This window comes from Crinia signifera, chromosome 2, assembly GCF_055691185.1.
Source record: "Crinia signifera chromosome 2, ASM5569118v1, whole genome shotgun sequence".
Taxonomy (NCBI): domain Eukaryota; kingdom Metazoa; phylum Chordata; class Amphibia; order Anura; family Myobatrachidae; genus Crinia; species Crinia signifera.
Window position 1 is genome coordinate 181408569 of NC_139218.1, and position 576716 is coordinate 181985284.

The 576716-nt window shown below is 44.6% G+C and overlaps 2 protein-coding genes and 1 pseudogene across 2 annotated transcripts; 2 read left to right on the top strand and 1 right to left on the bottom strand.

The window, feature by feature from the left end:
- The first annotated feature begins 19082 nt into the window (after positions 1–19082).
- Positions 19083–427746, top strand: LOC146058464 (uncharacterized). The gene is made up of 6 exons (XM_083170752.1): positions 19083–19101; positions 20469–20480; positions 22108–22809; positions 28277–29209; positions 188719–190248; positions 426137–427746. Exons 1-6 carry the CDS (start codon positions 19083–19085, stop codon positions 427744–427746), a joined length of 4806 nt encoding a protein of 1601 aa, XP_083026878.1.
- Positions 122773–124187, bottom strand: LOC146060266 (creatine kinase B-type-like; annotated as a pseudogene).
- LOC146059288 (uromodulin-like) lies at positions 419777–422242 on the top strand. Its single transcript, XM_083171399.1, has 2 exons — positions 419777–419906; positions 421503–422242. Exons 1-2 carry the CDS (start codon positions 419777–419779, stop codon positions 422240–422242), a joined length of 870 nt encoding a protein of 289 aa, XP_083027525.1.
- Positions 427747–576716: the final 148970 nt, after the last annotated feature.

The following is a 576716-nucleotide window of genomic DNA, read 5'->3' on the forward strand; positions in this document are numbered from 1 at the left end:
TACGCCGCGCAAAGGTCCTCCTACTATTATGTCTAGATCTGGGACCACCCATTACCATAATTCTAGATTTGCCTATGCTCAGGAGATGATGTCTTCTCAGGATCAGCATACATTGCAAAAATAGAAGAGAAATGCAGCACCACTTCATAAAGCTGCAGGTACTGCTACCAAAGGAATAGCTCATGACTGTGGATCACCTTATTATAATAAAAAGATAGATCCAAGTTGATATATAAGAAGCATAATTCTGGACAGCCTGCTGTAGCTGGCTGCAAAAAATATGTAATAGTTGTGATATATAAAAGCAATATTGATTTATTTGGTCAAAGCAGATTTTCTGATTACTGTTGGTCATAAACTCACCATCGGGTATCCCCCTGGCCCACCCCGACGGTTGATACACCTAAATACAAACTTAACTCTAAACCTTATATAACTTAACTTAAAATAAAGACACGACACAAAGTGCTGGCGTTTCAAAAAGAATGTCAAATTTATTTTGACAATTAACTAAGACTATGAATGGTGGCGGCACTAAAGAACGGTCACTATAGGAAAGGTGGGGTTAAAGATCACTAAGCATACATACAACGCTGGGTGACCACTCTCCCTGGTCAGCCACCAGGCCTGGTGGTGACGGCCATTCCCCGGACAGAAGCATGGCCCATGACAATCGATGTCGAGGGAGAGTGCACCCCACTACCTACACACATACAGAGTTCTTAAAAAATGACCGTTCTTTACCGCCGCCGAAGAGAAATAGGGAAGGGTGGGTGGGGCTTCTTGAACAGAGGGTGGTCACTCTAAACTCGTGATCATTCCTACCCTGTCTAAACCCTCCCCCTGCTCTGATAGGCCTTGTGCCCATCCTCATTACAATAGCATGTGATTAACAGCAGAGTGTACCCTGGGAGAACCCTCAGTGGTTTATGTCACCTCAGGCTTATTCAGCCTTCTGTGTTTCTTAAACTCACCATCGGGTATCCCCCTGGCCCACCCCGACGGTTGATACACCTAAATACAAACTTAACTCTAAACCTTATATAACTTAACTTAAAATAAAGACACGACACAAAGTGCTGGCGTTTCAAAAAGAATGTCAAATTTATTTTGACAATTAACTAAGACTATGAATGGTGGCGGCACTAAAGAACGGTCACTATAGGAAAGGTGGGGTTAAAGATCACTAAGCATACATACAACGCTGGGTGACCACTCTCCCTGGTCAGCCACCAGGCCTGGTGGTGACGGCCATTCCCCGGACAGAAGCATGGCCCATGACAATCGATGTCGAGGGAGAGTGCACCCCACTACCTACACACATACAGAGTTCTTAAAGAATGACCGTTCTTTACCGCCACAGCCAGGCCCTAGGCCGCAGCCACCGCCACCACTAATAACGCTCAGCACCTTGAAGATAACCATGAAAATGTTGCCTAGAAAACTGAGCCACGCCCTGCGTGCTCAGATGAATGTCATCGCTCCTGTACAGCTCTGGACACTGGAAGTCGATGGCGTCATGACACCCCCGCCGTTAACTAGCCGGTATCTTTCAACCGCAGAGTTCACCTTCTTACGTGAACGCTCCAGGCGGGGGCACAATCTAGCGTTCCTCCAAACTCTCCTTGAGATCATGGAGGACCACACTAACACACAAGATGGCAAAAATTGGGCAATGATGTGGAGGTCCCGGATAATCATGGAGCGCAGCTCCAGAGCGGATCCCCGCCCAAGGTCATTCCCGCCTAAGTGGAATATAACGACCTTCGGGACCCCAAACTGCTTCACGGCCAGCATCAGCTGAGCCTGCAGCGCACACCACCTCATGCCCCGTACTCCTAGCCACCTAACCTCCTCAGCTTGTGGGAACATGCATACATCAGAGGCGAGATCCGCCTGCGAGGCCCAGTACACAAAGGAATGGCCCAACATCCACACGGACTTAATGTCCTGTCGACCTGAAATATGCACACAAGAGGTTAGTTAGTAGGGGACTCAATTGCAACCAGCACTCACACACCAACCAGGTTTGAGAGAGAGAGGGAAGAGAAAACCGTGGCCGACCAGCTCTTGAGGCACAAAACACACCGCCCGGAGTAAACTAACAGGTACGCCATGTCAGATTGTAAATGAAGCCAAATTGTGCCCCCGGGCGTATGCGAAAACACACCTCAAGGCCCCCACTGGAAGTTGGCGAGCGCTTATGCGTCCAGTCGACCATGGTGAGCAGTGATAGATAAAGTCGGCCGAATGTACCTACGGAATGCTGCCGAGCGCCATCGACCCAGAGACTGAATCTCTAAATAGGAGCGGCCCTCCGCAGCCGCCGAGGTAGCAGCCCCAATCCGAAAGGAATGCGACCCAAATTCCTTTGGATCGAGACCCGTGGCCTCCAGCGCCCGTCCCAATCCGTGGCAAAACTGATACTTGGTGAGCGGTGACCCATCATCATGCATCAACCATGCACCAGGTAGGTCTGGCTGCACCTGTGCGAAGGCCGTAACCAACGCCACGGGGCACACCCCTTCCACCGCACATGGGAGCAAAGACAGCCACCAGCCCCTACCAGCCTGGTCCGTCTTGGAACAGCACCGAATCCACATGGACCACCAGATCATCCACGGTCAGTGGTGAGGGCATTCGCTTTGACAGCGCCACCAGCTCCCCGATCCTGAAGGCACCATGATAAGCCATTGCATACGCCATTCGGAACAACAGGACCTCATAGTCAGGCCAGCAAATGTCCCTCAGGGCACCCAGCAAGGCTGGGAGCATTGTCAAATCAATTGGTCGCCTGCAGTCTGGGAGCGCCGGCGAGGTGCGCAGCCATCCACGCAACGCCCTGGACACCAGAAAGGACCGGGACAGGTCCGCCCTACCATGCAGAGATGAAAAGATAGACACCCCTGCCAGCATCCTGCGTACTGAGGCAACAGAACACCCCAAGGAGTACAAACTCCAGACAAAGGACCCCATGGCCGCACCAGGTGTCTTACCTGCAGAAGGGGCAGACAGCCTAAACTGTTCCCCCTCGTGCCATCCTTCCTGATAGCTCCACAGTGTCCTGGGCACGATAGCCCTCATAGCTAGCCCCTCCATTCCGGGCTGATCACCTGAAGTGCCGTGGACATGCCAGGGGTCCCGATAGCCGAGGTTCCAGGAACAACTGCCAGAGGAGGAGCCGGCCTGCCCTGCGAGGCCGAAGTGGCAACCGGCCTGAGCTCCCGGGCCACTGCACTAGTTGGGGACACAATTACGGGTGCCACCTGTGAAGAGGCTGTAACCCTAGGCAGCTCAGCAGGGGCTGGCAAAATGGCAGGGTTGGGAGCTGGCAGAGCCCCAGTAGGGGAAAGCCCAGACATGCAGTCCATAAAGGAAGTCAGAAGGGCCATAAACTGCTGTACTCCCTTAAGGGAAGTAGGTGGCAGGGGCCCTGCACCGCGTCAGCCAACAGAGGGGAAGTATTTTTGGGAACCACCCTAGACCCCCCTTTAGCGCTGCGGGACCAGCCTGGTCCTCTGCAGCCATTGTCGCCTGGCCGGTCCTGCAGGAGGCATGTCCCCGGGGATGGACAGGAGTGACTGGGGTCCCACAATAGGGGGGTGGCCGTCCCCAGTAGCCTGTACTAGCAGCCCTACATCCCCGTCTCCCGCCACCCCGCTGGCCAGTCTTGGAATGCCAGAGGGGCGTGCAGTGCCTGTGGCAGGAGCAATGGCGGGGACTGGGCAGTGGTATCATCCAGTGGCCCTGCCGCGCCCCCGGGAAGTTGCGCCATGGGCACTAGCTCTGTCCGACCCCCCAGGCTACTAGGAGGTCCAGGCGCCATTGCCACGGCCTACCCCTTAGTGATGGGAAATCTAGTTAATTTTTGTGACTATTATGATTATTATCATTATGATCTAGTTCACCCAAAAGATTAGTTCAGAAGATTACCGTATATATACTCGAGTATAAGCCAACTTTTTTAGAACATTTTTTATGCTGAAAATGCCCGTCTCGGCTTATACTCAAGTGAGGGTCCCACTCGAGTCAATAAGCTTTCCCAGTTCTTGTTGAAGACTTAGGTGCCTAGGCTTATATTCGGGTCGACCTACACTCGAGCATATATACAGCAGTTTGTCTGGCTCATTATTCCATCACCAACTCAGAGACTGAGAGGGGCGATTAGAACTAGATGAACCAGACTACATTATTACACGCAGAGCAGGGATTTCTAATACTAGCTCATTGGAGGAGTAATGGTCTTGTTAGAATGATCAGATAGGTTTAATAAATCAGATTATTTTTCATTTTAGAAAAGCAGTAAATTATACAGCACCCTTTACCCCTTTCACACTGCACTTGAAAACCGGTATATTGCCGTTGTTTCACATTTCAAACACGTTTAAGGCAAACGGAAAGTGCCAGAGTTGATTTACCAGTTAAAGATAACCGATATTTCAAAATGTTTAAAAGCAGAGTCCTACACGTTTTATGGGACATTTTTTTATGCAGTGAGAATGGCTCGAAAAGGTATTTAGCAAAAACAACAGACTACAGACCTGCCCCCTGCATTCTGCCTTGAAACGTGTTGAGGGGATCAAAACGGGTTGACTGATGTGAATGGTATTCAAATGGCATTCAAAACGGCAATCTACTGCAATGTCAAGGCTCAGATCCGTCTTGAATACCGCCTTAAAATACAGCTCTGTTAAAATGTTTAGGAAGGGCGAAAGCGGCTCTATAGGGACCTATTCATTGTTTAGCTCTGCAATATTTATCCCATTTTGGCTATTATTTTAACTTCCATAATATGCAAGTAAAATACCCAAATTCAGAGTAATATACTGTCACTATTTTTGCTTTTAAAATACAGTATTTAACATGTCCCTTTGCCCCAATGCAACTGACTTTAGAGAGAGATAAAGTAAAGAGTTTGCAAAATATCCAGTCAGTTTCTGTCATTTATCTTGCACAGTCTAAAATGTGACCTAAGCTGATCGGCTGCTAGGGGAAACTGCTCCACTTTATGTATTATGAAGGTTCATACATATCCCTCTTTGTCCTGTGGAGTAAACAGAGCTACAGTATATAACATACTCTACATGATTGGGAGTGTAGCTCGAGACCTAATATGAAGGCAGCATGGCAGTGCATACTATAGTGCTGTTCCATACACACAATACATGTGCCACACATGGCAGCCCAGAGGCACTGTACAGTCTCATTATGGCTGTATGAGTCAGAGATTAGTTTAGGGATCTGTAGGAAGTGAACTAATTGAACTACTGAACTATTTGCATGACTCATGAGTCATCAGGACAATGTAGATCCGCAGAGTCCAGACCATGTGTGAGCTCAGCACTGCCATCTTTGGCAGCTAACATGTACTGCCTCCTGAGTATTGCATGAGAGCTGATAACATGGCTGCTGCAGAAGCTCCTACACAGATCCCAGCAGAAGATTTAGCACAGCAGTATGCTCAGGACTCAGTAACAGCAGCAGCAGCAGTAAGTGTTTGGGCATCTGGATTTAATAGTATAGTGATAGTATCACATAAAGGTGAGCAGCATGAGCACACATGCTCACTCACAGACACCCCACACATAGACTTTGTCTAGGCAGTGCATACTTTCATTTCATTAGATCTGTATTTGCTGGGCTTTGCTGTACATTTAACTATAGATTCAGTAATTAAAGATGCAGTAAATTAGCCTTATGTAGCTGCTGGGCTCTGTATCAGTGTGTTACACTGGGCTCTGTCTGTCTGTGTGTTACACTGGGCTCTGTCTGTCTGTGTGTTACACTGGGCTCTGTCTGTCTGTGTGTTACACTGGGATCTGCCTGTCTGTGTGTTACACTGGGCTTGCACCCAGCTAGAAAGAGAAGGACAGAAAAGGAAGAATCTAACAGGGGAGAGAGAAGGTGAAGATTTTAGAAAGATTTAGCAAAAGATAGAGAGACAGTATAAGATACTTTTTTTTTAGAGAGTGCTGCAAATGCAGCTCTTGCCTTACCAGCTTCTTGAACAGAGGGTGGTCACTCTAAACTCGTGATCATTCCTACCCTGTCTAAACCCTCCCCCTGCTCTGATAGGCCTTGTGCCCATCCTCATTACAATAGCATGTGATCAACAGCAGAGTGTACCCTGGGAGAACCCTCAGTGGTTTATGTCACCTCAGGCTTATTCAGCCTTCTGTGTTTCTTTATGCAAGCACAAATAACAGGTAAGGAAATATGGAGACATAGCAGACGCTATGATTAGAGCGGGACGACTATGGATCAGGTGTTGGAGACTTTAACAGCTAGTAAGCAGATAAAATCAATGCTACTGTAATACAGTTCACAAAGAGCAAGGTACACAAGACACTTGAGCAAATTGAAGTATGCGTATTACCCCTTTCACTCCAGAAGCAAATTACTGGGTTAAAGATTTTTAACCCAGGAATTTGCTGAAATACCCGAGTCTTTCTTTGGTGTAAAAGGGTGAACACGGGTCTAAAAATCCAACACTCTGACCCTGCTCTTGACCAGGGTCGGAGTGCCAGGATTTTAGACCCATGTTGACCCTTTCATACCAAAGAACACAGATTTTTAAACAAATTCCAGGGTTGAAAAGCTTTTAACTGGTAATTTGCTTCTGGTGTGAATTTTGCTGTTGCTGTTTAGGTCAATTTTATGGGTACTTGTTTCCTAGCAGGGCGCCCAGTACGCTAAATGCTTACTGGGCTATTCTCCGTAGTGAAATCGCATCGCATGACGCTTTATAGTAGCATGCGATACGTGCGATGTCCATATAAAGTGCGCAGGAGTGCTTATACAATGAAATATCGAATTCGATCTTAGTGCACCAAATGCGATGCGATGTGATATTTTATTGTACAAGCACCCATGTGATGGGTGTTTACAATTGTAAGCACCTATGCCATGGTTTTGCGTCACCCCCAGTATCAACGCCACCCCGAAGCGTGGCGAGTGCCGGTGGAACGCGTCCTCCGACCTTTTCATATCCCCACTATCCAAGACGGCGTGGAGTTGATTTTATATAGTGTATCGAGCGCAGCGAGCCACCGAGCCTGAGGCGTGGCGAGCACCGGCGGAACGCATCCTCCAACCTTTTCATGTCCCCACTATCCCTGTCGGCGTGGAGTTGATGTTATAGAGTGTGGTGAGCGCAGCGAGCCACCATGCCCGAAGCGTGGCGAGGGGATGCGGAATACATGTAAAGTAATCCACGTCCACTCACCACGCTTCGGGCTTGGTGGCTCGCTGTGCTCGCCACACTATATAAAATCAACTCTGCGCCAACGTGGATAGTGGTGGTATGAAAAGGTCGGAGGACGCGTTCCACCTCCGCTCGCCACACTACGGGGTGGCGTTGATACTGGTGGGGTTTTAGGAACAGATTCTACTCTCCATCTATTGGAGTCATGGAATTTACTGAAAGGGGGAGTGAAATCTCACGCATCGCACGGTAAAAACGTACCATGCGATGCGATTTCACTACGTTTGCGTACGTAAGAAATCTGGATGCACTGCTAGGAAACAAGTACCATTTTATGCTTAACTTGTACTGTATTGGGTGACATAGAATGCCACCACTTAACAGTAAAATGTTGAGTTTGTTGATAAATCCTACTTGCACATATATACTGTAGTACACTTCTGCCTTGAGAAAGCTAGAGTAGCGAAATGCACATTGGCATTTCCCTGTATGTGTAGTTGTAGGGTTTTAGGAAATACTATCCTGTTATCAATATGTTGACTGTGTTAAATCCTGCTATATGTGTATGATCCTAAAATAACCAGTATTTTGTGCATGCAGTGCAGGTCTCATATACAGAGTATCTGTGCATTATTCTGAACTATTTGAGGGAATGGTCTGCAAACATAACCATTTGCTTTCAGTGATATATGTTCAGGTGTTTATGTCCGTTTAACACGCTGGACTTAAAAATTCTGCTGTGTCTGTAACATTTGCAAAAATGCACTAAAATATGCATGCAGTACATGCCTTACACACGGGATACGGTCATATTGTCTACAGCATTTAGGTCTACAAGCATTAGGTCTACACCACTAGGTTGACCTGCATTAAGGTCGACCTGCATTTAGGTAGACATGCATTTAGGTCAACATGACTGAAGGTCGACCTGACTTAGGTCGACCGGGTCATTAGGTCGACAGGGTCATTAGGTCGACTTTTATAAGGTCAACAGGGTCATTAGGTCGACATGGGGAAGGTCGACATGGGGTCATTTGACTGTTTTATGAGTCGACATGTGCCGACAGGCGGTATTTCATGCCCTACCATCCACTAGGGCGTGGTGGGAGAATAAATAATGCCCGAAGCATGGCGAGCGCAACGAGCCATGCGATGCGACGTGGTGCTATGTCGACGCTTGAATTTTTTTTTTGCAAAAAAAAAAACATGTTGACTTTTTCACTGTCGACCTAATGACCCTGTCGACTTATACCTGTCAACCTAATGACCCTGTCGACCTAACACCTGTCCACCTAATGACCCTGTCGACCTAATGACCCTGTCGACCTAACCCATGTCGACCTTCAGACAGGTCGACCTAAATGCAAGTCGACCTAATGGTGTAGACCAATGCTTATAGACCTAAATGCAGACTGACGAATTATCCCATTCCTTACACACATAGTACTTGTACACCATTGTGAACCATCTGCTTTGAAAATTCTCAAAAAATAATTTTGTGTGTCTAAGTACCAATCGATTACACAGTGTACTTGCCTAGCAGGGAGCATCTGTGCAGCATGCTAAATTCTTTCAGCTGAAAGTCTACACTGTTCACTAATAATATAATCATATGTGTGCATAATAATAAATGTCCAGGTGTACATACATGCTTTAATATACCGCACTGAATCAAGCTGAATTAATCACTATATGTGCAGTTTTTTTTTGCCACAGGGGATTTTATGAGAGCACACTGTCTAACGCTAAACTGATTTTAAATATCTGTAGTTTGGCATAAGTATAAATAAAATACTCAACTGCTCAATCAGATAGCAAAGGGGATTTAATGCTAAATGTCGTATGGACACATATAATTAAAAAGCCGGTACAAAAGTACTAGAAGTGGCTCCAAAGAGCAGTGCTTAATTAAAAACTGTATAATTTTTGCCTTGATCTTTATGAGATACTCACCATCTGATTAAAGACTAATTAAAGGCAATAACAGCTTTTTATAGACATACGGCAAACTGTAAGAATCAAAAGCATCTATCTATGAAAAGGTTTACAACTTTGGAAACAGGATACATACAGTGCAATATATATAAATACATATATTATATATGGTAACATTTTGTAGATTTATTATGTTTTTAACTTTTTTTTACTTACTGTAGATACATCCTGGAGAAATTCACAGAATAGCAACACCCAACCCATGCGAAGATAATTTCCGTGACACCTTACGAATATAAAATGAAGGCCTGTCTTATAATTTGACATCGAATTGATTTATTTTGCATTCTCTAAACTAATGCCTTGGGCTAAATGTATTACAATGCAATTTGTATTATTTCTCCTATGATGGGAGTGGCCACAATAGTGATGTGCAAATTGTTTAAGAGCCACTGTTTCATCTTCCTTAAACTTCATTCCTAGATCAGGTCTGAGGAGAAGACAGGTGGCAGTGACAACTGAAGAAAGGTAAGGTAAGCAAGATATCTGAAAATGTGCCACTTTATACAATGAAACTAAGTTTATCTATGAAATATATTTGTAACCTGTGTTGTAAACAGAAATTGTGGAACTGTTAAATCCACTGGTCAGATTTGTCAAAGAAAAGGTATAAAACAACAGTGGTTAACTTGTAACATAACTGTTCAATAAGTTAGTGCTCAAGCTTATAATTCAGTTAACATTGTATTCAACATTTTTGTTTTATTCCATGCTTCTTTTAACATATTTAAAAATGTGTTTTTTTAAAAAGTTACCTTCCACCAGTAAGTATGAATGTGTATACAAGTGTGTGGAGCTGTAGGAATGAGGTAATAACACATTTTTAAATCATAATTAAACACAATAAATTTTAATTTTCCTTGTATTTTGTCCTTGTCCTTGTTAATTGTCCTTGCAAATAAATGACAAGAACTGGACAATGTTAGTCATCAGAAAGCTGCAGCAACACCAATCATCCAATTAAGGAATTAACATTACTTGCAAATTACACAAATAAGGCAAATCTCTTGGTTTTAGTCTATAAAAAAATAAGGTTCTTGTGACAAACGAGTCCAGCTTTTTGGAGTGATTGTCTCTTCCATATACAGAAGCTTCTGTGCACTTGGGCTCCAATACTTTTGAAGGCTGTTAGGATGCTTCCAAATGTGGCTTCCGAGCCTTCTATTCACCTCTGGGAAGCTCATGGATACATTTCTTGCTGGCCTTTTCTTTACACCATGTAAAGCAAAGGGCTAAAGCAACATGGCGCCAGACATGGACAAGCTTCTTCCTCAGCATCCCAAACAGTTGCAGCAACTTCTGAGGATTCAGACCTGGTACATGTGCGCAAATACCCTGATGCCTCAGTTCCATTCAGTATGGGAATGTGGCTGGGGTAATTAATACCACAGTGAGGCCCTAACTATAACCAGCAGTCTCCGAAATTACTACACAGCTGCAACAACTATCCCAGAGTGTTACGGTTACTGAGTAGAGAGTAGGAGCTGTATGTCATAATCTTTTTGTGGTGCAATGTGACATCCCTAAACTAAAAAATAAATAAATCAGTAGTTGTGGAATGAGCTTAAAGGTTTAGTGACTAGGTCTCACAGGTACAAAACTAGGCTGGTGGGGCTGCCACAATCAATCAAGGGTACTGCTTTGGCACAGTGTGTACATAACACTTTGTCTACATTGCTAGGCATAGAAGATATATGTCTGGATCTTGTAATAAAGACTATTCACAGAGTATTCACAGATTTGGTCTTACTCCTAGCCCAAATTACATGCTTTTAGGTCTGCATCCAGAAAAAACAGGGTTGTTCCCTGGGAAACAGAAAATCACACATCCTTCAGGATTTTTCAGTAGCACTCACTACGAAAAGTTAAACTTTTTAACCTATATGTTCCTCGGCTCGCCACACTTCAGGCTCGGTGGCTCGCTGCGCTCATAGCACTTTAAATAATCAACTCCACGCTGACGTGGATAGTGGGGGTATGAACAGGTTGGGAGGACGCGTAAAGCATCCCCTCGAGGTGCTCGCTGTGCTCACAACGCTTCGGGCTGGCGTGGATAGTGGTGGTTTGAAAAGGAGGCAATTGCCAGTATGTAACATGGAGCACTGGCAAATGCAGCCTTTATTGTGCATGAGACGCACTTGCACCCGGACCCCCTTTGTGCACGAGATGCACGTGCTACGAACCCTTAACCCTGTGTCCCTAAAGCGGACATGGGCAGGGTTGCCATACCCTGCCGTAAGAATTACTGAGATGCACAAGTGTCTGAGATGCTTGTGCGTCTCAGGCAGATGGAGCGCCTCTCCGCCGGCACCCACATGATCGCCTCTCCACCAGCATCCACCAGCGCAGGGGATCTGGTGCTTACTGGCACTGTGTGAGAGGCGCTCACTAGGCTTGCCAGGGATGACGGGAACAGAGCTGCAGCTCATGGGGACAGTCAGGGGCGGGCTGGGCAGGGTGCCACATGCTCCCCAGGCCGGTATGACTACAGTATGTTCTGGCTGGGCAGGCTGTGTGTATCTTGCAAACACTGCCGCAGCCATCACCGCTGCAGCTGCCTCCATGTCCAGCGGCTTCCTGGCCACACGATGGCCTCTCCAAAAATGGCCGCCGCCTTATAGGAGACAGACACTTAAGGTACTGCTATACCTCTAGTGTCTGTCAGAAGAGAACAGCATGGCTAGCGCTACCGGGAAGTGCAGATTCGGGTAGCACTGGTGCACTATTTAAATGGAACTCCTTGGCGACGAGCATGTACCCTGGCTCTCCCCTGGCAAAAAAAAAATCACTCCCCATGGTAACAAGAATGAAACCCCTGGCAAGAAGCATGTAACCCCTGGCAACGAGCGATATTCCTCTGACAATGAGCATGTAGGTAAGCAGCAGTTATATGGTATAGGCATTATTATGTTTAATGAGCATTACGGTATTGGCATTATGTGTAATGGGCATTACGACGTGTGGCATTGTGTTTATTGGGCATTACGTTGTTGGTATTATGTGTGATGGCTTTATGGGGTTGGCATTATGTGTAATCGGCATTACGGTGTGTGGCATTATATTTAATGGGCATTATGGTGTTGGCATTATATTTAATGGGCATTATGGTGTGTGGCATTATATTTAAATGGCATTATGGTGTGTGGCATTACATTTAATGGGCATTACGGTGTGTGGCATTATGTTTAATGAGCATTACGGTATTGGCATTATGTGTAATGGGCATTACGACGTGTGGCATTGTGTTTATTGGGCATTACATTGTTGGTATTATGTGTGATGGCATTATGGTGTTGGCATTATGTGTAATCGGCATTACGGTGTGTAACATTATATTTAAATGGCATTACGGTGTGTGGCATTACATTTAATGGGCATTATGGTGTGTGGCATTATGTTTAATGGGCATTATGGTGTTGGCATTATGTGTAATGGGCATTACGGTTTTGGCATTATGTGTAATTCGCATTACCGTGTGTGGCATTATATTTAATTGGCATTACGGTGTGTGGCATTACGGTTAATGGGCAATACGTTGTTTGGCATTAAGTTTAATGGGCATTACGGTGTTGGCATTATGTGTAAGGGCCATTACGATGTGGCATTATGTTTGATGGGCTTTACAGTGTGTGGCATTGTTTAATGGGCATTATGGTGTTGGCATTATGTGTAAGGGCCATTACGGTGTGGCATTAAGTTTGATGGGCATTACAGTGTGTGGCATTATGTTTAATGGGCATTACGGTGTGTGGCATTATATTTAAATGGCATTACGGTGTGTGGCATTACATTTAATTGGCATTACGGTGTGTGTGGCATTATGTTTAATGAGCATTACGGTATTGGCATTATGTGTAATGGGCATTACGATGTGTGGCATTGTGTTTATTGGACATTACGTTGTTGGTATTATGTGTGATGGCATTATGGTGTTGGCATTATGTGTAATCGGCATTACGGTGTGTGGCATTATATTTAAATGGCATTACGGTGTGTGGCATTACATTTAATGGGCATTATGGTGTGTGGCATTATGTTTAATGGGCATTACGGTGTTGGCATTATGTGTAATTGGCATTACGGTTTTGGCATTATGTGGAATTCGCATTACGGTGTGTGGCATTATATTTAATTGGCATTACGGTGTGTGGCATTATGGTTAATGGGCAATACGGTGTTTGGCATTATGTTTAATGGGCATTACGGTGTTGGCATTATGTGTAAGGGCCATTACGATGTGGCATTATGTTTGATGGGCATTACAGTGTGTGGCATTATGTTTAATGGGCATTACGGTGTTGGCATTATGTGAAAGGGCCATTACGGTGTGGCATTATGTTTGATGGGCATTACAGTGTGTGGCATTATGTTTGATGGGCATTACGGTGTGTGGCATTATATTTAAATGGCATTATGGTGTGTGGCATTACATTTAATGGGCATTACGGTGTTGGCATTATGTTTAATGGGCATTACGGTGTTAGCATTATGTGTAATGGGCATTACAGTGTTGGCATTATGTGTACTTCGCATTACGGTGTGTCGCATTATATTTAATTGGCATTACGGTGTGTGGCATTACATTTAATGGGCTTTACAGTGTGGCATTATGTTTAATGGGCATTACGGTGTTGGCATTATGTGTAATTGGCATTACAGTGTGTGTGGCATTATAGTTAATGGGCATTACGGTGTGTAGCATTATGTTTAATGGGCATTACGGTGTTGGCATTATGTGTAGGGGCCATTACGGTGTGGCATTATGTTTGATGGGCATTACAGTGTGTGGCATTATGTGTAATGGGCATTATGGTGTTGGCATTATGTGTAATGGGCATTACGGTGTTAGCATTATGTGTAATTGGCATTACGGTTTTGGCATTATGTGGAATTCGCATTACGGTGTGTGGCATTATATTTAATTGGCATTACGGTGTGTGGCATTATGGTTAATGGGCAATACGGTGTTTGGCATTATGTTTAATGGGCATTACGGTGTTGGCATTATGTGTAAGGGCCATTACGATGTGGCATTATGTTTGATGGGCATTACAGTGTGTGGCATTATGTTTAATGGGCATTACGGTGTTGGCATTATGTGAAAGGGCCATTACGGTGTGGCATTATGTTTAAAGGGCATTACAGTGTGTGGCATTATGTTTGATGGGCATTACAGTGTGTGGCATTATATTTAAATGGCATTATGGTGTGTGGCATTACATTTAATGGGCATTACGGTGTTGGCATTATGTTTAATGGGCATAACGGTGTTAGCATTATGTGTAATGGGCATTACAGTGTTGCCATTATGTGTACTTCGCATTACGGTGTGTCGCATTATATTTAATTGGCATTACGGTGTGTGGCATTACATTTAATGGGCTTTACAGTGTGGCATTATGTTTAATGGGCATTACGGTGTTGGCATTATGTGTAATTGGCATTACAGTGTGTGTGGCATTATAGTTAATGGGCATTACGGTGTGTAGCATTATGTTTAATGGGCATTACGGTGTTGGCATTATGTGTAGGGGCCATTACGGTGTGGCATTATGTTTGATGGGCATTACAGTGTGTGGCATTATGTTTAATGTGCATTAAGGTGTGTGGCTTTATGTGTAATGGGCATTATGGTGTTGGCATTATGTGTAATGGGCATTACGGTGTTAGCATTATGTGTAATGGGCATTACAGTGTTGGCATTATGTGTACTTCGCATTACGGTGTGTGGCATTATATTTAATTGGCATGACGGTGTGTGGCATTACATTTAATGGGCTTTACAGTGTGGCATTATGTTTAATGGGCATTACGGTGTTGGCATTATGTGTAATTGGCATTACAGTGTGTGTGGCATTATAGTTAATGGGCATTACGGTGTGTAGCATTATGTTTAATTGGCATTACGGTGTTGGCATTATGTGTAGGAGCCATTACGGTGTGGCATTATGTTTGATGGGCATTACAGTGTGTGGCATTATGTTTAATGTGCATTAAGGTGTGTGGCTTTATGTGTAATGGGCATTAAGGTGTGTGGCTTTATGTGTAATGGGCATTATGGTGTTGGCATTATGTGTAATGGGCATTACGGTGTTGGCATTATGTGTAACTGGCATAAAGGTGTTTGGCATATTTAATTGGCATTACAGTGATGGCTTTATGTGTAATGGGCATTATGGTGTTGGCTTTATGTGTAATAGGCAATACGGTGTGTAACATTATGTGTAATGGGCATTACAGTGTCAATTTTTGCAACGCACCTTTGGCGCGCACTGTCCCTATTTCTGGTGTATGTGTGTGGGGGGAAGGATTGAAGATAGAGGGCAGAGGGTAGGGTGGTGACATGATGGCGATGGTGATGGGCCACTTGCTTGTGTTGCCCCCAGGCTGAAAGTTGCCATCCAGTCCCTGGGGACAGTACAGTGACTATGCTGCCTGACAGGGACACTACGCTGACTACACAGGGCTGCCACGGGGACACTACACTAACTACACTAGGCAGCCGTTGGGCTACGCTGACAACGTAACTTAGCCTACGCTGAAAATATAGAGTAGTCTGCTGACGTGAAACTAAATAAGTACCAAAAAAACTCCCCTGGTACCCTCTACAGCAGTGGTGTCAAACTTATGGCCCTCCAGCTGGTGTGGAACTACACAAGTCAGCATGCCCTGCCGCAGTTTTAGCAATCCACAATCTACATTTAGGGCCTGATTCAGGTTGGTTTGCAAAGCACATTTGGTTTGCTCATTTACAAAACCATGTGCAATACAGTTGGGGCATGTAACATGTGCAAAGAGAGTTACATTTGGGTGGGGTGTGTACTTCAAACTGATATCTATATTGAATTGTAAAAATAAAACAAAATAACTCCCCCAAATCAAACTCTCTCTATACATTACATTTGCCGCACCTGCAGTGCACATGGTTTTGTCCATTAGCAAACCAAATGTGCTTTGTAAAACAACTTGAATCACACACTAGTTCCATACACAACATAAGTAATCAAGTATGACCAACAACTGATTTGAGTTCAGTTGAAGAAAATATGCAGTAATATTTTCATTGTAGATATGAATTGAAACATTTACACTTTGCTAATTAATTATAATTTTAATGTAAACGCATCTATGATTTTTATTTAAATGTAAATGAGGTGTATCTATTTGCAGGGTGAACCAACATCATCATGAACACAGTTAAATTCCTCTTTGGAGCTCTGTTCCTGGCTATATGCATCAATAACTGTTTTTCACAAAGTAAGTATGGTATATGTGCCCATATTTAAAGTGTATATTTAAGTGTAAATATTTAAAACTTCTATTAAAATAAAAAATGGACTAATATTATTCAGATATAATAATGTAGAGAGTGCACTGAATTAAGCACATAATATTTATTATAAAACAATTAATTAAAACAAACAATTTTTTTTTTTTTTGCATTTGTATTTCTATTAAAATACTAAGATTTATTTTCCTGAATGCATGTTTATCTGGAAAAATACCTTCTAGCCTAAAAAATTCTCTTTTCGAAACAACTACTGTGCCTTATACAATTATTACTTTTACACAATACGTGTACTGTACAGTAGCAAACACAGGATTTCTAGAGGGGGTTTCCAAATGCTGTCCACAATCTACCACTGTGCAAACCACTGGAGCAAGTGTGTTAGTTTGGGGGATGTGGTAGAAGAACCTAGTAATGAATTTTTATGCACTGGATACAGTATTTATATATAACACTATAATGGTCTATAGCAGGGGTACTCAAACTGTGGGTCCTGACCCCAATGTGGGTCCTGAGACCCCCATCTCAGCAAGCACTCCATGTTGCTGACCATCAGGCTGATGACTTTTCTAATCTCAGTCAGTGATTCAAGGAGTCTGAAAAATCTGTTGAATTGTCTATTATTTTAGACTCCTCCTATCATATTGTGCCTCCACAATGCTGCCATGCCTGTGCTGCCTGCTGACTACACATGTGATGTGATGACCACCTGCAGTAACTTGCTGGGGTCCTGTCATTATTTTTATTGTCTGATGGGGTCCCAGGGCAAAATAGTTTGAGGACCCCGGGTCTATAGTATTGGCTGTATCAAGTATTTAAATAGCTTGGGAAAGCGACGCATTAACCTGAGTAAGCTGAATTAAGGAAGAAGCTGAGATAAGCCCTTTATCTACCATTTATCATGGCTTAATATACAGTATTACTGATTACAGAAGGTTTATGTATAAAAATGGCTGCTTTGCAATGCACATATATTTGACCTCCTAGTCCTCCTAGTGTTCACTCCTTTTGGATCTTAAACCAATACAATGAAAAACTATACCATACGATTCTAAGATAGTGGGGCAGATGTATTATAGCGGCGCTTATCGCGGGGAGACCGACAAGATGTATTAACATCTTGTCCCCCGAAGCGGGGGAGCGCTAACTCCCCCCTCCGGCGATGTCCCCTCCTGGAGATAGCGCATCAGTTTACACTGATGCGCTGTCTCCTGTCCCCTGGCGGGCTGCACTGGGCATGCGCAGGATCTCGCTACTCACGCAAGATCCCCAGAGCAGCCCAGACCTAACAGCAGGGACAGCGCTGTTCCTGCTGTTTAGATAGGGCTTTGCCAGCCTGCTGCTGGCGAAGCCAAAAGCAGCAGCGGGCGGAACGGTTCATACATTCGGTCTGCTACGTTCATACATTCGGTCTGCTATCATTTAGATAGCAGCGCCAATATGGACAGGGGTGCATAGCGCCCCTGTCCATCAGAGGCGTAGCTAGGGCGGAGCCGGCGGAGCACACGCTCCGGGCGCAGGTATGTCACCTGGCGCCGGAGCCGTGCACTCTGCCGCCGGCTCCCCCGCCCTGCTCGCCCACTGTGCCCGTCATCAGTACCCCTGTACCGCTATAAAAACCCGGCGAGGGGGCGTGGCCTGGCCGGCGGGAGGTGTGGAGCGACGGGTGGGGTGTGCAGCCTGTTTCTCCTTCTGCCCTGCCTCTCGGCAGCGCAATCTTGGAGGGCTCCGTCGGCGCAGATTCCTGCAGCCTCCAGCCTGCGCTGCGGCCTCTTCTTCTCCGGTGCCCCTGTGAGTGGCTCCGCATCTTTGACTTTTTCTCTCCCTCCCTCGGGCAGGGGACACACAGTGCTGAGCTGGAGCAAGATCACCTCTATCCTTAGTGGGGTGAATGTAATGATGCAGCCTGTGTCCTCACACTGGGAACCCCTGCTCTTCCTGTCTGGCTGTCTCCTGCATCATCTGGGGAACTGCTTTATTACACTGCACACTGGAAGACATTGCTTGTGCACAAGGTAATCTTTACTGCTGGTCAGACACCCTCCATTATGTGCTAGAAACCCTATATGCAGCCAGGTTGTCCAATCCTTTGGAATAATATTATTCTTGGAGTCCCGAGGTCCCCCATCTCCTGAACACAAGTGGCGCAGTAATCTAATACTGGGTGTTCTTCTTGCTGTCAGCCTCCTGTATGCACTTTTCGCGGCCATCCTACAGCTGAAGGTTGGCTTTCTTGGTGTCTTTGGTATTCCTGATTAGTGTGCTCTGTATGGGCATATGGAGTCCTTAGTTCAGCAAAAACCTGGGCGAGCGCTCTCACTGCGCATGCGCTGGTTTGGGATGCGGGTGCCAGGGATGTGGCGCCATGATGTCACGTCATGGCACCGCATCCCTGGCACCGGCATCCCTAGCCGGCGCATGCACAGTGAAAGCTCCTAGCAATGAGCATCTAGGGAAGTGGCACTTATGTGACAAATGTGTAATGGACATTACAGTTTGTTATATAGTATGTAATGGGCATCATGTGTGGTCTATGTGTAATTGGCATTATGGCATGTGGCTTTATGTGTAATGGGTATTACAAAGTTCGCCAAGATGTGCAATGGGCATTACGGTTTGAGGTATAATGTTAAGCCACGCCCCATTTTCGCCGCACAAGAGACTACTACAAATCTGGGGGGAGGGGGGGCGGCGCGAGACATGCCCTTGCTCCGGGCACTGTGGCACCTAGCTACACCACTGCTGTCCATTACCACACACTGGCGCCGTCATACATGGGGGAGAAGCGGTATAGTGCACATAATGTGCGCTGATACCCCTTCTCCCCCATAATGAGTCTTCATACATCTGCCCCACTGTTGGCTCCATGATTTTGAAGGTGAACTGCTTTGTGATATTATCAGTGAAGTACAGTATACTGCATTTTCAGTAATTGTAATAAAAGGTTGCCATTCACTCAAATTAATAATCAGGTTAATTACATTTTGGTAGGTTTAGTAAAATAAACCATTAAATTAGCATCTCCAACTGGGTTGTTCATTTTCATTTTGTGGTCTGCTTTCAATCCAAAGGAGTCTACAAATTGTGCCATTGTAGTTTATGCCTATTGTAGTGTTTGGATAAAACCACTGGATCTGCCCATGTTTAAGAATACTTTCCTACTTTTGAAAACTAGTTTCAGTTAGATTATAGTTGTTAGTATAATTTTGCACAGCGCCTCATTGAGGAGACGTGTCATGCTCCACCCAAAGGGCGTGTCTATTTCCATATATGGAGAGATTTTGAAAAGAGATTGTGAACGTGGCACCTACAATTGTTGGTGTGTGCTGCTAGTACTCTTTTAAAATTACTTATATCCAAATGTAGATGAGCCCCAAAGCAGTTAGTAAGAGATACTAGCCTTGATAAAGTGCTGGGAAATGAAGCTGATGATTCAATGTAAATGTATCTATCTCTCATTCCTTTTTTTCCCCAAAAATTTAACAGTGTAATGTGGGCTAGGTGAAATGAGGGAGATTGCTAGACTAATAAGGGAGAGAGAGGGAGATTTCTGCTACTTCAGGGAGTCTCCTGCAGAATGCAAGAGGGTAGGAAACTATGGTTTAAGACAGTGGTAGCCAACCCTAGCCCTCGAGAGCTACCAACAGTTTACATTTTCCAGACAACCTAGCTGCTGCACAGCTGCACTCATAAATCACTGACACATTTTAAAAGATACACAGATGGTGCTAATTAGCTCACTTGTGATTCTGTGAGGAGACCTGCAAAACATGCACTGTTGGTAGCTCACGAGGACTAGGGTTGGCTACCCCAGGTTTAAGACATCAGATAGATGAAATGTATATACAAGGATGATTGTAATACTCCATGGGTTAAGGGAAATTAGCTACAATGTGTTTTATCATTTACTGTTTTTTTTATTTATATATTACATCTGTTGATAAAATGTACTAATCAAATTTTTTTTGCTGTATTTTTCAGCCTTTACTTCAAGTGAGTATACACTGTTGCCTATGATCTTCTTGCATGTAAAGTATAACAGTAAAACATACCTCCCACCTGTCACACATTTTTTAGACCTTCCCAGGGGCCAGCATTGTCCTGCCGTGAAGGGCGGCAGTTGGGAGTCCTCCCCTGTCATCCGTGAATAGACGCTGTGCATGTGTACAGCATCTTATGCACATGTTACATTTTCCCCACCTGCAGTGCACATGGTTTTGTCCATTTGAGAAAGATTTTGCATTTGTGATCAATGCTCAATCAGGCCCTTAGTCTACATAACAAAAGATAAGATAAAAACAATATTTCAATATCCAAAAGTTGACAAATCAAGTTTGTTAACATGGTCCTGTTCATTTCCCCACTATACAAGTGGGCATAGAGTTGATTTTATATAGCGCAGCGAGCCACGACCCCGAAGCGTGGCGAGCGCAGCAAGCTCTGCGAGGGGCCGCGGATTACTTAAAATTTATTCCGCGTACCCTCGCTGCGCTCGCCACGCTATATAAAATCAACTCTATGCCCACTTGGATAGTGGGAAAATGAACAGGACCTTGTTAACATTGAATCCTATGCACAATCGCATCGAATCGCATCGCATCGAATCAATGCGATTTTGCCGAAAATTGCGTCGCATCGCATCTGATTGTATGCCTTCAGGTAGGGCATACAATCACAAAATCGGGCACCCAGATATTACACAAGTACCAAAGTTGTGTATTAAAAGTGTATTTTCAATAAAAGAATAAAAGATAAAAGATTTTTGCATCAAGATTCTTGTATCTTCAGGAAAAAATCTTTTATCTATTGAAAAGAGACTTTTAATAAACAACTTTAATGGACTTCAATTGTGTACTTTGTTAAAGACCTCTAAGAGAGTTATATTAAGGATATTTGTATAGTGCCACAATTCTGTATTGTATTGTATACATGCACACATGGTTGTCATGTTTTGACTAGGGGGACCCTGTGTAAAAAGTGTCCCGCAACTGTGGCATGATGCCGCCGGCTGTTGAAGCCCGGTGCTGATTCCAAAATGCGGGGGATCCCTGTTTGTCCTCCGTATTTTTGGAACCAGGACTGGTCCAAGAGCCTGGTGTTGGTTTCTTAAATACAGGGGAACCCCACAATTCCCCCCCCCCCGTATTTGGCGAACCAGGACCGGCTCAATGAGCTCGGGGCTGGTTATGTTAAGGAGTGGGGACCCCGTAGTGTTTTTTTTAAAGGTTTACACAAATCCACACACTCACATGTCTAAAAAAAATCACACATTTTCGTGACTAAAAATCGCAAGAAATTGCATGTGGTTTCTGATCCTATTACATGTGCGAATATCCGGAAAAATATCTGTGTCAAATGTGCTGATGCAAGTATTTTTTTTTTTTAGCTGTCTAAAAAATTGCAACCTATTTTATCTCGCCAAATATCTCATATGAATTTCTTTGTACATTTTTTTTACAAATTTGATAAATTAAAACAGAAATGATCAAAAATGTTGTTCCTTTGTTTTAGAAAATAGATCACAATTTGATTGTGTAACTACGCAAACTAAAAAGTCATAATTGTATGTTATGTTCTATACATGAGTGTCTCTCACCGCCTTTGATTTTTTATTTCACAGATGCAAAAACATGCAGTGACTGCAACTCAACTATTGCTGCTGCGTGCAGCCAACAATCCGGCTATGTAGTTTGCTCCTGCAATGCTGACTATGCTGGAAATGGTTTTAGCTGCACAAAAAGAGTATTTTGTAGCAGCTATCAATGCTGCCCACAAGGATATTCCTGGAATTCAGCACAAAATCTATGTGTAGATATAAATGAATGCAGCAGTTCTACAACAAATGTGTGCACAAGCAAATGTGTGAATTTGCCTGGCTCTTATTTGTGTCAAGACCCCCTTAACCAGCCATGTCCTACAGATAACTGTCCCCCCGGTTCCAACTGTATAAAAGGTCCAACTAATACACTACAATGTGTTGATCCTTGTTCTAATTACCAAGTGATTAATGGAACAGACAATCTCTACAATATCAGCTCTACTGGAAGGTTCACCACTGATAGATATTACTTTGGTTGGTACAGATATGCAAATGGACTAAGGATAAGGGAAGGCTGTGTGGAAAAATTAAAATGTGGTTCCCTTCAGCCATACAGTATAAGCAGCCACCCAAGTATCGGCCAAGGTGTGGTATCAGTTCCTCTGAAAAGTAACACATTAACAGGCTGCTTTAGTGGGTCTAATATTACTGTGAAAGCCTGTCCTGGAGGATATTACGTGTACAAGTTTGCGGGGCTTCTACTGGCCGAGGATTACTGCACAGGTGAGTTGAACATCTTAATTTAACTCAGTTTTTTCCAGTTTAGTATATGTCATAAATGTATATGTATGTTATTATTCACTCAACATATTTATAAAGGAGTTCTTTAAGTATAAAATACAACACTTGGGACCAAAACTAAAAAAATTATGACATTTTATACCAGATGATCCAGTCATTGGGTGTGTGTGTTAGGGTGGGGGTGGGGCAGTTAGGATGATTTCCCTCTGTTGTAAAACACGCCTTGTTCATCCATTGGTTGGCCACAATCTTCTCTTCAGGCTCAAGCTCTCAATTGGCTCTACCTCTCTTTTCCTTCAGAAAGCCACAATTGTTATTGTGGTGTGCACATATAGCCTTAAAAGTTTCAGTAGTTTTTTTCTTTTTTAAATCATGTACTGTAAAAGTTGGTCCTCAATTAAAAAACAAAAACATTTTTAAAGTGCAAAAATCACTATATATACTTAGCTTAAATAATATCTTGTGGCTAATTCAGAGTACACAGGGTCACCTGTGTACCTCAATAGCTACAACACTGGATGTAGCTGTGGTGTGAAAATATACTAATGCCAGGCAGAATACCCCAAAATATTTAGTGTAATCAATGAATGAGGCCAATGAATTTGCATCAGAAGACACATACCCAAGACTTGTCATGTCTACAAAACTGGACTAACATGCCCCATATTCTAAAACACTAACCATCGCCATCCCTGCTTGCCCCCACACATATGCAAAATGTCAGTAATGCTGTGGCTTCAGGAGCCCTACGAAGACCACCGCTAATTAGAAAGGCTCCGAGTGCTCATACTATATGTGTATATAAGATTTGTGGCACCTATAAAACATAAAAAAAAAATCTAATAATACATTTTGTTGGTTATGTTTATAGCTCATTTAGGTTAACGTGGTTAAGAAGTGGAGATGAACTATCCACTGTGGTAGAGTTTAAGGATGCTATCCCTAGCAGGTGCTGGGTCACTACTTCACAGCAGGGCTGGAAAACATAACTGATAACTGACAAATTGTATTGGTAAATTATTTATTTTTTACAGGTGCCACAAATCTTGTACACACATTTAATAGGGGCTCTCAAATCATTCTAAATTACATTATATTTTATTTTCGTGCAGCTGATACCTGTCAGCGCTATGATACAGTAAATCGCACATATTAGTTACATCAATAACCATCAGATATGCACGTAAACCATTGGGTTTCTGTAAATCTCTGAATAGGGCCCTTTATTAGATATGTATTATAAAAAAGCTTTTGATAATTTACTTTGACAGATAATAAGTGGTATGAGAAAAAGGTGGACAAAATACTTTATTAAGTCAATAAATCATATAAGCCTTATATACAGTATCATCAAGTTATCCTGTGTACTATCCTATATTAAAAACAAACAAACAAAAAAACCTTATGCTGCTCAACATCTCTATGGAGCGCCAGTGGACATTAGATGGCACCTGACCGAACTTTGTTTGGGCACTCACACGAGTTATATAATATAAGCTTTATTTATCTATGTATTCCAATTATTTTTATGTAGCATCCAAATAATTAAGGAACAACAATTAAAAAATAATTATTAATTTTTAAATTATCCAACAGAAAAAAAACATACAAAAGCGCCTGCAAAGCTGTATATTTTTTTCTTTCTCAGAAAAAATATATACAGTAGATATAAAAATATATGTTATAAAATATTTCTTTATAGCTGGAAAGTGGATGGGTGTCATCATTTAACCAGGCGCCAGAGAATGGGTTAAAAATATGTACAAATTTATTGTGCAAATAACATATACTGTACTTGTAAAAAGATATACTTCTGGAAAGGAGGAATGAGTCCTTACCCCTAAGGGTATTTGGAGCCAGCAAGGGATGGTGAGTGGAAGGGATGCAGTCTGGAAGTGCACCCTGCAGTGGCTCAAATACCTTAGCACTTGGTAGGTTCACCCAGATCAAGTCCAGTCAGTCACTGCAGCCGACGCGTTTTGAGCATCAGGTGCTCTTCTTCCACACCTTGTGTGGGCTCATTTCTTGTTTATTAGGGAGGTAAACCAATGACTGCTGGAGGAGAGATTGACCCGCTGTATTAAAAATCATAGCAGACAGCATACGCGGGGACCCAGCCATTCTGAAAGATTGAGTCCCTGGTCCTCAATTTTGAGTAAAATATGGGGGTAATTCAATGATATCTAGATTTTTCTGCCCCCCAAAGAAATCCGGACATATACAGTATATTCAATGCGGTTGTTTTCCGCCAGTTTTTCCACCAACGTAGGTTCAAATTTATGTAAAGTTAAATCTGCATTGGAGATAAATACTCGAAAATGACTGCACTGTCAACTAAAACACATGTATCGTAATTCACCGATCAAACTGTTCATTGTGTTTGAGGTTCTTGCTTTTTGTAAACTTGTTGGACATGGAAAATTGGACTTGTAAGTCCAATTATGAATTAACACTTAACTTAGAGCATGTATTCCTAATTCAGTTCCAGGAATGCTAATCTACCAGGACTGCAGTGCGCATGCACTGCAATGCTACTGTAGCCCCTGGAGTCTACAGTATGATTGATGCTGCAAATGTTTAAGAATGGGTGCATTCCTCAAAATGGAATCTTCTTTGGAGTTTTGCCGAAGCCAGTGCCTGTGTATTTTTACGCAGATTCAATGGCTTTGGCAGGTAAACTTATTAGTTGACAATCATGATTTCTCAGATGTTCTCAGACTGATGTGCTGTACGATGTGTGCGATGGTAATCCAAGGCTGAAAACAGGTCAGAAAAGTCATTGGTAGTCATATTTTTACAAAAAATATCTCATGCATATGTTCAGGTCCTGGTTGGCATTACTGCCTCACAGCGATGAGGCTATGAGTTTAATTTGTTTCAAAGGTACTATGGGGGGGATGCACTAACATCTACCACCCCACATCATGGGCATTTGCTGGGTTGTGCAATGTTAATAATCGCATATGCACTAACATATGTGATTATTAATACAAAGGACAGCTCTTCCATTAAGAGCTGTACTTTCCAAAGCGGCTCCAGCGCCAAACTTCCGGGTCTAAACATGCACAGAGTGACGGATGCCTCAAACAGCACTGCTGTTTGAAGGTTCCATCAGGGATCACTGATGCTCAGAGGCTTCTCTAGAGTATCAACAGATTTTTAAGATGATTCCCTCTGCACCAAAGCACTGGCGTGTGCGGGATTTGGTGCATTCAAAAATGTGCTAAAAACACAGTAAATGGGGGTTTTACTGCATTTTCGCATTAGTGCATCCCACCTTATGTGTGTAGAGTTTCTAGGTGACATTTAATGAGATGAAAAAATGTGACTTTTGCGATATTTTTGCCAAAAACGTACGAAATCACATTTTTTCCCCGAATTCGCAGAGTTAATGAGATACCGAAAACGAAAAAAAAAAATGAAGATTTTGCCGCGAAATAGCACTTTCTGAAATTGTGATTTTTTAGTCATTTTTTAGTGTTTTAATTTAACATTCTTTTTACAGGTGGACTACAAGTCCCAGCGGGCCCATTAATGCCCCGCATGCTGGGACTTGTGGCTCTCCAAGTCCCAGCATGTCGGGGAGGTCTGCTGGCACTTGTAGCTCTCCTGGATAAAGCAATGTTACGTATGTGAGTTTTAACCCTATCAGGATGGCGTCCACTTGCCACGGACGCCGGTGACAGCCCCAGGTTTTAGCCCTGGACAGGTGAAGCCTGGGGGGTACCTCTTTATTGGGGGGGTCCCCACTCCTTCAGGTACCCCATCTAAAGCTGACCAGCCACAGTGCTTATGTTTCGGCCGGGGGACCTTAAGTAAAAAGTGTTTCCTGACTGTGGCATGACACCGCGGATTGTTGGAGCCTGGTGCTGGTTTTAAAATACAGGGGGACCCCTATGCTTTTTGTCCTCCGTATTTTTGGAACCAGGTCTGACTCAAAGAGCCTGGGCTGGTTATGCTCAGGAGGAGGGACCTCACGCGTTTTTTTTTACAAACACAAAATCGCACATTACCTCAAATTTGCACATTTTCATACCTAAAATTCTCCCATATCACACTTTTCTTTCTGGAATACACACCTCATTAAATATGCGACTTAACAGCAAAAAATGCTATAATGGGCGATTTTGAAAGTGCTAAAATGATCACAACATATTAAATGTCACCCTCTATGTTCTCCCAAGTTTGTGTTGTGTCCACTGGTTGCTACAGTATCCTACTATACACTAAAGGGCATAATTCAGAACTGATTGCATGGCACAGTTGGTTTGCTAATGAACCAGGTGCACTGCAGGTGGGGCAGATGTAACATCTGCAGAAAGATTTAGATATGGGTGAGTTATTTTGTTTCTGTGCAGGGAAAATATTGGTTGCTTTATTTCTACAGTGATATTATGATTTCTGTTTGAACATATCTCACCCAAATCTATCTCTCTCTGCATCTGCTTACATCTGACCCACCTGCAGTGCACATGGTTTTGTCCATTAGCAAACTAAGGGGGTGATTCATGTTGGCTCAGTAAGCAGCAAAAGTCACTGCTTACTGAGTGCCGGAACAGCACCTCGCCATATGTCCCACCCCCACTGGCGATTCCCCTCAGTACCATGCGTCCACTAGCAGGAGAAGTCGCTGACCATCGAATGATTTCTCCTGCCTTTGGAAATAAAAGTCAGTTAAAACTGACTTTTATTTCCTTCTGTGTTCGCTGAAGACGGGGTGGGTGCTGATGTCATGTGACATCAGCTGCCCACCCCGACAGACATCAGCCCACCTGCGTTCCCATGAGAATGACCAGAGTTTTCATGGTGATGTTCATAAAATGCTGGGTGTTCCCATGGGCAAGCCCCGTTTCTGCCCCCTGTCCGTCCCCTAACCTCCCTTCCTGCAACAAACTGCCCAGCGAGTGTGTAACTCACCAAAGTCGTTCATTGCCAAGGTCTACACATGCACACATATGCGCTGGCACATGCGCAGACCCTCCAACATTGGAATGGGGCTGAAATGTGAGATTGTGTCTGAATTAGGCACTGAATGCATAAATTAAGTTAGCTTCTGATAAAAGAAAATTAACCCTACTGTGTACAGTATATATGTCCACATGGTAGGATATATAGATTAATAATAATAAAAATAATATCCAATGAAATAAATGTAAACCATGTGGTATCAACGTTTTTCTGTGCATGCTCAAATCCTCAAGAAAATAGCATAAGCTATATTTTCAGTATGATTCATGTGGTGGATAGGTAAGTATATGCAGTAGATACTAAGTGTGCATCATGGGAGTTCTTGAATCCAGGGGTCTGTGGGCACTGCACACCATGAAGGTAACAGGTAAATGTTTGTCTTGGTTCTCATATTTAGTATTCAGAAGCAATCAAATTTATATCATAGGATATCCTGCATTGATATTAATGCATTATTTATTTATTTTTTCTATTCTTGCAGAAATATCACCTCCATTAACCACACCACCTCCTACTACTACCCCCACAACCACCACCACTACCACCACAACCACCACAACCACTACACCAACCACCACTACCACTACTCCAACCACCACCACTCCAACTACTACAACCACCACTCCAACCACAACCACTCCAACCACCACCACTCCAACTACTACAACCACCACTCCAACCACAACCACTCCAACCACTACCACTCCAACCACTACCACTCCAACCACTACCACTCCAACAACAACCACTCCAACCACTACCACTCCAACCACTACCACTCCAACCACTACCACTCCAACAACAACCACTCCAACCACTACCACTCCAACCACTACCACTCCAACCACAACCACTCCAACAACAACCACTCCAACAACAACCACTCCAACCACTACCACTCCAACCACAACCACTCCAACCACTACCACTCCAACCACAACCACTCCAACCACAACCACTCCAACCACTACCACTCCAACAACAACCACTCCAACCACTACCACTCCAACCACTACCACTCCAACCACAACCACTCCAACCACTACCACTCCAACCACAACCACTCCAACCACTACCACTTCAACCACTACCACTCCAACCACTACCACTCCAACAACAACCACTCCAACCACTACCACTCCAACCACTACCACTCCAACCACTACAACAACAACCACTCCAACCACTACCACTCCAACCACTACCACTCCAACAACAACCACTCCAACCACTACCACTCCAACCACTACCACTCCAACCACTACCACTCCAACTACCACAACCACCACTCCAACCACAACCACTCCCACCACAACTACAACCACTCCAACTACAACCACTCCAGCCACCACTACCACCACTCCAACCACTACCGCTCCAACCACCACCAAAGCCCCAACCACCACTGCTCCTAGTACCACTTTATTAACAACATCTACAAAAAAATCAATTACCCCCTATTACAGCACAGCACCACCATCTACTATACCAAGAACAATACATCCTCATGAGAACATAACTGTCACAACAGTTCACAGCACAAGTATATTAAGTGTCAAAGTTTCATCAAAATTAATAAATAACAAAGAACACAAAAGCCTAGAAATAAAAGAAACCACCGTAGTTAATGTTGAGATGAAGACCATCAGCTTTACAGAAATCTACACTAAAACCACAAACTCCATATCCCCTACTTCAATTCAAATTCATGTTGGTGGTGAAGAACCTGAAACCTTTAGTGACCACACAGATACTTTGATTACCACTACTGAAAACAGAAAACCAAACAGAAAACAATTTAATCCTGAGGCATACTGCAGTAAACCAGCAAAGATCAATACCATCACAGAGACATCTGTCAATGCTGAAGAGAGCTGTTCCAGGCAATCATCATCTTCCACCACAACAACCACTACTACCACCGAGGAAGTCATTGTGCTAGGTCCTGATGGACTGTCCAAGTCTTGTGCTTACTAACAATGCTGTTACAGTATATCTCAAGTGCCAACATTATTTTTATTATTTTATTCAAAGAATTATAGCAGACTGCAATATTGTTGCTTGCTAATTGGTATGAAACTTTATTTTATGAGTGTACTGTTGTCATAAGTTAGAAATTAGAAGTTAATAATATTGTAAGATGTACATTTAAGGGGGCTTCAGTAATATTTACATAACACCAGGTTAATGTTGACTATATAATTACCAGTTTAAATCAGGCATAGTCTGCATCTTACAGTGCATAGAACAAAAGATGAAGTATTTTGAACATACCTATCTGAAAATGTCAAGCTTTTTTTGTAATATAATACTGTACATACAATAACACATCTGGTCAGGGCTGGTGCATCCTTCCTGCTTCCACCATCAGCACACTGGGCTCGATTCAGACCTGATCGCAGCTGTGTGAATTTGATACACTGCGCATGTGTATGGGCCGCAATGCGATTGTGTGATTCCTGATAACGAAGAAATCTTGCTACTTTTTTCCTTTGCTAGCCATTCACAAGGTGATTCACAGGAAGACAGAAAAAATGCTAGGCCTGTCTAGGATAATGCAGGTGTTCCCAATGATTTTAGGGGAGGGTGTGTGATATACCTGTAATTATTGCAGCTGCCGAGTAAGTCCCTGGCTACTCCTACAGTAGCTTTTGATGACTGGTGCCCAGTGGACAAATAATTGGTGAGCATCTAAAGAATGGTGTTGCACTTTTTCGCTCAGCTGCAAAGCATTTGCTAGCTGTAAACATCTATTCGCACAGCGTACACAATAATTTAAAAGGTGGGATTTCACTATAGCGGGGTGATATCTAACAGCGATCTGGTCTGAATCAGGCCCACTAATACCTACTTTCCAAAACTTCAGGTGAAAGTGTGGATGTGGTGTCTTACAAGTTCAACACCTGCCGATTGCATTAAGTTCAACATAGATGCCTGTACAATGAGGCCTACACACGACGTAGCGATAAACGGCTCTGACTTAATTTGGCAAGATCACTTAGAAATTAAACATCACACACATCTCTGTGTGTGTAGGGCCCATAGCGGTGCGCATCGCCGGGAGATGTATAACCAGCCTACTGGATAAATCGCTTATAAAGAGACTGCATACTGTATATCCCGTGTTTTGTGTAGTGGGCGATAGCGATCAGTGATCTGCATTAACTTGGTAAGCATAAATCTCCCATACATAATTTACTTGCTTAACTTAAATCTTCCATACTTAATCGCTATGCTTAATCGCTAATGCACATCGCTAGTACTTTCTGGGAAGCTCACTGGGAAACTCTCATGCCGAATCTACCATACTAAGGGCCAGATTCTTTAAGCTTCAAAAGTGAGTGAGTGATAAAGTGGAGAGTGATAAACAGCCAGCCAATCAACTCCTGCCTGACATTTTTCAAACACAGTCTGTGACATGGCAGGTAGGAGCTGATTGGCTGGCTGTTTATCACTCCATTTTATCACTTTTGAAGCTTAGAGAATCTAGCCCTAAATCTCTGGCATTAATATCTACTTGTGTAGACCCCATAAGAGTCATCCTTAATTTTGTGACATTCAGACTCAGGAATGCCCTCCTCCTAGATTTTGGAGCAGCCTAATGGTAGAGCCAGCCCTGATTGCAGTAAAATATTAAATATGAGCTATACACTGAGATTGCCTCATAGTTTAGTGTACTATTTCTCTCAAGCACTGCAAATGTCGTATCAGTAGATACACTGGTGCAAATCTACCATGTATACGAGTATTGGAAACATGCATCATGTTTCATGCCTATTGGCACACTTTGGATTCTTGAATACACATATTACTGTATGATTTATACTTTGTAATACAGAAACTTCTAATATCTATTGATTATAAAACAGAACCTATTTTTATTACTTTACGGTATGTTTGAAATATAAAAGCATTTTGCAGTATTCAAAAAAAAAAATAAGATTATCCAAATTTAAATTTATAATTTACATGTAATCATTACCTGCGGCTTATGATTAATGTACTCTAACTATAGTATTTTCCTATTTTGGTGTTTGATGATATGAATACAGTAGATTTCTTTTTAATATATATATATATATATATATATATATATATATATATATATTTTATTTAAGAGGTTTGAAGATTATTTTAGAACAGGCGAAAACCTGCTTGGAGAGATGACATTTTATGCCAATTTGTCATTTTTAATGAAGCATCTGTCTCATTTCAAATTGTAGCATGAATATTAACTTCTGTTGGAATGATTTGCTTGCATAATATTAATAATCTTAAAGGGTATAAATAAAGGGTCACTTCTTGCACACCCATGTTTGATTGACTATCCATTGGCAGAGTTGTAAACCTAAGTATTGCAGCATTCATCACTGCAACTGAACTTTGCGCTTCTAGCAGCCACTGACATCACCAAATCCAAATTATTTCTCAACCTGCTGTATTTTGCATAAAGTTGAAGTCTGAAACACATCATCTCACTCTTGTTTCCTTCACAGATTTTTCACCTTCTCTATCAGAATGCATACTTTATCTGCAGCAAACCAACTTTCCTCCTTGCCCTTTTTCTCTCAAGCAACCATAAATATTCTAGCAGTAATCAGCTATTGCTTCATCTGGAGCCCTTTCATATTGGGCATAAAATGTACCCAGGGCGCCACTAGTATTTTTGGGTCAGTCCCGGGCATCCCCCCCCCGCTCCGCTCCCACAACCCCCCCACGCACCCGCGCACCCCCCGCACCCGTGCCCCCCCTTTCCCTGGAACTCACCTCAGCTGACCTCTTGGTGAACACACAACACAGGCACAGTGCAGCCTGCAGAGCGCCGAGCCCCTCTGTGTCCTAGGCTCGGCGCTCTGCAGGCTGCACTGTGCATGCCTGGCTGGGTGGCTGCCGGGTGGGGGAGGCGGTGTGCGGGGGTGGGGGTGTCACTGTGGGCAGCTGCTCGGGCCCCTCCAGAGGCCGGGACCCGGGACAGCTGTACTCACAGCAGCCCCCTGTCGGCGGCCCTGAATGTACCTGCATGCCATATCGGGAACCACTTGTCCACCTCATCCTACACTCCTCGTACCATATATTGTGAAGCACATCACTGTATATCATGGTTTCTAAAACCTACAGTACTCTCTTTGTGTTGCCACCTTTAACACACCATTCCTTCATTGTTTCTCATTGTCTCAATCATTCCTTTTCCTCTGAAATCCCCAACATTGGAATTTTTTTTTGAAAAATGGAAGTACTATTTTACATGGGATGTTGCTATGGGAAACCAATCAGATTCTATCTATTATCTTCTAAAAGGTGCTAAATAAATAAGAAATTGATTCTGATTGGTTGCCCATATCCCATGTGGAATATAACTCTCATCTTAGTATATTTCCCCCATTATCTTTGATGATTTCAACATCTAAACACTATCACTACCCAAAACTGTTTACTATTTCAAGCATAAAATTGATAAGTTCTTATATAAATCCTATATTAAGTTATATCTTCTACTGAGTAGAATCGGGCTCAATTTAGTTCTCGAAGCATTCCGTGGCCTGGGACAGATTCATCAGCTGTGCAATGTCTGTGGGGTCTATTTACTAAAGTTTACTAAGCCTTGGAGAGTGACATACTGTATAGAAAGTATAGGGAGTTAAATTACCAACCAACCAGCTACTATCATTTTTCAAATACAGCCTGTTACATGGTGGTTAGGATCTCAAACGTTGGTACTTTATATCTCTCCATGGCTTATTAAATATCACTTTTACACCATCAAAACCTAAACCAGCTCCATCACACTCATGAATCCCCCATAATACAACCATGAGACAGACCCTCTTCATGCACCAACCTGTCAGTGCTCTGCAATAACCTATACATTTTTGAGAGATTTCTGGGATCAAAACTGCTACTCAGTTAGATACATATATACATATATACTGTACTGGCAGACACTAATTTAGTTTAGAGCTATCACTCAGACACATGAAAGGGAGGAGTAATTTCGGTGTGATAATCGGGCCTGATTCGAACCTGATTGCTAGGCTGCGTATGTTCGCAGGCTAGCAAACAGGTAAATGCCACCCGCTGCCTGGCCATATCCTGCTAGCATGCAAGGTGATGTCTACACGAACACATCCACTTGCAAACATCTGAACGGAGGAGAAATTCCATACTTACTTTTCAAATTTCCCACGCACCAAATGAAGCCGTTCGCTCCAGGGGTTTGTGCACGCTCATACTCGTGAACATCAAGGAAAGAGGCCATATTCGTGCAGAATTGGCCCCATTGTTTCTTCTAGCACACTGAATGATATCAGTAAACAGATTTAAAAACTACTGTGGTAGAATTCGGAGATCTCGTTTACACACATTTTTGCAAATATATGGGATAAGCCCCCAGGGCTACTCTGATTATTGTGGTCCCTATTGCTATAGGTAGGTGCAGGGTTTGGCACCCCAACAATCAATACAAGCTACAAAGCCCAGGGCAGAAAAAAACTAGTGTCAATAAGTGTCAGCTAGTGTTTAAGAAGCCAAAGCTATGTATACAAAAGTGATGCAAAAGTGATGAATGGAATAAAAATATTAAAGGAATATTGTTAGTGAGATAATATTAGTAAGTGAGAAGTATTAATTAGAATGGTGTCTCTCGCCACATATTTTGAAAGATGCAGCAGCAAACTCCTATATAGAGAAAAGCATTAAGTCATACTATGCAACAAACTTTACAGGAGACACATCTATAACAACGTAGCACAGATTTTTGAGGGAGGTTTCATGTGTGCTCCTGGGGGGCTGCTTGTTTGGCAAACCTGTAAAGTCTAACCTTAAAGGCTTGATATGCTAATGGAAGAAAAAATGGAGAGCCTAACTTGGCGCCTCCCCTGTATGGACAACTGATGGTTGTAAAATAATGATATAATAATGGAGTGATACTTCCTTTTATGGAGATCAGATGTTCAATTCTTCCAGCTTCTGATGGTAATTCCTCAAGATGTTAACGTCCAAGATATGTGAATAAAAAATTCGAAAAAACAACAATGTGTATAAGCATCCCATCGTCTTATCTGTCACACCTCAGCATGTCAAACCTTAACACTTAACTTATTACTAATTAAACCTGAAATAACGACTCAGAGACTTGGATTGGCAGAAAATTGTTAACTGATTTATTTATCGGGAATTTTATGCTAATTTGATTATTTAAATTAATTGATTGATTAATTAATGGTGGCCAAAAAAGAACGGCTATTAACTAGAACTCCACCCCAACTACCCACGTGACTTGCCTAACTCACAAACTAGCGGTATCCAACTCAACCTCACTGCATTGACTGCCCACCCAGCCGGGTGGGGTCACTGACCCCGACACGGGTGTTACAGCAACAGGCCTAAGCCAATGAGAGGTGAGAGCACCGAGACAAGCCAAATACTCAAGATCAATAACTAATGTAAACTTAATTTTACTAAAACCTGCCGTTCTTTCCCGCCTATCAGCTAACGCGATGAAACAACCACTCCACCCCCACCAAAAATCCCAAAATTGGGGAGGGCGGGAGGGAAATTCAGCAGGAAGAAGAGGAATCCTCCTCCCCTTCCTGCCCCTATACCTATCCCACAGTTAACCCATGTCCAACCCACCCAGGCTATTGGGTCCCCGAGTCACATGCTTATCAGTGTGACACAGACTGGGGACGCTTAATCCACTACATGCCTATTGCAGGCACTACGTTATTCTATCTGCCACATAAAATATTTTCCTCTTTTCAGTATGGTGCACAACGGAAAGAGTGCGCACCTAACTTACACAATATGAGTTGGTAAAACACATATAAAAGTATGTTTGTTAATGTTGATAATGGGTAGCGTACCCCAGGGGCTGGCTGGCAAAGTTTAGCCTGGGGGGCATGCACAAAGGACAGGCCCATGAGTGGCCGTCCATCCTCCACCTCGCATCTACATATATACATGCACCGCCTCTCACATACGTACAGCACCCCTATCATACATACATATACCGGCACTCTCATACATACAACATCACTTTGATACATACAATCTCCGGCACTCTCATACATACATACATACGTACGTACATACTCTGGCACTCTCATACATACATACTCTGGCACTCTCATACATACACCATCACTTTGATACATACTCTGGCACTCTTATACATACATACTCCGGCACTCTCATACATACATACATACTCCGGCACTCTCATACATACATACATACATACTCCGGCACTCTCATACATACATACATACTCTGGCACTCTCATACATACATACATACTCCGGCACTCTCATTCATACATACGTACGTACTCCGGCACTCACATACATACTTACTCCGGCATTCTCATACATACTTACATACATACATAACATACATACTCCAGCACTCTCATACATACATACTCTGGCACTCTCATACATACATACATGCATACATACATACATACATACATACTCCGGCACTCTCATACATACATGCATACATACATACATACATACTCCGGCACTCTCATACATACATACATACATACATACATACTCTGACACTCTCATACATACATACATACATACTCTGGCACTCTCATACATACTGTACATACTCTGGCACTCTCATACATACTGTACATACATACTGTACATACATACACTGCTGCTCTCATACATACATACATACATACATACATACACTGCTGCTCTCATACATACATACATACATACATACATACATATACTGCCTCTCATATCAATCTAATCATATATACATAAACACACCTTATTCAAATCCATACATATATATAACACCACCATCCCCCCTCCCCAACAATACAACAAAACGGCTCCATAAACAATTACAAAACACCAACTACTCCCAATACAACATTAGTGCGGCTCCATATGTATATACAAACACCCCCTTCCCTGCCCTCCGCAGTCTCACTCACTCACTGACACCACCTTCCCATTCAGCCACTACTCCAGTGTGCAAGAAAGGGCTGAGTTACCGCTGGGCTGGCTGTCTGCTACCATCCGATATTCATGGTGCAATTTTACGTCCATGCACTGTAATACTGTATAAGTGACCCGGGCCGTGCACGCTCTGTAGCAGCCTCCTGCACTAGGCATGTCCTCAGTGCAGGAGGCCGGCGGCCATGTTTCTGGAGACCAGAAACCAGACTGGTCAGCCGTGGCTGCAGCAGCAGCCTCAGAGCAAGCAAGGCGGCCCGCACACAAATCAATTGAGCGGCCCGGGGGGCACATGGCACCCTGCCCCCCGGCCCAACCCGCCCCTGGCGTACCCGTACTCACGGTGTAAACGCTTTTCTCACTCGCATAAAGGTATCTTTAGATTTTCATGTATAAAAAATATTTATTTTGACAAAAGACAAGATAAAAATTATTGTGGGCACAGGCGAAGAAGCAGGGTCCTGAGGCTGTTGGAATGGCCCACAAATGAACTTGATCCGGACAAGAACAGATGCTGAACAACAAACAAACTCACCCCAAGAATGTATAAAAACAGCAGTCAGCTCTTCAGACCAACATGTTTCGGGACCACCTGTCCCTTTATCAAGGTGAGAGTGACTGCTGAACAAGATCTGATAAATACCCTTTTCCGGGTGTACTTCCAGTTCCGGGGGGGGGGGGGCGGGACTTCCGGTGCACGTATTACATAAAAAGTCACAAATTATTTTACAGTAAACATAATTTATAGTGCAAATACTGTTCATTAAATATTTGTGTATAGTGGGTTCCTATCCCTGTGTCCAAAAGTCTGGTCAAACTGTGCAGCGGCGCTAGATCACATCACCTGACCGGAAGTCAGGTGTGCTCCGGCGTCCTCATGGTCTCATCCTCGCGTCTGGAAGTGCATCTCCGCAATGCCGAAAGTCTGAGTGTCCTCTGCCGCCGCTTGCTTGCCGAGGCCTGGCTGGAAGTCAGGTGTACCATGGCGTACTTGTGGTCTCCCCGTCACAGCCGGAAATCCATCTCGGTAATACCGGAAGTCGCTGCCCCGTGCTTACTGAGGTTTAGCCGGAACCGTTGTGTTTGGATTACCGGAAGTTCAATCTTCACAGTTGCCGATTACTTAGCTTTCTTATGGTAAAGATGTGTTTATCCAGTTCTCTATAAAAAATGTGCAATAGTTCAGAGAATTGACTTATTTCTGCCATAACTTTAAAAAACACTTCCATCTTTAGTGTAATAGAGTGGAGAAGAATAGAATGGAGAAGATACATCGATGATGTGATCATAATATGGGAAGGAGATGAAAACACACTACAGGAATTCACCCGCACATTAAATAATGTTAACGGTATAACGTTAACTGAAATAAATTGGATAGTGGAATCTCTCTCAAAAGGGAAAGCACCAGGTACAGGCGGACTGATTAACAACTTCTATGTGACAGTTAAGGATCTAGTGTCACCAAAATTACTTGAACTATATAGTTCAGTCTCGGACCAAGGTGTATTCCCACTGAAATGTTAGAATCACAGACAGATAGTGACAATCCCTAAACCAGGGAAAAATCCAGCACTCTGTAACAACTATAGGCATAGTGCACTAATAAAATGGAGATGTGAATATATACGCTAAGTTAATAGCCTTACGCCTAGCCCCTTTACTTTCCTCACTGATCCATAGAGATCAAGTAGGGTTTATATCTGGCACACAGGCGTCAGATAACACCAGAATAGTATTTGATGTGTTGGACAGCGATAAGACCCCAGGAACTGACCTTATTCTGCTTTCTCTGGACGCAGAGAAAGCGTTCGATAGATTAAATTGGCTTTATATGCGGACAGTCCTGGAAAATCCAGTTTGGATTAACAGAGCGTATCTTAACATCCATTATGGCCCTATACGGTACTCCCTCTACCAGGGTCTTTAGTAATGGGTTTCTATCAGAGGTGTTTCCTATTACCAATAGAACCCCGCCAGGGGTGCCCCCTTTCCCCACTTATATTTGTTTTAGCCACTGAGCCATTAGCTAATAAAATAAGAGCAGATCATACTCTCCCCGGTTTACAGATTGGACAAAGTATTAATAAATGATGTCTTTTTGTGGACGATATACTACTTTTTGTAACAGATCCCCTTGTTTCCTTACCAAAGATACACAATATCCTAGATGAATATAGTAAGGTATCATTTTATAAGTTAAATACAACCAAAACAGACGCATTACCTATTAATTTGACAGATAATCTGGTATCTACCTTAAAGGCAATATACCCATACTATTGGAGGGCTACTTCTATTCCATATCTAGGCGTTTATATCCCCTATAAATCTAAGATGGTGTTTGAAGAAAATTGCCCAAAAATGATTGACCAATGACCAAAGATGAATCTTACATCCCTTACTAACTCATGGTTAGCATACAACATCTCTTGGTTAAGAAGGCTGTCCGCATTTAAAATGATGGTACTTCCAAAACTCTGAAATGTATTTTTACAGTACAATACCGTACTCCATCCCTTGTCAATGGATAGCTAAATGTCAAACTCTAACAAGGAAATATGTATGGAAAAACCACCCACCCAGGTTAGCAAAAAAAACCCATATGGTATTATCAAAATGCAGGGGAGGTTCAGCCCTACCAGATCTAGACCAATACAGGGAGGCATGTGCGTTAGCTTAGATGCAGGATTGAGGATTGGTTTAAAGAGTCCCCTTTAATGGGGTGGGTGGCAATTGAACAAGATAGCTGTGTGGGATTTTCCCCAAGGGACCTTTTGTGGGTTCCACAGACAATGAGACAAAGTAAGACACAGCTTCTGGAACTTCCGGTGCGGCATGTGAGGAGTAAGCAGCGTCTCCTCACAGCACCGCCGTCTCTCCAGCTTTGGATTTAAACCAGTCGTCCAGACCCAGAAACCGCTCTTGCTCCCCCTGGAGACCTGAGGCAGCGATGGACCAGTTTTTAGAGCCACAGACCACCGCTAAGCAGCCCCCGGCCCCCCAGCCACAACGCACGGAAAAGAGACGCGTTGAACAGAACATGGCGTCTTCAGCAGACAACGCCCAAGGGACCCCTGTGCCTAAGAAACCTAATGGATTCTTCAATAAAACATCCAGATACCCCAGACAATGTGGGCATAATAGGGGCAACGCCACTTAACCAAGGGGAGCTAATAGCTGTTATTCAGGCATCCATGGCCCTGCTTTTACAACAAGAGGTAAGAGACATTACTGAGCAGATTAGCCTCTTAACAGAAAGGCTGACTGAAGGTGAGGCACAAATCAGCTCTAACATGGATGATATACAGGCAGTGCACAAATTTGTCAAAGCACTTTCTAAAGGAAACAGGCAATTAACAGAAAGGTTTAGAAAACATAGAAAATAGGATGAGAAGAAACAATCTCAGGATTACGGGCATCCCAGAAACTGTTAAAGGCCCGCAATTAGAGCACTTTTTCCGAAACACCATACCGAAGTCCTTACAACTAGAATCTATCTCTAATTAAGTTGTGGTGGAAAGGATACACAGGATGGGGGCTATTACTACCCAAACACCCACTAGACCGAGGGTTATCATCTTGAAAATATTGAACTATTTGCACAGACAAGCAGTCTGGACAGCATCTAGGAAAATAAACCCAGTCAAATGGGAAGGCCATGTTATGAGGATTTTCCAAGACTTTTCTAGTGAAGTAGCTAAGGCTATAAGAGCGTTCACACCAATATGTGCAGCTATGATACAGTCAGAATGTCGATTTTACATGCTTTTTCCAGCAAGACTCAGGATAATCACTGACAGGTCCACAAGACTTTCTTGATGCAAAAGCTGCGAAAACCTTTTTTGATTAAAAAGCGACCAGATGACATACCTGACCACCCGAGTAAAAAACCGGGATGAAAAGGAGTCAAAGTTGGGATCGGGATGATTGATTTTGTCACCTTAAGTGCTAAATATACTTAAGGGTTCTCCTTAGTATTCTGTGTCATGACCACCATGTCTGCCACCCATGCCTCCCACACTGAGGCGCCATGATGCTGTGAACTCTGCCTGGGCCTTGCTGGACACGCTGCCTGGAGTGTACTGCACACACTTCCTGGTTCTGAAACCTGTCGCCTTCGATGGCGGTGGCCATCTTGTTGGTTTCTCCAACCAGGCTGCACTACCAATTACCTTCAGCCGATTACAGTGCAGCTCTCTTTTTAAATAATGACCAGCTGGGCCAAACAGTCAGTCAGTACAATGATGTCCTTTCCCTAGGCATCTGACTCCCACTCCTGCTGAAAGCGCTGCTGCCTGTCAGCTATCTCCAGACTAAATCCACTCCTGCTCGCCTGCTGTGAAGACCATCCACCTGCAGAACCCTGCTGCCGCCTCTACGGTCCGGACAAGGTTAGCCCCCCAAAGGGGATCACCCTTTCCTCACCTGATGGTTACTTCCACTGCAACTCCCCTTGGTCACAGCTACTCAGGCCTGCTGCAATACTTCCCGGATTCATCCTATCAACCATCCAACCATCCAATCTTCCAATCATCTAACCATCCAACCGTCCAATCACCCAATCGTCCAATTTTCCAATCATCCAATCGTTCAATCGTTGCGGCCTGCCTGAATCACCAGGAAGCTGCCCAGGAGCAGGTCTTTCATGCCCTCCAGGACCTGTCTAAAAGACTGGACAATATACAGACCACTTTGAATCAAGGGTCAACTCCTACTCCAGCGTCATCGCCCAGACCCATAGTTTCAAGGACAGGAGTCACAGCTCATCTCCAGTTATCTACTCCAACCAAATTCGACGGCAATCCCAAAAACTGAAGGGGTTTCATAAATCAATGTGAAATTTATTTGAACTCCAATCCTTGTATTTCCCTACAGACTGGACCAAGGTTGCCTATGTGATATCGCTACTTACCGGCCCAGCCCTCAATTGGGCATCTCCCTTATGGGAAAAAGCAGATCCACTGCTGTCAGACTATGCTCGATTTATCAGTACTTTTAAAATTTCTTCGATGAGCCAGGTTGAATTAGTTCTGCTGCCACTGAGATACTACGCCTACGTCAAGGTTCCAGGACAGTGGGTCAATACCTTATCCAGTTTAAAATTCTTGCAGCTGAGCTAGCATGGAACGAGGAGGCTCCTCGCAGCCTTGCTGAATGGCCTCGCCGACAAAATTAAAGATGAACTAGAGACCTGCCTTCCAAGTTGGAGGATCTAATCTCCTTATGCACTAAGATCGACTTAAGACTCAGAGAGAGACATCAAGAGAAAAGTCAAGCATCTCCTAGTCGGCATCTACCTATACCCAAAACTCTGCCACTACTGACGGAAGAACCTATGCAGCTTAAACGTTTCAAGTTGTCCTCAGCCGAACGAAGATGTCGGCATGATGAACATCTCTGTCTCTATTGCGCTGATCCTTAGCATTCTTTTCATACCCCCACTATCCACGTCGGTGTGGAGTTGAGAATAGAAAGTGTGGCGAGCACAGCGAGCCACTGAGCCCGAAGCATGGCGAGCGTAGCGAGCCCCGCGAGGGGAGGCGGACACCTGTGAAGCCCGTGAGGGGACGCGGATACCTGTGAAGGTATCCGCGTCCCCTCGCGGGGCTCGGTGGCTTGCTGCGCTCGCCACACTTTCTATTCTCAACTCCACGCCGACGTGGATAGTGGGGGTATGAAAAGGTCGTAGGACGCGTACGCCCGCCCCTCGCGGGCTCGCTGCGCTCGCCACGCTTTGGGTTCGCGTTGATAGTGGGGGTGGTACAGCCTCAAAAATGCCAGTTGGGGGCCATTGAACATGTTTAATACTAATTCCAATGCATTTGGATGCTTTTCAGTGCAAAATCGTATGCGATCGCATGCAATGCGATGCAATTTTTTCGCATACGATGGCCATCGTGGGAGCCGTGATACTCCACAAGTACCTTCAAGTATCACTACAAGTCAAACAACAGCTCCGACATTTACCAGCACTCCTGGACTCAGGAGCAGCGGAAAGTTTCATCACGGCTGATGTCATCAAACGTTGGCAATTATCTACTGTTCCCCTTCAGCGTCCAGTACAGTATATCTAACAGCTGTGGATGGGAGTCGTATATTAGGTGAGACTGTTACTTTGCAAACCCAACCTTTAACCCTACAAATCGGTCTGTTGCATGTAGAAAAAATACAGTTTCTTGTCATACCCAAGTCAACATACCCAATTGTTTTGGGCCTCCCCTGGTTACGTGCCCATAACCCTAGTATCAATTGGGCCTCGTCCCAGGTCTTGGCGTGGGGTGCATCCTGCACAAAGTCCTGCCTTAAAACGGTGACACCATCCCGTCAAGTCACCCTCCAAATCCCAGAAGGTTACCTACCTCATTTAGGGCCTTATTTTGGTTCATTCTTTCTGACAAAATCCTTCTTAGATGGGCAAAACCATGTGCACTGCAGGTGGGGCAGGTGTTACTTGTTCAGAGAGAATTAGATTTAGGTGGGGTTTTACTGCAAAGTGAGATCTATATTGCAGTGTAAAAATAAAGCAGTCAGTATTTTCCCTGCACAGAAACAAAATTACTCACCCAAATCTAATTCTCTCTGCACATGTTACATCTGCCCCCCTGCAGTGCACATGGTTTTTTCCATCTAAGAAGGATTTTGTCAGAAAGAATGAACCAAAATAAGGCCCATAGAGACTTCGCTGACGTATTCTGCAAGAAAGCTACTGACCAATTACCTCCTCATCGTCCATGGGACAGTCCTATCGAATTGCTACCAGGCAAAAATTCTCCACAAGGCCGTACGTACCCATTGTCCATGCCAGAAACACAAGCAATGTCAGTGTTCATAAAAGAAAACCTCGCCAAAGGGTTCATCCGTCCTTCATCCTCTCCTGCTGGGGCTGGGTTTTTCTTCGTTAAGAAAAAGGATGGAGGGTTGCGGCCTTGTATCGATTACCGTGGCCTGAATTAAATCACCATTAAGAATCGTTACCCACTGCAACTTATTACAGAATTGTTCGATCATATTAAGGGAGCCACCATCTTTACTAAGCTAGATCTACGCGGAGCCTACAATCTTATCTGCATCCGGGAAGGAGATGAATGGTAAACTACTTCAATACTAGAGATGGACATTATGAGTATCTCGTTATGCCTTTTAAGTTGAGTAATGCTCCCGCAGTTTTCCAGTCCTATATGAATGAGCTATTTAGAGACCTTCTGTATAAACATGTTGTGGTTTATCTCGACGATCTTCTTATATTTTCCAACAGTCGTCAGGAGCATCAAGAACTCGTCAGAGAGGTACTGTCACGCCTTAGAAAAAATCTTCTCTTATGTAAGTTGGAGAAATGCATTTTCGAGGTGTCTTCTATACCCTTCCTGGGATATATCGTGCCAGACTCTGGTCTAGAAATGGATCCAGCCAAAGTAGAGGCAATTCAGTCATGGCCTCAGCCTCATACTCTCCGAGGGGTCCAAAGGTTCCTCAGATTTGCGAACTACTACAGAAAATTTATCATAGGATTTTCTACAATTGTTGCCCACATCACTGCGCTCACTCGTAAAGGTGCCATACCCTCTAAATGGAATCCTGAAGCTTCCAAGGCTTTTATCACTCTCAAGAGAAAATTCATCACATCACCAGTGCTGGCCCAACCAGACGTCACTTTGCCTTTTACATTGGACTTTTTTCAAAAAGATTCTCATCGGCTGAACAAAATTATGTCATAGGGGATCAGAAATTATTGGCCATCAAGATGGCACTAGAAGAATGGCGTTATTTATTGGAATGGGCAGTTCATATTATTAATGTTGTTACCGATCATAAAAATTTGCTTTATCTAAAAAATGCACAATGTCTTAATCCTCGGCAGGCCAATAGGTCCATTGAGGCCACTCTCGATCCCACAGGGACCGTGGACTCATTTGTTGATGGACTTCATTACAGATCTACCATCCTCAGATGGTTATAGTACCATATGGGTGGTTATCGATCGATTCTCGATAATGGTGCATTTCATACCTCTGAAGGGGTTACCTTCAGCTCCCAAGCTTGCTGATTTGTTTATTAAAGAGATCTTCAGAGTCCATGGACTACCCAAAGAGATTGTGTCCGATCGACAGTTTGTGGCCAAATTCTGGAGAGCATTGTGAAAAGTCCTCAAGATTCAACTCAACTTTAGTACAGCCTATCATTCACAATCTAATGGCCAAACGGAAAGAGTCAATCAGGATGTAGAAACATTTTTAGGTTTACATGTGTCCTCTTCTCAATATGATTGGGTTGAGGTATTGCCATGGGCCGAGTTTGGCCATAACAATCAGTATCACTCGCCTGCTTCTTCTACTCCTTTCTTTATTAACTATGGCTTCCATCCCAAGGTTCCTGATTTCCAGCGGCTTCCTTCGACATCTGTGCCAGCGGTAACCTTGACTCTCCAGCAACTGCGTCACCATTTGAGAAAGGTCAGGAATTCCTTGGTCAGCGCCTCAAAAAATTTGCAGATAGAAGAAGAAGAGCAGTTCCAAATTTAAAAGTAGGTGATATGGTATGGCTGTCCACACTGAATCTTCGCCTTCGTGTCCCCTCAATGAAGTTTGCACCGCGGTTCATCGGTCCTTAAATTACCTCATTATTTAAGGGTTCCCAACTCTTTTCATGTCTCCTTACTCAAACCATTGATTCTAACCAAAGATCATTCAAGTCTCCCCAAATCTCCTAAAGTCTTTACTCACAGGAGCGTGGAATATGAAGTGGCTCGCATCCTGGACTCTCGTATAAGGTACAAGAGACTCAAGTACCTGATCAACTGGAAAGGATATGGCCCAGAAGAGAGATCTTGGACCAATGCCACAGAGGTACAAGCACCCAAACTAATCAAAGATTTTCACAGGAAATGTCCAGCTAAGCCTAAGGAGTGTCCTGGGGCCACTCGTAAAGGAGGGGGTGCTGTCACGACCACCATGTCTGCCACCCATGCCTCCCACACTGAGGTGCCATGATGCTGTAAACTCTGCCTGGGCCTTGCTGGACACGCTGCCTGGAGTGTACTGCTCACACTTCCTGGTTCTGAAACCTGTCACCTTCCCTGGCGGCGGCCATCTTGTTGGATTCTCCAACCAGGCTGCACTACCAATTACCTTTAGCCAATTACAGTGCAGCTCTCCTTTTAAATAATGACCAGCTGGGCCAAACAGTCAGTCAGTACAATGATGTCCTTTCCCTAGGCATCTGACTCCCACTCCTGCTGAAAGTGCTGCTGCCTGTCAGCTATCTCCAGACTGAATCCACTCCTGCTCACCTGCTGTGAAGACCATTCACCTGCAGAACCCTGCTGCCGCCTCTACGGTCCGGACAAGGTTAGCCCCCCAAAGGGGATCACCCTTTCCTCACCTGACGGTTACTTCCACTGCAACTCCCCCTGGTCACAGCTACTCAGGCCTGCTGCAATACTTCCCGGATTCATCCTATCAACCATCCAATCTTCCAATCATCCAATCATCGAACCATCCAATCATCCAACCATCCAATCGTCCAACCATCCAACTGTCCAAGCGTACAATCACCCAATCATCCAATCGTCCAATCGTTCAACCATTCAATCATCCAATCTTTCATTCAATCTTCAATTCAATCATCTCTTCAAGTAAATCCTTCAAATCAACTATTCAAGTTTACGTTTATTCTTCAAATCTACACTTCAAGTCATCTTCAGTTTTCAACCTCGTTATCCATCCACTACGAACTTTACAATAAGTTCTATATATCATTGACTCTGGTTATTTCATATCTTCAGTATTACCTTTGTGCCACAGTTCATCTTCTGTATCGCAGTATCTTTATTAAAGCTGGTTTTCTTGTATCCAATTGCATCCCTCCCTTCTGTTGTCTATGCAAAAACCTTACATCAAGGCACCTAGCCTCCATTACACTCCAGCTGGTGCTACTGCTAGCGTAACATTCTGCTTGATATGGGTCACTATGCAAGATGTTACTTGTTTTTTGGGAGTTTAGTTTGGTTATCATATCTAAGACTATTGCTAGAGGGTCGTTAAATTCTTTGAATGTTAACTCAGAAGCTGGAGGGCGACACTGCTTTGAAAGTTTTTCTCGGTATTCTTTCAAAATAGTTTATGCTTAAAAGGTATAACTGGTAGATTATATCTAAGAGTTGCTACGGAAGTCTATGTTATGGTTTCAACACTGTTTATCGCTGCAAATGTATATAAGTTCTGTCCCCCCCTATATGTTAGATTGTCTTGTGGATGTCTTTGGCTAAGTGCACTGTTTGTCTTCCTAACGTGTTTACCCTTCCCACTCCCCAATAGGATGCTTGAGTGCTCCCTAGGGTGCACGGACAGGCGCTACCACGGGTGCTGAGCCAAGAGCAGCCACTTAATATAGGGGTAGTCAGCCCTAAAATGTCAGAATACAAAAGAAAAAAGGAAGTGGCGCTGGTATTGATGAAATAATCACAAGATATTTAATATTGTTTAAAACAACATTGCATGTGGCAGTTATGTACAAAATTACCATAAAAAATATACAATGAGAAAATACATATGACAATAAAATTGATATAAAACAATATAACTGGACCAGAGGCTGAATACGTGTGGACCCAATGAATACAGTTCGGAAGGGAATTTTGGTTAATTGAAAGGTTCAGATAACCCTATGGGCTGATAGTTACCACTGGTGGCCGTTGTCATCAAGTTCCAGAACTTGTAATGGTCCTCAAATTGGTGCGACTGTGAGACCTCGGAGGGTCCAGGCCCCTGAGATGTAGTGGGGTGGGCAGCTGATGGATAGCAGTAAGGTGTCTCTCACGTCGCTAGAGGCTCCAATGGGAAGAGATGACCATAAGCAGGTGTCCTCAGGGTTGGTGGCTTTTAAGACCGGCTGGTCAATGATCTCAATGGTGTGAGACCAACCTTGATTGCTGCTTGAGATTCTGGTTTGCGTTGTGCCAGAGATGATGCCCCGCTGGTGCGGGATGTTCAAGAGTAAAGTGGCTCTTGGAGTGGAATTGAGCGGCCCAGGGTATAGGGAGTCAGAGTGGAGGGTCAAAATGGGGGTCAGCTTGTCCTGGTCCAGGTAAAACCTAACCAATCGGTGGTGGAGAGGGTGGCTGTGACGTAATATTGTTATGTAGTTACTATGGTGACCGGCTGCTTGTCCAATCACCAGTTGGAACGGTCCGTCACATGACGCCGTATTGCTGAACCCGAAAGTTCGGGCGTCCGGCATGACTTCCGACTTAACAATTTATATTATTTACCAAAGCAGTACTCTCTTCATCTTGAGACACTATGCAGTATTCTCATACTACAGTACTCTATTATTTAACTATTATTTATTTATATATACGTGTCCCTTTATTAATATGAAGCTCACCATGCCCCGATTATACAGATACAGGTTAGCAATTGACTCGCTATCTGGAGACAAACCAGAGCGAGTCTTGGTGCGCATAAGTCACACCATGTGACCAGACTCCCTCTTAGTCTAAACGAGGCGTGCAACTAACGCCGGACGCCCGAACTTCCGGGTTCAGCGATACGGCGTCATGTGACCGGACCGTTCCAACTGGTGATTGGACAAGCAGCCGGTCACCATAGTAACTACATAACAATATTACGTCACAGCCACCCTCTCCACCACCGATTGGTTATTTGTTACTTCTCCTGTCAAACGAACGGTTGTTTAAAATTCAATGAAAGAATGCTCGTTTTTATAACCTTTTATGCCAATATATCTCCTTATGTTAATTATTTACATTTGCCTTCTGTTGATATTTGTTTCTTATGGTTTTTCATAGATGTAAGTGTTACACAGGTGTTAATCGTTAATTACCTTCATAGGGGTATATAAACCCCATGATGAGCAATACTCAGTCTACCTTTGAAAAAGCTGCACCCCTACAAGCAGCGAAATGCGTCAGGTTTTACCTGGACCAGGACAAGCTGACCCCCATTTTGACCCTCCACTCGGACTCCCTATACCCTGGGCCGCTCAATTCCACTCCAAGAGCCACTTTACTCTTGAACATCCCACACCAGCGGGGCATCATCTCTGGCACAACGCAAACCAGAATCTCAAGCAGGAATCAAGGTTGGTCTCACACCATTGAGATCATTGACCAGCCGGTCTTAAAAGCCACCAACCCTGAGGACACCTGCTTATGGTCATCTCTTCCCATTGGAGCCTCTAGCGACGAGAGCGACACCTTACAGCTATCCATCAGCTGCCCACCCCACTACATCTCAGGGGTCCAGGCCCTCCGAGGTCTCACAGTCGCACCAATTTGAGGACCATTACAAGTTCTGGAACTTGATGATAACGGCCACCAGTGGTAACTATCGGCCCATAGGGTTATCTGAACCTTTCAATTAACCAAAATTCCCTTCCGAACTGTACTCATTGGGTCCACACGTATTCAGCCTCTGGTCCAGTTATATTGTTTTATATAAATTTTATTGTCATATGTATTTTCTCATTGTATATTTTTTTTATGGTAATTTTGTACATAACTGCCACATGCAATGTTGTTTTAAACAATATTAAATATCTTGTGATTATTTCATCAATACCAGCGCCACTTCCTTTTTTCTTTTCCACTCCCCAATAGGAATGCTATCGATAAATTGAATATAGGTATTTTATGCCAGTGAATATAGGATCGCCGAACATTAGGGGCATACACACGCCAGCAAAGAGGCGTAAGCTGCTGACATACTTGAATAAACAAGGTATAGACATAATCTGTCTCCAAGAATCCCACTTAATGCCTGATGAAGTTAAGAAACTTCAAATGCTGAATTGGGTTGTGCTTGGGTCAGCTCATTACAATTCAAAGTCTAGAGGAGTGATAACTATGGCTAGACGCTCACTTAGAATACAGGTGTCAGTGGATATAAATGGTAGATATCTATTAATTAAGATGGAATTAGATGGTAATATATTCCACATTTGTAACATTTATGCCCCAACCCAATATAAGAAACAATTTTTTATAGAATTATTGGCTATTCTCCATACAATAGATCCTTCTACTTTAATTATATGTGGGGACTTCAACCTTATATCGTCGCAAATCTAAGATAGATCCCCTCCCCCTAGAAATCCTACAGCCCTCCCTAAACTTGGAATACCCTATTTTATAAAGTCACTTAATTTAATTGATGTGTGGCGCTCACTTTACCCGACCGAAAAGGAATTTACTTGTGTTTCCTTGTCCCATAGTACATGGTCAAGGATAGACTTTATATTTATAGCAGAACCCCTTTTTCCTAAGGCTAAGATGGCCAAAATACACCCCCCCCCCTGTATTGCCGGACCATTGCCTGACTACAATAACTTTGGAAATGCCCAATTCAACCCCCAACAAGCAGACTTGGAGGTTCCCCTCACACCTGGCTCAGACCAAGGGTTTGAAGGAAACATTGTTGACCGCATGGCATAGGTTTTTGGAGGAGAATGGGGGAAGAGGTGGTTCGGGTCCGAGTCTAGCAAATCTGTGGCAAGCAGCTAAAGCTGTTTTAATAGGTAAAGTTATCACCTATGTTTCCAAGGTCAGGAAAAAACAAAAATCCAAATACCTAGAGCTCCAAAGCGACCTTACTGAGGCATTTTCGGCATTTAAACTTTTTCCCAACATAAATACTAGATCAACGTACCAATTAACTAAAACTCAATTTGAGGAATACCTAAGGATCCAGGGAGACAGGTATCTCTTCAATGTACATTCTAAATTCTAAAGGTTTGGTAATAAGGTGGGCTCTATGCTTACTAACTTATTACGTGGCTCTAGGCAAAGGACAGTGGTTCACCCTCTGATGAAAGAAGATGGTTCCGTCTCTACTTCAGATGAGCAAACAGCAGAGGTCTTAAAAACATTTAACAAAAAACTGTATTCACCCCCGCAGATCTCCCGGAATGAACCGATTACTACCCCTCCTATTGAATCCCCCACTTTATTTCAATTGGGTACTACATTTTGGGACTCCCTGCTCTTCCCTAAAATTTCAGAGAAGTTGTTAGTAAGCCCGATTAGTATAGAGGAAGTGTCTTGAAATTACTTGAAATTAGCTAAGGCCCCAGGCCCAGACGGCTACTCCGACAAATTTTATAAGTTAATGGAACCTGAAATTGTACAAACTTTGACGGACTCCTTTAACCACATTGGGAGCCGGGGTGAACTTCCTCTGTACGTCTCGGACGCGATAATTAAAGTCCTGCCCAAGGCAGGTAGAGATCTAAAATTGCCGGGATCCTACCGCCCAATCTCCCTGCTAAATGCAGATTATAAAATCTACACAAAAAATTTAGCAGAGAGATTGAAGCCAATCATGGTTCGGTTCGGTTTTGGGGCCCATTTTGTTTAACATTTTTATTAACGATATTGGAATAGGGTTACTCAGCAATGTATCCATCTTTGCAGATGATACAAAACTTAGCAAAGTCATCAAATCATCAGAAGATGTCACCATGCTTCAAAATGATCTTGCAATTCTAGATGAGTGGGCAAAAAAATGGAAGATGAGGTTCAATGTAGATAAATGTAAGGTTATGCACCTTGGGAGACACAACCAGTGTGCAAGTTACAACCTTAGCGGAGAGGAACTGGGTAATTCCATACTTGAAAAGGATCTAGGAGTCCAAATAGACAGCAAACTGGGATGTAGTGCCTATTGGAATGTAGCTACAAAAAAGGCCAACAAAATTCGGGCATGTATTAAGTGGGGAATGGAAACTAGGGACTCAAGGGTAATTATGCCACTGTATAAAGCATTGGTGAGACCTCACCTCGAGTACGGAGTGCAGTTCTGGGCCCCACACTATAAAAAGGACATCATAGAATTAGAAAAAGTCCAAAGGCGAGCAACAAAGCTTATTAGGGGAATGGAGAATTTAAGCTACGGGGACAGATTAAGCAATTTGGGATTATTTACATTAGAAAAGAGACTTTTAAGGGGGAACATGCTCAACATGTACAAGTATATCAAGAGCCAATATAAGGAACTGTCACACACCCTCTTTTCTACTAGAAAGGAATCTAGGACACGAGGGCATGAGTATAGATTAGAAGAAAAAATATTTCATTCAGCTAGTAGAAAGAATTTCTTTACGGTCAGAACAGTCAAACTCTGGAACTCTCTTCCCAGAGAGGTGGTAACGGCTGGCTCATTAAATGCGTTCAAGGCAAAGTTGTACAAACATTTACTGGAGAAAAACATCCATGGGTACAAATAAGAAATATAGGGGCAGATGTATTAAGCCTGGAGAAGAGATAAACTGGAGATAAAGTGGAGATAACTTGGAAGAGATAACGCACCAGCCAATCAGCTGTGTTTGAAATATGACAGTTGGGATCTGATTGGCTGGTGTGTTATCTTCTTCCACTTTATCTCCAGTTTATCTCTTCACGAGGCTTAATACATCTGCCCCAATTATCTGTCTGTAAAATATCAGAACCTACCAAATCAGCAATGGATATCTATACCAGGTTAAACTAGATGGTCGCAAGTCTTTTTTCAGCCTTACCTACTATGTAACTATGTAAATCATACCGTCTATTATACATAAAGACCAGACCGGATTTATATCTGGCCGTCATTCGACCACGAATGTTCGCAGGGTTCTGGCGGCTATTCAACAGTCTAATAATAGGACAGATAATACAGATAGCCCCCAAATGGTTCTCACGGTCGACGCTGAAAAAGTGTTCAATTTGGTCCTGTGGCCTCATTTATTTAGAACATTATAACTATTCGGATTCCCCTTGGAATTTATATCAACCATTAAAACAATATATACGGCTCCCAAGTCTGCTATAACTTGTAATGGTTTACTGTCCCAATACTGTACTTCCAATTGGGTAGGGGAACTCGCCAGGGATGTCTACTGTCTCCCCTACTATTTGCGATAGCAATAGAACCCCTGGCAATAGCAATTAGACTATCCCCTCTCATACACGGTATCATAATTCACTCAGAAGAGTTGAAGGTGGCGCTTTTCACCGACGATACTCTTATTTTTATATACAAACCAAATCAGTCTATACCAGCGTTATTACACCTTATTGGTTCATTCGGGGAGATCTCGGGGTACAAGGTAAATTTATCTAAGTCGGAAATAATGATGCTGGGTGGGGTGAGCCCAATACGACAAGTGAATGTACCTTTTGCCTTCACAGAGTCCCATTTTAAATATCTGGGAATCCAGATAAGCTCTGATTTATCTAAAATATACAAATGCAGCTATACACATATTAAAAATTCTATAGAAACAAAGCTGACAGCGTGGAGAGATCTTCCTGTCTCACTACTGGGAAGGTTGGCAATAATAAAATCGATCATCTTCCCAAAGATTTTTTATGCTATGCAAATGATTCCTATAACGTTGACACAGTTGGATATAGCTCGCCTTGAGTCCATGTTCTCTAGATTTATATGGCAGGGAAAACGTCCAAGAATAGCAAAGGTAAAACTGAAGACCTCTGGGGAAGAGGGTGGTTTTGGACTCCCAGACCTCAAGGTGTATTCTATGGCAATTTTTTTCCGATATGTCTCGGACTGGATATTAAATAAAGCCACTTACACCGTACCCTGATCTGGAACGAGCTGTCTTTCACCCATTTTCCCCTGGAGCCTTGATCCAGTCAAAGAGATCAGATATCCCACTGAGAATTAAGTCATATATATTATTTGGCAACACCTATGCCATGTGGTTAATGATGAATAAAAAATGCTCGAGAAATCCTTACTCATCTCAGTTTAAGCCACTGTGGGGTAATCCATCCTTTTTACCCTCTTTGACTAACCCAATATGTAATGAATGGAGGGAAAAAGGCTTGGATTTATCCTGTCGAGTATTTGATCCAGGGGGGTGTATGTATACATTCTCCTGTCTCTCACAAATATATAACCTCCCACAGACACACTTTTTTGTTTACTTACACGTACGACATTTTCTTACCTCTATGAAAACCCCATCTTTATTGATGAAGGGACCAATACCCATATCTCAGGTTACATCTATAGATTTGCTTCTTTACTACCTATTATACAAGAACTATAAGATAAAATACATATACACTCTTTTTATAGAAGGAAAATCCCTAGGCAACTCACAATGGCAGTTATTATTAAAAAAAATGGTCAAAAGATATCCCACATATTACCCAACTACAAGATATCACTGGGATCCAGTCGCAATCACTGAAGGTTTTAAAATCAGTCTATTTCAGGTATTTATGCGTACTGTACACAGGGCTTATATAACTCCACATCAACGTAGTTTTATGGTTCAAGATGAAACGGGGTCTTGTCTTAAATGTGGAACTACCACTGCTGAATTCTCCCACTGCATGTGGTCATGTTTTAAAATTCGGAGGTTTTGGTGGAAAGTGTAATTTTCTATTTGAGATGTTTCAAGTCAAATTCTCCTTTGATCCACTGGCCTTGATGGGCCTGTCCTTTAAAAACTGGCCAACAGATAAACTTGACAAAAATAAAATCACTGCTCATAGTGGCGTTGGCAGTTGCGAAGAAATGCATACTAATATTTTGGACTAAGAAATCAGCACCTCAACTGGAGACTCTTAAACGAAAGCTCACACAAATCCTATACCTTGATAGGAAGTACGCCAATCTGGAGCTTCCTAATGGATCAATCAAATTTATGAAAAAATGGTCACCATATATGGACACTCTGGACAGCGCATCAAAAGCCCATATCCTATCAATGTTTGAAACTGCTTGCTGACCTGGACTGTTGGTAGCAGTAAAGATCCTAATTTCTACTAATACTTATAGTACTTTTAGTGAAGTCGGTATATGCAAAATGGTTTAAAGGGAAATACCAAGATGTACAGATTACGACAAGAATGTTTTAAATATGTAGATACTGAGCCTCAGAGGCTTAGAATGTTACTCTTGACTGGATGTGGTATTGTGCCTAGCTACTAAATTAAGGTATATGTATACACTGGTAAATATAATCTGACAGGATGAGCCTCGATAATAAAATATTTAATTTATTAATACAAAAGACAGATATAAAAAGCTTCCTATTTCCCTGCCCCCTAACATAACTTTCTTTTATTTACACTAATATTGTACCCCTCCAACCCTCCCACAATTTTCCTGAGTGTATCCTGCGTCTTGTATTTGTGCTGTCTTTGTCTTTATCTTGTTATAGTAGTGCTTTATTTATGGATAAGTGAAGCGATTAAGGCATATCGACCTACAACAAGGTGATAAATCTGGATACACCTGGAAAAAAAAAAAGGGATGAGATGAGGTATAAAAATGTGGATCATCAACGCCGCTACAGCCGCGAGGAAGGGACGCGACGGGGACCATGGCTCCCGCTAGCTCTGCCGCACACAGCGCTGATCCCTGTGCCCCGGGGAAGTGCCCGGCGAGGTGCGGCCTGCGGGAATACCGGAGCCGGGCGCTGTAGTACAGACCTCTAGCCGGATCTGAAGCTCTGTGGAGCGGAACCCAGACGGAATCACCCGCGCCGCCACCCGGATCACCCCCATACCGCACTCAGAGGTGAGCCTGCTTGCCCCTCGACCCCACAGCCGCGTCCCCATCCTCACCAGCCTCACGATCCCCCAGAGATCCGGCGGGGAACAGGGGAAGGCCCTGACTTCCCCATAACAGCGGCGGCCATCTTCCCTTCGCTGCTGCTTCAGTGGTACCTGTGGCTCCCTTGGAAGCCCCCTGCTCACCACAACTTTAACCCCCTCTGCCCTCACTATACCACAGGCCTGACAGCATGGCACAAGAGCAGGCTCATGCCCATTTGCTGCAAGTAGATACCTGAGCAAAATCCACAGCCACTGTGTAGCATTCCATCACTCAGACCCCATTTGCACTGGGTACAGATAGCTGTAATACACTCATTGTAGGAGCTGTGGCACCTGAGATTGGAACACATAATACAAAGTTTTTTTTTGGGAAACCTTTCCTCCTCAGAGACCTCCTATACTCCACCGAAGGAAATAATACTGAGGCTAAGCAAACTCAAAACAAATAAGTCACCAGGGCCAGATGGGATTCATCCGAGGGTATTAATGGAATTAAGGGATGAACTAGCTACCCCCCTACATTATATCTTTAGCAAGTCACTATCGTCAGGTATAGTACCAAAAGATTGGAGAATAGCAGAGGTAGTGCCAATATTCAAAAAAGGAAAAAAGGAAGATCCCGCTAATTACAGACCCGTTAGTTTAACATCAATTGTGGGTAAACTATTTGAAGGATTTTTAAGGGATGGTATCCAGGAATATTTTGATCATCACCGTCTACTCAGTACTAACCAACATGGGTTCGTGAAAAATCGTTCATGCCAAACTAATCTACTAGGGTTCTATGAAGAGGTTAGCAAAAACCTCGATAATGGAAATGCTGTAGATGTGATTTTCCTAGATTTCGCTAAAGCATTTGATACTGTCCCACACAAGAGATTGATTAATAAAATGGAGGACCTGGGATTGGGTGAAAATATTTGCAGATGGGTAGGGAATTGGCTATGTAATAGAGAACAAAGAGTGGTTGTGAATGGTGCCGTATCAGATATGATACCGGTACTAAGTGGAGTGCCCCAGGGTTCGGTTTTGGGGCCCATTTTGTTTAACATTTTTATTAACGATATTGGGATAGGGTTACTCAGCAATGTATCCATCTTTGCGGACGATACAAAACTTAGCAAAGTCATCAAATCACCAGAAGATGTCACCATGCTTCAAAATGATCTTGCAATTCTAGATGAGTGGGCAAAAAAATGGAAGATGAGGTTCAATGTAGATAAATGTAAGGTTATGCACCTTGGGAGACACAACCAGTGTGCAAGTTACAACCTTAGCGGAGAGGAACTGGGTAATTCCATACTTGAAAAGGATCTAGGAGTCCAAATAGACAGCAATCTAGGATGTAGTGCCCATTGTAATGTAGCTACAAAAAAGGCCAACAAAATTCTGGCATGTATTAAGAGGGGAATGAAAACAAGGGACTCAAGGGTAATTATGCCACTATATAAAGCATTGGTGAGACCTCACCTAGAGTACGGAGTACAGTTCTGTGCCCCACACTATAAAAAGGACATCATAGAATTAGAAAAAGTCCAAAGGCGAGCAACAAAGCTTATTAGGGGAATGGAGAATTTAAGCTACGGGGAGAGATTAAGCAATTTGGGACTATTTACATTAGAAAAGAGACGTTTAAGGGAGGACATGCTCAACATGTACAAGTATATCAAGGGCCAATATAAGGAACTGTCACACACCCTATTTTCTACTAGAAAGGAATCTAGGACGCGAGGGCATGAGTATAGATTAGAAGAAAAAAGATTTCATTCAGCTAGTAGAAAGAATTTCTTTACGGTCAGAACAGTCAAACTCTGGAACTCTCTTCCCAGAGAGGTGGTAACGGCTGGCTCATTAAATGCGTTCAAGGCAAAGTTGGACAAACATTTACTGGAGAAAAACATCCATGGTTACAAATAAGAAATATAATTTGTCTGTAAAATACCAGAACCTACCAAATCAGCAATGGATATCTATACCAGGTTGAACTAGATGGACGCAAGTCTTTTTTCAGCCTTACCTACTATGTAACTATGTAACTATGTAACTGCCAGCTTTACACTATTCTATATGAGGAGCTGGACCCACTTGGTGGCAGCCTGCAGCTAGCACATATATAGGAGCCATTGATTTTGATACCCTGTTCCTGGAATCGCTGTCTCCCTACGCTTCCTTATTAACAGGATATGTGACCAACCACTCCTTTCCATGTGACCCTTTGCCCCTCCTCCATCCACTAATTCAGACCCGCCACTGGTAATGGAGTGAATCCGTCGAGCCATGCGGAGGGCTCTTTGTGTCGCACTCTCCACCTGGTCATGATACAACTAACCTAAAGATGTGACATGAGGGATACGCTCTGAATCTCAACCTCACCCTCGATACACTGACAGATGACTAAGAAACGCAGTTCCGGAAAAAGAAGAAGAACCAAGTAACCTCTCAAACCACAGCATTCCATACTTTGTTTGGGTCCCCCCAACCCGCCAACATAGTATCTTCCCCACCAACAATGAATATGACGTCCAAAGCCGTAGCATCTACCACAGCAGGCGACGCCTCTAGCAGCCACTCTCCTAGCGCCCTTGGGGTACCCATGGACATGGCAGCATTCATGGCACAACTGAGCTCACTCCCATCGCGACAAGACATCCAACAAGACCTGTTACATATGGAGAAAAGAATACACGAATCCATCCAATCCAGCATCACCACTATGCAATCCGACCTCACTCAAGTAGCTGACAGAGTGGTTGAGCTGGAGGAACACAGGGTAGACACTGACTCTAAAATCGCAGACCTCCACGATCTTGTCTCCCGCTACGCTTGCTCCACAATAGACCTGAGAAGGAGATTAGATGATATTGACAACAGGGGCAGAAGAAACAATTTGAGAATCAAGGGTCTCCCTGAAGATGTGCTGCCCAATGAGATCACAGCGGCCCTAACCAAAATCTTTAACAACCTCCTGGGGACAAACCCAGAAAATCACATAGAATTTGACAGGGCGCACCGGGCCCTACGCCCTAGAGGCGCTCCCACGGAGAGACCCAGAGACATCATTTGTCGCCTACATTATTTTCAGGTCAAAGAAGAAATCCTACGGAAATCCAGACAAACCCCGGCTATTGACTTTAATGGACACCAAATACAGATCTTCCAAGATCTATCATGGATAACCCTACAACAGAGGCGCCTCCTCTACCCTCTTACAGAGGAACTCCGAAAGAAGAACATTCGCTTCCGCTGGGGATTCCACATCAGTATCCAGGTGACACGAGAGGGAGTTAGACATGTCCTTCAGGAATATGAGGATGTCCCTTCCTTCTGCTCGGCACTGGGTCTACCCGTGGTGTCGCTGCAGAACTGGTTGGACCCCTTGCAACTACCCACAACATCCCTCCCACAGAGAGAAACCTGGAGAAAAGTCGGGAACCGTAAAAAAAAGCGCCAACCTACTCCTACTGAGAATTCCTCGGAAGTCCCGTGATGAGAGAAGTTGCTACACTTTGTTATATCCTTTTTTTTTACAAAAGTTCTATACATGGACACTGATACTAAGTCCGAACTGTCTTTACTATGTGTGTTTTCTGTTTTGCCTTTTTTTTGATAGGTGACATAGAGATCAGAGTTAACTATAACTATTACTAAGATGATAGACGAAATCCTTCACCCCCCTCAGCATTGCATTTCCCACGTCATTTAGATATATTTTCATCTAACAATGTTATACTCTAATAGTTGGTGGTGGGGCGACCGCTGCAGCCCTCCGAACCCCCATTTCTCTGCTGTATATTTTTAGACCATGAGATACCTGATTTCTCTCATGGCTTTTAATGCAGAGGTTGCTCTTGTGTGTTTTTTCATATGTTTATACTCATGTTCTATATTTCAAGTTTTGTCTACCCCTTTCTTCCCTAATGTGTCTTCCAACCCCCCCTTCTCCACTTATTACGCTCAACAGGTACTAAAAATCCCAGACGACATGAAGAACGGAATACATAACAGGAGGGTGATACGAGCTGTTCTGACCCCTTTTTCCACGCTAACATGACTTCTATAAAGGTAATTTCACACAACGTGAAAGGCTTAAATATTCCAGAAAAGAGATCAGGCCTTCTATACCAGCTACACAGAGACAAAGCTGACATAGTCTTCCTACAAGAGACACATTTTAAGAGGGGTGCTTTCCCAGGCCTCCGTTCACGTTACTTTTCTAGCTGTTATTATAATGACTACTCTGAAGTAGGGATGGACATCGATGGTCGATGTTTCGGAAACATCGATGTTTTTCTTTCGATGTTAGTGGTTTTGCCATTTAATGGTGACCTTCCGATGTTTGTCACCATCGACTGCTAATCATTCGATGGTGTACCGATGGTGGCTTATTTTTTGTAATTTCCAAAAGCTATGCCTCCCCTGGCTGCTGTGTCTGTGTCAGGGAAACTTCCTAGGTTCGTTGGAGGCTGTCTGACTTTCTCTCTGCTTCCCTCCCTCTCCCTCTCTATGGTTGCTGTAGCTGCTAGGCAACAGGGCCCACTGCTAGGTCTGATTTGCTCTCCCTGACTCAGAGAGCCAATCAGAGCACAAACCTCACCATGCAGCACCAGTCACTCAATCAGCAGCAAATTTCACAGACACACTGAGCTCTGGAGGATTCAGAGAGGAGGAGACAGTGACATCACTGATTGTTATATCAGCTCAGACAAGCTATAATAATAATAATAATAATAAGTACACAATACAACTAGCTACAAACAGTTGTGAATGTCAGTCACATACAACACTCATTAATAAACTGCATTAGTATTACCAGGCAGCAACCACTATATCATCATCAGTGAAGTGTTGGTCAGAGATTGTCTGTTTCTGTGAATATAGTGAGGAACAATATACACAGTCCTGGGGTACCAGTGGAATGAACCAAGATAAAGGTGCCCATACACTGCTGCGACGCCTCGCAGCAGTGTACGGACACAGGACAGCCTGCAAGCTGCCGGGACCTTCCCGGCGGCAGGAACGCATTTGATCCGTTGTGATGGATTGCATGCGTCCCTGCTTCCCATCAGGAGGAACGGGTGGTCGGACCGTGGACAGCCTGCCGGTCCGAGCACCTGGTCGGGTCCGATGCGCACGGGACCTAACGGCATGTCAGGGAGAGGCGATTTGGTCCGATTTAAGGGGTCGATTGGTCGCAATTGGCCAAAATTGGACCAAATCGCCTCAGTGTAGGGGCACCTTAACTGTTTTTATATATAGTGAACTATTTTTTATATTACGTGACCTGGTCGCTAGCGATTGGTCGCTCAGTGACCGAATTGCTGGTTATCAGTATTTTACTGGTGACCAGCGATTCTAGCAAGGTCCTGCAACCAGCGACCATCGCTGGGCTGTGGTGGGAGCGCACACACGGTGATGGTCGCTAGGTATCACCGGCAATATGGTCACTGAGCGACAATGGAAGCTAGAATCGCCTAGTGTGTAGCATTATTAGTGGTGCCCCCACAGATCCTGGCACCCTAGGCAGCTGCCTAATGGTAGAGCCGGCCCTGCTCTTTGCAATATTTATCTCACCATAAAAATGATGTGATGACCACTATACCGTCATCTCCCTTTTTTTTGTGTGTGTAGTTACACTTGCCTTAATAAATAGACATTTTCCTATCTGGAATAATAGTGAAACCTTAAGCTAGTTAATGTACAATTTATCTAATTTTATTACATTTTGATTACTTGCTGTTAAACTGTTAATAATGTGTACAAAATTATTATACTACTTCATCATTGGGCATTGTGTGAATATTATATATGTATATTATACACACAATGTCCAGTGATAAAGTAATATGTTGCTCAGAGCCTGGGCCCTGCCACGAAACTCAATTACTACCTTACAAATGGCGATACAGGCTTTTGCGCATGCACTAGTCATATAACTAGTTTTCACCATCGAATACTTTTGATGCGATGGTTAGTTACCATCGCATCGAAAGTTTCAATGGTGGAAGCACTGCCATCATTTGATGGTTGGCTTCCGATGTCCATCCCTACTCTGAAGCAAAGGCCAGGGGAGTTGCCATTCTTTTCGCTAACCATTTAAAAGTAAGCGAGGTATCTGAGCTGGCCATTTAAAATGGTAGAGGGCTGTTAGTCAAGGCCACAATAGCCCACCAAAAATTCTCCTTTGTAAATCTATATTTTCCCAACCAGGTCTAGAGTAGATTCCTTAGAGATTCTTTAGAATCTATAGAACAACATATAGAGGGAGTGCTGGTGGTAGGAGGAGATTTTAATTGGGTGCTGGAGCCTCACCTAGATTCTTCTGTCGGGGCTTCAAGATATGTCCCGAAGGAAACTAAACGCTTTAGGTCCATTCTACAGGACTTTCAACTGGTTGACACCTGGAGACTTCTGCACCCTGCAGAAAAAGACTTTACTTTCTACTCTAACCCCCACAAATCATACTCCCGCATAGACTATCTTTGTGTGAGCCATGCCCATCTGGAGCTCCTACTCAACGTGACCATTGGGCAGATAGAGACGTCAGATCATGCCCCCATTTCTCTTACCTTGTCCCTCAGACACCCGCCCCCAAGACACTGGAATTGGCGACTTAATGAACAGCTCCTCAGGGATCCCGACTGTAGAACTCAGATTGCAAATGCAATTGACGATTACATCGCCCTAAAAAAGACAGATGACATCTCACCAGTCACACTCTGGGAGGCACATAAGTGTGTTATTAGAGGTAAATGCATCCAACTAGGCTCAAGTTTGAAGAAACGTAAAGCTGAGTGCATATCTGCCTTACTGTCACAAATAAAACAGTTGGAACTGACGCACAAATCCACACTCGCCTCGGACACATTTATAGAACTCCAAAAAGCAAGGCAAGCTCTTAATAGCCTACTTAGCGACGGCACACGCAGGGCTTTTCGTAAATGTCGACACACATACCACAGATGGGGCAACAAGCCAGGCAAACTTCTGGCACGCGCCCTAAGAGCCCAACGATCCCAGATTTATATTACCAAGATAAAAGATACCCATGATAAGATCTGTGCCACCGACACTGAAATGGCCAAAGCCTTCCAGGCATATTATTCGGACCTATACAATCTCACCTCGAACAGCTCACCCCCCACGCGTCTAGCCCACAAACAAGAGATCCTGAGATACTTAGAAGAAATTGACTTCCCAACCTTTTCTAACGACGCCATACAGGCCTTAGAAGCTCCTTTTACAGAGGAAGAGCTCCTACATGTACTTAAGACTACACCTAACGGTAAAAGCCCAGGCCCGGACGGCTTCCCTGTTACGTACTACAAAACTTACAGTGACAAACTAGTTCCGCTACTTCTACATGCATGTAACGCCATTTCATCAGAAAGTCCCCTCTCCACCCAATCCCTTGGTGCCCACATAACCGTAATACCCAAAGAAGGAAAAGACCCAACACTCCCATCTAGCTACAGACCAATCTTCTTGTTAAATGTAGATCTGAAACTGTTCGCAAAACTCATGGCTAACCGCCTTGGGCCTCTGTTACCCGGGGTCATACACTCGGACCAGATGGGGTTTGTCCCACATAGAGAAGCGAGGGACAACACCACTAAAGTTATAGATATAATCACCCACGCTCAAGCAACAAACACTCCCCTAATGCTTCTCTCCACTGATGCGGAGAAGGCTTTTGACCGGGTTGACTGGGACTTTATGGAAGCCATACTAAGACATCTGGGTCTAGGTCACACCTTTTTACAAAAGGTTCTCTCACTATACAGAGCTCCATCAGCACAAGTCAGGGTCAATGGAATCTTTTCAGAACCTGTAAAAATATCTAATGGCACGCGCCAGGGATGCCCGCTTTCGCCATTAATCTTCGTATTATGTATGGAGGCACTGGCGCGGGCGATTAGAAATAACAAAGACATTACGGGTCTACAGGTTGGCAACACAGACTACCGTCTTGCCCTTTTCGCTGACGACCTATTAGCGGCCATCACCAATCCAGTTGTCTCCCTACCCAATCTCATGACAGAGTTTACGCGCTTTGGCCGCCTGTCTAACTTCAAAAATAACTATTCAAAATGCATGGCGCTGAACGTCACTCTCCCCCTGACACTGTCTCATTACTATCAAAATCGTTCCCATTTGTCTGGCAAACCTCCCACATAAAATATTTGGGTGTCCTGATACCGTCGCAACTCGGCACAATGGTCGCTATTAACCATACCCCTCTTCTCCGCAAACTGAAACAGGAAATGGCGCATTGGCTTACGCAGAGATTTTCCTGGCTTGGTCGCATCAATATAATAAAAATGAACATCCTCCCGAGATTACTATATCTCTTCCAAACTATCCCCCTGAAACTCCCTCCTCAGTTCCTAGTAGACGCTCACAAGGCTATAAGTCATTTTGTATGGAATGGGCGTAAGCCCAGATTTAGACATAACCACCTATTTCGACGTAAATCCAACGGAGGACAACAATTGCCTATGATCTCAACTTATTTCCAGGCCACGGTACTACACCGAGTCCTGGACTGGACACGCCCTGACCCTTACAAACAACAATGGGTAGAACTGGAAGCATCCTCAACAAATCTCAGCTTACACTCAATACCCTGGTCTCCGAAAATTAGGCCCGTATCGCACCCTACTGTAGGGCCAACTCTAGCCCTATGGAAAACTCTTCGCCACAGACCAGGGATATCCTCGAGGCTTACACCCTTTAGACCTATATTCGACAACCAACTATTTGAACCTGGGCTTAAGGGGGAATTAGCCGCGAGATGGAAAAAAGCTAACATAACTAGAGTAAGTCACTTGATTACGGGTGGTAAGGTCAAGCCTTTCCCAGAAATTCAAAAGAATGCAAATATATACGCAAACGATTATTGGTTTTACCTACAAATAAGACACTTCATTTCCTCTCAAAGGGAGTGGATTGATCTACGCAATGATCTTACTCCCTATGAGTCCATGTGCAACCAGGTAGTACCGCCCTCCCACACTTTATCAGGCATATACAAAATCCTGATACATGGATACTTCCCCGAGAAACCCTCCTTTTGTGACGCATGGGACAAGGACCTAGAGCAGAAAGGCATTAAAATTAACTGGGAAAAATAATAGGAAACGATGGCTCATTGTTCCACAAGCCTTAAAGTAGTAGAAACGCAATACAAACTACTGACACGCTGGTATAGGTGCCCGCCTTTGCTAAACAAATTCTACCCTTCGGTCTCACCCCTATGCTGGAGATGTGGTAAGGATAAAGGTACTCTATTGCACATCTGGTGGGATTGCCCATTGATCATACCTTTCTGGAATAAGGTCATGAACCTGTCAGCAATTATCATAGGAGGCTCAGTCCCACAAGGTCCAGATTTCTGGCTGCTCTCTTCCTCCAATATACCTCTGGCAAAATACAAAAAGTCTCTTTTGAAACACCTCAATAATGCTGCACGCGCTGTTATCCCAGTACACTGGCGCTCCGTTGACCCGCTAACAGTCTGGGAGTGGTTCCAGGGCATAGACTTCTATATGTCCATGGAAGACATTTTCTTTGCAGCACTGGAGAGGCACTCAGAATATACTTCCACCTGGTTTAACTGGATAGAATTTAAGACCTCCGATAACTACTCAGCCTTTGCACCCCGTCCACATACTTTAACCTAATAACACACCACATTACCCTGAAACACCCACCCAAAGACTTTTACTTGGTACCTAATTGCTATTTCTCCCCAGCATACTATCTCTCCCCCCCCCCCCCTCTTTTCACTACCCTTGTCTTAATGTTTTAGCTCTTATTAGTCAGATACCTCATTTACTACTTATTGTAAACTTTAGATTTAGGTATAAGCTATAGAAAAGAGGTAACTGCTTTGTATGTAATTACTTCCACATACGTTATATTGTTTGTTTCCAGCCTAGAAGAAGTCTTGATCTAAGCAGGTGTTTCTTTGTAAGCTTTCTGCTACTATGACATAATGGAAACATGTTTAGATATAATTGTGATCCATGTGGACATTGTTTTGTTTTGTTTAATAAACTATAAATAAAGAATTTATAAAAAAAAAAATGTGGACTTAATTATCCAAATGTAAACTTAATTATATTTGATTGTCGATATGCGATGATATGTAATCTTGAATACATATGTACTCTTGTCCTGTTTGTTCAATGTCTATATGGAAAACACTTTTTTTTTTAATAAAAAGATTGTTTAAAAAAAAAAAGACACAGCTTTTACTCAGTATTATTGATACTCTTAAAACTTGGGACTAAACCAGAAAAATCCCTTCATTTACTCTCCCTTCATTAAATATGCCTTTAAGAATATTAAGAACTCTCTTTCCCAACTTGGGCCTTTCTAAATGGACCAGCCTAGGCCTGATAACCCTAGGAGATATCTCAGAGGCAGTGGTGTAGCCACTGTCTGGCAGACCCCACAGCTGCTTGTGGGAGCTAGCACCAGTGGGGTCTGTGGCAAGTGCCACCGATGCCCATCAGGCGGCAGAAGCAGGGAGGGTGGCTCCAGCGGTGCACAAGAGCTGCCTGCCCACCACGATCTGCCCATTGTGTCTGGGAGGGAGATGCCCTGCTTCTTTAGTGGACTCCGCGAGCTGCCCAGAGCATTGCCACCTCCATAGGGGACAGGTAGGGGAACCCGCTCTTTGGGGAGCAGGGAAAAGGACCATCTGCTTACCCTGATTATCCAGCTGCAATTAAGTCCCCAGCACACAGAGCGGGGCCAGTGAATTTGGTACGTCTGAGGTTGCTGCTGCAGTGAAAGCACTGGTGCTGGATGCTAGAAATGACAGCAGCTCCTTCAGGTACTGACTGGGCAGCTACCGGCAGCTGACTCCAGCATATGCCGCTGAGTCGTCTCCCCTGCATAGAGGTCACATAAAATTAATGCGCCGAGCTGCCGCCCATAGAAAAGGTGATTAATGATCACTCACTTCTTTCACCTGCTCCAAAGGGACAAAAATGGGGTGGGAGGGGTTTGAGGAGATCACGGTACGCTTGGTAAGCTGGATTTAAGTGTAATCGCTGTAAACATACCACTCTGGGAGGCCTATAAAAATCTGATTTGATTATTGAGACCGCCTATCCCAGCAGCTTCATAAAGACTCAGCACCAAAAAGCATTGCTACAGTAGCTTCATTTTGTTGTCCACTTATATGTCATTGTGCTGAATGCGTCAAGCTATGCTTCCCCACATCCTCCTGTCAGTTTGTGCCCCTATATGGTGTTCTCTGTTCATCCACCCATCCATATGGCTGTCTCCCCATCTATGCCCCCATATGGTGCATTGTCTGTACCCCATCCACCCATGCCCTCCCCCATCCGCCTATTCCCTTCCTGTTTGTCATCTATCTTTTATTTTATTGAAGCATATGTATCAAGACAGACAGGTTAAATATTTAGTAGGACATTATACATAGCACACACACACACACATATATATATATATATATATATATATATATATATATATATATATATATATATATATATATATATATATATATATATATATATACAGGTTGAGTATCCCATATCCAAAATGCTCGGGACCAGGAGAATTTTGGATAACGGATTATTCCGTATTTCGGAATATTTTAATATTTCAATTATGTATTTTGAAGTATATTGCATGTATGCTGTATAAACACATAAAATACACACAAATATATTTTATTACCACATAAAATACACACAAATATATTTTATTTGTTCAAAAAACAAGGTTTCAAAACATGAAACAAAATTTGTGTACTATCTCAAATATTGAATTTGAATGCCAAGCAATCATTTTCTTGCACATATATAGTGCCAGTTACATATCATGTCACCAGTAGTGCTGTTACAAATGTCCCCAGTGAGTTTTTAGCAAAAAAAATATTTTTTTATTCACTTTCTGGAATGTATGGTTTTCGGAATGATTCGGATAACGGATACTCGGATACGGGATACTCAACCTGTATATATACATATACATACATAAGTGCATACATTCATGTCAACCTAACACATACTGTTAATAGCTCAGAGATTTTAGCTGTCACTAAGAAGAAATAAAGGTAGAACAGTTGGACAATATGTAATAAAGATACACTGCTTCTATCATTCTAATTTTCTATTTTCCAAACCAACAAAAAAGGAGGCGGGAGCTGTAGTCACAGCCCACGTCCAGATAATAAACTATGAGTTATTAAGTGTGAACTAAATATATAACAAATGTGATATGAATGGGTGTGAATGTATTATTGACCGATTCTAATGATTTAAATATACACCCATCACTTACCGCTGTAGCACTATATACAGGTTTAAGCTTCACATGGAAAGTTTTAATTATTAAAGGAGTTTGTGAAAATATGTCTAGCAAGAATAGAGATCTGGGAGATAGCATTAAACACAAGGATATTGGTTCCACACAGAAAATAATCCGTATTGTGTCCAATGAAATCTCATAAATCAATAAGGATGGTCGAAATAACAAAAGTGTGTCTGTTAGGAGAGAGACAAGCAGGCTAAAATAAGAAACCTATTCATGTAACGGCCCCTACATGGCATGGGAGTAAATGTGTAATATACATAGCAGGGGCTGGAATTAATTGCCACAGACATAGGAATGACATTTCTTTAACTGGCGTAGTTGGGTGATAGCCATAAGCAGCTAAGCCAGGGCTACTGGTATTGGTCAATAATTTCCAGGGTGACCCAAATGGGTGCATAACCGGAAGTGCTTCCAAACCACCATTTGTGGTCTGTGTCATGGAAGAAGCAGAAACCACAGTATAGGAAGCCATGCAAGGATCGCCAACATTGTGAGGATCAGCAATGATAGAAATGTTAACATTAGGGATATATTTAGGCTCAGTGCCAAGTGAATCATCCATCTCAGGGTCACTCTGTGCCATAGTAGGTGAGTGATCAGCCAAGGGAGCCTGTTCCCTGTCAAACATAAGTGCCATCTGATTAAACTTTCTCTCAAAGTAAGGTAATAGAATCTTCGAGAGCTCTACTGCCAGCTGGGCAGCGAAAGCAGTACCATCCATGACCATTCCTGACATGTCTTTTGGAATGCCTGACAATGCAAAGTGCACAATAGAAACTTGATACTAGGAATGGAATGACTTAATATTCCCAACTGCAGGTAAAAATACAAGTTGTAACTGCAATGTCCAACAAAGTAGAGTCAAGAAGTAAACCCTTAATAACAGAAAAATGTAGTATAGAAGTATAATATGAGATAAGATAGTCCACACTGTGCTGGCGATAGGCTGCCAAAGTCCATTGAGTATCAAAATACTATGGGTGACATTCTATGGGATGAGATTTTTAGACTTTTGCGAATTTTTTCGCGAAAACGGGCGAAATCGCATTTTTTTCCATTTGCGCATATTTAATGAGCTCAGAAAATGTGAAAAAAATGCGATTTTTGGCAACAAGTTGGACACACTGGAAATGCGATGGCTGCTTTTCGCAGCACATCGCATCCAGATGTTTTTACATGGAAAAGTATACAAATCGCATATTTAATGGTATGCGATTTGTATAAAGTGTGACTATAATTCGCCCAAAAATCAGACCAGGTTCTGATGGGCGAATTAGCCAGAACCCTGCACAGATCGCAATGTTCTGTGCAGGGTTCTGGTGTAAAAATAATAAAAAAAAACGGTAAAAAAAAACAAAAAACGAGCGCGGGGTCCCCCGCCCGAGCATAACCAGCCCCGGGCTCATTAAGCCAGTGCTGGTGACATAAAATCAGGGTCCCCGACAAATAGGGGTCCCCTTGATTTAATGAAACCAGCACCAGGCTCAAGGTCCGGCGCTGGTTCCCAAAATACGGGGGACAAAATGACTAGGGGTCCCCCGTATTTTAAGAACCAGCACCGGACCCAACCAGCCAGCAGGGTAATGCCACAGCCGGGGGACACTTATTATATAAGGTCCCGCAGCCAAAGCATTATCCCCACGGCTGGTCAGCATGGGCAGGGGTCCTGGGGAAGTGGGGACCACCCCAATGAAGGGGTCCCCCCCTCCAGGACTTACCAGCCCATGCTGAAAGTCCGGGGCTGTCCCCGATGCTCCTGGGCGGTGGGCATCGGGCTGATGGATAGTGTAAAAAAAAGAAGATAAACTATTGTCTTATGCTGAAGAACTATGAGTCCCAGCAAGCCTACCCTGCATGCTGGGACTTGGAGAACCACAAGTCCCAGCATGCGGGGCATTAAAGGGCCCGCTGGTACTTGTAGTTCCATAGTACAAGAAATAGTTAAATAAAACACACTGACACCCTGAAAAATAAAAGTTTAATACATACACAGCCCACACACACTGATACTTACCTACCTTGAGCCCGTAGGTCGGTCCCTGGATCCTGGGTCCGGGCTCCGGGGCTCCAGGGCAGAAGAGTCCGGTTCCGGGGCCTTGGTCCTGGTTCCGGGGCTGGTCCTGGGGCTCCGGGGCTCCAGGGCAGAAGAGTCCGGTTCCGTGGCCTTGGTCCTGGTTCCGGGGCTTGTCCTGGGGTTCCGGGGCTGGTCCGGGGTCCAGGATCCGATGAAGTCCACAGGGGTACCTGAGGAAGGAAATCCTACTCACCTGGTCCCCGGCGACGACATCGGCATCCTCTCCGGCAGACGCGCTGCTCCCGGCTGCTGTGGTACCCGCTCTCGGACTGAAGAGGCGCAGAGATGTTCATCTTCCGCGCCTCTTCTCAAAATGATTCCATTGGCCGGCTAGCGGCCAATCAGGAGCCGAGAAAAATAGAAACATCCGGAGGAAAGGCGCGGAAGATGAAAATCTCTTCGCCTCTTCAGTCCGAGAGCGGGTACCACAGCAGCCGGGAGCAGCGCGTCTGCCGGAGAGGATGCCGATGTCGTCGCCGGGGACCAGGTGAGTAGTATTTCCTTCCTCAGGTACCCCTGTGGACTTCATCGGATCCTGGACCCCGGACCAGCCCCGGAACCCCAGGACAAGCCCCGGAACCAGGACCAAGGCCCCGGAACCGGACTCTTCTGCCCTGGAGCCCCGGAGCCCGGACCCAGGATCCAGGGACCGACCTACGGGCTCAAGGTAGGTAAGTATCAGTGTGTGTGGGCTGTGTATGTATTAAACTTTTATTTTTCAGGGTGTCAGTGTGTTTTATTTAACTATTTCTTGTACTATGGAACTACAAGTACCAGCGGGCCCTTTAATGCCCCGCATGCTGGGACTTGTGGTTCTCCAAGTCCCAGCATGCAGGGTAGTCTTGCTGGGACTCATAGTTCTTCAGCATAAGACAATAGTTTATCTTCTTTTTTTTACACTATCCATCAGCCCGATGCCCACCGCCCAGGGGCATCGGGGACAGCCCCGGACTTTCAGCATGGGCTGGTAAGTCCTGGAGGGGGGGGACCCCTTCATTGGGGGGGTCCCCACTTCCCCAGGACCCCTGCCCATGCTGACCAGCCACGGGGATAATGCTTTGGCCGAGGGACCTTATATAATAAGTGTCCCCCGGCTGTGGCATTACCCTGCTGGCTGGTTGGGTCCGGTGCTGGTTCTTAAAATACGGGGGACCCCTAGTCATTTTTTCCCCCGTATTTTGGGAACCAGCGCCGGACCTTGAGCCTGGTGCTGGTTTCATTAAATCAAGGGGACCCCTTTTTGTCGGGGACCCTGATTTTATGTCACCAGCACCGGCTCAATGAGCCCGGGGCTGGTTATGCTCGGGCGGGGAACCCCGCGCTCGTTTTTTTTTTTTTAGTTTGCGCTTTCCTGCAAACGTGCGATTTTCAGACATGAAAATCGCACATTTGCAGGACTAAAGACATCGCACCACCTCGCACCTATTCGCACTATTTGGCCCGTTTTTCGCACATCATTAAATATGCGAAAAACGGCCCAATCTTGCGATTTGAAAAAGGGCGAAGTGGTGCGATAAAAAAAACGTGAATTTATCTCATCCCATAGAATGTCACCCTATGTGTCTCTATGTGGACCAAAGATCGTCGGAAGGTGGGGCTAACCAGTTTTTTTAGGAGGTAACTGGTGGTATGTCAATGGTACAAGTACACGGCTTTCACACAGGTCAAAAGTAACAATATTAATATGGAAACCGGTCTGAACAAGGTTCCTGTCCAAAATCAAAATAAAGACATAATAAAATACACAAATTTATCCCATAATAAAATGGAGCCTTAGGATAAGATAAATAGTTCTTATAGTTATAACAGTAAACATAGGTGGTGAAGTCTGTCTATGACCCCAAAAGTATTTAGCAGTCAGCAGATTACGGTGGAAATCTCAGCAATCTTCGGCAAGCATTAACTTGTAAACGGTACTTTCCATGCAATTTTCAGAAGAGACCAATAGGTGTCAGCCTTGCATCACTATTCACAGATAACACTTACGTGGTATAAATAATTCTATAGATAATTGGTATAAACTGCAGAAGGAAAGGCAATTATTGAAGTCTTTAGTAACATATGCTCTAGGGTGTTGGAATGACCGATACAGGTATAGCAGTCCACAATAAACTGGTTTAGAGTCCAAATAGGACAGTCTTCAGAAAGAATAGGGGATGGGATTTTATGTCCCCTCGTACTGAAGGCAATAGGCAGGAAGAATTGTAGCCTGTCAGCGATGTGGCCACCTCAGCTAAGTCCCTCAGGGTACTGCACTGTACTTAACTAAGAGCTAAGCAGGGGTTAAAGTGAGGGGGAACTGGGTGGAACTGAGTTCCACCACCTCTAATGGTAGGGGGAACTGAGTTTCACCTCTATCACAGCCTTGAACAGTAATTCCAACAGAAAAGCCTGTCCCAGTGGCGGTTTCCTCTGGCACGGCGTATGTGATGTCATGCCGTCATCACTGCAGAAGTGAAAAAGGGCCAATAACTTGCTCTGTGCTTGCTGAAGACAGGGTGAGAGGGGGCTGGAGGGACTCAGAGGTGGGGGGCTGCTGGAGGGACACAGGACAAGGAGCTGCTGAGGGACATGGACAGTGAGCTGCTTGAGTGACAAATGTGTATAAGCAGCACAACCGTGGACATTATGTGTATAAGGGGCACTACTGTGTGATTTAATATGAATCAAGGGAACTACATGAAATGTGTATATGATTTTGCTACTGTGTGTTGTATTTTTAAATGGAGTTACTTTTGTGTGACCACACCCCTTCCTTGTGAGACCATTATCCCTTTATTGAAGGTACAGCAAAATTCCCAGGCACTGGTCTAGGCTCTGCCTAATGAGAGGGGAGGGGGGGGGGTGTCTGACGGTGTTATGGAAAAGGAGTTCCACCACCTCTCCATTACCACTTTAAGCCCTGGAGCTAAGCAATAAATGTCCCTATTACCCGCCACCGATTTGATGTTCCTCACAGAAGGTGTCAGGCAGGACAGACCTGTGTAGGTGTCCTATCTATCCATCTAATCCCTAAGGTTAGGCACTATTAGATAAGGGGGAAGTAGTAGTAGTAGTACGTTTATTTATAAGGCACCGCAAAGTGTCCGCAGCGCCGTACATAGCAAACAAAAAACAAATGACAAGGTAACGTACAGGGTGTGTTGAAAAATACAGTATAAATAGGGGTATAGCTGGTAGAAATAAAATCAGCATCAGTTCAGAAGTAGGTGTCAAAATTGTCGAGGAGACTGAAGATGAAGTAGAGGAAGGGAAGAACAGGACAGGAGGACAGGTGAGGTAAAGAGGTAGGGTGAGTACGTGAGGCAGGAGGACCCTACTCATAAGAGTTAACATACTAAAAATAGGTGGGTGGATGAACGAAAAACAACAGGATAAGTAGGAACGGAGGGGAACGGAGGCAGGATAGGAGGATCAAAAGAGGTTAGGAGGAGGGATAGGCTAGTCGAAAAAAGTGGGTTTTGAGGGAGCGCTTGAAGGAGGTAAGGGAATCAGAAAGCCTGATGGGTGGCCGGAGGTTGTTCCAGTGCAGGGGGGCAGCGCGAGAGAAGTCTTGGACACGGGAGTGGGAGGAGGTGATTAGGTGAGAGGTCAGTCGGCGGTCAGCGATGGAGCGAAGAGGACGGGAGGGAGTGTGGATAGAGATCAGTGAAGAGAGGTAAGGAGCGGTGGAGGAGGAGAGAGCCTTGTAGGTGGTGGTGAGGAGTTTAAAGAGAACTCGGAAAGGAATGGGGAGCCAGTGAAGAGATAGACAGAGGGGGGAGGCGGAGGTAGAGCGGCGGGAGAGGAAGATGAGCCTAGCAGCAGCGTTAAGAATGGTTTGGAGAGGTGCGAGGCGGGTGAGAGGTAGCCCAGAGAGAAGGATGTTGCAGTAGTCAAGGCGGGAGATGACAAGAGAGTGAATGAGAATTTTGGTCGCGTCAGTGGAGAGGAATTGTCTGATGCGTGAGATGTTGCGTAGGTGAAAGCGGCAAGACTGTGAGAGAGCACGAATGTGGGGGGTGAAAGAGAGGGAGGAGTCAATGAGGACACCGAGGCAGCGCGTTTGGTCGGTGGAGGTGATCTCAGTTTCACCAATGCTGATGGAAATAGTGGGAGAAGAGGGGATGTTCGGGGGATGGAAGATTAGAAGTTCAGTTTTAGCCATGTTTAGTTTCAGGAAGCGTTGGGTCATCCAGGCTGAGATGGCCGTGAGGCATTCGGAGACCTTGGACAGGAGTGATGGGGATAGGTCGGGGGAGGAGAGATAGATTAGGGTATCATCAGCATAAAGGTGGTAATGAAAACCATAGGAGCTGATGAGGGTGCCCAGAGAGGTGGTGTAGAGGGAGAAGAGGAGAGGGCCAAGGACTGACCCTTGGGGAACACCAACTAACTGCGGGGTAGTAGGAAAGAAGGAGCTTGGAGTGGAGACGGAGAAGAAGCGATCGGAGAGGTATGAGGTGAACCAGGAGAAGACCGTGCCAGTGATGCCAAAGGAGCGGAGGGTGTTGAGCAGGAGAGGGTGGTCAACAGTGTCAAAGGCTGCCGACAGATCAAGCTGGATGAGGATAGAGAAGAGGCCTTTGGATTTAGCCGATAGTAAATCGTTAGTGACTTTGGTCAGGGCAGTTTCAGTGGAATGTAAAGGGCGGAACCCGGATTGGAGGGGGTCTAGAATGGAGTTAGCAGTAAGGTGGCTTAGGAGACGATTATAGGTCAGATGTTCTAGGAGCTTGGAGGCAAAAGGGAGGAGGGAGATGGGCCTGTAGTTGGATGGAGAGTTGGGGTCCAGATTTGTTTTTTTGAGAATTGGGGAGACAAGAGCGTGTTTGAAGGAGGAAGGGAAGATCCCAGAGGATAGGGAAAGATTAAAGAGGTGAGCCAGGTGAGAGCAGACTGACGGTCTGAGACGACAGATAATATTGGAGGGGATAGGATCGAGCGGGCAGGTGGAGGGAGAAGCGGATTGAAGGATAGAGTGGACTTCAGCAACAGTGGTGGGGTAAAATGAGGACAGGGGTTGGAAGGAGGGGAGTGGAGATGTAGGGGGAAAGGATGTTACCACTTGCTTGGCTGCCAAATTATTGTTGGGCTCCAATTCCACACAGCCCGAGTCCTGCTCAGTGTTCCGGCAACTGCTGACTCTCTTTATCAGCACTATGCTGCCTCTTCACACCCGCGATATCCAGATCCTGCACACCAGATTTCACCTGTGCCTCGCGTGGTGTCTCTCCCGCAGCTCTCGACACTTTTCTTGCGCAGTCCACCGCCGGGCAATTAGGCAGTCCAACCTCCTCGCACCAAGGCATTCAAGGAGCTCCGCCACCAGGATCGAGAGGCCTTCACGGTCCAGGATCATCAGCCAATGCTCCCAGCTCTGACACCCCAAACACAGGTGAGACTGTCAGTAGACCAAGCGGGCCCCACAGTCAGGTCACGCAGCAACCCCCCGGGGAATTTACAGGGGATACGAGGAACTCCCGCAAGGCAAAGTTGCAGGGGTCATCTCCCCCCGGACAGTCCTCCCGTTTTGTAGAACCAGGGGTGATTCAAGGGTTGCCCGCATCCCTTCGTGTGCTTGTGGCCAGTTAATATATAGCAGCCTCGTGTCAGAAGTGTTATGTTAATGTTAAATGGGTCCAGAGCAATTTCTTCAGCGCCCACGCCAATTTCCGCGCCAATAGTATGGCGGTCATGCAGGCCGCCAACATATGCGGCCAGACTTCGGTGGAGAAAAATGCTCCGCAGCAGAGAGAGATATCTATCGACTGCTCAGAACTTGGGCTTCGTGGTGATCTAAATATAACTGGTAAATTGTACCGATGAGGAAAGATGGTTGTAGATTCTCTGATCCCTGCCACGGAAGAAAAGTTAAAATGCGGCCATGCTAGATGCCCCGCCCACCGGAAGTCCCCCTGTTTGTCATCTGTCTGCCTATGCACCCCCTACCCCTGATATGTACCATAATAAGGTAGTGTCTCTCAGTGGCCTCACTAGGCAGGTGTGGGGGGTGGGGGCCGCACCGGTTTTCACCAGTCTCTGGGGTGACACCAAAGTGCAGAGCTCAGATATATCATATGAAGGCGAGAAAAAAGAAATCTATGATAAAGCGCTAGGTTTCTATTATGACACATTTATTACATATAAATTAAAAACCATTCATTAATAAAAAATCACACAATATGAGAATTCTCAAAAAAACATGATAAACATGTATAATAGGAATTTAAAACTGAGAATTGATTCCAGCTAGTATTCGGATGTATTGGATTAAATTACTATTATACATGTTTATCATTTTTTTTGGGAATTCTCATATGAATTATATATTGTGTGATATTTTATTCATGAATGGTTTTTAATTTATTTGTAATAAATTTGTCATAATAGAAACCTAGCGCTGTATCACAGATTTATTTTTTCTCGTTCCTGTACTTTTTGGGAGCTTCACACCCTCCCGAAACAGCAGCTTTAGCAACACCGGTGGTTCCCCTTCCTTTGCGATATCATATGAAGACGGCTGTGGTGCCTGGGCTCCCTGGCTCTGATTGAAAGCCATGCCAGCAGCAGGCTGCGAGTGGTGCACACACAGCCTGTGGAGGGGGGGGGGGGTTGGCGGGGTGACTCACGGCCGCGGCACCTGTGCTCCCTGGCTCTGACTGACAGCCAGCAGCAGAGTGCAAGCAGCGCACACACAGCATGGGGGGGTGACTGGCATTGCATACCCAAATGTCATACCGGTATGCACACTGCGCAGGGAGGCTTGGCAGCTGGTGGTGTAAGAGCGGGTGCCTCCTCCTCCTGCTGTGGGGAGTGGCCACCCCAGGGGACTGAGGAGGGACCCGGCTGCTGCCCGGCTTGTGCGCAGGCAGCCTGAGTGGTGTACTGTCAATCACTGCCAATGGCTCCCTCCCCCTCCTGATCTGGGGATTGGCCACAAGTGGATGGAGGAGGTACCTGGCTTGGGTGTACAGGCTGAGCGAGCCTGTCCCTCAATTAGGGGTGGGGGCGGGTTTGGGGATTCATTTTAGCGGGTATTGAATCCGCGGCCAGTGCCATTTTATGTTGCGCACTGCACAGTGAGTCTCTGACTTCAACTTCAAGCAAGTTGACTTCTGCTCCATCCAGCCTCCTCCACCACCTCCTGTTCGAGAGAGCTGAATGAGTTAGGACTGGAGGAGTCCTAACCAGCCTGCCTTCTGCTTCTTTGTGGAGAGTGACAAGTCGGACACTGGCACTGACTGCTGCCTAAACCTGGACTGGTCTCTGGTGCATCTATTTTGTTGGTGACTGAGTGACTGAGTCTGAGGGCGAGATGTATCAAATGGAAAATGCGGTAAAACCCCGGTTTTACCGCATTTTCCTATGTATAAAAAATGATACCGCAGTGAAGGGTATCGCCACCTTTGGGTGGCGATACCCTATAGAAGCCTATGGGCTTATTTTCGCCGCCGACGCAAACCCGCCACCTCGCCGACCCCCCTCTGGCTTACCTTCCTGAAGGGTCCTCCTGGACCCTGGAAGGTAAACCTCTCCTCCCCCTAACGACGCAGCCGGACATCCTTCCGGCTGCAGGGGGAAGAAGGAGGCGCCGGGGACAGCTTGCTTAGCTGTCCCCGGCTTGACGGATGCAGGAGCCGGCTGGGAGGTGACGGAGACCCCCCGCACACTACATTCCAGGTATCGCGGGGGGCCTCCGTCACCACACCACAATGCCAGCCGCATATGTTAGAACATATGCAGTGGCATCGCGGCGGGGGCGGCGCGAAGGGCGGCGATGTATTTTAATACATCCCGCCCTGAGTCTGTCTTTGTCTGTACTGCAGCAGATAAGCAAGTTAGTACTGTTCAGTGAGTCACATGATAGGGCAAGGCAGGGTGTGGGGCCTGGGGGGAGCAACAGTATGTATAATAATCATGTATGCTGGGATATTCTGGCACTGTGGGCCGGGAGGCATATATTGCACTGTGGGGTATATGTCTGGCACTGTGGGGGCATATCTGTGACTGGCACTATGGGAGCATATGTGTAATGGGCATCATGGTGTGGGGTGTAATGTGTAATGGGCAGCATTACCATGTGGGGAGTATTGTGCAATTACCATCATGGTGTGCGGTGTATGGACATCATGGTGTGCGGCGTATTGTGTAATTGGCATCACGGTGTGTGGCGTAATGGGCAACATGGTGTGCAGTGTAATGGGCATCAAGGAGTGCGGTGTAATGGGCATCACGGTGTGCGGCATATTGTGTCATTGGCATCACGGTGTGTGGCGTAATGGGCATCATGGTGTGCAGTGTAATGGGCATCATGGTGTGCAGTGTAATGGTCATCACGATGTGCAACGTATTGTGTAATTGGCATCATTGTGTGTGGCGTAGTGGGCATCATGGTGTGCAGTGTAATGGGCATTACGATGTGCAGAATATTGTGTAATTGACATCATGGTGAGTGGTGTAATGGGCATCATGGTGTAATGGGCATCATGGTGTAATGGGCATCATGGTGTGCGGCGGAATGTGTAATTGGCATTACGGATAGTGTTTAATGATTTAAGTAGCCTGTAAAAATGCAGGGAATAACTAAGCTGGACTGATCAATTAATTAATCTATACAGCACTGCTATAATACTGAACTCTAAATTGCTGAATTCATGAATGTATACACAGCATTATTATTATAATTATTATTATATTATTACCAGTTATTTATGTAGCACACACATATTACACAGCACTTTACAGAGAGAATATTTGAACAATCACATCAGTCCCTGCCCCAGTGGAGCTTACAATCTACCATATATTCTTTAACACATGCAGGGGGCACAGGAAACATGCAGAGCGGCCAGGTGCGCATACGGCACGTGATGTCTTGATGGCAGCAGTCAGAGTAGGAGACTGCAGTGCACAGTACAATACCTGGTACCGCGGTGCACAGTGTGGAAGGCCTGGAGGACGGTCACGTGTCACCTCCTGCTTGGGTGATTTCTAACCAGGTACATATTATATATATATAAAAGAAGTGTGTGCTTGCTCTGCCGCTGCATGCTGGAGGGAATGATAATGATTAATATATATAAAGGAAAAATATAGGAAAGAACAGTAATACTGAAAATGCACCTGTAGGAGGAAAAATAGTTATAAAAATGTTTGCACTCTTCTATGACAGTATTGTGAGTCCGAGGGTGTTGGAACCTGTACTAACCCTACCTCTATTGTGGGCTCGCCACGTGGCTGAGTTTGGAGAACAGCGAGAAGCTCAGGCCGCTATTTTCCTCCACTCCATCTGATGGTGTTTGGCGCTAGAGGTAGGTATACAGTATATAACACGAAATAAAATGCACTTTGGCATTGATGCACTTTATTCATTAAATGTTTGAGAAAAATTGGTGGTGTGCTGGTTATATTTGCAGACTTTTCAGTTTTCAGTTGTCATATTCTGAGATATATATATATATATATATATTATATATATATATATATATATATATATATATATATATACAGTATATATATAATGTATATGTATGTATATATCACATATGGTGAAAGAATGGGTGAACATCCAAAGCAGGGTTTTATTTTCAACCCAATGTATTCAAAACGGAGTCACTCACCAGTCCTGTGATGTTTATCAAGCGAGTTTAATCAGGTAGCATGGCAGAGTTTTACAGGAGATCAACGTTTCGGTCCGCCTCTGGGACCTTTGTCAAGCCTTTGATTTTTTAGGTGGTGGTGGTGGTGAGGGCGGGGGGTGCCAAAGTCCAACTTGCTTCTGGGCAATTGGTATGAACTTATGCCTCTGCTAAGAGCTGCATACCTAGAGCAACCACATACCTCCCAACTGTCCCACTTATCGCAGGAACGCCCCGGTATTTGGGGATGTTCCCGCGTCCCTCCCATGGCTGGCAGTGTCCCGCGGAGGGGACAGTTGTGAGTCCCCCCCCCCCTGTAGTCTGTGAATAGATTCTGTGCGCATGCGCACAGCGTCTATTCTTTCAGGCAGAGGGGCTGGCCAGCAGTTACAGAGCTGCTGGGCATGCCCCCACCGTGTAAAAAAACAGGGCGTGGCCTTGCAGCAGCGTCGGGAGTATAAACCACGCCCCTTTTCGGTAGGTCACACCCCCTAAAATTCCCTGTCCCGTGATAGCCTGCTGAAATGTTGGGAGGTATGCAACCCCACAATGCTCCATGTGGCCTGTCAGGACCAGAACCTATTGTGATAACCACAGGTGTATAATGGTGTACTTTCTTGCCGGTGTTGCCGCTTGGATGGTGCTGCTTCTCCTTCTTCTTAGGGAAGAATTGAAGGCGGGAAACCAGGTATTGCTCAAAAGGGTTAACTTTATTTGCGCAGTATTTGACAACCTGCGCCTTAAATCAAACAGCAAATAATGCACAATAAAAGTTGAATAATTTTTCTACGTGCCAGACTGGCTACGACTGCAAGGAATCGCTAAACTCTACGGTTCTGTCAACTTCAATCAATTGGAAAATACACTTCACCTCCTGTTTCTTATACTACAAGTCTGTCTAAACTTCGCATTTGCATGAATTAGAATGACACGTCATGGGATTATTGCATAGATCAAGATAAACAATTAAGTATTACCATTGCATAAACCACAGTAAACAGAAGAATATTATTATTACATAAATAACCCAGTAATTATTATTGCATAGATAAAGATGAACAGAGCAGTATTATTGTGCAATAATAAATGTTCCTATAGTGCACTTTTGGTACCTGAGTGATATCACTGTAGTTCAGGAACTCAATCTGTCCTTTCTTTTGCATATCCAAATGGAATATTGAGTAGTTGTAATCCACAGATACAGTAAAAATGGTCCTGTATGCAGGGCCGGTGCAAGGCATCTAGGTGCCCTAGGCAAACCTGCAGGACACCGCGCCCCCCCCCCCCCCTTCCGGCACGGCTCCTTCCGCACGCTGTCTCTCCTTGCCTGGCTCCAGGCTCCAACTGCATGGCGCGTAGACGCTACCCCCACCAGGCTCTATAATTAATAAAGTAATGAAACTAGCGAGGGTGCAGGGGACTGCTTGCCCGTGTACCAGCTAGCCGCTGCGCTGACAGACAGTTCTGAATCCCCAGTTATCAGGCCTGCCTGCTACAGCGGGAAACTTTGTCACCCCTGTCAGTCAGTCAACTGCCTGTCAGCGTTACCTAATCCCCTGCCCGCCTCCCCACCCTGGACGGTCTGGACTGGACACCGACACACACGAGCGGGCGGCAGAGCAATGTACTGACTCCGGCGGGTGGAGGAGCGCCCGCCAGCCCAGCTACTTAGTGAAACACACTCACTATGTAGCTGGGCGGTCGGGCGGCGGCGGCTCCTCCACCCGCCAAAGTCAGTACATTGCTCTGCCGCCCGCATCATCATGTGTGTCGATGTCCGGTCCAGACCATCCAGGGTGGGGAGGCGGGCAGGGGATCAACGCTGACAGGCAGTTGACTGACTGACAGGGGCTACGAAGTTTCCCGCTGTAGCAGGCAGGCCTGATAACTGGGGATTCGGAACTGTCTGTCAGCGCAGCAGCTGGCTAGTATGCGGGCGGGCTCTGGCGGGGTTACTCACAAATAGCTGCTTGCTTGTTTCCTCTGCAGGCATGGCAGCTTCTCTGGGCATAGCTTCCTGCTGGCTGCTGCTTCTCCCCGGCTGCAGCTCACTACCGCCCCCTAGTGGCCGGCGCCCTAGGCAAATGCCTAACCTTGCCTAGTGGTGGCGCCGGCCCTGCCTGTATGACAACCTTAGTCGCAGCTACTCCTTAGGGTGCACTCTGGCTCCTTCAGTAATTGACAGGGTTCAAGGGCCTCAGGCTGCTTGACAATAATTCAACTGGCACTCTGCACTGTCCTGCCTCTGTATGATTGTAGCGGGCGAGGAAGACAGCTGGCACACACTCACATAGCAAAGCTTAGGAGCTGTTGGAGTACTGTGAGGCTGGGATAGGGTGTTAGCATTTCTGCTCCTCTTGTATTTCTCCACAGCACCATACACTACAGTAATCCCCCTGTGTAGTCTCCAGTGTTCCAGTCTCAGTCCCTGATCTGTGTGACAGCCCAGCACAGTGTCAGTAGAATAGGGGGCTGCTTGTAGAGGGGGAAAGTGTAATGAGTCCCCCTGGTTTTAACATGTGTGGTGTATAGGGGGATGTGGAACTCACCGGCAGGCCTCCGCACGCTGGTACTCTGTGCTGGCAGCTTGCTGTCGGCGTCAGGTTGCGCCGTGTGTCCGGGCTCCGTGTGATACGCTGGGGCTGCTTGGGTATTTACTCGGTGCCGGGCCACGCCTCCCCTCTTTCCTTGGCGGCGCCGTCAGCTCCCTGTCCGGTCTCTGTTACTCACGGGCCCGCTGAGCTGCTGCGCTCACCACCGCTGCTCACCGCCCAGCTCTCTTCCGCCTCTGCTGTTCGTCTCCATTCAGCCACACCCCCACTACTCTATCTCCAGCTCTTCTTCCCACGGTGCCGTCAGGACCGCTGCCCGTCTCCTCTGCGTCTTCAGGTGCCGCACATTTTCTCCCTTCCTCCGGGCTCACTCTCTCTTTGCGCCTTACCCAGCGCACATCGCCTCCTCCTTTTTTTTCTCTCTCCCAACTTTATTAAACACGGACAAATGCCCAAAGTCTAAGTGGATGGGGCAGTCCATTTTCTGTCCAACTGGGGTTTTAGTGACCTATGCCCCCTTTTGTCACAGAGTCCAGTCTTTTTAAATTAGACTGTTTTAACATATATGTGCATATCACACTCCTCCTCAGTGGCGTAACTATGGAGGGTGCAGGGGATGCAGCTGCTATGGGGCCTGGCCGTTTGGGGGGCCTGTGAGCCCAGCAGGCAATCCCCCACACCCTTTGTTTACTGAACCCTTTTATCGTAGGTAGCGATGTTGCCTGCTTGCCGCACTTCCTGTGTGCACTGTAGAGGTGCGGCGGCAACGGGCTACTATCGCCGGCATCCGGACAGGGAGTGTGCTGTCACTGTGCGCTGTGCGGGTAGCCAGCACTGTCAGCGCTGCGCTGTGGCTGCATATTGTAAAGGGACTCGCAAGATGATGATGTCATCATCCTGTGAGTCATGGGGTAGCTCCGCAGCGGCACGGCACAAGTGCATCGCACCCCACCGCACAATCTGAGCAGGTTAGTCACATAGTCCCCGGACACTCAGCACTACTACATGCCAGTGTGAGTCCTGGAGGGGGGGGGGGGACTGCAGCCAAGCACCTGCTGTTTCTACCTCCTTGATCACATCATGCACAATCTGTCCCTACTCTGCCCCTACTTCCGTGTCCATTTTGTCCCATCTCCATGCCCCTGCCTCTGTGCACCCTCTTCCTACATGCCCTCCTCTGGCTCTATGCCCCCCTGTCTCCATTGCCATGTCCCCTCTTTTTCCATGCCCACTCTTTCTCCATGCCCCTTCAGTCTCTATACCCCCCTCTGTCTACATGGCTCCCTGTCTCCATCGCCATGGCCCCTCTTCCTCCATGCCCCCATGTCTCAATCGCCATACCCCCTCTGCCTGTTTCTCCAGGCCCCTCTGCATCTATACCCACCCTGCCCTTGCCTCCGTGCCTCCTCTGCTCTTGCCTCAGTGCCCCCTTTGCTTTTGCCTTTGTGCCCCCTCTGTCCTTTCCTCTGTGCCCCCTCTTTCTGTCTCTGTACCCCCCTCTGTCTTCATGCCCCTTTTACCTCTATCTCCATGTCACCTCTGTCTCCATACCCCTTCTGCCTGTATCTGCATTCCAGCTGTCCCTCTCTGTCTCTGCATTCCAGCTGTCCCTCTCTGTCTCTGCGTTCCAGCTGTCCCTCTCTGTGTCTGCGTTCCAGCTGTCCCTCTCTGTGTCTGCGTTCCAGCTGTCCCTCTCTGTGTCTGCGTTCCAGCTGTCCCTCTCTGTGTCTGCGTTCCAGCTGTCCCTCTCTGTGTCTACTTTCCAGCTGTCCCTCTCTGTGTCTACTTTCCAGCTGTCCCTCTCTGTCTCTACGTTCCAGCTGTCCCTCTCTGTCTCTACGTTCCAGCTGTCCCTCTCTGTCTCTATGTTCCAGCTGTCCCTCTCTGTCTCTACGTTCCAGCTGACCCTCTCTGTCTCTACGTTCCAGCTGTCCCTCTCTGTCTATACGTTCCAGCTGTCCCTCTCTGTCTCTACATTCCAGCAGTCCCTCTCTGTCTCTACGTTCCAGCTGTCTCTACGTTCCAGCTGTCCCTCTCTGTCTCTACGTTCCAGCTGTCCCTCTCTGTCTCTACGTTCCAGCTGTCCCTCTCTGTCTCTACGTTCCAGCTGTCCCTCTCTGTCTCTACGTTCCAGCTGTCCCTCTCTGTCTCTACATTCCATCTGTCCCTCTCTGTCTCTACGTTCCAGCTGTCCCTCTCTGTCTCTACGTTCCTGCTGCCTCTCTGTGTCTCTAGGTCCCTGCTGTCTTTCTCTACATCCCCACTGCCTTTCTCTCTGTCTCTACTTCCGCTGCCACTCTCTGTCTAATCACACTACACTATCCACACTTCATGTGCGACACAAGCTTTACCAGTGAGGTGCAGTCAGCTAAGGCAGAACCTCTCCTGTCAGACTTTAGCGTTTTGTCTCTAAAAATGATAAGAAAAATACAAAGGAGATATGATAAATATATTTTATTAAAATAATTTTTTAGAGTCAAAACTCTGGAGCAATAAAGATTGACAGATGAGACACTGCCTTACCTGCCTAACTTTCCTGCACATTTCTGATCACAACTCACCAGATTACCAGCAGTATATACGCATACCTCCCAACAGTCACGATTTCAGCGGAACAGTCCCGATTATCAGGGCCTGTCCCGCTGTCCCTCCCGCGGTCGGCAGTGTCCCGCGGTGAGGGGGGCTGTTGGGAGTCCCCCCCTGTCGGCTGCTAAGCAGCGGCGTCTATTCCCACAGCCAGGGGGCTGGGGGCATGGCTAGAGGCTCACAGAGCCTCTGGGTCATGCCCCCATAGCGGCAAAATGGGGGCGTGGCCTCGTGAAGAGCCACAAGTGTAGGCCACGCCCCCGAAATTAGGCCACACCCCCAGGTATGATATACTGCTGCACCTGTGTATAATGTTCACATGAATGTTGAAGTTCATCTATACAGTATGTGTGTGTAAATCTGACTCTAACTCACTAAACGTCACTGCTAAATACCCACTCTATTGTAAGCCTGATTCAAAAATGTTGCTATGGGGCCCACAAAGTTCTAGTTACGCCTCTGCTCCTCCTAATGCTGCTGCTGCTGTGTGTGTGTGTTTGCTACAGTATGTATGTGTATGTACATTACTACAGTATGAATATGTACAGGATGTGCTGCAGTGTGTGTGTAAGTGTACTACAGTCTGTGTATGTATGTGCTGCTGATACATGCTGAACAGTTGCATCTGGCATCAACAGTGCTTCCAACTCAGAATTAACCCGACAAACCTTTTAATATTAAGAACTCCTCCCACAGTACCAAATGAATGCTCAATGCTCCCCCTTCATAAAACTGTATTTTGCTATTTCATGCTCAACCTTTACCTAATTAACTAAAAGCCCATATACACTAGGTGATTTTCAGCTGAATATAGCTAAAAACAGCCCTCTGTTCCACGGAAGGTTTCTGTCCTCCCTAAGCTCACCTTAGGTCACTTGTGTTGCGGTTTGACAGGTGTACCACTACAGTCAGCTAAAAGTCACCATGGGTGTATACCCTACTGACGGCCGAATAACAATGATGCTCTCTCCCGCATGATCTCTAGTGAGGTGGGCCATCAGCTGGTTTTACTAGGACATCTAGCGATTTTGGCTAAGATCAAGTGTAGTATCTGTTCTTATCAGTGGGTATGGACTGGCCTCTGGCAGAGAAGAGAGAAACTGAATAACACATGTAGAAGAAAGAAAAGAAGACATGTTTTTAGGGGCACGCTTGGTAGATGTTATAGGGTATGTGTTATCTGGGTGACTGTTTTTAATGATTAGATTATTTAAATTTAAAACTTAACTTTTAATTAGTTTCTAACTAAGAAGAATTGTGATCAAAGGACAGTATATGCTATCAAGACGTGATAAGCACATTTTGATCAGATATAGGTCTTTGACAAAGTGGAGACTCCTGTGCGGGTACTAACCAAAAATGTACCAGAGAATAGAGAAAGGCTAGACTGAGTAGCTGCTCTAATGGGCGGAGGGTGTGGGACACCTCTTTTTTGCCTGGGAGTGGTGAAAAGTCTGGCTGAGTACCTTCACCTCTGCCTTTGGTAGGAGGTGTTGTTTCCGTAAATCCACTGGTAAGAGGGGGGGAGAAACACTGGGCCTAGTAGTTTGTCTCTCTTGACGGGGTTCGTAGCCCCCGAAGGATGAGACAGCGAAAGGCTCCGTCTAGTATCCATTCCCAAGGAGTGGGGAAAGGCTGGGACTGAGTAGAGGGCTCCTTTTCGAGAGGTTCGTAGCCTCTGATGGGGAGACCGCGAAAGGCCCAGCTTAGTACCTTAACCTTGGGATCGGAGAAACACTGAGACTGAGTAGAGTGCTCTTCCGAGGGGGTCGCAGCCCCTAAGGGAGTCGGTCGAAAAGCCCAGTGGAGTACCCATTCCCATGCCAGGGGCTGGAAAGTGCCCTACGATGGGAGCAGAGAAACACTTGGTCGGACCCTGATCGGTCGGCTGCTTGGAGTCCGAGGCTGCACTGTGCCCCCGGGGAAACTCGGGGGTGCCGAACATGCACGGGTGATCCCAAAATCACCATGCACTAGTAAGCACTAGCACTGCGCACGTCCCTCTAGGTTAGCGCTTCACGTCCTTACCTCGTCCTTTTGGATGGGGTAGGACAATTTTTCACACCCCCACCCCGGCCTTCTGGCTGGGGTCCTCTTTATTATTTATTCCTCTTCTTCTCACGTTCGTGCACTTTTCACGTTTTCTGTTTTCTGTAGTTTGTCACGTTTTTTTGGGTAGTGTGGTCGACCCTTACGGGCCTTCCATTTCCCCAATGTGCCAAAGCTCTCGCCTTTTGGGGAGAGCTGCGGTCCCCCCGAGGATGACCCCGAGCCGCAAGGCGGAGGGAAGTCCACTGAGGGTCTCTCCAAACCTTCGGGTGCGGAGGACCCACCGTCCTAACCCTTCCGGGGGTTGAGGAATGAGGGTCTCTCTAAGCTTCGGCCAAGAGGACCCACCGTTCCATATTTTCCCCTCTTCGGCCTTATGGTTGAGAGGGGTTAGGGGAAAAACGGGGCCCGTCTCCTTCGGGAGATGGCCCAATTCGATCGCACGGCCCCCTTTGCACGTGTTTAGGCACAGCACTGGTGGTAGGGAGCACACCTCGGGCTCCTGCGTTTCTTCAAACTCATCTATTGATAATGGCTTATTTTTCAACCATCATTGCTAGGTGTGTACAGCCGTTGGTCTGAAAGATGAGACACTTTCAGCTCCGCTCACTCCGTCGTGTTCCCACGCAGCCCGGCCACATGCTCCACTACAATGCTGCACGGCTGCCCGGGCGACTGCAGTGCTCCCGCACCTGGCCACACAGCCTGGCCAAATGCCCTGCCTGAAATGCCAGCATTGCACAGCACTAACACTGTAGACACACCCCAATAGGGCAGTCCATCCAGGACTCCGCCCCTGAACTGACCATTTTTACCTCCCAGCAATGGCCCCGCCCCCTGATTCACTGAGCTGGTTGCCCTCTCCCGGAGAGGGCAGCTAAAAAGTCGGCAACTATGTGAAAAAAAAATAATATTTTCATATTATTGTATTAATCTAATTTGCAGCAAACCCTGAGTGTCACACCAGGGGTGACATTCTATGGGTTGTGATAAATAGAATTTTGCGATTTTTTTCGCAAAAACTGCCGAAATCGTATTTTTTTACATTTTCGCATATTAAATGAGTTAAGAAAATGTGAAAAAAGTGCGATTTTTGCCAACAAGTTGGACACACTGGAAATGCGATGGCTGCTTTTCGCAGCACATCGCATCCAGATGTTTTCACATGGAAAAGTATACAAATCGCATATTTAATGGTATGCGATTTGTATAAAGTGTGTCTATAATTCGTCCAAAAATCAGACCAGGTTCTGATGGGCGAATTAGCCAGAACCCTGCACAGATCGCAATGTTCTGTGCAGGGTTCTGGTGTAAAAAAAAAACAAAAAACTGTTAAAATAAAAAAAAACGAGCGCGGGGTCCCCCGCCAGAGCATAACCAGCCCCGGGCTCATTGAGCCGGTGCTGGTGACATAAAATCAGGGTCCCCGACAAATAGGGGTCCCCTTGATTTAATGAAACCAGCACCAGGCTCAAGGTCCGGCGCTGGTTCCCAAAATACGGGGGACAAAATGACTAGGGGTCCCCCGTATTTTAAGAACCAGCACCGGACCCAACCAGCCAGCAGGGTAATGCCACAGCCGGGGGACACTTATTATATAAGGTCCAGCGGCCAAAGCATTATCCCCGTGGCTGGTCAGCATGGGCAGGGGTCCTGGGGAAGTGGGGACCCCCCCAATGAAGGGGTCCCCCCCCTCCAGGACTTACCAGCCAATGCTGAAAGTCCGGGGCTGTCCCCGATGCCCCTGGGCGGTGGGCATCGGGCTGATGGATAGTGTAAAAAAAGAAGATAAACTATTGTTTTCTACTGGGGAACTATGAGTCCCAGCAAGCCTACCCCGCATGCTGGGACTTGGAGAACCACAAGTCACAGCATGCGGGGCATTAAAGGGCCCGCTGGCACTTGTAGTTCTACAGTACAAAAAATAGTTAAAGAAAACACACTGACACCCTGAAAAATAAAAGTTTAATACACACATAACACACACACACTGATACTTACCTACCTTGAGCTCGTAGGTCGGTCCCTGGATCCTGGGTCCGGGCTCCGGGGCTCCAGGGCTGAAGAGTCCGGTTCCGGGGCCTTGGTCCTGGTTCGGGGGCTGGTCCTGGGGTTCCGGGGCTCCAGGGCTGAAGAGTCCGGTTCCGGGGCCTTGGTTCTGGTTCCGGGGCTGGTCCGGGGTCCAGGATCCGAAGAAGTTCACAGGGGTACCTGAGGAAGGAAATCCTACTCACCTGGTCCCCGGCGACGACATGGGCATCCTCTCCGGCAGACGCGCTGCTCCCGGCTGGTACCCGCTCTCGGACTAAAGAGGCGCAGAGATGTTTCATCTTCCGCGCCTCTTCTCAGAATGATTCCTTTGGCCGCCTAGCGGCCAATCAGGAGCCGAGAAAGTCGGCTCCTGATTGTCCGCTAGGCGGCCAATAGAATCATCCGGAGGAAAGGCGCGGAAGATGAAAATCTCTGCGCCTCTCCAGTCTGAGAGCGGGTACCACAGCAACCGGGAGCAGCGCGTCTGCCGGAGAGGATGCCGATGTCGTCGCCGGGGACCAGGTTAGTAGGATTTCCTTCCTCAGGTACCCCTGTGGACTTCTTCGGATCCTGGACCCCGGACCAGCCCCGGAACCAGGACCAAGGCCCCGGAACCGGACTCTTCAGCCCTGGAGCCCCGGAACCCCAGGACCAGCCCCGGAACCAGGACCAAGGCCCCGGAACCAGGACCAAGGCCCCGGAACCGGACTCTTCAGCCCTGGAGCCCCGGAACCCCAGGACCAGCCCCGGAACCCCAGGACCAGCCCCGGAACCAGGACCAAGGCCCCGGAACCGGACTCTTCAGCCCTGGAGCCCCGGAGCCCGGACCCAGGATCCAGGGACCGACCGACGGGCTCAAGGTAGGTAAGTATCAGTGTGTGTGTGTTATGTGTGTATTAAACTTTTATTTTTCAGGGTGTCAGTGTGTTTTCTTTAACTATTTTTTGTACTGTAGAACTACAAGTGCCAGCGGGCCCTTTAATGCCCCGCATGCTGGGACTTGTGGTTCTCCAAGTCCCAGCATGCGGGGTAGGCTTGCTGGGACTCATAGTTCGCCAGTAGAAAACAATAGTTTTTCTTCTTTTTTTTACACTATCCATCAGCCCGATGCCCACCGCCCAGGGGCATCGGGGACAGCCCCGGACTTTGGGCTGGTAAGTCCTGGAGGGGGGGGACCCCTTTATTGGGGGGGTCCCCACTTCCCCAGGACCCCTGCCCATGCTGACCAGCCAGGGGGTTAATGCTTTGGCCGCGGGACCTTATATAACAAGTGTCCCCCGGCTGTGGCATTACCCTGCTGGCTGGTTGGGTCCGGTGCTGGTTCTTAAAATACGGGGGACCCCTAGTCATTTTGTCCACCGTATTTTGGGAACCAGCGCCGGACCTTGAGCCTGGTGCTGGTTTCATGAAATCAAGGGGACCCCTATTTGTCGGGGACCCTGATTTTATGTCACCAGCACCGGCTCAATGAGCCCGGGGCTGGTTATGCTCGGGCGGGGGACCCCAAGCTCGTTTTTTTTTTTTAATTTGCGCTTTCCTGCAAACGTGCGATTTTCAGACATGAAAATCGCACATTTTCAGGACTAAAGACATCTTACCACTTCGCCGCAAATCGCACCACTTCGCACTTTTCAGCCTCCAAAATGCATCACATTAAATATGCGAATTATTACTGAAAAGTGCGATTTGAAAAAGTGCGATTTGCGGCGATGTGGTGCGCTAAAAAAACATGCGCATTTATCTCAAAGCATAGAATGTCAACCCATACATATATATATATATATATATATATATATACATATAGAGTGTAAATATGTTTTTCTTAACAAATTAAAGCATTTCTAGTTAGGCAGTATATTGCTATTTATACTTTTAGGGGAAAAGGGAAAGGGATGGTGACCGGTGCACAAGTGGTTGAAGGTGTTCGATTAGAAAGAAATGTATGGATCCACAATAGCAGGTAGAATTAAAGGGAGAAGTAAGCTCCCTAATTTAGAATAATTTTTCTAGTGGAGGTGCACCCTGGAGAGTAAAATAGGTTACTGAAGGGGAAGGAGAAAAGACTCTCTCTTTGTAGGGGCACTCTTTGATGATTTAAAGTTTAAATGTTAATGTAGAAATATCACATAGATGGAGGATGGGTGAACCACACAAATCACTCACCGCTACGTTGCCCAAACGGCATCGGACTATAAATACTAGACAACAGTGTTGACAGGGGAGCAGAGTTGGAGCTCCCTAAGGCGGGGCTCCCTTTTGGTCCTGTCTATGTAGAGATAGAGTTGATTAAAATATTACTTTTAATAAGCACTTAGTAAAAATTGCTAGACAAACATGTAAACAAACATGGACATATATACATATAGACAAACATGTATGCAACAGTATGTATGTCTCCGCGTGTGTGGCCAATTATGCCCTGAGGACTATAGGAACTGGGAAGGAAAGTGTAGTGAGTGTGCGATCCCCTTGCAAGGCTGCTTACACTCAACTACGTCCCAGCAGCTAATGGGTTCCTCAGTATAGATGTGACTAGGCCTGTTTAGGAGGATCTGGTATGCAGAGGTTTTGATACATTCAACAATGTTGCTAAAATCCTGCAACAAAGATTTCTGACAACAAGATTGTTTCTGATACAGTTGCTCATGAGTAGAAAAGGAATGTAACCCTCGTATATGCACACATCAGAAAATCCCCCCTTGCATTAATGGTCCTATCACTGCCACGGAGAGCATATACAACCACAGTTCAAAAATAATCTGGTACCAGTATTAAATGCAGTCAATAATTTTGGCTAGAGAATTATGTACACACCAAAAACAATTTTTTACATAGTAATAATCATAAATTTCTCCGCTGCCGCGGAGGGCATGAAATTCACTAAAATTCTATATCCAATATACAGTACAGTAGAACAGTCAGTATATATAACAAAAATCTATGCACACTCCTTTTGGGGGATATCAATATCAGGTATCTACTCCCGTCTGTCTAAATGACTGTATACTGGTTAACCGCTTATTCACCCACGGGGACCCAGGGTCTAATAATGGAGTAGAATAATGTGCCAATCTCTTAGGTGTCACCTGTTGATATTTCGGGAAAGGGGAAGCCAAGATAAGGAGTAGTATAGGAAAAAGTCTGAGGATCCTTCGGGGTTGTGGTGAGGTACTCCCAAACCGACTTTATATACCCGAGCAAGAAAGGTTGTGGGGCCTGGTTTCAACGTTAAGGTCTCCCTCTCCGTCAGGCAGGTCCCTCTTCCAATGGTCCAGCTACCACCTTGGTGGGCTTTTAAGGGTATTGTGGGAGAGTACCTCCCCCTGGGGTTCTCAGGGAAAGTATAGCTGGCTCAGCGGGCCCTTGGGTGACAGGCGGCTGCTGCCCAGCTTTGTATACCTCTCTGTCAGGGTGGAATTAATACATAGTTTTCTGAAGAGGTCTCCCTTCTCCAGAAAGTGCTTTCAACACCACTGACTGGCTGCCACCCGTACTGTCCGGGAGGGCCCTTGGGGTATGGCGGGTGAGCGGGCCTGTGTGCACATGAAGGGGATTCCTAGATATGGAGCCAAACAAGAGGGGGTACTGCTGTCCAGTAATATCCCTATGTCCTTCTGTGTAGAGATACTCAGACACAGAATGGTTTTTAGGAATGTGTACTGGGTGAGTGGCCCCCGAAGTAGGGAGAAACCCCGGAGGGGCTAAGAGGTGGATGTCGGGTCGTATGCTGCTGTCCCCCACATGTGACCAGGTACAGAGGTGGAGGGTGAGCGATACTGAAGGATCCCGATGGAAAAGGTAAGTTAGTAAAAAGAATATGGGAAGGGTGGTGGTCCCTGTGTCGACAGGGGCTGCAGAAAATGACAGGGTGTGACACCAGGAATTGGGTAACTACTCTCACTAATGCTGTGACTCTGAATCCCAGTGGTAAATCTAAAGTGGGGGGTACACTGGAGGTGACTATATGGCCTGGTAGTGGGCATATAATGGCTGTGCTATTAGGTCGGCATCTGCTGCGCGTGACACCATTAACATGCCGGCAATAGAATGGTACCTTTAGGCGCGCTGCTGCGCCTGTGATCTCCTCCGCTGTCTATTGTGTCCCCGTCACTGTTTACCTCTATGTGGGCGTTTGTGCGGTCGGAACACCGCTGCTGCCCGCCGTGGGCGCCAGTGATCAGGTCCCGTCTACTCGGTGTGCGGGTAACTGCGTCTTACCCGGGAGGGTTGAGACGCTTCTGGCTGTTACTGCTGCTGTGTGGAGGCGCGCTGTAAGAGCGTCACTCCACAAATCAAATCACCTACGATCGTTTCACCTGGGGTCAGGCTTCTTCAGGGTCAGTATGTGACTGTGTGGGGCTTGGGTCTGCCTTTTAACTTGTCTGCATGCTGCCTATTAGTGTTAATTGATTTAAATTAGGCACTGCTGTTTGGATATTAAGGCGTTCATTATCAGAGATCTAGACTTAAACCCTCTTAGGTTTACGAGGGTTTATGCATGACAACTATGTGAGATTTGGATATCGGGAAAATTGGGAGAAATAGATGTGTACCATAAATATATGTGTACATAAATAAATGCACAGAAAAGTTAATCCATGTATACAATAATTATATTATATTAAATGTACGTACAATAATGCGAGAAAAGAGGGGGATTTAAACAAGCCATAAAATTCAGAAAAAACGAGAAAAAAACGAGAAAAAAACATGTATATATGAGAAAGAATATATATATTTAAGGAGAGGATAATTGCTGATGGAGGGGAAGGAGAGAGCACATGCAGCGAGGGTTAAAGTGTTGTGCCCTCTGATATCGTGCGCTCGCAAAGCAGATTTACATGAAGGTGTTTATGACACCATGAATCAGAAAAGTTTCTGTTTATTAGGTGTACCTGCATGACCTGATAGTGCCCTGAAACGGTTATATCACGGGTATCACCCTAAAAGGTGAGGGCACTAATTTTAGGTGGAATGGCGCAAGTTGGGGTGAGATGGGAATCATGGGAAAGGAGGGGCTGATGTGCGAGGGGACCCGACCTAACTTGACCAGGAGACCCGACCTATATGGGGGTCCATGGAGGGGGGGGGGAAGTTATATATACTGACTGTTCTACTGTACTGTATATTGGATATAGAATTTTAGTGAATTTCATGCCCTCCGCGGCAGCGGAGAAATTTATGATTATTACTATGTAAAAAATTGTTTTTGGTGTGTACATAATTCTCTAGCCAAAATTATTGACTGCATTTAATACTGGTACCAGATTATTTTTGAACTGTGGTTGTATATGCTCTCCGTGGCAGTGATAGGACCATTAATGCAAGGGGGGATTTTCTGATGTGTGCATATACGAGGGTTACATTCCTTTTCTACTCATGAGCAACTGTATCAGAAACAATCTTGTTGTCAGAAATCTTTGTTGCAGGATTTTAGCAACATTGTTGAATGTATCAAAACCTCTGCATACCAGATCCTCCTAAACAGGCCTAGTCACATCTATACTGAGGAACCCATTAGCTGCTGGGACGTAGTTGAGTGTAAGCAGCCTTGCAAGGGGATCGCACACTCACTACACTTTCCTTCCCAGTTCCTATAGTCCTCAGGGCATAATTGGCCACACACGCGGAGACATACATACTGTTGCATACATGTTTGTCTATATGTATATATGTCCATGTTTGTTTACATGTTTGTCTAGCAATTTTTACTAAGTGCTTATTAAAAGTTATATTTTAATCAACTCTATCTCTACATAGACAGGACCAAGAGGGAGCCCCGCCTTAGGGAGCTCCAACTCTGCTCCCCTGTCAACACTGTTGTCTAGTATTTATAGTCCGATGCCGTTTGGGCAACGTAGCGGTGAGTGATTTGTGTGGTTCACCCATCCTCCATCTATGTGATATTTCTACATTAACATTTAAACTTTAAATCATCAAAGAGTGCCCCTACAAAGAGAGAGTCTTTTCTCCTTCCCCTTCAGTATATTGCTATTGTCTACTCAGTGTCACGATCCGGGTATTGAAGCAAGCTCTCTTACCGGCTAAGTGTCTGCACCGGCTTGGCTTGCGGTTCAAGTCCAGATACAGCCGGCATCCTGGGTGCTGTGTGCCATCCTCTCAGTCATCCTCCAGTCCTCTCAGTGCTGCTGAGTCTGCTGCTGCGCGGCGCACCTGTTTCTCCAGGCCCCTCTGCCTCTATACCCACCCTGCCCTTGCCTCCGTGCCCCCTCTGCTCTTGCCTCAGTGCCCCCTTTGCTTTTGCCTTTGTGCCCCCTCTGTCCTTTCCTCTGTGCCCCCCTCTTTCTGTCTCTGTACCCCCCTCTGTCTTCATGCCCCTTTTACCTCTATCTCCATGTCACCTCTGTCTCCATACCCCTTCTGCCTGTATCTGCATTCCAGCTGTCCCTCTCTGTCTCTGTATTCCAGCTGTCCCTCTCTGTCTCTGCGTTCCAGCTGTCCCTCTCTGTGTCTGCGTTCCAGCTGTCCCTCTCTGTGTCTGCGTTCCAGCTGTCCCTCTCTGTGTCTACTTTCCAGCTGTCCCTCTCTGTCTCTACGTTCCAGCTGTCCCTCTCTGTCTCTACGTTCCAGCTGTCCCTCTCTGTCTCTACGTTCCAGCTGTCCCTCTCTGTCTCTACGTTCCAGCTGTCCCTCTCTGTCTCTACGTTCCAGCTGTCCCTCTCTGTCTCTACGTTCCAGCTGTCCCTCTCTGTCTCTACGTTCCAGCTGTCCCTCTCTGTCTCTACGTTCCAGCTGTCCCTCTCTGTCTCTACGTTCCAGCTGTCCCTCTCTGTCTCTACGTTCCAGCTGTCCCTCTCTGTCTCTACGTTCCAGCTGTCCCTCTCTGTCTCTACGTTCCAGCTGTCCCTCTCTGTCTCTACGTTCCTGCTGCCTCTCTGTGTCTCTAGGCCCCTGCTGTTTTTCTCTACATCCCCACTGCCTTTCTCTCTGTCTCTACTTCCGCTTCCACTCTCTGTCTAATCACACTACACTATCCACACCTCATGTGCGACACAAGCTTTACCAGTGAGGTGCAGTCAGCTAAGGCAGAACCTCTCCTGTCAGACTTCAGCGTTTTGTCTCTAAAAATGATCATAGGCGTGCGCACGGGGGGTGCCGGGGGTGCACAGGCACCTCCTAATGCCCGCCGGCACCCCCCACGCGATTGCACGCAAAATGCATCAGCACCGTTAGCCGGCGACGGTCAGGTCAGCCCTTGCCTGTCACCGCCGCCGACCTCCAGCCCGCAGTGCAAACATAACACTGCGGCCGGGTTAATAGGAAGCGCTGGCTGGGCTGTGTGTGGGCTGCTTCATTCAAGTTAGCCCCCGGCCCGTCTCTATAGAGAACACAAGCTAGCGTGACGTGGTGACGTCACAGCGCACACCTGTCCTCCTGGCAGTGCTCCTGTTCTCCTGGCCGCGCTTCTGTCCTCCTGCCCAAGCTCTGCTCTCCTCCTCCTGCAGCTTTAGAGAGCCAGCCCAGCAGCATGCACCCTGGCAGAGGCAGTGAATGATATCCACGATGAGTAGGAGCCTGCAGTGTTCCTCCTAGGAGGAAGCAAACTAGATAAGGTATTTATTCATAGGAAAATTAGTAATTAACCCCTTGAGTGGTGGGTTTTGCTGGGGCAGGACAAACCTACTAGGGCAGGTTTGTCCTGCCCCAGCAAAACCCACCACAGATATTTGGAACCCGAGCACCCCCCCCCCCCCCTCATCTCCGCTCCACTCCTCCACACCTCTCCTTTGGGGTTAGTACACCGGCGCTAGCTCCCCTGCCGCCGCTTCCCCATGCCGCCTGTCAGTTATCACACAGGTGGCAGGCTCGGGGATGTTTCGCGGTGGCTTGAGAGGACTCAGGTGCCTGAACTCTAGTGAGTCCCCCTGAGCCGCGCCGACCATGTCCGAGCCTGCCGCCTACGTCACAGTGAATGGCAACTGGCGGCAGGGGAGCTCCGGGTATGATCGCCGGAGGGGGTGGGGGGGAGGCGACAGGAGGGGGGGCCCTAAAGGTAGTGGAGGCACCACTGGCGCGCACCTAATGTAAAGTGGTATACCAGTGGGGCTAGAGGCACCACTGGCGTGCACCTAATGTAAAGTGGTATGCCCCACTGACATGCACATAGAGTTTACTGCTGTGGTAAGTAGGAGCTGCTGCAGCAGTCACTGAGAGAGGGCCAAGGGTAAAAAAATATATAACGGAATCTTCTGCGCTATATAAGACACTGTAAAAAAAAAAAAAAAAACTTGAATTGTGATGATTAAAGTTACATGCACATTTCTAGGTATAACATTCCCTTGGAGGCACTAAATGTGCGGTGCCCATACACTGAGCGATATCCTCTGTGCGTTTTGAACTAGAATGCATCTAGTTCAAAACGCATGTGATACACTACAACAGCATGCGTTTTGTACTAGGTGCGAAGCGATCTAGTACAAAAAGTATGTGCTGCACATTCTTATTGTGGTTTGCGATGCACGGGAGCAAAAGCAGCATCACACCATGTATGGGCATCATTAATCACTACACTGCTGTGCAAATAAGTATCATTAATGATCTTAGAAATTGTCAGTTTTCATTTTAAATTCCTGGTTAATGGGAAAGTGTATTTTTCCCCTGCTACTGCTAGAGGCCATTACATTTATTACTGTCTGTACAACCCATTTCCCATATGCTTCAGCACAACAAGGAGGGGACTCTGGGTGTGGGTTAGGATTACTGTTACACACTTAGAAATTATGTGTATTTCTTTTCTATTCCAAGCATGGTTCAAACTGTGTGAAGTTTGTATATTCTCGCCGTGCTTGTATGTATGTATGTATGTGTGTATATATATAATATTGCAATAAATTAGGCCACTCACGCCAACACTGTATTTAATATAATTTAGTTTGCATTGATGCCCAGTAGGCGGTGATAGACACGCCCAGTAGGCGGTGATAGAAATGCCCAGTAGGCGGTGATAGACACACCCAGTAGGTGGTGATAGACACGCCCAGTAGGCGGTGATAGAAATGCCCCTCCAATTGTGCACCCACTAATAAAATGGGCTGCGCACGCCTATGAAAATGATAAGAAAAATACAAAGGAGATATGATAAATATATTTTATTAAAATAATTTTTAGAGTCAAAACTCTGGAGCAATAAAGATTGACAGATGAGACACTGCCTTACCTGGCTAACTTTCCTGCACATTTCTGATCACAACTCACCAGATTACCAGCAGTATATACGCATACCTTCTAACAGTCACGATTTCAGCGGGACAGTCCCGATTATCAGGGCCTGTCCCGCTGTCCCTCCTGCGGTCGGCAGTGTCGCGCGGTGAGGGGGGCTGTTGGGAGTCCCACCCTGTCGGCTGCTAAGCAGCGGCGTCTATTCCCGCAGCCAGGGGGCTGGGGGCATGGCTAGAGGCTCACAGAGCCTCTGGGTCATGCCCCCATAGCGGCAAAATGGGGGCGTTTCCTCGCGGGAGAGCCGCGAGTGTAGGTCACGTCCCCTAACTTAGGTCACGCCCCCAGGTATGATATACTGCTGCACCTGTGTATAATGTTCACATGAATGTTGAAGTTCATCTATACAGTATGTGTGTGTAAATCTGACTCTAACTCACTAAACGTCACTGCTAAATACCCACTCTATTGTAAGCCTGATTTGGTGGGCCCTTCAAAAATGTTGCTATGGGGCCCACAAAGTTCTAGTTACGCCTCTGCTCCTCCTAATGCTGCTGCTGCTGTGTGTGTGTTTGCTACAGTATGTATGTGTATGTACATTACTACAGTATGAATATGTACAGTATGTGCTTCAGTGTGTGTGTAAGTGTACTACAGTCTGTGTATGTATGTGCTGCTGATACATGCTGAACAGTTGCATCTGGCATCAACAGTGCTTCCAACTCAGAATTAACCCGACCAACCTTCTAATATTAAGAACTCCTCCCACAGTACCAAATGAATGCTCAATGCTCCCCCTTCATAAAACTGTAATTTGCTATTTCATGCTCAACCTTTACCTAATTAACTAAAAGCCCATATACACTAGGTGATTTTCAGCTGAATATAGCTAAAAACGGCCCTCTGTTCCACGGAAGGTTTCTGTCCTCCCTAAGCTCACCTTAGGTCACTTGTGTTGCGGTTTGACAGGTGTACCACTACAGTCAGCTAAAAGTCACCATGGGTGTATACCCTACTGACGGCCGAATAACAATGATGCTCTCTCCCGCATGATCTCTAGTGAGGTGGGCCATCAGCTGGTTTTACTAGGACATCTAGCGATTTTGGCTAAGATCAAGTGTAGTATCTGTTCTTATCAGTGGGTATGGACTGGCCTCTGGCAGAGAATAGAGAAACTGAATAACACATGTAGAAGAAAAAAAAAAAGACATGTTTTTGGGGGCACGCTTGGTAGATGTTATAGGGTATGTGTTATCTGGGTGACTGTTTTTAATGATTAGATTATTTAAATTTAAAACTTAACTTTTAATTAGTTTCTAACTAAGAAGAATTGTGATCAAAGGACAGTATATGCTATCAAGACGTGATAAGCACATTTTGATCAGATATAGGTCTTTGACAAAGTGGAGACTCCTGTGCGGGTACTAACCAAAAATGTACCAGAGAATAAAGAAAGGCTAGACTGAGTAGCTGCTCTAATGGGCGGAGGGTGTGGGACCCCTCTTTTTTGCCTGGGAGTGGTGAAAGGCCCAGCTTAGTACCTTAACCTTGGGATCGGAGAAACACTGAGACTGAGTAGATTGCTCTTCCGAGGGGGTCGCAGCCCCTAAGGGAGTCGGTCGAAAAGCCCAGTGGAGTACCCATTCCCATGCCAGGGGCTGGAAAGTGCCCTACGATGGGAGCAGAGAAACACTTGGTCGGACGCTGATCGGTCGGCTGCTTGGAGTCTGAGGCTGCACTGTGCCCCCGGGGAAACTCGGGGGTGCCGAACATGCATGGGTGATCCCAAAATCACCATGCACTAGTAAGCACTAGCACTGCGCACGTCCCTCTAGGTTAGCGCTTCACGTCCTTACCTCGTCCTTTTGGATGGGGTAGGACAATTTTTCACACCCCCACCCCGGCCTTCTGGCTGGGGTCCTCTTTATTATTTATTTCTCTTCTTCTCACGTTCGTGCACTTTTCACGTTTTCTGTTTTCTGTAGTTTGTCACGTTTTTTTGGGTAGTGTGGTCAACCCTTACGGGCCTTCCATTTCCCCAACGTGCCAAAGCTCTCACCTTTTGGGGAGAGCTGCGGTCCCCCCGAGGACGACCCCGAGCCGCAAGGCGGAGGGAAGTCCACTGAGGGTCTCTCCAAACCTTCGGGTGCGGAGGACCCACCGTCCTAACCCTTCCGGTGGTTGAGGAATGAGGGTCTCTCTAAGCTTCGGCGAAGAGGACCCACCGTTCCATATTTTCCCCTCTTCGGCCTTATGGTTGAGAGGGGTTAGGGGAAAAACGGGCCCCCTTTGCACGTGTTTAGGCACAGCACTGGTGGTAGGGAGCACACCTCGGGCTCCTGAGTTTCTTCAAACTCATCTAGTGATAATGGCTTATTTTTCAACCATCATTGCTAGGTGTGTACAGCCGTTGGTCTGAAAGATGAGACACTTTCAGCTCGGCTCACTCTGTCGTGTTCCCACGCAGCCCGGCCACATGCTTCACTACAATGCTGCACGGCTGCCCGGGCGACTGCAGTGCTCCCGCACCTGGCCACACAGCCTGGCCAAATGCCCTGCCTGGAATACCAGCATTGCACAGCACTAACACTGTAGACACACCCCAATAGGGCAGTCCATCCAGGACTCCGCCTCTGAACTGACCATTTTTACCTCCCAGCAATGGCCCCGCCCCCTGATTCACTGAGCTGGTTGCCCTCTCCCGGAGAGGGCAGCTAAAAAGTCGGCAACTATGTGAAAAACAAATAATATTTTCATATTATTGTATTAATCTAATTTGCAGCAAACCCTGAGTGTCACACCAGGGGTGACATTCTATGGGTTGTGATAAATAGACTTTTGCAATTTTTTTTCGCAAAAACGTCCGAAATCACATTTTTTTACATTTTCGCATATTTAATGAGCTCAGAAAATGTGAAAAAAGTGCGATTTTTGCCAACAAGTTGGACACACTGGAAATGCGATGGCTGCTTTTCGCAGCACATCGCATCCAGATGTTTTCACATGGAAAAGTATACAAATCGCATATTTAATGGTATGCGATTTGTATAATGTGTGTCTATAATTCGCCCAAAAATCAGACCAGGTTCTGATGGGCGAATTAGACAGAACCCTGCACAGATCGCAATGTTCTGTGCAGGGTTCTGGTGTAAAAAAAAAAAACAGTTAAAATAAAAAAAACGAGCGCGGGGTCCCCCGCCAGAGCATAGCCAGCCCCGGGCTCATTGAGCCGGTGCTGGTGACATAAAATCAGGGTCCCCGACAAATAGGGGTCCCCTTGATTTAATGAAACCAGCACCAGGCTCAAGGTCCGGCGCTGGTTCCCAAAATACGGTGGACAAAATGACTAGGGGTCCCCCGTATTTTAAGAACCAGCACCGGACCCAACCAGCCAGCAGGGTAATGCCACAGCCGGGGGACACTTATTATATAAGGTCCCGCGGCCAAAGCATTATCCCCGTGGCTGGTCAGCATGGGCAGGGGTCCTGGGGAAGTGGGGACCCCCCCAATGAAGGGATCCCCCCCCTCCAGGACTTACCAGCCAATGCTGAAAGTCCGGGGCTGTCCCCGATGCCCCTGGGCGGTGGGCATCTGGCTGATGGATAGTGTAAAAAAAAGAAGATAAACTATTGTTTTCTACTGGCGAACTATGAGTCCCAGCAAGCCTACCCCGCATGCTGGGACTTGGAGAACCACAAGTCCCAGCATGCGGGGCATTAAAGGGCCCGCTGGCACTTGTTGTTCTACAGTACAAAAAATAGTTAAATAAAACACACTGACACCCTGAAAAATAAAAGTTTAATACACACATAACACACACACACTGATACTTACCTACCTTGAGCCCATAGGTCGGTCCCTGGATCCTGGGTCCGGGCTCCGGGGCTGAAGAGTCCGGTTCCGGGGCCTTGGTCCTGGTTCCGGGGCTGGTCCTGGGGTTCCGGGGCTCCAGGGCTGAAGAGTCCGGTTCCGGGGCCTTGGTCCTGGTTCCGGGGCTGGTCCGGGGTCCAGGATCCGAAGAAGTCCACAGGGGTACTGTACCTGAGGAAGGAAATCCTACTCACCTGGTCCCCGGCGACGACATCGGCATCCTCTCCGGCAGACGTGCTGCTCCCGGCTGGTACCCGCTCTCGGACTGAAGAGGCGCAGAGATTTTTCATCTTCCGCGCCTCTTCTCAGAATGATTCCTTTGGCTGCCTAGCGGCCAATCAGGAGCCGAGAAAGTCGGCTCCTGATTGGCCGCTAGGCGGCCAATAGAATCATCCGGAGGAAAAGCGCGGAAGATGAAAATCTCTGCGCCTCTCCAGTCCGAGAGCGGGTACCACAGCAGCTGGGAGCAGCGCGTCTGCCGGAGAGGATGCCGATGTCGTCGCCGGGGACCAGGTGAGTAGGATTTGCTTCCTCAGGTACCCCTGTGGACTTCTTCGGATCCTGGACCCCGGACCAGCCCCGGAACCAGGACCAAGGCCCCGGAACCGGACTCTTCAGCCCTGGAGCCCCGGAACCCCAGGACCAGCCCCGGAACCAGGACCAAGGCCCCGGAACCGGACTCTTCAGCCCTGGAGCCCCGGAGCCCGGACCCAGGATCCAGGGACCGACCTACGGGCTCAAGGTAGGTAAGTATCAGTGTGTGTGTGTTATGTGTGTATTAAACTTTTATTTTTCAGGGTGTCAGTGTGTTTTATTTAACTATTTTTTGAACTGTAGAACTACAAGTGCCAGCGGGCCCTTTAATGCCCCGCATGCTGGGACTTGTGGTTATCCAAGTCCCAGCATGCGGGGTAGGCTTGCTGGGACTCATAGTTCGCCAGTAGAAAACAATAGTTTATCTTCTTTTTTTTACACTATCTATCAGCCCGATGCCCACCGCCCAGGGGCATCGGGGACAGCCCCGGACTTTCAGCATGGGCTGGTAAGTCCTGAAGGGGGGGAACCCTTCATTGGGGGGGTCCCCACTTCCCCAGGACCACTGCCCATGCTGACCAGCCACGGGGATAATGCTTTGGCCGCGGGACCTTATATAATAAGTGTCCCCCGGCTGTGGCATTACCCTGCTGGCTGGTTGGGTCCGGTGCTGGTTCTTAAAATACGGGGGACCCCTAGTCATTTTGTCCCCCGTATTTTGGGAACCAGCGCCGGACCTTGAGCCTGGTGCTGGTTTCATTAAATCAAGGGGACCCCTATTTGTCGGGGACCCTGATTTTATGTCACCAGCACCGGCTCAATGAGCCCGGGGCTGGTTATGCTCTGGCGGGGGACCCCGCGCTCGTTTTTTATTTTTTTTATTTGCGCTTTCCTGCAAACGTGCGATTTTCAGACATGAAAATCGCACATTTTCAGGACTAAAGACATTGCACCACCTCGCACCTATTCGCACTATTTGGCCCGTTTTTCACATCTCATTAAATATGCGAAAAACGGGCCAATCTTGCGAATTTAAAAAGGGCGAAGTGGTGCGATAAAAAAAACGCGCATTTAGCACATCCCATAGAATGTCACCCCAGGGGTCTGAGTCGTGGAGACTAAGACCTCTGGTGGGGGTCTGGATCGGTATTGAAACCGGGCAGGCTGTAGGAGACCCTTGTGCATATACCTTGCATGACAGTGCATCCAGAGGCAGTAAACGGTCAATGGAAAAATACTACCAGGTTTATTGAGCAGAAGGTTGTAATGATGACAGGCAGTAAACTACTGTATGCAGGATTATATATAATGAAATACAGTCACTGTAGATAAGCAATACTTTACAGCCTTGATGAAATGATGAGTCGATAGTGGAACATCGGATGCAGGATGGAGTATGGAGTGAGGTATCCGGAAAATTGGACTGGAGGCAAAAACTGTAGAATCCGAAATATTGGATTTTAGGATCGATGGTGGAACATCGGACAGGATCGATGACAAAACATCGGACAGAAGCGATGGTGGAGCATCGGATAGGATCAGAATCCTGGATCTAGGCTTGGATCTGCTTGAGTTGAGTCTGGACAGTGGATACTGGATCACAGGTGGTGGTAACCTGGATACTCACAGGAGATGGTAAACCTGGATAACACACTGCAGCAGATGAGAGACATGCACCAGCAGGTAACACTTGCATAGACAAATGACAACTGAAGCACTAGCATTGGAGTGAGCGCTCCCAGCATACTTAGAACCACTGCTTGGCCAGGATTGGCCGGGCATGTATGACAGGGAGATCACTCCAAGCAGGATTGGACAAGAAAGACATGTGACTGGGAAAAACATGGCAGCCCCCATGTCAGGCTATGGCGGGAAAGACTGTTTGTAGCTGACATGCTTGTGGATGGGAGCAATATCAGCAGACAGGGAGATTGCCGAGCACTGGACACTGTCTCTGCGGGTGAGGGAAGCGGTGCGCCGCGCAGCAGCAGACTCAGCAGCACTGAGAGGACTGGAGGATGACTGAGAGGATGGCACACAGCACCCAGGATGCCGGCTGTATCTGGACTTGAACCGCAAGCCAAGCTGGTGCAGACACTTAGCCGGTAAGAGAGCTTGCTTCAATACCCGGATCGTGACACTGAGTAGACAATAGCAATATACTGCCTAACTAGAAATGCTTTAATTTGTTAAGAAAAACATATTTACACTCTATATGTATATATATATATATATATGGGGTGACATTCTATGCTTAGAGATAAATGCACATGTTTTTTTAGCGCACCACATCGCCGCAAATCGCACTTTTTCAAATCACGCTTTTCAGTAATAATTCGCATATTTAATGTGATGCGTTTTGGAGGCTGAAAAGTGCGAAGTCGTGCGATTTGCGGCGAAGTGGTGCGATGTCTTTAGTCCTGAAAATGTGCGATTTTCATGTCTGAAAATCGCACGTTTGCAGTAAAGCGCAAAGTAAAACAAAAAAAAACGAGCGCGGGGTCCCCCGCCAGAGCATAACCAGCCCCGGGCTCATTGAGCTGGTGCTGGTGACATAAAATTAGGGTCCCCGACAAATAGGGGTCCCCTTGATTTCATGAAACCAGCACCAGGCTCAAGGTATGGCGCTGGTTCCCAAAATACGGGGGACAAAATGACTAGGGGTCCCCCGTATTTTAAGAACCAGCACCGGACCCAACCAGCCAGCAGGGTAATGCCACAGCCGGCGGACACTTATTATATAAGGTCCCGCGGCCAAAGCATTAACCCCCTGGCTGGTCAGCATGGGCAGGGGTCCTGGAGAAGTGGGGACCCCCCCAATGAAGGGGTCCCCCCCCTCCAGGACTAACCAGCCCATGCTGATAGTCCGGGGCTGTCCCCGATGCCCCTGGGCGGTGGGCATCGGGCTGATGGATTGTGTAAAAAAAAGAAGAAAAACTATTGTTTTCTACTGGCGAACTATGAGTCCCAGCAAGCCTACCCCGCATGCTGGGACTTGGAGAATCACAAGTCCCAGCATGCGGGGCATTAAAGGGCCCGCTGGCACTTGTAGTTCTACAGTACAAAAAATAGTTAAAGAAAACACACTGACACCCTGAAAAATAAAAGTTTAATACACACATAACACACACACACTGATACTTACCTACCTTGAGCCCGTCGGCTCCTGATTGGCCAGAAATCATTCTGACTAGAGACGCCAAGGAAGAAACATCTCTGCGCCTGTGAAAGTCCTGTAAGCCGGGTACCAGATGGGAGCAGCGCTTCTGCCGGAGAGGATGCCGAGGTCATCGCCGGGGACCAGGTGAGTAGGATTTCCTTACTTAGGTACCCCTGGGGACTACCTCGGATCCTGGACCCCGGGTTCTTCAGCCCAGGAGCCCCGGAACCCCGGACCAGCCCCGGAAACAGGACCAAGGCCCCGGAACCGGACTCTTCTGCCCTGGAGCCCCGGAGCCCAGACCCAGGATCCAGGGACCGTCCGACGGGCTCAAGGTAGGTAAGTATCAGTGTGTGTGTGTTATGTGTGTATTAAACTTTTATTTTTCAGGGTGTCAGTTTGTTTTCTTTAACTATTTTTTGTACTGTAGAACTACAAGTGCCAGCGGGCCCTTTAATGCCCCGCATGCTGGGACTTGTGGTTCTCCAAGTCCCAGCATGCGGGGTAGGCTTGCTGGGACTCATAGTTCGCCAGTAGAAAACAATAGTTTTTCTTCTTTTTTTTTACAGAATCCATCAGCCCGATGCCCACCGCCCAGGGGCATCGGGGACAGCCCCGGACTATCAGCATGGGCTGGTAAGTCCTGGAGGGGGGGGAACCCTTCATTGGGGGGGTCCCCATTTCCCCAGGACCCCTGCCCATGCTGACCAGCCAGGGGGTTAATGCTTTGGCCGCGGGACCTTATATAATAAGTGTCCCCCGGCTGTGGCATTACCCTGCTGGCTGGTTGGGTCCGGTGCTGGTTCTTAAAATACGGGGGACCCCTAGTCATTTTGTCCCCCGTATTTTGGAAACCAGCGCCGGACCTTGAGCCTGGTGCTGGTTTCATGAAATCAAGGCGACCCCTATTTGTCGGGGACCCTGATTTTATGTCACCAGCACCGGCTCAATGAGCCCGGGGCTGGTTATGCTCTGGCGGGGGACCCCGCGCTCGTTTTTTTTTTATTTTAACCGTTTTTTTTTTTTTAACACCAGAACCCTGCACAGAACATTGCGATCTGTGCAGGGTTCTGGCTAATTCGCCAAACAGAACCTGGTCTGAAATAAGTGCGATAATTAGACACCGAAAAAGTGCGATTTGCAAATGCGCATTGCATTAAATAAGCGAGATGTATACTGTTCTGTACGAAAACATCTGGATGCGATAAAAATGCGAATTAATCTCGCACTTTTGGTCAGCATGCATTAACGCACATAATATGTGATTTCTGTCCCTTAGCGCATCCTATTAAATATGCGATTTGAAGGAAAAATGCTATATCGCCATTTTTTTTACTAATTAACGCAAAAAAACACAAATCGCAACCCATAGAATGTCACCCATAGTATGTTAATTTAATGGAATGCTGTATAGCAAGAACCTGCAAAACAAGTTGGTAGTACTCACGCTTCAGTCTGTGGATGATGACTCCCCACCTATGCCTGAGGAAAGGCATTTGTGCAATATACACGTGAGGGTAAATTTCTTGTGTAAAAGACCATTTATCTCACATTCCTAAGAACTGTATCCAAGTACCTGCCCACAATAGTCTTACACACAGGGCAGCCAAGAGGAGGGGTCTGCGGGGACTCCAGTCCCGGGCCCAGACGGAAATGGGGGCCCAGGACTGGAGTCGAGCAAGTATAATTTGTCAAAAACAAAGTTCACAGCAATGTAGAGGTGGAGTAGTGTGGTCAGTGCTGCAGACACCAGAGGCAAGCCGGGGTTCAAGAATTTCTGATAGCAGTCCTGCTTACACATGTTATCTAAGATAATGAGAATACAGAGATGACTATGGCAGTTTTAATTATGGATGAGTACGTTTGGTTTTTGGAAAACCGAACACCACCGAACACCCCCAATCTGATGGTGCTTCCGAGCCGGTCTGGGTTTTCCTGCACAGGTTCAGACCGTGCCCTTCTGGAGCTCGCGAGATCCCGCTGTCGGATCTCGCGAGATCCGGACACTATGGCCCTTATTCTGATCGGTGCGGTGTTTTCCGCTTGCGGTCGTACCGCCGATGTTTGTCGTCTGCGCATGTGCAGAGGTCACTCTGCGCATGTGCAAGCAGTTTCGCCGTACGTTTTTTTTAGACGCCGCACAGGGGGCGGAGAGGGGCGTGAAGGGCTACTTAGCCTCATTACCCTATGCATACGCCCCGCGTTTCATGGGCGTTCCCATGCAAACGCTGGGCGTATGCATGGTAATGAAGCCGTGACGCATGTGTAGGGGGCGGGCATCTGACATCGCCGGATGTCAGCTGCCCGCCCCCATACATGATTTCATACGGACAAGTGTCCGTGTGGTCTAGGGTGGCGGGAGCTGGTGGAGCGTGCGGCCCTGCATTCGATGGTCGGCGACCATCGAATGCAGGGGCTGCTCCCAAGATGGAGGAGGCGTATCCCCGTCCACTTTCATGCGGACCGCCACATATCCGCGTACGGACGGAGGTGGCGATCCGCATGGAAGGCGGGGATTCGCCTGCACGGTCCTGGCCGCATATTCTGATCTGGCCGCACAGATCAGAATAAGGGCCTATATAAGGACGGCCGGGCGGGCACCATCTTCACTCCAATATAGGAGATTAAAGAGAGCGTGTTCTGGCTGAGACTGTCACCCTCTCTCTCAGTGCCTGTCTTGCCACCCGCATGTGCTCACCACCCCCCCCCCCCCCCCCCCCCTGCTCCCTGTGCTTCAAGCTGCAGGGCTCCTGAGTCAGTGTCACTAAGTAGTTTTCACTGCTTAGTGACTTATAGCAGTACTGGTATTAGCTAGCTAGTGTATATTTAGTTAGCATCCTCCTGAGTCCTCTCCTCTAGTAGTATCTTTCTGAGTCCCTTAGTAAAGAAATGTTACCTTTCTTTCTGTTCTGAAGTCCATCCAGTCAGTGGCACTGACAGAGTCTTTGCCTGTGACTAATTAATTATATTATCCTTGAAGTCTGTGTCTGTGCCTGCCTGTGCCTAATCTATTTACCTGACAAGGTGGTAGGTACAGTCAGTCTAGTACAGTTCTGTTGTCGAGTGACAGTCCAATGGCACTGACAGAGTCTGTGCCTACCTGGAGTCTGTGTCTGTGACTCATTTACCTGTCCTGAGTCTGACCTGCAGCATAATATTATGGTACTTGTGTAATATTAGGGTGCCCGATTTTTTGATTGTATGCCTTAACTTAAGGCATACAATCAGATGCGATGCGTCGCGATTTTTCGTGAAAATCGCATCGCATCGCATGCAACCAAATTGCATGCGATGCGATCAACGCGATTCTCCATTGGATTCAATGTTAAATGGTCCTTGTTCATACCCCCACTACCCAAGTTGGCATGGAGTTGATTCTATATAGCGTGGCGAGCGCAGCGAGCCACCGAGCCCAAAGCGTGGCGAGCGCAGCGAGCCCTGCGAGGGGACGCAGATTACCTAACATGTATTCCGCGTCCCCTCGCCACGCTTCCGGCTCGGTGGCTCGCTGCGCTCGCCACGCTATATAAAATCAACTCCATGCCCACTTGGATAGTGGGGGTATGAACAGGGACCATTTAATATTGAATCCACAGGAAAATTGCGTCGGTCGCATCGCATGCGATTTGGTTGCATGCGATGCGATTTTTCTGACCCAATCAAAAATCGGGTGCCCAGATATTACACAAGTACCAATATTATTTTTATAATAATTTGGGGTTACATATATAATTACTATATGATATATTGATAATTGTCTCTGACGTGTGTAAGGGTCAGGGTACAGTCTTATCTTAACCTGTGTGCAAGCCGCAAAATATATATATATATATATATATATATATATATATATATATATGGAAAGAATAGGGGTGCGCTGAATGTACCACTGAAAGACTTAACATATAATAAGTCAATAAAATAGATAAAAACAAATAAGCATTAATTAATTAATATAGATTGGTTCATCGCCCCTGATGAAGTCCTAAGGGACGAAACGCGTCAGGCCGCGGATCTATATGTGACATAAGAAAACCTTTAAACAGTGAAATGAAATTGCATTGCTGGACAAACCATTAATAAATGCTTATTTGTTTTTATCTATTTTATTGACTTATTATATGTTAAGTCTTTCAGTGGTACATACAGCGCACCCCTATTCTTTCCTTATATCTCTACCCCACTTGTACCTCAATTAACAGCAAGGTACTATAGAGGTGCTGCTCATCTAAGCACAATATTGGGGCCACAACCTTTTTATATATATATATATATATATATATATATATATATATATATATATATATATATATATATATATATATATACATATACATATATATACACTTAACATCGGCACTCACCTTTCCTAGTTTTGGGGTGCCCTATGGCTTGTGACCACATTGTTTAAACAGACATTGGATGGGCTCTGCACACACTAAATTAACTGATAATAAATAGTGGAGATTTGGTTCATGAATTGATCAATGCATTTAAGCCTGCAGCCCCCGTCAAGGGACCCCACTGTTCTGCAGGTCCTACCACTATCGCTGAAAATGGCTGCAATACACATAGCTATCACATCAATGTTTGATACCAGGCATGCTATCAGGTCTGAAGCTCACAGCAGACTTTGCTTTTATAGGTGAGCAGCTACCAACACACCTGTCACTAATCATCTAGGGAAATGGCTAACACAAGCTATGGAATCTTAGTTAAAAACAGGGTGCATGAGAGAATGTGACCACAATAAGACTAATTAAAAAAATTAATCTAATAAACAATATATACACTTAACATCGGCACTCACCTTTCCTAGTTTTGGGGTGCCCTATGGCTTGTGACCACATTGTTTAAACAGACATTGGATGGGCTCTGCACACACTAAATTAACTGATAATAAATAGTGGAGATTTGGTTCATGAATTGATCAATGCATTTAAGCCTGCAGCCCCCGTCAAGGGACCCCACTGTTCTGCAGGTCCTACCACTATCGCTGAAAATGGCTGCAATACACATAGCTATCACATCAATGTTTGATACCAGGCATGCTATCAGGTCTGAAGCTCACAGCAGACTTTGCTTTTATAGGTGAGCAGCTACCAACACACCTGTCACTAATCATCTAGGGAAATGGCTAACACAAGCTATGGAATCTTAGTTAAAAACAGGGTGCATGAGAGAATGTGACCACAATAAGACTAATTAAAAAAATTAATCTAATAAACAATATATACACTTAACATCGGCACTCACCTTTCCTAGTTTTGGGGTGCCCTATGGCTTGTGACCACATTGTTTAAACAGACATTGGATGGGCTCTGCACACACTAAATTAACTGATAATAAATAGTGGAGATTTGGTTCATGAATTGATCAATGCATTTAAGCCTGCAGCCCCCGTCAAGGGACCCCACTGTTCTGCAGGTCCTACCACTATCGCTGAAAATGGCTGCAATACACATAGCTATCACATCAATGTTTGATACCAGGCATGCTATCAGGTCTGAAGCTCACAGCAGACTTTGCTTTTATAGGTGAGCAGCTACCAACACACCTGTCACTAATCATCTAGGGAAATGGCTAACACAAGCTATGGAATCTTAGTTAAAAACAGGGTGCATGAGAGAATGTGACCACAATAAGACTAATTAAAAAAATTAATCTAATAAACAATATATACACTTAACATCGGCACTCACCTTTCCTAGTTTTGGGGTGCCCTATGGCTTGTGACCACATTGTTTAAACAGACATTGGATGGGCTCTGCACACACTAAATTAACTGATAATAAATAGTGGAGATTTGGTTCATGAATTGATCAATGCATTTAAGCCTGCAGCCCCCGTCAAGGGACCCCACTGTTCTGCAGGTCCTACCACTATCGCTGAAAATGGCTGCAATACACATAGCTATCACATCAATGTTTGATACCAGGCATGCTATCAGGTCTGAAGCTCACAGCAGACTTTGCTTTTATAGGTGAGCAGCTACCAACACACCTGTCACTAATCATCTAGGGAAATGGCTAACACAAGCTATGGAATCTTAGTTAAAAACAGGGTGCATGAGAGAATGTGACCACAATAAGACTAATTAAAAAAATTAATCTAATAAACAATATATACACTTAACATCGGCACTCACCTTTCCTAGTTTTGGGGTGCCCTATGGCTTGTGACCACATTGTTTAAACAGACATTGGATGGGCTCTGCACACACTAAATTAACTGATAATAAATAGTGGAGATTTGGTTCATGAATTGATCAATGCATTTAAGCCTGCAGCCCCCGTCAAGGGACCCCACTGTTCTGCAGGTCCTACCACTATCGCTGAAAATGGCTGCAATACACATAGCTATCACATCAATGTTTGATACCAGGCATGCTATCAGGTCTGAAGCTCACAGCAGACTTTGCTTTTATAGGTGAGCAGCTACCAACACACCTGTCACTAATCATCTAGGGAAATGGCTAACACAAGCTATGGAATCTTAGTTAAAAACAGGGTGCATGAGAGAATGTGACCACAATAAGACTAATTAAAAAAATTAATCTAATAAACAATATATACACTTAACATCGGCACTCACCTTTCCTAGTTTTGGGGTGCCCTATGGCTTGTGACCACATTGTTTAAACAGACATTGGATGGGCTCTGCACACACTAAATTAACTGATAATAAATAGTGGAGATTTGGTTAATGAATTGATCAATGCATTTAAGCCTGCAGCCCCCGTCAAGGGACCCCACTGTTCTGCAGGTCCTACCACTATCGCTGAAAATGGCTGCAATACACATAGATGATTAGTGACAGGTGTGTTGGTAGCTGCTCACCTATAAAAGCAAAGTCTGCTGTGAGCTTCAGACCTGATAGCATGCCTGGTATCAAACATTGATGTGATAGCTATGTGTATTGCAGCCATTTTCAGCGATAGTGGTAGGACCTGCAGAACAGTGGGGTCCCTTGACGGGGGCTGCAGGCTTAAATGCATTGATCAATTCATGAACCAAATCTCCACTATTTATTATCAGTTAATTTAGTGTGTGCAGAGCCCATCCAATGTCTGTTTAAACAATGTGGTCACAAGCCATAGGGCACCCCAAAACTAGGAAAGGTGAGTGCCGATGTTAAGTGTATATATTGTTTATTAGATTAATTTTTTTAATTAGTCTTATTGTGGTCACATTCTCTCATGCACCCTGTTTTTAACTAAGATTCCATAGCTTGTGTTAGCCATTTCCCTAGATGATTAGTGACAGGTGTGTTGGTAGCTGCTCACCTATAAAAGCAAAGTCTGCTGTGAGCTTCAGACCTGATAGCATGCCTGGTATCAAACATTGATGTGATAGCTATGTGTATTGCAGCCATTTTCAGCGATAGTGGTAGGACCTGCAGAACAGTGGGGTCCCTTGACGGGGGCTGCAGGCTTAAATGCATTGATCAATTCATGAACCAAATCTCCACTATTTATTATCAGTTAATTTAGTGTGTGCAGAGCCCATCCAATGTCTATATATATATATATATATATATAATGTTGGATACGAGCCGGCACTCTTCTGAACATAAGCAAATTGCCCCGGGTGCCCTCCGCAAGATAATGGATAGAGGTGAATAATTGGCGTCACTCCGAGGACTTTCAATGATTTTTTCATAATGAGCAGAAAAAAATGTCTACACAATCATGTCAACCGAGTCAACGTTTCAATGTCTCTAGGACATTTTTCTCAAGACCAGACATGAAGGAAGCATACAGAGAAAGAGAACCGAGGGCTGATTAAGCTAGAGGTGCCATAAACTGCTGAAGGAATCCGAGATGCCTGCACTTTAAGTTGTGTTTGTTAAGGGGGCTATGATGCTGCAGCAAATAGCCAAATAGGGAGCAGGGGAGGAGTTCCTGCAGTTAGGAATAGCCAGAGGGTCAGGTGATCTGCCTCTCTGGCCTGAATTTCCTGGCTGCAAGGTGTGTTCAGAACCCCCTCCTGTACAACTACTTTGATTCTGCTTAAATTCCTTACATCCCTCATAATCCTCACATCTCCTCTTTCTTTATATATCTCTCTCCTCTCTCTCCCCTATCTCGCTCTTTTCCGGGGTTCTGACAGCCTTCTCTGTCACTGCAGCGTGCTCCTCAGCAGTACAGCCTAGTTATGCCGCGCCCACGTAGATCGCGCAACCCGCCCGCCCGTTACCTGGATCAAGGCTCCCCCTCTGATCCTGCCCCAGCTGGCGGCGAGCCGGCCAGGCGGGGAGGCAGAGCGGCGGCGAGACCGGGTGCGCGGCGGGACGCAAGGGGGGCCGCGGCATTAGGCCGCGATCGCGCAGGGTGGTTAGTGCGCCCGCCGGGGGTAGCGGAGGCTCCCCTGGGGGCAGCGCGGGTCCCAGGAGAGGCACCAGGTCGGGGGGGGAGTGCAGCAGGGCACGCGATAGGCGCTCCCACAGTGCGGCAAGATGGCCGCCGGGCTACAGCAGCGCGCAGCGTTCCCCAGCATGCCCAGAGTGCGCGCACTCCTCCAGCATCCAGGAGACCGGCGGGGAGGGGGGCGCAGGGAGCTCCGGCCAATACGAGGGTAGCGCTTGATGGAGCCACAGCTCCACTGCCATCAACCCCACGGTGCCTGCCGGCGGGGCCCCCCATGACTCTCCTGCAGAGAGCTAGGAGAAGGTGGCTCAGCAGGGCCCGCCTGTTGCCACAGGGCCATAGGCCATCACAGGGTGTGGAGTCTAACATCGCTGCTCCAGCCCCTCCCCCTGCGCAGACGTCTTCACCGGCTGTTGACATGGCTGTGGTGCGACAGCTAGTGGCTATGCTGACACTGCAGGCGGGTCAGCAGCCTGCAACACACGCCGGGACAGGACCTGGGTCCCTTCCCCCCGCTATCCCTTCTGCTGGTATTATGGCTGACGGAGGGCCTGCTGCTCACGTGATGGCTGCCCTTGGCTTTTCACCCGCGGCAACGGGTTCCACTCCATCCGCGGTCCCAGGCCCAGCAGTGACACCGCAACGGCTGGCGGGTGTCGAGGCGGCAGGGCCGACAGAGGTGGCCGGTCCTTCGGGGTCCACAGGAGCGTCCGCAGCAGGAGCTGTTCCAGGTGGGTCCTCCAGCACACACAAAAAGCGCAGGCGTAGACGTTCCCATACCTCCTCGTCATCGGGGTCCGAATCAGTGACGTCCGGTGAGGAGGGGGGTCATAGGCCCAGACGCAGGCACCGCTGTTCTGGGAGACGCCGCAGGTGATCCCAGTCCTCTAGCGGTGACTCAGGCTCCCCGCTGTTCCCCAGGGGACAGGTTGTACATTGCGAAAACACCGCGGTACTGAGAGGCCTGCGGCGTAGCGTCAGGGACCGCATCAGGGAGGGCAGGTACGTGAGCTTTTTCACCATGACTGCCCAAGATGAGAAAGATTATCGCGCAGCGAAGCGCAGAGGGGGCATAGGGGAGGCTGCTTATTGCACGTACCAGAGGTGGCAAGTGGGACTATTCATGTTCGCGGCATGTTATTTGGAAACCAGGCCCCAGGAACATATGAATGTGATAAGGTACATTCACATGATGCATGCCATGTACATGGATGATGGCGAGAGCGTATGGCGGGCCTATGATGAGCAATTCCGGCGAAAGCAGTCGGGTTGCGAGATCATGGCTCTCAGGGCCAAGGATGTTGAGGTCTGGATGGGTAAGAAGCTGTCGGCTTCGACCACCACGACTGCAGCATCCGCGGCTCCGGCAGCGCCGGCGGTCCCACGCAGGGGCCCTTCGTCCTTTCGCGGGGGCGCAGGTGGAGGGCAGGCAGCTGGGAGATGCTTTGCTTTTAATGGGGCGGGATGCGCAGCGGGTGCTCGCTGCAGATTTAAACATCAATGCTCCAAGTGCTGGGGAGGGCACTCGGTCAAGGACTGCCCGCGCTCCAAGCAAGCAGGCGGGGCTGCCAGGAATAATGCCGGAGCAGCCCCGGCTCCAGCCCCTCCACAGTAAGGCTCCTTCTCCGGTGAGGGGTGACCGCCTGGCCGTTTGGCTGGAGCGGTACCCCCTCAGGAAGGAGGCAAAGTTTCTGGCCACAGGTTTCTCGCAAGGATTCCGTCTCCCCATCCGAGGAGAGGTGGCGTCTGGGTGTCCTAGAAACATGAAATCTGCCATCGACATGCCCCACGTAGTCCTAGAGAAGGTGGCAAAGGAAGTAAGCCTAGGTAGGATGGTGGGCCCATTTCCTGAACCCCCGGTTCAGAATTTGGTCCTGTCCCCGGTGGGGGTGGTGCCCAAGAAAGAGCAGGGCAAGTTCCGTCTGATACAACACCTATCACACCCCCCGGGGTTATCAGTGAATGACGCAATTCCGGCGGAGTTGTGTCATGTACGATACCAATCCTTTGAAGAGGCTTTGACGATAGTGCGCGGCTTTGGGAAGCGGGCGCTGCTGGCCAAGGTGGACGTGGAGTCAGCATTTAGATTACTCCCCCTGCACCCCGACTCCTTTCGGTTCATGGGGTTCAAGCTGCCTTCCGGGTTTTACGTGGATCATTGCTTGCCCATGGGCTGTTCAGTGTCCTGCGCCTACTTCGAATGCTTTAGCAGCTTCCTGCATTGGTGTGTCACGGAGAGCTCGGGCGAGGCAGGGGTCGCCCATTACCTGGATGACTTCCTGTGCGTTGGCCCGGCTGATTCCCCACGTTGCGGGGCTCTCCTGAACGCAATGCAACAGCTGTTTGGCAACTTCGGAGTCCCCATCGCGGCAGACAAGACAGAGGGGCCGACTACGTGCCTGTCTTTCCTGGGTATTGAGCTTGACACGCAGGCCGGGTGCTGCAGGTTGCCCTCCGATAAGCTTGTACGGCTGCGGGGGGCGATCTCCCAGTCCCTGGCCTCTGGCAAGCTCAGGGTGCGCCAGCTCCAGTCCCTCCTGAGACTGTTCCACTTTGCGTGCCGGGTTATCCCCATGGGCCGGGTCTTCTGCCGAAAACTAGAACTCGCCATGTCCGGCCCCAATAGGCCCCAGTTCTTTGTACGCCTGAACGCAGAGCTCAAAAGAGACCTTAGAGTGTGGGAGGTTTTCCTGCGTGATTTCAACGGGGTACTGTTGTGGCCTAGCCCTGCAAGTAACAGTAGGGATTTGCAGCTATACACCGATGCTGCGGGGGGTATTGGTTTCGGCGCGTTCCTGCATGGATCCTGGTGCGCTGCGACATGGCCGGACGAATGGGCGGAAGAAGGGCTCACAAGGAACATGCTACTGCTGGAACTGTTCCCAATAGTGGTGGCCTTAGAACTTTGGGGCGACCGCTTGCGCGATGCCTGCATCACTTTTTGGTGTGATAACCTGGGGGTGGTGCAGGCCATCAATAAGCAGAGCTCGTCTTAGCTGCCGGTAGTACGTTTGTTGGCCCGCCTTGTTTTGAAATGTTTGCAGATTAACTTGCATTTTGTTGCCAGGCACGTGCCAGGGGTAGACAACTCGATTGCCGATGCCCTGTCCAGACGTGACTGGGCTAGGTTTTGGTCCCTGGAGCCAGGGGCCGAATTGAATGGTGAGCTCTGTCCTCCTTATGTTTGGCAGGTCATCAGGCAGGCATGGAGGAACTAGCCATGCGGGCTATTGCCCCAAGGACGCTGCGTTGTTACCAAGCTGGCTGGCTGGAATGGGAACAATTCAGACTGTCCGCATCCCAAGCAGGTAAGGCCTCGAGTGATGCCATGAAGGCTTTTGTGTGGAGTTTGTACTCCAGGGGGCAGACTGTGTCGGCCGTGAGACGGCTGTTGGCCGGTGTGTCGTTCTTCTCATCGTTGTATGGGAGATCGGACCCCGGCCGGTCTTTCGTGGTGTCTAGAGCCTTGAGGGGCTGGCGCCGCGCTTGCCCTGTGGCTCCGGATAGCAGGCGGCCCATAGACGTGTCCCTGCTGCCTCCTTTATTGGGGGCAGTGAGGGATATCTGTCATTCCGATTATGAGGTCCAGCTGTTTCACCTAGCATATGCTATGGCTTTCCACGGAGCTTTCAGGGTTGGCGAGCTGGTAGCCCCGTCAAGGCAGCGGCCTTCACCTCTGTCGATAGAGGACATGGTAATTCAGGTCGACTTGGTTTGGTGCCGGGTCCGGCGTTCCAAGATGGACCAGGCTGGGAGAGGTCAATGGCTGTCATTGCAGCCGTGCCCGGTGGAAGGGATATGCCCAGTGGCGATGGCAAGCGCCTACGCCCTGTTGCGGCCCGACTGCCCGGGGGCATGGCTAATGCACTTGGATGGTTCCTCATTGACCAAATACCAGTTCTGCCACGTTTTGGGGCGTGCCCTGGTCTCGCTTGGCCTTGATCCGAGGGAGTTTGGAACACACTCTTTTCGGATTGGGGCGGCCACATCTGCCGCTGCTGGGGGTCAATCCGACGCAGAGATACAGTCTCTGGGTCGATGGCGTTCGGCAGCATTCCGCAGATACATTCGGCCTGGTCTATCTGTCCAACTGCCTGACTGTAGCCGACTGGACGCATAAGTACTCGTCTCACTTTAGCGGAAGTCTTGAGGTGGTCCACTTTCCCCCGGGGGCACGATTCGGCTGAATTACAATTTGACATGGCATCCTGGATAGTTTACTCCGGGGGTTTTCTGTGCAGTGTGCCTCAAGGTCTGGTCGGCTACGGTTCCTTTCTCTTCTCTCCCTCTCCAGTGTGTTTGATTTGTTGAGAGCGGCGAGATGTGATGGCATGCGTCCTAACCTGTTTACATCTTGCAGGTCGCAGGGACGTCAAGACGGTGTGGGTGATGGGACACTCGTTTGTCCACTGGGCGTCAAAAGCGTGTGAAAGTTTGAATGGGGGTATGCGTGCAAAAGCTCGAATGGTGCGATGGTTGGGAGTGCGTGGCATGCTTTGGGGAGCGTTGCAGGGCTTATTGCTATGGTCAGTGCGGGACTTTGGAGTCCCTGAGGTGCTAATTTTGCACCTGGGCGGAAACGATCTAGGTCGATGCACTGCCTTAGAGTTGCGGTCAATTATTATCAGGGACCTGCATATTATAGCCCAGACGCTCCCCTGCTGCCGCCTGGTCTGGTCCTCAATGATTCCCAGGCGGGTCTGGAGGACAGCCAGGTCAGGGCCCCGCTTGGATGGCGCACGGAGAAAGGTCAATGCTGCGGTGCAGCGATACCTGTTGGCGAATAGCGGTGGTGTCATCAGGCATGACTCCATCGTCTATAAGCGGGGTTCCCTGTATAGGCCGGACGGTGTCCATTTAAGTCCCGAAGGAATGGCGATATTCCTGGACGACCTGTTTAGAGGTTTTTAGTTGAAGTTATGGTTGTTAGGTAGAAGTGCTGAGCGTTAGGGTGGCGGTGCTGCAGCCTAATGCTTGGCTTGTGGCGGTAAAGAACGGTCCTTGTTCAAATGCTGATATGAGGATAGTGGGGTGCGCTCTCCCCTCAATGATACGCCACGAGCCCATGCCCCTTGGACAGGGAATGGGCTGCACCATCCGCACGGGTGGGTTGCGTGGGAGAGTTGAACACCAACGCTGTGTGAATGGTGTGATGTCATCTTACCCTTCTTTTCTCTATGACCGTTCTTTAGGGCTGCCACCCTCTTTTATAAGATCAATATATATAAATAGTTGTCAATAATAAATTTGACATTCATATTGAAACGCCAGCACTTGTGTCTGTCTCTTTATTTTAGTATAAGATAGATAAGTTTAGATAAGTTATTAAAGTGTCGGGGCATAAGGATTACCGATGGCAAGTTTAAGAGAACCGAGGGCTGATTAAGCTAGAGGTGCCATAAACTGCTGAAGGAATCCGAGATGCCTGCACTTTAAGTTGTGTTTGTTAAGGGGGCTATGATGCTGCAGCAAATAGCCAATTAGGGAGCAGGGGAGGAGTTCCTGCAGTTAGGAATAGCCAGAGGGTCAGGTGATCTGCCTCTCTGGTCCGAATTTCCCCACCCTCCCTCCCTATTTTTCTATCTTTCTTGGCGGCGGTAAAGAACGGTCCTTGTTCAAATGCTGATATGAGGATAGTGGGGTGCGCTCTCCCCTCAATGATACGCCACGAGCCCATGCCCCTTGGACAGGGGATGGGCTGCACCATCCGCACGGGTGGGTTGCGTGGGAGAGTTGAACACCAACGCTGTGTGAATGGTGTGATGTCATCTTACCCTTCTTTTCTCTATGACCGTTCTTTAGGGCCGCCACCCTCTTTTATAAGATCAATATATATAAATAGTTGTCAATAATAAATTTGACATTCATATTGAAACGCCAGCACTTGTGTCTGTCTCTTTATTTTAGTATAAGATAGATAAGTTTAGATAAGTTATTAAAGTGTCGGGGCATAAGGATTACCGATGGCAAGTTTATGATACAGAAACAGCTGCTTAAATAAGCGCTTACCTGGCACGGTCCGCCCGGCGGCCGGGTGCACGCCGTCACACCCCCGCAGCGAGGAGTCCCGGAGTGCTGACGTCAGCTTCCTGCTCCCGTTGCCTGGGAGACGCATGAAGCCGACGTCCCCAGCCGCCGGACGTCATCCCGCTGGCTGACAGATAATCTGGAGAATGAAAAGAATGCATGACACTTTAAACAGCTGTGCCACACAAATATGTCAAACAACAAGACAGCAGATATATAAGCATAAGCGGTGCCGTTGTAACAACAAGAGCCGTTGCGAGCACAGACAAACGACTGATATCGGGAAGCACAATAATTAATAAAGCACACTCCAGTTAAATCGTTCATTGAGTCCCAGTGGTTTGCAAGTCTGTAACCTATAAAATCAATCGGGCCTCCATCTTAAGTAATGCCCCATCTCTATCACCCCCTCTGCGAAAGGGGGGAACATGGTCTATAAGGATGAATTTAAGGTCACTGATAGAATGGCCCGCTTCCAAGAAATGACGGGCCACTGGCTGATCCGATGTTTTTGACTTAATGGCATTGGATATAGCAGAACGATGCAAGGCCATCCTGTCACGGACTGTGCGGATGGTCTTGCCAACGTAATGTAGATGGCATGGACAATATAGTAAATAGATGACATGTGTCGTCAGGCAAGTGAGAACATGGCTGATAGGGATGCTGATTTTAGTAATGGGATGAAGGAATGATTTACACACCACCAGGTTTTTACAAGTTGTGCAGTTCAGGCACCTATAACATCCAGGAGGTTTGGACAAGAAATTTTGTGGCTGGGGTGGTGCATCAAACCCAGTTATGTCAGTGTGAACCACCTGATCCTTGATATTACGCCCCCGGGTGTAACAAGCCATCGGTCTTCTGTTTTGTAATCCCGGGAGGGATGCGTCAGTCTTAACAATGGGCCATAGAGCTGTAGTCGCTCTTTGTACTATGGGACTTGACGTGGAAAATTCTTGTTTCCATGGTAACAAATTATCTTGGTGGCGCACTTTGGGTTTTAATAAGTCTGTCCGTGGCATGGCCAAAACCTCTTTTTGGAGGGTTTGTAATTGTTTGAGGTTATACCCTCTAGTCACAAATTTCTCCACCACTGAATTGGTGCTTTCTAAAGCTGCTTGGCTAGTGCTGGATATCCTGGCGACTCGCATTAATTGGGATTTTGGGAGCCCCTGTTTTAGGGGTTTGGGATGGTGGCTCGATCCCAACAGTAAGGTGTTGCGGTCTGTCGGTTTTGTATAGACCTTAGTTGCCAAACACCCATTCGATAAGGACACCTGTACATGCAAGTACTCGATGGATTCTCGCTGTATATTATATGTGTACTTGATAGGACTGGTGCTTGTGTTAATTGCCTGGATATGTTCCTCGAGTATAGCAGTTGGCCCTGTCCATAAACAGAATAGATCGTCGATGAATCGACAGTATAATAGGATATACTTGGCTATGTGGTCCACACTTAAAATATTCTCTTCTTCCTCCGCAAACATGAAAATGTTTGCCAGGCTTGGGGCTACCGGGCTCCCCATTGCACACCCCACTTTTTGCTGGTAAATGGCTCCATTGAACAAGAAGTAGTTGCGTTCAAGGGTTAATGTCAACAGCTGCACAAATAAATGGTGATCGATCTCACTGATGTTTTGTGATCTTAAGAATTTGGCCACAGCTGCCACTCCAGCTGCCTGGGGAATGGCCGTGTACAAGCTACATACATCAAGCGTAACTAGAACCGTTTCAGGTGGTATATGGGTGACCTGTTGTAGCCGAAGGAGGAAATCGTTGGTATCTATCACGTAGGTGGGTTGTTGTTGAACGTAAGGTTGGAGAGGGGTATCGAGAAATTTTGAGACAGGTTGGAAGAGAGAATTGTTGGCCGAGATGATTGGTCGGCCCGGAGGCTTGATGGGGTTTTTATGGAGTTTTGGTACCGTGTAAATAACCGGCGTAACCGGAAACTGCTGCATGAGGGCATTAGCCAAATTTTTATGCATGAGTTGCCTTTGGGTGGCCTGCACCAATAAGGTGTCCAATTCATGCTTGTAACTGCTGGTGGGATCGGTGGGTAGTTTGTCGTATACCGAAGTATCACTGAGCTGTTGATATATTTCAGCTTTATAATCGCTTAAGTCTTGGACGACTATAGCTCCCCCTTTATCCGCCGCCCGTATTACTATATGTCGGTATCCAGCCAAATCACTAAGGGCCCTGCGCTCCTCCCGTGATAAGTTGTAATGCTTGGTTGTGGTGGCTGAGATATATTTTGACACTGATGCGTCCACCAATCTGGAGAAGGTGGGGATGGAGGTGTTAGAAGAAACTGGATCAAATCTGGAACTGCTTCTGGATTAAATGAATTTTTGAACTGGGTCAGTGGCCATTGATGACTCAGAATGTTGAAAATGTTCTTTCAAACGGAGATGGCGGTCAAATCTGTGGCGATCTATCTGCCATTGCAGCTCCTTGTGGGTGTTGGTTGGAATGAATGATAAGCCTTTTTTAAGAACAGCCTCTTCAGTCGGTTTTAAGGTATATGAGGAAAGATTGTATTTTAACTCCTTCAGAAGGGCCTTTAGCTCTCTTTGCCCTTTGGTTTTGGCCGCTCCTACGGGTGGCTTTGTTTTTAGGCTTGCTGGACCTGGTTGTTCTAAAGGGACTTCTGTTCTACGAGAGGCTTCATCAGAATCTTGCATCCTGAAGTCACTGTCTGAATTGGAAGTCGCTGTTTCTCTTGCCCGGTTCTCCCTTCTGCGACGATACCCATAGGGGCCTGGTTTATTATAGTTTTGTGGCCCTGGTTCACCGCCCATGAGTCATCTATAAACTTTGTTTTCATCGTAGTCTCTGGAGACCGTGGTGAATTTATTGGCTTTATATATATATATATATATTTTTTTTTTCAAGGCAAGACCATTGTTTAATGTTCTATTTCGGTAACATTGCAGCCATCGAGAAGAATAAAATAAACCAAACATGAACAGATGGAAGACATTCTACATTGTTACTAAGCAGGAGTTGGGTCCCAAGGTCTCAGTGAGGCTATTGATCCAATAAATAAGAAAGCATGGCCATTAAAAGTGCATTTATTTCTGTGCTGGGATGAGGTCATTGATGGACTGGCCTTTCTCCAGGGGCTTCTCCATCTCGACAAGGAGTTTCACACCATCCACCACCATCTGAACTAGTTCCACCTCAGAGAAGCCCAAACGATCAGCATTTGATACGTTGAAGATTCCACCAACAGCTGCTGTATCGACACCACCTGTTCCTCTCTTCTGGAGCCTGAGCCTCTTCAAGATTTCCCCAAACTTTTCATTCTTGCTCTAATTTGGCAACTTAGGGGGAAATCTACTAAAGGAAATTTGTAAAAAATAGGTGTATTTGTATTTAGAAATACACTTATTTTTGACATTTACTATCCCGAAAATACGGCAATTCGTATTTATATTGATAGCACATCAATACGAATACGAATTGCCGTATTTTCGGAATAGTAAATGTCAAAAATAAGTGTATTTCTAAATACAAATACACCTATTTTTTTACAAATTTGGTTTAGTAAATTTCCCCCTTAATATGTACTCCAGCACAGAGGCCAGTGCTAAGGTTGGAGGGACAGGTTAGGATATACCCAAGATTCTGGCTCCACATGAATTTGTAACCTTTGTTCTTGAAGGAAGACTCAATCTTTGTCAGTCCATCGCAGAACCTCTTGAAGACCTCATTCATGTTACCACCCTTTTACATAGAGACCACATGAAGATGATCCTCCTCATTGATCCAGACAAGGAAGGTCTTGTTGTCATTGTGCCAGATTCCCCTGGCTTCAGGCCAGTCACAGGCCATTCCAGAGGCCAAGAGGAGAGGAGAGACTGGCTTGTCAAAGAGGAAGTGACCGTCAATCAGCTGCTGCTGCTCTTCATCAGTCATGTTGTTGAGAGCATAGTACTTTTCTTTCAGGTCACCGTCAAGACCAGCGAGAGCTTCAATCGAGAGGTTTTTAACAGCTCTCCTTTTGCCTCGGCTTCAGTGAGGTGGAAGGCAAAATCCCTTGATGCTCCTGCCGGTTCAAACACGGGAGCTGAGGATGTAATTTGGGTCCAGATCATCGACACCCTTCAAGTTTTCAGAGTTCTGGTCTGTTTTGTGCTGGTCTGTTGGCTTGTAGCCACCATGTCTGTCCTCAATGAGGTCAAATAGTTCCTTGAACTCGTCATATGATTCTTCATCCCCAGCAACACATCCTACTGTCATAATATAAGGGTGACCTGGGTTGTCAACCCCAGTTTGAATGACATCATCCACAGTAAATCCACTCGGCGTCAGCTCCTTTGTTAGCATTATGGAGGCTCAAGTCCGGGAACTCCTCATCCATAGAGACATTCAGCTTCATCGCGTTGTGGGTGTTGCCGAAAGACATGATTGCACTTTAAAGGTAAATATTTAGTTACTGGAGGCAAATTATTAAAGACCCTGAATACACTTTAGGACAAAGCAGCACCAGACCTGAAGGGATGTGTCAGCAAAATATTTTTGAATAAAGGGATTACTAGTTGTTCTATTTAATCCCTTTAATTTTTTCTGTCTCTGACGTGTGTGTGTGTGTGTGTGTGTAAGGGACAGGGTACAGTCTTCTCTTGACCTGTGTGCAGGCTGCTAAATATTTTTTTAAATAAAGGGGTTACTGGTTGTTATATTTAAACCCTATAATTTTTCTGTCTTTGACGTGTGTGTGTAAGGGACAGGGGACAGTCTTCTCTTCACCTGTGTGCAGGCCGCAAAATATGTTTTGAAGAAAGGGGTTACTAGTTGTTATATTTAAACCCTATAATTTTTTCTGTCTTTGACGTGTGTGTGTGTAAGGGACAGGGTACAGTCTTATCTTCGGAAAAAGAAAGGGGTGGTGGAGCACTAATAAAAATTGTATTTGACCAATTGGGTATTGCAATTTATTATAATATATCATATGAAAATATATAAAAAACACACAATAAAATCACAAATTAAAATAAATTCAATATGACAGTAATCACCCCTACATGGGACCTGTATGAAGAGTCAGTTTGGGATAAGTCTCACTTGTTCCTGATGACGCTCTCCTGTTTAGATGAATATATGAATATACTGGAAAATGGGTGTCCATGAACCTGAATTGGAGCCGATGTTGGTGATCTCCCCTCTTGAGGAAAGGTAGTACACGTCTCACGGAATGGAGGGCCTCGCAAAGAATTATCAGGTGGTGGTGTCCCTTTGTTGTTAATGTCCAGTAACAATTGAAGACAGGAGTGCTGGTTTAAGTTGAGATGATATAAATTGTATTCCACAGGGTCCGGTAGAGGGTGAGCGCTAACGCGTTTCGTCATCCGCAGATGACTTTATCAAAGGCATACAGGTCCCATGTAGGGGTGATTACTGTCATATTGAATTTATTTTAATTTGTGATTTTATTGTGTGTTTTTTATATATTTTCATATGATATATTATAATAAATTGTAATACCCAATTGGTCAAATACAATTTTTATTAGCGCTCCACCACCCCTTTCTTTTTCCAGACATAACGATTCAGGGGCCTTACCACCCCCAGGTGTGAGCAGCTTGACAATTCCACTCATCTCCTCAAAGCGCCCTATATAGACTCAGCCACATAGGTGGTTGAGTTTATAACTTTTTTTCCTACAGTCTTATCTTTACCTGTGTGTAGGCCACAAAATATTTTTTTTTAATAAAGGGGTTACTAGTTAATTATTAGTTTAATTGAATAATTCCTCCAATTTACTGCCAAATTCCCTTTTAATATGGTATGTCATGTTATATGTTTTTAATAAATAACTTTGTAATTTTTTCACCCAATTTGCACTTATATTATCATTTTTTTTTTATCTATAATTTTATTGCTTAGTGCAGTGTACCCCTCTGTTTTCTTTTTACCTAGATGGGGGCTGACTACCCCCTATCCACACTGCAGCTTAACAAGGCACCTCATAGTAACTGCACCCCCTACACCAGTTGGTAACGTGTTACTTACTACTTCTCATCCAGCAGACCAAAGTCTACAAAGGTGCAAAGACCTGCTGGTCAGGAGATTGTCATCTGAAGCAGACCGTGACATGGCAACAGCTCCTCCTTCATTTTCTCCCACACCTGTGGCTGCGAGGATACAGCTAAAATTTCCCACACAACCTGCTGGCATTGATGCAGGGCAGGTTTGAGGGAATTTGGACATCTGGTCCAGACTAAAGGACCTGCCAACAATTGCTGACATTTAAAAAATGGAGGAGGATTACTTTGGTGACAGCATCCCAGTAGACATCTCAGACAGTCCATACCTGTACTGGCAGGAAAAAAAGGCAGTTTGGAGGCCCCTGCACAAACTGGCTCTATTTTACCTGAGTTGTTCCCCTCCTCCAGTGGGTACTCCGAAAAAGTTTTTAGTGCAGTGGGGAACCTGGTCAGTGAGCGGCGTAGGATGTTGCTTCCACAAAATGTGGAGAAGATGATCTTTATGAAAATTACATACATATTCATAGTAGGTAAGGCTGAATAAACACTTGCGTCTATCTAGTTCAACGTAGGTTTTAATAACCTATCTCTTGTTGAATAGTATGTTGTGAAATTTTTAAAGACAGATTATGATTACTATTTGTTCCCCTCCTCCAGTGGGTACTCCGAAAGAGTTTTTAGTGCAGCGGGGAACCTGGTCAGTGAGCGGGGTAGGAGGTTGCTTCCTCAAAATGTGGAGAAGATGATCTTTATGAAAATTACATACATACATATACAAAGTAGGTAAGGCTGAATAAAGTTGTTTTTGCTCTGATGAAGCCGGATATCCAGCGAAATGCGCATCGGCCTGACTAGCCGATGATATAGACTGTGTTTGACATGTGGCGTTAGATGCTAAAATATTAAAGAGGACTGTATTATTAGCTGGAAATATCACAAACGCAATAAATTGTCTGAACTTGTACTGCTAAAATAACTATAAGGATAGTGAGGGGATACCCATGACACTATCGATGTATTGGAGAATCTATTAATACTAGCCTGAGGGACATGACCACATATGTAGTGGAGACTGTTCAAGGAACTATTAGGAATTACCTACATTACCCATGGTTGTCACACATGAATTGACATACATATTGGAAGGGACGATCTGCCATGCATATATGCGACACCAAACACATGTGTTGTTAATTGGGGTGAGTGTCATGTTAGATATGTACAATACAAAACATTGATTGAACATCTGATAACTTCACTTTTAGGGATATAGCTATAATACAGCAACCCCAGCACAGCAGTGAATATTGGCAACCCGGACAGGAATAATCCGCGGTATACATACGAAATATTTAACATTTTTTCTATAAATTGGTGTATGTGTCAGGCTAGAGTAGTGAATGATCACTTGGAAATATGCGGCAGATGTGTTACATCTGATATAAATAGATACTACTTTTTAAGGAATAATACCATTCACTGTGTCATATTTAAAGGAACCCTTTGCGGCAGATCTGTGGACCAGCGCTCCAGTAGACACAGACCTGCTTAGGAGTATTAGACAATAGGATCGTTTGAATACATCCCTTAAAGCCACTCATAGGCTATGTAGATTACAACAGGTTGTGTGTAATCATTTGATACAATTTCAAGAGAACATTTACAATTGTTGCAGATTGTATAAATTGTTACGAGATCACTCACTATACTTCAAACGGATACAAGTCTACTGATGTACCAACCACGGCCACTCTGTGTGAATCACACCTATTAATATCATCATACGCCTCAATAGCAATATATAGCTAATTAAATATTCACAGTCTTTTATATCACGGCTCTACAGTTATCAAACCATTTTAAACACATTTTTTTGTACTCTTTATTGATGTACCTTTCATTATTCTGTATTTTAATTTTTTGATTGTGACACCTCCCACATGATTTGTGGGTGGGTATCACATTTTTAATATTTTCCTATGGGATATAATAAAAGTTAAATTTTATTGTAAATACTACATTCAATGGAACCTTCAAACAACACACTGAGCAATGCTAGTAACCAATCTAGAACACTACATGATAATAGAATTCAGAGATATTGGTTACATATACCTGCGCAGGTGTATGCTATGCCCCCAAGCCGCGTGAAGGCTTCTCTGTATATTGGGGGTCCCTAGCGCTATATCTAGGTGCAGGGTGCGGCACCCCAAAAAACCATCATAAGCTGGGAAGCCCAGCGCGGCATGCCAGTGATATACTAAGTGTTAATAATTAGTGATAGGAAGCCGAAGCTATATAAAAAGAGAGAGAGATAAATGAATGTAATTAAAATAGGATAGAGATAGTGTTAGTGAGGGAAAGTGTTAATAGAATGTAAGGGCATGCCGCACTAAAGCCACCCAGCCCATCCAGTCCAGGAGCACCGCACCCCACACCACCGTTACCCTAAATTGGGTCTACGATTAACCAGCAAGGAGCCACATGATAATGGCTCCTTACTTGATATATCCAAACTAAGAGCTACCTACCTTGGAGCAACACCGGTCTACTCCATGTGGCATATCAGGACCCACATCTCCTCCTAATATGGGCTCCCTTCTGCCTCTAATAACATACATACAGATAGTGGTAGATGCTCAATTAGTTCAGTAGCATTTCCCAGGTGCATGAGGGAGGGGTTAAATACTGGGTAAGTAAAACAATACATTTTTTTCCCTCAACACACTGAGCAATGCTAGTAACCAATCTAGAACACTACATGATAATAGAATTCAGAGATATTGGTTACATATACCTGCGCAGGTATATGTAACCAATATCTCTGAATTCTATTATCATGTAGTGTTCTAGATTGGTTACTAGCATTCCTCAGTGTGTTGAGGGAAAAAATGTCTTGTTTTACGAACCTTCAAACAACCATTATAGAGTGCACCCATAGAGTCTCTTTTTTTTTTTCTTTTTTTTGATTGTTGAATAAAGACTTGCGTCCATCTAGTTCAACCTAGGTTTTAATAGCTTATCCTTTGTTGAATATGTTAAGTATGTTGTGAAATTTTTAAAGACAGATTATGATTACTATTTGTACCCATGGATGTTTTTGACCAATAAATGTTTATCCACCCATAATTTGAACTTATTTATTGTCTCTGCTGACACCACTTCCCCAGGAAGATTGTTCCAAAGTTTGACTGCTCTGACCGTAAAGAAGTTTTTTCTTGTAAGGGAACAAAATATTTTTTCTTCTAATCTAAATTTGTGCCCTCGTGTCCTAGATTCCTTTCTAGCAGTAAAAAGGGTGCTTGACAGTTCCTTATATTGGCACCTGATATATTTGTACATGTTAAGCATGTCCCCCCTTAAAATGAATGATCAATTCTTGAACGAAGACCAGCAATTGCCTCCAGAGACTACAGAGGGACCTGTGATTGTTGAGTCCAGCAGGGATGAATTGATAATCTGTGAGGAAGTACACACAGACATCTTGCCTCTATAGAGCCAGTTTGTGCAGGGAGAGGTGACTTGCTTCTTTTTTTGTGGGGGCCCCAAACAAGCCAATCATTTTGGCCACAGTCGTGTTACAGACCCTGTGCGCTGAAATGATTGATTTGTTAAAGTGTATATGTCCTATTTCCGCAACATAAGGGTGGGTGGGTGCATACAACTGTTTGCGCTCCACTTATTGCTTCGGCAATGTATTGAGAGATGAGTGGTAATAATCGTGGAGCTGAGCAACCAGTTTATCATATGGATCTATTTTTGTTATTTATTATTATTATTATTATTATTATTATTATATATGATGCGCTATTTTGATCATTACTTCTTTTATTGTGGGTGGGCCCAGGGACAATTCCAGCCTGCACCTCTTTTTTGCCATTATTGCTTTTTGGGGCCTAGTTTTTATTTTAGGGGGCATATTTGCTGTTAAACTGATAAGAACAGTTACTCACGTTCTTTTGGAACCTCGTAGCAAATCTCAGTGCTGCACAAATCACCCACTGCTCCTTGGCTACACATATTGTACGATCAAACAAGATAGGGGGCTTATTGGGTGTTAAACTGATAAAAACAGACACTCGCGTTCTTTTGGAACCTCATAGCAGATCTCAGTGCTGCACGAATCACCCACTGCTCCTTGGCTACACATATTGTACGATCAAGCCAGATAGGGGGTTTATTGGGTGTTAAATTGATGCCATCCTGTCTACCGCTGCAGAGCCACTCCTAGATGAGCCACATGTTTGTGCCGCACACTTGTGTGGCTTAGCGTAGTTGTCCAGCTACCTCGGTGCCCTAAAAACAATATTGTGAGGTGTGAGGTGTTCAGAATAGACTGGAAATGAGTGGAAATTAATGATATTGAGGTTAATAATAGTGTAGAAGCAAAAAAAAATTCTGCGATTTTAGTGTTTTTTTTGGCAAAAAAATACAGATCCAAAACACGAATCACAAAACAGAAAACACGAAAATGGTGGTGTTTTGGAACAGATCCAGATCCAAAACACTGCCCGAGATACATACCCAAATAGGAAAAGTGCTCGGTGCACACTCCTAGTTTTAATAGCATCAGTCATGAAGCTCAACAAAAATGTATACTGTATATGCAGGTTCTTAATTACATCAAGGGCCCGATGTAATGTGGTGCAAATTCAGCAGTTAAACTAGTATGATTTCTTAAATGGGCAATAATTTACAAAGCAAAACCATGCCTTGTAAACAATTCCCCTTTACAAAGGGTTCGGCAGCGTTCGGCCAACATCCAACATGGGGCCAAATGTAATAGGTTTCACCACTAGTTGTCAGATAACCTCCTGGATTTGTTTGTGCCTGTCTAATGTTTTGTACACATGGGGCCAAATGTAATAGGGTGAGAGTTTTAGAAAGTGAGAGATTTTGGGAGAGTTTTCCCATGTTTTTTAAAGCAGCAATCAATTACATGGCAAAACCAGGTTGATTTTGCTATGTAGTTGATTGCTGCTTTAAAAAGAATGGGAAAACTCTCCCAAAATCTCTCACTTTCTGAAACTCTCACCCTATTACATTTGGCCCCATGTGTACAAAACATTAGACAGGCACAAACAAATCCGGGAGGTTATCTGACAACTAGTGGTGCCAGCAAAGCAGCTCTTAAGGCCATGTAATTCCTTGGGGTGATCATTTAGGTTGTGATAAGATAGTGTAAAGGATAATCACCCAATTATTGTGCTGCTTGCTTAAAGTGTCAAAAGGCAGCAGCGAACGGTAGAGGCTTCACAAGCGTCTCTAACACCAGATTAAGCTTACATTTTACACACCCCCCCTCAGTGGCGTAACTATAAATTTTGCTCCCCCAAGCCAAAATAGTTTGGGGCGCCCCCCCCCCCCGGGGCGCCCCCCCCCCCCATAATGCCCCTTACGCATTGCGCCACGCACCGTAATGCCACTTACACTACAGTATATGCCACATGCTGTAATGCCACTTACACATTACACCACAATGCCCAGTACACATTATCCAAACACCATAATGCTCCTCACACTGACCACGTCAGGCAGGAGCCGGAGTGTGCGAATGTGAAATAGCCCAAAGGGTGTCAGGGGAGGAAGAGCGTGACAGGTAGATGAAAAGAAAGTGTCAGTGAGAGGCAGATGGTAATGTTAGGTGAATAGGAAGAGGCAGTGGGTGCTTAATGTGTGTTCCCCCTCCACAGACAAGTCCCATACTGACCACTGTCTGTGGTCAGTGCTCCCCATACTGCTGCTCCTTCTCCAACTTTAAACACCCCACAGAATAGGTCCCACATCCGCATCATGTCCCCAGGCTCACCTGCAGCAATGGATCAGGACTTAGCATCTGCAGCAGGACACTATCCGGAGGAAGCTGACACGGGCAGTGGGGAAGGCGCGCAGCTGCGCTATACGCTGAGCGCGCTGTCAGTCTGCCGATGGAGCGCACAGTCCAGGGGCTGCTGCCGGGAGCTGGCTGTTGCTAGGAGACGGATGCCGAGCACTCCGCTCCTAACACAGCGCACAGTACGGAGCGGTCCGGATAGCGTCGCGGGCCGCATCCCTGGTGCAGTGTGACAGACTCAGAGATGAATGTCTGTCACACTCACTCCGGCGCCCAGGCAGCCCCCGCTCCCCCAAGCAGCAGCGGGGGCTGCCTTACACTAGTTACGCCAGTGCCCCCCCTCACTAAATTAGGTTTGAGATCATTGGTTGACCTAATGATGGTCGACAGTCATTAGATCGACACTGTTGGATCGACATACAGCAAGGTCAACAGGTGTCAAGATCGAAATGGCAGGAGGTTGACAGATGCCTAGCTCAACATGGGACAAGGTCGACAGGTGTCTAGGTTGACAAATGTGTTAAGTTGACATGGGTTAGGTCGACATTCAAAAGTCGACATGGGGTTTTTCACAGTTTTTTTACCCAAATGTCAACACAGTCAACATGGACACTGTTTTAAGGGTACCGCGTACCCTCACATGACTCGCTGCACTCGCCATGCTTCGGGCATGGTGCTTTGCTACGCTCGGCACACTATTTTATTCTCCAACCACGCCCTAGTGGATAGTAGGGCATGAAATACCCCCTGTCGGCACACGTCGGGTCAAAAACTGTGAAAATCCCCATGTCGACCTTTTGACTGTCGACCTAACCCATGTCGACCTACCACATGTGTCAACCTAGACACCTATCAACCTTGTGTCATGTCGACCTAGACACATGTCGACCTTGAGCCATGTCGACCTAGACACCTGTCGACCTTGCAGTACATCGACCTAACATGTCGACCTAATGACTGTTGGCCATCATTAGGTCGACCAACTGACCGTATCCCCTCAATTAATAGAATACAATTTATATATGAAGCAATAACATGGGGAGTTGCAGAGGTGCCCTGGATTGGTGGTCCCTGACCAATTCATGATCATAACCAATATATTAGGCGAATTGTGGACAAACAGAAGTGAATCCTGTCCATGGCCACATAACTGACACTAAGGATGGGATATAAACACAATTTACTTAATTTAAGTTTTTTATAAATGAGAGAATGCCCAGTGTTTTATGGGCGCCCCTTTGAAAATACTGGCAATTCCCCTTAGGATGCAAGTGGGTCGATGACTTCCAGGAGTTGGTGACTAATGTCTCTTCGGTGGACAGTCAGTTTCAGAAATGGAAAGAAATCATTCGATGGTCGGCAACCATGGAAGTATTTCTCTTGCCTTCGGCAGCATGCGAGGGGATGTGTTCTTACACATCCCTTAGCATGGTACCAAGGGGCTTTCGTCGGCGGGCATCGTTAAGCCGCTTGCTAAAAAAGTGAATGACCGCTGCTTAGTGAGCGGCTCTGAATCAGGCTCTATGTGTTCTGTGCGTGAACCACTGTGCGGGAAAGGGCATGTTATGGTATTCATAACACGAATCTATGACTGCTAAAACTTCTGAGCAAAGAGTCCAGGGTTATGGGTGGGCAGGTGTCAATTTAAAAAAAACTATGGATCTGATTCAGATCTTCTCGCAAGGCAGCGTATATTCACTGCCTAGCGAGCAGGTAAACACCGAATGTATGCCCTCCCGCCACGCGGATGCATGAAGGACAAATCGTTTGATGGTCTCTCACCATCAAATTATTTTTCCAGCCCTATAAGTCTATACTTACTTTTTAAGATGGACGCTATCCACCGAATCGGGGGCAGACGCTCACATCATGTCGGGTCAGCTGTCCGCTCCAGGGATGCATGGGCACACTGCGTTCGGTAGGGTACACCCAGCGTTTCCATGGGCGCACCCACCATTTTTGTGGGCATTCCTATAAAATGCTGGGAAGTCCCCTGTGTCCACCCCTGCCCACCATTGTGTGAACGCCCTGGCGAGTGTGAAACTCACCACAGGCATTCTCTCCGGGGGCTTACACATGCGCATATTCGCACATGTGCAAAACTCCTCCATAGGTCTTGGGAGGGAATTCAGCCCTGAACAAATGCCCTGAGTGTGGAGTAGGAACTGACTTATGTAAAAATGACATGTTGAAAGCAAGGGTGTAGACATTCTGTAAATGAATGCTTCATATTTTATTACATTCAGAAGATGAACTAGGGAAACAGTAATGTTCGCAGAAATTGGCACGCTACCGGTTCATACATTGGGTGAAGTGTACAAAGCACAAATGCAATAAAAAAAAGAGTTTTCAGAGTTTTTACTACATTTCTGCCACTGGGACTATGATGTGGGGGTGGTGTTACCCTATAGAAGCCTATAATTTTCTTTCCATAGCACTGAATAAGGGATCCAATCGTATCCCTCCCAGAATGCTCCATGCCTGGGTCAAACAACCTGTAGTCCAGGAACCAGACCGCAACAGGTAGCTCTTATCAGGAGATTTGCCATTTGCAGAATTATTTACATATGTTAGTACATATGCAATTCTTATCGGCACGATGGGTGGCAGTGTGTACACTAAGTGGTTGGTACATCCTGCCCCCTGTGTTTTGGTGAAATAGTGGTAGCAGCAGAAGTAGAAGCTGTGCTTGCCAAAACACTTTCAGTTGCAGTGGATACAACCGGTAATTGTGCAAAACTTTTTGCCAGATGTAGTAAGTAATGCAGGTGTTATGCTGGCAGGTCACAGAGAGTTTTATCGGGAGTATACTCTTCACCACCAGTGCCATTGTCTTGTGGTGTCCCACAGGGTTCTATACTATCTCCCATGCTTTTTGCAGCAGACATGCTTCCACTGGGTGACATAATCAGATGTCATGGCCTGGTCTACCACTGCTATGCAGATGATACACAACTGTACCTGTCCTTTGCTCCAGGCACTGATAACACAATAACAACTTTAAATGGCTGCCTAGCTGAGCTCCAGCAGTGGATAAATGCCAGTTGGCTGAGACTGAACCCAGATAAAACAGAAGTCCTGATGATAAATCACAGGACAAGACGGCAGCATAGCCAACTGACAGGTCTTACGCTGGGGGGCACAGCACTAAAAAACTCTGATCATGTGCGGATCATAGTGTTGTCCTTCATAGTGGCCTGACACTTAGACATCAGGTGTCAGCCACAATCAAATCCTCATTCTATCTTTTTAAGGAATATAGCCAGAATCAAGCACTTAATTTCCTCAGAAGACCTTCCTAAAGTCATTCATGCATTTATATCATCACGCCTAGACTACTGCAATGCTCTCTACCTGGGTCTCCCATTAAAAGAATTGCACCGCTTGCAGCTGGTACAAAATGCAGCCGCCAGACTATTAACTAACCAGCCCTGCTACTGCCTCATAACTCCCATTCTCTACTCCCTTCACTGGCTACCTGTAAAATGATGAATCGTTTTCAAGATTGGCTTACTCACTTCCTAGGCCCTACATGACCAGGGCCCAAGGTACCTGCAGTAGCTTCTGATTCCTTACTGTCCTACTCGATTAATACAATCTGTTGAAGAAGGACTACTAAAAGTACCCAGAATTCCCTGAATTCATCTGGGGGTCGAGCTTTCAACTTTGTTGCTCCAACTCTATGGAACTCTCTTCCTCGCATCAGTGTGAGAAGCTTCCACTGTACAATCCTTTAAAAATAGACTAAAGACATACCTATTTACTCAAGCATTTTACTGATATATACTATTAAGCTTCTTTTGTATTTTGAGCTGTAAAGACAATGGTAAACCTCACTTTCTGAAACTCTCACCTATTACATTTGGCCCTTGGTGCGATTTGGGCTATCAATTTTGTCTATACTGTATAGTCAAAATCACTAGCAAGTTTGTGCAAATTGCCCTGTGTGTTCCCGCATCTGTTCTTGATTCAATCCTGATGCTCTGCTCTGCGACATCGGAATTCGAAGTAGAAATAGACTTTGAAGCACAGTTACAGTTTGTCGTTACAAATGCCATGCTGCTCAATGCTGCATGGCCCCTGCTCCCACATCAACCCTACCTCACTGCCAGCCAATGCCGGCACCCCGCTTGCCACCAATATCAAATTAGTATCAGTGGCCACCACATCCGCATCATGTGTACACACTGTGACAACACAGCCGGCACCTCGTGTCGCACAGTGTTAGATGACTACGGTTACTTTCATAGCCCTGGTCCTGCTCATGAACTCCACTTAATTATAATATGTTCAGTGGCGTAAGTTTGTCCCAGTTGCCCGGAGGCAAGATAAATATTGGTGCCCCACCCCCCCCCCGTAACAAACACACATCATCTTATATAGATATATGTATGCATGTATGTATGTTATAGATATTATGTTTAGAATAATGAGAGTGTGACATCTATGGTCCTGTTGGGAGGAGAAGTCAGCCACAGAAGTGATATCAATGGCTTTCAATTAACTGATTCAAACTCACAGGAGAGGAGAGGTGCCCCTTTGGGAGCAGGAGCCCGGCGGCAGATGACTCCATTGCCTCCCAGAGTTCTGCCACTGAATATGTTATTAGTTATATTCTGTATAATATTATATTGTATAGCTATATTTTACCTGTTATATTTGGAATATGTACTTTATTTGGTTATACTGTGCTTAATGTAATTAAACACAGAAAAATAAAATCTATATAAACTCTTATTTTCATTTAGAACCAAACAAACCACACACATACACAATTTTAACATTTATGTTTTTATTGGATTTTTTTCAATATCTACAAAAAAAAGACAGCAACAACAGTCATAGCAAATAATATAGGGGGAGGGGGGGGGGGGGTTACAGAAGTAAAAAAAAGGGGGAAGGGGGATTTTCCAGGGGTTTACAATATAGTTTTCAATTACACATCTTTGATTAGTTCATTTATACATTTCTACTACTGTATGGAGATATTTCTATCTATATTCCACTTTAATGGTTCTAAGTAAAATTTTATAGGGTGAATGCCCCTCAGTTCTTTTCCCCTTAGTCGGGATCTCCTATTTTATTTAATTTATATATCTCTGTTTCCAACCGTCTCATTTTGTACAAATTTATCCCATATTTCCCACTTATTCTGTACTGCCCTAGAGGGTATAATACCATACGTGGATTCAGTTTCCATTGTAAACTGGAATTGAACCTTAGAAATCACTTTTTGAATAGGTGGGAGATTAGTTTGTTTCCAGCATTGCACCAGCGCTGCTCGTGCTGCTATTGGTGGCTCCCCATCAATTCTGTTGGGCACATATGCAGGAGAGCTATTTGTGGGGAGGGTGCCATTTCTTGTCCTATCACCTTACTCATAAGTATGAATACCTCTCTCCAGTATTGCTGTATTCTTGGGCAAAGCCAGAATATATGGTAGATATTCCCAACCTCTCCGCATTGTCTCCAACAATACTTTGAAGTTGCGGGCCAATACATATGTAATTTTTCTGGGGTGAGATATAATCTGTTCAGTAATTTGACCTGCATTTCTGCATGATTCAGACATTTAGACATTTTAAAGACATTTTAAATGACGTATATTTTTTCCCATTGTTTGTCTGTTAACTGAATATTCATATCTCTTTCCCATTTTTTTTTGAGCTGGTGACTTATTGGCTTGGGTTTCTTCCGTCAGTAGTTTATACCAATATGAGATACATCCTCTTGTTCCTTGTTTATTCATCTGGGTCAAGAGTGCAGATGGCGGGTAATCTAGTAGCTCTGATGGACCTTTGGCTTTTCTTACCCAATTTTGTATCTGCATATATTGGAAAAACTCTGACTTGAGCAAATCAAACCGAGTTTGTAGGATTTGAAATGGTATCAACCTACCTCCCTCAAATATATCCCCTAGGTCTCTTAGCCCCACAGCTATCCATTTTGAGATGTTCAGGTTTGGAATCAAGATTTTAAATGTTTTTAATGATATATTTAATGTTGGGAGATTTAATGCTGGGATCTTTGAAATGGTTTTGTCCCATATTCTCAACCGTGGGCAAGTTACATAAGTTACTTGGTCTCATTAGCTTTGGGATCCATATAAGGTCCTTTAAAGGGAACCCCGTACATGTATCTTGTTCCATCCTCGCCCAGACAGTTTTAACAAACTCTCCACACCATTCCTGCATTTGGGTTAAGGCACATGCTTCTCTATATCTGTCCAAATCTGGGAGTGCCACCCCCCCCCCCCCCCCCTTTGTTTTGGAAGTGACATACGTGATTTTGCTAATCTAGGTGGGTGGCCCTTCCAGATATAATTCATCATTACTGCCTGGCATTTTGCCATGTACTGGCGCGGGACAGCATAGGGAATTGTCCGAAACACATACACAATTTTAAACTCTTAAAATCTAAGGGGGATATTTACTAAGATGGGCATTCTATTTCACATGAGATGTTACTATGGGCAACCAATCAGATACTATCTATTATCTTCTAGAAGGTTCTAAATAAGTACTGTAAGTAGATTCTGATTGGTTGCCATAGCAATATTATATTTGAAATAGGACTCCCACCTTATTAAATTTCCACCTAAGAATCTTCCTTAAAGAGTGGTTCAACTTCTCTGTCTGACCATTGGTCTGTCTGTAATATCCTGATGAGATCAGGGGTGCCAAGAGGGGGGGGGGGGGACAGGTACACTTTACCTGGGCCCGGGCCTATCAGGGGGCTCTGGTCTGGACACACAGGTTTTTTTTATTTGGTGGGTCTCAGCTGTTCAGAGGCGGCATTGGGAGTGCGGATGTGGGCCGGCGTGGGGGCAGCAGTATCACAGAGGTCCTTTTGAACATCGTTCCACTCTCCGACTCCAGGGCCTGCTGAGAGCCAGCCATGTGACTTGGGAGTTTACCGTGGCTTGGCGACAGGAGGATACTTAGGGTAGATAGTCCCTAGGTGCCAGGAGGAACTGGGTCAGAGAGAGGCCACCTCCCACGGGAGTACAGGCCACCCCACTGCCCACATTCTCATCCCAGCCGCCACCAGCAGCAGCAGGTGCCAGTGCCATGTCTCCAGCCCAGTAGTCCCAGACCTGGTTTTCCACCTATGTCCAGGTCACTGTGTTCCAAGATGGAAGGTGGGTGGCTGGGTGCTCTGTGTCTGCTGCCTCCCTGCATGCTGCTGGGACTGAGATCCAACTCTGGAAATCAGCATGTAACCCCTGGCAGAGCATGTACTGTGACTCCATGACAACGAGCATGTTAACCCCTGGCAAAGCATGTAACCCATGGCAGAGCATGTAAATCCATGGCAACGAGCATGATAACCCCTGGCAGAGCAAGTAACTCCTGGCAGAGAAGGTTAATCCCATGCCAAAGAGCATGTTAACCCCTGGCAGAGAATGTTAACCCCTGGCAGAGAATGTTAACCCCTTGCAGAGCAGGTTAATCCCATGGCAACAAGAATGCTAACCCCCTAATATGCAATGAGCATTACGGTGTGTGGAATAACATGTAATGGGCATTATGGCATGTGGTAAAATATGTAATAGTTTTTACGGTGTATGGCATAATGTGTACTGCCCACTACGGTGTGTGGCATAACGTGTAATGAGCATTATGGCATTGGAAGCAGTGGTGTAACAACGGGTCTGCAGGGAGATTCGTCCGTGGGGGCCCAAGGAAGTTGTTGTACCGGGGCCCAGGATTTCTCTTGACGGCCCTGGATGAGATACAGTATGCAGGTTTATTTAAAAGGTGCTTTTACACTGTATGATTTCCGCTTCTGCTTTTGACAATATAGTCAAAATCTGAAGAAAAGTTAGAAAAATTGCACAGTGTATATACAACATGCGATACCGATGAGTGCACCATGTAACCGGCATAGAAAGACAAGACTGCAGGCAAGGCAAATTTTGACATGTATACATTCTAGTGTTCTAGTATAGTCCAAATCAACCCTAGTCAAAATCTCAAGTAAATATAGTCCAAATCTCAAGTAAATATAGTTAATTTTGGATAGTTCTGAGGCCCTTATTTAGATATGATCGCAGTACAAATTTGTTCTCAAAATGGGCAAAACCATGTGCACTGCAGGTGGGGCAGATGTAACATGTATAGAGATAGAGATTTTTTTTCTGTGCAGGGTAAATACTGGCTGCATTGTTTTTACACTGCATTTTAGATTTCAGTTTCAAAACTCCCCTCCTGAATTTAACTCTCTCTGCATATGTTACATCTGCCCCACCTGCAGTGCACATGGTTTTGCACAAATTTGTACTGCGATCAGATCTGAATAAGGGCCTTAGTCAGCGTACACTCTCCATGTTTGTCAAAAAATGTATCTGGAAAGAACTTTACTCAGTTGACAACCCCTTTTGCCTGTTGACCTAACCCATTTCGACCTAATGACCCTGTCGACCTAATGACCCTGTCGACCAAACACATGTTGACCTAGACTCATGTTGACCTTCCTGCATGTTGACCTAAACTCATGTCGTCCTAATGGTGTCGACCTAATGACTGTCAATCAACATGCTGGTGACCCAATGACCATATCCCGCGGTAGCTGCCTGCAAAAAAATATGTAATAGTTCTGATATACAAAAGCAATATTGATTTATTTGGTCAAAGCAGATTTTCTGATTACTGTTGGTCAATATGCAAGCACAAATAACAGGTAGGGAAATATGGAGACATAGCAGAAACACATTAACTCCATTATAAGCCCTAGGCACTATGAGTAGAGTGGGAAGACTATGGATCAGGTGTTGGAGACTGTAACAGCTAGTAAGCAGATAAAGTCAATGCTAACACAGTTCACAAAGAGCAAGGTACACAAGACACTTGAGCAAATTGAAGTACACATAATACCTATTTCACACCAGAAGCAAATTACCGGCGTAAAATTTTTCAACCCGGGAGGTCGCTGAAAATTCAAAGTTTTTCTTTGGTGTGAAAGGGTCAACACGGGTCTAAAATCCTGGCACTCTGATCCTGCTCTTGACCAGGGTTGGAGTGCTGGGATTTAAGACCCATGTTGACACTTTCACACCACAGAAAAACCCAGGTTTTTCATCACATTCCCAGGTTGAAAACCTTTAACCTGGTCATTTTCTTCTGGTGTGAATTGGGGTCAAGCTGCACCCGCCAAAATGACCCGTCACTCAAAAATACCGGGTAATTGCCGGGGTGGCCAGTGTGAAATGGGTATATGTTGAATGCAGGAGAGGACTAGCAGTACAAAAAATGCCAGAGCAAAAATCAACTACTGTATAGCTACATCTAGAAGTCAAAGCCAAAAGTCACTGGAGAGTTAGTGTTTTGCCATCAGCAGTGAATGTCTGCTGTTTCTCCAAAATCAAAAGTGGAGATGTATTGATGTTTTTTCCGCAAGAAAGCAAAAAATTAATAGCTCTGCCCATTCATAGTGTCATTTAACCCCCGTCCATGATTGGCCAGTTGCTTTAATGTTACCCACAGCAGTGATGCCAAAGATGATTTATATGATTGATGCTTTTCTATGCTTAGTTTTCAGGTATTGATGTAAAGTTGTGATGGTAAACCATTCAATGACCTTCCCTAACTAGTGTTGGAAACACTATCCCAATTATTTTATTTCAGTACAGGTTTCGACTATTATGTTATTAACACCCAGTTTTTTTGTTTTTGCAAGAAGAAAAGAAGACTCTTTTTTTGGAACGCTCTTGTGACAGTTTGTTTTCAGGGTTCGTAACCTAATCGTGATATCATGCTCCTGTGGTAAAACTTATAATGTAACTTGTATTTATATCAACAAAACAAAAATTAAATAATTGAGCAAAAAGACACACAAGCAGACAAAAGACAAGAGACAGGCAACCATCCAGTTGGACAACTGTAATGGCTCCAATCTTATCCAAATGTAAAAGTTAATTAAATTATTAGGTTCAATTGAAGCTGGAATTGCTTTAAAACCTCAGATTCTGATTGAGATTAACTTGTTTATTGTTTTGTTGAAATTACCTAAAGTACAGTATAATAGGTCGTTAATTTTTAACATGAATTTCAGTCAAGGTTCTCAAATATGCTAAATAGACACAGTAGATGTCATTAATTTGGCTGCTCACCTTAAAAGTCATAATTGAAGCCAATTTTCTTTTCTGTAATCTGATATTATTAGCAGTATGCAGACATCATATAACTAAGTTTATTTTGTGTATCAAACAGAGGGATACACAGGGCGTTATTCAATGAGGCTGATTCGCCAGGTTTTTATGGCGATTTTGTGCTGTAAGGCGAATTTCTGACTAAAACGGTGAATCACCCTATTCAATGACCAGATGGCGAATACATTTCAAGGTTTTTTTCGCCATGATTCACCGAGTAGCAATCGCTATCTTTTTATGGTGAAGTGGAATGTGAACTTTTAAAATAAAGTGTTTTGTTTTTTACAATTGGTGTCAAAAAATCTGGAATTTTATTCTGAGGAGGGGCATGCTATTTTTATTCATGTGCTGTAAGCACATGAATATATATTTATTTAAAAAAAAATATATATATATATTTTTTTTTTTACACAGACCAGCCAGCAGGGGGCCGGAGCCGAGATGCTCATTAGATATTCATATATTCACTTCACCCGATCATTACATATGCATGATCGGGTGTAGTGAATATACCCGGTCCCCTGCTGGCACCCCCGGGGGGCAGCCTGTGCTGCCTGGCACCCGGGGAGCCCACCTCCCCCCCCACAAACGTTCTGGGGCAGGCAGGGAGACTTCCATCTCCCTGCCTGCTGCCATCCTCAGACTCCCTGCGGCATCGCCGCAGGAGCTCAAATACGCCGGTCAGGGGCAGCGAGCCCCTGACTCGTTGAATACCGGAGCCGGCGAGGCTCCAGAACGCAGCGAGCAGTGGCGAATGTGCAGCAAATCCTAAACAGGATTCGCTGCACGTCGCCAGTATTCACATTGAATACTGCCCACAGTGTTTTTATGGTGTTCAGGAAACATAGCAGTTTACCCAATACCGTGCTTTGTTTTTTACATGCTATTTCTCATATTCATGATACCGATATGCGTATTTAGGAGTCATTGGTGTGCAGTATAAAGGTAGATATAGATCTGTGTGAAGGGGAAAGGCACTGATAATACCTAATTACTGTATATGTAAATACTTTATAACTCTTAAATATAACAGCAAACACTGAAATAATTGCAGGCCAACAAAGACTTGTAGAATATGTATGACAATGCTTTACTTGTAAAATAGCTTTATTACAGGGATTTGCAAATGCAGACTAACACAAGAAACATAAAATTGATTAGCTAATACTTAAACAATAATTCTAAATCAAATCAAAATGGAAACCTATAAAAGACAGTGATCAGCCATTAAACCTCCTTCATAGTTACCTCCAGCCCCCTGCTTGCCTGTTCTTCCTCAACTGCCTTCCTCTTCCTTTTCTAACTCTGATATTTAAACTTTACTCACATTAATTACTTCATTACTCATAAGCATTGAGTCTCATTGGCAAGCTTTGCTTTCAATCATGATGTCATAATTAACCCAACACCCAACTTCCTTGTTACTAGGGAAAGATTCAGTGGCCTCGGGGTCTACGCATGCGTGGCTTCCTTATCAGGTGGTTTCTCATAGACAAGGTGGCTGTCCTTGCTCCACTATACTGTCAACACTGCATTCTTAAACTTATAAAACTAAAACAATTCTCTATAAGAAATCACTTTTACAGCACTGTTCTGAATCTTCAGCCATTTTATAATGTTTTTTATGCAAGTCATAGTTGACAAAATGGTTGCTGCTTCTAACAAACACCTGCTGCTTAGTGCAAAAGGTAGGCCTCATACGCCGTGGCTAGTACCTTGTGCTACAAGGTAACGCCATCTGCAGCAATAATAACAGTATTTAAGAAAACAGAGTGTAATAAAAGCATAGAATTATTCATACATTAATTTCTGTTTTAACAGTTCATCTTCTGAACTTCATCATGTCTCCGAAGAAAGTTCATATCTCTCGCAAATTGCATCATTTTTCTCTCTCTTAATACATCGGAAAACCTTCTTGAGGCACTTCACTAGTATACAGAAAAATCAGCGGTACTTGTTTCCTAGCACGGCCACAATCGCGGCCATCGGGTGTAATTTTTAGTGGCCTGCGACGCGACCGACGCGATGCCCCCGATTTTTCTATTGAAATGCATTGAAAACAGTGAAAATCGCGTCGGTCGGGTCGTATGCGGCCAAAAATGCTTTAATGGTCCACACGCGATGGCCGCGATTTCCCCATAGGGAACAATGTTAAATGCCTCAATTTACCCGCGATGACCGCGATTTCCCTTAGGAAACAATGTTAAATGGGTCAATTTACCCAAATCATCATAGGGAACAATGGTAAATGGGCCAGAAACCCCAAAAAACACCCCTGAACATTGACATGTCCCCCCAAAAGTATTTCACGCCACCCCGCGATCAACGTGAACCCGAAGCGTGGCGAGCGCAGCGAGCCCGCGAGGGGCGGCGGTACGCGTCCTCCGACCTTTTCATACCCCCACTATCCACGTCGGCGTGGAGTTGAGAATAGAATAGTGTGGCGAGCGCAGCGAGCCACCGAGCCCGAAGCGTGGCGAGCGGACGCGGATACCTTCACAGGTAAACGCGTCCCTTCGCGGGCTTCACAGGTATCCGTGTCCGCTCGCCACGCTTCGGGCTCGGTGGCTCGCTGCGCTTGCCACACTATTCTATTCTCAACTCCACGCCGACGTGGATAGTGGGGGTATGAAAAGGTCGGAGGACGCGTACCGCCGCCCCTCGCGGGCTCGCTGCGCTCGCCACGCTTCGGGTTCGCGTTGATCGCGGGGTGGCGTAAACTACTTTTGGGGGGACATTTAAATGTTCAGGGGTGTTTTTGGGCCATTTACCATTGTTCCTATGATAATTTGGTTAAATTGAGCCATTTCACATTGTTTCCTATGGTAAATCGTGGTCATCGCGGGTAAATTGAGGCATTTAACATTGTTCTCTATGGGGAAATCGCGGGCATCGCGTCTGGCCCATCGCACCCGATTTTTTAGAGCATGCGATGGCCGCGATGCCCACGATTTTACACCCGATGACCACGATCATGATCGTTGTGGCCGTGCTAGGAAACAAGTACCAAATCAGCAATATTACCTTGGCAAAAAACATTAAACTTCTCAAACATATATAACGTTGACTTATGCGAACCAGTTATTGTGATTCAACCAAGTACACCAACTGTAGGGAATCAAATCACTCACCTCTGTATAATAAACTAATTTTTAACACAAATATTTTTATCCAACTTTCCTTTTAACGTCACCATCAGTTTAGTATTGGTGATGCTTGTACCATATTTTAATTATGTTTACAAACTCCAAATCAAATATGATAGTATTGGGACAATGTAAATAAATGTATTTCTTTTATATACCATATGTTACTTTCAAATCTTCATGTTGTATTACCACTGTATTAATTAGTAAAGTTCCTCTAAAAATGTACAATAGATCTTGTTTGTAACCATTTAGAAACCTTAAGTTTGTAGATAATCCTTATGGTAATGTCCATGGCTTATGAGACAGTATGGGGGAAATTTACCAATATGGATTCGTAAAAAATAGGTATATTCGTAGGCAGAAATACACCTATTTTTTACACATTTGTATTTTCGGGATTTACAATCCCGAAAATACAACAATTCGTATTCCTAAAGATGGGACATTCGTATTTGTATTTACAAATCCGAATGTCTACCCCATCGATAGAATACGACAGGAATCACCATTCAAAAGAATGGTGGTTCCTGATGTACTAAGCAGCCGTATTGATAATACGGCTGCTAATTGGTGTAAAACAGGCACGACAGGAAAATACACCTTGATGTTCCTGTCGTATTTGGCTTTAGCCTGCACGGATCAGTCAGATCCGTGCAGGCTTTAGTGTAAAAAAAAAGGAAAACTAAATAAATAAATAAAAAAAACAGTGTGGGGTCCCCCCCACAGCTGTAACCAGCACCAGGCTGAAAGAGCCGGGGCCGGTAATTAAAAATCAGGGAACCCGACAAATAGGGGTTCCCCGATTTTTAACAACCAGCCCCAGGCTCCAGGTCCGGGGCTGGTTCCCAAAATACGGGGGACAAAATGAGTAGGGGTCTCCCGTATAGTTCCACAGTTTTAAACAATAGTTTTTTTAATCTATTTTTTTTACACCACTATCAGCCCGGTGACCACAGCCCAGGGTCACCGGGGACAGCACCAGGCTTCAGCCTGGTCAGGTAAGTCCTGGAGGGGGGTACCCCTTTATTGGGGGGGTCCCCACTCCCCCAGGGCCCCTGGCCAGGCTGACCGGTCAGGGGGTTAATGTTTTGGCCGCGGGACCTTATATAATAAGTGTCCCCCGGCTGTGACATTACCCTGCTGGCTGGTTGGCCTGGGGCTGGTTCTTAAAATACGGGGGGCCCCTACTCATTTTGTCCCCCGTATTTTGGGAACCAGCCCCGGACCTGGAGCCTGGGGCTGGTTGTTAAAAAACCCTATTTGTCGGGTTCCCTGATTTTTAATTCCCGGCCCGACTCTTTCAGCCTGGTGCTGGTTACAGCTGTGGGGGGGACCCCACACTGTTTATTTATTTATTTATTTTTCTATTTTTTTTACACCTTGCAGCCTGCACGGATCTGACTGATCCGTGCAGACTGCCTCTTCCAATTCGTATTAGCGGCCGTATATATGGCCAGCTAATACGAATGGTTACAACATCGGAGGGTTACAAAGCAGTCGTATCTGACTGCTTTGTACATTCCCCTCCGGAACACGACTTTGCATACGACTGAAACAGTCGTATGCAGTCGTAGGGGAAATACTAATACGAAAAACTAGGTTTTTCATATTAGTAAATTTCCCCCTATGTTTGAGAAACAATCATAAGAAACAATTCAATGGGTACCCTTTTTATTTAGATTTTCTTAGCTCACCCCACTCTGTCATGCGATATCGGCCGATATATTGATGCGATCCTATGCGATTTTTTACCTGTTCATAACCCCACTCTCCAATACGCATGGAGTTGACAGTGTGGCGAGCGCAGCGAGCCACCGAGGCTGAAGTGTGGCGAGCGGATGCGGATTACTGCGCTCACCACACTATATAAAATCAACTCCATGCGTAGTGGATAGTGGGGTTATGAACAGGTAAAAAAATCGATTTGGATCGCATCGATATATCGGCCGATATCGCATCCGATATATCGGCTGATATTGCATCCGATATATAGGGCGCCATGAAACTACACAAGTACCTTACAGTCTTTGCCAATTTAGTGTATTTATTTAATGATCTCCACAAGAGCATTTCTCCAATCATGTGCAGTTATTAAATTTTGTTAATACATGTGATACTTTCCTGATAATTCTTTGGATACTTTGTTAATTTTAAACCTGGGGAGTCACTAACCTCATAAGATTCACTTGTGTGAATCTTACATATAAAGGGAAGTGTTTTTTGATTTGACTGCAAATATAAGTAGCCATTAACCCAACATTACAGGAGTGATACGGTCGATAACAAAATACCCAACAATCAGTTGACCTTATTGTTATTTCTATCAGCTCACGATGAGCTTCTAAAGAAGAAATGTTAGTTTGCATATAATTATTATTTTTGCACCATTGTTACCATCTTTACTCAGAATGGATCTTCTTTACTGATACCTTACTAGATGTATTTTATCAACAGTTCTGGTGTGGGAGTTCTTAATTACTTATATGTTATTACTCATATATTTATTTTAAACCTTCTAATTATTTTAACACTGCTCAACAATTTTTTCTGACCCTTTTTATTTTTACCATCCTCTGATGCAAACCCAAACCTGGGAGCATCAGTAGTATGATGTATATGTGTGTCTGTTATGATTATTACAATACTTGTGGGTTTAAGTTTAAAAGCAGAAGTAGAATCCGCCACCATGACTCTAGCTCTCTCTTTGATAACTATACACACTGTCCTTGCCAGCAACCAATCCCTGGTAACCCTCATTCACTATGAAAAAAACAAAAATGATTCTCCAGTTAGTTAGTGTATGGGAAACTTGGTCACTCGTGGTAATCCTTCTTTTACACCTTGTCCACAACCCGCAAAGATACCACTAAGGATATCTCCCGATTCCGTGGACCTCTTCTTGCCCACAACCAGCAGGGACACCCCTAAGGATGCCCCCCGATTCTGTGGACCTTGTCTTGGTCAGGGGCAAACGCAGGATTTTCAGAAGGGGGTTTCCAGAGAGGGGCGGAGCAAAGCACGGAGATGGACACTTAGGTGACCCAATATATGCCGAGTCAGTTAAAGTATTATAGATAGACCAAATGTATATAAATAATATTTTAACAGCAGTGTAGACCCCTGGGCATAGCAATGTATTGGGGCCCTTACCGATCCTCCAGCGGTAGGGGGTGCTATGAGCGGAAGCTTTGATGTCCCGCAGGTGGTAGGGGGTATTATATCAACCGCTCAGCATGTAGGGCCTGGATCAGTCATTTCCACTTATTACCCCTTTACTGCACGGATGGTGGGAGATGGGGTGGGAGAATGGGGCATTGGGCTGAATGAAGGGGCCCTGATGCATAACTTCCAGGGTGGTAGAGGATGTTTAATACGCAGAGGAGGGGTGTATAGTGGAGTGGGCTTATTATTCAGAATTTTCTGGAGGGAGGATAGCTTGCTTGACTGCAGATATCTCCAGTTCATGGAACTAGATTTCTTAGCTTTTAATGGAATTAATAATTAGAGAATCCCACCTACCAAATGGTATTATGGACTAGGGGATCAGAGTTCAGGAGGCAGAGTAATCTGCTAACGAGTATATGAAACTACATACTAGGTGTGTGGAACTGGAGCAGTAACCAGCTGCTGGAAGGTTGATATCTCTGGTTCTGGGAACAGTAGAGACAAGTTATTAGTGTCCCTCAAAGGGGGAGAGTCCCAGCTTTTGGAATATACCCTCAGAAAAACTGTAAGTCAGACAAAACCTGAAATATCTGACTGGGAAGAGCAATTAACAGGCTTGGATGGGGACCACTCCTTTGAAGTCAGATATCTCCGGTTCCCCAGGGCCGATTTTTAAAATTCTTGTACCCATGGAAAGAGGGGACCCTCAGCTTTCAAACCTGGGCGGTTTTCTGGGTACTCAGAACCCCCCCTGCATGCGCTACTGCTTGGTCTGTGTGGGGGCCCTGGACGACCCATCATCATATAAGTTTATTAAGTTAAAATCAAAGTCACAATATTTATCTGCATCAGTATCTTTTTCTCTTCAACTGATACCACTGGGTCGGAAACCTTCTTGCAGTGAGACACATGAATTCAATTGGTTTGTTTAACAGGGACGGGTCTTGCCTTTGATCTACGAGACATTTAATTGTAAGAAATTTCTCACTATTGCATAGTCTCCAGGCTGAACTCTATAACAACGTCTCTTCATAAGCTTGTCCCTTCATAGGCTTGCTTGCTTTTGTTGTAAAGTCTTTAGATACTATCAGAATTTTGTAACGTAGTCTGTGGTTAAATCTTATCAAAGTGACAAGTCTGCTGCTGGATGTTGAATAGGGTTTGATGGTCTTCCAAAAAAATATATATATATATATATATATTTTAAAATAATGATCTTATAAGGGAACAGGTTCAGTGGCTGCTCAGGAGTAGTGCGAATGTTATACAAAACTGAAGGCAAAACCTCAAGTCAACTCATGGTCACTTCCACACCCACCTTAAATAACTTGTTCTCATTGTGCATTTTTTTAACATGTTCAATTTTGACTAAAACCTTTTGAGTGCAACCAGCTTTTCATACCCATATATTGACTTATTCCTTAGAATACCTTTTCTGTCAAAATGTGTACCTTTATGATTTTTTAATAACACATCGGACAACATATCTGAACACAAATTTCTCAATAAATGTCTTTGCTGTAAAGGATGCTGTACATGGGACAGCTGGGATGTTCTTTCTAATCAAGATAACATATCAGATACCATTTAAATATGACAATTTTGTATGCATGTGAATTCAATAAAATTATTTTTTAACCTTTGGAATGAACCAGAGGTAGGAGGGATGGGAGATGGTTCTATAGGAATAGTTTTCCTGAGTTCATTCTCCTGCAGAGGAGTTTGGGCCTTCTCCTCTACATAAGATGAAATCAATATACATGCCCTCTCTCTCCTTACATGGGTCATCCCATGGGCAGCTTCTGCATATGCCAGGAGGTGGGGTCTTGGGAGCTACTGATCTTCCCCCACCATCTTTCCATAGGCTATTAGCCTTTTGACTAAATCATCCAGGTGGCACATTCCTGTTAACTACACAACTTTTCCCAAACCATTAAATTATATAGTAGTGTGATTCACAACAGTGGCCACCTTGGCGGTTTCATCCTCCTTTTTGTTACCAAGTGAAACAAGATCACTTTATGACATGTGAGCTTGACACTTAACAACTACTACCTTTGCAGTGAGTTGCAGAGCCTCAATGAGCTCCTTTACTTGCTGTGATTTTAGCGTATTATTTCATAGTAAAATCACAATGAAAAATGAGGATCTTTAAATCCAATACTATCGCATATGGCCATCCTGAGTCTAGTTGATGGTGACAACTACAATCTTTGTAGATGGTAGTGGCGTGTCAGAGATATCAGGTCTGATGGAGAAATGTTGCTGTAAATATTCCTCACAATCATGTTCTAAATCCCTCTACTCCCCCTCCATCCTCTGGGACTCCTAGGAAACAAGCCGTGATTGGATAAAATGAGTCACGTGATCGGCGATGATGTAATGACGCCGACCACGTGACCAGGATGCAACAGAGATGGGGCGGAAGTGGCCTCAATAGTAAGGGCAAATAGCGCCCGTTGAGATTGGTCAGCCTAAACAGGTGACCAACAGGCGGCCTGTGATTGGCCAATGATGAATGAATAAAGCAGAGACGCTGTAGGCATTCGGTTTGCGGTTTCTGAGGAAGCGTTATGTGAAACACGTGTAAAACCCAGACCTCTGTTACCCCTGTACCTTCAATAATGTGATTGCACAAGTTATATATATATAAAAAAACGTATATGCTGCATTAGCCATAAGAATGTAATAACATATGTATGAGTAGTGGGGAGTGTGGAGACCAGTCTAACCTGAATGGGACATAAATCTGCACACATGAAATAGATGCAGCACCCATTCAGCAGACACTTAGACTGAAGTATAGGCTAGTAACCAGGAATTCTACCCATATACACTGTATCCCAGACCACTAGATGGTGAATGTGACAGAACATAGGGAATATAACCCATGTAATTTATATCACTAACCACTAGATGGGGATCAAGTATAGTGAATGAACTCAGCCTTATACCACACCAATAGAAAAATAAAGATAGCCCATTAGTAGCTAACACTGATATCTGCTAGATGGCAGTAGAGTGTTAAAAATAGCTACTACCCCAAATGCACAAATATATGATGCCAATTAGGCAATAAATAAAGGCTAGCCGCCAAATATTAATTAATCACAGCCAGCACTGTATAAATAATCACTCTGCCACTTGAACACTCATAAATAAAGTGAGTTAACTGCAAAGAAGCAGAATATAAAACATCTATCACTATATTAGAGAGTATCAATTCAAGTGTACCACAAGAGCAATAAAGTACTGATTACTGTATATAAGTCCAATAAGGCAGCCTTCCACCCAGATACCATCCTACAGAGTAAGGGTATACCATCTCCCACTCCTAGGAATAAGAATATGTTAGTGGTTTAATACACCCATACAGCTAATACAGCTATACACAAGGTACAAGTAACACGTCCAGTGAACACCTTTTAATCTCTATTTACACACTTTCCTACTATTAAGTGCACTAGCACTTCACATTATATGTCTGTGTGTTACGTACGTCCATTTTAACCCCTTATCATTTCACTTAAGCGGAGTGGACTCAGACCTACGATTCCAAATTATGAAGAACGCAGAGAACTGAGTTCCCTCAACATTCTTTTTAAAAGAAAATAAATAAAAGCTATGTTTTAACTAAGAAATAATTCATCATTCTCTCTAAGATATGCATCCCCCGAGCAAACCCCTTTTTCTTTCCTTACTAGCTCTACACCAATTGCCTGGATAGCACCCCCGCCATACTATTCTAACTAAGTGGCGGCTTCTCATCCTAATAAGGAACCCTAGAGATAATTTAATATCAGGGTACTACCCACCTGTGTGCAGAACCGAAACTCCTCTCCCCCCATTCCCCCTCAAAAAGTTGACTCCTAGGTCCCACAAGGTAACAGAGTAGCAGGATTTAGCATACCATACCCGACGATGGTCAGGTCATGTGGTGCTGGGAACAAAAGTTCCCAACTGGAAATGTGTCTTGTACGTGAGGAGTTCATTAGAAAAGATGTAGCATTAGAGACACATAGTGTGCAGTGTTCCGTAATTTCTATACAAGGGCTGCAGCAGCCGCCACAGTCCTTAAACATGTTGGTAAAGCAGATGCCATTCGGTCAAGTGTACAACTGTAATACTTATTGGGTCTATGTGAACCCCCATGTATATGTGTTAAAACTCCCAATTAAAATTGTATTAATATTTGCCATTGTGCATTGTAACATAAAACAAAACAAACATGACAATAAACAACAAGATATTAATTTTGGGCGTTTCAGTATGTATACATTTACAAAACATAAAAAGTGGTTTATACAGTTCTCATTTAGTATATGGTATTTTTTGCCAAGGGAGGTAATGATAACCATCTCATACTGTAGATGAATAGACTTAGATCTGGTTACAGAGATGCAGCTGTCATTACACTGAATTCATTGTTCCAGTGGTTCCTGAACCATTCTGGAACTTTCCTTGCATTATTACGGCTTGCAGTATTACTCTGCTTTGTCTCTTCCAGAAGGTGATGCACAGGGATGCATTAACTTTAACCCCTTCCCGACATTTGACGTATATATACGTCATGGCCGGGATGTACTTCCCGACACATGACGTATATATACGTCATGACTTTAAACTGTCCCCGCGTCTATAGACGCGGTGACAGTTTAAACATGTCTGCTGTCCCTGACAGCAGATATGTCCCTGCATGCCCAGGGGGGGTGGCGATGCCTCCCCCCCGTCGGCGATCGCTGTGATTGGCTGTTCAATGTGAACAGCCAGTCGCAGCGTTTTCCTGTGTTACCGGCGAATCAGACGCTCGGTAACACAGGTGTCAATCACCGCCGGGTGTGAGGGGGCATGAGGGGGTCACCGGTGATGACCACACCTCACCCCACCTCACCCCACCTGCCCCCAAGGCTGTGATTGGTCCGTCGGACCGACGGACCAATCACAGCCAAGGCGCGTCATTTAAACTAACGGTGACTGCGCTGCAGACGCCATTCCGGTCTGGAATTGCGTGCAGAGCGGTCACCGGCCACTCTGTCGTGCTATACATACCTGAACCTTGCCTGATACTTACCTGATCACCGCTGATCACCGCTGGTAGCGTGCTGCCAGCAGCTGGATGCTTCCTGGATCTTGTGACTTCCTGTGTCCTGCTGCTGCAGTGTCATAGAGTCACAGATCGTGAGAGATAGTGACAGAGAGTGACAGAGAGTGACAGAGAGTGATAGAGAGTGATAGAGAGTGATAGAGAGTGCTATATTTTGTGTCTGCTGCACCCCTTTTGTGCTGATCAGTATATCTGTGCCGATCAGCAACTTTTTGGGTTTTTTTTTTTTTATATATATACCTGTCAGTTGCACCAAAGGTTGTGCTGCCTGTGCAACTGACTGCTGCCCCCCCTTTTGTGCTGATCAGTTTAAATTAATTAACTGATCAGCAACTTTTTGGGGGTCCAGGTTTTTTTTTTTTATATATACCCTGTCAGGTTGCACCCACAGTTGTCTGCCTGCTGCCCCTCACTGCTAATCAGTGTTGCATCACTGCATCACTGATCTGCAGTTTTTTTTTGGGGGGGGGGGGATTGCAGTGGGGTTTTGTTTTTACACCCACGTTGCTTTTGTGGGTGCTTTTGTGGGTGTCCTGTGGCCGCTGATCAGTGACGTACATCACTGAACAGCATTTTTGGCACAGGGTTGATATCATTTTTTTTCTGCAGTTTTTTTAAATTGTTTTTTTTTTTTGGAGAGTGCTGTGGTTTATTACACCCACGTTGCTTTTGTGGGTGTCCTGTGGCCGCTGATCAGTGACGTACATCACTGAACAGCATTTTTGGCACAGGGTTGATATAATTTTTTTTCTGCAGTTTTTTTAAATTGTTTTTTTTTTTGGAGAGTGTTGTGGTTTATTACACCCACGTTGCTTTTGTGGGTGTCCTGTGGCCGCTGATCAGTGACGTACATCACTGAACAGCATTTTTGGCACAGGGTTGATATAATTTTTTTTCTGCAGTTTTTTAAAAAAAAATTTTTTTGGGAGAGTGCTGTGGTATTTTTTTTTTTTTATTGTTTTTACACCCACGTTGCTTTTGTGGGTGTCCTGTTGCCTTTGAGCGCTGTTCAGTGACGGACGTTACTGACCAACATCTGTGCTCAATTTTTGGCGCAGGACCTTTTTTTTTTTATTTTTAACCCCTTCAATTTTTTTTTTTTTATTGGGATCAAATTCCTGTATAAAGTATTTTTTTTCTGCACTACATACACACTACACACTACATACCCCCGTGTTGAAATAAAGTTTGTACCCCCCCTACACTATACACGTGTTGAAACATTACACTTACAGAAACACAAAAATAAAAATGGCATCCCAAATGTCATCCCAGTCATCCAGAAGAATGTATTCAGCGGAGGAGGCATATGCCATGCTTGCCTCTGACTCTGACACAGCCAGTGATGCAAGCGGGGAATTTGAAGGATTCGTCTTAAGCTCCTCTTCCTCCTCTAGTGATAAGGGACCCCCTCAAAGACGCCCCCGTAGAGCAGCTGAGACCCCCCCCCAAATGATTGATCCCGTATGGACGCCACCACCAGACAATTTTGAGCCCCAGGTTCCTGAGTTTTTGGCCATCCCAGGAATCCAATTTGATTCAACAGGTCTCAGAGAAATTGACTTTTTCAAATTATTTTTCTCTGATGATTTTATAAATTTAATGGTGGACCAAAGTAATTTATATGCCCAGCAGTTTATTGCTCAAAACCCCACGTCATCATTTGCTAGGTGGACCCCTGTAGATGCAGTAGAGATGATGACATTTTGGGGTCTGGTGTTACATATGGGCATAGTAAAAAAGCCAGAAATTAGGCAATATTGGAGTACAGATGTTCTGTACAGCACCCCATTTTACCGTATAGGCCATGACTCGGACTCGTTTTGAGACAATCCTTAAATTTTTACATTACACCGATAATGCACAGTGCCCACCCAGAGATGATCCCACCTTTGACCGGCTATTCAAAGTCAGGCCGGTCATTGATCATTTCAGTGCCAAATTTGCAGAGATGTACATCCCTGAAAAATTTATTTGTATCGACGAGTCCCTTATACATTTTAAAGGAAGGGTTAAATTCCGCCAGTACCTTCCCAGTAAGAGGGCAAGGTATGGCATCAAAATGTATAAACTGTGTAAAAGCACCTCAGGGTACACCCACAGGTTTAGGGTATATGAAGGGAAGGATTCAAGAATTGAACCGCCAGAATGCCCCCCCTCCCTCGTAGGTGTTAGTGGAAAAATTGTCTGGGATTTAGTGCACCCCTTCCTGGATAAAGGTTATCACCTCTATGTGGATAACTTTTACACTAGCATCCCCCTGTTTAAGGCCCTTGGTTCAAGAGGTACAGCAGCTTGCGGTACTGTGCGCAAGAACCAAAGAGGCCTCCCAAAAACGCACATTGCCCAAGTACTGAGAAGGGGTGAAAGCAGGGCACAATCCACCGAAAATATGTTGTTGGTCAAATATAAGGACAAGAGGGATGTCCTTATACTGACAACAATTCATGGAGACAGTACCACCTCCATCCCTGTACGAGGTACCAGTACCCACACCTCAAAACCTAATTGTATCCTAGATTACAATAAGTACATGGGCGGAGTGGATCTTTCAGATCAGGTACTGAAGCCGTACAGTCCCCTGCGGAAAACAAAAATCTGGTACAAGAAGCTGGCCGTGTATATCATCCAGATGGCACTGTATAACGCTTACGTGCTATTCCGTTCTACCAGCCAGAGGGGGACATTTATGCACTTTCAAGAGGAAGTCATAAAGGGCCTAATATTTGGGAACCAGCAGGCAGAGGGCCCCAGTACTTCTAGTACTGGCCCCCGTATTGTACCAGGGCAGCATTTTCCTAACGAAATCCCCTCCACTGCAAGAAAGGGCAGGACACAAAAAAGGTGCAAAGTTTGCTATAAAAAGGGAATAAGAAAGGATACTATTTTCCACTGTGAAACTTACCCCGACAAACCCGGCCTATGTATAAAGGAGTGTTTTAAAATATACCACACATCTATGGATTATTAGGTTCATCATTTCACCGTGCTTCGGGGGTCTTGCTAATGCCACATAGCACCCACCATTCATTCCACCAGAATCTAAGCTGCAAAATCCAAAAATCACTCCTTCCCTTCTGAGTCCTGCCATGCACCCAACTGGTATTTTTTGGTCACATATGAGGCATTGCCATACTCGGGAGAAATTGGGGCACAGATTTTGGGGTGCTTTGTCTCCTTCATTCCTTGTGAAAATGAAAAATTTTGAGCCAGAACTGCATTTTTGTGTAAAAAAATTAATTTTTCATTTGCACAGCCCAGTTGTATCAAAATTGGTGAAACCCCTGGGGGTTTGAAATGTACACTATACCTCTAGATGAATTCCCTGAGGGGTGTAGTTTGCAAAATGGGGTCACTTGTGGGGGGGTTTCACTGTATTGGTGCTTCGGGGGTCTTGCTAATGCGACATAGCACCCACCAACATTCCACCAGAATCTGTGCTGCAAAATCCAAATATCACTCCTTCCCTTCTGAGTCCTGCCATTTTTTGGTCACACATGAGGCATTGTCGTACTCGGGAGAAATTGAGGCACAGATTTTGGGGTGCTTTGTCTCCTTCATTCCTTGTGAAAATGAAAAATTTGGAGCCAGAACTGCATTTTTGTGTAAAAAATGTAATTTTTCATTTGCACAGCCCAGTTGTATCAAAATTGGTGAAACCCCTGGGGGTTTGAAATGTACACTATACCCCTAGATGAATTCCCTGAGGGGTGTAGTTTGCAAAATGGGGTCACGTGTGGGGGGGTTCCACTGTATTGGTGCTTCGGGGGTCTTGCTAATGCGACATAGCACCCACCAACATTCCACCAGAATCTGAGCTGCAAAATCCAAAAATCACTCCTTCCCTTCTGAGTCCTGCCATGCACCCAAATGGTATTTTTTGGTCACATGTGAGGCATTGCCGTACTCGGGAGAAATTGGGGCACAGATTTTGGGGTGCTTTGTCTCCTTCATTCCTTGTGAAAATGAAAAATTTGGAGCCAGAACTGCATTTTTGTGTAAAAAATGTAATTTTTCATTTGCACAGTCCAGTTGTATCAAAATTGGTGAAACCCCTGGGGGTTTGAAATGTACACTATACCCCTAGATGAATTCCCTGAGGGGTGTAGTTTGCAAAATGGGGTCACTTGTGGGGGGGTTCCACTGTATTGGTGCTTCGGGGGTCTTGCTAATGCGACATAGCACCCACCAACATTCCACCAGAATCTGAGCTGCAAAATCCAAAAATCACTCCTTCCCTTCTGAGTCCTGCCATGCACCCAAATGGTATTTTTTGGTCACATGTGAGGCATTGCCGTACTCGGGAGAAATTGGGGCACAGATTTTGGAGTGCTTTGTCTCCTTCATTCCTTGTGAAAATGAAAAATTTGGAGCCAGAACTGCATTTTTGTGTAAAAAATGTAATTTTTCATTTGCACAGCCCAGTTGTATCAAAATTGGTGAAACCCCTGGGGGTTTGAAATGTACACTATACCCCTAGATGAATTCCCTGAGGGGTGTAGTTTGCAAAATGGGGTCACTTGTGGGGGGGTTTCACTGTATTGGTGCTTCGGGGGTCTTGCTAATGCGACATAGCACCCACCAACATTCCACCAGAATCTGAGCTGCAAAATCCAAAAATCACTCCTTCCCTTCTGAGTCCTGCCATGCACCCAAATGGTATTTTTTGGTCACATGTGAGGCATTGCCGTACTCGGGAGAAATTGGGGCACATATTTTGGGGTGCTTTGTCTCCTTCATTCCTTGTGAAAATGAAAAATTTGGAGCCAGAACTGCATTTTTGTGTAAAAAATTTAATTTTTCATTTGCACAGCCCAGTTGTATCAAAATTGGTGAAACCCCTGGGGGTTTGAAATGTACACTATACCCCTAGATGAATTCCCTGAGGGGTGTAGTTTGCAAAATGGGGTCACTTGTGGGGGGGTTCCACTGTATTGGTGCTTCGGGGGTCTTGCTAATGCGACATAGCACCCACCAACATTCCACCAGTATCTGAGCTGCAAAATCCAAAAATCACTCCTTCCCTTCTGAGTCCTGCCATGCACCCAAATGGTATTTTTTGGTCACATGTGAGGCATTGCCGTACTCTGGAGAAATTGGGGCACAGATTTTGGGGTGCTTTGTCTCTTTCATTCCTTGTGAAAATGAAAAATTTGGAGCCAGAACTGCATTTTTGTGTAAAAAAAATAATTTTTCATTTTCACTGCCCAGTTGTACCACAATTGTTGAAACCCCTGGGGGTTTGAAATGTACACTATACCCCTAGATGAATTCCCTGAGGGGTGTAGTTTGCAAAATGGGGTCACTTGTGGGGGGGTTCCTAACTTTTAGCATCTTATGGTGCCTAGAAACCTACATGGTGCCTAAAAAATAATCTCATAAAAAGGAGGCTCCAAAATCAAGTAGGTGCTCCTTCTATTATGAAGCCTGTGGTTTGGTCAACGTGCACACTAGGGCCACATATAGGATATTTATGAAAACAAAAGAATTGGGGGAATCAATTTTTAGTCACATTTCTCTAGTAAAATCTACTGTGTTCCTTAGAAAAATGTATTAATATTGCAAATCTGCAAAAAAAATGAAATTTTGAAATTTCACCTACACTTTGTTTTAATTCCTGTGAAACACCTAAAGGGTTAAAAAACTTCCAAAATGCTGTTTTGAATACTGTGAGGGGTGCAGTTTTTGAAATGGCATCATTTATGGGGGTGTCTCACATACAAGTCCCTCAAAGTCACATCAGAACTGAACTGGTCCCTAAAAAAATCAGTGTTTGAAATTTTCTTGAAAATTTGAGAATTTGCTATTCATATTTTAAGCCTCATAGTGTCCAAAAAAATTAAAAGGAGGCTGAAATAATGATGGAAACATAAAGTAGACATATGGTCTATGTTAGTTATTAACTATTTTGAGTGGTATGATTATTTGTCTCACAAGCAGAAAATTTAACATTTTGAAAATTGCTAAATTTTCCATTTTTTTACGACATTTTGGTATTTTTCACAAAAAAACACAGACTGTATCGACCCAAATTTACCACTAACTTGAAGTACAATGTGTCACGAGAAAACAATCTCAAAATCACTGGGATAAGTAAAAGCAAAAAAAAGTTATCCCCACTTAAGTGATACATGTCAGATTTGAAAAAAAGGGCTCTGTCAGGAAGGCAAAAACATGCCGAGTCAGGAAGGGGTTAAGATCTTATAAATTTTAACCCTGCTAACTACAGTATGTACAGTAACTAATAACTTTGTAGTAAACAAGGAAGGCCGACTATATTCCAATATATGTATATATATATATATATATATATATATATATATACAGGTCGAGTATCCCGTATCCGAATATCCGTTATCCGAATTATTCCGAAATACGGACATTCCAGAAAGTGAAAAAAAAAATTTTTTTTGCTAAAAACTCACTGGGGACATATGTAACAGCATCACTGGGGACATGATATGTAACTGGCACTATATATGTGCAAGACAATGATTGCTTGGCATTCAAATTCAGTGCTGAGATAGTACACACATTTTGTTTCACGTTTTGAAACCTTGTTTTTTGAACAATTAAAATATGTTTGTGTGTATTTTATGTGGTAATAAAATATATTTGTGTGTATATTATGTGTTTATACAGCATAAATGCAAGATACTTCAAAATACATCATTGAAATATTAAAATATTCCGAAATACGGAATAATCCGTTATCCAAAATTCTCCTGGTCCCGAGCATTTTGGATACGGGATACTCAACCTGTATATATATATTATATATACATATATTATATATTATATATGGTAAACATTTTGTAGAATTATTATGTTTTTAACTTTATTTTACTTAGATACATTCTGGAGAAATTCACAGAATAGCAACACCCAACCTTTTCGAAAATAATTTAGAGCAAAACTATTTTAACAGAACGGCTTTCTTTGAGACCTTTGACACCTTGCTAATTTAAAATGAAGGTCTGTCTTCTAATTTGACATTGTTTAATATTTTTAGCATTCTAGAAACTAATGCCTTGGGCAAAATGTAGTAGAATACAATGTGCACTATTTCTCCTATGATGCTAGTGGCCACAATAGTGATGTGCAAATTGTTTAAAAGCCACTGTTTCATCTTCCTTAAAGTCATTCCTAGATCAGGTCTGAGGAGAAGACAGGTGGCAGTGACAACTGAAGAAAGGTAAGGTAAGCAAGATATCTGAAAATGTGCCACTTTATACATTGAAACTGAGTTTATCTATGAAATATATTTGTAATCTGTATTGTAAATAGAAAGAAAAGGCATAAAACAACAGTGGTTAACTTGTTGTAACATAACTTTTCAATAAGTTAGTGCTCAAGCTAATAATTCAATTAATATTATATTCAACATTTTTTTATTCCATGCTTCTTTTAACATATTTTAAAATGTGTTTTTAAAAAAGTTACCTTCCACCAAGTGTTTGGAGCTGTAGGATTGAGGTAATAACACATTTTATTCAGTTCTTGTAAATAAATAAATAACAAGAACTGGACAATGTTAGTCATCAGAAAGCTGCAGAAACACAAATCATCCAATTAAGGAATTAACATTACTTGCAAATTACACAAATAAGGCAAATCTCTTTTGGTTTTAGTCTAAAAAAAAATAAGGTTCCTGTAACAAACAAGTTCAGCTTTTTGGAGTGAATGTCTCCTCCATATACAGTAGCTTCGGTGCACTTTGGCTCCAATACTTTTGAAGGCTGCTAGGATGCTTCCAAATGTGACTTCCCAGCCTTCTATTCACCTCTGGGAAGCTCATGGATACATTTCTTGTTGGCCAGACACACCATGTGTAGCAAAGAGCTAAAGCAACATGGCGCCAGACATGGACACACTTCTTCCTTAGCATCCAAAAAAGTTGCAGCAACTTCTGAGGATTCAGACCTGGTGCATGTGCGCAAATACCCTGATGCCTCAGTTCCATACAGTATGGGAATGTGGCTGGGGTAATTAATACCACCGTGAGACCCTAACTATAAACAAGCAGTCTCCGACATTACTACACAGCTGCAACAACTATCCCAGAGTGTTACGGTTACTGAGTGGAGAGAAGTAGCTTTATGTCATACTCTTTCTGTGACATCCCTAAACTAAAAAATAAATCAGTAGTTGTGGAACAAGCTTAATGGTTTAGTGAGTAGGTCTCACAGGAACAACACTAGGCTGGTGGGGCTGCCAGGATCAGTTAAGGGAACTGATTTGGCCCAGTGTGTACATAACACTTTGCCTACATTGTTAGGCATAGAAGATGTATGTCTGGATCTTGTAATAGAGCATATTGACAGAGTTGGTCTTACTCCTAGCCCAAATGACGTGCTTTTTGGTATGCATCCAGAAAAAATAGGGTTGTTCCCTGGGAAACAGAAAGTCACACATCCTCAGGGATTTTTAAGTAGAACTCAATAGGACAAGTAAAGCTTTTTAACCTACAGTATATGTTCCTAGCTTGCTGAGGAAAAAAAAATGTGCACAGATATACTCTATACTCTATATACCCCAACTGCTTATATTTAATGGAGATTCTTCCCAAGACTTTCTCAATCCTGCTGATGCACATTCATACCTACTGGAAGCAAGTGGGTGAGATATTTCTGATCCTCCCTCCTCTACTACTTAAATAAGTCAATGTTTTATTGTTAGCATAATCCATATAATATCACCAGATCAAATCTCCTGGGCTGACAGAGTCCTATGTAAGGCTACAGATTTTAAAATTTAGAAAAGCAGTATAATTTTCTCTATTTACCTATTCTATTGTCTGCTGTGTTTTATCCATTTCATTGCATTCTTTTTTGCTTTTGTTCATAATCTCTTTAACAGTAAATGTGTAAATGTATGCAGTACTAAGTTTTAATAACTCTACTTGGGGTTCTATATTACTCCAGTAAGTTTTAAAGAAAATGCCATTTTAAACAAAAATTATTTTATACTGAATGATTGTAATAAGCATTAGGAGGTTGCATCCCAGGAGAAATTAGCCGATGCATACTGGATGTATGTAGTTTATCTTATAACATGTGGGTGTGGATTAAACTACATAGGTAAGACAAAGGCCAGTATTCAATGCTCCCGATTCACTGTTTTTTTCAGCGAATCGGGCTCACTTTTCACTCCTTGTGGTGAATTTTTTCACTGAAAATATGATTCACCCTATTAAATGTTCACTGTTCGCCGAAAGCAAACAGTGAATGCCGGCCAGTTCTCGGTTTCATGCTCGCTGCAATTCGCTTGTGTATTTCAATGGGGTTTTCACTGGGATTCGCCGAGAGTGTATTCAATGCTCAAATGGAGAACTGCTTTCTCCATTGATTTTCGCCATGATTCTCCGTTTTACATTCGTCATCTTTTTTAGGTGAACTGGAATGTGATCTTTCAAAAAAAAAAAGCTTATTTTTTTTTTGTTAGGTGTTAAAAAATCAGATTTTTTTTTGTGAAGGGGCATGCTATTTTTATTCATGTGCTTGCAGAACATGAATATATTTTTATTTATTTTATTTTATTTTTATTTTTTAGCAGGGGGCCGGGAGCCGCTCATTAATATTCATTTATTCACTTTATTCACTTCACTCTGGTCCCGGCTTGTTACGTGCGGGACCAGAGGAGCAGCTCACTACCCCTGCCCCGGCTCCCTACCCCTGCCCCTCCCGGGGGGCAGCCTCTGCTGCCTGTGCCCCGGGAGCCCTCCCCCACAAATTCTGGGGCAGGAAGGGAGGCTTACATCTCCCTGCCTGCCTCCGTCCCCCGGCTCCCTGCCGCAGGGGTTAAAATTCGCCAGCAGGGGCAGCGAGCCCTTGCTGCATTGAATAGGGTGACAGGGAGGGCTGGCAGCGAATGCTGCAGCCCTCCTAAACCCTGAGAATGTGCAGCGAATCCTAAACAGGATTCACTGCACATCGAGAAATATATCATTGAATACTCCCCAAAATGATGTCTCAAAATTAGAATCCTGAACAATTTAGAAATATTAAACATGGGGTTCTTAATCATAGCCTCTCGAGACATTACAAGGAACATCATAATTGTGATCCACGCTCACTTACCTTCGAGGGCGTCGAGCTTGTATTAAAAGGAAAAAGAGGCGAGATCATGATAAGGATCTGTTGAAGCGAGAGACTTTTTGGATTTTAAGAATGAATTCATTAGCACCCTCAGGGTTAAACGAGGGGTAAGAGATCATGTTATATATCAATTAGTCTGTTATAATTGCCCTATTAAGACTCTACTTTTATTGAATTGTTGTTATTATTACTGTAGTTTATGGAAATGACTTTTTATCTTCGTTATGTACACATAAACTTTAAGCGGCACTGAGGTTGCTTTTGAATGAGTGGGTCGATATAAAGCTGCAAGTATACTTTACGGTGAAATACCGGGACAGCTTTTTTAGATTGTTATGTATGTTAAGCGACTCTGTACTAAATAGACTGTGCGCTTATTATTATGTCTGGTATCAGTTTTATGTTGATGCTTTTTATGTTTTTAGAAGGTGTTATGTGGTACTGTCATTAAGTGTGCGAATCCGATATATCGCATTACTGTTATAGAAAAAACTTTTTTGCGTGTTATTGCAGACATATGCACCATCAATATATATATATATATATATATTGTTATAATTTAGATATATATATATATATATATATACATTTTGTTATATATTATTTCTTCTTTTTAAATAAACGGTTCAGAATGGAACATAATGAGCCGCCCAAGTGGGAGTTTCCCCCAGAGTGCGGCAGGCATTGATTGACAGCTAGCACTATAAAGATCTTTGGAGCTGACGTAGTAGCCACGCCGTCTGATGAAGTCTTGTGACGAAAAGCGTCAGGGCGTGGCCTACGTTGCTCCCATTCCTGCTCTCCAGACGTGTTCCCCGACTGTGTCTCTCCATTCCCCATCCAGCAATCCAGCGTGGTGGTGCACAGTAAGAGGTCCGGCGGGTTCATTGATGGTTCATGTGAGCAGCTGTGCCTGTGTTTATATAATATTTAAACCGTGTGGTAACCAGCCCACAGAGTGCTTATTCTTGGTACGAGGCTCTATTGTTATGTACCGTGGATTTTATAGTCTGCTTTATTAAACTCCTTTTAATGCACCATGAAGCGCTTTTTTCCTTCCATTTTCTAATATATATATATATATATATATATATAGACAGTGGAATCGTGGCACTCTCTCGGACTTTCAATAATGGACTCAGTACACAGGGTACAATGCCGACGTTTCGGAGTTTATTCCGTTATCAAGGCTGAAGAACAAATGACAAATACAAAAGTACTGACCTATATCACCTCTGTTCCGTCTCATAAGCCTCCTCCTCCTGAGTGCTGGCGTCCATTCCTAGCTTACTCGTTGCACCAGCTCCTACTGATGACGTCACCGCTCTCAGTACTCTGGTCACGGGCTAAGCTTCGGTTGTTGCCTAGCAACATTCAGGCGGCGTCAGCTGTAGAAGTGAAACATAGAGGAATTACAACAATAAACAATCACCAAGTGTGCAAACATCATGCGAATATAGTGCAAAGTACAATTGACAAATGAGTAACAGACAGGCAATGTGGAACTGGAAAAGGAAGCGAGAGAAAAGAGGAACAGAAGCTCAGCAGATATACGTTTTATAGAAAAATATTCAAATTTAATTGTTCATTTAGACCCCTGGGTCTAACTGTGTCCAATTTATGGATCCATTTCGTCTCAAGTTTCAGTAACCGCTTGTTTCTATCACCTCCTCGGAAGTCATCCGGAATCTGGTCTATAATAATATATTTTAGACTGGACAATGAATGTTTGGCAGTTGCAAAATGTTTCGCAACTGGTTGGTCCATTTGTTTATTGTTCAATGCTGCTTTTATGGCTGAACGGTGAAGTGCTATGCGTTCTTTAAACGCACGGATAGTTTTGCCGACATATCCGAGTCCACAGGGACAAAGGATAAGATAGACGACGTGTGTGCTTGAACAGGAAAGGGGGAATTTGATTTTATATTTGAAGCCATGGTGCGGGTGGTTGAAGGTTTTGGACTGTATCATGGCATTGCAAGTGGTGCAACCAGTGCATCTGTAGCACCCGCCTTGTTTTTTCATAGTCCCTTCAGGAGTTCTAGACGAAATATCCGTTCTCACAATCCAATCTCGAATGTTCCTGCCTCTGGTGAAGCAGGACATCAATTTGGTCGACTTCAATTTCTTCAAATCTTTATCGTGTTGGATGGTGGGCCAAAGGTCTCTAGCAGTAGAGACAATGGTGTCATTAGCAACATTATAGGCACGAACCCAATGTATCGCTTCATCAGTATTGGGAATCTTAGCACGTCTCTGCAAGGTTTCTTCACGAGTGACAAAGTCAACTTTGTCTCTCGCCTTGCTTATCGTATCTCTCGAATAGCCACGTTCAATAAATTTCATTTGCATAGCATCCAGACTGGGTTGGAGCAGTTCGTCAGAGCTGGTTATCCTTTTAACCCTCAATAGCTGGGAATATGGGAGTCCGCGCTTCAGTGCCGGCGGGTGATGACTCTGTGCCAGCAAAAGTGTATTGCGGTCCGTGGGCTTTGAAAAGATCGAGGTGCAAAGTTTGCCATTGTTTTTAGTAATGCAGACATCCAAATAATTCACCGATGTAAGGCTCATAGTATAAGTATATTTGATCGGGCAGGGTTGTGCATTAATGGATTCAATAGCTGCAGTAAAGTCACTGGGGGTACCTGTCCACAGCAGTAATATGTCGTCTATATAGCGTGTATAGAAGTCGACATTAGCACTCAGCCCACCATTCAGAAAAATGTCCTGTTCAAGAATCGCCATATAGGCATTAGCGTATGCTGGAGCAACCGGGGAACCCATCGCGCATCCCGCGCGTTGTAGGTAGAACTTTTTATTGAAAAGAAAGTAGTTTCATTGTAGTATCAAAGACAGGAGTGTAATAAAGAGGTTAATCGGTGGACCTATGTAGTCAGTCTCTCTTTCCAAGAGATTTCTTGTAGCAAGTAGACCGCCTTCATGCGGGATACTAGTGTATAGACTACAGATATCAAGTGTTATGAGCCAAGTAGTATCTGTAATTTCTCCGATCTGTTCCAATTTCTGTAACAGATGAGTGGTATCCTGAAGATATGCAGGGGTCTTCTTAATGACAGGTTGTAGAAAATGGTCTAAGAAGGACGAGATCGGGCTATAGAGGGATTCCCTGGCCGATATTATCGGTCTACCAGGGGGATGCAATTTATCCTTGTGGACTTTGGGTAAACAATATATAAGTGGCACTCTGGGGTATTCTGTGGTAAGGGCATCCTTAACTGAACTGGGTATTTGATTCAAATGTACAGCCTCATTAAGAATCAAATCAAGCTCCTTTTTGAACCGCACTGTGGGGTCCGAACTCAATGCTTCATAGGTGTCCGTTTTGGACAATTGCAAATAGATCTCCTTCTGATAATCCCCAATATCCCATACGACTATCCCGCCCCCCTTATCTGCAGGGAGAAACATCACATCATCGTATGTGCTCATATTTTTTAGAGCTATCCATTCTTCTTTAGAGAGATTGGATGATTGATGGTTGGGTCTCTGTCCGCACATGTTAGTGCTGGGGATGGTCGGAAAGGCGATATTGACTTTGGTTTCCAGAATCTTGGAGAAGCTTTGTATTGCTATGTTTTGCGAATTCGGATCGAATTTAGATTTGGGTTTAAATTTGTTGTAAATCGAAGGCGCAGATGCAGTGATGTTGGTGGTCTCACGGCTAAAGTACTCTTTCAGTCGGAGGTTGCGGTTAAGGCGGAGATTTTCTATTTTCCAGTCCAGGGTATTAAATTGATTGGTAGGCACATATGAAAGTCCCTTATTTAATACTTGATTCTCAATCGGGGTAAGTGTCCTCTTGGATATGTTGAATACTAAGGTTTCTTGTTCATCCGTCCTCGCCCTCTGGAGCCTACGATATTGCCCTCCTCTTCTAGGGGGTCGTTGCCTCTTATACGTTCTGCTCGTGTTTTTACTCCACTTGGTGGGCGCTTGGAGTTTTTTGACTCCGTAGATCGGGTGCCAGATTCGCTGGCTGAGGACGCTGATTCGCTGTTTGTATCCTGGCCGGTAGTGCGGGTGTTGCGGCGTCTGTATTGTCTTTCTCTGTTGGGAGGTCTATGTGGTCCTGAGATCCAACGATAAACACTCTGCTCTGTATAGTCTCTGTTGACTTTATGAAATTTGTTTTTCTTGAAGTCAATAAGTTCTTTCTTGAAGGTCGCTACTTGGGTGTCCAATTTAGACAACCAATCCTGATTAACATCCGTAGCTAAGGCGGATAGATGCAATTTCTCGTAGTCTGCAATTTTAGAGCGCGTCTGTTCCAATTCACGTGCCGCTTCACTTATCACCAGTGTGATAAGATCAAACGAGCAATTGTTCAAGATTGCACACCACTTGCGACAAAAGTCGTGATTATATCTCCCAATCGTTGGTGTATTTTTAATCCGGAATCCCCTAGGGATTTTTTTCTCTCTAAAGTATTCGGAGAGTGTTACTCCGTGAAGAAGAAATTCCACTTCTTTTTTTCTCAGTTTAAATAGGTTATTGAAAATATCTTCAGGGGTTAATTCACCCTCGAGATCTGTAAATCTTTGTTGAAATAGTGTGGCAGTGGATTCGTTCTCGGAATAATGAAGTCTCTCACCCAACGGGAGTTGGGGGCCCAGGAGATTGTCAACTTGATTGAACTGTGAAGTGGGAAACGACATCAATCTCGTCTGTAGCCACAGGTCAATATAAATCCCATTCACCAGCAGATAAAATTCAACCGTTGAATGGCTATGCTGTCATCAACGGTGGCACAAAAGCTTGAGTTGTTCAGATCTTGTTGTAAACGGTAAGAATAGGGTGCACGTTCAGGAGCAGGAAACTTGGAAGTTGACTGCTCATATGTAGATCGTTGAAGAAGGCACTCCAATGATAAAGATATAGTGCTTGCCGGGGTGCTGCACGCAGGGTTGAAGTATAGACAGTGGAATCGTGGCACTCTCTCGGACTTTCAATAATGGACTCAGTACACAGGGTACAATGCCGACGTTTCGGAGTTTATTCCGTTATCAAGGCTGAAGAACAAATGACAAATACAAAAGTACTGACCTATATCACCTCTGTTCCGTCTCATAAGCCTCCTCCTCCTGAGTGCTGGCGTCCATTCCTAGCTTACTCGTTGCACCAGCTCCTACTGATGACGTCACCGCTCTCAGTACTCTGGTCACGGGCTAAGCTTCGGTTGTTGCCTAGCAACATTCAGGCGGCGTCAGCTGTAGAAGTGAAACATAGAGGGATTACAACAATAAACAATCACCAAGTGTGCAAACATCATGCGAATATAGTGCAAAGTACAATTGACAAATGAGTAACAGACAGGCAATGTGGAACTGGAAAACATTGCCTGTCTGTTACTCATTTGTCAATTGTACTTTGCACTATATTCGCATGATGTTTGCACACTTGGTGATTGTTTATTGTTGTAATCCCTCTATGTTTCACTTCTACAGCTGACGCCGCCTGAATGTTGCTAGGCAACAACCGAAGCTTAGCCCGTGACCAGAGTACTGAGAGCGGTGACGTCATCAGTAGGAGCTGGTGCAACGAGTAAGCTAGGAATGGACGCCAGCACTCAGGAGGAGGAGGCTTATGAGACGGAACAGAGGTGATATAGGTCAGTACTTTTGTATTTGTCATTTGTTCTTCAGCCTTGATAACGGAATAAACTCCGAAACGTCGGCATTGTACCCTGTGTACTGAGTCCATTATTGAAAGTCCGAGAGAGTGCCACGATTCCACTGTCTATACTTCAACCCTGCGTGCAGCACCCCGGCAAGCACTATATCTTTATCATTGGAGTGCCTTCTTCAACGATCTATATATATATATATATATATATATATATATATATATATATATATATATATATATATATGTCGATGGGCTCTGGCACTCCGCAATTATGAACCAGCAGATCCCATACAATACAAAGTCCGGTGGCACTCAGAATATAGTAACACAGAAAGACAGCCAGAGGCAATATTCTGCCAACGTTTCAATTAGGTTTACTAATTTTTATCAGGGCATACAGAATACAGTTACTACTCACCATTTATGTGCTTGTCCATCACCAAGTGAGTCTGCCTGCGCCGCGCGGCAGGCACAGCGCCGCCTGCACGCACGTCACGTCATGACGTCATCACAATGCCCCCACACCAATACAATCAACTTTATTTAAAGCTGTAACAAAAAAAGCAATGAAAGGCATCATATAATGGTATAGGCATAGCGCAACTAGCTACTGTATAGAGAACGGTATTCATAGTTCAATAACTTGCAAACATGTTGCTAGATCCATGCTAGCAACATGTTTGCAAGTTATTGAACTATGACTACCGTTCTCTATACAGTAGCTAGTTGCGCTATGCCTATACCATTATATGATGCCTTTCATTGTGTTTTTGTTACAGCTTTAAATAAAGTTGATTGTATTGGTGTGGGAGCACTGTGATGACGTCATGACGTGACGTGCGTGCAGGCGGCGCTGTGCCTGCCGCGCGGCGCAGACAGACTCACTTGGTGATGGACAAGCACATAAATGGTGAGTAGTAACTGTATTCTGAATGCCCTGATGAAAATTAGTAAACCTAATTGAAACGTTGGCAGAATATTGCCTCTGGCTGTCTTTCTGTGTTACTATATTCTAAGTGCCGCCGGACTTTGTATTATATATATATATATATATATATATATATATATATATATATATATATATATATATATATATATATATATATATATATATATATATATAATAGGGTAGGATATGGGTAATCCAATAAGGGCACTCACCAAAGTCTCATCATGAAAGATTTATTCTTGGTACATTACCAGTCAAACAAGTGTAGGTCTACGTTTCGGCCAGCAGGTGGCCTTTCTCAAGACAAGTCAGCAGTGGTTGTCTTCACAGCACAAGAGTCAGGATGACTCTTGTGCTGTGAAGACGTCCACTGCTGACTTGTTTTGAGAAAGGCCACCTGCTGGCCGAAACGTAGACCTACACTTGTTTGACTGGTAATGTACCAAGAATAAATCTTTCAAGATGAGACTTTGGTGGTGAGTGCCCTTATTGGATTACCCATATCATACCCTATTCTATATTTGGGACATATTGTGTCGCCTTAAAGGAGCACCCCGCATATTTTCCAAAGTTGGCCGGGAGTGCGGAATTACAAGAATATATATATATATATATATATATATATATATATATATATATATATATATATATATATACCTTCCAAATCCCATAGATATAGGACATAAAAACGGCACTCAGAGTCGATCAGCTTGCATAAAAAGATATATTCAATGGTACAGGGTAAAGTTTCGGCGGACAAACCCCGTCCTCAGACCCCTCCTTTATATATAAAATTATATTTTAATAAAAAATTGCCCAACTTGCATAACAATGTAATTGCAATTGCAAAAAATTTCAATACAGCATTGGATGAAATTCTCTCAGATAATTGGTTTGAGCAAGTGGTGCAATATTAGTCAAAGGTGCAGATCATCGTTAAAGTTTTGAGACGACGATCCGATATAGACAGTGCCAAGTTTTACTGGCGGAAATCCACCTATGATGGATCCTCAGAACAATTGTTCAATTAGCTTAAAATGAGTTGGTGCTCTGTAAGTTTGCATAAACACGGCAATCCGATAATAGCTCTGTGAGAGAATGTGTGCACTGCTGGGATCCAAAACTGGATCCACTGCTGTTTTCCACCAAGTTTGACCTCAAAATACAGTATAGAGTAGTAATGATATTAGTGCAACGCATGAATGGATTTGGATCTAGTATGTAGTATTGAGGTCAGATAGATTTATACCACTCTTCGTGTGGGCAATCTACGTTTAGGGCCTGATTCAGGTTGGTTTGCAAAGCACCTTTGGTTTGCTAATTTACAAACCTATGTGCAATACAGGTGGGGCATGTAACATGTGCAGAGAGAGTTAGATTTGGGTGAGGTATATACTTCAAACTGATATCTATATTGAATTGTAAAAATAAAAAAACAGTATTTACTATGCATAGAAACAAAAAAACTCACCCAAATCTAACTCTCTCTATACATTACAGTTGGCACACCTGCAGTGCACATGTTTTTGTCCATTAGCAAACCTGGGCCCTTATTCTGAATCGGACGGTACGGCCCGCGTGCGGCCGTACCGCCGATGTTTTTAGTCTGCACATGCGCAGAGGTCAATCTGCGCATGTGCAGCCCCATTCGCCGCAGACGTATTTCGTCCGCCGCAAAGGGGGCGTATAGGGGCGTGAGGGGCTTCATACCCTCATTTCCCTATGTATACGCCCCGCGTTTCATGGGCGTTCCCATGCAAACGCGGGGCGTATGCATGCTAATCAGGGTATGACGCCACTGATGGGGGCGGAAAGCTGACGTCGCCGGATGTCAGCTCTCAGCCCCCATACAAGCTATCACACGGACGATTGTCCGTGTGGTCTCAGCTTGCGGGAGCTGCTGTGGCGTGCGGCCCTGCCTTCGATGGTCGACGACCATCGAATGCAGGGGGCAGCTCCCACCATGGTGGAGGCGTACGCCCCACCATTTTTATGCGGATCGCCAGCCGTCCGTGTACGGACGGCCGTGGCGATCCGTCTCGTGGGCGGGGATTGGTTTGTGCGGCCGGAGCACCGTGTGCGGCTCCGGCCGCACCAACCAGAATAAGGGCCCAAATGTGCTTTGTAAACCAACCTGAATCACCCCCCAGTTTCATGCACACCATAAGTAATCAAGTATGACCAACAGCTGATTTGAACTCAGTTGCAGAAAATATGCAGTAGTATTTTCATTGTAGACATGAATTAAACATTTACACTTTGCTAATTAATTATAATTTTAATGTAAACGCATCTATGTTTATTTATTTAAATGTAATCAAGTGTATCTATTTGCAGGGTGAACCAACATCATCATGAGCACAGTTAGATTCCTCTTTGGAGCACTGTTCCTGGCTATATGTTTCAAAAACAGTTTTTCACAAAGTAAGTATGGTATATGTGCCCATATTTAACGTGTTCTGTTGAACTCAAGGTGTAATTGACTTCTATTAAAATAGTAATATTTATTTTCCTCTATGCATGTTTATCTGGAAAAATACCTATACATGGAAAAAATAAATCCTTGTAGCCTAAAAAATTCTCTTTTGGAAATAACTACTGTGCCCTATACAATTATTACTTTTACACAATACGTGTACTGTACAGTAGCAAACACAGGATTTCTAGAGGGGGTTTCCAAATGCCGTCCACAATCTACCACTATGCAAACCACTGGAGCAAGTATGTTAGATTGGGGGAAGTGGTAAAAGAACCTAGTAATGACTTTTTATGCACTGGATACAATATGGAATACAGTCAGTGGCATAATAACAAATGATGCGCCTCCCCGCCCGGGAAAATTTTGGCGCCCCCCCACCCATGGCTCTCAGCGCTTCAGTTCCCGGACACTGCAGCGCTGGTGCTTCACGCTGCCCAGGTAAGGGTACCACCTCCCCTGCGATGCGTCAACTACAACGGAGGGGGGCACTGGGGGGGGGGCGTAACAATAATGCCGGCAGACCGCCGGTGCCCAAACTTAGCACCTCTCTGCCGACACGGGGTCTGCAGCGCTATAGTTACGCCACTGAATACAGTATTTATATTTAACACTATAATGGTCTATAGTATAGGCTGTATCAAGTATTTGAATAGGTTGGGAAAGCCACGCATTAAACTGATAAGCTTAATTAAGGAAGAAGCTGAGATAATTCCTTTCTCTACCATTTATCATGGCTTCATATACAGTATCACTGATTACAGAAGGTTTATGTATAAAAATGACTGCACATATATTTGACCTCCTAGTCCTCCTAGTGTTCACTCCTTTTGGATCTAAAATCAATACAATGAAAAACTATACCAACAATTCTAAGATACTGGCCCATATTCAGATCTCTTCGCTCGGGCGCAAATTCGGGCAGCGTACCAATGTTGTGCATGTCTGTACACAGAGAACATGCAAACTCGGTGAGAAGTCTGGTCCTTATTATTATTATTATTTTATTTATAAGGTGCCACAAGTGTTTCGCAGTGCTGTACAACGGAACAATACAGGGAGACAAAACTTGGCATAACATTGAATAAATAACAAAAATAGAGTACAAATAAAGAGCGCTACAGTTCAATACCCATTACAGCTTTAATATAAGTAGTGAGGACTCAATAAACATACAATTAGAGGCTTGAGGCCAATGATGGAGATGAGTATGCAGACGAAGATGGTCACTGAGTGTTTGAGTATAGGAGAGCTGCGAGTGAAATGTAAAGAGAAGTGGGCTTTGACAACAGGAGGGAAGAGGGCCCTGCTCGGAGGAGCTTACAATCTAGTAGGAAGGAGAGGCAGACAGATTACAAGAGGTGCAAGCAAGTGGGTGGTGGCTAGATAGCAGGATATAAACAGGCAAGGGGTCGGAGAACCAGCTAGTTCACGCAGTGGAAGGGTATGCTTTGATGAAAAGGTGAGTTTTCAGTGCCCGTTTGAAGCTTTGCAAGGTCGGGGAGAGTCTAATGGAGCGAGGGAGTGCGTTCCACTGAAGGGGTGCAGCACGGGCAAAGTCCTGTACTCTAGCATGGGAAGCAGTGATCAGGGTGGAGGAGAGAGGACAGTCATCAGCCGACCGTAGAGGGTGGGAGGGTGTATGAATGGAGATGAGGTTAGAGATATATGGAGCAATGGAATTAGAGATGGCCCTGTATGTGAGTGTAAGTTTTTTTAAGAGGATTCTGTAGGGGAATGGGAGCCAGTGCAGATTTTGTTGAAGGGGAGTGGCAGAATTAGAGCGGCGGGAGAGGAAGATAAGCCTGGCTGCAGAATTGAGGACAGATTGGAGAGGAGTCAGTTGGGATCAAGCGAGGCCGGTGAGTAGAGCATTACAGTAGTCAAGCCGTGAGATGACCAGTGAGTGGATGATAAGCTTAGTTGCACTCTGTGAGAGAAAGGGCCTGATGCGAGCAATGTTGTGTAACTGGAACCAGCAAGAATGGGCCAGGGCTTGGATGTGGTGTGCAAAGGAGAGTGAGGAGTCGAGAGTGACACCCAGGCAGCAGAGTTGGGGAATGGGGGAGATGATGGTGTTGTCAGGGCCGGCGCCACCACTAGGCAGCCTTAGGCATTTGCCTAGGGCGCCGGCCACTGGAGGGCGGCACTCGGGAGCCCCCCTCATGGAGCAAGTTCACAGGTAGTGCCGCAGCGGCGCCCGCACCACCCCCCCCCCCCCGTGGAGCCGGGTGAGGACAGCGGCGCCCGCACTGTCCGCAAACCCCCGTGGAGCCTGGTGAGTTAGCAACGCCCGCACCATCCCCACACACCGCCCCTCATGGAGGGACTCGGCAGCAGCGGCCACATTCCCTCCCCCTTGTGTAGCGTGTGTGTGGAGGGAGGTGGAGCGACCCGCCGCAACTGTACTCCTCTCCCCCCCTGTCATGAGCGACTCAGCGGCCGCATCTCACCACAACCCCCCCCCCCCCCCCCCCCGGAGCAGGTGAGCGGCGGGGGGGGGGGGGTATGCAGGCGAAAATGAAAATGCGGTTGTGACGTGCGTGCGGGGGGTGGACAGCTGACTTAAACAGATGTCAGCTGCCCTCCCATATCCCTGCTTTTCTTTGCTTATATGTATGAGTGGTCTAGATCACTCGTGCATGGGCGAGCACTTTCCAAATCATTCGATGGTCGGCGACCATTGAATGATGGTGGAGGTTCCCACAGGCATGCAAATGGATGGTCACATAAAACATCTGTTCGCATACTAAGCGGCCAAATTCAGGTAGCGAATGGGCGGCGCAGGTGATCCATTCGCTACATTCGCTTCAGCCCATGCAAGTGTCCGAGCGAAGCGATCTGAATAAGGGACTCTGTTAGCTCCATGATTTTGAAGGTGAACTGCTTTGTGATATTATTAATGAAGCATACTGCATTTTCATTTATTACAATAAAAAGTTTCCATTCATTTAAATTAATAATCAGGCCAATTCAATTTTAGTAGGTTTAGTAGAATTAACCATTAAATGAGCATCTCCAACTGGGTTTTATTGTATTTTGCAAAGGAGTCTACAAATTGTGCCCTTGTAGTTTACGCCAGTTGTAGTGTTTGGATAAAACCACTGGATCTACCCAAGACATCAGAGATATGTACTGTATGTACAAGGATGATTATGATACTCCATGGGTTAAGGGAATTTAGCTACAATGTGTTTTATCATTTACTGTTTTTTTTTTTTATATTTATATATTACATCTGTTGATAAAATGTACTAATCACATTTTTGTTTGCTTTATTTTTCAGCCATCAGTTCAAGTGAGTATATAAAACACTGTTGCCTATGATCTTCTTGCATGTAAAGTATAACAATAGAACATTCCTGCCACCTGTCACACTTTCGCGGGACCGACCAATTTTTTTTTAGACGTTCCAGATGCCAGCAGTGTCCTGCGATGAGGGCGGCAGTTGGGAGTCCTCCCCTGTCATCCGTGAATAGACGCTGTGCATGTGCACAGCATCTTCTGCACATGTTACATTTTCACCACCTGCAGTGCACATGGTTTTGTCCATTTGAGAAAGATTTTGCATCAATGCTAAATCAGGCCCTTAGTCTCCATAACAAAAGATACGATAAAAACAATATTCAATATCCAAAAGTTGACAAATCAAGTTTTAAATATAACATAACTCATTTTTCATTAATAAGAATGTTAACTGAAAATAGGCAGAAAGTAGCTAAATTGGGATGAGAAAGCAAGCCTTGCATTTGTATACCTAGACTGTGAATACATCAGCGCAATTTAATAGTAGTGTTTAATATATTGAAAAAGCATCTAAGGGAAAATGTTGAAATTTTATATATTACAGTATAAAAGAGAGAGACTAATTTCAAAAGATAAAGCACTAGAAAGAACTAACAGGTGGAAAACACAGATTAGAGAAATTAAACCAATAAATATAAGCAATACCATTATCCAGTCCAGTACTACTGTATGTACAAAGCAAAGAAAATTACATAATGTGCAAATAAAACCAGAGTAAGCGGCAGGAGTTACATACAGTATAAAGAGTATTTATCCAGTACTTCACATGTTTCATAGAGATACTGTATATGTACCTTCCAGTGCTCCCCTGTTTATACACGTTGACACATACATCACATGGTGAACATTAACATTTTAAAGTGTTTATAGAAAAATATTTGCATCACCCTAACAAGCGTCTTTTGGTCTTCAAGACTTTAGTATTAGGCTATTCCTCTGTAACCACAGATTAGTCCAAAGTCCATGAAGACCATTCATCCCAGCAGAGCTGGCCCTAGCCTAAATGACGCCCTAGGCAAGATTTTGGTTGGTGCCCCCTAGCACCACCACTAGTTCCACCTCTGACCTTGCTCCCCTTTCCCAGCACCATCAACCCTCATCATAGCAGTCATCATTTTGGTGCTCCTACCCACAATATTTTAAATAGAAACAGTGCGCACATTCGGTACGCAGCCCAAACAGGGGTGTGTTCTTGCTGGGAAGGGGCATGGCCACACAATGGTACCCCCAATTCAAATGATGCCACACAGTAGTGAAACTTTATTCACATTATATCATGCGATGGTGTCCCTTATTCACGTTACATCCCACAGTAGTACCACTTTACCTTATATACATTACTCCTCACATTATTCACATATACCCTTAGAAAAAAATCCTGAGAAAATATTGTATTTTAAGCACATCCATGGCCACACTGCAGCCCAGCCCAAAGCAGTGTTTGCTGGGTAGAGGAGTAGAGCTGCTGTCACTTAAGGGGAGGGGGCCCGGGGCCCCCACTGGGCCCTTCCATCAGCCTGGGTAATTTTTACCCACAACCCCTTTCTCTCGGCACCCCTGATAATACCACACAGTAATGCCCCTTACACATGACACACATTATTAATTTCCTTATAAACATAATGTCCCTTACACATTATGCCAACCTTTATTAATGCCCTTCATACACATAATGACACACATAATGCTTCTTACACATATGTTGCACATTATTAATGCCCGGGAAACCGATCAAGACTCCAGAGGCTTGGCCTAGCGCATGCGCAGTATGTATGAAGTTACTGCACATGCGCTGGCCCCGTGCAGGGGACTCTGGAGTGCGGAGGCCAGGGAGCACGGCGGTGGCTGGGGACAGCAATGGCAGCGGAGGGAGGGGGGGCGCATTGCGGCAGCCCCCCTCCTCCATACTGGTAAGAGCCTCCACTGCAAATGTGCCAACTTCCTTGTACCAAGCAACAATAATGAAGCAACAATAATGAAGAAGACACTTGAACTGAAACAGTAGTGCAGAGAAAGGTATACTGAAACCTGTTCATCATACAATACACTTACAATAAGTAGATGTTTAACTCTTTGAGTGCCAAGTGACTTTGTCAAAATAGGTGTAAAAACTTGAAAAGCAAACATTCTTATTAATCATAATGACCTGTAATGTTTACCTTATATAGGAAATTTAATCTATTTTTTATACATTTTCTTATTTGAATTTATATAACAAATGCAAGCAATGATGGCATTTTAAGCGGATATTTTGCGCATCTCTCCCTGAGATGTTTCCACTCAAAGGGTTAAAACAGCAAAACAAAACTGGAACAAACAGGGCCTGATTAAGGGTTCCAGATGCCCTACGCCAATGAATTCTGCCCCGCATGCAAGCTGTGAATGGATGTTTATGCAAAATATCCATTCGCATGCATGGTGGGCGGGTGTTCGTGCAGGCGACTGGTGGCATTTAGATGACTAGCAAAGCTGTGAATTTTGAAGCTTTGCAGGTTAACCAGAATGACCTCCTAAATGTAATACTGTGCGATTTTTAGACGTGTGATTTTTTTGGACAAAAACTGGCAAACTTGCAGGTTTTGCACATGTGAATTGCGGTAAAATGTGCTTGTTTTCCACTGTCTAAAAAAATCGCACATTTTGCAAATGTATTAGGGTGCAAGTTTTCAATTTGCACCCTTAAAATGATCAAAAATCGCATAACGAATAAAACCAGGTCCAGTCTGGTGAGTTTGACAGAACCATGCACAGATCAGTGTGATCTGTGCATGGTTCTGTCCAAAAACTTGTTCTAAGGATAATAATAATAATAAAAAATGACGTGGTGTCCCCCCAAAGAATAACCAGCAACTGGCTCATTCTGCCAGTCCTGATTCCCCAAATACAGGGGGGAAAAGTTTGTCAGGTACCCCAGTATTCAAGAAACCAGCACCGGGCTCCAACAGTCAGCGATGTCATGCCACAGCCGGGGACACTTTTTATACACAATCATTCGGCCAAACATGACAACTGTGGAAGGGGTACCAGGGGGAGTGGGGACCCCCCAAGGCTTCACACGTCCAGGGCTGTAGAATGGGGCTGTCACCAGTGTCCCTAGGCGTTGCTGGGCTGATAAAATAAGTGTAAAATTAGATTAAAAAAACATTGCTTTTTACAGTAGAACTACAAGTCTCATAAGGCCTCCGCGCATGCTGGGACTTGGCGAACCACAAGTCCAAGCACAAGGTGCATTAATGGGTCCCTTAAGGTGCCCACAGACGCTACAATTGTACTGTGCTATGCGTTTTTGACTGTACAATGGTTCTATACAATTTTTCTTCCAGCTTGCTATGAGATGTGCACTTGGATGCATGTGATGAACCCATGTTTGTAATGTTAAATTTCAGATGTAGTCTAAAAAGTACGTGCAGCACGTACTTTTTTAGACATACAATATCGGGCTCCCGGGAACGCGCATCGCATCGCACAAGCCCATAAACACCATCCAATAATTGTACATAAGATGCAATTTGTGCTTAAAAAGTACAAAACGCATTCGATAATTGATGCGTCTGTGGGCACCTTTAGGCTTGCAGTTCCATGATTGGGATCCCGCTCAGCCCTGACTGACTGAAAGAATTTCTATGGGGACGAGGCCTGCTTTGCTTTAGGCTTCTCATTGGGGATGCTTTTAGCCAGTCAGGGCTGAGTGGGGTCCCCAGCATGGAGGTAAGCGGAATTCTCCGCTGTCAGTGCAGGGTGAGAAGTCCCGGAGGCCCAGCTTCATGGGAAGAAGGCAACAACAAGTAGTGAGTGCTAGATGAACCCTATATGTGTGGTGTTCCAGCAGCTAGCTAGGCGGGATTACCAATCCCAGTAGACAAGACAGAAAGAAACAGATAAAGATAGCGCTAGGAACAAATATTAATAATAATGATAATAAAAGCCAGTCAAAAAATGGATTATAATGAATATAACATACATTTTTATTTTTTTTAAAGTGCAAAAAACTGTAAAATAAGAAAAGTATTTTCTGGCTAAAAGCCTGATTGGTAGTCCACTGATATTCAATTGCTTTATAAGTGGTAGGCCAATAGTTGTTATTAGCTCACTGTGCAGGCTTCAATTAGAATTTGGTACACTCTATGTGGGTATCAATAAAGCAGACTTAATAGTCTGTCAAGATTAGCACTCCTCCAATCAAGTGGCTGGATACCATAGTCAGGGCAGGTAATACTTAAATAGTGGATGCAGCGAGCTAATAGATGCCAGAATACCTGGATACATAGGGCCTTATTTTGGTTCATTCTTTCTGACAAAATCCTTCTTAGATGGACAAAACCATGTGCACTGCAGGGGGGGCAGATGTAACATGTGCAGAGAGAATTAGATTTGGGTGAGTAATTTTGTTTCTGTGCAGGGAAAATACTGACTGCTTTATTTTTACACTGCAATATAGATCTCACTTTGAAGTAAAACCCCACCCAAATCTAATTCTCTCTGCACATGTTACATCTGCCCCACCTGCAGTGCACATGGTTTTGCCCATCTAAGAAGGATTTTGTCAGAAAGAATGAACCAAAATAAGGCCCATAGAGACCATACCCTGGTTCACAGTCCAGACTCCCGTGTGCCAGCCGGCGTTAGTTCGAAAATCGCCAGGAATCGCATGTGGTGTCTGATCCTAGTACATGTGTGAATTTCTGGAAAAAATGTCAAATGTGCGATATGATGCCAACTTTTTTTTTAGCTGTCTAAAAAATTGCAACCTACTGTATTACATCTCGCCAAAGATCTCATATGATTTTCTGGTAGTTATGTAATATCTGGGCGCCCGTTTTTTTCATCGCATCGCATGCAATATAGTGGCATACAATTCATGCAATGCGATTTTTAATTGTATAGTCACCCATGGGTGATTTCATACCCCCACTATCCAACTACGCATGGAGTTGATTTTATATAGTGTGGCAAGCGCAGCGAGCAACGGAGCCCGAAGCGTGGTGAGCGCAGCGAGCCCCGCGAGGGGACGCAGAATACATGTAAAGTAATCCTCGGCCCCTCGCGGGGCTCGCTGCGCTCACCACGCTTCGGGCTCGGTGGCACGCTACGCTCGCCACACTATATAAAATCAACTCCATGCGTAGTTGGATAGTGGGGGTATGAAATCCCCCATGGGTGACTATACAATTAAAAATCTGGTCTTTACAATCAAAAATCGCATCGCGCGCCCAGATAATACATAGGTACCGATTTTCTTTGTGCGTTTATTTTTACAAATTTGTTAAATGAAAACAAAAATGATCAAAAATGTTGTTCCTTTGCTTTAGAAAATAGATCACAATTTGATTGTGCAACTATGCAAACTAAAAAGTCAAAATTGTATGTTATGTTCTATACATGAGTATACATAGCCTCTGATTTTTTATTTCACAGATGCAAAAACATGCAGTGACTGCAACTCAACTGTCTCTGCTACGTGCAGCCAACAATCCGGCTATGTAACTTGCTCCTGCAAACCTAACGATGCCGGAGATGGTTTTAACTGCACAAAAAAAGTATTATGTAGCAGCTATCACTGCTGCCCAAAAGGATATTCCTGGGATTCAGAACAAAATCTATGTGTAGATATAAATGAATGCAGCAGTTCTACAACAAATGTGTGCACCACCAAATGTGTGAATTTGCCTGGCTCATATATGTGTCAAGACCCCCTTAACCAGCCATGTCCTATAAATAACTGTTCCACCGGTTACAGCTGTATAAAAGGTCCAACTAATACATTACAATGTGTTGATCCTTGTTCTAATTACCAAGTGATCAATGGAACAGATAATCTCTACACTATCAATTCCACTGGAAGGTTTACCACTGATAGATATTACTTTGGTTGGTACAGATATGCAAATGGCCTAAGGATAAGGGAAGGCTGTGTGGAAAAATTAAAATGTGGTTCCCTTCAGCCATACAGTATAAGCAGCCACCCAAGTATCGGCCAAGGTGTGGTATCAGTTCCTCTGAAAAGTAACACATTAACAGGCTGCTTTAATGGGTCTAGTATTTCCGTGAAAGCCTGTCCTGGAGGATATTACGTGTACAAGTTTGCGGGGCTTCTACTGGCCGAGGATTACTGCACAGGTGAGTTGAACACATGGATTTTTCCAGCATTGTATATGTCATACATTTATATGTATGTGATTATTCACTGAAAAAGTTATACAGGAGTTATTTAAGCATAAAATACAACATTTGGGAGCAAACCAGAAAAGTATGACATTTTGTACCAGATGATCCAGGCATTGGGTGTGTGTGTTGGGGGGGGGGGGGGGGGGGGGGGGGGGGGTAGGATGATTGCCCACTGTTAGACACACATCTTGTTCATCCATTGGCTGGCCACAACCTTCTCTCCAGGCTCAAGCTTTCAATTGGCTTCACCTCTCTTTCACTTCAGAAAGCCACAATCTCCTCTCCTCCCTGACTCCATAGTTAAACCTAATGTAGGTGTGTTTCGGGTGTTTTATGTTCGTGGACACCCAGATGGGTGGATTCCCATAAAAGTACTTCAAGTACTTAATGCACAGTATGGTCAGATATAAACATTATATACTTAAAAAAGGACTATGTTAATGAAATGAATGACAAACATTAAAGAAGAAAGGATCACATGGTTGTTATTGTGGTGTGCACATATAGCCTTAAAAGTTTCAGTATTTTTTTTTTAATCATGTACTGTAAAAGTTGGTCCTCAATTAAAAAACAAAAATATTTTTAAAGTGCAAAGATCACTATATATACTTAGCTAAAATAATATCTTGTGGCTAATTCAGAGTACACAGGGTCACCTGTGTACCTCAATAGCTACAACACTGGATGCAGCTGTGGTGTGAATATATACTAATGCGATGCAGAATACCCCAAAATGTTTAGTGTATTCAATGAATGAGGCCAATGAATTTGCATTAGAAGATACAAACCCAAGACTTGTCATGTCTACAAAACTGGACTAACATGCCCCATATTCTAAAACACTAATTATCGCCATCCCTGCATGCCCCCACACATATGCAGAATGTCAATAATGCTGTGGCTTCGGGAGCCCTACAAAGACCACTGCTTCCACTGATCTGAACACAGTGCTGATCCCGTTCATGGGCAGATCAATATCTTAATTAAAATGGTTCCGAGCGCTCATACTATATGTATATAAGATTTGTGGCACCTATAAAACATAAAAATAAAAATAAATCTAATAATACATTTTGTTTGTTATGTTTATAGCTCATTTAGGTTAATGTGGTTAAGAAGTGGAGATTAACTATCCACTGTGGTAGCCCAGATCATAATATCACCAGTAGGAAGCTATCCCTAGCAGATCCTAGGTCAGTTCTTCACAGCAGGGCTGGTAAACATAACAACCAAACTGTATTGGTAAATTATTTATTTTTTACAGGTGCCACAAATCTTGTACACACATTTAATAGGGGCAATCAGAGCGTTCTAAATTACATTATATTTAATTTTCGCGCAGCTGATACCTGTAAGAGCTATGATACAGTCAATTGCACATAATAATTACATCAATAACCATCAGATATGCACATAAACCATTGTGTTTTTCATTCGTTCCGATTTTTCTGACAGTCAAAAAAATATTTGGCCTATTTGAGGCACACGGGGTTGATGTTTCAACCTTCTATATAGAGGGGCTCTTAGGTTTAGGGGGTATGGTATAATTCCCCGACACTCAGATTGGGCTGGTTGGAACAAAATCCTGGTAATGGATGAGAGCAAATGACAGTTGACCATTTGCTTTGAAATGCTGGAAAACTGCCAAAAACTGTCACTCGTCCATTACCAGGTTTTTGTTCCAACCAGCCCAATCTGACAATAGATCTGTAGATGTATGGCCACCTAAAGTCAGAATTCCGACTATCGGGTTCCAGACACTTGGGATTCTGGTGTCATTGGAACATCTGTCAGTCATTCATTCATGCATCACCCATATTAGGAACAGCTGTGACAGGCATGAGCCACGTGTCAGCACCTTATTACAGCCTTGCGTGTTAAAGCAGCAATTTTTGTTAAATGCAACACCAACTTGGTGTAGCTTGTAAAATAATGTTTTTTTAAACTCTTCTGCTTTCATCGCCAAAATCTCACCACTTCCTACAACTTGCTGTATATAATATTTCCACTAAACTTCAGGGGCGAAATGTAATAGGGTGCGTTTTTTTTTTTTTTGCGATTTTTTCCGCAAAATATGCCGTTTTTGCCCATTTCCCGAAAATCGCATATTTTATAGGGTGCGATTTGCGGGAAAATCGCATTTTTTTAAGGTGCGATTTTTAGTTAGACTAAAGCTAGCTAGACTAAAAATCGCATCCAGATGTTTTCCCATTAAAAAGGATAGAAGTCGCATATTTAATGGGTTGCGATTTTTAGTAAAGCTTACTAAAAATCGCAAAAAAAATAGACCAGGTTTTGCCTGGCGCTTTTATCAGAAACATGCACAGATCATTGAGATCTATGCATGGTTCTGTTGTAAAAAAATAGTTAAAACAAAAAAAAAGAAAAAAAACGGCGTGCGGTCCCCCCTCCTAAGCATAACCAGCCCCGGGCTTAAAAAGCCGGTGCTGGTATAATAAAATCAAAGGAACAATCAAGTTGGGGTTCCCTGGATTTTATAAAACCAGCACCAGGCTCAAGGTCCGGCGCTGGTTCCCAAAATACGGGGGACAAAATGACTAGGGGTCCCCCGTATTTTAAGAACCAGCACTGGACACAACCAGCCAGCAGGGTAATGCCACAGCCGGGGGAAACTTATTATATAAGTTCCCGCGGCCAAAGCATTAACCCCCTGGCTGGTCAGCATGGGCAAGGGTCCTGGGGAAGTGGGGACCCCCCCAATGAAGGGGTCCCCCCCCCTCCAGGACTTACCAGCTCATGCTGATAGTCCGGGGCTGTCCTCCATGCCCCTGGGCTGTGGGCATGGAGCTGATGCTTTGTGTAAAAAAAAAGAATGATAACTATTGTTTTACACTGGCGAACTATGAGTCCTAGCAAGCCTACCCCGCATGCTGGGACTTATGGAACCACAAGTCCAAGCATGCGGGGCATTAAAGGGCCCGCTGGCACTTGTAGTTCTGCAGTGTAAAAAATAGTGCACAAAATCACACTGACACCCTGTAAAATAAAACTTTAATACACACAAAACACACACACACTGATACTTACCTACCTTGAGCCCGTAGGTCGGTCCCTGGATCCTGGATTCTTCCTCCGGGGCTCCAGTGCAGAAGAGTACGGTTCCGGGGCCTTGCTCCTGGTTCTGGGGCTTGTCCTGGGGTTCCGGGGCTCCTAGCGTGAAGAATCCGGGGTCCGGGATCCGTGGTAGTCCAGAGGGGTACCTAAGGAGGAAAATCCAACTCACCTGCTCCCCGGCGGCGACCTCCGGTGACAGCGCTGCTCCAGACTGGTACCCGGCTTGCAAGAGGTTGTCCGGCGCTGAGATGTTTCCTCCTCGCCGTCTCTGAACAGAATGATTTCTCGGCCAATCAGGAGCCGAGAAAGTCGGCTCCTGATTGGCCAGAAATCATTCTGAATATAGACGCCGAGGGAGTAACATCTCAGCTCTGGATGCGCCCTTTAATGCCCCGCATGCTGGGACTTGTGGTTCCCCAAGTCTCAGCATGCGGGGTAGGCTTGCTGGGACTCATAGTTCGCCAGTGTAAAACAATAGTTATCATTCTTTTTTTTACACAAAGCATCAGCTCCATGCCCACAGCCCAGGGGCATGGAGGACAGCCCCGGACTATCAGCATGGGCTGGTAAGTCCTGGAGGGGGGGGGACCCCTTCATTGGGGGGGTCCCCACTTCCCCAGGACCCTTGCCCATGCTGACCAGCCAGGGGGTTAATGCTTTGGCCGCGGGAGCTTATATAATAAGTTTCCCCCGGCTGTGGCATTACCCTGCTGGCTGGTTGTGTCCGGTGCTGGTTCTTAAAATACGGGGGACCCCTCGTCATTTTGTCCCCCGTATTTTGGGAACCAGCGCCGGACCTTGAGCCTGGTGCTGGTTTTATAAAATCCAGGGAACCCCAACTTGATTGTTCCTTTGATTTTATGATACCAGCACCGGCTTTTTGAGCCCGGGGCTGGTTATGCTTAGGGGGGGGACCGCACGCCGTTTTTTTTTTTTTTTTTTTACAACCAAAATCGCATATATGAAAATGCGCACATTTTCAGGACTGAAAATGCGCACATTTTCAGGACTAAAAATCGACCTAAATCGCGGCAAATCGCTTTTTTTGCCGCTAATTCGCATCTCATTACATATGCGAATTAGCGTAAAAAAATGCGATTTTTAAAGGTGCGATTTCTGGCGAGTTTGGAACTCGTCCAAAAATCGCAGCCTATTACATTTCGCCCCAGATATGTTTACTGTTCATTGTGTTTGAGGTTCTTGCTCTTTGTAAACTTGTTGCTGTAAATCCAATTATGACTAAACATTACACTTAGAGCATGTATTCCTGATTTAGTTTCAGGAAAGCTAATCCACCAGGACCGCAGTGCGCATGCACTGCAATGCTACTATAGCCCCTGGAGTCTACAGCATGATTGATGCTGCAGATGTTTGAGAATGGGTGCATATTTCAAAATGGAATCTGCTTTGGAGTTTTGGCGAAGCCAGTGCCTGTGTATTTATACGCAGATTCATTGGCTTTGGCAGGTAAACTTATTAGCGGACAGTCATGATTTCTCAGACGTTCTCAGACCGATGTGCGCAATGGTAATCCAATGCTGAAAACAGGTCAGAAAAGTCATTGGTAGTCATCCTTTTACAAAAGATGCCTCTGGTGGCATTTGCATATATTTAGGTCCTGGTTGGCATTACTGCCTCACAGCGATGAGGCTATGAGCTTAATTTCTTTCAAAGGTACTATGGGGGGATGCACTAACATCTGCAACCCCACTTCATTGGCATTTCCCGGGTTCTGCATTGTTAATAATCGCATATGCACTAACATATGTGATTATTAATGCAAAGGACAGCTCTTCTTTTAAGAACTGTCCTTTCCAAAACGGCTCCAGTGCCAGACTTCCTGGTCTGACCATGCACAGAGTGACGGATCCCTCAAACAGCACTGCTGTTTGAGGGATCCGTCAGGGATCACTGATGCTCAGAGGCTTCTCTAGAGTATCAACAGATTTTTCAGAGGACTCCCTCTGCACCAGAACCCGGTGTGCTGGATTTGGTGCTTTCAAAAACAAAGTAAATGGGGGTTTTACCGCATTTTCGCATTAGTGCATCCCGCCCTATGTGTGTAGAGTTTCTGTGTTCTCCCAAGTTTGTGTTGGGTTCCACTGATTGCTACAGTATCCTACTACACACCAGGGGCCTAATTCAGAACTGATTTTATGGCACATATGGTTTGCTAATGGGCAAAACCAGGTGCACTGCAAATGGGACAGATGTAACAAGCAGAAAGATTTGGGTGATTTTGTTTTTGTGCAGGAAAAATAGTGGCTGCTTTATTTCTACAGTGATATTATGATTTCAGTTTGAACACATCTCACCCAAATCTAACTCTCTTTGCACCTGTTACATCTGACCCACCTGCAGTGCACATGGTTTTGTCCATTAGAAAACAAAGGGGGTGATTCATGTTGGCTCAGTAAGCAGCGAAAATCACTGCTTACCAAGTGCCGAAACATCACCCCAATGTATACCCCGCCCCCACTGGCAATTCCCCTTGGTACCATGCGTACGCTAGCAGGAGAAATCATTCTATGGTTGCTGACCATCAAATGATTTCTCCTGCCTTTAGAAATAAAAGTCAGTTAAAACTAGAGATGTGCAGGCTCTGATTTACTCTGATTTACTCTGATTTCAAAGCAGGATCTTATTGGCTATATATTATCAACTGTCATCAACTGTCATGTGATTTGGGACAGCCAATAAGATCCTGCTTTGAAATCAGAGTAAATCAGAGAAAATCAGAACCTGCACATCTCTAGTTAAAACTGACTTTTATTTCCTTCGGTGTTCGCCGAAGACGGGGTGGGCTAAGATGTCATGTTGACATCAGCTGCTAACCACACCCCCTCCCCCCCCCCCGGCAGGCATCCGCCCACCTGTGCTCCCATATGAATGCCCAGAGTTTTCATGGGGAAGCTCATAAACACTGGGTGTTCCCATGGGTGAGCCCCGTTTCCGCCCCTGCCCGTCCCCTGCCCTCCCTCCCGGCATGGAACAGCCCAGCGAGTAAGTAAAGCTGTTTATTTTTTTTTTTTTTAAATTGAATATTTTTATTGTATTTTTCAAACAAGCTCATATGAAGACAATATGTAAAATATTACAACATGTAAAATCAAACAGAAAGTTAAATATACATGAGGTAGTAAAATGTATATAGGATAAATAATAATGTATCGCCTCTCTTTGTCCGTAAAAGTGAAATACTGGAGGCGCCACATTCTTCCAACCAAAGCCACTTATTGCCGAGGTGTGCACATGCGCAAATATGCACTGGCACATGCGCAGACCCCCCAACATTGAAATGGGGCCAAATTTGGCCCCTTCCAAATTATGTTGATTCAGAGCCCAAATGTGAGATGATGTCGGAATTAGGCCCCGAATGCATAAATTAAGTTAGCTTCTGAAAATGAACCATACTATGTACAGTATATATGTCCACATGGTAGGAGATATAGATTGTAAACTCCAGGGTCATGGACTAAAATGAATAACTTTATAAAATAACTAATAATACAAATAATATCCAATTAAATAAATGTAAACTGTGTGGTATCAACGTTTTTTTTCTGTGCATGCTCAAATCCTCCAGAAAATGTCACCAGCTATATTTTTAATATGATTCATGTGGTGGAGAGGTAAGTATATGCAGAAGATACTGAGTGTGCAACATGGGATTGCTTGAACCCAGGGGTCTGTGGGCACTGCACACCATGAAGGTAACAGGTAAATGTTTGTCTTAGTTCTCATATTTAGTATTCAGAACCAATCAAATCTATATCATAGGATATCATGCATTGATATTAATGCAGTATTTATTTATTTTTTCTATTCTTGCAGAAATATCACCTCCATTAACCACACCACCTACTACTACTACCCCCACAACCACCACCACTACCACCACAACCACCACAACCACTACACCAACCACCACTACCACTACTCCAACTACCACAACCACCACTCCAACCACAACCACTACCACTCCAACAACAACCACTACAACCACTACCACTCCAACGACTACCACAACAACCACTCCAACCACAACCACTACCACTCCAACAACAACCACTCCAACCACTACCACTCCAACGACTACCACCACAACCACTACTCCAACCACCACTACCACTACTCCAACTACCACAACCACCACTCCAACCACAACCACTACCACTCCAACAACAACCACTCCAACCACTACCACTCCAACGACTACTACAACAACCACTCCAACCACAACCACTACCACTCCAACAACAACCACTCCAACCACTACCACTCCAACGACTACCACAACAACCACTCCAACCACAACCACTACCACTCCAACAACAACCACTCCAACCACTACCACTCCAACGACTACCACCACAACCACCACAACCACTACTCCAACCACCACTACCACTACTCCAACTACCACAACCACCACTCCAACCACAACCACTACCACTCCAACAACAACCACTCCAACCACTACCACTCCAACGACTACCACAACAACCACACCAACCACAACCACTCCAGCCACCACTACCCCCACTCCAACCACAACCACTCCAGCAACCACTACCACCACTCCATCTACAATTGCCATTCCAACTACCACCCCCACTCCAACCACTACTCCAACCACAACAACTCCAGCCACCACTACCCCCACTCCAACCACAACCACTACAGCCACCACTACCCCCACACCAACCACAACCACTCCAGCCACCACTAACCCCACTCCAACCACAACCACTCCAGCAACCACTACCACCACTCAATCCACAACTGCCATTCCAACTACCACCACCACTCCAACCACAACCACTATAGCCACAATCATTCCAACCACTACCACTCCAACGACTACCACAACAACCACTCCAACCACAACCACTCCAGCCACTACCACCACTCCAACCACAACCACTCCAGCCACCACTACCCCCACTCCAACCACAACCACTCCAGCCACCACCACCCCCACTCCAACCACAACCACTCCAGCCACCACTACCCCCACTCCAACCACTCCAGCCACCACTACCCCCACTCCAACCACAACCACTCCAGCCAACACTACCCCCATTCCAACCACAACCACTTCAGCCACCACTACCCCCACTCCAACCACAACCACTCCAGCCACCACTACCCCCACTCCAACCACAACCACTCCAGCCACCACTACCCCCACTATAACCACAACCACTCCAGCCTCCACTACCCCCACTCCAACCACAACCACTCCAGCCACCACTACCCCCACTCCAACCACAACCAGTCCAGCCACCACTACCCCCACTCCAACCACAACCACTCCAGCCACCACTACCCCCACTCCAACCACAACCACTCCAGCCACCACCACCCCCACTCCAACCACAACCACTCCAGCCACCACTACCCCCACTCCAACCACAACCACTCCAGCCACCACTACCCCCACACCAACCACAACCATTCTAGCCACCCCCCATTACAGCACAGCACTGCCATCTACTATACTATCAACAATACAACCTAATGAGAACATAACTGTCACAACAGTTCACAGCACAAGTATATTAAGTGTCAAAGTTTCATCAAAATTAATAAATAACAAAGAACACAAAAGCCTAGAAATAAATGAAACCACCATTGTTAAAGTTGAGATGAAGACCATCAGCTTTACAGAAATCTACACTAAAACCACAAACTCCATATCCCCTACTTCAATTCAAATTCATGTTGGTGGTGAAGAACCTGAAACCTTTAGTGACCACACAGATACTTTGATTACCACTACTGAAAACAGAAAACCAAACAGAAAACAATTTAATCCTGAGGCATACTGCAGTAAACCAGCAAAGATCAATACCATCACAGAGACACCTGTCAATGCTGAAAAAAGCTGTTCCATGCAATCATCATCTTCCACCACAACAACAACAACCACTACTACCACCGAGGAAGTCATTGTGCTAGGTCCTGATGGACTGTCCAAGTATTGTGCTTACTAATAATGCTGTTACAGTATATCTCAAGTGCCAACATTATTTTTATTATTTGTGACAACTTAAAAGATGGAATTAAGGTAGACTGCAATATTCTTGCTTACTAAATGGTATATAACTTTATTTTATGAGTATACTGTTGTCATATGTTATAAATTAGTAGTTAATAAAATGGTAAGATGTAATAAAGTAATTCCGTTACATTTAAGGGGGCTTAAGTAATATTTACATAACACCAGGTTGATGTTGTCTTTATATAATTGCATAAAAGGTGCATAGAACAAAAGAAGAAAGAAGTATTTTGAACATACCTGTCTGAAAATGTCAAGCTTTCTTGTAAGATAATACATACAATAACACAACTGGTCAGGGCTGGTGCATCCTTCCTGCTCCCACCATCCACACACTGGGCTGGATTCAGACCTGATCACTGCTGTGCGAATTTGATGCACTGCCTATGCATATGGGCCGCAATGCGCTTGTGCGATGCTTGATAATAAAGAAATCTTGCTACTTTTTTCCTTCGCTAGCCTGTCACAAGGTGATTGACAGAAAGCCGGAGTCTTGGACTGTTAACCAGACATTTTTTGGTTGTGCTAAGAAAAATGCAGGTGAGCCAGAAAAAATGCTAGCCGTGCCTAGGATAATGCATGTGTTCCCAATCATTTTAAGGGAGTGTGTGTGAGACTGTACGCCTGTATTCATTGCAGCTGCTGAGTAAGTAGCTTATGATGACTGGTGCCCAGTGGAAAATTTATTGGTGAGCATCTAAAGCAGTGGTTCCCAACCTTTTTTCTCTCCCGTACCCCTTGATTAGGCTTTTCATTGATAAGTACCCCCTCCTCTCATTTTTAAATATGGACAGTACTTAGTGGTATGCAGATTCTTCTGCATGTCCTTATATTAAGGAGGAGCGGAGGAGTAGTATACAGCAAGGAATCATGCCCTTCTGTGTCTAGACACTGGTTGTGTACTATCTCCAGGATTCCCGCTAACACTGGTAGGATTAATGCCTCTGCTTCCTCCACCTTTGGTAGTGCTGGGCAGATGAAGGCTGATGTCTGAGGGCAGTGCGGGAAGCTCCCAGTGGATTGCTGGTCAGGCATATGACACAACATGGTTTGTCTCCATGGCAATGGGTCTTCTTCAGCCATCAAAATATCTTTTCATTGTCCGCCATTACCAATATTATTTTCAAGTACCCCCAACTGGTCTGCAGAGTACCCCCAGGGGTACTAGTACCCCAGGTTGGGAACCACTGATCTAAAGAAGGGTTTTGCACTTTTCCGCTCAGCTGCAAAGTCTAGCTGTAAACATCTATTCGCACTGCATACACATTAATTCGCAAGGCGGAATTTCACTATAGTGGGGTGATATCTAACAGCAATCAGGTCTGAATTGGGCCCATTAACACCTATTTTCCAAAACTTCAGGTGAAAGTGTGGATGTGGTGTCTTACAAGTTCAACATCTGCCGATTGCATTAAGTTCAACAGGGATGCCTCTACAATGAGGCCTACACACGTAGCGATAAAGGGCTCTGACTTAATTTGACTAGATCATTCGATTAAACACACATCGCTGTGTGTGTAGGGCCCATAGCAATTTGCGTTACTATTGCCAGGAGATGTATAACAGCCTGCTGGATAGATCACTTATCAAGAGACTGCAGATATTATTTACAGTTTCTTATTTATTTACAGTTTCTTATATAGCGCAGTATATTCTGTTGCGCTTTACAATTGGAAACAACAGTGATTAAACAAACTGGGTAGATACAAACCAACATGGAGGGAGGACCCTGCTCGTAAGCTTACAATCTATATCCCATGGTTTGTGTAGTGGGCGATAGCGATCAGTGATCTGCATTAACTTGCTAAGCCTAAATCTCCCATACTTAATTTACTTGCTTAACTTCAACAACCCCCCATTACAGCACAGCACTGCCATCTACTATACCAACAACAATACATCCTAATGAGAACATAACTGTCACAACAGTTCACAGCACAAGTATATTAAGTGTCAAAGTTTCATCAAAATTAATAAATAACAAAGAACACAAAAGCCTAGAAATAAATGAAACCACCATTGTTAAAGTTGAGATGAAGACCATCAGCTTTACAGAAATCTACACTAAAACCACAAACTCCATATCCCCTACTTCAATTCAAATTCATGTTGGTGGTGAAGAACCTGAAACCTTTAGTGACCACACAGATACTTTGATTACCACTACTGAAAACAGAAAACCAAACAGAAAACAATTTAATCCTGAGGCATACTGGAGTAAACCAGCAAAGATCAATACCATCACAGAGACATCTGTCAATGCTGAAAAAAGCTGTTCCATGCAATCATCATCTTCCACCACAACAACAACCACTACTACCACCGAGGAAGTCATTGTGCTAGGTCCTGATGGACTGTCCAAGTCTTGTGCTTACTAATAATGCTGTTACAGTATATCTCAAGTGCCAACATTATTTTTATTATTTGTGACAACTTAAAAGATGGAATTAAGGTAGACTGCAATATTCTTGCTTACTAAATGGTATATAACTTTATTTTATGAGTATACTGTTGTCATATGTTATAAATTAGTAGTTAATAAAATGGTAAGATGTAATAAAGTAATTCCGTTACATTTAAGGGGGCTTAAGTAATATTTACATAACACCAGGTTGATGTTGTCTTTATATAATTGCATAAAAGGTGCATAGAACAAAAGAAGAAAGAAGTATTTTGAACATACCTGTCTGAAAATGTCAAGCTTTCTTGTAAGATAATACATACAATAACACAACTGGTCAGGGCTGGTGCATCCTTCCTGCTCCCACCATCCACACACTGGGCTGGATTCAGACCTGATCACTGCTGTGCGAATTTGATGCACTGCCTATGCATATGGGCCGCAATGCGCTTGTGCGATGCTTGATAATAAAGAAATCTTGCTACTTTTTTCCTTCGCTAGCCTGTCACAAGGTGATTGACAGAAAGCCGGAGTCTTGGACTGTTAACCAGCCATTTTTTGGTTGTGCTAAGAAAAATGCAGGTGAGCCAGAAAAAATGCTAGCCGTGCCTATGATAATGCATGTGTTCCCAATCATTTTAAGGGAGTGTGTGTGATACTGTACGCCTGTATTCATTGCAGCTGCTGAGTAAGTAGCTTATGATGGCTGGTGCCCAGTGGAAAAATTATTGGTGAGCATCTAAAGCAGTGGTTCCCAACCTTTTTTCTCTCCCGTACCCCTTGATTAGGCTTTTCATTGATAAGTACCCCCCCTCTCATTTTGAAATATGGACAGTACTTAGTGGTATGCAGATTCTTCTGCATGTCCTTATATTAAGGAGGAGCGGAGGAGTAGTATACAGCAAGGAATCATGCCCTTCTGTGTCTAGACACTGGTTGTGTACTATCTCCAGGATTCACGCTAACACTGGTAGGATTAATGCCTCTGCTTCCTCCACCTTTGGTAGTGCTGGGCAGATGAAGGCTGATGTCTGAGGGCAGTGCGGGAAGCTCCCAGTGGATTGCTGGTCAGGCATATGACACAACATGGTTTGTCTCCATGGCAATGGGTCTTCTTCAGCCATCAAAAGACCTTTTCATTGTCCGCCATTACCAATATTATTTTCAAGTACCCCCAACTGGTCTGCAGAGTACCCCCAGGGGAACTAGTACCCCAAGTTGGGAACCACTGATCTAAAGAATGGTTTTGCACTTTTCCGCTCAGCTGCAAAGTCTAGCTGTAAACATCTATTCGCACTGCATACACATTAATTCGCAAGGCGGAATTTCACTATAGTGGGGTGATATCTAACAGCAATCAGGTCTGAATTGGGCCCACTAACACCTATTTTCCAAAACTTCAGGTGAAAGTGTGGATGTGGTGTCTTACAAGTTCAACATCTGCCGATTGCATTAAGTTCAACAGGGATGCCTCTACAATGAGGCCTACACACGTAGCGATAAAGGGCTCTGACTTAATTTGACTAGATCATTTGATTAAACACACATCGCTGTGTGTGTAGGGCCCATAGCAATTTGCGTCACTATTGCCAGGAGATGTATAACAGCCTGCTGGATAGATCGCTTATCAAGAGACTGCAGATATTATTTACAGTTTCCTATTTATTTACAGTTTCTTATATAGCGCAGTATATTCTGTTGCGCTTTACAATTGGAAACAACAGTGATTAAACAAACTGGGTAGATACAAACTGACATGGAGGGAGGACCCTGCTCGTAAGCTTACAATGTATATCCCATGGTTTGTGTAGTGGGCGATAGCGATCAGTGATCTGCATTAACTTGCTAAGCCTAAATCTCCCATACTTAATTTACTTGCTTAACTTAAATCTTCCATACTTAATCGCTATGCACATCGCTATGCACATCACTTTCTGAGTGAGATAGATTCAGGGAAGCTCACTGGGAATCTCTCATGCTGAATCTCCCATGCTACAGATGGAGCCCCTCTCATTATTGGCCGGCTCTCGCCAGACCTTCCTCGCTGGCGAGAGCCGGCCGAGAGGGACTCCATTAAACTGGGACGTTGCGTGCGTCTCACGTGCACGCGCGTCCCAAGTCTCTTAACGTCTGGGTGACGGGACCCTGCCCGTCTCTGCTTCAGGGAAATGGGCAGGGTTAGGGGGAGATCGGGGCGGCGAGGGGAACCGCCGGCGGGGACCCGGGAGGCGCTCCATTGCCACGGGGTGCATGAGCTTCTCATCTGCTCGCAGTAACATTAGACACACTGGTGCAAATCTACCATGTATTGGAAACATAAATCATGTTTCATGCCTATTTGCACACTTTTCTTGAATACACATATTACTGTATGATTCATACTTTGTAATACAGAAACTATATCTATAGAATATTAAACAGATACAGTATGTTTGAAATATAAAAGCATTTTGCAGTATTTAAAAAAAAATAAGATTATCCAAATTTTAATTTATAATCTACACGTAATCATTACCTGACGCTTATTAACTATCTGACCCGCCTGGCGTTGCCCGTGACAACCTTGTTTTTTTTTTTTTTTTTTAAATTGCTGTAAAATGTTGTCTTATGCTGCATTTATGGCTCAAGATTGTAATTTATTAAAACCTCCACCATAATGTTAGAATGTGTTTGCATTGATACTCAATGCCAGCAATGAAATCAGGGGTGGTGTTGTTGTTGTTTGAAACGCACCACTCCTGACTTGATTGCTGGTGTGTGTTGATGAATTCCACATCCACTTCTGAGATTTAGCACCTATGATGCATTTATTTTTGTGTGTTTGTGTGCGTTGTACTGTTTTTGTGTGTGTGTTGTAGTGTATGTGGGTGGGTGTACTGTGGTGTGGTGTGTTGTGTTGTATCTGTCCAATGTGTGTGTGAGGTTCGTTACCTATAAATATGTGTGTGCAATGGTCGAAGTGGAAATTTTGAAGTGGGGGTATGGTAAGGTATGGGAAATTAAAGGCTGAAGTTATGTGCACACTCCAGAAAAAGAGGGTGCCGCCACTTAAAAGGGGGCATGTCCTTGTGTGTAGTGTACCATGCTGTATGCCCCTTATACACATTGTGCAAAACATTAGTAGACCCCCTTACACTTGCCCCTTAATTATGCCATGCAGAAAGAGCCAAAATTCCCCTTATGCGACACAGAATGAGCAAAAATATTCACATCATACAGATGGAGTGCCTCTCGCTATTGCTCTGCCAGCGCCAGAATCTGGCCGCTGGCGATCGCCGGCGGAGAGGCGCCCCATCTGACTGAGACACACGTGCGTCTCACATGCACGCACGTCTCAGTTTCCTGTCGGTGGAGGGACAAGAACCCTGTCTGTCTCTGCTTCAGGGAGACAGACAGGGTTGGGGGGGGGGGGGCGGCAAGGCGGCGGGGACCCGGGGCGACCCTCGGCGAGGCGACGGGGACCCGGGGGAGCCCCGTTGTAAGGCGATGCGCGCTCATCTTGTACGCGCACGTCCCCTTACGGTGGCTGGCGGGGGATGGTGGCTGGCGAATCTTCTTCCATCCCCTGCAATAGCGAGAGGCGCTCCATCTGTACCACCCGGAAAGAGCCAAAATTCCCATTATGCTACATACATGTACATTGAGCCAAAATTCACATTATGCAATATGGATTGAGGCAAAATTCACATCATGCCACCTGGAATAAGCCCAAATTCACATCATGCCTCCCGGATAGAGCCAAAATTCACATTATGCCACACAGAAAGTGCCAAAATTCACTTTATGCCACACGGATTGAGCAAAAATTCACATTATGCCACCTGGATTGAGCCAAAATTCACATTATGCCACATGGCTGGGTGACGCATGGACAGAGATGGTAGGGTGATACAGGGGCAGAGATGGCAGGGTGATGCAGGGACAGAGATGGCGGGGTTATGCAGGGACAGAGATGGCTGGGTGATGCAGGGACAGAGAGGGTGGGGTGATGCAGGGGCAGAGATGGCGGGGTGATGCATGGACAGAGATGGCGGGGTGATGCAGGGACAGAGATGGCGGGGTGACGCAGGGACAGAGATGGTGGGTGATGCAGGGACATGCACCTCTATGTCACACTACATGTCACATTCATCCCACCTGCTACCTGTCACATTCATCTGACCTGGCTCCTGTACATCAATGAGGGAAGCCCAACCTCCAGATCGCAGCATCCTGTGGTCAGTATGGAGGTTGGACGGGGGTCACACACAGCCTCCGCTGCTGTCTGCTGTACTCTGCAGACAGCAGCGAAGTAAGGGAGGAGGTGAATGGATGTCTGGCTGGCGAATCTTCTTCCATCCCCTGCAATAGCGAGAGGCGCTCCATCTGTACCACCCGGAAAGAGCCAAAATTCCCATTATGCTACATACATGTACATTGAGCCAAAATTCACATTATGCAATATGGATTGAGGCAAAATTCACATCATGCCACCTGGAATAAGCCCAAATTCACATCATGCCTCCCGGATAGAGCCAAAATTCACATTATGCCACACAGAAAGTGCCAAAATTCACTTTATGCCACACGGATTGAGCAAAAATTCACATTATGCCACCTGGATTGAGACAAAATTCACATTATGCCACATGGCTGGGTGACGCATGGACAGAGATGGTAGGGTGATACAGGGGCAGAGATGGCAGGGTGATGCAGGGACAGAGATGGCGGGGTGATGCAGGGACAGAGATGGCTGGGTGATGCAGGGACAGAGAGGGTGGGGTGATGCAGGGGCAGAGATGGCGGGGTGATGCATGGACAGAGATGGCGGGGTGATGCAGGGACAGAGATGGCGGGGTGACGCAGGGACAGAGATGGTGGGTGATGCAGGGACATGCACCTCTATGTCACACTACATGTCACATTCATCCCACCTGCTACCTGTCACATTCATCTGACCTGGCTCCTGTACATCAATGAGGGAAGCCCAACCTCCAGATCTCAGCATCCTGTGGTCAGTATGGAGGTTGGACGGGGGTCACACACAGCCTCCGCTGCTGTCTGCTGTACTCTGCAGACAGCAGCGAAGTAAGGGAGGAGGTGAATGGATGTCTGTGTGCGGCATCCATTCACCTCGCAGGGTGTGCAAAGGGGCTGGGGGCAGCCCAGCAGCTTACATTGGTGCTGGGTTTGCCCCCAGGGTGATGATCGGCGGTCCTGGCAGGGGTGATCGCGGTCCCAGCGCTTGGAGATGATGTAATCTTCAAGCGCCACCTCCGTCTACACTGCAGGTAGGCACCACAGTGTAAACCAGCGGTGGGCAACTATTTTGGCTGGGGGGCCGCTTATCAAAACCAGAAAATATTCGAGGGCACACATAATCACAAAATGCTTTAAGATTTTTATCAAGAATATTTGTTATGAATGTTACAAGACATACAGAATATATATACACACACTTATACATTATAGATTTAACGGTACTTGTTTCCTATCTGGGCGCCCGTCGCGGGCATCGCGGGTACATTTATGTATGGCCGCGACGCGACCGACGCGATGCCCGCGATTTCCCATTGAAACCAATGTTAAACTTGGAAATCGTGTCGGTCGCGTCGCGGCCGGCCATAAATGTACCCGCGATGCCCGCGACGCGATGCTCCCGATTTCCCATAGGAATCAATGTTAAAAGCCGCGATGGACCCGATTTTACTGTTAAATGCCTCAACCCACCCGATTTGGCCATAGGAATCAATGTTAAATGGGCCACAGAGCCCATTAACCCTTAAATGTCCCCCCCAATTTTTGACGCCACCCCACGATCGACGCCAACCCGAAGCGTGGCGAGCGCAGCGAGCCCGCGAGGGGCGGCGGTACGCGTCCTCCGACCTTTTCATGCCCTACTATCCACTAGGGCGTGGTGTGAGAATATAATAGTGTGGCGAGCGCAGCGAGCCACCGAGCCCGAAGCGTGGCGAGCGCAGCGAGCCCCGCGAGGGGACGCGGATACCTTCACAGTTATGCGCGTCCCCTCGCGGGCTTCACAGTGAAGGTATCCGCGTCCCCTCGCGGGGCTCGCTGCGCTCGCCACGCTTCGGGCTCGGTGGCTCGCTGCGCTCGCCACACTATTATGTTCTCACACCACGCCCTAGTGGATAGTAGGGCATGAAAAGGTCGGAGGACGCGTACCGCCGCCCCTCGCGGGCTCGCTGCGCTCGCCACGCTTCGGGTTGGCGTCGATCGTGGGGTGGCGTCAAAAATTGGGGGGGACATTTAAGGGTTAATTTGCCCTATTTGGCCCCAAATCGGGTCCATTGAGGCATTTAACAGTAAAATCGCGGTCAATCAGGATTTTTAACATTGTTCCCTATGGGAAAATCGCGGTCATCGCGGGCATCGCGGCCATCCCAATTTACCCGCGATGACGGCGATTTTTACCCCCGATGACCGCGATTTTGATCGTGGGCGCCCAGATAGGAAACAAGTACCGATTTAACGTCGACCCGCTCATCGCATGCAGTACCTGTACTTTCATTAAAAAGACCTCTGGAGTGATGCGGATCCTTCCCACAGTATCCACACACCACCGCGGACACCCGGGCAGTTACCCAGGAGAGTGAGTGCCGGTTCGTCCACCACATATATATATATATACAGATATTGGTACCTGCACTCGCACACACCAGGAGACAATTTTTTGGGGTGCCCCAAGGTCACACCGTAGTGTGCCAAATATACAATCCAAATTCCCCTTGTGGGGGGAAGCAAGGAGCACTCGCCAATGTCACAAAGAATTTTATATTTATTCAAAAAGACAAAAATAGCAAAAATATACCAAGTGATGCTTTCAAAAAACGACCAAAGAATTACCTCCTCCGACGTTTTGATCCTGCTTAGAGGACCTTTTTCAAGGAGAGATGTAGCAAAGTCACGGTCAAAAAAAGTCAAATTAGGGCCACCAGTATAGAGGTTAATCCGCTGCTGCTGTCAGACACCTACTAACAAGCCGCCCCTTCCCGGATTTATATACCCATTCTAGGCGCCAAAGTCAAATAGAGAGAGCCTCCCTGTAAACACAGCGGCGTGCAATCACCACCGTCGCGTGCATCAGACAGGGGCTTCCGGTCTATGGAATGCAAGCTGCTCGCCGGCTTCCGCCGGGTGACACGCAAGCTGTTTCCATGTTACCAGATCCTCCTGCCCGTGCCGCGTCCAGCGTTGCAGCCGTCGGCGTCAGAAAGTATAGCTCTAATTAATACTTAAAACAAGCCCACATCCTATATACTGTAAATGCGCTGTATGACAATACCAGTGCCTATGTTTCATCACTATATGACAGAAAATAGAGACATAGAAAATGTGCACATATATGTATGTGTTATGCTGCTACTAGATATACCGCAGATGACAGAGTGATGTAGGCAACCTATGTATGTACAGACTAGGTGAAGATTAGGTATAGGATGGGGTTTGTAGTCAATAGGGTTAGTTTATTTACAAAAAAAGGCGTGGGTAAGACCGGGACTGAGGTAATGCACAATCGTAGAACACACTACTTCATGACAAAGTGAAAAAACTAGAAAAAATTCCAAAAACTTGGGAAAAAAACAGAAAAAGTTATGGCAACAATACACACTGACAATAGTAGGAATAAAAAATCAATACAAAATAAAAAATAAAAAATAAATATATATCTATATGTCCATGTCAAAAGAGTTCAACCTGCAAAAATGATGAAAAATTATGAAAAATGGAAAACATGGAAAAATGAAAAAATGAAAAAATGGAAAACTGAAATTGAGGGTCATGAGTGACCATCCGACCAGAATCGTCCAAGTGATCCAGTTGACGCTGTATATGTAAAGGTAAAGTCTTCGCATAATCTGTGTTCATCTTAGAAAGATGGAGAGTGGATTGTTCTCATTCATCCCCCTGGGGGAGATAGTGTCCAGAATGTGGATCCATTTGCTTTCACACTTTCGTAGTTGTAGTACCCTGTCTCCACCACGTGGGGAGGGAGGGATCCAATCGATAAGTCGACATCTCAAGGTAGAAGTTTGGTGTCCGGCCTGTAGGAAATGGCGGGGAACAGGTTGCTCTGCCTTTCCTGTTTCAATGGCCGTTCTGAGGGAGTGGCGATGGTTCGCCATTCTTTCTGTAAATTTCCTGGATGTCATGCCGACATATATAAGGCCGCAGGGACATTGCAAGGTGTAGATGACATGGTCCAGCTTACAGTGCAGTCTGTATTTTATCTTTATGGGTTTCCCTGTATGTGGGTGTGGAAACGTTGGGCCCGTTAGCATACCGTTGAAGGTCGTGCACCCAGTAACCTGTAGCAGCCAGGTTTCCTGCTGTGTAGCCAGGTGACACCTGAATCATCAGAGGGGTTCGCCATTGGTCGCATTAAGATCTGTTTCAGATTTGGGCCCCTTCGGTATGCCATCATAGGTTGTCCATAATGGTGAAGTTTAAGTGCATTATCAGATGCTACGATGGGCCAGTGTCTAATAATAACAACTTGGTGATACGGCCGGCCGACAAAGGCGGAGCCGTAGTAGTCCAAAACTGGTCCGATTACCATACCGAGATCATGAATCAACTGAGTGATACCAATACGTACTCACCAGTCTCCTCCAACCCCATACCCTCATTCAAAAAGAGGGTTGACGCAGTCCTGACAGGGGCACTTTCAGCGGGGTGGATAGACAAAGACACATTTGACTTTCTCACTGTGGATCACCCTGTATGCCCCATCCTGTACACCCTCCCCAAGGTGCATAAGTCCTGCACTCGCCCACCAGGTAGGCCTATCATTTCGGCCCGCAAATCCCTCCTTCAACCTCTGGCCATATATGTGGATAAATATCTTCAGCCATTGGTAACTGGTGGTGAGAGTTACGTGCGGGACACATCGGATTTCATGAACCAGCTCTTGTTGATGGATTTCAGGGAGACATCCTTTCTTTTCGCCACAATGGACATCCACTCCCTGTATACGGTGATCCCTCACAGAGATGGCCTAAGAGTATTGGCTAATGCCCTTGACAAACGATTGACGCTATCACCTCCTACCTCTTTCCTCACCGAGCTTGCGGAGCTCGTGTTGACATGCAACCATTTCATGTACCATAATGCGTACTATGTGCAGATAGCTGGTGCTGCAATGGGGTCAAATTTGGCCCCATCCTATGCATGCCTTTACATGACAGACTATGAAACAACGCACATCTACCCTGCATATCAACAGCATCTTTTGCTATATAAGCGTTACATCGATGACGTCTTTGTACTCTGGAATGGATCTAGGGCGGAATTCGAATCAATGACAAATCACTTAAATCAAATGGGGCACCCAGTGAAGTTCACGTACCAAGTTGATGCTTTGTCCATTAATTTTTTGGACATAAACATTACCAATATCGATGGAAAATTACAAACTTGCCTATTTAACAAGGAAACAGATCGCAACACGTTGCTATTAAATTCCAGTCAACACCCACCCACGCTTAAAGAAAACCTCCCGGTCTCCCAATTTATGAGAGTCATACGAAACAATACTGACCCCACGAAAATGGAGATACAACTCAAGACTATGTCCGCGAAATTCCAGCAACGAGGATACGACATTGACACAATTAATTGCTGCCTTCACAAAGCAAGGACCAACATGAGGAAAAGAAACCTCGGTGATATCAATCTGAAAACCCCTGATAAACAGAAGAAAGATCGGATGATCTTTGTTAACACCTATGACCATACCTCCCACCAGATCCAGAAGAGTATAAGACGCCACTGGCCCATCGTAGCATCTGATAATGCACTTAAACTTCACCATTATGGACCACCTATGATGGCATACCGAAGGGGCCCAAATCTGAAACAGATCTTAATGCGACCAATGGCGAACCCCTCTGATGATTCAGGTGTCACCTGGCTACACAGCAGGAAACCTGGCTGCTACAGGTGTACTGGGTGCACGACCTGCAACGGTATGCTAACGGGCCCAACGTTTCCACATACAGGGAAACCCATAAAGATAAAATACAGACTGCACTGTAAGCTGGACCATGTCATCTACACCTTGCAATGTCCCTGCAGCCTTATATATGTCGGCATGACATCCAGGAAATTTACAGAAAGAATGGCGAAACATCGCCACTCCCTCAGAACAGCCATTGAAACAGGAAAGGCAGAGCAACCTGTTCCCCGCCATTTCCTACAGGCCAGACACCAAACTTCTACCTTGAGATGTCGACTTATCGATTGGATCCCTCCCTCCCCACGTGGTGGAGACAGGGTACTACAACTACGAAAGTGTGAAAGCAAATGGATCCACATTCTGGACACTATCTCCCCCAGGGGGATGAATGAGAACAATCCACTCTCCATCTTTCTAAGATGAACACAGATTATGCGAAGACTTTACCTTTACATATACAGCATCAACTGGATCACTTGGACGATTCTGGTCGGATGGTGACTCATGACCCTCAATTTCAGTTTTCCATTTTTTCATTTTTTCATGTTTTCCATTTTTCATCATTTTTCATCATTTTTGCAGGTTGAACTCTTTTGACATGGACATATAGATATATATTTATTTTTAATCTTTTATTTTGTATTGATTTTTTTTTTTTATATATTCTTTATTTAGATTTTTCAAAATAATTACAGGCAGTACATGTCATTTTGGTATTTTGAAACATATATGTGACAAGGAGTGACATCTTTCATTCAAACAGTGTGTCAATATATACAGGTGATGTAATATGTCTTTAACAAACAATAAAATTGGTAGAAATAAAAAAAAAAAGGACAACTGCTCTGATTTCTTCTGATTGGTACAAGAAAAGAGTTGCGCTGGATAATTGAAAGCTCCTTGCTTTGTGTCTTTATGAACATTGGTATATATGTGGCATAAGGGGAGGAGTATGAGGGGGGAGGAATGAAAGGTTAGGGGGGGGGGGTAGCAGGGCGGGCTGTCATCTTACATGTATACAGATGAGTAGGTAGTGCTTGGGGTTTTCGGCTACTTTGTCTATGCGGCCGTATGGTGCACTCTGTCAGGGAGACGCTGAGTCCCGAGGCATATAGCTTCTATATAATTCTGAGGATTTAAAATTAATCCAGGTTAACCATGTGGCTTGGTAGTCGGAATACTTTTCCAAAGCTGAATAATATATGTCTTCCATGGACCTATAAAATTCTATCCTCTGAAACCATTCCCAAATCCCCGGGGGGTCTACTGACCTCCAATGTACTGGCACTATTGCTCTCGCTGCATTGTTAAGATGTCTAAGCAGGGATTGTTTATATTTTGTTATGGGGATGGTGCTGTGGGATAGCAACCAGAAATCGATGTTGTCAGGAGCCGGGTGACCTATTATTTCCGAGGAGAGCTGGATGACCGCTTTCCAGAAGGGCGCAATTCGGGGGCAGTCCCACCAAATGTGTACCAATGTGCCCCTGTCGCTATCACAGCGCCAACAGAGGGGGGAGACTGATGGAAAGATCTTGTGTAGTAGGGGTGGGCAACGATACCACCTGGTGAATAGCTTGTACTGCGTCTCCACCACCTCTAAGCTCGTGGAGCAGCGGGCCATGGTCTCGCAATGTTTAGACCAATTTATTGTTATCCCCCGGGGGGAAAGGTCGGAGTCCCATGCCGCATAGAAAGAGGGATCTTCACTGGTATGGCTGTGAAGTACAATCTTATAGATTGTTGATATAACATGGATAGGTTCCGAGGGGTGGGAGCATAGTATTTCAAATGGTGTGGGTTCCATTGCTAGTTGGGCTGGGGACCTTTTGGAATTGGTAAAGTGTCGTATCTGTAAGTAAAACCAATGGTCAGATGCAGGTAAATTTTTAGCTGTTTTAAGCTCGCTGAAGGGTGTGATATGTCCCATTGACACCAGATTCACTATTCTTGTCAACCCAGCTGCTCGCCATCTAGTAGCAATGGCCCCCGCTCTCCCTGGTGTGAAGTCTGGGTTATTGAGAAAAGGGAGTAATAAAGAATCTTTCAGGGACAGGCCTAATTTATATCTCATATTTCTCCACAGTGACAGTGTAGGCCCCACCGTTGGATGTGTGGAACGTATTACGTTCGAGAGCCATGGGGCGGTTTGTAGGCATATTCCGGAGGAGTGACCCTCCAGATCAACCCATTGTTTACCAGATGTGTCTGCCCGTGTCCAGTCTAATATTCTGTGGAGGACTGTGGCTTGGTGGTATGCTGAGATCATTGGAAGTTGTTGGCCTCCTTGGGATCTCCTGCGGTGTAGGTAGCAATGTTTAAATCTGGGTTTTTTGCCCCCCCATATAAATTTGCTGATCATTCTTTGGATTTCTATTAGGAACTGCTGTGGGAGTTTTAGGGGGATGGTCTGGAATAAATATAAAAGCCTGGGTAGTATGTTCATTTTAACTATGTTTATTCGGCCTAGCCATGAGAACTTCTGTGTCGACCACTGCACCATTTCTCTCCGCAAGTTCTGTAGTAAGGGGGTGTGGTTAAGGGTTACAGTAGTTTGTAGTGAAGAGGGGATAGATATACCTAAGTACTTAATGTGTGTCGGGTGCCATGAGAAGGGGAACGTGGGTCTTAGAGACGAAGCTAGGCTGATGGGGAGGGAGACATTTAAAGCCATGGACTTGGTATAGTTTATCTTAAAGTTTGACAATATGCTGAAGCGTGAGAATTCTTTCATAAGGTTGGGTAGCGAAACTGTGGGGTTTGTGATCACCGCCAATAGATCATCAGCAAACAATGCTAATCTATGATCAGTATTGCCTACTGTCAGCCCTTTGATGTCAGGATTTGCCCTAATGGCTCTAGCCAGAGCTTCCATACAGAGTACGAATATTAAAGGGGACAGTGGGCATCCCTGTCTTGTGCCATTCGATATGGCTATCGGACCGGACAGAAGGCCATTGACTCTCACTTGTGCAGAAGGTGACCGGTATAGTGCCAGAATCTTTTGTAGAAATATGTCGCCTATGCCTATACGTCGTAAAATCGCCTCCATGAATATCCAGTCCACCCTATCAAACGCTTTTTCTGCGTCTGTGGAGAGGAGCATAGTAGGGGTCTTGGTGTTCTGGGCGTGTGCAATCAGGTCTATGACTCTTATAGTATTATCCCTTGCCTCTCTCCCCCTTACAAAGCCTACCTGGTCTGGGTGAATCACCTTAGGCATCAAAGGGGCCAGACGATTGGACAATAGTTTAGCGTATAATTTAACATCCACATTAAGCAGTGATATGGGTCGGTAGCTGGACGGTAGGGTTGGGTCTTTGCCGTCTTTTGGTAAGACTGTTATGTGGGCACCCAGGGATTGTGGTGAGAATGGGGAGGTTTGGGAAACTGCATTGCAGGCTCGTAGCAGGAGAGGCAGGAGCCTATCCTGGAATGCCTTGTAGTATGTTACCGTAAAGCCGTCCGGCCCCGGACTTTTGCCAGATGGGGACGTCCTCAATACCTCTACTAGTTCTGGTTCTGTAAAAGGGTCGTTTAGTGCGGATGTAATATCCGTTGGGAGAGCGGGGAAGTTTATTTCCTCTAAGTATTTCATCACCTCGCGTTCATGGGCTCGGGGGTCACTGGGGGGATTACTGGATGCCAGGTTATAAAGGGTCGTGTAATAACTGTGGAAAATTTCCGCCATTTTGGTGTCAGATGCATGTAGGATACCAGCCGGATCTTTCATCTCTTTGATATATGTTTGGGATCTTTGGGCCCTTAAGGCTCTGGCAAGTAGTTTACCAGGCTTGTTTCCCCACCTATGATATTTGTGGCGGCAGCATCGAAACGCTCTGCGGGTGCTTTCATTGAGTAGGCTGTTTAGGGCGGACCTTGCTTCCTGTAATTCCACTAAAATTTCTGGGGTCAGGGAGGTTTTGTGTATTAATTCCAATTTCTTAATTTTGTCGAGTAGGGCCTCCCTACATTCTGTCTTTTTCTTTTTCAAACGGGAACCTATTTGAATGCATTTGCCCCTAATTACACACTTGTGGGCCTCCCACAAGGAGACTGGCGACATATTATCTATATTATTGTGGATTATGTAATCATCGATGGCCTCTGCAATCTGAGTCCGACAACCATCGTCCCTCAGGAGCTGTTCGTTGAAGCGCCATCTCCATTGGCGAATGGGTGGGTGGGCAAGGGACAGGCAGAGAACTACAGGGGCATGATCTGAGCTCGCTATCTGTCCTATTGAGGTTTCGACTACCAGGTCAAGGGATTTATGGTCTACACAAAGGTAATCTATACGGGAGTAAGAATTGTGTGGGTGTGAATAAAATGTGTAATCCCTATCTGTGGGGTGGGCTAAGCGCCAGGTATCTATTAACTGAAAATCATGTAGTAGTGTTTTGAATCTCCTAGTGTCCTTTTGTGAGCTTCTGTTAGGTGTGCTTGTGGAGTCTACTTCTGGTTCTAAGACCCAATTGAAGTCACCTCCCACCACTATTACTCCTTCCAGGGCCTCTTCTATCTGCTCCAGGGCTTCTCTAAGGAAGCGGATTTGGCCTTTATTGGGGAGGTATAAATTAACAAAAGTGAAGGTCTGATGTGCGATGGTCGCCTTAACCATCAGACCTCTACCGTCGCCAATCGGGGTCTCTGTAACTGCTGACAAATAAACATTTTTAGCAAATAGGATTGCTACTCCCTTGGATTTGGTCTCTGAGAAGTCATTGAAATAGCCCACTGGATAGTATTTGGAGGATAGTCTCGGAGCTGAACCCTTTTTAAAATGGGTCTCCTGTAGGAGGACTACATCTGCCCCGTCAGTGTGCATCATGTGGAGAATCTTAGATCTTTTCTCCGGTATATTAAGGCCTTTCACGTTAAGGGAGATCACTTTTAGATTAGCCATTCATTAATAGTAGTTTCAATAGCATCTTATAGTGTCGCCTCCTGCTGATTGGGCCTGGGTGAGGAGGGGAAGCCGGGGGAACACATGAGGGGCGAGGGAGGGGGGCGTGGGTACAAAGCATGTAGTGTTGAAAATACAGATTCTTGAATACACAAGTAGACTCTGCATCTATAGACCTGGGGAACCTAAGAAGGCCCATAGTCTACAATTTTACAGCAGAGCGGTGGGGGTAGAGGGGAACCAGTGTAAGCTACCTTTAGAATACATAGATATACAGTAGTAAATTGGTGCTGACTGCACCTGCCCGAGACTATAAGAATTCGGATACTATGATGTGGTACCTTTTTAACAAACTAATACCCAGGACCTTTGGGTTTTCACTTTAACTAGACTAGGCTACCTATTGGACATATAACTATGCAGTAGTAAAGTGGTTTTAACTTCCTCCACCTGAGACCTTAAGGGTTCAGGTACTGCGAGGCGGTATCTTTTTAACATACTTATTCCAGGACCCTTTTGATTCTAACTTTAACCGGGGTCATTTGAGGGGAGGTGACCTCCTTTTAGTGTAAAGAAATAATGTTGTACACATGGCTACTGTAACATAAACATAACTTATCCCATATTCACGTGTCTGGGATAGCGGTAACTGGTCGCTTCGGTTGTTGGTGTCGATGCTGACCTTCCCCTCCAGAGGCTGGGGCACCCGAGGCGGTTGTCCGTTGTCTCTTGTCGGATCCCTGAACAGTCTGCCATCGTTCTCTGCGAGGCAGGGGCGGTACAGAAAGTTCAGAAGGGTCCAACCAGTTGGGCAGGGGTGGGGGTGTTATTCCCAGTGCGCTGCAGAAGTCTTCAACCTCCGCTGGGTCATGGAGAGATAGAAGCGATCCTTTGTGGTTTACCTGGATACTTAGTGGAAAGCCCCAGCGGAATTTGATCTCCCGTCGTTTGAGTTCGTCTGTTAGTGGTCGAAGCAGACGTCTTTGTTGCAGGGTAGACCATGATAGGTCCTGGAAGATTTGGAGCTTGTGACCTTCGAATTCCACATCTGAATTGCGTCTGGCCGCTCTAAGAATCTCCTCCTTTTCTTGGAAGTAGTGCAGCCTGCAGATCACGTCCCGTGGTTTTTCTGTCGGGGTTCCTTTAGGTCGTAAGGCCCTGTGTGCTCTATCGAATAGGATTTGGTAATTAGGATCAGATCCTAGCAGGCCGTTGAACACTTTGGTGAGAGCATGTTCTATGGATTGGGGTGCAACATCTTCAGGGAGGCCCCTTATTCTCAGATTGTTCCTTCTCCCCCGATTGTCCATATCATCAAGCCTGCGGCTCATTTCCACTAATGATCGAGATTGGCGTGAAACCAGATCATGGAGGTCGGAGAATTTTGAGTCCACCTCTTCACTTTGTTCTTCTAACATAACCACTCTGTTTGCAATCTGCTTGATATCGGTTTTGATTGCAGAGATGTGGGTTTGCATAGACTCTTCTAGCCTCTTTTCCGTGGTCAGTAGGTCTTGCTGCATCTCCTGGCGTGTCGGCAGTGACTGTAATTTGGCAAGGATGGCCGTCATATCTGGGGACCCACCAGTGGCTTTTGACTTGTGAGAAGGAGAGTTCGCCGCCATGGGGTCTTCTATGTTATTGGCGGAATGAGAGGGGGATGGCGGGGCTGAAGAAGCCGATTCAGATGCAGGGGTGCCAAACAGTGAGTGGAATGCAGCCACTTGAGATGATCTAGCAGAGGTGGACACTAGTGAGCGAGAGCGACGGCGTTTAGTCATGTGGTCGCGAGTGTGGTGTGTCCATTGGTGATGCGTCTCGGGCGGTGTAGTATGTAGTAGGCAGCTTTTCACATAGTCCCCTCAGCGGGGCCTGGTCAGGGCATTACGTGTCGGTGCCTGGCTTGGTCACATCTGGGTTGATTTGAGCTCTCCCTTGGTGTCCCAGATCATGTGTCTGGGTGGCCTCTATAGCTTGGCCCTCAGGGTCCCCCTTAGGTCCCTGTGGTTGGGGAAAGTGTAAGTGGGCAGTAAACCCTTTATCTATGCGTCTTGTCAGCTGTGGGTGATATGCCCAGCCCCTCTTATTGGATGGCTGGGAGGTGCACTAGACAGTATGCTGTGGTTTGTTATTATCTGTAGTTCAGTTTATCCCACTGTGCAGGTGATGCTGCTCTGGTGGCCTTATTGCTTTGTGTGTGTATTTATACACACTAGAGTGGGTACTTATAGTATACTGATAGAGGGGTAGGGAGAGGCACCCAGCGTTCCAGATCACAGGTTCGTGTGTAGCCAGCTGCTTTTTAATTTGCCACACTGTGCAGATGATTCTGCGTTGGTTGCCTTAGTGCTTATTATGGATATTTATATGCACCTGAGTGAGTGCTGATGTGTTAGTTATAGAGGGGAAGGGGAGAGGGACCCTGCGCCTCAGCCTGCAGGCTGGCGTGTAGTTGAGACCCCTTTCAAGATGGCGGCCGTCTTCTGTGAGCGTCACCCGGTCTGCTCTCGCCGGGTGACGCAGGTCTGTCTAGCGGCAATGTCTTACCGCGTCTGGGCAGCGGGTGGGTGTCCAACCTCCCGCCCGTGGTATCTCTGGGCCGGGCTCCGTCTTCCGCGCGCTGGCGCTGGTTCCGTTCGGCGGCCTCCAAAATTGAGTCCCCGGCTTCGGCGATGCAGGTAGGCCGCAACCCGCAGGAGTGTTTAAAAACACTCCCCGGCTCCGCAGCTGCTACCCGCCTGGTTTCCTTTGATGTCCTGAGCTCGATGAGGGGTGTAGGGGTTTAGGGAGTGGGGTAATTAGCTGATTAGAGATGGTGGGGAAGGAGCTCCAGTAAAGCACGTCTTCTCTCCTTTCCAGCCAGGCCACGCCCCTTGTATTGATTTTTTATTCCTACTATCGTCAGTGTGTATTGTTGCCATAACTTTTTCTGTTTTTTCCCAAGTTTTTGGAATTTTTTCTTGTTTTTTCACTTTTTCATGAAGTAGTGTGTTCTACGATTGTGCATTACCTCAGTCCCGGTCTTACCCACGCCTTTTTTGTAAATAAACTAACCCTATTGACTACAAACCCCATCCTTTACCTAATCTTCAACTAGTCTGTACATACATAGGTTGCCTACATCACTCTTTAATCTGCGGTATATACAGTAGCAGCATAACACATACATATATGTGCACATTTTCTATGTCTCTATTTTCTGTCATATAGTGATGAAACATAGGCACTGGTATTGTCACACAGCGCATTTACAGTATATAGGATGTGGGCTTGTTTTAAGTATTAACAAGAGCTATACTCTCTGACGCCAACGGCTGCAATGCTGGACGCGGCACGGGCAAGAGGATCTGGTAACATGGAAACAGCTTGCGTGTCACCTGGCGGAAGCCGGCGAGCCGCTTGCGTTCCATAGACCGGAAGCCCCTGTCTGATGCACGCGACGGTGGTGATTGCACGCCGCTGTGCTTACAGGGAGGCTCTCTCTATTTGACTTTGGCGCCTAGAATGGGTATATAAATCCGGGACGGGGCGGCTTGTCAGTAGGTGTCTGACAGCAGCAGCGGATTAACCTCTATACTAGTGGCCCTAATTTGACTTTTTTTGACCGTGACTTTGCTACATCTCTCCTTGAAAAAGGTCCTCTAAGCAGGATCGAAACGTCGGAGGAGGTAATTATTTGGTCGTTTTTTGAAAGCACCACTTGGTATATTTTTGCTATTTTTGTCTTTTTGAATAAATATAAAATTATTTGTGACATTGGCGAGTGCTCCTTGCTTCCCCCCAAATGGGGAATTTGGATTGTGTATATATATATATATATATATATATATATATATACACACATACACTGTGTGGGTGTGTATGTGTGTGTATATAATATATATATATATATATATATATATATATGGAGCTATACGAGCCGGCACTCCCAAAATGAAGAAGTAAATGCCCCGGGTGCCTTCCAACGTAATTGTGTAGAAGAAAGAGGACGGCGTCACTCCAAGGGACTTAGTAGAAATAGTAAACTTTTTTATATATAAGTAGTCATTTCAATAACATGTCAATTCAATAGTCGACGTTTCAATGTTATAACAACATTTTCATCAAGACCTGACATGCAATAAAGCAAAAACGAATGAAAAAGCATGGATATAAATACACTTACCAGGCTGATCCGTCCAGTGGCCGGGTGCACGCCGTCCCGCCCCTATGACAGGGCTGTAACGGAGTGCTGACATCATCAACGCGCTCCTGTAGCCAGGGAGACCTGTGTAGTTGACGCCCCCAGCCACCGGACGTCATCCAGTGAAACTAAGCAACCAAAGTAAACAACAACATGCGTATAGAGCGAACGGGCAGCACAGTAAGAGCTGCGCCATACACACTGGGAATAATGACATGCTTAGCGATATGGTGACAGCAAATCATTGCTGCAAAGATATGACACATAACAGGAACTGTGCAGGATAGCAATGTCAATAAAGGATACTCCAATTAAAGCATTCATTCAAACCGAGAGGTTTGCTGGTTTGTAACCTATGAATCCATCTGGACTCCAATTTGAGCAGCGCTCCGTCCCTATCACCTCCACGGCGAAAGGGGGGGACGTGATCTATCAAAATAAACTTTAAATCCATGATCCGATGGCCTGCCTCCAAGAAATGTCGGGCCACAGGTTGGTCTGCCGATTTGGTCTTGATAGCGATATTGATTGCCGATCGGTGCAGAGCCATTCTGTCACGGATAGTGCGGATGGTCTTGCCAACGTAGTGTAATTGGCATGGGCAGGATAGTAAATATACAACATGGGTAGTTAAACACGTCAGAATGTGTTTGATGGGGATAATGGACTGATTGATTGGATGTTTAAATGACTTGCATGCTATTAAATTAAATTAAATTTTTGCACGTAGTGCAACTGAGGCATTTGTAACAACCAGGCAATTTGGTAAGAAAATTAGATGGCGGTGGTGGTATATCAAAGCCGGTAATATCTGCATGTACAACACGGTCTTTAATGTTGCGGCCCCTAGTATAACAAGCCATGGGCCTTTTATTTTGTAATCCTGGTAGAGAACTGTCCGTTTTGATTATCGGCCAAAGAGCCTTAGTGGCCCTTTGTACTACCGGGCTAGAGCTTGAAAATTGTTGCTTCCATGGGACCACGTTCTGCTGGTTGAGTAGTTTGGGTATTAGCAATTGTTCGCGAGGGATTGCCAGTACCTCCTTCTGGAGCTTTTGCAAATCTTGGAGATTGTATCCTCTAACAACGAATTTTTCGACCACTTTGTTAGTGCTCTCCAGAGCAGCTTCCGCTGTGCTTGATATTCTGGCAACCCTTATCAATTGTGACTTAGGCAAGCCTCTTTTCAAGGGGTTGGGGTGATGGCTTGAACCCAACAGCAGGGTGTTGCAGTCAGTCGGCTTGGAATATACTGTAGTCTGCAGTTGGCCATTGGTCAAAGGCAATATTAGAAAGGGGATTGAACTACGCCCCAGTATCTAAACCAAATATGTTTAGACTATTTGTGGACCTGAATAGGTTCACTCGAAATTTAAGTAGAAAACGGTATTTCGCCTTTAAGGCCTTAAAAAATAAAGACAAAAATCATGAAAATTCCCCTATAATTCTAGATGCGGATGATATAAGTGCCCTAAATATCTTAGAATCTCTTCATAAAGAGTCAAATCAAGATGCAACGAACCCCTCCATCCCAGTAAAAATTTATGATCAGGAAAGAATGTGTAAATTTAAAAATAAGTCAGATTTCTATCCCCTCCAGTTTAAAGGACCTTTTATAGAAAGCTTCCACAAATTATCATTAGAACAACTAAACGAAATGTGCAAAAAAGCAGATTCTCAGAGACCAAGAGATAATCTTACCCCAAAAGAACGGCAAGCTCTTAAATGTCTATATACAGACAGAAGCATAACGATAAAATCGGCGGATAAGGGGGGTGGGGTTGTCGTTCTGAACACAGAGGACTATGCAAAAGAATGCTATAGACAGCTTGAAAATCTGGAGTTCTATAGACAGCTGAGCGGCAACCCCACCCACACCTATCAAGTGGAACTGAGAGTTATGCTTGATGAAGCCTTGACAGCGGGCGCAATATCCAAGGAAGTTTTTAATTTTCTTTTTCCTATGCACCCTGTCACTGCCACATTTTATTATTTACCAAAAATACATAAGTCACTTCTTGCACCCCCAGGCCGTCCTATTATTTCTGGTGTTGGGTCCCTCACAAATAATTTGTCACAATTTGTTGATCACTTTTTGCAAGGTCACGTAGAGGGTCTCAAATCATATATCCGAGATACGAAGCATTTCCTGAACAAGATCCAAGAAATCACATGGAAAGAGGGTTACCATCTCCTCACATGTGATGTAGAATCATTATATTCAAATATCCCGCAAAAACAGGGAGTGGAAGTGATTCAAAAAATCCTAGAAAAGGATGATGAACTTTCAGCCCCTCTACGTGACCTTCTAATTAAATCCATCACTTTTATTTTGGAGCATAACTACTTTTTATTTGATGCACATTATTATTTACAGACACGGGGAACTGCCATGGGGACCAGATTCGCTCCGAGCTTTGCGAACCTATACATGGGCGCCTTTGAGGACGAACATGTGTGGGGGAGCGAGCTCGGGGAGGGTCTGGTCCTCTATGGCAGATATATAGATGATTTGTTTATAGTTTGGGATGGGGATGAATATTCACTTAATTAATTCACTGATAGTTTAAATGTAAATAATTATGGTTTGAAATTCACTTGTATGCACAGCACGATTAATTTGAACTTCCTGGATATTGCGCTCACTATAAAAAACAATAAGATAGAGACCGAAACGTATATTAAACCGGTCGATCAGAGCCGGTATTTAAAATATGACAGTGCACATGCAAAAACATGGATAAACAATATTCCAAAAAGCCAAATGATCCGGATAAAAAGAAATTGCTCTTCCGAAGAAGCTTTCTATAGACAAACACAAAATATAATGGGGACCTTTTCGGAACAGGGCTATCCTGACAGTCTTGTCCAAAAGGCAAAAACCGAAGTTGAAAAAATTGAAAGAAAAAAACTTCTTGTCGATAAAACATCCAAAAAGAAAAAAAGAGAGAATATAATAAGTAAAGAGAAAAAATTGTCATTCGTAACTCAATATAATAATTGTGCCCACCAAATTCAACAAATAATTAGTAAAAACATGATTATTCTAAAACAAGATGACCTCTTAAAAGAAGCTCTAAATAAAAATGACAGAGTAATATTCAGAAAAGGGGAAAATCTAAAAACAAAATTGGTACGGAGCCACTTTGGAGGACAACAATCCGAAACCAATAAGGAAAATATCAGTGGAGGTAAAAACTGGCTTACCGATCTCCCAAAGGGGTACCACAAATGTGGAAATAGCAAATGTTATACTTGTCTACATAGTGAGCAACAAAAAAGTGTTGAATTTGTCTCTTTTTCCAACAAAAGTGCATATAAAATAAAAGAATTTATAGGGTGTAAACACACTTATGTGGTGTATTTGATAGATTGTGGTTGCGGCCTTCAATATGTGGGCCGCACCACAAGATGTCTACATACGCGCTTTATGGAACACAAAAGAAATATAATTGCTGGAGTTAGAACTCATCCTTTATCTAAGCATATTTCCCTTTGCCAAAATCAGAGTACAAAAAATATACGAGTTAAAGCTATAGAATTCATTAAACCTACGAAACGGGGAGGCGACCGCTTTGGCTTGTTGTGTAGAAGAGAGGCCTACTGGATTTTCCAGTTGGGAACTATGGTACCCAGAGGCCTCAACGACACAATAGAACTAAACAACATCTGAAGTATATGATATCATGAAATGTACGGGATAAGCCGTGGTGGCCACCTCCTCTTTGTGGAATATGGTACAAAATAAACTTCTCTCTTATGAGGATAGTCCTTCTCTTCACTAAGTCTCCTATATATATGTATATACATTTTTTTGTTTATCAATTTGTCCCATTTTCTCTTCCCCCTTCCTTCTCCCCCCTCCTTCCTTATTCTAAGCCTGGAAACATGCCAGGTATAAGGAATTCAGCTATGGTCCTCCTCTATCCTGTGAGCTACAAATGAATTACAACATGTGCTCAATTAATGTCTGTAGTCTGAGTCCCTTTTATTAAAAATAATTAAAAATTATTAAAAATATTAAGAATATTAAAAATATTAAAAATATCTAGAAGAAAAAAACTCCTTGCTAGTTATATATCTATGTATCTGGTATACTTTATTGGAAATGTCTAGTTAATATTATTTACTTAATTTTAAAATAAATCACATTAAATACGAATAATATAAATAAAGGTTCTGTTTCTATATGTATATATATTATATACATTTTTGCATAGTTGGTAAATTTTATGCAGACTGTACTAATTAAATGTATATATATATCTGTTATTATTATATAGTTATATACGTTTTTCTTATCTTTAGGTCTCTCTCTCTCCTTTTTATTTTATTTTATTTGATTAATTTATTAAAATATAATTTTCTTATATGAATTAATATATTTTTATGTTATTAGATTATTTTATTAAAATATAATTTCCTTATATATGAATTAAATTTGTGTATTTTTAATAATGATATGGCGAGCATATAGAATCAAGTATCTATGGATATCTACATATGAGCTACTGCTGTTAGAAATGTTTAAAATAATAAAGTTATTTACTGCAATTTAAAATAGAGGCTTGAGCCGCACACAAGCAAGGAAACAATAGCGTGAATGAAGCTGAAATCGAGGCTTGGTCTCGGGCTTACAAATATGACATGCACAGCAATTAAAAGAAGCTGGTGAACCAGCGACGTAACCAACACACGCCCAGATGGGCGGGGCATTGTGCAGTTAAATAGACGGAGAATGAGTTCAACAAACTATCTGATGAAGCCGCTGACGTATTGAAGGCGGGGAAACGCGTCATCTACTTGCCGTCACTTCCGCAAACTGTCACCACTCGAGCCGGGGAAACCAACGCCGGAGCTGAGAGTCCTAGAAAAGGCTGCATTAACACGGGAAGACCAGCAGCCGGGGACCCGCTCCAGGTGAGCTGCATTCCACCCCTACCACTCGGAACGTGAGACATCAGTACCAGAGCTGGGAGTCCCATAGAGGGCTGCGAGAATCGGAAACACCAGCAGCCGGGGGACCCGCTCTAGGTGAACTGCATCCCCAGCGAAGTAGAATTTCAACCTTCCTGCCTGGGTTCAACTAAAGCATAAGTATAGCAGCTATTTCTCACTAACTCTGCTGGTTGAATAAGCACTAACAACGCTGTCTTTGCTGGGTCTAAAAGGACTCATTATATTGCCTAAGAATGAATGACTAATTGGCTTGTCAAATTCGCTTGATGCTGGATAAGAGTGTTACTAATCCTCCCTGAATTAAACAGGACATTGCTGTGTTGTTTACAAAAAACTTCATCTAAGGCTATAAAAAAAGAGCCCTTTATAAAAAGCAAAATAACCCAGCTGGGTTGATGAGCTGGAATGTTCTAATTGTGGAAAAGCTAATTAACCACGTAGTAATTATGTCTTTTTAATAATATATATTTCGTTTATATATATGTTGGGGTAACTATATTTTCTGCCGGCCGGTGGTACTGTATTTTGTATTTATTGTTTTTTATACGTAAAAATAAATTTTATTTTGATACTTGACTTGTAGTTTCTGAAGCGCCGCTTACATTGTTTTTCTTTGACTATTGTTCTCTTTAAGGGTTGAGTATCCCTTATAAGCGGCAGCTTGGTACTACAATTAGTGCCCTGCGCTTGGTTATAATATTTGTCTCTTTGTACTACCGGGCTAGAGCTTGAAAATTGTTGCTTCCATGGGACCACGTTCTGCTGGTTGAGTAGTTTGGGTATTAGCAATTGTTCGCGAGGGATTGCCAGTACCTCCTTCTGGAGCTTTTGCAAATCTTGGAGATTGTATCCTCTAACAACGAATTTTTCGACCACTTTGTTAGTGCTCTCCAGAGCAGCTTCCGCTGTGCTTGATATTCTGGCAACCCTTATCAATTGTGACTTAGGCAAGCCTCTTTTCAAGGGGTTGGGGTGATGGCTTGAACCCAACAGCAGGGTGTTGCAGTCAGTCGGCTTGGAATATACTGTAGTCTGCAGTTGGCCATTGGTCAAAGTGATCAATACATCCAGATATTCGATCTTATCTTTCTAGATCTTGTAGGTGTATTTGATCGGGTTGTTACTGCTGTTGATGGCTTGCATGTCAGGTCTTGATGAAAATGTTGTTATAACATTGAAACGTCGACTATTAAATTGACATGTTATTGAAATGACTACTTATATATAAAAAAGTTTACTATTTCTACTAAGTCCCTTGGAGTGACGCCGTCCTCTTTCTTCTATATATATATATATATATATATATATAGACGCTGTGATGGCGGCACTCTGCTTTTAGAAAATAAGACACAGGAGACCTTGTAGTTCCCGACGTTTCAAGCCTAGTGCAGGCTTTTTATCAAGGTGCAAGAGACAACAGTGTGAGAATACAAACATACCTTTATAATGATCTTGAGCCGTCCACCCGCCCCGCGGCGTCCGCCCGGCATGGAAGATGACGTCACCAGTCGGCGTCGGCCGCTGAGGCCGTGGAGGGATCTCAGATCTGCCAGTCTAAGTGAAAAAACAACATAATGAATAATGTATCAATAGAGACATATAATAAACGTGCATATAATACGGATGACTACCCCGAGGGTAGAAAGTGATAATTAGAATGAAAAATAGATAAAAAGTTAAAAAGTGATACATATAAAACATGGAATGCAGGTAGCGCTTGCTGAGACATAGCGCACTATACGTACAGGGACACGTGACTTGCTCCACAGTGCCCTATTGGATAACAAATAATATGTCACAGAATAGAGTGTGCTGCGCTGTGGGATACATATGACAGTTGCTAATGACAACTATAAACAATGCATATATATATATATATATATATACATAGATTCACACACTGTGCGGGTGTGTATGTATGTGTATATTTGTGTATATATACATACAAATATATATATATATATATGTATATATATATATATATATATATATATATATATAGACCACAGAAAGACCGCACTCACACTTGATTGGAGACAACTTTTAGGGGTGTTCAAAAGAGGAGACATGTGAACCATGCCCCTCGAATATAGTCCTGTTATCCCTCCACAGTTTTGGGGGGGATTTGAACACTCTCCTTAAGAATATACAGAGTCGTTGGTTTCATTTAAAATAGTAACAATAGTTAAATTTATTTCATTCTCCTCAAGCCCCGACGTTTCGGTCCATATTCAGACCTTTATCAAGGAGCCTATAACAACAATACATACAAGGTTCCACTTGCGGTTCAAAAAGCCGCCATCTTTGTTCATTAATCCACATACGATCACGTTCTGACTGTTTCTTATACACATAATTATGTGCTGCAGCAAATCCTATAAGAGATTTGCTAGCTGTCCGTTGTAGTAATTTAACAAAAGATCAATGGCCCCTCGAGCCTATAACACACCGGCTGATACCTTCAGCCGATGTGCGGCTCAACTGTGCGTTCCACCGGGAGTTACTTCCTGGTTACGCACTTCCGGTTTCACCGGAAGTGCGTGCGCGCAGTGCCGCGCTGATCAAATGATTGGCGCCAAAACTCCCCTTGTTTAGATAACTCACTAGGGTATAAAAGCCCGACCAGGACAGTCCTCTGTTGTGGCTGATCCGGTCTCCTGGGCTGAGGCGTTTTGCCTCTCTATATGCGTTGATGACTCTTCATAAAAGTATGTAACTTTGATTTTTTTTGCACTACGGATGTTTTGCCTAGTGGTTTGTGTGCTGACATCTAAATTGCATTTTTTTGTATGTATTGTTGTTATAGGCTCCTTGATAAAGGTCTGAATATGGACCGAAACGTCGGGGCTTGAGGAGAATGAAATAAATTTAACTATTGTTACTATTTTAAATGAAACCAACGACTCTGTATATTCTTAAGGAGAGTGTTCAAATCCCCCCCAAAACTGTGGAGGGATAACGGGACTATATATATATATATATATATATATATATATATATATATATATATATATATATATATATATATATCCAAATAAGGAGACTTGTTCTGCAGGTAAAAGCAAATGTTGTTTATTCCAACATGTTTCGAGCGGGTCTGCTCGTCGAGCTCGATGCATATTTAAAGTATGCATATTTAAAGTTGACCTTCAGCTTATAGGAGGCATATTTAAAGTTGACCTTCAGCTTATAGGAAGCGAGTGCCAGGAATTGGACATATATATATATATATATATATATATATATATATATATATATATACATATATATATATATATATATATATATATATCAGAAATAGACAATAATGGAGAAGCGCTGGCTTCATAAACCTCAGTTTAGTGAATGGAGAATAGTCCCAGAGTCTAATTGGAGCTCCCAGGGAACAAGTCTTTTTCAAAACGCACTAGGCCTTTGATTTTGTGGCCGCTGCTTTTCCACCCTTCGAGGGAGAATCCCGGGATCCCACAGGATTAATGGATATCTAAGAAAAGAAATGGGGGAAGAGCTTCATAGTGCAAGTATTGCTTTTTTAATAAGAAACAAGTTTTCAATTTTAAAAGTTCAGAGTAAAATGTACATCTCGTACCATATAATACATCAGCGTGGGCTAGAAACTACCACGTGGTTTTTAAAAAAATCACATTTACCGACTCCACTTCCAATCATGAGGCTGAGAATCACCGGGCAATGCTGCTGCGTCCTGTGTAGCTGTTAGGAGTGGGGTAACCTCGCCGACCCTACCTCCGTTGTACTCAGATGGAATTGGCGTGGGTGTGCGGATAGCTAGGCTTCACCAATAATAGCCGCATTCGTGGGAGCCCGTTAGTCAGGCTCCCACCTCGATGCCACCTGGTCTTACGTTAGGGACAACACGCACGCCAAGGCCAGTGATGCACAAGGGGAAACTCTAACTGAAACCCACCGGCGAGGATACTAACAGAGCTCCCGTAACAGTGACCCAGGGGGGCCTAGTGTGAAACAACACACTGATGATTCAGCACCACAGGTGTAACAATACACAAAAGATGACTCACTAAGCAAGCATGTAACAATACACAAAATATGACTCACTAAGCAGAAATGTAACAATACACAAAAGATAACTCACTAAGCAAGCATGTAACAATACACAAAAGATAACTCACTAAGCAAGCATGTAACAATACACAAAAGATAAGGAATATCCAACTTAGCTGGAGCTGAGCTGCTGCAGACAAGGCAGGGAACAAGAAGATGAAAAACACCAGGCTGGAGCAGAAATCCCACGTAGGAATGGTCAGGAGCTCCAGGGACCGGGAACACTCAGGACGCTGGGTCTGAACTATAACCGGCGTCTGAGTGTCCCGGCGCAAGATCTTAAATACTAAATCCTCCATGGGAGGATGAGGCTGGGCTGCGGGCTTCCTCTTCCGCCCAGCCGCCTGGCGTCCCCCGTCGCCTAGGCAACCGGGGTGGGCGTTGTGGAAGTGGCCAGGCGCGAGACTCCCGGCCGCCCGTGACGTCAGAAGGGGGCCGTGCGTCGCTGACGCAGCCACGTCCCCTGACGCGGCGACGCCCCCTGACGCGGCGACGTCCTGGCTGCTTAGTAACAGCCGGGAAACGCTGCAGAGAACCCCCTGCGTCAGCGCTGGAGCTGACCGCAGGGATTCTAACAGTACCCCCCCCTTGAGGAGGGGTCACCGAACCCTTACCCCCGGGTTTAAACGGACATCTTTTAAAGAATTCTGCCCTAAGTCTGGGAGCATGTAGGAGTCTATCAGGAACCCAGGATCTCTCTTCATCCCCAAATCCTTGCCAATGAACCAGAAATTTAAGTTGACCCCGGACAAATTTGGAATCAAGAATCCTTTCTACCAAGAATTCCTTGTGGCCCTTGTTAATAAGTGAACAATGGAAAACATTATTGATCTTCAACGATCGGGGTAATTGCAACTGAAAGGCTACCGGGTTAACTTGTTTGGTAATGAGAAAAGGTCCAATAAATCTGGGACCCAATTTATGACATTTCTGGCGCAACTTGATAAAACGGGTTGAGAGAAAGACTCTCTGGCCAACCCTAAATGAACAAGGTCTCCTGTGCCTATCATAAAAAATCTTAGATCGGGCAGAGGACAGATTCAAGGCAAGACGCACCTTCTTCCAAGAGTCCCTAAGGGCAGAAACTGCCGAGGAGTTTGACTGTGTGGTCTTCATGGGAATGTCAAAGGAATTACATTTGGGATGAAAGCCAAAGTTACAGAAAAACGGTGAAGTCTTGGTTGACACGTGATAGGCATTATTATAAGAAAATTCAGCCAATGGAACCAAGTCTGCCCAATCGGTCTGACATTTAGCAACAAAGCAGCGTAAATACTGTTCCAAGGCCTGATTAACTCATTTGACTGAGGGTGGTATCCGGAGGACAAGCTGAGCTGAATACCCAAGTTGGAGCAAAACGCCCTCCAAAAACTAGCGACAAATTGGGGTCCCCTGTCCGAGACAATATCTCTGGGAAGACCATGAAGTCTGAAAATATGAGTAATGAAAAGTTGAGCTAATTCTCAGGCCGAGGGAAGCTTGCGCAAGGGTATAAAATGAGCCATTTTACTAAATCAATCGACCGTAACCCAAATGGTGGAAAAATGGGAAGATAAAGGAAGGTCGACAATAAAATCCATAGAAATATGGGACCAGGGTCTTTCTGGAATGGATAACGGTAGAAGTTGGCCCATAGGTGCTACTCTAGGTGATTTCTGTCGGGCGCATACAGGACAGATTGAGACAAAACGGGTGACGTCCTGTTTCATGGTGGGCCACCAGACCACTGTGGACATACTTTCAAGAGTCTTGGTGATGCCAGGATGCCCCGCTAGCTTACTGGAATGGAAGTCCTTGATGACTAAACCTTGCAGAGTCTTGGGGACAAAAAGTCGATCCTGAGGAGTCAACCGAGGTGCAGCGGACTGAGAAGCGAGGACACGGGTAGCCAAATCTTGGGTTAACCCAGCCAAGATAATAGCAGACGGAATAATAGGTTCATCCACCAATTCCGAGTCCTGAGAAGACTGGAAACTCCGGGAAAGCGCATCAGCCTTGGTGTTCTTAGGACCGGGTCTAAAGGTGATATTAAATCGAAATCTGGTAAAGAATAGAGCCCATCTTGCTTGACGTGGGTTGAGTCGTTTGGCCGACTGGATATAAGCCAAATTTTTGTGATCCGTGATAACGGTGATCACGTGCTCTGCTCCTTCAAGCCATTGGCGCCATTCTTCAAAGGCCCATTTTATGGCAAGAAGCTCTCTATTTCCCACATCGTAATTCTTTTCAGCGGGGGAAAATTTACGTGAAAAATAGGCAGAGGGATGCAGTTTATTATCCAGACTGTGAGTCTGGGAGAGCACGGCTCCAGCCCCGACATCGGAGGCGTCTACTTCCACTAGGAACGGAGTTCTGGGATCCGGATGGTGAAGAATGGGGGCAGAACAAAAAGCTTTTTTCAGCCGTTCAAAGGATTCGATGGCCTGCGGGGACCAGTTTTGCGAAACCGCTCCCTTGCGAGTGAGTTCCACAATCGGAGCCACGATATCAGAAAATGAACGAATAAATTTGCGATAATAGTTAGAAAATCCAAGGAACCTCTGAACAGCCTTGAGGTTAGTAGGGCGAGCCCACGACAGGATGGCTTGAACCTTATCAGGATCCATGGAAAATCCTCTAGAAGTGATAATATAGCCCAGGAAGGAAACTTGGGGTACTTCAAACTCGCATTTCTCTAACTTGGCGTAAAGATGGTTTTCGCATAATTTTTGGAGGACCATGCAGACATGTTGCCTATGTTCGGTCAGAGTTCTGGAAAAAATCAAGATATCGTCCAGATAGACAACAGCGAAAACTCCTAAAAACGGCCGGAGTACCTCATTAATTAAATCTTGGAAGACGGCAGGAGCATTGGCCAGTCTAAAAGGCATCACAAGATATTCATAGTGGCCAGTGTGTGTATTGAAGGCCGTCTTCCACTCGTCCCCCTGCCTGATTCTTATGAGGTTGTATGCTCCTCTCAAATCGATTTTAGAAAAAACAACGGCTTCCCGAATCTGATCGAATAACACTGAAATGAGGGGTAAAGGATAAGAATTCTTTATGGTGATCTGGTTCAAGGCACGATAATCGATACAGGGGCGTAAGGACCCATCCTTCTTTTCGACAAAGAAAAATCCTGCGCCCACATGAGACTTAGACGGACGAATGAAGCCTTTTTCTAGGCTTTCTTGGATATAATTCTCCATGGCACGGGACTCAGGAGCGGAGAGAGCATACAAACGCCCCTTGGGTAATCTGGCATTGGGGACGAGATCAATGGTACAATCAAACGGCCGATGAGGGGGCAGTGTTTCTGCTTCTTTCTTAGAAAAAACATCAGCAAAACTGTGATACGGTAATGGTAAAGAAGACAAGACAGGAGACACCGCCCGAAGAGGGAAAGAGAGACAACTGTCAGAACACGCTGATCCCCACCGGGTGATCTCCCCCGTGATCCAATTTACATTAGGATTGTGCTTCTTTAACCAAGGTAGGCCCAAGACAAGAGGTGCAAAGGGACAATGAAAAACTAAAAAAGAGATCTCCTCGGAATGCAAGGCCCCTATAGACAACCTGAGGGAAGGAGTGCGGAGGGTGATGCTGCCATTGGATAGTGGTAGGCCATCTAAACCACACACAGACAAGGGCCCCTCGAGGGGAATGGGTTTAAACCCTAAGGATTCAACCAATGTGGCGTCCATAAAATTGCCGGCTGCGCCACAATCCAAAAAGGCAGATACTTCCAGGAACTGCTTCCCAAAGGAGATGGTAGTCTTTATATAGATGGACTCAATGGGGGAAAAACAGGTAAGGCCTAAGTGAACTCCCCCGAAGTTACCTAGGCCCTGTCTTTTCCCGCCTTAAGAGGGCAGACCAATGCGCGGTGACCAGAACCACCGCAGTAAAGACACAATCCCTTAAGTCTTCTCCGGTTCTTTTCGGAAGCGGAAAGATGAGTGGCCCCTAGCTGCATGGGTTCCTCCCCTGACGGGTCTAAAGAATCTCCCGGAGGGGATGAGGGAAAGATCCCAGACTCTCTCTCTCTCTGACGTTCCCGAAAACGCTGATCAACCTTGATGGCTAGTTGCATTATCTCATCTAAGGATGTGGGAGATGGGTAGTGTACCAAGGCGTCTTTGAGACCATCAGACAAGCCAATTCTAAATTGACTGCGTAGGGCTGGGTCATTCCACCCAGAATCGTTGGCCCATCTCCTAAACTGTGTACAATATCCCTCTGCCGTGCCTTGCCCCTGTCGTAGGGCTCGGAGATTAGCCTCTGCTGAGGCAGACCTATCGGGATCATCGTATAACAAACCCATGGCCGAAAAAAAATAATTGACAGAGGAGAGGGCCTCATCCCCCGCAGGGAGTCCGAATGCCCAGGTCTGAGGGTCCCCCTGTAGGAGTGAAATAATTATCCCTACCCGCTGATTCTCTGAACCTGAGGACATGGGACGCAGTTTGAAATACAGTTTACATGACTCTCTAAAATTATAGAAATGGGAACGGTCTTCAGAAAAACGATCTGGGAGATCGAGTTTAGGCTCTGGGCGTCTAGACGATGATAAAACTCCATGGACCTGTTCCTCCTGTGTATTGACCCGGAGGGTGAGCTTTTGGAGCTCCTGCGTGAGGGTGTGAATCTGGCCCGCCAGAGCATGTCCCGTGGCCTGCTGGGAAGGATCCATAACAGACCAAGAGCAGAGGCTGAGTATGTGGCCGGTTATAATGTTAGGAGTGGGGTAACCTCGCCGACCCTACCTCCGTTGTACTCAGATGGAATTGGCGTGGGTGTGCCGATAGCTAGGCTTCACCAATAATAGCCGCGTTCGTGGGAGCCCGTTAGTCAGGCTCCCACCTCGATGCCACCTGGTCTTACGTTAGGGACAACATGCACGCCAAGGCCAGTGATGCACAAGGGGAAACTCTAACTGAAACCCACCGGCGAGGATACTAACAGAGCTCCCGTAACAGTGACCCAGGGGGGCCTAGTGTGAAACAACACACTGATGATTCAGCACCACAGGTGTAACAATACACAAAAGATGACTCACTAAGCATGCATGTAACAATACACAAAAGATGACTCACTAAGCAGAAATGTAACAATACACAAAAGATAACTCACTAAGCAAGCATGTAACAATACACAAAAGATAACTCACTAAGCAAGCATGTAACAATACACAAAAGATAAGGAATATCCAACTTAGCTGGAGCTGAGCTGCTGCAGACAAGGCAGGGAACAACAAGATGAAAAACACCAGGCTGGAGCAGAAATCCCACGTAGGAATGGTCAGGAGCTCCAGGGACCGGGAACACTCAGGACGCTGGGTCTGAACTATAACCGGCATCTGAGTGTCCCGGCGCAAGATCTTAAATACTAAATCCTCCATGGGAGGATGAGGCTGGGCTGCGGGCTTCCTCTTCCGCCCGGCCGCCTGGCGTCCCCCGTCGCCTAGGCAACCGGGGCGGGCGTTGTGGAAGTGGCCGGGCGCGAGACTCCCGGCCGCCCGTGACGTCAGAAGGGGGGCGTGCGTCGCTGACGCGGCCACGTCCCCTGACGCGGCGACGCCCCCTGACGCGGCGACGTCCTGGCTGCTTAGTAACAGCCGGGACACGCCGCAGAGAACACCCTGCGTCAGCGCTGGAGCTGACCGCAGGGATTCTAACAGTAGCTCAGACACGCTGGACCTGCTGGCGCACTTTTCCCTCTGCTCTCCTGGAACGTGGACGGCGATACAATACAGAGGCATCTGGTAGGACCCGCCCAGACGCGTTTCGTCGATGACTTCGTCAGTGGGCTGTCCTACCAGACGCAAGCTCACCACATTTCTAGAAAACACAATCAGCATTCTATTTGAGACAGCTGGATTTAATTAACTCCATCTATCTCAGAGAATGGGCAAATCTTTATTCAGCTTATTTCTGCATAAAACTGCTAGAGCTTCCATGATACTTTAAAGACACTCGAATGACAAAATCTGCAAGATACAAAAGACATAAGACAACAAAGACACACGCATACTACATTGGTTTTAGCTACTAGACACTATTAGTTACCACATTGATTCTCTCAGTTAAAGAGACAAACGCCGGCGCTAATTATAGCTGCCCGATTTTTAGCAGTTCAGAATGGATAACTATATCAGAACCACAGTTACTTCTTTATTTACTTCGTTGGGGAAAAAAATACTTATACAACATTCGAAAATTACTATGGGGAGGTCTTCACCCGTCACCAGTTTTAATTAGACTCGGCGACACAACCAGTCGACACAAATTATGTCGCTACTTTTTTACACATTAATAATTTTTCTATCATAATGTTGATCTGTCCATATCTCTCATATAGATGGAGTTTTAACAACACAGAAAAATTATATGTTTTCATAGTCATCTTATTCAAAGCCAAGTTGATAATACAAGCGAAAAGAAATATATATATATAGATCTACAATGCAAATTTTTGCAGATATTTCTGACAGTTGCCTATACGGCAGATAAGTGTTTTTAGAGGAGCATTTCTAAAGACAACAAACCTTAGAATACAGAATGTAAATATAAATTTTCTGCTCCACTACGCGTTAATCGACATTTAGGGGGAAATTTACCAATATGAAAAACCTAGTTTTTCGTATTGGTATTTTCCCTACGGTTGCATACGACTGTTTAAGTCGTATGCAAACTCGTGTTCCGGAGGGTCAGTTACAAAGCAGTCAGATACGACTGCTTTGTAACCCTCCGATGGTGTAACCATCCGTATTAGCGGCCGTATATACGGCTGCTAATACGAATTATTTCTAGCAGTCTGCATGGATCAGTCAGATCCGTGCAGGCTGCAAGGTGTAAAAAAAACCCAGAAAAATAAATAAATAAAAAAAAAAAACGGCGTGGGGTCCCCCCCACAGCTGTAACCAGCACCAGGCTGACAGAGCCTGGAGCCGGTAATTAAAAATCAGGGAACCCGACAAATAGGGGTTCCCTGATTTTTAACAACCAGCCCCAGGCTCCTGCTCTGGGGCTGGTTCCCAAAATACGGGGGACAAAATGACTAGGGGTCCCCCGTATTTTAAGAACCAGCCCCAGGCAAAACCAGCCAGCAGGGTAATGCCACAGCCGGGGGGAGACTTTTTATGCAAGTCCCCCTGGCCAAAGCATTAACCCTACCGACCAGTCAGCCTGGCCAGGGGCCCTGGGGGAGTGGGGACCCCCCCAATAAAGGGGTCCCCCCCCTCCAGGACTTACCTGACCAGGCTGAAGCCTGGTGCTGTCGTCGATGCCCCTGGGCGGTGGGCATCGAGCTGATAGCGGTGTAAAAAATAGAACAAACGATTGTTTTTTACTGTGGCACTACAAGTGCCAGCAAGCCTCCCCAGCAAGCTGGGACTTGGAGAACCACAAGTCCCAGCCTGCTGGGCATTAAAGGGCCCGCTGGGTCTTGTAGTGCCACAGTAAAAAAAATAGTTAAATAAAACACACTGACACCCATTTTAAATAAAAGTTTAATACACACATTACACACATACTGATACTTACCTATCTTGATCCCGTTGGTAGGACGCTGGCTCCGGTGTCGGCGGATCCGTGTCGGCGGCTCCGTGTCGGCAGCTCCGGGGACAGCGTCCTGTCCGAGGATAATCCATGTTGGACCTGTTGAAGGAAATCCTACTCACCCAGGTCCTGCATGGATGGTCTTCTTTCTTCATCTGTCGACATCCAGGTCTTCTGACAGTTGCTGACGACTTCCAGCAGCTGTCGGCATCTTCCGCGACGCTCCCCGGCTTTCAGAGCCGGAAAGAACCTTCCTCTTCGGCGTCTGGGCTCAGAATGAATTCTGGCCAATCAGGAGCCGCCTAGCCGCCTAAGGGCCAATCAGGTCCAACATGGATTATCCTCGGACAGGACGCCGTCCCCGGAGCCGCCGACACGGAGCCGCCGACACGGAGCCGCCGACACCGGAGCCAGCGACCTACCAACGGGATCAAGATAGGTAAGTATCAGTATGTGTGTAATGTGTGTATTAAACTTTTATTTAAAATGGGTGTCAGTGTGTTTTATTTAACTATTTTTTTCACTGTGGCACTACAAGACCCAGCGGGCCCTTTAATGCCCAGCAGGCTGGGACTTGTGGTTTTCCAAGTCCCAGCTTGCTGGGGAGGCTTGCTGGCACTTGTAGTGCCACAGTAAAAAACAATCGTTTGTTCTATTTTTTACACCGCTATCAGCTCGATGCCCACCGCCCAGGGGCATCGAGGACAGCACCAGGCTTCAGCCTGGTCAGGTAAGTCCTGGAGGGGGGGGACCCCTTTATTGGGGGGGTCCCCACTCCCCCAGGGCCCCTGGCCAGGCTGACTGGTCGGTAGGGTTAATGCTTTGGCCGGGGGGACTTGCATAAAAAGTCTCCCCCCGGCTGTGGCATTACCCTGCTGGCTGGTTGTGCCTGGGGCTGGTTCTTAAAATACGGGGGACCCCTAGTCATTTTGTCCCCCGTATTTTGGGAACCAGCCCCAGAGCAGGAGCCTGGGGCTGGTTGTTAAAAATCAGGGAACCCCTATTTGTCGGGTTCCCTGATTTTTAATTACCGGCTCCAGGCTCTGTCAGCCTGGTGCTGGTTTCGGCTGTGGGGGGGACCCCACGCCGTTTTTTTTTATTTATTTAATTTTTCTATTTTTTTACACTGAAGCCTGCACGGATCTGACTGATCCGTGCAGGCTAAAATGCAAATAGAACAGGAAAATGGTGTTCTATTTTCCTGTCGTATTTGCGTGGGTGTTTTACACCACTAAGCAGCAGTATTATCAGTACGGCTGCTTAGTAAATCAGAAACCACCATTCTTTTGAATGGTAATTTCTGTCGTATCCTATCAATGGTGTAGGACATTCGTATTTGTAACTACAAATACGAATGTCCCATCTTTAGGAATACGAATTGTTGTATTTTTGGGATTGTAAATCCCGAAAATACAAATTCTTAAAAAAAAGGTGTATTTCTCCCTACGAATACACCTTTTTTCTACGAATCCATTTTGGTAAATGTCCCCCTTATTGTGTCGATCCTTTTAATTTATATATTTTTTCAAACACAGAAATAAACTACTCAGGAACAGAAAACACAGGAACAGAAACCTAATGCGGCCAACGGGCCATCACAAACTAATTAGGGAACCAAGCATGTTCCTAAAAGAAAGGAGGCTATACATTATCACCCAGCAGTATGAACCATTAGACAAGGGAATAGGTGAGAGTACACTGCCTCTTAATACCGGGCCTAGTCTATCCCATCATATTAGTGCGACTCAGTGGAATCAGAGACCAATATATATGGCAGTTTTGGCAGGGCTAATCATGATCTTAACTATTAGAAATAAAAGGCGTGATTTCAAAATTTTAATTTAACCCATTTGGAATTAGTGTATCCAGGGTCAAGATCCAATGGGTTTCTCGCCGTGTTAGATGTTTTTCCCTGTCACCCCCTCTGATGTCTGCCTCCACCATTTCAATCCCTTTGATTGAATCTTAGGCCACTCGGGTCTCCACCATGACATTCCAAAAAATGTCTTGGGACACTGTGATTAGTTACTTTGTCTTTAATATTACGAGTGTGCTCTAAGATTCTGATTTTTAGTGTCCGTTTTGTTTTTCCTATATAGCAGTAGCCGCAGGGGCATGTTAACATAGAAATAACAAACTTGGAATTACAATTAATAAATTGTTTGATGGCAAAAGATTTTCCAGATTTATTTTTAAATTGTTTCGCCCCTTTTTCCCCAAGTGGGCAGATTTTACACCCTCCACATGGATAAAAACCGACAACACCTCCCAGCATCCTTACTGGATTTGATTTAATGGCCTCAAGGCAGCTACTAGAGATCAGACATTTGACATTTTTAGCTCTCCTGAACACCAGGTCAGGTCTCTATGGTAATTCTTTCCCTAAAATGGGCTCTAACTGGAGTATGTGCCAGTTCTTTTTGACCACATAACGTATCTGTTTTTCGGCACTGCTATACTCTGTAGTAAATGGACAAAAATTTATTTTTGACTGTACAGAATTTTGTGCTCCATTAACCTCATAGGTGCGGCTAATGTTTTTATTTTTATAGACCAGAAGTTCCGACCTTGGCGTCTGCATAGCTCTATTTTTTGACGTTTCAATGAGGGACCAGGGGTATCCTCTTTCAAGAAATCTTTCTTTGTAAATTTCAACCTGTTCCTCAAACTTATTCTGTTCACTGCAATTACGGGGGAAATTTAACAATATGAAAAACCTAGTTTTTCGTATTGGTATTTCCCCTATGACTGCATACGACTGTTTCAGTCGTATGCAAAGTCGTGTTCTGGAGGGGAATGTACAAAGCAGTCATATACGACTGCTTTGTAACCCTCCGATGTCGTATTCATTCGTATTAGCGGCACATATATACGGCCGCTAATACGAATTTTTCTAGCAGTCTGCACGGATCAGTCAGATCCGTGCAGGCTGCAGAGTGTAAAAAAAAATAGAAAAATAAATAAATATAAAAAAAAAAATGGCGTGGGGTCCCCCCCACAGCCGAAACCAGCACCAGGCTGACAGAGCCTGTAGCCGGTAATTAAAAATCAGGGAACCCGACAAATAGGGGTTCCCTGATTTTTAACAACCAGCCCCAGGCTCCTGCTTTGGGGCTGGTTCCCAAAATACGGGGGACAAAATGAGTAGGGGTCCCCCGTATTTTAAGAACCAGCCCCAGGCAAAACCAGCCAGCAGGGTAATGCCACAGCCGGGGGGAGACTTTTTATGCAAGTCCCCCCGGCCAAAGCATTCATCCCTACCGACTAGTCAGCCTGGCCAGGGGCCCTGGAGGAGTGGGGACCCCCCCAATAAAAGGGTCCCCCCCTCCAGGACTTACCTGACCAGGCTGAAGCCTGGTGCTGTCCCCAATGCCCCTGGGCGGTGGGCATCGGGCTGATTCAAGTGTAAAAAAAAGATGAAACTATTGTTTTTTACTGTGGCACTACAAGTGCCAGCAAGCCTCCCCCGCAAGCTGGGACTTGGAGAACCACAAGTCCCAGCCTGCTGGGCATTAAAGGGCCCGCTGGCACTTGTAGTTCCACAGTTAAAAAAATAGTACACAAAACACACTGACACAAATTTTAAATAAAAGTTTAATACACACATCACACACACACTGATACTTACCTATCTTGATCCCGTCGGTAGGTCGCTGGCTCCGGTGTCAGCGGCTCTGGTGTCGGCGGCTCCGGGGTCGGCGTCCTGTCTGAAGAAAATCCATTGTGGACCTGTGGAAGGAAATCCTACTCACCAGGTCCTCCATGGATGGTCTTGTGTCTTCTGTCTTCTTTTCCAGGGCTTATTTCTTTATCTTCTTTCTTCTTCTTTACGCTGCCGGGCTCTCGGGACTTTCAGAGCTTCAGAGATGTTTCCTCCTCGATGTCTGGACTAAGAATGAATTCTAGCCAATCAGGAGCCGCCTAGCGGCCAATCAGAGTCCGCCTAGCGGCCAATCAGGAGCCAGTAAAGTCGGCTCCTGATTGGCTAGAATTCATTCTTAGTCCAGACGTCGAGGAGGAAACATCTCTGAAGCTCTGAAAGTCCCGAGAGCCCGGCAGCGTAAAGAAGAAAGAAAGAAGATAAAGAAATAAGCCCTGGAAAAGAAGACAGAAGACACAAGACCATCCATGGAGGACCTGGTGAGTAGGATTTCCTTCCACAGGTCCACCATGGATTTTCTTCAGACAGGACGCCGACCCCGGAGCCGCCGACACCGGAGCCGCTGACACCGGAGCCGCCGACACCGGAGCCAGCGACCTACCGACGGGATCAAGATAGGTAAGTATCAGTGTGTGTGTGATGTGTGTATTAAACTTTTATTTAAAATTTGTGACAGTGTGTTTTGTGTACTATTTTTTTAACTGTGGAACTACAAGTGCCAGCGGGCCCTTTAATGCCCAGCAGGCTGGGACTTGTGGTTCTCTAAGTCCCAGCTTGCGGGGGAGGCTTGCTGGCACTTGTAGTGCCACAGTAAAAAACAATAGTTTAATCTTTTTTTTACACTTGAATCAGCCCGATGCCCACCGCCCAGGGGCATCGGGGACTGCACCAGGCTTCAGCCTGGTCAGGTAAGTCCTGGAGGGGGGGGACCCTTTTATTGGGGGGGTCCCCACTCCTCCAGGGCCCCTGGCCAGGCTGGCTAGTCGGTAGGGATGAATGCTTTGGCTAGGGGGACTTGCATAAAAAGTCTCCCCCCGGCTGTGGCATTACCCTGCTGGCTGGTTTTGCCTGGGGCTGGTTCTTAAAATACGGGGGACCCCTACTCATTTTGTCCCCCGTATTTTAGGAACCAGCCCCGGACCTGGAGTGTGGTTGTTAAAAATCAGGGAACCCATATTTGTCGGGTTCCCTGATTTTTAATTACCGGCCCCGGCTCTGTCAGCCTGGTGCTGGTTTCGGCTGTGGGGGGGACCCCACGCCGTTTTTTTTTTTTTTTTATTTATTTTTACACCGCAGCCTGCACGGATCTGACTGATCCGTGCAGGCTAAAACGAGAATACGACAGGAAAATGGTGTTCTATTTTTCTGCTGTATTTTCGTGGACAAAAGCAGCCGTATTTTCTATACGGCTGCTTAGTAAATCAGGAACCACCATTCTTTTGAATGGTGATTCCTGTCGTATCCTAACGATGGTGTAGACATTCGTATTTGTAAATACAAATATGAATGTTCCATCCCTAGGACTACGAATTGTTGTATTTTGGGGATAGAAAATCCCGAAAATACAAATTCGTAAAAAAAAGGTGTATTTCTCCCTACGAATATACCTTTTTTCTACGAATCCATTTTGGTAAATTTCCCCCTACGTCTCAAACGGGAGAATTGGGAGAAGGGTATGTTATTCTTCCAAGCTGGAAGATGACAGCTTGAAAATTCCAAATAACTGTTTGAATCAACTGATTTAAAATGGGTACATGTTTCTATTCTATTAGTTGCACTTTTTATACTCAGATCTAGATAATCCAATTTGGTCTCATCCACTGTGTATGTGAACCGTAGATTGAATTCGTTCACATTTAATATTTTTATGAACTCCTTAAGATCTGAGGTCTCCCCATCCCATATTACTATAATATCGTCTATATATCGACGAAACAATATTATTCAAGGATCATTGTATTTGGTCAACATCTCCATTTCCCATTGGCCCATGTACAGGTTTGCGAGACTCGGCGCACAGATGCTTTATACTGTATATATAAAACACTAATGCACATAAAATATTTGCCTGTTGCTTACTTAGCAGCCGTTTTGCCACCTCATAGATGTGCATGGCAAAAATCCTGCTGCACCCGCCCTGCACACGATTCAGGGAGCCTGGGAGGGGATGCAGAGGAACTTTAATACTGCTGCCGCCGCTGTTGATGCCTGTCTGTGCCTGCCGCGCACAGAACTTCCTGGAGCCTGGGAGGGTACCCGGCAACACTCTGTTACAGCCGCCGCCGTTAATGTCCGTCTGTGCATGCCGCGCACAGCATTTCTGGGAGCGTGGGAGGGGACGCAGTGACGCGGCCGCGCCAACCAATGGCGGGGAGGCAGCTGCAGCGTCATCACGTCCCCTCCCACGCTCCCTGTAATGCTGTGCGCGGCATGCACAGACGGACATTAACGGCGGCGGCATTAAAAAAAAAGTAAACAGTATGATGTCAATGACAAGCGGCTATGCAGCCGCTTGTCATACTAATGTATGTCAGATCGGCGGGCCAGACCTAAGCGGCTCGCGGGCCGCATCCGGCCCGCGGGCCGCCTGTTGCCCACCACTGGTGTAAACGGTGCAAATCCCGGATCTGACTTGGCTTGGATCTATGTTCCAAATGCCATGCCGGTGTTAAAGGGGTATAAGTGTGTGTGTATGTGTTCTGTGTGTTTGTGTTTGTTGTACTGTTTTTGGGTGTGTTGTAGTGTATATGGGTGTGTGTTGTACTGCTTGTGGTGTGTTATGTATGTGTGTGTGTGTGTGTGTTGTGTGTATCTGTCCAATGTGTAAGTGTGTGTGGTGTGCTACGTATACAGTATATGTGTTTGTAGTGTGCTGTGTGTGCGTATATGGTGTACAGGGCTGGATTATAATGGGGGCACAAGGGGTCAGTGCCCCTGGGCCCCCCTCTAGCTAGGGGCCCCCTGTGGTTGGCATGTATTTTTTTTTTTTAGCTAAAGGTTTTGTGCATGGCAGTGGGGTAGAGCTGCAGCTTCACCTGTCTGCCAATGTGACAATGATTAATGCTGCTGAGCATCGGGAGCCAAGGCACACTGACTGCACAAGTGTGCAGTGCATTACTGGAAGTTGACTAAGTCCCATGACACTTTGCACCAGAGGGCAGAGGCTGAGACGTTTGTGCTGAGCTCTGATTGGTGGAGCTCATTACATGCTTCTCATGCCCATGGATAACAGCAGCAGCCTAGTCATGGGAGGGTTTTTAATCAGAGGCAGCACTGGGACTGTGAGGTCTCCTACAGAGTAAGGTGCAGAGGAACAAACACAGGCTTTTCATGTGGTATGTATGTATGTATGTATGTATGTATGTATGTATGTATGTATGTATGTGTGTGTGTGTGTATATATATATATATATATCCCCTGAAGTTACCCATTGACCACGTTTATACTGCTTTTATTCTGTGATTTGACAGTGTAATATTCCCCCATGCAATTTGCGGCCAGTAATGACAAGTGCAAGGGGGCCCCCCTGTCTAAAGTGCCCCGGGCCCCCCGAAGGCTTAATCTGGCACTGATGGTGTACTGTGTGTCTCGTGTGTGGGTGTGTGTGTACAATGTGTACGTGAGTGTGTGTGATGTGTGATCTATGTATTTCTCCAATTATTTCCAATTGTTGAAAGCCTTCACCATAATGCTAGAATGTGTTTGCATTCATACTAAATGACAGCAATGAACTCGGGTGTTGTTCCTTTGTCTTCGGTTTCCCAGATCGTCGATCTTTTTCCACATCATTAATTAAGGCAAAATGAACCTTGGTGTTTTTTACATTTCTACGTGACATTTCCCCAAAACGGCTTCGAGGTGCACACCACCAGGTCCAGAGGTACCTTGTTGCCCAATTTGGAGGCTCTGAGTGCCACGGTGTGCCCGCAATGCAACAGACACACGCACGCACACACACTCTTCAACGTATTATATAGATGTACTCTAACTATAGAATTTTCCTTTTTTGGTTTCTGATTATATGACTACAGTAAATTTCTTTAGAATACTGTATATGTATTTTATTTAAGAGGTTTGAAGATTATTTTAGTTTAACATTAACTTCTGTTGGAATGATTTGCTTGCATAATATTAATGATCTTAAAGGGTATAAATAAAGGGTCACTTCTTGCACACCCATGTTTTTGGTTGCTTATCCATTGGCAGAGTTGTAGAGCTAAGTATTGCAGCATTAATCACTGCAACTGAACTTTGTGCTTTTATCAACCACTGACATCACCAAATCAAAATTATTTCTCAACCTCCTGTATTTTGCATAAAGTTAAAGATTGAAACACATCATCTCCCTCTTGTTTCCTTCACAAGCTTTTACATCTTCTCTATCAGAATGCATGCTTTATGTGAAACCCCACGGGCACTAGGTATGCATAACTGCAGTCACTGTGTATGGTGCATCACAGTTACTTTCCACTGGCTGGTCATGGGTAAGGCACATATACCAGGGGTCCCCTGAATAATCAGGAGTTTAATACAGTTGCATTGTGGTAGTGGACTACAGGTGTCAGTGCAGTGCAGAAAGAATTGGGTGCCAGGCCATCTCATAAAACAGCAGTACAGTTTATTTAACATATAACAGGGACATACAGTAACAGGAATAACTTCTGAACACTCTCCTCCAGCACACAGCATAATGGTTACATTAGATCACGTACCATGCCACCACCTCCAGCACATTAATCGCATTGGTTACATCAGGGCACCTCCTCCAGCATATCACTTAATTGCAGCAGCATAAATATGGCGAAAAACAGTACATACCAGGGCATCCTGGGACCTGTAGTGCCACATATAACAGGATATAGTCTCTCTCATCCATAATGAGGACTCTTGTCACTCTTGTCAAGCATGCTGCGTGGCTTTAACCATTCACCCAGATACGTCCTCTCCTGAGATTCACATCTGGCATACTTTTCTAGGGCACACCTAGAGGCATCACCCTCTCACTGGTCTCAGTACTGCTCCTCTTACACTGCGGTCTCTCTGTCGGGTACCTTGCTGGGACTGGAAGCACTCCACACATGTTCTGTGAGGGGCTCTCACTGAAGTTGCATTCTCCTCATATTACTCTGTAGAAATGGGCACTATTCACAAATCAACCCACATGTGCTGCATACCCTCCAACATTTTTAGGGCAGAAATCAGTACACACACGGAAAGGGGGCATGGCCATGGATAAAGGGGGCATGGTCACATCCCCTTTCCAAATGTATACTGGCCATTTTTTCAGATATCTGTATTTAAAATGCAGGAGAAGAGGGGGGGGGCAAGACATGTTGGTAACTAATTTAATAAATAAGTATATGCACTCATGGAAACGGAGGAGGAGAGTGGAGAGTCAGCGCACCAGGTACTGAAGAACGAGTGCAGATAGCGCAAGTGACTATAAACTTCTAGGTAGTAGGGTTGTGTGATCCTTGCAGAGTTTAGCTAGGTAGTGAAACAGTTAACAGGTTAGGCTGTAGGTGATTTAAATAAGGGGCGTGTCAGGGAGGGGTTAAGCAGACATTTTGTGGGATGCAATAGAACATTCCATCTCTTTCTCAGGAATTTTTTGAAGGAGAAGGTGCTCTGCTCTTGTGAGTAATATAGCCTTACATTTCATATTTTCATCTTACTTTCATTTCCCCCTTACTACATCTGTCCCTCTCTTGCTTCTTTCTCATACTTTAATACTTTCTAACTTTCATCCTTCATACCTTTCATACTTTCCTCTTAAGTCGCCCGGGTGGCACACTATCTGGATATTGCTGCGGAAAATGGCGGCGCGTCCAAAACGGAGTGCGGCTCCCCCTGCTCGTTATCTAGGGGAGGGTGATATAAGTGGGGTCCCGGCTGCTAGGCGCCGGCGTTCAGGCTCCCCCTCGCCCGCGCCGGTACACACTAGGGCGGCGGGGCGGGGTCGTGGTGCGGGGGCCTCGTATGATGTCGCCGGGAGCTCCGGAGGTCAGGCGGCTGCCTCCTCTGTTGCTCTGGCGGGGCGCTCGGGGGCTTGCGGACGCGCTCCGGTCTCAAGGCCGGGAGCGCGCAGTAGTAATGGCCGGGGGCGGACGGAGGGATCCCGGCGGGGAGTTGGTGAGCGGGCTCAGGCTGGGGCGGAGGGGGTCAACAGAGACACCAGTATGAGTGCTGCAGCGGTGACTGCTGCAGCACAGGTTATTAACCCTTACCCCGCTGTGCCTGCGCGGCGAGGCCGTGCAGGGGCTCGCAGGGCTGGTAATGCAGCAGCAGGGGCGAACATGTCAGCTGCTGTAGCACAGACTATAGTCGATCCAGGGGCCAGGGGGCAGGCATGCCTTCCAGTTCAGCCTGATTGGGGTGCTTCCCGTCAGGAAGAGTTGGTTGGGGGGGGTTCACTGGGCAACAGGAGAGCAGCAATACCCCCTCTTCTCAGGTTGCAGCACCCATAGGTGATGGTTCTCGGCTCCTTGCCGGCGGGGACTCCGCGCTTGTGGCCCCTGCCGGTCAGGCATCTGTGAACACAGGATCCACGCCGGTAGCTGGGGATCAGGGTGCCGTGGCAGCACTTTTGCTGCAGGTATTGGGGTCCATAACCCCAATATTGGCAGCGCAAGCAGCAGGTGGCAATACGGCCGGACAGGTGGGTGGTTTAAGTGCGGCTCTCCCTCCGCTGATTGCGCAGCTGTCTGCTTTGTGTACAGCGACATCCGCTGCAAACAACCAACAGTCATCAGCGTTTAGTGGGTCTCTGGCCCCAGCGTCTGCGCCAGATAACCCCTTGCCTGGTCCTTCGCAGGCGCCTGCTGTCCCTTCTGTTGTTCCAGGTCCTGAGGACACGGTGGGGAGGGATGAGAAGGACGACTCGGATACGTCAACTTCGGATGAGTCGACACATGATTGCGAGACAGCTACTTCAGGTGAGACAGATGAGGATTGGGTGCCCTGTCAGCTAGGGGCTGGGTCTGATCAGGGGCGCGGTGCGCAGCGAGCTCTGCGCTCTATGGGGAAGGGTAAGCGTAAGCGGCGTGGCCGTTCCCACAAGCGCAGCAAGCGGTCGCGTTGGCATAGGCGTAGTAGTCGCAGTAGCAGCCCTGAGGAAGGCAGCCCTTCTGACGTGGTGCGATGCAGCTACACCAAAGTCCTGCGTGGGCTTCGTCCAAAAATACGAGACCGCATAGATAGCGGGAAGTATGTGGACGTTTTCGCCTTAACGACGCGGTCACGCAGGGCTTTGGCAGCCGCAAAGAAGAAGGATGGTATGGGCGAGGGGACATACCGGTCATATGTTAATTGGCTGAAGGGGTTTTATACCTTTGCAGCTTGTTACATTGAGATGCGGCCGGAGGAAGCCATGAACGTTGTGCGCTACCTGCACATGGTTCATGGAATGTTCTGTTCAAAGCGTCACCTGGCTTGGTTGCATTACGATGAGGAGTTCAGGAGAAAGCAGCACGGGCTTCGGGTTATGGACTTGGGGGTGAAGGACGTCGAGGTTTGGCTTGAGGTTACAGACCCTACGCCGGACTCGGATGAGGCCCCCACCTCTAAGCCCACCAAGCAGAACGATAAGGGTTCCTTTCGTTCCCCCGGTAACGCCAAGTCAAAGGGCCGTTGCTTCGCATTTAACAATGGCAATTGCGGAGCCGGAGCGAAATGTCGCTTTCGACATAGCTGTCTGCGATGCGGGAATGCACACCCAGCGAAAGATTGCAGCAAGCCTGCCGGCACCGGAACAAGTGGTAAACACGCCGGTGCTGCCAGTGCTAAGTAAGGCCCATTCTCCAGTTGATGTAGTCGCTATGCGAGGCTGGCTCGATCGTTACCCCCTTCGATCGCAGGCGGAATTTCTATTGGAAGGTTTCAGTAAAGGATTCCTCCTCCCCATAGCGGCGATTGTCCCGTTACATTCCCCTAGGAACCTAAGGTCCGCTAGGGAATTGCCCCAAGTAGTAAAGGACAAGGTAGCAAAGGAGGTGCAGCTGGGTCGCATGGCTGGCCCTTTCGCTGCACCTCCTTTGCCGAACCTGGTGTTGTCACCGGTGGGTGTTGTACCTAAGAAAACACCAGGTTCATTTAGACTGATACAGCATTTGTCTCACCCTCAGGGAGCTTCGGTGAATGATGCGATTCCGGAGAACATGTCCTCCGTAAAGTATCAATCATTCGACAATGCTTTGGAATTAGTCAGGGGAGCAGGCCATGGGGCACTCATGGGCAAAGTTGATGTTGAGTCGGCATTTCGGCTTTTGCCATTACATCCCGATTCATTTCGTTTCATGGGTTTTAGGCTGGATGATGGGTTTTACATCGACAAATGCTTGCCCATGGGTTGCTCCATCTCCTGTGCCTTTTTTGAAGTTTTTAGTTCATTTTTACATTGGTGCATTTGCATAGCAACGCAAGAGCCCGGGGTTGCACACTATTTGGATGATTTCCTCTGTGTCGCTCCCTCAGGCTCTGATAGGTGTGCACGCTTGCTCGGGTCCATACAAGCGCTGTTTGCTGAGTTGGGGGTACCTGTCGCTCGTGATAAGTGTGAGGGTCCTTGTACCTGCATCACTTATCTTGGCATTGAGATAGACACCAATGCGGGATGCTGTCGTTTACCGTTAGACAAAGTTGAGAGGCTCCACGAGGCAATCCGGAGAGCCTTGGCCGGGGGCAAGGTCACCTTGCGTCAGTGCCAGTCACTTCTCGGTCTGTTCAATTTTGCGTGCAGGATCATACCCATGGGTAGGGTCTTTTGCCGCAAATTGGAGAGAGCGTCGGCCGGTGTTCGTAAACCACATCACTTTATTAGGCTGTCATCTGAGATTTGCAGGGATCTGCGGATCTGGGATACCTTCTTAAGTGACTTCAATGGTATGGCCATATGGCAGTTGGAAACGGTCGCAAGTCCGGATCTCCAACTGTTTACGGACGCATCAGGTTCTTGGGGGTATGGAGCATACCTCGATGGTTCCTGGTCTGCGTCTCCATGGCCTGAGGCTTGGTTCCAACAGGGTTTGACTAAAAACCTTCTGCTATTGGAGCTCTTCCCCATTGTGGTGGCGCTGGAGCTGTGGGGCGAACGCATCAGGGACCGTAGGGTAGTCTTTTGGTGCGACAACTTGGGTGTGGTCCAGGCGATCAATGGGCAGAGGTCATCATCGCTGCCAGTGCTGCGTCTGCTGGCTCACCTGGTGCTCCGCTGCTTGCGCCTTAACGTTCACTTTGTGGCTAGGCATGTCCCGGGGGTGGACAATAATATTGCTGATGCGCTTTCCAGAGGGCAGTGGGATAGGTTTCGCGAGTTGTCACCTTCGGCAGCGCTTCAAGGTGATGTTTGCCCTTCTCATTGTTGGCAGGTTATATGGCAGGGTTAACCGCTATGGCTAGCCAATCTGTGGCCCCAGCCACACTGGCGAAGTACCAAGCCTCATTCGAACAATGGGAAACCTTTATTGGGCAAAAGCGGAATGAAGGTAAGCCTTCCTTTCGTTTACTGTTAGACTGGATATGGCGTCTATACGTATCCGGCAGGTCGCGCGCTGTGGTCGGACAGATGCTTGCTGGCGTGTCCTTTTTTCTTCGGTTACATGGCAGACACGATTTTACTAAGAGTTTTTTGGTGAATCGTTTTCTGCGGGTTGGGCGCGTGCTGTCCCCGTAACGGGGGACCGCAGGCGTCCTATTTCAATGGAGATGCTTACAAACCTAATGGAAATACTCCCGTCCGTTTGTGCTTGTCAGCATGAGGTATCGCTATTCCGGCTCGCATTCGCAATGGCTTTTCACGGAGCCTTTCGGATTGGCGAGTTGGTGGCACCCTCGAGGTCAGCAGCTTCGCCTTTACTTAAATGTCAGGTGCTGCTGTCAGACACCGTGGTATGTAAGCTTGCCCGGTCTAAGACGGACCAGCTGGGGCGCGGCCGTTGGGTAACCATACCCGCGTGCTCAAACCCCAGTATATGTCCGGTTGGGTTGGCTCAGGTTTACATTCAATCAAGACCTCCGGGTGACGGAGCATGGCTGATGCACCTGGATGGGTCCCCGTTGACTGTTTATCAGTTCAGATGGGTGTTTAGGCAGTGCCTGACGGAGTTGGGATTGCCGCCCGCTCTGTTTGGCACACACTCGTTTCGTATAGGAGCCGCGACAACAGCGGCGTCATTGGGTTTCTCTGTGGCTGAGATTAAATCGCTTGGCCGCTGGAAATCCAATGTCTACAAGAGGTACATCCGCTAGACAATCTACGGTACAGGCCGGCCAATTATTTTGGTTTGGCTACAAAAAATTTTGTCAGGGAAACATGCATACTTTTAAAAATTTTCTCCTTTAAAAATTTTCAGTTCACTCGGATGGTGGCAGGGATGCGGGGCGACGGCACGAGGTTGGGTAGATTGCTCCGGCTACTTGGACGTTGGCAAGTGGTAGGGGTGGATGCCTGGCCTCGGGTCGTTTCCCGTCTCCTTGCTCTCACCGAATGAACTAGACCTGAAGCCCTTTTTGGCCACTCACCACTGTTTCACCAGTGGGGGTCCCGTTGGATTTTGCCCTGTCTTTTTCCTGAGATACCCAGGGGGGGCTATTGGCCCGCTCCCTCTGTGGCAGGTTTGGCAGGTTTTTACTTCGGGGCAGGTCCTTATCCCCCAGCCCCCACCCGGCCCGCCCAATCCTACTCCCCGCCCATGTGCTGTTATTCAAGGCTGCTGGCAATTTACAACTATTAACCTATTTGTCCAATTAATTTTACAGGTGTGTCTATCGATGATCAACCTATATGGTTTTTAGGCCACTCTTTTATTTTTTGGGCGTCTAGGTCACCGATGGCTAGGGATCCAGCTTCCTTTGCAGCGTGGGGTAGGGTCAGATGGTTAGGTCGTAGGGGGATGCGGTGGACAGAGTTGTTGACAGCATTGACATTACACGTTGAGGCCCACGGAGCTCCGTTGGTATTGATTGTACATTTAGGTGGTAATGACATAGGAACCATGTCTTCTTTGGCATTACGAGTCAGGATTGTAAATGATCTGGAACAGGTGGCGGCTTGGTGGCCTTGGTGTCGGATCGTTTGGTCAGCCATTGTGCCTCGGCAAGTTTGGAGGAGTCCGTTGTCTGGGGTCATTATAGATAAGGCAAGGCGCAAAGTTAACGCTTTTGTTGGCAAGAGGGTTTTGGCTCTAGGCGGATTGGTTGTCTCTCATCCACTTATCCGCTTTCGAGACGGTCATTTATTCAGACAGGATGGTGTACATTTGACGGATGAAGGGGTTTCGTTGTTTTTAGAAAGCATTCTTAGAACGCTAGAGGGATTGGTTTAGGCTTCGAGTAGTCTAGTTGACTGGTCAAAAGGGGTTTTTGAGGTTATGGTGGCGGCAACGGCTCTGGCTGGGCCGTTGTGTTGGCGGGAAAGAACGGCAGTAACAGTGGCTATTGCGCTGCTGTTTTTGGGGTGCGCTCTTTGCCCAATACATTGTATAAAGTGGCTTTCCTACTGGGCGCCATTGGGGTTTGGCTGTCTGGCCGGCTCTGTTATGGTGTATTGGGGAGAGAGTTGGAGACCTGACATTGGTTGGCGTTGCCAACAAATTAAAGAATATCATGTCGTTGACATGAATGACGGCATTAAGTCGTAAAGTCACTGTGGGTCTGGCCGTTCTTTCTTATTGCCACCATATTTAGTTTAAAGATTTAAATAAATGTTGGTTGACCAATGTTAAAAGGCATTTCAGTTGTCCGTGTGATTATTTCTAGTTATAATAGTTAAGTTAGTGTTAAGTTTAATATGCAATGATGTCACACAACACACATCTGCCAATAGAAAGTTTATGAAGAACGAGTGCAGATAGCGCAAGTGACTATAAACTTCTAGGTAGTAGGGTTGTGTGATCCTTGCAGAGTTTAGCTAGGTAGTGAAACAGTTAACAGGTTAGGCTGTAGGTGATTTAAATAAGGGGCGTGTCAGGGAGGGGTTAAGCAGACATTTTGTGGGATGCAATAGAACATTCCATCTCTTTCTCAGGAATTTTTCCCACCCGCCCTCCCCAAGTCACCTTTTTGTCCCCACCCGTTTTTTCTTTTTCTTTGCCGGTTGGGGTTTGTCAACCGATATTTGTGGCGGGAAAGAACGGCAGTAACAGTGGCTATTGCGCTGCTGTTTTTGGGGTGCGCTCTTTGCCCAATACATTGTATAAAGTGGCTTTCCTACTGGGGGCCATTGGGGTTTGGCTGTCTGGCCGGCTCTGTTATGGTGTATTGGGGAGAGAGTTGGAGACCTGACATTGGTTGGCGTTGCCAACAAATTAAAGAATATCATGTCGTTGACATGAATGACGGCATTAAGTCGTAAAGTCACTGTGGGTCTGGCCGTTCTTTCTTATTGCCACCATATTTAGTTTAAAGATTTAAATAAATGTTGGTTGACCAATGTTAAAAGGCATTTCAGTTGTCCGTGTGATTATTTCTAGTTATAATAGTTAAGTTAGTGTTAAGTTTAATATGCAATGATGTCACACAACACACATCTGCCAATAGAAAGTTTATGCAGTACACAGAGCGGGGCCCGGGAGCTCTGCAGCCAGGAGGAATGATCAGATTAGCGGCGCACTGTCAGTGAGTCACAAAAAGCGGTACATTCGGTACAAACGATAATTGCTGGTACAGACTGTTAAAAAAGAGTACTGTACCGGCAAATTCGGTACAGTTGGAAAGTATGGTGCTGCTGCTCTCTCCATAGAAGGGATGCAACTCATGGCAGGTGTTTCTAAAGCTGGAGACCATGGAAATGACAGCTGGCCATCCCATGGTCTCAGTAAACATGCCCTTTCTCCTAGCTAACACTCCAGACTTCTGCTCTTTTCCAAACGTACACTTCCTATTTTCCCGCTCTGTATGAGACTTGCATGTGAAAACTGGCTGAGCTCCAAACCTCCCCCAATCAGTGCAAAGTAAATAGCCCTTGCTATGCATGATAAATCTACATTGCTGTAAACTCTTGCAGTATCTGTTAACCCTTGCAGTTCCAGGGTATTACACTTTATCTGCAAATCAACTTTCCTCCTTGCCCTTTTTCTCTCAAGCAACCATAAATATTCTAGCAATAATCATCTATTGGTTCACCTGGAGCCCTTTCATATTGGGTATAAAATGTTCCTGCATGCCATATCTGGAAGTTGAACCACTTCTCCACCTCATCCTACACTCCTCATATCATATATTGTGAAGCACATCACTGTATATCACAGTTTCTATAACCTACTCTCTTTGTGTTGCCACCTTTAACACACCATTCCTTAATTGTTTCTTGTCTCAATCATTCCTTTTCCTCTGAAATCCCTCAACATTGGGGAAAATTTAGTAAGATGGGAATTCTATTTCACATGGGATGTTGCTATGGGTAACCAATCAGATACTATCTATTGTCTTCTAGAAGGTGCTAAATAAATAAGAAATAGATTCTGATTGGTTACGCATAGAAACATCCCATGTGGAATAGAACTCTCATCTTAGTATATTTCCTCCATTATCTTTGATGATTTCAACATCTAAACACTATCACTACCCAAAACTGTTTACTATTTCAAGAATAAAATTGATAAGTTCCTATATAAAATCCTATATTAAGTTATATCTTTTACTGAGTAGAACTCAATTTAATTCTCGAAGCATTCCGTGGCCTGGGACTGATTCAGCAGCTGTGTAATGGCCTTCATTCAGAACTGATCGCAGTACAAATTTGGGTACTTATGTATTATCTGGGCGCCCGATTTTTTCATTGCATGCCACTACTTAAGGCATGCGATGCGATTTTTCATTGTAAAAACCCGATTTTTAATTGTATAGTCAACCATTGGTGATTTCATACCCCCACTATCCAACTACGCATGGAGTTGACTTTATATAGTGTGGCGAGCGTAGCGAGCCACCAAGCCTGAAGCGTGGCGAGTGCAGCAAGCCCCGCGAGGGGACGCTGATTACTTTACATGTATTCTGAGTCCCCTCGCGGGGCTCACTGCGCTCGCCGCGCTTCGGGCTCGGTGGCTCGCTGCGCTCGCCACACTATATAAAGTCAACTCCATGCGTAGTTGGATAGTGGGGGTATGAAATCACCAATGGTTGACTATACAATTAAAAATCGGGTTTTTACAATGAAAAATCGCATCGCATGCCTTAAGTAGTGGCATGCAATGAAAAAATCGGGCGCCCAGATAATACATAAGTACCCAAATTTGTACTGCGATCAGTTCTGAATGAAGGCCATTACACAGCTGCTGAATCAGTCCCAGGCCACGGAATGCTTTGAGAATCAAATTGAGTTCTACTCAGTAGAAGATATAACTTAATATAGGATTTTATATAGGAACTTATCAATTTTATTCTTGAAATAGTAAACAGTTTTGGGTAGTGATAGTGTTTAGATGTTGAAATCATCAAAGATAAATATACTAAGATGAGAGTTCTATCATCGCTTCGGGCTCGGTGGCTCGCTGCGTTCGCCACACTATATAAAGTCAACTCCGTGGGGTGAAATGTAATAGGATGAGAGATTCAGAAAGTGAGAGATTTGGTAAGAAATCTCCATGTTTTTTAAAGCGGCAATCATTTACACTGCAAAACCAGTTTGATTTTGCTGTGTAAATGATTGCCACTTTAAAAAACTGGAGATTTCTTACCAAATCTCTCACTTTCTGAATCTCTCATCCTATTACATTTCACCCCATGTGTAGTTGGATAGTGGGGGTATGAAATCACCCATGGGTGACTATACAATAAAAAATCGGGTCTTTACAATGAAAAATCGCATTGCATGAATTGTATGCCACTATATTGCATGCGATGCGATGAAAAAATCGGGCGCCCAGATATTACATAAGAAAAACTTGACCCAACTAGTCTGCCATTGTACATGCACACTGGGGTTATTTTTAGTCAGGAGCCAATTAATCTTACCAGTATATATTTGTATTGTGAGAGGAAACCGAAGTACTCAGAGGAAACCCACGCATGCACGGGGAGAGTATACAAGCACAAATATGGTGGCAATCAAACCCATAATAACTACTACACTATCCATTCTTGCACCTTCCCTATGGCAGTTATAGATTTTCCATCTGTGTATTGCCTCCGATGTGAATGATGAAGTGTCTGTGTAGGAAAACACTTTTGTAACATGCTCGCCACGTTCACATGACCCTCATATGTACTACACTGGCGCCTTACACATAAAATAATAATGACCACGAGAAGAGCCCTTTTTGTGGACATTAGCAGAAAGATGTGACAATCCTCACAATTTATATAAGATTTAGTGTCACATCAAATATATATATATATATATATATATATATATATATACATATATCTAGAGATACAGTAGATAGATCTTATATATATTTATATCTATCTATTTATCTATCTATCTACAATTGGTAAAATTTGGCACTCTAGATAACAGAAAATTACCTTAGTGCCACCAAAGAAGGGTTAATCAGCTCCCTGATGAAGGAATACTACATTTCGAAACGTTAGCACCAGCTAGGTCCCACGGTGCCTGGAGCAAGAGCATGCTTCGCGCCCCCCCCCCCTGATTTGTAGTAGGCGGGGCTCTTGCGCAGCGAAAAGGGGGCACGGCCTCACATTATACCACACACCCATTGCACATTTTTGCAAACTTTGTAATATCCATTACACATAAAGCCACATGCCATAATGCCAATTACACGTAAGGCCACACATGAACACATTATGCCCATAACATACTATATAACAAACCGTAATGCACATTACACATTATACCAAACACCATAATGCTCATTACACATTATACCAAACACTGTATTGCCACAGACATTGGTGTATGGGTACAGGGGTCATACCCTAGGGATAAGGAGGGTAGAGGGGCAAGGATGTGGGAATGGTTTCTCACACACACATGGATACGGGGTTGAGCAGAGTCACACACACATAGAGGAGAGGGGTTAGAGGGGATCAGACACCAGGGAAGTTGGGGCAGATGGGGTCACAGAGGAAGGGGGTAGCAGGTGACAAGCTGTCACACAGGTAAAGGGGGTACAGGGGGGTCACATAAGAGGGGTTGGTGGGTACAGGGATCCTTGGGTACTCGCCACTCTGTGGGGGGAGTTGCAGGGTGTCAAAGAGGCTTGACAATTCAGGGACAGGGCAAAGGGATCCCCGAGAGGGTCTGTCTCGCGCTGCCCGGCTTGAAATACATACAAGGGAGACCTGGCCCCTGTGCAGGAATAGGACTTGGAGGAACTGCTTTCTCCATGGTGCGGCAGCAGGAGGACGGAGTTTCTGCTTCCCCCGTAGTGCGAGGGAACTATTGATAGACAGTTGAAGTTCCTTTAATCAGCGCTCCAGCCAAGCAGCGCTTGCTCTGGACGCGCTGAGCTCCTCTGACAGACACTAGGGGGGAAATTTACCAATATGAAAAACCTAGTTTTTCGTATTGGTATTTCCCCTACGACTGCATACGACTGTTTCAGTCGTATGCAAAGTCGTGTTCCGGAGGGGAATGTACAAAGCAGTCAGATACGACTGCTTTGTAACCCTCCGATGTCGTAGGAATTCGTATTAGCTGGCCATATATACGGCCGCTAATACGAATTCGTACAGGCAGTCTGCACGGATCAGTCAGATCCGTGCAGACTGCAGTGTGTAAAAAAATAGAAAAAAAAATAAATAGAAAAAAAAAAAACAGCGTGGGGTCCCCCCCAACAGCTATAACCAGCACCAGGCTGAAGGAGCCGGGGCCGGTAATTAAAAATCAGGGAACCCGACAAATAGGGGTTCCCCGATTTTTAACAATCAGCCCCAGGCTCCAGGTCCGGGGCTGGTTCCCAAAATATGGGGGACAAAATGACTAGGGGTCCCCCGTATTTTAAGAACCAGCCCCAGGCCAAACCAGCCAGCAGGGTAATGCCACAGCCGGGGGGAGACTTTTTATACAAGTCCCCCCGGCCAAAGCATTAACCCCCTGACCAGTCAGCCTGGCCAGGGGCCCTGGGGGAGTGGGGACCGCCCCAATAAAGGGGTCCCCCCCCTCCAGGACTTACCTGACCAGGCTGAAGCCTGGTGCTGTCCTCGATGCCCCTGGGCGGTGGGCATCGAGCTGATAGCGGTGTAAAAAAAAGATTAAACTATTGTCTAATACTGGGGCACTATGAGTCCCAGCAAGCCTCCCCCGCAAGCTGGGACTTGGAGAACCACAAGTCCCAGCCTGCGGGGCATTAAAGGGCCCGCTGGGTCTTGTAGTGCCACAGTATTAAAAATAGTACAATAAAACACACTGACACATACTTAAAATAAAACTTTAATACATACAAAGCCCACACATACTAATACTTACCTATCTTCTTTCCGTAGGTAGCCTGGTCCTGTGTCGTCTTCTGGTCCTGTGTCGGCGGTCTTCTGGATCCATGTCGACGTCCTTCTTCAAGTCGACGTCGCTGTCAGCGATGGCGTCCGGATCCGACTAAATCCATGGAGGAAGCTGTGGAAGGAAACCATACTCACCTGTCCCAGCGCGACGTAGTCCAGGTAAGGGTCTTGGCAAAAAAACAAACCGACACGCGAAACCAGCCCGGACAGTAGGAGCCGCACGGTGTTTGTGTACATCGTGCGGCTCCACCTCCCGAATGCCGCTATTAGCCGCCTTGCGGCCTGGCGGCCAATCAGGAGCCGCTAGGCCGCAAGGTGGCCAATAGCGGCATTCGGGAGGCGGAGACGCACGATGTACACAATCACCGTGCGGCTCCTACTGTCCGGGCTGGTTTCGGGTGTGGATTTGTTTTTTTGCCAAGACCCTTACCTGGACTACGTCGCGCTGGGACAGGTGAGTATGGTTTCCTTCCACAGCTTCCTCCATGGATTTCGTCGGATCCGGACGCCATCGCCGACAGCGATGTCGACTTGAAGAAGGACGTCGACATGGATCCAGAAGACCGCCGACACAGGACCAGAAGACGACACAGGACCAGGGCTACCTACGGAAAGAAGATAGGTAAGTATTAGTATGTGTGGGCTTTGTATGTATTAAAGTTTTATTTTAACTACAGTATGTGTCAGTGTGTTTTATTGTACTATTTTTAATACTGTGGCACTACAAGACCCAGCGGGCCCTTTAATGCCCCGCAGGCTGGGACTTGTGGTTCTCCAAGTCCCAGCTTTGGGGGGAGGCTTGCTGGGACTCATAGTGCCCCAGTATTAGACAATAGTTTAATCTTTTTTTTACACCGCTATCAGCTCGATGCCCACCGCCCAGGGGCATCGAGGACAGCACCAGGCTTCAGCCTGGTCAGGTAAGTCCTGGAGGGGGGGGACCCCTTTATTGGGGGGGGTCCCCACTCCCCCAGGGCCCCTGGCCAGGCTGACTGGTCGGTAGGGTTAATGCTTTGGCCGAGGGGACTTGTATAAAAAGTCTCCCCCCGGCTGTGGCATTACCCTGCTGGCTGGTTGTGCCTGGGGCTGGTTCTTGAAATACGGGGGACCCCTAGTCATTTTGTCCCCCGTATTTTGGGAACCAGCCCCGGACCAGGAGCCTGGGGCTGGTTGTTAAAAATCGGGGAACCCCTATTTGTCGGGTTCCCTGATTTTTAATTACCGGCCCGGCTCCTTCAGCCTGGTGCTGGTTATAGCTGTGGGGGGGACCCCACGCTGTTTTTTTTTTTTTAAATATTTATTTTTTTCTATTTTTTTTACACACTGCAGCCTGCACGTATCTGACTGATCCGTGCAGGCTTAAAGCAAATACGACAGGGAAAGCAAGGTGTATTTTCCTGTCGTATTTGCGTGGGTGTTTTACACCACTAAGCAGCCGTATTATCAGTACGGCTGCTTAGTACATCAGGAACCACCATTCTTTTGAATGGTGATTTCTGTCGTATTCTATCGAAGGTCTAGACATTCGTATTTGTAAATACAAATACGAATGTTCCATCTTTAGGAATACGAATTGTTGTATTTTTGGGATTGTAAATCCTGAAATAACAATTTCGTAAAAAAAAGGTGTATTTCTCCCTACGAATACACCTTTTTTCTACGAATCCATTTTGGTAAATGTCCCCCCTAGTGTCTGTCTCCTGCAAGGCAGTGGCCATCTTTGGAGTGGCCACTCAGGCAACAGGGGCATACACAGGATTTTCGTGAGGGGGGTTCTGTCCATACTCTCATAAAAAAAAAAAACGCATTAAAGTAATTCTAAAATTATTTTGCAGCATGTTGCCTAGTTTACCGTCTTCAGATATGACCGCAACTTATGCTGCACTGGTCCTTGTATATAAGTGATTTAAGAGTATGTGAGTGTCGCCAATTTACAGCCACACACATAGTATACCTACATGTAGCCAACACACACAAACACATATAGTATACATACACATAGCTGACACACACAAACACACCTAGCATACATACACATATGCACACATAGTATACATACACATAGCCGACACACAAACACATAGTATACATACATACATACAGGTGACACATATATAGAATATATACAGACAGCTGACACACACACACACACACACACATATTAGTTTACAAACAGCTAAGAACACACATTGTATACAAACAATGCTGACAAAAACACAGAAATGGTATACACACAGTTATCACACAGACAAGGTATACATACACATAGCCTACACACACATACACAGTAAACTGTACATACACACACATGTATACATACACATAAGTAACACACACACCTGCTTCACATACAAATGAAAACCAGCATCATTTATTACTGCACATAAATCTCCTGGTTTCCAGAGCCCCCAGACAGAAAGTCATGGAGAGGGCTCACTGGGCCAGCCCAGTATTATTTATTATAGATACAGCCCCCCTCCCTCCAGCATCAACAAATACCTTCAGTGTGTCAAACGCTGCCTCACCCGGCCAGTGCAGAGCAGACAAGTGCAGTAATGCCGGAGGAGCTGTGCGTTGGAGCTCCCCCTACAGGCAGCCCAGTGGCCTCAGTGTCTGTGTAATAATTAGAAGCCAGGAAATGACGCTCTGCCAGCCCTGCGAGTGCGTCCGGCCCCTGCTCTGCTCGCCTGGGCAGGCAGAGACCAACAGAGACTGTGCGGCGCCGGCGGGGTGAGCTGGGGGAGCGGGCGAGCAGGGCAAGGGAGCCGGCGGCAGAGTGCACAGCTCCGGCACCTTGTGATATCTCTGCGCCCGGAGCTTGTGCTCCGCCGGCTCCACCCTAGCTACGCCGCTGCTCGGTTTGTATAATTTATTACAAGTTTGAGTGCTGCCTTCAACATCCTGCCTATCTAACTAATGTACAGTATATTAATATATATATATATATATATATATATATATATATATATATACTGTATCTATCTATCTATCTCTTTATATATATATATATATATATATATATATATATATATATAAATATATATATATATATATGAGGAAGAGGTGCGGCACTCGGTAACGATGGAATAAAAATTCAATGAGCCATGGTAGTGGACAACGTTTCAGTTGTATTAAACAACTTTTTTCAAGTATTACATGAAAAAAGTTGTTTAATACAACTGAAACGTTGTCCACTACCATGGCTCATTGAATTTTTATTCCATCGTTACAGAGTGCCGCACCTTTTCCTCTCATATTGATTTAATTTGTGAAGGCACTGGACCCTACAGTCTCTTCATTGGGAGTGCCTGACCAGCTACCTGTTATATATATATATATATATATATATATATATATATATATATATATATATATATATATATATATATATATATATATATATACACATATACATACTGTATATATAGGAATGGAAAACCCCAATCTGCGCCCAGGTAAAGTAAAAGCAGCACCACTGAAAGGTCTCCTGTTAGACGAGACCCAGTTTTTTTAGAGATGAAGAAAGGGAAAAAGATCAGGGTGCGCTTCCAGACATGAATAAACACATTTAAAAGTAACAAACTTATTTAATGATAAAAGATGCTCAATGAGTAATAATAAAATACACAATAAAAATGTATTTTGGCACAATTTGTTAACAAAAGAACTGTTGATTGGACTTCCGATCGTCAAAGAGATGCCCAACGCGTTTCGTCAAAAAGACTTCCTCAGGGGCAGTGGAAGCAGCATATTATATGAACAGTTCACACGTATTCTGTAACAGGAAAGTACGGAGACATTTTTTTCCTTTTTAGATCAAGGAATCCTAAAATTGTTCCTCCAGAGTGTTTTTTTGCCACCATTCAGATATAACATCCAATAAGCATATATAGGGAACACAAATGGTAAAGATGGCCCAGCGATAGTATAAGGGTTCCACAGACAGTCAATAGAACAATCAGAAACTTTGCCAGAGTGTAATGGACCACAATAACAGGATGTGCAGTGCAGGAGTTCAGCTTCAGTCTTTTTGACAAAACGCGTTGGAGATCTCTTCGGCCAATCAACAGTTCTTTTGATAACAAATTGTGCCAAAATACATTTTTATTGTGTATTTTATTATTACTCATTGAGCATCTTTTATCATTAAATAAGATTGTTACTTTTAAATGTGTTAATTCATGTCTGGAAGCGCACACTGATCTTTTTCCCTTTCTATATACATATATATACATATACACACACACACACACACACACACACACACACACACACACACACACACAGATATATGCACATATGTACACATATAAAGCTCCTAAATTACATTTATTTTATCAGAATTGCACAGTGCCAGATTAAGGTCTAAATAGGCCTGGAGCTGAAAATAATCAAGGGCCTATTATGTGCAATAATAGGGGTTGTGGTCAGCACCTAATAATGTGGGTGTGTGACCAGTGTTCTGGTTGGGTGGTCTGCTCATGGCTGTGTCTCTATTTGTGTAAATACTTTCAACTAATTATATACAATATGCCTGGAAAAGGCAGGGGGCTGGCATAGGTAAAATGCAGGGATATATATTGGAGGGTGCCCTCCTAAGGTGCACCCGCAGGATGCCGATGTCCTAAGATACTTACGGGGTGAGGCGGCATTCCAGTCATAAAAGAAATACTGAAAGCCGAAACTTGGTAGACAACATTTCAGCGCCTTTTATGTGGTCACCTAAGTTTACCACACCAGATACCCCTTATAAAATCATGCAACACACTAGTAACCCTCTTTTACTGTACTTGCCCCTTACACATTATGCAACATGGAATGAGCCAAAATTCACACCAACTGAGCCAAAATTCACACTATGGCACACGGATTGTCAAAATTCACTTTATGCCACACAGATTAAGGCAGAATTCACATTTTGCCACATGGATTGAGCAAAATAGCGATCTTTAGGCGCTGTGTTCCCCTCTATTACACTGATCCAAGTCGCTTAGGGACAGATTCTCTTAGCTTCAAAAGTGATAAAATCCAGAGTGATAAACTGCAAGCCAATCAGCTCCTACCTGCCATGTCACAGGCTGTGTTTGAAAAATGTCAGGTAGGAGCTGATTGGCTGGCTGTTTATCACTCTCTATTTTATCACTTTTGAAGCTTAGAGAATCTGGCCCTAAGTCTTGGACTCTCCAGTGCTTGCACTTCTTCCATCTGGTCGTTCCTATTAACCACTAAGAACTGACTTGGGATAAGTGCCCTATGTGCACGTAGCAGTTTCTTATAATTCCTCTCTATTCTCAGCATGCAGGTGAAGAGAAGCCAAAAAGCCCAAAAGGTGACCATTGAAATGTACACTCACCAGGAATAAGTGCCCTATGTTCATAGAAAGGTTTCTTTCACTCGGTCACTCCTCCTCACAGGATATATGCGACTCTCTCACTCCAGTTACTTGTGCAAAACTTGATTTATTTCCAAAGGCAAAAGTTCCATAAAAACAATATAAAAAACAGGAAAAGACACCCAGGCAAGTGGTGGCCTGGAAGAATCCCCCAATAGCTGAAGATGACACACAGCGCCGGTCCACAAGCCTCCTAGGTGTTTTTCTTCCTCCAACCAGCACGTTTCAGGCTTCAAATGAGCCCCTTTTCAAGGTATGGCCGCTACATGTTCAGACCCGGTTTTTATACCGGTTTCTGATGACACATTGCATGAGCCAAGCCAAAAACATGGAGAAACTCATCTTGCAACCATGGGGATGGAAGTATCCCCCAATACCTGAAGATGACACACAGCGCCGGTCCACAAGCCTCCTAGGTGTTTTTCTGGTACTTGTGTACTAGCACGGCGCCCACGATATTAGGTCGCATGACATATAATCGCATTGCATCGCATGGCATACACCCGATGCACTGCGATGCGATTTTAAATTGTATAAGCCCCCTATACGATGTTTAATTGTATAAGCACCCTAATGGGGGCTTACAATGTTAAAGTCATCCCCACGCCACCCCCACTATGAACGGCAACCCGAAACGTGGCAAGCGCAGCGAGCCCACGAGGGGCGGCGGTATGCGTCCTACGACCTTTTCATGCCCCCACCATCCACGTCGGCGTGGGGTTGATTTTATATAGTGGGGCGAGCGCAGTGAGCCACCAAGCCGGAAGCGTGGCGAGCGCAGCGAGCCCCGCGCGGGGACGCGGAATACATGTAAAGTTATACGGGGGACGCTTCCGGCTCGGTTGTTCACTGCGCTCGCCACACTATATAAAATCAACTCTGCGCTGACGTGGATAGTGGGGGTATGAAAAGGTCTATCTCTTCACTGGCTCCCCATTCCTTTCCGAGTTCTCTTTAAACTCCTCACCACCACCTACAAGGCTCTCTCCTCCACCACTCCTTACCTCTCTTCACTGATCTCTATCCACACTCCCTCCCGTCCTCTTCGCTCCATCGCTGACCGTCGACTGACCTCTCACCTAATCACCTCCTCCCACTCCCGTGTCCAAGACTTCTCTCGCGCTGCCCCCCTGCACTGGAACAACCTCCCGCCACCCATCAGGCTTTCTGATTCCCTTACCTCCTTCAAGCGCTCCCTCAAAACCCACTTTTTTCGACTAGCCTATCCCTCCTCCTAACCTCTTTTGATCCTCCTATCCTTCCTCCGTTCCCCTCCGTATTCACCCTACCTCTTTACCTCACCTGTCCTCCTGTCCTGTTCTTCCCTTCCTCTACTTCATCTTCAGTCTCCTCGACAATTTTGACACCTACTTCTGAACTGATGCTGATTTTATTTCTACCAGCTATACACCTATTTATACTGTATTTTTCATTTCATTTGTTTTTTGTTTGCTATGTTCGGCGCTGCGGACACTTTGCGGCGCCTTATAAATAAACGTACTACTACTACTAACGCCGCCCCCCGCGGGCTCGCAGCGCTCACCACGCTTCAGGTTGGTGTTCATAGTGGGGGTGACGTGGGGGTGCATTCAACATTGTAAGCCCCCATTAGGGTGCTTATACAATTAAACATCGTTTAGGGGGCTTATACAATTTAAAATCGCTTCGCGGGGGGGCGTGGCCTGGACGGGCATGGTGGACGACACACATTAAAGAGCTCCAGCACCCTACTAACTTATTACGGGGCTTTCTGCTACCTCCAGACCCCCCTGACACAGATAGCCACAGTTACCCAGCCAGGGCGAAACACCTACCCTGTGATGAGTTGAGCTGCGGAGCCGGGGGGGGGGGGAGAAATCCCCTCCTGCGGGTTGCGGCCCTCACTACACATCAAGCCGCGGCCTCAAGTACGGAAGAACCCGGCGTCTGAGCTCCGCGACGATCCGACGGCTGCCAACGGCGTCCCAACGTCACAGGACCGCCAGAATCAAGGAGGCAAGTGCACCGCTCTCCCCTCTCTCCCCTCTCTCCCCCACCGCTGCCCCCATCTGCCGGCTGTGCCTCTGCGAAGTGCGGGGAAGTCCGTCTCCCTAGTCCTATTCCCCTCACACGGCGGCCATCTTGGGGGACCCGGGAGTCGGGCGCCGAGATGGGAGCCCGCCGGAGGGGACCACATAACTTTGCCTCGGGTTAGGGGCTACACATACCCCGGGCACCCCCCTGTGTGGTCACCGAGGCGGCCGAAGTTCACCTGCGCTGCCCGCATACCTGACACAGTCCCCCTATACAGTGCCGGCGGCCATCTTTGTTGGGGCATAAGCTGTTGAAACGACACAGCTGCCCCACTACATGTATTAAGGGGCTCCTGAATGATATATAACCCCCCCTAAAGGGATAGAAAGGCTGCCTGAAGAGGGGACCTGAAACTAGTGGCTGCTGCCCCAGGCTATAACTACCATCCACCATATTTAAACCCTTTGGGAGGATATCAGGTTCCTCAGGGCAGAATACTGTTATAGCGAACTGCTACTTGTTTCCCCAACCCCTCCATGTTACTGGAGCGCACAAGTTTCCTGACCAGAGCACACTTTTCTGCTATACAACATACAGAAGCGGTGCCCTGCTCCGTTCAGACTTGAGAATTAAAATCTACAACATTGACCAGCCCTAAGGATAACTGAGTCTGGAGCAACATCTAGTGGCTCAAATAAATAACTACAACATTTAAATCCATACCCAATGGCAGAAAACATCTAACTACCGCCTAGAGAGTACTACAGCGATAAGCACGAGGACCGAACCGCTGTCCAATAGCAGTACGTCTCTGCCACGCCCGCTACAACATGTGAACCGTCCCCCTCTGAGATGAACCACTAGCCCAGGCACACGTTTAGGGGAATGTGACCTCCACTTACTAACTGTCCTTTGGTTCTAATTGAGCAGATGACCTAACTTAGAAATCACGCAAACGTCTGATGGGCAAAAGCAGGAAGAGCACGCAGGGTACAGTCTCTCGTTCCAAGTCTATCACTTCACAATCGTCACTTCAATCCTTTCTCTCTGCATCCCAAACCACAGACCGCTCCTCTCCCCCCCCCCGAAAGAGGATACTGAAGCCAACGCACACGAGACACCCCCTTCCCCAACCAAGATGGATCTTAAATCTTAAATGACACAACTGAGAAGTGAAATCGGAGAAGTCCTCTCACATGTCCGAACACTTTCCTCCAAACAAGATTTACAGGCACTTGAAACACGCCTCCAGGACTCATTCCAATCCCAAATTGCCACAGTGCAAACTGATGTCAGTCTCCTGGGGACGAGAGTCGAATCCCTAGAGGAGGAACGCGAACGCGACTCCGACCACCTCACCTCTATTACGGAGACCCTTTCTCAACAGGCGGCAGACTTGAGGACCCTACAGGAAAGGCTGGAAGATCTGGACAATCAAGGCCGTAGAAATAATGTGCGGGTGAGAGGACTACCAGAGTCTGTACAGCCATCAGGCATAATTGACGCCCTCAACAAAATGTTTGGTGAAATCCTAGGGCTCAGCCCTGAGACCTCCATTGAATTTGACCGCGCACACAGAGCCCTCAAACCTAAGGGACAAGCATCTGAACAACCTAGAGATGTGATATGTCGCCTACACTATTATTCCCAGAAAGAAGAACTTCTACGGAAAGTACGTGACTTAGAGGCCATTGAATTCAATGGAACGCGTGTCCAGATATTTCAAGATCTCTCATGGCGCACACTCCAACAAAGAAGACTGCTAAAGCCACTTACAGATGCCCTTCGCAAATCAAATTACAAGTACAAGTGGAGTTTCCCCTTCTCTCTACAGGTCTCCTCTGCCGGACGTCAATTCAATCTACGCTCTCCAGCCGACCTCCGGGATTTCTGCTCTAACTTGGGACTAGACGAGATCTCCCTGCCCGACTGGCATGCCTTTCACCTACCAAATGTCCCCCCCCCTCACAACTCCAAAAGAGAGAAATGGCAACAAGCTAGCACCTCAAAGAGATCAAGAGGAATCCCCTCCCCCCGCTCGCAAGATCCTACCTGACAAGACAGCGAGTGGTAACATTATCTGCTGAACTGTAACCCTGCTAACTAACGAAGCTTTGATGTTTACGCATTATTATATTGCCAAATAATGCTTTTCCTACTGCCTTTTTCTTCAAGTTTTTTATGCCCCTAACGTTGAATACTAGGTCTGTTTTCTTTTTTTTTTTTATAATTCAGCTAGAGAACCAATATATGTTTTCTCTTCTACAGTTTTATTCTAGAACCCCTCAGTTGGTATTGTGGGGGCACGGCCCCCTAGTTCCCCCCACCGCCAGTTGTAATAATTTTTTTTGTCTTTTAACTGTTTTTCCTTCCGTGACATGGCTGCCACTATGGCACTTTCATTGTCCGGATGCGGTTACGTTTTTGATGCACATGTCAGATGTCTATGGTTTTGCTACACAATGTTTTGCACACTAATGTATGCTTTACACCCAATTAATGTGACCCTTTACCCCCACCTATCACCAATTTCCTCAACAACCCCGCCCTTCTCCCCTATCGGACCCGGCCATTTTCCACTCTCTTCTCAACTTATAATCTCCAAATGACCTCCTCTCTACGTATTTTATCCATTAATGCAAGGGGTTTAAATGTCCCAGAAAAAAGGACGCAGGCTCTCCATTCCTTCCATAAAGAAAGGGCAGATGTAGTATTAGTCCAGGAAACCCACTTCCGCCAAGCAGACCCAACCCCTCGATTAAGCAATCACTACTTCCCTACCACATATTACTGCAACTATCCGCACTCAAAATCCAAAGGGGTGGCCATTTTGTTTGCCCGACATGTTCCAATATCTGATGTACACACTCACATATTAGAAGAGGGCCGATGCTTGCTACTAACATGCACGGTATATAACACAAAACTCACAATAGTCAATATTAACGCGCCCAACCAGGGACAACCGGCCTTCCTCCAAAAGACTTTAGACAAGGTTGAATTACTTAAGCAGGGGATCTTGGTAATAGGAGGAGATTTCAACTGGGCCCTAGACCCCCTCCAGGATGTAACGCCGTCCTCAAGCTCTCCCCCTACCTCCCGAACCAGAGAGGTCAAGCGCCTGTTCCACACTCACCAATTATCAGATGTTTGGAGGATTAACCATCCTACCGAGCGAGACTATACTTACTACTCCACCCCCCATAAATCCTATTCCAGGTTAGACTATTTTCTCCTAAACCATAACTACCTCCACCTGATCCGAGACTCTACTATAGGCTCCATAACCTGGTCCGACCATGCCCCTATCTGTATGAACATGTCTTTAGAGATAACCCCCAGACAACGTTCCTGGCGCTTCAATGAATCTTTACTCTCCGACCCCCACCACAAGTCCCAACTAGAAGAAGCCCTAGACACGTACGTGGAAAACAATGTCACTCCCGATGTCTCCTATATGATGATCTGGGAAGCACACAAGTGTGTTATAAGGGGAAAATGTATCCAATTGGGGTCACTCATTAAGAAACAAAAACAACGGAAAATCGATGACCTTCACCAGAGGATCCACGTATTAGAAACCACACATAAAACATCCCTCTCCTCCACCACATTTGTAGAACTCACCTCCTCTAGATCAGCTCTTAACACACTACTACTAGACAAAGTGAAACTGGCGTTTAGGAAATGTCGCAATCGGTATTATCGCTGGGGAAACAAACCGGGCAAAATGCTAGCTAGGGCACTTTGAGTCCAACGGTCCAATTCCTTCATCCCCTTCATTAAAAACACACAAGACCAAACACTACACGATACTGACTCCATTGCATCTACTTTTTGCTCATATTATTCCTCCCTATACAACTTAAACCCCCCAAAGGCCCCCCATGAACTAGAAGAACAACAATGTCATATCAAGTCTTACCTCACAAAAATTAGTTTCCCCACATTAACTACGGAACTTAAAATGACCTAGAGAGGCCTTTCACAGAATCGGAGCTAACCGAGGCGATTAAGACGACCCCCTCAGGTAAAAGTCCCGGACCTGATGGTTTCACCATCTCCTACTACAAAGCCTTTAAAGACAGACTCCTTCCATTATTGTTACGGGCCTGTAACACGGTAAGCGCCACTCACCCTTTCCCCCCTCAATCCCTGGAAGCCCACATCACGGTTATTCCGAAAGATGGCAAAGATCCCTCCCTCTGCCCTAGCTACCGTCCCATTTCACTCCTTAACATCGACGTGAAACTCTACGCCAAACTATTAGCAAACAGATTAAAACACCTCTTGCCAGCCATAATCCACAGCGACCAAGTGGGCTTTGTACCAGGTCGTGAAGCCAAAGACAATACCTCCAAGATAATCTCCCTGATACACCATTTCAAGATCACTAAAACCCCCGGAATCCTTCTGTCAACAGACGCCGAGAAGGCATTCGATAGAATTGACTGGGGCTTCATGAGGGGGGTGCTGGACCACCTAGGCCTGGGTCCAACATGCCTACAAAGAATATTAGCCTTATATACTTCCCCCTCCGCTAGGGTACGGATTAATGGTTCCCTGTCGGGCTCATTAGCTATCGGCAATGGGACACGACAGGGCTGCCCGTTATCCCCATTGATCTTCATCCTATGCATTGAAGCCCTGGCCAGAGCGATCAGGGGAAATCAAAACATTAGCGGGATTGCAATAGCGGGGCAGGAATACAAGCTAGCCCTCTTCGCTGATGATCTACTGGCCACAATCACGAATCCCATGATATCCCTCCCCAACCTAATGTCCGAATTTCAATGTTTCAGCACCCTCTCTAATTTCAAAATAAACTTCACCAAGTCGGCGGCCATGAATGTCTCTGCCCCTCCGACCATAGTGACAAATCTTAAAGCCTCATTCCCCTTTATATGGCATGCCTCCCACCTTAAATACCTAGGAGTTACTATATCCAATGATCTTACTAAACTGTTCGACCTCAATTTCACCCCTCTCTTACACAAACTCCGCTTAGACCATCAGTCCTGGAAATCTAGACCCTTTTCATGGTTCGGCAGAGTAGGGATCCTTAAAATGAACTCACTTCCGAAAATACTGTACCTCCCCCAGACTCTCCCCATCAAGATCCCACCTAGTTGGTTTAAGGAGATTCAATCCCTATTCCGGGATTTTATATGGGGAAACAAAAGACCCCGAGTGGGACTTGCCCTGCTACAAAGACAAAAAAACGCTGGGGGTATTAGATTGCCGGACGTTCACGGGTACTACCAAGCTTGCCTTTTGAACAGAATAATAGATTGGTCGAGAATGCACACCAACAAGCAATGGGTTCAAATAGAGAGTCACTCACTTCCCTCCCCCATCAATGTCACACCCTGGCTCTTACACTTACCTAGCTCAACACACCCCACAATAAACCCGACCCTGACCTGTTGGAAGAATATTCGCAAATCCCCAATCATCTCTTCACCTACTTCTCCTTACATGTCCTTTCTTTTTGATAAACGCTTCCCTCCAGGCTGCGAGCCCAACACCTTTCGCTCATGGTATGACCAGGGTTTGTTCCGAGTGGGCCAGCTGATGCCCGAGAGGTCTATAGCCCCTTTCAAAGACCTTCAAGACAAATGGCGCCTACCTGCGAATGAATTTTGGAAATATCTTCAAACACGCCATTATCTCACATCCCTGAGCCACACCACCCCAAGACCCACCACTCTTAATCCCTTCGAGCAGCTATGTGAGGCGAAGGATCCCCCTCCCCGCCCAGTATCCCAGATTTATAGTCTCCTACTGGAAAGTAAGAGACAAGACCTTCCCCCTTTCGCTACGAGATGGAGCAAAGATCTGAAGGTAAATCTTAAAGAAACTGATTGGGAAAATTTTTTCAAATTAGCACAAAACTGTTCTTCTAGCACGCTGGTAGTTGAGACGCAATATAAGCTGCTGTCGCGATGGTACAGATGCCCTGACACACTCTCCAAGATGGGATTGGGCTTGCCCAATAAATGTTGGCGGTGCTCCGCGGGTCCGGGAGACCTCCTACATATCTTTTTATTTTAATTCAATACTTTTTATTTGGTTTTCAATGCAGTTTACAGTTATACATAACAATTAAACAGCGAAATGAAAATAAAAAAATAAAAATAAAAATAAAAGAAGAAGGACATATGAGGACAACATGATTTACAGCAGATGTTGGTGGAGTACATTCCATTCCAGAATATCAACATCACAAGAGTATGTGGAGGCGTCACAATTTGATGTTACAATTGTTGCAAGTATTCATGTAGACAGGTAGAGTGATCTGACAGATCCTATATTCAAGGTCTAGCATTGTCAACTGTAATATGTATATATATGAATATAATAAAAGAGGGAAAAGCTAAAATGGTTCTTCGAGCCTGTGATTCTACTTCTTGGTGTGTATGGTAAGGGTGGTATACCCCGGTACAGGTTCTCCATCCCCTCCATCTCTTACATTTATGGTCGGACCGTAATTTGACCTGAATTATATATATTAAAGCTTAAACATTTGGTTGCATGAGGGGTGAGTCTAGCCATGGGTCCCATATTTTATGGTACTTTCTCACAGAGGCTCTAGATGTGTACACAAATTTTTCGTGTCTGACCACTGAGTTGGTTAGAGAGAGCCACTCCCTTTGTGTAGGGCCCTTCGAGGCCATCCATTTTCTAGCTACGCACACCTTAGCCAGAGTACATAGATTGACCGCATATCTTATCATATTTTTGTCAATACTATCCACATCCATAAATGACAAAACACAAAACCTTGGGGTAAAGATGTCACGGGGTATGCCTGTGGAGACCATTGACGTAATTACGTCTTGCCAAAAGGCTGAGAGTATTGGGCAGCTCCACAGCAGGTGCCAGAATGAGCCTTCATGTGACTTGCATTTAGGACACATAGAGTCGTTTCTACCTCCCATTTTGCATAGCCTAGTGGGAGTCAGGTATACCCTGTGCAAAATGTACAGTTGGATCTGCTGGTATCTAGATGAGGTGGTTGATATGCGTGGGCTCCCCAGGGCCGACCCCCAATCCTCCTCTGATATCGGGCCAACCTCAAGTTCCCACTTAGCCTTGAGATGAGGCAGACCGGGAGCATGTTGTGCTGTCAGAATGGCTGCGTAAAACCTGGAAACCGCCCGGGGGGATCCACCAGACCCCAGCAGACTCTTAACTGGTGAGGCCTTTAGTTCTGGGGGTTAGTAGGGAATTGTGCCTGGCACGCGTGGCGAAGCTGGAGGTAGCGGTAGAAGTGGGCATTGGGCACCTGGTATTCGTCCCTTATCTGCTGGAATGATTTAAGTACCTTATCTGCATATATTTGGCCAATTGTAGTGATACCCCATGTAGCCCAGACCTCACGGAGTTGGAGCCCCAGTAGTTCGGGAAGTGCCCTGGTGCCATCAAGAGGGGTGTCCGGGTCAAGCCCAGTCGCTGAAAGTAAGCGGCTGGACTGCCGCCAGATCATAACCGCTTGTTTAAACAGTGGCATGTCTATCAGCTTAACATTGTCACTTAGTAAGACATGTAGTGGGGTCAGTCCGGGCAGTCTTTGTGTGACAAGCAACGAGGGGAGTTCATCCAACAAGCCGTCACCAAACCAACTGATGAGATGTGCCAACTGCGCCGCAAGGTAGTATAGCCGGAAAGAGGGGACCGCCAAGCCCCCATCCTCCCGGGGCCACGTTAGTGTGTTTAGTTTAATACGGGCCCTCTTACCAGCCCAAATAATGGATGAGAGTAGGCCATCTATTTTCCTAAACGTCTGAAGGGATATATATATCGGTGCATGTTGTAATGCGTATAAGAGCTTAGGCTGTGCCGTCATTTTGATAAGACTTATTCTTTCTGAGACTGTCAAGGGCAATTTACCCCACACTGAGATCCTGGATTTTAGGTATTCTAGCTGTGGCTGGATATTTAGGGGGATATACTGAGATGGGACATTGGATACATGAATCCCTAGATATTTAAAGGATTTTACCCATCTCAGTGGGAGCGTGATTGCGGGAGACTCCGGGACGTCTCCTAAGAATGGGAGCACACATGACTTGTCCCAGTTTATTTTAAGACCAGAGTATGTACCATACCTGTCAATAACATCTAGAAGTGGGGGCATGGATGTGGCATAGTCAGAGATAAATAATAAAATGTCGTCTGCATACAGCGCTATTTTTTCTTCCAAGTGACCCACCCTGAACCCTGCAATCGCCGCAGATTCGCGTATCAGGCAGGCCAGGGGTTCTATTGCGATGGCAAATAAGGTGGGTGACAGTGGGCAACCCTGCCGGGTTCCCCTACCTAGATCAAACGGAGATGACATGTACCCATTTACAGATACCCTGGCCTGCGGGGAGGCATAGAGTAGGCGAACCCATTGGATGAAGGTAGGGCCAATACCCACCTTTGCCAGAGTGAGCCAAAGGAATTCCCACTCGATCGAGTCAAACGCCTTAGCGGCGTCCAACGAGACCACTATGGAAGTATCGGCGTCCCCGCGGGGGCTCTGCAAATGTGTAAATAGTCTATGTAGGTTGATCATAGTTGACTTGCCCGGCATAAAGCCGGTCTGGTCAGGGTGTATAATCTTGGTGATCACAGTATTAAGGCGGAGTGACAGGATTTTGGCGAGGATTTTAATGTCTATGGGCAGGAGGGATATAGGCCTGTAGGATTCTACCGAAGATGGATTTTTGTCGGGTTTTAGGAGAACCACTATGGCAGCTTCCATTATAGATTGGGGCAGGGCACCGTGGGAAAACAAGTCATTGTACAGTTCTAATAGAATAGGGGCGTAAAAAGAAATATGTTTTTTATACAAATCTATAGGAAGACCATCTAGGCCTGGTGCTTTGCCAGCCGGGAAGGCCCTAATGGCTACTTCCACCTCCTCTACTCTAAAGGGGCATATCCAAGGTCTCCATATCTGCAGGGGTCAAGGTGGGCATAACAATTTGGTCCAAATAACGCTGTATGGCAGATGTGTCATGTGTCAGTTTGGAGCTATAGAGGTTTTGATAGTATTCTACAAACTGGGCTGCTATCTCATGGGTTTTAGTGTATGGAACTCCCTGCGGAGAGAGGATCTCACATATAGTATTATTGGTTTTCTCTGCGTCCGCTAGGCGGGCCAGGTAGCTACCAGGCCTATCACCGAAAGCATATTGGGAATGTTTAGTATATAGTAACTTGTATTTGGCTTTGTCCCCAAGGCATTCCAACCATGCCTCCTGGGCCAAGAGCCATTCACGTCTAGATGAGTCCAGGCCGTCCTCTAAGTAAGCAGCCTCAAGTTGGCGGCAGGTATCCTCCAGCTCAATTTCTGTCTTTTTATAGGTTTTTTTAAGGGCTACTATTTTTTGAATCAGTGAACCCCTAACATGGGATTTGAAGGTGTCCCATATTATTGTGACAGGGGCGGTACCTTTATTTTGTTCTAAAAATTCTCTCCAGGCGGACACTAATTCCGCCCCCTCTCCCAAGCCCACCAACCAGAACCTATTCAATTTCCAAAACGATTGGCCCCTGTCCCCTCCCATCTGAACGTCCATAGTCAAAGGGGAGTGGTCTGATATGCCTCTGGATTCATAAGTAATGGAGTGAATTTTGGGAAGAAGGGTCTGTGATACCAAGGCCAGGTCAATTCTAGAGAAAGAGGAGTGTGAGGGGGAGAAGCAAGAGAACTGTTTGGTGGCGGGATGTTTATGACGCCAGGCGTCTACTAGTCCCATTCCCTCTGTCAATGACCTGAATTGTCTATGACCAGCCCTCCCTGGGGCTCCTGATTGACGGTGAGTATCTAGAGTTGGATCTAATACATTATTATAATCGCCCACACTTATGATGGGTACATCTGGGAACTCAGCGACAAATTCTGCGGCCTGTTTGAGGACCTCAGCTGAGTATGGAGGGGGAATGTATATAGCAAGCAGAAGCAGGGGGACGGAGTGTATAGTACAGAGGATTAGGACATACCTGCCCCATTTATCAGTCTTCACTCGCTCCAGTTTAAAAGGGACATTTCTGCGTATTAGCACTGCTACTCCCCTTGATGAGGGTGTATAGGAGGAGTGATAAAGCCAGCCTATCCATGGTTTTTTTAGGGACAGGACCTTGGTGCCAGTCAAATGCGTCTCCATCAGGCATATAATGTCTGACTTGTATTTACGGATTTGATTGAGCACCAATGTACGCTTGACTTTGTCGTTAAGACCACGGACATTCCAGGATGTAATTTTAACTAGATTAGGAGCCATAATTTAGCTGAGATATATAACCCATAATAAACCTGCACATGAATATTCTTTCGCCTTCCACCACTGCGCGTAGCACAGCGTAACTCCACCAGCTGTATATATATACAATATTGTAGGAAAAGAGGGAAGGGAAAGGAAATAGAGAAAGAGAAAAAAAAAAAAAAAAAGGGGTAAAGGTAAAGAGAAAAAACAAACACATGATGCATTAAGAGTACCTTGCATCCAACCCAACCACCCCCCACCCTGCATGTCTCCCGGAACTGAGACATACTTGGATCCCTAACTTAAACAAAACCCCTTATGTGGATAGGAGAGGCCTATCCACCCTTTCTGTAAGTATTAACAATTTTAAGTTTAAACACAAACGATTAATGGTGGGCAAAGTATACAATGACTACCAGGAATAAGTAGCAGATACTGCCCGCTCATATTTATACATACGCTCTGCCGTCTTAGGATAGTTTCCGTTGCGACACAGGTGTAAGAGTCCAGAGTCCTGTATTTAGCCAGATGTATACAGTCCCAGCAGTAACTTGTCCATTAGGACACACAAGCGATGAACAGCCAGTGAGTTCAAGAATCGTCTAGCACAGCCCGCCTGGCCGGTCTTGCAGTGTCCAACCATGATGACGCTTCCCTCGGGGTAGCAAAGAATTTGGATTCCCCATCCACGATCACCTTCAGTCTTGATGGGAATAGCATAAAGTATGGCAGATTGAGCTCCCTCAGCCGTCGTTTAATTTGTGCATACTGAGCTCGACTCTTTTGCACCTCCACCGCAAAATCTGGAAATATAGACACACGTTGGCCGTTCCACTTCAATGGACCTTTTGTGCGGTTGACTCTTAGAACAGTGTCTCTATCTCTGTAGTGGAGGAGCTTTGCAATTAGGGTGCGGGGAGGGGCCCCAGGCGGCAAGGGTCTTGTGGGCACCCGGTGTGCCCTCTCCACCGAGAAGAAGGGGGAGAATGCATCTGCTCCATATGTGTCGCGCAGCCACTTCTCAACAAATTCTTCTGGATGTTGGCCCTCCTCTTTTTCCGGGAGGCCCACTATGCGGATATTGCACCTCCTCAGTCTTCCCTCCATGTCCTGGAGTTTGGTCTGAATGGAAGTGACCTGGGATGAGAGGTCTGAGACCTTATCTGTGAGAGGCGAGAGTTTGTCTTCTAATGTGGACGTGCGAGTCTCCACTTCACCCACTCTTTCTCTGACCCTCAGCAGGTCATGATGTATGATGGATAGGTCTGCCTGCACCTGACCTATTTTATCCGTCAGCCTTTGTTCACTAGAGGTCACGGCCTCCAGTACTCGTTGTAGGGCCTCTGTCGGGCTCTCAGATGTCGGGGGTGTGAGGTTGCATGGGGATGAGGCCCGAGATGGGGGCCGGGAGGGCACATCGGAATCGGGGGTCTCCACGGATGAGCGCGGGGTTCTAGCGAATCTCTCCAGCTGAGTAGCTGCAGAGCTGCGATTATTCTTTCCCATATTATTTGTAGATAGGATATATGCTTTATAGGCGTAAGGGAACAGTGTAGATTAGGAGACCTGTGGGCTCAGCGTGTCAGGTCTGAGGAGAGGAGATAATGGTATTTGATGAGAGTTCCTAGTGTCTCAGCTCAGAGCCCTGTGCTTCTGCAGGGATTACCAGTGGGTGGTGTGCTGAGGATACAGTGGGGAAACACCACCAGACCCAGATATGGCACCTTGGGAATATATAATGCTGTTTTAGAGGTCCCGGTGCTGTGTCCCTTGTCTTAACTGGGCGCCGCTGGGACCTGGTATGTACTTGCTGCTGGATAGAAAGATGTTTCCCCTCTCTTGGGGCTGTTCCTCCTTTCAGGGAGGATGGCACCAGCGTCCCCTTTCTCCCCCTGTGCTGTGTGAGCCTGCTGCTACCTCCTCTATTGCAGGCTGGGCTCGCTAGGGACAGGGTATATGTATTAAGCAGGTATGCTGGGCTGGTTGTAGTGGGCGATCAGGTGCCTTTGCCCACGTTTTCTACCCTACCAGCGTCTGTTATGCAGACGCCTCTCCTGGGGAAGATGGCGGCGGCGTCGTCTCCCCTCTCTCTCCCCACTCACTTATTTCTTTCTGGCGCTCTCCTCCGCAACTCCTTGCCTGGGCAGGGCTGGCTGGTATCTTAGTGTGCGTGGCCAAGCGGGTTTCTTCAGCCGGACTCTCCGTCTCCGCCGTCAGCCCTCGCGGCAAGATGGCGCCCGGACTCAATGCCGCTGGTGTGGGATCTGGCTTGTAGGATGGCGGCTGCTGGTCGTAGCGGGATCCCGATGGTACCGGAGGGGTGCTGTGAGGTTCCCCCACCCGCGTCGACAGGAAAAAACCGGCGTTAAGCGCATGCAGGATCTTTTTCAGGATCTATGGAGCAGGAGCTGCTGTCAGGCACTACCGCTCACATACTCCGCGAAGCCACGCCCCACCTCCTACATATCTGGTGGAGCTGCCCATCCATACAATCCTACTGGCACAAGGTTATTGCCATCTCTGGGAAAATTCTAGGTGAACCAGCTCCATCAGACCCCCTGTTTTGGTTGTTCCATTACTCAACAAGCCCAATCTCGAGATATAAGAAATCTATTCTTTGTCGCCTAAATAATTCGGCAAAGGCAGTTATACCGGTCCGGTGGCGCACCCCACTCCCCCCAACAGTCTCAGACTGGTTCCGCCGACTAGACTCATATATGGACATGGAAGATATAGTCTACTCCGCTGATAACGAATACGAGGCCTTTAGAGACACTTGGACAGCATGGATAGATTTCAAGGAATCTACCTCCTATAAAGCAGCATTAACACCATCCTCGCCACAAGTGCCCTAATGCCATAACATCCATACCCCTCAAACTTCCTAGAGAGGTATTTGCCTATTGCTTATCACTTCCTAATGTTTTCTTTTTTGTATTCTGTGCCGGATCCACCCCCCCCTCCTTTCCCTCCCTCATTATCCATACCCCAAACCCCCCTTACCTCTCAATATTCTAAACCTTCGTATGTTCTTATACTCATCCAATCCTTATGTGATGTCAGATTATTGTTAAGGAAAATCTATCATACTATATTGATACTATTATATATATTCCATTGTTAAGAATATACCTGTATACCCCTGTTTATTGTACTACCTTAAAACCCAAATAAACACATTTTGCAAATAAAATCGCATCGCAGTGCATCGGGTGTATGCCATGCGATGCGATGCGATGCGATTATATGTCGTGCAACCTAATATCGTGGGCGCTGTGCTAGTACACAAGTACCAGAAAAACACCTAGGAGGCTTGTGGACCAGCGCTGTGTGTCATCTTCAGGTATTGGGGGATCCTTCTATCCGGATAGTGAGGTAACCCAGGCCACCACTTGCCGCAGGTGTCTTTTCCTGTTTTTTATATTGTTTTTATGGAACTTTTGCCTTTGGAAATAAATCAAGTTTTGCACAAGTAATTGGAGTAAGAGAGTCACATATATCCTGTGAGGAGGAGTGACCGAGTGAAAGAAACCTTTCTATGAACATAGGGCACTTATTCCTGGTGAGTGTACATTTCAATGGTCACCTATTTGGCTTATCTTCACCTGCATGCTGAAGGGTGCCGGACGGGTTCCCGACAGTCGGGATCCCGACAGTCATTTACCCGACGTCGGGAACCCAACTGTCAAAATGCCGACAGCCGGGTGCCCGACGGACACCCGCTATTTTCCCTCGTGGGGGTCCACGACCCCCATAGAGGGAGAATAGAATAGGTGGCTCGTGCAGCGAGCCACCGTGCCCGCAAGGGGCTTTTTTGCACTCGCCATGCTGTCTGAACTGGGCAGTCGGGATCCCGACGTCGGGATAATGAATGTCGGGATCCCGACTGTCGGAGTCCCATACCACACCCCATGCTGAGAATAGATAGGATTTAAAAGAAACGGTACTTGTTTCCTAGCACGGCGCCACCGATTTTGATTGTATCCATCGGGTTGGAAAAATCGCTTCGATCGCATCGCATGCCAACCAAATCGCATTCGATGCGATCGACCCGATTTTTACATTGGAATCAATGTAAAATGGTCCCTGAGACCCGATTTTACATTGATTTCAATGTAAAAAGCCCCAAAACCCCCCATTTTAATACCAAACCCCCCCTCATGTTTGAAATGCCCCCTCCATTGTTAACGCCACCCCACTATTGACGCCAACCCGAAGCGTGGCGAGCGCAGCGAGCCCACGAGGGGCGGCGGTACGCGTCCTCCGACCTTTTCATACCCCCACTTTCCACGTCGGCGTGGAGTTGATTCTATAAAGTGTGGCGAGTGCAGCGAGCCACCGAGCCCGAAGCGTGGTGAGCGCAGCGAGCCCCGCTAGGGGACGCGCATAACTTCACAGGTATACGCGTCCCCTCGCAGGGTTCGCTGCGCTCGCCACGCTTCAGGCTCGGTGGCTCGCTGCGCTCGCCACACTTTATAAAATCAACTCCACACCGACGTGGATAGTAGGGGTATGAAAAGGTCGGAGGATGCGTACCGCCGCCCCTCGCGGGCTTGCTGCGCTCGCCACGCTTCGGGTTGGCGACAATAGCGGGGTGGCGTTAATAATGACGGGGGCCATAATGATTGTGTTGATCGCATCGTGGGCCATTATAATGGCCCGCGACCGACACGATCAACCCGATTTTCACTTTACAAATAATTTAACATTGAAGTCTATGGAAAAATCGCGTTGATTGCGTCGGTCGCATCGCGGCCCCTTATTAAGGGCCGCGATGGACGCGATCAACGCAATTTTCTCTTTCACCGGCAAATTAGCTGGTGATTGACAGAAAATCAGGTCCATCGCGTTGATTGTATGCCTTAAGTGCCTCAAACTTGAGGCATACAATCAACGAGATGGGCGCCGTGCTAGGAAACAAGTACCAAAGAAACTGCTACGTGCACATAGGGCCCTTATCCCAGGTCAGTTCTTAGTGGTTAATAGGAACGACCAGACAGAAGATGTGCAAGCACTGGAGATTCCAAGACTAAGCGACTTGGATCAGTGTAATAGAGGGGAACACAGCGCCTAAAGATCACCATTTTGTTCTGTATAGTTGTGTGGGATCCAAGGAGTCTCGGCAGGCTCGGACTGGCCTGGGGGGGAACCGGGGAATCCCCCGGTGGGCCCCTGTGATTTTGGACCCCGCCCACTTGTTTAGGGGGGCGGGGCTATCACTCTTTATCCCCCTCCCCGCAATAGCAAAGGCACGGGGGCTACAAGCAGGGCTGAGGAGCTGGAACCCTGTCGCGCTGCGTCATGACGTCAGACGCCACAGTGACAGTTGTCCCAACTCCTGCCGGCGCAGCACATCAGGCCACCTGATTCAGGCGGGTCTGCACAGGATGGGAGCAGCCACCGCCGGGGCCCCAAACAGCAGCACAGACCCCCCCCCCCAGCACAATAAGAGCTGCGGGGGTAGAGAGAAAACTGCTTTTGTTCCCCATCTGCAAACTGGTAGGTAACTAGCCTAACCATTTGCAGTATTAACTTTTTTATATTCTGTGTTGGTTTTTTTAGGGGTATGCGCTGTATTGTTTATGTGTGTGTGTGTGTATGTATATGTGTGTGTGTATGTGTATGTATGTGTGCGTGCGCCATATTATCTGTGTAGGGAGGATCTATGTAATGTACTATATTGGGGGCCTATGTGCTGCACTATTTGAGTGGGGGGACCTATGTAATGTATGTTTTTGGGGGCCTATGTGCTGCACTATTTGAGTGGGGGGACCTATGTAATGTATGTTATTGGGGGCCTATGTGCTGTACTATTTGAGTGGGGGGACCTATGTAATGTATGTTATTGGGGGCCTATGTGCTGTACTATTTGAGTTGGGGGGACCTATGTAATGTATGTTATTGGAGGCCTATGTAATGTATTATATGGGGGGGGGGCTATGTGCTGTATTATTTGAGTTGGTGGGACCTATGTAATGTGTTTTTATTGGGGGCCTATGTGCTGTACTATTATCTGAGTGGGGGACCTATGTATGCTCGTTAGCCCTAAAAAGCCACCAATCAACATGCAATATGGCTTCCGATGTTCACTAAATCGGGAACATCGGAATCCATATCGCCCCAGTGTGTACACACTATAAGGAATTGCTTGTTGATAAGGAGGATGTCTCACACCTAATTGAAATAAATGACAGCCGGGCAGAGAGCGCTGTGCGCTGCCCGGCTGTAGTCTAAGCAGTGGCATCGATATTTTCAGTTTTCCCTCTGGACTGCCGGAAGCCAATCAGGAGCGGCATTGGTGGCATTGGTGGTATTGGTAGCTACTCCTGATTGGCTGCCGGACCTCAGTGCGAGAACTGAAAATATTGATGCCACTGCTTAGACTACAGCCGGGCAGCGCACAGCGCTCTCTGCCCGGCTGTCATTTATTTCAATTAGGTGAGTCCAGCGGCGTGAGACATCCCCCTTGGCAACAAGCAATTCCTTAGACTAAACAGCCGGCTCTCTGCCCGGCTGTCATTTCTTTAGGTGCATCCAGTAGTATGACATCCTCCTTGGCAATTAGCAATTTCCTCCCCACCTTGGCAACGAGCAATTCCCTCCCCCAATGGGCATTACGTTGTGGTCTAAAGTGAAATACCACGCACAATTTTGTGATGCCACGCCTCCGTCCCATGAGGCCATGCCCCATTTTCGCCGCGCAAAGGTCCCCCTTGCTTTTGAGTTTGGATTTGGGAACAGCCATTACCATATTTCTACATTCACCTATTGGGGGGGGGGGGGCGGGGGGGCGTGCGCCCCTATGTGCTGTACTATTATCTGAGTGGGGGACCTATGTGCTGTATTATGTGTGGGGACCTACATGCTGTACTATTATTTGTGTGTGGAGGACCTATGTGCTGTATTATATGTGGGGGGACATACATGCTGTACTATTATCTGTGTGTGGAGGACCTATGTGTTGTAATATCTGGGGGGTGGTATTTGCTGTATTATCTATGGGACCTATGTGCTTTATTATCAACAAGGGGGATTTATGGATCAAATGTCACACACCTGTGATTTTGAGCCAATTTTGCCAGATTATCGGCCCAAAAGTGCAGAAATTGGATGAAATTGGCCCAAAATTATATAGTGTATAGCCACTCCTCTCTGGTCAGATGGCCACACCCTTTCAAAAAGACCACGCCCCTTGGTGGGCCCCTGTGAGTGCATTTCCCTGGTGGACCCTTCGTGCCCCAGTCCGACACTGAGTCTCGGGTGGATCTAGGGCAGTGCCAGATTAAGCCTTCGGGGGGCCCGGGGTACTTTAGACAGTGTGGCCCCCTTGCACTTGTCATTACTGGCCGCAAACTGCATGGGAGAATATTACACTGTCAAAACACAGAGTAAAGGCAGAATAAACTTGGTCAATGGGTAACTGCAGGGGATATATATACAAGTGGATGGATTCTGAAAATTGTTTGCAGCAGTAGAATTTGTATAAAGTAATAGATTAGAGGTGGAAACTTTTAGAAAAATCAGAAAGTGTGACTTTTGCAGAGTCCAAAGTGTGCCAAATTGTGCCATACATGGCGCAATAAAACCAAGATGTATGTGGACACATCTGTGTATATATATATATATATATATATATATATATATATATAATAGTACCAATAATCCTCTCCGCGCTATATATGCAAATCTAATTCAGATACTGTAGTAAATGGCTGCCTAACCACAAAAATCCCTAGAGGGTTCAGGGACAATGAAAACAACAGAAAAGACAATTGTGGTATGGCGCCTAGAATTGATAAATAAAGTCCATATGTATGGTGATCACAAAAAGCAGTGAAGCAGACCAGAAGATTTCATCCAATTTCTTGTTTATTTACGTCAATTTTGTCATCGGCAAAACCGTGAGAAGTATCCCAACGCGTTTCGTCTAGAGCGACTTCATCAGGGGTAACATCATAAAATTCTAAAATACAAGTATTCACATTTCAATGACAAATTTAAATTCATACATATACATAAATTACATACATAGCTTCACTGATAGACCCATTACTAACCGATATCAGAAGAATAGAACTAAAGAAGAAAAGGTGGTGGTGTGAAAGAACAATTACTTGAACCCTGTGATTGAGCTAAAAGGTAATACATATACCTCTTCATTCCAAAGATAGGAGAAAAGTGTTTTTACTCCTCCAGTAAAATCGGGGAGAAGGGGCTGTTCTTCCAGACCTAAAAGTTGACATAGTTCTCAGTGACCATAATATTTAAGGTTTAAGAACCTTTTAACTATAAAGTGAAAAATACATACCAATTATCGCTTTATCTCTATAGAGTGGAATATAAGCTGGTGATACGCTTAACAGTATACGTGTGTGTGAGCAGAGACAGATTAAGGTCTAAATGGGCCTGGAGCTGAAAATGGGGCCTATTTTGCGCAATAATAGGGGTTGCGGCCAGCACCTAATAATGTGGAAAGCGTGTCTCTATTTGTGTAAATACTTTCAACTAATTATATATGCCTGGAAAAGGCAGGGGGCTGGCATAAGAAAAATGCAGGGAGATATATTGGCTGAGGCACTCCAAAGGTGCACCTGCAGGATGCTGATGTCCTAAGATACTTGCGGGGTGAGGCAGCACTCCAGTCATAAAAAAATACTGAAAACCGAAACTTGGTAGACAATATGTCAGCACCTTTTATGTGGTAACCTAAGTTTACCACACCATATACTCCTTCTAAAAATCATGCAACACAATAGTAACCCCTCATACTATACTTGCTTCTTACACATTATGCCACATGGAATGAGATAAAATTCACAACGATTGAGCAAAAATTCACACTATGGCACACAGATTGAGTCAAAATTCACGTTATGCCACACAGATTAAGGCAAAATTCACATTTTGCCACATGGATTGAGCCAAAATACACACTATACCAGGCATGTCCAAAAGTCGCCCTCCAGCTGTTGTGAAACTACACATCCCAGCATGCCTTGACATAGTTTTAGCATTCCCTAATTGCAAAACTGTGGCAATGCATGATGGGACTTGTAGTTTCACAGCTGAAAGGCCATAGTTTGGACATGCCTGCACTATACCAAACAGATTGAGCAATAATGCACAATATGCTTAATAAATAGGGGCATTGCGCGCCAAAGGCGCACATTAAAAATTTACACCATAATGCCCATTACATGTCAGATTAAGGTCTAAACGGGCCTGGAGCTGAAAATGATCATGGGCCTATTATGCGCAATAATAGTGGTTGTGGCCAGCACCTAATAATGTGGGGGGCGTGACCAGTGTTCTGTTTGAAAGTATTTACACAAATACAGACACACCCATGGGCAGACCGCCCATGGGTGTGTCTGTATTTGTGTAAATACTTTCAACTAATTATATATGCCTGGAAAAGGCAGGGGACTGGCATAAGAAAAATGCAGGGAGATATTTTGGCGGGTGCCCTCCAAAGGTGCACCCGCAGGATGCCGATGTCCTAAGATACTTGCGGGTTGAGGCGGCACTCCAGTCATAAAAAAATACTGAAATCCGAAACTTGGTAGACAACATTTCAGCACCTTTTATGTGGTCACCATATAGCCCTTATACAAATGATGCAACACAATAGTAACCCCCTTTTACTGTACTTGCCTCTTACACATTATGCCACATGGAATGAGCCAAAATTCACACCGGTTGAGTCAAAATTTACATTATGCCACACAGATTAACGCACATTTTGCCACATGGATTGAGCTCAAATACACACTATACCAGGCATGTCCACACAGTGGCCCTCCAGCTGTTGTAAAACTACACGTCCCAGCATGCCTTGACATAGTTTTAGCATTCCCTAATAGCAAAACTGTGGCAATGCATGATGGGACTTGTAGTTGCACAACAGCTGGAGGGCTATAGTTTGGACATTCCTGCACTATACCAAACAGATTGAGCAATAATACACAATATGCTTCATAAATAGGGGCATTGGCGCGCATTAAAAATTTACACCATAATGCCCATTAGATGTTAAGACACACACCATAATCTCCATTACGTATTATGCCAAACACCATAATGCCTTTTAAAATTTATGCTACATAAGTGTTGCTTACCTACATGTTCATTGCCAGGGGTTCCATGCTTGTTGCCATGTGGGATTACATGCTCATTGCCAAGGGGGAATACATGCTGGTGGTAACTGGGGGACAGCCGCCGCCAGGCAGAAATGACAGCCATTGACAGCCGAGCAGAGAGCAGGGGGCTGCCTGGCTGTATTCAGAGCACTGCTATTTGAAATAATACCCCTTTCACACCAGAAAATGCAGGGACGTACCCGGGAATATGGTCCCAGGATCATGCAGGGACATTCCCGGACTGGCCCCTTTTACACCAGCCTAGTCACTGCGTTTTCTGGTGTGAGAGGGAGAGAAAACCACCCCCGCCCCCCTTTAAACAACCAGCTATATCTTCGGAACCAACTCACCCATTTACATGTAGGCTTCGAAAAATTTTGGACCCGTTAAACTGGGTGGAGGTCGGAATTAGCGGGTCCCATGTTATCTTATGGGGAAAACGTTCCAGCTTTGCCTGGCGGTATCTCCGGTTCCCGGGGGTCTAGCGACACTTGGCTGGGCTTGTTGGAAAGCCTTTGCCCTCAGCTATAAAATGGGCCTATATGGAGAGTAGGGTACTTATGTAATATCTGGGCTCCCGTTTTTCTTATGAGACCGCGTCCCCTCGCGGGGCTCGCTGCGCTCGCCACGCTTCGGGCACGGTGGCTCGCTGCGCTCGCCACACTATATAAAATCAACTCCATGCGTAGTTGGATAGTAGGGGTATGAGGTGCATTTAACATGGGAGCCCAGATAATACATAAGTACCGAGAGTAGGCCTGGAGCTGTAGCTCCTTCAGGCCCATTGTTAATCCGGCCCTGTGTGTGAGCACCTACAATATACATGATATGTTTAACATCATACATTATTTGTGTCATAAATGCTGATTATTAAGAGACATTACTTTACATACCAATAAAATTCTGGAAAAAATACTTTTCTTCCCTGTGTAGTGTACCTATGAGAAGGCAATATTTTTAGACATTTTTTTTTTCCTTATATAGAAGAGTCTATCAGTAACATTTAACATCACATTTCTAACATCTCATTTACCAATTTACAACAAACACATAGGATACCAGTCAAGTATATAATTACCTTTCTCTAAAGGATCTATCTCCAACAGGGAAGAACAGCAGACTGAGTGTCCTAAGCCCTGTGGGTATATATAGGGGAATACATCCCTATGTCATATCCTCCTAATTCCTATTGGTCCGAACTTTAATCATCTAATTAGTAGTTCTCAGCCTTATTTTTAACTGTCAAGATCTTATAATGCAGGCTATATAAAGTGGTAAAATAATCTTTTAATTCAAAATACCTAAATAAGCCATCCTATGATCAGAATTGCACCTTAAAGAGTTCTACCCATAATTCCCTGCTCTACCCACAACGCCGTTCTCCATTCAGGTATATTGTCAGAAAAGGAGAACTAGCCACTATTACACTGAGTACATGTAGTTTTATTTATTGAGTAGAGTTATCAAACGCTGGGACTATGCGCTAGATAGCCGCAGACACCGATCCCTCCTGGGATCCTTTACAGCGTGGTTAACAGTTTCTATAGTGTGGTCGCCCGCTTCTTCCTGCTTGCGTTCCACACAAATACCGGAAGTGCGGCTTGCGTTCCACTTCCCTAAGAGCCGCGGATGCTATCCACGTAGTTGCTATACTACTAAGTGTGGACGCCCGCTTCTTCTGGCTTGCGTTCCACACAACCTGGAAGTGCGGCTAGCGTTCCACTATAGCTATACGGGGGTACAATTATTCTAACCTCCGTGTTCCCAGGTCTCTAAAGCCCCACATTTTATTTTTGTTTTCATTGGGGTCTCTACTTAAATACGGTGTACAACTTCTTTGTGTTTACTTAGTGTGGTGAATATTTGTATTACTCTTAATAACTTATGCGTTCCATTTGGCGGCCATCTTATATTTTTGCGTTTCACTATAACTTACTTAAGCTGACTTCTTGCTAGTTCTTTCTTTTATAAAAAGGTTTCCCTATTAATTTTTGGATATTAACTTATTTGTTCTTTAATTAACAATAAGGAGTCTTTTTGTTAATATTATTAGGGATCTGCATTTTAAATCCATCAACTGCTAATGGCCTATTTTTGGCCCATTACACTTTTTAATACTGACTGGTACCTTTACAAAGACAAAACAATTTATCATTCTTTAAAACTACTATAATTTTCTCTGAGACATATTCGCAGAGATACAGTTTAAAAACATAAACATTAAAAATAAGGGAAAAATACATATGCAAGAAGAAAATACATATTTACTTTAACTTATATATATAGATAATACATTTTTATAATAAAAATAGAATAAAATTAATACATGAATACCCCTTACTATTAGTCGAACCTACTATTACAGAATTTTGTGGAAAAGAGTTACGATCCTATTCAAGTAAAAAAGGATCAATGTAGAGCTTCAAACCTACCAAGACAATCCTTGCTGCAAGAAAAACCAAAGACAGAGTCTCCCCGCTATTTTGACTCCAGACCGTTCGTAACGAGATACAATCAAGAACACTACAAAATAAGAAAATGTCTGGATACACACTGGCATCTCCTCCTGAAGGACCCTGTGTTGGGCCCCCATCTCCCTGAAAAACCAACTATCATTTTCAAAAGAGCTAATAATTTAAAGAATATGCTAGCACCAAGCAGATTAAAGTCTTGCAAAGATTCCCCAACATCCGGAAGACCATCATTTTTAAATAAAAGGGCAGGGATCTACCCCTGTAATAAATGTATTTGCTGTAAGCATATTGATAGGAGACATTATGATTGGCTCAACATCAATTTTCCTAGACTTCCCAAATGTAAGGACATTGTTACTTGTGAATCAACTCACATAGTGTACTTGTTAAAATGCAGCTGTAATCTCATTTATGTGGGAAAAACAAAAAGAAACCTTAAATTGAGAATACAGGAACATATGAGAAATATTAGAAATCAAGTACAAAACCATAGTGTCCCCCGCCACTTCCAGAAAGAACACAGATCCGACCTTAAAGATTTAACCTTTGTGGCCCTTGAACAAGTAAAAATAGATGAGAGAGGGGGTGACCGAGATTTAGTTCTTACTAAACGGGAGTCTTTTTGGATTTATTCACTGAATAGTTTAATACCTAATGGTTTAAATGAAACTATAGAAATGACAGCCTTCCTGTGAAAAAACTCCTTTAAAGTTAATGCCAAAAAATAGGTCCCGTATAGGACTAAAGACCAAACAAAAGAAAGCTATATCAGATAAAAGTAGATCAGTGTGTGTATAGGTAATAGTAAGGGGTATTCATGTATTAATTTAATTCTATTTTTATTATAAAAATTTATTATCTATATATATAAGTTAAAGTAAATATGTATTTTCTTCTTGCATATGTATTTTTCCCTTATTTTTAATGTTTATGTTTTTAAACTGTATCTCTGCAAATATGTCTCAGAGAAAATTATAGTAGTTTTAAAGAATGATAAATTGTTTTGTCTTTGTAAAGGTACCAGTCAGTATTAAAAAGTGTAATGGGCCAAAAATAGGCCATTAGCAGTTGATGGATTTAAAATGCAGATCCCTAATAATATTAACAAAAAGACTCCTTATTGTTAATTAAAAAACAAATAAGTTAATATCCAAAAATTAATAGGGAAACCTTTTTATAAAAGAAAGAACTAGCAAGAAGTCAGCTTAAGTAAGTTATAGTGAAACGCAAAAATATAAGATGGCCGCCAAATGGAACGCATAAGTTATTAAGAGTAATACAAATATTCACCACACTAAGTAAACACAAAGAAGTTGTACACCGTATTTAAGTAGAGACCCCAATGAAAACAAAAATAAAATGTGGGGCTTTAAAGACCTGGGAACACGGAGGTTAGAATAATTGTACCCCCGTATAGCTATAGTGGAACGCTAGCCGCACTTCCGGGTTGTGTGGAACGCAAGCCGGAAGAAGCGGGCGTCCACACTTAGTAGTATAGCAACCACGTGGATAGCATCCGCGGCTCTTAGGGAAGTGGAACGCAAGCCGCACTTCCGGTATTTGTGTGGAACGCAAGCCGGAAGAAGCGGGCGACCACACTATAGAAACTGTTAACCACGCTGTAAAGGATCCCAGGAGGGATCGGTGTCTGCGGCTATCTAGCGCATAGTCCCAGCGTTTGATAACTCTACTCAATAAATAAAACTACATGTACTCAGTGAAATAGTGGCTAGTTCTCCTTTTCTGACAATATACCTGAATGGAGAACGGCGTTGTGGGTAGAGCAGGGAATTATGGGTAGAACTCTTTAAGGTGCAATTCTGATCATAGGATGGCTTATTTAGGTATTTTGAATTAAAAGATTATTTTACCACTTTATATAGCCTGCATTATAAGATCTTGACAGTTAAAAATAAGGCTGAGAACTACTAATTAGATGATTAAAGTTCGGACCAATAGGAATTAGGAGGATATGACATAGGGATGTATTCCCCTATATATACCCACAGGGCTTAGGACACTCAGTCTGCTGTTCTTCCCTGTTGGAGATAGATCCTTTAGAGAAAGGTAATTATATACTTGACTGGTATCCTATGTGTTTGTTGTAAATCGGTAAATGAGATGTTAGAAATGTGATGTTAAATGTTACTGATAGACTCTTCTATATAAGGAAAAAAAAAAAAATTCTAAAAATATTGCCTTCTCATAGGTACACTACACAGGGAAGAAAAGTATTTTTTCCAGAATTTTATTGGTATGTAAAGTAATGTCTCTTAATAATCAGCATTTATGACACAAATAATGTATGATGTTAAACATATCATGTATATTGTAGGTGCCCACACACACGTATACTGTTAAGCGTATCACCAGCTTATATTCCACTCTATAGAGATAAAGCGATAATTGGTATGTATTTTTCACTTTATAGTTAAAAGGTTCTTAAACCTTAAATATTATGGTCACTGAGAACTATGTCAACTTTTAGGTCTGGAAGAACAGCCCCTTCTCCCCGATTTTACTGGAGGAGTAAAAACACTTTTCTCCTATCTTTGGAATGAAGAGGTATATGTATTACCTTTTAGCTCAATCACAGGGTTCAAGTAATTGTCCTTTCACACCACCACCTTTTCTTCTTTAGTTCTATTCTTCTGATATCGGTTAGTAATGGGTCTATCAGTGAAGCTATGTATGTAATTTATGTATATGTATGAATTTAAATTTGTCATTGAAATGTGAATACTTGTATTTTAGAATTTTATGATGTTACCCCTGATGAAGTCGCTCTAGACGAAACGCGTTGGGATACTTCTCACGGTTTTGCCGATGACAAAATTGACGTAAATAAACAAGAAATTGGATGAAATCTTCTGGTCTGCTTCACTGCTTTTTGTGATCACCATACATATGGACTTTATTTATCAATTCTAGGCGCCATACCACAATTGTCTTTTATATATATATATATATATATATATATATATATATATATATATATATAATGTTAGAAGGTCCGGCACTTGCACGTGATATATATATATATATATATATATATATATATATATATATATATGCAACACAAAAGAAAGAGGAGCGCACAGGTGAGCAAGATTTGAAACAGCGTTTACTGAAAAAAGTGCAGGCTCACATACATGGAAGAAAACAGCAGTCAGCATATGCGGTAATCACCGTCAGCACACCGTCAGATAGCACGGACACCAGAGGACATCTAGACGACCGGCAAGATAGACACAGAGGCGGCAGCGGCGTTCTCCACACACGGACTCGAGACGGACAGGTAACACAAGAATCAGGATCTGCGGCGAGGGGCGTGGTCACCCGACGTATCAGATCCTGATTCTTGTGTTACCTGTCCGTCTCGAGTCCGTGTGTGGAGAACGCCGCTGCTGCCTCTGTGTCCATCTTGCCGGTCGTCTAGATGTCCTCTGGTGTCCGTGCTATCTGACGGTGTGCTGACGGTGATTACCGCATATGCTGACTGCTGTTTTCTTCCATGTATGTGAGCCTGCACTTTTTTCAGTAAACGCTGTTTCAAATCTTGCTCACCTGTGCGCTCCTCTTTCTTTTGTGTTGCATGTGTTCAAATTGAGGCCGTGACAAAGCCTTCAAGAGTGAGCTGCACTACTAATTGAAGACAGGTTCCGCAATTATAAGTATCACTTTGCGCATTTCCTATTGTGTTTGTATATATATATATATATATATATATATATATATATATATATATATATATAGTAGTTGATGGCGCGGCACTCGTACCTCTGATAATGAATTCAAACAGCAGCCAGCTTGGTTGTCAACGTTTCAAATCTCTTTAATTTGTCATCAGGATAGAGAAGTAACAAACAGTATCGTTTAAATAGCAAAACCACGTGGGGGCGGGAGAGGTGAAAGCCAATCGCAACACAGTCTCCCTTCACATCTATCTGACGTCATCCAAAGAAGACGCGCCAGTAGTGACATAACAAACCATCACCATAGTAACCATAAATAAAACAAGTTTTTTTAAAAAAATGAATGCAGCAACTGAAAAAAGTCTATGCAGAAGAATATGGCATACTACATAAATATAATGTATATAAATACACATAATATAATACAAAAATGGCAGTAGTAAGATCAAAAAAGAATAAAAAAAGAAAAAAGAACTTATTTGCGGAATATCGCTAATGGCAACAACTCATTAAGACCCCGTGGTGCTATGCAATCTAACTGGTGTATCCACCAAGCCTCTCTTTGGAGGAGTAGACGAGCTCTGTCACCCCCCATTTTAGTTTGGGGAATGCAATCAATAATGCGGTAACGGAGACTTGAGAGAGAATGTTTAAAATCAAGAAAATGTCTAGCGACAGGTTGGTCGCTCTTACCACTTTCTAGGGCATTTCGGATGGAGCTACGATGCATGCCCATCCTTTCCTTGAACTTACGTTCAGTCTTCCCCACATAAATGAGGCTGCAAGGACAGACGATAGTGTAAACAATATACATAGAATTACACGTAAAGTGGTGTCGAATTTTGTATATTTTTCCTGAATGAGGATGATTAAACGTGTCACCTGTAAGTCCAAGTCGATTATGACAGACATGCAGTTTATCGTTGGCTATCAGGGAATACCCCAGATGGCCCTAAACGTCCCTTCTTCCGCCAAAAGAGACGTGGCAGAAATACCCTAAGCCAATTTGATTCTGAATCATCACAAGACCCTCAAAGCTCCAATAGTGAAAATGACAAAAATCCTGGGGAAACTGTCCCTTTAGGCGCAATCCCAAAGTCGACAAGGTACAGAGGTCGTGTCGGCAGAGGAGATACACGAGGCGGGGCCAACAATGGAAAAGATATAAGACGTCCAGGACGACCGCCGACAGTGAGACATTAATCTTTAATTTATCCTCATATGATTTATCACCTAGCGAACAACATCTGCTTTCCAGGGGTCTATCCTTTATACCTACGGTCCAACATGATGACCTCCAATGGAAAATTGAACGCCATGAATTGCTGAGAAAGATTAAATTAAAAGAGTATTTCTTCAACAACCCTGCTGTTTCCAATACTGAGACTACCCCTATTCCAGCTTCACTGAAAATCTTCTGTCCTCCTTCTCGTTTTGAACCTTATTCAGTTAATGCCTCTATTAAGACTTTTGCTCAAGTTATGGACCGAGATATTGAACAAAATGTTCATAACACAGAGATCCACCCTAATTTATCCATCGATGAAAGATATGCATTGAAAACCTTAAAATCTAATAAGAACCTTATTATTCGGGGGGCAGACAAGGGGGGCGCCATTGTGCTCCAGGACATTAAGGACTATGATCGTGAGATCCAACGACACCTGATGGACGTTACCACCTACAAGAAGCTAGTGAGTAACCCCATGTTACCCTGTAAAAAGCATTTAAATGAAATCCTCCAAATTGGTGTTGACAATAATATCATTACAGCCCCCATGCAAAAAATATTATGCCCTGACTTCCCAACTGTCCCCATATTTTACACACTCCCGAAAGTCCACAAAGGTATCTTTCCTCCACCTGGCCGACCAATTGTTGCGGCACAGGGATCTGTGTTACAACCTCTGGCAACCCTGCTAGATGAATGGCTTCAACCTCTTATTAAAAAAGAGGATTCTTTTTTGTTGGACACTACGGACTTTCTATGTGAACTTAAACCGTTTCTGAATATTACTGATGACTGCTGGTTAGCCACAGTGGACGTGGTTAACCTGTATACCACCATACCACATGCTTTGGGCTTGTCAGCCTTGGAAAGATTCCTGAGATCCAAGAGCAACTTTAATGATAATAAAATTGAATTTATTGTATTGGCTATGAATTTCATTTTGACCAATAATTTTTTCCTGTATAATAATGAATTTTATTTGCAGATTCGGGGCTGTTCTATGGGCTCTTCAGTAGCCCCAGCTTACGCTATTATTTATATGTTTGCTGTTGAATCTGATATTTTTCTTTCTAATACTGTCTTTTCTGAACACTGTTTATTATTTAAACGCTTCATCGACGATATCTTTATTTTATGGAAGGGTGACTGCAACATTCTCAAATCCATTATTGAACTGCATAATACCTTAGATCACCCCACTAAATTTACTTTTGATATCAATTTTGCGTATATTCATTTTTTAGATGTTCATATTAGTCGACATTACAATCGACTCAACACCCGAGTATATATTAAAGAAACAGACCGCAACACAATGTTGCAGCCACAAAGCTGTCATCCCCGCAAGCTTGTCAGCAGTCTGCCCTATTCACAGATGCTCAGGTATAGACGTATAAATAGTGATGACATCATTTGTCGACAACAACTTGACGAGTTTACCAACAAACTTATATGTAGAGGGTATCATAAAAATTCCCTAAAGGAGTGTAAAGAACGTGTTCTCAAACTGGACCCTGCTAGTCTATTAATTAGACAGAATAAAAATAAAAATAAAAACTTTGATAATGTCCTCCCTGTAGTATCCCGGTATAATGTCACCTCTGAGGCGGCTATGTCATCAGTCAAAAAGAATTGGTCTATTCTACAATCTGACCCTAATTTACCTTTCAAACAGACACGAGCTATGCCCTGTTATAGAAGAGGTGCCAATCTTAAACAATTACTGGTTAAAACTAATGTTGAATTTAAACCTGATATCGGACTTACCAGTTGGCTCCCCGGTTTAAGGAATGGTAATCACCGCTGTACCTGTGTGACTTGCCAATTTCTCCTTACAGGTGACACGTTTAATCATCCTCATTCAGGAAAAATATACAAAATTCGACACCACTTTACGTGTAATTCTATGTATATTGTTTACACTATCGTCTGTCCTTGCAGCCTCATTTATGTGGGGAAGACTGAACGTAAGTTCAAGGAAAGGATGGGCATGCATCGTAGCTCCATCCGAAATGCCCTAGAAAGTGGTAAGAGCGACCAACCTGTCGCTAGACATTTTCTTGATTTTAAACATTCTCTCTCAAGTCTCCGTTACCGCATTATTGATTGCATTCCCCAAACTAAAATGGGGGGTGACAGAGCTTGTCTACTCCTCCAAAGAGAGGCTTGGTGGATACACCAGTTAGATTGCATAGCACCACGGGGTCTTAATGAGTTGTTGCCATTAGCGATATTCCGCAAATAAGTTCTTTTTTCTTTTTTATTCTTTTTTGATCTTACTACTGCCATTTTTGTATTATATTATGTGTATTTATATACATTATATTTATGTAGTATGCCATATTCTTCTGCATAGACTTTTTTCAGTTGCTGCATTCATTTTTTTTTAAAAACTTGTTTTATTTATGGTTACTATGGTGATGGTTTGTTATGTCACTACTGGCGCGTCTTCTTTGGATGACGTCAGATAGATGTGAAGGGAGACTGTGTTGCGATTGGCTTTCACCTCTCCCGCCCCCACGTGGTTTTGCTATTTAAACGATACTGTTTGTTACTTCTCTATCCTGATGACAAATTAAAGAGATTTGAAACGTTGACAACCAAGCTGGCTGCTGTTTGAATTCATTATCAGAGGTACGAGTGCCGCGCCATCAACTACTGCATTGTGCTAATTCATTGGCTGCGAAGGCACCGACCCAAGTTCAGCCGTTACTGGGAGTGCCGGACCCTGCTACCAATATATATATATATATATATATATATATATAAACAGGTAAGTACCAGCTGGTACTATCGGGCGGCACTCCAACGGATTTAACTAGTTCAGTAGAAATACAGACTCACACCTGCATGTGGATCTAACGTTTCGGTTTATTCAACCTTTATCAACTGCAAAAACAAAAGCTGTATTTCAAATGCTCATTTCTGCCAAGTACTTTCAGAGCCTCCGCTCCGTCTTCAGGGCAATGGCAACAGCTATTACAGGTAAGACATAGACAACAGTGTATCCTTAACCCACCCCAACAAAACTAACACATTTATACGTTACCGGCATCACCTCTCCTCCCTGCACGGTGCTGGCGTCTGCTTACCGGAAGTCTCAGACCCGAACTTCCGGTTTCTGGGGCGGATGTTCTGGGCGCACCTGTTTGTGCGTTCCAGCAACTTTGTTTCGCGTTCCACCGGCCTTCCTGGTCTCTAATACTCCCCGGATAGGCCAGATCATCAGGCATTTCTGCAGTGAATCAGGCAGGTGCAGCGGGCTCGCATATCTGTAAACATAAATACACAATAAATGTCAATACATATAATCAAGTAGATAAATAAATAATCAAATAATAAAAAAATGAAAATTAAATCAATATGCAAAATTAATTAAAAAAAACTATAAATAAATATATACCATAGAACAGACTAGCACAATTGTTGGAATTCTCATACCAGACTATTCCAATTAATTTTGTCATTAAGACCATATGGCTTAATGGTATTGAGACGCTGGGTGACATTCTATGGAGTGAGATAAATGCGCATGTTTTTGGGGGCGTGGCCTAGCGGTACATGGAGTAGGACGCGCGCCGGCAGAGCTCCTGACCGCATAATCCTGCATTAATCCTTATTCGGAAGGAGAGTGTCCCTACTACGGCAGATTTCACTAGCCTGTATCCCCCTGACGGTGCCGAGCTGGTGGTGAGGTACCTGCGCTGCCTGGACCGCCTGGTGACGATCGCCGCTGTGTTCCCCTTCTCCTGAGACACGCTGCCGGGCGCCATCTTGGGAGGTGAGACGGAGAGAGACGCGAAGGTGCCGACTGGGGGACATCACGCTGAGAGGGCTGCAGCTGCTAACGGGGTGACTGTGTTCTCAAAACTCCATCTGCTGAGACGCAGCACCCCCACAGCCCTGTGACGGACCGGACCAGGCCGGCGACATTTGTCTGCGCCCGCCCGCCGGCGGAGAGACGCGGTGACGGAGGAATTCCTCTCCTGCTGGAACCCCCTCCTGTATTAACACCGTCGACGGAGGGAGGCTGAGGAGACGGGAGGGTGGCACCCCCGCCGGCTGTGGAACACCAGAGAGCCCCTCCTGAACGGCCTGACCCCAGGCAGAGTGGTGAGTGGCGTGCCGCCATTTTGTAGAAGGGAGCCCTAGGCAGAGCAACGACCATCTACTCCTGAAACACACCTGGGCCCTGCACAGCGCTGAGAGCCCTGTACCCTACAGATAAAGGCTGAGGCTGATACCCCTACGCTTTCATATTGGGCTTAGTGCATTTGGTGAGAGGAGAGACTAAATAGGGATTGGCTTCCCCACCATTTTATATTGGAGGACTGCATATAAGTGTGGGTCCCCAGCGTGACCTCCCTTTCCCATACAAGAAGTCACTGATCCAGGGCTGAATCTTGCTGGTGTCCCCCCTGGAGGCAAGGGGCTGTGACCAGTACAGATACTGTGTAAATACTGTGCAACTACTACTCCTTTGCTCTCCCACACTGAGCACACACCTGTTGTCCCCTCCCCTAAAAACACCTTTGAATGCGTGATACCCTGTGCATCCTGCTTTGTATCCTGAACACCTAATATTGTGCCTGCGCTGCTGGCAGCCCTGATCTGCTATAAAAAAGACTGCTGTGACCTTTCCCCTATTGCCAGACCGTATCATACTCTATGTCCCGAAGGAACACTCCAGCTGCTGCGGCAAAGCTGGCAAAATTCGCCAGGCTTGAACCTGCATCGGCCCCCGCACCAACTCCTGCTGAGCCCCTCCCCTCGGAGTCGGATATGGCGGAATCACCAGAGGTAACACTGGCACAGCTGTTGCAGGCCATTACTGATTCAGAGAAGAGACTTGCTGGTAAAGTTGCGGAGGTGAAAATCGATATTTCCTTCATAAGACAGGACATGCAGAAACTAAGGGACCGAGTCGAAGAGACTGAGACCCGAATCTCTACACTAGAGGACACCACTGCACCTATCCCTAACCGCCTCTCCACGCTGGAATCACAAATGTCAACATGTCAGCAGAAGCTGACGGATATTAAGGGGAGGTTGAGGAGGAATAATGTGAGATTCGTAGGCCTCCCTGAAAAGGCGGAAGGTACAGATCCTGAATCCTTTCTTGAGTCTTGGCTGATATCCCTGTTCGGTAAGGACGCCTTTACCCCACAGTTTGCAGTGGAAAGAGCACACAGAGTACCCACGCGCCCACTGCCCCCTGGTGCACCACCGCGCACATTCATCGCAAAGCTTCTTCACTACAAGGACCGAGATGCTGTTCTTCGACTTGCAAGATTAAAAGGTCCCCTTGTCTATGAGGGTCAGCGAGTGACAGCCTTCCAAGACTTTTCTGTAGAAGTCCAAAAATCCCGATCTCAGTTTACTGGGGTTAAACAATGCCTACGCTCCCTCCAACTGAAATACTCAATGCTCTACCCAGCACGATTGAGAGTGGTGGCTGGCACCCGTACCCACTTCTTTGATACACCCCAGGCCGCCTCGACATGGATGGACACACAGCCGGCTCCGCGGGAGCTTCCTCCCTGAACTGGCCCTCTGCTGCATATGCTAGAGACTGTCCGATATGTGCATAGTCTCTCTAATTTTTTCTCATAGGCACTCCTATTGGTAATGTATGAAACATAAGATTACGGTATTTAGAGTTAATTCTTTAACAAGAGGTATACTCTCCTATCTGACCCAATTGAATATATGTCTCGGTCAGGACTGCCATGTACTTAGGCCATAAATAATAGTTGCCCCCTAAGGGTTGTTTTTTCTTTTTTGATCGTTTTCTTGGTTGAAACGTCTCCTTAGAGGAGCCGATTCGGGGTTAATGTTAAGGGAACAAAGTGTACCTATGTTTGGGTGGGTATGCCGGGTGGGCCGGGTTTTTCTTGTATATGTTAGTTTTTTTTATTTTTCTTGAAGTGTGTGCATTGCTTCTATATATTTGCTCCTGGATGTTGGGTGGGACGGGGTGGCCCGACATGGCGCTCTTGTTGCGTGCTGCCTCCTCCTACCCATTATTTTCCCCTGTATTGTGCAATGGTAAATGTTATAGGATGGAATGTTAGGGGTCTTAATGACCGAGTCAAACGCACCCTGGTATTGAACCAGCTCAGGGCTCGCCCCCCCGGAATCGCATGCCTCTTTGAGACCCACCTTGTGGGTAGCCGAGTGCTTGCACTCAAAAAATCCTGGGTGGGGTGGTCCTTTCATTCAGTTTTCCACCCAAACTCTAGAGGAGTCTCGGTATTGATACACAAACGTATGGGTTTCAAATGTCAGAAGGTGCAGATAGACCCTAGGGGCTGTAATGTATTCCTGGCAGGTACTTTGTATGACTCTCCCCTTGTAATACTGGCCATCTATAACCCACCTCCATATCAACCCACCATAATCAACAAAGCATGTACCTTTATGCAGGATTTCCCATCATACCCAGTTATAAGTGTTGGTGATTTTAATGCCGTGATAGATGAGTCCTTGGATAGGTGGAGACCTGTTCCCGGAGGGGGACGGAGTGGGGCTACACCCTTTGCTCGACTTATTGGGGAGGTGGGCCTGGTGGATGTTTGGAGACTTAGATACCCGACGGCCAGTTGTTTTTCCTGTTTTTCTGGCACTCATGGGGTCTTCTCGCGCATTGACATGGCACTGATCTCTAGACAGCTGATCCCCTCTGTGACTGCTATTGAATATTTACCCACAGGTGTCTCTGACCACTCCCCGGTATGTCTTGAGGTGGAGTTGGAGTGCACCAAGGGCGCAAAATTCTGGCGCTTTAACCCTTTCTGGCTGACGCAGATGGGAGCAGCCTGTGAACTGTTGGTGCTGTGGGAAGAATTTTTTGTAAATAATCCTGTGGAGGGGGATGCTTCCCTGGTATGGGATGCATTTAAGGCAGTCTTGCGCGGCTCGCTAATCTCCCGGGTCGCGCAACTGAAGGTCTTTAGTCGCAGGGCTGAGACTGAGTTGGAGAGGCAGAGTGCAGGGCTTGAGCAGAAATACCTGACAACTGGGCTTGCAGCGGACCGTGTGGAGTGGCTTGTTGTACATAAACAATGGACAGAGATGCTGCTGGACAAATCCAAGCGACGTCTCTTGTTCCAATCCCATGACTTTTACACACAGGGTGACAGATCGGGTAAATTTCTGGCTTACTTGGCCAGAGAAAACCTCCCACCTACAATAGTACACAATATACGGCGGGAGGACGGTGTAATATGTACGGGGACTCTCCCTGTAGCGACCTCTTTTTACAATCACTTTGAGAGGGTATATAAGACTCGAGTAACCTACAGTCCGATAGAACTGACTGACTACCTTAGAGAGATCACGACTCCTAGCTTGAGCATTGAATCTAGGGATTTTTTGTATGCCCCCCTTACATTGGAAGAGGTTGAGGTGGCAATTAAGACCTTCCCCAATTCTAAGTCCCCAGGGGTGGATGGACTCCCAATTGAAATATACAAAACTCATTTAACATTTTTTGCCCCTAAACTACTAACCCTGTAATACCATTTGCTGAAGCAGGGCTCTCTTCCTGTGTCTATGGCAGAGGCGTTGATTGTCCTTATCCCGAAACCTGGTAAAGACCCGCTGTCTCCTGACTCCTACCGGCCCATCTCACTATTATCCACTGACGTCAAAATATTGGCTAAGTTACTGGCGATACGTCTGAATGCAGTTGTGCTTCAGGTGGTTCACGCTGACCAGACTTGCTTTATGCCCGGTAGATCGACAACCCTGAACTTACGCCGCCTTTTCACTTATCTGCAATGGGCCCGGGGGGGAATGGAGGACGCGGTGGTAGTCTCTTTGGACGCAGCCCGCGCATTTGATTCAGTTAAATGGAGCTACCTGTGGGAAGTCTTGAGTAAGTTTGGAATAGGCCCAAATTTTCTCTCATGGGTCAAACTGCTATATACTGGGCCGACTGCTCGTGTGATGGTTAACGGTTATACCACAGAATCCTTTAGTTTGGGCAGGGGAACCAGGCAGGGATGCCCCCTGTCCCCCCTGCTTTTCGCACTTGCGGTGGAGCCGTTGGCCTGTCACATCAGGGCGTCCCCCCTAATTAAGGGGTATAGGATAGGAGATACTGAAGAAAAAATCGGGTTATATGCGGACGATATGATTTTGTATTTATCTGACATGACCTCTTCCCTCCCAGCGCTACTGACCCTAATGACAGAATATGCTCGATTCTCGGGGATAGGAATAAACTGGGATAAGTCGGTGGTATTTCCCCTACTCTCTACTACACAGCAACCCCAATCATACAACTGCCCACTGCGCTGGTGCACACAATTTAAATACCTGGGTATCCAGGTTTCTCACACTCCTGCTGAATTCATATCCCTGAACCTGACCCCACAAATTGACCACCTACGCCAGAAGGCCCGCACCTGGCACACACTTCCCTTGTCGGTGACTGGCAGGGTGAACCTTATTAATATGACAGTCCAGCCCAAATTTCTATATATACTACAGAACTCGCCCACCTACATACCTATTTCCGTTTTCCAGCTTATTACTAGACACATAATTTCTTTCATATGGGGAGATAAGCGTTCACGGGTGGCAGCAAAAACCCTATGCCGATCTAGATACGACGGAGGCCTAGCACTCCCAGACCTAAGATTATACTACCTGGCGGCACAACTGGCCCAACTTGCTGGATGGGTCATACCGACAAATCGCGAGAACCTGCCTACGGCTCTTTTGAACAAGGCGGGTTTGTCCTTTACACCTTTGCAATTTCTACTAGCTAAGACTACGATGGGGACGCTCCGTCCTCTTTTACAACAGGCCCGTAGGGTGTGAGTGATGGTGGGAGACATACGGGGGGACCCGGTAATAGACTCCTGCTCTCCTATATGGAGAAATAGAGAATTTCCTGAACTACACAAATTAAAGGCAGGCACGGAGTGGGCGACATTTGGTGTCTCTGAAATAGGCCACCTCTTTCAGGACGGAACATTCTATTCCTTTGAACAAATGGTGGATAAGTATGCAGTACCGAGACAGTTTTTTTATAAGTATCTTCAGCTCAGGCACGCGGTGAGTGCGCAGTGGAGGGGGAACACACCTGAATTGGCTACATCCCCGGTCCGCACACTGGTTAGTAAGCTTCCAGATCGAGGGAAGGTTTCAGCTCTGTACTCTCCTCTGCTCACCTTCTCTGGGGTGGGCCGCCTGGAGGGATTGCGGGCTAGATGGGTGGAGGACCTAGGGCCTATTGAGGATGAGGAGTGGTCATATATGCTGAGCTCGCCCAGTGCCGCCACAGCATTTGCACGATTTCAGCAGATCCAGTTGTATCTCCTACACCGGGTTTACTGGACCCCTCATAGACTTATGAGGATGGGTGGTTCTGGGTCCGATGCCTGCCCCAAATGTAGGAGCCCAGATGCGGACTTCTGGCACTTATTGTGGAAATGTCCACGGGTATACTCCTTTTGGATGGCTGTCTTGGCTAGTATACGAGATACGGGAATACAGGTCCCGCTGATAGGCCCCCGTGTCTGTGTCTTCGGACTTGAATTGGAGGAGCTGCTCCCTAGGTATCATAGAACTTATGTTTATACCCTTCTCACGCTGGCCTGTGTATGTATTGCAAGGACCTGGATGGGGCCTTCCGCCCCAGCACACGTAGCGTGGATAGCCCTGGTTAACACTACTGTATCCCATGAGCGCTTCATGTACACCAAGAGGAACTGCCTGGGAAAATATGACAAAGTTTGGAATCTATGGCAATCGTCTCCCTTATACTTACAGGATCCGTGCCTATAAGTTACCAAGATCCCGCCTTACGCTCATAGAACCCCCAAGCACTTATTAGAGTTTAAGACTCGGCTAGAGGTTCATTGAGACCCTGTACCTTATGCAACCATTGCACCCCCTACCTGTGACAACTGCTGATTAATGTAATTATGTATGTGTACCAGATGGAGCATGATAATTGTATCCTATATATTACAACCTGGAATAATGTAACACACAACTTATTGCTTTATGTCTGTTTATTATTTTCTTTATTTAATTTGTTCTTGTACTAGTTATGTAATTGTTTTACATGCAATTTTCAAAAACCAATAAAAAAACACTTGATTAAAAAAAAAATGCGCATGTTTTATATCGCACCACATCGCCGCTATTCGCCCTTTTTAAAATCACATTTTTTGGTAATAATTCGCATATTTAATGGGATGCGCTTTGGAGGCTGAAAAGTGCGAAGTGGTGCGATTTGCGGCGAAGTGGTGCGAATTTAAGTCACAAAAAAGTGTGATTTATTACGCCGGTCATGTGCGAGTTTTGGACCAACCGGAGTGCGATTTACAAAACTGTCTCCGCATGACTAAGAACCCCCCAACCTATTGGCCCACCTCTGTCCCCTCCATTATGCATCACACCCCCTATATAAAGGGGCACTGGCGCCATTTCACTCTTTGATAGGAAGTAAGGAGCATGGAGAGGAGCAGTGGCAGTGTGAGTAGAGGAAGAGGTGTTGGTGGCAGAGTGTGGAGTGGCAGAGGGAGCAGTGGCAGAGTGAGGAGTGGCAGAGGGAGCAGTGGCAGAGGGAGCAGTGGCAGAGTGAGAAGTGGCAGAGGGAGCAGTGGCAGCAGCCAGCCAAGTGGGAGAGCCAGCAGTGTGGCAGGCAGCATGGCCACAGCAAGGCCAGCCCCAGACCAGGCCCTGGCCGTCCAGCCCCAGCAGGAGGAGGTGGAGGATCCGCTGGCATCCCCATCCTATAGCCAAGACCTTGACCATACCCCACAGCAGCTGCAGGAGGGCCACATGTCAGAGGTGGAGGAAGATGGAGGTGTGGAGGAGGAAGACACTGGCATGGAGGAGGAGGGGTACATGGCTGGAGTAGAAAATGAGAAGGAGGAGGAGGAGGTAGAAGCTGGCCGCACAAAAAGTGGCCGAAAGGTCAGATTTTCCTACGAGGAAAATGCTGCGCTTGTCCGGGCTATCATGCCTGTGTTTGACCGGTTACTTGGGAAAACTCACCACAAGACCACTGCACAGCAGAAAAGGGCTATGTGGAAGGACATCACCCAGGCGGTGAACGCTGTAAGTCAGCACAAGCGCCTGGTCAGAAATGTCAAGAAGAGATTCAATGACATCAAAAGACAGCTGAAAAGTAAAATGGCGATGGAGTTGGAGGAGGCCACCAAGACTGGCGGAGGAAGCCCCACCACTGTCTGCTACACGTCCTATGAGGTCAAGTTGAAGCGAATCATACCCCCTGAGGTCCAGATTTTCCTACGAGGAAAATGCTGCGCTTGTCCGGGCTATCATGCCTGTGTTTGACCGGTTACTTGGGAAAACTCACCACAAGACCACTGCACAGCAGAAAAGGGCTATGTGGAAGGACATCACCCAGGCGGTGAACGCTGTAAGTCAGCACAAGCGCCTGGTCAGAAATGTCAAGAAGAGATTCAATGACATCAAAAGGCAGCTGAAAAGTAAAATGGCGATGGAGTTGGAGGAGGCCACCAAGACTGGCGGAGGAAGCCCCACCACTGTCTGCTACACGTCCTATGAGGTCAAGTTGAAGCGAATCATACCCCCTGAGGTCCTGCCTGGCATGCACGTCACGGATACCGATAGGCCGCAAACGCCATCCAGAGCTGGTAAGTGTGACCACATGCAATCTTAAACATACATGCCAATGTTTTCAAACTGTAATGTTCACTTGAATTGTTATGCTAAGTAAAGTGCTGCTGTGGAACTACATAGCCCAGCAAGGTCATGCACAAGAAATTGCCTGCTCCTACTTTCAAATTGCTCATAATGCTGGGCCTTGTAGTTCCACAACTGCTGATATTGATCAACACTGTAACATTCTTTCTAGCATCCTAACATGTATGTGGCCAAAAAACACATAGGTGTACTGGTGGCTTAGCTGCCATGGCTACATACCACAGATTTTTCAACAGTTGTAATGTGTCCAATAGTTTAATAATACTCTAACAAAATAATTAGGTAAAAAACAGATGTCAAATAATGTGGGGACTAAATAATGTAGTCCTTAACCAAAGGAAGTATTGTCCATTAATGTCATTTCAATGCATGTTTGCCGTAAATGCTTATCCATTGCAAGGTACATAATGGCTGCCCATCTTTCCTTTCACAGATTGTCCGTCCCGAAGTGCTCACACATCCAAGACAAGAAGGCCCGTTGCTGCAGAATCTGTGGAAGCAGGTAAATGAACAAAAAACACGCCATTACACATACAGTACACACACCCATGTCACATCAACAATATGTCACACTACATTCATCTCCTGCTGCTACATTGCAACGGAAATGAATGTAATCTGACCTAGCCATCTCACTTATTATTAATGTCAATGTTACATGCTGTATCGGGGAACATGTATAAGTACATAAGACCCCTAGGTATGTGCGTCCAGCATCTCAAGCCCTTTCTAAAACAGTACTGAAGAGAGTCTGGCCTATATATGCATCAGTACTTACCTCCTCATCTGTATCTACAGGTACTATACAACTAGGAACACATCAAACAGATTCTTTGATGATGCTGTTGGACGAAATGGACATCATTCTTGAACCCGTGGAGACCTTTGCGGCAGATGAGGAAATACAGACCTCATCACAGAGTGATCTTCCCCTAAGTGGGGTGTCTCCCAACCCACCCCCACCCACAAACACACCCCATACAGCAGCTTCTGCTTCCCAAGTAGCTAACTCCTTGGTCAATTTCAAGGAGAAACAAATAGAATTTATGGCCTCCCAAAGCCTGCAAATAGGTAACATCCAGGGGTACATGCGTGACACGTTTCTTCAATTACGAAAAATTGCGCGTAGTGTACGGGTAGGTGTAGGTACTCATGTGCGCATTGCTAATAGCATTGACACCCGTTTTGCAGATCTAACTTCTGCTGTAAGGGAACAGAATAGCCATATTGGCAGCCTTGCGCAAAGTATAGCTGCACTAAGCCAATCATGCACAGCGCAGGCCAATGCCTTAATAGGTATGCAGGCCCAACTACAGCAGCTGGAAGGCAATGTCGTAGGTGCAGCAGCATCAGCTCTCAGTAGTGTATCTAGCACCCCAATAAGTGGCTCCCCCACTTCCCCACCCCGTATTAGGACCCGTGGTGGCCTGGGTGCAGGTTCAAGAAGTGGTGTAGGGTGGCCTGATGGTGGGAGAAGATAGGTCATATTTTTGATACTTTTGTACTTTGCATCTAATATGCAATACATCTTGTTACATCCCCTGACAGTTTTAATGTTTTACTGACAAAAATGCAGATTGCTTCTGACATAGTATACTGCAGTAAAAATGTCTAACCGCATACCATTTTGTCAGTGTATTATTTATGAACCAATTGTTGTGTGAATTATGACATAGTGTAATGGTATATGACAATGGGATTGCTTTAAAGTAGTGTTGGGTAACTCCTGGCCCGTCAAAGGTTGTGGAACTACATATTCCAGCAAGCTCTGACACTCATGGTTTGGACTATAATGGTTATAGTGTGTCAGGGCATGCTGGCACGTGTAGTTCCACAACACCAGTGAGCCATGTTTTACAGCAAACTTAATTCATACATGTATCAAATGTACTTACAACCTTGATACCAGCAAGGGATAGGTCAGCACCACCAGCTGCATCCGTTGGGCTCTGTGTATTAGGCTAAATGTGGGTGGAAACAGATGGTATTAATAAATAATTTGTTTATGAGTACACTTACAGCAAAGGTACATTTTGGAATACAGGGCACAAGTGCTTACCAGAAAAGTAACGGCTGATGATGTGTGTGCGCACCAGATTCCCCCTCTGCGTACCCCTCACTACCCGAGGTGTGGTAGGTTGGGCTTCCTGCACGACTGCTGCATGTTCCTCCTCCACATAGGCAGGTTGGGACAGGGCTATGTTGTGCAACATGCAGCAAGCCTGGACAATCATCACTACTTTTGCAGGGTGGTAAAGCAGCGTACCCGATGACCGGTCCAAACACCGGAATCTACTCTTCAAAACGCCAAATGTGCGCTCCACCACATTGCGGGTTGCAATATGGGCTTCATTATACCGGTGCTGTGCAGGGCCCTCTGGGGAGTGCAAAGGTGTCATGAGACAGGAAACACACCCATATCCTGAGTCACCTAAAACACAAATAGGAAGTGATTGCCTTATATGGTAAGGTATGTGTTTTTTGCAAACAGGAGACACTGATAGAAGAACAATATGCTTGTGAAACAGGAAACACACACATTAGAGCAGGTACAAATAAGGACAGACAGGGTAATATGTAAAAAGGTACTTACCTAGTAGCCAGCCCTCTGGCATTTGGTGGTCGTTCAATCGGTTCCAGAGGGCTGAGTGTCTCAGAATATAGGCGTCATGGCAGTTCCCAGGAAAGCCTGCAACAACACTCAGGATTTTGAGGTGAGCATTGGAAACAACCTGCACGTTCAGGGAGTGCCGCCCACGCCTATTGACGTAGACGTGGCCCCACACGTGCGGTGCCCTAATCCTAATGTGTGTGCAGTCTATAGCTCCCAGCATGTGAGGGAATGCTGAGAGTCTATAGAAAGCCAACTTGTGGTCCTGCCACTCCAACTCAGAACTGGGGAATCTGATGTATGTCCGCCACAACTTCTTTAAAGCAAGTAACACTTGAGTAAAATGCTTAGAAAGTGGCCTGTGATACCCCCAAGGACCATGAGGTCACAGACTGAGTGGAGCCTGTGGCCAAATAGTAGAGGGCACACATTGTGCAGCCCAGACACTGCATAGTTGCCACCCCCAAAAGGGTCCAAATCATCTCTCACCTGCTCATATAAGTCCAACAGGTTAATGTGGTTCAGCCTAAACATCCCCACAACCTGTTGATCCGAGAGGGAGTCCAGGTACAGCCGAGCACGATACATACGTGGGGTACTCAGTAGTCGGGGGGCTACCTGGATCTGGCGCGCAGCTTCCTCCCTCCTGCGCAGCTCCTCCAAATGGGCCACATCACAAATAAGCAACTCCAAACCACTCTGCAAAATCTCCATGTCTCAAACCCTCACAGGTGTCCTTAATGATGTTGGGGTTTATGTAGGGGTTTTTCTGAGTGAAAATGAGGGCACCTGTGGTGAAATTAACCATGTGTGCACTTGACCAAAGTGAGTTCTGGGCCAAATCGCCAAACAGAACCTGGTCTGAAATAAGTGCGATTATTAGACACCTAAAAAGTGCGATTTGCATTAAATAAGCGATTTGTATACTTTTCTGTATGAAAACATCTGGATGCGATATAAATGCGAATTTATCACGCACTTTTGGTCCACATGGAATATCGCACATAATATGCGATTTCAGTCCCTTAGCGCATCCTATTAAATAGGCGATTTGACGGAAAAATGCGATGTCGCCTTTTTGTTTACTAATTAACGCCAAAAAACAGAAATCTCATCCCATAGAATGTCACCCGCTGTATCCACTGTGTCTCTCTGATCAACAGGGTTCTTGCCCTATCACCTCCTCTCAGGCTCATGGGGATGTGATCGATAATAAAGTATTTGAGGGACTCTAAAGAGTGTCCCTGCTCTAAGAAATGTCTTGGAACCGGCTGGTCCACCACTTTACCCTTTAATGTATTGCTTATAGCCGATCTGTGTGCAGCCATTCTCTACTTAAATTTCCTTGTGGTCTGTCCCACATAGAACAGGCCACAAGGACAAACTATGACATACACCACAAAGGTAGAGTTGCATGTCAACACAGATCGGATATCATACAGTCGTTGCAGCTATAGCACCCTGGTGGTTTTCTGTAGACATTGGGGTGTGGGGGTGGATCACTCTTGGTTACATCGGCCTTCACTAATCTATCTCTCAGGTTGCGTCCTTGAGTGTAAGCCAATAATGGCCTTTTGTTAGCTAATGCAGGGAGGTCCCTATCTGTAGCCACTATAGGCCATAATGCCTTAGTGGCACGTCTGATAATTGGGCTAGTGAGAGAAAATTCATGACCAAAGAAGAACTTGCAGCTTTATCTGATTTACAAAAGGACAGCGCCATTGTAGGGGCGATTGTGATTCTTAATAAATCGGATTACAAAATGGAGATTTCCAATCAACTTGCGGATGCGGAGGTGTACTCACGCCTGAATCGAGATCCAACATCTGGATATCAACAAGAACTGTTTAACATCCTAGAAACAGCATGCCGTGAGATGTTGATTTCAAAGAAGGTCCTGACCGCACCACAGGTGCAATACCCTGTGGTCCCGGTGATCTATACGCTGCCAAAGCTGCACAAGGATCCAGTGAAACCACCCGGGAGACCTATAATCTCCGCTTGTAATTCACTATTGAAGCCAGTATCACAATTGCTGGACAGCATTCTGCAGCCTTTGCTTCCTCTGCAAAAGATGTTTCTTAAAGACACCACCACCTTCTTGAGAAAACTAGAGGAGATGGTTGTTGTCCCCCCTGGGGCCCTTCTCTGCTGTTTGGACGTGTGCAGTCTGTACACGTCCATCCCGCATGAGGGGGGTCTCAGGGCTATGAAGAATTTCTTACATAAGAATCTTGATCCTGCCTTGTTTGATCATGTACTATTTCATAAGCTCTTGGAGCTTACTCTGCAACTATTTCCTGTTTGATGGCATGTTTTATGTACAGCGTAGAGGGTGTGCCATGGGGTCATCTGTGGCCCCCTCTTACGTGAACGTATACATGTTTGAGGTGGAGGAGGATCTCTTCTTTGCGCCCGCCCACATCAGTGAGCACATCGTCATGTACACCAGATACATAGATGATGTGTTCCTGGTGTGGGTGGGGAGGAGTCCTTCATAAATTGTATGAATCATATCAATGCGGTTAGTCCATACATCAAATTTACATTCAGTTATAGTACAACTCAAGCCAATTTCCTTGACGTATCAGTTTCAGTCAAGGATGGTAAAATCTGTACTGGTGTTTTCTCTAAAGCAACAGATAGGAATACCCTACTTAGGGCAACAAGCCACCATCCTCCATCACTTAAGAAAAGCTTACCGCTATCACAAATGATGCGAGTGGCACGCATCACAAGTGAAGCTGAATGTCTACCTAGTGAGCTGGATAAAATGATCAAAAAGTTCAGTGACCGGGGATATGAGATGCAGAACCTTCTATCTCAAAAGGAACGTGTCCTCAAAATGCACAGGGAAGAGCTTTTCAAACCCAAGAAGAGGGAAAAGCAGGAAGTTATTCCTTGGGTGAATGAATTTTCTCTCACTAGCCCAATTATCAGACGCGCCACTAAGGCATTATGGCCTATAGTGGCTACAGATAGGGACCTCCCTGCATTAGCTAACAAAAGGCCATTATTGGCTTACACTCGAGGACGCAACCTGAGAGATAGATTAGTGAAGGCCGATGTAACCGAGAGTGATCCACCCCCACGCCCCAATGTCTACAGAAAACCACCAGGGTGCTATAGCTGCAACGACTGTGCTACTTGTAAATTCATACTGCCTTGTAAATTCTTTAAACATCCACACTATGACAAGACGTATGATATCCAATCTGTGTTGACATGCAACTCTACCTTTGTGGTGTATGTCATAGTTTGTCCTTGTGGCCTGTTCTATGTGGGACAGACCACAAGGAAATTTAAGGAGAGAATGGCTGCACACAGATCGGCTATAAGCAATACATTAAAGGGTAAAGTGGTGGACCAGCCGGTTCCAAGACATTTCTTAGAGCAGGGACACTCTTTAGAGTCCCTCAAATACTTTATTATCGATCACATCCCCGTGAGCCTGAGAGGAGGTGATAGGGCAAGAACCCTGTTGATCAGAGAGACACAGTGGATACTACGTCTCAATACCATTAAGCCATATGGTCTTAATGACAAAATTAATTGGAATAGGTTGGTATGAGAATTCCAACAATTGTGCTAGTCTGTTCTATGGTATATATTTATTTATAGTTTTTTTAAATTAATTTTGCGTATTGATTTAATTTTCATTTTTTTATTATTTGATTATTTATTTATCTACTTGATTATATGTATTGACATTTATTGTGTATTTATGTTTACAGATATGCGAGCCCGCTGCACCTGCCTGATTCACTGCAGAAATGCCTGATGATCTGGCCTATCCGGGGAGTATTAGAGACCAGGAAGGCCGGTGGAACGCGGAACAAAGTTGCTGGAACGCACAAACAGGTGCGCCCAGAACATCCGCCCCAGAGACCGGAAGTTCGGGTCTGAGACTTCCGGTAAGCAGATGCCGGCGCCGTGAAGGGAGGAGAGGTGATACCGGTAACGTATAAATGTGTTTGTTTTGTTGGGCTGGGTTGGGGATACACTGTTGTCTATGTCTTACCTGTAATAGCTGTTGCCATTGCCCTGAAGACGGAGCTGAGGCTCTGAAAGTACTTGTCAGAAATGAGCATTTGAAATACAGTTTTTGTATTTGCATCAGAACGTGTGGAGTGCCTTCATTTGGAGTATATGTGAAAGGAATTACAAGTGCACCCACCACGCTGTCGTTTATACTACATGGAGTGCTGGCATATTGCAAGTATATATATATATATATCTAAGAGAAATGTAGAAAAAGGCGCTTCATGGTGCAGTAACGTAAAACAAATTTATTAGGAGTAAGGTTTGAACTCCACGGTAAAAAGAGTCAAAGACCCGTACCATAAAATACAACTCTGTGGGCTGGGTACCACATGATATGATATAAAACCATAGGCAAGACTGCTCACGCTGAACCAGGACCGGACATCAAGAGACGTTTCTCAGGTAACCACAGGGCTGGTTTGCTCTGCCGAAAACGAGGACGTCACAGACAGCCGGAGACAGGAGACAGCGAGGAGATCAGCTGGGAGCACGTCGTAAGCCACGCCCTGACGCGTTTCGTCGTAAGACTTCGTCAGAGGGCGTGGCTATTAGGCGTGCTAACCCAGCATATATACCCCCGATCACGTCAATCCACAACGTGCCGGGATAGGGAACACGCCCTTTAAAGGTGTCAGTCCAAGCCTCAAGCAGCTTAGCTGGCGACCAGACCATACTGTGATAAGACACTACGAGTGTCAATCAGTACTGACAAAGATGGGAGGAAACCCTAACAAGGAGTCAGACTGAATGGCATCTAAATAAGCCAATTGAGCGCCAAGACCGGCCGCTAATGCTGACTTAGCCTGCATATCGGACAGGGCGTATAGCCCTATGGCACTATAAAATAAATGCAGTATATCACTATACATAAAAACAATAATATAAAAATATATAAAAAGATATATATTAAAAAGAAATTTTTTGTTTTTTGTGTACAAAAAAATATATATATATAAAACGTCCAATGCTGAATAAGCGTGAGCAATCTTTTACAAAAAAGAGACAAAGTTAACAAAATACATATTAAAAGACCACAGACACTGAGGCGCCACGCATTAGTGTCAACACACATCAATGTCGATACATGCAACAATAAAATACGATGTCAAAAGATATCGGCATCGAAAATAACAATCGGACAATGATAGTCTATAAAGCATCAAATATACCCAGTACTTTAGGCACAATTAAACCATGATGAAAAATAAACATGATGAAAATAAACATAGTAACGACAAGCCTACCTATTCTGATCGCAAGAATCCAGAAACAGCAAGCACGCGAATGAAACAAAATATGTAAATTTTTCATGATGGGTAGAAACCACATTTATATTAAATACAATGACAGTTTCAGAGTTTCAGCTCAAATCACGTCATTTGTTTGTTTCTTCTCTACCAGCTACCTAAAGACTAGAATATTAGTAATTAAGAGCCCGGGCCAGCCTGAGATCAATTAATAAATTTGAGCAATGTAGGAAGAAAATAATGCATTAACATAAAAACCAGAAAACTCAGAAAAATGAAATGTGAAAGGTATGCGTGGAGGGGGAAAAAACGAGCGAAGAAGTATAACAGAGGAAAAGAAACCAATCAATTAATAAAAGGGGTGATTTCATATCCCTCGTTCAAACCGGCCGGCGCCAGTGTACCAAGCATTAGAATCCAAGTAGTTTCCCTCTTCAGTAAGTGTTTTTCGAGATCACCCCCTCTTTTATTCTGTTTCACAAGTTCAATACCCTTAAAAGACAAGCTGGCAGGATCACAATTGTGAACCTCTTTATAGTGCCTCGGCACACTGTGATTTGTAACTCCATGCTTTATGTTGCGGATGTGTTCCAATATGCGGACCTTTAGGCACCTTTTAGTCTTCCCCACATACTTTAGACCACAACCGCACACAAGCATATAAACTACTGATGTTGTGTTACAATTAATAAAACTGGTGACTTTTAAGTCCGTACCTTCAATATTATTTCCCTTTTTCATGAAGGGGCACACTTTGCAATGATTACAGGGAAAAGAACCATGAATGCTAAGGAAGCTATTGGTCAAAGGTCTCTCAGTCGCAGGCTGTAATTGACTCTTAGAGACCATTGATTTAATGGTTTTAGCCCGCCTGTAAATCATTTTAGGAGCATTTGGGATATGATCTGAGAGAATGGGGTCAAGCTTTAGAACCTTCCAATGTTTTCTCATGATCTTATCCAGTTCCTTTTCGTGTGTATTATATTGAGTGATGAAAAAAGTGTCACTTCCATGAGAAGGGATATCCATCTGAGTATCACTCGACAAAGAATTAGAGGGCATCACAATAGCACGACTATTATCCAATAGTTTAGCCCGATCAAGTGCCCTAGATCTATGTAGTGCACCTTGTACTATTTTGTTGGGATAGCCTCTCTTATTGAAACGGTCGACATATACTTTTGCCTGTTCATCGAACAGCAAGGGGTCAGAGCAGTTCCTCTTGAGACGGAGGAACTGTGAATATGGGATGTTATCCTTCCATGACCCTAGATGGCAGCTCGAATAATCGAGATAGCTGTTGGCGTCGACAGGTTTAAAGAATGTCGAAGTTTGAATTTTTGTGTCACTTGAGGAACCTCCATCTAATAGTATAACAGCTGGAGAATTGAAATTGAAACTTAAGTCTACATATTATCCCCTTGAATCCAGGGGCCCTTATATAGACCTTTTCACAGAGCTAGTAAGGAAGGATTTCAGCAAACTAAATGTAAACACTACCACCAAATCTAACCTAAACTTTAAGGAGACGGCAGCCCTAAAAGCCCTTATGTCAGACACGTCCATTGTCATAAAGGGGGCTGATAAGGGTGGCGGGGTGGTAATTGTTAATAGAGCTGACTATGAGAAGGAGGCCTATAAATTACTGTTAGATACCACCTCCTATCTGAAATTACCGGGGGATCCTACAAAGGAATTTATTGTGGAATTGGAGGGCATTCTAAAAGTAGGTCTGTCCAATAAAATCCTCTCTCTCGACGAATATCGGTATTTACTCAATACCTCCCCCAATTTGGCAACTTTCTATCATTTGCCTAAAATTCATAAGGGGGTAGTACCCCCCCCGGGTCGTCCCATCATAGCCGGGGTGGGGTCCCTTACTTCTAGGGTGTCTGAGTATGTCGATCATTTTATAAAAAAGTATGTCCCGACTATACAAACATACATTAGAGATTCAGCACATTTACTGCAGATCTTGGCTGACATCGAATGGAAGACTGGTTATCATTTTGCTTCCATTGATGTGCAAGCATTGTATACAAGTATTCCCCACGATGGTGGTCTACTTGCGGTAAATGGTCGCCTTGCGCTGGATGAGTCAATCACAGCAAGTAGAAGAGACTTCATATGCATGTGTCTAAAGTTTGTACTTAAGTTCAATTATTTTGACTTTCTTGATGAATGGTTTCTCCAGGTGTGTGGCACGGCGATGGGCACGATTTGTGCCCCAAGCCTGGCCAACATCTACATGGAGAAATGGGAGAAAGAGATGGTGACCAGTGTTCCTTGCGTTCAGCTAAAGATGTTTAAAAGATACATCGACGACATCGTCATCATATGGGATGGTGACGAGTCGTCATTTTCTGCATTTGTTGAAACTTTAAATGTTAATTCATTTAACCTGAGGTTTACATCTGTTTTTCATGCGACTAAGATTGAGTTCCTAGATTTAAAACTCGATGTTAGCAAGTTCCCAAGTGACACAAAAATTCAAACTTCGACATTCTTTAAACCTGTCGACGCCAACAGCTATCTCGATTATTCGAGCTGCCATCTAGGGTCATGGAAGGATAACATCCTTCACAGTTCCTCCGTCTCAAGAGGAACTGCTCTGACCCCTTGCTGTTCGATGAACAGGCAAAAGTATATGTCGACCGTTTCAATAAGAGAGGCTATCCCAACAAAATAGTACAAGGTGCACTACATAGATCTAGGGCACTTGATCGGGCTAAACTATTGGATAATAGTCGTGCTATTGTGATGCCCTCTAATTCTTTGTCGAGTGATACTCAGATGGATATCCCTTCTCATGGAAGTGACACTTTTTTCATCACTCAATATAATACACACGAAAAGGAACTGGATAAGATCATGAGAAAACATTGGAAGGTTCTAAAGCTTGACCCCATTCTCTCAGATCATATCCCAAATGCTCCTAAAATGATTTACAGGCGGGCTAAAACCATTAAATCAATGGTCTCTAAGAGTCAATTACAGCCTGCGACTGAGAGACCTTTGACCAATAGCTTCCTTAGCATTCATGGTTCTTTTCCCTGTAATCATTGCAAAGTGTGCCCCTTCATGAAAAAGGGAAATAATATTGAAGGTACGGACTTAAAAGTCACCAGTTTTATTAATTGTAACACAACATCAGTAGTTTATATGCTTGTGTGCGGTTGTGGTCTAAAGTATGTGGGGAAGACTAAAAGGTGCCTAAAGGTCCGCATATTGGAACACATCCGCAACATAAAGCATGGAGTTACAAATCACAGTGTGCCGAGGCACTATAAAGAGGTTCACAATTGTGATCCTGCCAGCTTGTCTTTTAAGGGTATTGAACTTGTGAAACAGAATAAAAGAGGGGGTGATCTCGAAAAACACTTACTGAAGAGGGAAACTACTTGGATTCTAATGCTTGGTACACTGGCGCCGGCCGGTTTGAACGAGGGATATGAAATCACCCCTTTTATTAATTGATTGGTTTCTTTTCCTCTGTTATACTTCTTCGCTCGTTTTTTCCCCCTCCACGCATACCTTTCACATTTAATTTTTCTGAGTTTTCTGGTTTTTATGTTAATGCATTATTTTCTTCCTACATTGCTCAAATTTATTAATTGATCTCAGGCTGGCCCGGGCTCTTAATTACTAATATTCTAGTCTTTAGGTAGCTGGTAGAGAAGAAACAAACAAATGACGTGATTTGAGCTGAAACTCTGAAACTGTCATTGTATTTAATATAAATGTGGTTTCTACCCATCATGAAAAATTTACATATTTTGTTTCATTCGCGTGCTTGCTGTTTCTGGATTCTTGCGATCAGAATAGGTAGGCTTGTCGTTACTATGTTTATTTTCATCATGTTTATTTTTCATCATGGTTTAATTGTGCCTAAAGTACTGGGTATATTTGATGCTTTATAGACTATCATTGTCCGATTGTTATTTTCGATGCCGATATCTTTTGACATCGTATTTTATTGTTGCATGTATCGACATTGATGTGTGTTGACACTAATGCGTGGCGCCTCAGTGTCTGTGGTCTTTTAATATGTATTTTGTTAACTTTGTCTCTTTTTTGTAAAAGATTGCTCACGCTTATTCAGCATTGGACGTTTTATATATATATATATTTTTTTGTACACAAAAAACAAAAAATTTCTTTTTAATATATATCTTTTTATATATTTTTATATTATTGTTTTTATGTATAGTGATATACTGCATTTATTTTATAGTGCCATAGGGCTATACGCCCTGTCCGATATGCAGGCTAAGTCAGCATTAGCGGCCGGTCTTGGCGCTCAATTGGCTTATTTAGATGCCATTCAGTCTGACTCCTTGTTAGGGTTTCCTCCCATCTACGTCAGTACTGATTGACACTCGTAGTGTCTTATCACAGTATGGTCTGGTCGCCAGCTAAGCTGCTTGAGGCTTGGACTGACACCTTTAAAGGGCGTGTTCCCTATCCCGGCACGTTGTGGATTGACGTGATCGGGGGTATATATGCTGGGTTAGCACGCCTAATAGCCACGCCCTCTGACGAAGTCTTACGACGAAACGCGTCAGGGCGTGGCTTACGACGTGCTCCCAGCTGATCTCCTCGCTGTCTCCTGTCTCCGGCTGTCTGTGACGTCCTCGTTTTCGGCAGAGCAAACCAGCCCTGTGGTTACCTGAGAAACGTCTCTTGATGTCCGGTCCTGGTTCAGCGTGAGCAGTCTTGCCTATGGTTTTATATCATATCATGTGGTACCCAGCCCACAGAGTTGTATTTTATGGTACGGGTCTTTGACTCTTTTTACCGTGGAGTTCAAACCTTACTCCTAATAAATTTGTTTTACGTTACTGCACCATGAAGCGCCTTTTTCTACATTTCTCTTAGATTTTGCTGCCCTTGTGGATTCCAGGGGTTTCCCGTTCCCCTTTCCCGACTCTCAGAAAAAGTGCTGCACTACTGATATTGGTGGTTGGTGTCATTTGATACCCTGAATAGGGTTTTTGGACAACTGGTATTTGAGGACTGTTTCTAAGCGCATGGTCCTATATTTCTTTTCCGAAAATATATATATATATATATATATATATATATACAGACACACATACTTACCACATGAAAAGCCTGTGTTTGTCCCTCTGCACCTTACTCTGTAGGAGACCTCACATTCCTAGTGCTGCCTATGATTAAAAACCCTCCCATGACGAGGCTGCTGTTCTCCATGGGCCTGAGAAGCATGTAATGAGCTCCACCAATCAGAGCTCAGCACAAACTTCTCAGCCTCTGCCCTCTGGTGCAAAGTGTCATGGGACTTAGTAAACTACCAGTAATGCACAGCACACTTGTGTAATCAGTGTACCTTGGCTCCTGATGCTCAGCACCATTAATCATTGTCACATTGGCAGATAGGTGAAGCTGCAGCACTACCCCACTCCCATGCACAAAACCTTAAGCTAAAAAAAAAAATGTTTTTGAAAAATACATGCCAACACAAGGGGGCCCCTAGCTAGAGGGGGGCCCAGGGGCACTGACCCCTTGTGCCTCCATTATAATCCGGCCCTGATTTAGGGCGGCAGTGTTCCAGGAGCAGTCATTATTTTCTAAAAAAATTTTCGATGGTTGTACACACTATACCAAACAGATTGAGCAATAGTGCACAATATGCTTCATAAAAAGGGGCATTGCGCGCCAAAGGCGCTCATTAAAAATTTACACCATAATGCCCATTACATGTTAATCCACACACCATAATGTCCATTACCTATTATGCCAAACACCATAATGCTTATTAAAAATTATTCTACATAAGTGCTGCTTACCTACATGCTCATTGCCAGGGGTTCTATGCTCGTTGTCATGTGGGATTACATGCTCATTTTTAAGGGAAAATACATGGTCGCAATAACTGGGGGACAGCTGCCACCGGGCAGAAATGACAGCCATTGACAGCTGGGCAGAGAGCAGGGGGCTGTATTAAGAGCACTGCAGGTCCCGGCTTTTTTAAATAATACCCTTTTCACACCAGCCTAGTTCCTGCATAATCTGGTGTGAGGGGGAGAACCCCCCCTTTAAACAACCAGCTATATCTTCAGAACCAACTGACCCATTTACATAAGACCAGTATCATATTGAAGAACTTTTAAGTGGGCTTCGAATGATTTTGGTCCCGTGAAATTGGGCCATTTGGTTCCAGAGAAATCTGTCCTCAAACTACATGAATAGCCATGAAATGACATTTCAGAAATGAAAAATTCGGTTTACTTGCAATATTTTTAAAACCAATGAACCCATATGGACCAGCCTGGAATTAGCGTTTCCCATGTTATCTCTGGTTCCCAGGGGCTAGCAACACAGGGCCAGGCTCATTGAAAAGCCCTAGCCTTCAGCTACAAAACGGACCTATTTTTAGAGAGTTTAGATTGTTAATCCGGCCCTGATATTACCACGTTTTGCATGTGTGCACGCCAAATTGCAAAGGTTCTCTATTTGTGGGTGGCACGCTGATTGGCTAATTAGTTCTGCGCGTTTGCGTGAAAAAAAAAATCCTGTGTATAAATAGCCACAAACACATGTGTCATTTCCTGCTAACACATACCTCCCAACCGTCCCGATTTTGCTGGAACAGTCCCGATTATCAGGGCCTGTCCCGGCATCCCACCCATGGCCCACAGTGTCCCGCGGGTGGGGAGGTTGCCGCAGGAGGTAATCACTGTTTATACCTCCCGCGGCAACCTCCCCCGCCCGCTGTAATCACTGTGCCTCCTGCCTGGGCTGAGCATGTGCAGTGATTGCATGGCTGCCCTCTCACCGATCGCTGCTCCCTGGGGCACGGAGATGTAGCGCACATGTGCGCATGTGCGCACCACAGACCACACACATGGGACACACTGGCGGCTGCTGAGTTGTAGGCAGCTCGCCCCCTAGCAGCTATGTACAGTAGCTGCTACTAGAGGGCAAACATCCTCCGGCAGCCATTAGTTGGGTTTTGCCCCACCCCCTATGACGCGTGATACTGGGTGCCGCCCAGCCATGCCTCTCACACACTTGTCACGAGGAAGGGCTGGCTGGCTGCACTGTAAGCTGGGGCTGGCTTTTTCCAAGTGGAAAATAGAAGCACAGCATCTATCCCCAGCATCCAGAGGGGCTGGGGGCTTGGCAAGAGGCTCGCAGAGCCTCAGGGCCATGCCCCCACAGCGTAAAATGGGGGCGTGGCCACGTGGGGCAACACAATTACAGGCCACGCCCCTCCCGCGGCAATTTCGGGCGCACGCAAAAGGTATGCTAACATGTCTGATTCAGATGCATATGCTATCTCTGACCCAGAGCTAATTGCAGCAAAGTTGGCGTCTATAACAGCCAGTGTGTACGGAAACACGCTGAGATGCGGAGGGAGGGAGTAAGATGGAGCCTCAACCTCACAGCCATCACTAAATGTTCCTATATCAGCACCATCTGGCTCACAACAGTTCTGCGGCTACTAATCTTGGTAGCCAGGAGTCGGCAGGCAAAGTCAGGAACCTTCCATTTGAAGAGGAAGAATTGAAAATCTTGGTACCCAATGCATGGGAGTGGATTTAGTTTGGGCCCAAAAATATGTATCCTACAGCGAAGGAGAAAATTTGGAGTAACATCACGGAGGAAATCAACAAGGTGTCCCACAGCCATAGGGGTGCGCACAGGTGTATTGTAGCCAATGCCGGGGAGAGAAGCCAGGCTGGCCGCAGTTACAGACGGCAGAGCTGAAGCCGGAATCAGGATACACTACTTCATTGAGGCCCCTGGCTGCCTGTAGGGGGAGCTGAAGTGCACAGCTCCTCTCAGGCATTACATTACTGAGCATTGCTGGCTGGGTGAGGAGGACTGAGGACGAGGAGGACTTCATGGTGACTGACGTGCTGCAGGTGTGCTGCTTTTTGGGAGGTGCTGGAACAGGGTTTTTTTTGTTAAATGGGCAGTCTTTATTGTTATATGAAAAAGGTGTGTGTATCAGCTTTGTTCATGCATACTGTGTGTGTGTGCATAGGGGGGCTGTGTTTACTACAGTACAGCTGTGTGTGTGCAGGCTGTGCCTGTATGTATACTATGTCTGTACATGTGTGGGCTGTGTATATGTATACTATGTGTGTAGGGGTTCTGTATGCGTATACTACATCTGTGTGTGTGTAGGCTGTGTGTGTATGGGGGGGTCTGTATATGTATACTATGTGTGTGGGGGGCTCTGTTTGTATATACATGTGTCTGTGTGTGCATAGGGGGCTGTGTATATGTATACTATGTGAGGGGGGGCTCTGTGTGTGTATACTATGATTGTGTATGTGTTGGCTGTGTGTATGTAGACTGTGTGTGTGTTTGTGTCGGCTGTGTGTATATGTATACTATGTGTGTGTATATTTATGCTTTATGTGTTTGTGTCGGCTGTGTGTATGTATGCTATGTGTGCCGGCTGTGTGTGTATATGTATGCTCTGTGTATCCAACAAAATAAATACCTATACTGTCCTTTGGGCGCTGTTCAGAAAGGGGTTTTCACTTGGGATCATTAGGAGAATACCCAAAAAAGAAAATAACAAAACCACAATAGTGTAATATGATTTTGATAAATTGATATAATCACAATCCAGTATACATTAGTATTTCATGGGTGAACTCGTACCCTTTACGTTGGTCTACTTTTTAAGGTAGACATAAATCGCTTGTAAAGGGGCGGTCAGGTCACCGTTAGATTTTACCTGAATCCAGAGAGATTTTCACTCAAATTCGAAGTACCCAAAAAATTTAAGTGATAAAAAGAATACCGCAATAGTGTAATACTGTATTTGTTAATGTAATTCAGTACATGTCAAATCCTGAATAAGGGGACTCGTACCATTTGTATGTCTACTTTTTAAGGGTAGACATACAGCGTTTATAAAGGAGCGGTCAGGTTGCCGTTCGAATCCCTCAATATTTACCCTATTTGTAGCTCATAGAATAAAAATAAAAAGCTGGTATGGTGTAATACCGCTTTATTCACAAACAAGTTAAAATATTAAGCAGGGTAAAAAACTTCAGACTCTCACCGAGTAGATATGTCCACACAGAATATGTAGACAATAAGGCATGTGATGTAAACCAGGCGTCCCTGCAGCCTCTCCCGGTGCAAAGTCCAAAGTCTCCTGCCCTTCACTCCACCTCCAACGCATTTCCAGACCACAATGGTCTCTTTGTCAAGGCATATGGAGTTCAAACACTGATCCTGTATTTATACCCCTTTCCGGGGAAACCTAATTCCAGACATGGATTCATCCTAATAGCTAATCCCACATTTCCCCAGTCTTTCACAAGGCCTCGGGTCCGGTTTTTACTTACTGCCGGCTATCACAGCTGACAGTAGTTGCTGCTCATGAATTCACTCAGATTCGCGATTTGCGCGATATTTCCGGGTTCCGCCGGAAGTTGAAGTGACGTTTTGCATTCCAGCGAACGTCATACCCGGAAGTGCTGGGCCTTTATGTGCGTTCCACCGTGCCTTCTTTATTTTCATACACATCTGTGGATCAGCGCCCCGTTTTCATTCAATTTAGGTTGCCGCCATGTTAAAGCACCATTCACTTCCTTCCAGACTTTTTGCAAGATGTTTTTTTATGTAATACAGAAAAAACATAGATTAGGTTCTGGTTAAAGTGACATGTGCCTTTTCTTAAAGTGACATGGCCCATTTATTGTGCAACATAACAAAGATCAGAAAGTGACATAGTGCAGACTTAATTTTAAAGTAACATAGCCCAGTTTTTGTGCAAAATAGCAAATGAGGTAACATTGTCTAGAATATTTAAAAAATGCATCTAATATTTAAAAATACAATAATTTAAATATTTAAAAGAGTTAAAAAGTCACATAAACCACTTTAGTTCGAAATCTTTGTTCAAATCCCCTGGAATGAGGGTTTGGTGGTTGAATATGAGGGTCATTTCACTCTTTGCAAGGGCGGTAGCTATGTCGCCCCCCCCCTGATGTTTCCCTCTATTTTTTTAAAACCATAAAAGATCAAAAAGACTATAAAGAGAAAGAAGGTAAAATATGCACCAAAATAGAAAAAATTGAGAATGCATTAATCAATAGGAAATAAAAAAAATTAAAAAGAGATGTAGTGTTATCTAAAGAGCCAGATGAGGTCACAGAAGAGACACCTAAAGGTTTAGACAAACCAAAAACTCAGGCCTTAAAATCAACACCAAAGAAACCAGGTGTCAACTTCAGTAATAGAAGAGGCAAAGAATTCAATAACACATATATAAACCATAGGAATGAAAAGACTAACAGAAATTATGACCATAATTATAATAACTCTGGTAGGGGGAGTGGAGACCAAACTAGAGACTGGAGATTTAGACCCGAGAACCAACAGAACAGGGACCAACACTATGAAAATAGATACAGGTCTGATAACCAAAAATACAGAAATCAGACCAATGAGAATGGGTATGATAATCGACAAAATGCAAATAGTCACTATAAGAGTGATTGGAAAAGGGAATATAATGTGCCCATTCAAAATCGTCTGTGTCTCTGAATGATCTTCCTTATTTCGTGGTGTTGTGAAGAATTGATTGGAAAGTTTTCCTTTCGGAGTGAGAAGTGTATTCCTTTCTAAATCCTGTACTCGTACAAGGGAATTATTAACCTTCTCAGCATCATACCCGCTTTCCAAGAAACGTTTTTTCATTTCTTGTGCCTGGTCTTGAAAGACTGAGTGATCCGTGCAGTTTCTCTTCAGTCTTTTGAACTGTCCAATCGGGATAGACTCCAGCCATCTATCTTGATGGCAACTGTTAATGTAAGCCTGAGAGTCCGTAGGCTTAGTATAATTTTTTGTTTTGAACATGTTATTTTCCACGTATATAACAATGTCCAAAAAATTGATCTTTTCTTTACTGATGTTAAAAGTGAGTTTGATTCCATTGTTGTTTTGGTCGAGATAATTACAGAGATTTTCTAGACTCTTTCTGTCCCCCCTCCAAATGAAGATGATGTCGTCTATATAGCGCCGCCAGGACACCAGGTTTGCCCCATATGGGTGGTGGGACCAGATGGTATCGGTCTCCCACTCACCCATAAAGATGTTGGCATAACTAGGGGCAAACCTGGTGCCCATGGCGGTTCCTCTCTTCTGGATGTAAAAGTCCTCCTTGAATATAAAATTATTATTTTGAAAAATGAACTCAATCCCCTCGACCAGAAAGTTTTTGAGTTTTTGGCTCATCTCATGATTTGTGAGAGCTCTCTTCACCGCCTCTACACCTTGCATATGACTTATGATGGTGTAGAGCGACGTTACATCTGCTGTGATAAGGAAGAGGTCCTCCTCCCATTTTACAGTTTGAATAAATTTTAAAACGTCAGTTGTGTCTTTTAGATGAGACTGATTCTTGGTTACCAATGGTTGTAAATGAACATCAATGAACATAGACAAATTGGAGGTTACGGAGTCCACCCCGGAAATTATTGGCCTTCCAGGTGGATGTACCGGGTCCTTATGGACTTTGGGAAGTATATAGATTGTCGGAATTATCGGGCAATCTATATTTAAAAATTTGTTTTCTTCCTCAGTTATGGTCCCTGATTTATTGTATTTATCAGTTAAAGTTTTCAGGAGATTAATGATCTTTTTGGTAGGGTTTCCTCTCATCTTTCTATATGTTTCTTGATCTGAAAGCTGTTTGAAGATCTCCTCCTCATAGTCTTTTTTATTTAAAAGGACTATTCCGCCCCCTTTATCTGTAGGTTTTATGATAAGGTTTTTATCATCAATTAGGGGTGTCAAGCCCTTTCTTTCTTTGAATGATAAATTTTGCCCTAAAGTGGGATTGAACTGCCTTCATTAGCAGCGTCAGAAACTGACGACATAGATCGAAATATCAAACTAGATGAGATAAAAATGGCAATTAAAACCCTGCCAGGAGGTAAGGCACCGGGTTTGGACGGCATCCCTGCTGAAGTGTACAAAAGACACATTGAAAGCCTGGCCCCCATGTTATTAGACACATTAAAATCTTGTTTCGACGAGAATGTTTTACCGCCTTCAATGATGGAGGCTAAAATAATAGTCATACCAAAGCCAGGAAAGGACAGTACCGATGTGGTATCTTACAGACCCATATCGTTACTGTCTATTGGGGCTAAGATATTGGCCAAAATAATAGCCACCAGAATCAACAAACATATCCTTAAACTGATTCATCCGAACCAATCAGGCTTCTTGCCAGGGAAATCAACCTCACTAAATCTCCATAAACTCTTTAGCCATTTACAGTTACCATTCGATACCAATAAAGACCCAGTGGTGGTATCACTGGATGCCATCAAGGCTTTTGATGTGGTAGAGTGGCCTTATTTGTGGGAAGTCTTGAGGTCATATGGTATAGGCCCCAATCTTTTAAAATGGATTCAATTACTATATAGTAAACCCACGGCACGTGTAACTGTAAATGGCTGGACTTCGCCCGCCTTAACACTAACTCGGGGGACAAGGCAGGGGTGCCCCCTGTCTCCAATTCTATTTGCCATGGCAATAGAACCCCTCGCTTGCAAAATGCGACAACACCCTAGCCTTGAAGGCTTTGAATATGGTCAGCATAGCGATATTATACTGTATCTTTGTTCGCTGATGATATATTAATATACTTAGCCGACTACAAACTATCACTCTTATCGGTCTTGGGTTTAATCGAGGAGTTTGGGAACAACTCCGGGATACGGATCAATTGGACAAAATCACATATCCTCTCCCTTAAAGATAATTCCCCCCCCCCCCTCCTTACCCCAATCAATTCCCTTGAATTGGGTGACTAACTTTAAATACTTAGGGATTCTGATATCAAAAGACCCGAGGGAATTTACCGTATTAAATATAACCCCGTTATTGGAATATTTGCGATTAAAACTAAAAACATGGAAACTACCGTTGACTGTAACAGGCCGTATCAATTTAATCAAAATGGTGATATTACCGAAATTTTTGTATGTTATACAACATTCTCCGCTCTATCTTCCCAAAACAGTATTTAGGCAAATAAATAGTATGCTATCGTCATTCATTTGGAACAACAGGCGACCCAAGATACAATTAAAGACGCTAATGCGTGACAGACAATCAGGTGGTCTTGGACTACCCGACATTAGGTGTTATTATATCTCTGCCCAACTGGCACAAATAAAAACATGGTTGATAGATGGTCAGGGATATGAATTAATCAAGGCCCTATTAGATCGGTGCACTCCTGGCCTTGATCCATTATCTAGGGTATTACTGGGGCAAATAAAAACCACAGACCCTCCCCTGATAAAACAGGCGATTAAAACATGGGACGAAGTCAACAAAATATGTCGCGATACATTAATAGACCCAGATTATCCGTTGGTGGGCGAGGGTATTTTGAAAGCTTTGAACGAACTTCAACCAAGGGAAATATGGAGTAGAGTGGGGATTACAAAATTGAGTCAACTATATGAGGCTGACGGACTAAAATCATTCTTCCAGTTACAGGAGGAGTATGATCTCCCACGTACATACTTTTACCGGTATTTACAGAATAGAAACGCCCTAGGGAAACAATTCCAGGACATCCCCCCAAGATTTGGAGAGTCTGTAATAAAAAAAGGTACTGAAACAATCGAACAAAAATAAACTGGTATCAAGGCTCTATAAATCTATAAGAACCCTAGAACAAAGTGACCAGTTAACAGTACTCAGGAATAAATGGAAGGAGGATGTCGGGAGATTAGACAACAAAGAATGGCAATTAGCCATAACCTCGATTACAAAGGCGACAAACACTCTTTTTTTTTTCATCGAGCATATCTTTCAACGACCAGGATATTAAAGTTTGGGGGAAGGACATCGGACCAATGCCCTAAGTGTAAACTGACCTCGGGCTCCTTTATACACTTGCTATGGGAATGCCCAGTTGTAACAAAATATTGGCAAAAAGTGACCCAGATAATGATAGAAACGGGAGAACCTAGAGAAACACTTAATATTAAGCAAAGCGTGCTTAGTATAGTGGCAGATCATAATAAAGCTGTACTGCACCGCAATTATTTTATAATATTAACCTCCTTGGCCAAAGTGATAATTGCAAGAACTTGGCTGGCTAAAAACGGACCTGATATACAGGAGTGGATAGCCCTGACAAATTTTACATATAAACAGGAAAAAAGTCTCCACATAAACCGAAATACACTATATAAACATGAATCAATATGGAAAGGTTGGTCGAGTTCAAAATATTGCAAATAGCGTTCCTTATATTAAGACACGATAAAAAATAAGAATTGATAATCACGATAAATCACAAAAAACACATTAAAAAGCGAAAACAATACACAAAGAATCTTTCTTTTTATTCCCTTTGCACTCTTTTTTTAATTGTTTTACTGCGAATATTCTTATATAGAGATAAATTAATATGCGACAATCACAAATAGAGGTGGATATTAAATACACATTAAGGTATAATAATTATAAATAACATATTATCACAGTAAAAAGAGTATTAAATTCACAGTTTTTAAATTCACTTGTAAAATCTAATTAGAATTAACTCAAAGTAACTTCTTTATTGTTTGAACACCTATATTTGTTTACATTTGTCGTTAGCACGATTAAGGAATATTTATGTATAAATTCAGCTAGATGCAAACTCCTATAGAACTCCTACACCTCCAAAGTGAAAGAGGTAATTAACATCGTAGTAACAAGCCCAGAGAATGTACTTCTTAAAAAAAAAAAAAAAAATTTTTAAATGACTTGACAACTGTATGTAATTTTTATTTTAACTGTCTGTATTTTTACAATTTTATGTAACTATTTAAATGTATACACTTCTTTATACATTGTAAATATACACTATATGTATTGTTATACTAAAAAGATGGAATTATAAAAAAAAAAAAAAAAAAGAAATTGAGAAATACCACGGAACTCCAGAGGGCACCAGAGCAGTTAAATAAAGGTGAGGAGAGTCCCGATACATTGGGGATGTGAAAGATAATTTCAAGACCAGGGGAAATGTACTGTAAAGAAAGAATGGCATGAAGATATTTATCAATCTAGCACCTAAAACAGGACGATGCTATTGATAGTAAACCCTATGCCCCAAGTCGTGTACATTCATTATTTCCACGAGAAACCCTTTCTTTAAAACCTCCTTCCTTACTATCCAGATGTAAAATAGTCCTCTTTGTTCCTCATATGAGTTATAGGCTGTGGTCATTGAATAGAACGTTGTTAGAGATTGTATCCACTGTATCCAGGGTGAACAATACATTAGTAACAGTTGTTCAACAGTTTCTGTTTCTCATTTGTAAAGGGATCTCCCTTCATGTTTTGGATCTGGATTGGTTTTGGCAAAACCACCCTTGTGGGTTTTGGTTTTGGTTTTGGATCTGGATTTTTATGAAAAAATGCTAAAAATGGCTAAAATAACAGAATTTGGGCCTGTTTTTCCCCCAAAGTATTATTAACCTCAATAACATTAGTTTCCACTCATTTCTAGTCAATTTTGATCACTTCACAGCTTACAAAATTGTTTTCATTTACTGTAGTTGGGCCAAAAGGGTATACCGAGGTAGCTGGATGACTAAGCTAAGCGACAGCAGTCGGCTTCACATACATGTGGACCTTACACTTCCAACCTGGCAGAGCTGCACTGCAGTGGCAGACAGGGTGGCAGTTTAATAAACTATCCCAAAAAAAGAGAAATGCAACAAACAGCAAATACAAAGAGGTATCGGCCTTGTCATGACTGGTGGTAGCAGCTTCAGCACTTCTATCAGGTTTCTGATCTCCCACTATTTCCTTTTCCATCATCCTCCAAAAATGTGTTTTTATTTTATTTATTACTTTTATTTATTTTTCTTACTTTACACTGGACACAGCCTGTCACACTGGACACAGCCCCTTGGACACTGGATACTGCCCCTGGACACAGCCCCTGGACACTGGACACAGCCCGTCACCCTGGACACAGCCCCTGGACAATGGACACAGCCTCTGGACACAGCTCTTGTACACTGGACACAGAAGTCACACTGGACACAGCCCCTGGACAATGGACACAGCCGTCACACTGGACACAGCCTCTGGACACAGCTCCTGTACACTGGACATAGCCTTCACACTGGACACTGCCCCTGGACACTGGACACAGCCCGTCACCCTGGACACAGCCCCTGGACAATGGACACAGCCCGTTACCCTGGACACAGCCCCTGGACAATGGACACAGCCCGTTACCCAGAGCCAGATTAAGGTCTAAATGGGCCTGGAGCTGAAAATGATCAAGGGCCTGTTATGCGCAATAATAGGGGTTGTGGCCAGCACCAAATAATCTGGGGCTGTCACCAGTGTTCTGTTTGGGTGGTCTGCTCATGGGTGTGTCTGTATTTGTGTAAATACTTTCAACTAATTATATATGCCTGGAAAAGGCAGGGGGCTGGCATAAGAAAAATGCAGGGAGATATATTGGCGGGTGCACTCCAAAGGTGCACCCGCAGGATGCCTGACGTCCTAAAATACTTGCGGGTGAGGCGGCACTCCAGTCATAGAAAAATACTGAAAGCCAAAACTTGGTAGACAACATTTCAGCACCTTTTATGTGGTCACCTAAGTTTACCACACCATATACCCCTTATACAAATCATGCAACACAATAGTAACCCCATTATACTGTACTTGCCTCTTACACAGTATGCCACATGGAATGAGCCAAAATTCACACTATGGCACATGGATTGAGTCAAAATTCACGTTATGCCACACAGATTAAGGCAAAATTCACATTTTGCCACATGGATTGAGCCAAAATACACACTATACCGGGCATGTCCAAACAGTGGCCCTCCAGCTGTTTTGAAACTACACGTCCCAGCATGCCTTGACATAGTTTTAGCACTCCCTAATAGCAAAACTGTGGCAATGCATGATGGGACTTGTAGTTTCACAACAGCTAGAGGGCCATAGTTTGGAAATGCCTGCACTATACCAAACAGATTTAGCAATAAAGCACAATATGCTTCATAAATAGGGGCATTGCGAGCTAAATTACACCATAATGCCCATTACATGTTAAACCACACACCATAATCTCCACTACGTATTATGCCAAACACCATAATTCCTATTAAATTGTATGCTACATAAGTGTTGCTTAACTGCATGTTCATTGCCAGGGGTTCCATGCTCATTGCCAGTGGTACCCTGCTTATTGCCAGGGGTTCCATGCTCGTTGCCATGTGGGATTCATGCTCATTGCCAAGGGGGAATACATGCTTGCGATAACTGGGGGACAGCTGCCGCCGGGCAGAAGTGACAGCCATTGACAGCTGGGCAGAGAGCAGGGGGCTGTCCGGCTGTATTCAGAGCACTGCATGTCCTAGCTATTTTAAATAATACCCCTTTCACACCAGAAAATGCAGGGACTTACCAGGGAATATGGTCCCAGGATCAAGCAGGGACATTCCCGGACTGGCCCCTTTTACACCAGCCTGGTCCCTGCATTTTCTGGTGTGAGGTGGAGAAAAAAACACCCCACCCCCCTTTAAACAACCAGCTATATCTTCAAAACCAACTGACCCATTTACATGTAGGCTTCGAATGAGTTTGATCCTGTGAAACTGGGCCGTTTGGTTCCGGAGAAATCTGTCCTCAAATAACATGAACAGCCATGAAATTACATTTCAGAAATAAAAAAAAAATTGGTTTACCCGCAAAATCTCTAGAACCAATGAACCCATATAGACCAGGCATCAGATTGAAGGCCCAGCGATTTGAGCTCGACTGACATCAACCTCAAGCTTCTGTGATTCTGGAGGGGGAACAGGCAGCCGTTGGAACCAGATTGTGGTCGGAATTAGTGGGTCCCAAGTTATCCTATGGGGAAAACGTTCCAGCTTTGCCTGGCGGTATCTCCGGTTCCCGTGGGGCTAGCGACGCAGGGCTGGTCTCGTTGGAAAGCCCAGGCCCTCAGCTACAGATTGGGCCTATTTGGAGAGTGGACCTGGAGCTGTAGCTCCATCAGGCCCATTGTTAAACCGGCCCTGCCGTTACCCTGGACACAGCCCCTGGACATGGCCCCTGGACAATGGACACAGCCTCTGGACACCGCCCCGGGACACAGCTCCTGTACACTGGACACAGCCGTCACACTGGACACTGCCCCTGGACACAGCCCCTGGACACTGGACACAGCTCCTGTACACAGCTCCTGTATACTGGACACAACCCCTGTACACTGGACACAACCCCTGTACACAGCCCCTGTACACTGGACAAAGCCCCTGTCACACTGGACACTGGATATATGTAGTCACACTGGACAATGGATATATGTAGTCACACTGGACAATGGATATATGTCACACTGGACACTGGATATATGTCGTCACACTGGACACAGGATATATGTCGTCACACTGGACACAGGATATATGTCATCACACTGGACACTGGATATATGTCGTCACACTGGACACTGGATATATGTCGTCACACTGGACACTGGATATATGTCGTCCCACTGGACACAGAATATATGTCGTCACACTGGACACAGGATATATGTCGTCACACTGGACACTGGATATATGTCGTCACACTGGACAATGGATATATGTCACGCAGGACACAGGATATATGCCGGCACACATTACATGTCACACTGGACACAGGATATATGTTGTGACTTGTGACACTGGACACAGGATATATTGTCGTCACACTGGCCACTGGATATATGTCGTCACACTGGACACAGGATATATGTCGTCACACTGGACACAGGATATATGTCGTCACACTGGACACAGAATATATGTGGTCACACTGGACACTGGATATATGTCGTCACACTGGACAATGGATATATGTCACGCTGGGCACAGGATATATGCTGGCACACATTACATGTCACACTGGACACAGGATATATGTTGTGACGTGACACTGGACACAGGATATATTGTCGTCATACTGGACACTGGATAGATGTCGTCACACTGGACACAGGATATATGTCGTCACACTGGACACAGGATATGTCGTCAGTCGTCACACAGGACAGGACACAGGATATATGTCGTGAGTGACTCGTGACACTGGACAATGGATAAGATATAGGCCGTCACACTGGACAAAGCCCCTTGTATTACTGCAGCCCCTGTACACAGTGTACTACTCAGCAGCACTGCAGCCCCTGCTTGTGAGCACTGCAGCACTGAGTTAGTTAGTTAAATCACAAAAAACACAGGGTTCAGGGCTAAATAAATCACAACACAGGGCTTAGGGCTAAATAAATCACAACAGGGCATGGGCCACAGGACAGCGGACACTGCAGCCCCTGCGTGTGAGCACTGCAGCACCTAGTTACTTAAATCACACTACAGGGCTCAGGCCTATAAACAGTCACTGACTCTCAAGTCTACAACACAGGGCAGTGAGGGCACAGGGCAGGTCACGGAGCACAGCACAGCACAGGGCAGTGAGGGCACAGGGCAGGTCACGGAGCACAGCACAGCACAGGGCAGTGAGGGCACAGGGCAGGTCACGGAGCACAGCACAGGGCAGTGAGGGCACAGGGCAGGTCACGGAGCACAGCACAGGGCAGTGAGGGCACAGGGCAGGTCACGGAGCACAGCACAAGGCAGTGAGGGCACAGGTCAGGTCACGGAGCACAGCACGGAGCACATGGCACCATACCTCCCAACTTCTGTCCGTATGAAATAGGGACACTCGCGCGGCGAAGCCCCGCGAACGCCCAAAAAGGGGGCGGGGCGTATGCAAATGAGGGCTCGGCTTATGCTAATTAGCCGCAACCTCATTTTCATACGAGAATAGACGCTGTGCGCGTGCGCACAGCATCTGTTATACTAGATTGGGGGTCTCCCAACTGCCACCCCCCCGCAGCGGGACAATGCCTGCCACGGGTGGGACAGTGGGACAGGACCCGAAAATCGGGACTGTCCCTCTAAAATCGTGACAGTTGGGAGGTATGTGGCACGGAGCACAGCACAGGGCAGTGAGGGCACAGGGCAGGTCACGGAGCACAGCACAGCACGGAGCACATGGCACAGAGCACAGCACGGAGCACACGGAGCTTCCCAACCACCCTCTTCACTCTCTAAGATTGGAGTGAAGATGGCGGGGCGCGCGTGCGTCTTTTATAAGATCCAGCTCCCGCGAGAATCCGACAGCGCGATGATGACGTTCAGCCTCGTTATTGGTCCGGAATTCAGGCGAGAACTCCCGAGCCGGCTCGGAACTGGCCCGGATCCCCGTTATTCGGATCTGTCAGATCTCGGGGATCCGGACCCGCTCATCTCTAGTTAGGATTATGCTTAATCTTCAGTTGTCCCTGATATTGTTTGATATGTGTAAAATGTTCGGACAGACTGGCTTTTCCTGTTTGGGGTGTGGTTCATACATGGAACTAAAAGCAGGTGTCACCTTAGCTCATGTATATATATATATATTTGTTATGGATGTTTTTGCATTAAGTTTTTTGACCATACATGTACTTGTATTTAACACCTCATTGTGACCTATTGTAGAAATTGCACATGTGCCTTCAGTGTTTTATTTGGTTCACTGTGGTGGTAGTATCCCATAGCAACAGCAGTGTGCTTTAGAGCCACTACATACAAATTTGGATCCCGATAAATATGCTAATTTACTCTCACCATGCAGTCCTATGTTAGTGATATTTTGAGCCATTAATGTGTGAAAATCATGTTAAAGCATTATCTATGCTGTTTCATTTGTATGTATAATTATGTAGATGCGATTTTAACAGTGCTCTTGGAATGAGGGTGACCTGTTCACCTTTTGTTTGTGTGTCATATTTATGGGTTTTCATAATTGTGAGACTAATCTTGTTTTGTGGTTGTTTACTTCTGTTTTCAGCTGCACTGGAGAAAGCATCCAAGCCAGCTTCTCCCTCAGCATCATCAGTCTCTGGCCAGTCTCAGATAAACAGGCGTAGGTCACGTCAAGGCCAGCAAGACCCCTCACCTGTTGAAGTCACTGCTCCTGCTCGGAGAACACGTTCACGACCATCATCTGTGGCACTACCTGAGTCAATCACTGCAGATGTTGTTCCAGGTCTGTTTAGAATTTATGCAGTTTGCAACTTATTATAACTGTATGTCTCTCTCTCTCTCTCTCTCTCTCTCTCTCTCTCTCTCTCTATATATATATATATATATATATATATTATGACACCTATACCAAATTGTGTTACATTACTTTTTAAGGTCAATTTGCCAATTTAACAAATAAGTGATGTATTTTTTAAATTTCAACAGCCCCGCGTGCCCGTAGTCAGCCAGTCACTTCAGGGTCACACTGTATGTGGGAATCAAGCTGGCACTTTCTTTGATGTTCATACAGGTAAATGTCATTGTAGTTATGTGTCCAGCTGCCAAACAGTGTGTGTGTGTATGTCTCTCTCTCTCTCTCTCTCTCTCTCTATATATAGTTATATATATATATATATATATATATATATATATATATATATATATATATATATATATATATATATAGTTATATATATATAGTTATATATACTCTGTATTGTAAACATTTGTACAACTGCCATCACAATGTTCTTTGCCTCACACAGCATCACGTCCTGCTGCGGCGACTAGGCGTGTACGGAAATCGGCCCCCTCCGCAACTGTATCAGTGGCCCCTCGGGACAGTGAAGCAGAGGACCTTAACTCATGTAAATGGATTTTTATTAGTTTAATTTCTAAAATTCAAGCATGTGTCCCTACATTGATAGAATGTATTTTTAATATGTACAATGTTGTGTTTACATTTAGCAAGAACATTGGCACCACAGTCTCCACCAGCACTTGGACCTATGAGAATCCAGGCACCAGTGTTAACTCTACCACGTCAAGTGAGACAGCAGCCAGACCCATACCAAGGTATAATTCTTATTTTTTTACTGAAGTCACCTTTGCAACCAAACTTATTACATTGCCATGTTCAGGAGGAACACAATGCTCCACCTCTGGCCTTCAATCTCATTTGTGATTCACATCACCTGTGTCCAACATCTTAATTGCTAATTTAGCTCTTTGAGCACAGGTGATTACAATCATACAACAATAGTTAAGTGTAGAAACATTGATTAATGCGCCTCCCGGAGTGTGAAATGTTAGGTGATATTTTTATTGTTTGCAGTGAATGCCAGGACAATGCTGTTATGGGCAACCACACTAAAGGTGGCCATACACACGCAGATTTATCTGCAGATCTGTCTGGTTGGAACAAAAACATGGTTATGGATGTGAGCAAATGACAGTTGACCATTTGCTTGGAAATGCTGAAAAACTGACAAACTGTCACTCATCCATAGCCATGTTTTTGTTCCAACCAGCCAGATCTGAAGATAAATCTTACTAGTGTATGGGCACCTTTAGTTCCTCTCGGACTAAAATGCATTTAACATAAACATGTTTTTAACGCTATAAAAGGATGACCTTGCGGCCTGTAACTGCATTGGCCATCCACAATTGGCATATGTTCATATTGTTGTAACATGTGGATAATGTGAAGGCATGCAGCAATGTGTACTATGACATCATCGGAAGGGAGAAAATTAACATGTGTGTAATGAAAAACTAATACTCATAGGGTTGATTTACAAAATTTAATAAATGTGTTACATGTACTACTTTTTAAACAACATAACGATACTGTAATGATGGCTTGTCTCCAGAGTACTGTCAAATAACAATGTGCAGATGCTAATTTAATGTGTCACTATTTTAGGTCTAGACATTCCGGAGCCGGCAGAAACATCACAATCTGCAGAGGAGCCTGCCTACAGGCAGCATTTGTGGACAATGACTCCATCACCTCCCCAACGTGAAATGCCACATAGTCCCCAACTAACATTCAGCCCACATCCGATTGAGCCTGTTGGTGGTGGTGCAGCAGATTTTTTCACCAATTGGTCTGCCCACCAATCTAGATGTGTGGAAGCCATGAGGTTGCAGGGCAAACACCTGCAGGAAATCGGCAAACAAAGCACCCGCATGGGCAAAACAATGTCAGTGCTCCAGAAAGACACACACCGAATTATAAAATGTATGTCTGAATCTAGGGTGGACCAGCTGCATTACCAAACCAGAATGGTGACCTTGATGGAATCACTGTGCCAGCAGCAAACCGCCCAGACTCGTTGTTTGGAAGATATCTCTGTGGCCTTCCGTGAAAGAAATATAATGGCAGCAAGAGAGGCCACACCTTCCCAAAGTAGCAGTGCTACGCCTCTAAGCACCCCACTCCCTTCACCCCCACGCCAGACAAGGCAACGGAAATCCCAAACTGGTTCAAATGTCAAACAAATTGAAAAGAAAAAACGTGGTGACAAATAATGAACGTTTGGGAAATAAATATTTATGTTATTTTGCTATAATTTTTAATATTTTGATCAGTAAAAGGTTGAACAAACTACTTGTATCTGTCTTAATTTATTTGTAAAGTACAACACACCAAAAAATAAAAAAACACAGACCACAATCTTTGTACACACACACACTCAAAATGTGGCCCGTGACCACAATATTTAGTACTAATAATGTGTTAACCCATACACACACACACCCCCAAAAAAAACAAAAAAACAGCAATTGAACAAAATCAAAATGGGCACCTATTAGCATTAGCAGCTTACTTTCCTTTTTGTAGTGAAACATTAGTCAATATAGAAGTATGTGCCCAAAGTATTAAGTAAAAATTCTAGTGTCCCATCGTTGCTGCTGAAATACACATAGAAATAGACCTTAAAATCAAAGTGGAAAAATATTTGTATTTTTAGTTACGATTCTTAGGCATTTACGACTCGTAAAGTGAAATTTCACGAATACGAGTGGGTAGTAGATACTGAAAATACGCCTGGTCTATGTTAAAAATCCAAGATTTCTATCGATGGTGTACTCTGCCGTAGACATTCGTATTTGTAGGTTTCAGTACAAATACGACCTTACGACATCACGATTTCTACAATACACCTAGTACGATTTCACACATATTAACAATAGTAACTATTGAAAACACAAATACGACAAGTATTTACGAGTTCACACGTAGAAATACGATTTTTTCCCACGATTTTCCTTTAGTAAATGTCCCCCTGTATGTGCTGGCACAGGTTCATGCATGGTGGATGTTTTTTATTTATTTGGTACCAGTTATTTATATAGCGCATACATAGGTACTTATATGTTAGTTGGGTGTCCAATAAGCTATTTGCTTAGTTTTATGCAGCCGCTCGCCACGCTTCGGGCTCGGTGGCTCGCTGCGCTCGCCACACTATATAAAATCAACTCCATGCCGACATGGATAGTGGGGGTATGAGCATACTTACTATAGTGGGCGCTGAACTAACATATAAGTACCCATACATATTCTGCAGCACTTTTACAATTAATATTTGAACATTCCCATCCATCCCTGCCCCCAGTGGAGCTTACACTTTGGAGTAAATTTACTAAAGGAAATTTGTAAAAAAAATAGGTGTATTTGTATTTAGAAATACACTTATTTTTGACATTTTGGGGGAAATTTACCAATATGAAAAACCTAGTTTTTCGTATTGGTATTTCCCCTACGGCTGCATACGACTGTTTTAGTCGTATGCAAAGTCGTGTTCCGGAGGGGAAATTACAAAGCAGTCAGATACGACTGCTTTGTAACCCTCCGATGGTGTAACAATTCGTATTAGCTGGCCATATATACGGCCGCTAATACGAATTTTTCTAGCAGTCTGCACGGATCAGTCAGATCCGTGCAGGCTGCAGTGTGTAAAAAAAAATAGAAAAATAAATAAATATTTAAAAAAAAACGGCATGGGGTCCCCCCCACAGCCGAAACCAGCACCAGGCTGACAGAGCCTGGAGCCGGTAATTAAAAATCAGGGAACCCGACAAATAGGGGTTCCCCGATTTTTAACAACCAGCCCCAGGCTCCTGCTCTGGGGCTGGTTCCCAAAATACGGGGGACAAAATGACTAGGGGTCCCCCGTATTTTAAGAACCAGCCCCAGGCAAAACCAGCCAGCAGGGTAATGCCACAGCCGGGGGGAGACTTTTTATACAAGTCCCCCCGGCCAAAGCATTCATCCCTACCGACCAGTCAGCCTGGTCAGGGGCCCAGGGGGAGTGGGGACCCCCCCAATGAAGGGGTCCCCCCCTCCAGGACTTACCTGACCAGGCTGAAGCCTGGTACTGTCCCCGATGCCCCTGGGCGGTGGGCATCGGGCTGATTATGGTGTAAAAAAAAAGATTAAACTATTGTTTTTTACTGTGGCACTACAAGTGCCAGCAAGCCTCCCCAGCAAGCTGGGACTTGGAGAACCACAAGTCCCAGCCTGCTGGGCATTAAAGGGCCCGCTGGCACTTGTAGTTCCACAGTTAAAAAAATAGTACAATAAACACACTGAAACAATGAAAATAAAAGTTTAATACATACATTACACACATACTGATACTTACCTTTCTTGATCCCGTAGGTAGCCCTGGTCCTGATGTCCTGTGTCGTCCTCCAGGTCCATGTCGGCTGTCTGCGTCGTCCTCCAGGTCCATGTCGGCGGTCCGTGTCGTCCTCCAGGTCCATGGCGGTGTCCGGGTCCGAAGAAATCCATGTTGGAGCTGTGGAAGGAAATCCTACTCACCTGGTCCTGCGCTGAAGTAGTCTTCTCTTGGGGCCTTATTTTGGTTCACTCTTTCTGACAAAATCCTTCTTAGATGGACAAAACCATGTGCACTGCAGGGGGGCAGATGTAACATGTGCAGAGAAAATTAGATTTGGGTGAGTTATTTTGTTTCTGTGAAGGGAAAATACTGGCTGCTTTATTTTTACACTGCAATATAGATCTCACTTTGAAGTAAAACCCCACCCAAATCTAATTATATCTGCACAAGTTACATCTGCCCCACCTGCAGTGCACATGGTTTTGCCCATCTAAGAAGGATTTTGTCAGAAAGAGTGAACCAAAATAAGGCCCTTGGTCCGACGTAATCCAGGTAATGTTCACAGCTGTCGCCGGAGGAGAGATGCTCAGATATTTCATACTCGGCGCCTCTCCTCAGAATGAATTCTATTGGCCGCCTAGCGGCCAATCAGGAGCCGACTTTCTCGGCTCCTGATTGGCACAGGACATCAGGACCAGGGCTACCTACGGGATCAAGAAAGGTTAGTATCAGTATGTGTGTAATGTATGTATTAAACTTTTATTTTCATTGTGTCAGTGTGTTTATTGTACTATTTTTTTAACTGTGGAACTACAAGTGCCAGCGGGCCCTTTAATGCCCAGCAGGCTGGGACTTGTGGTTCTCCAAGTCCCAGCTTGCTGGCACTTGTAGTGCCACAGTAAAAAACAATAGTTTAATCTTTTTTTTTACACCATAATCAGCCCGATGCCCACCGCCCAGGGGCATCGGGGACAGTACCAGGCTTCAGCCTGGTCAGGTAAGTCCTGGAGGGGGGGGACCCCTTAATTGGGGGGGTCCCCACTCCCCCAGGGCCCCTGGCCAGGCTGACTGGTCGGTAGGGATGAATGCTTTGGCCGGGGGGACTTGTATAAAAAGTCTCCCCCCGGCTGTGGCATTACCCTGCTGGCTGGTTTTGCCTGGGGCTGGTTTTTAAAATACGGGGGACCCCTAGTCATTTTGTCCCCCGTTTTTTGGGAACCAGCCCCAGAGCAGGAGCCTGGGGCTGGTTGTTAAAAATCGGGGAACCCCTATTTGTCGGGTTCCCCGATTTTTAATTACCGGCTCCAGGCTCTGTCAGCCTGGTGCTGGTTTCGGCTGTGGGGGGGACCCCACGCCGTTTTTTTATTTTTTATTTTATTTTTCTATTTGTTTACACTAAAGCCTGCACGGATCTGACTGATCCATGCAGGCTTAAAGCAAATACGACAGGGAAAGCAAGGTGTATTTTCCTGTAGTATTTGCATGGGTGTTTTACACCACTTAGCAGCCATATTATCCATACGGCTGCTTAGTAAATCAGGAATCACCATTCTTTTGAATGGTGATTTCTGTCGTATCCTATCGATGGTGTAGGACATTCGTATTTGTAAATACAAATACGAATGTTCCATCTTTAGGAATACGAATTGTTGTATTTTTGGGATTGTAAATCCCGAAAATACAAATTCGTAAAAAAAAGGTGTATTTCTGCCTATGAATACACCTTTTTTCTACGAATCCATTTTGGTAAATGTCCCCCTTACTATCCTGAAAATACGGCAATTCGTATTGATAGCACATCAATACGAATACGAATTGCCGTATTTTCGGGATAGTAAATGTCAAAAATAAGTGTATTTCTAAATACAAATACACCTATTTTTTTTACAAATTTCCTTTAGTAAATTCCACCTTTATATTCCCTACCACATGTACATAATAACACACAGACTTTTAGGGTTAACTTTGTTTGGAACCAATTAACCTATCTGTATATTTTTGGAATGTGGGAGGAAACCGGAGCACCAAGGGGAAACCCACGTAAGCACAGGCACATATAAGTATCACACAGTTAGAGTTATATTTTCATCCAGAGTGCGAATGACAAGAGAAACAGAAGTGTCATGGGGGGTGCACTGGTTTTCACCTTCCAGATTTGGTGAAAAAATGTAGTCTAGAACATGGCATATCGGCATGTCATACTTACTGTACACAAGTGCAAAAAAATTTGTAAAGCGATTGGAAAGAAAACTCTTTTTTTTGTTATTAAAACTACTTTTATAAGTGGACTCACAAAGGACAGACACACAAAAAAACATATACAGTTGGAGCGCCTCTCAGCCAGCGCCCGGGGCCGCTCCATCTGACTGGGATGACACACAAAAACGCGTCCTAGTTACCGGGTAGCGGGGGACGCAAAACCTGACCGTCTCCGCTTCAGGGAGACGGGCAGGGTTAGGGAGGGAAAAGAAAGAAAGAAAGGGAGGGAGGAGCGGGGAGGTGGGGGCAGGCAGCGGAGAGGCGCCGGGGAGCGGGGGAAGCTCCGTTAGAAGATTGGGTAAAATATCTATCTTAGTATTAATTCTTTACATATTAATTAATTAAATAATGAATCCATCTAAATTTGTGAGCAGTGCCTTCAAACCACAATGGCTGTCGGAATTTGCTGTGCTACATAAGAAACTGTTAATAAATAAATTATTAAACAAAAAATAAATAATAGCATATACTGTAGTTATCCTGTATGTATGGAATCAAAAAACATACAATGGCACTGTATTATGTTGGCAGAGGTGTGACAAATAAAGGAAAGTTTGTGATACGGTCACCAGGTCGACCCCATTTAGGTCGATATGCATTGGGTTGCCCACAGAAGGTCGACATCTGAAATAGATTGACATGGCTAAGGTCAACAGAGTTGGAAGGCAGACACAAGCATGAGGTCGACAATGGGAAGGTCCACAGTCAAAAGGTCCACATGAGTTTTTCATGATTTTTTGTCCCGAATGTCAATAGTGTCATCATGGACACCATCAAAGTGTACCGTGTCTCCCTATGCTTGTCATGCTTTGGGAACACTATTCTGTTCTCCCTCCATGCCCTAGTGGATGGTAGGGCAGGAAATACTGCTTGTCAGCACATGTTGGATCAAAAAAAAAACAACCTGTGATAAACTCATGTCAACCTTTTGACTGTTGACCTAGCCATTGTCAACCTTCCAACCCTGTCGGTCTTAGCCATGTCTACCTATTTCATGTGTCGACCTAAGCCATGTCAACCTTCAGTGGTCGACCCAATGCATGTCGACATAATATTTGTTGACCTAACGACCCTATACCATTGGTTTTTTTCCTTTTTATTGGATTGTATAATACATACCATTTCTATGGTATGAATATTTCCTCCAGCTTTAAATGAATAAAAATCATTATTTGCATTTCAGTAAGGGAGTAGGATATTTTTTTATTATGTGTTGAGTATCAAATTATAACAAATGAAGAACTATAAACAAGGGCTTGTTATGTACTACAGTATGTAAGCCTACATGTATTTGTCGTCACACAGGGGGTGATTCTGTACCACTCGCTAAGCAGGAGCTCCCGACAGGCATCGCTCCACCCACCTTCCCAGGGGAACGTCTAGTGTTTTCATGGGGACGCCCAAAAAACGGTGGCCGTTCCTCTGATCTGGCCCCCTTACAACCCCGCCCAACCACAGTGCAGCGAACGGCTTGCTGATTGTGAAAGTCACCAAAGCTGTTCGCTCCCGAGGCCTGCACATGTGGGAATACGCGTCTGTGCAGACCCCCCCCCATCAGAAGGGTCCGATCTTAATTAAATCATTCCCACAGTGTATATAGAGTCTGGGTGTAATATAATGGAAGGTGGTACTTCTGTAATCAAGATGTAAAAAATATTTTTCATCAATACTCGTGTGGTGTGTTATACATTTTTTGTCAATATTATACCACTGTGGTCTTTTATTCCCTTTTATGTATATACTTATGTAATTATTAGATTACATCATTTTAAGCATTTGAAGATTTGTGAATCCATCATCAACACTTAGACAATGTATTAGTTGGGACAATCTTTAGTACATGTACTGTATGCTCTATCTTTCCTTATACTGTATATGGCATTTCTGAGTGACTGCATCCATCAGAATAATCTATTTCCACAAGGACATGAAATTGACTATTGCACAGGATTTGACAATTATATAAGAGAAATGTATTCAAATATCTTCAAACTAGGTGATTCATTGCACCCTACGGGCGCTCTTCACACTCTGCCCCTTCAACCTGTGAAGGCCTTTATTGGGTGAAATATGGTTTGAGGTTGGGGTCTGGCCATGCTGTGGATGGGGAGAGAGGCTGGTGTGCCGTGGGTGGGAGAGGGGCAGTTGTGGTGTTTTCACAGGTGTATGTGGGGGTGCTGGTGGTGGCGGTTACGATGGTGCCGTGAGTGGGTGAGGTTGATTGGGGGTGGTGTGGGTGGAGGAGTGGTGGGTGCTGGGATACTGTGGGTTGTGTTGTTGCAGTTGCGGGGATGCCCTGTGTTGTTGGTGTGGTGTGAGGGGGTGCAACGGTTGAGTGAGGGGGTGTTGCGGGGTGCGGGACCAATGGTGGTGGGGTGGGGGAGATATGGGTGCGTGGGTACTGCAGGTGGGTGATGGGTGGGTGCGGTGTTGGTCTTGATGGGTGCGGGGGTACTGCAGGTTGAGGATGTTCGGGTGCGGGGTGGGTGCCATGGGAGTGGTAGGTGCGGAGTTGGCGCAGGTGGGGGATGGTGTCTGGGGGTGCTGTGGGTGTGTGAGGGGTGGGTGCGCTGCAGGTAGTGGAGTTCCCGTTGTGGTGTGGTGGGTGAGGGGTGGTTGCGAGGGTACTGCGGGTGGGTAAGTGGCAGGTGGATGTGGGTGTACTGTGTGCGCAGTAGGTGTGGTTGCGAGTGTGCCATGGGTAGGTGCAGTGGTAGTGTGGGTTGAGGAGGAGCGGGTGTGTGCAGGGGTGACGTGAGTGAGAGAGTGGCATATAAAATATAGGAGATGCTTGAATGAATGACATACTGTAGGGTGCAGGCCTTCGCAATGACCTCAGTGCGCATGCTCAGAAGCAGGTTACATGGGGAATCATGCTCATCACACACACACAGGGGGAGTTATTGTACCTGGCACAGGACATTACAGAGGAGATACATAACACACCTGGGGCGGGATGTACTAAAGGGAAAATGCGGTAAAACCTCCGTTTTACCGCATTTTCCTATGTATCATCACCGGTTCGCCCCGTTTTCGCTGGCCAGGGTTTCGCCACCCAGAGGGTGGCGATACCCTATAGAAGCCTATGGGCTTCTTTCGCCACCCGCCGTACGCCGTCCGCGCGCCGCCCCCCCTTCCGTCCTCCTTTAACCTCCTCCTCCCCCTGGTGTGACAGCCGGGAGGACATCCGACTTCAGGGGGGAGGAGGAGACGCAGGGGGACGCTGGCAGCCGCCGGGAGGTGACGGAGACCTCCGCAGCCCAGGTATCGCGGGGGTCTCCGTTACCGCAGCCCGATGCTGGCCGCATATGTTAGTACATATGCGGTAGCATCGCGGCGGCTGCCGTGCGAAGGGCGGCGATGTATGTTGATACATCCCGCCCCTGAAGATTACAACTTAGCTGCTCTGTAACTCCGAAAGCCTGTCTGTGTCCTCGGAGTCACAGAGCAGCTCAGCTGTCACCTCTGGGTGTGTTCTGTGTCTCCTCTGTGAAGTGTGGTGTCCCATTCAACAACTATTCAGACAGCAGCAGCCACAGGTGGTGGTGGTGGTGGTGGGGGGGTGTCAGTGTCCCACAGTGGTTGACAGAGTCAAGCGTTACCTCTGAGTAAAACAGACAGGGAGTGTGTGGAAATGATGTATTCCCACTAGATGGCGCTGCCACACTCAACAGGGTTCTACAATAAGATTCTTTAGAGAAATGTTTGTACTTTATAATATTTAATAAACCATGGTATACATGATAAAATCAAAAATGCGCATTTCACATATAAAATATACACTCAAATGAAACACACAAGACATACAACACAAAACATATAAGTGGCTAGACACGGGCTGACTATGAGGCTAAGGACTGCATGTAATTTTTCATGAGACAATAAAGTGTTGCTGTGAGCAAATAGTTACCAGTCCACATGGAATAGTCACACTTGTTACGTAGGGTGCAGGTAGGCTGAGGAAGCCGCTGAACTAAGTAGAGGCGGAGAAACGCGTTCTGGAGCCTGCTCTGACCAGACTATTGCCAGTCACCATCACTGTGTGGATTACAAATATCCCTGTAGGGATTTGGACACTTAAGGGCACAGAACCAGCACCTGGAGCTGAACTCCTGTCATCAAAGGAGTGGACATCCACTGCAAAATTCTTAAGAAGTTCCTGCACAGATATAGGATCTGGTACCTGCACCCTACGTAACAAGTGTGACTATTCCATGTGGACTGGTAACTATTTGCTCACAGCAACACTTTATTGTCTCATGAAAAATTACATGCAGTCATTAGCCTCATAGCCAGCCCGTGTCTAGCCACTTATATGTTTTGTGTTGTATGTCTTGTGTGTTTCATTTGAGTGTATATTTTATATGTGAAATGCGCATTTTTGATTTTATCATGTATACCATGGTTTATTAAATATTATAAAGTACAAACATTTCTCTAAAGAATCTTATTGTAGAACCCTGTTGAGTGCGGCAGCGCCATCTAGTGGGAATACATCATTTCCACACACTCCCTGTCCTGTTTTGCTTTACAGAGAAACACAATCTCTCTGATAAGGTGGCAGCAGCCATACTCAAATGATTGGATTATAATATTGAGAATTGGATGTGATAATTGATCCCCCGGTGTAACCAGCCAGCGCTACTGAGTGATCGTTCACTCTCTTCCCCCCCTTTGTTACCTCTGAGTAGGCACTATTACGGGACTTCATCTCCCAGGCAGCGCTGACTGTGGCCCTCTGTGTGGCGCACTCTACACGTAAATGTGCAAAGTGCCACAGATGGAGGGGGAAGGAGCAGGGATGTTGCTGGGGACTGCCGATTGCTTCTGCCTGCTGCTCCTCCGGCTGTGGGCCGGAAGTCCAGGAGCCTGTGCGAAGGGAGGGGGTACTGGGTGTACAGGTGGTTGCCGTCCCTATTGGCTACATTATATGTATGTGGTATTTCGGGGCAGGGGCGTAACTAGAAGCTTGTGGGCCCCATAGCAAAATCTTGAAAGCCCCCCCCCCCCCTAAGAGAAAAACATATCTGTCCACAAATGAAAAAAAGGGGACAGGGAGAGAGATGCAGGGTGGTAGCATGGGGGTGGACAGACGCAGGGTGAATAGGACAGCATGTAGATTCAAAACACAGGGCCTGAGGTCCCTGTACAGTAATGGAGGGGAATCAGCCTGACACTGCACAGCGGCTCACTTTCACCTTATCTGTGTAGCAGACCGGGCTGAAACTTGCAGCAGGTGGACATCCCTGCGATTACATGGGGTGCCACATGGCTCGTCCTGTGGTTTCATTGCCACCGGAGGAGAGGCAGGGTCCAGACCAGGGTCTCCTCCGTTACTTCACCTCTGTGACCCGCTGGCTGCCCGCCTGCACTGCAGCGTTGTGTGATTGCCTGTGGCTGTACAGAGCGGGCAGGCAGCTGACACCCATGAGGACAAGTCAGTCAGTGTCAGACTGACACTACCGCATGCCAGGCGGGAGGGAATGGGATGGGCCGGCTGGGGAACGGAGACCAGATGCTTACTTACTGAGCTGATTGCTGTGCTGTCGGCAACTCTGTCCCTCCTCCTCTGTCCTCCTCCTGTCAGCGTGAGCACCGCAGATGCAGAGTCAGACATTATGCAGTGAGCACAGTGTCAGTGGAGTACACTGACCTGGGCCCCGGCGGGACTATGTCTGTATACTTCCGCTGCCTTGTACAGTCTGTCAACTGCGCACCACCAGCGCCGCTGCTAACTTCCGGAGTCTAAACATAAAGCGGCTTTGTTTCCTACCTTCATCTTCCATCCAGTAAGTAACATGCTGCAGTGGGTTGCCTCAGGCCCCCCCAAGCCGTCAGGCCCCATAGCAACTGCATCCCCTGCACCCTTTATAGTTACGCCACGGTTTCAGGGGGTGTAGTGCAGGCAGGCAGAGGCCAATATATGTGTATTATATATCTGGCTACATGTGTGTGCATGTATAGGCTGGGTGGGGGGTGGAGTTTCATGTGTGACCCCGCCCAGCATTATAGACACACTCTGAGGATGATTGACACATATAGACAAATATATAAGAGATTCCACATGTGCTGTAAGAAAATTACATAAAATAATCACTCCAATAAATGACAATAAATGAAAACTATAGCAAAAAAATGTCAACATATTAGTTGGCTGTGTCAAGGTACTAGGGCCCTTATTCTAGTTCACTCAACGCAAATTCCTTCTCAAATGGACAAAACCATGTGCACTGCAGGGGGGGAGGGCAGATGTAACATGTGCAGAGATAATTAGATTTGTGTGAGTTATTTTGTTTCTGTGCAGGGAAAATACTGACTGCTTTATTTTTACACTGCAGTATAGATCTCACTTTGAAGTAAAACCCCACCCAAATCTAACTCACTCTGCACATGTTACATCTGCCCCCCTGCAGTGCACATGGTTTGGACCATTTGAGAAGGAATTTGCCTTTGCGAGTGAACCAGAATAAGGGCTTAAATGAGGCATTAGTAGAAATATGTCCTCACAGATACAGCAGGGAAAAATGGAGCAAATGTCTGTAAAGCAGAAGCCACTGGTGCCAAGGAAAGAAGCTATGATTGTGAATCTCCTTTCAATAATGAAATAACAAGTTGATGTCTGGATATAAAAAGCCAAATTCTGCACCCACTCTGTGAAATGCTCTTCCATGCACAATAAGACTCTCCTCCAGTCTCCAAACCTACAAGCGTTCCCTGAAAACTCACCTCTTCAGGCAAGCTTATCAAATTCCAGAACCAGCCACATAACCTTCATATACCATTCCTATCCAACACACATCCCCACTGTACAGTCCACAAATATCTATTCCTTTTTCACATTTTCCATCCTTCTGACTCCTGGCCAAACTGCTGGGTCACGTATCAGGAACCTTTGCATTCTGGTGGACTTTATACAATAAAGGATATCTATCCTTTTGTAACAATGCCTATTTCCCTATAGATTGCAAGCCTGCAAGCAGGGCCCTTATACCTTTGACTGTCTGTAAATACCCTGTTTGTTCTGTCACTGTCTCCTATTGTGAAGCGCAACGGAATATGAAATATATTTTCTGATGACTAGTGATAAATATTCACATATAACAGGTAAGGAAATATGGAGACAAAGCAGAAACACATCCATAGGGCCAGGTTCAGACCTTATCGCTGCTGTTACAAGCAGCCAGCGAACAATTAGACATGCCCAGATACAGTGAAATCCCACCGTGTGAATCAATGTGTTCACTGTGCGAATAGATGATTGTGGTTAGTGAAGACTTTGCAGCTGAACAAATATGTAAAAATCAATTCATTAGATGCTCACCATCAAATCATTTTTCCACTGGCCACCAATTATGGCAAGCTCAAAATAGCCAAGTACTTACTCAGCAGTTGCGATGAATACAGACGTATCTGGCTCAGAGTTGACGTCACACACCCTCCCTTAAAATGCATACCTGTGTATTCCTCGGCATTTCTAGCATTTTTTCTGGCACACCTGCGTTTTTCTAAGCACTACCAGTAAATGGCAGGTTACCACACCCAGATGCCATTTTCCTGTCAATCACCTTGCGAGCAGTTAGTGAAGGAAAAAATAACAGAATTTCTTTGCTAGCGGGTGTTGTGCTTGCGCATTTTGGCCCATATGCATTCGCAGTTTATCAATAATCAAATGCTGTGTGAATTTGCACACAAGTGGTCAGGTTTGAATCAAGCCCAAATACACTATGGTAATTATCACAATATGGATCAGATGATAAATTCATTGTACGACTAGTAAGCACATAAACGCAATGTAAATAAAAATCACAAATTTTGTGGCTACAGTCAAAGGGGAAGCGGTCATCTATTAGAATGAACTTAGGTCTACAGTCATTAGGTCGACCCCACTAGGTCGACTGGCAGGAAGGTCGACCTGACTTAAGGTCCACATGGGCCACGGTCGACATGACTTAAGGTCGAATTTGCATAAGGTCGACATGAGGAAGGTCGACTGGTCATAAGGTCGACATGGGGTTTTTCTCTGTTTTTTGAGCCGACATGTGCCGACAGGCGGTATTTCATGCCCTACCATCTACTAGGGCGTGGAGAAGGCTATTAAAGCTGTGGCGAGCGTAGCGAGCCACCGTGCCCGAAGCATTGCGAGTGAAGCGAGCGATGCGAGGGTCCGATTCCCATTGCCAACTGTGTCCATGTCGACTGTCGACATTCGGATCAAAAAACAGTGAAAAACCCATGTCGACCTTATGACCAGTCGACCTTCCTCATGTCGACCTTTATGCAAATTCGACCTTAAGTCATGTCGACCTTGGCCCATGTCGACCTTAAGTCAGGTCGACCTTCCTGACAGTCGACCTAGTGGGGTCGACCTAATGACTGTAGACCTAAGTTCCGATTCCAGTCAAAGGACACAGTGCACAAATCACTTGAGCAAAGGGAAGTAAAGGTGTCCATACACGGTACAATGGGCATCCCATCGCACAACACATAAAGTCTCTGCAGCCTGTGCTTTTAAACTAGATCCTGATTGCATCCCTCATAAATTGAATGCCCTTTGATCGCATGCGATGCGATCTAGTACCGTGTATGGGCACCTTAAGGCTATTTGTTGATGTTCAATGCAGCATTGGAGTGGAAGTACAAAAACAAAGCCAAGCAGTCAGACCAAGAACCGACTGCTGTATACCCAAAGCCAGTAGCCACAATTAAAAGTCACTGTAGAGTTAATGGTATTTTCATCAATTGTTGCATACTGATGTTGTCCACCATCAATGATTTAGCAATGTTTGTTTTTTTCCAATCAAAGCCTCTACCTTCTCTGCAGTGTCCCCCACCCAGTTCGGACTGATAGATATAGAAATCAATTTCAAACGTCTTATTACCCGCAGGGAAATAGACAAAGAACACCATTAAGAACAAATAACAGGATCAATAGGAATCTGAATGACACCCCATTAAATAATGGTCATTATGAAACTCACAATACACAAAACAGACTAGGATGAGACAAAGAGAGCAAACGGTTCAGATAATTATTAAAAACACTGAACATATACAGAGAGGTGCTAGACCCAAAACTCAATTTATTAGAGAATCATATCAATCGAGTTCCCCGTCTTTTTTTTAGAGAGGGATCCCTACCGCATCACGAAGCCCAGAATCGATACAGTATTCTGAACCAAGATAACCCAAAAAGTAGACTAAACAAAAGAGGATGTAGAGTAAAAAAAAGACTAAGAAATCACGGTCTCTATAATTTATCCTCGAGAATGCTGACTGAAAGTAAGAAATTTGTTATAACTAAAGGTCTAAAATTTGTTCCCACTAGAGGTCGCAATCTATATAAGTTATTTGCACAATAGATATATAAGAGATCTCTTCTATCAGAGGTATTTCCAGAACAAAGGATTAAAAGAAAAAAGCTATTTTTACACAGCATTTTAGATATTATTATCATATACATACTGTATGTACAATTTTTTAACACAGATCTCTCCCTTGTTTATTCAACACAAACTCTAAAACCTCAATCGATTGAGGTTTTAGAGTTTGTTTTGAATAAACAAGGGAGAGATCTGTGTAAAAAAACTGTACATATGTATATGATAATAATATCTAAAATGCTGTGCATATATACCGTATACTCGAGTATAAGTCGACCCGAATATAAGCCGAGGCACCTAATTTTACAACAAAAACTTATTGACTCAAGTGGGACCCTCACTCGAGTATGAGCCGAGGGGGGCTTTTTCAGCATAAATTTTTTTCTGAAAAAGTAGGCTTATACTCGAGTATATATGATATACATAATTGATACTGTGAGGCAAGAGAAGGTGAGAGAAGAAAACCTGTGGGCTATTTTCCTGTCTTGTTCTAATATATAAAAGTATACATTGGGTTCTGGATCGCAAAGTTGGCTTGATAGCTGTTCATATGATTAGTAAATTGATATAATAAAACTTATATAATGTATATAAAAAATAATTATTATTTTTTTTTTTATCTTTTTATTGAAAATTTTCAAAGGTAACAGAAATAGTAATCACATTTATGGATTAGTGTAATACAAAGCAGATTGGACCATACATATTCATACCAATTTAGACAGGAATGACAATTTAGGAAACTTCCAGTTATAATAAGAATCCAACTGCATATTAGTCGACATAACAATAGTAAAGCATCGGGTCCAGCCCAAATTTTTCATTGTGTTTCACTGGACGTGTATGTCTTAAAACCTTCACCTTAACACAATTACACTAATTAGCTATACATCAATTACATATACACGTAGACAAGAAGGGTAAGGAAATAAAGGTAGGGGAGGGGATAGTTTTCCAAGCAGTTGCATATTTGGATATTTCGGATGACAGCTTAGTCTACCACAAAAGACAGAGCCCAGAAGCGGTCAAAGAAGAAGTAAAGAAGATAACTATGAGGTATTCCTCCCCAGCTTTGCCAAAAGGAAGATCCAGGCCCCATAAATTCCCTTTACCAGGTAGCCCCATGTCATCCACCTACCCCAGTGGCAGTAGACCTGCACCATATACCCATCACCTTATCAAGTGCTCTGTATTCTAAGAGTTCTCTATATCGAACCTAATGTGTGATTTTGTCTTTTCATCTAATGTATTTATAAATGTTGACCACTTTGAATAAAACTTCCGCATTCCAGTACGGTTGTTCCAATCGGGCATATTTTCTTTAAAAAAATAATATTTGTAGGAGTTTCCGCTTCACAATGTTCAAGTTTGGAGCTGTTTTTTTGGTCCAATTGAACAGAATACACTTCCTTGCAACCGTAACTGTAGTTAGTAGAATTTGGAAGTCCTCGGTCTTGATAGAGTCCAAGGGCCAATATGTAAAGGAAAGTCCAATACATGACGAAGGTTCCATCGTCCAGTGAACTGAGAGCATTGAATTGAAAAAACATACAACTTTGCACCAAAACCTCAGTTTGTAGCAGTCCCACATACAGTGAGCAAAGTCTGCCTTGGTGGTGCCACATTTAACACAATATACCTTTTCTTCGGGTACCATATGTCTGTTCCTATAAGGGGTAATATAAGCTCTGTGTAGCGTGCGGATGTGCACTTCTTGTAGGTAAACTGATTTAAGCGATTTCAAAACTTTTACCTGTAATTGAATTAACTGATCAATAGTCTGGATATGCGGTATATCAGCAGTCCACCTCTCGGCCAGCTTGTTCCACTGTTCATTGCTGACAAACAGCTTAGCTATTAGAAGGTTATAAAAGAATTTCAGCTTGTATGTTCTGGTAGAAATATAAACCAGCAGTGATTCGATGCTTTTAATTTGCGAACGGAGTGCCCCCAGTGGCTTTAATGCGGACCGAAAAGTGTCGTGCCTGGTAATACATAAAAAGATGTGTACTGGGCAAATCATACTTTTGAGCTAGGTCCTTAAAAGGGAGAGGGTGGCCCCCCGGGTCGAATACCTTGTTGGCTAGATCTAGGCCCCTATTTCTCCAGATATTGAACCTCAGGTCCATGATAGTGGGAGGGAAGGCAGGGTTACCCCATAACGGTACGTAATGGGTAACATAGGGATTTCCTCTCAAGGATCTGTTCATTTGAATCCACGCATGATATGTGTCTCTGAATAGAATGTGCTCTCCGACCTCTGGCGGCACATCTCTGAATTTTAACTGCAACATCGCTCCTGGTGAATAGGGCTAAAAAGTGTTTCTTTCCAAAGCTATATCTGTATATGTGGAGTTGCACAAAAGCCAATCTCCTATATATCGAAATTGGATTGCTAGAATATAACTCTGTATATATGGATAGCCCAATCCAGCTGATGTGGGGGACTTGAGCTTGGCTTTTGCTATCCTAGGACGTTTACCCATCCATATAAACTTAAAAAACAATGAGTCTAGCCTAGCAATATCTGATTTTTTCAAAGAAATAGGTAGCATTTGTGAACAATAAAGAATCTTTGGTAAGATAATTGACCTTATCACTGCCAATCTACCCATCAGAGATAGTGGAAGGTCCTTCCAAGCCTCCAATTTAGTAGCTAGCTGAGAAACTATCGGACCAAAATTTATGGCATATAATTTATTAAGATTGTTGCCAACCTGTACGCCTAAATATTTGAAATGCGATTGACAGATGGGAAAAGGAGAGTTGAGCGACTGCAGTAGTTGGGGGGTTGATATTCCTAATGGAAGGATCTCTGATTTTGTGATATTGACCCTATACCCCGATATCTCCCCAAATGATTCAATGAGCTGTAGAATAGCTGGCAAAGTATGAGTGGAATTAGTTATAAAAATAACAGTATCGCCCGCAAATAATGCGATTTTAACTTCCTCATGATGTATTTTGATCCCTTGGATCAAGGGTGATGTTCGGACAGCTATTGCAAATGGTTCAACAGCTACCGCAAACAGAAGCGGGGATAATGGGCAGCCCTGACGGGTACCCCTTTTCAATTGAAACAAATTTGACAGGAGGTCATTGCACGCTATAACCGATTTGGGGGAAGAATAAAGTGTGCGAACTATGTCTATAAATTTAGAGGGGAAACCAAAGTTTTCCATACACTGGAACAGATGTGGCCAAAGAACCATATCGAACGCTTTCTCGGCTTCCAGCGTAAGGACCAATTTATCAACTCTGCTGGGCGCTGAGGAAGCGCCCGAACCCTGTATAGCCACCAACAATTTTCTCACATTGGTGACAGAGTGCCGACCGGTGATGAACCCGGTTTGGTCCTTGTGTATAATAATAGGGAGAATTCCCTTTAATCTTTCAGCCAGGATTTTTGTAAACAGTTTATACTCAGTATTCAGGAGTGATATCGGTCTATAAGAGCCTGGCATATTTAGGTTGCGGTCTTTTTTAGGCAAGACTTTAATTATAGCATCAGAAAAATATGCTGGGAGAATTCCCTTTTCTATGATTGAATTAAAGCCTGCAGTCAATGGCCTCACTATCTGGGATGCCATGAGTTTAAAAAATTCGTTAGAGTACCCGTCAGGGCCTGGCGCCTTTGCGAGCTTTAGTTTGCCAATTGCCCCTCATCCTCTGTTATAGGTGTAATTAGACTATCTTTTAAGTTTTCTGGGATTTGCGGGAAGGGTAATGAATTCCAATATTCTACTGCTGATATAGGATGAGGTAAAGTCGGGGTTGTTTGATTCACAGAGCTGGCTTCTGTACCTTTTGAGGGGGAGCAGGGGACAGAGTACAATGATTCATAATATTTTTTTTAAATGTCTGCAGTTTGAGAGTCCGATTTAGTTAAAGTGCCATCATCCTGCAACAAAGGCTGCACTGAAGTTTTTTGTCTGGAGTCATGGAGAAGATTAGTTAACATTTTCCCTATTTTATTCCCATATTTATAAAATTTGGAATTCACATTAAAAATATATTTATCCCCTATGTTTTCCAGGTATTCCCTGCTCTGAGTCTGGGCCATTACAAATTTAGCTTTAGTTTGTGGATTGGGGGAGTGCTTAAATTTCTGAAATGCTTCTGACAATTCAGTTTGTATTTCCACATATTTATTTATTTTTTGATACATAGGAGATAATTTCTCTGTACTTGTGTATTATAGCGGTGCCCCCGATGTGCATCGTGCAATGTTTTCATCGCGTCGCATCGCATGGCATGCATCGCATGCCATGCGATGCAACGCAATTTTTGCCCCCTATGCGATGAAAGATCGTATAAGCACCATAAAGGGTGCTTTTAAGCACCCTAATGGGTGCTTACAATGTGAAATGCACCCCCAAGCCGACCCCCCACTATAAACATGAACCCGAAGCGTGGCGAGCGCAGTGAGCCCGCGAGGGGCGGCGGTACGCGTCCTCCGACCTTTTCATACCCCCACTATCCACGTCGGCATGGAGTTGAGAATAGAAAGTGTGGCGAGTGCAGGGAGCCACAGAGCCCGAAGCGTGGCGAGCGCAGCGAGCCCCGCGAGGGGACATGGATACCTTCACAGGTATCGGAGTCCCCTCGCGGGCTTCACAGGTATCCACTGCGCTCGCCACACTTTCTTTTCTCAACTCCACGCCGACGTGGATAGTGGGGGTATGAAAAGGTCGGAGGACGCGTACCGTCGCCCCTTGTGGGCTCGCTGCGGTCGCCACGCTTCGGGTTCACGTTTATAGTGGGGGGGGGGGTGGCGTGGGGGTGCATTTCACATTGTAAGCACCCATTAGGGTGCTTATACAATGTTTAATCGCATCACATCGCATTGTATGGCATTGTATGCCATGTACAATGTCATACAATTTTAAAATTGTATGACATTGTACAGTATTGCGCGATATCGCGTCGCATCGCATACTATCGGATGCCTTATGGTATGCGATGCGATGGGAACCGCCAAAATAAACAAGTACCAATTACTCCTCTCAAAATGGCTTTTGCCGTCTGCCAAAAAATCATAGGGTCAGTTACTAGATGTTCCTGATTTTCTAGCTGAAATTGTTCCCAAATCACTTTAAGGTGATCTTGAAGTTCCTTGGAATGTGAAAGGTGAGATGGGAATCTCCACAGAGGGTTCACTTTGGTGGATGTCTGGAGTTCCAACACCACCGAAACCATACCATGATCTGACAATATTGGTGGGGCGATCTCCGGTGAGACTATTTTTGATAAAAAGGTTCCGCTATCAATATATAATCAATACGTGACCACGAATTGTGGGTAAGAGACAAACACGTATAGTGTCTTTCTATCGGATTATGAATCCTCCACGCATCCACCTAATTAAGGGCTTTACCCAGATAAGGTACCCCTATTCGTGGGAAATGAACTGTCTTGGTATGTTGTGATAATCGGTCTAAGGTAACAGAGGAAATTAAATTTAGATCTCCACACACTATCAACGCCGTAGGGTCGAAAGTGTACAGTTGGGCCAATAAGTTTGTAAAGAAAGACTCCTTATATCCCGTAGGGGCGTAGACATTGCATATAGTAATATTTACATTCGTAACTACAGCTTTCACTATAAGTGTCCTACCACCAGGATCAGAGAGCACAGAGTCAACCTGTATATCCAGAGATTTCCTAGCTAGCATGGCTACTCCACAAGACTTGGAGTTCAATGAGGAGGATCCCAATACCTTCCAGCCCAACATCTGGAGCTTCTTAACCTCAGGGGGCAACATGTGCGTCTCTCGGAGACATATAATATCTACCTTTTGTTTATTTAAGTATGATAAAAGCTTTCTTTCTTTAGCAGGGGTATGTATTCCCCTAATATTTAAAGAGGCAAGTTTAAGTGCTATCATAAGTCCTAACATCAATGATTATCTCACTAGTCATCGGTTTAGTATTGGAAGGATGGGAAGGGAAAAGGAAAGCACATAAGGGATACATCAGACAAATAAACATCTTAACCTTTAAATGAGCAGTAAAAGAGAACTGAATAATGGACTTCCAGCATTTAAATGACATGGGGTTCCTGTCGAGCCCCACATCCATGTTATTATCTCCTAGAAATAAAATAAAATACCCCAGCTGGCTCCAGCTAACCGCCCCAACCATACACTCTTATATAACTTTATCACCATAATATAATCGAATATGACTCTGCACGTTAAACTACTAATCCTACCAGTCTATGACTTTATAGATACTCCAAAGCTGCCAAAAAGGAACTTATCCAACAAGTAATGAAAACCATAATTTAGAAACATCTCGTTATCAAGCATTATGTCTGCCTTCTAAGACGTCCCACACGTCCCTGATAGAATACCTCGGGGATCACCCTGGGGAACAATAGAGAGTCTCACAATGTCATATCATCCGTTAGGGGTGGAGACAATATCCGAGATATCCTCTGGGTTAGATCCTGCCACTTCATGTTTCAGGAAATCCTCTGCTTCTCTTGCTGACTTAAAATCTTTGTAACTGTTGCCCGAGAAAATGCATAAACATGCCGGGTACATCAGATAGAATCTTCGATTGGCCCTAGCCAGTGTAGAACAAACGTTAGAATATGAGCGTCTTTCCTTGGAAAAGGCTACCGAAAAAGTCTTGAAAGAACCGTAGAGAATGACCTTCCCACTTCACAGGGTTGATTTTTCTGGATGCTGACCATATAATCTGGCGATGCAGGACATTCAGTACCCTGAAAATAACCACCATTGGGCGATCTTTTTTCTGCAGGTCTAACTGTCCCATCCGATGCACGCGTTCTATTACAATGTTTGTGCATTGCGTGTTGACATTAAGCAGCATGGGAATAGTGTTCCTTACAAAGTGCTCTAATTGTGCCCCTCTTATGGATTCTGGGATTCCTGAAACCCTCAAATTATTACGTCTGGCCCTGTTATCTGCATTTTCCAGACCCTCAGTCAGGAGTCTCTGTTCCTTCTCCTGCTTGTGAATAGACTTTTACAGGGTAGCTTTATCTCCCCTGTTACTCTCGATCTGGACCTCATCGGTATCCAGCCTTATAGTTAGATTTCCTAGCTGGGCAGTGATTTCCACAACTGCTTTTTGTAACAGCGGTTGAATTGCTGCCTGAATTATAGTTGTTAGATCCTTCTGGGATATGGGAGGCATACCTGATGTATTTTGCAGGTCTCCAACTGTGTAGCCCTCCTCTGTGCTCGATTTTTTAGCTGCCGGGGTGCCACGGGAATTGTCTGCGTCTGGCGCCATGCTGTGCTCCCCTCTCCTTTTCTCCTGGCGCTGTTGTAATGGCGCACGGGTGAGTTTCCCTCCGTGCGGAGGACCCAATGATGTGTCCATGTCAGCGTCACAGCAAGGCAACCGGGAGCGGTGTCTGCATGCAGAGTTCAGCTTTAAAGATGAGTGGGCTGTAGGCGGCTAACGGAGCGGTGGAGAGAAGCTGCTCACCTCTCCATGCCGGATCCGGAAGTCATATTGTATATAAAATTTAAGAGCTAGGGTGTTCTGTGGGAGACACGAACCCTCGACCTTGGTTCCATGGTTCTGTGGCTCTACTGTATGTGACAAACTATATGAGTCACAGGTTGTTTAGCACCTAGTTTCTATTACTACTGTACCATTCATATGGGCTCAAAAAGAAATATTGTTGAATTCCTGATGAGAAAGTAGATTTAAATTCTGCTATTAGTTCTATTAAGTTCCCTCTCTCTAAAGGAGTAAAAAGAATAAGAAAAATATTTTCTAGTTTGTCGTATTCTAGTTTATAAACTACATATCTGTATGTATATATTGCAATTGAGTGGGTTCTTTTTCGTACTGACTCCATTGGAATTTGGGGTATAGATTCTAATTGTCTGTAATCCTGTAAGGAGATAAAGTATTGTACTATTGAGGGGAATCGAGAAGCAGGCAGATGTGGATTTAAATGTAAAATCATAAATAAATACACTGATAATAATATATACAATAAAAGTAAATTAATAGAGAAAACAACAAGTAATCATTTAAAATAAAAAATAAAAATAATAAATATTAATGGTAAAAAAGAAAGAAAAAATAATGAAGACCGCGGTGGGAGTTGAACCCGGCGTCCCAGTGTTATGCTGCTGTTGCTCTGTGTGATGCACCACACTGGTGACTGTGTAATTAGAACCTAAATAGAGTTACTTGTAGACTTTGAAATTCATTAACGAACACCTTAATTATATCTTGTAAGTTAATATCCGCATCGTGCCTGCTTGTTTATTCCTTTTTTATGTAGAAAACTATTTACTTATGTATTCGTATTTCTCTTTTCTTAGGAAAACTTGCCACTGCAACATCGCTAACTGGTAGAACTTGTGATAAATTGTTGTATATATATGCTCCCATTATATGAGTTACCTACTCACCTGATAGTTACAGGTGTTTTTAATTAACACACATATCTGATTGGACAATAGCCTTTTAAAAATTATCCGTCTAACATGGGAGGTCATCTTCTATGAAACCGACATACCTGGAAGTCGGAGAAATGCGTAAAGACACCCCACTGATAGGCACTGTTACCTGTTTAAGCTGTGGACTCTGTTACTCTGTTGGCCGCCTCCAAAAGAAACCCTTTTCTTGTGTCCGTCCGTGTTGACCACACTGGTGGAAGTAGGGCAACTCGGCAGGTGATTGTTGACTTTCATCTACCTGGAACCCAGAAGGAGTTCACATGCGGCCGTAAGTCTGCCGACGACTGAGTGTGTGCAGACGGCTCGCTGATGCAGTAAGCTGGTTCTTAAACTGCAGTCAGCCCTTTTCAAACAGCAGCCGCATTATACCACTGCCTTTATTCTGCCTAATCCCCGCTGTTCAAGACTGGTTATCTGGAGTGACCATTAAACCCCCAGGTGGGACAATTGAAATACGGCCAAACACAGAGTTTACTGTCAATATATAAGCACCGCTGACTGGGTCAAATCCCGACAATAACTATATGTAGCTCAAAAACCCTATTACATGGAAACAAGCTAAAATTAAAAAATATCAATAGTATTGGATTGGCTGATTTACAAAACTCACCATCGGAAGCCGTTTTTGAACCTAATAATTTTGGATATCTCCCAAATACATCTTCTATAAGGTTCATCAATTTGAGAGAGTGCCCAAAGATCCAAACTTTCCATATATCAATTGGGCTAATAAGGGTACTCTTTACTTAGAAGGGCGCCCACGATTTTGATCGTGGGCATCGTTAGTAAAAAACCGTGGCCATCTCGGGCATTGAATGCACTAAAAAATCGGGTGCGATTCAACCGACGAGATGCCCGAGATTTCCCATAGGGAACAATGTTAAATGTCTCAATTGACCCAATTTTCCTGTTCAATGCCTCAATTGACCCGATTTTTCCATAGGAAACAATGTTAAATGGCCCACAGAGGCCAAATAGGCACCCTGAAGTGTGAAATGGCCCCCACAATTGTTAACGCCACCCCACGATCAACGTGAACCCGAAGCGTGGCGAGCGCAGCGAGCCCGCGAGGGGCGGCGGTACGCGTCCTACGACCTTTTCATACCCCCACTATCCACGTCGGCGTGGAGTTGAGAATAGAAAGTGTGGCGAGCGCAGCAAGCCACCGAGCCCGAACCGTGGCGAGCGCAGCGAGCCCCGCGAGGGGCTGCGGACAGCTGTGAAGCCCGCGAGGGGACGCGGATACCTGTGAAGGTATCCGGCTGCGCTCGCCACGCTTCGGGCTCGGTGGCTCGCTGCGCTCGCCACACTTTCTATTCTCAGCTCCACGCCGACGTGGATAGTGGGGGTAAAAAAAGGTCGTAGGACGCGTATCGCCGCCCCTCGCGGGCTCGCTGCGCTCGCCACGCTTCGGGTTGACGTTGATCGTGGGGTGGCGTTAACAATTGGGGTGGCCATTTCACACTTCAGGGTGCCTATTTGGCCTCTGTGGCCCATTTACCTTGTTTCCTATGGAAAAATCGGGTCAATTGACGCATTGAACAGGAAAATTGGGTCAATTGAGACATTTAACATTGTCCCCTATGGGAAATCTCGGGCATCTCGTCGGTTGAATCGCACACAATTTTTTAGTGCATTCAATGCCCGAGATGGCCAAGATGGGCGCCCTTCTAGGTAAAGAGTACCCTAATAAGCTTATTATTTAATGGAAGATGTTGACAGTTGCCCACAGCTTTTCATGTTTTTTATTCATTTGATGTATATGTAATCCATTTAGCTTTTATATATACATTTTTTATATGTTTATTGTTTATTATATATGTGTGTAACCCCTTACCGACACAGCCTGTTTTTGCCTTCCTGACAGAGCCCTTTTTTTCAAATCTGACATGTATCACTTAAGTGGGGATAACTTTTTTTTGCTTTTACTTATCCCAGTGATTTTGAGATTGTTTTCTCGTGACACATTGTACTTCAAGTTAGTGGTAAATTTTGGTCGATACAGTCTGCGTTTTTTTGTGAAAAATACCAAAATGTCGTAAAAAAATTGAAAATTTTGCAATTTGCAAAATGTTAAATTTTCTGCTTGTAAGACAAATAATCATACCACTCAAAATAGTTAATAACTAACATAGACCATATGTCTACTTTATGTTTCCATCATTATTTCAACCTCCTTTTAATTTTTTTGGACACTAGGAGGCTTAAAATATGAATAGCAAATTCTCAAATTTTCAAGAAAATTTCAAACACTGATTTTTTTAGGGACCAGTTCAGTTCTGATGTGACTTTGAGGGACTTGTATGTGAGACACCCCCATAAATGATGCCATTTCAAAATCTGCACCCCTCACAGTATTCAAAACAGCATTTTGGAAGTTTGTTAACCCTTTAGGTGTTTCACAGGAATTAAAACAAAGTGTAGGTGAAATTTCAAAATTTCATTTTTTTTGCAGATTTTCAATTTTAATACATTTTTATAAGGAACACAGTAGATTTTACTAGAGAAATGTGACTAAAAATTGATTCCCCCAATTCTTTTGTTTTCATAAATATCCTATATGTGGCCCTAGTGTGCACGTTGACCAAACCAAAGGCTTCATAATAGAAGGAGCACCTACTTGATTTTGGAGCCTCCTTTTTATGAGATTATTTTTTAGGCACCATGTAGGTTTCTAGGCACCATAAGATGCTAAAAGTTAGGAACCCCCCCCCCCCCCACAAGTGACCCCATTTTGCAAACTACACCCCTCAGAGAATTCATCTAGGGGTATAGTGTACATTTCAAACACCCAGGGGTTTCACCAATTGTGGTACAACTGGGCTGTGAAAATGAAAAATTAAATTTTTTACACAAAAATGCAGTTCTGGCTCAAAATTTTTCATTTTCACAAGGAATGAAGGAGACAAAGCACCCCAAAATCTGTGCCCCAATTTCTCCTGAGTACGGCAATGCCTCATATGTGACCAAAAAATACCATTTGGGTGCATGGCAGGACTCAGAAGGGAAGGAGTGATATTTGGATTTTGCCGCACAGATTCTGGTGGAATGAATGGTGGGTGCTATGTCGCATTAGCAAGACCCCCGAAGCACCAATACAGTTGAACCCCCCCACAAGTGACCCCATTTTGCAAACTACACCCCTCAGGGAATTCATATAGGGGTATAGTGTACATTTCAAACCCCCAGGGGTTTCACCAATTTTGGTACAACTGGGCTGTGAAAATGAAAAATTACATTTTTTACACAAAAATGCAGTTCTGGCTCAAAATTTTTCATTTTCACAAGGAATGAAGGAAACAAAGCACCCCAAAATCTGTGCCCCAATTTCTCCCGAGTACGGCAATGCCTCATATGTGACCAAAAAATACCATTTGGGTGCATGGCAGGACTCAGAAGGGAAGGAGTGATATTTGGATTTTGCAGCACACATTCTGGTGGAATAAATGGTGGGTGCTATGTCGCATTAGCAAGACCCCCGAAGCACCATCACAGTGGAACCCCCCCACAAGTGACCCCATTTTGCAAACTACATCCCTCAGGGAATTCATCTAGGGGTATAGTGTACATTTCAAACCCCCAGGGGTTTCACCAATTTTGGTACAACTGGGCTGTGAAAATGAAAAATTAAATTTTTTTACACAAAAATGCAGTTCTGGCTCAAAATTTTTCATTTTCACAAGGAATGAAGGAAACAAAGCACCCCAAAATCTGTGCCCCAATTTCTCCCGAGTATGGCAATGCCTCATATGTGACCAAAAAATACCATTTGGGTGCATGGCAGGACTCAGAAAGGAAGGAGTGATATTTGGATTTTGCAGCACACATTCTGGTGGAATGAATGGTGGGTGCTATGTCGCATTAGCAAGACCCCCGAAGCACCAATACAGTGGAACCCCCCCACAAGTGACCCCATTTTGCAAACTACACCCCTCAGGGAATTCATCTAGGGGTATAGTGTACATTTCAAACCCCCAGGGGTTTCACCAATTTTGGTACAACTGGGCTGTGAAAATGAAAAATTAAATTTTTTACACAAAAATGCAGTTCTGGCTCAAAATTTTTCATTTTCACAAGGAATGAAGGAAACAAAGCACCCCAAAATCTGTGCCCCAATTTCTCCCGAGTACGGCAATGCCTCATATGTGACCAAAAAATACCATTTGGGTGAATGGCAGGACTCAGAAGGGATGGAGTGATATTTGGATTTTGCAGCACACATTCTGGTGGAATAAATGGTGGGTGCTATGTCGCATTAGCAAGACCCCCGAAGCACCAATACAGTGGAACCCCCCCACAAGTGACCCCATTTTGCAAACTACATCCCTCAGGGAATTCATCTAGGGGTATAGTGTACATTTCAAACCCCCAGGGGTAACACCAATTTTGGTACAACTGGGCTGTGAAAATGAAAAATTAAATTTTTTTACACAAAAATGCAGTTCTGGCTCAAAATTTTTCATTTTCACAAGGAATGAAGGAAACAAAGCACCCCAAAATCTGTGCCCCAATTTCTCCCGAGTATGGCAATGCCTCATATGTGACCAAAAAATACCATTTGGGTGCATGGCAGGACTCAGAAGGGAAGGAGTGATATTTGGATTTTGCAGCACACATTCTGGTGGAATGAATGGTGGGTGCTATGTCGCATTAGCAAGACCCCCGAAGCACCAATACAGTGGAACCCCCCCACAAGTGACCCCATTTTGCAAACTACACCCCTCAGGGAATTCATCTAGGGGTATAGTGTACATTTCAAACCCCCAGGGGTTTCACCAATTTTGGTACAACTGGGCTGTGAAAATGAAAAATTAAATTTTTTTACACAAAAATGCAGTTCTGGCTCAAAATTTTTCATTTTCACAAGGAATGAAGGAAACAAAGCACCCCAAAATCTGTGCCCCAATTTCTCCCGAGTACGGCAATGCCTCATATGTGACCAAAAAATACCATTTGGGTGCATGGCAGGACTCAGAAGGGAAGGAGTGATATTTGGATTTTGCAGCACACATTCTGGTGGAATGAATGGTGGGTGCTATGTCGCATTAGCAAGACCCCCGAAGCACCAATACAGTGGAACCCCCCCACAAGTGACCCCATTTTGCAAACTACACCCCTCAGGGAATTCATCTAGGGGTATAGTGTACATTTCAAACCCCCAGGGGTTTCACCAATTGTGGTACAACTGGGCTGTGAAAATGAAAAATTACATTTTTTACACAAAAATGCAGTTCTGGCTCAAAATTTTTCATTTTCACAAGGAATGAAGGAGACAAAGCACCCCAAAATCTGTGCCCCAATTTCTCCCGAGTACGGCAATGCCTCATATGTGACCAAAAAATACCATTTGGGTGCATGGCAGGACTCAGAAGGGAAGAAGTGATATTTGGATTTTGCATCACACATTCTGGTGGAATGAATGGTGGGTGCTATGTCGCATTAGCAAGACCCCCGAAGCACGGTGAAATGATGAATCTAATAATCCATAGATGTGTGATATATTTTAAAGCACTCCTTCATACATAGGCCGGGTTTGTCGGGGCAAGTTTCACAGTGGAAAATAGTTTGCTTTCGTATTCCCTTTTTATAGCAAACTTTGCACCTTTTTTGTGTCCTGCCCTTTTTTCCAGTGGAGGGGATTTCGTTAGGAAAATGCTGCCCTGATACAATACGGGGGCCAGTACTAGAAGTACTGGGGCCAGTACTAGAAGTACTGGGGCCCTCTGCCTGCTGGTTCCCAAATATTAGGCCCTTTATGACTTCCTCTTGAAAGTGCATAAATGTCCCTGTCTGGCTGGTAGAACGGAATAGTACGTAAGCGTTATACAGTGCCATCTGGATGATATACACGGCCAGCTTCTTATACCAGATTTTTGTTTTCCGCAGGGCACTGTACGGCTTCAGTACCTGATCTGAAAGATCCACTCCGCCCATGTACTTATTGTAATCAAGGATACAAATAGGTTTTGAGGTGTGGGTACTGGTACCTCGTACAGGGACGGAGGTGGTACTGTCTCCGTGAATTGTTGTCAGTATAAGGACATCCCTCTTGTCCTTATATTTGACCAACAACATATTTTCGGTGCATATTCCCCTGCTTTCACCCTTTCTCAGTAATTGGGCAACGTGCGTTTTTGGGAGGCCTCTTTGGTTCTTGCGCACAGTACCGCAAGCTGCTGTACCTCTTGAACCAAGGGCCTTAAACAGGGGGATGCTGGTGTAAAAGTTATCCACATAGAGGTGATAACCCTTATCCAGGAAGGGGTGCACTAAATCCCAGACAATCTTTCCACTAACACCTACGAGGGAGGGGGGGCATTCTGGCGGTTCAATTCTTGTGTCCTTCCCTTCATATACCCTAAACCTGTGGGTGTACCCTGAGGTACTTTCGCACAGCTTATACATTTTTATGCCATACCTTGCCCTCTTATTGGGAAGGTACTGGCGGAATTTAACCCTTCCTTTAAAATGTATAAGTGACTCGTCTACACAAATGAATTTTTGGGGGATGTACATCTCAGCAAATTTGGCACTGAAATGATCAATGACCGGCCTGACTTTGAATAGCCGGTCAAAGGTGGGATCATCTCTGGGTGGGCACTGTGCATTATCGTTGTAATGCAAAAATTTAAGGATCGTCTCAAAACGAGTCCGGGTCATGGCCATACGATGAAGTGGGGTGCTGTACAGAACATCTGTACTCCAATATTGCCTAATTTCTGGCTTTTTAACTATGCCCATATGTAACACCAGACCCCAAAACGTCATCATCTCTACTGCATCTACAGGGGTCCACCTAACAAATGATGACGTGGGGTTTTGGGCAATAAACTGCTGGGCATATAAATTACTTTGGTCCACCATTAAATTTATAAAATCATCAGAGAAAAAGACTTTGAAAAAGTCAATTTCTTTGAGGCCTGTACTATCAAATTGGATTCCTGGGTTGGCCAAAATCTCAGGAACCTGGGGCTCAAAATTGTCTGGTGGTGGGGTCCATACGAGATCAATCATTGGGGGGGGGGGTCTCAGCTGCTCTACGGGGGCGTCTTTGAGGGGGTCCCTCATCACTAGAGGAGGAAGAGGAGCTTAAGACAAATGCCAATTCATCACTTACTTCACTGGCTGTGTCAGTGTCAGAGGCAAGAAGGGCATATGCCTCCTCCGCTGAAAACAGTCTTTGCGATGATTGGGACATTTTTATTATTTTTAAGTGTAGTGTTTCAGCACGTGTAGAGTGTAGGGGGGGGTACAAACTTTATTTCAACACGGGGGGTATGTAGTGTGTATGTAGTGCTTTAACACGTGTAAGTGTAAGAAAAAAAAAAAAGGTCCTGCGCCAAAAATTGAGCACAGATGTTGGTCAGTAACGTCCGTCACTGATCAGCGCTCAGCGGGCACAGGACACCCACAAAAGCACCGTGGGTGTAAAAACAATTTAAAAAAAAAGCCCACAGCACTCTCCAAAAAAAATAAATAAAAAAAAAATGCTGAAAAAAAATTATATCAACCCTGTGCCAAAAATGCTGTTCAGTGATGTTCGTCACTGATCAGCGCTCAGCGGCCACAGGACACCCACAAAAGCACCGTGGGTGTAAAAACAATTAAAAAAAAAAAGCCCACAGCACTCTCCAAAAAAAAAAAATTTAAAAAAACTGCTGAAAAAAAATTATATCAACCCTGTGCCAAAAATGCTGTTCAGTGATGTACGTCACTGATCAGCGCTAAGCGGCCACAGGACACCCACAAAAGCACCGTGGGTGTAAAAACAATTAAAAAAAAAAGCCCACAGCACTCTCCAAAAAAAATAAATAAAAAAAAAACTGCTGAAAAAAAATTATATCAACCCTGTGCCAAAAATGATTAGCAGTGAGGGGCAGCAGGGGCAGCAGGCACACAACTGTGGGTGCAACCTGACAGGGTATATATAAAAAAAAAAAAAACCCTGGACCCCAAAAAAGGTGCTGATCACTTAGTTTATAGTGATCAGCACAAAAGGGGGGCAGCAGGGGGCAGCAGATACAAAATTATAGCACACAATTTAAATCTCTGACACAATGACGCTGCTGCAGCAGCAGCAGCAGCACAAGGAAGTCACACCAGGAGCTGGCAGCACGGATGCCACCAACGCTGATCAGGTCAGTATAGGGCACAGATGGGCACGGAGACCGCTCTGCACGCTGTTCCTGACCGGAATGGCGGCTGCAGAGCTGTCTCCGGTATTTTCTATGTGGTGTAATGGCTGTGATTGGTCCGTCGGTCCGAAGGACCAATCACAGCCTTTTGGGGGCAGGTGGGGTGAGGTGGGGTGACACCAGTGTCACCCTTACACCCGGTGGTGATTGGTGCTGTACTTTACAGCACCAATCACCACCGATCCCTGTGTCACCGGCGAACGTTATTCGCCGGTACACAGAAAACGCTGTAATTGGCTGTTCACATTTGAACAGCCAATCACAGCGATCGCCAAAGGGCGGGGGCATCGCTGCCCCCCCTGGGCAATGAGGGAAGATGTCTGCTGTCAGGGACAGCAGACATCGTCCCTCTGTCACCGCGTCTCTAGACGCGGTGACAGTTAAATGGCATGACGTACATTTATGCCATGTGTCGGGAAGCACATCCCGACCATGACGTAAATGTACGTCAAATGTCGGGAAGGGGGTAAATATGAATAAATCTTTCAATTAGAAAAGTAACAGTGTCACATGTGCGCTCTCTAAATATTGTTTCTATATTTTGTGTACATTTAAATACCGTTGAGGATTCCCGAGTTCCTCAATTGAGAGCAGCAGGTGTTACTTTTTATAAATCTAATAACTATACTAGACACTGTGCGCCCAATTTGGTCGTGGTCGTGTGTTTAAATATATCACACGTTATCCCCTTGTCACATTTGGAGGGGGAATTAAGAGACCAAAATTGTGAAAAAGTTATTTTGTTCAATAATGAAAAAGAGCTAAAAGGGGATCTACTGGAAGGGCGACTCCAAGCACCTTTGAGATAAAAAAAAAAACGTCCTGCCAGAGAGGCTGCACTAATGGACACAGCCAAAAGATATGAAATATGCCTCCCACCATTCCACAATTCCACCAACAATAAGTGGAAGTCTCGGGCCAAGTCTTATGGAGTCGTTCTGAAGTAAATTAGACTCTATGAACTAGCTTATAGTACATCTCAGAGTGAGTTATACATTTAGAAATTTTAAAACAAAAATTGAAAATATCTTTCCAAATAGTTTCAGTAAATATATTGGGGAGATCAGCTTCCTATTTAGACTGTGAAGGAAACATCTCTCTTTGAGATGCCCCAATCATGTGTTGATACCATCTAGAAATACCTCTCTTTATAGGTTGTGACGTGAGGAGAAAAGTCAACAGTTTAGGAATACCAAATTGTCTGGGGGGTCTGGTAGTTAGCTTTGGAGCAAATGTCGCAATTGAAGATGTTTATACAAATCTCTTTTAGGGACATGAAATTCCTTTTGAAGGTGTAAAAAGGGAGCTAACGATCCATCTAAGAAGGAATCTTGTAGTGTCACAAGCATAGGCGCCGAAACTGTGGGTGCGGCCGGACTCCGAGTATGGTATTGTAAAACTAGGGTTAGGAACTTACAATCTAATAAGAGATGAAGCATCTTATCAAGTGCTCGCCGTCGGGAATCCTGGCAGCGCCGCAGCGGAGACCCATCAGTGGATATGCGGTCAGCAGCAGGGGTCCCTGCGGCAGATGGAAACTAGTAGCTGTATTAATACCGCTGCTAGTTCCCATCTTCCACAGTGACCCTGCTGCTGACAGCATATCCACTACTGGGACCCCGCTGCAGCGCTGCCAGTATCCCTGCTTACCTCCATCCAGGACTGGAGGTGGGGGTGGGGGGGGTGTGTCTGTGGGAGCCCATTGCAGGGCTGCACCCCTTGAGCACGACCCCTTGAGCACCCACTGGCAAAAACACAAATCGGTGCCCCTGGTCACAAGACCCAGATCATGCCAATTATCCAATTGGAGGTTTGGAATCATACAGGCTATAGCCCGCAGAGGGGAGGGCAGCACTGCAGTTCTAAAAGACAAAATCATGCTTTGCCAGGTCTTTATTGTCATTTGGACTGCCTTACAGATTGTGGTTTTACGGAAAGCAAGAAGAAAGAATTGTCTCTTTTGCTGGCGCACTAAGGATAGAAGAATTAATTCAAGAATAAAATATACTTCTTAATTGTATTATAGATAAAACTGTTTATGTGAAATATGTGCTACATACATGGTTTTTACAAATAAAATTGTATTAAAAATGGATGCACGTGCTGTTGGTACGGGATAACTTAATGGTGGTTTCCTTTTGGGATTTATCTCTTTAATGTATTTGATAGCTGTCCTTTTATACACCTAGTGGGTGTCAATAGGTGTCAAATAATTTAGAAAATATGAGATAAAGTACTAATGATACATCATGTTTATCTCCCATTTGACTTCATAGAAACAGTATCTCCAAAGATGAATATTTTTGCTGCTCTTTAAGCGGTAGTAGCCTTCACATTTGGCTTCATAAGTGTCACCAGAAAATAAGTATTTATGCTGCTCTATCAGGCGGTATTTGATCCGCTAATATTTGTCAGCTATTACTCTGGATACACATAAGCCTTTTGGGGGCCTGTGATAATTCTGCTTATTATCATGCAGTTTAAGTAATCAGATGGTCGTAGGACAAAAATGATTATGCTGCTCTTTATGCAGTAATAAGACTGCTAGGGCACGGCAGCTATACGTCCTATGGGTATCATCAATTGTCTTATGATTTTTATAGTAGTCCTCCTCGGAGAGATATTCTTACTGCTCTTTGTGCAGTATGTGAACTGCTAGTATTCAGCAGTTCTTGTCCCATAGATAAACAGGCTCCCAGATGTCTGTTAGTTTTTATCCGCTTATTATGCAAAAAATGATTATGGCATTGGCTTAAATTGTGTGTTGTTTTTTCAAGATACACTTGAGCAAAGAATGACCTGGTCCTGATGAAGCTGGTGGCGACACGCGCATTGACCGGACACACTTAGTGTGTGAAATATCCACATGTCCATTTCCCCCATGAAATGTATTTTGATTGATGTATAGGGCGTTACAGTATCCACTCACAGAGGGCGCATCTGATAGGAACCGTGGGGTCAGAACCTGACCACGGTCTCCCAAGACTCAGATGTGATTACAGCACGCCAGTGCAAATACAGCACCCGGCCGGTGCGTCCCTCTGTTAGGCGCAGTGTCAGTGACGAAGCGAGACATGGGTATGCGAGTTGGAGAATCACAGCCCCACCATTGACTGTGATCTCCCCGCAGACACCGACGCGCTACCAGCTCAGCCGGGAACAGTGGCATACGTACAAGCCACTTTCCCTGCGGAGAGGAACTACACAAACGACGGAGAACACTAACAGCCGATTTGTGTTCCCAATATCAGATCTAACGGGTACACTTTAGATGTGAAACACGGCATGTGTACTACCAGCCTGCCCTGTAGTCTGTGATTATTTAAGACTGTGCTACACACTGCGCAATATCTGTGCAGATACTAGGCGGCACCCCATTTTCTGATGTTTAAAAGGACCTAACAGACATATTTTCTTTGCTGTCCTAATTTATCTGCACAGTTCTTGGTAGCAATCTGTGTTATAAACTAATATTAAATAAAAGTAACTAAAGCTAGGTACACATATATACAATCGTCGGGCCGTTCTTCCAATCTGGGGGCAAACGGCCGTTCGATTGTATAGGTGTGTACGCTGTCCCAATTGCTGCTGTGCGATCGATAAACGGCCAAAAACGCTCTTGGCCGTCCACGGTCGGTCGGTCGAAGGTTCTTTGCTGCTTAATATTTCATCCGACAGGACGGCTCCATATCGGAACAAAAGTGAAGTGTGTACGCATGTTCGATCGATATGCTTGACAGTTTGACAAAGCACGGTGGTATGCTGCATTATGAGAGACCCTGTAACCCTTTGCCTGCTGTTTTAACTAATGTGTGTTTAATGCCTCACTGCCCAACACTTTAGAGGCATCACTTTAAGACATTAATCAATGTTGAAGTTTTAATAGAGTGTGCTGGAAGCTCTTTGCAGGGCACCATAACACACTATTAAAACTTCAACATTGATTAATGTCTTAAAGTGATGCCTCTAAAGTGTTGGGCAGTGAGGCATTAAACACACATTAGTTAAAACAGCAGGCAAAGGGTTACAGGGTCTCTCATATACTTCTTCTTGCGATTGTTTGGACGGGAGTACATCGGACGTCGCAAGTAAATTTGTACATATGTGTACGCGCAGAACGGTCGTATGTTTTTGACGGCCGAACGTGTATTCGGTCGATCGAACGGTCGCAAGAAAAATGAAATTGTACATATGTGTACCCAGCTTTATTTAAGTGAAAATTGTAACAGATCTGTTCATTTTATGAGTGGGTACACACTGTAAGATTTACAGCAACACGCACCTAATCTAGCAATTATACTGGGAACAGGACATTGGGGTTCAATTTGAGAGGATCTATATCCCTTCTTTTAAAAACACTTTGTTTCTTCCTCTTTGTCTCTTTGGCAATTGTTTTTATATGTCGCAAATCTTAAAATAAACAATTAAAGGTTACATTTTATTAATTTTTCTTGTCCTAACAGTGCGTCACGCACATAACAGTCTTTCTTCTCTTCCTTTGTTATTGCTCAAATTACTGTTGAAGTGACAGCACACCCCACCTAATAGTCTATGAATATTGATTGAAAACAAGGTGTTACCTTATTAATTCTGCCAGTGCGATTGTCCACCTCCCCTCTTTTTTCCATATTTAAAAACTAATTAATTAAACATTTAATTCACATTTGAGAAAGATTTTAATAAAATTAGTTTTTTAGATATATCCATTTATATTGAAAATAATGAGGTACATACAATGAATTTAGTCAACCCACTGATTCCAGCGCCTACTACAGGCAACCAGTTGCCACCATCCAGACTCGCTTAAGTCAATACCGGAAGTTTAGGTGATTGAGACGCAACTGTACCAAGGAAGTTGTATATAGGAATCAAGCAGCCACCATGAAATACAAATTTACATCATCAGGTTATAGTTCCTCCCACTAGGTCTATGACCATGATTAAGTCTAAGGTTTTTTTTTCGATGTGGGATGTGCTTAGGATGTAGTGAGGTACCAGGAGTATCATCCAAAATAAGTAAAGTCATTATTAATCAAAAGGACATCAAAATTAGGGATTTTGTCAAATGCAACAGCAGCGTGATTTATGCTATCAGCTGCAAATGTGGTCTGTGGTATATTGGTCACACATCTAAGACACTTAAGGTGCGCCTAGGTGAACACCTTAGAAATATTAGAAATGGAGTTACCACCCATGCCCTGTTGGAGCATTTTAGGACACATCATAATAGTAACCCAACAAGAATTGTTAGCTTTTGCGGCTTCAGACAAATTAAGGAGAACTGGAGGCAAAAAGGGCTAGCGAAACAACTAGAAAGGGCAGAAATGCAGCTCATTTATGATCTTGGCACTCTAATTCCTGGGGGCCTGAACTCTGACTTTGAGATAAAATTGTTTCTTTGAAACTTAGGTTTTGAAGTATTTTTTTTGGATTTCTGTATGTGTATAATGTCTATTTTAATTACCTTTCTGTCTATTTTAATTCCTTTTTTAATAAGGAGAATATGGATGGCTAAAATTATACAAAAATATGTCACCAAAGCAGCTGAAATGCACGATATGCCAAAGCAAATAATACATTATAAGATACGGAGAGGGCGTCACTAAGCAACCAAGGACGCCGAGATATGGATCTCCGGATATGGCATATTGCGGCTGAGAGATGTAGTGACAAACGGAAGTAAGGTATCGAAACCCGACGTGTTGCCGCGTCAGGACACTATGGTCACCACAGCAACCCTGTCTGCAAATGATTTGACAGGAAGTCCATATGCTGGCAGAGAACAATGGGACTTGTAGGAAGTTGATTGATTAGAGTCCAGCCGACATACGGTAGTAAGGTATAAAAGGAGTTCATTTGCCCACGATCAGGACACCTTGAAAAAGTCCTTTGTGTAAGGATGAAACGCATTGATTAGCTTGGCATTTGATCTTCAACTGGTGAAGGACAGAGATGACGGGGAGACACCACAGTGAAGAAGCACAGTGTCAACACCACTACTAAATTGTGTTGCATGCGCTTAAGGAACTGATTGATACCCAGTTCCCTACACACTGTGTAATTATCAGCATGTGTCCTCTCTAAGGATTCACTACTGCATTCAGCACTTTAAAAGTGTTTTTACTGGATGAATTGTTTTTACATTTATTGTATCATTGTATGTTGTGGATTCATGTATTAAAGGGGGAATTATTTGTGAAACGTACTTCACTATTGCATCTTTGCATTATTTATCTTGCATGATTCATCATTGGGGAGAGATTCCTGCATTATCCTGAAGTTGAGAGCCTGATACTGTAGGTTGTGTTTCAATCTTTTCTTTTCAATTCAAAACATAAGGTGACATGTATAAAAATGACAATGTAAAGTCAATGGGTTGGTAAACCAGGGGTGCCTCTCACCCAAGCCTGATGATGGAGCCACAGGCGGAAAAGTGCAGAGTGCCTCCGGATGCACCCTGCTAGGCTCCAGAAGATAGAGGCTGGGAAGGTTCCTGGGTCCAAGTCACACTGCAGTATCCAACGCGTTTCAAGGATATAGCTCTTCCTCAAGGCTGTGTCCTGCAGTGCCTGTGGGGCTGTATTTATACTAAAAAAGTGTGCTAAAACATTCCTAGGCTCCTCCCCCGGAACAGACGTGTCCGGTCCCGTTTTTTTATTTATGTTTAGTTCTTAAGAAGAAAAACAATAATGATTCCCGGCGTCCTTTTTCTTCTTGCATGGGCACCGCCTGATAGTGTTGACAAAGTGGCTAAGCGAAAGCCCATGCTCGGCAACTCTAGCCATGCGGGCGCAATTACTTGTGTGCTCCATGTCCTTATCTGTATATCTCTCAGTGACAGCCGCTCCGGCGTCAGCCCTTCTCAGGGCTCTGCCTGCTCTGTGACTTAGCCTTGCTCCATGCCAGCAAATACGTAGACTGTTTGTACTGTTTAAATTGTATGCACCTAGTAGGGAGATTCACAGTGTGCACGCAGCCTGCTGCTAAGTGCTCTGCTTCATATATTTGCACAGTGCCAGTCGCTCTGGCTTCAGATTATTTCAGGGCTTGCTTACTGCAATACCCAGTCTGTACATATACTTTTATAAGCATACTTTAATTGTCTATACTAACGTGGGGACATTAACAATCTAACTAGTTGTGGAGGAGGACACCAGAAGAGAATTTATATCTGCTGCAGTAGCCTGACCGTACACCAGTTAGTCTGTCTCCCATGGGTCTGACACACAATCTCTGCTTGAAAGCAGTATTCAGAAAAATAAGAGGGAAGTAAAATATAATTCATAATACCCAACATTTATCTTAAATTGTGTGAGGCTACAGACAAACCCTGTATAATCAACCCTCAGGCTTAAGGACAGTATTAGTATAACAGAGCCGATTGCAGTGTAACCAATCTGGGTGATTGACACATCTAATACAATCTGTATAAATTGTTGCCAATTGTCACTTGAACTGAATAACACAATATTATAGAGCTTGTTTAGCCAATATATTACATAATAACAGTGTATGTTCAAAGGAATCCCATAAATGCCCAGACTGAGGTTATTCTGATCGGTGCGGCCAAACGTGCGTACGTTCCATATTAACGTACGCTCTCCGTACGCGGCCGTTGAAGTTAAGTCCACCCACAAATCAGCCGCATACGTACGGCCAGAAACAACGTCTAAGGGGAGTGGCGTACAATTGAGCGTACGCCAGCGTACACGGACGGATCAGCCCTTAGACTCCGACAACTGTCGTACAACAGAGCGTACGCCACCGTTTACGGACGTCTCTCGTCTGTCTTCCCGCCGACTTCTTGCGGAAATCTGAGCGTACGCCAGCTTGCACGGACGGGTCGCTATTGTTTTCAATGGAAAACTCAGCTTATGTTACCGCTCGTGAGAGTGAGCGTACGTCCGTGTACGCTGGCATACCCTTCACATGTATGGACCTGCAAATCTTGCCTTTCAACTATAATTCAGACAATTAATTAATTATTCTAATTGTTATTCAATTATTGTTTTCTATTAACTCAATTGTCTACCTTAATAAAGACCCTAATAAAACAACATTTTAACCCTCATTACATGTATATTTGTTATGTTCTAATGTGGCATTTTAATCACTATCTATGTGTCCCCACATTGCTTTTACTTGTAAATAAATTTATGTTGGTGTTTGTGTGTATGTACTAAATTATGTCCCTAATTAGTTTGATCTGATTTTTTTTAACATGTATACCTACCCTGATGTTATGTGTGATGTTTTAATCGAACAACATTAAACATTCATGCATTTTCACTATGTGTTATTTAACTCAAAAACACACACATTCACACATCAATCGTTACCCCTCACCTCAAATTACAAATATAACTGACATTACACATCTGTATGTACCTGCCCTTACAAACCCTCAAACATATTTATGAGTAACAACACAGGCAACTTCTAACTGTACATGAACTTTTATTTTTTTTTAACAAAAATTTTAAACTTGAAAAAAAAATTAAATGAGGGCCTCCAGTTGGCCAAAAAGAATATATAAATATAGGAGGGTCAGGAAGATTTCCCGCATTATCCGTGCCACCTCCTCCTGGTGCTGTTCAGTGTCTGTAGTGAAGGGGAAAAACACATTATAATTAATATATCATATACATAAATGTTTATTGCATTGTAACATAATATGAATTTGTGAGTTAAGTGTGAAGGCCACATACATTTTTCCACTACATTGAAGATGGGTATGCTGTAAACATGGTCCAAAATACTATTCGGTACTTATGTAGTATCTGGGCGTCCGATTTAGAAATCGGATCGGATCGCATCGCATCTCATCGCATGCGACCAAATCGTATGCGATGCGATGGTCAAGATTTTTCCATAGGATTCAATGTTAAAATGGTCTGAGTCCATTTTAACATAGAATTCAATGGGAAAAAGGGGTCCTTTTCCTTTCCCCACTATCCAAGTGGGCATGGAGTTGGATATAAACCTGTGGCGAGCGTAGCGAGCCACCGAGCCCGAAGCGTGGCGAGCGTAGCGAGCCCCGCGAGGGGACACAGAATACTTTTTAAAAAATATGCGTCCCCTCGCCACGCTTCGGGCTCGGTGGCTCGCTGCGCTCGCCACGCTATATAAAATCAACTCTATGCCCACTTGGATAGTGGGGAAATGAACAGGACCTTCTTAACATTGAATCCTATGCAAAATCGCATCGAATCGCATCGCATCTGATTGTATGCCTTAAGGTAAGGCATACAATCACAAAATCGGCAGCCCAGATACTACATAAGTACCTACTATTCTGTTGACACACACATACTGTACATATTACATAAAAATATAAAAATTACTCCTTATTGGATGAATGTATGCTGTATCCCAATTGGTAGTTTGGTTTTGGGGGACTCACCTCTAACCTCACAATTAGGCTGTGCTATTTAAGGGTTATGACATTGTTGCGGCTTAAGCACTCCTTACTATTTTAAATTTAGGACATTGCTGTACAAATTATAGGCCTAAAGCTATATTTGTAAAGCATGCATCCGCATGGCTTTACACACTATGAACAAAACAATCTATAAATTAATGTTGCACATCATGCTGGGAAGTGGAGTTACCCAACACCTGGACCCACATAACTACAACACCACTAATGTCGGATATCTCATTGGATGTACTGTTATGTCAATTATTCAAGGGGTGAGCCATGGCCACACTCCAAAAAACCACCAAGGGGACCCTTGTTCCTGGAGAAGGACAGGCCACACCTCATGGTCGCCCTGCAGTGATATGTTGCAACTAATGTTGATGTTGGATACACATATGTGGTTGTTGTGATTGTTTAGGTGTAGAAATGTGTAGGTAAACATTAGACACATTATTTACTTACGGCTAGTTGAGCCATCCTGCTCGCCGCTGGTTGGGTGTCCGGTGGTTGGGGGGGTCAGGAGCAAGGGGGATGGGATAGGACTTGGGATACAGGTAGTGGGTTGGAGTGGGGATTGGAGAGGTTTGGGGGTGGGTGGTGGAGAGGTGTAGGGGGGTTGGAAATGGGGTGGGGAGGGGGTGGGGGTAGGGGTGGGGGTGGGGGTAGGGGTAGGGGAGGGGGTGGTGGTAGGGGAGTGGCTGGTGGAAGGGGATGTAGAAATTTGGTGGTCACCAGCAGGACCCATAGTCTCCTCCTCTTCCTCCTCCTCTTCCTCCTCCTCTTCCTCCTCCTGGGCTGCCTGCTCCCGGGCTGCCTGCTCCCAGGCTGCCTCCTCCCGGGCTTCCATGCGTGCCCTTGCCCGTGCTGAAATGTTCATGTTGATGGCATAGAAATCGAAGGTTGGGTTTCATAAAAATGGGGGAAAGAAAAATTCACATTAGTCATGCTCATAACCTTACAAATTATCATTGCTGTTATATTTCAGACATTTATCATGCGAACTAATTGATATGCTACACCCAAAAACAGAGCGACTACTTATACCCCCCTATACACCCCCTATACACCCATATACACCCCATATACACCCATATACACCCCATATACACCCCCTATACACCCATATACACCCCATATACACCCCCTATACACCCATATACACCCCCTATACACCCCCTATACACCCCATATACACCCCCTATACACCCATATACACCCCATATACACCCCCTATACACCCACATACACCCATATACACCCCATATACACCCCCTATACACCCACATACTCATGAACATATTTATAAAAAGTACAGAAATCATTGAAAAAAAACGCAGACATACTAGTTAATAAAAACTTACATCGGGCAATATGGCGGCGAATGGAACTCAGCATCACTGGCTGGCGCCGGCGCAGGTCAGACCAGCGCCGCTCGACTTGGGCCAGGCTTCTCTGTACACCGGTCCGGGCGTATATTAGCCGGCGGGCAGCAATATATGCCCGCCGCTTGTCCATGTTGGACACATATGGGCCCCTGGGCCCCAGGCGCCGGTCCATGACCTCAACCAAGGCCACCAGCTCCTGGGTAGAAAACACGCTAGCCCTGGTTGAAGTCATATTGGCAATGGCGCAGTTATTAATTGCAGGTACATATATCACTTTTGGTGCTTGCTGATTGGTCTAAAAAATTGTGTGTTTAGTATTAACTTTATTAATCCTTCTTACATTAACAAACTAGATGCGAATAGAAACTTACGCGGACCGTTCCGATATACACACACCATAACCAACAGCATGCTTTCAATGTATAGAGAGACAAACTGTATATACAGTGTGCTGAAAATAATACACGCAACCGTCTACTAATAAATACGCTGCTAAAAGGGCACAATACACCGATTTCCATGGAGAGACGTACTGTATATACAGTGTGCTGAAAATAATACACGCAACCGTCTACTAATAAATACGCTGCTAAAAGGGCACAATACACCGATTTCCATGGAGAGACGTACTGTATATACAGTGTGCTGAAAATAATACACGCAACCGTCTACTAATAAATACGCTGCTAAAAAAGGCACAATGCAACATGTTGGTGTATGACAATTTCATACTCATTACATATGTAAGGAAAGCATTATAACGTGATGTTTTGAAATGTGACTCAGAAAGCATACAAGAACTCCAACAGATACCAGCTGACAACACTCATCATTGGAATGACAGGTGCACACATTTCACCATGTAGCACACAATGCTCCACAACCTGTGTATGTGCATATACAGGTGAATGATCAGGTGCGTTGAGACCTGCGTAATTTAAGCGGGAATTGTCGCCGGGAAATATCGGCGTAAATTAGCAACTACATTGCGGGGATTACCATATAAATATTCAGTCAGATGCAGGCCAGAATTGCTGCAAACATGTCTAGCTCAGATGATTCCGCAGCTGAGGACGCTCTACAGAGAGCTACAGCAGAATCCCTGCTTGAAGCTTTGCAGAAGAGGGAACAGGAGCGGAGAAGGAGGGCCCAAGAGAGAAGTAGCCTGCAAGACCAAGCGGGCCCCTCACTAACAGGCCCTGTTCAAACTGCACCAGCTCCACAAAGGCCAAGCAACCAGCCAGAACAAGAGGTTGCATCTCTCCAAACAGGTGTGACCCAGCAGGTGCATGGTGAGAGAACTGGGGCCACCAGAAAACGAGCTGCAACATCTAGGGTGAGGACTGAGCAGGATACCACCACCAAAAAGAGAAACCCTGCATTTGTAGAGGCCGAATTGAGAATTTTAGTGCCCAGGGCACGCGAATGGATAGAATTGGCAACCAGGAAGCCGGGTGCCAGTGCAAGGAGAAACCTTTGGGACAAGATCACAGAGGAAGTGAACCAGGTGTCACCAGTGGTCAGAGATTGGCTAGCGTGAAGAAAAGGCAAGTGTGTTTGTTCCCCTGATAATGTCATATGTGTGTACATATGTTACATGTATGTTTTGAGAATAATAGAAAGGTGTGTTTGTAGATAGTGCTACACTTTATTGTCACATGTGAACACAACCATGTCTAATAACCCACATTTATATATGAAACATGCACCATTGGTGTGATGTGAGGTTATGGGCACAGTTCTGCTCATGTGAAGTATGTGAAGTATGTGATGGGACAAGAGAAAGTGTGTTTTTGAAATAGTTGTTGTAACATGTTCCATATGATGCTACTGAAACAAGAATGACCAAACTGTGCACATGTAGCTGGTGAGAAACTACACATCCCAGTATACCATCCCATAGTTAAATTACTCCATAATAACCACACTGTCAAGCTATGGTGGAATGTGTAGTTTCACAACAGGTGGAGGTGCATAATTTGGCCATGGATGATGTCATTTCTGCATAGTGATCTATGTATGTGCATTTAGTGGCCTAATGAATGAGATGAGACACTAAAATGCCTCCTAATGGAGACATTAATGTGTGTGTGGGACACATATGGCTAAAAAACATAAGATCACCCACACTAGGAAATGTCACGTAGTCATGATGTTCACTAGCACAGTGGTGCACATATCTCATGGTGATATTTGTATTTTTAAACTTGTAGGTGGACAGACTTCAAAACGACACTGAAGAGGAAGATGACTGACCGGTACAACCACAGCATGTCCACCGGGAGGGGGCCTATGCCAGATAATTTGGAGTATACCCCCCTGGAGCAGGACGCCTTGGATGTAATTGATGTGGCCGAGGTCAGGGGGATATCCAATATGGATAGTGAGCTCCCGGTGGAGGTCTTTGCTGCTGCTTTTGATGGTAAGTCACAGTAATGCATTGTATTTTGAAAGATATTTTTTAGTGCGTATGTGATGGTGACATTGTTTTCAATTATTATCCTAGAAGAAGCAGAAACCCAGGATGAACCGGCAGCATCTTCCTCTGCAGAGCCACAGGTGGAGCAAGTGGTCCAGCCTCCACCAAGACGACACCCCCAGCCACAGGACACATGGGATGCCAGCTTGATGGTGATGCTGGAGAGGATCGAGAAGCAAGGGGTGGATGCTGCAGTCCGTCAGCAGCAGGTTGTGGAAATTCTGGCGGATTGGAAGGCCACAAACAGGCAGCAGTGTGAGGCCTTCAACCGCACGAATGACACTCTGGCGGCTGGCATGCAAAGCATTGCCCAACAACTCAGCCGCCAGAATGAAATTCTTGCGGAGCTGCTGACCACCGCCAGGTCCCTAAGGGACAATCCCCCATCTGCTGGCCCACCCCAAGCTGCTCCCCAACCTTCCACCTCTGCTGACCCTCCTGTGTCCACTAGGGGAAGACGGCGCAAGCCATCTGAGCCAAAGGCCCCTGTCCCCAAGGCCCCATCTAAAAAGGGGAAAAAAGGGCCCAAATAATGAGACCTGGTTCACTGGTGGTTGGACCCCAAATGTTTAAATTGCACTGGACATCCACTTCCTGAGTTGGCCATCGATCCATTTTCGTGCCATGGGCATTAAAGTTCTTATTTTGACCTCTACAAATGCAGGATACATTTTTGGTGGTGTGTATCTTGCTTAGTATTCACCCTGGTTGTTGCAGTACGTATTCTGGTGTCCCCATTTCTTTCACCATTGCATTTGCAGGGTAACACATGTTTGGAGATATGCAACCTCTTGCTCTGGCTGTTTTTTTATTTTTGTGTATATTTTATTTGTTTATTTGATTTATGACATTAAAGTGTCAAATAAGCTGTGATGCTGAACAGCAAATAAATTTATTTTACCAATTAAAACACAATTGTTGTATGTGTAATTTCTTGTGTGAAAAAAATACTACATTTATGTGTACTTACTGACCAGGGTATTTTTGAGCATTTGTTGAAGTGTGGTAGAAGTTTCCCATGTGTAACCCTCTCCATGGCCATTCACATGTTCCTATCCAACTTTTCCCTGCTAATTAGTTTGTGTCAGCACATGTGCAGAGCAACCTAATAGGTGAGAAAGCTTTTTGTGTGCAGGTGAGGCAGCTCCTACATTAGTAGGTAAAAGCAGGTCCAGAACAATGCTTTCCTCATGGAGTGGGTGAGGTAGACAAACAAGGGTCAAAAGGGACATTTGTGTAGGAATGCATATGTGTCCTCCCTAAAAAAAGATGTGTGAATCGGCCAAACATGATAAAATTGCTTGTGGACAAACATGTTTAACTTTGTACATATATATGATTTTACAGTGTCATAAGCAGATGTAGGAATCCTTTGTTAGAGAGATGTGAGTGCAATAATGTGATTGGTGGCATCTTACATCCAGAGTGTAGTAAAATCCAATTCATAGCAGATCAGATAGTGTTACAGGTCTGTATTTTGGGTACTATACAAAGATTGTGTGCAAAATAGTGGGCATGGGCTTAAAACATTGCTGAAACATCCTTTGTAGGTGTTAGATGTGGTTTATGTTATTGTATCATAAATACAAAACCTATGTTTGTATTAGAGTGAACACGTTGACACATGTCGACTTGTGTAGATTGAGTGTGCTACTGTGTAAAGTCTATGAAAGCACGTAGTGAATGTGTATAACTGTTTAACAAATACCTACCTTAGCATATATAAGCAGGTCTTAAAAAGATTCTTACCTTAAATTAAACAAACCTTTAAATGTCGAGAAGTATAGAAAGACTAGGTGATTCATCGCGCCCTCCGGGCGCTCTTCACACCGTCGTGAGGGGCTTCGCCCCATTAGAAGTAGAAATATGTGAGTGTGAGATATAGTGTAATTGTTTCTGAATAATGTGCTTGAAGTGCATTTGAGTGAGAGCCTAAATGTTTTTAAATGAAAGTGCTTATAATTGCAAAGGGGTGTAGTGAGTATTGTGAGGCATGGGTCGGTGCGCGCGCGCGTGTGTGTGTGTGTATTGGAGGCATGGATGGGTGTGTGTGTGTAGTTGTGAGTATTGGAGGCATGGGTGTGTGTGTGTGTGTATAGTTGTGAGTACTGGAGGCATGGATGTGTGTGTGTGTAATAGTGAGTATTGGAGGCATGCGTGTGTGTGTGTCTGTGTGTGTCTGTGTGTGTAGTAGTAGTGAGTATTGGAGGCATGCATGTGTGTGTCTAAACCCACACAATATAGTGTGAGATTACATGTTTAAGGGAGGAGAGGTGTGTTATAAGAGGCGTTGTTGGTGTAGTGTTATGGGGTGGTGAGTGGTACTTACATATGGTGGTGGAGATTGACGTTTGGTGGCAGCAGGTTATGGAGAGTGTAAATAGATGTGTGGATGTGTTAGGTGAAGTAGTGTGAGGTGCATGTGTATTGCAGATGTGAGTGTAAAAGGTGAGGTTGTGTGTTTTGTGAGTGGTGTAGGGTGCAGGAGATAATAGAGATATAGGGTAAGTAGTGTGAAGCATGTGGCATGGAGTTGTGAGTATTGTGAGGCATGGGTCTGTGCGCGCGTGTGTGTGAGTATTGGAGGCATGGGTCTGTGCGCGCGTGTGTGTGAGTATTGGAGGCATGGGTGTGTGTGAGTAGTTGTGAGTACTGGAGGCATGGATGTGTGTGTGTAGTAGTGAGTATTGGAGGCATGCATGTGTGTGTCTAAACCCACACAATATAGTGTGAGATGAAATGTTTAAGGGAGGAGAGGTGTGTTATAAGAGGCGTTGTTGGTGTAGTGTTATGGGGTGGTGAGTTGTACTTACATATGGTGGTGGAGATTGACGTTTGGTGGCAGCAGGTTATGGAGAGTGTAAATAGATGTGTGGATGTGTTAGGTGAAGTAGTGTGAGGTGCATGTGTATTGCAGATGTGAGTGTAAAAGGTGAGGTTGTGTGTTTTGTGAGTGGTGTAGGGTGCAGGAGATAATAGAGACATAGGGTAAGTAGTGTGAAGCCTGTGGCATGGAGTTGTGAGTATTGGGAGGCATGGGTCGGTGCGCGTGTGTGTGTGTGAGTATTGGAGGCATGGATAGGTGTGTGTGTATTGGAGGCATGGATGTGTGTGTAGTAGTGAGTATTGGAGGCATGCGTGTGTGTGTGTGTGTGTGTGTGTGTGTGTGTGTGTGTGTGTGTAGTATTGAGTATTGGAGGCATGTGTGTGTGTGTGTGTGTGTGTCTAAACCCCCACAATATAGTGTGAGATTACATGTTTAAGGGAGGAGAGGTGTGTTAGAAGAGGCGTTGTTGGTGTAGTGTTATGGGGTGGTGAGTTGTACTTACATATGGTGGTGGAGAGTGACGTTTGGTGGCAGCAGGTTATGGAGAGTGTAAATAGATGTGGGGATGTGTTAGGTGAAGTAGTGTGAGGTGCATGTTTATTGCAGATGTGAGTGTAAAAGGTGAGGTTGTGTGTTTTGTGAGTGGTGTAGGGTGCATGAGTTAATAGAGATTTTGGGTAAGTAGTGTGAAGCATGTGGCATGGAGTTGTGAGTATTGTGAGGCATGGGTCGGTGCGCGCGTGTGTGTGTGTGTGTATTGGAGGCATGGATGGGTGTGTGTGTAGTTGTGAGTATTGGAGGCATGGGTGTGTGTGTGTGTGTGTGTGTGTGTGTATAGTTGTGAGTACTGGAGGCATGGATGTGTGTGTGTGTAATAGTGAGTATTGGAGGCATGCATGTGTGTGTGTGTGTGTGTGTGTGTGTGTCTGTGTCTGTGTGTGTGTGTGTGTGTGTGTGTGTCTGTGTGTCTGTGTGTGTGTGTCTGTGTGTGTAGTAGTAGTGAGTATTGGAGGCATGCATGTGTGTGTCTAAACCCACACAATATAGTGTAAGATTAAATGTTTAAGGGAGGAGAGGTGTGTTATAAGAGGCGTTGTTGGTGTAGTGTTATGGGGTGGTGAGTGGTACTTACATATGGTGGTGGAGATTGACGTTTGGTGGCAGCAGGTTATGGAGAGTGTAAATAGATGTGTGGATGTGTTAGGTGAAGTAGTGTGAGGTGCATGTGTATTGCAGATGTGAGTGTAAAAGGTGAGGTTGTGTGTTTTGTGAGTGGTGTAGGGTGCAGGAGATAATAGAGACATAGGGTAAGTAGTGTGAAGCCTGTGGCATGGAGTTGTGAGTATTGGGAGGCATGGGTCGGTGCGCGTGTGTGTGTGTGTGTGTGTGTGTGAGTATTGGAGGCATGGATAGGTGTGTGTGTGTGTATTGGAGGCATGGATGTGTGTGTAGTAGTGAGTATTGGAGGCATGCGTGTGTGTGTGTAGTATTGAGTATTGGAGGCATGCATGCATGTGTGTGTGTGTGTGTGTGTGTGTGTGTGTGTGTGTGTGTCTAAACCCACACAATATAGTGTGAGATTACATGTTTAAGGGAGGAGAGGTGTGTTAGAAGAGGCGTTGTTGGTGTAGTGTTATGGGGTGGTGAGTGGTACTTACATACAGTATGGTGGTGGAGAGTGACGTTTGGTGGAAGCAGGTTATGGAGAGTGTAAATAGATGTGTGGATGTGTTAGGTGAAGTAGTGTGAGGTGCATGTGTATTGCAGATGTGAGTGTAAAAGGTGAGGTTGTGTGTTTTGTGAGTGGTGTAGGGTGCAGGAGATAATAGAGACATAGGGAAAGTAGTGTGAAGCCTGTGGCATGGAGTTGTGAATATTGGGAGGCATGGGTCGGTGCGCGTGTGTGTGTGTGTGTGTGTGTGTGTGTGTGAGTATTGGAGGCATGGATAGGTGTGTGTGTGTGTATTGGAGGCATTTATGTGTGTGTAGTAGTGATTATTGGAGGCATGCGTGTGTTTGTGTGTGTGTGTGTGTGTAGTATTGAGTATTGAAGGCATGCATGTGTGTGTGTGTGTGTGTGTGTGTCTAAACCCCCACAATATAGTGTGCGATTACATGTTTAAGGGAGGAGAGGTGTGTTAGAAGAGGCGTTGTTGGTGTAGTGTTATGGGGTGGTAGGTACATGTGGTGGTGGAGAGTGACATTTGGTGGTAGCAGGTTATGGAGAGTGTAAATAGATGTGTGGATGTGTTAGGTGAAGTAGTGTGAGGTGCATGTGTATTGGAGATGTGAGTGTAAAAGGTGAGGTTGTGTGTTTTGTGAGTGGTGTAGGGTGCAGGAGTTAATAGAGATATAGGGTAAGTAGTGTGAAGCATGTGGCATGGAGTTGTGAGTATTGGGAGGCATGGGTGGGGGCACGTGTGTGTTTGTGTGTGTGTGTGTGTGTGTGAGTATTGGAGGCATGGATGGGTGTGTGTAGTTGTGAATATTGGAGGCATGGGTGTGTGTGTGTAGGTGTGAGTACTGGTGGCATGAATGTGTGTGTGTAGTAGTGAGTATTGGAGGCATGCATGCGTGTGTGTGTGTGTGTGTTTGTGTAGTAGTAGTAGTAGTGAGTATTGGAGGCATGCATGTGTGTGTCTAAACCCACACAATTTAGTGTGAGATGAAATGTTTAAGGGAGGAGAGGTGTGTTATAAGAGGCGTTGTTGGTGTAGTGTTATGGGGTGTTGAGTGGTACTTACATATGGTGGTGTAGAGTGACGTTTGTTGGCAGCAGGTTATGGAGAGTGTAAATAGATGTGTGGATGTGTTAGGTGAAGTAGTGTGAGGTGCATGTGTATTGCAGATGTGAGTGTAAAAGGTGAGGTTGTGTGTTTTGTGAGTGGTGTAGGGTGCAGGAGATAATAGAGATATAGGGTAAGTAGTGTGAAGCATAGGTCATGGAGTTGTGAGTATTGGGAGGCATGGGTCGGTGCGTGTGTGTGTGTGTGTGTATTGGAGGCATGCATGTGTGTGTGTGTGTGTGTGTGTGTGTGTGTGTGTAGTAGTAGTAGTGAGTATTGGAAGCATGCATGTGTGTGTCTAAACCCACACAATATAGTGTGAGATTACATGTTTAAGGGAGGAGAGGTGTGTTATAAGAGGCGTTGTTGGTGTAGTGTTATGGGGTGGTGAGTGGTAGGTACATATGGTGGTGAAGATTAACGTTTGGTGGCAGCAGGTTATGGTGAGTGTAAATAGATGTGGGGATGTGTTAGGTGAAGTAGTGTGAGGTGCATGTGTATTGTAGATGTGAGTGTAAAAGGTGAGGTTGTGTGTTTTGTGAGTGGTGTAGGGTGCAGGAGTTAATAGAGATATAGGGTGTGTAGTGTGAAGCATGTGGCATGGAGTTGTGAGTATTGTGAGGCATGGGTCGGTGCGTGCGCGCGTGTGTGTGTATTGGAGGCATGGATGGGTGTGTGTGTGTAGTTGTGAGTATTGGAGGCATGGGTGTGTGTGTGTATAGTTGTGAGTACTGGAGGCATGGATGTGTGTGTGTGTAGTAGTGAGTATTGGAGGCGTGTGTGTGTGTGTGTGGTAGTAGTGAGTATTGGAGGGATTCAGTACTGAATCCCGGCGGTCGGGATCCCGGCGTTCAGAATCCCGATGCCGGAATCCCGACAGCCGAAATGGCGAGGCCCCCACTACCCCATGGGGGGAGAGGCGTTGGTAGTGTAGTAGTATGGGGTGGTGGGATTGTACTTAGGGTCTTGTACAGTGGTGGTTTGCTGCAGCAGGTTAGTGAGAGTGCGGATAAGGGAGGAGAGGTGTGTATGAAGTGGCGTTGGTGGTGGTGGAGTGGTATTGGGTGCTGGGTGCAATAAGGCTGCAATAAGGCTGCTAAAGTTGTAAATGCAGCACGTACTGGGCTGCGATGGAAAGGCTGGAGTGTTGAGGACTTTAGCACACCTATTATGGCACTTAGCACCCCATGGTGGGAGAGGCGTTGGTGGTGTAGTGGTATGGGGTGGTGGGATGGAAGTTTTACAGTGGGGGTCAGCGGCAGCAGGGGTGAGTGCGGTAAGGGAGGAGAGGTGCGTTAGATGCGGGGTTGGTGGTGTAGTGGTATGGGGTGGTGGGATGGTAGGTCGGGTCCTGTACAGTGGTGGTCAGTGGCAGCAGGGGTTATAGTGCGGTAAGGGAGGAGAGGTGTGTTCGAAGCGGCGTTGGTGGTGTAGTGGTATGGGGTATTGGGTGCCATAAGCCTACTAAAGTAGTAAATGCTGCATGTACTGGGGCTGTTTACTACTTTAGCACACCTATTATGGCACCCAGCACCCCATGGTGGGAGAGGCATTGTAGTGGTATGGGGTGGTGGGATGGTAGTTAGGGAGCTGAACAGTGGTGGTCAGCGTCAGCAGGGGTGACAGTGGGTTGGTACTTACTGTTGGTCAGCGGCTGGAGGGTGGCGCTGGGTGGTATGATGTCCAGGACAGCGTCGGGCAGCGGCAGCTGTGGTCAGCTTGAGGCAGCAATGGCAGGCGGCAAGCTAGCGGTGCACTGTGCACCTGCGATCCGGGCGTCTGTGGGCGGGCAGTGTGTGCGGAGGCAGCTCTCTGCAGCGGCGTACTGTAGCTGGGCTGGCAGCGGCTGGTGGTGCGCTGTGCACCTGCGGGCAGTGTGTGCGGAGGCAGCCTCAGCACTGCTGTCCTTCCGTCGATCCGTCCGGGTGTGGGGGGATGCGCGGGCAATGTGGGCGGAGCCAGCGCCGTGTGTCGATCCGGCCGGGTGTGGGGCGATGCGCTAGCAAGGGGCGGGCAATGTGGGCGGAGCCAGCGCCGCGTCATGTAGCTGGGCTGGCAGCGGCTGGTGGTGCGCTGTGCACCTGCTGGCAATGTGTGCGGAGGCAGCCTCAGCACTGCTGTCCTTCCGTCTATCCGGCCGGGTGTGGGGGGATGCGCCATTGGACGGCGTATAGTAAGGGGCGGGTAATGTGGGCGGAGCCTGCGCCGTTTTTCTATCCTGCCGGGTGTGGGGGGATGCGCCTTTTGTAGCAAGGGGCGGGCAATGTGGGCGGACCCATGAGACAGTTCTGGCCGGGTGTGGGGGGTGCGTCCTCGGACGGAGGGTATTTGTGCTGGGAGGGGCTGGGGGAGGGGCGGTGTGGGCGGTAGAGAGAAGTAGGAAAGTGAAGGGGGTGGGGTTGGGGGCGTGCTGTGCACCCGTGGGGCAGGGGGGGGTGGGGGTGTGTGCGCTGAGGGGGTTGGTGGTCGGTGACTTGCTGCAGCTGCCTGGTGTAGAAGCCAGGGCAGTGTATGACGTTGGCCAGGTCTGTGTGTATGTGGAGCCCCGCCCACCGTTAGAGACTGGGTTTGAGTGACAGATCTGGCTAAATATATAAGAGATAAGCTTCCAATGTGTTTGAGTGCTGTGTGTAGGCTTGCAGGTAGTGAAATCATGGTTTGGACTTAATAGACTGCAGCATTGCTTATTACATTCAGGTGTATGTGTTTCAGTAGTAATCAGCGTAAATTAGCAAACCCAGGCGCACGCTGGCATGCGGTATCTGTAGGGGTGGTCTGAGGTGGCGGTTGGCGGCCGCCTGTTTTGTGTCCGAAATGAACGGTGCTTTAGCCGATCGTGCGGTAGTAGCACCGTTCATTTTTGGTGCACACCCCCGTGTACGCCCATATTTACGCCCATTTTCCCTCATTATTTCAGCCGCTCCCCTCTTCACGCCCCTATGCCGCCCCCAATGCCCGTACTCTCGCGTACAGGTTTTTTCGCATGGAGAGACCCGTCCGTAAGCGTTGTGGAGTGTTCGCGCCTGCGCATTGGAGATGGTACGCATGCGCAGGTCATTAAAAACCCCGGAACGTACGCGTACGGGCCGGCCGCACCAACCAGAATAAGGCCCTCAACAACCTAAATGGAGCTTGTCCTATATTTTGAAATTGTATACAAACCGTTAAAGCACACACAACACGCCCGCACGTGTTAAGTTTTAACACACTATATTTGTCTTTTGTCTGTCTATCTGTGTTTTTTTAACAATGTTTCGCTTGCTTCTAACATAAATAAATAAAAGTTAAGTTTTATGTATAAAATTTCTTGTTGTTGCACCACACCAGGACAAATCCTTTCTCTCCTTGTTCTCCCTACATTGTTACATGCCAGTCTTCATTTTGATTCCAGAATCAGAACTCTGTTATGTGTTATTCCATGCCAAGATACATTATTTGTTGCCTTATTCAACACTTTAATTGATCTGTATCTTCATAAAATATTGTGTGAATAAAAGCACATTTAGCTTATACGATTGTTCTTGTTTCTCCTCTACACTAGTATCTAGCTTTTATCACGTAACCACCAAGGTCAGGACTAGGTCCATCTACCCCAGCAGTCACAGACAACACATTGATTTTATTATTCTATTTATTATTTTATTGCCATTATGTTTTCCTATGCTTATGCTTTGCAATTTGATTTACCAGTTAAACTGTGTTCAACTGCTTTTGAACAATATCACTCCAGTACTTTACACCAGTTTTTGAAGTAATTGCAACCTAATATTGTTTAGAAAATAGTTAAAAAACCCACTGGCTGGGACGCCAGTGATCTTCTGAGGAAACTGTTACTGCTTGTGAAACAGAGAAACACGTCAAGATGCACCCGTGTCCCCACTTGCTGGCACCAACCATACCTGTTCATCTGTGAAATGCCCTCCCTCCGAGTGTCTCCACCAGGTTCGATAACGGTCCGCTGCCATGTGGACCCTTTGTCACTGTGCAGTTATCCGTCTTGAACCTGTCACTATCCGGCACTTCTCCACTATACACAGTGCAGGACATCCTTTGCAACTGCTTAAATCTATGCTAATGGAGACCTATGACTGGTCACCATTGCACAGTTCCTACTGACAGGTTAGAGACTCAAATGCACACAAAGCCATCCCTAGCATGAGAACCTTTATCCTTGTTCATCCAGACAGTATACATTTGTGATGAGACGCTTTTCAATTAAAAGTGTCCGCCCTGTTCTTGGAGCATGTGCATGAGCAGTCGCAAATGCGCAGGGGACCGATTTAAATCTGAATAACCCCATAATGCCCACAGTAGTAGCACCACTTACACCTTATGCCACAAGCAATATAGGGCTGTTTACTTATAATGCCCCCAGTATTATCACCACTTACACACATAATGCCCCCATGCGCTGATTACACATACAATGCTCACAGTCATAGTGTACAATTCACACATATTGCCTACAGTAGTAGTACTACTTATGGTATTCAAATTATAGGCAGTCAATAAGTCAACACCAGAATGTCAAGATGCACAAGTCAACATAGGTCGACATACACCGGTTTACGCACATTGTACTGTATCCACAGCATTATAACAATCTTATATTATCTTGTTAGTGATTTATGAGATTAGTTAATGTTCTGCACTCTGCTGCTTAAGTCTACTCTATTCTGTGTAGATCTATATTAGTTTGCAATTGCTTAGCTGCCTTTTACCATGTGACAGGTCAAAGGGTGATATCCTCTATTTTACTTACTGCTTCAGTTAATCTGAGATGAGATGCTAAGAAGCTGTGTTACTGAAAGTCTGCTTACCCTACAGCAGGCATTCCCAACCACGGTCCTCAAGGCACACCAACAGTGCAGATTTAAGTGATATCCAGGCTTCAGCACAGATGGTTTAATCAGAATCCCTCAGGTACTAATTAATGTTACCTGTGCTCAAGCCTGGATATCTACAAAACCTGCACTGTTGGTGTGCCTTGAGGACCGTGGTTGGGAATGCCTGCCCAACAGGCTTAAATCTTCTCACCAACAACAAACATACATATATATATTTATGTACCGAGAGCCGGCCCTAGGCATGGGCAAACTAGGCAATTGCCTAGGGCAATTTGTAATGCCTAGGGGCATCCATTGAATGCCTAGGGCCAGCTCAGCATCAACATTGGTGACTCGTGGGGCACCCGCCAGACAGCGCGACCGCCCGCCTTTGCTTTTGCATAGCTGACCCAGCAGCGGTAGCTACAGGTGGGGTGCACTCAGCAGCTCCTTTTTTATTGCTGCCCATAATAAACACGGGGGGATAGTAATAAACCATCAGCTATTCCCCTAATAAGCATGGCTGCTGTCACTGAGGAGGCCTGCTGCTCATGCCCAGCTGCAACAGCCCCTCCTCTCAGTGGCGTAGCTGAGGCTCTGCAGCCCCAGCAATAGCGGGGGGGTTGGGAGCAGGTGCCCCGGGGGCGCAGATTCACGCTCAGCAAGAGAGCTGTAGCAGCAAATAAGGATATGCCCTTCTCCGCCTCTGGCTGTCTGTGTGAGGATGCAGTGACATGTTCACTGAGCGTCCTCACACAGACAGCCAGAGAGCGCTCCCCCTTCCACCCTGCCCGCTGCGCACCCACCTTGCACGCTGCGCTGCTATCTATTCCGGGCTCCCTGTGGCTTTGCTTTAGTGGCTGTCTGCTATACACTGGCAGACAGTGCGGGCTGGGCAGAGGGCGGCCGGGAGGAATTATGAGTGCTCTCCTGGCTGCTCTGAACGTCTGACACCTGCCCCGCAGCCCCAGCATGTCCTCAGATGTAGAGGTTCAGGGCTGGAGCCGTTGAGGCAGTGTAAGTGTCACATGCAACTTCCTGATTTACACAGCTGCTGTGTCCGTGATTATGGAGCCAGCCCGTCCCCTGGGACCAGCCACTAATGAGCTGAGCTCATTTACAGATTCTTCCTTTCCTGTCCCCTGAACTCCCTTCTGCAGCACTGACTCCCTAGTCTCCTCCCAGCCAGCATCAGCCCAGCCTCCGAGTCCTGAAACACTCTTCCCTTTTAGAATACAGGTAATTGCTTTAGTAGGGGCAAATATACCGTATATGTAGAGTGTCAGTGTGGCAATCATTTGTGTATTTATTTGTTGTGTGTGTGTGTGTACAGTCCTTTATTTTATTTGTTTATGTGATTGTATGTGAGTGTGTGGAAAGCATGTGTGGAACATGTGTGTTGGGGGGGGGGGGTGGCTAAGTGTATATGTATGAATTGACTAGTTATGGAGTCTGAAGATTTCTGATAAACTGTATACTGTAAAAGCACTTATTTTCACGCGGCTTTAATTTTCGCGATTTTCGCGAGCCTTCCGTAATAGCAAAAATTAAAGCAGCTCAAAATGTCCACCCCCCCCCCCCCTAACGGGGGTTCTATTTACAGCAGGTACAGTAGCAAATACAGTAGATAATCGCGAAATTTTCAGCTTGCGAAATCGCAGATTTTGTCATTATCGCGAAAATTACTGCTCGCGAAATTAAGTGCTTATACAGTATCATCTCTATATCTATATATATCAGATATATTTATTTATATAAATATAGTCCCAAAAGAATGATTTTATCCAAAGTATTCATGCAATCCAGCTCTTACAGATGTACCTACGCGACCTGGGCACACATGGTGGTACATTTACTAAGATGGGCGTGCTATGGATGATGCCCATAGCAACCAAGCAGGTTCTACTACTTATTTATTTAGCACATTCTACAAGATAAAAGCTAGACTCTGATTGGTTGCTATGGGCAACATTCTATCTTTAATAGAACTCACGTCTTAGTAAATTTACCCCATGGTTTGTTGTGCTGCGTGTGAATCTTAATATATTGGGCTGTGTCTAAACCTAAGCTCCCGAGCCCCAAAGCCTGACCATTACCCCTGCCTTGCATGTCCTAAAATCTCCATCCACAGCCTAAACCGAAATCACTAGTACCTAAACCCAATCCCCCCTTTCTTGGGCTTTTTTTTGCATATTATTTGGGTCCCAGCAAGCAATAATGCTGTGTACACACGGTGCAATATGATTGCTAGCGATATATTGCTAGCAATATATTGCCAGCAATCATATTGCTCAGTGTCTCCTTTTCATCAGCGATGAAAAGGAGACACTGCTACGGGACGGAGGGGGAGTGCAGCAGCAGCAGACGCTGCTGCTGTCACTTTGATGGGAGGAGGGAGGGAGCAGCTGCACGGGGCTGGGGAGATCAATGCTGATCTCCCCGGCGCTGACCTCCGTGAAGGGAGAAGGGAGGGAGCAGCGGCACGGGGCTAGGGAGATCAATGCTGATCTCCCCGGCTCTGACCTCCGTGAAGGGAGGAGGGAGGGAGCAGCGGCACTGGGCTGGGGAGATCAATGCTGATCTCCCCGGCGCTGACCTCCGTGAAGGGAGGAGGGAGGGAGCAGCGGCACTGGGCTGCGCTGACCTCCCGGCACAGTGATTGCTGGGGAAAGCCGCTGGTCGCAGGAGCATGCTCCAGCGACCAGCAGGGAGTGCACACGGGAGCGCGCAGCTGGCGATTTATCGCCAGCTGCGCTCCAAATCACTGGCAATATGGTCGCTCAGCGACCATATTCCCAGCGATTTTACCTAATATTGCTCCCGTGTGTACACACCATAAGGCAATGCAGGATTGGCCACTTTCATACCTTTATGCTTTACTAAGAGAAGAGCTGATGTCACCATTGCACTCATAAAAGACAAAAGTCAGCTTAATTTAAATAGGATGAGCTTTCTCTTCACATGACATCTTGCTGTGCTAAGATACTGCGTTCATGGATGTCGCATTTATGGCCTAGAGGACTATGTGGCCTACTTAGACCAGTGAGAGGCACTACTGGGGGCATTGTATGTAGGGCATTGTGTAAAGGACACTACTGTAGGCGTCCTATGTATAAGCAGGAGTACTGGGCCATTACGGTGTGTGGTATGTTGTGTAAAGGGCATTATGGTGTTTAGAATCTTGTGTAAGGGGATTATAGTGTGCGGCATATTTTCTACTAAGCATTGCCAGTCTCCCTTTTTGGAATGGGCACGCTATACAGTAGGTTCTTTATGTTCTTCATAAATTCTTTTTTTTTTTTTAAGTTTATGAGGGTATATTTTTACAGATTTTATTTTGGCTGGGGGGAGCAAAATTTCTAGTTACGCCACTGCCTCCTCTAATACCATCAGATGCAGAACTACCATGGCCCACGGCAGTGAAGGGGCCTGAAGCTGGCAGGATAACCAGCACTTATTACAGTAGGCTGATGCTTGTCTCCTTCACTGCCGTAGGCCTCGGTACCAGGGGCCATAAACATGAAAGGAGAAGAGGATAGTCTGGCCGGAGAAGTGGAGGGAGACCACTTCTGCTCCCTGCTCCTCCTATCACCTCGCCTCCTTTGCTCCACTGCTGCGCGGGAAACTGATGACCTGGTGGCAGTGCAGTGGCCTTGCCCCTGTGCGAGTCCCTCTAGGTAAAACACACACTACGCGGTGGGGGCTCTGGGGGCAAGTAACACAACATCTCTGAAAGGCCCACCATCCCCTTCCACATCGTCCTCATACCGCGCTGCTGCTCTCCTCACGGACAGCCATCACAGCCACCAGCAGTGAAAGGATTACTGGCTGGAGAGTAAAGGCTGACTTGTGAACTCACATTTGTATTGTGGCAGCAGCCTGTGGCTCTGTTACTGGAAAGCTGCAGTAAAGAAGGAGACTGGGTCCCTGCTACAAAATGGGAAGCTTTCTCTCTCCCCCTGTTATGTCTGCCACCACTCACAGCCCAAGCCCACAGACTCATAAAAATAATAAATACACATACAGCCCTACCTAAACCCCTATCCAGCAGTCTAACCCCTTGTAAGTGTCTAACCCTAACGTTTTGCCTCCCCGCACCCTAACCTTCCCCTCCTCATAGCCTGTATACTATATATATATATATATATATATATATATATATATATATATATATATATGTGTGTGTATATATATATATATATATATATATATGTATATATATATATATATATATATATATATATATATATATAAATATATATATATATATATATATGTATGTGTGTGTTTCTATACCTGCTTTGAATTATCTGCTAGGGAGCACCCCAAAAAAAAGGCAAGATTTTTGGATGGTGCCCCCTAGCACCGCCACTAGTTCCGCCTCTGACCCTGCACCATCAACCCTGATCATAGCAGTCATCATTTTGGTGCTCCTACCCGCAATATTTTAAATAGAAACAGTGCACACATTTGGTGCGCAGCCCAAACAGGGGTGTGTTCTTGCTGGGAAGGGGCATGGCCACACAATAGTACCCTCAATTCAAATTATGCCACACAGTAGTGCAACTTTATTCACATTATATCATGCGATGGTGTCCCTTATTCACGTTGCATCACACAGTAAAACCACTTTACCTTATATACATTTTTCCTCATATTATTCACATTATACCCTTAGAAAAAAATCCTGAGAAAATATTGTATTTTAGGCACCTCCATGGCCACACTGCAACCCAGCACAAAGCAGTGTGTGCTGGGCAGAGGAGAAAAGCTGCAACTGCTGCTGTCACTTAAGGGGATAGAGCCCGGGGCCCCCACTGGGCCCTTCCAACAGACTTTGGCCTTGGTAATTTGTACCCCCTACCCCTTTCTCTTGGCACCCCTGTTAATACCACATAGTAATGCCCCTTACACATGACACACATTAATAATGTCCTTATAAACATAATGCCCCTTACACATTATGCCAACCTCTATTAATGCCCTTCATACACATAATGACACACATAATGTCTCTTACACATATGTTGCACATTATTAATGCCCTTATACACATGACACACATAATGCCCATTACACATATGTTGCACATTATTAATGCCCTTATACACATGATACACATAATGCCTGTTACACATATGTCACACATTATTAATGCATTTTGTACATGACACCAGGGCCGTAACTAGGGGGGGGCTGGGGGGTCACGCGCACCGGGCGCTACATGGGTGGGGCGCTATCGGGCCAGGCAGCGGGGGTCCAGGGACGATGGGAGTAACGTTCCCTTTGTGTTACCTTCTGCATGGCGGCGGGGGGTGATATCAGCCTTCCCCCGCTGACGGAGACCTCGCTGCTGGAGCTTCCCCGCGCGCAGCCTGAGCCCAGAACAGACCAACTGCTGCTCTCTCACGGGGGGATCCTGCAGCCGTGCCTATACCTTCCGCAGCCACAAAGGTCGGACACAGAGTGCCACTGCCAGCACCCCGGCACGCACACTCCGCTCACTGGCTGGCTCCCTGAGGTACTGACACAGATAGCACACTGCTCAACACAGCCGCTAATCCCCTCAAAGCCCGTTCTGTGCACCCCTCGTCGGCGCGTTGTGGGGATGTCCCAGAGCCCTGCGTGCTGCGAGCATCTGCGACGCGCACACGCTTGGTACATCCCGGCAGAGGGGGGGATGGATATGTAACAGTCCTATGCACGGCAGCTGTATAGCAGCTGCATGGCATTTATCTCAGTGGGTTATAGCACCTATGCTGTATCTGCGTCACCCCACATGTACTATGTCAGGAGCACAGCCGTGGGCTGTCTCACTCTATTCTGCTAGTGTACAGCTCTGAGCGGCGCTGTGTACGTCAGGTGATTGACGCTATACACAGGAGAAACTGCGGTAGACACAGCACCGACCCCCTGTATGTCCTGTATCATGGACTACTCCACAATCCCCGGACCCCGCTGCACAACAGAGGTATGTGGGTGCAGGTTTCACTCAGCCTCCGGCGCCAGGGGCAAGGCAGTCATTTGCCCCCCCAGTCGGGGGGGGCGACCAAATGACTGCCTTGCTCCGGGCGCCGGAAACCCTAGTTTCGGCCCTGCAATGACACACATAATGCCCCTTACACATATGCCGAACACTATTGCACAACCAACCCACCCGCAGACAACACTCGCACAGCCGGTAACTTTGTGACCTCTGCCTCTGCTTGGATACAGATGTTTCCTCATACATCTTGCCTCATTTGGCCATGCAGCTCCTGGCCAGATCTGTTAATGTTGGGTGCATTTTTTGCAGAAAATGAATCTTATTTGCATTTTTATGTGACCAAGACACACAAGGAGCTCCCGATGATTAAAATGATATGTGGCATGCCTATATTCTGTGTGCGACTGTGGCTGTACCTGAATACCGAATGCTATGTTACAGTGATTTCCATGAATACACTATTTCATATGCAGATACAGCCTCACTCACACACAGAACATAGGCATGCTGCATATAATTTTAATCAGCAGAAGTTGCTGGTGGCCATAGGTATTCAAAATGCCCTAGGCATTTGCCTAGTTTGCCTATGCCTAGGGCCGGCTCTGCGTTTTCCTTCCAACGATTTACATTTACTTTTTCCAATCCTTCTACGGAATTTTGGTTTCGATTGTACACTGGGCATCGGCTCTGCTTTCACACTGGGCATCAGCCGTGGCAGACGACGTTGTTGGCATTTCATGTCTATGTAGTGACAGCAGCTTCAGAACTATGAGGAAGTGGATCTTCATCTTTTCCTATTTTTTTATACTTCATATTTTAGATCTCCATTATATTTGTGGAGTTATGTCACAGGACAGCACCACTGGAGTGCAATTAATACGTCAGTAGTTATGCACCAGCAGGCAGGTATTACAGATATGGCAGTACTAGGCAGTGGGCACAAGACCGGTAGATATGGCAGTACAAGGCAGTGGGCACCAGACAGGTCGATACGGCAGTACTAGGCACAAGACAGGTAGATATGGCAGTACTAGGCACAAGAAAGGTAGTTACGGCAGTGCTAGGCACAAGAAAGGTAGATACGGCAGTACTAGGCGCAAGACAGATAGATACGGCAGTACTAGTTAGTGGGCACCAGACAGGTCTATACGGCAGTACTAGGCACAAGACAGGTCTATACGGCAGTACTAAGCACAAGACAGGTAGATATGGTAGTACTAGGAACAAGACAGGTAGATACAACAGTACTAGGCACAAGGCAGGTAGATACGGCAGTACTAGGCTCAAGACAGGTAGATATGACAGTACTAGTTAGTGGGCACCAGACAGGTCGATACGGCAGTACTAGGCACAACACAGGTAAATATGGCAGTACTGGTTAGTGGGCACCAGACAGGTTAATACGGCAGTACTAGGCACAAGACAGGTAGTTCCGGCAGTACTAGGCAGTGGGCACAAGACATGTAGATACAGCAGTACTAGGCACAAGACAGGTAGATACGGCAGTACTAGGCAGTGGGCACAAGACCGGTAGATACGGCAGTACAAGGCAGTGGGCACCAGACAGGTCGATACGGCAGTACTAGGCACAAGACAGGTAGTTACGGCAGTACTAGGCACAAGAAAGGTAGATACGGCAGTACTAGGCACAAGACAGGTAGATTCTGCAGTACTAGGCGCAAGACAGATAGATACGGCAGCACTAGTTAGTGGGCACCAAACAGGTCGATACGGCAGTACTAGGCACAAGACAGATCTATATGGCAGTACTAGGCACAAGACAGGTAGATATGGTAGTACTAGGCACAAGACAGGTAGATACAACAGTACTAGGCACAAGACAGGTAGATACGGCAGTACTAGACACAAGACAGGTAGATATGACAGTACTAGTTAGGGGGCACCAGACAGGTCGATACGGCAGTACTAGGCACAACACAGGTAGATATGGCAGTACTGGTTAGTGGGCACCAGACAGGTTAATACGGCAGTACTAGGCACAAGACAGGTAGTTACGGCAGTACTAGGCAGTGGGCACAAGACATGTAGATACAGCAGTACTAGGCACAAGACAGGTAGATACGGCAGTACTAGGCAGTGGGCACAAGACCGGTAGATACGGCAGTACAAGGCAGTGGGCACCAGACAGGTTGATACGGCAGTACTAGGCACAAGACAGGTAGATACGGCAGTACTAGGCACAAGAAAGGTAGATACGGCAGTACTAGGCACAAGAAAGGTAGATTCTGCAGTACTAGGCGCAAGACAGATAGATACGGCAGTACTAGTTAGTGGGCACCAGACAGGTCGATACGGCAGTACTAGGCACAAGACAGATCTATATGGCAGTACTAGGCACAAGACAGGTAGATATGGTAGTACTAGGCACAAGACAGGTAGATACAACAGTACTAGGCACAAGACAGGTAGATACGGCAGTACTAGGCACAAGACAGGTAGATATGACAGTACTAAAAAGGGGGCACCAGACAGGTCGATACGGCAGTACTAGGCACAACACAGGTAGGTATGGCAGTACTAGTTAGTGGGCACCAGACAGGTTGATACAGCAGTACTAGGCACAAGACAGGTAGATACGGCAGTACTAGGCAGTGGGCACAAGACATGTAGATACGGCAGTACTAGGCACGAGACAGGTAGATACGTCAGTACTAGTTAGTGGGCACCAGACAGGTCGATACGGTAGTAGTAGGCACAAGACAGGTAGATACGGCAGTACTAGGCACAAGACAGGTAGATATGGCAGTACTAGGCAGGGGTAACAAGACAGGTAGATAAGGCAGTACTAGGCACAAGAGAGGTAGATACGGCAGTACTAGGCAAAAGACATGTAGATACGGCAGTACTAGTTAGTGGAACAAGACAGGTTGATACGGCAGTAATAGGCACAAGACAGGTCGATACGGCAGTACTAGGCACAAGACAGGTCGATACGGCAGTACTAGGCACAAGACAGGCAGTTATGGCAGTACTAGGCACAAATCAGGTAGATATGACAGTACTAGTTAGTGGGCACCAGACAGGTAGAAACGGCAATACTAGGCACCAGACAGGTCGATACGGCAGTACTAGGCACAAGACAGGTGGATACAGCAGTACTAGGCATAAGACAGGTATATACGGCAGTACTAGGCACAAGACAGGTAGATACAGCAGTACTAGTTAGTGGGCACAAGACAGGTTGATATGGAAGTACTAGGCACAAGACAGGTCAATACGGCAGTACTAGGCACAAGACAGGTAGATACGGCAGTATTAGGCAGTGGGCACAAGACAGGTAGATACAGCAGTACTAGGCAGTGGGCACCAGACAGGTCGATACGTCAGTACTAGGCACAAGACAGGTAGATATGGCAGTACTAGGCAGTGGGCACAAACAGGTAGATATGGCAGTACTAGTTAGTGGGCACCAGACAGGTCGATATGGCAGTACTAGGCACAAGACACGTAAATACAGTAGTACTAGGCAAAAGACAGGTAGATACGGCAGTACTAGGCACAAGACAGGTAGACACAGCAGTACTAGGCACAAGACAGGTAGACACAGCAGTACTAGGCACAAGACAGGTAGAAACGGCAGTACTAGTTAGTGGGCACCAGACAGCTTGATACGGCTGTACTAGGCACAAGACAGGTAGTTATGGCAGTACTAGGTCCAAGACAGGTTGATACGGCAGTACTAGTTAGTGGGCACCAGACAGGTCGATACGGCAGTACTAGGCACAAGACAGGTAGATACGGCAGTACTAGGCAGTGGGCACAAGACAGGTAGATACGGCAGTACTAGGCACAAGACAGGTAGATACGGCAGTACTAGGCACAAGACAGGTAGATACAGCAGTGCTAGGCACAAGACAGGTAGACACAGCAGTACTATTCAGTGGGCACAAGACAGGTAGATACAGCAGTACTAGGCAGTGGGCACCAGACAGGTAGATATGGCAGTACTAGGCACAAGACAGGTAGATACGGCAGTACTAGGCACAAGACAGGTAGATACGGCAGTACTAGTTAGTAGGCACCACACAGGTAGATAGTTACAGCAGTAGCAGACTACTGTATGCACCAGCAGAATTTATAATAATTATATTGCAGTAGGTACTGGTTGGCACGGCAGTGCACCAGCAGCATGGACTTATTTATTATTACAGTTGACGATGACGTTGCCCGCTCAACCGTATACGAGACATGCAGGAATCTCTGAGCGCTGCTCGGAACTGGGCTTGGATTGATGACGTTCGTGGGGGCTCGGATCTCCAGAATCCGATTCCGCACACCTCTAGTTTCAACATACCACACCCAAATCTAACTCTTTCTGCAAATGTTATATCTGTCCGTCCTGCAAATGCATCATGGTTTTTCCCAATTGCTTGCTTTTTGTTTTTCTTACAAACATGAATCAGGCCCACTATTAGAGCCGGTGCTACCCACTCAGCTCGGCTTACCATCTCATCCCTTTCTGGACACATATTAATTAAACATGTTCTGTGGCTGGCTGACTTCAAGACTCCATTTCACCTGTTTTTTTTTTTTAGTCAGCCACAGAACCTGTGTAATTAATATGTGTCTAGAATTAAAGGGGTGAGGTGGTACCCCTACGCTCAGCAGAGAATGTAAGGGTAGGAGAGGCATACCTGCTGATGTCCTGTCACATTGTATAACAGACTGCAGTGCCAGCAGCTAGAAGCATATAGAAGAATGTGGCACCAATCACACAGGATACATAAAGGGAGATGCTGTCATTAGGTTGACAATGTATATGTCGACAGTGGAAAGGTCGACCACTTTTAGTCAACAAATGGACTTTATCCAATTAACTGCGCTAGTTATTACAGAGGTGCATATAGGTCTGAATTAATGCTCAACACAATTTTCTCAATATAATTTTTTAATAAAGTGTAAATAAATATATCACAATACAATAAGCATATAAAATAAAAAATAAAAATATATATAAAATAAATTATATTGCTCGTGTATGTTATAATAAGGTGGCCACCTAACATTTACAATTGCCTGTAATTAATTAATTAATTAATTAATTAATTAATTGCGCGTATACTTGGAATGTTTATTGCAGGCCAAGTATAAGCATAATACTTAGGGGAAAGGGGAACAGGGAAATTACTTTTGCATAGGTAGGTACTTAATGCACCCAGGGATGGCCCCAATTTTTTTTATTATAAATGGTTTATTTGTTATGATGATTTTTATTGTTGCTGCCAAAGACAATAATGTACAGTAGAGAAACAAGAAAGAAAAGGATTGTCTCTTTGTTGGCGCACTTGAAGAAGAGAAGAAGGATGATTTTAAAATTTACCTTTTATTAATATTAATTTAAAAGAAATATTGTTTACGTGAAATTAATTCAAAATAGTCAAAAAATTCATAAAATAAAGTATTAAATTATTGTAGCTGTGTGTCGTTTCATTTGTGTATTATTTTTGTTGTAATGATCTGTCTGGATACAATGTTAAACCAAATCCTATATGTTTCTACTGTACAATTATAACTTTGTACTTAGTTTCAATTTTAGGAAGGATTGGTATATTAACAGTGTAACTGTTGTTGGGAGCAGACAGTGCCACCAGAGTTCAGAAGCTCCACATTGAACAATGTTTGTTTATTTGCACATTTGCTTGTCTGGTCGGTACTTGTTTCCTAGCACGGCCACAATCGCGGGCATCGCGGGTCATATCTAATGGTATGCGATGCGACCGACGCGATGCCCGCGTTTTTCATTGGAAAGCATTGAAAAGGTCAAAATCGCGTCGGTCGCATCGCATGCGGCCAAAAAAAGCATGCGATGCTACCGACGCGATGCCCACGATTTTACATAGGGAACAATGTAAAATGCCTCAATTGACCCAATTAAACATAGGGAACAATGTTAAATGGCCCACAGACCCCAAAAATCCCCCCTGAAGTGTGAAATGGCCCCCCAAAAAATTGTTAATGCCACCCCACGATCAACATGAACCCGAAGCGTGGCGAGCGCAGCAAGCCCGCGAGGGGCGGCGGTACGCGGCCTCCGACCTTTTCATACCCCTACTATCCACGTCAGCGTGGAGTTGAGAATAGAAAGTGTGGCGAGCGCAGCGAGCCACCAAGCCCGAAGCGTGGCGAGCGCAGATACCTGTGAAGCCCGCGAGGGGACGCGGATACCTGTGAAGGTATCCGCGTCCGCTCGCCACGCTTCGGGCTCACCACACTTTCTATTCTCAACTCCATGCCGACGTTGATAGTGGGGGTATGAAAAGGTCGGAGGACGCGTACCGCCGCCCCTCGCGGGCTCGCTGCGCTCGCCACGCTTCGGGTTCATGTTGATCGTGGGGTGGCGTTAACAATTTTTGGGGGGGCCATTTCACACTTCAGGGGGGATTTTTGGGGTCTGTGGGCCATTTAACATTGTTCCCTATGTTTAATTGGGTCAATTGAGGCATTTTACATTGTTCCCTATTTAAAATCGCGGGCATCGCGTCGGTCGCATCGCATGCGATTTTTTGGCCGCATGCGATGCGACCGACTCAATTTTTTACCTGCGATGCCCGAGATCCAAATCGTTGTGGCCGTGCTAGGAAACAAGTACCGTCTGGTCTCCTTATGTTTACAAATAGACTTTTCAATTGCCCAAACAAATTCTCTCCATATCTATATTTATTCAGAAGGAATTAGATTAGAGGATTAGAATTGGCAGGCATTTAATTTTATGGCAGCTCCTTATAGTAGATGATTATCAGTGCTATAGTTTTTCCCTGATAGGGGGTACTTGTTCATAAGTTATGATACAGTTCTAGATGGGGTGATTGGTTAGTTTCAATCACCTCTTAAGCAGTCATACCTTGTCTCACTCATAGGCAATGATACGATGTAAGCTGGTATTTGCTTATATTTCCTTTCATATTTCTATTGGCTTTATTACCATATGTTGCCAGATTTATTATATCTATATGGATTCAAGCAAATCTTATGTCAGCCTAGCCTAGATGTATATTTGGGTCCAGATGTAGCCTTTGTCAGACCCTTCTGTATCTTTTTGTTTGTACCTTCTTCTTGGTCCTCAAGAGGCCATTGGTAGCTTGCATATAGCTATTAGTCGGGGTATAGCTATCATCTATCCCCTCTGCATCATTTGCCCACTGCTTAGTCTTTAAGGGGTCGAAAAAATAGGCTTATATATGGCCATACGTTAAGACCACTTAATTATTATTAATGGGCAGAAACAGTACAGTATGTGGTAGCAACTAAACGGGTAATATTTCACTTAGCCGTTTAATTGATTTGGCCCCAATGTGGCCGTTATTATCAGACCATTTAATAATTATTAATAGGACAAAAGACAGTGTATATCGGCGGCTCAGCAGATAGTGTTTTATATCAGCCGCACAGTTAACATAGGTGCAGTTAGCAAAGATTATGTTACTTCTCTGCCTGGTCATGGGGTTCTCGTTCCCACATTCAGGCTAGCTATATTCCCGAAATACAAACCGGAAGTCTGTCTAAGTAGCCGGGCGTGTAGTCTCTGCTGCGGCTGGTTTGGTACCACGTGTACCGGCAAAAGTGCAGCGTATCTAATAGCGGCTGCCGCCTTACTGTTTTACTCACAGGTACTATAGGATTATAGAAGGGAAAATATATATGTGATATATAATCGGGCGCAAGTGGTTAATTAAATAATTAATATAAGACACAATATATTAAATGGCAGCTCCCAATGGATTCCCACCAGGGGATCCAATGAAACAAAATCTAGGGGATATAATTATTCTAATCAAATAATTATAGAGAGCGCACTGAATTAAGCACAAATATTTATTAAAAAACAATAGATGAAAAAGGCTTATATAAATGATCACAATTATTTAATAAAATATAACAATAAAATCAATATGATATAAAATAGTAATAGACCACTGGGCAATCACTGATGCCCCACACAATGCTATATGAATAATGTCCAGTTGCTCTTACCCACTAAGGATGATGTTATGTCCAGTAGCGGGGAACTTATAATTTAGTTTGATGGGATATGAGAAGACAAAGTCCATCCAGTAAGTTTATGGAAATATGTGATGTTTGATTGGGGAAAAAATGGAGGGGCATTTGTAGAGATGAAAAGGTGACTCGCAGAGCAGCCTCGCTGTTGGAAATAGATGTATCTGTGCTACAACCGGCAGATGATGGTAATGAGCCGGAAGCACTCCACAGTGAACCAGCGGCGCGGCTAGGTGTATGTTGGAGAAGTCTGTCTCATCTACCACCGTGACGCTCCGGGGAAGAGAGCCAGCGGTGGGAGTGACGGAGTACCTGCCGCACTTGGTCTCTGGGTCTGGAGCAAGTCACACCTCTTGGGGGAGCCTGTGGATGGTAAATTCCGGGATCGCCGGAGGTCACCCTTCTGCCCACAGGTATCGGCCCCCAAGGATAGGAAATAAATCTGGTTATTTGAAGCAAAGTGGTGGGTAAAGGTGAGTGCCGGGTGGTCCTCCCGGTCTTTCTCCGTCGTGAGAAACGCGTTTAGGACCTGTTTCTTTAACAATAACATTGTCATAAACCAGCTTGTTATTTTTGGTGTCTCAATACTAAGGATGTGTACACACGGGGGCGATTTTGTCTAATATCGCGTGCAATATGGTCGCTGAGAGACCATATTGCCCACGTTGGGAGTGAGCATCGGCAAAATATATCGCCAGGTGCGCGCTCCCGGTTTTCCCCCGTAGTGATCGCAGGTCGCAGGAACATGCTCCTGCGACCAGCTGATTTCCACTGCCGGGCTCCCCCCGGCAGTTTTTTTTTTCATCAGCGACCATCTCTGGTCACTGATGCAAACCGGACACTCAGCGATATATCACTCATCGCGAGGGGGCGCCAACAAAAATCTTGCCTAGGGCATCAAATTGGATAAGGCCGGCTCTGGAGAAACGTAAACTTGGCAATATGCCATTTACGACACAGAGTGGCAAGGAACGGCAAAGGCCATGGCCTAAGTACATGACTAGTGGTTTAACTTTGCATGACGATCAAAGTCCTCCTCCTCTCCCCCTGCCCAATAGTAAATTTAAGAGAGTTATGCTGACACTGACTCATAAAACTCAGAAAACAACTCCTATGCCTTCTAAAGACATATCCCAAATCCCCAAGGAGAGTCCTAGGGTGTCGGTGGTTGTGATTCCGGACCTTCCCATCACTGTACGTGAGGAGGTGGCTCCTTCCACCATTTGCAGTATGCCCTCTGCATATGCTGGAAGGATTACCCACAGTCTAGATCTGGGGTAGTCAACTCCAGTCCTCGAGAGCTACCAACAGTGCATGTTTTTCAGATCTCCTCACAGAATCACAAGTGAAGTAATAAGCTCCACCTGTGGACCTTTAAAAATGTTTCAGCTAGTAATGAGTACACCTGTGCAGCAGCTAGGTTGTCTGGAAAATGTGAACTGTTGGTAGCTCTGGAGGACCGTGGTTGGCTACCACTGGTCTAGATCCATATTTATTAATGAAGGTGATGTTGTAAACCAGGAGGAGGATATTGATGTAGCTGGCACTGAGGAGGATGCAGAGGTGGTTTGCTTAAATGAGGCAGCAGGGGGGAATGAGGCACCAGGGGGAGGGGGGAGTTGTTGTCCATGGTATGAAAAAGCCCATCGTCATGCCTAGGCAGAGGACCAATAAATCCACCTCTATGGTCTGGAATTTTTTTTATCCGAATCCAGACAACAAATGTATTGCCATTTGTAGCTTATGTAAAACTCCAATAAGCAGGGGATCTTGCCCACCTAGGGACATCCTCCCTTATATTCACCTAAACAACCTTCATAAATCAGTGTTTAGTTCAGGAACTGCGGCTACCAGTCCAGGGACACCTAAATCTCTTTGTACTTCTTTTGGAGCCAAGCACCTGAAAAGCACACCACCAACTCCCTCCTCGACAAATTCCTCCTCGATCCGGATAGGGGGGAGTCCTGCAGTCCATCTCACCTGCATGAATGACTCCATAGATTCCTCCGGAGGATCCAGCAGCGCTACACCTACCACTACTGCCGCTGCTGCTGCTGCTCCTGGAAGTCAGTCATCATCCCAGAGGGGAAGTCGTAAGACCGCTATATCTTTCACTAAGCAAATGACCATCTGCCATGAGGATGAAATATGACAGCAGTCATTCTATGGCAAAGCGGATAACTGCAGCCTTGACATCTTGTTGGTGTTAGACGTGCGTCCAGTGTCCACCATCAGTGGAGTGGGATTTAGAAGGTTGATGGAGTTATTGTGTCGCCGGTACCAAATCACGTCTAGATTCCACTTCACTAGGCAGGCGATACCCGCGATGTACAGGGACGTCAGAAAAAGTGTCCTCAGTGCCCTGAAAAATGCGGCTGTACCCAATGTCCACTTTACTACGGACATGTGGACAAGAGGATCAGGGCAAACTAAGGACTATATGACTGTGACAGCCCACTGGGTAGATGCATCGCCTTCCGCAGCAGCAGCAGCATCTCCTGCACCCCAGCTCCTTCCAAGGCAGGCTATGCTGTGTATCACCGGTTTCAGGAAGAGGCACAATGCCAACAACCTCTTAGAGAACTCTTATGGAGAGATTAGTGAAAGTAATCTCGGTTTCAAAGGATTAGTTTGTACAAGAATTTTTGGAAGACGAAACGTCACGCAGGAGTACCCTTGAGGCGCCCTTAGTAGTGACAGTCAGAGCAGACTAGTATCACAGATAGGAAACATAGAGTTTCTGTGTAAAGCGAGGGAAAGTGGGTGTAATAAAAATTAGCTTTTATTTCTAGTTGCCATTAAAATAAGTACAGTACTAGACAAACATATGAAATTTAAACACACAGAAGACACACACAGAACACAAAACATGGAAAGCACTTTCTATTGGGCCACACTTGGTGATAATCACTGAATACAATCTGTGCTGAGGTTGTCACAAAATATCTAGCTCAAAAGCCCTTTTAAAAAGTTCTGATTATTGCTGAATGGAAAAAGTACACAATTTAGACAATGTTTCAATCCAGAGTATTTCTGCACAGTTTTATGATAATTGAGAAGTAATGAAACATTGTATCTAATTCAATTAGTGTAATCTGTAAATTCAAGGTTCAAATAGACAATCTCAGGGTTTGTATATGGATCTTTCAATACAGGCACTGTCAACAATATCTTATCGCGGGATAACGAATTTCCCGTGAGTATAACAGTACCAAAAAATCACAAGGTGGTAGCATAGAACATGTGTAGCAATACTGATATTGATTAAGCTGGAAGTGCTATAGGCTGGTTTAAAGGTTACCAGCTACAGTGAGGATAAGTATCCCCTGGTGAATTTTTTTTTTTTTAAACGGTTATGAATAGTTATTACATATAAAATTTGATAACATTAATAATACCAGAGTATATACTCTGTTATATCTGCAGCAGCAAATTTTAAGTGTGAAAGGATAGGGGTCTCAGTAGATGGGAAAATAGAAAGAGAAAAAGGGGGATTAAGTATATTTAAGTATAAGTCTCCCTTTCATGCCCTGCTCAGAGATGTTCAGAACACACTTTATATACCTATGGCAGAGGTGGGAGATTCCGTTTGTCTCAGGGGAGTCCCCTCACCCTTTGTATATCGAAAATCACCCAAAAGAACCCTTGCCGGGCCGGCTTCCATTATGTGGTAGTGGGCTTATCAGGTATTGTGGGAAATCTCAACGAGCACTGGGTTTTGGGGGATAGAGTATGAAAGTCTCTTACTAACCCTATATTAGGATGCTGCACCCTGACTTTATATACCTATGGCATAGAGTGGGCTGCTTTCCGCTAAAACTTTACAGACCCACTGTGGGCAATTACCGCAGCATTATACACTCGTTTTCCACTCCACCTTAATAATCTGGCTTTAGTACAAGCCTTTTTCTTTCAAGCCATTGTGGACTGTAATTTATCAACCATTTCCCCCACGGGATCATGTTCCCTGTAGCTTTTCTCATTCCTATACTAAGACTCGGCGCTACTGCATATACAAACTGAATATATGCACACAAACAGAACCTATGCACGCACCGGGTCTTACTTAGACGGAGACACATAATGAACCTTTGAATTTAATATCTTTTTCACAGATGCCGCTCTGGTTATATCAGCAAGCAATCCGTGACAGATGCGGCTCTCATTATTAGTATTCCGCCCCTTCCCCTTTCCCCGCCCCTTAGCCAATCACGGACACAGACTCACACATAAAAAAGCGGTGTGTCCGCTCTAACCCACACACCCTGACGAAGCCCTCCGGTGAAACGATCGTTGGTGACTGTCATCATTTAGACGCGGTTCCTCCGGCGTCTCCTGCAGCAGCTGAACGGGTCCACAGCAGCCGAAGCCGCACAGCACGAATTGACGGACAGAGTGCCTCAGAGGGCCCAAGGACAATTCCATCTTGCATCACCATTTATTATTCCTACTGCTGAGTCATTCATATGTGGGACTTGTCTTTTCAATGCATACAACTGTTTGCATTCCACTAATGAGAGTAATTTATTGCTGCACCAATCGCCCACTGCCCACTGCTGGTTGAAGCTCTCACCCTGCATTAATGTTGGAATCTGCCACTGCAGCTCTCACCCTGCATTAATGTGGGAGTCTGCCACTGCAACTCTCACCCTGCATTAATGTGGGAGTCTGCCACTGCAGCTCTCACCCTGCATTAATGTGGGAGTCTGCCACTGCAACTCTCACTCTGCATTATTCTGTGAGTCTGCCACTGCAGCTCTTACCCTGCATTAATGTGGGAGTCTGCCACTGCAGCTCTCACCCTGCATTAATGTGAGAGTCTGCCACTGCAACTCTCACCCTGCATTAATGTGGGAGTCTGCCACTGCAGCTCTCACCCTGCATTCAATATGGGAGTCTGCCACTGCCACTCTCACTCTGCATTATTCTGTGAGTCTGCCACTGCAGCTCTTACCCTGCATTAATGTGGGAGTCTGCCACTGCAGCTCTCACCGTGCATTCATTCTGGGAGTCTACCACTGCAGCTCTCGCCCTGCATTAATATGGGAATCTGCCACTGCAGCTCTCACCCTGCATTAATGTGGGAGTCTGCCACTGCAGCTCTCACCCTGCATAAATGTGGGAGTCTGCCACTGCAACTCTCACCCTGCATTAATGTGGGAGTCTGCCACTGCAGCTCTCACCCTGCATTCAATATGGTAGTCTGCCACTGCCACTCTCACTCTGCATTATTCTGTGAGTCTGCCACTGCAGCTCTTACCCTGCATTAATGTGGGAGTCTGCCACTGCAGCTCTCACCGTGCATTCATTCTGGGAGTCTGCCACTGCAGCTCTCCACCTGCATTGATGTGGGAGTCTGCCACTGCAGCTCTCACTCTGCATTAATGTGGGAGTCTGCCACTGCAGCTCTCACCCTGCATTCATTCTGGGAGTCTGCCACTGCAGCTCTCACCCGGCATTAATTGCATTGCAGAAAAAGAAGTGCTTAAAAACCGTAACATTCTCTTTAATATAAAAGCTATACTTACAAATCTCCTAAATTCTAAAACTCTTCAAAACACAAAAACATAAACAAAGGAACATATTTTAAGTGTTAGAATGTAGAAGTCCAAAAACTGGATTGAACATACATGTCATATACCCTTGACCAAAGATCGGTGCTTCTCTACCGGGGAAGGCCATCTTCTGCGACCGAGCGCGCAGCTTCAGGAGGGACACATGTGAAGCGGTGAGGGAGGAAGGGGACACCTGCCTAGCCAGCCAGATGAGCTGAATCAACCCTAGCGATCTATGGGGTGACAGATGTCTCAGCCAGATCGCCCTCACATCCCAGATAGGGGTCTTGTTGGCTGCTTAACTGTACATGTACAGTTAGGTAGGAAGCCCCCGGTTGCTGAAAAGCGATACATCTCCAACCCAGAGAGGTGGAGGAACTCTTCCATCTGCCACCTAGTAATTGATTAGCCCCCTCCCCTCCACCCATTAGGCAATGATTTAAGAGACGACTGGTAATAAATTAATAATAATCACAAAATTAAACAATTAGATTACATTAATTAATAATAATCATAATCACACAATCAAGCCAGATAGGGTTCTTGTTGGATATTAAACTGATCTAAACAGTTACACACTTGCAGACAAAGTCAGTGCTGCATGAAATGCCCACTGCTCCTTGGCTGCTCATAGTAAACACGATCAAGCCAGATAGGGGTCTTTTTGGGGCCTAGTTTTTTAAACTGCTCCACTCTTACATGAGCCACGTGTTTGTGCCGCACACTTGTGTGGCTTAGCATAGTTATCCAGCTACCTCGGTGCAACCAATTGCCCTAAAAACAATATTGCGATGTGTTCAGAAAAGACTGAAAATGAGTGGATGTTTTTGAGGTTAATAATAGCGTAGGAGCAAAAAAAAATAAGAGATTTTAGCAGTTTTTTTTTTCTTTTTAAAAAAAAAAAATCAGGACCCAAAACCCAAAACGTTTTGGCGAGTATTTTGGCAAAACACATTAGAACCCAAAACTTGAAGGTAATCAGAACCCAAAACACGAAAAGTGGCTGGTGCACATCCCTAGTTCAAGCTGAAATTTAAATTGCAAAGTGAAAATTAAACTGTCTAGCATTTGTGGGTTATATGCAAAAGTAGCCAGTATCCCCCCCCCCCCCCCTTGCATTTCAGTGTGGTGTATCCCAGACACAGTTAAGCATGGTACATACCTATATATTTATCTGTCCAATCTATCTGGTGGGAGCAAGAATCTGGTCATGGATCGGAGCAAATGAGAATCGAACATTTGTTCCCAAATGCTGGAAAGCAGACAATAATCCTTTAAGCAAAGTTGTTAAAGCTGTTTGAATTAACACATTTATCCAAACAATCCTTTGCCTATTTTGCAGCATTTGAGAGTAAACATTTGACTGTCCTTTGCTCTCATACATTTCCAGATTTTTGCTCCCACCGGACAGGTTGGACAGATAAATCTGTATGTGTGTACCCAGCTTAACTGGCTTTACATAACTTACAAACATAAAATAACATACAAACATGAATCAGGCCCAGTCCTTAATAAATAATTAAGCCCCTGCATAAATAATTTCACCCCAAATGCCCACTTATTTGAAGTAACATATAATTATTGTACCAAAAATATTTAGTATATTACTATCCTAATATTTTCTGTAGGGTTAAAGTCCAAACACATTGGGCAATTTCAGGGCTGTTAGAAATGAAGCATGGATCGCGCATTGTGTATAATCCTTAGCAACAGCGATTCGCGGAACACACAGGATGAGAACATGATTTGTTCTGTATTGCATCATCATAGCCAAACCCTTGCTGTACAATGCTGCCATTGTATAGCAATATTGTTATTGTTTAGCAGCATCTTCCACCCTGCCTCACCCTTTGGGCCAAAAGTGATAAAATGGAGAGTGATAAACAACCAGCCAATCAGCTCCTACCTGTTATTTTTCAAACCCAGCCTGTGACATGACAGGTAGGAGCTGATTGGCTGGCTGTTTATCATTCTTCATTTTATCACTTTTGAAGCTTGATACATCTGGCCCATAATGACAAACCTCACCCCCTATGACACACACACACACACACACACACACACACACATTTCTGCCCACCTGAGGGGACAGCAAGGAATTTGACAACTCTGCATATATATACTATATACTGTACTGTATGTTAGATTGGCAAACTATCATCAGTCCCCCCCAACCTATTCAGTTTTACACTACAACATGTTCTTCAATCAAAATCGTAATTCGTAACATAAATTTCTATGTTTTTAACTTTAACTCTGGATAAACTTGCTGAACAGTAACACCCAACCCATGACTGCAATGTTGTTGAGAAGATAATTTAGAGAAAAAACTATTTAAATTGAATGGCTTTAGGGTTTTGTGGGACATTTGAGACTATTGCTAACGTAAATTGAAGGTCAAGTATTTAATTTAACATTGTTTGATATATTTTGCATTCTCTAAACAGATGCCTTAGGATAATGTCGCTGAGCACACTTTGTGCTATTTCTCAGGTGTGGCTACAATACGGATTGGTGAAATGTTTAAGAGACACTATTTCATCTTCTATAAACTTCAGTCCTTGGTCATATTTGAGGAGCAACAGTTCACAGTAACAACTGAAGAAAAGGTAAGGTAAATAAGATAATCTGACAACATACCAGTTTAATGAATGAAACTGAATGATTTAATATATTTCTTGACACTTACCTAACAGATTTGTAACCTATGTTGGAAATAAAAATTGTGAAACTGATAAATCCACAAGTCAGATTTGTCAACTAAAAAGAATGTCAATAGTATTTAATTATAATGTATTACAGTATATACTGTAATGTTTGATCATTTAAGATGGGTACACATGTAAACCACTTTGTTTACATTGATAATTGGTAGGTGGTTGGAGTGGATGAAAAATGGACACATTTGTTCCCAGTTGTAAGCTTTGAATTCAACGAATAGGAATGCATTAAACATGTTTATTTTTATAACTAATTTTATTACTGGTTTAATAAATGATAGCATTTCAGCAGTATGAATGTGAACAAGTGTGAGGATTTGTAGGCATTAGGCAGGGACATGTTTTCAAATCATCCCTACACAAAATAAGTGTTATATTTGAAAAGACACAAAATGTACAATGCTGATTGCTAGATTGCAAAGCGGCATGAGCACAAACAAACCAGACATACATTTATTTTAATTAGTTTAGTGAACATTACACAAAGAAAGTAAATTGTATTCATGTATTTGTTGGATAACCTCCAATAATCCCAAAGATATACAGGTTGAGTACTCCTTTTCCGATATTGGTCATTCAAATTATTCTGAAAACCATAGTTTCCGGAATCTACTTTTCTGCAAAAAAAAACAACAACACTGGGGACATCTTTACCTGGCACTACTGGGGACATCATTTTCTTGCACATATTTAGTGCCAGTTACTTATCACGTTCCCAGTAGTGCCAGTTACAGATGTCCCAAGTAGTGCCAGTTACATGGCACTACCGGGGACATCTGTAACTGGCACTACTGGGAACATGATAAGTAACTGGCACTAAATATGTGCAAGAAAATGATTGCTTAGCATTAAATTAAGTGTGCCTGAGATAGTACACACATTTGTTTCTTGTATGGAAACTTGTTTCATGCACATATAAATATGTTTGCTTATATAGCATAAATACATTTTGTGTTCACACATGGGTCCTGTCCTCAAGATTTCTCATTGCAATATAAATATATTCTGAAATATGGAATAATCCATTATCCAAAATGTTTCTGGTCCTGAGCATTTTTGGATAAGGGGTACTCAACCTATAATATGATGTCATCTTAAATGTAAATTACATTCTATATATCCTCATTTGTTACCTGTATTCTACTGTATTCAATATATAATACTTTTACTCACACAAGGTCATTAGCTAAACTACAACAATGGACATCTCTTTGCTTATTTCAAAATATCTCCCAACCCGATTCTACTTCTATTGCTGTTTTGATATTACCCAGTTTTATTTTGGAATTTGCTGCGTTATATAAGATTAATAAATAAATAATAGATAATGATGTTCTACTGTATGAATGTTTGAAAGGTCCTTTTGGAGAGCTATATTGGTAGTGATGTCATAGTTTATAATTTTTAAAATCTGAATATACAGTAGCATGTAGTCATACATCTAGCCAGTATGTTTTATTTGACCCATGTTCTAGCTTTAGGATCGTGCAACCAGCCATTTTGTGTCCTCCCTTCCTGGTGTGACAAACAGTATTCCACTCAGGGTAATCCTACTTAGTGCATCCAAGATAGCTACCGCATATATTACCTTTAATGAGTGGTATATATGTGATGAGAAAAACAAAAACCCTCTTTAATTTTAAAGGTTAACAAAAATATGCAGGGTAAATACTATTCAAAATATTAGTACATACTCCAAAAGTGCATGGAATACAGTATTTTTATTTTTCAATTTGTTTTGAATATGATATTGTCATTTCTTGGCATATAGCAGCCTTTAGTATATTAATTGTTCTTGGTTGATGTTTGTAGACCATAACTTAACATCATAGAAAGACATATAAAAGTAAGCTTAGTGAAGGTAAGTAAAATGCAAAACTTTAGAAATTGACTACAAATGAAGGCTGCCATCTGGACCATATCATTATAACTGAAAATAAACTGTATTTCTTGTAATTTTAGATTATTTACAAAAAATTGGAATAGCATCTTACATGCCTTGTTTTGTTAACCATTAGAATACCAGAGGTGTTTGTATCTCAACATGTGTAACCCATCTAATTTAGTACCCAAATAACTGCACCAACCCTACATTATGGAGCCGATTCAAACCCACTTGTAGCTGGCTGAATTTGTCCCCGTAAAAAAGGAAGGGGTGGAGACCGCGCTAAAACTAAAACATGCAACAGGTATATGTAGTGATATGTAAAAATTTATTAATACACATTAAAATACTATTAAAAAATTAAGGATAGCATATCCTAAAAAAACATAAGATACCACAAGCGTGATGTAGAAGAGGTATAGTCACCCACAATATATTGCACAGTCCCGAGTCCGTTCCTAGAATGCCTTTATACTTTTCCCGATTTGTAAGCCTTTAGGAGAATATTTATCCCCAGTCCAGGGAGCTCCTTGCTGTTGTATAGGTGCTCTACCTGGAGTATGTGAAAAGCCGGGGAGCGTCCGCTGTTTGTGAGGTGCTCTACCTGGATTGAGGTCACTGGAAGCCAGGGAGCATCAGAAAAACACCATCTCATGATACCAGCAGCATCACCTTGATAAAGCTTCTTTTAGCGAAACGCGTCGGTGAAAAGGGGTTCAAGACACCCACTATTGAATCTACAACCACCATTCATCCCTGTGACCGGACCAGCCTTTTCAATATCCTTCCCACCAGCCTATCCTTGGGACCTTACCAGCATATACCAGGTAGAGCACCTTCAAAACATCTGATGCTCCCTGGTTCCCAACTATTCCACTCCAGGTAGAGCACCTTCAAACATCTGATGCTCCCTGGCTTCCAGTGACCTCAATCCAGGTAGAGCACCTCACAAACAGCGGACGCTCCCCGGCTTTCCACATACTCCAGGTAGAGCACCTATACAACAGCAAGGAGCTCCCTGGACTGGGGATAAATATTCTCCTAAAGGCTTACAAATCGGGAAAAGTATAAAGGCATTCTAGGAACGGACTCGGGACTGTGCAATATATTGGGGGTGACTATGCCTCCTCTACATCACGCTTGTGGTATCTTATGTTTTTTTAGGATATGCTATCCTTAATTTTTTAATAGTATTTTAATGTGTATTAATACATTTTTACATATCACTACATATACCTGTTGCATGTTTTAGTTTTAGCTCGGTCTCCACCCCTTCCTTTTTTCCTGTTTATTGTTTGGGATTGACACCCCAATTTGGAGACCGCTGCTTAGGCTCAACAACTCCTCCCAGGCGCACTCCTAGGTCGCATTCGCGACCTATACCTTTTCTACACTGAATTTGTCCCCGTGTCTGATATTTTTTATCTACTGAAAATTAATAAGGTTTAAAATATATTGGGGTTATTGTAAAGGGGAATGCAAGTCAGTTTTGCAGCTATATCTCCTATGTCTTACTGTATATGCTCATAAGTAGGAATTAGAGGAGATGCAGAGCTGTACACAATTTTGTTGCATCTTCACTTGCAGTGTTATGGTATATACATGAAGGTAAAGCAGTGAACTCCTTGGGGTGGTGGTGGGTGGAACTCTGACATCATCAAGCACGACCTCCACTTCCGCAAAATGCAACAATTTGAAGGTCCACAAGCCTCGAGAGTCATTAGTTCGACACCACTAGGTCTACATGCTGAAAGGTCGACATGGGTCTAGGACAACATGGGATAAGATCAACAGGTCATTAGGTCTACACAAGCATTAGGTGGACATGGGCAAGGTCGACAGTCAAAAGGTCGACATGGGGTTTTGTCACTGTTGTTTGAGCCGTCATGTGCCGACAGGTAGTATTTCATGCCCTACCATCCACTAGGGCTTGGTGGTAGAATAATATAGTGTGCCAAGTGTAGCAAGGCAAGAAGCATGGCGAGCAGAGCAAGTCATGCGAGGGGACTTGGTGCTACGTTTCAGTGTCCATGTCGACTGTGTCGACATTCGGGGTAAAAAAAACAGCAAAAAACCACGTCTACCTCTTGACTGTAAACCTTGCCCCTGTCGACCTTGTCCCATGTTGACAAGATCCATGTTGACATTTCAGCATGTCAACCTAACTGAAACATTTACCTTTTATAAATGTATTATAGTTTCATATATGTTAATATAGCTCTGGTTTTATTTATAACAAATTTACAAAAGTCTATCTATTATATTAGCAGGGTGACGAAACATCATCATGAACACAGTTAAGTTCTTCTCGGCAGCCCTGTTCCTGGCTATGTGCTTCAATGATTGTCTTTCACAAAGTAAGTACAGTGCATGTTATAATATTTAACAATATTCTGTTGAACTCAAGATAAAAATGACTTATTTCCAAAAAAATCTTGTCTAATCAAATATGTACATTTATAAAAACCCACAGACACCTTTTAGATAAGAAATGTACTGTACCTGCATTCTTATGGCTATTCTACATCTATTAGATGCATTTTACTGGTCCCTCACCTTAACTAGGGGTGTGGTATAGAGTTCCGACAGTCGGGATCCCGACAGTCATTAGCCTGACATCGGGATCCCGACTGGCCGAACTCAGACAGCATGGCGAGCGCAACAAAGGCCCTTGGCTTGAGAGCTTGCTGTGCTCGTCACGCTGCGGGCACGGTGGCTCGCTACGCTCACCACCTATTCTATTCTCCCTCTATGGGGGTCGTGGTCCCCCATGAGGGAGAATAGCCAGTGGCCGTCGGGAACCCTTCTGTCTATGTTTTAACAGTCGGGATCCCAACGTTGGGTAAATGACTGTCGGGATCCCGACTGTTGGGACCCCGTCCGGCACCCCTTAACTAGAAACTTGGGATCTGCTTCATGCAAATGGTTTTCCTGTGGCTCCCTTTGTTTTTTTTTATCACAGCTACAGTACATCCATAACCCAAATTTGTGGGTATGTCTTTGAGGAACAAGGTCAAGATAGAAATGTTGTATTACTAGTAGATCAGGTCTGAAAATATTTCTAAATCACACGTTGAAGATTGCTCTATATAGATAGCACTGTATTTAACTGTATAATTAATCAAGAGATTACAGCTATTTTACAGTTTTGAACAGAATTGAGTTTTCGTTCTTTATTACGAAATTGTTAAAATCACAGTTAAAATGACACCACCCACCCGTACACCCACCCCTCTCTTCTGTTTGGGCTAGGGAAAGAACAAGATTAGTTAATGTGTCGTGTACATGGTAGTGTTTAATTACAAAAGTCTCATTACTTCCTATTATAGCTACTCTATCCTTGAGATAACACTAATGGCAACAAATCACAGCTGTCCCCACTCACAAAACTGTGTCAAGCTGCAATAGCAAAGCCTTTTCTCTTGCATTTTCATGGCTTACCTTTGCTTCATACTGTAAATGGGTTGGGATCATTTGGTCTACAGCATGATGGTTGACAATCAATAGGTTGACACCATTAGGTTGACATGGTGTAGGTCGACGGTCAAAAGGTCAACATATGGTGTGTGATGTGTGACCTGTTGACCTAAAGCCATGTCAACCTTAACAAAATTCGACCTAGAACCATGTAGACCTAGCCCCATGTCGACCTAATGATTGTCGACCATCATGCTGTAGACCAAATGACCGTTTCCCCTGTAAATACACTCCATATGTACACCATAAGATTTAATGTATTTCATTTCTGGGGAAAAAAAAGGTAAAACTCCATTCGTGGTTAAGCTACAAAGTACATGTACAAATCTTTGACCTGTACACCTCATGCTCACACTTATCAGTTTTAGAACTAATACAATGAAAACAATATAATACTATTCTACGATACTATGACATTAATGGGGAAATGCTTTGTGAGTCTACCAATGAAACATTCTGTGGTTTTTATCAATACATTGCATTATAGCATTAAAATGGAAATCTCCAGCTGGGGTATTTTGTTTTGGTACTTGTGTAGTTTCACGATGCCATCATGGCGTGCGTCTGTGTCCAGCTGCGGGACTGAAAACTCCATGCCAACGTGTATAGTTCGTACCCCCACTATCCACGTTGGCATGGAGTTGATTTTAGATAGCGTGGCAAGCGTAGCGAGCCATCGGGCCTGCAGCGTGGTCGAGCGCAGCAAGCCCCGCAAGGGGACACATACGCAAAGCGCCATGCTGGCACCACGAAAGTACACAAGTACCTTTTTTTTTGTGGTCTGCATTCAGTCCAAATGAGGCAATCAAATAATAAATTCTAGTTTATGCCTATTGAGTAAAAGTGCCCATGCAGGCATGTCCAAACTATGACCCTCCAGCTGTTGTGAAACTACAATTCCCATCATGCCTTGCCACAGTTTTTCTATTAGAGAATGCTAAAATGATGGCAAAGCATGCTGGGATGTGTAGTTTCACAACAGTTGGAGGGCCATAGTTTGGACATGCAGGCGAAAGTATAAACAGGGATGATAAACCTAGTCAATAAAATTACATGGTGTTTGTATAAAAACAATGGCTCTGCTTATATACTGTAGGGGCAGTAATAGACATTGATGTATAAGCCTTGGAAAGTGATCAAATGGAGAGTGATAAACCACCAGCCAATTTGCTCCTAACTGTCATGTTAAAGGCTGTGTTTCAAAAATGACATGTAGGCGCTGATTGGCAGGAGTGTCATCACTCACCATTTGATCACTTTTTAAGCTTAGTACATCTGCTCCATTATGTAAACTGGGCAGACTGTAATATTCATTGGGTTAAGTGATTTTAGCTACAAAATGTTTTAGTACTAAGATATTTTTATATTACATTTGTTCATAAATTTTACTAATCAGATTTTTGTTTGCTTTATTTTTCAGCCTTGACGTCAAGTGAGTATATAATGTACTGTTGCCTATGATCTTCTTGCAGTGGTTCATAAAATAAAAAGAAACGGTACTTGTTTCCTAGAACGGCCACAACGATTTAGATCGTTGTGGTCGTAAGATAAAAAATCGGATCGGTCGCATCGCATGCGATTTGGTCGCATACGATGCGACCGATCCGATCTGCCGATTTTTCACCCGATTTTTTTTTTTTTTACACCAGATTTGTTTAAATTGCCCCCCCAAATGTTAATAAGTGTGCTAGACCCCACGATAGACGTGAACCCGAAGCGTGGCGAGCGCAGCGAGCCCGCGAGGGGCGGCGGTGCGCGTCCTCCGACCTTTTCATTCCCCTACTATCCACTAGGGCGTGGAGTGAGAATATAATAGTGTGGCGAGCGCAGCGAGCCACCGAGCCCGAAGCGTGGCGAGCGCAGCGAGCCCCGCGAGGGGACGCGTCTAACTTCACAGGTATACGCGTCCCCTCGCGGGGCTCGCTGCGCTCGCCACGCTTCGGGCTCGGTGGCTCGCTGCGCTCGCCACACTATTATATTCTCACTCCACGCCCTAGTGGATAGTAGGGAAATGAAAAGGTCGGAGGACGCGCACCGCCGCCCCTCGCGGGCTCGCTGCGCTCGCCACGCTTCGGGTTCACGTCTATCGTGGGGTCATGGCGGGCACATAAAAAATGTGAAATGGGTCATATTGGCCCATTTCACCTTTTTTATCATTTTTCCCTATGTGAGATGGACTTAATCAAGTCCATCTCATCTTGTGCCATTATAATGGCACAAGACCGACCGATTTCAATGTTAAAAGATTTTTTAACATTGAAGTCTATGGAAAAATCGGGTCAATCGGTCGGTCGCATCGCGGCCGATTTTAATTGGTCGCGACCGACCGATTGACCCGATTTCTGTCAATCAAATGGAAAAAATTGTAAAAAATCGGCCACATCGTGAGGATCGTGTCCCTTAATTAAGAGCCACGATCACTCACGATTGTGGCCGTTCTAGGAAACAAGTACCAAAGAAACACTTAACCATAAGATCTACATTTTAACAGTTTTATGCAAAACTGTAATTATAAATTGTGTGCTATTTATTTGTAAAAGAAAAAAAAAAATCAAGTCAAAATCATAGTGCTCACCTCTGACTTCAAGTATGCTTTCAGGTGCATCTCTTCCATTTCTCCTTGCTGTGCTGCAGCTTGCATAGTGATTGCAGTTATTGTGAAAATAAAGTTTTTGAGTTGGCATGCAAGGATCTTATTCACAGCCAGTGGACGCTTTTACCTATGGGCTGCAGGATAGCGGACTCCCAGATAAAATTTGCCAGTGAGTGAGATACAGTCCATGAGACTACACTGGCTTGACTGACTGGCATAGGTGCCGATTTATATTTTTGCTGGTGGATGCTCAAGCCAAAATTATAGGGGAGTGGCATCATGGGAAAGGGGCGTGGCCACAAAATAATACTGATTTATATTATGCAGCACAGTTGTCTCCAATATTCAAATTATGACAACAGTGCCAAATACATAAATGCCTCCACAGTGCCAAATATATAAATGCCCCCACAGTGCAGATACATAAATGCCCCCACAGTACCTGTGCCAGCGACAAGGGAGGGGGAGTGCAGTGGGACATGGGCGGGTGGGCTGCTGCTGAGCAGGTGGGTGATCATCAATTTCCGTGGGTGCCCAGGCCCTCAAGCACCCACAGAATCGGCACCTATGGTGACTTGCCGTGACTTCTTATTGGAAGTCCTGCATGCCAGTCATTGACTCCACAGGCAGTCCCATTGGAAGGTGTCCCCTCCCTCTTGGACTGCCAGTCCAGGCTGTGATAAGCAGAGAGCTAGCTTCTTGTAGGAACTCACACCCTGCCATATCGTGCAGCCTCATCTGATATTAAGCTAGTCTTATAAATACAGATACCAGTCAGAGACTTTCAGCAGTAGAGTACAAGGGAGGATTTGCACTTCAGCCTTCCTACATTGCAGTCACCCGTTTTGCTATTAAACTTAAGGCCCTTCTACACCAGAATGATATTGTACTATCTCGATTGGTTGTATGACTAATTGTATGCAGATTGTGTGCACATCGTGTGCACACAATCGTGCAATGCACGTTCCCACTGGTTGGGGAATTGGTCTTCTGATCTGACGTGCTGCACGTCTGATCAGTTGGGATTGGGATCAGATTGCATGTGCTGTGTTCCCTGGCAGTGGAGGTTGTGGCTGGGTCCCCTAGCGGCAGCTGAGTCCCCCATCAGCGGTGTAGGAGACATTTTTTTTAAACAATTTTTAAAATGGCAGCTGCCAGTCAATAGCGGCTCGGCCGGTCATCGCCCTGCCCCCTTAAATGGGATATGGTCATTTAGTCTACAGTATGTTGGTCAACAAGCATTGGGTTGACACATTAAGTCAACATGGGGATAGGTCGACATGGTTCTAGGTCAACATGGGTCTAGGTCGACATGGGTTTAGGTCGATAGGCCATTTCATAGTGTGACAGGGCACTTGTAATGGTGTGGTGCGTTTAGGGCCAGTGCTAGGTTCCTCAGCACCCTAGGCAAACTTTCTGTCTACTCCCCCCCCCACCAACACCCACTTTGAGGTGTATATATATATATATATATTATTCCTGCACCTTGATAAAGGAGCCAGTGGGCTCGGAAACGTTGGTCAGCAACCCACAGCGTGGTCTATTTTTTTCCTGAGTGCCGCCATCCCCCCCTATACTATATATATATATACACACATATACATATATATATATATATATCAAACAATGGACAAAGTGCGCCCTCCTAAAGTGTATCCACCACCAATAGAACAAATGGTGACAATGTGGTCACGGTACAACAGATTTAATATAAAACAGATAAAATATGACAATAAAATTCTTTCATCTGTGTGGAGTCATGGATTTCTATAACGGTCAGTATACACAAAACCCAACGCGTTTCGTCGTTAAAACGACTTCCTCAGGGGTAACCGTCTAGGTGGTGGAAATAAACAATATTATTTGTTTGTTTTTTACACTTACTGAAAATTAAGTAATTGTACAGACCTGAGTGGTCAGTACTAAAGATAGTATTAAAGGTACATACCAACAGGTAACTTAATATTTTTCAGTCACAGTGTAATACAGCTTTCATTTGAAAGAACATGAAGGAGTGGATCCTTAACAGATCTCAATCATAATGCTTGTCAGCATCTAAAACATGAATTAAAACATATATGCAATATGTCAAGAAGAGGAGCAAGATAGAACAGAGGAAAAATAACAATAATATAAATATAGATGGAATTGGGACATACCAATTTCCTATACCCAGCGTGGGGCAATGGATGAAAATAGCGTTCTGGAGAAATTCAGGATTACTCCTTAATGTGGTGTGAGCAAACCTACAACATTGATGGATCACATAAGCCATGGGTATAAACCAAATGAATATAAATATGACCAGAATAAATATAAATATGACCAGAATAAATATAAAGGGACATACCATATATTGGTTATATATTGGGGAGTGTCTATCCCCCTTCTTTCCCCGACCACAGTTGAAACTAATTATGTACCGAACTAGATTTATTCTAGAAGTCGGAATTCTTGTACTGAGGTATGAAGCCTCGTAATAATATTTAACCCCACTATAATAATTGTTGTTCTATTACGAGCATTTGGCATACACCTATTGCTTACATGAACCATCAATATTGTAGGTTTGCTTATACCACACTAAGGACTAATCCTGAATTACTTCAGAACGTTATTCCATCTACTATTCCACGCTTGGTATAGGAAATTGGTATGTCCCTTTATATTTATTCTGGTCATATTTATATTCATTTGGTTTATACCCATGGCTTATGTGATCCATTAATGTTGTAGGTTTGCTCACACCACATTAAGGAGTAATCCTGAATTTCTCCAGAACGCTATTTTCATCCATTGCCCCACGCTGGGTATAGGAAATTGGTATGTCCCAATTCCATCTATATTTATATTATTGTTATTTTTCCTCTGTTCTATCTTGCTCCTCTTCTTGACATATTGCATATATGTTTTAATTCATGTTTTAGATGCTGACAAGCATTATGATTGAGATCTGTTAAGGATCCACTCCTTCATGTTCTTTCAAATGAAAGCTGTATTACACTGTGACTGAAAAATATTAAGTTACCTGTTGGTATGTACCTTTAATACTATCTTTAGTACTGACCACTCAGGTCTGTACAATTACTTAATTTTCAGTAAGTGTAAAAAACAAACAAATAATATTGTTTATTTCCACCACCTAGACGGTTACCCCTGAGGAAGTCGTTTTAACGACGAAACGCGTTGGGTTTTGTGTATACTGACCGTTATAGAAATCCATGACTCCACACAGATGAAAGAATTTTATTGTCATATTTTATCTGTTTTATATTAAATCTGTTGTACCGTGACCACATTGTCACCATTTGTTCTATTGGTGGTGGATACACTTTAGGAGGGCGCACTTTGTCCATCGTTTGCTATTTCTCCATTTTCCCCCACTAACAGGGGGGACCCACTTAGTTGCTGCCCCTACATTTTCTGTAGCGCATTGAAAGGGTACTCTCTCTCTATATATATATATATATATGTATGTGTGTGTGTTGCGGGTAACATCCTGGCAGTCAGGATGCCAGCAATCCGTATACTGACACTGGCATCCCGATTGCTTTCACAACACAAGAGGCAGGACCACAAATATATCAGGAATATTGACAGTCCTGGTAGGGGGGGTGGTTATGTTTAGGCACTACTGGGAGGACTTAGGGTTCCTACGGGGAAGAGAGGGTTAGGGTCAGGCTGCGGGGGTTAGGATTAGACACTTACAAAGGGTGGTAGGGTTAGGCTGCTGCAAGGGGGGACACCCTACCGGGCGCCTCCAGCATCCATACAGTGGCAGCAGTAACACAGGGTGAAAGAGGGGAGAGTTGTCTGCCCCTTGGCTCACCAGGCAGGAGCATGGACAGGCAACCAGGGAAGGAGTAGAGGCAGCTAGCAGCACCCAGATCCCACACTCATCTGAGATGAGGGGGAGGGGGGGCACCTTGCAGGAGGAGCACTGTGGGCAGCTGGGCAGGGTAGCTGGGTGGCAGGGTACCATCTTCCCCCCGGAACACTAGGGGGGGTAGAGCCCCTGCACCTCATGCCTCCTCCTGTTCCTCCATGGGAGCAGCTATATTGCTAACTTTTGTTGTTGTGGCTAAACTGTTCCTGTGCCCTGCAGATAATGCTTAGGCGAGGGCATCCATGTTGCTCCACAGGGGGTGTCGGGGGATGCGGTAAGGACAGCCGCTTGCTCCATGGGGGGGGGGGGAGGGAGGAATTGTCATTCGCCTCGATCCACCTGCTACCTCTTGCCGCCCTCCAGTGGCCGGCGCCCTAGGCAAATGCCTAAAGCTGCCTAGTGGTGGCACCGGCCCTGGGTGCGATGGCGTACCTGACTCTGGAGTTGACGGCTTCAGGAATCTTCACGGCTTCTTCTTCGAGAACCTGAGGCAGGGGGTGGCACAACCCATGGAGAACCCACAAAAGGAATACTACTACTGTTAGCAGCGACAGTAATTTATTTACTAACACACGGACTGGCTGCTGCAATATTTCAATAGGCTGCAAGTGACATAATACATACTCAATAAACAGGTAGTCACAGAAAAGCATAAGATAACACAATTATCACTTCAACATTCTATCCTGTCATCAACTTTAACAGTTACAACTGACGCTATGAAAAGACTATAAAACTCTCTGGCTCTGTAGCCAATCTAAACGCTTCTACAACATTTATGCACATTAATGGTAACTCAATATACGCGGTCACAGTTAACCAGTCACTGGCTCTGAACAATGGTCCCTCGTTGACAGGTCCTCAAACATATAAGGGTACGTCCCTATGATAGTGCGCACACTTATTTATGACTCAAAGGGAAGGGTGAATGACAAAAACGGTCCTCACTGAGGGACAAGCAGATTCCCGGCTCAGGGGTAATCTCCTGTTTGTAACTGTAAAACAGTCTGCAGGGTTAGCCTCAATATAGAGCTGTCCTGGACAGGGTGAGTCTAGCAGGCACTTCTCTGCCCTGCTTCTATATCCTTTTACTGGGGTTAGGCAGACCTTGTCCTGTCTGTAGGGCTCAGTAGGGTACTAGCCTTTGTAGTGGGAGTCTATGAGGTGTCTCTATTTCCTGATATCCCCTTACAAGGGTGCAGATGCTGTCACAGGGGGACTGAATCAGTACCTTGGGTGTTGCTGGCTATACTGCTGCATGCTGTCTGGCCCCTCTTTTGGGTGCTGCAGTGTGCTCCCTCTCTCTCTCTTCCTTCTCCTCACACTTGGGACAGCAGCCTTCTTCAGATTTCTTTCACACATGCCTCAGTGCTTCCTCCTCCTGCAGCTCACTTCTGAAATCACACTGCTGCACTTGTTCCCTCTGTCTTTAGGCAGCACACTCCTTTTCTGTCTGACACTGGGGTTGCTGCAGCTTTCCTTCACAGGGCTTTCTCCTCTCTTCCTGTCATGCTGCCTGGCTGACCTCTCACCTTTCCTTCCTGCATCCTGGGCAGGCTTCTCTCTGCAGGACATAGATCAGAGCAGCCAGCAGGGTACTAGTGCTGGCCAGGTTAGTTTAACCTCTTGCAGCCCTAATCACAGGGAAGGGGTTTTACTGGGCAGCTCTTGCTACCATTGAAGTCCTTTAAGGGGCACCTGGAGTGGGGTGCCACATACCCCCACTCTGGAAATTTGCCTGTCCGCAGGCAACCAAACAGAGACATTAACTCATGCACAAAGTCCTTTAAATGTCCACGACAAACATTTTAAACAGTCAAATAAAACAGGTACAATTATAAATTCAATAACAAGTACGCATTACTACCTTTCTGCTGTCACCTGGTTATCTAAAGTGGGCTCCCTGGGTCAACCATCCCTCCGCCACAGGACTCCCATCCCTCTGCGGTCCAGGTGCTTCACTGTTGTCCATGGATGGTGCCCACTCTCATGGTGTGCGATCGTCTCTAAGCACATCTCACCTCTTGGTCTTGCTTCTTAGATCTCATTATCGCCTGCTAAATCCTGAAGGCGAATTCCTCTACTGATATGGTTGTATATTCGCTGTACGTTACAGGCTTCCCATTGATGGAACAGGTCTCGGCCTTCTCATCTCTCTTCTGTGTTTCTATCTCAGCCTTGGGTTCAGGTGGTGGCATAGTTGTTTCTGCTCGTTCTTCTTCTGATGGCTCCACTGTCTATGTCACAGCCATGTGGACCACAATCTCAGGGCTTCTCTGCAGGTCGATCACCCTGGCATTTGTCGGCCTTAGGTTTGCCACCCGGTAGTCAGCATTGTTCATCCTGGGTACATACTCCCGCGTCAGCTCAGATGGAATTTGAGGCCTGGTCGCTTCTTGCCAGTTCTGGTGGACTGCCTCACTCCGCACAAATGGTTTCTCGCTTTCTCTCAGCGGTTCACGTTTCCTCGTGATGTCAGGTTCCGGTGGGCGGGGAATCTGTTCCGGTTGAGGAGGGCTGGCGTTAAATCTGTCACTTTTGCCATTTACTTCCCTCGCTTGCTTTCCATTCCTGTTGTGCTGGTAGCCTTGTTGATGGTACTGTGGAGGCTCTTTTTTGGTGCTGGTAGCGCCAATGTTGCTCTGGAGCGTGTCTGTTGCTGTGCACCGGGATTCCATTCGGACCGGTCATGTTGGCGGCCTTGGTGCCTCTACTCCCGTTCGCCAGTTCAAACTCTACAGCTTCGCCATTTGTCAGGCTCCGGAATTTGTTTTCGGGGTCGGCATGCTGAATGGCGGTGTAATGCACATACACGCTTCGCCCGGTATCTGTGCGTTGAATGAAGCCATACCCGCGTGGTACGTTGAACCACAGGACACGACCTGACATTCTTCTTGGGCCGGTTTGCGGGCTATCCCTCGACTGTATCACACCGGGTGCTCTCGTCGTGTTCTGAAACACTGCCGGTGGACCTCCTCTTACTTGTCTTCTCGCGGTCTGTGGGCATACATTGACTTGGTCGGTGGGTAGTCATTCTGACCTCCATGGGGGATCCCACTGTTGTCTGCGCCTTCTTCCACATTTGCGTCACCATCTTCTATGTTCATCTTCCTCCTGTTCTATTCTCTGGTTAGCTATGGTTTTCCTCATCTCCGTGATCATCTTGATGATTCCATCCAGTGCGACAGACATTTCACTGATTGACTTGTCATATGCGGTGGGCTTGCCTTTATGCACTTCCATGTCCGATCCTGTTCGTGTGACAGGGCCCCTGTAATGGTGTGGTGCGATGGCGTACCTGACTCTGGAGTTGACGGCTTCAGGAATCTTCACGGCTTCTTCTTCGAGAACCTGAGGCAGGGGGTGGCACAACCCATGGAGAACCCACAAAAGGAATACTACTACTGTTAGCAGCAACAGTAATTTATTTACTAACACATGGACTGGCTGCTGCAATATATCAATAGGCTGCAAGTGACATAATACATACTCAATAAACAGGTAGTCACAGAAAAGCATAAGATAACACAATTATCACTTCAATATTCTATCCTGTCATCAACTTTAACAGTTACAACTGATGCTATGAAAAGACTATAAAACTCTCTGGCTCTGTAGCCAATCTAAACACTTCTACAACATTTATGCGCATTAATGGTAACTCAATATACGCAGTCACGGTTAACCAGTCACTGGCTCTGAACAATGGTCCCTCGTGTGCACACTTAGGGCCTTATTTTGGTTCATTCTTTCTGACAAAATCCTTCTTAGATGGAAAAAACCATGTGCACTGCAGGGGGGCAGATGTAACATGTGCAGAGAGAATTAGATTTGGGTGAGTAATTTTGTTTCTGTGCAGGGAAAATACTGACTGCTTTATTTTTACACTGCAATATAGATCTCACTTTGAAGTAAAACCCCACCCAAATCTAATTCTCTCTGCACAAGTAACACCTGCCCCACCTGCAGTGCACATGGTTTTGCCCATCTAAGAAGGATTTTGTCAGAAAGAATGAACCAAAATAAGGCCCTTATTTATGATTCACAGGGAAGGGTGAATGACAAAAACGGTCCTCACTGAGGGACAAGCAGATTCCCGGCTCAGGGGTAACCTCCTGTTTGTAACTGTAAAAAAGTCTGCAGGGTTAGCCTCAATATAGAGCTGTCCTGGACAGGGTGAATCTAGCAAGTCTTTTCCCAGGCCAAAAGAGATATTCCAATATTTGGTGTTCAACAAACAAATCTCTGGTCTTGACTTTCTATAGTGAACTAAAGGATAGTTTCAATATCCAAATCATGGGGTAATCCCTCTAAAATTTCCAGAGGATAATGGTCTGGATCAAAGTAAGATCCCCATTGGTGTCTTATCAAGTGAATTATATCCCATAGGGAAACTATTCTTTAATATGAGACATAACATCAATTGTCTCCAAAAAACAGATAAATGGTATCAGGGTTAATTGGACTCCAACGCAATTGACCCGTAAGGTGCTTATACACGGGGGCGATTTTGTGTAATATCGTGGGAAATATGGTCGCTAAGCGACCATATTGCCCACGATGGGAGTGTGCACTGGCGATATATCGCCGAGTGCACGCTCCCGTTTTTACCCCGTAGTGATCGCTGGTCGCAGGAACATGCTCCTGCGACCAGCTGATTACCACTGCCGGGCTCCCCCCGGCAGTTTCTTTTTCATCAGCGACCATCTCTGATCGCTGATGAAAAGGAGAAACTGAGCAATATATTGCTCAGCCATATATTGCTCAGCAATATATGGCTGAGCAATATATCTCCCCCGTGTGTACGGGGCTTAAGAGATGTGCTCTGCATGAGCGATAGTGACACTATCATTAGTTTAATGACAACCAATAACATTAAATATGTTGTTCTTTTGGTTTAGAAACTACATTACTATTTGATTGTGCAACTATACTAAAAAGTGTTAATAGCATCTTACGTGCTATACATGTTTCTCACAGCCTTTCATTTTTATTTCCACAGATGCAAAAGCATGCAGTGACTGCAACTCAACTCTTTCTGCTACGTGCAGCCAACAATCCGGCTATGTAGTTTGCTCCTGCAATGCTGACTATGTTGGAAATGGTTTTAGCTGCACAAAAAGAGTATTTTGCAGCAGCTATCAATGCTGCCCACAAGGATATTCCTGGAATTCAGCACAAAATCTATGTGTAGATATAAATGAATGCAGCAGTTCTACAACAAATGTGTGCACCACCAAATGTGTGAATTTGCCTGGCTCATATTTGTGTCAAGACCCCCTTAACCAGCCATGTCCTACAGATAACTGTTCCCCCGGTTCCAACTGTATAAAACTTCCAAATAATACATTACAATGTGTTGATCCTTGTATGAATTACCAAGTGATCAGTGGAACAGACAATCTCTACAATATCAGCTCTACTGGAAGGTTCACCACTAATAGATATTACTTTGGTTGGTACAGATATGCAAATGGACTAAGGATAAGGGAAGGCTGTGTGGAAAAATTAAAATGTGGTTCCCTTCAGCCATATAGTATAAGCAGCCACCCAAGTATCGCCCAAGGTGTGGTATCAGTTCCTCTGAAAAGTAACACATTAACAGGCTGCTTTTCCGGGCCTAGTATTTCTGTGAAAGCCTGTCCTGGAGGATATTACGTGTACAAGTTTGCGGGGCTTCTACTGGCCGAGGATTACTGCACAGGTGAGTTGACCATCTTAATTTATCTCAGTTTTCTCTAGTATTGTATATGTATTTATTAATTTATTACCAATTATAAATATAGTGCACACATATTCCGCAGCGCTTTTCAGAGTATAGTTGAACATTCTTATCAGTCCCTGCCCCAGTGGAGCTTACAATCTGTATTCCCTATCACATATACAGGCACATACATTCATTCTAGGGAGCCAATTAACCTACCAGTATATCTTTTTTGGAGTGTGGGAGAAAACCGGAGTACTCAGAGGAAACCCACACAAGCATGGGGAGAATATACAAACTCTGCACAGTTTCGGCCATGGTGGGAATCAAACCCATGACCTCCGTGCTGTGAGGCAGTAATGCTAATAAACTCTCCATGTGTCATACAATAATATATATTTAAATAGAATTACAAAAGACACAGAAATCATAATAATTTAATATTCATAATAATTAACAGTAAGGTATACATTTTTACAGTGGTATACATTTTTTATTAATATATACATGTTCAGAGAACTTAATATTAACAGCCATGGGTATGGGTTATAGGGTTGGCACATATTAGGTCGACATGCATTGGGTCAACCACAGAAGGTCGACATGGCGTAGGTCAACGCATGAAATATGTCGACATGGCTAGATCACAGAACTTCCGGTCCGGGCGGCGATGGAATATATTCATTGCGCACTAAGCCAAGCTGTATGTTATTACCCCCGCAGCGTCTACTTCAAGGTGGAACGGCGCTGTAGGGGAATCTTTATGTGTGCACGTGCTGGACTAAAAATCCAAGTGCACCGGCAAAATGTCACTTCCGGTAACACGGAGGGGTGTTACACAGGTGTACCAGATTATCTAATCTATATGGTATAAAAACCCTGATCTTCAGTGTGTTGGCATCCACATCTGAAGAAGGAACCAGCTTCCGAAACATGTTATGAGGATGCCAACACTCTGACGGGAGGACTCTGAAGTTACATCACTGAATCCCCATCCAAAGCCTGTGCGGTGGTGCTTACATTCCTGCTACCCGGACCCACCATCTATAGCACCTAGCCCACCGCACCTCCTTGGAATGGTGAGATAAAAAGCATCAGATTGCCCCGTTTTATTCATTGTACATGCACTTTTGGAAAATGAATGCATTGTCACTTTGAAAAATTGTACTCCTGTGCACTTGCACTTTTATACCCATTTGCATTTGCACTTTTATATGTGATTTGTATGTGAATAAATCTTTGTTCTGGTAAAATATTCCCACTGTGGGTCCAGATTATTCACATATCCACTCCGGATTATTTGCGCCTACCCTGTTGACCTACCCTTTTACAAGACATGGCTAGGTCGACAGTCAAAAGGTCAACATGCATTTTACACATTTTTTTTGTCCCGAATGTCAGGTTTTTTTTTACCCCAATGTAGACATGGTGGACATGGACACTATCAAAGTATACCCGCTTGCCACACTATTCTATTCTCCCTCCATGCCCTATTGGATGGTGGGGCATGACAAACCACCTGTCGGCACATGTCAGCTCAAAAAAAAAGTGAAAAACTCATGTCAACCTTTTGACTGTCTACCTTATTATTGTCGATCTTATGTGTGTCGCCTTTCTGACCCTGTCGACCTTAGCCATGCCATTTTATTTGACTATCGGTTAAGCTGTAGAACTACAAATACCAACAGGCCCCTTAATGCCCCACATGCTCTGGGACTTGTGGTTCTCCATGGCCCTGCATGAGGGAGAGGTTTGCTGGGACTTGTAGTTCCACAGCTTAACCCAATAGTTTATTAATCTAATTTTACACAAAAAAAATCAGCCGTCCAGGGGCATCGCGGATAGTACCAGGATTCAACCTGGCAGGGAGTAGCCTTAAAGGGGGGACCTCTTTATTGGGGATGTCCCCACGTCCCCACTCCCCCAGGATCCCTGCCTGGGCTGACCAGTTAGGGGTTTATGCTTTGGCTTTAGGGGGACCAAAGGCCCTTTTTTATTTATTTATTTTTTTTTCACACACAAAAGCCTGCACAGATTTGACTGATCCGCGCAGGCTTCATCAAAATTCGCCTGGAAAATTAGGAGTATTTTCCAGGCATATTTTCAGGTCAAATACCGGGGTACTTATGTAATATCTGGGCTCCCGTTTTTCTTATGAGACCGTGTCCCCTCGCGGGGCTCGCTGCGCTCGCCACGCTTCGGGCACGGTGGCTCGCTGCGCTCGCCACACTATATAAAATCAACTCCATGCGTATTTGGATAGTAGGGATATGAAAAAATGGGGTTCATTTAACATGGGAGACCAGATAATACATAAGTACCAATACCGGCTGTATTTTCCAAACGGCTTGGTAGTAAATTTGGAATCCTCATTCGAATGAATGGTGAATTCCATTTGTGTCCTTTGGATGGCATTTGCATACGTATTCTCGACCTTTGTAAATTCAATAAAATACAAATTTACGGACGTTTTATGTCTACTAATACGGGCATTCATAACCATTCTTATTTTAGTAAATTTCCCCTATACTGTCTAATGTGTACTCATCTTAAGCCAATACTATCAGAAATACAGTAAGACATGTCTTGATAAAGGGCAGTTAGCCCGAAATGTTGATCTATACTACTTGTGTCTGTTCATCAATTATTAGATAGATAGATAGATAGATAGATAGATAGATAGATAGATAGATAGATAAATAGATAGATAGATAGAGAAAAAAGGGATTTCAGAGGGCGCTCAAAATAATAAACCAATTTTAAATTGACAATTGATATTTAATAAAATGTACAAACGCATAAAAACCCCATACTGGGGAATCACAAATATACAAGTGGTGAACAATCACAGAAGCATGTACAACTCTGGTTAGTTGGTACGTTCGGTCGAAGTAAAGAGCCAAACACGTTTCGTCATGGTCATGACTTCATGAGGGGCAAGAATGCAACCGATAATAACTATGTGCATCCTATATAAGGGTATTGAGAGATGAATATTTCAAAATAGTCCGGAACAGTCCCAAAAACTCGAAACACCAAACAAAGATTCTTTGTTACATTTTGGTGTGAGGTTTTGCTGGATGATACCCACACAATAATGTTATCTGGAGCAGTGTGCATACAGCAGGAATCCACCACAGTGACCTAACCTAACCTAACCTAGTATCTAAACCTAACCTAACCAACCATGTCATACATACATTTAAGAAGCCTGCTGTCAGGATTCAAGTGCCAGCATCCATTTTAAAGCTCCTGTGAAAGTGTTCTGATGGCAGTCGGGATTCTAGCTTATGATTTCAGCCAGCCGGCTTCTCAATCGCCAGGATTATAACTGCATCCCATTATATTTATCTGTATAGCTATATATATATATATATATATATATATATATATATATATATATATATATATATATATATATATATATATATATATATATATATATATATATATAAAATCTCAATCTATCTTCTATCTATATATCAAATTATGTTTTACTGACAGGAAGTAATTGTAACCTATTAATTACAATATGCCCAAAGTCAAGTTTTGCTAGCTAAAGGTCAGAGGCAATGCAATAGTAGAGTGTGCAGTCTCTGTGTGTTCTCCCTCCTTTCTCATCAGTGCGTGCACTGATTAGGCACTGACACTGAGCTAGAGTCTACTGTGCATGCGCAGATGTCCAGGCAAATGGCACTGGTGTCATCTTCCCAGTGATTTTGTTTTTGTGCATGCAAAGATCCTAGAGCAATGGCATGAACACTATTTTTAGTATGATTACAGTGCATATGGTGGAAATGTCTTTATTTACATTATGTTTTCTGTTCTTGCAGAAATATCACCCATATTTACAACTCCCACAACGACGACGACTACAACTACCACCACCACCACTCCAACCACAACCACTACCACCACTCCAACCACCACTCCAACCACAACTACTACCACTACACCAACCACTACCACTCCAACCACCACTACCACCACTACCACTCCAACCACAACTACTACCACTACACCAACCACTACCACTTCAACCACCACTACCACCACTACCACTCCAACCACAACTACTACCACTCCAACTACCACTACACCAACCACTACCACTCCGACTACGACTACTACCACTCCAACTACCACTACGCCAACCACTACCACGACTCCTACCACCACTACACCAACTACTACCACTCCGACTACAACTACTACCACTCCAACTACCACTACGCCAACCACTACGCCAACCACTACCACTCCGACCACCACTCCAACCACCACCACTCCAACCACCACCACTCCAACCACCACCACCACTCCAACCACCACTACAAACACACCAACAACCACTACCCCAACCACCACCACTCCAACCACCACCACCCCAACCACCACCACCCCAACCACCACCACCCCAACCACTACCACTCCAACCACTACCACTCCAACCACAACCACCCTAACCACTACCACTCCAACCACAACCACCCCAACCACTACCACCCCAACCACCGCCACCCCAACCACTACCACCCCAACCACTACCACTCCAACCACTACCACTCCAACCACAACCACCCCAACCACCACCACCACTCCAATCACCACTACAAACACACCAACAACCACTACCCCAACCACCACCACTCCAACCACCACCACCCCAACCACCACCACCCCAACCACTACCACTCCAACCACTACCACTCCAACCACAACCACCCCAACCACTACCACCCCAACCACTACCACCCCAACCACTACCACTCCAACCACAACCACCCCAACCACTACCACCCCAACCACTCCCACTCCAACTACTCCAATCACTACCACCACCACTCTAACCACCACAACTCCAACCACAACTACTCCAACTACAACCACTCCAACTACTCCAATCACTACCACCACTGCACCAACAACAACTGCTGCGCCAACAACCGCCACTAGCACTACTTTCATAACAACACCAAATCCCACAGACATTACAACCACTTCCTCTGACACCACAAAAGCACCATTTACTACACTACCAATCGTAATGTCAACAACAGAAATATATCCTGAAGAGAACATAACTGTCACAACAGTGCTTACCAAGTGTGTTTTAAGTGTTCATATTTTAACACAATTAGTAAATAACACAGAGGTAAGAAGCCTAGAAATAAATGAAACCACCACTATTAATGTTGAGGTTAAGACCATCAGTGCTAGTGAAATTAACATTAAAATCACAAACTCCATAACCCCTACTTTACTCCTCATTCATGTTGCTGGAGAAGAACCTCAATCATTTAACAACCAAACAAATACCGTGATTACAAAAACGGAGTTCAAAATGAACCACACAGAAGAATTTAATCCTGGAGCCTATTGCAGTAAACCAGCAAAGATTAACACAGTCACAAAGACATCTGCCAGTGCTGGAGACCCCTGTACCAAGCACATGTCATCTTCTACCACAACAACTACAACTACTACTGAGGAAGTCATTGTGCTAGGTCCTGATGGATTCTCCCAGACTTGTGCTTACTAATATTGCTGTTACAGTATATGTTGATGCCCCAAATGATTATTCTTATTCCTTGCTAAAGGGTATATGAAGAAATTTTAACTTCCTTTGTGAAAAATACTCGTCATATGTTAGAAATTAGAAGTTAATGTTATTTTAAGATGTACAGCAATGAAGCAACTCAGTACAATTCAGGTTGGTGTTGTCTTTTATATAACTACCACTTTCAAAATAGGACAGGCACACTAGAATCTTTCTATAGCCTGCATTGTGCAAGCTATTACATAAGCACCTAGATGTATAGCAGTGGTTCCTAAACTGTGCACCATGACACCCAGGGCCGGCGCCACCACTAGGCAGCTTTAGGCATTTGCCTAGGGCGCCGGCCACTGGAGGGCAGCAAAAGGGAGCAGGTGGATCGAGGCGAATGACAATTCCTCCCCCCCCCCCCATAGAGCAAGCGGCTGTCCTTACCGCATCCCCCGACACCCCCTGTGGAGCAACATGGATGCCCTCGCCTAAGCATTATCTGCAGGGCACAGGAACAGTTTAGCCACAAAAACAAAAGTAAGCAATATAGCTGCTCCCAGGGAGGAACAGGAGGCATGAGGTGCAGGGGCTCTACCCCCCTAGTGTTCCGGGGGGAAGATGGTACGCTGCCACCCAGCTACCCTGCCCAGCTGCCCACAGTGCTCCTCCTGCAAGGTGCCCCCCCCTCCCCCTCATCTCAGATGAGTGTGGGATCTGGGTGCTGCTAGCTGCCTCTACTCCTTCCCTGGTTGCCACTACGCCCTGTCCATGCTCCTGCCTGGTGAGCCCAGGGGCAGACAACTCTCCCCTCTCTCACCCTGTGTTACTGCTGCCACTGTATGGATGCTGGAGGTGCCCGGGAAGGGTGTCCCCCCTTGCAGCAGCCTAACCCTACCACCCTTTGTAAGTGTCTAATCCTAACCCCCGCAGCCTGACCCAAACCCTCTCTTCCCCGTAGGAACCCTAAATTCTCCCAGTAGTGCCTAAACATAACCACCCTCTCTACCATGACTGTCAATATTTCTGATCTATTTGCGGTCCTGCCTCTTGTGTTGTGAAAGCAATCGGGATGCCAATGTCAGTATACGGACTGCTGGCATCCTGACTGCCAGGATGTTACCCGCAACACACACACACCCCCACATATATATATATATATGTATATGTGTGTGTATACATATATATATATATATATATATATATATATATATATATATATATACACACCTCAAAGTGGGTGTTGGTGGGGGGGGGGAGTAGACAGAAAGTTTGCCTAGGGCGCTGAGGAACCTAGCACCGGCCCTGATGACACCTACAACTAGGGTGTCTTTAAACACTTACAGGGGTGCCCTGGGTTGGTGGTTCAGGCACAGTTCAAATTATTTGTAGATAATATAATAGGCAAAACCAATGCTTGTGGCTTCCAATCATAAAACATGTGGACAAACGGAAATGAATCCAGTCCCTCACCACATATCTGATTTTATGGATGACATATAAACACAATTTGCTTCATTTAATATTTTTTTCGGTACTTGTGTGCTAGCACGGCGCCCAGATAATTAGTCGCCCAATTTTTTAATCGAATCGCATCGCATGCCATACACCCGATGGCATGCGATGCAATGCAATTTTAAGTCATATTCGATATTTAATTGTATAAGCACCCTAATGGGTGCTTTTAAGCACCCTAATGGGTGCTTACAATGGTTAAATGCACCCCCACGCCACCCGCCACTATAAACATGAACCCGAAGCATGGCGAGCGCAGCGAGCCTGTGAGGGGCGGCGGTACGCGTCCTACGACCTTTTCATACCCCCACTATCCACGTCGGTGTGGAGTTGAGAATGGAAAGTGTGGCGAGCGCAGCGAGCCACCGAGCCCGAAGCGTGCCGAGCGCATTGTAAGCAGGCATTTGGGTGCTTATACAATTTATAATCGCAACGCATTGTATGGCATTGTATGCCATATACAATGGCATACAATTATAAAATTGTATGCCATTGTACAACATCGGCCGATATCGCGTCGCATCGCATACCATCGCATGCGATATGGTCTGCCATGCGATGGGCGCCGTGCTAGTACACAAGTACCTTTTTTTCTAAATCACCCACTACGAAACGTTTAGCCTAGGGGTGCAACGCAAACATTTCTGGTACTCTAAAAAGCCGTGATTCAAAAAAGTTTGGGAACCACTGACAAAAAATAATATGTTTTTTTTTTTCACAGAATACCTGAGTGAAAATGTCAAGAAATATTATTGGTATGGGTCATAGGGCCGACACTATGAAGGTTGACATACATTAGGTTGACCACTGAAGGTTGACAGGGCTTACGCCCACACATGAAATACTGTAGGTCGATATGGCTAAGGTAAACAGGGTCGGTTGACATTCTAAAAGTCGACATGAGTTTATCATGATTTTTTTATCCCAAATTTCTACATAAGTCAGTGTACCACGTCCACTCACATGGCTCACTCATACCTGCCTACTTTTGAAAACTCCTAAGCCCCGCCCCCACAACCGGCAGCCGCATTAATTTGCGGGTCCGTGGATGGGGGGAGGGACTTAATTATGCGAAATGACGCGATTTGCATCATTTAGCCCCCCCCCCTCCCCGCGGACCCACGAAATTCAGAAATTTATACCGTGGGGAAGGGGGGAGAAGGGGCAGTGGCTACAATGTGGGAGACTTGCCCACCTTCCCGGGGGGCTGGGAGGGGGACCCGATTTGCGCGACCCTCCCGGCCATTCCGGGAGGGTAAGCAAGTATGGGCTCACTACACTCTGGGCATGGTGTCTGACTGCGCTTAGCACACTATTATATTCTCCCTCCACGCCCTAGTGGATGGCAGGGTATGATATACCACCTGTGGGCACAAATTGGCTCAAGAAAATGTGACAAAATCATTTTATGACCTTTTGACTGTCAACCTTACTATTGTCGATCTAATGCTTGTGTCGCCCTTCTGACCCTGTCGACCTTAGCCATGTCAAGTTATTTCATGTGTTGACCCTGCAGTGGTCAACCTAATGTACTTCGACCTTTATATTGTAGACCTAGGGACTGTATCAAAAATATTATAATACAACACATACATACAGTTACACATCTGGTAATACAATATTAAATATGAGCTATAAAACTAACATTGCTTCATAGCTTAGGCCAGGGCCTGATTCAGAGTTGATCGCAAAAGCCAAATCTTTCTCAAATGTACAAAATCATGCTGTACTGCAGGTGGGGCAGATGTAACGTGTAATGCAAGCAATGCAAATTTGTGCTGTAACATTAGACACACTGGGAAAATTTACCATATAAAAATGCATTGGAAAAAAGCATCATGTTTCATGTCTATTACCACAGTTTGTATTTTTTTTTATATACATGTTATGAATCATATTTTGGGATACACCTCTATTATCTATAGTATATAAAGTAAAACATACACTATATTTTAATAAAAAAAAAAAAAAAACATTTTAAATAATGATGGGAGCATCGCTCAAAGATTACAGATACCTGAAATCAAAAAATATAAATTTATTACATTATTTCATGGATAAATGTACTCAAACTATATTATTTCGTATTTGGTTTCTTGTGACATTTATGACTGCATCCATTTCTTTATAATATATTCAGTTTATTTAATGGGTTTGTTAATAATTTTAGTAGATACACAGCTTGGAATGTGGAATTGTATGCCAATTTGTCATTAGTTACAAAGGATCTGTCCAATGTTAAAATGGTTGTATGAACATGAACTTCTGCTTGTATGATTTGTGTGTATAATGTTTATAATCTTAATGGGTATAAATAAAGGGTCATTTCTTGCATGCTCATGTTTGGTGTCAGACAGAAGAATGAAGGACCTTCCTGGGGAATTAAGTGGTAGGGGCCCATGCATCTTGGCCAAACTAGTACAAAGGACATTGCCTGCAGACAATGGGCCTTATTCTAGTTCACTCTTTCTGACAAAATCCTTCTTAGATGGACAAAACCATGTGCACTGCAGGGGGGCAGATGTAAAATGTACAGAGAGAATTAGATTTGGGTGAGTTATTTTGTTTCTGTGCAGGGTAAATACTGGCTGCTTTATTTTTACCCTGCAATTTAGATCTCACTTTGAAGTAAAACCCCACCCAAATCTAATTATCTCTGCAAAAGTTACATCTGCCTCCCTGCAGTGCACATGGTTTTGTCCATCTAAGAAGGATTTTGTCAGAAAGAGTGAACTAGAATAAGGCCCAATATGAATACTACATAAACACCCATGTTAATCCATGTTCTTGCTCTATTGGCTAATGGCAACAGTGTCTGTGTTTATTATGAGCCAGAGGCGGATTTCCCACAAGGCAACCTTGGCGCCTGCCGAGGGGCCGGTTAGTCCCAATGGCTGCCGCCATATTCTTTTCCGTATTTGGTGGCCGTACAGATCTGTCAGATTTGTGCAGGCAGCAGTGTAAAGAAATAGAAAAAATAAATATTAAAAACAAAAAACAGAGTGCCCCCCCCCCCCCATGGCCGTTACCAGCTGCGGGCTCAAAGAGCCGGCCCTTGTTTTAAAAATTCATGGAACAAAACATGTAGGTGTTTCCTTGAATTTTTAAAACCAGCACCAGGCTCAAGGGCTGGTCCTGGTTCCCAATTTATTGGGGACAAAAGGAGTACGGGTCCCCCTGTATTTTGAGAACCAGCACTGGGCCCAACAGCCAGCAGGGTAATGCCACAGCTAGGGGAAACTATTTATATCAGTTCCCCTGGCTGAAGCATTCACCCCCCACTTGTCAGCAAGGGCAGGGACCCTGGGGGAGTGGGGACCCCCAATAATAGGGTCCCTCCTCCAGGATTAAGCTCAGGGCTGTCCTTGGTGCCCCAGGGAGGTGGGTACCGGGCTGATGGCATTTTTGTAAAAATAGATTCAACTTATTGGGTTCTGCTGTGGAACTATGAGTCCAAGCAAGCCTCCCCCGCATACTGGGACTTGGAGAACCACAAGTCCCAGCATGCAGGAAATTAATGGCCATGCTGGTACTCTTAGTTTCACAGCAGAACCAAAAGCCAAATATAAACAAACGCACAGCAGAAAAATATAACTTTATTACACACACCCGATACTTAGAGATACTCAGCTACGGTATCTTGACTCAAAGCATCTGTCCCCTTGTCCACTAGAATCCTAGTTATGATACCTGTAGTAGGAAATTATGCTTCTGATGTCCTATGGCATGGATCAGTTCCTGGTTCCTGTTGGCATCCCCGTACTTGGCACAATAAAAAAGCGCAAAGTGTACAACTACAGGTTGAGTATCCCTTATCCAAAATGCTCGGGACCAGGAGAATTTTGGATAACGGATTATTCCGTATTTCGGAATATTTTAATATTTCAATGATGTATTTTAAAGTATCTTGCATTTATGCTGTATAAACACATAATATACACACAAATATATTTTATTACCACATAAAATACACACAAATATATTTTAATTGTTCAAAAAACAAGGTTTCAAAACGTGAAACAAAATGTGTGTACTATCTCAGCACTGAATTTGAATGCCAAGCAATCATTGTCTTGCACATATATAGTGCCAGTTACATATCATGTCCCCAGTGATGCTGTTACAAATGTCCCCAGTGAGTTTTTAGCAAAAAAAAAAAAAAAAAATTCACTTTCTGGAATGTCCGTATTTCGGAATAATTCGGATAACGGATATTCGGATACGGGATACTCGACCTGTACCAGGACTAACTGTGAGAAGCCCTGAATGTAATGTTTACATTCGATGCTTCTCACCCCTAAGTGCACTCCTGATTGGCCACTAGGCGTTCAACAGTGCACTTTAGGGTGAGAGGCGCCGAATGTAAACATACAGGGACACACAGAAAAACATACAGGGACATTAATACCCCTGCAAAATTTGGACATAGATAGGGAGTGAATATCTATATATTTTAAACCACTTATATTTTTCCTTTCCTTACTGTCATTCACTATATTTTAATATTTCACCATTTTATTTATTAGGAAAAAAAAGTTATATTTTATGTGTAATTATTACATTTTCAGTGCACCCATGCCAGTACTTACTTTTTCTTGTTAGGGTGTTGAGGTAATTAACTAAGGCATTATTCCCCTTATATTTATGCTACTCTATGTGAAGATAAGAAAGTCTCTTATAATATCAGAGGGTGGGATGTTCTAACATCTGCAGCCCTCTAACGCCCCCCCCCTTCGATGGGTACCGCATTGTTAATGATCGCATTTGGTCTAACATATGCAATCATTATGGCAAGGGACAGCTCTTGCGATAAGAGCTGTACCTTGTGATGCGGCTCCGGCTCTGGTCCGGCCTGGGGGGGGGGTGTGTGCCGGTAACTGAGGCAGCAGGCCGCCACATCATTCCACAGGGGTGTGTGTGTGTGATTGCGCTGGCCCTGTGTGTTCGTGGGCGGCGGTCTCAATCAGTTGAAGTGGTGCTGGTCACATACCCCCTCTGCCTAGCTGACCTACCATGCCTGGCAGCTGAGTTGTGACTAGTTCCCCTTTTTTCACAAGGACCGGGGGAGGAAAGGGGTTAGGGAAAGGAAGATCAAGGTCAGAACAAGGGGCCCAAACGGACCCTCACTCAGGCACGGTAGTTCACTCCACTCAGCTTCGCTTCACACCTGGTTACAAAAGGCAACTAGTGGTGGCATGGATATTGAGGGAACAAGCCTACAATGTCCGAAGCGTGGCAAGCGAAGTGAGCCCATGAGGGTCCATATGGGTGCCTTGTTTCGACCTTACTTCTCCTCTTCCTGCCCCCTCTCCTCCCCAGGTCCTTACGGTAAAGGGGAACCAGCCGCTACTCTAGCGGCCAGCCATCCTAGCGCTGCTGGTTACTGCACTTCTGAGTTTTGCGCTCCACAATATGGAGCTCAGAATTGGACAGGTTGGATGAGTCCAGGGCTGAGGAGGGTGCCACTACTATCGCTGCCCCGTCGCCCCCCTGGCTGTTTGCTTCAGACACGCCTAACAGGTGCGTGGGAGCAAGTAAATTCCTCGCTGGGTGCCCAGATTCCCCACTGCCACGGCACTGACAGGATGGAATTGCTGCCTGCCCTACTATCTCTGTATCCTGGGGCTGGGCTGCATGAAAGCCACACTGGCCTCTCTGACTTGCTGCTCCGGGGTAAGTCTATTGGAGCCATCTACCCACAGACTAACCAAGGCACCCAGTTCAGCATAGGGATGGCCATCGACCATCGATGAGTAGAAATCATTGATAGTTTATGGCCGATGTCGAATAGTTTTGCCATCGATGGGGGAGAACCAGATGGTTTCCCACCATTGATGTAAAGCTTAAAAGAATAGTTTTGTTTTTGCTTTTTCCCTAAAGTGCCAGGACACTGAGCAAAGCTCCACCCCCGACACCCGTGAAGCCCCGCCCCCACATTTTGATTGGACCACAGGCCACTCAATCGCAGAAAATGGATGACCATCAATATACAAAAACATTGATGGTCATCCATTGAATGTACACTATCGATGGCTAGTTGCACTTTCGCCATCGATGGCAACCAATGATGGCAAAGGCAACGATGGCCATCCCTAGTCCAGCATAACTCACCCCTGAAGCATAACATTAACCATACAGCCCCCCACAGCATATATCTAACACCATTCCCCCTCTTACCATACACCCCTCATACATTTTAACCCTAATCATACACACACACACACACACACCCCACAGCCTATAACCCTAACCTATACTTTTAGGAAATAGAAATAGGACTGTCCAGTAGCGCATGCAGGGGGGGTTTCTGAGTACAAAGAAAACCTCCAGGAGTCTAAGGGCCATAGTCTGAAAGCTGAGGGTCCCTCTGTCACACTCTGTTATATTGTGTGAATACCTGGTACTCTGACATCACCTTGTCAGCTGATCTCAGCAGCCTATCACACCCCTACAGCTGAGTGATACTCCCTGTGAGAATTCCCACTGGTGCCAGAAGCAAGGTGTTATTTCCCTGAGCTACATGCTGTTCCTTGTCTCCCATGTCAAGTGAAAGATTCTGTTATCTGGCCCAGAATTGCAGTTGCTGTAAATTCCTGCACTCCAGCTAAGTACTTGTCTGCAAGTAATCAATCCTGCAAATACCTGTTCACCAAGCTCATCCTGCAAACTCCAGTGTTACCTGCCTATACAGCTGACTGCAATCACCATCTGCACAGTACCTGGGGAGATCCACTCTCAGTTTGCTCATTCAGTCTCTGTTCACTGCTTGTTGGTTTCAAGCTCATACCTGAAGTCATCCAGTGCTGCATAGTATTATCAGTGTCCAGTGTCTCAGGTACTCACACCATTCCAGCATTATACCTGTGTGTATCCAGCCTTCTGATTTACTGTTACCGACCTGGCTATCCCTGTGACCTGCAACTGCTAAATCCTGGTCTGCACTACGCTCCCTGATATCTGGTACTGACCTGGCTATTCCTGTGACAAAGAACCTGCTCAATCCCTGTGTACCTCCAGCCATCTGTTATTTGCTACCGACCCGGCTATACCTGTGACCTGCACCTGCTAAACCCTTGTCTGACTACTGCTACTTCCAGTGTAACCAGCACCTGTACGAGAAGCCTGGGCAGAGGGCCGCGACCGACGTGCCAGGTGCCGCAAAAGCCCAAATCCCGCTTGGAGGGGTCACTGGCGGAAAACCCCTGGCACGGTTAGACTCCGCGCCTCTGCTCAGGTACAGTCAAATTCTCACACAGGTAGTGTCCTCCTCTGTGATCCGTGACAGATTGCTTCTGGCCTAATAAAATGGACACTGCTGGTCAGACCCAGGTGACAGACCTTCATGTGGACTTAATGAAGATATGTGAGAGGTCGCAAGCATCCATGTTGCATTATTTAGCTGATTGTTTTACCATGGCTTCTCAGTCCCAAAGACTTTTTGCTGACTCAGTTAACCCTTGCATTCCTCCAGTCTTTTCCAATGAATTTGCTGGTAATCTGAAAACAGATGACTCAGTTAAAGGGACCACTCACAATTATTCACAGACCTTCCAGTCACCAGGTATCCAGACTTCTGTGAGACTGAGAGTTTTTGGGCAGATGTTAGAGCAGCTGCAAAAGATATTAATCAGGATTATTCAGTTTCTACCAGAACTTTTTGAAAAAATGCCTGATTCCATTAAAACCCCAGCGCAAGGCACTGCATTTAAGGAGTCTGTTGATTTAGGAGCCCTAAAAACTGAGATAACGTTCTCTGGACAGAAAAGAGAGAGGCATCAGAGCTTTCTAAGGCCCAAGTTGTCGGAAGCTGAACGCCAACGGCGCAAGGAATTGCAACTTTGTCTTTATTGTGCGGGTCCTGATCATTTCATTGAGAATTGCTCCCTGCGCAAATCCAGGAATCAGAGTAATGGCATCAGTGATAAAACATCTCAAGGGTCCTCATCAGTTCCAGTTTGCACCATTCAGACTATGGGTGTTAAGGAGAGTGTCCAAAGAGGAATTCAAGTTCAAGATTGGGGTCCTGTGACAAAAGCACCCAATTACAGGTTTGGACTTCGAAAGAGAGTTTTCAAATCTCTTAAAGTCAGTGGGAAATCTGTTCCTGCAACATCAGGAGGAATGACCGATGTTTCTATCGATGATCGGTTCCAAGGCCAAAAACCCGATTCTGAAAACCCTGAAAAGGGTGTTACGTCAGTCCAGCCCCAGGAGGGGGCTCCGTCAGTCCAGCCCCAGGAGGGGGCTCCGTCAGTCCAGCCCCAGGAGGGGGCTCCGTCAGTCCAGCCCCAGGAGGGGGCTCCGTCAGTCCAGCCCCAGGAGGGGGCTCCGTCAGTCCAGCCCCAGGAGGGGGCTCCGTCAGTCCAGCCCCAAGAGGGGGCTCCGTCAGTCCAGCCCCAGGAGGGGGCTCCGTCAATCCAGCCCCAGGAGGGGGCTCCGTCAATCCAGCCCCAGGAGGGGGCTCCGTCAATCCAGCCCCAAGAGGGGGCTCCGTCAATCCAGCCCCAAGAGGGGGCTCCGCCAATCCAGCCCCAAGAGGGGGCTCCGCCAATCCAGCCCCAAGAGGGGGCTCCGCCAATCCAGCCCCAAGAGGGGGTTCCGCCAATCCAGCCCCAAGAGGGGGTTCCGCCAATCCAGCCCCAAGAGGGGGTTCCGCCAATCCAGCCCCAAGAGGGGGCTCTGCCAATCCAGCCCGAAGAGGGGATTCTGGCCTTCCAGCTCGAGGAGGGGCCTCAGAGCATCATACCCTCAGAGTATGGTGTCCCAAGATGGATCATTGTGTGGCGTGCCCCAAGATGGATCATTGTGTGGCGTGCTCCAAGATGGATCAGTGTGCCATGCACCAGGAGGGGTCACAGTATGCCATGCCCCAGGAGAGATCTCCAGTCCCAGTAGGGTATCTGGTCTTGTAGATCTAGGAAGGGCATCTGAATTTGTAACTCCAGAAGGGGTGTATGATTTTTTTTCTCCAGGATGGGCAGCTGAGCTTCTAATGCCAGGGGAGATGTCTGAGTTGGCAGTTTCAGGAAGTGACTCCAGTGCCTCCAGTCCTAGTTCAGTTCTGTCTATACAGTCAAGTGGAAACCTTCCAATACTGGGTCCCAAAAAAGAAGTAAAGTTTTCTGAAATGAATAATATTCCAGCAGCTGTGGACTCTTCATTTGATTCTCTGCCTAGAAGTTTAGAGGATGGTCGACCATCCGTTTATTTCGATGGAGATCTGGATCAGTTTTATGCATTGGTTCGTCAATATCTTGCCGATGTGGATTCGGGATTGCTGACATCGCTTTCTTCTTCCAAGGTTGTGAAATATTTCCTTTTGGCCTTTAGGGGTAAGGCTTTGGATTGGGCTAACCCACTCATAGAGACCAAGGATCCTATTTTAGAAGATCTCTCAGCTTTTACTGAAGCAGTTCTACAAAGGTTTGCTCCAAAAGCATCAAGATCTGTACCAGGTCCACAGTCTGCTATTTTGAGACTCGGGGTTGCTTCCTTGGTCTCTCTTCATGACGACTCCACTAGGTATTCTGGTTCTTTGGATTCTTCATCCATTTCTGATGCTACTGTCAAAAAGAAAAACATGGTTCTAACACTAGACCAGGACTCTGATTCTGATTTTGATCCCGTAATGGATGAAGCACCGTTTCCTGGTGGTCCTATATTTCGGAAAGCAGTTTTTGTTGAACCGGAGATTCCACCTCTTCCAAGTAGATCAAGACGTTCCCGAGGAGGGAAGAAGAGTCGTCGAAAGCATTAATTGCTACCAGTCCAAGGGGTGTCCGGAGGCCACCCATTCAGGGGGGAGTAATGTCACACTCTGTTATATTGTGTGAATACCTGGTACTCTGACATCACCTTGTCAGCTGATCTCAGCAGCCTATCACACCCCTACAGCTGAGTGATACTCCCTGTGAGAATTCCCACTGGTGCCAGAAGCAAGGTGTTATTTCCCTGAGCTACATGCTGTTCCTTGTCTCCCATGTCAAGTGAAAGATTCTGTTATCTGGCCCAGAATTGCAGTTGCTGTAATTTCCTGCACTCCAGCTAAGTACTTGTCTGCAAGTAATCAATCCTGCAAATACCTGTTCACCAAGCTCATCCTGCAAACTCCAGTGTTACCTGCCTATACAGCTGACTGCAATCACCATCTGCACAGTACCTGGGGAGATCCACTCTCAGTTTGCTCATTCAGTCTCTGTTCACTGCTTGTTGGTTTCAAGCTCATACCTGAAGTCATCCAGTGCTGCATAGTATTATCAGTGTCCAGTGTCTCAGGTACTCACACCATTCCAGCATTATACCTGTGTGTATCCAGCCTTCTGATTTACTGTTACCGACCTGGCTATCCCTGTGACCTGCAACTGCTAAATCCTGGTCTGCACTACGCTCCCTGATATCTGGTACTGACCTGGCTATTCCTGTGACAAAGAACCTGCTCAATCCCTGTGTACCTCCAGCCATCTGTTATTTGCTACCGACCCGGCTATACCTGTGACCTGCACCTGCTAAACCCTTGTCTGACTACTGCTACTTCCAGTGTAACCAGCACCTGTACGAGAAGCCTGGGCAGAGGGCCGCGACCGACGTGCCAGGTGCCGCAAAAGCCCAAATCCCGCTTGGAGGGGTCACTGGCGGAAAACCCCTGGCACGGTTAGACTCCGCGCCTCTGCTCAGGTACAGTCAAATTCTCACACAGGTAGTGTCCTCCTCTGTGATCCGTGACACCCTCTTTCCATGGGTACAATAATTTTAAAAATCGGCCCTTGGGAACCGGAGATATCTGACTTCAAAGCAGTGGTCCCCATCCAAGCCTGTTAATTGCTCTTCCCAGTCAGATATTTCAGGTTCTGTCTAATTTAGGAGTTTTTCTGAGGGTATATTCCAATATCTGTGACTCTCCCCCTTTGATGGACACTAGTAGCTTGTCTCTACTGTTCCCAGAACCAGAGATATCAGCCTTTTAGCAGCTGGTTACTGCTCCAGCTCCACACACCTGGTATGTAGTTTTATATACTCGTTGGCCGATTGCTCTGCCTCCTGAACTCTGATCCCCTAGTCCCCAATATAATTTGGTAGGTGGGATTCTCTAGTTTTTAATTCCATTAACATCTAAGAAATCTATTTCTGGGAACTGGAGATATCTGCAGTCAAGCAAACTGTCCTCCCACCAGAAAATTATGAATAATAAGCCCACTCCACTATACACCCCTCCTCTGCATATTAAACATCCCCTACCACCCTGGAAGTTATGTATCAGGGCCCCTTCATTCAGCCCAATGCCCCCTTCTCCCACCATCTGTGCAGTAAAGGGGTAATTAGTGGAAATTACTAATCCATGCCCTACATGCTGAGCGGTAAATATAATACCCCCAACCACCCGCGGGACATCAAAGTCTCCCCCACTCCTACCGCTGGAGGATCGGTAGGTGCCCCAATACATTGCTATGCCCAGGGGTCTACACTGCTGTTGACGCCCCTGTATGTATGTGTGTATGTATGTATGTATGCATATATGTGTGTGATTTATTATTTATATACATTTGGTCTATCTATAATACGTTAACTGACCCGGCATATACTGGGTCACCTAAGTGTCCATCTCCGTGCTTTGCTCCGCCCCTCTGAAAACCCCCTTCTGAAAATCCTGCGTTTGCCCCTGCTGTCCCCTAGGGGTCAGAACTTGGGGGCGCTTGTCAAGAGTGGCTTAACTCAGTGCCAGATTAAGCTTTCAGGGGCCCGGGGTACTTTAGCCAGGGGGGCCCCCTTGCACTTGTCATTACTGGCCGCACACTGCATGGGAGAATATTACACTGTCAAAACACAGAGTAAAGGCAGTATAAACTTGGTCAATGGTTAACAGTGTGTGTGTGTGTGTGTATGTGTATATATATATATATATATATATATATATACACACACACACACATACTGTACACATAAATACATACCATATGAAAAGCCTGTGTTTGTCCCTCTGTACCTTACTCTGTAGGAGACCTCACAGTCCTAGTGCTGCCTTTGATTAAAAACCCTCCCATGACTAAGCTGCTGCTGCTGTTCTCCATGGGCATGTAATGAGCTCCACCAATTAGAGCTCTGCACAAACCTCTCAGCCTCTGCCCTCTGGTTTAAAGTGCCATGAGACTTAGTCAACTCCCAGTAATGCACTGCACACTTGTGCAATCAGTGTCACTTGGCTCCTGATGCTCAGCACCATTAATCATTGTCACATTGGCAGACAGGTGAAGCTGCAGCACTACCCCACTCCCATGCACAAAACCTTTAGCTAAAAAAAAAAAAAAATTTAAATACATACCAACCACAGGGGGCCCCTAGCTAGTGGGGGGCCCAGGGGCACTGACCCCTTGTGCCTCCATTATAATCCGGCCCTGGCTTAACTAGTAGCTGTTCAGTGAACAAGGTAGTTAGTCCCGTATAGAAAGACAAAAAGAAAATACAAATGTGAACAGCGCACATGTGATGAGAATCGATGAATAAAAGATTTATTACACAATATGAAATCAAATCTAAAAATGAATTCAATATAAATGCATGGATTTTAAAAACAAATGGGGCTAAATTGAATTAGCACAATTGACTACATAAAAAACAATGTGAGGGAACCCCCTGCAGGTGTTAGGATCTGGCAGACTGGAAACCATATGTCAGCATTTGGAGTTAGCAATAGTCTGGTGGTACCGAGAGACTAGACTGTGGGTACAGAGGAATTCAGACAAATTCAGGACTCTGGACCAGGTGTGGAAAGGTAACTGATGAGTAGTGACCAGGGATGTGAGATTAACCCCTTCTGTGCAGAAAGTATGGGAAACACCCAATGCTTAGACACAGGGGAAAGCAGCAGCTAGCAATGGCATAATCAAACCAGGACCTGGATGCAGCTCAAATGAATGCCCACAGAAAGTAACAATGAAATACTTTATTCAGGCATCAAAGAATAAAGTATAACTTCCACAGCAAATAAAGTAAGTTCCAAGGTAAATTAAATGCAGGAGGATAATACCAGTGGCGTAACTATAATTTTTGCTCCCCGCAGCCAAAATATTTTCTGGCACCCCCCCCCCCCCCCCTATCAGTTAGGCTGTGGGGGTGCAAGGTGTATAGTTACTTAGGCTGCGGGGGTGTATAGTTAGGGTTGGGTTATAGGGGGGTGCATAGTCAGAGTTAGGCTGAGGGTGTGGGGGGTGTATAGTTAAGGTGCCCATACACGCTACGTTAGCAGCATGCAATGATGTGTGCTTCTGCGGGCATTGCATCGCACAGTACAAAAAGTATGTGCTGCACATACTTTTTGTACTGCTCGCAGATCGCATCGCACGCAAATCACATGCAAAACGCATGCGCTGCGATCCAGCCCATAACGCATTGCAACGCAGGCTGCTATCACAGCATGTATAGGCACCCTAAGTTAGGTGGAGGGGAGTGTATAGATAGAGCTAGGCTGTGGGGTTAGGGATGTATAGGTAGGGGTAGGCTACAGGGGGTGTAGAATTTAAGTTTAGGCTGGGGGGTGTATAGTTAAAGATAGGTTTCTAACATGGCCTATACATGTCACACAACCATAAAAACGGGGTCTTGCAGTAGGGTGCAAGAAAAAGACTGAATTAGTCTTACCTGGGGCACAGGTAAGACTAATTCAGTCTTTTTCTTGCACCCTACTGCAATACCCCGTTTTTCTAGTTGAGTTCTCTGAAACTTTTTCTGGGAGCACCACCAACCGGCTATATCGCAGATCACTTTTTTTGATGATATGCATGTTGGTTGACATAATTTAATACGGATTAAAGATTGTGTGCGGATTCAAAAAAACCTTTTTCATGTCACACAACCATGTAGGTTAAAACTGCAAACCCTTTTCACACTTTCCAGCTACAGTAGCTGTGGTCTTGTCAATGTCAGCTTGTGACTGCACTGTCCAAAAACACACACACACAAAACTCAACTCAGGCAGCCAAACCTGCTAGTGCTGTGCCTGCCTGCTACTAATAGTTACTTTAAATTCAACTTACATGTTGGGGCTGTGGAGAGGTATTTTCTCCTCGGCTGCAGCCTTCTCTCTTCCTCCATCAGCCCAAGTAGCCTAGTACAGGTGGCCCGGGGAAAGAGAGCAAGCATGGGTGGGCGCATGGGCACTATGAGGCACAGCTTAATCACACCGGACGCACCGGCTTATGGAGCTTGCAGGGGGGGGGCGGGTGAGCAGCAGCATCCACACTACGGTGGCCGTGTTTATAGTTGTGGCCGGTGCAGGGCATGCATTAGGGGTGCCTGTGCGCACCTGACTCCTGATAAGTGGCGCTGGTGTTCGAGGGAGCCCGGCCCTGGCTCAGGCTGATGTCGCGTGCCGGGGTTAATGAAACAGGAGGTAGGATATACCTACCCTCTCCTCCCCGAGTCCCCTCCCCTCCCATCTATCAAACCGATCTGTGGGCTGCAGCAGCAGCGTGCAAGCAGCAGCGGGGCTCCTGCGCCCCTGTGGCACCGGCTCCCCCCCGCCATCACTGGGGCTGCGGAGATTATTTACGCCACTGGATAATACAAAGTAATATGGATAATTGCAGGTGGATAATGCAGAGTTTATGGATTATTGCAGGATGCAGAGTAGTGGGAGAATGCAGGCCAGCTACTCGGTATATGGTAAGTAATAGCAGGATCTAAAGTACTGTAAGGAATATCTCTGACTGTGCTCCTCCGACGACTAGGAGTCTCTCTATTTGCAAGTTTGCCCTTAGTTTTGCCCTTTTCCAAGATGGCCAGTTTGGAATCGGAGAAGCCATCTTGGATCCTGTTTCCTGTTTAGGCCTATAAAAGGCACTTCCTGGATCTAATCCCTGCTTGAGTATTCTGCTTGCTCAGCTCCTGCTACCTGCCACACGTCTCTACGTCTGACTACCCTCCTGTGTACCGAACCGGCTTACGTCTGACTACCCTCCTGTGTACCGAACCGGCTTACGTCTTACTACCCTCCTGTGTACCGAACCAGCTTACGTTTGGCTACCCTCTTGTGTACCGAACCAGCTTACATTTGGCTATTCCCTGGTATATCTGCTCGGCCACTGGACTTCAGGTAATACCACCAGTATTGTTATAGGATACTCAAGCCTTGCAATGGAGTCCGCTGAGGATATACCTATTAAGCGCCGAGTGGCAATTTTAACTACTATGCTAATCGAATGCCAGGAAGAGCTAAAATTTCTGAAGGACAGTTTTATAGCTCTTGAGTCACAGATTAAGCAAGAAATTCAAGTTGCAGAGCTGGAGAAGCGAGCACCACAATTGTCTGCAGCATCAACATTGTCTGCTAATCTGCCTCTCCCGCCAGCTCGGTTTGGAGGGGACCCTCAAAGATTTGTGGATTTATAAATCAATGCCAGATGCATTTCAAACTATATGAGTCCCATTTTCAGTTTGAAAAGTCAAAGATCATGAGTATCCTTTTACTACTTAAGGACACTGCTCTGGCCTGGGCTTCTCCTTATATTGATATGTCCAGCCCAATATTAGATAATTTTGAGGAATTTCTTAAAGCGCTAAAACAGACCTTTGGTGATCCAAATCGGAGAGATACTGCAGAAAAGGCACTATTGAAATTACGTCAGGGAAGACGCTCAGTAGTAGAATATACTGCAGATTTCCGAAGATGGGTCCTTGATACTTCATGGAATTCAGAAGCACAGTTGTCAGTTTACCACAAGGGACTGTCGGAGACCATCAAGGATGAATTAGCTCGAGCAGATGCACCCACTAAGCTGGAACCTTTTATCAACCACTGCATTCGTATTGATGCTCGATTGACTGAGAGACGACAAGAAAGAAGGACTTCAACCTGGACCTACCCCAGTTATCGGGAAAACACAACTTTAAATAATTATGGTAATTCTGAGACTAAATCCACTAAAGTAGACACACTTCACAAGCGTAGTCTCAATGGGCCTTATTTTGGTTCATTCTTTCTGACAAAATCCTTCTTAGATGGGCAAAACCATGTGCACTGCAGGTGGGGCAGATGTAACTTGTGCAGAGAGAATTAGATTTGGGTGGGGTTTTACTTCAAAGTGAGATCTATATTGCAGTGTAAAAATAAAGCAGTCAGTATTTTCCCTGCACAGAAACAAAATTACTCACCCAAATCTAATTCTCTCTGCACATGTTACATCTGCCCCCCCTGCAGTGCACATGGTTTTGTCCATCTAAGAAGGATTTTGACAGAAAGAATGAACCAAAATAAGGCCCAATGAGAGAAGGGAGCAACAACGTCAGGAGAACCTATGTCTTTATTGTGGCGAGTCTGGACATTATGTTTCAAATTGTTCCAGAAAACCTCAAAGGACAGTAGCCACCTTAGCAGAAGCAGATTCTTCAGATCAGGAGTCTGTGAATACCGATATGCCTCAGCATTTGAATGTGAGTATTCCACGTCTCTCTACCTTAGCATCCACTGAGAAGACTAAGGAGAACAGTGAATCACACTTCTCAATTCAAATTAGATTCCAGATCGGTGCACAATGGGTTTCCACTTCTGCAATGGTGGATTCTGATGCGAATGGCAATTTTATGGACATAATGTTTGCTAAGAGAAATAACATTAAATCTAGGGAGAGAGAGAGATACCTGTATTAATGGAAACTGTGGATGGCTCCCCTTTGAACTCTGGTCCAGTTACTCGTGAAACAGAACCCATGGATCTTGTAATTGAGCAGAATCACCATGAGACTCTGACCTTCTTACTGATCTCTTCTCAGTTTCCTATTATTTTGGGAATCCCTTGGTTGGCTGCAAATAATCCATCAATTAACTGGGAATCAAAGACTCTTTCATTTTCATCAGAAACTCCTCTTCCTGTGTCTAAATCTGAATCCTCTCTGAAAGAAGTGAGCCATTTAAATAATTCCACTCCTCCTGTATTGGAACAATTACCTCCACAATATAGAGACTTCTCTGATATCTGTAATAAGAAGAATGCTGACAAATTACCACCTCACAGATCCTATGATTGTCCGGTGGATTTGTTACCTGGGGCTGCCATACCCTTTGGACGCATTTACCCATTAGCTGAACCTGAGTTAAAGGCCCTCAAGGATTATGTGGATGAAAGTTTAGGAAAAGGTTTTATTCGTCCATCCACATCTCCAGCAGGTGCACCTATATTCTTTGTAACGAAGAATGATGGTTCATCACGACCATGCATTGATTATAGAGCATTGAATAAAGTTACAATCAAGAACCGTTACCCACTTCCACTTATTTCAGAATTATTGGAGAGATTTCGTTTAGCAAGGATTTTCACCAAATTAGATCTACGAGGAGCATACAATGTAATACGCATACGAATAGGTGATGAATGGAAGACTGCTTTTCGATGCAAATATGGACATTTTGAATATTTGGTAATGCCTTTTGGATTGCGCAATGCCCCTGCAACATTCCAGCACGTCATGAATTACATTTTCAAGGATTTCATTGACCGATTTGTTGTCATCTATCTCGATGATATACTTTTTTTTTCAAATTCCCAAGAGGAACATCAACAACAGGTTCGTTCTGTACTGGAACGTCTTCGCAAACACAGTTTGTACATCAAATTGGAAAAATGTGAATTCCTCAGACACAGATTCAGTTCTTGGGCTATATTATTTCACCTCAAGGTTTAAGAATGGATCCGAGCAAGGTCCAGGCTGTATTAGATTGGCCAACTCCAAGAAATATTAAAGAAGTACAAAGGTTCATAGGGTTTGCTAACTTCTATAGACGATTTATTAAGGACTTCTCCAAGATTGTAGCACCAGTCACTCAACTAACTAAGAAAGGATCATCTTTCCATTGGTCTCCAGAAGCTGAAAGGGCTGTCTCCATACTTAAAGAGAGGTTTACTACAGATCCCATATTAATATATCCTAATCCAGAACTCCCTTTCATCATTGAGGCAGATGCTTCAGATTCTGCAGTTGGGGCAATATTGCTTTTTTCTCTCGTAAGATGACTAATTAAGAAAGGAATTATGATGTAGGAAATAAGGAACTATTAGCCATCGTGGCTGCTTTTACTGAATGGAGGCATTTGCTGGAAGGTGCTTCACATCAAATCACAGTGCTTACTGACCATCGGAATCTGGAATTTGTTCGGTCTGCAAAGAGACTTTCCCCCGACAAGCCAGATGGAGTTTATTCCTAAATCATTTTGACTTTGTTATCTCTTATAGGTCCGGATCACGGTATGGGAAAGCTGATGCCCTATCCAGAGCATATATGGAAGACTCACCCCATTGTGAACCAGAAGAAACAATCCTCTCTAAATCAAACTTTCTGGGTGCTGTTGGCAAGTGTGAGCTCTTATTTGACATCAAAGAAGGTTACAGTACAGATCCAATTCTGTTAAACCCTCCTTCAGATTTACATTTAACCTATCAAGATAGCACATGGAAGTATAAACTTGTATGTACCACCAGCAGCACGATTAAAAGTACTGCAATTTGTTCATGACTCTAGACTTGCAGGCCACAAGGGTGTATCTAAGACTGAATTATTATCCTGTTACTTTTAGTGGCCAAAATTCAAGGAAGATGTTAAAAGATTTGTATCATCCTGCACTATTTTGCCAGGTTTAAGACTCCCCTCACACCTCCACACTTGGACTTTTACAACCATTACCAGTAGTAGTAGTAGTAAGTAGTAGTAGTAGTAGTAGTACGTTTATTTATAAGGCGCCACGAGGTGTCCTCAGAGCCGTACATAGCAAACAAAAACCAAGTTACAAGGTAACGTACAGGGTGTGTTGAAAAATACAGTATAAATAGGGATATAGCTGGTAGAACTAAAATTAGCATCAGTTCAAAATTAGGTGTCAAAATTGTCGGGGAGACTGAAGATGAGAGGAAGGGAAGAACAGGACAGGAGCACAGGTGAGGTAAAGAGGTAGGGTGAGTAAGTGAGGAAGGAGGACCCTACTCATAAGAGTTAACATACTAAAAGGAGGTGGGTGGACAAACAAAAAACAATAGGATAAGTAGAAACGGATGGGAATGGAGGCAGGATAGGAGGATCAAAAGAGGTTAGGAGGAGGGATAGGCTAGTCGAAAAAAGTGGGTTTTGAGGGAGCGCTTGAAGGAGGTAAGGGAATCAGAAAGCCTGATGGGTGGCGGGAGGTTGTTCCAGTGCAGGGGGGCAGCGCGAGAGAAGTCTTGGACACGGGAGTGGGAGGAGGTGATTAGGTGAGAGGTCAGTCGGCGGTCAGCGATGGAGCGAAGAGGATGGGAGGGAGTGTGGCTAGAGATCAGTGAAGAGAGGTAAGGAGCGGTGGAGGAGGAGAGAGCCTTGTAGGTGGTGGTGAGGAGTTTAAAGAGAACTCGGAAAGGAATGGGGAGCCAGTGAAGAGATAGACAGAGGGGGGAGGCGGAGGTAGAGTGGCGGGAGAGGAAGATGAGCCTAGCAGCAGCGTTAAGAATGGATTGGAGAGGTGCGAGGCGGGTGAGAGGTAGCCCAGAGAGAAGGATGTTGCAGTAGTCAAGGCGGGAGATGACAAGAGAGTGAATGAAAATTCACCAGTCCCTTCCCGTCCATGGGGATCAATCTCCATGGATTTTATTGTGGATTTACCATCATCCAAGGGTATGACAACCATTCTGGTGGTGGTAGATCGACTGACAAAAATGGCTCACTTTGTACCCTGTAGTGGACTTTCTTCTGCAAAAGAAACAGCAGAATTACTCATTAAGGAAGTCTTTCGTCTACATGGAGTTCCTGATGATGTCATTTCTGACCGAGGAGTGCAATTTACTTCACATTTCTGGAAGCAGTTTTGTATATCTCTTAATATTAACATTAAATTATTAACAGCATTCCACCCTCAATCTAATGGTCAGACAGAGCGCACCAACCAGACATTGGAACAATACCTACGGTGTTACATTTGCCATCTGCAAGATGACTGGGTCAATGTTTTACCAATGGCAGAGTTTTCATGCAATAACTCACAACACTCATCCACAAGACAGAGTCCTTTTTATTTAAATTTGGGGTATCATCCAAACCTACTCCCCAATTTTCCACTGGATTCACCCCTTCCTGCTGTTACATCCAGACTAGAGTTCCTACAGAAGAATCTTAAACAACTAAACGAAACATTGCAACATGCTCAGGACAGTTATAAGTGTATCGCAGATAGACATCGTAGAGCTGCACCAGTTTTAAACATTGGTGATGATGTCTGGCTTTCTACGCGAAACTTAAAAGTAATATATATATTTCAAAATAAACTTCAATATCTGATACAGTGGCAGGGATATGGACCAGAAGACAATTCATGGGAACCAGAAGGGAATATCCATGCTCCTCGATTGCTGCATGAATTTCATCAGAGATATCCAGAGAAACCCTGCGTCCAGAGGACGTTATTGAAAGGGGGGAATACTGTAAGGAATATCTCTGACTATGTGCTCCTCCGACCACTAGGAGTCTCTGTATTTGCAAGTTTGCCCTTAGTTTTGCCGTTTTCCAAGATGGCCAGTTTGGAATCAGAGAAGCCATCTTGGATCCTGTTTCCTGTTTAGGCCTATAAAAGGCACTTCCTGGATCTAATCCCTGCTTGAGTATTCTGCTTGCTCAGCTCCTGCTACCTGCCACACGTCTCTACGTTTGACTACCCTCCTGTGTACCAAACTGGCTTACGTCTGACTACCCTCCTGTGTACCGAACCGGCTTACGTCTGACTACCCTCCTGTGTACCGAACCGGCTTACGTTTGACTACCCTCTTGTGTACCGAACCAGCTTACATTTGGCTATTCCCTGGTATATCTGCTTGGCCACTGGACTTCAGGTAATACCACCAGTATCGTTACAAGTACTTAACTGACAAGTCCTTTTGCACACTGAGAAGGTTAATGTCCAGAGCAGGTTGATGACAGAGACAAGGCAAATATCCAGAGCAGGTTGGCAACAGGAACAGGCAAGGCAAGGCAAGTATCCAAGGCTTACAGTATCTCCTGAAGGAGCTGGAGTACAGGACATCCACACATGGAGCAGTAACAGGAACTATGACTAGCAGGGCGGAGTCCTACTGATTCCCCTTTATACCATCAGGCGAGGTAATCAGTGGATGCAGCTGAGAGCACATGAGGCACACACTCCTCACTGCTTGCCAGACAGGACAGAGTGTAACAGCAGGATGGAAATGATACTGGAGAGTCCGTTCCTATATTACCCCTATACGGACATGATGTGTGATATTTACCACCCTTAATAGGGTATGGATGTCCTCCTCCGAGTGTCCACGGATTGGCCCATAGTTGGCTCAAATCACCGACAATTTGTGGTTTTGTGATGCTCGGGTGCTCCCCAATAGATGGATTGTAGATGGTATATTACTAAATGCTGTTCTTAGAATGGAGGCACATGGAGGTGATGTCCTTGATGGAAAGGGCAGGTTTGTAAATCCAGGGGTTGGTTCGGACTTCGATTCAGATATGTATAGTCAATAGGGGGGGGTCCTACTACTGGGGACTCCCCCCCCCCCCCTATTGAAATTTACACACACACACACACTCTGCAGCCTATAACCCTAACCATACACACACCGCACAGCCTAAAACCCTAATCACACACACACACACACACACACACACACCCTGCAGTCTATAACCCTAACTATACACACACACCCCACAGCCTATAACCCTCAAAGACGTGCGGTGAGGTAAATGGCTCAAGAGTCCCTGGCAAGTACCAGAGCCAGATATGCACACAATAAATGAGCCATGGGGTACATACCAGCATTATGCACCTGTGCAGCAGAATATACTGCTGGAGATTCGCTGAGTTTTGATAAGAGATGTGCAAAAAGGTTGCCAGGTGAGGCACTGCCTCACCTGCCATAGACTTTATACTTCAGAGTTTTGGCTATAAAAATGATTATAATAATAAAACTAAGATTTTTTTTATATATATATTCTTTGTAAATTTGACACACTTTCTAAATTAAAAACACTGGCATATATGCTAGTATGACAGGAAAGGCTGTGTTAGGGTTATCTAATCATATACACACACCCCACACAGCCTACAACCCTAATCATACACACACACCACGCAGCCTATAACCCTAACCACACACACACACACACACACACACACCACACAGCCTACAACCCTAACCATACACACATCCCGCAGCATATTATGTGTAGAGATAAGCGCGTCTGGATTCCGGAAATCCAGACATCCCTGAACACCCCCCTATACGAAGGCGTTCGCAAGCCTGTTCGGGTTTTCCCAGCAGACTCGGAGAGCGCCTTTCTGGCGCTCGCGAGATCCCGCTGTCAGATCTCACGAGATCTGGACAACATCACTTTATGTTTATAAGGACGGCCGGACAGGTGCCATGTTCACTTCAGTCTAGGAGATTGAACAGTGTGCATGTCTGGCTGTGTTCCCTCGTGCCTACGTGTTCACTCTCCCACCCCGCTGTGCAACCTGTGTGGTGCAGTAGTTATAACTGGATGTGGTCAATTTCCCGGTGGTCAATTACCCTGTGGTCAATTTCCCGGCGGTCAAAATCCTGACGCCAGAATCCCAACCGCCGAAATCTCTACACTTTCTCCCTCCGTGGGTGTCCACGACACCAACAGAGGGAGAATAGATTAGTGTGCCGAGCATAGCGAGGCACCGGGCCCGCTGCGTGGAGAGTGCAGCAAGCCCGCAAGGGGGGTGATCCACGTCCCCCCCCCCTTGTCAGGATTTCGGCGGTCGGGATTCCGGCAGCGGGATTTTGACCGCCGGGATTCTGACCGCCGGGATTCCATACCGAATCCGTTTTAACTACTACACTGCTGATAGTGACAACCTGCTGAGACTGACTGTGTTAGTTTAGTGTATTTACCTGCAGCTCTAAAATCTGACTATTTTGATTTTTTTAGTTAAAATCCAAATAAGAAAAAAAAATTACAGCAAACCACCAAACAATAAACTGAGAGTTGAAAAAGTGCATAGATCACTATATGTACAGTCTGTGTCCAAAACCGGGCACAGACATGTACTGTACACTGTTTAGACTGATAACATGCATAAGAATCCTAAGGAATAATTGCTGAAATCATGCTGAAGACCTATATCTAAAGCCACAATGAAGATTGTCACATGATGCTATCATAAACTGCAAAGCATGATGAAATCACAGGGTGGCAGTGTACTAAATGCACTGTGTGAGTTCTCACTGTCGGGAGAGATGCTGACAATGGGGCAGATGTACAGTATTAAGCCTTAACAAGAGATAAATGCAAGGGTGATAAAGAGAGATAAACGTCCAACCAATCACATACTAACTGACATGTTACAGGCTGTGTTTGAAAAAAAGTAAAAAAAAGGAGCTGATTGGCTAGACGTTTATCTCTCTTTATCACCCTTGCATTTATCTGCAGGCTTAATACATCTGCCACATTATGTATGAGACAAAGTATAGGGCAGTGGTGGGCAACAGGCGGCCCGCGGGCCGGATGCGGCCCGCGAGACGCTCAGGTCTGGCCTGCAGCACTGACCTCTATCACTATGACAAGCGGCCCAACTAGCTGAGCCGCTTGTCAATTAACCGGCAGCTGCAGGGCTAAACGAAGTGCAGTGCCACCGATGCCTGACTGCGCCCACCGCGCACAGCATTACTGAGAGTGTGGGAGGGAACGCGGTGACGTGGCAGCTGCCTCCCCGCCATTGGTTAGTGTGACCGTGTCCCCTCCCACACTCTCAGTAATGCTGTGCGGGGCGGGAGCGGTCGGACATCGGCGGCACTGCATTTCTTTTAGCCCTGTAGCGTGACTGACGACTGCTAGCACCAGCACCAGAAAGTCCTGCATGATCCTCCTGTCCTGGCTCCCCTCGCTCAGGCTCCCCGCTGACTGGTGGCTGCAGTTTTTTGGTGGGTGATGTTCTGATAGGGATTTGAAGGAAGTGCAGTGATGAGGGGCATGAATGAAATGTGAAGTAATTTTGGGTGATCAGAGGGTGCTCGCTGATAGGGGGTACAGTGGTGGGTAGGAAATGAGGGGGTGTGATGGGAATTTGCAGTGATGGGGATGCTATGAGGGATTGTGCAGTGATGGGGATGCTATCAGGGATTGCGCAGTGATGGGGATGCTATGAGGGATTGTGCAGTGATGGGGATGCTATCAGGGATTGTGCAGTGATGGAGAAGTGATGAAGGTGTGCGCAGTGATTGGTTTTGATGGTGGGGTGAGTGCCCATGTCAGATTGCTTTCGTGCAGCGCACATCGCATCAACTATGGAAATAGTGACCCTTAAAAATTAAAAGTAAGAAACTGCTTCTGCCAGCCTATATTACGATATGTGAAAATATACTGTGTATGTGTGTGTATATATAATATACATATATACAGTATATATATAGACATACAAATACACACGTGTGTGTGTGTATGTGTATAAAATATATATATATATACTGTGTATATATATATATATATATATATATATATATATATATATATATATATATATATATATATATATATATATATAATCATATAATTTTATGTGCGGCCCTCGAATATTTACTGGAAGTGTGAAGCGGCCCCCCAGCCAAAATAATTGTCCACCCCTGTTATAGGGTGTTATTCTGGTTGGTTTGTTAATGGACAAAACGATGTGCACTGCAGGTGGGGCTGATGTAACATGTGCAGAGAGTTACATTTGGGTGAGTTATTTTGTTTCAGTACATAGTAAATACTGGCTGCTTTATTCTTACACTGAAATTTAGATTTAATTTTGAACACACCCCACCCAAATGTAACTCTCTCTGCACGTTACATCAGCCCCACCTGCAGTAGTGGGTTTTGCTGGGGCAGGACAAACCTGCCCTATTAAGCTGGGTACACATCTAAACAATCCCTGTTTTCTTGCGAGCGTTCGATCGACAATACACGCGACCGACCATCCACAAACACCCGGCGATACGCGCATACACACCTATATAATTTTACTTGCGACGTCAGATCTACTCCCGTCCAAACAATTGCAAGAAAAAGATTGTACCACTGTACACACTCTTTCGATTGTCATTGTCATTGCATGATGGTCAGGGCCGGCACCACCACTAGGCAGGACTAGGCATTAGTCAGCTGGCAGGGTGGCTAGAGACAGACATACGGCAAATAGCTGGGGTGCGCGTCTACATGTAGTCAGTCGGCTGAGCGGTTTGCCGGTCTCAACTTTTTACGTGGCACTACAAGTACCTGTGCAGCAGGGGTGTTAACCATCATGCAATGACAATGACAGTCGAGAGAGTGACTACATGCTGTGCTGTAGGAGAGATCATGCAGCTAGTCAACGCCTACATGGGCGTTCCAGCTTTGGGAGTATAATTGCAAGAACGGCCAGCATATCGATCGAACGTGCGTACACACTGCACTTTTGTTCCGATATGGGCCCGTCCGGTCTGATGAATTTTAAACAGCACTGAACCTTTGACCAACCGAGTATGGGCGGACAAGACCGTTTTGGCCAGTTTATCGATCGTACAGAGGGAATCAGGACAGCATACACACCTATACAATCGAACGTCCGTTCGTCTGAGAACGGAAGAGCGGCCCGGCGATTGTACCCAGCTGTACCCATTGTACCCAGCTGCACCCAGCTTTAGGTTTGTCCTGCTCCAGCAAAACCCACCACTCAAGGGGTTAAAGAAGGAATTGGATTTTGCAATCCAACCAGAATAATCCCCCATAGTACTGTATTCTAGTTGACTCGCAAGGCTGCAAATTTTGCAGCCTTTGCGAGTCCCCCAGACACCACCCACTGCCTGCCACATGCACAGCCCTCGCACATTTTGATCCCCCGCAGGGGTGCGAATGGCTGATTTGCATAATCAATTTGTAAAGCTTGCTGTATCTGGTCCCATGTGTTTTTTTTGCAATGCATGTAAATAATAATATGTAAATGTGATCCATGCTGAATTAGGCCAAGTTTTAGGGAGAGAGAGGGGGGGAGGGAGTGATTGTGCCAGGAAGAGAGATGGAAAGCATACCTCCAAACTTTGAGGAGGGACGAAGAGGGATGCTTGCGTGCACTGCAAGACCCAAGCAATATTTTGTGGGCATGGCCTAGCAGAAAGGAGGGATGGCCTATAATCACGTTCCAGCAAGGCCATGCTCTGTTTTTGCCACTGTGGGGGCATGAATAGACGCTATGTGCATGTTTGCATGGAAAGCGGGACAGCTGAGAAGTATGGGAAAGAGACAGTGTCAGAGAGAGGGAGAAATACAGTGTCAGAGAGAGAGAGAAAGATAGGCAGTGTCAGGGGGGGGGCAGAGGCGTAGGGAGGGCGGAGCCACCGGAGCTCATGCTCCAGGCGCTGATTGGTGGAATGGCGCCGCCGGCCCGCCCCCCCCTCCGCAAATGATCCCCTACAAGTATCTCATACGACACTAATGGCGGGCAGCGTGTGCCAGCGGCTGCCCTGCCCCTAGCTGCTGGTCCTGTCACTCAGCGTCAGCGTCAGTGGCGTAGATCCGAAGCGGCACCGCTGCAGCTGTCCAAATAGCTATTATTAGTTAGGGACGCGGAGGAAGCCCTCGCATCCCTGACTCCTCCCCCCTTCCCTACACGCCGCCGGCGCCGCTTGGCAGAACGCATCGCACAACAATCTACCAGCACTAATAATGGACGCGTCGGCCCCTCCACTGCCGCGCGCAGCAGGCTGGCGGGTGACCGTGCGCGGGGAACAACCCGCAGCGTCTGCAACCAGCCGGCACAGCAACCAGCCCGACACCTCCCGCGCCGCTCCCCTGTGCCCCAGGCACCGCTCCTCCACACTGTGAGATGCCCTCTGCTTGCCCCTCTCCTCATCCCGCGGCCCGCTGATGGGAGCTCCCTCCGATGCTGCCCCAGAGACTCCAAAAGACCCTGGGGAGACAACAAATCAGCTGCCTGCCCCTGGAGCGTGCCAGAAAGGCACCACCGAAGGGAGACCTGGTGCCCAGCTCCAAACAAGCCGCAGAGATTTCTGACAGGCAAGGTGAGCACTATATGAGTACACACTAGGGAAAGGGATTTACTTGTCAAAATCCTTCCCTAGCAAACAAGGGGGTGGCAGGGGGTCTCTGCAACAAAGGTCTCCCCACAGGTATCTGCAAAGAAACACACAAATTTTGTTGTAGCCAGGCGCAACTCCTTCAAAAAGACTTCATAAACCACCATGAATTTCGACAGGGGTTTATTGGAATAAAAAAACAAGCAAACAAATAAATTCAATACAATATACAAACAATCAATTTCTTGTGGACATCAGACTCGGATCATCAATTTTCATATATTCGAGGATTAATATACAAATTTATCTCACCATCGACCGATGCTGCGGTGGGCTTTACTTCAGGCGAAGTCTCTGCGGCACCACCGCAGGAGGCTTGGTTCTTTGGTGAGTTCCTCAACTAAAGTGCAGGTGCAAAAAAAGTGCAAGTGCAAAGAAGGTGCGATCCCAATAAAGTGTCCAAGTGTCCAGGTACAGTGCAAAAAACTGATGAAATATTGCACTGGGTAGAATCAATACTGTGTCCTTTTAAGCAGGGTCAGCAACGCGTTTCGGAGACACACCGGTCTCCTTTTTCAAGCTGGGTATGGACACATATTGATTATGAAGCTTATTTATACCTACTTCCTAAATTGCACACCAATGAGAATTCCGCGATTTTCGCGGGCCGGAAGTGCCGTGCGTTCCACACGGCACTTCCGGTATGCGTTTCACCCGACCTGATGCGGTGTAGAGCGTCAGGGAGTGGATTCTGATGTTACTTCCGCATGTTACGCATTCCGGAAGTGCCGTGCGTTCCACACGGCACTTCCGGTTTGCGTTCCACTCGATACACAGGGGTTTTATGAGCCGGAGGCGACTATTGATGTTAATACACAATTGTTGAACATTCTCTTGTTCTTTGTTGTGGCGCCTCTATTCTCATTCGTACCATTTCTTCTCTGTGTGTAATGTTCGGTGGGGGCGCCTCGGAGATCTGTTTCTTTTCTTTCATCTCCATCCGCCATTTTTCTTAAGGGCAAGCTTAAGGGCACATGACAGGAATATTTCTCTTTCCGAGGTGGCTCTCCTCATATTACCGGTCTGTGCAGTACTTCATTCCTGCATTGTCCATCCCTAATTACCGGGAGAGCCAACCTCATTGCTTCATTATTCCTTTTTGTGGTCAGCGTAGGTACATATGAAAAATGTAATAAATAAAACAGAATTAGACATAAAATCTATTAAAAGTGATTATTAAAAGATGAATACTAAAAGAAGGATAAAAACACTAATAATAATTTATTCTTAAAACCACTTCAATTCAAAATCAGCATTAAGACCATTAGGGCATAAAGTATCTAGAGTAAAAATCCATTTCATCTCATTTTTAGCTAATCTGATCTCGAGATCCCTGGTCTTCCAATTACAGGTCACTTGTTGTATTCCCAGGAATCTCTTGATTGCTCCTTCACATTTGTTATGATGTTTAGTGAAGTGATCAGACAATGGATGAGTCATGCATCCTTTTCTTATATTATATACATGCTCGGCCAATCTTAATTTAAGGTTTCTGGTGGTTTTTCCTATATACATCATATTACACTCACATTCGAGCATGTAAATTACATTCCTCGAATGGCATGTAATAAACTGATTGATTTTGTGCTTTTTTCCGTTGATTTCAAATGAAGTGGTCTTTTTCTCATAGCCATTTTTGCTAGTGGTTTTGCACATGAGACATGATCCACAGCGGTGGAATCCTTTGTTTCTGTCACTTCCCCCAATTTTTTCAACCAATGCACTTCTTACTAGAATATTTTTTAGTAAAGGAGCTCTCCTGTATATAAAATTTGGCTTCGGAGGCATCACTTTACCTAAAATTGGGTCATCTAAAAGAATACGCCAGTTTTTCCTCATTATGGGGGATATTCTAGTTCATTCTTTCTGACAAAATCCTTCTTAGATGGACAAAACCATGTGCACTGCGGGTGGGACAGATGTAACTTGTGCAGAGAGAATTAGATTTGGGTGGGGTTTTTCTTCAAAGTGAGATCTATATTGCAGTGTAAAATCATGCAGTCAGTATTTTCCCTGCACAGAAACAAAATTAACTCACCCAAATCTAATTCTCTCTGCACATGTTACATCTGCCCCCCCCCCTGCAGTGCACATGGTTTTGTCCATCTAAGAAGGAGTTTGTCAGAAAAAATGAACTAGAATAAACCCCCATATTCTCTACCCTTTTTATGGTGGGCCCCGTACTGGGAGAAGAAGGCCCATTCTGTGTATTTTGAGTCTTTTTTTGTGTATCTTTTTGTTTTATTTTCAGCAAATCTGTTCGGCTCATTTTATTTACCTTTTCTTTGGATTCATGGAGCCTGTCATATGTGTACCCTTTTTGAAGAAATCTTTGATCTACAGTAGGAGCAAGTTTCATCTTTGCTCCTTTGGTCATGGCTAGCCATGGCTAGCCATGGCTATTCTATTGTTCTCAGCTGCAATACAATACGTATTGCAGCTGAGAACAATAGAATAGCCATGGCTAGCCATGGCCAAAGGAGCAAAGATGAAACTTGCTCCTACTGTATATCAGTCATTTGTTGTTCTAATACTTCTGGTTTTGTACAGTTCCTTTTTAACCTCATATATTGTCCTATTGGGATACTATTTAACCATCTTTGATGATGTTCACTGTTAATTTCAATATACAAGTTGGAATCTGTTTCTTTCCTGTAGGTCTTTGTATGAATGGTTCCAAGATCAATATAAATTTTTAAATCCAAAAAAAAAACAGTTCAGATTTGCTGATATTAAAAGTGAGTTTAATATTAAAATCATTTGAATTTAAAATTTCACAAAATTCATTTAAAAGATTTTCCTCACCCCTCCATATAAATAAAACGTCATCAATGAAACGCCACCAGGCTACCAGGTTCACCCCTTCCGCCAACCTGTCATCTACTGTGCCTGTTTCCCAGAAGGCCATGAACAGGTTGGCGTAACTTGTGGCAAACCTGGTGCCCATGGCTGTCCCCTTTATTTGGAGATAATAATTCCCATTACAATAAAAATAATTGTTATTTAAGATAAAATATATTGATTCAATTATAAAATCTTGTAATTCTTTCGAATAATCACTTTTTCCCAGAAAAAAACGTATGGCTTCTTCTCCATTTTTCCAGTCTATAATTGTGTATAGTGTGCTGACGTCTGCACTGACTAATACACAGTTTTCGTCCCATGTTATGGGTTCCATTTTGCGTAAGACATCACCTGTGTCCTTAAGGAAGGATCGTGTCTTTGAAACCAATGGCTGTAGATAAAAGTCTACTAAGGCCGATAAGTTCGATGTTATACATCCTGTTCCAGTGATAATCGGCCTTCCGGGGGGTTTAGTTAGGTGTTTATGAATTTTTGGCAATATGTAAATTGTGGGAGTCGTGGGATTTGAGATGTTAATAAAGTCATATTCTTCCTTTGAAATTAACTCATTTTCCATTGCTGTATTGGTTAGCTCATGGAGTTTTTTTATAATTGAAGTTGTGGGGTCACTTCTGAGCCTTTTATGAGTTAGAAAGTGTCATTCAATTGTCTCTCAATTTCCTTAATATAATCACATTTATTCATGATAACCATTTATTCATGATAACCACCCCTCCCCCCTTATCAGCGGGCTTAATTATCACATTATCCTTTTGTTTTAGTGCCTCAAAAACAAAAGGATAATGTGATAATTAAGCCCGCTGATAAGGGGGGAGGGGTGGTTATCATGAATAAATGTGATTATATTAAAGAAATTGAGAGGCAATTGAATGACACTTTAACTTATAAAAAGCTCAGAAGTGACCCCACAACTTCAATTATAAAAAAAACTCCATGAGCTAACCAATACAGCAATGGAAAATTAGTTAATTTCAAAGGAAGAATATGACTTTATTAACATCTCAAATCCCACGACTCCCACAATTTACATATTGCCAAAAATTCATAAACACCTAACTAAACCCCCCCGGAAGGCCGATTATCACTGGAACAGGATGTATAACATCAAACTTAATCGGCCTTAGTAGAATTTTATCTACAGCCATTGGTTTTGAAGACACGATCCTTCCTTAAGGACACAGGTGATGTCTTACGCAAAATGGAACCCATAACATGGGACGAAAACTGTGTATTAGTCAGTGCAGACGTCAGCACACTATACACAATTATAGACTGGAAAAATGGAGAAGAAGCCATACGTTTTTTTCGGGGAAAAAGTGATTATTCGAAAGAATTACAAGATTTTATAATTGAATCAATATGTTTTATCTTACATAACAATTATTTTTATTTTAATGGGAATTATTATCTCCAAATAAAGGGGACAGCCATGGGCACCAGGTTTGCCCCAAGTTACGCCAACCTGTTCATGACCTTCTGGGAAACAGGCACAGTAGATGACAGGTTGGCGGAAGGGGTGAACCTGGTAGCCTGGCGGCATTTCATTGATGACGTTTTATTTATATGGAGGGGTGAGGAAAGTCTTTTAAATGAATTTTGTGAAATTTTAAATTCAAATGATTTTAATATTAAACTCACTTTTAATATCAGCAAATCTGAACTGTTTTTTTGGGATTTAAAAATTTATATTGATCTTGGAACCATTCATACAAAGACCTACAGGAAAGAGACAGATTCCAACTCGTATATTGAAATTAACAGTGAACATTATCAAAGATGGTTAAATAGTATCCCAATAGGACAATATATGAGGTAAAAAAGGTACTGTACAAAACCAGAAGTATTAGAACAACAAATGACTGATATAGATCAAAGATTTCTTCAAAAAGGGTACACATATGACAGGCTCCATGAATCCAAAGAAAAGGTAAATAAAATGAGCCGAACAGATTTGCTGAAAATAAAACAAAAAGATACACAAAAAAAGACTCAAAATACACAGAATGGGCCTTCTTCTCCCAGTACGGGGCCCACCATAAAAAGGTAGAGAATATAGTGAGAAAAAACTGGCGTATTCTTTTAGATGACCCAATTTTAGGTAAAGTGATGCCTCCGAAGCCAAATTTTATATACAGGAGAGCTCCTTTACTAAAAAATATTCTAGTAAGAAGTGCATTGGTTGAAAAAATTGGGGGAAGTGATAGAAACAAAGGATTCCACCGCTGTGGATCATGTCTCATGTGCAAAACCACTAGCAAAAATGGCTATGAGAAAAAGACCACTTCATTTGAAATCAACGGAAAAAAGCACAAAATCAATCAGTTTATTACATGCCATTCAAAGAATGTAATTTACATGCTCGAATGTGAGTGTAATATGATGTATATAGGAAAAACCACCAGAAACCTTAAATTAAGATTGGCCGAGCATGTATATAATATAAGAAAAGGATGCATGACTCATCCATTGTCTGATCACTTCACTAAACATCATAACAAATGTGAAGGAGCAATCAAGAGATTCCTGGGAATACAACAAGTGACCTGTAATTGGAAGACCAGGGATCTCGAGATCAGATTAGCTAAAAATGAGATGAAATGGATTTTTACTCTAGATACTTTATGCCCTAATGGTCTTAATGCTGATTTTGAATTGAAGTGGTTTTTAGAATAAATTATTATTAGTGTTTTTATCCTTCTTTTAGTATTCATCTTTTAATAATCACTTTTAATAGATTTTATGTCTAATTCTGTTTTATTTATTACATTTTTCATATGTACCTACGCTGACCACAAAAAGGAATAATGAAGCAATGAGGTTGGCTCTCCCGGTAATTAGGGATGGACAATGCAGGAATGAAGTACTGCACAGACCGGTAATATGAGGAGAGCCACCTCGGAAAGAGAAATATTCCTGTCATGTGCCCTTAAGCTTGCCCTTAAGAAAAATGGCGGATGGAGATGAAAGAAAAGAAACAGATCTCCGAGGCGCCCCCACCGAACATTACTCACAGAGAAGAAATGGTACGAATGAGAATAGAGGCGCCACAACAAAGAACAAGAGAATGTTCAACAATTGTGTATTAACATCAATAGTCGCCTCCGGCTCATAAAACCCCTGTGTATCGAGTGGAACGCAAACCGGAAGTGCCGTGTGGAACGCACGGCACTTCCGGAATGCGTAACATGCAGAAGTAACATCAGAATCCACTCCCTGACGCTCGACACCGCATCAGGTCGGGTGGAACGCATACCGGAAGTGCCGTGTGGAACGCACGGCACTTCCGGCCCGCGAAAATCGCGGAATTCTCATTGGTGTGCAATTTAGGAAGTAGGTATAAATAAGCTTCATAATCAATATGTGTCCATACCCAGCTTGAAAAAGGAGACCGGTGTGTCTCCGAAACGCGTTGCTGACCCTGCTTAAAAGGACACAGTATTGATTCTACCCAGTGCAATATTTCATCCGTTTTTTGCACTGTACCTGGACACTTGGACACTTTATTGGGATCGCACCTTCTTTGCACTTTCACTTTCTTGCACCTGCACTTTATTTGAGGGACTCACCAAAGAACCAAGCCTCCTGCGGTGGTGCCGCAGAGACTTCGCCTGAAGTAAAGCCCACCGCAGCATCGGTCGATGGTGAGATAAACTTGTATATTAATCCTCGAATATATGAAAATTGACGATCCGAGTCTGATGTCCACAAGAAATTGATTGTTTGTATATTGTATTGAATTTATTTGTTTGCTTGTTTTTTATTCCAATAAACCCCTGTCAAAATTCATGGTGGTTTATGAAGTCTTTTTGAAGGAGTTGCACCTGGCTACAACAAAATTTGTGTGTTTCTAGTGTTCTCAGGAGGTGGTGTACCTTCTTTCGTGTTGTAGTAGGCTGCACTCCCTCAAATTTATTGGGCTAATTTTTCCACAAACCCTGTGCATATCAAGGTATCTGCAAAGAGAAAAAAACAGCAGTGGGGGGGTGGATGGGTTCAACATCCAGAAAAGCCATGCTGCACCAACACCCCACTGGAAAGGCAGCCTCCTGCAGAGCTCCGTCACTGTCCCCGCATCCCCCACGTCTCTGTCTCCACATCCCCGCCATCTCTGTCCCCACTGCCCCCGTCCCAGCATCCCCTCTTCCTCTGCCCCCACATCCCCTCTACCCCTGCTTCCCCACATCCTCTCCGAGTCATCGCCTCACCCAAACTCCGGCCCAATCTGTGTGCCACAATACGAACCCTGGCTCTATCCATGTTGCACAACGCGATTCCGTTACATCGTCTTATATAGCGCAGCAGATTCCGTTACAGGGTCTTATATAGCGCCGCAGATTCCGTTACAGGGTCTTATATAGCGCCGCAGATTCCGTTAGTGTCTTATATAGCGCAGCAGATTCCGTTACAGTGTCTTATATAGCGCAGCAGATTCCGTTACATTGTTTTATATAGTGCAGCAGATTCCGTTACAGTGTTTTATATAGCGCAGCAGATTCCGTTACAGTGTCTTATATATCGCAGCAGATTCCGTTACAGTCTCTTATATAGTGCAGCAGATTCCGTTACAGTCTCTTATATAGTGCAGCAGATTCCGTTACAGTGTCTTATATAGCGCAGCAGATTCCGTTACAGTGTCTTATATAGCGCAGCAGATTCCGTTACAGTGTCTTATATAGCGCAGCAGATTCCGTTACAGTGTCTTATATAGTGCAGCAGATTCCGTTACAGTGTCTTATATAGCGCAGTAGATTTCATTACAGTTTCTTATATAGCGCAGCAGATTCCGTTACAGCGTCTTATATAGCGCAGCAGATTCCGTTACAGCGTCTTATATAGCAGCAGATTCCGTTACAGTGTCTTATATAGCGCAGCAGATTCCGTTACAGTGTCTTATATAGCGCAGCAGATTCCGTTACAGTGTCTTATATAGCGCAGCAGATTCCATACAGCGTCTTATATAGCGCAGCAGATTCCGTTACAGCGTCTTATATAGCGCAGCAGATTCCGTTACAGCGTCTTATATATCGCAGCAGATTCCGTTACAGCGTCTTATATAGCGCAGCAGATTCCATTACAGTGTCTTATATATTTCAAATGTAACATGCCAACACATGTTAGCCACGCCCCCAATTAATTACCGGGAGGAGGGGCGCGAAATATGCCCTTGCTCCGGGCACCATGGCACCTAGCTACACCGCTGGGGGGGGGGGAGAGGTGCAGTGTTAAAGAAAGAGAGAGCAAGTGTAAGAGATACAGAGGTTGGGGACAAGACAGTGTCCGAGAGAGACAGTGTCTGGGGAAGAGAGGGAGATAGACTGTGTCAGAAAGATATGCAGTAGGGGTTGGAGAAGAAACAGTGGGCGGGATGCTCTAAACCCGAAATGCTGTAAAACCCCCGTTATCAGGATTTTTACCACATTTTTGTATTCTCTGTCCCCCCTCTGAAGTGTCAGCGCTGCGGAGGGAAGCAGAAGCTGGCGATTACCTGCAGAAGCCTATAGGCTTCTTACCGCAGTGCTGTGTGAGGTATCCATCACGGATTCCTCCCAGCATGCGGCCGGAGCTACATCGCAAGGGACAGCTCTTATCGCGAAACATTGTGTGTATGTGTGGAGGGCCTTCATGTCCTGCTCTTTCCAGTGGCCTAGATGAAGGGAGAGTGATGAGCTTTGGGGGCAACCAGTTACTGGATATAGCTATGTGCCCTGGAAATAGATTTGGCCCCATAGCAGTTGTACCCAGGTGCTGGAGGCCACCAGGCAGGGGTGAGGCCTCAGAAAGGGGGCATAGCCATGCCCCGTAAATAATAAATTCACACAATTTGTATGGGATGCTGGCAGCATTGCACACAGAGGCAGAGAGGGGGCAGGTGCTGCTGCAGCTGTCTCTTTAGCTGAGCTGGCGAGAGAGGCTGTACTGTACTCCCTCCTCCCCTCCTACATCTCCACTCCCCTCCTTCCCACCCCTGTCCTCATTTTACCCCACCACTGCCGCTGAAGTCCATTCTATCCTTCAATCCGGTTCTCCCTCCACCTGCCCGCTCAATCCTATCCCCTCCAATATTATCCGTCATCTCAGTCCGTCGGTCTGCTTTCACCTGGCTCACCTCTTTAATTTTTCCCTATTCTCTGGGATCTTCCCCTCCTCCTTCAAACACACTCTTGTCTCCCCAATTCTCAAAAAACAAATCTGGACCCCAACTCTCCGTCCAACTACATCTCCCTTCTCCCTTTTGCCTACAAACTCCTAGAACGTCTGGCCTATAATCGTCTCCTAAGCCACCATACTGCTAACTCCATTCTAGACCCCTTCTAATCCGGGTTCTGCCCTGTACATTCCACTGAAACTGCCCTAACCAAAGTCACTAACGATCTACTATCAGCTAAATCCAAAGGCCTTTTCTCTATCCTTATCCAGCTTGATCTGTCGGTTGCCTTTGACACTGTTGACCACCCTCTCCTGCTCAACACCCTCCACTCCTTTGGCATCACTGGCACGGTCTTATCCTGGTTCACTTCATACCTCTCCGATCGCTTCTTCTCCGTCTCCACTCCGAACTCCTCCTCTCTTACTACCCTGCAGCCAGTCGGTGTTCCCCAAGGGTCAGTCCTTGGCCCTCTCCTATTTTCCCTCTACACCAGTTCTCTGAGCACCCTCGACAGCTCCTACAGCTTCCATTACCACCTTTATGCTGATGATACCCTTATCTATCTCTCCTCTGACGACCTTTCCCCATCACTCCTGTCCAAGGTCTCCAAATGCCTCACGGCCATCTCAGCCTGGATGACCCAATGCTTCCTGAAACTAAAGGTGCGTACCCACGGTACGATTCATGTGTCTCCTGATATCGTATACGATTTCACGGGAACGCACTATAGGCTAAAAAGCATCAGATTTGGACTGAAAATAATGTACGATCTGCAAACGATCTGTATACGATCTGACGTCACAGCTAGTAGGCTAGATCCTGGACGATCACAGTGTCCTTACCTATTTGCATAATGGGCAGGGATTTGAAAAAATAACAAAACCCTCATTGGCAGGCTGTAGAAGTGGGTGTTTATGTTTACAGGGTTGTATTAAGGCTCAGCAGCCATTTTAAAATCATTGCATTTGTGCAGAGTGAATAGTTTGAAATTCTTCTCCAGATTATTTCAGCTTGTGTGCTAATAAACCTTTTTCAAGGTCAATAATGGATCCTTTTCATTATAATTTGCTGGCAGCGTATGCAGGAGCTGCTGTGATAGCAGAGAGGGAGAGCTCTAATGATGGTAGAGGAAAAGGCCACAATAGGGCAAGGCGATCCTGCTGGACCAAGCATTGGCTTTTACAGAGGGATACCCTCTCTCATATGCCACTACTCATATGTCCAGATTCGCGAAAACAACCCAGTAGACTACCGTAACTACCTGCGGATGGATGAAAGTTCATTCCAGGAACTGCTGGGACTGGTGAGGCCAAATATCCAAAGACAGGATACCACCATGCGGAGGGCAATACCTGCAGAGGAGAGGCTGATCGTCACTCTGTGTTTCCTGGCAACAGGTAGATCCCTAGCGGATCTGAAGTTTGGGTCCTTGATTTCACCTCAGGCTTTGGGGCGTATAATTCCTGAAACCTGCAGGGCCCTATATGCTGTCCTCAAGGCACAATACTTGAAGGTAAGGACAATTTAAAAGTCACATTAGTTGAAAATATGTATTCACAGCATCCTCTGTAGAGTATATGCTAATGCACATGGTCCCATTGTGTTCCCACTTAATTGCTTTATTTAAAGTGTCCTTTGTTCTCTATGTGTGCTCCCCTCATGCGCTGAAAGCAGCAACAGTTATATACCTAGAGAATTGTGCACATACCAAATACATTGTTTAATGTTGTAAAATCTCCAAACCTGACACCGCTTAAGATTGCCGGCCGGGGCAGCGGCAGGGCTTATGCTTATGGAGATGAGGAGGGGGAGAGACGCGGGGGCGGGCCATAACTCTGAGGTGGGTTTTGCTGGGGCAGGACAAATCTGCCCTGGTTGGTTTGTTGTACCCCAGTAAAGCACAACAAACAAGGGCTTAATACAGGCCTGGGCAACCGGTGGCTCTCCAGATGTTGTGAAACTACGAATCACATCATGCCTTGCCACAGTTTAGCAATAAGAAAGGGAGTGTTTAAACTGTGGCAAGGCATGCTTGGATTTGTAGTTTCACAACATCTGGAGAGTCACAGGTTGGCCTGTCCATCCTTAATATATCTCATGCATGGTTTGCAAAGTATAATTATCTTGAGAAGTGTGTACTGTCAATCAAATTTCCTCCTTGGGAAGGCTCAATTTTGACCATCAACAATGAAATATGCTATAAAGTTATGTTAATATAAACCTCAAATTAAATACATTTTTCTTCAAACTTCTTTTCTAGTTCCCTACTACTCGTGAGGAATGGCAAGGTATTGCGGCTGATTTTGAGACCAGATGGAACTTTCCCAACTGCGGAGGGGCCATCGATGGGAAGCATGTCCGCATTACACAGCCACCCAAATCGGGTTCCTTGTTCCTATAAGGTTTTTTTTAGTGTAGTACTGCTTGCGATAGTTGACGCCAATTATGAATTTGTTTATGTGGATGTGGGTAAAAATGGCAGGGCATCAGATGGAGGTTCCCTGAAAGACACTTTTTTTTTTTTACCAGCACCTTGACACAAAGCGCCCAAACCTCCCTTCTAGTGATGAATGCCAAAATGGACTAAATTTTGTTTTCTTAGCTGACGAGGCATTCACACTCCATAAGCACATCATGCGGCCCTATCCTCAGAGAGTGCTTAATCAGGAGCGTCGTATTTTTAATTACAGGCTTTGCAGGGCGCGACGCACTGTGGAAAACGCCTTCGGCATAATGAGCAACAAGTTCAGGATTTTCCACAGTGCAATCAATATGCGCATCGACAAAATCCAATGGATAGTGCTTGCATGTTGTGCCCTGCATAATTTATTGAGGCGCAAGGCAAGACACCAAATACCAGTAGTGTCAGAACCGGAACCAGCACACCAGCCTCAGGACATCGATGGGTGGACCTCCCTTAATGCCAACCCACTGGCACATGGGTCTTCACAGCGTGCAAAGCAGGTCAGAGACCAGTACCTGGCCTACTTCAATGGAGATGGTGCATTGGACTGTTAGCTTCAAGCAATTGCCTGATACAGAACCAGCTATTTGTACACATTTGTTTATGTTAGTTTACTTACTGCAATGTTCCCAAAATTTGCATGTGTTCTATTTTTGGGTCAAATATTATGTTTGAAGTATTAAATATGTTTAGGTTACTATTACATAAAGTTTGTTAAATGTTACCAAAATGTCTGGTGATTTTTTTTTTGAAACCTAGTAGTCGTAGTTGAATGGTAGTATACTACACAGAATGTCACGTATTTATCAATACCTTTTTAAAAAGCACTAATTTACAAAAACAACAAAGTTTTGCTGATAACATTGCCCTTTCCACAAAAACTTGCAACCAGACAATAAAGATCTTTTTTTTTATAAATTTGAATGAACCATGAAGTGTTTTATGATCATAAAAACTAAACTTCCAAGTAAGGTGTACCAAGAACTTTGCATCAAGCGAGATATCGCAACTACCTAAAGGCTCAGAATAAACTTGTAGATATCAGGAACAGAGAGGGTCTGCATCTATGATAAAATTTACAACTTGTACAGATCAGGCTCACCAAGGAGAGTGGCCTGTAGCCTATAGCTGTGGTTTGGTAGAATGTATCATCAGTTCTGATAATGTGTGGGGCCTTAAACTGCTTATACCATCAAAATCTTTAAAAATATAAATAAAAATAAGCATTGATCTTTCCCTTTTATCCGGATCATCACTTTAATTTCTCGTTTTTTGTGACCTGTGGTCACCGTCAAGTGTTGTCACAGCTTGTGTCTGTTTGTCTGGTGTTGCATTTGTTGCCCTTCTACCAATGTATAGGAGCATATACTTTTTAGTAAGTCTGGATATTGGGGTCCATCGTCCCCTCCTAAAGGGGGGGGGGGAAAGTACTGTTAGGAACCATGATTAATGGTTCAGTTCTGTTTTGTGTTCTGTTCAGTTTGTGTTTGGCATTGACTCTCTGGTGGCCTCCAGTGGTAGGTCTGTGCCATTATAGCTCTATATTCTGTGAGCTTAATTAATTCACAAGTCTGCGAGGCAATGAGCTCGTTATTACAGCTTGGGAGCTTTCTGGATCTCTCAGCTGATTAATCACTTGAGCCCTTCATAGGGGATTCTCTCTAGCTCTGCCCTGCCAGTGATAGCTTCTAGCTTCCAGTTACCAGCTTCCTGTTTCCTGTTTCCTGTGCAGGTAGCTGCTATTTCTGATCCACAGCTGGTGACCTGTCTGGGTACTGCTCTGTTTGGAGTTTACCAGCCGTTTGCTGGTAATTTGTCCATTTCTCCCTGCACTTTGCCCAGTGCAGCCTTCCTGGACTTTGGCAGTTCCATATATACCTATCAATCACCTTTCACTCAGACCCGACCCAGTATCATGGATGAAATATATACACATACACTCAAATCTAACTTCCTATCAAGAAGAGAATAAACATCTATGAAAAATGATCTCATGTATATAGATGAGAGTGCCCAACTGATAGTATGATTCTGGAAGGAGCATAACAATAAAATCATTTAAAATCTTCAAAGGATAATTATAAGATATACAGATTCCGGATTCATCTAAAAAGGAGCATAGGCGAATAACAACCAATTGAAATTATAAACCCACAGACCAAATATGAAACACAATAGCAAGGATAGTAAACACGGAGCAACGAAAAAACTGTATCTTTATTATAAGATCATTCAGATTTGATAAACTTGATAAATAAAACATAAGGAGATTGCAAATTATATCCTATACAGAGTACAGGGTACAATCCCGATATCCAGACTTCCGGGTCCCGGCAGAAACAAGCGGCTATTGGTCAGCCGTGATCACGTGATGTGCGTCTGACGTCGGCCGCGATCACGTGATGTGCGTCTGACGTCAGACGCCACACACATGAGGCGATACGTCAGGCTATGGGCGGAAGAAGCCCCCAATGTGAAGTAATAGAAAGCAGCGCATGATAGGCGCTAATGGCACATGTGACACCACAGAAGTGATTTGATTGGACATGGCCATACGATAAATAAAGCATCAGTGGGGCGGTTAACTTGAGCCTTGAAAAATACTTTTATAAAGTTGAAACACGTGTTGGTGGTGGGCAGAGCTAGGGCAAGTTTGGTTGAGAAACGCAAAATCAATGCACTAATGTCTAATATGCAGAGATTGTAGTTAGCTGAAAGAGGGATACGGCAAGCCTGGTCAATTGAATCCCCAAAAGAAGGACATACAGGAATACAGCATCTATAGAACAAACTAAATAAAAATAACACTAAACCCTGCAGCGGTTTACTGCAAAAGAAGGACATACAGGAATACAGCATCTATAGAACAAACTAAATAAAAATAACACTAAACCCTGCAGCGGTTTACTGCCGGTCCAGGCAGAGACCCCTTAAGGGGACAGTGCGACCACAATAATCACAGAGGTACCCCAACCTTATCCCTGGGGATTTAATTGTGTTCCGCAGTACAAATTGACTGTATGAAAATAACATAACCCCGCAGCGGTTTACTGCCGGTCCAGGCAGAAACCCCTTAAAGGGATAGCACGACCACAGTAACTATAAAGATATTCCAACCTCATCCCCGGGGATTAAATTGTGTTTGAATATTATTCTTAAAAACACCACTTCCCAGATAAAAGGGAACAGAGATATTTGCAATCCATGTCCCTGGATAAACTGTGGTTCAAAAACTGACATCCTTCTCCCTATTAAAAGAGAAAAGTAAAAGTTTGTTCAAATTGAGAATTGAATCAATGTTGACCAGTAGGAATCAACAACTGATACTATTGTTGTATTTCCTGCCTCTGAGAAAGTGATGACCTGGGCTCTGTGATAGAAACAGAACAAAAGTATCTAAACTAAGGCAACATAGCCTCAAATAAATATATAGATACACCAGCACTTATCTCATAACTACAAAGACTGCACAAGCAACCCTAGCTCTGCACCATTTTTTAATAAAAATTATTTTCTTCTCACTAGCTAAACCTCTTTGTTTTGCACTACATGTCTCATTTATGTTGTGATTGTATGTCATTTTAACCTTTTGATTTCACCTTATCTAACAGTCTCTATGTCCCCCAGTTTCAATTAATAAAAGAAAAACTGGAAGGACATTTTTTAAAAAAATTAACCCTTATAAAAAAAGTAAATCCTTCTTGTAAATAGGTGTGCATCCGACCCTACAACCCCTTTTTCTCTCTCTCGTCCATATAAACTCATATGGTTGTGAGGATAGCACCCCCACCAAAAATAAATAGATTGATGGTAAGACCTATATCGATAGTTTCAATAATTTAGAGTGCAGACTTATTTCTTTTTGTCCTACTTTGGCAGTTCCAGCCTGCATTCATTCAGTTACAGAATCCTGTCTGCCAGCTTCAGTCTCTGAGCAATCCACCTGACTCCTTTCTCCAGTGCCTGTCTGTTCCAGGGAGGTGCTTTCCTTGCTAGCTGTTCCTGGTCTCGTGACTACCTCTGCTAGGGGCCTGGTTTATTTCATTATTACTTGTGGCTCTCCTCAGCATATCTTTATTTACCCACCCTTAGCTTGGTGTGCAAGAGTGTCTTTTCAGCAGTAAGCTGTATCCTTAATTTGCTTTTGCTTGGGTGCTAACTTCCGGTGCCTTATTCTGTGTTCAGTGTTCTGTGCGTATTGTCCGTGGTGTGCTTTTGGTGTGGTGTATTTTTTCTTGTGTATGCAACGTGGTCGCTGGTGATTGGCGACTAGGTCGCTGGCTCGGTTAGTTCTAGTTAGTTAGTTTGGGCAAGTTGCCCTCTTTTTTATTTTTCCAGTCAGGTCCTTTAGTCAGTTCTCCTTTTGGCTGTACCCTTGGGGGGTCACTGACTCTTTGTCCCCACATAACACCTGGTTGCACCGGAGCTCTAGTGGGTCTAACTCGCTACTTCAAACGTGGCGACTACAGGCGAAGGCTAGCATACGAAGCAGTCAGTCACCTGACCTTTGGGGTCAACAGAGTCAGTAGGACTTTGCCGTGGCTGTCCTAAACAGCAGTTCACACCAAAACCATAACATGTATATGCATTGGAGCTGTCCTTTTTCCTTCCCATAAAAAAATGATGTCCTTGATTGGGGGATGGTTCATCTCCGTCTTTCAGGCAGCCCCATGTGGTGTAAACAGAGAGAGGAGCTTCCTGAGAGCCGAGCAGAGCCGGCCCTAGCCTAAATTACGCCCTAGGCAAAATTTTGTCTGTTGCCCCCTAGCACCGCCACTAGTTCCGTCTCTGACCCTGCACCCCTTTCCCAGTACCATCAACCCTCATCATAGCAGTCATCATTTTGGTGCTCCTACCCGCAATATTTTAAATAGAAACAGTGCACACAATCGGTGCGCAGCCCAAACAGGGATGTGTTCTTGCTGGGAAGGGGCATGGTCACACAATAGTACCCCCAATTCAAATTATGCCACAGAATAGTGCAACTTTATTCACATTATATCATGCGATGGTGTCACTTTACATTACATCACACAGTAGTACCACTTTACCTTATATACATTACTCCTCACATTATTCACATTATACCCTAAGAAAAAAATCCTGAGAAAATATTGTATATTAAGCACCTCCATGGCCACACTGCAACCCAGCACAAAGCAGTGTGTGTGTGTGCTGGGCAGAGGAGAAGAGCTGCAGTTGCTGCTGTCACTTAAGGGGAGGGAGTCCGGGGCCCCCACTGGGCCCTTCCATCATACTTTGGCCTGGGTAATGTACCCCCTACCCCTTTCTCTCGGCACCCCTGATAATACCACAAAGTAATGCCCCTTACACATGACACACATTATTAATGTCCTTATAACCATAATGCCCCTTACACATTATGCCAACCTTTATTAATGCCCTTCATACACATAATGACACACATAATTTCCCTTACACATATGTTGCACATTATTAATGCCCTTATACACATGACACACATAATGCCCATTACACATATGTTGCACATTATTTATGCCCTTATACACATGACACACATAATGACTGTTACACATATGTCGCACATTATTAATGCATTTATACATGACACACATAATGCCCCTTACACATATGCTGAACACTACTGCACAACCAACCCACCCGCAGACAGCACTCGCACAGCCGCTAACACTGTGACCTCTGCCTCTGCTTGGATACAGATGTTTCCTCTTACATCTTGACTCAATAGGCCATGCAGCTCCTGGCCAGTTCTGCTAACGTTGGGTGCATTTTTTGCTGAAAATTCATCTTATTTGGATTGTTACGACCAGCACACACAAGGAGCTTTCAATGATTAAAATGATATGCAGCATGCCTATATTCTGTGTGCAACTGTGGCTGTACCTGCATACAGAATGCTATGTTACAGTGATTTTCATGAATACACTATTTCATATGCAGATACAGCCTCACTCACACAAAGAATATAGGAATGCTGCATATCAATTTAATCAGCAGAAGCTGCTGATGCCCCTAGGCATTCAAAATGCCCTAGGCAATTGCCTAGTTGGCCTATGCCTAAGGCCGGCCCTGGAGCCGAGGAACTGTACGCTGCAGTGTCACTTAAAGGCAGCTCAGCAGTAATACTCAGCTTCCTCCCAGCAGAGCTTGCACAGGACAGCCTTTGGCTCTGAGAACACCGTGACCCTACTGCGCCCTGGTTGTGCCAGTCCTACCGCGACCCATAGGGCTGCGGATGCCTATTTACTACATTGCAGGAGTGAGCCAAGTGTGCTGTATAATTCTTGGGGTGAGCCAAGTGTGTCATATAATTCCTGGAGTTAGCAAAGTGTGTCATATAATGTCTGGGGTGCTGTTAAATCAGCCGTATAGTTCCTGGGGAGCTTCCATTTTTATTAAAAGAATAAAAAAGTTTTCATCTTTTTTTACTGCAGAATTGCTGTCATGTGTGCCGTATAATTCCATGTGTGCCGTCATCATTCCAGGGATGCCGCTATTTGTGCCGTAAAATTTCATGTGTGCCGCAATGTGTGCTGTATTAGGTCAAGGGTGTCGCTATCTGTGCCAAATAATTCTTTGGGTGAGCCCAGTCTGCCATATAACTTCTGGGGTTAGCCAAGTCTGCCGTATAATTCATGGGGTGCTGCCAAATGTGCCGTATAAGTCCAGGGGTGATGCTTAATGTGCAATATCAGTCTCCCTCTGGGAGTACACGTCCAGAAGACCCTCGTGAAGTACCCACATCACTCTGTGACTTCTGTTGCCCAAGTCTGCACTACCTTGAATTCTCAGGTACACCATTGAGGCTATAACAGTTAAAAACTGTAGCTTTGGGAAGTTTTGGACAAATGGATCAAGCTTCATAGAATACAGTCCTGATTCTGGCTACTCAAATCTAATGTCTGTCCCAATGACTACAGGATTTATTTATTCATGTGGCTTTCCAGGAAGAGGGTCTGAGGGTTCAGTCTATCCAATTATCACCTCAGAGTGATCCCAAACTTAACTTAACTTTCTGACCAATTTACTGGAGACCTTAAGCAGTTTTTCAACTCTATTTCCAGCTCAGACCATATTCTTCAGCGTCTGAAACCCAAAGGGAGGGTATTGTTATCTCTCTCCTGCAGGGTGACCCACATTCTTGGGCCTTCATTCTTCCTCCAGATTGGGGTGCTTTATGATGACCCAGATCGGCAGAAGCACATCTCCATGGCCTAAAGCAAGGTAAAAATTCAGCAGAGATCTACTGTATTGAATTCCGTCGGTAGGCTAATGCCTGTGGTTGGCAGTTTTGCCTAGGCCTCACCAAACAGATTAAAGATTTCTAAATGAAATACCTGACCCCAGAAACTTTGGATGCCCTCATTAAAGTTGACAAGTGACAAAGAGTGTCCATTACCATCTCCCCAGTGGACAATTCCAGAGGATCCTGAGGATGACAAGAAGCCTATGCAGATCAGGCATTCCATTTGTCACCCAGAGAGAACAGACAGCATACCCTTGGGTTGTGCTTATACTGTGTAGGGAATTTGGTAAATGCCTGTTCCGTGAAGGTGCAAAACAAGCGGACCTGAGAGAAAATATGGGAATTATCTCAGGTCTTTTCTCACCGAATACATTTTTCTTTTAAAAACTGAGGTCAAGGTTCTGGCTATCCTGGATTCTAGAGCTGTAGGGAATTTTATGTATTTTGAATTTGCAAATTCCCAGGGTATTCGTAAAGAAAAATGATAGGTTCCCATTTCTGTTTGTGCTCTTGATGGGAATCTGATCCGGAATGAACAGGTGAACTCTTGGACTCCCATTCTTTGGTTTTCAGTAGATGCCCCTAATTCAGAGGAGTTCTCATTTTTCCTTGTTCACTGTTGACTCCCATTGTGCTTGGTTTCTCATGGTTGTAGAACCCCAGTTCATGTTTACTGGGGCATAGAATGTTTTTGTAGGTGCCTGTCCATTCCCGTTCAGTCCTCGTTCTCCTTTCCTGAGAGGTTAACTACTGTCACAATATGCATGTATTTCAGTTACCTGCTGGTCAAATCCTGCTGGCTTTGTCTCATGCTGCTGACAAGCTCTGTTTAGTTGAACTGTGCTGTGAGATCTGAGCTCAGCTAATTAGTTACACCTGGTGAACCTCTCTTGCTGGGAAACTCTGTGTAACTGAGCATGCTCAGCCTGTTGATTAATTCACCTGTGACTTCCCTGTGCTTGCTATAAAAGGCAGTCTCTGGCAGACAGAAGCTGCCAGAGTATAGGTTCACACCAGCTCCAGCGTTCCAGTGCCTTGTCCTATTCCAGACTTCTGATTATAGCATCTGACTTCGGCTTGTTCCTGACCATTCTCTTGCCTGATCCTCCGGTACCGTGTCCAGTGATTCCTGTGTATGACCTTGGCTTGTTCTGTGACCATCCTCCTGCCTGCTCCCTGTGTACAGCATCCTGTGCCTTCCTGTGTATGACCCGGCCTGACTCTGACTTATCATTGCTGCATCCATTGGTATCATTTCTGTCCACCTGTTACTGACCCGGCTTGACGACCACGCTCCATATTCCACAAGCTACCACCACTCATACGGGGAACCTGACCAGGGGGCCGTGTCGGGTGCCGCAGAAGCCCATTTCCCGCTTGGAGGGGTCACTGGCAGAAAACCCCCGGCACGGTTAGACTCCGTGCCCCTGTGTCAGGTCTAGCCAATCCCCGCGTGGTAGTGCACCCCAAGTTTGTGACAACTGCTCAATAGAAGTCATTCTCTGATGTTTTCTCTAACAAGCAGGCAGATTCTCAGCCTCATGACTGTGCAATGAAGCTGGGTGCAAAGTTACCTAAGAGTTGGCTTTACATACTGTCATTGCCAGAGACTAAGGCAATGGAGAAGTATGTTCAAGAGAATCTTGAAAAAGGCTTCATCCACCCTACAAAATTATCTGTAGGAGCTGGATTCTTCTTTGTGGCAAAAAATTGGCTCACTCCAGCCATGCATTGATTATGGAGGTCTGAATAGAGAGCCAATTAAGAACTCTTATCCATTGATCTTGATGCCTGTGTTTGATCAGTTAAGGGAGGCTGTGATTTTCTGCAAGATAGATCTTCATGGGGCCTATAACCTGATCAGGATAACACAGGGGGATGTATGGAAAACAGCTTTCAATACACACTCTGGGCATTACAAGTATTCATTTAGTCATGCCATTCGGTCTCTCAAATGCCATGACTGTGTTTCAAGATCTCATTAACGATGTTCTGCAGGAATTTAGGAAAATTCATTGTAGTGTATCTGGACTAGGGATGTGCACCGGCCACTTTTCGTGATTTGGGTTTTGTGTTCTGATTACCTTCAGGTTTTGGGTTCCAATAGGTTTTGCCAAAACACCCCCTCAAGGTTTTGGGTTCTGATTTTTTTTTTTTTTTAAAGCATAAAAACTGCTAAAATCGCAGAATTTGTTTATTTTTTTCTCCTACTTTTTTATTATTATTATAATTTTATTTATAAGGCGCCACAAGTGTTGCGCAGCGCCGTACCAAGGAAGCAATACAGGGAGACAAAACTTGACATAACATTGAATAAATAACAAAAATAGAGTACAAATAAAGAGCGTCACAGTTCAATACACATTACAGCTTAAATATAAGTAGCGAGGACTCAATCAACATACTATAAGAGGCTTGAGGCCAATAATGGAGATGAGTATGCGGACGAAGATGGTCACTGAGTGTTTCAGTATAGAGAGCTGTGAATGAAATGTGAAGAGAAGAGGGCTTTGACAACAGGAGGGAAGAGGGCCCTGCTCGGAGGAGCTTACAATCTAGTTTTAACGCTATTATTAACCTCAATAACATTCATTTCCACTCATTTCCAGTCTATTCTAAACATCTCACACCTCACAATATTGTTTTTAGGCCAAAAGGTTGCACCAAGGTAGCTGGATGACTATGATAAGCGACACAAGTGGGCGGCACAAACACTGGACTGATGCGGCAAACTTAATAGCACCCCTGGACTGATATGGCACACTTAGCATCACCCCTGGACAGCACACTTGGCAGCACCCCATGAATTATACGGCAGACTTGGCTGACCCCAGGAATTATTTGGCAGACTTGTCTCACCCCTGAACTGATACGGCACACTTAGCATCACCCCTGGACTGATACGGCACACTTAGCATCACCACTGGACTAATACAGCACACTTGGCAGCACCCCATGTATAATAAAGCAGACTTGGCTTACCCCAGGAATAATACGGCACATATGGTGGCATCCCTGACCGGATACAGCACACAAGGCGGCACACATGAAATTATACGGCACAGATGGCGGAACCCCTGGACTGATACAGCACACACGGAATTATACTGCACACATGGTGACACACCTGAAGTAAAAAGAAAAATACTTTTTTATTATTTTAATAAAAAAATGGCAGCACCCCTGGATTGATACTGCAGACTTAGCAGCACCCTATGAATTATACAGCACACTTGCGTCACCCCTGGACTAATACGGCACACTTGGCAGCACCCCATGAATTATACGACACACAGCATTACCCCTGGACTGATACAGCACACTTAGCAGCACCCCATCAATTATACAGAAGACTTGGCAGCAACCCATGAATTATATGACACACTTGGCTCACCCCAGGTATTATGCGTCACACATGCGGGCAACCCTGACCTGATACAGCACACATGGAATTATACGGCACAGATGGCGGCACCCCTGGACTGATACAATATAATACACATATATATATATATATATATATATATATATATATATATATATGCGCCTGAGCACTCCTCTCCCCCTGCGCCACATACAGCCGCTCTGCCAGGCAGCGTCTGAGGATAATCTGATTGCTCAGTGAGCTCTGCCCGGCATGTGCTGCAGCTGCCGCCCAATCCCGAAGTCCCGGGATTGGAGTGTCCAATCCTGGGATTGAAATCCCGCTGATTTTGGCCTAAAATCCCAGGATCCCTAATTATACAGCACTCTTGGCTCACCCCTGGACTGATACAGCACATTTAACAGCCCTTGCAGTGAAAAAAACAAAACAAAAAAACACATTTTTATTCTTTTCATTACAAAAAGGGCAGCTCCCCTGGTCTGATACAGGACACATGGGGCACCCCTGGACTGATACGGGTCACATGGGGGCACCCATATATTTATACGGCACACATGGGGGCACTCCTGGACTGATACGGGACACATGCGGGCACCCCTGGACCATACTTGCCTACTTTTGAAAACTAGTTTCAGGGAGATTATAGTTGGTAGTAGAATTTTGCACAGCGCTCCATTGAGGAGGGGTGTCATGCCCCACCCAAAGTTTGTGACTAGTTCCATATATGGAGAGATTGTGAAAAGAGATTGTGCTGTGGCACCTAGAAGTGTGCATCTTTTAAAATTACTTATATCCAAATGTAGATGAGTACCAAAGCAGTTAGTAAGAGCTACTATACTTGGTAAAGTGCTGGGAAATGGTGCTGATGATTCAATGTAAATTTATCTATCTCTCATCTCTTTTTTCCCCAAAAATGTGACAGTGTAATGTGGGCTAGATGAAATGAGGGAGATTGCTAGACTAATGAGGTAGAGAGGGAGATTGCTGCTATTTCAGGTAGTCTCCTGCAGAATGCAGGAGGGTAGGCAACTATGCCCTGGACTGATATGGGACACATAGGGGCACCCCTGAAATTATACGGCACACATGGGGGCACCCCTGGAATTATACGGCACACATGCAGGCACCCCTGGACTAATATGGGACACATGGGGGCACACCTGGAATTATATGGCACACTTGCGGACACCCCTGGACTGATACGGGACACATGGGGGCATCCCTGGACTGATACAGGACACATGGAGGCACCCATGGAATTATACGGCACATATGTTGGCACCCCTGGACTGATACGGGACACTGGGCAGCACAGTTGGACTGATATGGCACACTTAACATCCCTTGCAGGTTAAAAAAGGTTATTTCAATAAAAAAATGGGGGCAGCTCCCCTGGACTGATACGGGACACTGGGCACCCCTGGAATTATACGGCACACATGCGTGCACCCCTGGACTGATACAGCACACATGACTGATTCGGGACATATGGGGGCACCCATAGAATTATACGGGACACATTAGGGCACCCCTGGACTGAAACAGGACACATGGGGGAACCCCTGGAATTATACGGCACACATGCAGGCACCTCTGGACTAATATGGGACACATGCGGGCATCCCTGGTCTGATACAGGACACATGGGGGCCCCACTGGAATAATACGGCACACATGCGGGCACCACCTGCGGGCATCCATGGACTGATATGGGACACATGGGGGCACCCATGGAATTATACGGCACACATGCGGGCACCCCTGGACTGATACGGGACACTGAGCTGGGCAGCTGGACTGATATGGCACACTTTACATTCCTTGCAGGTTAAAAAAAAAACAACACCTTTTTTTATTTCAATTAAAAAATGGGGGCAGCTCCCCTGGACTGACACAGGACACTGGGCAGCACAGCTGGACTAATTCGGGGCAGCCCTCTTTTTTTCAGAGAACCCTTTAGATGTCCCCCACAGTAGTCCCATATAACAGCCACCCCCCCCTTAGTAGTAGCCTTAGTAATGCCCCCTTAGTAGTTGTAACCTGAATAGTTTACCACTTAGTATAGTTTCCCCCTCAGTAGTTCCCCCTTAGTAGATGTACAAAAGTTCCTGCACCATTACTTCCCCCTTAGTAAATGTACCTTTAGATTCCCGATCTGTCGTTGTCCCCCTTGAGCAGCCCCCATTAAGTAAGCAGCCTCTATTAGTTTCCCCATGAGTTTGTCCCCTGTTAGTTTGTCCCCTTTAGTGTTAGTTTGTCCCCCATAGCTTTCCCCTCTGTGCAGACAGCATGGACACATCCGTGCTGTCTGACTTCCCCTTGCCGAATGAAGATGGCGCCGGAGCCGGGACTTTTATAGAGATCAGGTCTCACGAGAATCCGACGTGGGAAGATGACGTTTTGGCCTTGTTTTGGACTCGGAAAGATGGCGGGACCCGGCGAACTCCTCGAATCCGGCCTCAGATTAGGTCAATTCGGGGGGGTTCGGATCTCTAGGATCCGAACCCGCTCATCTCTAATCTGGACAATATATTAATCTATTCAGTCTCTTCAAGATTATCGGGGTCATGACAAAGCTGTGCTCCAGAAATTCAGGAAGAGACAATTATATGCCAAATCAGAAAAATATGAATTTGAGGTGAATAAAATTGCCTTCTTGGGGTACATCCTCACCCCCAAGGGGATCTCCATGAAACCTAAAGAGCTGCAAGCCATTGTCAACTGGATCCGGCCCACTAATTTGAAGGTTGTGCAATGCTTTTTGGGCTTCTCAAATTATTATATGAGATTCATCTGCTCCTTTTCCACCATTGTAGCACCCATTGCTGTTCTAACAAAGAAGGGGGCAGACTACACTTACTGGTTTTCGCTGACAGTTAAGGCATTTGAGGACTTAAAAAAGGCATTTATCTCTGCTCCAGTCCTGTGTCATCCAGATCTGAATCTGCCCTTCATTGTTGAGGTCCACCCCTAAGTTGGAGCAGGAGCAACCCAGATGACCATAGACTTCACCCGTGTGCTTTTTACTTCAGGAAATTTCCAAACTCTGAGGCCAATTACGATGTAGGTAACCAGGAGCACTTGGTGGTTAAATTTGCTCTGGAGCAATCTAGACACTGGCTGGAGGGGGCCATGCATAAAGTAACAATATTTACTGTTCACAGGAATTTGGCTTGTATTGAGTTAGCTAAAAGATTGAGTTCCCGTCAGGCCAGGTGGGCACTCTTTTTCGCTAGATTTAACTTTGTGATTAAGTTTAGACCAGGTTCCAAAAATGTAAAGGTCGATGCTCTGTCACAAAGCTTCCTGCCAAGTCAAGATATTTGTAAACTGTCAGTATCCAAGTTGTCCCCTACTTGCATCCATGATGGTCTTACAATGAACCTGAAGTTATGCATTCAATCGGCACAAGCACTGGCTCCATCTAAAACTCCACCAGGCTTCTGTTTGTACCTGTAAACCTCGGAACTTTGCTCCTGAAGGAATTACATTCCAGTAAGATTTCTGGTCACCCAGGATTATCCAACACATGAATCTCCTGTTGCGCTCTGTGTGGTGACCTACCATAATGATGGATGTGTTGGAGTTTATAAAAGCGTGCGATGTCTATGCAGGAATAAATCCCCTCAAATTTTTCCTTCTGGACAGTGGCTACCATTGTCTGTACCTTTCAGACCATGGACACACTTATCCATAGATTTTATCATTAATTTGCCAAAATCTTCAAAATGTTCCGTGATCTGGGTTGTAGATGACCGCTTTAGCAAAATATCTCACTTCATTACGATGCTATGTTTCTAAATGTCAGGATGATTGGGTTCACTGTCTATCCTTTGTGGAATTTACTTACAATAATTCTGAACATTTGGCAACTTCCATGTCTCCATTCTTTGTGTCTCTGGTTTTCAGCCAAGGTCTAATACCTTCACTCCGGTTCAACAGTCTGAATCTGCTAGTTCTCAGGTGTCTTACCTCAGGAAAGTTTGAAAGAAGGTATCTGGCATTGAGATATGCTGCGGCCATTCCAAAAAATATTACTGATACATCCCGGAGACCATGTACCTTTTGTTATGGGTGACACCAGGTGGTACAAGGTTGCACTGTTGCACTTGCCCAGCAGTCCTTAAAGCCTCCTGCAAGCTAAGGCTTCACCTATAACAGCCACTTTTACCCAGTGTATTAGGTCCATCAGTTACTGGGGTGTGTAAAAGGCTGCTACAGGAGGCTGTACAAGGCAAATACAGGACTGGAGTCAGACAGGGAAACAAAAGGAAGGACCAGACACACAGGACTTCTGGAGAAGTGCCAGCAGCAGATGTACAAACACATAAGCACTGGTATATACAAACAGAAGCCCAATAGGAACAAGTACACCAAGAACACAATAAGTAAGTAATTTGTACACCAGACATAAACAGGAGCTCAGAATGAGCAGGGTCAGTCAGGACAAGGTATAGTAAACAGGACTAAAGCAGAAGCTCTAGGTCACAATGCAGGACTTGTTGCCACATCCTGGCCTGCTCAAATCAAAGGTCTGAAGGTAGTGGCCAGTACCCCCACAATATGAGCATAGGTTAAAGTCTTTGTGCTACTTATGCACCTCCTGAGATAGCTTGGGCCACAGAAAACCTCTATTACTTATCCTCCAGATTAGAGTAGACCCTGGCCCCAAGATTTTGAGCCAAAGTCTGTTTAGATATAAATAAAGTCCCAATAACTTCTGGCAGGATAAGATACATTTTAGTTAGAAGTTCTTGCAGTTGTTTAAAGAACTGCTGCAATACCTCCAAACTTACAGGTTTTAAGGCAAGGTTATAATGTTAAGAGCAGCATCAGGTGGTACTACTAGCCCAGCTGTCCTAAATGCCTCCTGCAAAGCTAAGGATTCACCTATAACAGCCACTTTTCCCTGGTGGATTAAGCCCATCAGGTACTCGGGTACAGCCAGGTCTTAATGTGTACAAGGCTGCTACAGGAGGCTGATCAAGGCAATACAGGAGTAAGATTTGGACACAAAAGGAAGTACCAGACACACAAGACAAACAATAGACACTTAGCGCACTACTGTGTGCGGCTGGCACCAGAACACTAGGGTGGATGGTGCACACCAGAGTCACTGTAGAGTTGTTGTTATAAGTAAAGGGTAGTGAACCGCAATGGTAAGGTGTTGAATGATGCAGTCGCTGTAGCGCATGAGGAAGAAAAGAAAATGCAGCGCTCAATTTTTAATGATGTACCAATTAAAGAAAATTTAATAAATGGTTACGATATAACAATAATAAAAATATAAATAAAAATACAATGGTTAAAAGCAATAAACCACAAAAACAGGGGAACCTGCCAATAATATGGTGATAAACCTGCTCTGGTTGTCCGTTTCCCAGAAGTGTCCCTTGTGGGGAAAGAAAGAATTGCCAGGGGATGTCTGGAGACCGATTGGACACTGGAGGTGTCCCAGTCCTGATGGACTGCAGATTGTATGGATCCTCTCTAGGTGCGTATATGCTTGGAGATGGTAAATGGTTCACCAGAAAGTTTGTAATCCCAAATGAGCTGCTGGAGGTGTCTCTTATCCAATGCAGAATGGAATGCAGGTGGAGATCCTCTCTAAAGTGCACTGTGCAGGGATGGGTGTTGGGTATAAAAAGTGACCACTCCAATGTGGCATGGGAAGGCACAATGTCCAGATAAATGGGCAGGTGGGTATAAATTAAAGTCCAAGGCAGGTTCCCAGAGGTTGACCAACGCGTTTCACTGTCAAGCACAGGACAGCTTTTTCAAGGTGACTGTAGGGGATATTGGTACGGGTATAAATACCCTCCCTAATTATGTTAATTAACCTCATTAGCAGAAAAACATTTAATATAACATAAAAATATATATAAAACAATTCGGAGACGGACTGAAGATATTGAATAGAGCATTGTAGCAGCATTCGCAAAACCTTTTTCACAGGAAAACCATATAAAATTGAAAAGAGATATATTTCGTGCCCGGAGTCTGGTCTTTTTACTTCCGGGTCAGGTAATTAGCATACACAAACACACTCCAATAGCGAAATACAAAGATCCAAGTTTACATAGTATATAGCAGAACAATAGCCAAATATACCATGGGAGCACTCAAATGGTTACATATTCGGAGCAAGTTATAGCACATAAGAACACTTAGTAGTCACTCATGGTGTGCTCCGTAATCCAACCAATCAGGCGTCGGCTGGTTTGGAACGCATAATGCGGAAGTTCTGACATAGAATACAAAGCTGGGCACTTCCGCCCTCTGGAACGCATGGATGGAAGTGACAGCTACAGCCCCGTATCGCCCCCAGTATGGGAAACGATCCCAGAAGGGGAGTTAGTGATCATAAATAAAGTGCAGTTGTGTCTCGATGTATATTGCATATCCCGCTGGACCGCGGGTCTAGGCTATAATTCATCAAATGACAACTGATTGGTGCGAGTGGAGGGTAAACACAGTTACTTCCTCCTTATGTGGAGCACACCGCGTCACTTCCGCCAGTATCCTGGACAGATGATAGCTGTCCGTCGCTAAATTGGGTTGGGGAACAGATCAGCTGTAGCCCATAAGTTCCGGACATAGTACTAAAACCCGATTTTTATACACACATCACTGGGTGATAAACTAACTGGGATATTATATACATCTGTATATGGCTCGAGGGATCATACAATCGACCAAAAATAAATAGATACATAAATCCAATGCAAATTAGGTAATATGGGAGTGTAAATGATAATAATAGTAATGATGAATAGTAATGATGAAAATAAATACAAATGGAAAAAAAGAAGAAATGTAAAAAAATGGAAAAAAATATAGAATAAAAATAAAAATAAATAAAAATAAATATAAAAATAAAAATAGAAATAGAAATAAATAAAAATAAAGACAAAATTAAATATAATAAATATAAAAAATAATAATGATAAAATATATATATTAAATAAAAATGAAAGTAAAAAATAATAAATGTAAAAAATAATAATAAATAAAATAAAAATAATAATAATAATAATAATAATAATAAAATTAACATTATAATTAAAATAATAAATAAAAATGAAAATACTACTAATTTTAATTTGATCAAAGGAAGAGGGGTAACACAGAAGTATACTTTAGGCGGGAACGGGAGAGAAAAGGATCACAGAACTGTATTTAACTCCAATGATTCGTTCAGACCTTTCGGAAAAAGGCAATCTAATTTAAAAATCCAATATATCTCCTGTCATCATAATACTTTAAACCAGTCCCCAGCCCGCTTGGTAACTCGAATATGTTCCAATCCAACCACTGTAATATCTCTGGGGTTACTCTCATGATGTTCCAAGAAATGGCGTGAGACGCTATGTAGGGGATTTTTCTTGATAATGTTCCTTCGGTGTTCAAGAAACTGAACCCGAAGGGGTCTGGTAGTTCGTCCTACATATCTGAGGCCACATTTACAAGTTAGCAAAAAAATAACATAATTTCTATCACAATTTATGAAACCTTTAATCGGTTTAGAGGTACCATCTAATGAGATCTCTAAAGTCCTATTCAGGATGAACCCACAGGTAATACAGGAACCCCGTCCACACTTAAAACAACCTTGGGTTTTGGGAGGGAGCCAGGTGGTAAGAGATGTCTGACTTTTACCAAGTGTTTCTTGTCTCAGGGCACTGGGGGCAAGTAAGGATTTTAAAGATTTGTTCTTTCTGAAAATAAATGCTGGTTTTGGGGGCAGAAGGTCGCATAAAATAGGGTCCTGTTTCAGAATGTTAAAGTTTTTTTGAACTATTCTTCTAATTTCATTAGATTGGTTATTATAGATAGATATGAAAGGCAAGTTAGGAGTTTGTCTATTATTGGCCTTCTTTTTGGTGTATTTCAAAAGATTATCCCTATTGGTGGTTCTGGCAATTTGTACAGCCTCATTAATCAAATTTTTTGGATAACCCCATTCTTGAAAAGCGGACGATAGTTCTGAGGATCCGTCGCTAAATTGGGTTGGGGAACAGATCAGCTGTAGTTCCGGACATAGGGCCTTATTTTGGTTCATTCTTTCTGACAAAATCCTTCTTAGATGGACAAAACCATGTGCACTGCAGGGGGGGCAGATGTAACATGTGCAGAGAGAATTAGATTTGGGTGAGTAATTTTGTTTCTGTGCAGGGAAAATACTGACTGCTTTATTTTTACACTGCAATATAGATCTCACTTTGAAGTAAAACCCCACCCAATTCTAATCCTCTCTGCACATGTTACATCTGCCCCACCTGCAGTGCACATGGTTTTGTCCATCTAAGAAGGATTTTGTCAGAAAGAATGAACCAAAATAAGGCCCTATGTCCGGAACTACAGCTGATCTGTTCCCCAACCCAATTTAGCGACGGACAGCTTATATCATCTGTCCAGGGTACTGGCGGAAGTGACGCTGTGTGCTCCACATAAGGAGGAAGTAACTGTGTTTACCCTTCAATAGGACCAATCAGTTGTCATGTGATGAATTATAGCCTAGACCTGCGGTCCAGCGGGATATGCAATATACATCAAGACAAAACCGCAAATTTTTTTATGATCACTAACTCCCCTTCTGGGATCGTTTCCCATACTGGGGGCGATACGGGGCTGTAGCTGTCACTTCCGTCCATGCGTTCCAGAGGGTGGAAGTGCCCAGCTTTGTATTCTATAAGTCGGAACTTCCGCATTATGCGTTCCAAACCAGCCGACGCCTGATTGGTTGGATTACGGAGCACACCATGAGTGACTACTAAGTGTTCTTATGTGCTATAACTTGCTCCGAATATGTAACCATTTGAGTGCTCCCATGGTATATTTGGCTATTGTTCTGCTATATACTATGTAAACTTGGATCTTTGTATTTCGCTATTGGAGTGTGTTTGTGTATGCTAATTACCTGACCCGGAAGTAAAAAGACCAGACTCCGGGCACGAAATATATCTCTTTTCAATTTTATATGGTTTTCCTGTGAAAAAGGTTTTGCGAATGCTGCTACAATGCTCTATTCAGTATCTTCAGTCCGTCTCCGAGTTGTTTTATATATATTTTTATGTTATATTAAATGTTTTTCTGCTAATGAGGTTAATTAACATAATTAGGGAGGGTATTTATATCCGTACCAATATCCCCTACAGTCACCTTGAAAAAGCTGTCCTGTGCTTGACAGTGAAACGCGTTGGTCAACCTCTGGGAACCTGCCTTGGACTTTTATTTATCCCCACCTGCCCATTTATCTGGACATTGTGCCTTCCCATGCCACATTGGAGTGGTCACTTTTCATACCCAACACCCATCCCTGCACAGCGCACTTTAGAGAGGATCTCCACCTGCATTCCATTCTGCATTGGATAAGAGACACCTCCAGCGGCTCATTTGGGATTACAAACTGTCTGGTGAACCATTTACCATCTCCAAGCATATACGCACCTAGAGAGGATCCATACAATCTGCAGTCCATCAGGACTGGGACACCTCCAGCGTCCAATTGGTCTCCAGACATCCCCTGGCAATTCTTTCTTTCCCCACAAGGGACACTTCTGGGAAACGGACAACCAGAGCAGGTTTATCACCATATTATTGGCAGGTTCCCCTGTTTTTGTGGTTTATTGATTTTAACCATTGTATTTTTATTTATATTTTTATTATTGTTATATCGTAACCATTTATTAAAATGTCTTTAATCGGTACATCATTAATAATTGAGCGCTGCATTTTCTTTTCTTCCTCTTGCTATTATCATGGACCTGACTAGTCCAACTGCAGCTGCTCTGTTTGAGAAACCAGACTTGACAAGCGCTCACTATAGGTATTCTGTACCTTCCTTTTTTCGCTGTAGCGCATGAGTATGATATGAGCAGACAAATGGACTAAACCGTAGTGCAAGCAATACTGGTCACAGGCAGGCAAATGGAGTACTGGACAGGACTGCGGAGCAGCGCCAGCAGAATATGTACTGACACATATGCACTGGTATATACACACAGAAGCTCAATAGGAGCAAGATTACAATAAGACAGTAATATGTACACAAGACATAAGCAGAAGATCAGAATGAGCAGGGACAGACAGGGCAAGGTGTATTAAACAGGATCAATGCAGGTACAGGCTGGAATATGCAGGAGAAGGATACAGAAAAATACTATTGCAGAGCAACAGCAAACTCAGTGTATCTCAGGGTAACACAGGCTAGTCAGGATTAGACCAGAATCAGGATCATGGTTAGCCAGGAATGACTGATTACAATCTCCTGAAATAGCTAGAAAAAAGCAGTATAACCAGCACAGAGGGAAGACTGGGTAATATAGCGAGCAATATCCAATAACAACAGCTGGAAAGGACAAGCCCCCTAAATGAGGAAAGTCACTGCAGGTGACCAGCCTGACACACAAGGCAGAATGCTAATGGCCTAATTATGTCAGAGGTGAAACTGCACTTAGAACTGATACAACAGAAAAGGCTGCAGTTACACAGACATGCCAGAGATGACTTGTAACACTTTTAAAATGGGGGATACTGTATGTTATGGTTATCAGTTCAGAACATAAGATCTGCCAAGTGTCTCAGAAGTTGGGACCTCATTACATTGGTCCATTTCAGATCATTCAGCATATCAATCCCATGGTCTTTCGCCTTCAGCTACCTTGGTCTTTGAGGATCAATAATACCTTTCATTGTTCTTTATGTAAGCCAGCATTTATCTATAAAGAATTCTGCATCAGGAATTCCAGGAGACCTGCTCCAGTTTTGATTCAAGGACATCAAGAGTATGTTATATAAAAAATCTTAGATTCTAAATTTGTACGCAGTCAAGTACACTTCCTAGTTCATTGGAAGGTTTATGACCCTGAAGAGAGGGCATGGATTCCAGGTAGACTTCTTCATGCTCCTGAGCTTAATTTTGTACTTTAAAAAGTTTCACCTTAAACCGGGATATAGGGGTTTCTTAACTCCTCTTTAAGGGTTGGTGGGTACTGGTAACAGCTGCCATGTGGCTCTCTGGAGATGCAGGTCCCAGCCATTGCCAGGCGACTGGAATGCTGCACCCCACCAGAAACTAGAGATGCTGTTTCTGCTCGGTGCCCTGCAATCCAGTCAATGGACCGCCTGGGAGTCACCAAGTGCTTAGCAATGGGGACACCAAAGTCAGACGGTGTTCTCCATTGTTGGGCAATTAAATGGAGCATCCCTGTTAGAAACAGCGTCTTGTTCTCGCGCCTAAGTAAGTCCGCTGGTATATTGAGTGGTACGCAGTTATCATAGTCAGTCAGCTGTTATATTCTGACTGACTATGCAGCTGTGGAAAAAGGTCAGTCTGAGGGCTGTGCAGTGGTTTAGAGGGTGTCATCTCACCTTTGTTACCCTCATACGCTTTGTCTTCTGCTGGGCTGAGGAGCTGACTAGCATCCACTTTTGTCAGAGACATCTCTCCGTCTCCCAGGCCACCACTGTACAGTACAACACCTTAATGCGGGAGGCCTGCACCGTCTACCTCCTGTCACAGCCTCAGCGGCAAATTGTTGGCCCAGGCACCATTGTCGAATATACACACTTCCGTTTTGGGATTGGCTTTCTTTTGGCGGGATTAATTGGGTATATAAAGCCCACAGAGGAAGCAAGGACTTATGCTTCTGATGAACGTCTTCTGAGACTGAAAGCGCTTAAGCTATAAGTCCATTTCTAGGACTCAGGAGGATTCGTACCATGGAGGAGATTCCCGATAAGCAGTATTTGAAGGTGACGGTGACCTGATTTACTATTTTGATGACAACTAAGGACATCTTCTCAACGTGGGGAATATCTCTGAGGACCTCTTCTACCAATTATATATTGGTGATATGCTTTTAAATGTTTTAATTCATTGCCTTTTCATCCTGTTGAAGCTTTAAAGGGGAAGATCCACCTAGGCTATCCATATATAAGTGGAGTTACATGCTATACCTTTATAGAAAAAATGTGAGTGCAAGCAAAAAATTCTAAAATTAATGGTGTAAAAAACAAAATTGCACTTTTATCTTTTTCTTTCAAGTTATTTTCAGATTCATAAAAACGGAGGAAGGACCAGTATAGCTTTAGACTTTCAGGAAAGTTTAATACATTTTTACTTGGTTTTTGGTGAAAGGACAACTACTGGTGGCACTTTTGGAAAGACACTCTCTTGTGCATGCACCATTGTCGAAGTCAACGAAAGTCTCTTCGTAGAACGTAAGAGTAACGTTGGCCGCATGCAGTGAACAGCAGTGATCTTTGGGGGCATCTCCAGGGATACTGGAGAGTGCTTTTTGATGGCAGTTGAGAGGCAGGATGCTAGCACCCTCATGGCTGCCAATCGAGAGGCACGTGCGACCGGGGATGATGATTTATTCGGACTGCTGGAAGGCCTACAGGAATGACCAGCTGGAGAAAGCTGGGTACCAGCATGCCAGGGTGCCACTTCGTGGATCAGGAGAGCGGGGTTCACTGCCAGAACATTCCAATTGAGAAAGCCTCGTTTGGTGAAACGTACGTCTTGGAATAAACCTAACTCCCGCTGTGCACGAGCAGGAGTTCCGTTCATCTAACAGTCTGATGATCTGCCTGAGCCCTCTGTTCAGCAATCACCTCGAGGACTGGCGTGGAGAATACACCTGCTGCCTCCGGTGGAACCTTATAGCCTCCAGCTAAGGATTTAGCCACATAGGAGAACAGTGCCACTTATACGCTTTTCCTGCAATATCAATTAGATAACAGGACAGACACCAAAGGGCACCGATAATCACCACAGAGGCCACTACTGTATTTTCACCGGTTACACTGCCTGTGTTAAATCGCTCATCCCCTGTTCACTGCGAAGGAGTACTTCCAACCGCATACAGGGGACAGCAGCATTTTTTACAAGGGAACACAGTAAACCAACTTTCCTATATTCTCCCCGTTTCCCCCCCCCCCCCCCTTTCCCTCCCCCCTTTTTCTTCTCTGAGGTTCTCTCATTCCCGCGGTTTCCACCCCCCTTTTTTGCTCTGCTCTGCCTTTCGACAACAGAGCAGGGGAGGTCACCAGCGGCAACAGCAGAAACCTATACTACATCAAAACTACTATACTTGTGACGCATCCTGAGTCCGCTCAACTACGCATTCACTGAACCAATCTGGGCACATGCGTAGGCAGCAGCCACCCAGGGTGCACATACAACTCAAGTATCTGCTATACTCACCACTGCCTCTAAAAAATTAAGTGCCACTTAGAGAGGTCAATAACTGTGCATAAATTGCCAACATTATTTGTTATATTGTAGAAACTCTTTCTGCAATTCTCCACTTTGCAACATAGTAAAGATCAATCTGACATCCTATATTGCTTGCTACCATTTCTTACCTATATCTTTGCTTACAAATTAACAGAAAAAGACTCAGACAGATGTGTAAAATTGTGTGTTTTGCTCATGTATCCTAGGGAAATGGCTATTAGAGCAATTATTAATGTAAGATTCCCCTCTGCATGAGCCGACTTGCACACCAATCTTATACTTGTATTCCAGACTGTTAGAACTGTATCTTAACCAGGATAACATTTAACATTTGTTATAACCACATTCGGATATCCTGGGATACCATAGACTCAGAAAGCCCCAATATTCTCACCGCTTTCTTACTATATTGTAAATAATAACTGTTGTTGTCTACGTTATGTCCGTCTATCTGCATGTTCTATGTTGATTGTACCATATTCCTCATTTATTTAGAGGAATCTTTTAATACATATCCATTAAAAGTGAAATTTTATTTAATTAATATCTTTTCATAAGGCTTGTGCCCCACACAGGGAGACTTCTATATGTCCTCTCTTGGACATATCTTTTCTCAGAATATAGAAAGACTATGGGGATCCTGCAAGTGGTGCAATAAGCACCAAAGGGGGACTGCGCTCCATCAGCTGGACTCATATTTTCAGGAATTCATCTGGAGGAAGACACTGGGCACAGGAGACCCCTTCAAGCGCATTCTGCACGCGCTGACCCTGCTCCCCCATGCAGACAAAGACAACGCCGCAGAGGCAACTGCGTCAACTTCGGCTGCTGCATCGATTTCGGCTGATGTTTCTGCCAGTGCAGTTTCTGAGGAGTGAACTTTTTCTCATTGTTTTTGTGTCTTTTTTTCTTTGTTATTCATTGTCTTGCTATTTAATAATTTTTCCTTGATTCTTTTTATTAATCTTTTCTAAAATCAAGTTAACATTTAACACATGTCGTCATTACTGTCTCAGGTGTGTGATATGGCAGGTGTGAATGTGTTCCTGAAACAACCCCACTATCCATGCCAGCCCGAAGCATGGCATGCGCACGCGTTACGCCTACCGACCTTTTCATACCCCCACTATCCTCGCGGGGCTTGCTGTGCTCGCCACTCTTCAGGCTGGCGTGGATAGTGGAATAAACAAGGTCGACAGCTGTTAAGTCAACAAGTGTCATTGTCGACAGGTTTACTAGTGTTTTTCACATTTTTTTGGTCTGTGTATTTTTTGGGATAATGCTGCACCCCTATACCGACTAAAATTTAGACGCTGTAAGGGTCTCAATTTAGATGCACCCTTGTTAGCGGTTTGCGGATCATCTAAATTTAGACGCAAAAGCGTCTAAATGAGCAGTTTGCCGGCGCTGTACTTAGACGCTATAGCTTCTAAGTGGTAGACGCTAAATTCAGACTCCCCCTTTGTTAGCGGTTTGCTGGGGTATCTACTTTAGATGCCCCCTTTGTTAGCGGTGTGTCTATTTCTTTGTGGAACTACAACTGCCACAATGACCTGTCAGTGCTTGGCTGCCGCTGAGTCACTACGCTGACAACGTAGTTCAAGCTGGCGCCGTGAAACTACACAAGTAAGGCAATTACGCTGATAACGTAGCAACCTGTCAGCACTGAGCTGCCGCGGAGTCACTATGCTGACAGGTCATTGTGGCACTTGTAGTTCCACAGAGAAATAGTTCAAGCTGGCGCCGGGGCTACGCTGACAATGTTCAATTCAAACTTAGCATAGAGCTGTCTCCGTGAAACTAAAGAAGTACCAAATTTTCATTTCACACAATAAAATAATAAGACAGAACAGGACTCTCACCCAGTGTAATGGTCCACAGTGAATTGCAGACAACAAAGCACAATGTAAAATCAAGCAGCGAATCAATGAAGCTGTGGATGTTAGGACATCCCACCCCATGTCTTGCTATACCCCTGTCAGAATAATAGGGATATGTTTGTCAGGACAAGGGTCGGATTAGGATGGAAAAGCAGCCTCGGAAATGTATGGAAGCAGCCCTAATGGGGTGGGGTCTACTGAGGGAGTGGAGACTTTTGTGAAGGGTTGTAACTATATGGGGGGGTGAGGTTTATTATAATGCCTGTGCTGTCTGTCCATTTGGGTTGGGGTAGGATTATACCTGGGCTGTCTGTCATTTTGGTGGTGTAGCATAATGCCTGTGCCATCTGTCCATTTGGGTTGGGGCCGGGTTTGATTATGCCTGTGCTGTCCGACCATTTGGGTTGGGGGTAGGATAATGCCTTTGCTCTCTGTCATTTATGGTGGGGGTAGGATAATGGCTGTGGTATCTGTCCATTGGGGGGGGGGGGGGGGGGTAGGATTATTCCTGTGCTGTCTGTCCATTTGTGATGAGGGTAGGATTATGCCTTTGCTGTCTGTCCATTTGGGTAGGGGGTAGGATTATGCCTGTGCTGTCTCTCCATTTTGGTTGGGGGAAGGATTATGCCTGTGCTGTCTGTCTATTTGGAGGGAAAAAGGCTGTCCAAGTTATCAATCTGCATATCTGGAACCCCCCCCCCCCGCCCCCCTTTCAAATCCTGCATTTGTCCCTCGAAGCTGCACATATGCATTTCTGGGGTAGCTATTTAGGGGAGGAGAAAACACTCCAATGCATACAGTTAAGGCTCTTTTGGCCACGCATCTATGCCTCAGTCAAGTGGTATTGTCAAGAATACCCAGTGTGCCAGAAGACAGGCACTTGTCAGAGTTAAGGGCTCCACTGGTACCTCTTCTATAATTTCCCTGCCTTTTGAGCAAGTTGGTATGGATATGATAGGGCCAGTGGAAAAATCTGCTCAAGGGCACCAATACATACTGGTGGTAGTGGATTATGCCAACAGATATCCGAAGGCTATACCACTGCATAATATGAAATATGGCACTATTGCCAAAGAGCTACTAACCATGTATACCCACTTGAGAATACCAAAGGAGGTGTTAACAGACCAAGATACCCCTTTTGTTTCCAGATTTATAAAGTATTTCTGTCAGTTCTTAAAGGTATACAGGATTACCAATATAAATATAGAAAGACTGTGCTAAATACTGTATGGTTGAATATTAATAAAGATTAATGAATAGTGCTAGTATACTTAATTAATATAATAACATTTTAAAGTGTAATTTCATAAAAGCATATATAAAGGAAAATAATACACAAAATGCACATAAACAGTAAAATAATAGATAATGCAACAATTGTGCCATTAAAAAGAAAGAGTGACTGATGGCTAAAGTCTATACGGTACCGTATAATGTGGAAAGGCCCAGCTGGGTTTTTGGATGGCTTAATGGAAGATGCTAACCCCCTGCTGTTTTAAAGTTCTCTTAGGAATGGTGGAGTCCCAAGTTTTAGCAGCAGAAGTGGTTCAGAGGCTGGTCCGGTCTCTCAAAATGGAATGTAATAGTATGGCAAGGTCTGGAGTCAATCAGTCACTTGTGAAGGTCCACCTCAGTGTACCACCCACAAACCAATGGCATGGTAGAAAGGTTTAATCAAACCCTTAAACAAATGATAAAGAGGGATTTACACCTACCTTATTTGATATTCGCAGTCACAGAGGTATCCTACTCCGATACAGGGTTTAGTCCCTTTGAGCTCCTCTATGGGAGACAGCCCAGTGGGATTCTGGATCCACTGTATTAAAAGAAGGGTGGGAACAACATCCATGTCAGGATCCTTACATCATTCAGTTTGTATCCCAATTGTTTTCTTTATAATCGTGGATGCCTACTTGAAACAAAGAGGACGTGATCTACACTGGAGGAGGTCTATGTATGTATGCATGTGTGATTGTAGAATGTATTGAAGTTTTTCTTTATGTGTGTACTGTATGTGTGTGTTTTATTTCGCTATTGGTTATATTGTAGAACTAAAAGAAACAACCGGTCCATTAATGCCCCGCATGCTGGGACTTGTGGTCTCTGCATGCAGGGGAGGCTTGCTGGGTTTTGTAGTTATGCAACTTAACGCAATATTTTATTCTTATTTTTACACTTCACTGCCATCACCGACCAGGGGCATCATGGAAAGCCCTGGGCTTCTACCCAGGTCAAGGTTCCTCTGGAGGAGGGAACCCTTTATTGAGGAGTCCCCACTCCCCTAGGTACCCAACCTGTGATGAGCAGTAAAGGTCATCATGTTATGGCCACGGGACCTTTTATAATAAGTGTTTCACAGCTGTGGCAAATTTGGATTCACTATTCAAGTGAATAGTGAAATACGTCCATGTTCGGTACTTGTGAGTTATCCGGGCTGCCGATTTCTAAATCGGGTCGGATCGGGCACATCGCATCGCATCGCATGCGACCATCGGATGCGATGCGATGCGATGACCCGATTTTTCCATAGGAATCAATGTTAAAATGGACTGAGTCCATTTTAACATGGAATTCAATGGGAAAAAGGGGTCCTTTTCATACCCCTACTATCCAAGTGGGCATGGAGTTGGATATAAACCTGTGGCGAGCGTAGCGAGCCACCGAGCCCGAAGCGTGGCGAGCGTAGCGAGCCCCGCGAGGGGACACAGAATACCGTCCCCTCGCGGGGCTCGCTTCGCTCGCCACGCTTCGGGCTCGGTGGCTCGCTACGCTCGCCACAGGTTTATATCCAACTCCATGCCCACTTGGATAGTAGGGGTATGAAAAGGACCCCTTTTTCCCATTGAATTCCATGTTAAAATGGACTCAGTCCATTTTAACATTGATTCCTATGGAAAAATCGGGTCATCGCATCCGATGATCGCATGCGATGCGATGCGATGCGATATCGCATCGCATCGCATCTGATTGTATGCCTTAACTTAAGGCATACAATCAAAAAATCGGCAGCCCAGATAACTCACAAGTACCCCATGTTCTTTTGATGGTGTATTATTTCGTAAAAACAAAACAACAAATGAACTTTTGTAAAACAGATAAAACACACACTTATTTAAGCTTTTGCTAATTTACGGCTGGTAATTGACATTGAATGTCCATGATATGGGTATTTGTTGCCATTCAATCTTATTTAATTTCCCCCAATTTGCTAAATAACAAATATCACGTAAAAAAATGCACATCTCTGACACTTTCTGAGCTATTTAGATACCGGGAAGCTGAAGGGGAATCGCTAATCTGGCACAAATCGCTATGTGTGTAGGCCTCATTGAGTTCAAAGAATACTGTCTCTAACAGTGGACTTTAAACATGTCATCAATTAGTATTATAACTTGAATAACAGGTAAAACAAAACATAAAATGGAAGCTGCTCAATCAAATTAGTAATTCCCCTCAGGTGATGAAAGAGAGGGGATTGTTCTAGACTAGAAATATACAAAACAAGGTTTTCCCCCAGCACACCAAGGGGCATTAGCAAAAAGTTTTTGAACAAAAACTTGTATTGCAGAAATTAATAATCTGATAACGCTCATATAATTGATAAAAGAGCACCTAGTGTGTGATCATTCTAGTATACAATGTATAATAAATAATACTCAAAACTTTGTCAAAGTTGAACCACCATCTTCCAAGGATTGACACAAATAGTGTCAAACAAAACATATGTAATGTGCCAGCGGCTGCATAGAGGTCGCAATGTGTATCATAATTTGTGGGACTGTAAGCATTAGCATGACAGGGAATGCTTATCTAGATCAGGTTCTCGGTCCCTATGGAATTGTTCCGCTCTAAAGTTACAATATTTCTCACTGATTATTGTATAACAGGTTTTGAAACTTTATGTTTCACTTTATGGGAAATGTATCAGGGGTCTGATTCTGGTTGACTCAGTAAACTGCAAATCTCGCAGATTACCGAGTCCTAGAGTGCCCGCCCTTCCGAATCACCACCTCCCCCCGCCGCTGTATCCTCTTGCCCTATCCCCTCTGGGATGTGCCTGCTGCTGGAGAAATCATTTAATGGTTGGCGACCATCGAAGGATTTCTCCAGGGCACGCAATTATAAGTCAGTGGAGGCTGATGGCATGTGATGTCAGCCGCCGGCACCCCGCGTCATGCTGGCATTTACATTGGAATGCCCAGCTTTTGCATGGGAACACGCATGAAATGCTGGGCATTCTTATGGCCCATCATCACCTCCGCCCCCATACAGCCCCCACTGTGCAAGCACCATGCTGACAGTGCAGGTCGGCGAGGGCTCTCGCACAGAAGCCCTGAACATGCGCATAACCACAATTGCTTCCCTGTGCCATAGGCGCTGAAACCGTGGGTGCTCCGGGGCCCGAGCACCCACGGAAAGTGAGGAGCACCCACGGCACGGGCCACGGCATCGGGGTCCCAGCAGCGGATATGCCGTCAGTAGCGGGAGTCCCTGCGGCGGACGGGAACTAGTAGCGGTATTAATACGGCTGCTAGTTCCCATCTTCCGCAGGGACCCTGCTGCTTACGGCATATCCGCTGCTGGGACCCCGCTGCGGCACTGCTGCTGCCAGGATCCCCGACACGAGGAGCGGGTGAGTCCCAGGGGGTTGGCGGGTAGTCGGGGGGGGGGGGGGGGGGGGTCGGGTGAGAGAGCACCCACTGAAGAAATTGTTAATCTGCGCCGAATGGACTATAATCAGGCCCCAGGTTAGTTGAATGAGCTGGCTAGAAGAGCGTCCACAAGACTATTTGTAGAGAGTCACTCAAGACAAAAGGGCTTAGAGAACCTGTGCAGCATTAAAGAATTGGTCCCAGGTAGATCCATGCAATAGGGGAAGTCCTTAACATGTTTTGTCATGATTACTTGTATATTTTACTTTAGAGAGGCATGCCAGTCACTGTAGTGCCAAAAGAAGGATCTTGAGATGGCTCATGTACTTGTATGTGCTTTTATCATGTAGCCTTACAGTCCAGAGGGATTACTGTTATTGCCCAGAGGGATTACTGGTATCATACAGTAAACTTTTAGTATCAGAGAAGCCTTGATGTTGACCTGTAGGCGTACCTAATTTTGACAAATGCCATGTGGTTTTTCAACTCTTACAGTATAACCGGTAAAACAACAGAATGCTCCCTTTAACATGTATCCTGAGGGATTTGTATAGATTATGCAGAGTGTATCGAAAAAGAAAAAAAAATCATGAGAATGACCTTTATTTATTTTTAGTGAAAGTCTCAAATATCTCAGTGAACCCTGAAACCATTTTCTTCTCAGTGATGTAACATGTTTATGCTGCATGTTAAGTTGCTAAGGAAATTAATATACAACCTTTGAAAATAATGTAAAGTACATTCCATATGATGGGCCTGATTCAGAGCTGTACAAAAATGCTTTTGGCTGTGTAAAAATATGAAAATATCACCACTGTTGGGGTCTGTATTAAGACGCTGGTGGCATTGCATTTGTGCCATAAGATACACAATAATTTATAACTGACCTTCTGGGATCAACGTTGTATGCACTTACACACACACACACACACACACACACACCCTGCATTTTAGTAGCAATCCCAAATTAACACCCACAAATGGTGTCAATAACTTTGCAAATAAATTCTCACTGCATCCTCCATCGTAAGACCATCCTGGTACATGTGCACACTACAACATTATTGTATACCTCCCATAGGAACCAAATGATACACTTTGGAATCACCTTGAAGGAAACCCGTCAAATGTATCAGCATCTAGCAAAGGAATCCGAATCCATTTGTGACAGGTTTGGACAATCTGGCATTGATAGTGCTACCAAGAGATTGGTGTTTACACCTTTGTGCAATTCTTTCTTAAAATAATGTCATTGTTTCACTGCTACTACTAAATGGTAAAAATTAATGTCATGCAGATATTCAATAGCTCTTTATGGGATTAATTCAGACCTGATCACTACTGTGCAAATTCACATAATGGGGGATTATCGATAGATTTATTTATTATTATTATTATTTATTAACAGTTTTTTATATAGCGCACACATATTCCGCAGCGCTTTACAGAGAATATTTGGTCAATCAAATCAGTCCCTGCCCCAGTGGAGCTTACAATCTATATTCCCTGCCACACGTACACGCACACACATACATTCTAGGGTTCATTTTTGTTGAAAGCCAATCAGCCTACCAGTATATTTTTGGATTGTGAAAGGAAACTGGAGTACCCGGAGTAAACCCACACAAGTACGGGGAGAATATACAAAATCCGCACAGTAAGAGCCATGGTTAGAATTCAACCCATGACCTCAGTGCTGTGAGGCAGTAATGCTAACCATTACACTGTCCATACTGCCCCGCAGGGACACAATACGCATGTGTGACACTGTCCAGTGAAGAGATTCTGCTACTTTTTTTGTTCCATAGCTGTTCTTAAGGTGATTAACAGGAATCCGGCATTTGGGGGTGGTTGAAAAACCTCATGCGTGCCAGAAAAAATGCAGGCATGCCCAAGCATTTTAGGGGAGAGTGTGCTCAATACAGCTTGGGCCGTGATCCATCTACTTTCATCACTTCTGTCCAGGCTCTCTCGACCACCACCCATTGTTTCTCACAGTGATGTGACAGCAGAAGTCTGTGACATGCGGCATCCTGAGCACACGGCTTCCCTCTCCCTTACCATGGACACGGCAGCCCGTCCCGATCTACTGTATTTCCTCCAACCCCCTCTCATCAGCACATTAGCACCCCGCTACCCTGCAATTTCCATTGATACCAGGGAGGGGGTCACTTCTCACACCGGCAGCAGATGGATTTTCCACCCTGTACCCTTGCCCTACCCCCCCTTTCAACACCCCTTCCCCCACAGTGCTCCATTCAAACATGGGTGCTCTCATCTGCCGCCCGCTAAAATTTTAATATGGTGGACAGCCTTTAGAAACCAGAGGTTGTGCATATTGGTCAGAACACTCGGGCCCCTCCTCTCTCCACTGTGTGGTCCCAGTGTGTAAATTAATAACACACTGCATGTTAGCTGCAAATCATACTTGAAAGGAATACTCACTGTACTAATCAACTTTTTTGGATTGCATTTCCGTGTGTCATTCTGTTCTAAAATGTGTGGCCTCATCTGGGCTTATTCTGATGTATGCTTATTGTGTTATACTGTACTTTGCTACAATTGTGTTTAAGTTACCTTCTTTTTCACAAACTATACATTGTGGATACATCATTGCCCTGGCCAACACTTTGATACTTAATATCTATGAACCTGAGGGAATAGAATCACAATCCCTCACTAAAATAGAACAGAATCTGATATAGTGTTTTAACACGTTTAAATTCTCCATTTCTTTTCTTTTTTACCTCTGTAAAGGAATTTTTACCACAACCAATCAATCAATATATATATATATATATATATATATATATATATATATATATATATATATATATATATATATATGCAGTCCAGCGATAGGCGCTCTGTTGCTTCAAGAACACAACTGCCGGAGGTGCACTTCTCCGTAGCGGGTACAGACCCGTTTCCAAATAGACAACGTAGACTAGATGAAAGGCGCTCTGCGGACTTGTAAATTAGAAGTAAATAACAGACACAAACGGTCTTTAACTGCGGCAATGTTTCGAGCATTTATAGCTTGTCATCAGGCTCCTGATGACGAGCAATAAATGCTTGAAACGTTGCCGCAGTTAAAGACCATTTGTGTCTGTTATTTACTTCTAATTTACAAGTCCACAGAGCGCCTTTCATCTACATTCTCTCTCTCTCTCTCTCTCTCTCTCTCTCTCTCTCTCTCTCTATATATATATATATATATATACATACAGTCGGGGCGGATCCAGGATAAAATGACAGGGGGGCACCGTGATAAAAGAGGGTTTCGGTGGGGGAGGGGCGGTGTACATGCTAAGAGAGCGGCAGAGAGAGGGTGGGAATGGGATTTAAAATAGGCCCTGTCATTTAAAGAATGCAGGCCCACCATGGCAACAAAAGTGAAGCATGTAGTTGTGTGCGCGCCAAAGGCACGCTCTGGAAAAGGGGGTGTGGCCACTCTACAGGTGGCGTGTCCTTGAGTGTAGTGTACAACACCATATACAACTTCTACACATTATACAACAAAAATACTAGACCCCATTATACTTGCCCATTACACGTGGGCTTTGAGTGATTTTGATCCAATGAAAGTGGAATGTTTGGTTCCAGAGTAATCTGCCCTCAAAGAAAATGAACAGCCATGACATTACATTTAAAAAAAAAATCGGTTTACCCACAATATCTCTGGAACCGATTGACCGATATGGACCAGCCTGATATCATATTGAAGATCCAGCGAATTGAATGAGATCAACCACAATCTTCTGTGATGCCAGGGGGGGAACTGGCAGCCGTCGGAACTGGGTGGGGGTCGGAATTAACGGGTCACATATTATCCTATTGGGGAAAAACGTTACAGCTGTTTTTGTGATATCTCCGGTTCCCAGGGGGCTAGAGACACGGTGCTGGGCTCGTTGGAAAGCCCTGGTCCTCAGCTACAAAATGAAATGACAGGGGGCACGTGCCCAGGTGCCCCCCCTCCTGAATCCGCCAGTGTATACAGTATATTAGGGCGGAGTGAAAAAAATGAAATTGAGAAATTCAAAATCGGCTATTGTGGAAAAGGTGTGACTTGACCGGAATAATAAACGTGTAAAATCTTTTTGATCTGAGTCAACATCTTCTGTTCTGGCAACAGGCCTAAAGTTTCACTTTTTTGGTGAAAATGACAAAAACTATGAAGATGCTCCGATCTAGTTAAAATTATGTCAGGATGTCTTAGAGTGGTTCATTAATATACTTTAGCATAGTAAAAGAGAGTAAGAGCTTGTCCTAGTGCAAAGTGACTGACTTTGGTGGGAGAAAAAATCCCTAATAATTTACCCATTTTCATGTCACACTTGTGACTATTGTGTTTTTTCTCCTAAACGTGTTTACAATAAAAGAAGCACAAATACTCTAAATGGAATTTCAGTGACACTGGGGCAGATGTACTAATCTGCCTATAACGTTTTGAGAATAACGAGTCCCGCTTCTCCAGCATAACGTGGAGAAGCGGGCAAACGTTATAGGCAGATGTATTAACCCCCCCAAAGCCGATAAGGAGAGCCGTTATCCCCAGCGTTAACGGCTCTCCTTATCGGCTCCCTCGCCGCCCCGCACATGCGCAGTCGCCGTCGCCCCCCCTGCCCGGCTTACTGGGCATGCGCGAGATCTCGCTAAAACCGCGAGATCTCCAGCGCAGCCCAAGCCAGATGCAGGGCTAGCATTGTCCCCATAGTGGGGGATAGGACAACGCTAGCCCTGAGCTGGCTAAGCGGCCGGGGTGAATTAACGCCTTGAAGGCTGTTAATACATCACCCCGGCCGTTAATCCCTGGGGGGGATTGCAGGGACAGCCCCGCCGAGCGTAACTCGGCGGGCTGTCACTAGCACACGTTAGGTGCGCTAGTAATACATTAGGACAGACGTAATCCCCCCCAGTTAACCAGCGTTAAGTGCATTTTTGCACTTAACGCTGGTTAATACATCTGCCCCACTGTGTGAAATATAACACTGCATAATGGGTTAATCAGACCTGATCGCAGTACAAATTTGTTCTCAAAATGGGCAAAACAAATGCTGCATTGCAGGTGGGGCAGATGTAACGTGCTGAGAGAGTTAAATTTGGGTGGAGTGTGTTGAAACTGAAATCTAAATTGCAGTGTAAAAATAATTTGCATAAATAATAATATATGGGACTTCAACGGATTCAGAGGAGTGTCTCCCTATTGTAAACCATTCCTGTGCTATGCCATGTACCTCCACGTTTTGACACATTGGACTTTGTCAGAGGGCTGGCCTAATGTAACTCTGGCACACTTTTTATTCTACCCTTAGTCAATTTATTCTGCAGCGGTAGCTCAGGGCCTCAGGTGGATTGGCCTCTATCAGAGTCATCCTTTATATTAATATAGTCAGGGGCACCCCCAGGTTCTGGAGCCCATAAAGCAGCTGCCTAAATCAGAGTTGACCCTGCATGGAAGATTTTCAGTCTTGAACTAAGGTTTTTAATAGTTACACTCGGTTGCGGCTCCAGAGGGGGTTTGTAACAGAGTTCAAAATTCAAATAGGGAAGCCACAACTGCCATTTCAACCACTGACATCACATCAAAGTCTGGGCCTCACTGGCAGTTTGTGTGGCTCCCCTATTTGAATTTTGAACTGTATTGTAGCCTCTCCTCTAAAATGAGGCATGGATATTATATATTTAGACTATGGGTCTTATTCTGGTTCACTCTCTGAGGCAAATTCCTTCTCAAATGGACAAAACCATGTGCAGAGAGAATTAGATTTGGGTGAGTTATTTTTTTTCTGTGCAGGGAAAATACTGACTGATTTATTTTTACACTGCAATATAGATCTCTCTTTGAAGTAAAACCCCACCCAAATCTAATTCTCTCTGCACAAATTACATTTGCCCCATCTGCAATGCACATGGTTTTGTCCATTTGAGAAGGAATTTGCCTCAGAGAGTGATCCAGAATAAGGCCCTATATTGTAAAAAATAAATCATGCTGTGTGAGATAAAACAGAGTCACCAACATTGACCTTTGCTATCCCAAAACTGTTCTGAAAGTGTCTGCCCTCTTGCACAGATAGTATGTTCTCACACATCATTTTAAATACTTACTGCGTATATATATATATATATATATATATATATATATATATATATATATGTATATATACGGATTTGTCAACAAATATGAAATGTATATTTTCACAATATTTATGACCACTACAATATTCCAGGTATTACATCTATAATATTTTTTTTACTCAACATATTTTATTTGAATTTATATAACAAATGTGAGCGATGCTGGCATTTTTAGCAGATATTTTGAACATCACTCACAGTGATGTTCGCACTCAATGGGTTAAATATTTATTGCTAGTCATGAACTAAAACATTTAAATTTAGTTAATTTAGTATAACTTAAAATGAGTGAATTCCTTCAATATTTACAAAATGTTACTCATAAGAAATCAGATCTCTTATTGATGGAATATATTTCTTGAACTTTTCTTTTTGAAAAACTCTGATAATGGTGCAAAAAAGGATCCACACTTTTAGCAAGCCAAAAAGTGTATTGTATGTAAAGTATGCCACAAAAGCTGTTATACCATATACAAGGTGTGGTTATTAACCCCTTCCCGACATTTGACGTACATTTACGTCATGGTCGGGATGTACTTCCCGACACATGGCATAAATGTACGTCATGCCATTAAACTGTCACCGCGTCTATAGACGCGGTGACAGAGGGACGATGTCTGCTGTCCCTGACAGCAGACATCTTCCCTCATTGCCCAGGGGGGGCAGCGATGCCCCCCCCATCGGCGATCGTTGCGATTGGCTGTTCAAATGTGAACAGCCAATTGCAGCGTTTTATGAGTTATGTGTATAATTTTGACTCTGCTGCCCCCTAGTGTCCAAAAAAAATAAAAGGAGGTTGAAATAATGATTAAAACATAAAGTATACATATGGTCTATGTTAGTATTAACTATTTTGAGTGGTATGATTATTTGTCTCACAAGCAGAAAATTTAACATTTTGCAAATTGCAAAATGTTCAATTTTTTTACGACATTTTGGTATTTTTCACAAAAAAAAAAAAGACTGTATCGACCAAAATTTACCACTAACTTAAAGTACAATGTGTCACGAGAAAACAATCTCAAAATCACTGGGATAAGTAAAAGCAAAAAAAAGTTATCCCCACATAAAGTGATACATGTCAGATTTGAAAAAAAGGGCTCTGTCAGGAAGGCAAAAACAGGCTGCGGCGGTAAGGGGTTAAATAATGAGTATGGTGCTATTGTTTACAATTAGTTACACGAGGGTGGATCAATAAGTACCCGTGTTAAGAATGAAGACGAAAATTTTTCACAAATATTTTTATTTCATTTTTTAACACAATCTCCTTTCATGGCAATACACTTTTCGCATCGTCCCCACCATTTCTTTAAACCCTCTAAAAAATATCATTGTCAAACTCACGTAGGCTTCTGTCTCGGCGATAACCTCCTCGTTTGAGCTGAATTTTTTTCCCGCGAGCCACGTTTTCAGGTTAGGGAAGAAAAAGAAGTCTCAGGGAGCCAAGCACAATTCATACAATTTGGCCACAACAATTCGGGATGATGGTGCTGGTGCATTGTCGTGGTGGAAAAAAACTATGAAACAATCTGACATTTGGTTTGGCATTGTTTGAAAGATGGTAGTACTGTACATGATAGTAATACCAACTTTCCTCAGCAACGCCACCTGTCTTCAAACACAGGTACTTATTGATCCACCATCATATTTAAGTAAATTCCCTTATATGTACTACCCTTTTACACAGTGGTGTAACTACCTAATTATCGCCCCACCCCCCCCCCCCCGCCGCATATTTTTCGGCGCCCCCCTCCCCTCGGCCCCATCCCTCCTACCCCCCCCCACCCCTCAACGTACCTGCCCGGCCGCATCTGCCTGTCACGGTCCCGTCTCTCCCGGCGCCAGCTCCTGCTGATATAATGAAAATGGACTCGTAGAAAATGGCTGCCCCCATACTGCCGACAGAAAACTGTCGGCAGTATGAGGGCAGCCATTTTCTAAGAGTCCGTTTTCATTATAGCAGCAGGAGCTGGCTGCAGAATGGATTGACTAAAGGGAGAATAAAAAGTGTGACAGAGTTACATTAGGCCAGCCCTCTGACAAAGTCCAATGTGTCAAAACGTGTAGGTGTATGGCATAGCGCAGGAATGGTTTACAATAGGGAGACACTCCTCTGAATCCGTTGAAGTCCCATATATTATTATTTATGCAAATTCTACTTGTGGTGGTTTTAACCGTGACTCTTAAACTGTGTGTATGGATACAGCTGTTTTTGTGATATCTTCGGTTCCCAGGGGGCTAGAGACACGGGGCTGGGCTCGTTGGAAAGCCCTGGTCCTCAGCTACAAAATGACAGGGGACACGTGCCCAGGTGCCACCCCCCTGAATCCGCCAGTGTATACAGTATATTAGGGCGGAGTGAAAAAAATGAAATTGAGAAATTCAAAATCGGCTATTGTGGAAAAGGTGTGACTTGACCGGAATAATAAACGTGTAAAATCTTTTTGATCTGAGTCAACATCTTCTGTTCTGGCAACAGGCCTAAAGTTTCACTTTTTTGGTGAAAATGACAAAAACTATGAAGATGCTCCGATCTAGTTAAAATTATGTCAGGATGTCTTAGAGTGGTTCATTAATATACTTTAGCATAGTAAAAGAGAGTAAAAGCTTGTCCTAGTGCAAAGTGACTGACTTTGGTGGGAGAAAAAATCCCTAATAATTGACCCATTTTCATGGTCACACTTGTGAATATTGTGTGTTTTCTCCTGAACGTGTTTATAATAAAAGAAGCACAAATACTCTAAATGGAATTTCAGTGACACTGTGTGAAAAATAACACTGCATAATGGGCCTTAATCAGACCTGATCGCAGTACAAATTTGTTCTCAAAATGGGCAAAACAAATGCTGCATTGCAGGTGGGGCAGATGTAACGTGCTGAGAGAGTTTAATTTGGGTGGGGTGTGTTAAAACTGAAATCTAAATTGCAGTGTAAAAATAATTTGCATAAATAATAATATATGGGACTTCAACGGATTCAGAGGAGTGTCTCCCTATTGTAAACCATTCCTGCACTATGCCATGCACCTACACGTTTTGACACATTGGACTTTGTCAGAGGGCTAATGTAACTCTGGCACACTTTTTATTCTACCCTTAGTCAATTTATTCGGCAGCGGTAGATCAGGGCCTCAGGTGGATTGGCCTCTATCAGAGTCATCCTTTATATTATTATAGTCAGGGGCACCTCCAGGTTCTGGAGCCCATAAAGCAGCTGCCTAAATCAGAGTTGACCCTGCATGGAAGATTTTCAGTCTTGAACTAAGGTTTTTAATAGTTACACTCAGTTGCGGCTCCAAAGGGGGTTTGTAACAAAGTTCAACATTCAAATAGGGAAGCCACAACTGCCATTTCAACCACTGACATCACATCAAAGTCTGGGCCTCACTGGCAGTTTGTGTGGCTCCCCTATTTGAATTTTGAACTGTATTGTAGCCTCTCTTCTGAAATTAGGCATGGATATTAAATATTGAGACTATGGGTCTTATTCTGGTTCACTCTCTGAGGCAAATTCCTTCTCAAATGGACAAAACCATGTGCAGAGAGAATTAGATTTGGCAGAGTTATTTTGTTTCTGTGCAGGGAAAATACTGACTGATTTATTTTTACACTGCAATATAGATCTCACTTTGAAGTAAAACCCCACCCAAATCTAATTCTCTCTGCACAAATTACATTTGCCCCATCTGCAGTGCACATGGTTTTGTCCATTTGAGAAGGAACTTGCCTCTGAGAGTGATCCAGAATAAGGCCCTATATTGTAAAAAATAAATCATGCTGTGTGAGATAAAACAGAGGGCCTTATTCTGGTCTGTGCGTACTTTCGCGCACTCTTTCGGATGGCGTTTTTCAGCCGTCTGCGCATGCGTCGGCAGGGGCGGATCCAAGATAAAATGACAGGGGGGGCACCATGAGAAAAGAGGGTTTAGGTGGGGGAGGGGCAGTGTTAGTGGTGCCAGTGTACATGCTAAGAGAGCGACAGAGAGAGGGTGGGAATGGGATTAAAAATAGGCCCTGGCATTTAAAGTATGCAGGCCCACCATGGCGACAAAAGCGAAGGATGCAGTTGTACGTGCGCCAAAGGCACGCTTCGGAAAAGGGGTGTGGCCACTCAACAGAGGTGTGTCCTTGAGTGTAGTCTACAACACCATATACAACTTCTACACATTATGCAACAAAATACTAGACCCCTTTATACTTCCCCCTTACACATGATGCCAAATGGAATGAAACTAAATTCACCTAATGCCACACTGATTGAGCCAAAATTCACATAATGCCACATGGATTGTGTCAAAATTCACATAATGCCACATGGATTGAGCCAAAATTCACATAATGCCACATGGATTGAGCCAAAATTCACATAATGCAACATGGATTGAGCCAAAATTCACATAATGCCACACGGATTGAGACAAAATTCACATAATGCCACACGGATTGAGCCAAAATTCACATAATGCCACATATATTGAGCCAAAATTCACATAATGCCACACGGATTGAGCCAGAATTCACATAATGCCACAAAGATTAAGCCAAAATTCACAATACGCTTCATAAACAGTGACATTGTCCACCAAAGGCGCGCATTAAACATTTTCACCATAATGTCCATTACACGCTAAGTTACAAGCCATTATGTCCATTATGTATTATGCCAAAAACCATAATGCCTATTAAAAATTATGCTACATAAGTGCTGCTTATCTACATGCTCATTGACAAGGGTTCCATGCTCATTGCCAGAGGTTCCATGCTCTTTGCCATGTGGGATTACATGTTCATTGCCAAGGGGGAGTACATGCTCGCGGTAAATGGGGGACAGCCGCCGCCAGGCAGAAGTGATAGCCACTGACAGTGGCAGAGCCTGGCTGTATTCAGAGCACTGCAGGTACCGGCTCTTTGAAATAATACCCCTTTCACACCAGAAAATGCATTCCCAGTTTGGCCCCTTTTACACCAGCCTAGTCTCTGCATTTTCTGGTGTGAGGGGGAGAGAAACCACCCCTCCCCTCCCCCCCCCCCCCCTTTAACCAGTTATCTCATTTAACCGGCTATATCTTCGGAAGCAGCTGACCCATTTACATGAGTATCATATTGAAGAACTTTTGAGTGGGCTTTGAATGATTTTGGTCCAGTGAAACTGGAACGTTTGGTTCCAGAGTAATCTGCCGTCAAAGAACATGAACAGCCATAAAATTACATTTCAAAAATAAAAATATCGGTTTGCACGCAATATCTCTGGAACCAATTGACCGATATGGACCAGCCTGGTATCATATTGAAGGCCCAGCAATTTGGAATTGAATCAACCACAAGCTTCTGTGATGCCAGGGCGGGAACTGGCAGCCGTCGGAACCAGGTGGGGGTCGGAATTGACGGGTCCCATATTATCCTATGGGGAAAAAAACGTTACAGCTTTGCCAGGCAATATCTCCGGTTCCCGGGGGGCTAGAGACACGGGGCTGGGCTCGTTGGAAAGCCCTGGTCCTCAGCTACAAAATGAAATGACAGGGGGGGCACGTGCCCGGGTGCCCCCCCCCTGAATCCGCCACTGTGCGTCGGCAACGCTATGCGCATGTGCCACGCATGGTCTCCGTACTTGTTCTCACTAATACTGTACAGAAATGTGCACCGCAATCACTCAGGAAATATGGGCGTATTATGGGCGTCATTCGGAACTACACAGGGGCGTAGTTTCAAAGTGGGCTAAACTGGGCGTAAACATGGGCGTACACGAGGGAGTGCACTTATTCTGGTAGGCGTGCATTCGGACAGCACACCGAATGCACAAGAACCAAAAGGCTAGAAATATGCGGTGTCCATAAGCAAGTATTTCTTTGCGGACACCACTCGGTCATGCGCTAGGCAATCGGAACGCCTAATCACTACGGGCGCACCGCAACCAATGTCAGCTGAACACAATACAATCCACTCCTTTACTCATTACTCATTAATTACACGCTTGTCAGTGCTTCAATTGGAACCATTGCAGTTTAAATGGACCATTACTAAACACACACATATATGCTGCAGTTTGGACACACATTTACACTGCAACCAATGGACAGAACTTACTATCACTAATAGAAATAGACATGTCACTTCTACATTTAACAATTAAACCACACATTTGGGGATCAAATTATAAATTTATTACAATAACTTCAAAAAGAAAATGGAAAGCATGTTATTTGACACATGCAACAAATAAAAAGGTACCATGGCAGGAATGTACAAAAATAAAAAATATAAATAAATGTATTTGTGACATACATAGCCACAGCAGAATCATTAGGAACACATCAGGTGGCTTCACAACAAAAGTATAGCACCAACACTTCAAGTACAGCACACAGTAATGGTAGCCTAAAGAGGCCAACAGGGGAACCAAACAAGACATTCGAACCGAGGGCAAATGTGGGTACCCTCTGCACGGGATTGGACACAGGAAGCTGACACACACAGCTAAATGAAAGATTTGGGAAGACATAAGGGTGGAGATTAATGAGGACACAAGTTCATTTGCGGCCACGTTTTGCCCTGGTAGGCTCCTTGCCATGTGCAGCAGCTCTTCGGCCACGGCCACGTTGGGATGGTGGCGCAGGTGGAGCAGATGCTGGTGAGGGGGGGGATGGAGTTCCCCTCTGCCAGCAGGGAGTGCTGCTGGTGGAAATGCACCAGAAACAGATGACAATAGGGCCCTATTGCTGGAAACTAGCTCCACCATAAGCTCATTATGGTGGAGGAGGAGGTCATTTTGGCGCAGGGCTTGATCTGCCAGCACCTGCAGGCTTGCAGCTATTGACTGCTGGGTGCCAGCCATGGCCTGCTGGGCCTCAGCAATAGCCTGCAGGCTCCCAGCTATTGTGTGCTGGGTGCTGACCAAACCCTGCATGACCTCCTCGGTCCTACGCATCCGCTCTGATGCTAAGTCTCCCTGCTGGTGAATCTGCCCAAACACCTGCACCCACCTGTCGTAATCCGGTTCGGCCAGTGGCTGCTGCTGCACATGCCTGCCACTGGTGGCAGGTGGCACAGACTCCTCCACCTCCTCAAGAGATTCTTGAGCGGTGGGGATGCTGGTGAAGGAGAAAATTACAATTACAACACATTCCAAGCAAATTAGTACCAACTACTTATGGCATGCCAAATAATTACCTTCAACAAAAGCAGCAAAGACTTCCGCTGGGGCCTCGCTATCCATGTTGCTCACCCCCCCGGACCTCCTCTACTGCAATGCAGCACTCGGCCATCTCCTCCAGGGGGGTGAGCTTCAGGCGGCCTGGCATGGGGCCAGCCCCAGAGGTGTGGCTGTGTTCCCACCGTTTGGTCAGTTTCTTCTTGAGGTTGGTTTTAAAGTCGTGCCACCTGCAATCAAAGTTTACATATTACTACATGTCACTCCTGATGTTTGCTGTAGCAACCATTGCAATCTGCAACAGATTACAACATGTGCTTCATTACACAAAACTTACATTCTATTAAAATATAAAACTAACCCTTAGAAGATACATTCACACTCATCCTACAATAACTATCGAATAAATGACATGGCAATCATGTCTGTGGCTCCAAGCAACGTGACCGACCATTTACCAACTCCATCTAACATCTAATTTAAACATTACTGGTCTTGTACTGCTCAAATGTAACACACATGAACTTGCCTCTTCTTAACGTACTCCGCCTCACGAACTTGTAGAGCTACCGCATTAATCTCCGCAGTTATGTCCTCCCAAATCTTCGATCTCCTTGTGTGTGTCAACCTGTCCTGTGGACACTCGATCCAATCCCGTGCGCGGGGTACCAGTATGGCAAGCTCCTGCGCTTCAAATGCCATGTTCCTGCTGCTTGGTTCCTCTGTTGGCATCTTTCGGCCACGCCCACGGCCACGGCCACGGCCACCTGTCGCTGTACTTGAAGTGCTGGCCAGGCTACTCTGTTGGGAAGACACCTGTTGTGTTCCCAATGATTCTGCTGAGGCAGAAGATGGGCCAGCTGCAGATTGGGCTGATGTGGATGGCCCAGCTGCCTGCTCTTCATCCACTGGGTGGTCTGTGGTGAGGGGCACATAGGAGGTGCTGGAGTCCAGGCGTTCAAAGAGTTCCTGGCACTCCTGGTCTCCCTCAGATTGAGATCCAGCCATGTTTGCAACAACTTTTTGCCTTTCTAGCACACCTTTATATAATTTAATTGGCGTACATCAGCGACACCCTGCGTTCCATGCGGCTGCGTTCCATACGGCAGCGTAGACCGTGCGGCGTTCAGTGCGGCCCATACCAGCAAAAAAAAAAAACAGGCATACTTGCTAAGTCTGATTCAGTAGTTAATGGCAGATTTGAACACCAATAAACACCTAAAACTGTGGCCACACATGAAATGTATATGTGAATGTACATTTGTACTGTGCACTTGTTTGGTATGTACAACAAATGACACTAACCCATTCCATATGTAAATCCAGTCCACCACTCAGGCAATAGTAATCAGTGCTTGCATCCAAATCACATGTGGAAGGTCTCCAAATACTGGCTTGATTCTAGGTACATTTCATTCCACATCTCTAGTGTGGGCCGGTAGAAGGTAAGTGTTCACATGGCACCATGGCCTAATATTGGGAAAAGGGCTTGCACTATTTGCTATGTTTCTGGTGTATAGCTTTCACTATAATAAAGCTGTCTAGTTTAGTACCTTGTAGAGTTAGGTGTAACTGGATAGTGATGCACTCTATTTCACCTGTTGTTTTCACCCATGTTTGGTGAATATAATATATTATATATAATGGATTGCAAACTTCTTTCACCCTGTCTGTTTTGGAGATACTAAGTAATGGCATGGTCAGCTCAGCTATGCAAAGCTACAGCAAGTGTTGTTTTGCGATGCAATGGTTTAGCCGTCTGTTGTGGCGCATACACGCTGTTAATGACAAAATGAACAATAAAGTTAATACCAAATATCACTCTGAACAACCAATTACAGGACATGAATGCTTGAATTGTGCCATTGCTAAGATGGCGGCCTATGGGAGAGCAGCTCCATTCTCTCTATAAATAGTGGTGTTTATTTATGTAAGGTGCAAAAGGGATATACAGTATATAGATGGGTTTAGTGCATACAAGTGGTTAAAAGTGAAGGGTAATGTAAAGATGTACATAGTGTGTTGATGTGTATGTGTGTGTTTGAATGTGAAGAATAATAGATGATGTAATATGCATACATAGCACATGGGCTTAAAGGGGCGAGAAAGAATGTGGTGAACTTAGCATGATGTAAGGGTTAATCTAAAGTGGTAGTAAAGTGCTTAATTATCAATTAGATAAATAATAGATGACCATCAAAAACAATCCCTTTTTAATGAGGTTGCCTAATTGCATAAGTGGGTCATGGTACAGATTTGGGTGTTCTGATAAGAGTGGTGATTTGTGCGTAAATACACTGCATCGGTGCGTACGGGCAGGTTCCCGTCCGTTCTGAAGCGGTAAGACCGTGCATACGCTGTAAGACCGTGCAGAATATGTGCATGTCCACCGCACACGCAAGGTTTGGATGTCGTCCGTAAACACGCCCTCTTCTTAAAGAGTGAGTCCGTCCGAATGCGGAGGCTCGGTGGGCGTTTCTACGGACGATGTCCGCTCAGCGTGGCGTGCGGGCCGCTCCAAAAGAATTCGCGAAAGTACGCACCGACCAGAATAAGGGCCAGAGTCACCAACATTGACCTTTGCTATCCCAAAACTGTTCTGAAAGTGTCTGCCCTCTTGCACAGATAGTATGCTCTCACACATCATTTTAAATACTTACTGCGTATATATATATATATTTATCCGACACATCTACATATCATAAAGTACGCGTCAACCCCACCAAAGAATGCACAACAAAGTTAAAAGACATTCTACAGAAAGGTGTCGACACAGATGTCATTACAGATAAAATAGCTCAGATCCTGACACCGGATTTCCCTATTGTGCCAGCCTTATATACAGTACCAAAAATACACAAAAAAATGGACCCTCCACCAGGCCGTCCAATAGTGTCGGCTAACGGATCGCTATTGCAACCATCAGCTACTTTACTGGACTCTTGGCTACAACCATTAATTCAAGCAGAACCCACTCATCTATTGGACAGTACTTCACTTTTACGTGATCTTAATAACTTGCCCACAATACCAGAGGATTGTTGGTTGGCCACAATTGATGTGGTCAATCTTTACACAATCATACCACAAGACTTGGGTTTACTTTCAGTACAACGTTTTTTGTTAGCCAAAAGTAATTTTTCTGATTCCAAAATACAATTCATACTAATGTTATTAGAATTAATCCTGACTAACAACTTTTTTATTTACAACAAGGAATTTTATATTCAAATCAAAGGCTGTGCGATGGGTTCTTCAGTTGCTCCAGCGTACGCTAATATTTTTATGTTTTCAGTTGAATTCGAACCATTTTTTTCTGATCCACAATTTGCTTTACAGGTGATTTTATTTAAGCGTTACATAGATGACCTGTTGGTCATATGGAAGGGACAAGGTGCTGATTTAGCGAAAATCATTACTGAACATAATGCTACAGAAAGCCCTGTTAAATTTAAGTTTGAGCTAAGTAACATGAGGGTACATTACCTCGATATTGATATAAAAATCACTGATCATAAAATAACCACTTCAGTCTTTTTTAAAGAAACAGACAGAAATACCTTGCTTAAACCCCAAAGCTGCCACCCCAAAAGTTTGATAAATGGTTTACCGTATTCACAGATGATACGGATCTATCGCATTAATAGTGACCCCAACAAGTGCATGGAACAGCTCGATGACCTTATAAAAAAATTCACCATCAGAGGTTATAACCAGAAACTCCTTCAGGACTGTAAAACCAAGGTCCTTAAAATGGATAGGTCACAAGTCATCCAAAAAGCGAGGAAAACTGATAACCCTCAAATGGACACCCTCATGCCTTGGGTGAACAGGTACAATACTGCCTCTCCTTCCATAACCACTACAGTAAAAAAACATTGGCCATTACTTAGCTCCGACCCATCGTTGCCATTTACATCCAAAACCATCATGCCGTGCTATTCGAGAGGCCGCAACTTGCGTGACCTCTTGGTAAAAACTGAAGTACCAATTAGTAAATCGCCCAGTGTGTACCCCGATTTTTTGGTAAACCGCAAAAACGGATGTTTTAAATGCTCGTGCGTTACCTGCCAGTATTTACTGACAGGTGACATTTTCCATCACCCTCATAGTGGTAAAAAATATTACATTGGACACCACTTCACTAGTGAATCAAAATACGTGGTGTATCAAATTGTATGCCCGTGTGGCTTAAGCTACATCGGGAAAACGGAACGCAAGTTCAAGGAAAGAATGGGAGCACACCGCAGCGCCATAAAAATAGCCCTTAACAGCAGCCAAGCAGAACAACAAGTGTCTCGCCATTTCTTAGAACGTAAGCACCCGTTAAACACACTGAGGTATCGCATGATAGACTGTGTCAAACAGTCTATCAGAGGTGGCAACCTATCCAAGAAATTATTACAGTGCGAATCACGGTGGATACACCGACTCGACACGGTGGCCCCCAGAGGCTTAAATGAAAATATTTCATTTTCAGTCTTTAAATGAATTGTACATACTGCGTATCATGCTTTTGGTTTCTGTAACTGTTTATATGGTTCTCAGGTGAGACTATTACTGTGAATTCTTTGAATGTACCAGATGTACTTTGTATCTGCTTACTAATGATATATTTACAGCTTCATTAATCCTATTTATCTTATTATAAATGAATGCTTCTCTTTTAACAAATTGATACAGGCAATGTTGATTAATGTCTGTCACTATGGTTACTCACACAGCGTCTCCAGAGTACTTTAACTGGACGCCTAATTATGATGTCACTTACCCCCCTCCTGCGGCAGGGCGGGCCTGTATTGCACGCTGTTCACTTCACATGTTTGTATTCTACTATAAAGGTATGTGTGCTTTTTGTATATTTTTATCCTGATGACAAATACACGTTATTTGAAACGTTGATCACTATTCCCGTTGTACGGAGTATTTATTGCTTATTATTAAGCTACGAGTGCCGCACCACAAAGTCTCTATCCATTCCCCTGTGAAGGCACCGGCTGCAGCATCTTCAAGATTATATAGGAGTGCCAGACCTACAGACTTTCTATATATATATATATATATATATATATATATATATATATATATATATATACACGGATTTGTCAACAAATATGAAATGTATATTTTCACAATATTTATGACCACTACAATATTCCAGGTATTACACCTATAATATTTTTTTTACTCAACATATTTTATTTGAATTTATATAACAAATATGAGCGATGCTGGTATTTTTAGCAGATATTTGGAACATCACTCACAGTGATGTTCGCACTCAATGGGTTAAATATTTATTGCTAGTCATGAACTAAAACATTTAAATTTAGTTAGTTTAGTATAACTTAAAATGAGTAAATGCCTTCAATATTTACAAAATGTTACTCATAAGAAATCAGATCTCTTATTGATGGAATATATTTCTTGAACTTTTCTTTTTGAAAAACTCTGATAATGGTGCAAAAAAGGATCCACACTTTTAGCAAGCCAAAAAGTGTATTGTACCTAAAGTATGCCACAAAAGCTGTTATCCCATATACAAGGTGTGGTTATTAAATAATGAGTATGGTGCTATTGTTTACGATTAGTTATACGAGGGTGGATTAATAAGTACCCGTGTTAAGAATGAAGACGAAAATTTTTCACAAATATTTTTATTCCTTTTTCAACACAATCTCCTTTCATGGCAATACACTTTTCGCATCGTCCCCACCATTTCTTTAAACCCTCTAAAAAATATCATTGTCAAACTCACGTAGGCTTCTGTCTCGGCGATAACCTCCTCGTTTGAGCTGAATTTTTTTCCCGCGAGCCACGTTTTCAGGTTAGGGAAGAAAAAGAAGTCTCAGGGAGCCAAGCACAATTCATACAATTTGGCCACAACAATTCGGGATGATGGTGCTGGTGCATTTTCGTGGTGGAAAAAAAACTATGAAACAATCTGACATTTGGTTTAGCGTTGTTTGAAAGATGGTAGTACATGATAGTAATACCAACTTTCCTCAGCAACGCCACCTGTCTTCAAACACAGGTACTTATTGATCAACCATCATATTTAAGTAAATTCCCTTATATGTACTACCCTTTTACACAGTGGCGTAACTACCTAATTATCGCCCCCCCCGCCGCATATTTTTTGGCGCCCCCCTCCCCTCGGCCCCCTCCATCCCACCCCCCCCCTCGACGTACCTACCCGGCCGCATCTGCCTGTCACGGTCCCGTCTCTCCCGGCGCCGGCTCCTGCTGCTATAATGTAAATGGACTCTTAGAAAATGGCTGCCCCCATACTGCCGACAGAAAACTGTCGGCAGTATGGGGGCAGCCATTTTCTAAGAGTCCGTTTTCATTATAGCAGCAGGAGCCGGCGCTGGGAGATACGGGACCGTGACAGGCAGATGTGGCCGGACAGCAGCGGGTAAGTGGTAGCTATAGCCCCGCAGACCCCGGCGCCCACAGGTTCTCTGCGCCTCCCCGCCACCGCGGGGGCTGCGAAGCTATAGCTATGCCACTGCTTTTACATCCACATACCACTGTATCTTTAATTCCTAGTATTCAAAGCCATGTAGGTCATTATCTGTCAACTATCTCAACAGTTTCATAATTTTCTCTTTACCTTGGTAACTGATGCAAAATGGATTCCCTTGAATACAGATTTCAGTTTATGGAAAACAAAGAAGTAGCATGGTGCTACATCAGGTCTGACAAGTATGGAGGTTGTTCTAGCACTGCAAACAGTTTCTCAATTAAAAGCTTCTTCACAGAGAAAGCTGTTCTGCCTGGTGCATTTTGGCCTCTTTCTTTTGATTCTTTCCCACAAAGAACATTTTTGTGGTAATGTTTATCCCCTGATGTGCCTTTTGGTACACAGGGGGTAATTCCGCTTTATCGCACGACCACAAATTTGCATGGTGGACGATTATCGATACACTGTGCATGCATATGGCCCATAGTATGCATGCTCTAAGAAGTCCTGCTACTTTTTCTATTTGCAAGCTGTTCTCAAGGTGATTGACAGGAAGTAGGCTTCTGAGGGTGGAAACTGGCTATTGGTGGTGGGAGTGCAAAGAAAAATGCTGCTGTGCCTATGGAAAACACTAGAAGTGTCCAGGGAAACATTAGGTGTGCCTGAGCATTTTACTTTGACTTGTGCCCAGTGTAAAAACCATTTCATGGTGAGCCTGCTACTGTGGGGTTTGGACATATCCACTTGGCTGCAAAAAGATTTGCAGCTACACACATCCATTCGCACAGTGATCACATTAACTCTTAAGGTGGGATGTTAGATCAGGGGCCGTCTACCTGAATGCTGGCTACTGCAAATTTGTAGCTGTGCCATTAGGTCTCAATCAGCCCCCGTAACATGGCTTTGGATCTGCATTGCCTTTCCTTTTTTATTCTTGGTGATGTTGTTTTCCAGTGCATGGGCTGGCGTTTTGTCATCATACTGAAAGATCCATATTTCGTCACAGGTAATACAACACGCAAATCCACTTGAATTCGTTTCCAAATGTCTGTACAAATTAGCTTTCGATTTTATTTCAACTCAGCAATGAAAATCTTTGGAACCATCTTAGCACAATCCTTTGTCATGTTAAGACTTTGATGCAAACCTTGCCTATCAGTATGTCAATTTTAACCATTTTCACTGTCATGTAAAACATTTCTTTTTACAAATTTTCAATTGTTTTTGGTCTGCAAAGCCTTCATCTTTGACATTACATCACTGCATTCTCTGTGCCATTTAAAAACACATGCATGTGACATTATCAGCCCCTTAAGCCTTTGTTAGTGACGCAGTGACAAGTATTTAAAATGATGTGTGAGAGCATACTATCTGTGCAAGAGGGCAGAAAAATGTGAACTGTTGGTATCTCTCGAGGACTGGCGCTGGCTACCACTGGTCTATAGTATATGCTGTTTCAAACGTTTAAATAAGATAAGTATTCTATAGTATAGACTGTTTCAAGCATGTAAATAAGATCAGTGGTCAGGAAAAGTATAAACATATCATAATAAATACTAAAACATAATAGAACCAGTACTGCATTTTCTAAGCTCACAATATCCCACTTCATGGTACAGTAAGGCTCCTGTCCTATCCTCCTGGCAGCTACTCTCTTGTCCACTGCGATGTTTGAGGGCTCAGATCCATGCATACAGTAAACGTGGTATAAGAAGCTGGTATACTAGGCATGTGCAGCAGCTCTGCTCTGTCCCTTATACTGCATGATGTGGTGGCAGCTCTATTGATCATATTATATACCAGTGCTATTGTCATAATTTAAGGCACTTGTCAGGAGGCAGAGGGGGGTTCCAGGAAACCGGAAACCAACCCTGCATTTGCCTATGCTGTGGGACTACTATGGGGCACTACTAGGGTGACCAACCGTCCCGGTTTGCCCGGGACAGTCCTGGGTTTAACCACATAAATCCCGCGTCCCGGGCATACCCATCCCGGGACGCGAAAAGTCCAGTTTTTAGCATAATAAAGTTGTCGGTACTACTAGTGACGTCACCGGGTGACACCCGGGGGCTGGACAGTTTACTGCTCAGCCTCTATCTGGATTCCGGCCGCCGCGGCCGCACAGACTTGGAGTGTGGGAGGGGATTGGAAGCTGTTACGCCGGCGCCCCCTCCCCATTATTGGTTAGCTTGGCCGCCGCGTGACCGCGTCCCCTCCCTCTCCTCCCAGTAATGCTGTGCAGCCGGCCGTTACTGACCTGCTGCAGCTTCTGCGTCGTGAGTCGGCGGCTGCTGGAGCAACTCTGGAGCCTGCGAGGCTCTGCTGAGCGGCCTGAGCTGTCAGTCTTCTCTGCTGCTGCGTGACCGGGACGGTGTCTGTCTCTCTCTGGCTCTGCTCTGACTGCTGAGTGTGCCCGTGCCTCTCCCTGCCCCTGCCTGTGTGCGGCCGGGTGAGTGACTCTGACTCTGTGAGTCAGTCAGTCGAGATTGACAATGATAAATCATTAAAAGTTCTGTAACTGTCAGTTCTATATTCTTTCTCATGATCATGATGATCATGAGAAAGAATATAGAACAGTTACAGAACTTTTAATGATTTATCATTCTCGACTGACTCTCACAGAGTCAAAGTGACTCAATTATGGGAGGGATGATCAGATCATCCCTCCCATAATTGAGTCACTCTGACTCTGTGAGAGTCAGTCGAGAATGATAAATCAATAAAAGTTCTGTAACTGTTCTGTAAAAGTTCTGTAACTCCCAGCCAGGCCTAGCCAGTAGCCCTATACTAAGGGCCATAGTCACTAAGGGGCCCATTTATCATGATCACATTTACAATGCGATCTGGGCGGAATATTACCGCCCAGGATCGCATTGTAAAATGCGATCATATCGGGGGGATGTATAATTTTTAGGGGCACAGGGAAAGGGCTCCGATAGGAGCCCCTCCCTGCGAAGCCCTAGCCGGGAGGTCAGCGCATGCGCGGTTATGCGCTGACCCCCACCAACCTCTCTTACCTCACTGCCCTTCTCGGGCAGTGCGAAGTGTAGCCATAAGCTACAATGGGCTATCGCCATATCAGAATGGCGATGGCCCAGGGGTGCGATGCCGGGCTGCCCGATGTTGATACATCGGGCAGCTTCGCATATCCCATAGAAACCTATGGGGGATGTGGCCGGCGGCGCTGCAGGGAGGATCGCAGCAGGGATCGGAGATCCCTGCTGCGGTCCCCCTTTAATACATTTGGGGGATACTAAATATTTGCGGTGAACCCCCCGTTTTGGGGGGATTTAACCGCAAATATTGCTTGATAAATGCGGCCCTAAGGCCCTTAGAATAGGGCTACTGGCTAGGTCTGGCTGGGATTGGGAATGGAAATCCCATTATACAGTATACTATATAATGGGATTCCCAGGCCTAGCCCTATTACTATCTGCAATATATAATAATAATTTATCTAAACAAACAACTAAAAAACTGTTGGACAGGACTTTGACTGTTCCTACTAATTCTTATGGAATGTATCTGATCAGGTGACCTGGGCTGACCGACTGGCAGCTGCTGCGAGTCCACGACGGTGTGCAAACTAAACGGACCAGTGGAGATCCAATCTATAACAGTGGGTGTATGCAGGTGAGATAAAAAGTTCTATCCCATTCCCTATACCAGGGGTGCTCAAACTATTTTGCTCTGGGACCCCATCAGACAATAAAATTGCTTACAGGACCCCATCAAGTTACTACTGAATGGCTGCCAAATCTGTGGTCAGTGAAGTGAAGTGACCGCTTTTGTGAAAGGGGGGCAGTGGGTAATGAGGGGAAATGGAAAAGGGTGACAGGGGGATGGAAGAGGGAAAAGTGAATGTTTATTAAATGATTTATACCCTGTCCCCCGTCCACAGAAACATTTCCCTGATGATCAGCAACATAGTCGTGACCCCATGCTGAGGTGGTTGGGACCCACTTTGGGGTCAGGACCCACAGTTTGAGAACCGCTGCTCTATACTGGCTGTCCACCATCTGCAATATATATAATAATAATTTTAGATAAACATTTGTTGGACTGTTCCTACTAGTACTAATTCTTATGGAATGTATGCGATCAGGTCAATAGTGTAACTTATTTTATATTATCTGATTTTTTATGATATGGCTATTTAGCTATTTTTTGTAATTCTGTTGATTATAGTCAATAAATATATTTGTACATTTTAATACCACGAACGGTATCTTTGTTTTAAAGTATATGCTATTAGTGTTCCAGTTAACTAAGGTGGGAGCTGCTGGTCCATATATCAGGTTTTTAATGTGCTTAGCATATATATACAAATAGTCTATCTTAAGCATTTTATAATTATACATCGATATATTATTGGGGTCATTATCCCTATAATAATAAACGACAAACTATCTGCATTATATTTTAATGGCGCCCGAAATCTATGCTCCTCTTACTGTAGTACTTACGAAAGGTCAGTTGTTGACACTAATGTCTTCTGGTAAGCCTTTTATTCTGAATTTATTCCTTCAACTAAATTGTTTCTTTCGCACTGTCTTTTCCTAAACAATGCAGATGCACCGATAAGAAGCAATGAATTATTGAAAGAATTGAGGGTGCTCCTGTAGTCTGCAGACCTGCTGTGCACTGGTGTTGGCAACACCATGTTGGATTTGCATGATGGAACACATGAACTGATTGCAAGTACACTGTCTTCTGACTTCATTGCATGTTTCATTATATTTCATGCTTTTCACATTTGCTGCCTGTTTCTCACATTGAAGTGACTGGACACTGTTCATATTTGTGTTAGGCCTACTTGATTCGTTGAATATTGTCTGTTTAAGTTTTCGCCATGTCAGATACTAGTGAAAGTGATCATGATAGTTGCAACAGCAATGGCAGCAAGAACAATACACCGGCAACAAAATTAAAGAAGAAGAAACGTCTGTGTTACTTTAACAAGAAATGGAAAGCTACCTACAGGTGGATCAGAGAAGTGGACAACAAAAACAAAGCGTACTGTATAATATGCAGAAGAGAATTTGGAATTGGGCATGGTGGAGAAGGTGACGTGAAGACACATATGCACACTGAATCGCATAAGTCTGGCATGAGACAAACAAGTACATCTAAATCAATCACAGGTTTTTTTGTCTCTCAAAAAGATGATAATGCTCAATCAAAAAATAGCAGCTGCTGAATTAACCTGGGCATACCATACAAATCGACATGCACTATCATATCGCTCTCTTGATTGCTCCATCAAAATAAGTAAAGTTACATTTCCAGATTCTGATGTTGTGACAAAAATGTCTTGTGGGCGAACAAAAGGGGAAACTTTGATAACTGATGTATTAGCCCCTTATAGTGTAGAGCTGATTTATACCGATCTGTTAAATGATTATGCTTTCTATAGTGTATCAAGTGATGCATCAAATCATGGTAACAAAAAGATGTTTCCTCTGGTAGTTCGATATTTTGAGTTAAAAAATGGCATTGCCAATCGCCTTCTCGATTTTTATGAAGATTACAATGAAACTGCAGAAAACATAAAACAAAAGACTGTTGATATCTTATTGAAAAACAAGCTAGATCTCAGATACCTATCTGCATATTCGTCAGACAGTGCAAACGTAAATTTTGGAAAATTTCATTCAGTGTATCAACTTCTCACTCAAGAAAATGAAAATATTTTAGCAGCTAAATGCCCTGCACACCTTGTTCACAATGCTGCAAAAAAGGGGTGTGATTTGCTTCAGTGTGATGTGGAAGCTTTCATACTAAAAGTGTATGGTCACTTTTCTGTCTCAGCAAAACGGGCAGAGGCACTCAATGATATTTTTGAGTTTATGGAAATGGAAGGTGATAGCCTTCTGAGACATGTACCAACAAGGTGGCTATCTTTATTACCTGCAATAGAAAAAATGCTAAAGTGTTGGAAAGCTGTCAAATCATATTTTCAAAGCCTGGGACCTAAAGAATGTCCTACATTAATTTAGAAATACATTGAGGATGAAACAGGAGAACAAGATTACAATGAAACAGAAATTTATATGCTGTTTCTACAAAATGTCCTGAGGATATTTGAAGACACGATAAGGAGTTTGGAAAAGGATGACCTCACAGCACCCGAGTTATTTGATGTTATGTTTAGATTGTGGCAAAGACTTACACAACGCAGGACCGACTCATTTTTTGGAGCCATGACCACTGTAGAGCTTAGGAAACTGTCACCAAACAAGGCAAAGAGAGTTAAGCAAGACTTTCTGAATTTTTTCACTAAAACTATTAGTTATTTGGAATCCAACTTTGACTTCTCTGATTCAAATTACCTCTGTGTATTAAAACCATTTTCACTAAAAATGAGATGTATAAGTTACGAAGATATTCAGCATGCTTCCGATTGTCTAAAAATGATGGACATTCTAGATATGGATGGCCTGTACGATGAATATACAGATGCAAAGAATGTGATTGACAAACAAGTGACCTACACAGATAAACCTGTAGATAAAAAGTGGAGGGACATTTTTGAAGAGATGGAAGTTATGTCAATGAACTTCAAAAACCTTTTGTTGCTTGTCAGCAAAATCTTATGTATTCCATGTTCAAATGCTTTTGTGGAGAGGGTATTTAGCCTTATGACATCTCATTGGACTGACACCAGGAATAGGTGTAATGTTAGTCTAATGAGAGCAGAGTTACAGGTAAAAGTGAACTTTCCATTTGACTGTGTTCAATTTTATCAGTATATCAAAGAAAAGAGAGATGTCCTAAAGGCTGCAGGGAAATCAGAGAAGTATTATTGGAAACGTAAATGAAAAAACGACATTATCTAACCAATTCACCCTACAGATTTTTAGTTGTCTATGTCATAGTTTTACCTTCTAGGCTTATATCATACATTTGTATTTAAAAAAAAAAAAAAAAAAAAAAAGTTGTACTTCTGACTATTGCAGCTTAATTTGTTTAAAGCCATGTAGGGGCCTACTTGTAACCCATAAATCTATAGGCTATGTCATTCAATATAAAGTTTCTCTTTCTTAATTCTCTTGTGTTTATTTTGTTTCACTCTATATAAACTTAATTCCATAATTCCATAACAAAAATCTTAAATACTTAAATATATGACAAAGTGGTCTATAGAAAAGTCTGCAGTTAGGAGTTGTCAGGTATTTTGAGAGTGCGGCCTTTCCAAAGGAATTAGGCTACGCATCGTACGCTTTAACTACAGTTTTATGCAAGGAAAACGCACCTAAAAGTACTTCATATCCCCCCCAAAATTAAGAGGGCTGCTGCCCCCTAACCCCCGACTTTCCTGGGGGTGGGGTGGGGGGGGGGGTTGTCGAGCCCGCGACCCCCTGTCCCAGGTTGGCCCTTTGGAAAGTTGGTCACCCTAGGCACTACTAAGATGGCTGATGTGGGGAACTACTAAGGGGGCTGCTTTATTAAAAAACAATAAAAAAAATATTAAAAGTAAATAAAAACTGTGTGCATTATCAGTCCAGGGGTGCTGCAGAGTGTGCTGTATAATTCCAGGGATGCTGTCAAGTGTGCCTTATAATTTTGGGGGTGTGGCTTACAGTGCTGTATCAGTCCAGTGGTGCTGCTAAGTGTGCTGTATCAGTCCAGAGGTACTGCCAATTGTGCCGTACCATTACAAGAATGTAACTAAACACATATTTGCAGGGGTGCTGCCATGTGTGCCGTATTATTCCAAGGATGGTGCCCTGTTTGCCTTATCAGTCCATGGGTTCTGATAAGTGTGCGTTCCGGGGGTGCTGCCAATTGTGCTGTATCATTACAAGGATGCTGTTAAGTGTGCTGTATCAGTCCCGGGGTGCTGCTAAGTGTGTTAAATAATTCCAGAGGTGCTGCTAAGTGCCAAATAATTCCAAGGGGGCTGCCAAGAGTGCTGCCCTCTGTGCCGTATCAGTCCAGGGGTTCTTCTAAGTGTACCCCCTCAGTGCATGGATTCTACTAAGTGTGCCATATCAGTCCAGGGGTGGTGCTAAATGTTGCCCATTTCTGTCACTAAATTTATCATTCAGCTACCTCACTGCAAACTTTTGGCCTAATAACAATATTTTGAGCTGTTAAATGTTCAGAATACTGTACACTGGAAATGACTGGAAATTAAAGTTATTGAGGTCAATAATACTGTAGGAATAAACAAATAAATAAATCTGTTATTTAAGCTGTTTTATGTTGTTGTTTTTTTAAATACATATTCAAAACCAAAATTTGCAAGGGTTCAAAAACACTGAGGGGATCCAGATCCAAAATCAAAACCCCAAAAATTTCTGGGTGCAGACTCCTAATATATACATATCTGTGAGAATGTACAATGAGGCCGATTCTGGATCACTTGAAGCCCTGATGGGTTTACGCATGCCCATTTCTGTGCATTTGCAAACCCCAACAGCGAACAGCTGTGGTGAGTTAGATACTCACCGGGCCGTTCACTGCGAGTAAGAAGGAACTGGGGGGGTGGCTGCATCGGGCCATTGGAACACCCAGCGTTTATGGGCATCCTCATGAAAACACTGGGCTTTCCCATGGCCCCATGCAGCCACCACCCCAGTCCCTCCTTTCCCAACATCGAACAGCCATGGTTAGTTACATACTCACAGGGCCGTTTGCAGCGGGGAAGGAGGAACTGGGGGTGGTGGCTGCACCAGGCCATGGGAACACCCAGCGTTTTATGGGCGTCCCCATGAAAATGCTAGGCATTCCCATGGGTATGTGGGCAGGCCCGTTTTTGTCAGTTGACGCTGGCTTTAATTTGCGATGGTAGGAGAAATCATTTCATAGTCGGCAACCATCAAATTATTTCTCCTGCAGTGGAGGCATGCGAAGGGATGTGTTCTCGTTACACATTCCCTCACATCTTTCTCAGGGGATTCAGCGTCGGGGAGCAGGTATTTGGCGGGGCGGCGTCTCTGGTGCTGGGTACCGAGCCCACCAAAATCACCTCCAATATGCTGTATACTTGTCAGTAAATAAAAAAAGTTTACCGCTGTCAAAATAATAATTTCTACAACTGTGTTTAAAATACAAAATTAAACTACAGTATTTATTAAAAATAACAGTGACAACATAACTAGTTCCTGTAAATTTCGCTATGTTCAAAATAGATGTTTGACATTTAAAACATTTCTTCATTAGCAAAAGTTAAATGTGATTCAACTGCAGCTCACAAAACTGGTTTATATGGGTGTTTTCTGACCTCCCTAAGCTCGCCTGAAGACACATTCATTATGGTTTGACAGTTTTATTTCCCCAGTCAACCTCACTGCCTGCCATTGATTTACAAAGTCTCCTATACATTTTTGACATGTCTATCTATTGTTTACACCTTTTGTACTTAAAACTAATACAATAGAAAAAATGTATTATAATCTAAGACACTGTCACGGGCCAGTGTTCCCATCAATTACCCGCCGCCAAGTTCCCAGAGTCCAACCAATAGGCTTGAGTTATAAGAAGCGGCCGCAAGAGCGGACGCATGCGCACTAGCCCTTTATGGACACCGGATGTGTGGCGGAAGTACCACACACACAGAACAATTAAGTTTGATTCGGGACTTTTGAAAATGTGTTATGTTTAGCGAGAAGCATGTTTAATAAGCGATTCTAGCGATTTACAGCACAGGCTGCTTATATCAGTGTTTATTAGGTCTGAAAACCCAGTTTGTCATTCACTAGTAATTGATGATAGGAAGGGATGTCATAATAGGAGCAGGAGCTATACTGGTATAAATACAGGTCAGGTCTCAGTCTACTTGCATCCCTTGATAAAGTCAGAAGGACGAAACGCGTTGGGACACTCTAGCCCTCCTGCCTCATCTAAAGATAAGCACCTTATATTAATCTTTTGTACTTTGAATAAATTTTTTAGATTTCATTCTAAGAGCCTCATCACAGCTTTTTTAGGATAGGAGCTGTTTTACTTGTCTGTTTTTTATATATCGCCTTTTTTACTGTCTAAATAAATTTACCTATATTTTTACTTTTATATAGCGACGCTTTTGGCATATTTTTTATAGTTTTTAATATTGCTAATTTTAGTGCTAGAAGCCACTTATCGTGGTTCCAGGTCCTTACTTAAACACCAGCACATCTTGTTTTATTAGGTGCAGATTGCACTATCTATATTATATATATCTAAAGAGCAATAGTCACCACCGCATCCTCATTTATTGAACACACAGATATATATATATATATATATATATATATATATATATATATATATATATATATATATATATATATATATATATATATAAAATCCAACAATTGTTTCAAGCCCGAAAACTTGTCATCAGGGACAAAGATAAATACATTGACTGTGCATTTATACAAACAATATCAAGAAATATACCAGACTGAGTGGACCAGACTGAAGATAGACAAATAAAGAAGGCAATCTGGATAATAACCAGGAATCTGGCTCAGAGCCGAAGATCTGAAGAAATACTTGATCCGCGAATAACCGAGAAACTGGACCGGAGCTGAAGAACTGAAGAATTATCTCAAAGTATTAAGCAGAAGCTCAGGATGCTGCACCTTCCTAGTGGGGAAGGACAACCCCAAAAATATTTACCAAGAATTGTTCAAATGCAAAAAACGGGAATTGGACTTTTACTACCACGGATTGACTTTGTCTAATTATTTTAGGGATAAAAAAATCCCTAGGGGATTTCGTATTAGAAATATCCCCACGATAGGCAGGTACAATGCCGAATTTTGCATTAAATGGACTTCCATTTTGAATAAGTGCTCCTTTGATCTCCTCCTTTTGGTGATCGAGGAGTCTAAGAAAAAGTATCAAGAATTTGCTGATGCAAATGCACCTAAACTAAAGAATGAAACATCTACTGATTGGATTACAAAATTGAGTGCTGATGTTGATAAGTATAAGGATGAACTCATTTCTTTTAAGAAAACTAAACGCAATAAGGTCGACCAGGATTACGAGTGCCAGAGAGTATATGGTTGGCTGACGGGGGCTCCATCTGCTATTGAAGAACGGCAGGGGCCCAGACGTAGGGCATATCGACAACGACCCAGATACACGGCGGATTCAGCCACCACAGGCACTGATAGTGATACTGGTGACAATAGACCTACCCCTGGTTCACGCCCTTTAGGGGTGCGCACGCGGGCACAAATTGCTGGCAAAAGTCCGCGAGAACAAGAAGGGGCCACCAAAACTGGAGGGAGAGGAAAACAAGCCAGAAAGCCTCCCAGGTCTCGGAAGACCTAATATTTAACCTCTCTTCTAGGTCTTTGACCACCACAGAAATTAGTGTTCTTCATAAAGGGCTGTCGTTTATCCCAACCTGCCCAGTGGACCCTCTGCAAAATAAAATTGAAAATTATCAGCTGAATCGTAAGATCAGATTGAAGGAACATTTTAAAAATAAACCAAGCCAAGAATGGTCTACGTCTGTCCCGCAGCACATCAAGGGGTTTAAACCATCTTCATCATTTGAACCATTTAGCAACAATGCGTCATTAAAGACTTTCACGCGTCTCCTGGAAACTGAGTCTACCAGATCTGCCGATAGGATACATCCGCACCAATGGAACCTGTCTATAACTGAGCGCAAAGCACTTAAAAATCTATCTTCCTATGATGACATCACCATTCGCCAGTCTGACAAAGGGGGTTCCATTGTTATACAAAACCTCACTGACTATCGAGAAGAGATCCAGCGACAACTTGCGGACACTCATGTCTATTCTCAACTCAGGGGAGACCCCACTATGACCTTTAAAAAAGATGTTGACTTGTGTTTGGAGAGAGGTGTACAGGATGGGTTCATTACGGACACATGTAGAAAATACCTTACTGTGGATTTTCCGGTTAAGCCCATCCTGTACACTATTCCCAAAATACACAAGAATGCTGTCAAGCCTCCAGGTAGGCCGATCATTTCGGCTAGAGGATCCATCTTTCAGCCGGTGGCGGTCTACCTGGATGGTTTTATACAACCTATCATTCAAAATAAACCCACATTTCTCAAAGACACTACGTCTTTGTTAATTGCATTGAATGACATGGGGCAGTTACCGGAGGGATGTCTTTTGATCACGATTGACGTATGCAATTTATATACGTGCTTCCCACACCATGCGGGGATTCAAGCAGTAAGGAGATTAATTACCAACAACACTGAGTACAAGGGCCCTGATTCTGGTTTTTTTCTTGAATTGTTGGAGATGGTACTGACTAAAAACTATTTTTTCTTTGACGGTCATCACTTCCTGCAAACATCGGGGGTTGCGATGGGGTCGAATGTGGCCCCATCGCTAGCCAACACCTACATGTTTGAGGTGGAAAATGACATTTTTTTCTCAGACATCAATGTTAGCGGGAGTATCGTGAGATACTTCCGTTACATTGATGACATTTTGTTGTTCTGGTCAGGTCCTGAGGGTAGATTTAGGGAAATCATTGAGTCCCACAACGAGACCAACCATCCCATAAAATTTACATACTCGATTGAGACCAAAACCATCAATTATCTTGATGTAGCAATCACCCTTGGTCCCTCAGGTATAACCACTAACATTTTTAGAAAACCTACAGACCGCAATAATTTTCTATTGGCATCAAGTGCCCACCCCATTCACAGCAAACAATCTCTACCATACAGTCAGTTTCTTCGGGTCCTACGCATTGTGAGTGACCCAGAGACTGCCCGCCATGAGTTAGAGGTCATGGCAAAAAAATTCCGTGATAGGGGTTATCTTCAGAAAGATCTTAACACCCAATGCCAGAAGGCCCTCATTAAAACCAGACAGGAATTGTTGGCCCCCAAAGTCCCGACCAAAAACCAGGCAGAAAAACTGGTCTGGGTCGTTCAGTTTTCACATCAGTCCCCTGAAAAGGTTAAAACAGCTAAGAAGTTCTGGCCGATCATAGCTAGTGATCCAGGGTTAAATTTAAATCAAAGCCGCATAATGCCAGCATATAAAAGGGGTAGAAACCTGAAGGATTACTTAGTCAGGACAGATATTACCAATTGGGGTAAGAGTACCAAAACTACATTTCTAACCACCAATAAAAAAGGCTGTTTCAAATGCCCAAATTGCACAACATGTAGTTCCATGCTTGCTGGAACTACAGTGTGCCATCCTTACACTGGAAAAAGATTTCCCATCAAATTCTACTTAACATGTACTTCCAGTTATGTAGTGTATATTATCTCCTGTCCATGCTCACGGATGTATGTGGGGAAAACGGAGAGGCAGTTCCGGGAACGCATGGCAGCGCATCGATCGGCGATCCGGGCTGCCCTCAAAAAGGGCTCCAGTGATCAGCCACTGGCACGGCATTTTGCCCAAGCCCAGCACCCCTTGGCTTCAGCTCGATGCATGGTAATTGACCACGTCCCCCCTTTGGCAAGGGGAGGCGATAGGGGCAGAAAATTACTTCAACTCGAGACGCGGTGGATTTTCAAGCTGGATTGTTTGGCCCCTAAGGGGTTGAATGAACAGTTGGGACTCCACTGCTTCCTTTAAAATATACCCCACAGTCACACAGAGGTAGTTGCAGTAGTTGAACTGTGTGGGAAGTTGGGGTAGTGGTGTTCAAGTGCATAACGTTATGACACTCAGATAGGCTGAGGTCATCATTGGGGGTGCACATAGGATTTAGCCTAATAGGTGGTTTAGCGAGTATTATGCACTCTATAATCACGTAATAATTGCTTATATGTTATTAGGCACTGCATGATTTTTGTATGTTAGTAAGATGTTTACGCATTAGTCTATGTATATGTGGTCTGACAATATAACATCATAGTCAGTCCTTTGAGTGATGTATAAGGCTGATTTTTATCCTGCATGTTTTCATTTTTTCATGTTTTTTTTCACTTTATATAGTTTGCAGTGTCACGTTTGGATTCCAGTATAGCAGGATGTACATCGGCTTTTATTCCATTCAGTTTCATTATTTATTATATGTTATTAATTCAAATATTTTTTGGTACTCTTTACCTAGAACGGCGCCCGCGATCAGAATCGCGGGCGTCGGGGGTAAAAAATCGCGGTCATCGCGGGCATCGCGGGTAAATCGCGGGTACATCAAAATCGTGTACCCGCGATCACCGCGATTTTCCCATAGGGAACAATGTTAAAAAGCCTAATTGATCGCGATTTTAATGTTAAATGCCTCAATGCCCGCGATTTTCCCATAGGAATCAATGTTAAATGGGCTACAGAGCCCAAATAGACCCAATTAACCCTTAAATGTCACCCCAATTTTTTTACGCCACCCCACGATCCACGCCAACCCGAAGCGTGGCGAGCGCAGCGAGCCCGCGAGGGGCGGCGGTACGCGTCCTCCGACCTTTTCATGCCCTACTATCCACGTCGGCGTGGAGTTGAGAATAGAATAGTGAGGCGAGCGCAGCGAGCCACCGAGCCCGAAGCGTGGCGAGCGCAGCGAGCCCCGCGAGGGGACGCGGATACCTTCACAGGTAAACGCGTCCCTTCGCGGGCTTCACAGGTGTCGGCGTCGCCACGGACACCTGTGAAGTCCGCGAGGGGACGCGTATAACTGTGAAGGTATCCGCGTCCCCTCGCGGGGCTCGCTGCGCTCGCCACGCTTCGGGCTCGGTGGCTCGCTGCGCTCGCCACACTATTCTATTCTCAACTCCACGCCGACGTGGATAGTAGGGCATGAAAAGGTCGGAGGACGCGTACCGCCGCCCCTCGCGGGCTCGCTGCGCTCGCCACGCTTCGGGTTGGCGTGGATCGTGGGGTGGCGTCAAAAAATTGGGGTGACATTTAAGGGTTAATTGAGCCTATTTGGGCTCTGTAGCCCATTTAACATTGATTCCTATGGTAAAATCGCGGGCATTGAGGCATTGAATGCAAAATCGCGGTCAATCTGACTTTTTAACATTGTTCCCTATGGGAAAATCGCGGTGATCGCGGGCATCGCGTCGCGGCCGTTTATGTACTGCCCGCGATCCCGCGATCACCCCGATGGGCGCCGTTCTAGGTAAAGAGTACCTATTTTTTTTCACCTTATCCCATGCCTCGGGTGCGTGGGTCGTATTCACATTGGTCCGCTAGAGGACATAGATTTAAACCAGTTCATTTTTTTCTTTTTTATTTACACACAACTTTATTGTTCCAGCTTGTAGAGCATACGGTTGCCTAGGCAACCTGCTGGATTGAGAATGACGTCACAGACCGGCGCCTGTCGGAAGTCCGGAAGTGCACGCTGCTCCTGGAATTCTGGGTGATGCTGCACACTATTTAGAGGTGAGTGTTTTTGCCTGTACTTCATGTAAAGCTGTTTTGAGAAAAGCCTGTGATTAAAGGCTGAAACGTCAACAGAGCAGAAGCTTCTTGTATCGTTTATTTCTGAAAGTCCCCAGTGCCGCGGCCACACCACAAATATATATATATATATATATATATATATATATATATATATATATATATAAAATCCAACAATTGTTTCAAGCCCGAAAACTTGTCATCAGGGACAAAGATAAATACATTGACTGTGCATTTATACAAACAATATCAAGAAATATAAATAAAGAAGGCAATCTGGATAATAACCAGGAATCTGGCTCAGAGCCGAAGATCTGAAGAAATACTTGATCCGCGAATAACCGAGAAACTGGACCGGAGCTGAAGAACTGAAGAATTATCTCAAAGTATTAAGCAGAAGCTCAGGATGCTGCACCTTCCTAGCAGGTAAAAAAAGCGTTGTACTGGCATCTGCTTTGAGTCAGTGTATTTATTTATTTACAGTTTTTTATATAGTGCAGCATATTCCGTTGCGCTTTACAATTGGAACAAAGTTTTAAGTTTCTGGGCACCGCTGATTGGTTGCAGGCTGACTAGAGAGATGCCGTCCAGCTTCTCTCAGGAAAACTGTCAGAGACCCAGTTTGCGCTAACTGCTCATGCGTCTGCTTCTTAATATCTGTATACGTCCCGATCCTCTAGTGTTCAAACTGAGGTCTGTGTCGGGGAATCACGCTGCTCTTCCCCAGTGTTTTCATATTGCGGCCGCCATTTTGCCGGAGACTGCGGGTTCATTAGGGGTTTGTGAGTGTCGTGGCCATTTTCAAAGGGATTTTTCTTATGGCAACATATAAAATATAGAAAAGAACACGTAAATGAACTTATACGGCTATTTCTGTTATATTTTCGCAATTGCACAAAGAGTAATATATACTTAATTGTTTTAATAAAAATATATATATGGCTAGATAGTTAGATGCAGAGTGACATACATCCTTCGGATGTTCTATAATATTTTTATAAGTGTTGGCCAACTAAAGTGGCCCGTGCAGTAAGGTGACAGGTGCATTAATAATGGTGAACCATAAAGTGGTGTTTAAATAAATTATATTTGATAGCATTTTTAATGCAAATTTTAAGTGGTAATATACTAGAGCTTAAAATTGAGTTTTGTTGTATATATAAAAGAGACTAGTGTGAGTGAGGTGTTATTTAAGAATAAAGAGGCTACAAATAAAAGCGTATTCCTTTATTAGTGACTAAAATATGCTAAACCTCTCTTAGGGGTTTATTCTAGTTCATTCTTTCTGACAAAATCCTTCTTAGATGGACAAAACCATGTGCACTGCGGGTGGGGCAGATGTAACTTGTGCAGAGAGAATTAGATTTGGGTGGGGTTTTTCTTCAAAGTGAGATCTATATTGAAGTGTAAAATCATGCAGTCAGTATTTTCCCTGCACAGAAACAAAATAACTCACCCAAATCTAATTCTCTCTGCACACGTTACATCTGCCCCCTGCAGTGCACATGGGCCTTTATTCTGATCGGTGCGGCCGGAGCCGCATATGCGGCTCTGACCGCACCAGGCGAATCCCCGCCTTCCATACGGATCGCCACGGCCGTCCGTACGCGGACATGTGGCGATCCGCATGAATGTGTACGGGGATACGCCTCCTCCATGGTGGGAGCAGCCCCTGCATTCGATGGTCGCCGAACATCGAATGCAGGGCCGCACGCTCCACCAGGTCCCGCAACACAAGACCACACGGACACTTGTCCGTGTGAAATCTTGTATGGGGGCGGGCAGCTGACATCCGGCGATGTCAGATGCCCGCCCTGTACCCGCGCGTCACGGCCTCATTACCATGCATACGCCCCGCGTTTGCATGGGAACGCCCATGAAACGCGGGGCGTATGCATAGGGAAATGAGGCTTAGTAGCCCCTCACGCCCCTATCCACCCCCTTTGCGCCGGTCAAAAAAAATGTGCGGCGATTTCGCCTGCACATGCGCAGAGTGACCTCTGCACATGCGCAGAGCGACACCATCGGCGGAACGGCCGCAAGCGGCCGTTACCGCTTAGATCTGAATAAGGGCCATGGTTTTGTCCATCTAAGAAGGATTTTGTCAGAAAGAATGAACTAGAATAAACCCCTTAGAGACCACATTTATATATTGTTCATAGGTTTACATTGACCTCTCGTTCCACCAGCATCAACTACAGCACTGAATTTTCCCAGGAGGTCTCCCATCCAAGTACTAGTCCAGCCCAGCACTGCGCTTAGCTTACAAGATCAGACGAGATTAGCTAAGGAGAGAGAGAGAGAGAGAGAGAGAGAGAGAGAGAGAGAGAGAGAGAGAGAGAGAGAGAGAGAGAGAGAGAGAGAGAGAGAGAGAGAGAGAGAGAGAGAGAGAGAGAGAGAGAGAGAGAGAGAGAGAGAGAGAGAGAGAGAGACTGAGGAGCTAATTTTATAGAGACATAAGTTTGAACATTGAGGTGCCAATGCGATTTGAAGGTGTTGGAACTATTACCTCTGATGAAGTCACTCAGGTGACGAGACGCATTGGGTCTGTTCGCATTTTTTTTAAACGGATTGAAAATCACCGTCTGAGATGCTGAATTTCAAATTATTTTAATAAAATATTGTCTTTTATCAACAGTTGTATTTATATAAAAACAATTGTACATTGAGGTGAGAGTACCGCAATTTAAATTTTCATACCATATACAAGCTGTGTGTCCAGCAATCCTCGCATTCAGATCATATACCACCTGAGTGCCCTCCCTGGTGGATGGTTCCACCCAATGTAGCTGAAGAAAGAATAGGCGCGACTTATGTATTATCTGGGCTCTCATGTTAAATGCACAACATTTTTTCATACCCCTACTATCCAACTACGCATGGAGTTGATTTAATATAGTGTGGCGAGTGCAGCGAGCCACCGTGCCAGAAGCGTGGCGAGCGGACGTGGTCTCATAAGAAAAACGGGAGCCCAGATATTACATAAGTACCGAATAGGCATCCCTCCGGGTCTTAGTGAAAAACATTGTAAACTTTTACTGTGGCACGGTCAACGCCATTTCATTCCTGATGAAGGGCGGAGGCCCGACGCCGGAATCCCAACCGCTGAAATCCCAACCGCCGAAATCCCGACAAGGGGAGGGACGTGGATCGCCCCCCCCCTTGTGGGCTCGCTGCGCTTGCCACGCAGTGGGCCCGGTGCCTCGCTGTGCTCGGCACACTTATTTATTCTCCCTCTATGGGTGTCGTGGACACCCATAGAGGGAGAAAGTGTTGGGATTTCTGTCAGGATTTTGAACGCCGGGATTCCGACCGCCGGGATTAAAACTGCATCCCGTTGCAAGTGCTACTGATCAGATTTTGTTACCTGTATTGTGTTCTCTTTCTGTGTCTTTAAGCTACTTCAAGAGGATTCCATTAAACTCCAGGGCCTGAGTATTCCAGCATGCAGCTTGCCTGGCACCATCTGTGTTCTGCCATCGATACCCACCATCGCTGCTCCACAATCGATATCCAGCTCCATTGGTGTTCCACCATCGATACTCACCATTGGTATTCCACCATTGATATCCAGATCCATCAGTGTTCCCCCATCAATACTCACCATCGGTGCTTAATCATCTGGACCCAGCACCAGCGGTATCCTCCAAGTGGACCAGAGTCAATACCACTTCTCTTCCGCCATCCACCTTGCAGTTTAAAGTTTGCATATGCTATCTGGACTACAAGTGTTCTTATACTGCAACAGCTACCAGTTATGCTCAGCGCTTATACTGCTGTTTGGCTGTTTGGACTTTATCAGTGTACAAACACTGCCACAACTAGGGAAGCCAATCCCGGGGCATTTTTTCAATCCCGGGATTCGGGATTGAAAAATGCTCAATCCCGGGATTCCCGGGATCCCGGGATTGGCTTCCCTAAAAAAAAAAAATGGGTACTCTTTACTTAGAAGGGCGCCCACGATTTTGATCGTGGGCATCGTTAGTAAAAAATCTCGGGCATCTCGGGCATTGAATGCACTAAAAAAATCGGGTGCGGTCAACCGACGAGATGCCCGAGATTTCCCATAGGGAACAATGTTAAATGTCTCAATTGACCCAATTTTCCTGTTCAATGCCTCAATTGACCCGATTTTTCCATAGGAAACAATGTTAAATTGGCCACAGAGGCCAAATAGGCACCCTGAAGTGTATAATGGCCACCCGAATTGTTAACGCCACCCCACGATCAACGTCAACCCGATGCGTGGCGAGCGCAGCGAGCCCGCGAGGGGCGGCGGTACGCGTCCTACGACCTTTTCATACCCCCACTATCCACGTCGGCGTGGAATTGAGAATATAAAGTGTGGCGAGCGCAGCGAGCCACCGAGCCCGAAGCGTGGCGAGCGCAGCGAGCCCCGCAAGGGTACGCGGACAGCTGTGAAGCCCGCGAGGGGACGCAGATACCTGTGAAGGTATCCGCTGCGCTCGCCACGCTTCGGGCTCGGTGGCTCGCTGCGCTCGCCACACTTTCTATTCTCAACTCCACGCCGACGTGGATAGTGGGGGTATGAAAAGGTCGTAGGACGCGTACCGCCGCCCCTCGCGGGCTCGCTGCGCTCGCCACGCTTCGGGTTGACGTTGATCGTGGGGTGGCGTTAACAATTTGGGTGGCCATTATTCACTTCAGGGTGCCTATTTGGCCTCTGTGGCCCATTTAACATTGTTTCCTATGGAAAAATTGGGTCAATTGAGGCATTGAACAAGAAAATCGGGTCAATTGAGACATTTAACATTGTTCCCTATGGGAAATCTCGGGCATCTCGTCTGTCGCATCGCACCTGATTTTTTAGTGCATTCAATGCCCGAGATGGCCGAGATGGGCGCCCTTCTAAGTAAAGAGTACCAAAAAATGCCCCGCATGTTTACTCACAGTCACAGGGCAGGGCAAATGCGGCCAGGAGCCCGGTGGGTGGCTGGTCATGCTGACGTTGCCGGGAGCTAGGTGGGTGGGCGGGGTTATCGGGAGCCGGGCAGGATGGGTAAGCGAGTTCTCCGGGAGGTGGGTGGGCGGGGTTTCCGAGAGCCGTGCAGGATTCGGCCAGGACAATGTAGGTACTTAGGCTGTCTGTGCACCTGTGTGGCCTGCGCAGCGTGACCTAAGACCTCGTCACGCTGCGCAAGGCCGCACTGCCGCGTACATGGGAAGCCGGGCAGTGTCTGAGCGATGCTCAGACGCTACCCGGCATTAGACTGCGCATGCGCAGTCTAGTCCCGAAATCCCGGGATTGGAAACGCCAATCCCGGGATTGAAATCCCGGTGTTTTGGGGGCCAAATCCCGGGATCCCGCCGATCCCGATCCCGGGATTGGCCACCCTAGCCACAACTGTCACTAAGTATATTGGCTATTCACAGACTTCATCAGTGTTCCTACATTGCATCTCTTACCATTGCTCTTCTGCATTACCAAGTGGTACCTGATCTTCTCCCTGTGATATTCAATATTGTGATACCATTATATTAAGTCTCATCATACATCTTGTCACAACCACCATCTCAGCTACCCTGGCTCCCTGTGCTGTCCCGGTTCCACAGACCTCTGATACGCTACCCTCTGTCTTGTCGCTCACCTCCGCTGCTGATACCCATGCTGGCTGTCCGCATTACGTCACTCTGTCACCATCAGGTGACAGCTGTGGTGTGCATGGTCTGGGTGGCGTGAGGCACGAGCCACCATGATGGTGTCCGTGTCATGTTAGGCCTCTGGCTGGAAAGCGCCGGCTGCAGCGCCTCCGCGTACACTCTCCCCTTGCTGGTTTTTGTCACCGCATCTGGCGGCGGACATCTTCTTGGTTGCTACAGCCTATGCTGCGCGGCTCCAAAGCGTGAGGTCACACGCGCAACCAATCACCGCTCAGCTCTACCCTTAAAGTCTGACTAGCCAGGCTAGACCGGCAGTCAGTACAATGATGTCTACCCGCTAACATCATTTGTCCTTCCTGGCTATCCCTGTAGTATCCACTACAGCTCTCCTTAGCATCCTGGTGAAAGTCTTCTCTGATCTCCCTGCTGATCGTCCACTGCTCCACCATATCATCACGGAATCCTCTGAAGCCTATTAGGATACGACAAGGTTAACCCCCCCAAAGGGTGTCATCTTCTTCCTTCATTCCTGACCGTCATTATCCGTGGTCGCATCCCTGGTCCTGCAGCTACGATCTCACTCAGCACAGATTCAACTGGACTTCATCTTCTTCTCTTTCATCCAATCATCCAATCATCCAATCCTTCATTCAATCATCCAATCCTTCATCCAATCATTAAACCATCCAATCCTTCATCCAATCATCCAATCTTTCTTTCAATCATCCAATCATCCAATCCTGCAATCATCCAATCATTCAACTTCCCAATCATCTTCAAGCTCTCCAATAAGTATTGTTTATTATTGTCTTCTTTCAGTTTATCAATATCTACAGTTATTCTTTATGCCATCATTCATATCTTGTACCGCAGTATCTTTATTAAAAAAGGTTTAATTTTATCCAATTGCTTCACTCCAGTCTGTCGTTCATGCAACAGCCCTACATTAAAGCACCCAGCCTCTGTTACACTCCAGCTGGTGCTTCACGAAACGTGACACATCTACACTGTATCATCTGTGGTTAATAAAGACGTGTACAGACTCCCACCCACCAGCCCTGTCCAGCAACTTGTCAGTCATCTGGAACAAAAAGAGGCTTTCCAGGGACAAGCTTTCCGATGTCTGCAAGATCTCTCCTCTGGGATCTAGGGGCTTCAAGTGCACCACAAGTGGGATCACCACTCTCTCCTTCTACAATGCCTTCCTGTCTCCAGTTACCAAAGCCTTCTAAGTTTGATGGTTAGGTACTTGTTTAGTTTCACAGCAACTGATATATCGGATGAGATATCAGCTGATATATATCGGCCGATCCGATGCGATTCGATGCAATTTCTTTTTTTGATATATCATCTTTATTGAAGAATTTTCATATTATTAACACACAACTATGACAAACATTATTTGAGCTGTGAAGGACACGTTTGCAATAATATAAAAATACATACACATACAAGTACCCACTAGAGATGGCTAGTGAATCGCTGTCTCGACCCAGTGACTTGAATCATTAAGCTGAATACATGATTCGAGCCACTCACTGTTGGGTGAGTCGAGACAGCAGCAGCAGCAGCAGCATTAGTGCAGACAGAGACAGCAGTCCCGAGTCCCAACTCCCTTTGCCTCAGAGGGGGGCCTGGAAGAGTGGAGATAATTTTATTGGTGATGAAACATGTCAGTCAATGACACGGGGGCGGGGCTAAGCAGTGAGCTCAGCTATTATTGGCCAGCAAACCTGGGTAACTTCTAGTGGGGAGGGAGGCAGGGACATGAGCTCTAAGCTTAGCTCACACAACTCCTAATGAGTCGTGCAGGGCTGCTGTGCCCTGGACGAATCCCTGAGCCTGCAGTGAGAGTTGAGACAGTTCTCACTGTGTGCAGGCTCAGTTATTCAGTAGTGATCTTGATGACTCGCTGATGGATCAGAATCAGCAGCAGCCTCCGCAGTGCACTGTGCTCAGCTCAGCTCACCCTGCAGGCTAAATAGGGGATGATATATATATATATATATATATATATATATATATATATATATATATCTGTAGATATATATCTATAGATATATATCTATAGATATCTATATATATATATATATATATATATCCCACCAAAATATTAAAATAAAAATTGTAAATTACATAGTAATTACATAACACTGAATCTATGTTGGTATATTATTAACATTCATTGCATAAGCAGCTGCCTGCCTCTGCCAGATGAACTGCACAATCACTTTTAAAGCTGGATACTAACCAGCAGCAAGGGACTGAGCCTCTGCAATTCCCTAAATGTGTTGTGAGCCGTGCACTGTCTCTCTTTGTGCCTGTAATAATAAATGAGTTGTGAGCCCAGCCACTCTTACTTCCTGTCTTCCAGAGCACACTGAGTGGCTGAGCCTCTGCAACTCCCTGAGCGTTCTGTGAGCCCTGCACGGTCTCCCTGTGCCTGCAATTCCCAATGAGTCGTGACTCGAGTGTCGAGTCACTGACTCAACACACTTCACTGAGCTGAGCCTTGTGTCTCAACTCATTTCAATGAATCATCTTTCCCAACACTAGTACCCACATTAACTAACAAACACATTGACACCTGCAACCTTCCCTCATAATCATCGTATGACTATCACGTGTTATTCTCTCGCCTTCAGGGGAGATATTCCAAGCACATTCCAAATCTAAACCGTCAGTTCAAGGCAATGGAGCCTAAATTAATAGCGTTTTGCCTTAGCTCAGTTGATATTAATTCTTCTAACCATACCCCTAAAATAAGTGCAAATGGCCTAATGACCCGTTGAGGAGTTCCAAGACTCTCCAAAATGCCCCCAATTCCCTGCCAAAACCTCTGCACCTCCTTGCACTGCCAAATCAGATGCCAGAAGTTACAACCCACTGCATTGCATTTTGGGCAGTTCTCCTTTCTATTTCCTGAAAATTTACTAATCCTCTCGGGTGTAAAGTACGTTCTATGTACTATATTGAGCTGTATTTGTTGAATCCTTAAGGAATTAGTAGAGACCCTTATATTTGAGAGCGCCTGTACCCATCCATCCATTGTAAGTTCAGGGACATCACTGATCCATTTTGATACAAGATCTTCTAACTCATCTCTCTGCCTCAAATCAGTTAGATATTTATAACACTTTGATATGCGTTTGTTATTACCTAATTTTTGATGAACGATTTTATTGGCGCCTCTTTAATATCATTAGGTATGATCTTAGAATAATGATTAAAGGCGCTATGTAGCTGTAGATAACGATAAAACATATTCTTTCGGAAGACCAGATATTGTTCTCGTATAGTTGCCCAATTACTTTCACCCCATATAGATGCCATGCCCCCCCCCCCTTGTTGTTTAGCCAGTTTGTTAAAGGAGCACATGAAGGAGAAAAAAGTATCAGGGTCTAATCCCTCATATTCTGACTCCCTGCCTACCCACTTCCAAATTTTTATGGCCTGGTTAAGGAGTGGAAGGTATTTTTTATGGCTTGTCATTGTTAAGATTGCCTGTAATGGAGTATGCCCTGGCACGGCCAGGTCTACCAATTTAGCCAATTCAGACGAATAATCCCTATCTTTAACCCAATCTTGTAGATGTGCTAGTTGGGCTGCAAAATAATATACCTTGATATCCGGCAAGGCAACTCCCCCCTGCTCTCTTGTTCTAGTCAGGATGGACATCCTGCAGTAATTCTAGGGGCTTTGTTTCTCCAAATAAATGATAGGATTACACTATTGACAGTCCTAAATACTTCATCCCTGATGTAAATCGGGGAATGCTGAAAGGCATAAAGAAGTTTCGGTAATAATATCATTTTTACCCGGTTTACCCGACCCATTAATGTTAAAGGTAATTTCGTCCACCCCTTACATTTCGTTTTAATTTCTTTAATCAGGGGAAGAACATTATGTAGAATGTAATCAGTTGGCTGACTGGTGATGATAATTCTGAGATATTTTAAAAGATCTACTATAGGGATATTTATCTCGCTATTTGTCCCTACAGGCGCTTCCCATTCTCTACCATCATTGTTGTTTATCATCAGATGGGATTTATCCTTGTTTATTATTAACCCAGAGTATTGCCCAAATTCTTGAAGTATTGCCATGACCTTTGGTAGATCCTTCGTATGGTCCGCCATACCTACTAATAAATTGTCTGCGTATAGGGAAACCAGGTTGCCAATCTCCTCTCTCCCACAGGAGGCCCCTTCTTGAAGTTGTTGCCGCAGTTTGCAGGCTAATGGCTCAATGGCCACAGTGAATAGGAGAGGGGAGAGTGTACAACCTTGGGGCTTTCCATGAGAAAGGGGTACAAATCCATTAATGGAGACTCTGGCACATGGGTTTTTATATATAAGAAACACCCATTCTATAAAACGAGGTCCAAAGCCAAAAGCCCCCAACGTATACCTCAAATAGAGCCAATTGACTGAGTCGAAGGCCTTGTTTGCGTCGAATGAGGCAATTGCTACCTCCGTTTCCTTATTATTTCCAGTTTGAAGGTACATAAATACTTTACGCAAATTTATTTAGGTAGACTTACCCCTCATAAAACCGGTCTGATCCGGGTGTATAATTTCCCCGATTACCTTGTTTAACCTGTTGGTAAGGATCATCGCGAATATCTTGGCATATACCGATAATAAGGATATTGGCCGGTAAGACTCCACTGACGATGGATCCTTACCACTCTTAGGGATTACCGTAATGATTGCCTCAGTCATAGTTTGCGATAACACTCCCTCCCGAACCATCTCTTGAAAGAAATATAGCATCTGCGGTGCCAGAGTTCTATCAATTTATTTATAGAGCTCTGCGGGTAAGCCATCTATCCCCGAGGCCTTACCCAATGCTAGTGATTTTATTGCATATTCAATCTCCTCGAGTACAAAGGGCTGATCCAACAACTCCGTGGACTCTGGAGACAAAACTGGCAAACCAATGGTATTCAAATAGTTAATAATTTCATTACCCCCCAACTCTAGTTTAGACTTATATATCTCCATAAAATGATCACAAATATCTCTACTATTTTTGGGGTAGCTCTCAGTGTTTCCCCCAAGGCGAAACCTATCTTAGAGACGACATTAGGGGGATTATCCACTTTTGCTAAGTAGGCCATAAGTTTACCAGCTTTATCTGAGTTGAAATAAATTTTATGTGAATCTGTTAATAACTTACATTTAGCCATTTCTTGTAAAAGTGTCACTAACCATTCCCGCTTAGACTGTTCTAACTGATCTTGTATATACTTCTGCTCTAATGTCAACAGTTTGGCTTCTATCGTCAATGCTATTTCCTGGCAGCTACGCCTCTTAAATGCTATTTTCTTGATCATTATACCCCTAAGAAAGGCCTTAAAGGAATCCCAGACAATACAAAGCCTAGTAGCATCAATATTAGATCCGAAAAAACCATCAATCTCAACTTCAACATCGTCTAAATTTCTGATCTGAGATAACCATGCTGGGTGACCGTGAAATCTCCAGAATTGAAATCCATGACAGGGTTTAAAATCAAGTTGAATCAACACTGGGGAATGATCAGAAATACCACGTGCTTTATATTCAATTGATATAATGTTGGTAAACACACCCTTAGTAATGAAGATCATATCTAATCTAGAAAAAATATTAAAAGTGAGTGACAACATCACAATTATTTTGTACATATAATGCATTAGACAAATGTATTGTAAGGTGAAAGCATAATAAAAAATAAAACTTAAAAAAAAAAAAAAAAAGTGAGTGAATAGCAAGAGAACTGTCGTTTGTTAGGGAACCTTTCGCTCCACAAATCGTACCAGCCCACTTTAGCCATAAATGAGGCTAAGCTGCTCGACCCGCAGGCTGGCTCCCTTTGATGCTCCATTTATCAAGCCGTGGGTTCATTACAGCATTAAAATCGCCAAGGCAAATTATGGGGTTGTCAGACTGCATGGTAACAAACTCTACAGCCACTCTAAGTACATCAAATGCAAATGGAGGAGGGATGTATACTGTCAGAATACTAAACCGGATTGCATTTATGCATCCATCTAAAAAAATATAACGGCCTCCTGGATCGACCTGTGATGCTATATGCTCATAAACAACAGATTTTTTGATAATAGAGGTGCCACGAGAAGCTGAGGTAAATGGAGCATGGAAGGATCGCCCAATCCATGGACGTTTCAAGGACTGAAGTTTTCCCCCACATAAACTAGAGACCGTTTGATTCTATCATTTAAACCCTGGACATTCCATGTACGGAATTTAACCATCCCCGTTTGATTTGCATTACCACGACTGTTCTGCCCGGTCCCTACAGGGTCCTCATCATCCTTATACATAGTGATCACCGGTAATCGATTATTCATGTAGGTACGATCATCGGTACTTTTGCAATTAGAAATGGGGAACCAATCACACAGAAGAGAGATAAAAAGAAGATAGTGCCATTCATGACAAAAATTTTGGCCACATCTCAGCCTAAAGTCGAGACCAGCTATTGGCTTTAGACCAGTTTGTCCATTCTCCGGGCACCCACCTCTAGGGTGAGCCTGAACACTTGAAATACTTTCATAATTAACTAAAAGGCTGCAGACATACAAAAAAAAAATACAAACTACACTTAGCATAAACCCCCCCTCCGCCCCCCACCCTGTATAACTGTTAGCAAAGTAACCTGAACACAGCTGACACTCTGGTTCGGGTTTTTGCTGTTACAGTGGTGAGAGGCAGTCTGTTCACAGCAGGGAATCCGGCACTGTTTAGTTTTGTGCTCACAGTCTGTGATGTCTGAGTGGAGCGTGGCAGCACCGGCTATATAAACCTTCCTCTCAGGCTAGGCAGGTGCTACAGAATCCTAGTCAGATAGCCAGTCAGCCTTGTCCTGTGCCTAGTTAGTTTCTAGCAATTGTATTGTATGTTGATTACAGTAATATAGGTCTTGGAGTTTGCGTATTTGCGCCTTGATCCAGACCTAGCCATAATCAGGAGTTGTGACTGTAACTGCTGGGTCCCTGTACCACTTTGTGGATCCAGCTGGGTTGCTGTTACACTCCCTCATTTCCTGTTACCTCTCTCACTGTGCAGAACTCACTGGTGTCAGCTTGGTGGCAGCTAGCTGAACCTGTGTGCTGCAGGTGAGCTCAGGTCCTGATATCTTACCCCTTCCCTCAGTGCAGAGCCCATGGGTGTCAGCTTGGTGGCAGCTAGCTGAACCCGTGTACTGCAAGCGAGGGGTACGGGTTTAGGATATTTTCCTATGGGCTTCTTCATCTCTGACCTAGGAATCTATAGGCCTCCCTCTGTAGTACCCTGTTGGGACTGGGGATGCCTATTGTACATTCACATGTCGAAGCATTACACCAAGCTCCACTATAGGTATCTCTCCTGTTACCGGAGAGATACTTATTCTCTGATACTGGGAGACGCTCTATCCATTGGGCTCTCATCCTCCCAGCCCCTACCTGTGCCTGTGAGTTCCCCCAGTATCCTCTCTGTGTATTGTGTGTATTCTTCCAGTCTGTTTTAGTGTTAGTACTTGTTCACTACTGATGTTTGCACTGTTCCTATGTCTCTGTGAGTCTGCCTAGCACTGCCCCTGTGTCTCCATCCGTGGTCCTCTCCACGGTATCTAGTTTGTGCACTCCCAGGTGCATTCATACTGCCAAGTGGCATAACAATAACCTACCCCTTGAGGCATACCTAATGCTTGACCAAGCCCCCCGTACACTCAAACCCACACACTTCCCTTACACTAAGGGGCTGTTAATTAATGACCACTCAAGGATGGCAAGCTCCCCCGGCATTATTCCAGTAATCTTTTCAAACATCACTTAGCCAGATGTGATTTCTTACCTGTTCATAACCCCACTATCCACTACGCATGGAGTTGATTTTATATAGTGTGGCGAGTGCAGCGAGCCGCCGAGTCCGAAGCGTGGCGAGCGGACGCGGATTTCTGTGCTCACCACACTATATAAAATCAACTCCATGCATACTGGATAGTGGGGTTATGAACAGGTAAAATATCGCATCGGATCGCATCGGATTGGCCGATATATCAGCCGATATCGCGTCCGATATATTGGCCACCAGGAAACTTAACAAGTACCGATGGTTCTCCTAAAAACTGTTGTGGGTTTTTAAACTTTCTTGAATTGCAACCAAGCAACTTCCCCAGAGATGAGCTAAAGTAGCGTACTGTACATAATTTTGTTGATGTCTGGCTCTGCCTTGCACTGGGCATCCCCGCTATGGGTGAGATCTCTGATCTCATCATATACAAACTTTGTGTCCACCTTCCTGCGTATATTTGATGACATTGGTCGAATAACATCTGCACCTACAGACATACTTCGTCTCTGTTCAAGGATCTCGTTCTGTGGGACAATATTCAGTCCAATTCCAGATATTGGCATCCAAATTGTCATGGAATAATGTGGCACTACATGCAGCTTTCTGGCACGACTGAGTAAAGGGCAGACATGCTACCTGTGATCTACCTTCCAAGTTGGAAGAATGAATTTCTCTTTGTGTTAAAGTGGACCTGCACTTCCGATAGTGGGCTCAAGAGTGTGAGAAATCTGGTTAACCTTAAGTGCATATCATTCATCCTCCTTGTCAAGTTTCCCCAGCAAAAGATGATCCTATGGAAGTTAATCGCTCCCATCTATCTCCAGAGGAGTGTCAAATGCATCTCACTGCCCACTTGTTTCTTTATTGTGCAGCTCCTTCTCATGTGATTAACAAGTGCCCCAACTCCAAATCCTAGCTGGCCAAGAAGAGAGCGACCAAGAGTTACGAAATACTCTCCATCCTCTTATTATTGCAATTTACCAGTTTTTCTGCAGGTTGCCAAGGGCTTCAGGAAAATCCCTGCTCTCCTAGACTCCTGGGAATTTTTATTACTGTAGAAATGGTCCAGCGGTGGTCCCTACCCACCAAAAAAAACCTCTGGTATTCCTCATGGCTGTGGATTTTAGTAGTATATTGGAGGCCCCGGTTTGTTGCAGAATATTGCCACTCTGCCTAAAAGTGGGGGTTCTTCATTCTTAACTTTTATCCTTCCTAGTAATACTCAGAGCCACCCATCCTCTGGTTCTTGGCCTGCACTGGCTTTGCCTCCATAAACCCCAGATTGATTGAAGGACTTCTCAAGTGACTACCTGGGGCTCTTTCTGTGGCCCTTCTTCTGGTCTAACTGTCCTGGGTACCTCCTGGTAATGCCCAGTAGCCTCAACAAGGCACCTCGGTTAAAATACCAGTCAGCCCCTACGCCTGTGGTTACTTTCAGCCAGGATTTGGCCACAGGCGTGACATGCACAGACTTTCTGTGCTGTGCGATGTGATGTGCACACATGTTTGGCTACTGTAGTCAGTGCTTTCCATTTACAGTACTTTGATCTATTTCTGATTTCCTCCAATTTAATTCATGTTTGAGAATTTTTGTCTTCCGTTGTCTCAATATCATTCCAATGTAGCATATTATATAGTAGATTATAATTCATTGTGTGTTATCATAAAAAGTTTCTGTTATTGCTGTTATCAACAAATTCATTCTTGTTGCAGCTTTTCTTCTGCCATTTGGATAGCATCCAATCATTATGTGGATGTACTACTATATCATTTTAAATGCATGGTTTTGCATCATACTGATGTCAATCTTATCATTATTATTATTGTTACTAGCTGACCCGCCCGGCGTTGCCCGGGAAAACCTTGGGGTTTTATTATTTCCAAAATTGCTGAAAAATTTCATCTTACAGTATGCTGTGCCAAAAACCTAAGATTGTAATGTGTTAAAGATTCCACCATAATTTTAGAATGTGTTTGCATTGATACTCAATGACAGCAATGAAATCAGGTGTGGTGTTGTTGTTTGAAACACAACGCTCCTGAGTTGATAACTTGTATGTGTTGAGGAATTCCACATCCACTCCTGAGATTTAGCACCTATGACATACCCTCCAACATCTGAGGGTCAGAAATCGGTACAAAATCAGAAAGGGACGTGGCCACACCTCCATTTCTATACTTTCAATGGTACAGTTTCTAGGGTGTGTAATTACAGACGCTGAGTGCGTGGAGACCGGGGTGGGCGTTACTTGCCGCACCATAATTAGTAAAAAATTCACCTCAGTCTCTGAGGTCTGGAGATCTGTAAAGCACATGCACTGGGTGTCTCTACCAAACAGTGGGGCAGCCCCTAAGTGTGGGAGCAGTTCCGCGAGTAGTCAATCACTGAGTGAGACCGTGGGCTACAGGAGAAGAGACCAACGGGATTGTAAAGGGGTCCCTAAAAGACCACCTGAACCCCAATTGGAAATCCCCCTGCGGAGACACTGTAGTGAAAATGTCGGTACTTGTGTAATATCTGGGCGCCCGATGCGATTGATTGTATGCCTTAAGTTAAGGCATACAATCAGATGCGATGGACGCAATTTTCCGGTAAAATCGCGTTGATTGAATCGCGACCAAATCGCATGCGATGGACGCGATTTTCCATAGGATTCAATATTAAAATGGTCCTGTTCGTTTCCCCACTATCCAAGTAGGCATAGAGTTGATCTTATTTAGCGTGGCGAGCGCAGCGAGCCACCGAGCCCGAAGCGTGGCGAGCGGACTACTTAAAATGTATTCCGCGTCCCCTCGCGGGGCACGCTGCACTAACCACGCTTCGGGCTTGGTGGCTCGCTACACTCGTCGCGCTATATAAAATCAACTCTATGCCCACTTGGATAGTGGGGAAATGAACAGGACCATTTTAACATTGAATCTTATGAAAAATCGCGTCGATCGCATCGCATCGCATGCGATTTGGTCGCGATGCGATCGACGCGATTTTTCTGACCCAAATCGGGCGCCCAGATATTACACAAGTACCAAAATTTCTCATCAACTGGGGACCCCCTGTAGGTGTACCAAACACCAATTATGCCCACAATATCCATACCCCCCTTCACCTATAGATTTGTTTCACAACCCACCGCCATCCAAACAATTATTAGTTTGAATCAGAATTTATTTTTTAATCCTACTTTAATTTCTTGATTGTACTTCTGTGTACACATATTTTTTTCACGGTTTATTGAGTAAATTGTACACTTTAACGTGACAAATCTTCATCTCAGTCTTATTCTTCAACACTCAAAACATTCAAACAAATACATGCAGCACTCCTGCCCATCGACCAAACATTATCTATGAACCAAAAGAGTCTGGGAAACCTTTAAGGCAGAGCAGTGCCTAACATCCAACTGACTAACAGGGTGAGTGCAGTGTACCCACTTTGTATTGATCAACGGGTGCATTGGCCTGGACAAAAATTTCTCAGCGCAACTGGCCGGGGAGCGCAGTGACAGGCTGGAGGACTGGAGAGACGGATATGGGGGAAAAATAAACAACAGTACATTAGGTACAGTTTTTATTTGCCGGTACAGACTGTTAAGTAGACGGCAAATTGTTTTTTTTGTGTTCTGTGTGTTTGTGTGTTTTGTACTGTTTTTGTGTGTGTGTGTTGTAGTGTATGTGATTGTGTGTTTTGTATGTATCTGTCCAATGCATAAGTGTGTGAGGTGTGCTATGTATATACAGTATGTGTATGTGTGTGCTGTGTCTTTGTGTACCTGTGCAATGTTTAAATGTGTGTTTTGTGTGTGTTGTACTGTTTTTTTGGGTGCGTGTGGTGAATGTGGATGTGTGTTGTGCTGTTAGAGGTATGTTTTGTGTGTGTGTGTTGCATGAATCTGTCCAATGTGTAAGTGCGTAAGGTGTGCTACGTATAAATGTGTGTGTGTGTAGTGTGCTGTGTGTATCTGTGCAATGTTTAAGTGTGTGTTCTGTGTATTGTACTGTTTTTGGGTGTGTGTTGTAGTGATTGTATACCTCCCAACATGCCCCTCTCCAGGAGGGACACAATGCTCTGTTTCTGCACTTCCCCCTGAATGTATGATTACCATCACCTGTGTTGAACAGAGTTAAGTAATAAGAAAGGCGCTTCACCACAGGTGATGGCAATCATAAATGAAGAGGGAAGTCCAGGAGCAGAGCATTGTGTCCCTCCTGGAGAGGGTCATGTTGGGAGGTATGTGATTGTACTGTACTGTGAGTGGTGTGTTATGTGTGTGTGTTGTGTGTATCTGCCGAATTTGTAATTTTGTGAGGTGCGCTACGTATATATGTGTGTGTAGTGTGCTTTGCATATCCTGGCAATGTTCTGTGTGTTTCTGTATCTGCACAATGTTTAAGTGTGTGTGTTCTGTGTTTTTGTTATACTGTTTTTGGGGGTGTGTTGTAGTGTATATGGGTTTGTGTTGTACTGCATGTGGTGTGTTATGTGTGTGTTTTGTGTATCTGTCCAATGTGTAAGTGTGTGAGGTGCGCTACGTATATATGTGTGTGTTGTGTGCTATGTGCGTATGTGGTGTACTGTGTGTGTGTGCGTGTACAATGTGTACGTGTATGTGTGTGTGTGAGATGTGTGGTCTATGTATATCTTCAATTATTCCTAATTGTTTAAAGCCTTCACCATAATGTTAGAATGTGCCATTCATACTCAATGACAGCAATGAAATCAGGTGTGGAGTTGTTCATTCGTCAACGGTTTCCCAGATTGTCGATCTTTTTCTCAGATCATCAATGAAGGCAAATTAAAAACTTGGTGTTTTTTAAATTTTTAAGTAAAATTTCCCAAAAACGGTTTTGAGGTGCACACCACCGGGTCCAGAGGTATCTTGTTGCTGAATTTGGTGGCTCTGAGTGCCACGGTGTGTCCGCAATGCGACAGACACACTCACACTCAAACACACACACTCCAACTTATTATATAGATTATTACTATTATTATTATTATTAATAATAATTCCTTGTGCTAATCAGTTTTCTAAAGATTCAGATGTTTGTGTAAGATAGATCTTTCTCACAGTTTGGGCTGTGTGCAATTGCATTGAAGTAATTTTTTAGAGTACATCTATATATTTTTTACTCTCTTGCATGCATGCAAAGTTATTTGTTATGTGTTTTTTGTGTTTTTTTTGTGTATTGTGTGATATATGTATGTGTATTGATGAATAAATCTTTTTAGTGTAAAGAAGGCACCCACTGGTTTTCTTTTTCTGTAAATCTTCTCTGTTGAGGGCGGCATCCCTATACCAGAGGGCAGCATTCTGTACAACACACAGCACACTTGCCCCTAGCGCTCAAAAAACCCTACTTGATCTGTTTTGTGTGAGAATGCATGTTATCTGTTTACATTTTTATACAGTATGTGTGCCCTATGATTGCTTTCTGGCCTGTATCTTCAGTAGCTGATGATTGTTTATATACATCAGCCATATCTGCCTACACTCCCTAAAAGGCCAGGAGGCTCCCAAAGATCAAATAGTCCTATTATGATTTGATTAATCAAATATATTAAAAACTTGATTAAAATCACAGGCTCTAGTTCAACCATATAATGCAACCCTGAATCTCTACTGCTTGCTATCAAACTAAACATCAATATTTTTCTATTTGGATTGATTAACTAATTAATTGAATAATTCGTTTTTTTTTTTGGCCATCTGAATCCCAACTGGCAGTACTACTACAGGGGAGGGGGCGCAACATAGCCCCTTGTGGGGTCGCTGCTCTTGACATGCTCTGGGCTTGGTGGCTTTCTGCACTCACCATGGGTGACATTCTATGGGATGAGATTTCTGTTTTTTGGCGTTAATTAGTAAACAAAATGGCGACATCGCATTTTTCCGTCAATTCGCCTATTTAATAGGATGTGCTAAGGGACGGATATCGCATATTATGTGAGTTAACGCATGCGGACCAAAAGTGCGTGATTAAATCGCATCCAGATGTTTTCGTACAGAAAAGAATACAAATCGCTTATTTAATGCAATGAGTTTTCGCAAATCGCACTTTTTAGGTGTCTAATAATCGCACTTATTTCAGACCAGGTTCTGTTTGGCTTTTTGGCCCAGAACTCACTTTGGTCAAGTGCACACATGGTTAATTTCAGTACAGGTGCCCTCATTTTCACTCAGAAACACCCCTACATAACCCCCAACATCATTTAGGACACCTGTGAGGGTTTGAGACATGGAGATTTTGCAGAGTGGTTTGGAGTTGCTTATTTGTGATGTGGCCCATTTGGAGGAGCTGCGCAGGAGGGAGGAAGCTGCGCGCCAGATCCAGGTAGCCCCCCGACTACTGCGTACCCCACGTATGTATCGTGCTCGGCTGTACCTGGACTCCCTCTCGGATCAACAGGTTGTGGGGATGTTTAGGCTGAACTGCATTAACCTGTTGGACTTATATGAGCAGGTGAGAGATGATTTGGACCCTTTTGGGGGAGGCAACTATGCAGTGTCTGGGCTGCACAAATTAATGTGTGCCCTCTACTATTTGGCCACAGGCTCCACTCAGTCTGTGACCTCATGGTCCTTGGGGTATCACAGGCCACTTTCTCTTAGCATTTTACTCAAGTGTTTCTTGCTTTAAAGAAGTTGTGACGGACATACATCAGATTCCCCAGTTCTGAGTTGGAGTGGCAGGACCACAAGTTGGCTTTCTATAGACTCTCAGCATTCCCTCACGTGCTGGGAGCTATAGACTGCACACACATTGGGATTAGGGCACCGCACGTGCTGGGCCACGTCTACGTCAATAGGCGTGGGCGGCACTCCCTGAACATGCAGGTTGTTTCCAATGCTCACCTCAAAATCCTGAGTGTTGTTGCAGGCTTTCCTGGGAACTGCCATGACGCCTATATTCTGAGACACTCAGCCCTCTGGAACTGATTTACCGAACACCAAATGCCAGAGGGCTGGCTACTAGGTAAGTACCTTTTTACATATTACCCTGTCTGTCCTTATTTGTACCTGCTCTAAAGTGTGTGTTTCCTGTTTCACAAGCATATTGTTCTTCTACCAGTGTCTCCTGTTTGCAAAAAACACATACCTTACCATATAAGGCAATCACTTCCTATCTGTGTTTTAGGTGACTCAGGATATGGGTGTGTTTCCTGGCTCATGACACCTTTGCGCTCCCCAGAGGGCCCTGCACAGCACCGGTATAATGAAGCCCATATTGCAACCCGCAATGTGGTGGAGCGCACATTTGGCGTTTTGAAGAGTAGATTCCGGTGTTTGGACCGGTCATCGGGTACGCTGCTTTACCACCCTGCAAAAGTAGTGATGATCGTCCAGGCTTGCTGCATGTTGCACAACATAGCCCTGTCCCAACCTGCCTATGTGGAGGAGGAACATGCAGCAGTCGTGCGGGAAGCCCAACCTACCACACCTCGGGTAGTGAGGGGTATGCAGAGGGGGAATCTGGTGCGCACACACATCATCAGCCGTTACTTTTCTGGTAAGCACATGTGCCCTGTATTCCAAAATGTACCTTTGCTGTAAGTGTACTCATAAACAAATTATTTACCAATACCATCTGTTTCCACCCACATTTAGCCTAATACACAGAGCCCAACGGATGCAGCTGGTGGTGCTGACCTATCCCTTGCTGGTATCAAGCTTGTAAGTACATTTGATACATGTATGAATTAAGTTTGCTGTAAAACATGGCTCACTGGTGTTGTGGAACTACACGTGCTAGCATGCCCTGCCACACTATAACCATTATAGTCCAAACCATGAGTGTCAGAGGTTGCTGGAATATGTAGTTCCACAACCTTTGACGGGCCAGGAGTTACCCAACACTACTTTACAGCAATCCCATTGTCATATACCATTACACTATGTCATAATTCACACAACAATTGGTTCATAAATAATACACTGACAAAATGGAATGCGGTTAGACATTTTTACTGCAGTATACTATGTCAGAAGCAATCTGCATTTTTGTCAGTAAAACATTAAAACTGTCGGGGGATGTAACAAGATGTATTGCATATTAGATGCAAATGACAAAAGTATCAAAAATATTTCCTATCTTCTCCCACCATCAGGCCACCCTACACCACTTCTTGAACCTGCACCCAGGCCACCACGGGTCCTAATACTCCGACGGGGTGGGGAAGTGGGGGAGCCACTTATTGGGGTGCTAGATACACTACTGAAAGTTGATGCTGCTGCACCTACGACATTGCCTTCCATCTGTTGTAGTTGGGCCTGCATACCTATGAAGGCATTGGTCTGCGCTGTGCATGATTGGCTTAGTGCAGCTATACTTTGCGCAAGGCTGCCAATATGGCTATTCTGTTCCCTTACAGCAGAAGTTAGATCTGCAAAACGGGTGTCAATGCTATTAGCAATGTGCACATGAGTACCTACACCTACCCGTACACTACGTGCAATTTTTCGTAATTGAAGAAACATGTCACGCATGTACCCCTGGATGTTACCTATTTGCAGGCTTTGGGAGGCCATAAATTCTATTTGTTTGTCCTTGAAATTGACCAAGGAGTTAGCTACTTGGGAAGCAGAAGCTGCTGTATGGGGTGTGTTTGTGGGTGGGGGTGGGTGGGTTGGGAGACACCCCACTTGGGGGAAGATCACTCTGTGATGAGGTCTGTATTTCCTCCTCTGCCGCAAAGGTCTCCACGGGTTCAAGAATGATGTCCATTTCGTCCAACACCATCATCGAAGAATCAGTTTGATGTGTTCCTAGTTGTATAGTACCTGTGGATACAGATGAGGAGGTAAGTATTGATGCATATATAGGCCAGACTCTCTTCAGTACTGTTTTAGAAAGGGCTTGAGATGCTGGACGCACATACCTAGGGGTGTTATGTACTTACACATGTACCCCGATACAGCATGTAACATTGACATTAATTAGATTACATTCATTTCCGTTGCAATGTAGCAGCAGGAGATGAATGTAGTGTGACATATTGTTGATGTGACATGGGTGTGTGTACTGTATGTGTAATGGCGTGTTTTTTGTTAATTAACCTGCTTCCACAGATTCTGCAGCAACGGCCCTTCTTGTCTTGGATGCGTGAGCACTTCGGGACGGACAATCTGTGAAAGGAAAGATGGGCAGCCATTATGTACCTTGCAATGGATAAGCATTTACGGCAAACATGCATTGAAATGACATTAATGGACAATACTTCCTTTGGTTAAGGACTACATTATTTAGTCCCCACATTATTTGACATCTGTTTTTTACCTGATTATTTTGTTAGACTATTATTAAACTATTGGACACATTACAACTGTTGGATAATCTGTGGTATGTAGGCATGGCAGCTAAACCACCAGTACACCTATGTGTTTTTGGCCACATACATGTTAGGCTGTTAGAATGTTACAGTGTTGATCAATATCAGCAGTTGTGGAACTACAAGGCCCAGCATTATGAGCAATTTGAAAGTAGGAGCAGGCAATTTCTTGTGCATGACCTTGCTGGGCTATGTAGTTCCACAGCAGCACTTTACTTAGCATAACAATTCAAGTGAACATTACAGTTTGAAAACATTGGCATGTATGTTTAAGAATGCATGTGGTCACACTTACCAGCTCTTGATGGCGTTTGCGGCCTATCGGTATCCGCGACGTGCATGCCAGGCAGGACCTCAGGGGGTATGATTCGCTTCAACTTGATCTCATAGGACGTGTAGCAGACAGTGGTGGGGCTTCCTCCGCCAGTCTTGGTGGCCTCCTCCAACTCCATGGCCATTTTACTTTTCAGCTGCCTTTTGATGTCATTGAATCTCTTCTTGACATTTCTGACCAGGCGCTTGTGCTGACTTACAGCGTTCACCACCTGGGTGATGTCCTTCCACATAGCCCTTTTCCGCTGTGCAGTGGTCTTGTGGTGAGTTTTCCCAAGTAACCGGTCAAACACAGGCATGATAGCCCGGACAAGCGCAGGATTTTCCTCGTAGGAAAATCTGACCTTTCAGCCACTTTTTGTGCGGCCAGCTTCTACCTCCTCCTCCTCATTTTCTACTTCAGCCATGTACCCCTCCTCCTCCATGCCAGTGTCTTTCTCCTCCACACCTCCATCTTCCTCCACCTCTGACATGTGGCCCTCCTGCAGCTGCTGTGGGGTATGGTCAAGGTCTTGGCTATAGGATTTGGATGCCAGCGGATCCTCCACCTCCTCCTGCTGGGGCTGGACAGCCAGGGCCTGGTCTGGGGCTGGCCTTGCTGTGGCCATGCTGCCTGCCACACTGCTGGCTCTCCCACTTGGCTGGCTGCTGCCACTGCTCCCTCTGCCACTTCTCACTCTGCCACTGCTCCCTCTGCCACTGCTCCCTCTGCCACTCCTCACTCTGCCACTGTTCCCTCTGCCACTCCTCACTCTGCCACCAACACCTCTTCCTCTGCTCACACTGCCACTGCTCCTCTCCATGCTCCTTACTTCCTATCAAAGAGTGAAATGGCGCCAGTGCCCCTTTATATAGGGGGTGTGATGCATAATGGAGGGGACAGAGGTGGGCCAATAGGTTGGGGGGTTCTTAGTCATGCGGAGACAGTTTTGTAAATCGCACTCCGGTTGGTCCAAAACTTGCACATGACCGGCGAAATAAATCACACTTTTTGTGACTTAAATTCGCACCACTTCGCCGCAAATCGCACCACTTCGCACTTTTCAGCCTCCAAATCGCATCCCATTAAATATGCGAATTATTACCCAAAAATGTGATTTTAAAAAGGGCGAATAGCGGCGATGTGGTGTGATATAAAAACATGCGCATTTATCTCACTCCATAGAATGTCACCCCATAAGTTCTTTTCTCCCTCTATGGTGGCCGTGGACCCCCATGAGAGAGAATAGACCCTGTCAATCGGAATCCTGACTATCAGGCCTTTTTACAGTTGGGATTCCATTGTCGGTATACTGCTTCGTCTTCCGGCACCACATAACTCTACTGTGAAATTTTACTTCTTGGTAATTCAGAAGTGTTCCTCCTAATAACTACACAACATACTCAATTGAAAGAAATTGTTTTATTATCATTAATTGTTTAGATGAATATATTTGTTTATGAAGAAAAACTGACTAAATAGAGCGTTAAGCTTAATAAATATACAGTCATAGTATTCTGAATCTTTAATGCTTACTACCAAAGTTTGCTTCCAAACAAACAAAATAATTTAATAATATTTATTTTATTAGAATTTGAATAATTTAAAAATACCTAGATATAGAAAGGCATTATTGAAGGCATCAGAAAAAACACATTTACACTGCTGCCCTGAATCTCTACCCACACATAAGTCTTCCTCCTGACACTCACAAAACACAGTAGGAACTGTTTGGCTGGTGGTTTATCACTCTCCCTGTTATCACTTTTCAAACTTAGTACCTCTGGCACAGAGTAGCTTGCCTGTGAATGAGCTGGTGTTGAATGCAAGCACATATATGCTAATAGGATGATGATAATGATGATTATGATGATGCTACTTGTTCTACTGCTTTGAGTATGCTTAGGACAGCCAACTCCAGTCCTCGAGAGCTACCAACAGTTAACATTTTCCAGGTCTCCTCACAGAATCGCAAATGAAGTAATTAGCTCCCACCTGTGGATCTTATTACATGTGTTAGCCAGTAATGAGTGCACCTGTGTACCTGCAAGGTGATCTGGAAAATGTGAACTGTTGGTAGCTCTCGAGGACTGGAGTTGGCTACCACTGGCTTAGGGTGATACATTTACCCAGTGAGTTATTACAGTTGTAAGCGGGGACCTGGAGGGGTGCCATGCTGGGGAGGAGGTGGAGAAATCTTACCTCTGTTTCACTCCGGGCGGCACCCCTTCAGAGCAGTGAGTTCATCGATAGCAGGACCCAGGCCTGGAGGAACTTGCATCTAAGAGGATTCAAGTTCCTCCAATAGGCTTTAAATCTATTGAATGGCGCGTCCAACTTGAGCCAATTGTGGCTCGTGGCTGAGCGGCCAATCGGGAGACTGTGAAGCTTGGGGCATTGGAACAACGTTGGGTGTCTCTGCTGGCAAAATACAGTTACAAGATCCACTATCAACCGGGTAAGAGTAATGGGATCACAGATGCCTTGTCACCCCTGGTCCTGGGGGATGAGGAAAATTAAGAAATAGAAGTCCCCGACTTAACTAGGGTAAAATTCTCTGAAGCCAAAGTCCAGCCCCAAGTACTAGGAGGCACGACCCTGCTTCAGAATACAGAGCAGGAATGGGCCTTGTTAGAACAGAACGATCCAGAGTTATGTGCCATTCAGCAGTAGAGGTAGTAGGGACACTGGCCCCCTTTTGACGGAAGCTTCTTCGAAGCTGGGATCATCTGAAGGTTTGTGCTGGTACCTTATGCCACCAGATGTACTTGGAATAAGAATTCCGGTGGGTGGAACAGATCGTAGTTCCGGAAACATAAATACAGACCCTGGTGACCGAGGCTCATGAAGGTGGAGCACACTCGGGATCGGGAGAGGGAATGCTGAGGATTTGGGGATGTTAATCCATCAACGCAACATCTGCATGTATAGACCATAAAGATGAGTTGTCCCTTTGAGCTGCTTATGATTGATTACATTCTTATTGGAGAGTCCATTAGTGGTCACCAATACGCCCTAGTCATGATGGACCACTTTACTAAGGTCACGGTTGTGGTACCAACCAGGGATCAGACTGCAGAGTCATCTACCAAGGCCATTGTCAAGCGCTTAATTTGTCAGTATGGATGCCCTGAAAGAATACAATCAGTTCAAGGAGCCTGTTTCCAAGGGAAACTTGTGGAACAACTCTGCTTGCTGTATGGGTGCAGAAGTCTTGCATGACCCCGTACCATCCAAAATGCTTGTGAACGTTTCAATCAGACATTGCTCCAGATGTTGCAAATCTTGGAAGTAAAGGTGCTTACACACTGTACAATTTTTTTTACCAACTTTTTTGACCAATTTCGTTCATTTCGGCCATTCTGAATGAAATTGGTCAAAATATCTTTCAGTGCGTTTGCGATGAATGATGAATGATGATGTGCATACTCGCCAGTTGTTCATCAAGGTTGTTAGTCAACTGTGCATGCAGCTCAATTTGGATTTCTTTCAAAAAGGGCCTATAAAATGTAGCTAGATCTTTTGTCTTTTGTCTGTCATCAATATCTTCTGTCAACATATTTCATCCAGGACACTGGGTTCAAGGGAAATGTCTTTCAATGAAATTGTTAAAAAAAAATTGTACAGTGTGTATGCACCTTTAGTAAGAGGTGAAGGTGGCCGGCATGTGCAAGAGTTGGTGTGGGCATATAACAATCGGGTACACAGTACCACCAGGTTCTCCTCCTTCTTTTTGCTTTTTGGTCACCCAGGGTGGGATGCGCAAGATTTATAACTGTCCAGACTTCAGGAAGATGGGGATGCATTGCCAGTTTATTGGATTACTGAACATCAATAGCGATTAAGAGGAGCCCAGGACAAACAGTAGCTCTTAGAATGATAGCTGATCATTCACACCGACCAGCTGGTGGTCAAGCACAACAAAGCACAAATGGGGAATTGTAGGCAGGGACCTGGAGGGGTACCATGCTGGGGAGGAGGTGGAGGGCTCTTGTCTCCCTCTGGGCGGCACCCCTTCAGAGTGGCAAGTTCAGCATCGGCGGTGGCAGCGAGTCCCAGGCCTGGGCGAACTTGCATCAGAGAGGATTCAAGTTCCTCCATTAGGCTTTCTATTTTTTTAATGATACGCCCAATGCGAGCCAATCAGGGCTTACTGCATCATAGCACCGACCCCTCCCAGATGATGCGAAGCATGAGAGCTCAGTTCGGTGGCAGTGAGGGAACATGGAAGAGCTGTTGAAATCCTCAAGAAGAAGAAAGGAAGGCAGCGGCAGTGCCAAAAGTGGCAGAAGGTGGCAGCGCAGAACCAGTAGCGGAAGATCTGGACACTGTGGCAGCACCAACAGAAGATCCGTCAGTGGCTAGAGAAGAGCCAGAAGAAAGAAGCTGAAGACCGGGGGTGCAAAAAAGCTGACCAAGCATCCCTTGGACTGGGTGAGTGGCCGAGGGTGGCCCTGACCTATCTGTAACCCCCTAGACCACCAGGTGTTCGGTCGCTAGGCCCGTGGGTGTGAATCAGGCCCCTTTGGTCTGTACAATTGTAATCAGGGCCTCTCGGTCTGTGCCTCTGCCCCAGGCTCCTGGCCTGCTCCCTGCTCCTGGCCTGCTCCCTCCTCCAGGCTCCTGTCCTGCTCCCTGTCTGGCCTGTCAGCCATCTTAGGCTTGTCGGCCATATTAGGCCCGTCCACCATTTTAGACCCTTAAGGTCTGTGTCTACCATTTTAGGCCTTATAAGGTTCATGTCCCATAACTAGGTTCTTAAGGCCAAGGTTCTTGTTTAGGTGTGGCCTAAATTGATAAGGGGAAGCACACACTTCTGAAAGTCCGGGTCCCAGGAACAGTGGGCATTGCGGAGCCATTCCTCACGCTGTCATAATTATGGGGGCATGGCCAGCTGCTGGTCATGTCCCCTGTCCCTCTGTCTCTGGGAATAGAGGCTGAGGGACAAATGATTGTGACTGTCCCACAAAATTTGGGAAAGTTGGGATGTATAATTTGGACTATTACTTTGAACATATATATTGTGAATTGGTCCTGGTTCTCCAACCCAGGGCACCCTTGCAAGTGTCCAGAGGAACCCCATGGTACCTCAGCGCACATTTTGGGAACCACTGGCTTAAGGGTTAAAGTCCATTTTTAGAAAAAAAAACTTTGTCAAAACTTACTTAACCTTTTGAGTGTCAACGTTTATGTGAGTAATACTCTAAATACTGTATCTGCTAAAAATGCCAGCCTTGCTGACAGTGACTGTTCTTTTAGTATAAATAAATACAAATAGAGCCAAGTCAATGAATTCATGTTTAGTTATATATTGCACCCAAGAAAAGAACACTCGCTGTGAGCAATGCTGGCTTTTTTAATGGATATTTTTAATGTTGGCCCTCAAAGGGTTAATAAAACTGTTTGCTTGCCAATTTTCATACCTATTTTGACAAATTCCCTTGGAACTCAAAGAGTTACGGATGACACCCAACACATATTTGCTAGGTTACAGAGACAGAAACTTTGACAAATACAATTGTAATAGTATAGCTTTAGGGTTCTGTGAAATATACTGTATAGGTAACGTAAAATATAAGTCTTATTTATGTGACATTGGTCACATTCTCTAAGCAACTCCCTTAGGCTATATGCATTAGAGAACAGTTTGTTCTTTTTCTGCTATGTCAGATGCGTATTCAATGGTTTTTAAGTCCACTATTTCATGTTCCTTAAACTTCAGTCCTTAATCAGATGTGTGGAGTGTCACTTGAAAACTACAGAAAAGGTACAGTCAGCCAAAGGCGAATTCATAGAATTTAACAAATTTTCTGTACATGTTTCCCAAATTTGTAATGTTTTGAAAATCAAAATTAAGGAAATGTTAAATCTGCAGGTCAGTTTGCCAAAGAAAAGTGCTCAAAGCTTATCATACATTTTGACATAGTACATTAGCATTAGATTATTAACTTAATTCAGCTGATAACAATACATTTTTCATTTTAAAGCACATTGAATCTGTCATTTTATATGTCCTGTATGCACTTTTTCAGTTTTTTTTTATTTAGTTCAGCATATTTTATACTTTTAAACCTTTTGACACATTTTCAAAACACAAACACAATGTCACATCTGAGGGGAAACTAACATTCTACTAACACAGTACAAAGCTATAGAAATACAAATTTACTAATGAGGCATTAACTTTGATGAATTATATAGAGTGCAAGTTATGTAAGGAAAGGATATGTCTGGTTGCTATGAGTTCTAGCAGAGTTGACTTACCTCTGGCATATGCTTTGCATTTTATAATGTAATGTTGATTTGTTGTATGCCATAATACTGCTAACAGGAAAGAATTTTAGATGCTTTCCTGTTAGCAGTATTTTACAGTATGTAGTGCATCTCCATAGTCTAGATTGTTAGAAGATGCTGATTACCTGTGCCTGAACCAACCATATGACCCAGAAAAGCAACATATGTATTATATTGGATATATTACATAGTTATTACACATTAGGTGGTGATGGACCTGTATTGTGTGTGTTCCATATACTCTCAAAGATTAATTCTATTAGATTTGGTGAGAGAAAGTTCCATGTCATTAGGTGAATTCATTGTTACTGTATTTTCCTAAAATATAATTATACTATATTTTTTTTTTTTTTTTTTAATTTTTATTTCATTTTTAAAAAAAAAAAAATCGTTAATACAGACAATAGAGTTGCACAGTTGCCTGTTAACATTTTTAGACAGTACACATACAGATATAATACATGACTTACATACATACATACATACATAAATATCTCGACGGTTTACAATTCTCGAAAGTCAGGATTTCTGGATTAATAGTTTCTTCAGTCTATAGCACAACGGGGAGGCGTGGGGATAGCTTAATTAGAGCTCTTAAATCTGGACTCCTCTTTAGGTTTCTCTTTAATGTCTATCTATATTCTTCCCCTGTGATTTATACTAATATCTGGATCTTCTCCCACTCTCTCCATAGTTTACATATTTTAGAGTTTCCTGGATTATTCAGCGTTTCCATCTTAAAGTTAAACTTTATTTTGTTTATTACCATCTGTAGAGTAGGGGACTGGTCTTGTTTCCATAGCTGAGCTATGGTTGTTATAATGGCACTGAGGATTTGATTCAGCAGGTACTTCTTTGCCTGTGCGAGACTAGATACCCCGATGTGTAAGAGGACCATTGGGGCGGTTAGGCACAGTCTCGTTCCCATAAGCTCAGATAAAAATTTTTCCATATCTATCCAAAATCCCTCTAATTTCTTGCAGGACCAAAAGATATGTATGAGATCTCCGCATTCTATAGAGCATCTCCAACACACATCCGTTTGCTCCCCAAATATTCTATGCATCTTAGCTGGTGTGTAATATGCGTGGTAAAATATCTTAAAATACCTTTCCGTGTGGATAGATGTTTTGGACATTCGGTGTATCATTCCGAATAGTTGATCCCATTGTTTCGGTTCAAGGGAAAAGTTTAGGTCTTGTTCCCACTTAGTTTGCCATCTAGTTTTTATTTCCTCTTTTCCTTGATTTAGGGCCTTATACCAAAAGGAGATTCCCGATTTCTTTCGTGCTCCAGTTATTTGAGCCACCATCTCCCTTGGTAGTGCCTCTGTCTCTTTATTCTGAAATATATTGGATTGCAACCAATGTCTTATTTGCAAATACTTATGGAATTCAAGGTTAGAAATACCATACTTTCCTTTGATTTGCGAAAAAGTCATTAGTTGTTTATTAATGAGCAGGTCTGAAACTATGTTAACCCCTTTATTCTTCCAAGTATTCAGATTTAAATTCGGTATGGCTTTAGCCATGGAGTTAATGGGGAGGTGCCCTATCAGGGCTCCGAGTTTACCGATTTGATCTAAATATTTGTGCCATGCTTTCAGACCCACCTCAACTGATCTTAGTGCATATTTACATTGGCCCAAAAACATAGGGGGGAGCCACATTAGGTCTTTCAGGGGAATGTTTCCTATATCACCTTGATGTCTTTCTAGCTCCACTGCTCCGCTTATACTTCCATTCCACTGGGTTATCTGGTCTAACAAAGCCGCTAATTGATAGCTTTCTAGACTAGGGAAGGCGAGGCCCCCTCTGTTTTCTGGAAGAGTCAGATACTTTTTAGCAATTCTGGATTTTTTATTATTCCATATAAATTTATTTAATAAAGCATCAAATCTATAAAGCCAGTATTTGGGGAGCCATCTTGGAATTGCCCTAAAGAGGTACAGAATCTTAGGTAATAGAAACATTTTAACCACTGCTATTCTACCTAGCAGGGATAATTCTGTCCTCATCCATTCATTTATCTTTTGGTTTATGTGGTATAATAAAGGACCGTAGTTACAGTCTATTAGGTTCTTTTCATTTGCGACTAATTGGATCCCCAGGTACTTAAGAGATTGCACTTTCCAATTAAATTTAAACTCTGCCTTCAGTGCCGTCTGCTCAGGGCTATTAAGATTTATTGTTATCGCCTCTGTTTTACTTTTGTTTAGCTTATAATAAGAAACTTTTGAGAAGACATCCAAAATTTTTAATACCTCTGCTATGGATTCTTTTGGTTCTGTTAAGAGGAGTAGGACATCATCTGCGTATAACAGGATTTTATTTTGAGTTTCATTGACTATTGGGCCCTTTATTCTAATGCTTTGTCTAATATATTCCGCCAATGGCTCTATCGATAGCGCATAGATTAATGGGGACAGGGGACATCCTTGCTTTGTTCCATTTGAAATATTGAATTTATCTGAGATGAATCCATTACACAAAACATGCGCCGATGGTCCACTATAAAGTGCCATGATAGATCTCAAAAGATTGTCCCCCAGTCCACACCCCTGCAGTACTTTTTCCATATAGGACCAGTTCAGCCGATCAAAGGCTTTCTCCCCGTCTAGCGAGAGAGCCACTAGCGGAATTCCATTTACTGTGGCATTCCTCATGATATCCATTGCTCTACGGATATTATCTGGGCCTTGTCTATTTGGAATAAATCCTGTCTGATCAATTTTAATTAATTCCGTTAGGATTGGGGACAATCTATTTACTATCATTTTAGCATATATTTTAATATCGCTATTCAAAAGGGCGATGGGCCGGTAATTTTGAGGGGAGGTTAGATCTTTGCCTTCTTTTCCTATCTGGACTATTCGTGCCTCCAACATTTCTTCTGGAAATGTTCCTTTATGGCATGCTTCTTGGAATACTTGAAGCAATATTGGTGCAATCTCTTTTTAATATGAAACATAAAAGTTATTTATATAGCCGTCTGGGCCTGGGGCTTTATTTATTTTTAGAGTTTTAATTGCCTCTATTACTTCTTGTAGAGCCCAAGGTTCATTTAGGGTATCTGCTCTACTTTGACTAATTTTAGGTAGGCTTATTTTACTCAGGAAGAGGTCTATGTCCTCCATGGAAGGTTGGACTAAGTTTCTATCATCCTTTAGATTATAGAGTTTTTCCAGGTAGTTTGCAAAGATATTTGGAATTTCAGCTGGGTTTATTATTTTTATCCCTTTTTCATTATATAAGCTTTTAACCACATTTCTGTACTTTACGCCCTTAATTCTTTTAACCAAAAGGCGCGATGCCTTGTTTCCCTGTATATAGTATCTTTGCTTAAAGCTATCTGTTTCTCTATTAATTTGTGTGATGATTATTGTTTCTAATTCTCCTCTTAATTTATTAAGTTCTTTTAGAGCTTGTTCATTAGAGGGATGCATCTTATGTTCTTGCTCAAGTTTCCTTATCTTAGCTTCTAGGTCTTCTATTCCCTTCTGCTCTTGTTTTTTTAATATTGCTACTCTTTGGATTATCTTACCCCTTAAGACTGCTTTCAGGGCACACCAAAAATTTATCGGATTAGTCTGTTGGGGGTCATTAAAAAGTAGGTATTCTTCAATTGCCTCTTTTATTGGATTCTTTGTATCTGGGGAGTTAAAGAGATAGTTCGGACATCTCCATAATCTAGGTATTGAGCAGGGACTATTTTCTTCCCACTCAATAAGTAGGGGGGAGTGGTCGGACCATGTTTTAGGCAAGATCTCTGCTTTTTTTATGTTTTGTAGTGTACTTCTATCAGTAAAGGCATAGTCTATGCGTGTATATGTTTTATGTACATTCGAGAAAAATGTGTAGTCTCGCGTTGTTGGGTTTTTAATTCTCCATACATCATATATTCCTGCACAATACAATGCTTTATTATTATACTATATTTAAAAATTAAGTACTATCTTAAAAGTAAGATAGGTTGAGAAATCACAGAAGGATATACATGTCAATGGCAAAGTCCTATCCTTTTATAGGAAGCATTAAAAACCATGGGAAATATGCAATTGCAGAAAGTGCGGGTTGCTGGCTGATCTCGGATGTTTTTTTGTTTTTTTATGCGGCAATCACTTACAAAGCAAAATCAAACAGCATGAGATACAGCTTCAGACTCTGTCTTTTTCCTGCACCAGGTTATTTTCCAATATTGTAATATTCAGCTGTAGGTTTACCAGAGCCTGCAGCACCTTTTCTCCAGACCTTCAATAGAGCTCTTTTGAGGAAGGACATCAGTGTCCAATCACCCGGGGATGACCATATAAATATATGTTTGTTAGACAACAAATTGTTTAATGAAAGAAACCATCTTGTATATATGTTTATGTTTAGCTAGCGCTGGTATTACCACAATATTTATTTATATCACTTTCAGAGGACTGACAATCCTCTCACTAGGTGCAGCTGGTTGCGCTGCACGCAATTTCTCCCTCTATCACAGGACTCTCTGAGGTATTTTTTTATCTAGTAAATTCGTCCAGATCCAATTTCCCAATAAAAGTATGTGATATGCAATCTGGTTACTAACAAAATGTGAAATAAAGATGGGACTATACTGTCTGTTATACTGCTTTCACATTGCAGAAATGGGTAATGACACGGTATTCTTAAATGGGACTTTAAAACGGGTCTGAGCCTTGAGACCTTTTACATTGCAGGTGAAAACCGTTTTAAAAATCATTTAATACCATTCAAACATTCAACCCGTTTAACCCCCAAGGGACACGTTTCAAGCCATTGAAATAGAGCTGTTCAAACTGCCAAAAAAACGGCTTTAAAACGTGTAGGCTTTTTAACCGTGTTGAAATACCGGTTAACTTTAACCGGTAAATCAACTCTGGCACTTTCACATTGCAGCCTTAAGTGTTTTAAAATGGAAAAAAAAACGGCAATATACCGTTTTAAAAGTGCGATGTGAAAGGGGTATGAGTGTAACAGATTTCAGTATCTGGAGGCTGCTGGCGGAGGACGGGCCATCTGACTTGGACTCGCAAGCATCTAACGCGATCACGCGTCCATAGCGGAGAATGGGGATTGGGGTGCACATGCATCTCGGATGCGTGCACGCCCCATCTGCAGGCTGGCGATATTACAGGCTGACGGATGGCAGGCATATAGTAATTGACAGGGTTATTCTCCGCAAACCTGCGGCAGTTAATTTCAATTCCTGAAACAAAAAGAGTTTAACAATGGACTAGCGCTGTATTAGACAACAAATGAAAGTTATCTTAAATGTAGCATGTTTTATCCCTGCAACAGAAATCTTCCTGATGCCGTATAGAATTGAACTTACAATTAAATTCAATCAGGTGTACCCGTAATGGTTTCTTTATATCGACTTCAAAATAGCAGGGAATACCGACATGAAATGGACTTAAATGAAATTTCTGTCTCGCGTACACATCAAAGGTTTCTTTGCCAATGGATGACCATGGACGTCAGGAGGCAGGTAAGAAGAAATTTATTCACAAGGATCCCAAGGATCCACACGATAAAAAGTTAAAAAAGTGTCCAAATGAAGCAGAAGCAGAGTGGGCAGACGTCCGGCGGCTTTCCCCTTGATATTCGGCGTGCTGCAGATAACGCCGGCAGAGGAGATCCGTGTAGCGCCGCTGTGATCCGTCCCACTGATGCTGCTGGATGCAGCCTGATCAACGCGTTTCGGATATTTAAGTATATCCTTTTTCAAGATGTGCCGCCATGGAGACCGGGAGGTGCTTTTAAGGAGGGCCTGCTTGGTCACATGATGTCGAGTCGGCCACTCATATTTAACCTGTGCCCGGCTTCAATCTCTCAGCTACATACTATCTATTTAAAGTGCATAGTAATGCTAAATACATTTAAAAATATACAATAAAATTTATATCATAAAAAGAATTTATTGTACAATAAAATTTACACATTTATACAATATAAAAAAAATTGCACATTAATTCAATGAGATACCATAATAAGTTAATATAGCAGCATATATAGACATGATTACATAATTAACTGACTGACAGTACAACTCATAAGAAGCCGGACATTTGTGAGGAGAAAAAACAAAAAGAGGGGAAAATAGTTAGTATTGTACATTAAGCACCATATCCCACCTCCCTCCTCTTTATCCTTCATATAAGCCATTTGTACTCATAGTCTGCTTGAGTCCTTTAGGGACCATGGTATTTAGTGTAAAAATACACTTCATTTCCATCTTGGCTAGACGTTCTTCAATGTCATTTTTTCTCCAGTCAGACTTACAGAGTTTAATTCCACAAAAGGATTTAAGTCCCCTTATGTCACAACTATGTTTCTCCTTAAAATGTAAAGAGACGCTGTGCAATTCATAGCCTTTCTTAACATTGCGGGCATGTTCTGCTAAGCGGTCTTTAAGGTGTCTGCTGGTCCGCCCAACATACTGCTCACCGCAATGACATTCTTGTAGGTACACAACGTTCTTGGAGTTACATGTAATAAACTCATTGATGGTTAAGCTTTCATTATTTGTGTTTGACATATACTCCGTGATCTTGGGTGGAGTTTTACATACTTTACACATAGAGCAAATACTGCAGCAGTAGAAACCTTTAGACAATACTCTGGTTGTTCTTTTAGGGACAGTTTGGGCACTCCTAACCAGAATATTGCTGAGATTGTCTGCCCTGCGGTATACAAATTTGGGGCGATGTCCTATATATTCTTTCAAAATAAGATCCTTAGTAAGGACTCCCCAATGTTTGGTTATGAGTTTCTCAAGTTGTGTATGTCGAATGGTATATTTGGTGATAAACCGTACTTCTTTACTTTCTGGTTTAGCAATTTTGTTAGTGGGAATAGCATCATAGTTTTTATTATATGCTTCATTTACCCAAATTGGATTGTACCCTTTCTGACAAAAATTCTCTCTCAGTATATCAGCTTGAATCTCATAATCTTTGGTGTTGGTACAATTCCTCCTAAGTCTGTAGAACTGACTGGAGGGGATGCTCTTTATCCAGTTGGCATGGTGGTTACTCATGCTGCTTATATAAGAACAACAGTCAGTAGGCTTAGTGTAATTTTTTGTGCAAATTTTTAAATTATCAGCAACAATGGTTAGGTCAAGAAAGTTTACAGTAGAGGGACTGATGGTATATGTCAACTCGATGTTTTGATCATTGTTGTTTAAATACACACAAAAGTCATTGAGAGTATCTCGACCTCCCCTCCAGACAAACAGGAGGTCATCGATATACCTGACCCATAGCACCAGGCTGGCACTCCAGGGGTGATCGGACCAAACTTGTTGGTCCTTCCACCTTGCCATAAATAAACTAGCATAGCTGGGTGCCAACCTGGTGCCCATCGCCGTCCCTGCCGTCTGGAGGTAAAAGTCACCCCCATACCAAAAAAAATTGCTATTTAAAATCAAGGCAATGCCCTCTAAAATGAAGTCTTTTTCTTTACCATCTATTTTTGCTTTTGTAAGATGGTGTTCCGTGGCTGCAATGCCATGATGATGCTGAATAATGGTGTAGAGGGCTCTTACATCAGTAGGTCACCAAGTAGGTCACCCTTCTCCCATACCAGTCCTGATAACCTTTCTATCCCAGCTGCGGTATCTTTGGTGTAAGATTTAGTGACTTTAACCAGTGGCTGTATTTTGTGGTCTAAGAAAGGCTATAAAAACACTAAAAAACAATGAGGACATAGTGATAAAGCCGGCGGATAAGGGCGGTGGGGTTGTGATCCTCAATAAAATAGATTACCATAGGGAAATCGCCAATCAATTGGTGGATAAATATACCTATAAAAAAATTGAGAGGAGACCCCACCGCCCAAATCCCAAAAAAGATGGATGTGTTTATAAACTTATATCTATCTCAAAACAGCATTACAGTGGAGGAGGCAAAATACCTCAAAATAGAGAACCCATCTGCGCCGGTAATATACATTTTACCTAAAGTACACAAAAGTACTGTGAACCCCCCCGGCCATCCAATTGTGGCAGGGGTGGGATCAATTACTTCCAACTTGTCTCACTTCTTAGACCACAAAATACAGCCACTGGTTAAAGTCACTAAATCTTACACCAAAGATACCGCAGCTGTGATAGAAAGGTTATCAGGACTGGTATGGGAGGAGGGTGACCTACTTGTCACTGCTGATGTAAGAGCCCTCTACACCTTTATTCAGCATCATCATGGCATTGCAGCCACGGTACACCATCTTACAAAAGCAAAAATAAATGGTAAAGAAAAAGACTTCATTTTAGAGGGCATTGCCATGATTTTAAATAACAATTTTTGTTGGTATGAGGGTGACTTTTACCTCCAGACGGCAGGGACGGCGATGGGCACCAGGCTGGCACCCAGCTATGCTAATTTATTTATGGCAAGGTGGGAGGACCAACAAGTTTGGTCCGATCACCCCTGGAGTGCCAGCCTGGTGCTATGGGTCAGGTATATCGATGACCTCCTGTTCGTCTGGAGGGGAGGTCGAGATACTCTCAATGACTTTTGTGTGTATTTAAACAACAATGATCAAAACATCGAGTTGACATATACCATCAGTCCCTCTACTGTAAACTTTCTTGACCTAACCATTTTTGTTGATAATTTAAAAATGTGCACAAAAAATTGCACTAAGCCTACTGACTGTTGTTCTTATATATGCAATATGAGTAACCACCATGCCAACTGGATAAAGAGCATCCCCTCCAGTCAGTTCTACAGACTTAGGAGGAATTGTACCAACACCAAAGATTATGAGATTCAAGCTGATATAATGAGAGAGAATTTTTGTCAGAAAGGGTACAATCCAATTTTGGTAAATAAAGCATATAATAAAAAACTATGATGCTGTCCCCACTAACAAAATTGCTAAACCAGAAAGTAAAGAAGTACGGTTTATCACCAAATATACCTCTCAACATACACAACTTGAGAAACTCATAACCAAACATTGGGGAGTCCTTACTAAGGATCCTATTTTGAAAGAATATATAGGACATCGCCCCAAATTTGAATACCGCAGGGCAGACAATCTCAGCAATATTCTGGTTAGGAGTGCCCAAACTGTCCCTAAAAGAACAACCAGAGTATTATCTAAAGGTTTCTACCGCTGCGGTATTTGCTCTATGTGTAAAGTATGTAAAACTCCACCCAAGATCACGGAGTAAATGTCAAACACAAATAATGAAAGCTTTACCATCAATGAGTCTATTACATGTAACTCCAAGAACGTTGTGTACCTACTAGAATGTCATTGCAGTGAGCAGTATGTTGGGCGGACCAGCAGACACCTTAAAGACCGCTTAGCAGAACATGCCCGCAATGTTAAGAAAGGCTATGAATTGCACAGCGTCTCTTTACATTTTAAGGAGAAACATAGTTGTGACATAAGGGGACTTAAATCCTTTTGTGGAATTAAACTCTGTAAGTCTGACTGGAGAAAAAATGACATTGAAGAACGTCTAGCCAAGATGGAAATGAAGTGTATTTTTACACTTAATACCATGGTCCCTAAAGGACTCAATGCAGACTATGAGTACAAATGGCTTATATGAAGGATAAAGAGGAGGGAGGTGGGATATGGTGCTTAATGTACAATACTAACTATTTTCCCCTTCTTTTTGTTTTTTCTCCTCACAAATGTCCGGCTTCTTATGAGTTGTACTGTCAGTCAGTTAATTATGTAATCATGTCTATATATGCTGCTATATTAACTTATTATGGTATCTCATTGAATTAATGTGCAATTTTTTTATATTGTATAAATGTGTAAATTTTATTGTACAATCAATTCTTTTTATGATATAAATTTTATCGTATATATTTTTAAAGTATTTTTAAATGTATTTAGCATTACTATGCACTTTAAATAGATAGTATGTAGCTGAGAGATTGAAGCCGGGCACAGGTTAAATATGAGTGGCCGACTCGACATCATGTGACCAAGCAGGCCCTCCTTAAAAGCACCTCCCGGTCTCCATGGCGGCACATCTTGAAAAAGGATTTACTTAAATATCCGAAACGCGTTGATCAGGCCGCATCCAGCAGCATCAGTGGGACGGATCACAGCGGCGCTACACGGATCTCCTCTGCCGGCGTTATCTGCAGCACGCCGAATATCAAGGGGAAAGCCGCCGGACGTCTGCCCACTCTGCTTCTGCTTCATTTGGACACTTTTTAAACATTTTATCGTGTGGATCCTTGGGATCATTGTGAATAAATTTCTTCTTACCTGCCTCCTGACGTCCATGGTCATCCATTGGCAAAGAAACCTTTGATGTGTACGCGAGACAGAAATTTCATTTAAGTCCATTTCATGTCGGTATTCCCTGCTATTTTGAAGTCGATATAAAGAAACCATTACGGGTACACCTGATTGAATTTAATTGTAAGTTCAATTCTATACGGCATCAGGAAGATTTCTGTTGCAGGGATAAAACATGCTACATTTAAGATAACTTTCATTTGTTGTCTAATACAGCGCTAGTCCATTGTTAAACTCTTTTTGTTCTGTGTATGCATTTGGGTTAGGGCGTTAACCCATTACAATAGACCAGCTGCTATTCAGTCCAGCGCTGGGTACACACTAATTTTGTAATTTCAATTCCTGACAGTAGACCATAAAAGACATAGATTGGTGATTCCAATCAGTTCTCTGTAACAGACATTAATTGGATCATGAATCCCCAATTCGTATCCCAGCCCCTAGTTCAGTCGCACTGGATCTGTCAAAGCATCTGAACAATTGTGGAGCTGTGAGAGGAGATCTTTCTTTTCACCACAGTATCAGATATTAACAGTCTATTATTATAATTTAGCAACAGTTTAGCAAACTGTATCACCACGGTATCAAACAGTGCATTTTAGTAACTTGCATCAATTCCAATGGATAATGGCACAATTCCGCTGTACAAGACATAGTTCAGTGCATATAACTCAGAGAATTCTGAAGCCTATTAATAAGATACTGGCACAAAACCATAACAGTATATATTGCGTCGCCTGCCTTCTGTAGTAAAATGAAGGTAGAGAAAAGGCAGATACCCAGCAATGCAAGAATCCATATGCTTCAACTATCTTGCGTTCTTGAAAGATCTTTCTCCTGCCTGTTTTAGGAGCATAAACCTACCCTGTTGTCATAATGACTTTGCAGGGATGTGGCAGTGTAATTTGTTGGTGAGAGTGGAGAGCATTTTACTGGTAAGTGGATAGTGTAGTCATGAGATCATACCATGCCGGCTTCATCTTATATTGTTATTGGAAGCAAATGTCTGTAGGTAGGAGGCCTGTTATGGTATACTGTTGGAAATTACCTTACTGTATATTTAACTGCCATAGGTTCATGGAGAATTTCTCTGTCAATTACTATATGCCGCTGATGTTGTCAAAATTTGTAGTGCAAATAGTTTTTTAGATTATTAAGTTTACATTAAAATACAACGTGGACATATATTTCCAGAAACAGAATAATGATAATAATCAGGAGCTGGTCCTTCTGTAAACTTCAACTTTAAACTCTTAGGCAAGTATCCAATGCCCGGGCGAGCGGTGACAGTGAGCAGGGCTGCCTGCTTGCTGTCACCACTCGCCCCCACAGTATTCAACTGACCCCCTTATACGCAGATTCCCCCTTGCTCCGTTTTGGGAGCGAGGGGGAATTGGCACACTTTGCTGCAGAAGCAGCGAAACCAGCGGTGAAATGGGGATGCAGTTACTATCCCGGCGTTCAGAATCCCGACGCCGGAATCCCGACCGCCGAAATGCCGACACATTCTCCCTCCGTGGGTGTCCACGACACCCCTGGAGGGAGAATAAATTAGTGTGCCGAGCGTAGCGAGGCACCGGGCCCGCTGCGTGGCGAGCGCAGCGAGCCCCCAAGGGGGGGGCGATCCACGTCCCCCCCTTGTCGGCATTTCGGCTGTCGGGATTCCGGCGTCGGGATTCTGAACGCCGGGATCCCGACCGCCGGGATTCAATACTGAATCCGTGAAATGCAGCTGATTCACTGCATTAGCCACAGGTTTTGCTGTTTGGGGGAATCCTCGCCGTCCCATTCTCTGCGATCCTCGCTGTTTAACCCCCTCGCCGGCTGCGGCGACCATCATTGAATATGTGGGCCTTAATATCTAAAGAATATGGAGAAGAAAGAAAGGAAAAGGGAAAAACAATAGAATGAGACAAAGAAAGGAAGAAAGAGCTAAGAAGAATAACACACATGTGGTGTCACGGTTGTAAATGATTTTTGGTAAATTTCTTCCCCATTTTGGCAATGGATCTTGACTAAACTAACATTGTTTTTTATATTCAATTTAATAATAAAAGTTAAGTTTTATTTAACTTACTCACAACAAATGCATTATACCTGCAGTAATCTTTGATATAACTATATAAGAAGTGACCCAAAAGAGTCTTCTTTCTCTCTAGTGGTACTGTACTTTCCTTTCTGACTCTGGTTGCACCATCTACCCCATATCAGTACAACTGTACATATAAATTTGATAGTTGGTTACATATCATATTCCTTCCCTTTCTCACATATCCGCCATATTCTGGGTGCATAAGGAGGGGTCTAGTGCAGATACTCATTCCAGTTCTTTCTGTTACTTTACTCCAGAAAGCTAATTATCACCTTATTAATAAATAAGATGACTTGGAGAACAGGTCTAGAGTACATACTGTAACTCGTTTGTGATGGGAGTGCCAGGATCTCTTAAAGGGACAGTGCTGTGTAAGTTTCTGCACAGGCTTGCCTGCATTCCTTTCTGTTCAATATGTTTGTTCTGATATGGTCCTTGAGTCTGCAAAAAGATTGGGTCCAATTTGGGACAACATGGGAAGACGTCCCACAGATGTAATATTTAGATGCTTACATTTTCTGCACAAAGGTTGCATTGCAGTCTGCTGTGTGATGTAACCATCGCATACCGTATTTAGTGTTGTGCGATGCATGCAATGCGATGCAATATTCCCGTTAAATTAACAGGAGTGCTTGTACAATGAGATAACGCATAGCATCGCATGCCAGCAAATGGCATGCGATGTGATGCGATTTTTAATTGTACAAGCACCCTGATGGGTGCTTACAATGTTAAATGCACCCCCATTGTCAACGCCACCCCCACTATCAACGCCAACCCAAAGCGTGGCGAGCGTGCGAGGGGCGGTGGTACGCGTCCTCCGACCTTTTCATACCCCCACTATCCACGTCGGCGGGGAGTTGATTTTAGATAGTGTGGCGAGCGCAATGAGCCACCGAGCCTGAATACATGTAAAGTAATCCGTGTCTGCTTGCCAAGTTTCGGGCTCGGTGGCTCCCTGCGCTAGCCACACTATATAAAATCAACTCCACGCCGACGTGGATAGTGGGGGTATGAAAAGGTCAGAGGTTGCATACCGCCGCCACTCGTTGGCTCGCTGTGCTCGCCACACTTCGGGTTGGCGTTTATAGTGGGGGTGGCGTTGACAATGGGGGTGCATTTAACATTGTAAGCACCCATCGGAGTGCTTGTACAATTAAAAATCGCTTAGCATGCATCGCATGCATCGCATGCCGATATATTGCATTAGATGCACTTCGATCAAAATCGGGGGGCGCCGTGCTAGGAAACAAGTACCGGTAACTCATGCGTACAAATAGTTCCCCTGCTGTCTATACACAAGGGGTGTCATCTAAAAAGAAATTTGCACTGCTCTATCTGATCATGAATCTTGATGATTATTACTCTTTAAACATTTTTACCACAGTAATAGATAAGGAGAGTTTCCTCATCCCGGAGTTTCCGAATAGAGGAATCAGCAATGCACTCTTTCACCTGCATATTCTCCCTCAGTATATTTTCCCTCAGGAGATACCTGACATCATCTACAAGATTTTTTTCTATACTGACTTTTCTGGTTATTGACGTTAAACATCCTAGCATGTGACGTGTGACCTTTTGCATGTGTACAGTTTAGCATTCAATAAACTTACGTATCTAAAC

What these genes read in the sequence shown, in the direction of transcription:
- LOC146058464 (XM_083170752.1), top strand. An exon ending in CCCAACCACCACTGCTCCTA is followed by an intron (nt 29,210 to 188,718) that starts GTACCACTTTAT and finishes CTATTCTTGCAG; the next exon opens with AAATATCACCTCCATTAACC. An exon ending in CACAACCACTCCAGCCACCA is followed by an intron (nt 190,249 to 426,136) that starts CCACCCCCACTC and finishes CAACCACCACTC; the next exon opens with CAACCACAACTACTACCACT.
- LOC146059288 (XM_083171399.1), top strand. Translation starts at nt 419,777, where the DNA reads ATGGTGTGGTGCGATGGCGTACCTGACTCTGGAGTTGACGGCTTCAGG. An exon ending in ACAAAAGGAATACTACTACT is followed by an intron (nt 419,907 to 421,502) that starts GTTAGCAGCAAC and finishes TTATTTCCACAG; the next exon opens with ATGCAAAAGCATGCAGTGAC.